Raw genomic sequence first — 576,716 nt, 5'->3', positions numbered from 1 at the left:
GGCTTTTGGATAGAGCCAAGGACCTGGGCATAATTCGGGAACAGGAATTCAGATTTTTGTGGGTGGAGTGTCCTATTGTGTCTACCTTTTACATGCTTCCCAAGGTACACAAAAACTTGGTTCAACCCCCTGGTCGGCCCATTGTGGCCAGTATTGGGAGCTTGTGCGAAAAGGCATCAATTTATGTAGATTATTTTCTACAGCCATTGGTTAAAAAGTTGCCCTCTTTTATACAGGACTCTTCGCATTTCATCCGCACATGTTTGGATATGGACATACCATCAGAGGCCTTGCTTGTGACATGTGACGTAGAGTCCCTGTATTCAAATATCGGCCACGGAGATGGGACTGCGGCAATTTTGTATTTTCTTGATCTGGTTTTCGACTCTGACAGAATGCACGACTCTTTTGTAGTTGACATTTTGGATTTTATCTGAAATCACAATTATTTTGTGTTTGATAGGACGTTCTTTTTGCAGATATCGGGGGTGGCCATGGGGGCGCGCTGTGCCCCGGCCCTCGCGAATCTGTTTTTGGGATGGTGGGAGGCCACTATGGTTTATCCTATGGCAGCCTTTAACACCCATGTACGCTATTGGCGGCGCTACATTGATGATCTATTCTTTGTTTGGACAGGTACAGCGTCAGAATGCCGGGATTTTGTTGAAGCATTGAATCGGAACACACACAATATCATTCTGACGTATGCAACGTCCCCTTCATAAGTGACGTTTTTGGACCTTCGGATTACCAAGGATAATGGATCGCTTGTTACCAGCTTGTTTCAAAAGCCTACAGCCACGAATTCCCTCTTAGAATATCGAAGTTTCCATCCAGCACACACTTAGAGGGGGGTGCCTACCGGGCAATTCTTACGTGTGAGACGGAACTGCACGGAAGACAACGATTTCCACACGGAGGCACGGGAACTTACATCACGGCTAAAGGATAGGAACTATCCACGGCAGTGTATTTCGACGGCCTATGAGCGTGCTAGGTCCCACACCCAGGTATCTTTACTTACTGCTAGGATGAAAACTGCCAACTCTAGGCCTCGTTTTATTACCACCTTGAATTCCCAGTGGTCACATATAAGAGGTATCCTTCGTAGACACTGGGATATTCTGACGACGGATCTCCAGACATCCAAAATTGTCAGTGAGACGCCACTGCTCACGGCAAGAAGGGTTCCCAATTTCAGGGACCTTCTCACCTGGAGCCATTACACCAGACAGACTAAGAAATTACAGCGGGGCGTGGTTTTAAAGGGTTCCTTTGCATGTGGTTGTTGCAATGTTTGCCCCTACATGCATGCTAACAGAGATTTCTTTGTCAATCCCAGGGATGGAACCAGATATGCTTTGAAGAACTATATTAATTGCAAAAGCAGTTGTGTCATCTATGCCTTAATATGCCCATGCCATCTGGTAAGACGGATACAAAAGCATTTCTCAACTATTAATCTGGCCTCTCTGGATCAAGCAAAGGGTAAACCTCTCACTTCGGTGGCATCCCACTATCTCACCCATCACTCCGGTAAAACTTACAACACACGGGTGGTTGGTTTGGAGAAAATACAACTGTCTAACAAGGGGGGTTGCCCAAAGAAATTGCTTTTACGGTCAGAATCCCGCTGGATCTTCAACCTCAACTCCACTTCTCCCGCGGGTCTCAATGAGGAGCTTTTATTTACCTATTTTTGGGGAATAGCTCCTTATTCCTCTGTGGATCTGTTCTTTAGGTCATGGGCTAGTCAATTAATTAATTACTCTATTTTTACCCTCCTTCTCCCTAGGTGCCGCATGTCCCTCTCCTATTTTTTGGCGTATATTGTCCATATGGCTACCAAATCCCTACACCACTGGGTTGGATATTGGACGTACTTCAGGCATCCTTTGGACATACCTTGGAATTGATTATGAATATTATGGATGTGTTATGTACTACTGCCTTTTGGATCTTCTATCCTGCGCTCTCTGGACCCTTATACATGCCTGTACCTATTTATGTGGACTATTGTCGTATTTTCATATGGACTGTATGTGGGGCGGTCTTCTCTGACAACGTACTAATTCTTCTGCCTTGGGCACATTTCCAACCCTATCCTTTGTCCCTTTGGGTTTTTCCTTTGGGGATTTTTATCTCCATGCCTCCTTTGGGTATTTAGGGTTATGGATCTTCCATAGTTTTTAGGGGGTTTTTTTGCCAAGACTTTTGGACCCTTTTGGCCCTGCTGCTATATATATATATATATATATATATATATATATATATATATATACAGTTAGGGCCAGAAATATTTGGACAGTGACACAATTTTCGCGAGTTGGGCTCTGCATGCCACCACATTGGATTTGAAATGAAACCTCTACAACAGAATTCAAGTGCAGATTGTAACGTTTAATTTGAAGGGTTGAACAAAAATATCTGATAGAAAATGTAGGAATTGTACACATTTCTTTACAAACACTCCACATTTTAGGAGGTCAAAAGTAATTGGACAAATAAACATAACCCAAACAAAATATTTTTATTTTCAATATTTTGTTGCAAATCCTTTGGAGGCAATCACTGCCTTAAGTCTGGAACCCATGGACATCACCAAACGCTGGGTTTCCTCCTTCTTAATGCTTTGCCAGGCCTTTACAGCCGCAGCCTTCAGGTCTTGCTTGTTTGTGGGTCTTTCCGTCTTAAGTCTGGATTTGAGCAACTGAAATGCATGCTCAATTGGGTTTAGATCTGGAGATTGACTTGGCCATTGCAGAATGTTCCACTTTTTGGCACTCATGAACTTCTGGGTAGCTTTGTCTGTATGCTTGGGGTCATTGTCCATCTGTACTATGAAGCGCCGTCCAATCAACTTTGCAGCATTTGGCTGAATCTGGGCTGAAAGTATATCCCGGTACACTTCAGAATTCATCCGGCTACTCTTGTCTGCTCTTATGTCATCAATAAACACAAGTGACCCAGTGCCATTGAAAGCCATGCATGCCCATGCCATCACGTTGCCTCCACCATGTTTTACAGAGGATGTGGTGTGCCTTGGATCATGTGCCGTTCCCTTTCTTCTCCAAACTTTTTTCTTCCCATCATTCTGGTACAGGTTGATCTTTGTCTCATCTGTCCATAGAATACTTTTCCAGAACTGAGCTGGCTTCTTGAGGTGTTTTTCTGCAAATTTAACTCTGGCCTGTCTATTTTTGGTATTGATGGATGGTTTGCATCTAGATGTGAACCCTTTGTATTTACTGTCATGGAGTCTTCTCTTTACTGTTGACTTAGAGACAGATACACCTACTTCACTGAGAGTGTTCTGGACTTCAGTTGATGTTGTGAACGGGTTCTTCTTCACCAAATTAAGTATGCGGCGATCATCCACCACTGTTGTCATCCGTGGACGCCCAGGCCTTTTTGAGTTCCCAAGCTCACCAGTCAATTCCTTTTTTCTCAGAATGTACCCAACTGTTGATTTTGCTACTCCAAGCATGTCTGCTATCTCTCTGATGGATGTTTTCTTTTTTTTCAGCCTCAGGATGTTCTGCTTCACCTCAATTGAGAGTTCCTTTGACCGCATGTTGTCTGCTCACACCAACAGCTTCCAAATGCAAAACCACACACCTGGAATCCACCCCTGATCTTTTAACTACTTCATTGATTACAGGTTAACGAGGGAGACGCCTTCAGAGTTAATTGCAGCCCTTAGAGTCCATTGTCCAATTAATTTTGGTCCCTTGAAAAAGAGGACGCTATGCATTACAGAGCTATGATTCCTAAACCCTTTCTCCGATTTGGATGTGGAAACTATCATATTGCAGCTGGGAGTGTGCACTTTCAGCCCATATTATATATATAATTGTATTTCTGAACATGTTTTTGTAAACAGCTAAAATAACAAAACTTGTGTCACTGTCCAAATATTTCTGGCCCTAACTGTATACGCACTTGTGTGTTTCAGACCTTCTTTTTTCTTTTTGTTTTTTTTTTCTTTTTATCTCAGCCAGATTGTGTGATCCTTATGTATATTCAGCCTGGTATATGTATATACCTTTTATTATATACCATACATTAATAAACGGTATAATGCGCTTACCTTACAGTATCTGGTGTCAGTGTTTCTCGTTGTATGTGTCTATATGTTTTATGTGGGTCACATTGTTTTGTTTACTGTCTTGGTATTCATATGTGTCTAGTTATATATGTGTCTATTTATGTATATTTTTATGTATATATTTTGTTGTTTATAGTGGCGCCTTGTCTTGTCTACATGTCAATTGTTCATTTGTCAGTATATTTTCCGGTTATTAAGTTGATTATCACATTATGTGTGGTCTTGACACCACAATTTACTTCTTGTCTTTTTTCTTTCTTCATTCGTTTTCGTACATCCATAGGCGGCGATTATACATATTTTTTATTCCGAGCTTTAATATTCGCTGTTGCTCTGTGATCCTACTCTGATCTAGCTAGATGGGTTTGCTCTATGGGTTTGTACTACACTCGCTGCTGTTTCCATCTGGCCCGTTATATATATCCCCATGTACTCATGCAGGCACTTGGGATCCTCTTACATAGCCTGCGCTGATGGGCTCAGGGTTATTCTCTACACCCACTGCCCTGTAGCTATATGGGTCATGCGTAGTTTCTTACTGGGCGCTCCGGTCATCTATGCCTCTGTTTCCCACGCAGGCGCTGTTGCTTTCTGTATCTGTGCCCAGGCGCAGTTCGGCGCTGCTGCATTCAGTTTACTTCCGGCCCTGCATCAGTCCGGTCCTGCATTTCTAGGTACTCTGGTCATTTATGCCTCTGTTTCACATGCAGGCGCTGTTGCTCTCTGTATCTGTGCCCATGCGCAGTTCGGCACTGCTTCACTCAGTTCATTTCCGGTCCTGCATCAGCGTTCCTCCCTGAAACCTGTGTTCCACACCGGCGCTCGTTGTGCTTATCAGCTGGCAGGTATTTATCTGCCCTGTGTCTATCTACACACACCTTCCCCTGACGAAGCCGTACGGGTTACGGCGATACGCGTTGGGTCGCACCCCGCTCCTACTTCTATCTGGGGCCCCCTTCGTTTGGTATCCTCCTTTCCACCCTGGTCGAGTCTTGGTTGCTATTATGGCTCGGATATTGGGCTTTGGGCTGTTTTCTCTGCACATATGATGGGGCCGTGATTCACATCGATCCATCTGTGCCAGCCTTGTTATTTGCTCTTCTATGGGCCATGGCGCTATATGTATCTACTATTTAAGCCTGGGCTATTCTAGATGTGGGATGGTCTTCTATTCCTTTCTGTCCCATCTGGATTTATACTGGCCATTTGACTGACCGTATACTTTATGACTGCTATAGGGGATCCTTCCTATTTGTTATTATAGGTGTATTTGCATCTTCTGATATATGTATAGTGGGATATATTATTATTATTATTATCTATTTATGCTTGTACTATTGTATATTGACTGTTATTTTCCCACTTACTATGCATTATATGGATGTATTAACTATAGGGGGTCCATGAGTGGGGTGCTGTCTTGTTTTTACTTATGTTTTATGTGCTTTTTTGCTGTGTTGATGTACCCAATAAAATTTGATATATTGTTAAAATTGGTGTAGTGTGCGGGCTTTACGGTAGTGCTTTGTTTTTTGTTCTTTGTTCACCTCACATTTGAAGTCAGTTTGAGGGGGTCTATATGGCTGAAAATACCCAAAACTGACACCATTCTAAAAACTGCACCCCTCAAGGTGCTCAAAAGCACATTCAAGAAGTTTAAAAAACCCTTCAGGTGTTTCACAGCAGCAGAAGCAACATGGAAGGAAAAAATGAACATTTAACTTTTTGTCAAAAAAATGAACTTTTAGCAACAATTTTTTAATTTTGCCAAGAGTAAAAGGAGAAACTGGACCCTGAAAGTTGTTGTACAATGTAGGGGGAATCACTATTTGGGCGCACGACAGGGCTTGGAAGGGAAGGAGCGCCATTTGACTTTTTCAATGAAAAATTGGCTCCAATTGTTAGCAGACACCATGTCGCATTTGGAGAGCCCCTGTGTGCCTAAAGATTGGAGCTCCCCCACAAGTGACCCCATTTTCGAAACTAGACCCCCCAAGGAACTTATCTAGATGCATTGTGAGCACTTTCAGCCCCCAGGTGCTTCACAAATTGATCCGTAAAAATGAAAAAGTACTTTTTTTTCACAAAAACATTTTTTCAGCCTCAATTTTTTCATTTTCACATGGGTAACAGGATAAAATGTATATTAAAATTTGTTGGGCAATTTCTCCTGAGTACATGAATACCTCATATGTGGGGGTAAACCACTGTTTGGGCACACGGCAAGGCTCAGAAAGGAAGGAGCGCCATTTGACTTTTAGAATGAAAAATTAGCTACAATCGCTAGCGGACACCATGTCGTGTTTGGAGACCCCATGTGTGCCTAAACATTGGAGCTCCCCCACAAGTGACCCCATTTTGGAAACTAGACCCCCCAAGGAACTTATCTAGATGCATTGTGAGCACTTTCAGCCCCCAGGTGCTTCACAAATTGATCCGTAAAAATGAAAAAGTACTTTTTTTTCACAAAAACATTTTTTTCAGCCTCAATTTTTTCATTTTCACATGGGTTACAGGATAAAATGGATCTTAAAATTTGTTGGGCAATTTCTCCTGAGTACAGCGATACCTCACATGTGGGGGTAAACCACTGTTTGGGCACACGGCAAGTCTCGGAAGGGAAGGAGCGCCATTTGACTTTTTGAATGAAAAATTTTCTCCAATCGTTAGCGGAAACCATGTCGCATTTGGAGAGCCCCTGTGTGCCTAAACATTGGAGCTCCCCCGCAAGTGACACCATTTTGGAAACTAGACCCCTCAAGGAACTTATCTAGAGGTGTGGTGAGCACTTTGAACCCCCAAGTGCTTCACAGAAGTTTATAACGCAGAGCCATGAAAATACAAAATAATTTTTCTTTCCTCAAAAATTATTTTTTAGCCCGCAATTTTTTATTTTCACAAGGGTAACAGGAGAAATTGGACCCCAAAAGTTGTTGTGCAGATTGTTCTGAGTAGGCTGATACCCCATTTGTTGGGGGAACCACTGTTTGGGTGCATGGCAGAGCTCGGAAGGGAAGTTGTGACGTTTTGAAATGCAGACTTTGATGGAATGGTTACGTCATGCGGATGTCATGTTACGTTCGCAGAGCCACTGATGTGCCTAAACAGTAGAAACCTCCCCACAAGTGACCCATATTGGAAACTAGACCCCCAAGGAACTTATCTAGATGTGTGGTGAGCACTTTGAACCCCCAAGTGCTTCACAGAATTTTATAACGCAGAGCCATGAAAATAAAAAATCATTTTTTTCCCACAAAAATAAGTTTTTAGCCCCCATTTTTTATTTTTCCAAGTGTAACAGGAGAAATTAGACCCCCAAAGTTGTTGTACAATTTTTCCTGAGTATGCTTATGCCCCATATGCTTGGGTAAACCACTGTTTGGACGCACATCGGGGCTCGGAAGGGAGGGAGCACCATTTGACTTTTTGAATGTAAGATTGGCTGGAATCAATGGTGGCCTCAAGTCGCGATTGAAGACCCCCTGATATGCCTAAACAGTGGAAACCCCTCAATTCTAACTCCAACACTTTCTAACCCCAAAACACCCCTAACCCTAATCCCAACACACCCTTAACCCTAATCCCAACCCTAACCACAAACCTAACCCAAACACACCCCCAACCCTAATCCCAACCCTAACCATAACCCTAACCACAAGCCTAATTCTAACCCCAACACACCCCTAACCACAATCTTAACCCTAATTCCAACCCTAACTCTAGTTCCAACTGTAAGGCTATGTGCCCACTTTGTGGATTCGTGTGTGGATTTTTCCACACCGTTTTTGAAAAATCCGCAGGTAAAACGCACGGTGTTTTACTTGCAGATTTACCATGGATTTCCAGTGTTTTTTGTGCGGATTTCACCTGCTGATTCCTATTGAGGAACAGGTGTAAAACACTGCGGAATCCGCACAAAGAATTGACATGCTGTGAAAAATACAATGTAGCTTTTCCGCATGGTATTTTCCGCACCATGGACACAGCGGATTTGGTTTTCCATAGGTTTACATGGTACTGTAAACGTGATGGAAAACTCCCACGAATCCGCAGCGGTCAATCCGCACCGTGTGCACTTAGCCTAATTCTAACCCTAACCCGAATTATAACCCTAAACCTAATTCTAATCCTAATTGCAACCCTAACCCTAAATGCAACCCTAACCCTAATTCTAACACTAACCCTAATTGCAACCCTAACCCTAATTCTAACCCTAATTACAACCCTAACCCTAACCCTAATCCTAGTGGAAAAATAAAATTAAATATATTTTCTTTATTTCATTATTTTCCCTACCTATGTGGGTGATATGGGGGGGCTTTATTTACTATTTTTTTTAATTTTGATCACTGTGATAGGTTCTATCACAATGATCAAAATGTGCCTGGAATGAATCTGCGCATGCGCCCGCCATTTTGGAAGATGACAGCGCCCATCGCTGAAAACGAATGGACACTGGGACTCGGTAAGTATGGGAGGTGGGATCGGACAGCGGGGGGCAGGCGGAGGAGAGAGGAGGGCAGCGGAGGACAGCACGGAGGGGAGGAAAGACTAACAGCCGTGGCAGGTCGCCGCAGTCAGTCGTGGCAGGGGCAGATCACAGTCTCCAGCCATGGCCGATGATATTGAAGCATCGACCATGGCTGGATTGTAATATTTCACCAAATTTCATAGGTGAAATATTACAAATTGCTCTGATTGGCTGTTGAAAGTGAAACAGCCAATCAGAGCGATCGTTGCCATGTGGGGACAAAACCACCCCTCCCTGGGCTGAAGTACCACTCCCCCTGTCCCTGCAAGTCAGGGGAAATTTTAGTTAACCCTTTCACCCGATCTGCAGGAACGCGATCCTGCCATGACACCACACAGGCGTCACAGGTCGGATTGGCACTGACTTTCATGACGCCTACGTGGCGTCACAGGTCGGGAAGGGGTTAAACATAGACAATGATCCGCTTTGCTTCTTTGAAAATGTTCATTTATGATTACTTCTGTGAGTTTATCACTCCATGCTTTAGCGGCTTGTTTTAAGCCATATATACTTTTCCATAGCTTTCAAACCATGTTTCATTTCCTTTTATCCTTGAATCCTGGGGGTTGTTCCATGCAAATGTCTTCTGTTAAGTCTCCATTCAGAAATGCTGCCTTTATATCCAGATGTTTCAACTGCATTTGTTTTGCTGCTACAACTGCAAACAAAGTTCTGATTGTGGTGTGTTTGACAACTGGAGCAAATGTCTCATCATAGTCTTCTTCATATTTCTGAGAATAGCCTTTAGCTTGGTATTTCACTTTAAAAACCCATTTACATCCTATAGCCTTTTTTCCTTTTTTTTCCTTTTGGTAGTTCTGTCAGTGTCCATGTCTTTGAATCATGCATGGATTGTATTTCTGTTTCTGTAGCCTTTATCCATTTGTTGGCCTCTTCTTCTGAAAGTTGAGATAAGGCCTCCCAAGATGTAGGTTCATAAATTTTATTTGTACTTGCCTTGCATGAAAGATGTTGGGGTGGTCTTCCCTTGTTTTCTCTTATTGAGCGTCTTGGTTATGTGTCTGTATGGAGATGTATCTCTTGACTTTCAGTTTTTTGATTTTCATCGATTTCCACTTCTTTCTCATCAGATGTTCCTGCAATTACATCACTGCCGTTTCTCTCATTTGTCGTCTCCAGTGATGTGATTATGTCATCATTTAGATCTTTAATGAATGTTACTCACTTTGATTCTGTCTGTCTTGGGATCTAGGATTCTGTATCCTTTGCAACTGTCACTATATCTGACAAATATTCCTTCAATGGCTCTGGTTTGGAGCATTTTTCTTTTGGAATAAACACAAAAACTTTGCAACCAAAAACTCTTAAATTCACACTTGGTTTCTTACCTTGCCACAGTTTGTATGTTTTTTTTTCAGTTTTCTTGAAAAAAGTCTGTTTTGCAGAAAAGTAGCTGTCAAACTTGTGAGTAGACTATATGAGGTAATTCAACTTTTATCTAAACAGAACATGAGGTACATGCATCAGCTTCTTAATACAGCGTAACAGGAAGTCTGAAGGACCTTTTACCAGAAAGAAAGTGAAACCACAGTTCAACAAGTATATGCATTACATTCAGCAAAGCATATAACAGTAACAACATCGCAATTTACTGACAGAAAAGTGTAAACTCCTTCTGCACACAATAATAATAATAATAATTTTTATTTATATAGCGCCACCATATTCCGCACCACTTTACAATTAAATAAGTCTCAAATACACACTACCACTTCAATCAAGTGTAGAAAAGATGATACATGCGATATTAAAACAGAATAGATTTTATTAAATATAATTTAAAATAGATGTCATAAAATACCAAAGCAAGCTACTAGAGCCACACAAAAAGGAACACAATGAAGAGAAAACCTATGGACAATGCCAAAAAATATATTGAATTACAGGTATGATTTGAAAAAATTATTATTACCAAAAAATCATGAAACACACGTACGCACCTCTAATTAAATGAATAATTAGCCTAACATAACGAATCTATGAAGGGTAAATGATCAAAAAATAATGTGCCCTCTATACAGTTAGATGCTAAATGATATGGCAGCTAGCAAAGTGTTAAAAAAAGTGCCTAGTGCATTGTGCAAAAAGAAAGCAGCATGTATGTACACAGAAGGTGCTAAGGATAATACCAATCACATGTTAAAATATAATTCATAAAGAGGTTCCAAAAATTCATGAAAACACATGTGCGCCCATCTGAAAAAATAATTAGCCTGACACAGCAGATCTCTAAAAATCAGTAATCATGGGGTAATACGCCCTTAATATTATGGGTCACAAGCAATAAGCAAACTAATGATAAATAAACTGGCAAGTGCTTATACAGAGTGCTTAGTGCATTGTGCAAAAAATAAACAGCACATGTATGCCGAAAAAAATGATAAAAGTGATACTACAATCTGCAGGTACTAGTCAATGAATCTTAAGCATACATGCTAAATGTTGCTATGACCGCAGATATGACCACTAAATAGAGGACTATAAGAAAAATATCATCATACCAGAATGTGAGTAAATGTGAAAGGTCCCGATCAACAAGTGTGTTCTCGTTGTTGATTGGTATTATCTTTAGCACCTTCTGTGTACATACATGCTGCTTTCTTTTTGCACAATGCACTAGGCACTTTTTTTAGCACTTTGCTAGCTGCCGTATCATTTAGCATCTAACTGTATAGAGGGCGCATTATTTTATGATCATTTACCCTTCATAGATTCGTTATGTTAGGCTAATTATTCATTTAATTAGAGGGTGCGTACATGTGTTTCATGATTTTTTGGTAATAATAATTTTTTCAAATCATACCTGTAATTCAATATATTTTTTGGCATTGTCCATAGGTTTTCTCTTCAGTGTGTTCCTTTTTGTGTGGCTCTAGTAGCTTGATTTGGTATTTAATCACATCTATTTTAAATTATATTTAATCAAATCTATTATGTTTTAATATCTGCATGTATCGTCTATCCTACACTTGATTGAAGTGGTAGTGTGTATTTGAGCATTGTTTGTCAAAAATTTTTTGGTCAAGACTGTGTTTAATAATTAAATAAGTCTGTATCTGTTGCATATGTGCCAATAGGCACTGCATCATAAGTACTCTTCAGCTGGCACTGTGTTTTGGAGGCTCTCCAGAAGGCACTGTATAATGACTCAATGGCTCCAGCACAATTCACTCTGGTGGTCTCTATTTAGCCAGGGAACAGTAACATCACATTCTTTGACCACTTAACTACTGAGGTCTGCTACTGGGCATCAGCACAAGCACATCTCATGATGTTTTGCTCCCGTCACCTGAAGTCTTAGTGGTCAAGTGACCAAAGAATGGTACGTCATTCCTTTCTATCCTGCTAGAGAATACTAAAGCAGCTTGTGCTAGACCAGGGGTGGGGAACCTACCTGTTTTGTGCCAAGGACCATTTGGATATTTATAACATAATTTGAGGGCCTTACTAAATTATCAAATTGAAAATGATCCTGCTATATTTGGTCAAATAATTAATGAACTCATCCCTAATATGACGACTGGACATGCTCCTCTTTTGTGCGGCTATGATGTTATGTGGTTGGGAGGATGTTGCTACTTGCTACTTTTCCAGATTTGCATTGGTCTGGAGAGCAGTTGACACTTTGTGATAAGTTTTGTAAGTAACTCACAGCAGTAAGATGTTACAAACATAGATGGAAATTACACTGCATGACTCCTCACAGTGGGAAAACACTGTTCATATGGGACTGCTGCATATACATCACGTAGGAGACACTGGGGCTGGAGCATATACAGTTGAAGCCAGAAGTTTACATACACTATATAAAAGACACATATGCATGTTTTTCTCAATATCTGACATGAAATCAGAATAAACCTTTCCCGTTTTAAGTCAATAAGGATTACCATAATTATTAATATTTGCCAAATGCCAGAATAAGGAGAGAGATAATGTTTTAAGGCATTTTTATTACTTGATGCAAAGTCAAAAGTTTACATACATTTCATTAGTATTTAGTACCCTTAACCTCTTAACAACCGCCGATATGCCTGTTAACAGCGGCAGCTACAGGTACTTAACCCCTTCCCGACCTGTGACACAGCGTATGCGTCATGAAAGTCGGTGCCAATCCGACCTGTGACGCATATGCTGTGTTACAGAATGATCCCTGCAGATCGGGTGAAAGGGCTAACTCCAATTTCACCCGATCTGCAGGGACAGGGGGAGTGGTAGTACAGCCCAGGGGGGGTGGCTTCACCCCCCCGTGGCTACGATCGCTCTGATTGGCTGTTTAAACTGGTGAAATATTACAATCCAGCCATGGCCGATGCTGCAATATCATCGGCCATGGCTGGAAACACTGGCCTGCCCCCCCCACCGCCACCGATCCCCCCCCAGTCCTCCGATCAGTCCCGTACACAGCTCCGATCCCCTCCGTCCTCCTGTCCGCTCCCCCCGTGCTCTTGTCCGCTCACCCCCGTGCTCCAATCCCACCCCAGAGCTCCAATCCACCCCCCCTGCACTCTGATCCACCCCCCGGTGCTCCAATCCACCCCCGTGCTCCAATCCACCACCCCCATGCTCCGATCCACCCCCCGTGCTCCGATCCACCCCCCCGCGCTCCGATCCACCTCCCAATGCTCCCCCCACCCCATCATACTTACCGAGCCTCCCGGGGTCCGTCCGTCTTCTCCATGGGCGCCGCCATCTTCCAAAATGGCGGGCGCATGCGCAGTGCGCCCGCCGAATCTGTCGGCCGGCAGATTTGTTTCAAGTGCATTTTGATCACTGTGATAAAACGTATCACAGTGATCAAAATAAAAAAATACTAAATGACCCCCCCCCCCTTGTCACCCCCATAGGTAGGGACAATAATAAAATAAAGACATTTTTTTTTCTTCTTCCACTAAGGTTGGGGTAAGAACTAGGGTTAGGGTTAGGGTTTCGGTATGTGCACACGTATTCTGGTCCTCTGCGGATTTTTCCGCAGCGGATTTGATAAATCCGCAGTGCTAAACCACTGCGGATTTATCGCGGATTTACCACGGTTTTTCTGTGCATTTCGCTGCGGTTTTACAACTGCATTTTACTATTGGAGCAGTTGTAAAACCACTGCGGAATCCGCAGAAAGAAGTGACATGCTGCGGAATGTAAACCCCTGCGTTTCCGTGCAGTTTTTCCGCAGCATGTGTACAGCAATTTTTGTTTCCCATAGGTTTACATTGAACTGTAAACTCATGGGAAACTGCTGCGGATCCGCAGCGTTTTGTGCAGCGTGTGCACATACCTTTAGAATTAGTCTATGTGCACACTGTGCGGATTTGGCTGTGGATCCGCAGCGGATTGGCCGCTGCGGATTCGCAGCAGTGTTCCATCAGGTTTACAGTACCAAGTAAACATATGGAAAACCAAATCCGCTGTGCCCATGGTGCGGAAAATACCGCGCGGAAACGCTGCGTTGTATTTTCCGCAGCATGTCAATTCTTTGTGCAGATTCCGCAGCGTTTTACACCTGTTCCTCAATGGGAATCCGCAGGTGAAATCCGCACAAAAAAACACTGGAAATCCGTGGTAAATCCACAGGTAAAACGCAGTGCCTTTTACCCACGGATTTTCAAAAATGGTGCTGAAAAATCTCACACGAATCCGCAACGTGGGCACATAGCCTTAGGGTTGGGGTTGGAATTAGGGTTGAGGTTAGGGTTGTGATTAGGGTTATGGCTACAGTTGGGATTAGGGTTAGGGGTGTGTTTTGGGTTAGTGTTGGAGGTAGAATTGAGGGGTTTCCACTGTTTAGGCACATCAGTGGTCTCCAAACGCAACATGGCGCCACCATTGATTCCAGCTAATCTTGTATTCAAAAAGTCAAATGGTGCTCCCTCACTTCCGAGCTCCGACGTGTGCCCAAACAGTGGTTTACCCCCACATATGGGGTACCAGCATACTCAGGACAAACTGCACAACAATTATTGGGGTCCAATTTCTCCTGTTATCCTTGTGAAAATAAAAAATTGCTTGCTAAAACATAATTTTTGAGGAAAGAAAAATTATTTTTTATTTTCACGGTTCTGCGTTGTAAACGTCTGTGAAGCACTTGGGGGTTCAAAGTGCTCACCACATATCTAGATAAGTTCCTTGGGGGATCTAGTTTCCAAAATGGGGTCACTTGTGGGGGGTTTCTACTGTTTAGGCACACCAGGGGCTCTGCAAACGCAACGTGACGCCCGCAGACCATTCCATCAAAGTCTGCATTTCAAAAGTCACTACTTCCCTAATAGTGGAGGAGAACTTCAGCAGATGAGAGCACTGTTGCTGAAAATAATCTCTATACAAAGACCAACATTGATATTACTGCCATATGGTCAGTGGTAGATACCAACCCTGCAGAATATATAACAGATCAAAATACAGTTACAGATGGTGACTTACCGCGGACGTTCCTTCTGATGGAGTTGTTTACTTTTCTGGTCTTTTCCATCTGGCCCAGACTGACACAACTTCTTCCACCCAGGACTCGTCTGCAGAGATTACAACAAAGACATATTTCGCTTCTCATATTTTCAGCACGTCACCATCTATTCCCAACCCGCACAAACTCCTCATCCTACTGGTACCACAATACTGCTGCTATATACTGCACCTGCTGTGTGGTTCTCTGTGCCCTCTAAATTCTAAAGCACCCCTTTAGAATATAGCAATGCAGGACACAAGTACCCTAGAAAACAGAGCCCACATTTTGATAGTCACAGTAACCTGAGTTCCCCTATAACAATAAGTGCCCACTTTACATTGAATAATGTCCTGAGTCTCTCCCCTGTACAGCTCCCCTATACAGAGTATGATGCACTCTTATACATAACATGATGCCTCCTCACTGTAATGTACCCCACACGCAATATACAGAACCCCTAGTAGCCCCCAAACTGCTTGATGGCCCCAACACTGTGTGATGGCCCCTTCACTGTTATCCCCACACTGTCTGATGCCACCCTACATAGTATAATGTGCCAGATAGTCCTCAATATAATGTAATACATTCCCTATAGGCCTCCATACTGTATAGTATAATGTACTCTCCATAGGCCTGTATAATATAATGCACTCCCCATAGGCCTGTATAGTATAATGCACACCTATAGGCCTATATAGTATAATGCACTTCCCATAGGCACCCAGTATAGTATAATGTACCCCCATAGGCAGCCAGTATAATATAATGCACCCCCATAGGCAGCCAGTATAGTATAATGCACCCCCATAGGCAGCCTGTATAGTATAATGCACCCTCATAGGCAGCCTTTATAGTATAATGCACCCCCATAGGCAGCCAGTATAGTATAATGCACCCCCATAGGCAGTCTGTATAGTATAATGCACCCCCATAGGTAGCAAGTACAGTATAATGCACCCCCATAGGCAGCCTTTATAGTATAATGCACCTGCATAGGCAGTCTGTATAGTATAATGCACCCCCATAGGTAGCAAGTACAGTATAATGCACCCCCATAGGCAGCCAGTATAGTATAATGCACCCCCATAGGCAGTCTGTATAGTTTAATGCACCCCTATAGGTAGCAAATACAGTATAATGCACCCCCATAGGCAGCCAGTACAGTATAATGCACCCACATAGGCAGGCAGTATAGTATAATGCACCCCCATAGGCAGCCAGTACAGTATAATACCCCCCAGAGGCATCCAGTACAGTATAATGCACCCCCATTAGGCAGCCAGTACAGTATAATGCACCCACATTAGGCAGCCAGTACAGTATAATGCACCCCCATTAGGCAGCCAGTATAATATAATGCACCCCCATAGGCAGCCAGTATAGTATAATGCACCCCCATAGGCAGCCTGTATAGTATAATGCACCCTCATAGGCAGCCTTTATAGTATAATGCACCCCCATAGGCAGCCAGTATAGTATAATGCACCCCCATAGGCAGTCTGTATAGTATAATGCACCCCCATAGGTAGCAAGTACAGTATAATGCACCCCCATAGGCAGCCTTTATAGTATAATGCACCTGCATAGGCAGTCTGTATAGTATAATGCACCCCCATAGGTAGCAAGTACAGTATAATGCACCCCCATAGGCAGCCAGTTTAGTATAATGCACCCCCATAGGCAGTCTGTATAGTTTAATGCACCCCTATAGGTAGCAAATACAGTATAATGCACCCCCATAGGCAGCCAGTACAGTATAATGCACCCACATAGGCAGGCAGTATAGTATAATGCACCCCCATAGGCAGCCAGTACAGTATAATAACCCCCAGAGGCATCCAGTACAGTATAATGCACCCCCATTAGGCAGCCAGTACAGTATAATGCACCCACATTAGGCAGCCAGTACAGTATAATGCACCCCCATAGGCAGCCAGTACAGTATAATGCACCCCCATAGGCAGCCAGTACAGTATAATGCACCCCCATTAGGCAGCCAGTACAGTATAATGCACACCATAGGCAGCCTCTATAGTATAATGCACCCCCATAGGCAACCTGTATTGTAGAATGCACCCCCATAGGCAGTCTGTATAGTATAATGCACCCCCATAGGTAGCAAGTACAGTATAATGCACCCCCATAGGCAGCCTTTATAGTATAATGCACCCCTATAGGCAGCCAGTATAGTATAATGTAGTGGATAAAACCGTGTGCACTACTGTAAAGATGGTGCTAAGGTAGGTTCCCACACCTTAGTGTAATATACAAAAAGAACCTAGCACTCAACTTGATGCTCAAAGTGAAAGATTTATTGTAGTACCAAATAAACGTTTCGGTCCACCACACGGACCTTCATCAGTAACTACATGTGAAAAATAATAATGCAAATAAACAACAAAACCAAAAAATAAATAAAGTATATACATAACATGAAGAGACTTAAAAAAACGGCATCGATATCATAAATGCAGGTCTATAGATAGAACGACAAATTTGCCAGAGAGAGCCATATTGAGTATCGAGGCACTATCGTGTTCCATACCCCGGAGTAAAAAACAAGAAAAGAGAAAATATAAGAAAACGTGTGACACGTACCGTACTGAACTTAAGTAGGGTCAAAGAGACCAAGGTGTCTGGGCACACGTGTAAAGCAGCGTCTAGAGGGTCACAGTAGATAGTATGAAAATAGTGCCCCTATGGTGGAGTGTAAAGGGAATATGACTTACGGCGTACCTTATACCAGAGCTCTGTAGGGGAATCTATGTAGGACCAACTACTAGGGACAAAAGGAGGGATTAGGAAGGTGAACCTCCCATAGGACTATGTGAAAGACACCATGCTCCGCTGGAGAAAAAAGTTACCTGTTCCGGGTGAATAGAGCTGTGCCATAAGCTAGACGCGGTGTCCACCGCTGGTCTAGTCGGATGAAGGAAAGACCGCTGTTTAAAGGCAGAAGGAGGGGCTCATAAACCAATAGAAAAGCGTGCGGCGAAACCGGAAGTACGTCACGCTGCCATGACAACGCGGCAGCGCTGGCAAGCAGCGGCGTGTGCCGCGTTACAGGTCCGGCGGAAATGACGAACATGGTGTTACAGCTCAGCAGAACAATGTCACAGTGAAGGAGGTTCCACCTAATGCAAGTGGATGAGTAAATCTCAGAGACGGGGGGAGGCGGTGCCTAAAGGAGAACCAGTGACGGGTGGAGGATCTCCTTAGTGTCTGCGCTGGGTTCAGCCAAAAAATGAGGGGCAGAGTGAAGAACGTAGACATAGTCCAGTGCGCTAGATGAGTGGCGTGAGCGGACCTCAATACAGACGATTCTGATAATAAAGGAAAAAGAGAAACAGTTAATAACCTGACATATAAGTACATACAGATAAATATGCATATATATGTACGCGCATTATAGCCATGATTGGCGCGAGTATAGATCCAGGGAGTAAAACACCTAGGATGGTGGTATGGCAGAAATTGTACACCCCAGGTGGTATAGAGGGGGGAGACACCTAAAAGTGGTATCTACCCAACTATACATATATGAAATATAGGTGTACCAAAAGAAAAAACACTGTCCTACAAAAATGATGCCAAATCGTACTCTCTATTAAGGCCCAATGGATGAAGGGTCTCCAGTGTATGGATCCAAAAGGCCTCCCTACGTTTTAGACGGGCCACACGGTCGCCACCCCGTCTGTTAGGGGGGATGTGCTCAATGACTTGGAACTGTAGTTGTGAAACACTGTGGCCTTGATTACTGAAATGTGACGGGATGAGTAATAAAAGATTCTTGCACCGGACCGTGGATTTGTGCTTTGAGATGCGATCACGTATAGATTGCGTGGTTTCTGCCACATAGAGAAGTCCGCAGGGGCATTTGATTAGATATATGACCCATGATGAGGCACACGTGAAGTACCCTGGGATACGGAATGTATTGCCAGAGCGAGGATGGTGAAAGGAGGAGCCCTTAAGGACATTGTGGCACTGCGCACAGTTGAGGCATGGGAAAGTCCCTGTACGGGGATTTTGTAAAAATTGTTGGCGAGGTGATGTTTTACAGGACCCCACGTCCGCCCTCACCAGAGAGTCTTTGAGGTTCAACGGGCGTTTGAAGCTAGGGAGAAATGGATTTTGAAACTCGGGAACCTGAGGATAAGCTTTTGATAGTAGATGCCAGTTTTGACGGATAGACCTGTGCAGGATATACGCGAATGGATGATAAGTGTGTATAAACGGAATTCTATTGGTGGCTCTGTTTAGTCGTGGGGGAGAAGGTGAGGCAGCCTGTTGTAGTACTGATGATGGGTAGCCCCATTGGGAAAATTTAGTGGTCATTTCTTGAAGACGAAGAGGCCGTAGCTCTCCGTCTGATACAATTTTGGACACCCGCTGAAATTGAGACTTGGGTACCGATTTCTTTGTAGCGGGAGGGTGGAAGCTTGTAAAATGTAACAGGCTGTTCCGATCGGTGCTTTTAGTGTACAAATCAGTGGAAATGGAGCCGTCTGACTGAAGAATGACCATTGTGTCCAGGAAATTTATCCGTGTGTCATCGTGGGACATTGTAAACGAAATGCCCGGCCAGGCTGTATTGAGCCAACCGAAAAAAGAAGCGAGGGCCTCCAACGTGCCCCCCCATATGCAGAAAACATCGTCGATATAGCGTTTCCATACGATCACGTTATTGCTGAATAGAGGGTGAGAATATATATGGCTCTCCTCGAAGTCGGCCATATAGCAATTAGCATATGGGGGCGCTACGTTGGAGCCCATCGCGGTACCACGGATCTGCAAGTAGAAATCGTCCTGGAACATAAACACTTTAGGCCCCCACACGGTTCGCATGCCATGGAGTCCTTTATAGGCTTTGTACAAGATTCATTTAAGTCATTACGTGAGGACATTAGAAGAGGTAGACTGCATTTTACCTCCAATCTCTCTAATACAGAGCGTCAGGCCTTACATGGCCTACAAAACGACAAAAACCTGATCATCAAACCAGCAGATAAAGGGGGCGCCCTGGTCATCATGAATAAGTCGGATTACCTCCTTGAGATTAGACGACAATTGGATAATCCCACCATCTATACTAAGCTGCCACGAGACCCCACGCCCGTCACTCGGCAACTTATCTCAGATACCCTTCTTAAATATACCGGGTTAGGGGTGCTTGACGCCAAAACATGTGACTTTCTTACTAATCCACATCCAATTACCCCTGTATTCTACACCATCCCAAAAATTCACAAGAACCTGGAAAAAACACCGGGAAGACCGATAGTCGCCTCTACCGACTCCATTCTCTCCCCACTGGCAGTATACCTTGAAAAAATCCTAACTCCTCTTATACGGTTATCTAAATCTTACATCTTAGACACAGGATCTTTCCTTAATATCCTCAAAGACCTGGGATCCATTCCTCCAGGGTCAATTTTAGTCACCATGGATGTTAAAGACCTGTATACGTCCATCCCTCACATAGAGGGTATCAACTCTGTCCATAAGCTTCTCACTAAGTCCAATTTTTTGCCCGATCAAATCAATCTATGCGTTGAATTACTAACTATTATCCTAACCCGAAATTTTTTTATGTTCCAGGATGACTTCTACTTGCAGATCCGTGGTACCGCGATGGGCTCCAACGTAGCGCCCCCATATGCTAATTGCTATATGGCCGACTTCGAGGAGAGCCATATATATTCTCACCCTCTATTCAGCAATAACGTGATCGTATGGAAACGCTATATCGATGATGTTTTCTGCATATGGGGGGGCACGTTGGAGGCCCTCGCTTCTTTTTTCGGTTGGCTCAATACAGCCTGGCCGGGCATTTCGTTTACAATGTCCCACGATGACACACGGATAAATTTCCTGGACACAATGGTCATTCTTCAGTCAGACGGCTCCATTTCCACTGATTTGTACACTAAAAGAACCGATCGGAACTGCCTGTTACATTTTACAAGCTTCCACCCTCCCGCTACAAAGAAATCGGTACCCAAGTCTCAATTTCAGCCGGTGTCCAAAATTGTATCAGACGGAGAGCTACGGCCTCTTCGTCTTCAAGAAATGACCACAAAATTTTCCCAACGGGGCTACCCATCATCAGTACTACAACAGGCTGCCTCACCTTCTCCCCCACGACTAAACAGAGCCACCAATAGAATTCCGTTTATACACACTTATCATCCATTCGCGTATATCCTGCACAGGTCTATCCATCAAAACTGGCATCTACTATCAAAAGCTTATCCTCAGGTTCCCGAGTTTCAAAATCCATTTCTCCCTAGCTTCAAACGCCCGTTGAACCTCAAAGACTCTCTGGTGAGGGCGGACGTGGGGTCCTGTAAAACATCACCTCGCCAACAATTTTTACAAAATCCCCGTACAGGGACTTTCCCATGCCTCAACTGTGCGCAGTGCCACAATGTCCTTAAGGGCTCCTCCTTTCACCATCCTCGCTCTGGCAAAACATTCCGTATCCCAGGGTACTTCACGTGTGCCTCATCATGGCTCATATATCTAATCAAATGCCCCTGCGGACTTCTCTACGTGGGAGAAACCACGCAATCTATACGTGATCGCATCTCAAAGCACAAATCCACGGTCCGGTGCAAGAATCTTTTATTACCCATCCCGTCACATTTCAGTAATCAAGGCCACAGTGTTTCACAACTACAGTTCCAAGTCCTTGAGCACATCCCCCCTAACAGACGGGGTGGCGACCGTGTGGCCCGTCTAAAACGTAGGGAGGCCTTTTGGATCCATACACTGGAGACCCTTCATCCATTGGGCCTTAATAGAGAGTACGATTTGGCATCATTTTTGTAGGACAGTGTTTTTTCTTTTGGTACACCTATATTTCATATATGTATAGTTGGGTAGATACCCCTTTTAGGTGTCTCCCCCCTCTATACCACCTGGGGTGTACAATTTCTGCCATACCACCATCCTAGGTGTTTTACTCCCTGGATCTATACTCGCGCCAATCATGGCTATAATGCGCGTACATATATATGCATATTTATCTGTATGTACTTATATGTCAGGTTATTAACTGTTTCTCTTTTTCCTTTATTATCAGAATCGTCTGTATTGAGGTCCGCTCACGCCACTCATCTAGCGCACTGGACTATGTCTACGTTCTTCACTCTGCCCCTCATTTTTCGGCTGAACCCAGCGCAAACACTAAGGAGATCCTCCACCCGTCACTGGTTCTCCTTTAGGCACCGCCTCCCCCCATCTCTGAGATTTACTCATCCACTTGCATTAGGTGGAACCTCCTTCACTGTGACATTGTTCTGCTGAGCTGTAACACCATATTCATCATTTCCGCCGGACCTGTAACGCGGCACACACACGCCGCTGCTTGCCAGCGCTGCCGCGTTGTCATGGCAGCGTGACATACTTCCGGTTTCGCCGCACGCTTTTCTATTGGTTTATGAGCCCCTCCTTCTGCCTTTAAACAGCGGTCTTTCGTTCATCCGACTAGACCAGCGGTGGACACCGCGTCTAGCTTATGGCACAGCTCTATTCACCCGGAACAGGTAACTTTTTTCTCCAGCGGAGCATGGCATCTTTCACATAGTCCTATGGGAGGTTCATCTTCCTAATCCCTCCTTTTGTCCCTAGTAGTTGGTCCTACATAGATTCCCCTACGGAGCTCTGGTATAAGGTACGCCGTAAGTCATATTCCCTTTACACTCCACCATAGGGGCACTATTTTCATACTATCTACTGTGACCCTCTAGATGCTGCTTTACACGTGTGCCCAGACACCTTGGTCTCTTTGACCCTACTTAAGTTCAGTACGGTACGTGTCACACGTTTTCTTATATTTTCTCTTTTCTTGTTTTTTACTGCGGGGTATGGAACACGATAGTGCCTCGATGCTCAATATGGCTCTCTCTGGCAAATTTGTCGTTCTATCTATAGACCTGCATTTATGATATCGATGCCATTTTTTTAAGTCTCTTCATGTTATGTATATACTTTATTTATTTTTTGGTTTTGTTGTTTATTTGCATTATTATTTTTCACATGTAGTTACTGATGAAGGTCCGTGTGGTGGACCGAAATGTTTATTTGATACTACAATAAATCTTTCACTTTGAGCATCAAGTTGAGTGCTAGGTTCTTTTTGTATAGTATAATGCACCCCCATAGGTAGCAAGTACAGTATAATGCACCCCCATAGGCAGCCAGTATAGTATAATGCACCCCCATAGGCAGTATGTATAGTTTAATGCACCCCTATAGGTAGCAAATACAGTATAATGCACCCCCATAGGCTGCCAGTACAGTATAATGCACCCACATAGGCAGGCAGTATAGTATAATGCACCCCAATAGGCAGCCAGTACAGTATAATGTACCCCCAGAGTCATCCAGTACAGTATAATGCACCCCTATAGGCAGCCAGTACAGTATAATGCACCCCCATTAGGCAGCCAGTACAGTATAATGCACATCATAGGCAGCCTCTATAGTATAATGCACCCCCATAGGCAGCCTGTATTGTAGAATGCACCCCCATAGGCAGCCTCTACAGTATAATGCACCCGCATAGGCAGCCAGTACAGTATAATGCACCCCCATTAGGCAGCCAGTACAGTATAATGCACCCCCATTAGGCAGCCAGTACAGTATAATGCACCCCATAGGCAGCCTCTATAGTATAATGCACCCCCATAGGCAGCCTGTATTGTAGAATGCACCCCCATAGGCAGCCTCTACAGTATAATGCACCTGCATAGGCAGCCAGTACAGTATAATGCACCCCATTAGGCAGCCAGTACAGTATAATGCACATCATAGGCAGCCTCTATAGTATAATGCACCTCCATAGGCAGCCTGTATTGTAGAATGCACCCCCATAGGCAGCCTCTACAGTATAATGCACCCGCATAGGCAGCCAGTACAGTATAATGCACCCCCATTAGGCAGCCATTACGGTATAATGCACCCCCATTAGGCAGCCAGTACAGTATAATGCACCTCATAGGCAGCCTCTATAGTATAATGCACCCCCATAGGCAGCCTGTATTGTAGAATGCACCCCCATAGGCAGCCTCTACAGTATAATGCACCTGCATAGGCAGTCAGTATAGTATAATGCACCCCCATAGGCAGCCAGTATAGTATAATGCACCCCCATAGGCAGTCTGTATAGTATAATGCACCCCCATAGGCAGTCTATATAGTATAGTGCACCCCATAGGTAGCAAGTACAGTATAATGCACCCCCATAGGCAGCCAGTACAGTATAATGCACCCCCTTAGACAGCCAGTACAGTATAATGCACCCCCATAGGCAGCCAGTACAGTATAATGTACCCCCATAGGCAGCTAGTACAGTATAATGCACCCCCATTAGGCAACCAGTACAGTATAATGCACCCACATTAGGAAGCCAGTACAGTATAATGCACCCACATTAGGAAGCCAGTACAGTATAATGCATCCACATTAGGAAGCCAGTAGAGTATAATGCACCCTCGTAGGCAGCCAGTACAGTATAATGCACACCCATTAAGCAGCCAGTACAGTATAATGCACCCCCATAGGCAGCCTCTATAGTATAATGCACCCGCATAAGCAGCCAGTACAGTACAGTATAATGCACCCCATATGCAGCCAGTACAGTATAATGCACCCCCATTAGGCAGCCAGTACAGTATAATGCACCCCCATAGGCTGCCTGTACAGTATAATGCACCCCAACAAAAAAAATAAATCCAATACTTACCTCTCCTCCTTGTTCCCGTGGTGCTCTGAGAACCCACTCATCTCCGAACCACAAGTACTGACGTCATCATGACCCACTGTCAGTGTCAGCATTGGTGATGTCAGATGCTGACAGGGTAATGATCGGAGAGGGAGCGTAACTCTCCTTCTCTCATCAATGCGGTTAGCTGTATTGGCATCCAGCCGATGAGTTGACCCTGCGATGATGAGCAGGGGGCCCACTGCTGGCACCGGGCCCCCCTGCCTGCTCAGGTGCCCCATAGCGGCTGGGTGGCAGATCAGGGAAATCGATTCTCCCTGCTCTGCCGCAGAATGTAACTGTATTGGCGCAATGTGCTCGCCGATACAGTTACAGTTACATAGTGTAGCTCCGGGTGGGCCTCCTCAGAGTGCGGGGCTATGCTACTGCTCCTGTCCATGATGCAGGCATGGATGCCTCGTACTCTGCACCAGTTGTTGCACATTCACAAGCTCCATCAGCAAACATGTCCAATTCTTTGTCCCAGAGCTCCGTTCAGTTGTCCCTACCCAAGGCCTTGGAATGTAAACAGTAGTACCTGTCACCTACCCACAGGCCCAAACACTAAACAACCACATTTCCATACTTGCTTGCCCTGGAAATATTGCCTTTTAGGCTTGTGGACACTGAGGCAAACAAGCACAGCCACCTCTCTACTTTAAACGTCACATTCCTAAAATATATGTTGGTCCCACCAGCAACTTTTTTCACTTTCAAAGATGATCCCTATGATAACTTTTCCTTTCAGTTGTCTGTATTCTGATGATAATGCCTTTCAACATTCCGAACTAAATGTAAGTAAAAAAATGTCTTTTTAGGGAAACTTTAATTATTCCATTTCTGATAATGTGCCAAATTGATCTACTTGAAAATATTTGAAAAGAACATTTCTGATAGCATGTCTTCACATTCATTCCATGTTTAGCCATTATTAAGTGATCTGCCAGACTGCTTGAAATATCAGTGTCTTGGAAACAAGGCTTTAATTATAGGAAGTATGGCCAGTGTACATGAGCTCTTAGTTTTTGAAGGACTCTATTGTCAAGCTTGCATGAGAAGTGAGAACAGCCAACTATGGATTCTGTGGGAATGTCCTCTAGTGTATAAAAATATTCTCCTTAAATAGTGAAGCGACCATGATCTCACTTCTTCCATAATCAGCAGGTATCATCTTAATCTACTGTACAAAAAATAAAGAGTAAGTGTTATGCACATATTTGAGGTAAATGATTCCTTGTTTCTTATACGAACATTTGGCAGTTGCAGTCTTTTCTAGGGTCTTAAATTTTCAGGGGCTCAAGTAGTAGTGTAGCTACCAGGGGGGCAGAAGGGGCCATCGCCCCGGCCCCCACGCTCTGAGGGGGCCCACCTGCAGCTACGCTACTGTAACTGTATTGGCATGCACATCGTGCCGATACGGGGCTGCTTTGTGCTATAGAGTCTGTCTATGGGGGCTGCCCTCTGCTATATAGTCTGCCTATGGGGGCTGCCTTATACTACAGAGTCTGCCTGCCTATTGGGGACTGCCTTATACTACAGAGTCTGCCTATGGGGGCTGCCTTATACTACAGAGTCTACCTTTGGGGGCTGCCTTGTGCTATAGAGTCTGTCTATGGGGGCTGCCCTCTGCTATAGAGTCTGCCTATGGGGGCTGCCTTATACCACAGAGTCTGCCTGCCTATGGGGGGCTGCCTTGTACTACATTATACGCATGGGGGGCTGCCTTATACTACAGAGTCTCCCTATGGGGGGCTGCCTTATACTACAGAGTCTGCCTATGTGGGCTGCCTTATACTACAGAGTCTACCTTTGGGGGCTGCCTTGTGCTATAGAGTCTGTCTATGGGGGCTGCCCTCTGCTATAGAGTCTGTCTATGGGGGCTGTCTTATACTACAGAGTCTGCCTGCCTATGGGGGGCTGCCTTATACTGCAGAGTCTGCCTATGGGGGCTGCCTTATACTACAGAGTCTACCTATGGGGGCTGCCTTGTACTATAGAGTCTGCCTATGGGGGCTGCCTTGTACTATAGAGTCTGCCTATGGGGGGCTGCATTATGCTATAGAGTCTGCCTATGAGGGGCTGCCTTGTGCTTTAGAGTCTGCCTATGGGGGCTGCATTATGCTATAGAGTCTGCCTATGAGGGGCTGCCTTGTGCTTTAGAGTCTGCCTATGGGGGCTGCATTATGCTATAGAGTCTGCCTATGAGGGGCTGCCTTGTGCTTTAGAGTCTGCATATGGGGGCTGCCTTATATTACAGAGTCTGCCGATGAGGCCTGCCTTATGCTACAGAGCCCGCCTATGGGGCTTCCTTATGCTATAGAGTCTGCCTATGGGTGCTGCCTTATGCTATAGAGTCTGCCTTTGGGGGCTGCCTTATGCTATAGAGTCTGCCTATGGAGGTGCATTACACAATATAGAGTATGCCTATAGGGAGTGCATTCTACTATATGGAGGCCTATGGGGAGTGCTTTATATTATATTGAAGACTATCTGGAGCTTTATACTACATGGAGGCTATCTAGGGGGCCATCATACAGTGTGGAGATTATAGTGAAGGGGCCATCATACAGTGTTGGAGCCATCAAACAGTTTGGGGCTACTAAGGGGTCAGTATACTGTTTGGGTGGTACTATACAGTGAGGGGTCATTATACTGTGTATAGGAGAGCATCATACTGTGTATAGGGGAGCTGTACAGGGGGAGACATTATTAAATGTAAAGTGGGCATTTATAATGTTATAGGGGAACTCAGGTTACTGTGACTGTCAAAGGGGCATACAGAGGGCAATATTACTTTCTAGGGGGCAAAATATGGGCACGGTTTTCTAGGGCACTTGCACCCGGTATTACTATATTCTAGAGGGTTGCTTTAGAATTTAGAAGGCACAGCGAACCACACAGTAGGTGCAGTAAAAGGGACGCATACGGCAGCAGCGGCTCAGTATTGCGATATCAGCAGGATCAGGAGTTTGTGCAGGTTGGGAATAGATGATGATGGGGCTGGAATATGAGAAGTGAAATGTGTCTTTGTTGTATTCTATGCAGCCGAGTCGTGGCTGGAAGAAGTTGTCATGTTAACCTAGGCCAGATGCAAAAGACGGGAAAAGTGAACGATTCCATCAGAAAGAGCGTCAGAGGTAAGACATTATCTGTAACTGTGCTGTGATCTCTTATATGTTCTGCAGGATTGGTATCTACCACTGACTAAATGGCGGTAATATCCATGTTGGTCTTTATATAGAAAATATTTTCGGTAACAGCGCCATCATCTGCTGAGGTCCTCCTCCATTATTATGGTGCGTCACCGCGTTGTAATCAAGGTTAACTGGTTAGGGGCCCACTGAGAAGTTTCGCACCTCTCCTCCTGAACCGAAACCCTAGCTACGCCTCTGAGCCGCCCAAGCCTTAACCCCTTTCTGACCTCGAACGGAATAGTACGTCCGAGGTCAGAACCCCCGCTTTGATGCGGCTCCGGCGGTGAGCCCGCATCAAAGCAGGGACATGTCAGCTGTTTTGAACAGCTGACATGTGCCCGCAATTGCGGTGGGTGAAATCGCGATTCACTCTCCGCTATTAACTAGTTAAATGCTGCTGTCAAATGCTGACAGCGGCATTTAACTGGCGCTTCCGGCCATCCAGACGGAAATGAGCGCATCGCTGACCCCCGTCACATGATCGGGGGTCAGCGATGCTTCTGCATAGTAACCATAGAGGTCCTTGAGACCTCTATGGTTACTGATCCCGGTTAGCTGTGAGCGCCACCCTGTGGTCGGCGCTCATAGCACACCTGCATTTCTGCTGCATAGCAGCGATCTGATGATCGCTCCTACGTAGCAGAGGCGATCGAGTTGTGCCAGCTTCTAGCCTCCCATGGATTGCACTTTTTTTGCAATTTCACCGCACTTGGAATTTTTTTCCCGTTTTCTAGTTCACGACATGCTAAAACCAATGATGTCGTTCAAAAGTGCAACTTGTTTCACAAAAACTAAGCCCTCACATGGCTATATTGATGGAAAAATAAAAAGTTATGGCTCTGGGAAGGAGGGGAGCGAAAAACGAACACGGAAAAACGGAAAATCCCAAGGTCATGAAGGGGTTAAAGTAAATTTCTCCCCATACGACCCAATTTGCCCCTCACTACGAAAAAGAGAATCTGTACATATATAAATTACACTGCACCACTGTTGCCAACTCTGAAATGTATACAGTTGTGCTCAAAAGTTTACATACCCCAGCAGAATTTTTGCTTTCTTGGCTTTATTTCAGAGAATATGAATGATAACACCAAATCTTTTTCTCCACTCATGGTTAGTGGTTGGGTGCAGCCATTTATTGTCAAAATACTGTGGCTTATCTTTTTAAATCATAATGACAACCCAAAACATCCAAATAAGCCTAATCAAAAGTTCACATACCTAATTTCTTAGTACCGTGTATTGCCCCCTCTAACATCAATGACAGCTTGAAGCCTTTTGTGGCAGTTGGGGATGAGGTGAATGACATTTTTTATTCCGATTTTTGCTAGGCAGAACGAACAAAAACCAGCTATTCATGAATTTCTTTTGGGGGGGCGTTTATACCGTTCCGTGTTCAGTAAAATTGATAAAGCAGTTTTATTCTTTGGGTCAGTACGATTACAACGATACTTCATTTATATTTTTTTTTTATGTTTTGGCGCTTTTATATAATAAAAACTATTTTATAGAAAAAATAATTATTTTTGCATTGCTTTATTCTCAGGGCTATAACTTTTTAATTTTTTCACTGATGACGCTGTATGGTGGCTCGTTTTTTGCGGGACAAGATGACGTTTTCGGCGGTACAATGTTTATTTATATCTGTCTTTTTGATCGCGTGTTATTCCACTTTGTGTTCCGCGGTATGATAAAGCATTTTTTTTTTTTAACGGTGTTCACTGAAGGGGTTAACTAGTGGGACAGTTTTATAGGTCGGGTCGTTACGGACGCGGCGATACTAAATATGTGTACTTTTATTATGGTTTTTTTTACATTTATTTACATAAAGAAATGTGATGTTTGTCCTTCGTAGTCGAAGATGACCGTGACATCAGGGTTAGAAGAGAATTAGTAGTTATGGGTCCGGAGGTGGCTGATGAGTCCAATCTGGGCCCTGAAGGTTTGCCCACATATTTTACATAAGGATCAGATGTAGTCAGTACACCAGATTCTACTTGTGCCTTGCGGACAGCACGCTTTCTTTTTTCATCAAAGATTTTCCTATCTTCAGCTGCACGTGCTCCTGAGATGATCATGCCAACCTGGACGATCGAGGCAAGCTCTTCCCATTCATTGGTGTTGTTGTAGCTGTTTGCGTTCTGACCCAATGTCAGACATGCCAGATCACCAGTGAGGCCAAATCAGGAGGTTACGCCCATCATTTACAAGCGCTTGGAGACAAAAGAATTGCACACGTTGTTCTGTGAGCAAATTCACTTTTATCTGATATATCAAAAAGCAAGGCAATGTTTTATACCATTTACAACAAATACATTTCAATGTAACTCATGTAGCCTCGACCATCACCCAGGGTCATACTTTATTTACCACGCATCCAGAACATGCTGTGGCTGACTATTGAAAGCATACATGATAAGAAGTAAAGTCTCCTTGAAGAGGAGACCAACAGACTACTGCATTAACAGATTCTAGAAATTATAGCAATTAAAGGCAAATGGCACTTAAAGGCAAACTATTAACCCTTCTATATCAATTTCCCCCTTTTGTAAATGGTATAACCTTTGCCACGGGGTCAGCTGATGTCCACAAAGGAGCTACTGTCTCATGGGTCTAGTACCCACAAGGGGACTTCCTACCTGCTTCACCCATCCACCCTCAGTGTGGACACTCACCTCCCCCGTCAGCAGTGGCTATACGGGGCCTATGATACACTACAGAAGGTTCAGCCTTAGATTTTTTCCTACACATACATTATTCAATAGCTTAGGTAATACATATATTAGCGCTTTTACGGCTACATAAAACAATAAGCAAAGCAACAAAATTTGCATACAAGTCTGTATAATGCCAGAAATCCATCCTGCTAGGCCATTAAACCAATTTGCTGGATTTAAAAAGGAGAATGTGTTCCCCCACCAGGAGTCTCTGTTTGCACTGTGTTGGTTTAACCATTGGTCTCTAAGTTCACCTATTTTATCTATACTGGCCCTTACCTGGAGATTGCCAGCAGGGTCAATATCAGGGGCGGACATACCGCCGGTTCAGCCTGTGCAGCTGCACAGGGGCCCCGAAGGAGAGGGGGCCCGATCAGCTGCTGAAATGTTTTGTTATGTCATAGAGGCAGCGGCAGCATCTCCAGTAAGTGGAGAGGAAGGGGGCCGGTACCTGAGTCATTTGCCGTTAGAAAGGGCCCTGCAATCTGCAGCAGACGCTGTAGGGGGTGCTTCCTCTCCTCTTGATGCTGCTGCTGGCTCTATGATGCAGGTCAGGAGAATCGCAGCATTGCTTTCAGTTCCACTTGCAGGGGCGTGGCTAGGCAGTAAGTGCATTATTTACTGCCTAGCCACGCCCCTGCAAGTGGCCCCTGCAAGGGACGCTATGGAAGTTTACTAATTTAGTATAGTTTGATTGCAAACTTCCATAGCGTCCCTTGTGCACACACGCTGAGCTGGTCCGTGAAGCTCCTCCTCTGGGCCCTCTCTGCTTGTTGTCACATGCCTGCTGCTCCAGCATCCATCCTGTGCAGAGCTGTCTCCTGCAGCTGCTACAGACCTCAAGGCCTCATCTCTTGGAGCACAAGGTGAGGGATGGCCGGGACTGGTTAGTATCTGCAGAGCAGCAGTGTCAGGAGGCAGCGTGTCCATGATGACAGCAGTGACTTAGTGACTGTGTGCTCGGTGCTTCCTGGTCGGTGCAGTGAATGGCTGAGAAACCTGATCCTGCACCGATCAGATAGCAGGGAGCTGCATCACAGGCACTAATTCACTGCTTGTAATCACTGACCCCAGATGCCTCCTGCCATTACTGATGCAATATCTCCAAGCAAAGTGGCCCCTGACCCCAGCCTTCCTCCTGTTCTGTATTTTGTATTGCTGCACTTAATATATACAGTATAATTCTGTATAATGTGCGCACACAAACAGTATAGTACACAGATGTGTATTTTATGAGTATATTCCACTTGTGTATTAAATATAGAGGTATATACTGGCTGATTGATAAAGGCAACCACTGCATGTCCCTTTTGCCTAATGCTAGTCTCAAAAAGTCTCCCCACAATGTCTAAAGCCCCCTAATTTATGTATGGAAATACTGTAGACAGTTTGTGTAAAGGTAAATATTGAGGTTATCCCAGAGGCGGACAAATTGCCGCTGCAGCCGCATCGGGCCCAAAGATGAAGGGAGGCCCTCCGGCACTAACAAATTTTTCAGCTGGATGTGCATCCGCGACCGCACATTCAGCTGAAAGATATTGCACCGCAGGGGATCTGTCGGCTCCCTGCGCTGCATCAATCAGAGGTCAGCAGCTGACCTCGGTGTGCCCATGACTGGGGTCACATGGCAGTGATGTCATGCGCCATAGTGGGGATGCCGAAGTCAGCTGGCAGCTCCTGCGTCAGCTACAGAAGAGTACGTTGCGTGGTGTGGGAGCGGAGGAAGGTGAGAAGAATAGTTTTTTTCATGTGTTGCAGAAGAACAGGACAAATTATCCAAGGAACTGGATCAGGATATGGCACATTATGCCAAGAAAGGGACCAGGATGGGGCACATTATATGTGTGGAAGGAAACTAGGATGCAGCTCATTTCTATCCCAGGAAGGTAACCAGGATGAGACACATTATCTCAGGAAGAAAACCAGGATGCGCCACATTCTATGCCAGGAAGGAAACACTCATGGGGCACATTCTGTGCAAGGAAGGAATCCAGGATGCGGCACATGCCATACCAGGAAGGAAACCAAGATGCGGCACATGGTTCCCAGGAAGGAAACCAGAATGCGACACATGCTATCCCAGGAAGGAAGCCAGGATGCGGCACATGCTATCCCAGGAAGGAAGCCAGGATGCGGCACATGCTATCCCAGGAAGGAAACCAGAATGCAGCACATGCTATCATAATAAGCAGCGTGTGCATGAGACTTGAGGGATCTCATTCACTTTTCCTGTACTGTTATTTTCCACAACAAATCTGTGTGAGGAAAAAGCAACAAAAACGCAATATATGCACATAGTCTTCAATTTATATTTATTGGGTGGCGGAGATTATAGTAAATGTGGGGCAGAGTGCTGGCTAATAAGTTTATATGTTGAATAGTTTGTGGCTAATATACACTGCTCAAAAAATATAAAGGGAACACTAAAATCCCACATCCTAGATATCACTGAATGAAATATTCCAGTTGTAAATCTTTATTCATTACATAGTGGAATGTGTTGAGAAGAAGTTAAAACCTAAAAATTATCAACGTAAATCACAACTAATATCCCACGGAGGTCTGGAGTTGGAATGATGCTTAAAATCAAAGTGGAAAATGAAGTTACAGGCTGATCCAACTTCAGTGGAAAAGCCTCAAGACAAGGAAATGATGCTCAGTAGTGTGTGTGGCCTCCACATGCCTGTATGACCTCCCTATAATGCCTGGGTATGCTCCAGATGAGGCGGCGGATGTTCTCCTGAGCCTGAGGGATCTCCTCCCACCTGACCTGAACTAAAGCATCCGCCAACTCCTGGACAGTCTGTGGTGCAACGTGACGTTGGTGGATGGTGCAAGACATGATGTCCCAGATGTGTTCAATCGGATTCAGGTCTGGGGAATTGGCGGGCCAGTCCATAGCTTCAATGCCTTCATCTTGCAGGAACTACTGACACTCCAGCCACATGAGGTCTGGCATTGTCCTGCATTAGGAGGAACCCAGGGCCAACCGCACCAGCATATGGTCTCACAAGGGGTCTGAGGATCTCATCTCGGTACCTAATGGCAGTCAGGCTACCTCTGGTGAGCCCATGGAGGGCTGTGCGGTCCTCCAAAGAAATGCCCCCACACCATTACTCACCCATTGCCAAACCAGTCATGCTGAAGGATGTTGCAGGCAGCAGATCGCTCTCCATGGCGTCTCCAGACTCTGTCACGTCTGTCACATGTGCTCAGTGTGAACCTACTTTCATCTGTGAAGAGCACAGGGCGCCAGTGGTGAATTTGCCAATCCTGGTGTTCTGTGGCAAATGCCAAGCGTCCTGCACAGTGTTGGGCTGTGAGCACAACCTGCATCTGTGGACGTCGGGCTTTCAGATCATTCTCATGGAGTCGATTTCTAACAGTTTGTGCAGACACATGCACATTTGTGGCCTGCTGGAGGTCATTTTGCAGGGCTCTGGCAGTGCTCCTCCTGTTCCTCCTTGCAGAAAGGCTGAGGTAGCGGTCCTGCTGCTGGGTTGTTGCCCTCCTACGGCCCCCTCCACATCTCCTGGTGTACTGGCCTGTCTCCTGGTAGCGCCTCCAGCCTCTGGACACTACGCTGACAGACACAGCAAACCTTTACACAACTCGCATTGATGTGCCATCCTGGATGAGCTGCACTACCTGAGCCACTTGTGTGGGTTATAGAGTCCATCTCATGCTACCGCAAGTGTGAAAGCACAACCAACATTCAAAAGTGACCAAAACATCAGCCAGAAAGCATTGGTACTGAGATGTGGTCTGTGGTTCCCACCTGCAGAACCACTCCTTTATTGAGGGTGTCTTGATAATTGCCAATAATTTCCATCTGTTGTCTATTCCATTTGCACAACAGCATGTGAAATTGATTGTCAATCAGTGTTGCTCCCTAAGTGGACAGTTTGATTTCACAGAAGTTTGATTTACTTGGAGTTGTATTCTCTTGTTTATGTGTTCCCTTAATTTTTTTGAGCAGTGTATGTTAATGGTGTGGTACAAATTTGTAGTCCAGGGTGCAGTATGCGGGAGACAAATGTATGTATACAATGTATGTGACCTTGTTATTTTCAGGGTTGCAGTGATCAGTGTGACAAGATGGGTTGTGGATGGGAGATGTCGACAAGAAGGTCTGACCAGATGGAGAAGAAACATCAGAAATCTACTCTGATCAGAAGAGACGTCAGCTGTCACTGGATGGAATTATTTATTCTTTATACTGTGTAACTTCGATAATTCTGTTATTTGTAAAACATCCTCCCTTAGGTCACATTCTTACATTCGTGTGCAAAGTCCGTGTGCTGCTAAATTCTTTTTGGGCAGTATATGTTTCAGAGTTTCATCGATGCATTCGCATATCCATGAAAGTCACGTATCCGAGAATGAGATCTGTGAGGCTCAGAGCATGTCTATTTCTGGTCCGATTTTGAGGAGCAGAATAAGACATACTCTGTGGGTCTGTGTGCTGTCCAAGAAAAAAAAATTGGGCGGCACACTAACACTTCACATGGATACAGGAATGCAGCCTTATCATGTGTAGCACAGTCCCTTATTATATAGTGTACAATCTTGTTATATCTTCTCTTATTATATAGGGTACATTCTTTTTATGCATTCCTTAGTCCTTAATTGCATAATTTCCTCTTTACTAATGTATAACACCGTCCCTTATTACGTAGCATCCTTTTTAGCTATGTATGTTGCTGTCCTTTATTATGTAGTGTCCCCTGTTGTTAGCCTTCTCCAACAGAAAAAAAAACTATCATGCTCCATCAGCAATCATTTCAGTTTATATCTAACAAAAGAGGATGATATGAAATAAAGACCAGGGCACTGTAAATAACAGTACTGTATATAACGAGAAGGCACTGTGTAATAAGAGTTGGTGTTACACATAACAAGAGAGGGCACTGTGTAATAAGGGACTGGTGTTCTTTATAGCAAGAGAAGGCACTGTAATAAGGGACTGTGCGTTATATAACAAGAGAGGGCACTGTGTAAAAAGGGGCGGCAATATACATGAGAGGATACTATGTAATACATGTATACTGTATATCTGTACATTGGTAGCCATAAAAGGAGAGGGGCCCAAACACATTTCTTGCACAGGGGCCCCAAATCGTCTGTGTCCGCCCCTGGTCAATATAATTGCAGCAGGTGGGACCAATTATTTGACACATTCCTCCTTCTTTTGCTGTCAGATAATCTAGTACTATAGTATGTTGGTTAGTAACTATGATTAATTGTCTCTGCATTGTATTAGTTTCATTAAGAACCTCAAGAATCTGGAAAATCTGATTGTCCAGGTAGTCAATAGCCGCCACTAATTTATCCCACATTTGTGTTATGAAGGGGTATATTAGCATACTACTGAATATTTTATTTCTACTAGATGCGGTCTACCGTTTGAGCGGGGCTTATTGTCTGCAGCCCTTCTGTACAAGGTGTGATTTGGGACCGCTGCTGTGTATATTTTACTATGTGGAACTATTAAGGTGGCTGGTGTTAGTTTGGCAAGAGTGCAAACCCCTCTTATGTCTGGGCTCACCCACCTGTATGTACGATGTCCGCACACTAAGAATACTCCTGGGACAACACAAATGTGACCAGGGGTCTGTATAAATTGGTATAAACTCAAAAGTCCCAACATAGGTTATGGGCACGCCAAGTATTATTCATTTGTTTTCTGCTTATACCATATGTACATTTACCCCTTTCTTTCCTTAGTGTTTTACTCATAGCTGCTTTACAGCCTTCAAAACCATCTTGGTACACCATCTGTTAACTTGTGTTTGATCATGAGTATATATATATGGAAACAATAATTGTCCCCACCACAGGTATTTGCTCCAGTGTGTTGAAGACTGAACCATAGTCCATCATTGGGAATGGGGTCCGAATAAGGGATTTCAGTCCTCCTCCTGGCGACCACATTTCCGACGTCTAAATCATACTCCCGCCAGCACATTTGTACCTTAGGCCGCGTTATATTAAACTGAAACCAGGGATTAGCGGTACATCCGATTATAGCCAACGGCTAAAAGGCAGATATATCACGGGGCACATCTTTTCCCCAAAACCTAGATTGAGTCCAAGTCTCATTGTGTATGCAGTATGGGGTTAGTACCTGCCATGGTTCCAGAGGTAAGGCTAAGTATGGCATAGTCCTTGCAGATACTGGGCTGTGTGTGCAGATCCAACAGTCTTTTGGTTTCTGTCCTTCCATGTCCTTTATAAGAAGAGCATGATGTCAACTAAACTTGTTGTCCCAGTCGGCATTTAAAAGTTTATCCTGTGTCTTTGTAGAGTGCAGTAATCCTGTCACTGCCAGCAAGGTGATTAGGAGAACAGTCATTCTGCTGGTAACAGGACCTTCTTGCAGTGACTGGCGTGGATCCAGGTGGGCTTTCCCTCAAGTTTTACTGAGGTGGAAGTGGTCAGCTGGACTTGGAAGGGGCCGTCAAATCGTGGGTCCAGGCTCCTTCTCACGTGTCTGCGTATAACCACCCAACCACCCTGATTCAGCTGATGCACATCTGCACTTTCATTAGGATCTGGAATGGATGAGAACACATGTTTATGCACCACATTAAGTCTTTTCTTCAAGGCCTGGACCTGGGCTGTCATAGCACCGTGTTGCATTAATAGCACCTGTGGGAAGTACAGACCAGTCTTTGGCGCACTACCAAACAGGACTTCAAAAGGAGACAAGCCTGTCTTTCTATTTAGAGTATGTCTGACTGACAAGAGTGCAAGAGGCAAGCACTCTACCCAGCTCTTTCCTGTGTCTACCATGGCCTTTGATTTTTCAGTTTAAGTGTCCCGTTTAGTCTCTCCACTTTCCCACTACTTTGTGGTCTATATGGTGTATGAAATGCTTGCTGTACTCCCAGGGCCTGCATGACTATTTCTCCTGTGAAGTATTTACCCCTATCGTTTTCTATAGTTTCTGGGCAGGGCCGACTCCAGGTTTTTGAGGGCCCCGGGCGAAAGAGTCTCAGTGGGCCCCCCCGCTAACACATACCATGATTCATGATCACATATAAACACAGCCATGTAGTATATAACACAGCCCACGTAGTATATAGCACAGCCACGTAGCATATAACACAGCCATGCAGTATATAACAGCCCACATAGCATATAACGCAGCCACGTAGTATATAGCACAGCCCACGTAGCATATAACAGCCCATATAGTATATAGCACAGCCACATAGTATATAACACGGCCCACGTAGTTTATAGAACAGCCATGTAGTATATAGCACAGCACACGTAGAATATAACAGCCCACGTAGTATATAACACGGCCCACGTAGTATATAGAACAGCCATGTAGTAAATAACACAGCCCACATAGCATATAACAGCCCACATAGTATATAACACGGCCCACGTAGTATATAACACGACCCACGTAGTATATAACACGGCCCACGTAGTATATAACACTGCCCACGCAGTATATAACACTGCCCACATAGTATATAACACGGCCCACATAGTATATGTGGAGATCAGACTGAACTAAAGGAATCCATCTTGTCTTCTTCCTGAGAAATCTCGCTTACAACAAGATACATTTCTGCTGACTTGACATTTCCTTTTATGGAAGTAATCATGTGTGCATTCCTTCTTTCAATAGCAGCCTTTCATTCACCTTCCAGATGATGTAACTTTCTACTGATAAAGACTGGTATAGATTGTTTATGTAAGAGATAGTGAAATATGAGCGCTTGTGCGCATGTCTGTAAAAGAATAATTCTTTTCTATATAAAGGAAGGGCAAAGCCCAGAGAGAGAGATGTGCTCCTGGGCTTCCCCTGTATATGATCACACAATACCTTGTTTGCGTGTCATTTACTCAGGATCCCTACCTCTAGTAAGCCAGGGACTGAGAAGGACTTAACATTTCTTTGGCGCACCGAACAGGGACCCGAGAGGAGAGTATTTGCTCGAGATTCACCTGCAGATACGGACAATGGAGATCTGGGATAATGGACGGCAAATGAACTGAAAAACCTGGCCAGGTAAGAGACATTATTAGTTCTCTTTTATTTGCCTTGTATTATCCGAAAGATCTCTATGAGCCGTGTCACGCTGGGTTAGTCTAGTAGTGAGTAGATACCTATAAAACTCGGGTTACTATATTGTATAGATTTATGAGTCCTGTCCCTGGCAGTGTGTGAACAGTGTGAAGGTTGTGGTATGTTGTGAAAGAAGAGCAAAAGTGCGTAGAAAAATAAGCCGAAATAGTTGGGGTATAAGCCTTATACACGGAAGTCAGCCTAACTGGGTCATGTGGTTGCGTCCTTTCGGGGAGACCTCCGCCCATGCTTGACTCTCATTTAAGTGCTTAACCTCCTTCATTTCTGGATAAGGTTTGATAGAATGAGCCCAGGACGCGGGTCCATGAGCCTGGGACAAGTATGCTAACTGACACAGAAAGTTTTGTGATCTGTATGGTGTTGCTGGGTCTGTTTGCGTGCATAATAGCACTTAAGTACATTCTGCACATTAGAAAGAATGGAGCAGATCAGCCCTTCAATATTTTAGCTCCCTAGGAGAGAAGGCAACGAGACATCACCTAGGATAAGTGATTGTCCAAACGTCACCTGGGGTAGAAATAGCTAATATTGAAAGAAAAAGAAAAAAAAGAAAAATGGGAAATAAACAGACAAAAACCGTCTTAGGACAAGTGGAAGCAGCAGATATCATACAGGAAAGATGTGGGAAGACAGTCAGAAGTCAGATTAGAAGGGTAAGAGAAAATTGGGAATTTCAGAAGCACTTATGTTCAGTACAGAATGGGAAAAACTGAGTAAAGAACGAGGTGGAATTATCAAAGACAATGGGTGGGAAGAAATCATACACTGTATGATAGAGGTCTCAAAAACAGCTAAAGAGGAGAATTGGAAGTATGATCCAGACACTTCCAAATGGATTATGGGGAAGGGAAAAAGTTGTGACATAATCCCACCACCTTACCTAGATCCAAAAGCCCAATCATTTGTACCATCTGGAGGAGCAGAAGGAGGAAAACAATTTCCAGCCTTGTATCCCAATCTTGGTGGGGTAGGAGGATGGGTATGTTCACACTGTGGACAACAAAATCCAGATTGGAGAAATGATTGCCTAGTCTGTGGTACACCTAGACATGGCGCTGTACTTGCCCCTGTTAGGGTAGTACCAAGACCCTTTAGGGAACCTGGTGCTGACGGGGTAATGGGAACTAGATATCACCAGACCCGACAGTATTTTCCTTGGTCCCCTGCTGAAGGTATGTCCCTCCTGCATAATGCGCCTGATCCCACTCAATATCCCATCCGATTTGCACAATACATACAACAAATCATGCAGACTCATGCTGGGGTCTGGGCGGACGGGGAAGAATTATGTAGAATGAAAATGTCCCCCGGACTTTTTCAGGAATTATTGACACACCTACAGCCCAATAGACCAGTGGCAGAAGGGGGTGCCTTACAGACAGAAGCATCAGGTACCCAGTTCACAGAGGCATTAATAATTTTCATGAGAGAAAAACAGAGGGAAAGGGGATCTACGGGTGTGATTATGCAGAAATTTGGGCAAAGTATTGAAGAATATAGTCAAGAATTAGAAAATAGCTTTAGGGATGAAGGATTGGATTTGACTGATGCTTCAGTAAGGAGACTTTTTACAAAACAATTAATAGAGGGGCTAGATCCGAAAATCAGAGAAAAATTTAAATCCTCTACTCCAGATTGGAGAACAATTGAACAACCAAATATTGTGAAACAACGATGTTTAGGAATAGTCATGGATATGAGAGAGAATCGTAAGCCTGTTAGAATAGCACAAGCTAATACAGGAGGAAGAGTGAGACACAACTTTCCTTGCCACTACTGTAAAAAGCCAGGTCATTTCCAAAGAGAGTGCAGGAAGAAGTTGGCAGATATAAAGTCAGGCAAATTTGTTCCCAGAAATAACCCTCCCCAAACGGACAACCAGCAGAAATCTACCATCATAGATGGTCCCATACCAGATTCAGATTGACTCGATGTGTTACAAACTTCCCTACCAGCTAGAAGACCTATGATACAGGTGAATGTGGGGGGGAGAGAGATTCCATTTTTGATAGATACAGGTGCAACTTCCTCAATTTTGAATCAAGATTTTCTTCCGAATCCGGAAGATATTTCAGAACAAACAACTTTTGCTGAGGGTTATGATGGGGTAATTCGAACACTGCCATATACTGTGCCCCTAGAGGTCTCATTAGGACCTAAATGTTTTGCATCCAGATTTTTGTATGCCAGAGGTGCCCCAACATGTTTGTTAGGAACTGATGTCCTAAAGAAATTAGAAGCTAACATCAATTTTAGGGAAGATGGCACAGTTATACTGACTATCCCTGATGATGCAGAAACATTAGAACAATATGTTAGAATTCAGGCTTTTGAGGATTATGCTGAAGAAAAAGAGTACACCACAGATCTAGACCTCTCAATGGTCCCAGAAACACTGTGGGCACAGGGTGACACCGATGTGGGACTATTGCATATCTCTCCTGTAAAACTATCTGTGCAACCAGGAACTGTTCTCCCACAGCTCAGACAATACCCTGTGAGTGCCCAGCAGGAACTAGCGATTACAAAACAGATAGAGGGATATAGAGAGAAAGGGGTTTTGGTAGAGATACAATCACCTGCTAACACTCCTCTGTATCCAGTCAAAAAGAGAACTCTTGATAAGAGTTCTATGCCCAAATATCGTATGGTACATGATTTAAGAGAAATAAACAAAGTTCTAGATCCAATCACCCCAGTTGTACCCAATCCTCATACGTTACTATCACAGATACCAGCCAGTTCTCAAGTATTTACTGTAATAGATCTTTCAAATGCATTTTTCTCGGTTCCTTTACACCAAGATAGGTGGCATTTGTTTGCATTTACATTTAAGGGCAAACAGTTGGCGTGGACACGCCTTCCACAGGGAATGATACACTCCCCTACTCTTTATTCAAATGCCCTACAAACAGTCCTTCAGAGGTTTGAACCCGAACCACAGGTAGTAATTTTGCAGTATGTGGATGACCTACTACTTTGCTGCCCAGATCTAGAAACTGCAGAAAGGTCCACTGTGAGTTTACTATGTTTTTTAGAAAAAGAAGGGTGTAAAGTGAATAGACAAAAGCTACAAGTTTGTCAGACCAAAGTGGTCTTTCTAGGTCATTGCATTTCTCAAGGTAAAAAGCATCTTACACCACAAAGAACTGAAGCAATAAGACAGATGAATGAGCCTAGAAATCATAAACAGCTACGAGCATTTTTAGGAATAGTGTCTCATTGTAGACAATGGATTATACATGCCAGTCAACTAATGCAACCACTGTATGACTGTGTAAAAAGTGAACCTTATTTGTTGACAAAAGAAGGTCAGATTTCGTTCCAACAATTAAAAGATGCCCTTGTTTCAGCTCCAGCGTTAGGGCTACCAGACTACACCAAACCGTTTCAGCTTATGGCTGCAGAAGTTGATTCCCATGCTACAGGAGTTCTTACCCAGAAGCATGCAGGGAAACAAAGACCAATTGCATATCTTTCAGCAAGGTTAGATCCCGTAGCTAGAGCAGCGCCAACCTGTGTACGTGTAGTTGTTGCTGTCTCACTATTGTTGGACAAAGCATCAGAAATTGTCCTAGAGTATCCACTCACAGTTCAAACTACACATGATGTTTATGGGATATTAAACCAGGTCCAACCAAAACACATTTCCATGGCCAGACATTTGCGGCTACAGTGTTCTTTGTTGCTCCCCTCTACTATCACATTTGCTAGGCTTCAGACTCTCAATATAGCTACACTGCTACCTCTCGAGTCTGAAGGGGGGAATAAGGACACTGATCCACACGCAAATTTTTTCCCTACAGACACACATGATTGTACAGAGCTCATTTTACAAGAAACGGTAGGCTTACCCAATGTATCCGAAACACCACTTCAAAATCCAGATTTAGAGCTGTTTATAGATGGTAGTAGGTTTGCAGATGACACAGGTAACTTCCATACAGGGTATGCAGTTGTGTCAGAATCTGAAACTCTCAAAGCAGAACCACTTCCACCGAAACAGTCTGCACAAGAAGCAGAACTAACAGCATTGATTGAAGCTCTTAAAATAGCTGAGAACCAGACAGCTAATATATACACTGATTCTAGGTATGCACATGGTATTGTGTTTGATTTTGGAGTAATCTGGAGAGCTAGAGGTTACATGACAGCGTCAGGACAACCTGTAAAACATGCTTCTCTGATCAAACAGATCTTAGAGGCTGCACAAGAAACAAAAGAAGTAGCAGTAATCAAGGTAGCTGCACATGTGAGACTCGACACTAGGGAATCTAGGGGAAATGATAGGGCTGATAAAGCAGCCAAAGCAGCAGCTGTCAAACCCTTACAACAGGTTCATACTGTAAACCCCACAGAAAATACTGAAGATAGACTGAGACAAGCACAGGAAGATGCAGGAGAAGAGGAGAGGGACAGGTGGAAAAAGGAAGGGGCAGAAGAACAAGCGGGAATTTGGAAGAAAGATGGACTAATATGTCTACCTAGAGCCTGGTATCCGATTGTAGTTGGTGGACTGCACCACCCTACTCATGTGTCTGCAAATGCAATGACACTACTGGCAAAGCAAGTCTGGTTGGCTCCAGGTTTTGGCAACTATGCAAGAGACTATTGTGCTGCATGCGCTATATGCCTGGCACATAATCCCGGACAGACAACAAAGACCCCTATGAAGCACCACGTCCGACCTCTCTACCCGTTTCAGCGATTACAAATAGACTTTATCCAGCTGCCAAAAAGTAATGGGTATGAGTATGTGTTGGTATGTGTGGACATGTTCTCGGGGTGGCCAGAGGCCTATCCAGTTCGGAAGGCTTCAGCTAAAAACACTGCTGTAAAGCTAGTTGCCGAACTGATACCCCGTTACGGTCTCCCTGAAGTGATCGAGTCAGATAGGGGTACTCATTTCACTGGAGAAATATTTCAAAATGTACTGAAAATGTTGGGTGTTGAAAGTCAGTTACACACTCCGTACCATCCTCAAAGTTCTGGTAAGGTGGAACGCATGAATGGAACTTTAAAATTAAAAATACAGAAAGCCATGGCTGAAACAGGAAAGCCTTGGACAGAATGCCTTCCACTGGCCCTTTACTCAATACGCAATACCCCAAGGGGTAAGACTAAACTGTCTCCATATGAAATTTTGTTTGGCAGGACTGCCAATTTAGGATGTTATTTTCCACAGCAACTTGTGTTAAATATTGAGTCATTGACTTCTTATGTGCAAAATCTTCAGAAACAATTAACTAAGGTGCATGCACAAGTTTTTGCTTCCCTTCCAGATCCTGACAACACAGAAGGAAGTCACAAGTTGGAACCAGGTGATCAAGTCTATGTAAAAAGACACACCAGAAAGGCTCTAGAACCAAGGTTTGACGGACCCTTCCAAGTCCTGTTGACAACACCTACATCAGTCAAGCTTGAAGGAAAGGCATCATGGATACATGCAAGCCATTGCAAGAAAAGCAGTATAAACTCATGATATTGATGTTAATAATGATAACCTCAACGGAGGCGTGGGATAGACTGAATTCTCTAGCCCCTTTGAACAATAGATTCGTACAACATCATAGAAAATTAGTGCATGACTTGTTAAACAATACACAAACCCTGACAGATTGTTGGATCTGTACCCATTCGCCGGTATCAGCCACAAGTATACCTTTTCTAGCAGTTCCCGTATTAGCAGAAGAAATATTCGCTTGGCCTAATTGTTCAGACAACCTGGCCAACAACCAAATTGGTAATGCTAGGCTGTGGAATACTACAATCGCCATACCAATTGTGGGATGGGTAGAATTTCCTTGGTGGCAGGGTAATCTCTCAGGGAGTAACACACATCTACAATATTTAGCATTTAGGGGAGGAAAATGGGTACCTAGAAATAAGACTGGATTAACTAATTTAGGACAGGTCCCCACAGAAAATCTACAGCTTAGTTTCAGTACAACCGTCCCCCCCTCTGATGCTTTCAAACCTGTAGTATTGGAAAGATACATACATAATAGAAAATGGAAACATTCTAAATTGTTCCCCCAAGGTGATGCAAACAGTTGTACAAGTAAGCTGGGGAACCTGGTTTGTAATAAATCCGATGAGTATATCAAAGGAATGCCTGTATGTGGGAATCCCGCAGCCGGGTACTGTAGCCCCTTGGGACAAAAACCCTCTTGGTGTATGCTTCAGAATGTATCTAGATTTGTGGACTTGGCTCACAGATTGGTATTGCAGCACACAGCTCTATGGGATCTGCCTGAAGGTACATTTTGGATATGCGGAGAAGGAGCATATAAATGGCTTCCCGTAGGTATAAAGGGTACTTGTACATTAGGACGCCTAACCCCGGCTACATTCATAATTTCAAATAAACAAGTGAATATGCAAGCCGTGCCCAAGCACACACTGTATAAAAGAGCTGCAGATAACTCACCACGTCCCTCGGGGAGGCCACATATAGTACAAATGGGAATTCCTAACAAAATTGCTAGTACCATTTTTATTTATCCTATGTTAACACAGATGTGGGATAAATTAGTTAGAGCCACGGATTATCTAGATGATCAGATCTGGGATATATTGGATATACTAAACACTAGTATAGCTGTACAGAATCAGCTTATAATAGTCACTAACCAACATACCCTGGTATTGGATTACCTAACTGCCTCACAAGGGGGTATGTGTCAAATCATCGGACCCACCTGCTGTCATTATATAGACCCGAATAGTACTATGAGTATGACATTTAAATTAAAGGACGTACAACGACTCAGAGATCAGTATGACAAAGACAATGACCAGAATAAGGATAGCTGGTGGTCAGATACCTTTTCTTTTCTTAACCCAGCCAACTGGTTCAGAGGAATCGGTGGGTGGGTTGCTGGGATTATGCAGAGCATAATACATATAGTTATGATTATTGTAGTCATATACGTACTATTCCAGATTGTGCTCAAGAGTATCTCAGTATGCACAGATAAACTTTGTGTAATAGATGCAAGAGTATAAAGTTTTTTTTTCCTTCTTCTCTTATGTTATCCTTTGCTAATACTGATTATTGCGCTTATTTTGCTATCCCTTTGTAATATCTGTACTTATTGCAAAACAAAGAAAAGGTTGCGAGAGTTAAACGGAAGAATTAATACTAGATTTGATTCTCTTATTGAATACAAGCATGTACATGTGTAATACCAAATAAAGGCTTTGTCTTTGGCCCTGTGGTAATAAAATAAATAAAAGAAAATGTCAAAGGGGGGAATTGTGGAGATCAGACTGAACTAAAGGAATCCATCTTGTCTTCTTCCTGAGAAATCTCGCTTACAACAAGATACATTTCTGCTGACTTGACATTTCCTTTTATGGAAGTAATCATGTGTGCATTCCTTCTTTCAATAGCAGCCTTTCATTCACCTTCCAGATGATGTAACTTTCTACTGATAAAGACTGGTATAGATTGTTTATGTAAGAGATAGTGAAATATGAGCGCTTGTGCGCATGTCTGTAAAAGAATAATTCTTTTCTATATAAAGGAAGGGCAAAGCCCAGAGAGAGAGATGTGCTCCTGGGCTTCCCCTGTATATGATCACACAATACCTTGTTTGCGTGTCATTTACTCAGGATCCCTACCTCTAGTAAGCCAGGGACTGAGAAGGACTTAACATATATAACACTGTCCACGCAGTATATAACACTGCCCACGCAGTATATAACACTGCCCATGCAGTATATAACACTGCCCACGCAGTATACAGTTAAGTCCATATATATTTGGACAGAGACAACATTTTTCAATTTTGGTTATATACATTACCACAATAAACTTTAACTTCAGCTTTCATTTGGGGGTATCCACATTAAAATTTGATGAAAGGTTTAGGAGTTTCAGCTCCTTAACATGTGCCACCCTGTTTTTAAAGGGACCAAAAGTGATTGGACAGATTCAATAATTTTAAATAAAATGTTCATTTCTAGTACTTGGTTGAAAACCCTTTGTTGGCAATGATTGCCTGAAGTCTTGAACTCATGGACATCACCAGACGCTGTGTTTCCTCCTTTTTGATGCTCTGCCAGGCCTTCACTGCGGTGGTTTTCAGTTGCTGTTTGTTTGTGGGCCTTTCTGTCTGAAATTTAGTCTTTAACAAGTGAAATGCATGCTCAATTGCATTGAGATCAGGTGACTGACTTGGCCATTCAAGAATATTCCACTTCTTTGCTTTAATAAACTCCAGGGTAGCTTTGGCTTTATGTTTTGGGTCATTGTCCATCTGTAGTATGAAACGACGACCAATCAGTTTGGCTGCATTTGGCTGGATCTGAGCACACAGTGTGGCTCTGAATACCTCAGAATTCATTTGGCTGCTTCTGTCCTGTGTCACATCATCAATAAACACTAGTGACCCAGTACCACTGGTATGCATGCCCAAGCCATCACACTGCGTCCGCCGTGTTTTACAGATGATGTGGTATGCTTTGGATCATGAGCTGTACCACGCCTTCGCCATACTTTTCTCTTTTCATCATTCTGGTAGAGGTTGATCTTGATTTCATCTGTCCAAAGAATGTTCATCCAGAACTGTGCTGGCTTTTTTAGATGTTTTTTAGCATAGTCCAGTCTAGCCTTTTTATTCTTGATGCTTATGAGTGGCTTGCACCATGCAGTGAACCCTCTGTATTTACTTTCATGCAGTCTTCTCTTTATGGTAGATTTGGATATTGATACGCCGACCTCCTGGAGAGTGTTGTTCACTTGGTTGGCTGTTGTGAAGGGGTCTCTCTTCACCATGGAGATTATTCTGCGATCATCCACCACTGTTGTCTTCCGTGGGCACCCAGGTCTTTTTGCATTGATGAGTTCACCAGTGCTTTCTTTCTTTCTCAGGATGTACCAAACTGTAGATTTTGCCACTCCTAATATTGTAGCAATTTCTCGGTTGGGTTTTTTCTGTTTTTGCAGAAAAGGATGGCTTGTTTCACCTGCATGGAGAAGGATGGCTTGTTTCACTTGCATGGAGAGCTCCTTTGACCTCATTCATTTTACTTCACAGCAAAACCTTCCAAATGCAAGCACCACACCTCAAATCAACTCCAGGCCTTTTATCTGCTTAATTGAGGATGACATAACGAAGGGATTGCCCACACCTGTCCATGAAATAGCCTTGGAGTCAATTGTCCAATTACTTTTGGTCCCTTTAAAAACAGGATGGCACATGTTAAGGAGCTGAAACTCCTAAACCCTTCATCCAATTTTAATGTGATAACCCTCAAATAAAAGCTGAAAGTCTGGACTTCAACTGCATCTGAATTCTTTTGTTTAAAATTCATTGTGGTAATATCTATAACCAAAATTAGAAAAATGTTGTCTATGTCCAAATATATATGGACTTAACCGTATAACACAGCCCACGTAGTATATAACAGCCCACATAGTTTATAGAACAGCCATGTAGTATATAGAACAGCGGTGTAGTATATAGCACAGACATGTAGTATGCAGCACAGTTCCCCTCCCCCCAAGAATGGCCCCATAGTCCAGTACTCACTGTTAGTTACAAAAAAAAAAAACACTCCTCACCTCTCAACGTTCCCGCGCCGCACCGCTCCCTCCCTGCTCCAGTCTCGGCAGCTGCCGCTGCACTGCCTGACACACAGCAGGTGCATGATGACGTCATCGAGCACCCGCAGCAGCAGTGTCAGAGGCAGAGCGGGGAATGATGGGAGAGGGAGCGTCAGGTGACGCTCTCTCCTCCATCATTTGCTTTGAACTTTACCGGCGTCTGCGGGGGAGTTGGTGCTTGCGACAGGCGTGCCCCCCTGCCTCACAGGGGCCCCATAGCAGCTGCGTGATGTGCCGCTAGCTGAGGGCCCCTGGGGGAGCAGGGGCCCTAGGCACTGGCAGCTGCCTTCCCCTAACGCCGGCCCTGAAAGGGCCCCCCTGTCTCGCCAGGCCCCCGGCACTTGCCTGGGTACGCCGGGTGCTGACGCCCGCCCTGATTAAGGCAGGACCAGGTCCGGAGGGGACAAGAACAGGGCACACATTTGTCACTGGGTTGTCAGTTTCCTAGTCTGAAGGTGAAGGAGGTGGAAGATTGGTCTGCTTAATCTTAGGGTTTTTTTACAGTGTTTGATGTAGTGCCCATTTTCTCCACAGTTCCAATACTTCACTCTTTCTAAGTCCTTAGGTCCCTTACTATGTCTCCACTGATTTCCTTGTGCTCCAGCATATATGACACGTCGTCTTATTGTCCTAGTTTGTTCAACTCCTTTAGCAACCTTCAGGAGGTCTTTTGGCTCTACATTTCTCCATTCTGGTCTGGCTGTCTGTACTGCGTCTCATAAGCCTTTGGTCATACCGTCAATGAATGCATTTACCAATATTTTAACATCAAGTGGGTTTACTGGACTGTACCCCATGTCTGCCCATTTTAGCTGTAACCGTCCAAAGTACATCTCTACACTCTCACCTTTTGTCACATCTGTAAAAGTCTTAATTTGCGTCCTAGTACGTCACCTGTTTTGTGCTCACCAACTCTAGGTCTGCCCAGGTGCACTTATACGTCCGTCATATTGTCTTTATTTGTCTGTAAAATGGGAAAGGTTGGTTCTCAGGGTCAGACAATTGTTTTAGCGTAGCTAGCTAGTCAGAGGGCCTCCAGGGATAATACTCCTGTATCTGTCTTACCCTACCTGATGTGGTTGGTTCTCTGGTAGTGAGTCTGGTGGTGGGGGTGACTGGATGACCGGTTGGGGGTGACATGACATGCTGTTCTACAGCTCCTTCCCAAAAGGATTACTGTCAGCTTACTCCCAAAAAGTCAATGTCCCCACTACCCACTAACCACAATCCTGTGTCAGCTTCTTATGTCACTACATGTGATCTTGTCTGGGCAGGATTTAGTGTAATTCACTTAGGTCGGGTTGCAGCATAGATCATACAAGTATTTCTCCAGTCTGGGTTTGTCTGACCACAGTGTTTACAAGTCCATCTGTCTTGTCTGGGTTTCTGGTTATACAAAGGTATGACGGTAGCAGTAATGTGTCGGTCATAGTCGGACTTTTGAGCATCAAAACATTCATAATACACCTTACTTCCATACTGCTGCACTCTCTCAGACACCATTTATTCACTTGCTATTTCCCTCCCTTGTCTGTGCCTTTTTTGTACATCCAAACATCCATACTCTGGCATTTTTGCCTTTTTCAATATTGGTCCCACATCTTTCACTGCTTCCTTTTACAATCTGCATAGCGGTTCTGGATCCCATTGGGGCCCTGACTGCACACAGAACAAGTTGCCCATGGCTTCAACTTATTCTTCAGACAACTCACCTTTATTCTGCAAATGCCCTTTTTAGTGTGCCTTACCTTCTACGGGCGGCCACAGGTGACAAGTCAGAGCAAGTGTCGAGATTTAGTGGGAAGGCTAAACCACCCCTCAGCCGGTAGACCTAAAGGATGTAACGGGAAGGCTAAACCACCTCTCACCCGTTAGATCAGCTGGCTAGAAAAGGAAGGCCCAGATGTGTTAGGCCTCTAACCCTCCAGCTCAGCTCCATGGAATGGGAAGGCTAAACCACCTCTGACCCATAACAAAAAAACAGCTGACTGTAGCAAGAAGGCCCAGATGTGTTAGGCCTCTCACCTACTACATCAGCAGTGCAGTTGATCCTCCTCCTCCGTTGATCCTCAATTTGCTATATATCAATCACTCAACTTGAAGCAGGTGAATCTTTTTACCAATCTTTCAATCACACTGATAGCCAAAAATTTTTTCACAAATTTCCTCTAAAATAGGCACCATATTTTACTTTCAACTTAAGTGCACAGTCATCAGCAAATAATAATTCACAGATAACAGTCTCATGCACTTTCGTAACCATCTTCAGGTGTTTGGGGGTTGAATAGCTTGCCATCAGTCCTGTACCTAACCTGGATTCCATCTTTACAGTTGTTAAAGGCATCACTTAACATTGCAGAGAATAGCATACTGAACAGGGTTGGAAGCAAGCACACAGCCTTGTTTTATGCCGTTTGTTACTGGGAAAGCCTCAGATTCGTCTCCATCGTTCAGAACCTTCACCATCATGTCATCATGGAACTGCCGGACGATTGAGATGAACATGCACGGGCAGACGAATTTTGCTATGATCTTCCACAGGCCGTCTCTACTGACGAAAGCCTGTGTCAAATCGACAAAAGTTACATAAAGGTCACTGTGTTGCTCCTGGCACTTTTCCTGAAGTTGATGTGCTGCAAAGACCATATCTACTGTTCCACGTTTAGCACGGAAACCACACTGGCTTTCGGGTAATAGGCCTTGCTCAAGGTGATGTAGAAGAAAGAAATCTAAATGTATTTATTGGAACAATATTTTTTTTATTATTATTTATTTAGGTTTTTTTTTTTTTTTACACATGTAATTATTTTTTTTTTTTACTTTATCCCAGTGTGGGACATCATATTATAGTGTCAGATTGCTGATCTGATACTTTGCAATGCACTGTGTCAGATCAGCGATCTGACAGGCACTGCAGGAGGCTTGCTGGCGACTGCTCTGAGCAGGCGCTTGCAAGCCACCTCCCTGCAGGACCCGGAAGGAGCCCCGCAGCCATCTTGGATCCGGGGCCTGCAGGGAGGAGGATGAAGGAGATGCTCGGAGCAATGCGATCACATCAAGTTGCTTCAAAGGTCTCAGGGAAGCACGCCGGAACGCTGCGATCATGTTTGATTGCTGTGTTCCGGAGGTTAATGTGCCGGGAGCGGTCCGTTACAACTCCTGGCACATAGCTGACACCCGGCCGCGATCGGTCGCTGATCGCGTTAGACGTACTATTCCGTCCATGGGAATTAGGGCCCGGGTCACATGGATGGAATAGTACGTCTAATGGCAGAAAGGGGTTAATCATAGTTCAGAGTGTACACTCTGAACTATAATTAAGAACCAGTCGGTTTGAAACCAAATATTCGCCAAACATTACCGAATGCCATTACAGTCAATGGGAGGCAAAAATAAACACATGCACACCTTTTAATGGCCCCAATTGCGGCCAAACCACATCAAATGAGGGACAGACAATAGGAAAGTGGCCTCAATTCACTCATAGTACAAATTGCTGTATGGCACTGCAGCAATCAGCCAGGCAGGGGCGCACCAATAATGAGGCCAGATGAGCACTTTGCCTCAGGCGGCAGTTAAGTCCGTGAAGGCAGCACCGCGGCACCACCCCCTGCAGTCAGATAACTTGGTGCTCTGCTCCTGCTTGCATTCCTGTGTGCTGTCAGTGAGTCAGAAGAGCAAGCTGTGGTGGCGACTTGGGAGGGAGGAGGCTGCCTGGTTGCACTTTCACTTTCAGCAGCAATTGACTCTGCCTCATCTGCATCCGCCCCCTCCATCCAGGGAGTATGATTGATTGGTCCATCCGTGAGTCATTCTACCTCTCTGCATTAAGTGACTGTGTCTGTGTTCATCAGACTCCAGGTGCTGTATATGGGGTGTGCTGTGGTGTATATGGGGGTGCTATGCTGTTTGTGGGGGATGCTGTGCTGTATATGAGGGGAGCTGTGCTGTATATGGGGGGTCCTGTGCTATATATGGGGGTCCTGTGCTGTATTGTATATAGGGGTGCTGTATATGGGGGGGTGCTGTGCTGTATTGTACAGTGGGGCAAAAAAGTATTTAGTCAGTCAGCAATAGTGCAAGTTCCACCACTTAAAAAGATGAGAGACGTCTGTAATTTACATCATAGGTAGACCTCAACTATGGGAGACAAACTGAGAAAAAAAAATCCAGAAAATCACATTGTCTGTTTTTTTAACAATTTATTTGCATATTATGGTGGAAAATAAGTATTTGGTCAGAAACAAAATTTCATCTCAATACTTTGTAATATATCCTTTGTTGGCAATGACAGAGGTCAAACGTTTTCTGTAAGTCTTCACAAGGTTGCCACACACTGTTGTTGGTATGTTGGCCCATTCCTCCATGCAGATCTCCTCTAGAGCAGTGATGTTTTTGGCTTTTCGCTTGGCAACACGGACTTTCAACTCCCTCCAAAGGTTTTCTATAGGGTTGAGATCTGGAGACTGACTAGGCCACTCCAGGACCTTGAAATGCTTCTTATGAAGCCACTCCTTCGTTGCCCTGGCAGTATGCTTTGGATCATTGTCATGTTGAAAGACCCAGCCACGTTTCATCTTCAATGCCCTTGCTGATGGAAGGAGGTTTGCACTCAAAATCTCACGATACATGGCCCCATTCATTCTTTCATGTACCCGGATCAGTCGCCCTGGCCCCTTTGCAGAGAAACAGCCCCAAAGCATGATGTTTCCACCACCATGCTTTACAGTAGGTATGGTGTTTGATGGATGCAACTCAGTATTCTTTTTCCTCCAAACACGACAAGTTGTGTTTCTACCAAACAGTTCCAGTTTGGTTTCATCAGACCATAGGACATTCTCCCAAAACTCCTCTGGATCATCCAAATGCTCTCTAGCAAACTTCAGACGGGCCCGGACATGTACTGGCTTAAGCAGTGGGACACGTCTGGCACTGCAGGATCTGAGTCCATGGTGGCGTAGTGTGTTACTTATGGTAGGCCTTGTTACATTGGTCCCAGCTCTCTGCAGTTCATTCACTAGGTCCCCCCGCGTGGTTCTGGGATTTTTGCTCACCGTTCTTGTGATCATTCTGACCCCATGGGGTGGGATTTTGCGTGGAGCCCCAGATCGAGGGAGATTATCAGTGGTCTTGTATGTCTTCCATTTTCTAATTATTGCTCCCACTGTTGATTTCTTCACTCCAAGCTGGTTGGCTATTGCAGATTCAGTCTTCCCAGCCTGGTGCAGGGCTACAATTTTGTTTCTGGTGTCCTTTGACAGCTCTTTGGTCTTCACCATAGTTGAGTTTGGAGTCAGACTGTTTGAGGGTGTGCACAGGTGTCTTTTTATACTGATAACAAGTTTAAACAGGTGCCATTACTACAGGTAATGAGTGGAGGAAAGAGGAGACTCTTAAAGAAGAAGTTGCAGGTCTGTGAGAGCCAGAAATCTTGATTGTTTGTTTCTGACCAAATACTTATTTTCCACCATAATATACAAAAAAATGATAAAAAAACAGACAATGTGATTTTCTGGATTTTTTTTTCTCAGTTTGTCTCCCATAGTTGAGGTCTACCTATGATGTAAATTACAGACGCCTCTCATCTTTTTAAGTGGTGGAACTTGCACTATTGCTGACTGACTAAATACTTTTTTGCCCCACTGTATATATGGGTACTGTATATGGGGGTGCTGTGCTGTATTATATATAGGGATGCTGTGCTGTATGTGGGGGTGCTGTGCTGTATATGGGGTGCTGTGCTGTATATGGGGTGCTGTGCTGTATATGGGGGTGCTATGCTGTGTATGTGGGGTGCTGTACTGTATATTGTATTGCTGTGCTGTATATGGGGGTGCTGTATATGGCGGTGCTGTGATGTATATAGCAGTGCTGTGCTGTATATGGGGGTACTGTATATGGGGGTGCTATGCTGTATATGGGGATGCTGTGCTGTATATGGCAGTGCTGTGCTGTATATGGGGGTACTGTATATGGGGGTGCTGTGCTGTATATAGGGGTTGCTTTTTGAATTTTGTCTGTGGTTTAATAATGAGGGCTATGAGGAAACCTTTATACTTTACGGAGGGCAATTTGATGGCTGTGTTGGGGGCCATTATACTGTATGTGGGTCCATTATACTACATGGAGGGCTGTGTGGGGGTCACAGTTGGGAATTATTTTGTGCCGAAGTAGTTGGTGGGGAACACATTAGGGTCATCATGCTGTGTGTGTGGCGGGTCCCGTGGAACAATTGACTGTGGGGGGATCACAGTGTTTTTGGGATACTTGTGTTGGCATCACACTTTATGGGGGCAATGAAAGAATGAAAGAGGAATCTAGGGGCTTCAATAGGAGGAAAATTACTTTGTAATGGCAGGGATTCAAGAAGTATAATTTCTCCTTGCGGAGAGTAACATGTTAAGCATGTCAAGATGAGGAAACTTAAAGCCGCAATGCTCCTCTGGGAAATATGCAAATTGTCTCTTCAGAGAGGAAGAGGACTAGAACGCTAGTGCCACCTATTAGAAGTAGCAACCTAACAGCCAGTGTCGACCCTTTAACGAGCCTTGTCACATGACTTAGGATAAAAGCCAAACCAGAATCTCAATTTGCAGACACTGTGTTTCGGGGTACTGCCCCTCATCAGTGCAAAATGGAGATCTGGTTTGGCTGAGTGAGAGGCGTCTGACCAGGATTCAAGAAGTATCATTTCTCTTTGCGGAGAGTGACATGTTAAGCATGTCGAGACGAGGAGACTTAAAGCCGCAATGCTCCTCTGGGAAATAAGCAAATTGTCTCTTCAGAGAGGAAGAGGACTAGAACTCTAGTGCCACCTATTGGAAGTAGCAATCCTAACAGTCAATGTCGACCCTTTAACGAGCCTTGTCACATGACTTAGGCTATGTGAACACGTTGCGGATTAGGCTTAGGAATTTCTGGTGCAGATTCTGCCTCTCCTGGCAGAAAACGCAGCTGCGGATTTGTCACGTTTTTTGTGCAGTTCCGCAGCGTTTTGTGTGCGTTTTTGCTGCGGTTTTCTTGCGGATTTGCTGCGTTTTTCACCCCTGCGGTTTTCTATAATGGAATGGGTACAAAAAAGCTGCAGATTCACAAAAAAGAAGTGACATGCTACTTCTTTTAAACCGCAGCGGATTTTCTGCAAAGTGTGCACAGCATTTTTTTTTTCTCATTGATTTACATTGTACTGTAAATCAATTGCGGATCTGCAGCGTTTCTGCACCTCAAAAAACGCTACAGATCCGCAGAGAATCCGCAACGTGTGCACATACCCTTAGGATAAAAGCCAAACCAGAATCTCAATTTGTACTGTGTTTCGGGTAGGATTGTTACTTCCAATAGGTGGCACTAGAGTTCTAGTCCTCTTCCTCTCTGAAGAGAAAATGTGCATATTTCCCAGAGGAGCATGTGAGATATTATGTGACCCAGCCAAATATTATTTTTTTTGAAGGAGGGAGCCAAATTAGAATTTCTGCTATGGGGCCCTATGATTTCTATGTACGTTCCTGGTGCAGGATGCATTGTCTCTTTCACATATGCCTCTCCTGCACGACTGATTGGCCATAACTTACACATCAGTTCCATTGCAGCTCCTCGGTACATACAGTCATTCCAGCCGTGCTCCTCCTGAGCAACAGTTGTTTGGTGGAGCTTGTCCCTCTTCCCACTCCCACATCCCTTGGTAAACCCCATTGGGAGACCCCTGCTATTGGCTCCAGACAGCCCCGTGTGCGGCGCTTGTGATTGACTAAGCGTTTTGGGAGAAGAAGGCGTGGTCTGTTGGGGAAGGCACGCCATTTTACCAGGCTAGTGCAGTGGCAGCTTGTTGATGCTCAGACTGCAGGTTGTTGCATGTGGTGTGTGGACGGTGGCGCATGGTGGACATGTTTGACTGGTCAGTGCCAGGCATCAGCCACATTGGAGCTGCCCAGAGTTTTGTAGGTGTGTGCCAGAGGTAATAGGTTAGCAGTCAGTGCTGCCTCCTGTGCTCTAAGGATGCAGGACTGTCTGCCTACAGAACCACAGCTCTGCCATCCATCACTGTGTATCTGTATGTTTGTGCCAGGTCTTCCATTGCCATTAATGATCCTTGCTCTGGATTCTTCTGTGTGGTTCTTGGATGTGTGTGTGATGGTGCTGACATACTTGTGTTTGGGGAGGCGCCATTTTGAAGTTCGCCTCAGGCAGCAGAGAGGCTAGGTTCACCCCCGCAGCCAGGCATGAGGTATCGGGGTCTGGAACAGCATTTACAGCTTTCTATTGAACGTCACAGTAATACAAGGTGGGTGAGGGATCAGTGGAGGCCTTCTTTGCTGGGAACCCTGATACTACATGCAACACCTCTACATGCTTTCATGCTGAGCCACACTCAGGTGGCACAAATATCAGTTTTGTAGACTACCATTGTCAGAGAAATTTAAGAATAGTAACAAGGGTAGTTGAGTCCAAGCAAGTGGAGGCCTGATGGTCTCGGAGGCCTTCTGCTACAGGCAACACGCATGAAGGAGAACCAACCAGGAGTGTTCACATTTCCAAAAATTATTGGCAAACACCATCAAAGTGGTATCAATTTCACCACAGTAGAAATAGTATAATTGTCCACTACACCCAATCCAGCACATGGACACAAAACTATGAGTGTTCACATTTCCCAAAATTACTGGCAGCCATGACAAAAGTGGCACCAATTTTACCACAGCAGAAGTAGTATAATAGGGACCGGCAGGTCTCTCGCTACACCCAATCCAGCAGATGGACACCCAACCAGGAGTGTTCACATTTAAACAAATGAGGGTGTCAGGGATCCTACTTCACGATCCCACCTTCAGTTCCTGTTTTGGAACTTGCAGCTCTGGTGCCCCCTTACCCTCAGGTCAGTCAGGGAACTACACCTAGGATAAGTAGTCGCAAGAAGGGCTGCCTTGCTGTGTACTGGCTATTGGGCACTGTGCAGGAAGGGCGGTATGTATGTCCCCAGTCTCAGGCAGGTAATACACACATAATAACCTTCGTCCATCACTGTCAGAGTCTCCACAAATACCCCAGGACACATTTTGATGCCACAAGCTCCTAGTTCTGATATTATTAATATCGGGTCAGGAGCCAACCCAACAGTAGAGTAGGACATGGAAATAAGTTTATAGAGCAAGGAAAACAGAACTAGTAATTTTTTATAGTTTTACTCCAGAAAGATAGGCAGTGTTTTCAAAAATATAAAAAGATATTACAAACGAGACAATTACAGTATATACAGGCAAATACAAAATAAAAATGGATTAAAAGATGAACTTGCATATTTCAGTCAGTGGCACGCCATGTGGAGTAGGGGGAGGGGAAACATCCCAAATCATCAGGTCAAAATGCACAGCCACTCCTGGCTGATTCCCCAGGCAGAAAGACAACTTCCTAATTGGGCTTCATTGTCTTATACCCTCTGTCCCATAACCTCACTGAGTGGGCAGAGCAATGGCATGCACTCCCCTTTTGAAAGTTATGAAAAAGCTTGAGGGCCATAACTCAGGCTGTGAGGTTTGCAGGGTAACGGCAGAACTATTATTTTTCTTATTACGCAATTAGCTTTAATTTTAAGTCTAAACATGGTATCTCTAGGTATTACGGTGAGGCATATACCCTTTACTCAGTTCCTAGTAAGACAGGATGTCGCAAAGAAATGTGGTGAATATCTTAAGGGATGTAGATTCCAAATGTATAAGTTTCCTGCCTCTATGCTAAACCGGCATTACTATATTAGATCTGAAATACACAAAGGAGCCATGTGCTTTTAAATAATGGCTGGTTTTAGCTTGCCAGCAGCTCACATTACACCAGGGTGTGTAGCTGGAGGGAGGGGGAAGGAGTGGTATAGAATTACACAGGCAGACTGAGGGTGCATGCAGCTGTTAAAGAGGGGAAGCTGCAAGGGGTATTGCTGCTGGAGCATGTATTTTGCCACCAAGGAGATGCTGCAGAGCTCTGTGTGTGATTGGAACAATAAGAAATTCTTCATATTTCCTGATAGAGGACCTTACACCTTGGAAGTGGCATCAATTTCATGAGAGTAGAAATAGTATAATAAGGACCGACAGGTCTTTCACTACACCCAATCCAGCAGATGGACACCCAACCAGGAGTGTTCACATTTAAACAAATGAGGACCTTACACCACAGAAGTGGCATCCATTTCACTACAGTAGAAATAGTATACTGTAATAGGGAATGACAGGTCTTCCACTACACCCAATCCAATAGATGGACACCCAACTAGGATTGTTCACATTTAAACAAATGAGGGCCTTACACCACAGAAATGGTATCAATTTCACCACAGTAGAAACTGAATAATAGGGGCCAACAGGTTTTCCACTACACCCAATCTAGCAGATGGACACCCAACTAGGAGTGTTCACATTTCTAAAAATTACTGGCAGCCACCACAAAAGTGGCATCAATTTCACCACAGTAGAAATAGTATAATAGGGACCGACAGGTCTTCCACTACACCCAATCAAACAGATGGACACCAAACCAGGAGTATTCATATTTAAACAAATGAGGGCCTTACACCACAGAAGTGGCATCAATTTCACCACAGTAGAAATAGTCTAATAGAGACCGACAGGTCTTCCACTACACCCAATCCAGCAGATAGACACCCAACCAGCAGTGTTCACATTTCCAAAAATTACTGTCATACATCAGAAAAGTGATAATTTCACCACAGTAGAAATAGTATAATAGGGACCGATAGGTCTTCCACTACACCCAATCCAACAGATGGACACCCAGCCAGGTGTGTTCACATTTAAAAAAAATGAGGCCCTGACACCACTGAAGTTGAATAACTGTCACCAGAATAGAAATAGTATAATTGGTACCGAGATGTCTTCCACTACAGCTATGCCAGCAGATGTAGACAAACCATGACTGTTCACATTTCCTCAAATTTGTCTTAACACCAGCAGCAGCAGCCACAGCAGGCACAGAAGCCACACTAAAGATATCACAGTTACATGACATTAATGCATCACAGTAAAAAATGCAATATCACCTAGTCTGTACAGTGTTCGATTAAGGTGCAAAAGTCCTTGGAGATCCATGACTTGTTCATCTTGATGAAAGTTAGGCAGGTTACACTTAAAGTCAGGATGGCCGAGCGGTCTAAGGCGCTGCGTTCAGGTTGCAGTCTCTCTTGGAGGCGTGGGTTCAAATCCCACTTCTGACATCACCTTTTCGTTTCATGAAACTATACAGATTCTCTACAGTTATTGATTAGATGGGGCTCAAACCAAACTTAGCAATGGGCCTTAAAAAATCTGATTATGATGGCGAACTCAGTCGAGGGGTTCAAGAGAGGCCTGGATGTCTTCCTGGAGCAGAACAATATTGTATCATACAATTAGGTTCTGTAGAAGGACGTAGATCTGGGGATTTATTATTATGGAATATAGGCTGAACTGGATGGACAAATGTCTTTTTTCGGCCTTACTAACTATGTTACTATATTACTTGCATTGGACAGCCGGCTGCGCTTATCCATCAGGACACCACCGGCAGCACTGAAGACACGTTCTGAGAGAACGCTGGCTGACAGGCACGATAAAACCTCCAAGGTATGTGAGGCGAGCTCAGGACACTCATCTATTTTGGAAGACCAAATTATGAAAGGGTCCAAACCCTCCCTGATGGTATTTTTATTCAGTTTTACATACTTGGACTCTGTTGTGCTGGTGCACGAGTTGGTCTAAAAAAAAAGTGTCAAAGGACTCACAGAAATTGCTTCTTCCACTTCCACCACTGCTGCTGCTGTTTTGGCGTTGACAAATTGATGTGCCGGAGGTTGGAAGTCTAAAGCTGTGATGCAGACTCTCTTAAGGTTGTGTAAAGGCGTGTTTCGATACTCCAGCATTTGCGGATCCCTTTCCAGGGCAGGAAGCATCTGGCAAAATTTGGTTTTATAATGTGGATCTAAGGGTATGTGCATTAGGAGAAACGAATGGCTGGCTGACTGTGAGCGCCGGCTGGCCGTAAAGCAGAGCACAGCGGCGGCGCTCACAGTCAGTGCGGGAAGCTGAAGGCGGGGGACGTGACAGACATCGGAATGTAAGTATATACTGTTTTTTTTTTTTTACATTTACAATGGTAACCAGGGTAAATATCGGGTTACTAAGCGCGGCCCTGCACTTAGTAACCCGATATTTACCCTAGTTACCAGTGAACACATCGCTGGATCGGCGTCACACACGCCGATCCAGCGATGACAGCGGGTGATCCAGCGACGAAATAAAGTTCTGGCCTTCTTCCTCCAACCAGCAATGTCACAGCAGGATCCAGATCGCTGCTGCGTGTCAAACACAATGAGATCGCTATCCAGGACGCTGCAACGTCACAGATCGCTATCGTTATCGATCAAAAGTTGCTGAGTGTGACGGTACCTTAAGGCTACAAAGAACAGTCTGCCCAGATCCCAATTCAAAAGGGTTACTAAAATCGTATCGGACCCCACAATGAGGGAAACCAGATTCCATGAGATGGCTAATAAATTAATTACTCGTGATTATCCAGCACAACTACTTGAGACAGAATCGAATAGGGCTTTAGTGGAAGCCGACACTAGCACAGTCAGGACCAACAAGATCCAGAGACTGCCATTTGTCCATAATCATCCCCCATATATGCTCAGGGTTCATAACCTCATTCGGAGATATTGGCCCCTTCTCAATAAAGCTTACCCCAACATTGAATTATTCAGGAATCCACCACTCATGTGTATCAAACGCCCCAAAAATTTACGGGACACATTAGTTAAAGCCGATTTGGGGCGCCCTGTCCTTACTGTTAACGATATCTATAACCCTGTATGTAACCCCTTTTCATATGTACAGCACCATGGAATTGATGGTGCTATATTATTATTATTTATTTATATCACTCCCTGGACTCCTTCCCTTAAAGTACCTCGGTGCTGCTTCTCTACGCCATCAGGGCCTTCCCAGTATGGGTCACTTACCTCTGCAGAGGATTCCAAGAATAAAGAGTCACAGTTCGGTCTCACCAACATCTTTACTCAGCAACTTGCCATCCAGGGCACACATTGTTACAGCAACGGCATCAGTGTCTCTGTCCCTTGCCTGTCGCTTAGCCTGCACTCGGGGCTGTCTGTACAATGCGGTTCCACAGTGTCCTTAATGTCCAGTATTTCTGCCTTTCGTGGGTGCATTCCCTGCCGTTTCACCCCGGTTCTGAGAATGGCGGCCCATGCAAAAATCTGCCACATCCTGGTGCACTTTCTCCCAAATGGCTCAGCCTTCTTCTGTTCAGTAGCTGCAGTCCCACTAATACTGCACTGCTGATTCTGCTAGTGATGTGTTCTTCCTCTCGCTAGTTCTGGCCCCCGGATATCTTTGCCAGGCCTAATCCTTCCTAAAGAACGTTACGGGGCACGAAGTGCCCTGGGCTAGCCAGCCCTGGTATGAGCTGCACGGGTGCCCAGGCCCCAACTGACTAAAACAGTAAGCTACACTATACTTATCCCCATCTCACAGCAGCATTTTTAGAAGCTTGAAGAAATAACTATATTTTCTGTTTCAATAAGATTTCACTGTATTCGCCTCAAGAAAGTACAGGGAAAATCGGGAGTTTGCTAAAAGTAATGCTCGTCTCATTATCAGCAAACTCCCTAAATCCCCTTATTTTGTCACATTACGACAGCTGTGACAATTCTTTCCCATTCAGGCCATGGATATTTAACAGCTGAAGTTAAACACAGATGGATCCGCCAGAAGCCTGCAAGTCAGTGCTTCAAATGAAATAACGTAGGATAGCAGTTAGTACCTGTTAAGTATCTTCCTGTGACAGCAGTTGCAAACCAGCAATTTGGAAGCAGCCCAGCATTACTTTGAGGACAGTCTCATATTTGATTTAACTTTGCTACTAAAAGTAAATGTGCCCAGTTTATGCGCCTTGTCTGAACTTCTGCACGCTGCCTGGCCTGTCACTCTTAGCGGAAAGGCAGGAAATGACTCATGACTATATGTAATGCTCCGTGTTCTGTGACACTGCTGTAACACACTGTACTGGATTTCATAAGGTATTTTAGAAGACGAATATTCATGTATACAAAACTGTCAGCTTATGAATGAACAGGAAAGGGCACTGACAGCATTAAAACGTGTATGTAACTTCCAGATACATCTCCTATTGTATGTAATCCCAAGTGCAGTTTTTCCCAATGTTTTTAAACCAATTAGCTCCTAATTAAACAAAGTATCCCCAAGTCTATGATCATAAACTGTATGTTAAATGCACAGCCTGGTGTGTAAACAGATAAAATATATTTTTTTTCTTACATATTTACATATCTGAAAAAAACACTGATGACACTGCTGGTAAAGACGGTGACCTGGACCAAACACTGATAATACTGCTGGTAAAGGCGGACACCCGGACCAAAGACTGATGATGCTGCTGGTAAAGATGGACACCCGGACCAAACACTGATGACACTGCTGGTCAAGACGGACACCCGGACCAAAGACTGATGACGCTGCTGGTAAAGACGGACACCCGGACCAAACACTGATGACACTGCTGGTAAAGATGGACACCCGGACCAAACACTGATGACACTGCTTGTAAAGACGGACACCCGGAACAAACACTGATGACACTGCTGGTGGTAAAGACGGACACCCGGACCAAACACTGATGACACTGCTGGTAAAGATGGACACCCGGACCAAACACTGATGACACTGCTTGTAAAGACGGACACCCGGAACAAACACTGATGACACTGCTGGTCAAGACTGACACCCGGACCAAACACTGATGACACTGTTGGTAAAGATGGTCACCTAGCCCAAACACTGATGACACTGCTGGTCAAGACGGTCACCCGGCCCAAACACTGATGACACTGCTGGTAAAGACGGACACCCGGACCAAACACTGACGACACTGCTGGTAAAGACGGACAACCAGACCAAACACTGATGACACTGCTGGTAAAGACGGACACCCGGACCAAACACCGATGACACTGCTTGTACAGACGGACACCCGGAACAAACACTGACGACACTGCTGGTAAAGACTGTCACCTGGCCCAAACACTGATGACACTGCTGGTCAAGACGGTCACCTGACCCAAACACTGATGACACTGCTGGTAAAGACTGACACCCGGAACCAAACACTGATCACCCTGCTTGTAAAGATGGACACCCAGACCAAACACTGATGACACTGCTGGTAAAGACGGACACCCGGACAAAACAATGACTAATCCAAAATACAGATGAAACAATACCATTTTTTCACAGTTGTGTGAATAAAGCCTAAAGCTAGCCACACATTAGATTGCAGTCGGCTTAACAGTACTTTGCTGACTCTCCCATACACAGAACTTGCTCGGCTGAGCCACCCTGTGTACTCTACGAGAAAGGACATCTCTGCTGGCGGCTTATCTCCAGGAGTCTAAAGAAATCAGTCAGCTAAACCTGTCTATATTGGCAGCCAAGTTAGCCAACATTAGTCTAATGTGTAAGGGGGCATTAAGCTTCATAGGAGCACAAAGATGACAGCCCTCGGTAGGCTACCAAAGTAGACCATTGTCACTCTGCAAATGCATTATTGGAGGTGGGGGTGAGGATGACGATGAGCCCCCAGCCTGTTAGGGTATGTTCACACGTTCAGGATTTCCATCCTTTTTTTTTCCTGACTGAAACCGCAGGTCTCTGCAGAAAACGCAGGTGCGTTTTTTGGTGCGTTTTTGGTGCGTTTTTGGTGCGTTTTTTGGTGCGTTTTTTAGTGCGTTTTTTGATGCAGTTTTGTCTGCAGATTGTCTGTGTTTGACAGAAATAAAGTTTACTGCAGTGGGGGGAAGAAAAAAAAAAAAAATGATGTCATTTCCTTGTCCAACCCTTTTCTTCTTCCATCCTCCATTTTGGAACTTACACATCAAAATGAGTGGACGTGCAGAGCGTCGTCCAGATGACAGCCCACGGATCCAGCTCCGCACGCCACACCGGATTGCGATCCTGGGGTTGATGCTTCTAATTTTGAATCGACATGCATGTCAGGTAAGCAGATGTCTGTTTGTTTTATATATTGGGTTATGGGTACTTGTCCACATTCTGGAAACGTTGTATGTTTGGCGCTGCGTGTGGCCGCAGCGCCAAACATGCAGCGTCCACATGTCAGCATACTGGAGGTGATGTCATGAAATCACGTGTCCACTGTGTGTCATCCGTCAGCCCTGCGACTCCGGACATGCTGCGCGTCTTTTATGATCACAGCATGTCTGTGTTCCTTGTTGTGAAACTGCGGCTCCGCAATGAATAAAAGAGGACCCTATACGTCGGGTGTGATGATGCTGGATTTGTACAATGAACACATCTGGCATCATTGCGTACTAGAATGGGGTGGGCCTTCCTGAATGTGGACACGTATCCTTACATAATCGACATTGTTTTCCTTGCATGTTTGATATATTTTTCTAATTGTTGTGTTTACGAAATATTTTTTTATTTTTCTATTTAGCGGCGGCAGAGAAGACGTGTGCAGAAACGATTGTGGGTGCACCCGCTTGTAGAAGACCGAACTGAGAAGGGGCACTTTCATGTGCTGTACAATGATTTGAGGAGGTAAGTAGAAATATATAGAATGACTAATTTACCTTTTTTGGCTAGCAATACTTGTGAAGTAACCCTTTTTTGTTGTTCTTTTGCAATTTTCAGATATCCTGAAAAATTTATATCGTTTTGTCGGTTACCAATTATTGCCTTTGACAGACTGCTTACCATCCTGGCACCCCATTTAACACTGCAAGACACGGTAATGAGGAAGTCCATCTCTGCTGAAGAAAGGCTGCTCATCACCTTGCGGTAAGTAACAATTTTTTGGGGGAATGTTGTTAGGTCTGTATTTTACTTGTGTGTGTGTCCAGTATGTGTGATTAAACCCACCCAGTCCTCTTTTTGGACAGGGGGCACACATACACACACACACGTGAGATACGGGCGAGTGTTGCATGGTAAACCCCGGCTCTGCCGCCTGCACTCTGGAGCGGAGTCTGCACCCACATACCAATACATGGAGCCGCACGCTCCACAACGGAGTGCATGCAGCAGGTCCGGGGATTACCATGCAACATTTGGTCATATCTCGCATGCGTGTGTGCACAAGTCCCATCAGGCCTTTTATTAATGTTTTTTACACCCTTTGTGTTGTGCTGGGTGTTAATGCCAGCATTATTGAATGGTGCTGGACGCATATAATAGCGGCCTTAACTTGTGACATGTTGTAATTACCTTTTTGTGTGACATTTCTAATTTTCTTTTTTGTTTCTTTTCAGATTTTTGGCCACAGGAGAGAGCTATACATCCCTGCACCTCCAATTTAGAGTTGGTAAATCTACCATCTCTAACATTGTGAGGTGTACATGTACCGTCATCTGGCAGAAGTTGCAGCCCATGGTGATGCCTTCCCCAACCGAGGAGACTTGGCTGCAGGTTGCAGCAGGCTTTCAGTCTGTGGCCAATTTCCCAAACTGCATAGGTGCAGTCGATGGTAAACATGTTCGGGTTCAGCAGCCACCACGATCAGGATCACGCTTCTTTAATTATAAGAAGTATTTTTCAGTGGTCCTGATGGCGGTGGCTGATGCCCATTACAAATTTGTTGCCATTGACGTTGGTGCCTATGGTAGTACTGGGGATTCTCGGGTGTTGCGAACGTCACAGATTGGGATGCAAATTCTTCGAGATGGCGGCACGCTCCCAGCCCCACGACCTTTGCCGGGTTCCACACATCCAGTGCCGTTCGTGATGGTATCGGATGAGGCGTTTCCCTTAACGACAACCCTGCTGCGCCCATACCCACGAAGGGGACTGGATGCCCGACGGAGGATTTTTAATTATCGGCTGAGTCGTGCACGCAGATATGTGGAATGCACCTTTAGGATCATGACTAGTCAGTGGAGGATCTTTCACACTGCCATTCAGTTGGACACAGACACCGTTGATGCTGTGATAAAGGCTTGCTGTGTACTCCACAACTATGCTCGTGAATACAACACTGACGTTGATGTGGAGTACCAGCAGCCAGTATTTAATCCAGTTGACAACGGGGGTCTGGGTAGGCCGTCCAACTCTGGTGTGCGTGTGAGAGAATCCTTCACTGACTACTTTATGAGTCCTGAAGGTGCCGTGCACTGGCGATACTCCTGTGCTGGTGTTGAGCAGCCTGACCAGCAGAGAAGGATGCATCTACACTGACCCCCCCAGAAATGTTGCCGACATCGCTGATAACAGTTTTGACAACATCCCGAAGAATGAGAAACGCCAGCAACCAACACAAAAGTTTTAAAAAAAAATTTTTTGTTTCATGTTACCAAAAAAACTGTGTTAAATAATTGATTGTAATATCAATAAAAAATCTATTTGGGTGTAATTATTTTTTTTTTGTTTTTTTTGGCTACAAAAATTTTGGTGTTTTATGAAAATAATAGCAGTATGACGTATACAATTGTTAACACATCAACACATAAACCACTAATTGATAGCCCATAAACCCAGGATAGCGGCCTTGACCGCATTGTAATAAAGAAGAGAATAGTATGTTTGAAATATAATATATTTAAAAGAACACAAATTCTTTGCAATATTTACAAAAGATTTTTCAATTAGAAAAAACAAAAAAAAAAGCCCCTTTCAAAGCCAACCGGCAACTGGAGCTAAAAAACAAACCAAAAAAAACTCGGTGCCACTGAAAATTTTTGCCCATGTTCAATTCAGAAAAGTATATTCTGGAGAATAGAGGAAATTTGATCCCTCTGATTGATATGGTGCTCCCCCCATATGCTGCGAACTTCCTCTATCTCCAGAAGTAACTTGGCTGTGGGCCAAATACTGGGGTCTGGTAGCTTGTGTTTCCGGTGTTCGGTGTCGGGGCCTGAAAAGTCCCAACACCCCCATCAGAACTTCATTGTATGGAGATATCGGAGCAGGGTCCTCCAGAGCAGTGAGGGACATCTGGACCATGGACATGAAAAGAGATTGTCTATCCGGTGGCAGGGAGCGTGTTTTTCTTGCCACAGTTAGTGCAAAGGAGTCGCAGTGGTCATCAGAACTAGATTTTTTTAATAGATCTAACGTGTCGCAAGCGATTTGGACAGTTTGGTCATCTTGGTTTTTCTTTGTTTTTTTTTTTTTTTTCTCTGCTGCCACCGGATAGACAGCTCTCTTCTCCACTCTCACAGCTTCTGCGGAATCAGATGCTTCAGCAGCTGCTGAACTAGATGTTGATGCAGCAGCTGCTGAAGTGGATGCTGATTCAGCAGAAGCTGTGGGAGTGGAGGTAGAGATGGTCCCTCCCACTCCAGAGGAACTGCCTGCTCCATCCTCTTTGTCGCTGTCCTCCAAATCAGCTACCGACATGTTTCCTTCCGTCCTGTTGGAGAAAAAAAAAACATCAATTTTTCGCACAACATATTATATTTAAATAATCATGTGGAGTGGATTTTAACTTACTTTCTCAATGTCCTACTGGACACAAGAAACTGCAGCTCTTCGCTAAATGGAAATTTACTTTTGCTCGGCGAAGAGCCACTCTTAGAACATTCGTTCAGGAACTTCGTGAAACGGTCTCTGATTGAGCGCCACCGTTTCCTCACATCGTTATCTACCAAAAAAAGGTTACAAAATACAACAACATTTTTTGTGAGATCTAAACAAATTATATTTTTAATATACTCAAGGTTTACTAAATAAATTTAATTAAAATTACCAATTTGCTGCTGTGTACTCCCTGGATACTTGTCCCAATCTGGGATAAGGTCTCGTACAATTTTGGTCCAGGCTAGTTCCCGGAAATATTTATCCTTGTAGGATTCATCGGCTGGGTCCCACAAGGCCGGATAATCCCGAACCTACAATAAATACAATAGTGTCATCTCATAATCTATAGCGCGACCAAGTAATGTTACACAATTGCTGGAAATATTTCAAAGTAACCCCTAATAACTGAACACAAGCACAAACTGAAAACACAAACACCAATAAAAACGCTTGTGTGCAGTTGTTTTACCACTAGTTCTGTCGCCGTCAATCCTGAGTGGTTCGTGCGACAATCAACAACATTCATTAAAAAACACACTATAAAGTGAAATAGTTAGGGTAGGGTTAGGGCTCATAACCCTAAGCACTCTACCCCAAAAGGGATCCTAAACATAACACAACCACAAAAGGGATCCTAACCCTACAGGGATCCTAACCCTAACCCTACAGGGATCCTAACCCTAACCCTAAAGGGATCCTAACCCTAACCCTAACCCTACAGGGATCCTAACCCTAACCCTAACCCTAAAGGGATCCTAACCCTAACCCTAACCCTAACCCTAACCCTACAGGGATACTAACCCTAACCCTACAGGGATCCTAACCCTAACCCTAACGGGATCCTAACCCTAACCCTACAGGGATCCTAACCCTAACCCTACAGGGATCCTAACCCTAACCCTAAAGGGATCCTAACCCTAACCCTAACCCTACAGGGATCCTAACCCTAACCCTAACCCTAAAGGGATCCTAACCCTAACCCTAACCCTAAAGGGATCCTAACCCTAACCCTAACCCTACAGGGATCCTAACCCTAACCCTAACCCTAAAGGGATCCTAACCCTAACCCTAACCCTACAGGGATACTAACCCTAACCCTACAGGGATCCTAACCCTAACCCTACAGGGATCCTAACCCTAACCCTACAGGGATCCTAACCCTAACCCTACAGGGATCCTAACCCTAACCCTAAAGGGATCCTAACCCTAACCCTAACCCTACAGGGATCCTAACCCTAACCCTAAAGGGATCCTAACCCTAACCCTAAAGGGATCCTAACCCTAACCCTACAGGGATCCTAACCCTAACCCTAACCCTAAAGGGATCCTAACCCTAACCCTAACCCTACAGGGATCCTAACCCTAACCCTAACCCTAAAGGGATCCTAACCCTAACCCTAACCCTAAAGGGATCCTAACCCTAACCCTAACCCTACAGGGATCCTAACCCTACCCCTAAAGCTATTGTAAGGTGGCATTAAGCACGGTTAGTAATGGCGAGGCGTCAATAAGACGCCGATCAATTATTAATCCTAATAAGGTTTACTATAATATATGTGGACCCCCCTAAAAAAAAAAATGTGTTGGGGTCCCCCTATATTTTTAGGCCAGAAAGGCTAAGCAGACAGCTGTGGGCCAATATTTGACGCCCGGGAAGGGGTTAAAATACCCATGGCTGTTCCCAGGCTATGAATATTAACCCACAGCTGTCTGCGTAGCCTTTCTGGCACTAAAATATAGGGTGACCCGGAAAAAAAAACGTGTTGGGGTCCCCCTATATTTTTAGGCCAGAAAGGCTAAGCAGACAGCTGTGGGCCAATATTTGACGCCCGGGAAGGGGTTAAAATACCCATGGCTGTTCCCAGGCTATGAATATAAGCCCACGGCTGTCTGCGTAGCCTTTCTGGCACTAAAATATAGGGGGCCCCGAAAAAAAACGTGTTGGGGTCCCCCTATATTTTTAGGCCAGAAAGGCTACGCAGACAGCCGTGGGCTTATATTCATAGCCTAGGAAAGGGGCCATGGATATTTGCCCCCCCCTGGCTACAAATATAAGCCCGCAGCCGCCCCGGAAAAGGCGCATCAAAAAGATGCGCTAATTCCGGCACTTAGCCCCTCTCTTCCCACTCCCGTGTAGCGGTGGGATATGGGGTAATGAGGGGTTAATGCCACCTTGGTATTGTAAGGTGGCATTAAGCCCGGTTAATAATGGAGAGGCGTCAATGAGACGCCTATCCATTATTAAGCCAATGAAAGGGTTAAAAAAAAAAACACAAACACTAGAAAAAATATTTTAATGAAATAAAGACACCCACTTTTTGACAATTCTTTTATTGCACGCTCAATCCATCCTGAAGACCCTCGACCTGAAAAAAAGGCAAAACAAAAAAACAAATTCATACTCCCTGGCCCTGTCCGCAGAAATCCATCGAGGGTCCCACGAAGATCTTCCATGGAGAACAGACACATCCAGAGATGTGTCTGCTCTCCACGGCTGCAGCAACACACTGACAGGAGCCATAGTTCCTGTCGGTGTGTCACTGCGCATGCGCGAGCGAGTTTACCGGCGGTCATTGACCCCGGTACTCTCGCTTAACGGCAGTGCTGCGTGGGAAAGTTCAACGCAGCTGTACTGCCGTTAACCGAGACGCCGGCGCCATTGAGCTCCGGGACAGTACGCGATACACTGCTAGGAGCTTCGCTCCTGGCAGTGTATCACCGGAGAGCAGGAGATCGGCGTGGGACACTCGGTTATGGATTCTGCGGACAGGGAGTATGGATTTGCTTTATTATTTTGGGATTTTTTCATTGAGGATCGAGGGCTTCGCCTACAAGTGTGGTGTATGGTGAGTATATACTCTATGTTATGTGTTGTATGTACTGTACTGTGTGTCATGTTTGTGTATTGTGTGTTTGTGTTTGGTGTGAACTTTAGTATTGTGCTAAGTCGCCGGACACAGGGACAACTCTCCCATCCTAAATACCGGATGGGAGTAGTAGTCCGATACGGCGACTTAGCACAATAGAGGCATATCGTCGCATGGGGACGGACACACAGACTTACCAAATCAATCAGACGCCCGACATCGATCCCCATGCGACGGTATGCCTCCATAGTGACAGTCTCTTCGTGATACAGTCGGGACCACACACGCCGCCCACGGACTTCCGCCCACGCACTTCCGCCCGCTTCCCCGAACTTCCTGCAGCAGCGGTTCTGCACATCAAACCGCAGTAAAACACGCAGATATATTTTTGATCTGCGTGTTTTACTGCGATTTTGACCTCACAATGGAGGTCTATGGGTGCAGAACCGCTGCGGTTCAGGAAGAAGAATTGACATGCTCCTTCTTTTTTCCGGGAGCTATTCAGCGCGGCTTTTTTTTTACAATTTCCGGACCATGTGCACAGTGTGTCCTGTTTTCCATAGGGTACAGTGTACTGTACCCTGCATGGAAAACAGCTGCGGAACCGCAGCGGCAAAACCGCCGCGGTTCCGCGGTAAAAAACGCACTGTGTGAACATGGCCTTAGAATTACTTTCATGCCACTCTCCAGAACCAGTTAAAACCTGCTAGCCCCAATTGTTGCTCTTAGAGATAGCCCTTTAACCCACTCTAAACACCTGCATGTAAAGAGTTCTAAACATACATTACATGTTGGAATGTTGCTAATGGGGTTGCCCAATGCTCTTACAACCCTTCTCAATTGCTATATTCCCACTACTACAATAAAACCAACCTGTAATCCCCTCTGGTGTCGTGCGAGCAACATCGTGGTCTTCTGCGGCCCGTGCGTTGTTATGTCTTGTGGTCCTGTAGCCAATCAATGGCTGCTAATGGGCAGTTTCACTTTCACTCCTTTGGACCTAACTGACATTTGGGGGCAGTCAGAGAGCCACAGCCACTCTCACTTCTATCGGATGTCAGTTTCAGCCAAACAACATACGAGTGAAGCTTCCATTAGTGACCATTGATTGGCCTCGCCTGTCGTTTTAGTTAGAGCAATGGGTTCAAAGTCAGTTTTGGGTAGTGTGTGAAGACATACTGACTCTGGCTTCAAAATAAAAAAAAACAAATATTATATGAGGTTACCATTTTACTACAATAAACTTATTATTAATTATAATACACGTTTCAGCCATTTATAAAAGGAGTTGAAGCTGAAGAGATAAAAGTTTAGCTTATCCACTCCATAGCCCAGATTAGAATAGTGATAAAATCATTAACATAGATGGTCAGATATTAAGAAAAAATTACCATATTATGGACAACCTAATAGGATTCACATAGGGCCTTTTACGACCGTACTGGTTTTTAAGAGCAGGAAATGAAAGGGAAGAATTACTAATCTTGTGTAAAAGAAAGACTCCCTGTAAGACTTTCTAGTTTAAACCGTTCGTTCCAAACTGCATTTTAAAAAAAACTATATATCCTTATAGGGGACTAAAAAAAAATCATTCCTATGTTTGCAACGTGTTCTGTTATCTGGAACAAAATAAATGAAAAAATAAAATAAAGCTGCATTTGCAAAATAGTGTGTTCGGTGCACCCTTGACATAGCAGAGCTCCTTCGGTGCATCATTGCACCCCTCCGTGCCCCATTATTTTTTACATTCTTTTCTTCTGATTGACTGCGCTGGCACTTCTGAATGAAAGACCATTAATAAGAGTGCGCTCTCACGCACAGAACTCTCTCCGGTCACCGAACCCATACTTCTGGGTGTAGCCTACATCATCAGGAAGCAAAAGAGTGGGCACTCACTGGCATGAATGTACTTAGTCAGCACTGGCATTCCAAGCGAATCAGAAGAAAGTAAATGTAAGATATGCTTAAAAAATGGGTGACGTGGAATAGTGCAGTGAGGCACATTGGCCATACATATGTGAAAAAATCTATATTTTATTGGACAATGGAGCAAGCTGTAAATAAACTAAAAGAAAGTTGTTGTTTTTTTTTGTAGGGGCCAAGTCCCCTATAAGGAAATGTAGTTTGTTTAGAATGTAATTTGGGGCTGTCGGATTCTTTTTAAAATACACCATATTTACCTCAGTGACTCATGCTGGATAAAGAGTCTTGTCCATTTTAAGACTTTCCTTACAGTTATGTTTTAACTCAAAATTTGGCATATTTTTACACTCTTTTCTAGACACTTTCTTAAAGTGTCTACTGAGGTGCAAAGTGTGTCCAAACCCTTAAGGTACCGTCACACTAAGCGACGCTGCGATACCGACAACGATGTCGATCGCTGCAGCGTCGCTGTTTGGTCGCTGGAGAGCTGTCACACAGACAGCTCTCCAGCGACCAACGATCCCGAGGTCCCCGGTAACCAGGGTAAACATAGGGTTACTAAGCGCAGGGCCGCGCTTAGTAACCCGATGTTTACCCTGGTTACCAGCGTAAATGTTAAAAAAAACAAACACTACATACTTACCTTCAGCTGTCTGTCCTCCGGCGCTCTGCTTTCCTCTGCACTGTCAGCGCCGGTCAGCCGGAAAGCAGAGCGGTGACGTCACCGCTCTGCTTTCCGGCTGGCCGGCGCTGACACAGGATGCAGGAGGAGTGCAGAGAAGCACAGTGCCGGGGACAGACAGCTGAAGGTAAGTATGTAGTGTTTGTTTTTTTAACGTTTACGCTGGTAACCAGGGTAAACATCGGGTTACTAAGCGCGGCCCTGCGCTTAGTAACCCGATGTTTACCCTGGTTACCAGTGAAGACATCGCTGGATCGGCGTCACACACGCCGATCCAGCGATGTCAGCGGGAAGTCCAGCAATGAAATAAAGTTCTGGACTTTCTTCAGCGACCAACGATCTCCCAGCAGGGGCCTGATCGTTGGTCGCTGTCACACATAACGATTTCCTTAACGATATCGTTGCTACGTCACAAAAAGCAAAGATATCGTTAACGTCCTTTTTGAATATCTATCTACCCTACCTCCTTTTGTAATTATCTTTATTATAAAACACCCTATGCTTTTTCCTACCTAATCTCTAAATGTTTTAATATCACACTTTCTGTAACATTTCGCTTCACTTCTCTGTATCATGTTAATAGCTTATTGTGCTTTTTAACTTCACTTCCTGTTGTTTCATTTGAGAGGAGTCTCAAACAGGACGTCACAGGAGGCTGGGGCTGCAATTTTACGGAGATAGACAAGTGAGAAGACACACAGTTCACGCCTAACAGAGTGGCTGTAAGCAAACACCGCCATCTGCTGGTCAAAGATGAGAGAAAATGAAAGCAGAAAGAATTGCATTAGTAGGAACTGAAGAGTGAAGTGTGTGTTCCCTCATGGAAGAGATTGGAGAAGACACCAAGTCAGGAGATAGCTGTGGTGCAGTTAATAATTATAAAAGGCCAAGGATGGCAGTGAAAGGGGGAGTTGGCGCCTGAACCTGTAGCATGATGGATGTGCACTACAGCAAGCTAGCTTATATCTGCCATTATGAGACTAGATCCAAGTAAAGGAGTGGAGAGAGATCAGAACCTGGTAAAGGAGTCAAGAGACCTGCCCTGAGTGAAGACCCACGAAAACCAGATCCCAATGAAGACCCCAGAACTGAGTGAAGACACGAGAGACCAGACCTAAGAGACACTAGAGCAGCAGAGGGAAGTTTGTGTGAGCCATCGCTTCCAGTGTTGACGTATGGTACCAAGTGAGGGTCGGGGCCGTGCTTAAGGGGATGAAGGCCAGTGTGAGTAGTGGGCCGAGTAACTCACCAACCTGGAACTTGCGGCATAGCGGGTAGAATCGCTGACTCTCGTTAGGGCCTGTATGACATTGTGCATTGCCTAGCAAGTGATGACAGTGACGAGCCCAGTAATGACAGTGACGCCCTTTAAGTTGGGGTATTAGGACAAAAACATCCTGACAATGGCAGTTATTTAGTGGTAATAATAGAATAATAGTGTCTAAATAGCATTGCGTAAATATCCTGCACATTGGAATTATTGCGTTCTTCTTGTAACATAACTGGTTTCATTTTCACTGCAAAAAGGAAAAAAAAAAAAAGGAAAAAAAAAAAGCATGAACCGCACATCCCAAAATCATACGTTGATCTAAAGCCGCTAGGCAGAAATTTATATACTGAACATGAGGTTTTCAGTTTAACATTCTGATCAGACTGTATGAAGCCCACTGCCACTTCACGGCAAAACTCGTAGTGGGTCCTATCGTCCTAACGGAGCGGAGCCATGCGGCGCCCACCGCCACAGCGGCCACACAAATATCTCACAGTCAAAAAGTATATACTTGGGGTAAATTAAACTAGACTCACAGAAAAAATCCCCCAAAAAGAAAAATATCCTAAAAATTATCCTTTATTAATATATATTAAAACCATAAATGTGCACTTGACAACACCATCACCAATAAATGCAAGCGTACTACAGGAGAGGCCGGGTTGGTGCCAAGCCCTACGCTTTCTCAGTGCTCCCTACCTGCCTGCGGAGGTTGGCACCCTATTTTCCTGCGCCGTGGCGCCCCCGCTCCTCGTCGACTAGCCCTGCTATCCCTATAGTAACATAGTAACATAGTAACATAGTTAGTAAGGCCGAAAAAAGACATTTGTCCATCCAGTTCAGCCTATATTCCATCATAATAAGTACCCAGATCTACGTCCTTCTACAGAACCTAATAATTGTATGATACAATATTGTTCTGCTCCAGGAAGACATCCAGGCCTCTCTTGAACCCCTCGACTGAGTTCGCCATCACCACCTCCTCAGGCAAGCAATTCCAGATTCTCACTGCCCTAACAGTAAAGAATCCTCTTCTATGTTGGTGGAAAAACCTTCTCTCCTCCAGACGCAAAGAATGCCCCCTTGTGCCCGTCACCTTCCTTGGTATAAACAGATCCTCAGCGAGATATTTGTATTGTCCCCTTATATACTTATACATGGTTATTAGATCGCCCCTCAGTCGTCTTTTTTCTAGACTAAATAATCCTAATTTCGCTAATCTATCTGGGTATTGTAGTTCTCCCATCCCCTTTATTAATTTTGTTGCCCTCCTTTGTACTCTCTCTAGTTCCATTATATCCTTCCTGAGCACCGGTGCCCAAAACTGGACACAGTACTCCATGTGCGGTCTAACTAGGGATTTGTACAGAGGCAGTATAATGCTCTCATCATGTGTATCCAGACCTCTTTTAATGCACCCCATGATCCTGTTTGCCTTGGCAGCTGCTGCCTGGCACTGGCTGCTCCAGGTAAGTTTATCATTAACTAGGATCCCCAAGTCCTTCTCCCTGTCAGATTTACCCAGTGGTTTCCCGTTCAGTGTGTAATGGTGATATTGATTCCCTCTTCCCATGTGTATAACCTTACATTTATCATTGTTAAACCTCATCTGCCACCTTTCAGCCCAAGTTTCCAACTTATCCAGATCCATCTGTAGCAGAATACTATCTTCTCTTGTATTAACTGCTTTACATAGTTTTGTATCATCTGCAAATATCGATATTTTACTGTGTAAACCTTCTACCAGATCATTAATGAATATGTTGAAGAGAACAGGTCCCAATACTGACCCCTGCGGTACCCCACTGGTCACAGCGACCCAGTTAGAGACTATACCATTTATAACCACCCTCTGCTTTCTATCACTAAGCCAGTTACTAACCCATTTACACACATTTTCCCCCAGACCAAGCATTCTCATTTTGTGTACCAACCTCTTGTGCGGCACGGTATCAAACGCTTTGGAAAAATCGAGATATACCACGTCCAATGACTCACCGTGGTCCAGTCTATAGCTTACCTCTTCATAAAAACTGATTAGATTGGTTTGACAGGAGCGATTTCTCATAAACCCATGCTGATATGGAGTTAAACAGTTATTCTCATTGAGATAATCCAGAATAACATCCCTCAGAAACCCTTCAAATATTTTACCAACAATAGAGGTTAGACTTACTGGCCTATAATTTCCAGGTTCACTTTTAGAGCCCTTTTTGAATATTGGCACCACATTTGCTATGCGCCAGTCCTGCGGAACAGACCCTGTCGCTATAGAGTCACTAAAAATAAGAAATAATGGTTTATCTATTACATTACTTAGTTCTCTTAGTACTCGTGGGTGTATGCCATCCGGACCCAGAGATTTATCTATTTTAATCTTATTTAGCCGGTTTCGCACCTCTTCTTGGGTTAGATTGGTGACCCTTAATATAGGGTTTTCATTGTTTCTTGGGATTTCACCTAGCATTTCATTTTCCACCGTGAATACCGTGGAGAAGAAGGTGTTTAATATGTTAGCTTTTTCCTCGTCATCTACAACCATTCTTTCCTCACTATTTTTTAAGGGGCCTACATTTTCAGTTTTTATTCTTTTACTATTGATATAGTTGAAGAACAGTTTGGGATTAGTTTTACTCTCCTTAGCAATGTGCTTCTCTGTTTCCTTTTTGGCAGCTTTAATTAGTTTTTTAGATAAAGTATTTTTCTCCCTATAGTTTTTTAGAGCTTCAATGGTGCCATCCTGCTTTAGTAGTGCAAATGCTTTCTTTTTACTGTTAATTGCCTGTCTTACTTCTTTGTTTAGCCACATTGGGTTTTTCCTATTTCTAGTCCTTTTATTCCCACAAGGTATAAACCGCTTACACTGCCTATTTAGGATGTTCTTAAACATTTCCCATTTATTATCTGTATTCTCATTTCTGAGGATATTGTCCCAGTCTACCAGATTAAGGGCATCTCTAAGCTGTTCAAACTTTGCCTTCCTAAAGTTCAATGTTTTTGTGACTCCCTGACAAGTCCCCCTAGTGAAAGACAGGTGAAACTGCACAATATTGTGGTCGCTATTTCCTAAATGCCCAACCACCTGCAGATTTGTTATTCTGTCAGGTCTATTAGATAGTATTAGGTCTAAAAGTGCTGCTCCTCTGGTTGGATTCTGCACCAATTGTGGTTGGATTCTGCACCAATTGTGCCCTAATAGTACCCTATAGTGCCCTAATAGGGTCAGGAGAGAAAATCTCACTTATACAATAATTAGATATGGATAGCTTGAGAGGACATGAATATGTCAGTAAAATATCTAACTGGATCTAAGGGTCTCAACTGACTTGGTAGTCTGTGTCCCTTGCTTCTTCTATATATACATAAAAAATTATTATTAAGCCAGAATATAACAACAGGTAGGGATGTTACAAAGAGACTAAAGATACATATATGGTCTTGGTCTAGCTATATATGTATTATGGTCACCAAGTGCTGTTGTGACAATAGGGAAAATGTATTTGCTGTAGTGTCAAGCATATCCCATACAGCCATCAAGGAATCAAGCTGCAGCTTTAATTAAACAATCAATGCAAGATAGCCACATACCGTCCCCACATAATTGTTTGTTGTGACCCACGTGCTGACCAGATCAATAAACCACTTTCTATCTCATACAGAAGTTAATATGCATATCCCTTTTCTACTCAACGCGTTTCTCCCCTTCTAATGAAAAGGGGTTCATCAGGAGTACATCCAGATAACAAAGGGTTACTTAGCTTGCATAAGATAACAGCATATCAGCATGGTAGACAGCTGCACCACCGGGCCGGTCCCCTTATCTTAGTAGCGCCTGCACGCAAGTGCTAGATCTCGTGTATTATATAGGCTTCCAATTACCGCCGCACACATAACACCTGAGGACCTGGAACGCTTATCCCATTTCCGGCGCTTCTATATTAATGGCCAATTGGCCTGTATGTTCAAGACGCACTAGCGTCATCAAGAGGCGCGCCGTCGCCACACCAGGACAACAATGCGCAGGCGCCGATTAATCCAAAATCGCGCATGCGCCCATTAGTATGCGCCTTACCGCCACCGAAGATTTGAAACGCTGTATGTTCAAGACGCACTGGCGTCATTAAGAGGCGCATCACCGCCACACAAGGACGATAATGCGCAGGCGCCGATCCGTCCAAGATCGCGCATGGGCACCTTGGTATGCGCCGTACCGCCACAGATCAGGGCGATAGTGCGCAGGTGCCGACCAGTCCCGAGTCGCGCCTGCGCCCCTCAGTATAAAGGATGCCAGCCGGTTCCATTAGCGCACGCGCTATAGCGCAGGAGAAATCTCATACTCCTGCATGATTTCAAAATGCGATATTGCGCAGGTCAGTTACGGTAGCGCCTGCGCACCTAAATATGGGGGCTCCAGTTCTCCAGGTTCTATAATATAGTATAATGTGCACACGTGTCATATAAAAGGACGATAACGTGTGCGCAAGCGCTGTCACATATTTACTTATAAATGGTACATCCCGATGTATGTACCTATATGAAAAAAGGGCAGCGGTAACAGATAAGGCATGTAATAGATATACATCTGATAAAAAAGGGCACTATAGCCTCATTTCAATGCCTACATCGATTCCATATCAGCAACCACCTTAAATTTAAGTGATAAAAATCAATGGAGAAAATATTACAAAAATTAAAGAAAAATATAAATAACATTTGACAGTCCGCGATCTCATGCAAACGAATAGATCCGCTAATTATCTATTTACAGCCTTTTGAAGCATAAATCAGTCCTTAATACACTTTTCAAGACAGAAATAACATCTGTCACAGATTTGACAGGTAATAACAAGTTAATTGTCCAAGATTTGGACCGATAATGAATAAATGACCTATTCGGGTCGATATGACAGGTTTTTCAGTTACCACATATCTTTCAATATCTCTCAACCTCTACATGTACAGAGTCATAGGTAGCAGCCAAAATTAATTTGCTCGTTTAGCCCCCTCGGGGAAACCGTGTCCAGTCTATGGATCCATTTCAGTTCCTTTTGCAAGATTCTGCGGTCCCAATCACCTCCTCGTATAGAGGGGGTCACTACCTCCACAGCACAGAAGGAAAAAGATTTCAAATCACCCTCATGTACAGATCGTACATGTCGAGAAATTGGTGTGTCCCTCGCATGTTTTATATCACCCACGTGATCACCAATTCTCCTACGGAGCTCTCTCCTCGTTTTCCCAACGTAGTTTACTGGACGCGTGCACCTGAACAAGTAGATCACCCCGCTGGTTTTGCAATTGGCAAAGTGTCTACTTTCAAAATTCTGTCCTGTACTAGCACTTGAAAAATACTTCTCAGTGGCCAAATAGCCACAAAACGAGCATCCACCACAGCGAAATGTACCCACTTGTCTTCTTTCTAGCCATGTACCTTTTTTTATGGCGGGAATAAAGGTGCTATGCACGAGTTGATCCTTTATAGATCTCCCTTTCCTGTATGTAATCATAGGTGTTTCTGATAGATACTCCCTGATATCCGTATCGGCAAGTAATATACCCCAGTATTTGTTGATAATATTTCTCACTTCCTGAGAGCAGTCATCAAAACCCCCGATAAGTCTAACCAGGGCCTCCGAATCACTTCTATCCCTTGGTTGAAATAAACTAGACCTAAGGGTTGCCTCCACCTGTTTGAACGTGTTCTGAAGAATATTTTTAGGGTATCCTTTATCCAAAAATCTGTCTCTTAGTTCACGTGATTCAGCATAGAAGGACGCATCAGAGGAGCAATTCCTCCTCACTCTCATGTACTGCCCCTTTGGTATCCCTTTTTTAAGGCCATAGGGGTCATGACTGCCCCAGTTGAGTAAGTTGTTAGTTGAGGTAGGTTTCCTGTATACCGTAGTTGCAAGATGGCCATCACTGTCCTTACTGATTGTGACATCCAAAAAATTAATTTTATCTTTATTAATTTCAGATGTAAAGGCAAGGCCTACATTATTCACATTGAGGTCAAGAACAAAAGCATTAAAAGAGGCAACATCACCCGTCCATAAGATCAGGACATCATCTATAAAGCGTCCCCAGAATAATATCTGGGAACCCCATAGTGCCAACTTTTCCTCACTAAACACAATAGTATCCTCCCACCAGCCCAGGAGCAAATTTGCATATGTAGGGGCACATGGACTCCCCATAGCGGTGCCCCTGAGCTGGTGGAAGAACCTCCCCTCAAACAAAAAATAATTGTGAGTCAAGATGAAAGATAGGAGGCGGTTGATGAATTGGTTGTGTTCAGTGAATTGAATACCCCTTGACCTCAGAAAAAAATCTACAGCTTTTAAACCGGCCTCATGTGGGATACTGCTGTACAATGCTTCCACGTCTATTGACGCCAGCAATGTATCACCACTAACAGATATCCCCTCGATTTTCAACAGTAGGTCAGATGTGTCTCGTATGTAGGACGGTAGAGCTGTCACGAATTCTCTCAAGACCTTATCAATATAAATACCAAAATTTTGTGTGATGGAATCATTTCCAGAAACTATTGGCCGGCCCTTTAGCGGTGTCAGGCCCTTATGCACCTTTGGAAGGGCATAAAAAACCGGTATGGTAGGTGTTTTTTGCATCATAAACCTCCTCTCACCATCGGAGATCAACCCGGCTCCATATGCCTCATCCAAAATGTGTCCCAGTTCCAAATTAAACGCCGCAGTAGGGTCTTTCCGCAATAGACCATACGTGGTATCATCTCTCAGAATCCTAAGACACATCTCCCTATATTTGTCACAATCAAGAAAAACCAGGTTTCCACCTTTATCAGATGGTTTAAACACCAGTTCCGTCCTCTCTGATAATGAATCCAGGGCCTTCCTCTCGTCAGGAGACAAATTAGACATAGTCTTTCTTTTCTTCATGCTCAATTGTTTAAAGTCAGTTAATACTAACTGCATGAATATATCAATGCTAGTATTTATAGACATAGGGGGCATTCTCGTGCGGTTTGGTTTCAATTTCGTAAATGGTCCAGCTCCCATTGGTCTAGAACTCTCTTCCAACATATTTGTGAGAATCCTCACATCCGAGAGCTCAGATAGATCGATACCCAGGGTGAGACATTCAGCCTGATCGTGATTTTTAAAAAAATTTCTCCACTTTAATTCACGGGCAAAAAGATTCATGTCTTTCACCCATTCAAACTCATTAAATCTATTAGTTGGTACAAAACCAAGACCCCTTTCAAGAACTGCTGACAACATTTGAGAGACAATAAGAAGAAAGATTTATTATTCGATTCTCCCTATATTTCTCTACCGAGGAGCCCCCAGTCGCTCTCTTAGATAGTATGGCATAGTTCCTCTCTCTAAAAAAGAAGACGAGGAGGATGAGGAAGAAGAGGATGATGGACCAGCTGGATTTCCCGGACCGGCATTGTGACCTGAAAAAGTGTAATAGTTGTTTCCACCCCTTGTGTACCTCTTTTTTCCAGATCTCCCCCATTTCTCCCTATGGGGTTTAAAGGCCGGACTGGTGAAATTACCCCCCGTGTTCTTACTATGCTCCCCTCTTTCACTATCCGATGTTTCAGCTTCAGATGATGAGAGACTTGGGGCTTCACCTATCTGGGCTAGATGTTCCTCGGACAGAAACCCAAATGCTCTATTTTCTTTGAAATCCCAACTATCACGGTTAAATTGTTTGTGTTTCCTATCCTTAATATCAGCCTGAAATTTCTCAATATTAGTCTGAAGTGTTGATTCTCTTCTACTGAAATCTGGATCACCCTTGTGTTTAACAATGTTGTCTATTAGTTCAGTAAGTTTTTTACTGGATCTATCAAATGTGTTTCTCTCTTCTTGTAGAAGAATCTGCATAAACCTTATTGAACTCTCAACCAATTCGTTTTTCCACTTCTGCAGCAATTCGGGTGTTCTGGCTCTACGTGCTGGTATGATACTAAGTCTCAGCCCTTTGGGTACAATCTTGGTTCTAATGTAATTCTCCAGTGATTGATTGGACCTCCCACCAGGACTTTATATTGTCCCTATAACAACCAGTCAACTCGTGAAATAGATCTTTCAAATCCTGCGCAGTATCGCATTTTGAAATCATGCAGGAGTATGAGATTTCTCCTGCACTATAGCGCGTGCGCTAATGGAACCGGCTGGCATCCTTTATACTGAGGGGCGCAGGCGCGACTCGGGACTGGTCGGCACGTGCGCACTATCACCCTGATCTGTGGCGGTACAGCGCATACCAAGGTGCCCATGCGCGATCTTGGACGGATCGGCGCCTGCGCATTATCGTCCTTGTGTGGCGGTGATGCGCCTCTTGAGGACGCCAGTGCGTCTTGAACATACAGCGTTTCAAATCTTCGGTGGCGGTAAGGCGCATGCTAATGGGCGCATGCGCGATTTTGGATTAATCGGCGCCTGCGCATTGTTGTCCTGGTGTGGCGACGGCGCGCCTCTTGATGACGCTAGTGTGTCTTGAACATACAGGCCAATGGGCCATTAATATAGAAGCGCCGGAAATGGGATAAGCGTTCCAGGTCCTCAGGTGTTATGTGTGTGGCGGTAATTGGAAGCCTATATAATACACGAGATCTAGCACTTGCGTGCAGGCGCTACTAAGATAAGGGGACCGGCCCGGTGGTGCAGCTGTCTACCATGCTGATATGCTGTTATCTTATGCAAGCTAAGTAACCCTTTGCTATCTGGTTGTACTCCTGATGAACCCCTTTTCATTAGAAGGGGAGAAACGCGTTGAGTAGAAAAGGGATATGCAAATTAACTTCTGTATGAGATAGAAAGTGGTTTATTGATCTGGTCAGCACGTGGGTCACAACAAACAATTATGTGGGGACGGTATGTGGCTATCTTGCATTGATTGTTTAATTAAAGCTGCAGCTTGATTCCTTGATGGCTGTATGGGATATGCTTGACACTACAGCAAATACATTTTCCCTATTGTCACAACAGCACTTGGTGACCGTAATACATATATAGCTAGACCAAGATCATATATGTATCTTTAGTCTCTTTGTAACATCCCTACCTGTTGTTATATTCTGGCTTAATAATAATTTTTTATGTATATATAGAAGAAGCAAGGGACACAGACTACCAAGTCAGTTGAGACCCTTAGATCCAGTTAGATATTTTACTGACATATTCATGTCCTCTCAAGCTATCCATATCTAATTATTGTATAAGTGAGATTTTCTCTCCTGACCCTATTAGGGCACTATAGGGATAGCAGGGCTAGTCGACGAGGAGCGGGGGCGCCACGGCGCAGGAAAATAGGGTGCCAACCTCCGCAGGCAGGTAGGGAGCACTGAGAAAGCGTAGGGCTTGGCACCAACCCGGCCTCTCCTGTAGTACGCTTGCATTTATTGGTGATGGTGTTGTCAAGTGCACATTTATGGTTTTAATATACATTAATAAAGGATAATTTTTAGGATATTTTTCTTTTTGGGGGATTTTTTCTGTGAGTACAGCGGCCACACACCAGCAGGGCGGACGGCCTGTTGCCCCACAGCACCTATGCTGCAAGACTGAGCCCCCATGACTCCAGACCGCGCCGCCCCACCAGCAAAAAGCCACAGCAACAATGGCCGCCACAAAGCACCAGCACCAAAATGATAGGAGCATTGAAACTCACCTTCCTCCAGCTCTTCAGTGATAGCCAAAATGGGCTAGACCCCTTACTTTGCAGTCTCCTGCTAATTAAAATCACCTGTGCCAAATGGGAGGAGTGCTGGTCCAAGAAGAAGACTAGAACATGCTTTGCAAAAAGGAAAAAAAAAAAAAAAGCATGAACCGCACATCCCAAAATCATACGTTGATCTAAAGCCGCTAGGCAGAAATTTATATACTGAACATGAGGTTTTCAGTTTAAGACTGCAAAGTAAGGGGTCTAGCCCATTTTGGCTCTCACTGAAGAGCTGAAGGAAGGTGAGTTTAAGTGCTCCTTTCTTTTTGGTGTTGGTGCTGTGTGGCGGCCATTGCTGCTGTGGCTTTGTGCTGGTGGGGCGGCGCGGTCTGGAGTCTTGGGGACTCAGTCTTGCAGCATGGGTGCTGTGGAGCAACAGGCCGTCCGCCCTGCTGGTGCATGGCCGCTGTGGCGGTAGGCGCTGCACGGCTCCACTCCGTTAGGGCGATAGGACCCACTACGAGGTTTGCCGTGAAGGGGCAGTGGGCTTCATACAGTCTGATCAGAATGTTAACCCCTTCCCGACCTGTGACACAGCGTATGCGTCATGAAAGTCGGTGCCAATCCGACCTGTGACGCATATGCTGTGTCACAGAAAGATCGCGTCCCTGCAGATCGGGTGAAAGGGTTAACTCCCATTTCACCCGATCTGCAGGGACAGGGGGAGTGGTAGTTTAGCCCAGGGGGGGTGGCTTCACCCCCTCGTGGCTACGATCGCTCTGATTGGCTGTTGAAAGTGAAACTGCCAATCAGAGCGATTTGTAATATTTCACCTAAAAAAATGGTGAAATATTACAATCCAGCCATGGCCGATGCTGAAATATCATCGGCCATGGCTGGAAATACTAATGTGCCCCCACCCCACTCCTCCGATCGCCCCCCCAGCCCCCCGATCTGTGGCCCGCTCCCCTCCGTCCTGTGCTCCGCTCCCCCGTCCTCCTGTCCGCTCCCCCCGTGCTCCAATCACACCCCCCCGTGCTCCAATCAAACCCCCCCCGCACTCCGATCCCCCCCGTGCTCCGATCCACCCCCCCTGCACACCGATCCACCCCCCCTGCACACCGATCCACCCGCCCGCACACCGATCACTCTCCCCCATGCTCCGATCCCTCCCCCCCGTGCTCCGACGCCCCCCCGTGCCCTGATCTCCCCCCCCTGTGCCCTGATCTCCCCCCCTTATACTTACCGATTCTGGCGGGGTCCGTCCGTCTTCTTTCCCGGGCGCCGCCATGTTCCAAAATGGCGGGCGCATGCGCAGTGCGCCCGCCGAATCTGCCGGCCGGCAGATTCGTTCCAATGTGAATTTTGATCACTGTGATATAATCTATCACAGTGGTCAAAATAAAAAAACAGTAAATGACCCCACCCCCCCATTTGTCCCCCATAGATAGGGACAATAATAAAATAAAGAATTTTTTTTTTTTTTCACTAAGGTTGGAGTTAGAACTAGGGTTAGGGTTAGGGGTAGGGTTAGGGGTAGGGGTAGGGTTAGGGGTAGGGTTAGGGGTAGGGGTAGGGTTAGGGGTAGGGGTAGGGTTAGGGTTAGGGGTAGGGTTAGGGGTAGGGTTAGGGGTAGGGTTAGGGTTTCGGTATGTGCACACGTATTCTGGTCCTCTGCGGATTTTTCCGCAGCGGATTTGATAAATCCGCAGTGCTAAACCGCTGCGGATTTATGGCAGATTTACCGCGGTTTTTCTGCGCATTTCACTGCGGTTTTACAACTGCGATTTTCTATTGGAGCAGTTGTAAAACCGCTGTGGAATCCGCAGAAAGAAGTGACATGCTGCGGAATGTAAACCGCTGCGTTTCCGTGCAGTTTTTCCGCAGCATGTGTACAGCGATTTTTGTTTCCCATAGGTTTACATTGAAATGTAAACTCATGGGAAACTGCTGCGGATCCGCAGCGTTTTCCGAAGCGTGTGCACATACCTTTAGAATTAGGCTATGTGCACACGGTGCGGATATGGCTGCGGGTCCCCAGCGGATTGGCCGCTGCGGATCCGCAGCAGTGTTCCATCAGGTTTACAGTACCATGTAAACCTATGGAAAACCAAATCCGCTGTGCCCATGGTGCGGAAAATACCGCACGGAAACGCTGCGTTGTATTTTCCGCAGCATGTCAATTCTTTGTGCGGATTCCGCAGCGTTTTACACCTATTCCTCAATAGGAATCCGCAGGTGAAATCCGCAGTAAATCCGCAGGTAAAACGCAGTGCCTTTTACCCGCGCATTTTTCAAAAATGGTGCGGAAAAATCTCACACGAATCCGCAACGTGGGTACATAGCCTTAGGGTTAGGGTTGGGTTGGAATTAGGGTTGTGGTTAGGGTTAGGGGTGTGTTGGGGTTAGGGTTGTGGTTAGGGTTACGGCTACAGTTGGGATAAGGGTTAGGGGTGTGTTGGCGTTAGAATTGAGGGGTTTCCACTGTTTAGGCACATCAGGGGGTCTTCAAACGCAACATGGCGCCACCATTGATTCCAGCCAATCTTTTATTCAAAAAGTCAAATGGTGCTCCTTCCCTTCCGAGCCCCGACGTGTGCCCAAACAGTGGTTTACCCCCACATATGGGGTATCAGTGTACTCAGGACAAACTGGGCAACAATTACTGGGGTCCAATTTCTCCTGTTACCCTTGAGAAAATAAAAAATTGCTTGCTAAAACATCATTTTTGAGGAAAGAAAAATGATTTTTTATTTTCACGGCTCTGCGTTGTAAACGTCTGTGAAGCACTTGGGGGTTCAAAGTGCTCACCACATATCTAGATAAGTTCCTTGGGGGGTCTAGTTTCCAAAATGGGGTCACTTGTGGGGGGTTTCTACTGTTTAGGCACACCAGGGGCTCTGCAAACGCAACGTGACGCCCGCAGACCATTCCATCAAAGTCTGCATTTCAAAACGTCACTACTTGACTTCCGAGCCCCGACATGTGCCCAAACAGTGGTTTACCCCCACATATGGGGTATCAGCGTACTCAGGACAAACTGGGCAACAATTACTGGGGTCCAATTTCTCCTGTTACCCTTGAGAAAATAAAAAATTGCTTGCTAAAACATCATTTTTGAGGAAAGAAAAATGATTTTTTATTTTCACGGCTCTGCGTTGTAAACGTCTGTGAAGCACTTGGGGGTTCAAAGTGCTCACCACATATCTAGATAAGTTCCTTGGGGGGTCTAGTTTCCAAAATGGGGTCACTTGTGGGGGGTTTCTACTGTTTAGGCACACCAGGGGCTCTGCAAACGCAACGTGACGCCCGCAGACCATTCCATCAAAGTCTGCATTTCAAAACGTCACTACTTGACTTCCGAGCCCCGACATGTGCCCAAACAGTGGTTTACCCCCACATATGGGGTATCAGCGTACTCAGAACAAACTGGGCAACAATTACTGGGGTCCAATTTCTCCTGTTACCCTTGAGAAAATAAAAAATTGCTTGCTAAAACATCATTTTTGAGGAAAGAAAAATGATTTTTTATTTTCACGGCTCTGCGTTGTAAACGTCTGTGAAGCACTTGGGGGTTCAAAGTGCTCACCACATATCTAGATAAGTTCCTTGGGGGGTCTAGTTTCCAAAATGGGGTCACTTGTGGGGGGTTGCTACTGTTTAGGCACACCAGGGGCTCTGCAAACGCAACGTGACGCCCGCAGACCATTCCATCAAAGTCTGCATTTCAAAAGTCACTACTTCCCTTCTGAGCCCCGACGTGTGCCCAAACAGTGGTTTACCCCCACATATGGGGTATCAGCGTACTCAGGAGAAACTGGACAACAACTTTTGGGGTTCAATTTCTCCTGTAACCCTTGGGAAAATAAAAAATTCTGGGCTAAAAAATTATTTTTGAGGAAAGAAAACGTATTTATTATTTTCACTGCTCTGTGTTATAAACTTCTGTGAAGCACTTGGGGGTTCAAAGTGCTCACCTCACATCTAGATAAGTTCCTTTCGGGGTCTAGTTTCTAAAATGGGGTCACTTGTGGGGGGTTTCTACTGTTTAGCCACATCAGGGGCTCTGCAAACGCAACGTAACGCCCGCAGAGCATTCCATCAAAGTCTGCATTTCAAAATGTCACTACTTGACTTCCGAGCCCCGACATGTGCCCAAACTGTGGTTTACCCCCACATATGGGGTATCAGCGTACTCAGGAGAAACTGTACAACAACTTTTGGGGTCAAATTTCTCCTGTTACCCTTGGGAAAATAATAAATTGCAGGCTAAAAAATCATTTTAGAGAAAATAAAATTTTTATTTTATTTTCATGGCTCTGGGTTATAAACTTCTGTGAAGCACTTGGAAGTTCAAAGTCCTCACCACACATCTAGATTAGTTCCTTTGGGGGTCTAGTTTCCAAAATGGGGTCATATGTGGGGGATCTCCAATGTTTAGGCACACAGGGGCTCTCCAAACGTGACATGGTGTCCGCTAATGATTGGAGCTAATTTTCCATTTAAAAAGCCAATTGGCGTGCCTTCCCTTCCGAGCCCTGCCGTGCGCCCAAACAGTGGTTTACCCCCACATATGGGGTATCAGCGTACTCAGGACAAACTGGACAACAACATTTGCGGTCCAATTTCTCCTATTACCCTTGGCAAAATAGGAAATTCCAGGCTAAAAATCATTTTTGAGGAAAGAAAAATTATTTTTTATTTTCATGGCTCTGCATTATAAACTTCTGTGAAGCACCTGGGGGTTTAAAGTGCTCAATATGCATCTAGATAAGTTCCTTGGGGGGTCTAGTTTCCAAAATGGGGTCACTTGTGGGGGAGCTCCAATGCATAGGCACACAGGGGCTCTCTAAACGCGACATGGTGTCCGCTAACAATTGGAGCTAATTTTCCATTCAAAAAGTCAAATGGCGCGCCTTCCCTTCCGAGCCCTGCCGTGTGCCCAAACAGTGGTTTACCCCCACATATGAGGTATCGGCGTACTCGGGAGAAATTGCCCAACAAATTTTAGGATTCATTTTATCCTATTGCCCATGTGAAAATGAAAAACTGAGGCGAAAAGAATTTTTTTGTGAAAAAAAAGTACTTTTTCATTTTTACAGATCAATTTGTGAAGCACCTGAGGGTTTAAAGTGCTCAATATGCATCTAGATAAGTTCCTTGGGGGGTCTAGTTTCCAAAATGGGGTCATTTGTGGGGGAGCTCCAATGTTTAGGCACACGGGGGCTCTCCAAACACGACATGGTGTCCGCTAACGATGGAGATAATTTTTCATTCAAAAAGTCAAATGGCGCTCCTTCCCTTCCGAACCTTACCATGTGCCCAAACAGTGGTTTACCCCCACATGTGAGGTATCGGTGTACTCATGAGAAATTGCCCAACAAATTTTAGGATCCATTTTATCCTGTTGCCCATGTGAAAATGAAAAAAATTGAGGCTAAAAGAATTTTTTTGTGAAAAAAAAGTACTTTTTCATTTTTACGGATCAATTTGTGAAGCCCCCGGGGGTTCAAAGTTCTCACTATGCATCTAGATAAGTTCCTTCGGGCGTCTAGTTTCCAAAATGGGGTCACGTGTGGGGGAGCTCCAATTTTTAGGCACACGGGGGCTCTCCAAACGTGACATGGTGTCCGCTAAAGAGTGGAGCCAATTTTTCATTCAAAAAGTCAAATGGCGCTCCTTCCCTTCCAAGCCCTGCCGTGCGCCCAAACAGTGGTTTACCCCCACATATGAGGTATCAGCGTACTCAGGACAAATTGGACAACAACTTTCGTGGTTCAGTTTCTCCTTGTACCATTGGGAAAATAAAAAAAATGTTGCTAAAAGATAATTTTTGTGACTAAAAAGTTAAATGTTCATTTTTTCCTTCCATGTTGCTTCTGCTGCTGTGAAGCACCTGAAGGGTTAAAAAACTTCTTGAATGTGGTTTTGAGCACCTTGAGGGGTGCATTTTTTAGAATGGTGTCACTTTTGGGTATTTTCAGCCATATAGACCCCTCAAACTGACTTCAAATGTGAGGTGGTCCCTAAAAAAAATGGTTTTGTAAATTTCGTTGTAAAAATGAGAAATCGCTGGTCAAATTTTAACTCTTATAACTTCCTAGCAAAAAAAAATTTTGTTTCCAAAATTGTGCTGGTGTAAAGTAGACATGTGGGAAATGTTATTTATTAACTATTTTGTGTCACATAACTCTCTGGTTTAACAGAATAAAAATTCAAAATGTGAAAATTGCGAAATTTTCAAAATTTTCGCCAAATTTCCGTTTTTATCACAAATAAACGCAGAATTTATTGACCTAAATTTACCACTAACATGAAGCCCAATATGTCACGAAAAAACAATCTCAGAACCGCTAGGATCCGTTGAAGCGTTCCTGAGTTATTACCTCATAAAGGGACACTGGTCAGAATTGCAAAAAACGGCCAGGTCATTAAGGTCAAAATAGGCTGGGTCATGAAGGGGTTAATCAGTATGCAAATCAAATCACAAGTGCTTTGGGCGTGGCTGAGGGCTTCCTGAGTCACTGCCTTAGGTCTCCCACTGCTGCAAGGTTGCCTTTACTAGCACTTCACGTTACAGCCAGTGAGCTGTCAGTCAAACAGCACTGGGTGCATGGCCTTGTCTTGGCCCAAAGTTTTTTTTTTTTTTTTTACAAAGAAAGGTAGAAATTACCTTATGTTTACAAGAGCTACCTGACTATGTAAGCAATTTGGAGGGATGCTCACTGATTCTCTTTAAATAAGACCTGTGGTTTAAAGTGTAAATTTCAGTGATGAGCGAACGTGCTTGGATAAGTTATCTGAGCATGCTCGGGTGCTATACGAGTGTCTTTGGAGTGCTCGAAAAATATGTTGAAGTCCCTGCGGCTGCATCTCTTGCGGCTGTTTGATAGCCACAACACATGCATATATTCCAGTACAGAAGGGAAGAAGAAATTGCAGCACTCACCCAATCCTTGAAGAACAAGTCCTTTATTTCTTATAAGACGAGAAGATCATAAGGTGTGGTTGTGCAGGTGACAGGGGAGTTTGACAGCAAAAGACAATCATCTGCCATATCCCAACCTTTGATGTGGGCTCTGGAGCTGAGCCTGCATCTTTCCCTGCAGATGACAGCTGAACTGATCAGCTGCCATGTACCCAACAGCCACAGCTGTTAACAAGTGAAATGCCGCTTTCGAGCTGTGACAGCGGCATTTAACACACGCTAGCCAGAAGCATGTCACAAGACATGCCCATTGGCACTCTCCGATCAAGTCACAGGGTTGCCATGACAGCTGGGGGTTTGCAGAAGACCCCCATACCGGTCATTGTAAATCTCCAATGAAACACTGCTAAGTGTAGCATGGGTAAATGGATGACCACAGCTTCAAGTCTCCCAAGAAGGCTATTAAAGGAGAAAAAAAGTTTTTAAAAATATATAAAAAAAACAAAAGTTCAGGTCAAACCCCTTTTGCCCCCACTTGGCATCGCTGCGTTCAGAAACGTCCAATCAAAATAAAAATAAATTAATCTAATCGGTAAACAACGTAATGAGAAAAAAAATCGAAACGCCAGAAAGTTTTTTTTTGGCCACTTCATAACTGCAATAAAATGCAATAGCAGGTGATTAAAACATTATATAAAATATATAAAAATGGTGGCGCAAAGTGTCCCACGCTATACAACAACTCCTGCTGCAATACCAACAGATCTCCACCAAAGATTTGTCAAAAAATAAACACAATTAAAATTAAATAGATATATGCACAAAGTGCATATATCGGTATGCGCTGAAGAAATAGCGGTAACAGTAGGGACAAATAATCTATTAGAAACAAAGTCCCCCGATTGCAAAAGGGGGGTAAGGAGCTGGTAATATTCTGACAACCAAATCCACGCTGATATATTAGCACTATGTGTGATTCACAGAGGAAAAAATGAATGAATGAATAGCAGCGCTTAGAAGTACTCCCTACCTCCGTCGCTGATGGTAAAATATAAACGTTCCTCCTGCGAAACAGATGTCCGTGTGGTGAAGATGCTGTAAGCGGGTGGCTGCCCCGGCCGGCGGCGAGCCCCCTCCAACTGAACTCCGGGTGGAGACGGGATCCTGCAGAACCGACGCCGCGCGTGGTAGCGGCGGTAAGACAGGCGTCTCCGAAACGCGTCGGTAGTTTGGTCCTAGCTGCACCCTGTATTCACTTACTCACCGGGGGATTCGGGCACGTGACATACTACGTCACCCAGGTCCTGCGCACCGTTTGTTCTTACCGCCGCTACCACGCGCGGCGTCGGTTCTGCAGGATCCCGTCTCCACCCGGAGTTCAGTTGGAGGGGGCTCGCCGCCGGCCGGGGCAGCCACCCGCTTACAGCATCTTCACCACACGGACATCTGTTTCGCAGGAGGAACGTTTATATTTTACCATCAGCGACGGAGGTAGGGAGTACTTCTAAGCGCTGCTATTCATTCATTCATTTTTTCCTCTGTGAATCACACATAGTGCTAATATATCAGCGTGGATTTGGTTGTCAGAATATTACCAGCTCCTTACCCCCCTTTTGCAATCGGGGGACTTTGTTTCTAATAGATTATTTGTCCCTACTGTTACCGCTATTTCTTCAGCGCATACCGATATATGCACTTTGTGCATATATCTATTTAATTTTAATTGTGATTAAAACATATCTACCCCAAAATGGTATCAGTAAAGAAAATCAGCTCAAGGCGCAAAAAAAAAACAAAAAAAAAAAGCAACATCACCCGGTGCCAGATCATTAAAACTGGAGGTACTACAGATCTCGGAAAATGACGACATAATCAAAACTTTTTTCTTACAAATTACGGGATTTTTTTCTCACCACATAAATGAAAAAGAACCTATACATGTTTGGTGTCTGTGTACTCGCAGTGACTTACAAAATCATATTTGCAGGTCAGTTTTAGCATTTCGTGAATATGGTAAATAAAAAAATCCAAAAAACAATTGTGGAACTGCACTTTCACCGCACTTGGATTTTTTCCCATTTTTCAGTGCACTAAATGGTAAAAATCAATGGTGTCGTTCAAAAGTACAATTCGCCATGCAAAAACAAGCCCTCACATGTCCATATTGGTGGAAAAATAAAGTCACAGCTCTTGGAAAAGGGGAACAAAAAACGAGAATGAAGAATTGCAAGGTGGAGAATACGGGCCACAATACTATGAGTTACAGTATGTTGCAGTTACAGTATTCTCCCACTCACACGGTCAGGAATATTTATCAAGTAAAGTGTGCCAGACTTCTGTTATCGTTTGTGCCAAAACATGATGTGCATCATACTTGTAATCAGCAACCCACTCTGGGGGTAAACTGATCAGCTACATGAAATATTACATTATTAATTACATTATTAATTTTCCTCAATGGAAAATTTACAAAATAATAAACTGGGTCGTTTTATAAGTGAATGATGAGATGTTGCCTTTGTACATAGAAAATCAAGTGTATTGAGCCAACTACACCACGTTCAAAATTATTATGCAAATGCTATTTTTCTGATTTTCCTAAATGGTCGATGCAAATGAGTCAGGACTGCCGGACCTTTCATTTTGACAGAAATATGGGTAAGCATCCATTGCGAATATATATATATATATATATATATATATATATATATATATATATATATATATATATATATACAGACCAAAAGTTTTGACTCACCTTCTCATTTAAAAATTTTTCTGTATTTTCATGACTATGAAAATTATAAATTCACACTGAAGGCATCAAAGCTATGAATTAACACATGTGGAATTATATTCTTAACAAAAAAGTGTGAAACAACTGAAAATATGTCTTATATTCTAGGTTCTTCAAAGTAGCCACCTTTTGCTTTGATGACTGCTTTGCACACTCTTGGCATTCTCTTGATGAGCTTCAAGAGGTAGTCACCGGAAATGGTTTTCACTTCACAGGTGTGCCCTGTCAGGTTTAATAAGTGGGATTTCTTGCTTTATAAATGGGGTTAGGACCATCAGTTGTGTTGAGCAGAAGTCTGGTGGATACACAGCTGGTAGTCCTACTGAATACGGTTAGAATTTGTATTATGGCAAGCAAAAAGCAGCTAAGTAAAGAAAAACGAGTGGCCATCATTACTTTAACAAATGAAGGTCAGTCAGTCCAAAAAATTGGGAAAACTTTGAAAGTGTCCCCAAGTGCAGTTGCAAAAACCATCAAGCGCTACAAAGAAACTGGCTCACATGAGGACCGCCCCAGGAAAGGAAGACCAAGAGTCACCTCTGCTTCTGAGGATAAGTTTATCCGAGTCACCAGCCTCAGAAATTGCAGGTTAACAGCAGCTCAGATTAGAGACCAGGTCAATGCCACACAGAGTTCTAGCAGCAGACACATCTCTACAACAACTGTTAATAGGAGACTTTGTGCAGCAGGCCTTCATGGTAAAATAGCTGCTGGGAAACCACTGCTAAGGACAGGCAACAAGCAGAAGAGACTTGTTTGGGCTAAAGAACACAAGGAATGGACATTAGACCAGTGGAAATCTGTGCTTTAGTATGATGAGTCCAAATTTGAGATCTTTGGTTCCAACCACCATGTCTTTGTGTGACGCAGAAAAGGTGAACAGATGGACTCTACATGCCTAGTTCCCACCGTGAAGCATGGAGGAGGAGGTGTGATGGTGTGGGGGTGCTTTGCTGGTGACACTGTTGGGGATTTATTCAAAATTGAAGGCATACTGAACCAGCATTGCTACCACAGCATCTTTCAGCAGCATGCTATTCCATCTGGTTTGCATTTAGTTGGACCATCATTTATTTTTCAACAGTACAATGACCCCAAACACACCTCCAGGCTGTGTAATGGCTATTTGACCAAGAAGGAGAGTGATGGGGTGCTACGCCAGATGACCTGGCCTCCACAGTCACCATACCTGAACCCAATCGAGATGGTTTGGGGTGAGCTGGACCGCAGAGTGAAGGCAAAAGGGCCAACAAGTGCTAAGCATCTCTGGGAACTCCTTCAAGATTGTTGGAAGACCATTCCCGATGACTATCTCTTGAAGCTCATCAAGAGAATGCCAAGAGTGTGCAAAGCAGTCATCAAAGCAAAAGGTGGCTACTTTGAAGAAGCTAAAATATGAGACATAATTTCAGTTGTTTCACACTTTTTTGTTAAGTATATAATTCCATATGTGTTAATTCATAGTTTTGATGCTTTCAGTGTGAATGTACAATTTTCATAGTCATGAAAATACAGAAAAATCTTTAAATGAGGTGTGTCCAAACTTTTGGTCTGTGTGTATATATAGATTCAAGATTCAAAGAAGCTTTATTGGCAGGACCAAATACACATCAGTTTTGCCAAAGCAAGTGTATAAAGGCAATAGGGATAGGGATTGTGGGGATGTTGGGTAGGAGCTGTAGGGAAGGTGGATGGGGGCAGATCCAGGGTAGGGGCTATAGTCCATGGCATAGGGGAGGTGGATGGGGCAGATCCAGGGTGGGGGCTATAGTCCATGGCATAGGGAAGGTGGATGGGGGCAGATCCATTGTGGGGGCTATAGTCCATTGCATCATAGTTCTCTTTCTCGCAGTCTATGACATTCGCTCACATACCGCGCTATCTCCACTGCTCTCTCTTCTTCTCCCAGCAGGATATATGTTTTCTCTTCCTCCTTCATGGTGATGAATAGGGTTGAGCGAAACGGGTCGAACATTTTCAAAAGTCGCCGACTTTTGGCTAAGTCGGGGTTTCATGAAACCCGATCCGACCCCTGTGCGGGGTCGGCCATGCGGTACGCGACTTTCGCGCCAAAGTCGCGTTTCAATGACGCGAAAAGCGCCATTTCTCAGCCAATGAAGGTAAACGCAGAGTGTGGGCAGCGTGATGACATAGGTCCTGGTCCCCACCATCTTTGAGAAGGGCATTGCAGTGATTGGCTTGCTGTCTGCGACGTCACAGGGGCTATAAAGAGGCGTTCCCGCCGACCGCCATCTTACTGCTGCTGATCTGAGCTTAGGGAGAGGTTGCTGCCGCTTTGTCAGAAGCAGGGATAGCGTTAGGCAGGGTCCATTAACCACAAAACCGCTTGTGCTGCAGCGATTTGCACTGTCCAACACCACCCTCGGTGTGCAGGGACAGTGGAAGTTTTTTTTTTTTTTTCCCCCTCAGCGCTGTAGCTCATTGGGCTGCCCTAGAAGGCTCCCTGATAGCTGCATTGCTGTGTGTACGCCGCTGTGCAAACCAACTGCTTTTTTCAAAGCACAAATCCTCTTGTTCCTTCCTTTCTGCACAGCTATCTTTTTTGTTTGTCCACACTTTTTATTTGATTTGTGCATCAGTCCACTCCTTATTGCTGCCTGCCATACCTGGCTGAGATTACTGCAGGCAGGGAGATAGTAATTGTAGGACATTCCCTGTTTTTTTTTTTTTTTGGTGGGAGATTAAGATTGGCAATTTGGCATTTCTGCTAGAGTGCCATCCCTGTGTGTGCCATCTCTCTCACATAGTGGGCCATAGAAAGCCTTTTCATTTTTCTGTATTTTTTTTTGTGGGGTGTATAAATTCTCCCTGATAAAAATACAGTGGGAGATTAATATTAGCCTTTGGGCTTGTGTGCCAGTCCTGAGTGTGCCATCTCTCTCACAAATAGTGGGCCATAGAAAGCCTATTTTATTTTTTTTTGGGTTTTATAAATTCTCCCTGAAAAAAAGGGAGATTAATATTGGCCTCTGGGCTTGTGTGCCAGTCCTGAGCGTGCCATCTGTGCCAGCCCTGAGCGTGCCATCTCTCTCACAAATAGTGGGCCATAGAAAGCCTATTTAATTTTTTTTTTGGTTTTATAAATTCTCCCTAAAAAAAAGGGAGATTAATATTGGCCTCTGGGCTTGTGTGCCAGTTGTGAGCGTGCCATCTGTGCCAGTCCTGAGCGTGCCATCTCTCTCACAAATAGTGGGCCATAGAAAGCCTATTTAATTTTTTTTTTGGTTTTATAAATTTTCCCTGAAAAAAGGGAGATTAATATTGGCCTCTGGGCTTGTGTGCCAGTTGTGAGCGTGCCATCTGTGCCAGCCCTGAGCGTGCCATCTCTCTCACAAATAGTGGGCCATAGAAAGCCTATTTAATTTTTTTTTTTGGTTTTATAAATTCTCCCTGAAAAAAAGGGAGATTAATATTGGCCTCTGGGGTTGTGTGCCAGTTGTGAGCGTGCCATCTGTGCCAGTCCTGAGCGTGCCATCTCTCTCACAAATAGTGGGCCATAGAAAGCCTATTTAATTTTTTTTTTGGTTTTATAAATTTTCCCTGAAAAAAGGGAGATTAATATTGGCCTCTGGGCTTGTGTGCCAGTTGTGAGCGTGCCATCTGTGCCAGTCCTGAGCGTGCCATCTCTCTCACAAATAGTGGGCCATAGAAAGCCTATTTAATTTTTTTTTTGGTTTTATAAATTTTCCCTGAAAAAAGGGAGATTAATATTGGCCTCTGGGCTTGTGTGCCAGTTGTGAGCGTGCCATCTCTCTCACAAATAGTGGGCCATAGAAAGCCTATTTAAATATTTTTTTGGTTTTATAAATTCTCCCAGAAAAAAAGGGAGATTAATATTGGCCTCTGGGCTTCTGTGCCAGTCCTGAGCGTGCCATCTGTGCCAGTCCTGAGCGTCCCATCTCTCTCACAAATAGTGGGCCATAGAAAGCCTATTTTTTTTTTTGGGGGGGTTTTAGAAATTCTCCCTGAAAAAAAAAGGGAGATTAATATTGCCCTTTGGGCTTGTGTGCCAGTACTAAGCGTGCCATCTCTCTCTCTCTCTCTCTCAGTCAGTGGGCCATAGAACGCCTATTTTTGGTTTTATTTGTTTTCTAAATTCTCCCTGAAAAAATCATTTTATTTTATTTGGTTTCTAAATTCTTCCTGATAAAATCATATTTTTTTTATTATTTTTTTTTCTAAAGTCTCCCTGAAAAAAACAAAACAAAAAAAAAAACAAACAAAAAAAACAGTGGGGGATTAATATTGGCCTTTCTGCTTGTGTGCCAGTCTTGACTCCTGTGTGCGTCATCTCTCACTCAGTGGGCCATAGAACGCCTATTTTTTGTTTTATTAGTTTTATAAATTCTCCCTGAAAAAATCATTTTATTTTATTTGGTTTCTAAATTCTTCCTGATAAAATCATATTTTTTTTATTATTTTTTTTCTAAAGTCTCCCTGAAAAAAAAACAAAAAAAAAAAAAAACAGTGGGAGATTAATATTGGCCTTTCTGCTTGTGTGCCAGTCTTGACTCCTGTGTGCGTCATCTCTCAGTCAGTGGGCCATAGAACGCCTATTTTTGGTTTTATTTGTTTTATAAATTCTTCCTGAAAAAATCATTTTATTTTATTTGGTTTCTAAATTCTTCCTGATAAAATCATATTTTTTTTATTATTTTTTTTTCTAAAGTCTCCCTGAAAAAAAAAAAAAAAAAACAACCAAAAAAAACAGTGGGAGATTAATATTGGCCTTTCTGCTTGTGTGCCAGTCTTGACTCCTGGGTGTGCCATCTCTCTCTCTCTCTCTCTCTCTCTCTCCAATTGTGGTCCATAGAAAGCCTATATTTTTTTTCCTTGATTTGGGTTCCAAAATCTACCAGAGAAAATAACTACATCAATCATTGGTAGAAAAATATTGGCCTCTGGGCTTGTGTGCCACTCCTGACTCCTGTGTGCGTCATCTCTCAGTCAGTGGGCCATAGAACGCCTATTTTTGTTTTTATTTGTTTTATAAATTCTCCCTGAAAAAATCATTTTATTTTATTTGGTTTCTAAATTCTTCCTGATAAAATCATATTTTTTTTATTATTTTTTTTTCTAAAGTCTCCCTGAAAAAAAAAAAAAAAAAAAAAAAAACAAACCCCCCCAAAAAATGGGAGATTAATATTGGCCTTTCTGCTTGTGTGCCAGTCTTGACTCCTGGGTGTGCCATCTCTCTCTCTCTCTCTCTCTCTCTCTCTCCAATTGTGGTCCATAGAAAGCCTATATTTTTTTTCCTTGATTTGGGTTCCAAAATCTACCAGAGAAAACTCCATCAATCATTGGTAGAAAAATATTGGCCTCTGGGCTTGTGTGCCACTCCTGATTCCTGTGTGCGTCATCTCTCACTCAGTGGCCCATAGAAAGCATATAGTTTGTTACATTTGTTTTCTAAATTCTCCCTGCAAAAATCTATTTTTTTTTTTTTTTGGGGGGTTTCTAAAGTGTTCCTGAAAAAAATAAAAATAAAAAAAAAATAATAGTGTGACATTAATATTAACATTTGTGCTTCAGTGACAGTCCTGCGTGTGGGGCATCTCTCTAATTTGCAGCCACCAAAAACAGAGTGTGTAACATTGGGCCTGATTTTCGCTGTGGTCTCACCAACCTGTAAAGGGGTAGCTAAATCATACTGAAGTTATAGCTCACCGTGTAAGTTGTGTGACTGCAACAAATAACGTTAGTTTGGTTACGTTTTTAAAACAATGAGGAAGTCTAGTGGAAGAGGTCGTGGCCGGGGGCGTTCATTGTCAGCTGGTAATGAGGGTAGTGGTAGTGGTGGAGCATCAGGTGGTCGTGGGGAAAAAAATATTGCACCTAAGTCTGGAGCTGTGGAGCCAGGTTCGTCGTCCGGCTACACAAGGCCTCGAACGCTCCCTTTTCTGGGATTAGGAAAACCGCTTTTAAAGCCGGAGCAGCAAGAGCAAGTTTTGGCTTATCTTGCTGACTCAGCCTCTAGCTCTTTTGCCTCCTCTCGTGAAACTGGTAAAAGTAAAAGCAGCGCGTCGTTAGTGGATGTTCACGGTCAGGGACAAGTCACTTCCTTGTCCTCTTCAGCAAAAACAACAACAGAGAAGAATGCAGCAGGCGACACAACGGGTTACTCCATGGAGCTCTTTACACATACCGTCCCTGGCTTAGAAAGTGAAGCAGTTAACAGTCCATGCCCATTACAAGTTGAATCTGACATGGAGTGCACTGACGCACAGCCACAGCCAGACTACTATGCTGGTCCTTTGACTCAGACCACAACATTGCCCTCGCAGGGTGCTGATCAAGAATCAGACCCTGATGAGACTATGTTGCCCCATCACGAACGCTATACCACCAAACGACACGGTGACACAGACGAAGTTGCGCAGGAGGTACAAGAAGAGTTATTAGATGACCCAGTTCTTGACCCCGATTGGCAGCCATTGGGGGAACAGGGTGCAGGCGGCAGCAGTTCTGAAGCAGAGGAGGAGGAGGGGCCGCAGCAGGCATCAACATCGCCACAGGTTCCATCTGCCGGGCCCGTATCTTGCCCAAAACGCGTGGCAAAGCCAAAACCTGGTGGAGGACAGCGTGGCCATCCGGTTAAAGCTCAGTCTGCAATGCCTGAAAAGGTATCCGATGCTAGAAAGAGTGCAGTCTGGCATTTTTTTAAACAACATCCAATTGATCAGCGCAAAGTCATCTGTCAAAAATGTTCTACTTCCTTAAGCAGAGGTCAGAATCTGAAAAGTCTCAATACTAGTTGCATGCATAGACATTTAACCACCATGCATTTGAAAGCTTGGACTAACTACCAAACGTCCCTTAAGGTTGTTGCACCCTCGGCCAATGAAGCTAGTCATCAACGCAACATCCCTTCCGGCAGTGTAGGACCACCATTTAGCGCACCACCTGCTGTATCTGTGCAGGTATCTTTGCCAGGCCAAAGCAGTCAGGGTCAGGGAATCACCAGTTTCGTAGTAGGAAACACTGCATCTAGGGCACCGGCGGCAACAATACCATCTCCCACCGTCTCTCAGTCTGCCATGTCCACCGGCACCCCCGCTAGTTCCACGATCTCCAGCTCTCCAGTCCAGCTCACCCTACATGAGACTATGGTTAGAAAAAGGAAATACTTAGCCTCGCATCCGCGTACACAGGGTTTGAACGCCCACATAGCTAGACTAATCTCGTTAGAGATGATGCCCTACCGGTTAGTTGAAAGCGAAGCTTTCAAAGACCTGATGGACTACGCTGTACCACGCTACGAGCTACCCAGTCGACACTTTTTTTCCAGAAATGCCATCCCAGCCCTCCACCAGCATGTTAAAGAGCGCATCGTCCATGCACTCAGGCAATCTGTGAGCACAAAGGTGCACCTGACAACAGATGCATGGACCAGTAGGCATGGCCAGGGACGTTACGTGTCCATCACGGCACACTGGGTAAATGTGGTGGATTCAGGGTCCACAGGGGACAGCAAGTTTGGGACAGTTCTGCCTAGCCCACGGTCTAGTAAACAGTTGTCTGTAGCCGTTCGCACCCCCTCCTCCTCCTCCTCGTCCTCCTGCAGAAGCAAGAGCTCGTCCACAGACCGCAGTCGCACAAACACTCCATCCGCACCTGCCACTGTTGCACACCAGGTCTCCCATTATGGGGCAGCTACTGGCAAACGTCAGCAGGCTGTATTGGCTATGAAGTGTTTGGGCGACAATAGACACACCGCGGAAGTTCTGTCCGAGTTCTTGCAGCAAGAAACGCAGTCGTGGCTGGGCACTGTAGATCTTGAGGCAGGCAAGGTAGTGAGTGATAACGGAAGGAATTTCATGGCTGCCATCTCCCTTTCCCAACTGAAACACATTCCTTGCCTGGCTCACACCTTAAACCTGGTGGTGCAGTGCTTCCTGAAAAGTTATCCGGGGTTATCCGACCTGCTCCTCAAAGTGCGTGGACTTTGCGCACATATCCGCCGTTCGCCTGTACACTCCAGCCGTATGCAGACCTATCAGCGTTCTTTGAACCTTCCCCAGCATCGCCTAATCATAGACGTTGCAACAAGGTGGAACTCAACACTGCACATGCTTCAGAGACTGTGCGAACAGAGGCGGGCTGTTATGTTTTTGTGGGAGGATACACATACACGGGCAGGCAGTAGGATGGCAGACATGGAGTTGTCAGGTGTGCAGTGGTCGAAGATTCAAGACATGTGTCAAGTCCTTCAGTGTTTTGAGGAATGCACACGGCTGGTTAGTGCAGACAACGCCATAATAAGCATGAGCATCCCCCTAATGCGTCTGCTGATGCAAAGTTTGACGCACATAAAGGATCAGGCGTCTGCACCAGAGGAAGAGGAAAGCCTTGATGACAGTCAGCGATTGTCTGGTCAGGGCAGTGTACATGACGAGGTACCGGGCGAAGAGGAGGTGGAGGATGAGGAGGATGATGGGGATGAGTATATTTTTAATGAGGAAGCTTTCCCGGGGGCACGGGAAATTGGTGGCGTGGCAAGGCCGGGTTCTGGTTTTTTGAGGGACACAAGTGACGTAGATTTGCCTGCAACTGCCCCTCAACCAAGCACAACCGCAGATTTGACAACGGGAACTTTGGCCCACATGGCGGATTATGCCTTGCGTATCCTCAAAAGGGACACACGCATTACAAAAATGATGAACGATGACGATTACTGGTTGGCCTGCCTCCTTGATCCTCGCTATAAAGGCAAATTGCAAAATATTATGCCACATGAGAACTTGGAACTAATATTAGCAACAAAACAATCAACTCTTGTTGACCGTTTGCTTCTGGCATTCCCTGCACACAGCGCCCGTGATCGTTCTCACACGAGCTCCAGGGGCCAGCAGACCAGAGGTGTTAGAGGGGCAGAAATCAGAAGTGGCGTTGGCCAGAGGGGTTTTCTGACCAGGTTGTGGAGTGATTTTTCTATGACCGCAGACAGGACAGGTACTGCAGCATCAATTCAAAGTGACAGGAGACAACATTTGTCCAGTATGGTTACAAACTATTTTTCATCCCTTATCGACGTTCTCCCTCAACCGTCATTCCCATTTGATTACTGGGCATCCAAATTAGACACCTGGCCAGAATTGGCAGAATATGCATTGCAGGAGCTTGCTTGCCCGGCAGCTAGTGTCCTATCAGAAAGAGTATTCAGTGCTGCAGGTTCAATACTAACAGAAAAAAGGACTCATCTGGCTACCCAAAATGTAGATGATCTAACCTTCATTAAAATGAACCACAACTGGATTTCAAAATCTTTTGCCCCACCCTGCCCGGCTGACACCTAGCTTTCCTATGAAAAGGTCTTGCCTGTGGACTATTCTGAATGACTTTTCCAATCTCGTAATTTTCTTCACCTGATTGTCCAGCATACGACATGTTTCCACCTCACGAAATGGCCAAACTCCCCACACGGGGCCGTGCTATCGCCACTTTGCGCTTGGACCCTTGAGAGTGCTGTTTGTCTGAAGAGGTGGGTGTGGCCGCTTTTGGTCGACGGCACTGCCACTGGGTCCCTCATAGTACAATAAAGTGTCTCTGGCGGTGGTGGTGCGCACCCAACGTCAGACACACCGTTGTAATATGAGGGGCCCTGTGCCTGTACCGCCGGCCACAAGACAGTTCCCCCCCCCAGCTCAAACAGTGCTCTACCACTAGCAAAATTATCTCTCACAGCTTCACCAATGTGTAGTCTAGGCGCTGACATCCTTCAATGCCTGGCACTGACAATACCATTGTTTTGACATTTTTGTTATGTTAGGCCTTCGAAGCCTGTCTGCGGTCCCTTCTTTCTACAACTACTACACTGACCAGGCCACTGCTGGCCGTGTTACCCTGGAACCAATTTAAAAGTGCCTACAGTCAGCCCAATTTTGTTATGTTAGGCCTTCGAAGACTGTCTGCCGTCACTCCTTCCACTAGACTTCCACTGACCATACACTGCTGCCCATGTACCCCTGGAACCAATTTAAAAGTGCCTACAGCCAGCCCAATTTTGTTATGTTAGGCCTTCGAAGCCTGTCTGCGGTCACTCCTTCCACTAGACTTCCACTGACCAGACCACTGCTGCCCGTGTACCCCTGCAACCAATTTAAAAGTGCCTACAGCCAGCCCAAGTTTGTTATGTTAGGCCTTCGAAACCTGTCTGCGGTCACTCCTTCCACTAGACTTCCACTGACCAGACCACTGCTGCCCGTGTACCCCTGGAACCAATTTAAAAGTGCCTACAGCCAGCCCAAGTTTGTTATGTTAGGCCTTGGAAGCCTGTCTGCGGTCACTCCTTCCACTAGACTTCCACTGACCAGACCACTGCTGCCCGTGTACCCCTGGAACCAATTTAAAAGTGCCTACAGCCAGCCCAAGTTTGTTATGTTAGGCCTTCGAAGCCTGTCTGCGGTCACTCCTTCCACTAGACTTCCACAGACCAGACCACTGCTGCCCGTGTACCCCTGGAACCAATTTAAAAGTGCCTACAGCCAACCCAAGTTTGTTATGTTAGGCCTTGGAAGCCTGTCTGCGGTCACTCCTTCCACTAGACTTCCACTGACCAGACCACTGCTGCCCGTGTACCCCTGGAACCAATTTAAAAGTGCCTACAGCCAGCCCAAGTTTGTTATGTTAGGCCTTGGAAGCCTGTCTGCGGTCACTCCTTCCACTAGACTTCCACTGACCATACACTGCTGCCCATGTACCCCTGGAACAAATTTAAAAGTGCCTACAGCCAGCCCAAGTTTGTTATGTTAGGCCTTCGAAGCCTGTCTGCGTCCCGTTCTTTCAACTACAACTACACTGACCAGGCCACTGATGGCCGTGTTCCCCTGGAACCAATTTTAACTTGCCTACAGCCAGCCCTATGTTATTATGTTAGGCCTTCGAAGCCTGTCTGCGTCCCGTTCTTTCAACTACAACTACACTGACCAGGCCACTGATGGCCGTGTTCCCCTGGAACCAATTTTAACTTGCCTACAGCCAGCCCAATGTTAGGCCTTTGATGCCTGTCTGCCGTCACTCCTTCCACTAGGCCTCCACTGACCTGTCTATTGCTGCCCGTGTACCCCTTGAACCAACATCATTAAATATAAAAAAAATTAATTTGATTATAAAAAATAAGATCGTGTTGAGATCTCAAATGCAGACATTTTAACAATCAAAACAAACACACAACAAATATCTGGAACTGTACTACAAAGGTCCAACAGCTACAATTTCTTTCTCCTGCAAGAAGTTAACTGAAAGTTTTTTGGAGTTGTTAACACAGATATGGCATCCACCGAGTGTTGTCCTGTCGCGTCTCCTTTAAATTATTTCCAATAAGATGTTAAACTATTAATTTAATAAAATCAATAATTAAAAAAATAATTGAGTAAGTCAAAAGCACATTGCAAATAAACATTAATTACAAATCAAGAAGCATGGCGCGTCCGAGGGTGAGTAGATACCGAATAAGAATATAATCACCCTCGGACGCGCAATGCTTATTTACAACAGCCTTCCTTCCTAAGAATCAGCCCTTCCGTGGTGTAGAGAGAGGTTGTGTTACACTCCAAGGTGTTCCCCAGGTTGCCTTTCCTGAGCTTCGATCTTCCGGCTCTCGTTTAGTAGCTGTTGGAAACTACGCTGCATTAGGCCTACTAATTGTGTATGGGTGAAACAGTGGCGCATCTGCGGTCCCTCCTTCCACTAGGCCTCCACTGACCTGTCTACTGCGGCCCGTGTACCCCTTGAACCAACCTAATAAAATATTTAAAAAATTAATTTGATTATAAAAAATAAGATCGTGTTGAGATCTCAAATGCAGACATTTTAACAATCAAAACAAACACACAACAAATATCTGGAACTGTACTACAAAGGTCCAACAGCTACAATTTCTTTCTCCTGCAAGAAGTTAACTGAAAGTTTTTTGGAGTTGTTAACACAGATATGGCATCCACCGAGTGTTGTCCTGTCGCGTCTCGTTTAAATTATTTCCAATAAGATGTTAAACTATTAATTTAATAAAATCAATAATTAAAAAAATAATTGAGTAAGTCAAAAGCACATTGCAAATAAACATTAATTACAAATCAAGAAGCATGGCGCGTCCGAGGGTGAGTAGATACCGAATAAGAATATAATCACCCTCGGACGCGCAATGCTTATTTACAACAGCCTTCCTTCCTAAGAATCAGCCCTTTCGTGGTGTAGAGAGAGGTTGTGTTACACTCCAAGGTGTTCCCCGGGTTGCCTTTCATGAGCTTCGATCTTCCGGCTCTCGTTTAGTAGTTGGTGGAAACTACGCTGCATTAGGCCTACAAATTTGGTATGGGGTGTAGAGACAGGTTGTGTTACACTCCAAGGTTTTCACCAGGTTGCCTTTCCTGAGCTTCGATCTTCATGCTCTCGTTTAGTAGTTGTAGAAAAGTACGCTGAATTAGGCCTACAAAATGGGTATGGGGTGGAGAGAGATGGTGTGTTACACTCCAAGGTGTTCCCCAGGTTGCCTTTCCTGAGCTTCGATCTTCCGGCTCTCGTTTAGTAGCTGTTGGAAACTACGCTGCATTAGGCCTACTAATTGTGTATGGGTGAAACAGTGGCGCATCTGCGGTCCCTCCTTCCACTAGGCCTCCACTGACCTGTCTACTGCGGCCCGTGTACCCCTTGAACCAACCTAATAAAATATTTAAAAAATTAATTTGATTATAAAAAATAAGATCGTGTTGAGATCTCAAATGCAGACATTTTAACAATCAAAACAAACACACAACAAATATCTGGAACTGTACTACAAAGGTCCAACAGCTACAATTTCTTTCTCCTGCAAGAAGTTAACTGAAAGTTTTTTGGAGTTGTTAACACAGATATGGCATCCACCGAGTGTTGTCCTGTCGCGTCTCCTTTAAATTATTTCCAATAAGATGTTAAACTATTAATTTAATAAAATCAATAATTAAAAAAATAATTGAGTAAGTCAAAAGCACATTGCAAATAAACATTAATTACAAATCAAGAAGCATGGCGCGTCCGAGGGTGAGTAGATACCGAATAAGAATATACAGGTCCTTCTCAAAAAATTAGCATATAGTGTTAAATTTCATTATTTACCATAACGTAATGATTACAATTAAACTTTCATATATTATAGATTCATTATCCATCAACTGAAATTTGTCAGGTCTTTTATTGTTTTAATACTGATGATTTTGGCATACAACTCCTGATAACCCAAAAAACCTGTCTCAATAAATTAGCATATTTCACCCATCCAATCAAATAAAAGTGTTTTTTAATAACAAACAAAAAAACCAACAAATAATAATGTTCAGTTATGCACTCAATACTTGGTCGGGAATCCTTTGGCAGAAATGACTGCTTCAATGCGGCGTGGCATGGAGGCAATCAGCCTGTGACACTGCTGAGATGTTATGGAGGCCCAGGATGCTTCAATAGCGGCCTTAAGCTCATCCAGAGTGTTGGGTCTTGCGTCTCTCAACTTTCTCTTCACAATATCCCACAGATTCTCTATGGGGTTCAGGTCAGGAGAGTTGGCAGGCCAATTGAGCACAGTAATACCATGGTCAGTAAACCATTTACCAGTGGTTTTGGCACTGTGAGCAGGTGCCAGGTCGTGCTGAAAAATGAAATCTTCATCTCCATAAAGCATTTCAGCCGATGGAAGCATGAAGTGCTCCAAAATCTCCTGATAGCTAGCTGCATTGACCCTGCCCTTGATGAAACACTGTGGACCAACACCAGCAGCTGACATGGCACCCCACACCATCACTGACTGTGGGTACTTGACACTGGACTTCAGGCATTTTGGCATTTCCTTCTCCCCAGTCTTCCTCCAGACTCTGGCACCTTGATTTCCGAATGACATGCAAAATTTGCTTTCATCAGAAAAAAGTACTTGGGACCACTTAGCAACAGTCCAGTGCTGCTTCTCTGTAGCCCAGGTCAGGCGCCTCTGCCGCTGTTTATGGTTCAAAAGTGGCTTTACCTGGGGAATGCGGCACCTGTAGCCCATTTCCTGCACACGCCTGTGCACGGTGGCTCTGGATGTTTCCACACCAGACTCAGTCCACTGCTTCCTCAGGTTCCCCAAGGTCTGGAATCGGTCCTTCTCCACAATCTTCCTCAGGGTCCGGTCTCCTCTTCTCGTTGTACAGCGTTTTCTGCCACATTGTTTCCTTCCAACAGACTTACCATTGAGGTGCCTTGATACAGCACTCTGGGAACAGCCTATTTGTTGAGAAATTTCTTTCTGGGTCTTACCCTCTTGCTTGAGGGTGTCAATGATGGCCTTCTTGACATCTGTCAGGTCGCTAGTCTTACCCATGATGGGGGTTTTGAGTAATGAACCAGGCAGGGAGTTTATAAAAGCCTCAGGTATCTTTTGCATGTGTTTAGAGTTAATTAGTTGATTCAGAAGATTAGGGTAATAGGTCGTTTAGAGAACCTTTTCTTGATATGCTAATTTATTGAGACAGGTTTTTTGGGTTATCAGGAGTTGTATGCCAAAATCATCAGTATTAAAACAATAAAAGACCTGACAAATTTCAGTTGGTGGATAATGAATCTATAATATATGAAAGTTTAATTGTAATCATTACATTATGGTAAATAATGAAATTTAACACTATATGCTAATTTTTTGAGAAGGACCTGTAATCACCCTCGGACGCGCAATGCTTATTTACAACAGCCTTCCTTCCTAAGAATCAGCCCTTTCGTGGTGTAGAGAGAGGTTGTGTTACACTCCAAGGTGTTCCCCGGGTTGCCTTTCATGAGCTTCGATCTTCCGGCTCTCGTTTAGTAGTTGGTGGAAACTACGCTGCATTAGGCCTACAAATTTGGTATGGGGTGTAGAGACAGGTTGTGTTACACTCCAAGGTTTTCACCAGGTTGCCTTTCCTGAGCTTCTATCTTCAGGCTCTCATTAAATTGTGGTTAAATGGAACAACTGCATTTGGCGTACTAGTTGGTTTGGGGCCTACTATCGGTGTCTGCCGCTCCTTGCTGTTCTCCTGGTTTCCTGTCCTGAAATTCCATTTTCAGCCTCTCGTTAAGTAGTTGTTAATGTTAAACTGCATTTGGCCTACTAGTTGGGTTGGGGCCTACTATCGGTGTCTGCCACTCCTTGCTGTTCTCCTCCACTGAACAAAGCTGTGCCGCCTGTTTACTACGGTTGCCAATTTTGAACTGCATTTCGACTACTTACTGATTTGGCCCTACTCTCTGTGTCAGCCTCTCATTCCAGTTGTCCTCCACTGCAATGCCCCCTGGTTATTCCTGTGTTACCAATTTTGAACTGCATTTAGCCCACTTTCTTCTTTGGGCCTATATCTGTGTTTCCACTTCATCGTGCCCATTGCCCAGCCAGTGATAGATGAGTCTGCTGGTACATTGACCCATAACGCAACATTCCCCGTGCACGCTACACAACAACATTGTGACCCTGCTGAAAGTCAGGTTGCTCTTCCCGCATACCATACCACCTTACACGGGGACAAAGAGGAAGGTGCAGATGAAAGTGCAGGTTCCTTCATCAGGTGGGGGGAGGAATACTAGTTGGCGACGTCACTGGCACAGGGCCTCTCATAGTACGCAAAAGTGTTGCTGCCGGTGGGAGGCGCCCCCGCCGTGCAAACACACCGCTGTACTTTGAGGGGCCCTGTGCCAGTGCCAATGCCAACGAGTGGGCCCCCCCTGCTTGCTCAGGTTCACAGCACTTGCAAAGTTGAAATACTTACCTCTCCCTGCTCCACTGCCGTGACGTGGTCCAGATTTCCTGGGCCCACTAATTACTTGAACCAGCCCTACCCCCCACAACTTTAGCCAAATGACCCCCAATTTCAAATGCCTTCCAATTATTATAAGGTAAATTACGCTTGACAAGCTTCATTAAGAAGAATGGATGGTTTTGACATTAAAATGGGCACTCTAGGTGTTTTCCTGGCCCCCACTCACTGCCGACTATGCTGCCCCATTGACTTGCATTGGGTTTCGTGTTTCGGTCGATCCCGACTTTACGTCATAATCGGCCGATTTCACTCGACCCGACTTTGGACATAGTCGGGTTTCGCAAAACCCGGCTCGACTCTAAAAAGGTCAAGGTCGCTCAACTCTAGTGATGAAGTCCGGGAAGAGATGTGAGAGTCTCCTGAAGTGAGTGTCCCTCACTGCTGAGTATTTGTAGTGTAGCAGGAAGTGGGTTTCGTCCTCTATGGCCTCCTGATCACAGTGTTGGCACAGTCTTTCCTCCCTGGGCTTGTAGTTCTGCCTGTGTCGGCCACATTCGATGGCCAGACTGTGGGTACTGAGTCTAATTGGCTCAGGATCTTGCGATCTCTGGGGTCCGGGAGTTTCTCCAGATATGGGGCCAGTCTGTAGTCTCTCTGTATAGGAGAGATGCCGTAAAGTGGCTACCAGGTACACATAAAATTGGCCATTTTTATGCGCTAAACGCTCTCATTTTTCATATTTCTAGTGCAGTAATGCAGTTCAAATTTCGTATTTCAAGTTTGTATGTTCTAGCGCTGCAGTGTGCTGCCTTATTTACTTAACTATATACGAGTTGGCGACTCTAGGTTCAGCACCTGTTCACACTTAGTCTATGTTTGGATGTGCCGGTCAGGTTTTTGAAATGTAGTCTCTCTGTAGACTCCGGTACATGATCAGTTTCTGTGAGCTGATGATATTCTTCCAGTCACCGACATACCTCTCCTGGCCTTCGTCTGCCATCTTCCTGATTCCGGCTTTTGTCAGGTTGTTGTGATTGGTGTTCTGGTCCGGTTGGGTTTGGCTGGGCTGTTCCAAGGGTTCTGGTTTTTCTGTTTCACCTACATGTATCAGGGCTTTATGGTGATGGGAGCTTGGATTGCTCCTATGCAGGTGAGCCCAGAATGACAGCGCCCTCTTTAGAACTGTTAGGTGTAGAGGGAATCTGCCCAGCTCGGCCTGACAAGCACTGTTGGAGGTGCTCCGATGGACCTGGAGGTGCTTGCAGAATTCCAGGTGGAATATTTCTGTTGGACTGGAATCCCACCTTGACCAGTCTGGGTAGGTGTGAGGACCCCAGACTTCGCTGCCATACAGGAGGATTGGGGCGATGATGGAGTCGAAGATTTTTAGCAAGACCCTCACTGGTGGCTTCAGATGGTAGTTTCCTTTGGATGGCATAGAAGGTTGATATAGAAGGGTTAATAGTTTGCCTTTAAGTGCCTTTTGCCTTTAATTGTTAGAATTTCTAGAATCTGTTGTTGTCATAGTCTGCCAGTCTCCTTTCCACTCCTTATCATGTATGTTCCCAATAGTCAGTCACAACATGCTCTGGGTACGTTAGAGAATAAAGGTCAGTATGACCCTGGGTGATGGTGGGGGCTACATGAATTGCATTAAGGTTGTAAATGGTATAAAATATTGCCTCTTGCTCTATTACTTCAGATAAAAGTGACTTGCTCACAGGATATGTGTGAGGTGTCTTTTTGTCTCCAAGCGCGCTTGTAAAATGACGGGCGTAACTCCACAATTTGGTCTCACTGGTGATCTGTCAGCTGACATTTGGGTCAGAATGAAAACAGCTACAACAGTTTTGGCGCCCGACCGGGGCCGTGTATCCAGCCTATTCGGAATCCGCATGGGGGAGCTTTCTGAGAAATTGGACATGCAAAACACCAGCTGCAGCAAGGTGAGAAATATTATTCTTACAATCTGTTTTGCACTTGCAATCTCTCATCTGGATCTCTCCATACCTCTGGGTAAAAGGCTGCGAACATGGTTCAAAGAATCCACATCACCAGTGAGTTTTGTGTCTTGTCTGTTTATGTCCGTATGAGATTTGAATAATAGAGTGATAATGGTGATAATTGTTATCTGTATTATTTGTCAGTATCCTAATTGGTTGTGTATTTGTTTAGTGTGTGTAATACAGAGCTGGGATAGACTCTGTGCAGTGTGTTATTTTGGTCATTTTGGATTGGCAGTACATTATATGAAGCTGTATTTTGTATTAGGGCCGTGGTTTTTGTTGTTTGGCCTTAAAGTGCTTTCAGAGTGTCAGTGGACACTGCTGCAGTTTTTGTTATATAGAGTTGTGTTAATTCCAAAGTGCAAAATAGGCAGGCTGTGTGAACCTTGTATGTATGTATGTCTATGAGAACTCTGAATGAGATGAGAGGTGAGTAAATGAGTATAAGGAATAAACATAAATCCCTGATTGATGAGGGGTTCCGTTAGGTGTGGTCCTCTGTATGTGACAGAAGACCTTATTCAACACAGTTTGAGCTGAATTAGGTGGAGTGATTGAGAGAAGGGATTTTCTTCTTGTAAAAATCAACTGAAAAGTGAAAGTAAAAGAAACAACAATCCCTGAATGAGCATGTATGTATGAGTGATCACATAAGTATCATTACTTATCTAACTGTTGTTAATTATCCAGGATGAATGAGTTGTGGATATTTTTAATGTACATTTAATTTACATCTGGGATTCAGTGAAACCCGTGTTATACAGTGGGGCAAAAAAGTATTTAGTCAGTCAGCAATAGTGCAAGTTCCACCACTTAAAAAGATGAGAGGCGTCTGTAATTTACATCATAGGTAGACCTCAACTATGGGAGACAAACTGAGAAAAAAAAATCCAGAAAATCACATTGTCTGTTTTTTTAAAATTTTATTTGCATATTATGGTGGAAAATAAGTATTTGGTCAGAAACAAAATTTCATCTCAATACTTTGTAATATATCCTTTGTTGGCAATGACAGAGGTCAAACGTTTTCTGTAAGTCTTCACAAGGTTGCCACACACTGTTGTTGGTATGTTGGCCGATTCCTCCATGCAGATCTCCTCTAGAGCAGTGATGTTTTTGGCTTTTCGCTTGGGAACATGGACTTTCAACTCCCTCCAAAGGTTTTCTATAGGGTTGAGATCTGGAGACTGGCTAGGCCACTCCAGGACCTTGAAATGCTTCTTACGAAGCCACTCCTTCGTTGCCCTGGCGGTGTGCTTTGGATCATTGTCATGTTGAAAGACCCAGCCACGTTTCATCTTCAATGCCCTTGCTGATGGAAGGAGGTTTGCACTCAAAATCTCACGATACATGGCCCCATTCATTCTTTCATGTACCCGGATCAGTCGTCCTGGCCCCTTTGCAGAGAAACAGCCCCAAAGCATGATGTTTCCACCACCATGCTTTACAGTAGGTATGGTGTTTGATGGATGCAACTCAGTATTCTTTTTCCTCCAAACACGACAAGTTGTGTTTCTACCAAACAGTTCCAGTTTGGTTTCATCAGACCATAGGACATTCTCCCAGAACTCCTCTGGATCATCCAAATGCTCTCTAGCAAACTTCAGACGGGCCCGGACATGTACTGGCCTAAGCAGTGGGACACGTCTGGCACTGCAGGATCTGAGTCCATCGTGGCGTAGTGTGTTACTTATGGTAGGCCTTGTTACATTGGTCCCAGCTCTCTGCAGTTCATTCACTAGGTCCCCCCGCGTGGTTCTGGGATTTTTGCTCACCGTTCTTGTGATTATTCTGACCCCACGGGGTGGGATTTTGCGTGGAGCCCCAGATCAAGGGAGATTATCAGTGGTCTTGTATGTCTTCCATTTTCTAATTATTGCTCCCACTGTTGATTTCTTCACTCCAAGCTGGTTGGCTATTGCAGATTCAGTCTTCCCAGCCTGGTACAGGGCTACAATTTTGTTTCTGGTGTCCTTTGACAGCTCTTTGGTCTTCACCATAGTGGAGTTTGGAGTCAGACTGTTTGAGGGTGTGCGCAGGTGTCTTTTTATACTGATAACAAGTTTAAACAGGTGCCATTACTACAGGTAATGAGTGGAGGAAAGAGGAGACTCTTAAAGAAGAAGTTACAGGTCTGTGAGAGCCAGAAATCTTGATTGTTTGTTTCTGACCAAATACTTATTTTCCACCATAATATGCAAATAAAATGTTAAAAAAACAGACAATGTGATTTTCTGTTTTTTTTTCTCAGTTTGTCTCCCATAGTTGAGGTCTACCTATGATGTAAATTACAGACGCCTCTCATCTTTTTAAGTGGTGGAACTTGCACTATTGCTGACTGACTAAATACTTTTTTGCCCCACTGTATATGGTTTGACATTGGATAGGTTTCTATATGTGTTTTGGCCGGACGCGGTCAGAATCAGCTTATTCAAGTTATGCAGTGATCTGCCTGTATAGAGAAACTGTTTTTAATTCCGAGAGAATGAACGTTTTGTAGAGATTAAGTCTGAAAACTGCTGCATTCTGTTTCTGTGTGTGTGTAAGACAACAAGCTCTTATCTGTGTTCATAGCTGATGGGAGGGGCGAACCCCTGCGCGAATTGTTTGTGATTTCTCCTCCTTGTGCTGCGGGCCAGAGAAAGGGGGGGACATGGAGCTGCGCTGAAGAATATGGAGCTGTGCATATTCTGTCCTTGGTTCAGTACGCGCTGAGAGATTTGTGTTTAAAGCAACAGTACTGTATGTATTGAAGTAGAAAGAAATATTGTAAGTTCAAGTTGGAATTTGAAAGTGAAAGAATTGTGCCTATTTTAGAGGAAACTTGTAAGTGATTGAAAAGATTGGTAAAAGATTCACCTGCTTCAAGTTGAGTGATTGATATAGCAAATTGAGGATCAACGGAGGAGGTAGCCAACTGCATTGCTGATGTAGTAGGTGAGAGGCCTAACACATCTGGGCCTTCTTGCTACAGTCAGCTGGTTTTGTTGGGGGTGAGAGGCAGAAAAAAAGCCTTCCCGCTCCATGGAGCTGAGCTGGAGGGTTAGAGGCCTAACACACCTGGGCCTTCCTTTTCTAGCCAGCTGATCTAACGGGTGAGAGGCAGTTTTAGCCTTCCCGTTACATCCTTTAGGTCTACCGGGTGAGAGGCAGTAAAAGCCTTCCCGCTAAATCTTGACACTCGCTCTGACTTGCTACGTGTGGCCACCCGTAGATGGTAAGGCACACTAAAAAGGGCATTTGCAGAATAAAGGTGAGCTGTCTGAGGAATAAGTTGAAGCCATGGGCAACTTGTTCTGTGTGCAGTCAGGGACCCCAATGGGATTCAGAACCGCTATACAGATGGAAAAAGGAAGCAGTGAAAGATGTGAGACCAATATTGAAACAAGCAAAAATGCAAGTGAGTGGATGGATGTTTGGATGTTCAAAAAGGCACAGACAAAGGAGGAAAATAGCATGTAAATAAATGGCGTCTGAGAGAGTGCAGCAGGACGGAAGTAAGGTGTATTATGAATGTTTTGATGCTCAAAAGTCCGACTATGACCGACACATTACTGCTACGGTCATACCTTTGTATAACCAGAGACGAAGACAAGACAGATGGACTTGTAAACATTGCAGTCAGACAAACCCAGACTGGAGAAATACTTGTATGATCTGTGCTGCAACCCAACCTAAGTGAATTACACTAAATCCTGTCCAGACAAGATCACATGTAGTGACATAAGAAGCTGGCACAGGATTGTGGTTAGTGGGTAGTGGGGACATTAACTTTTGGGAGTAAGCTGACAGTAATCCTTTTGGGAAGGAGCTGTAGACCAGCAGGTCATGTCACCCCCAACCGGTCATCTAGTCACCCCCACCACCAGAGAACCAACCACATCAGGTAGGGTAAGACTGTGACGGGGTGTACGGCAGAGCAAGAAGGGACAACAGGCCGAGGGATGATTCAACAGATTTATTATCAAGAACGCTGGAACAACACATGCAGGTAGATCTACAGAGTCCACAATTAGTCCAACGTAACAGGTTCGGGGCACCTCCCGATAATCCTTGTGCCAGGTAACAAAGCAATAGTCCACAATTAGTCCAAGGGATCCCAAAACAATCTCACGAACGACGAGATATGTCCTCAGCTCAAGTCTCGCCCCGTTCACTTCCGCAGTCCCAGATGGACATGGGGTCTTGCCTCAGCTAAGAATCCCCACTCCTTCTCCTTCAAGGATCAACTCACATCTGATCTCAAAATAAGAATGGATTGTCTGAGCTCCTGGGATCCGCCCATAAAGGGGGGTCACACCTTCTATTCAATGGTTGGGTCCACCAGAAGATTCTAGACTGGTGGCTCCACTTAGTCTATTCATTGTGTGCATTTGACTAGCCACCTGCTGTGAGGAAGATTGGCTATTCCTTCCCTAGTGGTGTGGACAAAGCTTAATTACATTAGAGCTCAGGGCTGCAAGTATTGGGGGAAGGAGACAGGTTAGTTACATACACCCCATGACATTGCAAAATGTACAGTAAATACAACGAAAGAGAAGTCGCATCACATCATGACATATTATACAAAATACAGGACAGGGAAAAAAGTACAGATCATGACAATCCCTTCCCCTCCCAATTTGTGTACGTACCAGGGACCTCTACAGGTCGCTGGTTAAGTACACACAGGCAGAGCGTAACTTACATGTGGTTTCATGCAGCCACGAATTGGCATCGTAGCTCTCCCACATCATTGCCCAGGAGAACATCTGCAGGCAGACCACCCATCACCCCAACCACACATCGCCTGACCCCAAAACCAAAGTTCAGATCCACAGTGGCTGTGGGAATAGTCCTCCATTGTCCACCAGCCAGTTCAATGACAATCCCAGGTCCTCGATGGATTGCCTCAGGCCGAACCACTCGGGGATCAGCCAGTGTGAGGAAAGCCCCTGAGTCACAAAATCCAATAAGTCTCTGTCCATCCAGCACGACCTCCTGCAAGTGCTTACCTCGATGAGCAGAAGTCGTCATAGCTGCGGGTCGCACACCATAAACTCCTAGTGGTGCAACATAGGTGGGTGAGGCACTAGGCCAGTCCTCACGTAGTGGTGACACGTCGTCCTCCATGGCACTTGGCTGTACATAATTAATAATACGACTGGGTACAGGATCAATCCTCATTTGAACAGCTGGGCAGGAGGCTTGCAGATGCCCCGGCTGTCCACATCGATAGCATCTGTGCTGGGTCTCACTCCATCCAAGGCGTCCTCTTGGGCGAGGGGTAAGGGAACCTGGAGGCCGGCTCCCACCTGAAGGTGCTGTAGGGGTTTGAGGACGACTTCTCCATGAGCTGGCTGGGCATGAGGCCTGCAGATGCCCCAGATGCCCACAACCATAACACCTGCGCTCTGCTACTTCCTCTCCTCGTCGTATTCCAGAAAACGCAGAAGCAACTGGAGGCACATTTACACGGGTATCAGCATGAGGTGGTGGCTTAGAGGAACGGGGAACAATGGGGACAGAAGAACAGGGGGCCACCGGTGTTGCGGAGCTGGTAGGCCTCTCTCCATCCTCCAACAGAATCCTCCACTGAGGCTTGATGGTGAGAGCCTCATCAGCTAGAGCTGCAGCTTCCTCCACAGTGGCTGGTCTCCTCTCACACACCCATTCCCGGATCTCAGCAGGGCACTTGAAGTAAAACTGCTCTTTTAGGATAACCTGGAGGAAGGTCTCCCAGGTTAAGGCCTCCTCTGCCTCCAGCCAGCGATGACATTTGTTTGAGTCTGTGGGCATACATCTTGAAAGACACTTCCTCATCACAGGCTAAAGTATGGAACTGAGTCCTGTAAGTGTCTGGGGTAACAGCATAATGTTCTAGAATAGTCCGTTTAATCTCCGCATACTCACAGTTCCCCTGAGGGTCCATAGCTCTATAGGCTGCGGCAGCTCCACCCTCTAAGAGCCCCAACAGATGTCGGACTCGCTCCCTTTCCGGGACTTCCATTAATCGACACTGATGCTCAAAGTCCTGGAAGAAGCCCTCAATGTCACCTGCAGCCTCATTAAAGGGCTTGAAGTCTTTGCGGGACACTCTGGGGAGTTCCCTCATGGTGGGTGCTGGGGTTACAGTCTGTCTGGAGCTTCTAGCTGCTTCCAAAGCGATCTGCCTCTCCAGCAATGCCATCTCCTGAGCTCTGTCCTCGGCTCTGTGAATGACCTCCCTCTCCCTCTCCTCGGCTCTGTGAATGGCCTCCCTCTCCCTCTCCTCGGCTCTGTGAATGGCCTCCCTCTCCTAGGCTCTGTGAATGGCCTCCCTCTCCTGAGCTCTGTGAATGGCCTCCCTCTTATCGTCCATGGTGGCCTCTTCTCCCAGCAATGCCAACTCCTCCTCGTACCACACAACCCACTGACTTTTTTGGGTATTTACCTCCGGCTGCAGTCTTTCCTCCATTTGCTGTGAGGGTCCTTCCTCAGCGTCATCTTGCAGGCGAACTCCTTCCAAAGCCTCAATAAGCTGCTCCTTGGAGAGTCCCTTAAAACGGACTCCTACTTCACGGGCCTTTGATTGTAGGCTCCCCAAAGTCCAGTTCTTGTACTCTGCGGTGTTGGTTCCCGATGTTGGGCCATTGTCCTCCATTCCTTCTGCTCTGATCCCACCGCTCCCACCAGTTGGTGACGGGGTGTACGGCAGAGCAAGAAGGGACAACAGGCCGAGGGATAATTCAACAGATTTATTATCAAGAACGCTGGAACAACACATGCAGGTAGATCTACAGAGTCCACAATTAGTCCAACGTAACAGGTTCGGGGCACCTCCCGATAATCCTTGTGCCAGGTAACAAAGCAATAGTCCACAATTAGTCCAAGGGATCCCAAAACAATCTCACGAACGACGAGATATGTCCTCAGCTCAAGTCTCGCCCCGTTCGCTTCCGCAGTCCCAGATGGACATGGGGTCTTGCCTCAGCTAAGAATCCCCACTCCTTCTCCTTCAAGGATCAACTCACATCTGATCTCAAAATAAGAATGGATTGTCTGAGCTCCTGGGATCCGCCCATAAAGGGGGGTCACACCTTCTATTCAATGGTTGGGTCCACCAGAAGATTCTAGACTGGTGGCTCCACTTAGTCTATTCATTGTGTGCATTTGACTAGCCACCTGCTGTGAGGAAGAATGGCTATTCCTTCCCTAGTGGTGTGGACAAAGCTTAATTACATTAGAGCTCAGGGCTGCAAGTATTGGGGGAAGGAGACAGGTTAGTTACATACACCCCATGACATTGCAAAATGTACAGTAAATACAACGAAAGAGAAGTCGCATCACATCATGACATATTATACAAAATACAGGACAGGGAAAAAAGTACAGATCATGACAATCCCTTCCCCTCCCAATTTGTGTACGTACCAGGGACCTCTACAGGTCGCTGGTTAAGTACACACAGGCAGAGCGTAACTTACATGTGGTTTCATGCAGCCACGAATTGGCATCGTAGCTCTCCCACATCATTGCCCAGGAGAACATCTGCAGGCAGACCACCCATCACCCCAACCACACATCGCCTGACCCCAAAACCAAAGTTCAGATCCACAGTGGCTGTGGGAATAGTCCTCCATTGTCCACCAGCCAGTTCAATGACAATCCCAGGTCCTCGATGGATTGCCTCAGGCCGAACCACTCGGGGATCAGCCAGTGTGAGGAAAGCCCCTGAGTCACAAAATCCAATAAGTCTCTGTCCATCCAGCACGACCTCCTGCAAGTTCTTACCTCGATGAGCAGAAGTCGTCATAGCTGCGGGTCGCACACCATAAACTCCTAGTGGTGCAACATAGGTGGGTGAGGCACTAGGCCAGTCCTCACGTAGTGGTGACACGTCGTCCTCCATGGCACTTGGCTGTACATAATTAATAATACGACTGGGTACAGGATCAATCCTCATTTGAACAGCTGGGCAGGAGGCTTGCAGATGCCCCGGCTGTCCACATCGATAGCATCTGTGCTGGGTCTCACTCCATCCAAGGCGTCCTCTTGGGCGAGGGGTAAGGGAACCTGGAGGCCGGCTCCCACCTGAAGGTGCTGTAGGGGTTTGAGGACGACTTCTCCATGAGCTGGCTGGGCATGAGGCCTGCAGATGCCCCAGATGCCCACAACCATAACACCTGCGCTCTGCTACTTCCTCTCCTCGTCGTATTCCAGAAAACGCAGAAGCAACTGGAGGCACATTTACACGGGTATCAGCATGAGGTGGTGGCTTAGAGGAACGGGGAACAATGGGGACAGAAGAACAGGGGGCCACCGGTGTTGCGGAGCTGGTAGGCCTCTCTCCATCCTCCAACAGAATCCTCCACTGAGGCTTGATGGTGAGAGCCTCATCAGCTAGAGCTGCAGCTTCCTCCACAGTGGCTGGTCTCCTCTCACACACCCATTCCCGGATCTCAGCAGGGCACTTGAAGTAAAACTGCTCTTTTAGGATAACCTGGAGGAAGGTCTCCCAGGTTAAGGCCTCCTCTGCCTCCAGCCAGCGATGACATTTGTTTGAGTCTGTGGGCATACATCTTGAAAGACACTTCCTCATCACAGGCTAAAGTACGGAACTGAGTCCTGTAAGTGTCTGGGGTAACAGCATAATGTTCTAGAATAGTCCGTTTAATCTCCGCATACTCACAGTTCCCCTGAGGGTCCATAGCTCTATAGGCTGCGGCAGCTCCACCCTCTAAGAGCCCCACCAGATGTCGGACTCGCTCCCTTTCCGGGACTTCCATTAATCGACACTGATGCTCAAAGTCCTGGAAGAAGCCCTCAATGTCACCTGCAGCCTCATTAAAGGGCTTGAAGTCTTTGCGGGACACTCTGGGGAGTTCCCTCATGGTGGGTGCTGGGGTTACAGTCTGTCTGGAGCTTCTAGCTGCTTCCAAAGCGATCTGCCTCTCCAGCAATGCCATCTCCTGAGCTCTGTCCTCGGCTCTGTGAATGACCTCCCTCTCCCTCTCCTCGGCTCTGTGAATGGCCTCCCTCTCCCTCTCCTCGGCTCTGTGAATGGCCTCCCTCTCCTAGGCTCTGTGAATGGCCTCCCTCTCCTGAGCTCTGTGAATGGCCTCCCTCTTATCGTCCATGGTGGCCTCTTCTCCCAGCAATGCCAACTCCTCCTCGTACCACACAACCCACTGACTTTTTTGGGTATTTACCTCCGGCTGCAGTCTTTCCTCCATTTGCTGTGAGGGTCCTTCCTCAGCGTCATCTTGCAGGCGAACTCCTTCCAAAGCCTCAATAAGCTGCTCCTTGGAGAGTCCCTTAAAACGGACTCCTACTTCACGGGCCTTTGATTGTAGGCTCCCCAAAGTCCAGTTCTTGTACTCTGCGGTGTTGGTTCCCGATGTTGGGCCATTGTCCTCCATTCCTTCTGCTCTGATCCCACCGCTCCCACCAGTTGGTGACGGGGTGTACGGCAGAGCAAGAAGGGACAACAGGCCGAGGGATAATTCAACAGATTTATTATCAAGAACGCTGGAACAACACATGCAGGTAGATCTACAGAGTCCACAATTAGTCCAACGTAACAGGTTCGGGGCACCTCCCGATAATCCTTGTGCCAGGTAACAAAGCAATAGTCCACAATTAGTCCAAGGGATCCCAAAACAATCTCACGAACGACGAGATATGTCCTCAGCTCAAGTCTCGCCCCGTTCGCTTCCGCAGTCCCAGATGGACATGGGGTCTTGCCTCAGCTAAGAATCCCCACTCCTTCTCCTTCAAGGATCAACTCACATCTGATCTCAAAATAAGAATGGATTGTCTGAGCTCCTGGGATCCGCCCATAAAGGGGGGTCACACCTTCTATTCAATGGTTGGGTCCACCAGAAGATTCTAGACTGGTGGCTCCACTTAGTCTATTCATTGTGTGCATTTGACTAGCCACCTGCTGTGAGGAAGAATGGCTATTCCTTCCCTAGTGGTGTGGACAAAGCTTAATTACATTAGAGCTCAGGGCTGCAAGTATTGGGGGAAGGAGACAGGTTAGTTACATACACCCCATGACATTGCAAAATGTACAGTAAATACAACGAAAGAGAAGTCGCATCACATCATGACATATTATACAAAATACAGGACAGGGAAAAAAGTACAGATCATGACAATCCCTTCCCCTCCCAATTTGTGTACGTACCAGGGACCTCTACAGGTCGCTGGTTAAGTACACACAGGCAGAGCGTAACTTACATGTGGTTTCATGCAGCCACGAATTGGCATCGTAGCTCTCCCACATCATTGCCCAGGAGAACATCTGCAGGCAGACCACCCATCACCCCAACCACACATCGCCTGACCCCAAAACCAAAGTTCAGATCCACAGTGGCTGTGGGAATAGTCCTCCATTGTCCACCAGCCAGTTCAATGACAATCCCAGGTCCTCGATGGATTGCCTCAGGCCGAACCACTCGGGGATCAGCCAGTGTGAGGAAAGCCCCTGAGTCACAAAATCCAATAAGTCTCTGTCCATCCAGCACGACCTCCTGCAAGTTCTTACCTCGATGAGCAGAAGTCGTCATAGCTGCGGGTCGCACACCATAAACTCCTAGTGGTGCAACATAGGTGGGTGAGGCACTAGGCCAGTCCTCACGTAGTGGTGACACGTCGTCCTCCATGGCACTTGGCTGTACATAATTAATAATATGACTGGGTACAGGATCAATCCTCATTTGAACAGCTGGGCAGGAGGCTTGCAGATGCCCCGGCTGTCCACATCGATAGCATCTGTGCTGGGTCTCACTCCATCCAAGGCGTCCTCTTGGGCGAGGGGTAAGGGAACCTGGAGGCCGGCTCCCACCTGAAGGTGCTGTAGGGGTTTGAGGACGACTTCTCCATGAGCTGGCTGGGCATGAGGCCTGCAGATGCCCCAGATGCCCACAACCATAACACCTGCGCTCTGCTACTTCCTCTCCTCGTCGTATTCCAGAAAACGCAGAAGCAACTGGAGGCACATTTACACGGGTATCAGCATGAGGTGGTGGCTTAGAGGAACGGGGAACAATGGGGACAGAAGAACAGGGGGCCACCGGTGTTGCGGAGCTGGTAGGCCTCTCTCCATCCTCCAACAGAATCCTCCACTGAGGCTTGATGGTGAGAGCCTCATCAGCTAGAGCTGCAGCTTCCTCCACAGTGGCTGGTCTCCTCTCACACACCCATTCCCGGATCTCAGCAGGGCACTTGAAGTAAAACTGCTCTTTTAGGATAACCTGGAGGAAGGTCTCCCAGGTTAAGGCCTCCTCTGCCTCCAGCCAGCGATGACATTTGTTTGAGTCTGTGGGCATACATCTTGAAAGACACTTCCTCATCACAGGCTAAAGTACGGAACTGAGTCCTGTAAGTGTCTGGGGTAACAGCATAATGTTCTAGAATAGTCCGTTTAATCTCCGCATACTCACAGTTCCCCTGAGGGTCCATAGCTCTATAGGCTGCGGCAGCTCCACCCTCTAAGAGCCCCACCAGATGTCGGACTCGCTCCCTTTCCGGGACTTCCATTAATCGACACTGATGCTCAAAGTCCTGGAAGAAGCCCTCAATGTCACCTGCAGCCTCATTAAAGGGCTTGAAGTCTTTGCGGGACACTCTGGGGAGTTCCCTCATGGTGGGTGCTGGGGTTACAGTCTGTCTGGAGCTTCTAGCTGCTTCCAAAGCGATCTGCCTCTCCAGCAATGCCATCTCCTGAGCTCTGTCCTCGGCTCTGTGAATGACCTCCCTCTCCCTCTCCTCGGCTCTGTGAATGGCCTCCCTCTCCCTCTCCTCGGCTCTGTGAATGGCCTCCCTCTCCTAGGCTCTGTGAATGGCCTCCCTCTCCTGAGCTCTGTGAATGGCCTCCCTCTTATCGTCCATGGTGGCCTCTTCTCCCAGCAATGCCAACTCCTCCTCGTACCACACAACCCACTGACTTTTTTGGGTATTTACCTCCGGCTGCAGTCTTTCCTCCATTTGCTGTGAGGGTCCTTCCTCAGCGTCATCTTGCAGGCGAACTCCTTCCAAAGCCTCAATAAGCTGCTCCTTGGAGAGTCCCTTAAAACGGACTCCTACTTCACGGGCCTTTGATTGTAGGCTCCCCAAAGTCCAGTTCTTGTACTCTGCGGTGTTGGTTCCCGATGTTGGGCCATTGTCCTCCATTCCTTCTGCTCTGATCCCACCGCTCCCACCAGTTGGTGACGGGGTGTACGGCAGAGCAAGAAGGGACAACAGGCCGAGGGATAATTCAACAGATTTATTATCAAGAACGCTGGAACAACACATGCAGGTAGATCTACAGAGTCCACAATTAGTCCAACGTAACAGGTTCGGGGCACCTCCCGATAATCCTTGTGCCAGGTAACAAAGCAATAGTCCACAATTAGTCCAAGGGATCCCAAAACAATCTCACGAACGACGAGATATGTCCTCAGCTCAAGTCTCGCCCCGTTCGCTTCCGCAGTCCCAGATGGACATGGGGTCTTGCCTCAGCTAAGAATCCCCACTCCTTCTCCTTCAAGGATCAACTCACATCTGATCTCAAAATAAGAATGGATTGTCTGAGCTCCTGGGATCCGCCCATAAAGGGGGGTCACACCTTCTATTCAATGGTTGGGTCCACCAGAAGATTCTAGACTGGTGGCTCCACTTAGTCTATTCATTGTGTGCATTTGACTAGCCACCTGCTGTGAGGAAGAATGGCTATTCCTTCCCTAGTGGTGTGGACAAAGCTTAATTACATTAGAGCTCAGGGCTGCAAGTATTGGGGGAAGGAGACAGGTTAGTTACATACACCCCATGACATTGCAAAATGTACAGTAAATACAACGAAAGAGAAGTCGCATCACATCATGACATATTATACAAAATACAGGACAGGGAAAAAAGTACAGATCATGACAAAGACAGATACAGGAGTATTATCCCTGGAAGCCCTCTGACTAGCTAGCTACGCTAAAATATTTGGCTGACCCTGAGAACAAACCTTTCCCATTTTACAGACAAAGACAATATGATGGACGTATAAGTGCACCTGAGCAGACCTAGAGAGTTGGTGAGCACAAAAGCAGGTGACGTAACATAGTAACATAGTAACATAGTTAGTAAGGCCAAAAAAAGACATTTGTCCATCCAGTTCAGCCTATATTCCATCATAATAAATCCCCAGATCTACGTCCTTCTACAGAACCTAATTGTATGATACAATATTGTTCTGCTCCAGGAAGACATCCATGCCTCTCTTGAACCCCTCGACTGAGTTCGCCATCACCACCTCCTCAGGCAAGGAATTCCAGATTCTCACTGCCCTAACAGTAAAGAATCCTCTTCTATGTTGGTGGAAAAACTTTCTCTCCTCCAGACGCAAAGAATGCCCCCTTGTGCCCGTCACCTTCCTTGGTATAAACAGATCCTCAGCGAGATATTTGTATTGTCCCCTTATATACTTATACATGGTTATTAGATCACCCCTCAGTCGTCTTTTTTCTAGACTAAATAATCCTAATTTCGCTAATCTATCTGGGTATTGTAGTTCTCCCATCCCCTTTATTAATTTTGTTGCCCTCCTTTGTACTCTCTCTAGTTCCATTATATCCTTCCTGAGCACCGGTGCCCAAAACTGGACACAGTACTCCATGTGCGGTCTAACTAGGGATTTGTACAGAGGCAGTATAATGCTCTCATCATGTGTATCCAGACCTCTTTTAATGCACCCCATGATCCTGTTTGCCTTGGCAGCTGCTGCCTGGCACTGGCTGCTCCAGGTAAGTTTATCATTAACTAGGATCCCCAAGTCCTTCTCCCTGTCAGATTTACCCAGTGGTTTCCCGTTCAGTGTGTAATGGTGATATTGATTCCCTCTTCCCATGTGTATAACCTTACATTTATCATTGTTAAACCTCATCTGCCACCTTTCAGCCCAAGTTTCCAACTTATCCAGATCCATCTGTAGCAGAATACTATCTTCTCTTGTATTAACTGCTTTACATAGTTTTGTATCATCTGCAAATATCGATATTTTACTGTGTAAACCTTCTACCAGATCATTAAAGAATATGTTGAAGAGAACAGGTCCCAATACTGACCCCTGCGGTACCCCACTGGTCACAGCGACCCAGTTAGAGACTATACCATTTATAACCACCCTCTGCTTTCTATCACTAAGCCAGTTACTAACCCATTTACACACATTTTCCCCCAGACCAAGCATTCTCATTTTGTGTACCAACCTCTTGTGCGGCACGGTATCAAACGCTTTGGAAAAATCGAGATATACCACGTCCAATGACTCACCGTGGTCCAGCCTATAGCTTACCTCTTCATAAAAACTGATTAGATTGGTTTGACAGGAGCGATTTCTCATAAACCCATGCTGATATGGAGTTAAACAGTTATTCTCATTGAGATAATCCAGAATAACATCCCTCAGAAACCCTTCAAATATTTTACCAACAATAGAGGTTAGACTTACTGGCCTATAATTTCCAGGTTCACTTTTAGAGCCCTTTTTGAATATTGGCACCACATTTGCTATGCGCCAGTCCTGCGGAACAGACCCTGTCGCCGTAGTAGTAGCCGGCACTCAGCACAATATTGAAGAGTTTAACCATTGCAGCCTGTATTTCTGGTGGGCTGTACTTCAGCATTTCTGATAGGATTCCATCCAGGCCACCGGCTTTTCTACATCTTATGGAGGATAGTCTCTCGGCTACTTCCTGTAGTGTTATAGGTGTATCCACCGGGTTTTGGAAGTTTTTGATTTTTTCCTCCATTGCTTTTAGTTTCACCATTATGTTTTCCTGTTCTTGGCTTAGTTCTTCCTTTGGGATGTCTTTATAGAGGTCTCTGAAGTATTGGAGCCAGAGGTTGCTATTTTGGATATGGGTGTTGTTTTTCTTGTCTTTGGTGCCCATGTGGTTCCATAGTTCCCAGAAGGAGTTGTCTTGGAGGGCGTCTTGGAGTTGGTTAAGCTTGGTAGAGATGTAACTCTGCTTCTTCCTCCTGAGGATGGTTTTGTACTGCCTTTGTATGGAGTCATAGGCTTCCCTAAGACCCAGGTGGTTGGGGTCTCTGTGTTTCTTGTTGGAGGCTGTTCTCAGGGTCTTCTGTACAGCTTTACATTCTCTGTCAAACCAGCCATTGACCTGTTTCTTTTGGTCTCTTGTAGTCTACTTTTTTAAGGTTGGACAGTCTGGCCATTGCGTAGAATATATTGTTGAGGTTCTTTGCGGCTTGGTTCACTCCCTCTGGGTTTGGCTTGTACTCGAGGTTGTAGAAGTGGTGGAGCATCCGCTGTATTTCAGGTCTGCTGGAAGCTTCTTTATACTTTAGTGCCGACATTTTGGACTATTTATAGGATGGAGGGCGGGTGAAGAGGCAGCTCTGCTGTGGCTTCTGAGTGGATGGTTTATCTGTAGATTTCATGTATAGAAAAAGTTGGCTGTGGTCTGACAGGTGCGTTTGTGGGGTGACTATGAAGGCGCTGACGTCTGCCAGGTTCAGATCTGTAATGGCGTAATCTACTACACTCCTCCCTACAAGGGAGTTTAGTGTATACCTTCCTAAGGAGTCACCCTTGCTTCGTCCATTAAGGATACGAAGTACTAAACTTCTACATACGTTCAGGAGCTTTCTGCCACTTTTGTTGACTGTACTGTCATAGCTGTTTCTCTCAGTGTGTACAGGGTCTTGGCCGTCATTCTCTGCTCCAAGTATGTAGATGTTTCCATCTGTGGTCAGGAAGTCTCTCTCTCTCCCTGTTCTTGCATTGAGGTCTCCAAACATGAGAACTTTGCCCAGGGTCTGATAATGGGCGGCTTCTCTTTGTAAGATCTCGAAGCAGTCTGGATTGAAGTAGGGGGACTCTGGCAGTGGTATATAGGTGGCACAGAGGTAGACATCAGACTGACAGGTGAGGATGGAGTTGCTGATTCTGATCCATATGTGGCTGCGCCCTTTCTTCACTGGTTTGATGTACTGGTGGAGCTCCTCTTTATACCAGATCAATACTCCTCCTGAGCCCCGGCCCTGTTTGATGTTTTTATTTTTCTGGGCATAGACCGAGAATTCTTTGTATCCAATAGGCACCAGGGATTCATTTTCGGCTCTGGTCCATGTTTCCAGGAGGATCTGAATGTCTATATTTTTCAGTCTTTGTATAAAATCAGGGTCCTTTGTTTTAGATCCAAAGGTGGAGGCATTGAGACCCTGAATATTCCAGCTGCTGATTGTAAGTGAAGACATTCTTCTGTGTATTTTGTGTGTATATACCTTGTAAGGAGTATGGCTGTGTTTGATAAACTGGATTTGTGACGGTTTTATAGAAGTGCTTGGTTCCATCCAGTCACATTAGTCTGCTGCACAGTGCATTGAGCAGGTTCTTTATCTCATCCATATCTATATATCTCTCTCTCTATATATATATATATATATCTATGTCTCTCTCTCTCTCTATATATATATATATATATAATTACACACTAGATGGTGGCCCGATTCTAACGCATCGAATATTCAAGAATATGCATGTCCACGTAGTATATTGCCCAGTCACGTAGTATATTGACCAGCGATGTAGTATTCAGCACAGAGTCACGTATATTGCCCAGCCACATAGTATATTGCCCAGCCACATAGCATATTGCCCAGCCACATAGCATATTGCCCAGCCACATAGCATATTGCCCAGCCACATAGCATATTGCCCAGCCACAAAGTATATTGCCCAGCCACATAGTATTCAGCACAGAGCTACGTAGTATATTGCCCAGTCACGTAGGTATATAACACTGCCCACGCAGTATTTAGCAGTGTGGGCACCATATCCCTGTTAAAAAAAAAAGTAATTAAAATAAAAAGTAAGTTATATACTCACCCATGGGATCCAGCGAAGCTGTGTGATGCGGCCGCCATCTTCCGTTCCCAAGATGCATTGCGAAATTACCCAGATGACTTAGCGGTCTCGCGAGACCGCTAAGTCTTCTGGGTATGTTCGCAATGCATCTCTGGGAACGGAAGATGGCGGCAGCCGCGAGCAGCTCAGCGGACAACGGAGGGTGAGCATAGCAGGTTTTTTGTTTTATTATTTTTAACATTACATCTTTTTACTATTGATGCTGCCTATGCAGCATCAATAGTAAAAACTTGGTCACACAGGGTTAATAGCAGCGGATACGGAGTGCGTTACCGGCGGCATAACGCGGTCCTTTACCGCTGGCATTAACCCTGTGTGAGCGGTTACTGGAGGGGAGTATGGAGCGGGCACTGACTGCGGGGAGTATGGAGCGGAGCGCCGGGGACACGGACTGCGGGGAGTATGGAGCAGAGCGCCGGGGACACGGACTGCGGTCCGGGGTGTATAGAGCGGGCGGCGGGCACTGTGACTGTAATGGAGGGACTAATCGGACTGTGCCCATCGCTGATTGGTCGCGGCAGCCATGACAGGCAGCTGCCGAGACCAATTAGCGACGCGGGATTTGCGTTACGGAAGTTGAGGACAGAAAGACGGAAGTACCCCTTAGACAATTATATATATATATATATATATATATATATATATATTTATTAAGCAAAAAGAGAAACCGCACAAAGATGTAAAAAAAGAGGACTTTATTGCCGTGGCGTGGCAACGTTTCGGATAAAACAAATCCTTTCTTAAGCCAGAGAAATCTACTGGATGTGCCAATTCCGGGGCAGCTGTGGGCTGGTATTTTTAGGTTGGAAAGGGGCCAATATCCATGCATCTTCCCAGGATGATATCAGTTCCCAGCTGTCTGCTGTACCTGGGCTGGATATCAAAAATAGGGGGGACCCCACGTAGTTATTTATTAGGTTAATACAAGTACATTAAACGACACACACAAGACACTAATTATATATCTCACAGATATCCATCTCCCGCATATCTATCCATCTTTCTATATCTTTGCACAGAGACAAAAAACAAAAGAGGCAATAACGCAAGTGAGTTGATGTGCGGGAATCATGATGAAATTCCGTTGCACGAAAGCCTGAACAAATACTGATTGTGGGGACGTACCTTCAAAATGTGAACTAAGTAAAAAGCAAAAATCAGTGTGACACGTTTCATTCCAGCCTCAAAAATGGGAACTAAGGAAAAACCAGTGCAACACTCACTCTTCCTTTCACCTCTAACGCGCAGCATCTTCGCAAGGTCTGGTGGATTTAAAGTAATAGGAAGGATTCATGTTCTTTACAGAACGTGAATATGGTACTAATGCATCTTGATGTGATTTCTGCATTGATTTAATGGAAATTAGGAAATTGAGAATACATTGAATATAACTCAGAAGTGTTTGTGTGTTTTTTTTTATTTCATTGGCTACATAGATGAAGAGAAATATGAGGTTCTGAATAACACACTACTGCACCAGGCGTGGAGGTTACTCACTTTGTTTCTTTTGAACTAAAAATTACCCTCATCTCTGGACTGTATGGTGGATTCAAAAACAAAAAAAATTCCAGAATACTCAGAAGAGCAATAAGAATAAGAGCACAAAATCACCACTTGTGACAGGTCTTCTTTCATTACTGTATAATCAGTTTTGCAACATTGTTTTTAACCCCTTAACCTCCAAGGGTGGTTTGCATGTTAATGACCGGGCCAATTTTTACAATTCTGACCACTGTCCCTTTATGAGGTTATAACTCTGGAATTCTGACATTGCGTTCTCGTGACATATTGTTCTTCATGATAGTGGTAAAATTTATTTGATACTACTTGCGTTTATTTGTGAAAAAAACGGTAATTTTGAGAAAATTTTGAAAATTTCGCAATTTTCAAACTGAATTTTAATGCCCTTAAATCACAGAGATATGTTGCACAAAATGCTTAAGTAACATTTCCTACATGTCTACTTTTCTACTTTACATCAGCACAATTTTGGAAACAAATTTTTTTTTTGCTAGGGAGTTAAGGGTTAAAATTTGACCAGCGATTTCTCATTTTTACACCATATTTACATTACATTTGAAGTCACTTTGAGGGGTCTATATGATAGAAAATACCAAAAAGTGACACCACTTTAAAAACTGCACCCCTCAAGGTGCTCAAAACCACATTTAAGAAGTTTATTAACTCTTCAGGTGCTTCACAGGAATTTTTGGAATGTTTAAAAAAAAATAAAAAAAATGAACATTTAACTTTTTTTCACAAAAAAATTACTTCAGATCCAATTTGTTTTATTTTTACCAAGGGTAATAGGAGAAATTGAACCCCAAAAGTTACCCCATATGTGGGGGTAAACCACTGTTTGGGCGCATGGCAGAGCTCGGAAGGGAAGGAGCACCGTTTGACTTTTTCAATGTAGAATTGGCTGGAATTGAGAACAGACACCATGTCGCGTTTGGAGAGCCCCTGATGTGCCTTAACAGTGGAAACTCCCAAGTGACCCCATATTGGAAACTAGACCCCACCCAAGGAACTTATCTAGAAGTGTTGTGAGAACTTTGAACCCCCAAGTGTTTCACTAAAGTCTATAACACAGAGCATTGAAAATAAAAAATCTTTTTTTTCCACAAAAATGATTTTTTTAGCCCCCAGTTTTGCATTTTCCCAAGGGTAAAAATTGGCCACCAAAAGTTGTTGTCCAATTAGTCCTGAGTACGGCGATACCCCATATGTGGGAGAAAACTACTGTTTGATGTACCTAAACAGTAGAAACCCCCCACAAGTGACCCCATATTGGAAACTAGACCCCCAAGGAACCTATCTAGATGTGTGGTGAGAACTTTGAACCCCCAAGTGTTTCACTAAAGTTTATTATAACACACCCCTAACCCTAATCCCAACCTTAACCACACCCATAACCCTAATCCCAACACATGCCTAACCCCAACACACCCCTAACCATAACCCTAACCACACCCCTAACCCTGACACACCCCTAATGTAACCGTAAACGTAATCCAAACTCTAACCCCAACCCTAACGGTAAAATGGAAATACATTCTTTTATTTTATTATTTTTCCCTAAGTAAGGCAGTGATAAAGGGGTTTTTAATTTACTATTATAGCGGGTTTTCATGTGTGGCGGCTGTCAGACACTAAAAGATGCTTTTTATTGCAAAAAATAGTTTTGAAGTCACATTTTGAGAGCTATAATTTTTCCATATTTTGCATATTTTGGTCCACAGAGTCATGTGAGGTCTTGTTTTTTTTGCGGGACGAGTTGACGTTTTTATTGGTACCATTTTCGGGCACATGACATTTTTTGATCGCTTTTTATTCCGATTTTTGTTAGGCAGAATGAACCAAAAAACAGCAATTCATGAATTTCTTTTGGGGGTGGCGTTTATACCTTTCCGCGTTTGGTAAAATTGGTAAAGCGGTTTTATTCTTCGGGTTAGTACGATTACAGCGATACCTAATTTATATCTTTTTTTATGTTTTGGCGCTTTTATGCAATAAAAACTTTTATATAAAAAAAGAATTATTTTTGCATCGCTTTATTCTGAGGGCTATAACTTTTTTTCTGCTGAGGACGCTGTATAGCGGCTCGTTTCTTACGGGACAAGATGACATTTTCAGCGGTATCATGTTTATTTTTATCTGTCTTTTTGATCGCGTGTTATTCCACTTTTTGTTCGGCAGTATGATGATAAAGCATTGTTTTTTGCCTCGTTTTTTATTCTTTTTTTACGGTGTTCACTGAAGGGGTTAACTAGTGGGCAGCGTTATAGGTCGGGTTGTTACGGACGCGACGATACTAAATGTGTACTTTTATTTTATTTTTTTCTTTACATAAATTTATTGGAACAATATTTTTTTTCTTTATTTAGGAATTAAAAAAAAATATTTTTACACAGTGTATTTTTTTTTTTTTATACTTTTTAAACATTGTCCCAGGGTGGGACATCACTATGTAGTGTCAGATCGCTGATGTGACACTTTGCACAGTGCGTCCAATGGCAGAAAGGGGTTAAATTCCTCAATATCTCAAATTATGCAAGATTTGTTTGTTCTTGGTCAACTCACAACCCCAGAGCAGCAAAGCTAACCAATGAGGTGCAGTGCTGAACTAAAAATTCTTTTCTGGTCTTCCATACTTGAGTGACAAGATAACAGTGATATTACATCTATAATCACAGCACATGACATGACCGCAACATCCAACATGTGTAGACAGTAGAGTTGAGCGACCTTGACCTTTTTAGAGTCGAGCCGGGTTTTGCGAAACCCGACTATGTCCAAAGTCGGGTCGAGTGAAATCGGCCGATTATGACGTAAAGTCGGGATCGACCGAAACACGAAACCCAATGCAAGTCAATGGGGCAGCATAGTCGGCAGTGAGTGGGGGCCAGGAAAACACCTAGAGTGCCCATTTTAATGTCAAAACCATCCATTCTTCTTAATGAAGCTTGTCAAGCGTAATTTACCTTCTAATAATTGGAAGGCATTTGAAATTGGGGGTCATTTGGCTAAAGTTGTGGGGGGTAGGGCTGGTTCAAGTAATTAGTGGGCCCAGGAAATCTGGACCACGTCACGGCAGTGGAGCAGGGAGAGGTAAGTATTTCAACTTTGCAAGTGCTGTGAACCTGAGCAAGCAGGGGGGGCCCACTCGTTGGCATTGGCACTGGCACAGGGCCCCTCAAAGTACAGCGGTGTGTTTGCACGGCGGGGGCGCCTCCCACCGGCAGCAACACTTTTGCGTACTATGAGAGGCCCTGTGCCAGTGACGTCGCCAACTAGTATTCCTCCCCCCACCTGATGAAGGAACCTGCACTTTCATCTGCACCTTCCTCTTTGTCCCCGTGTAAGGTGGTATGGTATGCGGGAAGAGCAACCTGACTTTCAGCAGGGTCACAATGTTGTTGTGTAGCGTGCACGGGGAATGTTGCGTTATGGGTCAATGTACCAGCAGACTCATCTATCACTGGCTGGGCAATGGGCACGATGAAGTGGAAACACAGATATAGGCCCAAAGAAGAAAGTGGGCTAAATGCAGTTCAAAATTGGTAACACAGGAATAACCAGGGGGCATTGCAGTGGAGGACAACTGGAATGAGAGGCTGACACAGAGAGTAGGGCCAAATCAGTAAGTAGTCGAAATGCAGTTCAAAATTGGCAACCGTAGTAAACAGGCGGCACAGCTTTGTTCAGTGGAGGAGAACAGCAAGGAGTGGCAGACACCGATAGTAGGCCCCAACCCAACTAGTAGGCCAAATGCAGTCTAACATTAACAACTACTTAACGAGAGGCTGAAAATGGTATTTCAGGACAGGAAACCAGGAGAACAGCAAGGAGTGGCAGACACCGATAGTAGGCCCCAAACCAACTAGTACGCCAAATGCAGTTGTTCCATTTAACCACAATTTAATGAGAGCCTGAAGATAGAAGCTCAGGAAAGGCAACCTGGGGAACACCTTGGAGTGTAACACACCATCTCTCTCCACCCCATACCCATTTTGTAGGCCTAATGCTGTGTACTTTTCTACAACTACTAAACGAGAGTCGGAAGACCGAAGCAATGGCAAGGAAACCTGGGGAACACCTTGGAGTGTAACACACCATCTCTCTCCACCCCATACCCAATTTGTAGGCCTAATGCAGCCTACTTTCCGACACCTACTAAACGAGAGCATGAAGATCGAAGCTCAGGAAAGGCAACCTGGGGAACACCTTGGAGTGTAACACACCATCTCTCTCCACCCCATACCCATTTTTTAGGCCTAATGCTGTGTACTTTTCTACAACTACTAAACGAGAGTCGGAAGACCGAAGCAATGGCAAGGAAACCTGGGGAACACCTTGGAGTGTAACACACCATCTCTCTCCACCCCATACCCAATTTGTAGGCCTAATGCAGCCTACTTTCCGACACCTACTAAACGAGAGCATGAAGATCGAAGCTCAGGAAAGGCAACCTGGGGAACACCTTGGAGTGTAACACACCATCTCTCTCCACCCCATACCCATTTTGTAGGCCTAATGCTGTGTACTTTTCCACCAACTACTAAACGAGAGCCGGAAGATCGAAGCTCATGAAAGGCAACCCGGGGAACACCTTGGAGTGTAACACAACCTCTCTCTACACCACGAAAGGGCTGATTCTTAGGAAGGAAGGCTGTTGTAAATAAGCATTGCGCGTCCGAGGGTGATTATATTCTTATTCGGTATCTACTCACCCTCGGACGCGCCATGCTTCTTGATTTGTAATTAATGTTTATTTGCAATGTGCTTTTGACTTACTCAATTATTTTTTTAATTATTGATTTTATTAAATTAATAGTTTAACATCTTATTGGAAATAATTTAAAGGAGACGCGACAGGACAACACTCGGTGGATGCCATATCTGTGTTAACAACTCCAAAAAACTTTCAGTTAACTTCTTGCAGGAGAAAGAAATTGTAGCTGTTGGACCTTTGTAGTACAGTTCCAGATATTTGTTGTGTGTTTGTTTTGATTGTTAAAATGTCTGCATTTGAGATCTCAACACGATCTTATTTTTTTATAATCAAATTAATTTTTTAAATATTTAATGATGTTGGTTCAAGGGGTACACGGGCAGCAATAGACAGGTCAGTGGAGGCCTAGTGGAAGGAGTGACGGCAGACAGGCATCAAAGGCCTAACATTGGGCTGGCTGTAGGCAAGTTAAAATTGGTTCCAGGGGAACACGGCCATCAGTGGCCTGGTCAGTGTAGTTGTAGTTGAAAGAACGGGACGCAGACAGGCTTCGAAGGCCTAACATAACAAACTTGGGCTGGCTGTAGGCACTTTTAAATTTGTTCCAGGGGTACATGGGCAGCAGTGTATGGTCAGTGGAAGTCTAGTGGAAGGAGTGACCGCAGACAGGCTTCGAAGGCCTAACATAACAAACTTGGGCTGGCTGTAGGCACTTTTAAATTGGTTCCAGGGGTACACGGGCAGCAGTGGTCTGGTCAGTGGAAGTCTAGTGGAAGGAGTGACCGCAGACAGGCTTCCAAGGCCTAACATAACAAACTTGGGCTGGCTGTAGGCACTTTTAAATTGGTTCCAGGGGTACACGGGCAGCAGTGGTCTGGTCTGTGGAAGTCTAGTGGAAGGAGTGACCGCAGACAGGCTTCGAAGGCCTAACATAACAAACTTGGGCTGGCTGTAGGCACTTTTAAATTGGTTCCAGGGGTACACGGGCAGCAGTGGTCTGGTCAGTGGAAGTCTAGTGGAAGGAGTGACCGCAGACAGGCTTCCAAGGCCTAACATAACAAACTTGGGCTGGCTGTAGGCACTTTTAAATTGGTTGCAGGGGTACACGGGCAGCAGTGGTCTGGTCAGTGGAAGTCTAGTGGAAGGAGTGACCGCAGACAGGCTTCGAAGGCCTAACATAACAAAATTGGGCTGGCTGTAGGCACTTTAAATTGGTTCCAGGGGTACATGGGCAGCAGTGGCCTGGTCAGTGTAGTAGTTGTAGAAAGAAGGGACCGCAGACAGGCTTCGAAGGCCTAACATAACAAAAATGTCAAAACAATGGTATTGTCAGTGCCAGGCATTGAAGGATGTCAGCGCCTAGACTACACATTGGTGAAGCTGTGAGAGATAATTTTGCTAGTGGTAGAGCACTGTTTGAGCTGGGGGGGGGGAACTGTCTTGAGGCCGGCGGTACAGGCACAGGGCCCCTCATATTACAACGGTGTGTCTGACGTTGGGTGCGCACCACCACCGCCAGAGACACTTTATTGTACTATGAGGGACCCAGTGGCAGTGCCGTCGACCAAAAGCGGCCACACCCACCTCTTCAGACAAACAGCACTCTCAAGGGTCCAAGCGCAAAGTGGCGATAGCACGGCCCCGTGTGGGGAGTTTGGCCATTTCGTGAGGTGGAAACATGTCGTATGCTGGACAATCAGGTGAAGAAAATTACGAGATTGGAAAAGTCATTCAGAATAGTCCACAGGCAAGACCTTTTCATAGGAAAGCTAGGTGTCAGCCGGGCAGGGTGGGGCAAAAGATTTTGAAATCCAGTTGTGGTTCATTTTAATGAAGGTTAGATCATCTACATTTTGGGTAGCCAGACGAGTCCTTTTTTCTGTTAGTATTGAACCTGCAGCACTGAATACTCTTTCTGATAGGACACTAGCTGCCGGGCAAGCAAGCTCCTGCAATGCATATTCTGCCAATTCTGGCCAGGTGTCTAATTTGGATGCCCAGTAATCAAATGGGAATGACGGTTGAGGGAGAACGTCGATAAGGGATGAAAAATAGTTTGTAACCATACTGGACAAATGTTGTCTCCTGTCACTTTGAATTGATGCTGCAGTACCTGTCCTGTCTGCGGTCATAGAAAAATCACTCCACAACCTGGTCAGAAAACCCCTCTGGCCAACGCCACTTCTGATTTCTGCCCCTCTAACACCTCTGGTCTGCTGGCCCCTGGAGCTCGTGTGAGAACGATCACGGGCGCTGTGTGCAGGGAATGCCAGAAGCAAACGGTCAACAAGAGTTGATTGTTTTGTTGCTAATATTAGTTCCAAGTTCTCATGTGGCATAATATTTTGCAATTTGCCTTTATAGCGAGGATCAAGGAGGCAGGCCAACCAGTAATCGTCATCGTTCATCATTTTTGTAATGCGTGTGTCCCTTTTGAGGATACGCAAGGCATAATCCGCCATGTGGGCCAAAGTTCCCGTTGTCAAATCTGCGGTTGTGCTTGGTTGAGGGGCAGTTGCAGGCAAATCTACGTCACTTGTGTCCCTCAAAAAACCAGAACCCGGCCTTGCCACGCCACCAATTTCCCGTGCCCCCGGGAAAGCTTCCTCATTAAAAATATACTCATCCCCATCATCCTCCTCATCCTCCACCTCCTCTTCGCCCGGTACCTCGTCATGTACACTGCCCTGACCAGACAATCGCTGACTGTCATCAAGGCTTTCCTCTTCCTCTGGTGCAGACGCCTGATCCTTTATGTGCGTCAAACTTTGCATCAGCAGACGCATTAGGGGGATGCTCATGCTTATTATGGCGTTGTCTGCACTAACCAGCCGTGTGCATTCCTCAAAACACTGAAGGACTTGACACATGTCTTGAATCTTCGACCACTGCACACCTGACAACTCCATGTCTGCCATCCTACTGCCTGCCCGTGTATGTGTATCCTCCCACAAAAACATAACAGCCCGCCTCTGTTCGCACAGTCTCTGAAGCATGTGCAGTGTTGAGTTCCACCTTGTTGCAACGTCTATGATTAGGCGATGCTGGGGAAGGTTCAAAGAACGCTGATAGGTCTGCATACGGCTGGAGTGTACAGGCGAACGGCGGATATGTGCGCAAAGTCCACGCACTTTGAGGAGCAGGTCGGATAACCCCGGATAACTTTTCAGGAAGCACTGCACCACCAGGTTTAAGGTGTGAGCCAGGCAAGGAATGTGTTTCAGTTGGGAAAGGGAGATGGCAGCCATGAAATTCCTTCCGTTATCACTCACTACCTTGCCTGCCTCAAGATCTACAGTGCCCAGCCACGACTGCGTTTCTTGCTGCAAGAACTCGGACAGAACTTCCGCGGTGTGTCTATTGTCGCCCAAACACTTCATAGCCAATACAGCCTGCTGACGTATGCCAGTAGCTGCCCCATAATGGGAGACCTGGTGTGCAACAGTGGCAGGTGCGGATGGAGTGTTTGTGCGACTGCGGTCTGTGGACGAGCTCTTGCTTCTGCAGGAGGACGAGGAGGAGGAGGAGGAGGAGGGGGTGCGAACGGCTACAGACAACTGTTTACTAGACCGTGGGCTAGGCAGAACTGTCCCAAACTTGCTGTCCCCTGTGGACCCTGAATCCACCACATTTACCCAGTGTGCCGTGATGGACACGTAACGTCCCTGGCCATGCCTACTGGTCCATGCATCTGTTGTCAGGTGCACCTTTGTGCTCACAGATTGCCTGAGTGCATGGACGATGCGCTCTTTAACATGCTGGTGGAGGGCTGGGATGGCTTTTCTGGAAAAAAAGTGTCGACTGGGTAGCTCGTAGCGTGGTACAGCGTAGTCCATCAGGTCTTTGAAAGCTTCGCTTTCAACTAACCGGTAGGGCATCATCTCTAACGAGATTAGTCTAGCTATGTGGGCGTTCAAACCCTGTGTACGCGGATGCGAGGCTAAGTATTTCCTTTTTCTAACCATAGTCTCATGTAGGGTGAGCTGGACTGGAGAGCTGGAGATCGTGGAACTAGCGGGGGTGCCGGTGGACATGGCAGACTGAGAGACGGTGGGAGATGGTATTGTTGCCGCCGGTGCCCTAGATGCAGTGTTTCCTACTACGAAACTGGTGATTCCCTGACCCTGACTGCTTTGGCCTGGCAAAGATACCTGCACAGATACAGCAGGTGGTGCGCTAAATGGTGGTCCTACACTGCCGGAAGGGATGTTGCGTTGATGACTAGCTTCATTGGCCGAGGGTGCAACAACCTTAAGGGACGTTTGGTAGTTAGTCCAAGCTTTCAAATGCATGGTGGTTAAATGTCTATGCATGCAACTAGTATTGAGACTTTTCAGATTCTGACCTCTGCTTAAGGAAGTAGAACATTTTTGACAGATGACTTTGCGCTGATCAATTGGATGTTGTTTAAAAAAATGCCAGACTGCACTCTTTCTAGCATCGGATACCTTTTCAGGCATTGCAGACTGAGCTTTAACCGGATGGCCACGCTGTCCTCCACCAGGTTTTGGCTTTGCCACGCGTTTTGGGCAAGATACGGGCCCGGCAGATGGAACCTGTGGCGATGTTGATGCCTGCTGCGGCCCCTCCTCCTCCTCTGCTTCAGAACTGCTGCCGCCTGCACCCTGTTCCCCCAATGGCTGCCAATCGGGGTCAAGAACTGGGTCATCTAATAACTCTTCTTGTACCTCCTGCGCAACTTCGTCTGTGTCACCGTGTCGTTCGGTGGTATAGCGTTCGTGATGGGGCAACATAGTCTCATCAGGGTCTGATTCTTGATCAGCACCCTGCGAGGGCAATGTTGTGGTCTGAGTCAAAGGACCAGCATAGTAGTCTGGCTGTGGCTGTGCGTCAGTGCACTCCATGTCAGATTCAATTTGTAATGGGCATGGACTGTTAACTGCTTCACTTTCTAAGCCAGGGACGGTATGTGTAAAGAGCTCCATGGAGTAACCCGTTGTGTCGCCTGCTGCATACTTCTCTGTTGTTGTTTTTGCTGAAGAGGACAAGGAAGTGACTTGTCCCTGACCGTGAACATCCACTAACGACGCGCTGCTTTTACTTTTACCAGTTTCACGAGATGAGGCAAAAGAGCTAGAGGCTGAGTCAGCAAGATAAGCCAAAACTTGCTCTTGCTGCTCCGGCTTTAAAAGCGGTTTTCCTAATCCCAGAAAAGGGAGCGTTCGAGGCCTTGTGTAGCCGGACGACGAACCTGGCTCCACAGCTCCAGACTTAGGTGCAATATTTTTTTCCCCACGACCACCTGATGCTCCACCACTACCACTACCCTCATTACCAGCTGACAATGAACGCCCCCGGCCACGACCTCTTCCACTAGACTTCCTCATTGTTTTAAAAACGTAACCAAACTAACGTTATTTGTTGCAGTCACACAACTTACACGGTGAGCTATAACTTCAGTATGATTTAGCTACCCCTTTACAGGTTGGTGAGACCACAGCGAAAATCAGGCCCAATGTTACACACTCTTTTTTTGGTGGCTGCAAATTAGAGAGATGCCCCACACGCAGGACTGTCACTGAAGCACAAATGTTAATATTAATGTCACACTATTATTTTTTATTTTTTTTTATTTTTTTCAGGAACACTTTAGAAACCCCCCAAAAAAAAATAAATAGATTTTTGCAGGGAGAATTTAGAAAACAAATGTAACAAACTATATGCTTTCTATGGGCCACTGAGTGAGAGATGACGCACACAGGAATCAGGAGTGGCACACAAGCCCAGAGGCCAATATTTTTCTACCAATGATTGATGGAGTTATTTTCTCTGGTAGATTTTGGAACCCAAATCAAGGAAAAAAAATGTAGGCTTTCTATGGACCACAATTGGAGAGAGAGAGAGAGAGAGAGAGAGATGGCACACCCAGGAGTCAAGACTGGCACACAAGCAGAAAGGCCAATATTAATCTCCCATTTTTTGGGGGGTTTTGTTTTTTTTTTTTGTTTTTTTTTTTTTTCAGGGAGACTTTAGAAAAAAAAATAATAAAAAAAATATGATTTTATCAGGAAGAATTTAGAAACCAAATAAAATAAAATGATTTTTCCAGGGAGAATTTATAAAACAAATAAAAACAAAAATAGGCGTTCTATGGCCCACTGACTGAGAGATGACGCACACAGGAGTCAGGAGTGGCACACAAGCCCAGAGGCCAATATTTTTCTACCAATGATTGATGTAGTTATTTTCTCTGGTAGATTTTGGAACCCAAATCAAGGAAAAAAAATATAGGCTTTCTATGGACCACAATTGGAGAGAGAGAGAGAGAGAGAGAGAGATGGCACACCCAGGAGTCAAGACTGGCACACAAGCAGAAAGGCCAATATTAATCTCCCACTGTTTTTTTTGTTTGTTTTTTTTTTTTTTTTTTCAGGGAGACTTTAGAAAAAAAAATAATAAAAAAAATATGATTTTATCAGGAAGAATTTAGAAACCAAATAAAATAAAATGATTTTTCCAGGGAGAATTTATAAAACAAATAAAAACAAAAATAGGCGTTCTATGGCCCACTGACTGAGAGATGACGCACACAGGAGTCAGGAGTGGCACACAAGCCCAGAGGCCAATATTTTTCTACCAATGATTGATGTAGTTATTTTCTCTGGTAGATTTTGGAACCCAAATCAAGGAAAAAAAATATAGGCTTTCTATGGACCACAATTGGAGAGAGAGAGAGAGATGGCACACCCAGGAGTCAAGACTGGCACACAAGCAGAAAGGCCAATATTAATCTCCCACTGTTTTTTTTGTTTGTTTTTTTTTTTTTTTTTTTCAGGGAGACTTTAGAAAAAAAAATAATAAAAAAAATATGATTTTATCAGGAAGAATTTAGAAACCAAATAAAATAAAATGATTTTTTCAGGGAGAATTTATAAAACAAATAAAAACAAAAATAGGCGTTCTATGGCCCACTGACTGAGAGATGACGCACACAGGAGTCAGGAGTGGCACACAAACCCAGAGGCCAATATTTTTCTACCAATGATTGATGTAGTTATTTTCTCTGGTAGATTTTAGAACCCAAATCAAGGAAAAAAAATATAGGCTTTCTATGGACCACAATTGGAGAGAGAGAGAGAGAGAGAGAGAGAGAGAGAGAGAGAGAGAGAGAGAGAGATAGATGGCACACCCAGGAGTCAAGACTGGCACACAAGCAGAAAGGCCAATATTAATCTCCCACTGTTTTTTTTGGTTGTTTTTTTTTTTTTTTTTTCAGGGAGACTTTAGAAAAAAAAATAATAAAAAAAATATGATTTTATCAGGAAGAATTTAGAAACCAAATAAAATAAAATGATTTTTTCAGGGAGAATTTAGAAAACAAATAAAACCAAAAATAGGCGTTCTATGGCCCACTGACTGAGAGATGACGCACCCAGGAGTCAAGACTGGCACACAAGCAGAAAGGCCAATATTAATCTCCCACTGTTTTTTTTTTTTTTTTTCAGGGAGACTTTAGAAAAAAAAATAATAAAAAAAATATGATTTTATCAGGAAGAATTTAGAAACCAAATAAAATAAAATGATTTTTTCAGGGAGAATTTAGAAAACAAATAAAACCAAAAATAGGCGTTCTATGGCCCACTGACTGAGAGAGAGAGAGAGATGGAACGCTTAGTACTGGCACACAAGCCCAAAGGGCAATATTAATCTCCCTTTTTTTTTCCAGGGAGAATTTCTAAAACCCCAAAAAAAAAAAAAATAGGCTTTCTATGGCCCACTATTTGTGAGAGAGATGGGACGCTCAGGACTGGCACAGATGGCACGCTCAGGACTGGCACAGAAGCCCAGAGGCCAATATTAATCTCCCTTTTTTTCTGGGAGAATTTATAAAACCAAAAAAATATTTAAATAGGCTTTCTATGGCCCACTATTTGTGAGAGAGATGGCACGCTCAGGACTGGCACAGATGGCACGCTCACAACTGGCACACAAGCCCAGAGGCCAATATTAATCTCCCTTTTTTCAGGGAAAATTTATAAAACCAAAAAAAAAATTAAATAGGCTTTCTATGGCCCACTATTTGTGAGAGAGATGGCACGCTCAGGACTGGCACAGATGGCACGCTCACAACTGGCACACAAGCCCAGAGGCCAATATTAATCTCCCTTTTTTCAGGGAAAATTTATAAAACAAAAAAAAAATTAAATAGGCTTTCTATGGCCCACTATTTGTGAGAGAGATGGCACGCTCAGGGCTGGCACAGATGGCACGCTCAGGACTGGCACACAAGCCCAGAGGCCAATATTAATCTCCCTTTTTTTCAGGGAGAATTTATAAAACCAAAAAAAAAAATAAATAGGCTTTCTATGGCCCACTATTTGTGAGAGAGATGGCACGCTCAGGGCTGGCACAGATGGCACGCTCAGGACTGGCACACAAGCCCAGAGGCCAATATTAATCTCCCTTTTTTTCAGGGAGAATTTATAAAACCCAAAAAAAAATAAAATAGGCTTTCTATGGCCCACTATTTGTGAGAGAGATGGCACACTCAGGACTGGCACACAAGCCCAAAGGCCAATATTAATCTCCCACTGTATTTTTATCAGGGAGAATTTATACACCCCACAAAAAAAAATACAGAAAAATGAAAAGGCTTTCTATGGCCCACTATGTGAGAGAGATGGCACACACAGGGATGGCACTCTAGCAGAAATGCCAAATTGCCAATCTTAATCTCCCACCAAAAAAAAAAAAAAAAAAAAAAAACAGGGAATGTCCTACAATTACTATCTCCCTGCCTGCAGTAATCTCAGCCAGGTATGGCAGGCAGCTACTATCTCCCTGCCTGCAGTAATCTCAGCCAGGTATGGCAGGCAGCAATAAGGAGTGGACTGATGCACAAATGAAATAAAAAGTGTGGACAAACAAAAAAGATAGCTGTGCAGAAAGGAAGGAACAAGAGGATTTGTGCTTTGAAAAAAGCAGTTGGTTTGCACAGCGGCGTACACACAGCAATGCAGCTATCAGGGAGCCTTCTAGGGCAGCCCAATGAGCTACAGCGCTGAGGGGAAAAAAAAAAAAAAAAAAACTTCCACTGTCCCTGCACACCGAGGGTGGTGTTGGACAGTGCAAATCGCTGCAGCACAAGCGGTTTTGTGGTTAATGGACCCTGCCTAACGCTATCCCTGCTTCTGACAAAGCGGCAGCAACCTCTCCCTAAGCTCAGATCAGCAGCAGTAAGATGGCGGTCGGCGGGAACGCCTCTTTATAGCCCCTGTGACGTCGCAGACAGCAAGCCAATCACTGCAATGCCCTTCTCTAAGATGGTGGGGACCAGGACCTATGTCATCACGCTGCCCACACTCTGCGTTTACCTTCATTGGCTGAGAAATGGCGCTTTTCGCGTCATTGAAACGCGACTTTGGCGCGAAAGTCGCGTACCGCATGGCCGACCCCGCACAGGGGTCGGATCGGGTTTCATGAAACCCCGACTTAGCCAAAAGTCGGCGACTTTTGAAAATGTTCGACCCGTTTCGCTCAACCCTAGTAGACAGCAGTGACATTTCATCCACAAAAACAGCATGACTACGTTCTCTGTGCTGGTCACATCTTTGCATTTTTTTAGTTTACTTTAATGGTATGGCTCTGTTCTGCTTTCAAACAGAGTTTAAGAAATACCTTGTTATGTTCTAAGATGTAATTATCTTTTTCGATTGAAAATACTAAGGCTATGCGCGCACGTTGTGGATTTGCTTGCAGAAATTTCTGCATCGCTTGGCAGAAAAACAGTGGAAAATCCACGTGTGTGTTTTTTTATGTGGTTTTGCATGCATTTTTGTAAATCCATAGAGCTAAATATATTAGTACAAAAAAACGAATTGTGATGTAATTTCCTTGTTCAACCTCTTCAGCCAGATACCCTCATTAACCCCTTCATGACCCAGCTTATTTTGACCTTAGACCTGGCCATTTTTTGCTATTCTGACCAGTGTCTCTTTATGAGGTAATAACTTAGGAATGCTTCAACGGATCCTAGCGGTTCTGAGAATGTTTTATCGTGACATATTGGGCTTCATGTTAGTGGTAAATTTATGTCGATAATTTTTGCGTTTATTTGTAAAAAAATGGAAATTTGGCTAAAATTTTGAAAATTTCGCAATTTTCAAATTTTGAATTTTTATTCTGTTAAACGAGAGAGTTATGTGGCACAAAGTTAATAAAACAGGATTTTTGGTTGCTTACCGTAAAATCTGTTTCTTGGAGCCTTCATTGGGGGGACACAGGAACCATGGGATGCATGCTGCTGCCACTAGGAGGCAGACACTATGCAAATAAAAAAGTTAGCTGCTCCTCCGCAGTATACACCGTACCGACAGGAAGTAGGATATTCAGTTAGTGAGAAAGCAGTAGGAGAAGCAACATATTAAAGATAGAAAGTCAAACTGTGACAATATAACACAATAAAACAGAACTGTTCAACTTGGGAGGGTGCGGTGTCCCCAATGAAGGCTCCGAGAAATAGGGATTTTTGTGTGTACTCACCGTAAAATCCTTTTCTCCGAGCCACTCATTGGGGGACACAGGACCATGGGTGTTATGCCGCTGTCACTAGGAGGCTGACACTAAGCTGAGACAAAAAAAGGTTAGCTCCTCCCCTGCAGTATACACCCTCATGCTGGCTTCCAGAGACCCAGTTCAATGCAAAAGCAGGAGAATAATAATAAATCATGTAACAGAGTATAACATGTTAAAGAAAGTCAAAAAAACGAAAAAGGTAAAGAGCCGAACAGGGTAATAGGGTGGGTGCTGTGTCCCCCAATGAGTGGCTCGGAGAAAAGGATTTTACGGTGAGTACACACAAAAATCCCCATTTCTCCTTCGCCACATTGGGGGACACAGGACCATGGAACGTCCCAAAGCAGTCCCTGGGAGGGGAACAATACAACCAAATAACTCCGTGAACCATCTGACTACAAATGCGCGATGGCCGCTTGCAGAATACGTCTGCCAAGGGCTGCGTCCGCAGAGGAATGAATGTGGACATTGTAGGCTACGTTCACATTAGCGTTGCGCGCCGGTGCGTCGGCGACGCAACGCACAAAAAACGCGCGCAAAAACGCTGCGTTTTGCGACGCGTGCGTCGTTTTTTGACAAAAATCGGACGCACGAAAAATGCAACTTGTTGCATCTTCTTGCGTTCGACGCTAGCGTCGGAAACGACGCACGTGTCGAAAAACGCCACCCAAAAAACGCACGCGTCCCCTATGTTAAACATAGGGGCGCGTCGCCGCTGCGTCGCCGACGCAACAGCGACGCACATTAGCGGAACGCTAATGTGAACGTAGCCGTAGTGCTTTGTGAAAGTATGCAGGCTGGACCACGTTGCGGCCTTGCAAACCTGCTCCGCCGTTGCCTGGTGCCGGATGGCCCAGGAAGCACCCATCGACCAAGTGGAGTGTGCTCTAATCCCCGCCGGGATAGGACTGCCCCTGACCCGATAGGATTCCTGGATAGCAGATCGAATCCATCTGGCTAACGTGGCTTTAGACGCAGCCAAACCCTTTCTGTGACCCTCCGGGAGAACGAAAAGGGAATCCAATTTTCTGAAATGAGCCGTTCTGGAAATGTACCTCCTAAGGGCCCGTACCACGTCCAGGGTATGAAGGGCTTTTTCGACCCCGTGTTTTGGCTGCGGGCAGAAAGAGGGAAGAATGATGTCCTCGCTAAGGTGAAAAGTTCAGACCACCCTAGGGAGAAAGGCTGGAGACGGGCGTAGGACTACTTTGTCCTGGTGGAAGGCAAGAAAAGGAGCCCGGCAGGATAGAGCGGCCAATTCTGATACCTGTCTGATAGAGGACACAGCTACAAGGAAGGCAACCTTCCAGGAGAGGACAGTTAGCGGAATGTCCTGAAGAGGCTCAAAAGGAGGTTCCTGAAAAACCCCCAGAACCAAGTTGAGATCCCAGGTTTCTAATGTCATTCTGTAGGGGGGTACCACATGGGAAACCCCCTGAATGAAGGTCTTGACTTGTAGGTTGGCAGCGATCCTACGTTGGAATAACACGGATAATGCTGAGATCTGACCCTTGAGGGAACTCAGCGCCAAGCCGGAATCCAAGCCGGACTGAAGGAAATCCAAAATGCAAGGGATTGAGAAAACAAGCGGAGGGCGACCTCGGAGCCTGCACCACGAGAAGGTGGTTTTCCAGGTGCGGTGATAGATGGAAGCAGAAGACGCCTTGCGAGCGCTTATCATGGTGGGAATGACCTGCTGAGAGGAACCAGCTCGAGTTACAATCCAGGTTTCAACAGCCACGCCGTTAAACGTAGGGCCCCTGAGCTCTGGTGGCAGATCGACCCTTGGCGAAGCAGATCTGGGCGGTCTGGTAGCCGCCAGGGGACGTCGGCTACGAGCTGAACGAGCTCCGCCTACCAAGCGCGACGTGGCCAATCTGGGGCGACCAGAATGACCGGAACCCCCTCCGTCTTGATTTTCCGGATCACCTTCGGCAGTAAGGGAAGCGGAGGAAACACGTACGGGAGTTGGAAATGATGCCACGGGGATATCAGCACGTCCACTCCGATAGCCTGGGGATCCCGAGAACGTGCAATGAAATTGTGAACCTTGGCGTTCAATCTGGACGCCATCAGATCCACGTCCGGGGTCCCCCAGCGAAGGCAGATTTGCCGAAAAACCTCTGGATGGAGTTCCCACTCCCCCGAGGCAAGGCCCTGATGGCTGAGAAAGTCCGCCGCCCAGTTTTCGACGCCCGGAATGTGCACCGCGGAAATGGTGGAGTGGTTGGCTTCGGCCCAACGAAGAATGTGGTAGACTTCCTGCATCGTCGCCCTGCTGCGGATACCCCCTTGATGGTTTATATATGCCACCACTGTGACATTGTCCGATTGGACTCGAATTGGGTGACCCGCGAGCAGGGAGTGAAAGCGTCTCAGGGTGAGTCTGATCGCACGAATCTCCAGGATGTTTATAGGGAGCCTCGACTCCCGAATTGTCCAACGCCCCTGGGCAGAGTGGTGTAGAAACACCGCTCCCCAGCCGAGGAGACTGGCATCGGTAGTTACCACTAGCCAGTGAATCGGGAGAAAAGACTTCCCCTGGAGGAGAGCTGGACCCAGGGTCCACCATATGAGGGATTGTCTGATCCGCGGGGACAAAGGGCATGGACGATCGAGGGACAAGGGACTCCTGTCCCAGTTGTCCAGCAGAGCCTGTTGTAATGGGCGAAGATGGAGTTGAGCGAAGGGGACCGCTTCTATTGAGGCTACCATTTTGCCTAGGATCTTCATGGCGAACTGAATGGGTCGCGGGCGAGGATGGCAGAGCATCCGAGCTCCACGCTGAAGCTCTTGGGCCTTGGGCCGAGGAAGCAAGACCAAACCCCTTGAGGTGTCCAGGATCATTCCCAGGAAGGAAATCCGTCGGGAAGGAACGGGAGAGGACTTGTCCGAGTTGATCAACCAGCCCAGGCGCGAAAGAGAATCCAAGGTAATGCGGACGCTTGCCTCGCAGGCCTGATAAGACGGAACTTTTATGAGGAGGTCGTCTAAGTAAGGCAACACGACCACTCCTCGACAGTGAAGAATGGCCATGACGGCCGCCATGACTTTTGTGAATACCCTGGGCGCCGTGGCAAGACCGAAGGGTAAGGCCGTGAATTGCAAATGGTCCTCTAGGATCGCAAAACGGAGGAACCTTTGATGTGGCGGGAATATCGGAATATGAAGATAGGCATCTTTGATGTCTATTGATGCCAGGTATTCCCCTCTCTCCATTGAGATGACCGACCGAAGCGATTCCATCCTGAAGTGTCGTACTTTTACGCACTTGTTCAGGAGCTTCAGATTCAAAATGGGGCGCACCTTCCCGTCCTTTTTTGGCACGACGAAGAGGTTTGAGTAGAAGCCTCTGAACCTCTCGTGTTCCGGAACCGGAACAATGACCCCGCTTTGGCGGAGGGAATGAATGGCGCAATGAAGGGCGCGTGACTGAGCACCCGAACTCGGGAGACGAGAGGGAAAAAACCGTGCTGGACAGGAGGCAGAGAATTTATTTTGTAGCCAGACAACACCAGATCCCTGACCCATTCGTCGTGGACGACGGAGAGCCAGGCTTGCTGAAAAAGAAGCAGACGTCCGCCTACTTTGGAGGTGTCGACTGGAAGAGTTTCCAAGTCATTGCAAAGGGAATCTGGCAGGCCTGGTCCCTCTGGTTCTGGGCTGCCTGGGCTTTCCTCACCAGGACTGGTTCGGCCTGAAAGAGGGACGAACGTCTCTGTCTGAGCGAGCGGATCGGTCCAATCTGGAAGAGGCGGCAGAATTGGACCAGGATGGACTGCCACGAAAGGGCTGAAAGCGAAAATATTGCTGGCGCTGAAAGGCAGCTTTGGGTCTATGTTGGGGAAGGAACATGCTCTTTTCGCCTGTAGCGTCGGAAATAAGCTGGTCTAGCTTTTCTCCAAAAAGAAGCCCGCTATGAAAAGGGAGGGAGATCAGAGACTTTTTAGAAGAGGAATCTGCGCGCCACTCTCTGAGACAGATAGTTCTTCTGATGGTGATGGCGTTAGAAAACGCCATTGCTGCACAGTCCGCTGCATCGAGGGATGCGTACATCACGTAATCACCAGCCATGGCAATCTGTTTGGCAAGGTCCGCCACCTCGGACGGGAGATCCTGTCCCTGAACAGATTTTGCTAGGGCATCTGCCCAGGAAACCATTGCCTTGGCAACCCAAGCCGCGGCGAAGGAGGGAGATAGGGAAGAACCTGAGGCTTCGTACACTGAGCGAGCTAGGGAGTCTAGCTGGCGTTCTGTGGGATTCTTAATTGAAGCGCCATCCAGAATGGATAAGAGAGTTTTGGAAGCTAGGCGCGAAACCGGAGGATCTACTATTGGGGATTCCGTCCAGTCTTTAACGAGATCTGCGGAAAAGGGATACTTCGACTCCAGGGTCTTTTTGCCCGTGAAACGCTTATCCGGACGCTCCCTGTGTCGTCTGACTATATCCAGGAAGTCTGGGTGAGAGGCGAACGTCTTATGGGAACGTTTGGTTCTGGTAAAGGAGACTGAATGGTCCGGAGCAGAATTAGGGTCATCGTCCACTTTAAGTGCGTGATTGACTGCCTTAATGAGGGAGTCAACTGTGGATCTAAACTCCGGAGCATCCGGGTCTAAGGATGCGTCAGACACATATTCAGAGTCGTGAACGCTACGAGCCCCTAAAGATGGTGAGCGAGAGGTGGAGCTGCCCGAGGCTGACTGGCGTGGTGAGTGCTCATGAGAGGTAGTGCGGATCTGTTTTCTGGATGACCGTGCCTCTTTAGGAGAGAGCGGCCCCTGCTGGCCGACGATTCCCCTGTTACGGAGGGATCTCTTAACCCATGAAAAGGATTGCCCCGCTCCCCAGGGGGGTTCTGAATGGATTTGATAGCATTGGCTAAAAAATCCATGGACTGTGACAGTGAAGCGACCCACGCAGGGGGACTAGATAAATTGGGGTCGGTGGCGGGCTCCTGGGCACTTGGGGCATAGCAGGCTGAGCAGAGGAGAGAACTTTGAGGCCAAGGAAGTGGAGCCTGGCAGGTGGTACACGCAGAAAAAAAACGTAGAATGCACCTTTGAGGACTTTTTAGTCTTTGACTGGGACATGATGTACCCTAATGTAAGATAGACCTCAGGGTCTATAAACTATAGAAGCGAGGGCGGCGCTGCAGGGGAGAACCTGACGTGGTCTCCTTACCCGTGGTCCTGTGGCCCGCAGAGAGAGGGAGAGAGCCGGCGGTGGTGCTGCAGGGATGACAGTCGGCGTTCAGAGCGCTGCACGCAGAGGAAGCTGCGGATGGGAGAGCTGCAGCGTGCAAAGAAGGAACCAAGATGGCCGCCGGGAGTTGAGGAGAGGAAATCTCGCAGAGAGCGAGAAGCGCCAGGACCGGGGGGCGGCGCCACAGGATGATGCGAAAAATGGGGGTGGAGCCTATCGGGATGCGGCCTGTGCTAGGTCGAAGCCGGGGGCTAAATTTGCGGCTTTGGCCCAGCGTGCAGCCGCAGAGAGCCGGCGCCTAGGAGAGAATTAAATTCAGTGTGCCTCCTACGGACACTAAGCTTGAACTGGGTCTCTGGAAGCCAGCATGAGGGTGTATACTGCAGGGGAGGAGCTAACCTTTTTTTGTCTCAGCTTAGTGTCAGCCTCCTAGTGACAGCAGCATAACACCCATGGTCCTGTGTCCCCCAATGTGGCGAAGGAGAAACAGATTTTACGGTAAGCAACTAAAAATCCTGTTTTCTCTATCGCCTCATTGGGGGACACAGGAACCATGGGACGTCCCAAAGCAGTCCCTGGGGGAGGGAACAGCAGAAATACTCCATTCAGGTCGGAGAACTCACCACTGCCGCCTGCAAGATCCTTCCGCCTAGGCTGGCAACTGCCGAAGCGTAGGTATGGAGCTTATAACATTTGGCAAATGAGTGAATGGAACACCAGGTTACCTCGCAAAGTTGTAGGGCGGATGCCCCATGGTGTACCGCCCAGGAGGCGCCCACTGCCCGGGGCAGAGTGAGTCAATCCCAGGAGGAGTCACTCTGTTCTTGACCTGGTAAGCCTCCAGAATAGCAGGTTTGATCCAGAGAACAATCATAACCTTGGAGGCTGGAAGACAAATAGATCCTCACTGCCCTGACCAGGTCTGGCCTGTTCAGCGAACGCTCCAGAGAATAAGTCGGAGCAGAACAAAAGGTGGGAAGGACGATCTTATTGAGGTAAAAAGGAGGACACCACCCTGGGAAGAAAAGGCGACGAAGGCCGTGAAACTACCTTATCTTGGTGAAGAACCAAGAAACGGGGCGACAGGAGAGAGCCACCAACTCCGAGACGCGCCTATTGGAGGTGATGGCCACCAGAAACGCCAGCTTGCAGGATAGAAAAGACAGTGAGGCCTCATGGGAAGGTTCAAGGGGGGAACCCCACTGAGCCTCCAGAACAAGATTGAGGTCCCAGGGATCCACGAGAGTCCGGTACAAGAGAGCTGCATGCACCACTCCTTGAAGAAAAGTTCTGACCTGAGAACGGGACGGATATATATCCTTGTACCGTGATAGCCAGTAGATAGACAAATATTTGGTATTGAATAGTCTATACCTGATGAAGAGGCCTGAGAAGTCTCGAAGGTTTGCAATTTGCTACCATCTTTTCAGTTAGCAATTAAGAGGTATCAACCACCGAGGTCTCTCAGATCTAAATATCTGACCTGAGAACAGGAAGCTAAGGACTTCTGAAAAGGGACTTCAGAAAGAGAATGGAAAGCGTTGCTACCTGACCTTTTAGAGAACTAAGGGCAAGGCCAGCATCAAGTCCCGCCTTGAGAAAAGGCCAAATGGAAGGTTTCAACAGCCAAGATGTTAAATTGAGCAACCGAGAACTCTGGTGGCAGATCGGTCCTTGGGACAGAAGATCTGGCCTGTCTGGGGCCTCCAGTGGAAGTCCACGAGGAGATTGACGATCTCAGTGAACCAGAATCTTCTGGGCAAATCTGGTGCGATCAGAATGACCGGCACCCCCTCCGCAATGATCTTCAACAGCCTGGGAAGAAGGGAAGGGGAGGAAACAGATAGGGAAATACAAATTGCGACCCAGGAATGGCCAAAGCACCAGTCTCCACTACATGAGAATCGCGGACCTGGAAACAAACGGTGAAACCTTTCTAAGCAGTTGGGATGCCAAGAGATCCGCATCCGGAGATCCCCATCAAAGGCAAATTTGAAGGAAAACCTCCTGATGCAGGGACCACTCTCCTGCCGAAAGGCCCTCGTGGCAGAGAAAAACACCGCGGCCTAGTTGTCCACGCCAGGAATATGCACTGCGGATAGTGCTGGGACCGTCGCGTCTGCCCAGAAGAGGATCTTGGATACCTCCGTCATTTCCAAGAGACTGATTCCCTCCCTGGTGATTGACATATGCCACAGCCGTGGCATTAGACGTCTGGATTCTGACTGGCAGACCTCTGAGAACCCTTTTCCAGTGACTCAAGGACAGAAGAATGGCCCCTATCTCAAGGATGTTGATCGGCAGAGGAGAATCTTGCTCCGACCAACGCCCCCTTTCACTGACGGATGGCGGGAAACCGCGCCCCAGCCGGGAAGGCTGTTGACAGTCGTCACCACCTGCCATGGGTGAGAAGGAAGGACCGGACCTGGGGAATGAGAGGGGATGACAGCCACCAGCTGAGAGACCATTAGAATCGGATGGAAGGCCCTTAGCACGAGGTATGCCAAGGAAGATCTGCCAGGTCTGGGCCTGGTGGACCTACCATAGGAGTTGCGGGAATGCCAGGAAGGGGTAGGCTTGAAGGAAGCCTTTTCTCTAGCCAGGCGAGACCGCGGTCTGTGCTAGCCAGAGGAATCTTCCGACGCCATGAAACAGCAAAAGGACAAAAAGGGAGCTGAACTGCCATATCAGGGGAGGCCGGCGAGGCTTGGAGGGAACTCATGCCTCCCGTGGCGTCCTTAATAATTTGTACCAGCATGTAGTCAAAGACAGGCCCCCTGGAAAGGGAGGCTGGTAAGGGACTTCTTTGAAGACAAGTCCACCTGCCATGTCTTGAGCCAAATATTCCGCCAGATGGTCACCATATTGCTGGACGCCTGAGCTGTGCAAGACGCGCATCTAGGGAGATATTTCCCTGCATAGGAAATCTGGTCCGTCAGGTCGGCCAGCTCCTCCAGAAGAGCTCCAGCCGGGGTGCCCTTACAAGGCTGTTTGGTCCATCTAGCTGTGGTCCTTGAGACCCAGGTAGAGGCAATGGCCGAGGCACAAAGCAGAAGCAGCCACTTCAAAGGCTGATTTTTCCAGCGATTCTCCAATTGTATCCTTGGAATCCATGAGGACAGTCTGGGGACTGACGAGACCGCTGCCGAGGAATCTGTCCAGTTAGCGATGAGCTCAGGAGAGAAGGGATATAGGATGTCGAGACGCTTCCCTGTCTGAAAGCATCTGGTATGGTTCACCTTTCCCCTGGCAAGTACCACAACAAATTCAGTGTGTGGGGCAAAGACCTTGGAAGTTGGTTTTGACCGTCTAAACGAAACCGCCTATTCTGTGGGTTCCGTAGAGGTATCCATGATGCCTAAGGTCTGGTTGACTGCAACAATAAGGCTTTGTACCCTATCACTCATGCTAGAGGCCTGTAGTGAAACCAATTCAAAAACCTGACCTGCACATCCAAACATAGACTGAGTGTGAACAGGTGCTGAACCCAGAGTCGCCAACTCGTATATAGTTAAGTAAAAAGGGCAGCACACTGCAGCGCCAAAACATGCAAACTTGAAAACACGAAATTTGAACTGCATTACTGCACTAGAAATATGAAAAATGAGAGCTTTTAGCGCATAAAAATGGCCATATTTATGTGTACCTCGTAGCCACTTTACGGCATCTCTCTTATACGAGGTCCTACGCTTGACCTACCTCACTGAGAATAAACGTCTCCATCTGAATGGGTACATGTGAAACCTCTTCTTGGACTCAAATTCTCACTCTCTGTGGAGGGGTATTAGACCTACTATAATTAAAACACCTGTGGCTAGGAGGCGGGAGTGCACGATCAGAAGGCTAGAGAATACATTTCAAAAACCTGACCTGCACATCCAAACATAGACTGAGTGTGAACAGGTGCTGAACCCAGAGTCGCCAACTCGTATAGTTAAGTAAAAAGGGCAGCACACTTTGAGTCCAAGAAGAGGTTTCACATGTACCCATTCAGATGGAGACGTTTATTCTCAGTGAGGTAGGTCAAGCGTAGGACCTCGTATAAGAGAGATGCCGTAAAGTGGCTACGAGGTACACATAAATATGGCCATTTTTATGCGCTAAAAGCTCTCATTTTTCATATTTCTAGTGCAGTAATGCAGTTCAAATTTCGTGTTTTCAAGCTTGCATGTTTTGGCGCTGCAGTGTGCTGCCCTTTTTACTTAACTATATACGAGTTGGCGACTCTGGGTTCAGCACCTGTTCACACTCAGTCTATGTTTGGATGTGCAGGTCAGGTTTTTGAAATGTATTCTCTAGCCTTCTGATCGTGCACTCCCGCCTCCTAGCCACAGGTGTTTTAATTATAGTAGGTCTAATACCCCTCCACAGAGAGTGAGAATTTGAGTCCAAGAAGAGGTTTCACATGTACCCATTCAGATGGAGACGTTTATTCTCAGTGAGGTAGGTCAAGCGTAGGACCTCGTATAAGATAGATGCCGTAAAGTGGCTACGAGGTACACAAATATGGCCATTTTTATGCGCTAAAAGCTCTCATTTTTCATATTTCTAGTGCAGTAATGCAGTTCAAATTTCGTGTTTTCAAGTTTGCATGTTTTGGCGCTGCAGTGTGCTGCCCTTTTACTTAACTGTAGTGAAACCAAGTCTGAATCTTCCTCTGAAAACATGACCGAGGACGCCCGTCTGATCTCACCGTGCCAGACCGGAGGGCGAGATAGAGCGGGAAAAGGACTTACAATTTCACTGTCTGGATCTCTTGTGGCCTGTGTTGAAAAGGCCGGACGGAGAATCCTGTGACCCACTGGCAACTGCGGGGGGCTGGGAGGGACAATCTGTCAAGCACGGACACCAGGGTTGTGACATCCTGGTGAGGTCCGCCACAGACAGAAGGAAAGCCCACCCAGGGATAGGGGCCTCGATCTCACCCGGGGTAGGAACTCCTGGACGGTGGGTTCATGATGAGCAGACCCATTAACTGATGCCAGAACATTAGGGGACAGAAGAGCCGAGTAGAGTGTTGGGCTGCAGAGCAGCTACTCACAGTACGTGCAGTTGTCCTGTATTCAGCTCCAGACTGTAGGGCTGCTGTGCCAGGAAGATGAGGCTCCACAGGTAAAAGGTACAATCTGGATACACCAATAGGAAAAATGGCAGTCACAAGAGGGTGTCCAGGTCCAGGAGTGAAAAAGCACACACTGCAGGGACACATGCTGAAAAGCTTGCTGAGACAGGAAAAAGGGGGTGGAGCTAAGTCACCGGACCAGGGGCGGAGCCAAGTGACGGGGCGGAGCTAAGTCCCAGCAGGAAGGAGCCAAGATAGATGGGAAAAAAAGCCCACCTGAAAAGCAGGAAGAGGGGCGGAGCCAGCCCTGCAGCTAGGCCCGAGTGAAGCCGGGACCTAAATTAGAGCTGGTGACCGCTGGAGGATGGGGGAGCGGCGCAGAGGATTGAAAAACGCTGCAAAACAATGCCTGCAGCCCCAAATACCCCCAAAATTAAAGGCAAAAAGACCCCTGATGCCCCACTCTGCAGCTAGGCCTGGAAGAGGCCGGGACCTAGATTACATCAGATGACCCCCGGAGCACGGGGGAAGTGTTGAGGAGAGCCCTAAAACTGCTGCAAAGGTAACCTGAATTATGGGGCCCACTATTAAAATAAAGGATTTTTTTTTCTTTCTGTGATCTTATCTCTGTACCTGGGGGGGAGATAGAGAGAGTACCTCCCCATCCAAGATCGGATGTCCGATAATCCAGCATAGTGGGACCTCCGCGTCTCCTCGAACCGACAGGCACTGGTGAGCGAGTGGGTGGGAGACGGAGGCAGACCCGGGTCCGAATCACCTGAACACGCTTCTGTGTTAGGGGCTGGGGTCCTGCCGACTAGACGTATGAGGATACGGGGTGGCAGTACACGCTGTACTCAGTCTCTTTGTGGGAGTACAGGTGTGACTGTTCACACTGTATCCCTCCGTGGTACCTGAAAAGGAACGACGCACACTGAGGTAGATATGGGGTCTAATGAAAGACCCATGTCCACCTCCTACTGACACTAAGCTAAACTGAATATCCTACTTCCTGTCGGTAGGGTGTATACTGCAGAAGAGGAGCTAACTTTTTTATTCGCATAGTGTCAGCCTCCTAGTGGCAGCAGCATACACCCCATGGTTCCTGTGTCCCCCAATGAGGCGATAGAGAAATAACATTACTCACATGTCTACTTTACATCAGCACAATTTTGGAAACATTTTTTTTTTTTGCTAGGAAGTTATAAGGGTTAAAATTTGACCAGCAATTTCTCATTTTTACAACGAAATTTACAAAACCATTTTTTAGGGACCACCTCACATTTGAAGTCAGTTTGAGGGGTCTATATGGCTGAAAATACCCAAAAGTGACACCATTCTAAAAACTGCACCCCTCAAGGTACTCAAAACCACATTCAAGAAGTTTATTAACCCTTCAGGTGCTTCTCAGCAGCAGAAGCAACATGGAAGGAAAAAAAAAAAAATCAACATTTAACTTTTTAGTCACAAAAACGATATTTAGCAACTTTTTTTTATTTTCCCAAGGGTAAAAAGAGAAACTGGACACCAAAAGTTATTGTGCAATTTGTCCTGAGTACGCCGATACCCCATATGTGGGGGGAACCACTGTTTGGGCGCACGACAGGGCTCGGAAGGGAAGGAGCGCCATTTGACTTTTTCAATGAAAAATTGTCTCGTCTCTTTAGCGGACACCATGTCGCGTTTGGAGAGCCCCTGTGTGCCTAAACATTGGAGCTCCCCCACAAGTGACCCCATTTTGGAAACTAGACCCCCCAAGGAGCTTATCTAGATACATAGTGAGCACGTTGAACCCCCAGGTGCTTCACAAATTGATCCGTAAAAATGAAAAAGTACTTTTTTTTTAGCCTTTTTTTTCATTTTCACATGGGCAACAGGATAAAATGGATCCTAAAATGTGTTGGGCAATTTTTCCTGAGTACACTGATACCTCACATGTGGGGGTAAACCACTGTTTGGACACAGGGCAGGGCTCGGAAGGGAACGAGCGCCATTTGACTTTTTGAATGAAAAATTAGCTCCAATCGTTAGTGGACACCATGTCGCGTTTGGAGAGCCTAAACATTGGAGCTCCCCCACATGTGACCCCATTTTGGAAACTAGAGCTCGCATGGAACTAATCTAGATGTGTGGTGACCACTTTAAACCCCCAAGTGCTTCACAGAAGTTTATAACGCAGAGCCGTGAAAATAAAAAATTTGTTGTCCAGTTTGTCCTGAGTACACTGATACCCCAAATGTGTGGGGGGGGGGGGAACCACTGTTTGGGCAGACGTCGGGACTTGGAAGGGAAGTAGTGACGTTTGGAATGCACACTGATTGAATGGTCTGTGGGCATCATGTTACGTTTGCAGAGCCCCTGATGTGCCTAAACAGTAGAAACCCCCCACAAGTGACCCCATTTTAGAAACTAGACCCCCAAGGAACTTATCTAGATGTGTGGTGAGCACTTTGAACCCCCAAGTGCTTCACAGAAGTTTACAACGCAGAGCTGTGAAAATAAAAAAATCATTTTTCTTTCCTCAAAAATGATGTTTTAGCAAGCATTTTTTTAATTTTCACAAGGGTAACAGGAGAAATTGGACCCCAATATTTGTTGCCCAGTTTGTCTCGAGTACGCTGATACCCCATATGTGGGGGTAAACCACTGTTTGGGTGCTCGTCGGGGCTCGGAAGGGAGGGAGCACCATTTGAATTTTTGAATGCAAGATTGGCTGGAATCAATGGAGGCGCCATGTTGCGTTTGGAGACCCCTGATGTGCCTAAACAGTGGAAACCCCTCAATTCTAACTCGAACACTAACCCCAACACACCCCTAACCCTAATCCCAACTCTAGCCATAACCCTAATCCCAACACTAACCCAAACGCACCCCTAACCCTAATCCCAACACACCCCTAACCATAACCCTGTTGTGAATTCTGCTCTTGGGCTCCCTCCGGTGGTTATGAGTGGTAGTGCTGCGGTAGTTGGATCACAGCATTTATCAGGTGTATCTATTTTTTGCAATTTGGGCTGGGCTATATAGCCTTGCTTGATCCTTTAGTCAGTGCCAGTTGTCCATTGTTTATGGAGGATTCACATCCCTTCTGGTCTCTCCTGTTCGCTGTGCTTTTCTTCAAAGATAAGTCCTGGCTTTGTTTTTGCTGTCCACCTGCTGTGGACCTTATAGTTCTGTGCATTTTTCATGTTTTGTCTTGTCCAGCTTTGTTGTAAAGGATTTTTTGCAGCCTAGCTGTGTCTCTGGAGATGCAGATATACCCTCCATGTCTTTAGTCAGATGTGGTGTTTTGTATTTTCTGTGGTGGATATTTTCTAGTGTTTTTATACTGACCGCATAGTACTCTGTTCTATCCATTCTTTTTAGCTAGTATGGCCTCCTATGCTAAATCCTGATTTTATGTTTGCGTACGTTATTTCTCTCTCCTCTCACAGTCAATATTTGTGGGGGGCTCTCTATCCTTTGGGGATTTTCTCTGAGGCAAGATAGGTTTCCTGTTTCTGTCTTTAGGGGTAGTTAATTCTTAGGCTGTGTCGAGGGGTCTAGGGAGCGTTAGGTACCCCCCACGGCTGCTTCTAGTTGCGCTGCTAGTTCAGGGTTTGCGGTCAGTACAGGTGCCACCTTCTCCAGAGTGCGTCTCATGCTGCTCCAAGGCCACCAGATCATAACACCTAACCACAAGCCTAATCTTAACCCTATTTCCAACCCTAGCCCTAATTCCAACCCTAACCCTAAGGCTATGTGCCCACATTGCGGATTCGTGTGAGATTTTTCCGCAGCATTTTTGAAAAATCCGCAGGTAAAAAGGCACTGCGTTTTACCTGCGGATTTACCGCAGATTTCCAGTGTTTTTTGTGCAGATTTCAGCTGCAGATTCCTATTGAGGAACAGGTGTAAAACGCTGCGGAATCCACACAAAGAATTGACATGCTGCGGAAAATACAACACAGCTTTTACGCGCGGTATTTTCCGCACCATGGGCACAGCGGATTTAGTTTTCCATAGGTTTACATGGTACTGTAAACCTGATGGAAAACTGCTACGAATCCGCAGCGGCCAATCCGCTGCGGATCCGCACCGTGTGCACATAGCCTAATTCTAACCCTAATTCTAGTCCTAGCCCTAGTGAAAAAAAATATATATTTTCTTTATTTTATTATTGTCCCCACCTATGAGGGTGATAAAAGGGGGGGGGGATGGGGTTCATTTACTATTTTTTTTATTTTGATCACTGTGATCAAAATGTACCTGGAACGAATCTGCCGGCCGGACGATTTGGCGGGCGCACTGCGCATGCGCCCGCCATTTTGGAAGATGGCGGCGCCCATGGAGAAGACAGACGGACACCGGGAGGCTCGGTAAGTATGAGGGGGTGGGATCGGAGCACAGCGGGAGCGGACAGGAGGATGGGGGAGCGGACAGGAGGATGGAGGGGAGATCGGTGGCGTGGGAAGATTGCGGTCTCCAGCCATGGCTGATGCTATTGCAGCATCGGCCATGGCTGGAATGTAATATTTCACCAATTATCATTGGCGAAATATTACTATCGCTCTGATTGAAAGTGAAACGTCACTTTCAACAGCCAATCAGAGCGATCATAGCCCGGGGGGTGATGTTGAAATTACAGTTAACCCTTTCACCCGACCTGCAGGAGCGTGATCCGACCATGACGCATATGCTGCGTCACAGTTTGGATTGGCAGAGGTTTTCATGACGCATATGCTGCGTCAAAGGTTGGGAAGGGGTTAATATTAAGGCCTCTTTCACACGTCTTTTTCCTCCCGTCGAAATCCGTCGAGTTTTGAAAAAAACAAGATCCTGCAAATTTTTCTGCAATATCCTGTTTTTCCCATAGACTTGTATTTGCGACAGATTGTGATGGATGGCCATTCCTTTCATCCGTCGTGCACTGGATCCATTGGAAAATAGCGGTCCGTTGTGCAGAGAAAACGTTCAGAACGTTTTTCTGCACGTTGGAAAATCGCTCAGCGACGGGTCCTGCGCTGTCTGTCGTTGGCTATAATGGAAGCCTATAGGCGCAGTATCCGTCGCTGACCATCAAACACAGGAATCCAGCGATGTACTCCGGAAGGATTTTTTTATACCTGAAAATGCAGGCAGGAACTCATTCGACGCATCCGTCATAACACTGGATGCGGTGCACACGTTTTCCACTATTTTCACAACATCCGTCGATACGTCACTTCACTGCATTAGGACGCACCCTGAGCGACGGAAGTGTGAAAGAAGCCTAAAGAAACACACACACACACTCAGTCACCAGCCTATGTAGCAGTATTAACCTACATATGCTGTAAAAAAAAACAGCAACTGTGAGGCTATGTCCCCACGGTCAGTAATTAATTGGCAGTGCTTTGAACGCAGCACATGTCCGCTGCGTCCAAAGCGCTGCCGGTTTTTGAACGCAGGTGATTCCGCATATATTCATTGAACTGTGCGAAATCACCGTGACCCAATACATTGGACGTGTGATATTTATCTTGCCGAGAAGGAGCGTCTCCACAAGATAGACAAGCTGCGGTCTGGAAAGACACACCACATGTCCTTCTCCGCTGGTAATCCGCGGGTGTCGGTGCACGCATAGTGGAGATGGGATTTCTTGAATTCCCATCCACTAAGATGTAACATCTGGACGCTGTGGGTTGGATGAGCAGCATTTGCTGACTGTTGGGAACATACCCTCAGAAATCTGCGTGAAATGAAAGTTTTTTTTTTTCAAATTGCGTGGGCTCCCACATAATTTTCATAACCAGGAGAGGGAAAGAAGACGGCTGATGTTAATATTCTGCGAAGGAGCCAAGGGTTCCCATGCAATTAATATCAGCTCACAGCTGTTTGCTTATCCTTTACTGGCTAGTTTACAGGGGAACACCATAAAAAAAAACTTGACAAACAAACAAAGGTTAAGAAGACAGCTGCGGGCGGATAATAGACTGGGAACGGGACATGCATATTGGCACCCCCCAGGCTAAAATCATCAGCTCTCAGCCACTCCCAGAAATGGCACATCTTACAGATGCGCCAATACTGGCACTTAGCCTCGCTCTTCCCACTTGTCCTCTAGCGGTGGCAAGTGGGGTTCATATTTGTGGGGTTGATGTCACCTTTGAATTGTCAGGTGACATTAAGCCCACAGGTTAGTAATGGAGAGGCGTCTATAAGACACCTATCCATTACTAATCATATAGTTATATGGTAAATAAAGACACAGCCAGAATAACGTCTTTTTTTAAAAAATAATCACACACACACTCCTTTATTAAATTTATTAAATCTAAATTTACCATATTTACTGAACGTCTAATCCCCGACGCCTTCATCTCCTGCAAACAATCAAAAAAAAAAAAAATAAACCAATATTTACTATCCTGTCCAATGTAGTCCATTTAATACAGAGTGTCCCACAGCAATCTCACGCGTAGAACAGTTACATCGGGAGATGTGACCGCTCTAACCGGTCATACACGGACAGAAGGTGATCGCTCCGGCTGTGTATCACTATGCTGCCGTGAAAGTTCACCGGAGTCCATCAGCTCCGGTGCTCTCACTTACAGCACTACCGCTGGGTGAGAACTTTCCCACCCAGTGGTGCCATAAGTGAACTCTCACGGCGACAGCGATTACCTCCTGTCAGTGTATCGCGGGGGGCAGAGTGAGATGGTGTTGCTCATGCAGAGGAATAATGACTGGATTAATGATGTTATTCAAGTAGTAGGAGCTTGTCAATTCACAAAGTGTAGGGCAGTTCTGTATTGACTAGACACACCTGCCCAGTCCACACTCTACCACCACCAAAGGTTTTTCAGGATCATCCTGAAATTTTGCCTGAAAGCCAAATATTCCCGACTTTTTTTGAGTAGTGTATTTCTCAATTTTGAGCATACGGTAGATGTTTGATCAAAACTGAGTAATTGGGTAAATTGAGAACCTCTAAATATATGCTTATTAAGCACTATTATATAAGTAAACTGTGTACTTACAAAGAAGCAACAGCCATTTTAAAGCACCACTTCAGAGTCCTATTTTTTTTATCCCCTTCTTAGGTATCAAGTATGTTAGTATAATACGTGTAGTTTCATACTCACCAGTAACAGTATTCTGCTCCCCTCCAACACTACTTTACTGCAGTTGTGATTTGCCAAATCACACAGTGTTTTCTGTGTGAAGCTGAGGTCACTTTTTAAAATTTTCTCAATGCAAGTCTATTGGGGTTCAGAACGAGACTCTTGTAGACGTGTATTGACAAAAGTGACTTCCAGAACACAGCAATCCAGCATCTGACAAAAGTTGTTACATGGTGCAGGAGTGGGGCTGAAAACGTATGAAGATGCCAGATGATGATGAACATTATGAATATGTAACTACATGCATTACACTTGCATGCGTGATCCATAGCAAAGTGATCCAGAAAAAAAACCAGGATGGGTGTCATTTCAAAGCTCAGTGGAGTAGATCAATTAAAGTGCATGTAAACAAGTGTGTCATCATGCCTGTGATCACCTGCTCGTTCTTTGGGTGATTAGATCACTTATGCTGGTAGCAGGGCTGTGGAGTAAGCCAAACCTCCAACTCCTCAATTTCCCTGACTCCGACTCCACAGCACTGCCTCACTACTGAGCATTTACATAAAGTGCAGCACAGATTCATCTCCACTAAAAGCCAAGATCATTAACAGACATTTATAGGACATTTCAATTACAGCACATCCTGCATTGTACTACTGTACCCATCGTATTATATATTTTAGGAGTCGGACTGTTTTATACAGAGTCTGACAATATGGACACTGACTGACTCCACAGCCCTGGCTGGTATGGGAGGAAAAAAAAAATCACTATTAATAGGCAGTTGGTAACCACGGGATATTCTACTGACAAGATGTTGCATGGGGATCATATTAATGGGCATTTTGTTCCCATCAGTATTCATCGTCCTAGTAAATAAGCCAGTTAACATGTCTCTCTAAATGGATCATTAGGTCACAAAATGGAATAAAAACACTTTGAATAACAGTTTTCTGTAAGAAAATGAAACGTGGATTGGACGGGCCATTGCAGATAACCTTCCACATTATACGTAACTTTGAGATACAATATCTACTTTAGATGGACCTCCAGGGTAGGATGACCTATAATGTGCTAAATTCACAACAAAATATCAAACGGTTGCATTCACTATATTTTATTAGTGATATAGTTTTTTTTTTACAATATATTCCCAGTATATTGAGATCATATGTATAACTTTTTACATGAGAAATTTATAATATAGTATATTTCTTTACAACCAAATAAAAATCTCTCAAACCCTTAAAAAAGAAAAAAAAAACATAATAAAATTGGTTTGTAAAACAAGAGAATTTCAGAAACAAATCTCAAATACAGTGTGTATTTGTGTCTACATATTAAACTGTATATCTTAGGCACATTTTGTTAGCATACCATTAAGCGAGCAATGTCTTCGTAAATGGTGCTAGCCACATCAGAACAATTGATGTTTTCTTAAGCATTGTTGAACAGTCCTCTTATTTTGCAATATGTTCTGTGAGCCACAGTGTGAATGACTCAAAATAATGAAATATAAGGGGAGGACAGAAGATACATTACTACTACCTGGGAAGTGCAAATCATGCTCCTCTGCTACAGACAGGACGCCATGCACTGGCCACTTCTGGTACAATCCAGCAATACCAACTACAGAGCCCATTTGTAGTCTCCAAGATGCAAAACAGATTTATCTTAGTAAAATATTTCTAAGCAAATTAAATGTACAGTTTATAGACAAATCAGGAAGAAAACAGTAGAAATGTGGTTCAATAAAAGCGTGTTGCAGTACAGGCAAAAAAAATAATATGGTGTTATGCACCGATAAACACAATTATAGGTTAAAAAAACAGCAAATAATCACCTACCTATTGATTATGTATGGATTTAAGTGCCTACATCATGTAAACTGAGTATACGTTAAGACTAGGCAATAGAACACAATATAAAGCTAAGCCTGAGAACAAGCCATAGTGCCATTGTGGGTATAACTAACAATGTTTCCAGGGGCATTGGTGGTGGTGGGAAACGTCAAAATCTGGTATACTCACCTACAATCACCCGCTAGGACCAGATCAGGACTCTCCGGTGGTCTGTGCTAACACCGGAAGTGATCATGACACCGTTCTTCTGACACAGGATTCTTTGGCTGCAGTGCCAGATAACTAAGACTGCGTGCTATCGGATAGTTCTCAGATAATGCACCATTTTGGTCACCCGCCTCGAGTAGCCAGAAGAATGGTGACATCGCCTTCCGATGCAGACAACTAGAATGGCCTGTGCTAGTTCCATCGGGAAGAAAGCATAGGAATTCATGCAAGGCTGATATATCTTTGCCCCATTCGTCTTATTTTTACTTTTAAATTTAAGCCATATATCCCAGACATCTCTGATATTTTAGGTTTCCATTGTTTAAATTTATAGGAAAAGCACCTGTTTTGTGGACAATGTGAAAGTAAGTCTGCACTGCTAGAAAATGGTCATGCATTGAATATTCCTTACTACATAAACTGTATGTTAAGCTGATAAAATTACGTATGGGATAGGAGAATGAAGAACGCTTGAAAAACCTACTAGCTAACAAGCATATATAAAACGCCCTTTTTCACAGGGGGATGGACGATCCTCTTTGCCTTCTGTTATCAAGTTATATTATTGACATGGCACAAGGAAGCTTAAACTATCTAAAATTCTATGGAATCCTTTCCATACTTCCGTTATCTTGAACTGCTCTGGGTCACCTGAAACCCAGTGGTTAAAACTTTAGATCACCAGAAATATATAAAGAAAAATAAATAAGATGCCGTGTAATGAGAAATTCAAGTATTTATTTTCGAGTGACACTAAGTGCCGCTTTTCTGAACATGAGAACGTGAGATAGTGGCGAATGACACCATAACGATCATTAGTGGAGCCTGCATTCAGCAGCGATGCATGCTCACTAACAGACCAAAGTACTGAAGACTACAAACAGATCTTCCCCAAAGTATCGCAATTCTCTGTGTGAATTATGCCATTGCTTTTAATAAGCGATCTGCTGCCGGCAATGTAGTGAGTACCATATTCCCCTTGTTACATTAAAGTAGAATTAACAGTATTCTAGGTATTGGCATGCAGCAGTTCCTATAGACATAACGTTCTGTAGAAAACACAGAAAATGTTCATTATCCCTTTTTTAAAACAGCAAAACAAGGCAGACCTGTATTATCTGAAATCATTCATTGAAAATCTTAATCACTTGCCATTAAATTAACATGAACCAGGTACAAAAGAAGTCCGATGAACAGAATATAAGAGTGGACACAGAGATAGGGATAATTAGGAAAACTAGTGCAAAATATAATGTGGCCCAAAGAAACCCATCAGATATCTGCTTTCCTATGAGAAGTTATTATAGACAATCCGGCCGATTCTCTCTGCTTTTAACTTGATTTCCAATGGTTTCATACCAATGGCCATTATCTTTCTATATAATCATCATGTTTTCCCATATTGCGCAGAAAAAAAAAATAAAATCCTATAGCATTTAAGACCTAGTGCTGCACATAGTGGTGCTGAAAGAATCATTGTGTATTAAGTGCAAATGTTAATAGTTAGGTGCATGTATTGATGTACTGTGTCCAGTACGCATTTCCTATGTGGTGATCTTCATAAGTATCGAGTGGTGATTTCACAGGGTACCCTGCCGTATTCTCATTCCGTCCATACACTGGTTGATTTGTTTGGGTAGTTGATCGCAAAGCTTATAGCAGCAATGTTTTTCAGTGCCTGCAAATACAAATAATTAAAAGACCATTACAGGGATTCGTTTTCTTAATATTGAGGAAAGTATGGTGGCACAGTTTAGTTCAATTTCATTTTTCTCCTATGATGCAGTATACCGTTTTTAGTTTTAAATCTTTCTTATATAATTTAATTAAAGGAGTTTTTAGTACTGATTTAAACACTACTAGTCCCTTGTCAGTCCCAAAATAGTACGTTATCCCTTACTGATCGCTGGGGGTCAGAGCACTGGAATCCTCAGCGATCCCAGTTTTGAACAGAGCAGAGGAAAGAATCCACGCAGATAATACAAGGCGAGTTTTAGATTTACATACAGATAGCCGCTCTACCTTTTTCTTTGGCTAAAGGGTGAAAACAGATTGGGAGCCAAATGTCCAGCTATACAGAAACGTGCAGTTTTTATTTTCTGCTTTGCATGACACTGTGTTACATAGCAAGTGTTTAGCTTTTGCTGGGGGTCTCACACATGCCTTGCCCTGACCTGACACAGAAGGAGCAGCACGATTATGAAGACAAGACCATGGAGCAAAGAGAATAGATTACTGTTGACTAACACTAATACGGTGGGGACACCTGAAAAAGGGGCATTTAAGTTCATGCCACGTGTGGTCACCTAGCGCTGGCTCCACAAAAGTAGACGCCATATTAAAACAATGTCAACTAATCTGGATTAATTTTTAAGCCTATTACAGAGAAATATTAAGTAGTGAAGGGAGTTTCAGAATGTTCTGCCATTCAAACAAAACGTGTGTAGCCTCCAAGCGATCAATACATAGAAAAACGCCAACAGACATACCTGTTCGGTGTAATAGGTGATTTGATCATCTGTGGTTAAACTAATTAGATAATCCTGTAAGCAACCGAAGTCCTGCAGTGACAAAACAAATTGTTATTATATAGCTACCAAAAACTTTATGTACATTAAAGATATGTGGAAACATAAAATAATTCCTGCCTTGTAATCGGAAACCTCTACTCATCCTACATTGTATGGAGATCCAAGGCAGTTATACCCGTCAGCATGTTCTACCAAGTTACCCGCAATCTACAATCAATAGCTGAAAAACTAATTCACTAGTGACAACCATTGTGCCTGGTATCATCATTAAAGCGGAATCCTGCAATGAATGGCATTGTTTAAACAAATGGGAAAAGTGTTCTCAGTACCAGAGTTTTGGATGGTTGGGTCCGAACTCCGAGTATTTAGCGAAAATGACATTTGGAAGGATCATCTAGAACAGAGGTGTCAAACTGAATTCCTCGAGGGCCGCAAACAGGTCGTGTTTTCAGGATTTCCTTGTATTGCACAGGTGATAATTTAATCACCTGCACAGAATGATTCCAGCACCTTGTGCAATACAAGGAAATCCTGAAAACATGACCTGTTTGCGGCCCTCGAGGAATGCAGTTTGACACCTCTGATCTAGAAGAGCTCCCAGGGAAACAGCATTGTTGACAACACTAGCGATGCTTTTTGGATGAAAGTGGCCAACAACACTTCTCCCAAATGCCAATTAGCGTCAGGAGACAAGTACAGTTTACCCTCAATATTGGTATGCTATAGATTGTTTTGTTTGAAGTAACTCCGTCTTATTATGTAAACTTGTTTTAAGAGTAACCAAAATTTAAATATTTCACAAATCAATAGTACACATTAAAAAAAAGGAAACACTGTAATGGGAGGAGATACAGGCAAAAAACAGGCACGCTGGTGAAAATTCTCCTGAAATGACAGTTACAGTTCTCCATAGAATTTTATGAGCACTAACTGTCATCTCCTATGTCAGTAATGGGAAACTATATATTCCCGGATGACAGATTTTACCTGTGGATTGAGACATTTAACAATAAACCATCAGTCCAGGAGTAGAAAGAAGCAGATTTGTCTTATCAGATATATTACAAAGCTTCTCATTTTCACGTGTACTACTGATTTTTGGGAAAACAAATAAATAGAAAGACGGTTACGCTAAGCTGCATTTAGTCACCATGTACAGAAACTACGACTTCTTTAGAATATACTTACATTTGCACAATTCTCTGCAAGGAAGAAAAGTTCAGTGAGTGCTCTGTGCAGGGGAAGAAGAACTCCAGAGCTAGTGCCATATTGACCAGCTACATTTTCCATAGATGTGAAAACTGTCCATAATGGCTTCAACAGTCTCAGGTCACAATCTCTACAAAAGCGCAGCACAGAGGAAGTTAATCATTTGCATAAAGTACAGAAGCCCCATCAGGGCAGATCCTAGTTGGCTTTAGTCCTCAATTCCCCCAGGTTATAAGCTACTGACACACAGAAGTAAAAGTGGTGGTAAATAAGAAAGATAATCCTAGAACATAATGTGTAAATAATATAAAAGTGGAATTGATGCTTTTAAAGAAACTGAAATTATGTATTAGTCTTCTCACCTGACATTACTAAGCTGCAACATCTTTAGTAATAAATGGATTGCCTTTAATCTCTGGTGGCCAGTCTGCCGGCATGCCACATCTACCTGCCATTGCCATACACTGGACAGAGGGATATGAGGGATAACTCTTTGGTCAGACAACATTTGTTTTAAAATTTCAAATCCTAAAAGACAAAATGCAAACCTGTATTAGCCCAGGACATACACGACACATGGTGTCTGGCTGTATAAAGGACTCCGGCACGTGCAATGCAGTTTAAATGGTAAGAAAATATGCTCTGACAGTCACTTTTTATGTAGTCACTGTACACGTATGCCTTATACTTACCTGGTCTTCATTCCCCTAAGGGTTCAAGACCCTTGTTACGATATACTTACCTGGTCTTCATCCACTTAAGAGTTAAAGATCCTTGGTACTATTTCAAGAGTGCGACATTTATTACATGTATATTAAATCATATATTTAATATACCAATTGAGGTCATTAATATATGTGAACACTATTGATGTTTGCTTGTCTGTACTTGGTTTCTCATGTATGCTAACAATATATTGTACACTTTAAAGGGAACCTGTCACCCCGTTTTTTGAGATTGATCTATAAATACTGTTAAATAGGGCCTGCCGTTTTCGCCTGTCAATCAGGCTGGTCTGGTCAGGTGGGCGTGTTCACAGCGCTCTTTTCTTCCCCAGCTTTCCGTTGGTGGCGTAGTGGTGTGCGCATGTCCAGAGTTCCGACAAACTCGGCTTTGGGAAAATGGCCGCCGCGATCTCTAATGCGCACGCGCGGCATCCCGCGGCCATTTTCCTGAAGCCCCGTGCAGCAGAGCACTCCATCTGCGCACGCGCGGCCCCAGGAAGATGGCCGCCCCCACCGATGCAAGGGATTACAGCGCAGATCGCGCGCTGTGTCTTCACGTGGGTGCAGGGAAGTCGGAACTCTGGACATGCGCACACCACTACGCCACCAACGGAAAGCTGGGGAAGAAAAGAGCGCTGTGAACACGCCCACCTGACCAGACCAGCCTGATTGACAGGCGAAAACGGCGACTTTGGTAATGTATTTCTCAGCATACATGGGGAATCAGGGTACACTACATACACTATAGTAACGCACAGCGCAGGCCCTATTTAACAGTATTTATAGCTCAATCTCAAAAAACGGGGTGACAGGTTCCCTTTAATACTTGGGAGTGCTACTGACCATCTTAACAAGTTGCGTCCCTCCACTTCTCAGTTTTCTCTGTGTGTCATATACTATATTTTTGGATTACAAGATGCACTTTTTTAGCAAGAACAAATGTTTGCTAAGTAAGTGTGTGTCTCACAGCCTGGATGCAGCTTCTCATGATTGAAGAGAACACTGGCACTGCATCCTTCCTGATCACCGAGAGAACTATCCAGCAGCGCAGCTCTCGCTCCAACCCAATACTGATCTGTCTGATCAGTGCAGCAGAGGAAGCTACCACAACCTGCAAATCACTAAGGCTATGTGAACACAGTGCATTTCTGATGCGTTTTCACTGCATTTTTTCTATGCGGAAATAGGCCAAAAACGATATGGAAACCTTATGCAAGCTTATTCAACGACAATCCTGTGTACATGATCAGTAATTTTCCTCAAGTAATTGCAGTGCGTTTTTTTCTGCAGCATGTCAATTCTTTTTGCGTTTCTGCACCCACTGACTTCAACTGAGAGTCATATCCGCAGCAAAAAAGCAGGTGTAAAAATGTTTGCGGATTTGCTGAGTTTTAGTTTTGCGCTTTTCTACAGTCTTGGAGCTATGGAGCTTCCCATGCTGTCATCTGTCTGACAGCGTGGGAAACACCGGCGCGGTGGTTCTCATCAGTGGTAACGCTACCGCCAGTAAGGCCGCCAGTCAGAGTGCTGCGGGGTCATGCTGTCATCGTGAACAGCAGCTGTGACTGTTACCCGTGGTAACGCTACCGCCGGTATTGTTGGTCACGGCACTGTGGGGTAACACTGTCAGATGTCAGTGTGCCCCCGCAGCTGTGACAGTGACCTGCAGGCATGGACCGATGAGACTATCGCTCCCATCGGGGATGGCTGCTGGCACTGATAACAATGACAGCAGGTGCCGCTAATGAGAGAGTCATCTGCCGGCGCCTGTGCTTACAGTTTAAAAAAAAAAAAAAAAGTAAAATTACATACATATTCAAAGAAAAATAAAAAAACATCATACTCACCTAACACCAAATCCCTGATGCCCTCTTCTCCTAGAAAAAATGTAAAATAATAAACCACCATATACACATCTGTCCCCCATAGTCCATGTAATGCCGAGCGTCTCACGGCGATCTCGTGTGTAGAACAGTCACATCCGGCCGCCAGCGATACACTGACAGGAGGTAATCGCTCCCACACTGTATCAATGAGCTGCAGTGAGAGTTCACCAGAGTTCATCAGCTCTGATGCGCTCACTGAGGCTATGTGCACATGTTGCGGATTTGGCTGCGGATCCGCAGCGGATTGGCCGCTGTGGATTCGCAGCCGTTTTCCATGCGGTTTACAGTACCATGTAAACCTATGGAAAACCAAATCCGCAGTGCACATGCTGCGGAAACTACTGAGCGGAAACGCTGCGTTGTATTTTCCACAGCATGTCAATTCTTTGTGCGGATTCCACAGCGGTTTACACCTACTCCTCCGCAGGTGTAAAACCGCAGGTGCAATCCACACAAAAACCGCAGGAAATCCGTGGGTAAAACGCAGTGTGTTTTACCTGCGGATTTTGCAAAAACGGTCGGAAAAATCCACACGAATCCGCAACGTGTGCACACAACTTTTACACGCAGCAGTGGTGCCGTAAGGGAGATCACTGGAGGTGATCAGCTGATGAACTCCGGTGAACTCGCACGGCAGCTCAGTGATGCACTGCAGGAGCGATTACTTCCCGTCAGTGTATCGCCGGCTGTCTTTGAGTGCAGTTACTGATATGACTGCTTTCAAAGTGATCAGGATTGTTGTGGGACATTATGAATTATCTTTTCGATGGACAGGTGAGGAATATTGTGGTTTACCATTTTATTTTTGTTGCAGGAGACGTTGGCTTTGGCGTTCAGTGAGTATGGTTTAATTGAGATTATTAAAGGAGTCTGTGTCAATAATTCAAATAAAGGACTTTATTCTGGGTGTGTTTTTTATACAATACTAGATCGTGGCCCGATTCGAACGCATCGGGTATTCTAGAATATGCATGTCCACATAGTATATTGCCCAGCCACGTAGAATATTGCCCAGCCACGTAGTATATTGCCCAGCCACGTAGTATATTGCCCAGTGACGTAGCATACAGCCCAGAGCCACGTAGTATATTGCACAGCGACGTAGTATACAGCACAGAGCCACGTAGTATATTGCCCAGCCACGTAGTATATTGGCCAGTCACGTAGTATATTGCCAAGCCACATAGTATATTGCCCAGCCACGCATGTCACAGGATAAAAAATAAACATATACCCACCTTCGGAGGGCCCCTTGTAGTTCGGTCACATGACCGTGACGTCATGGCAGGTCATTCTCGCGCAGGACCTGTGATGACGTCGCGGTCACATGACCGTGACGTCATGGCAGGTTCTTCTCGTGCGGGCCTGTGACGACGTCGCGGTCACATGACCGTGACGTCACGGCAGGTCCTTCTCCCATACCATTCTTGGTACCGGAACCTGCTGGAGGTCACCGGAGCGTCGCGAAATGTGAGTATATAATGATTTGTTATTTTTTAAAATTATTTTTAACATTAGATGTTTTTACTATTGACGCTGCATAGGCAGCTTCAATAGCAAAAACTTGGTCACACAGGGTGAATAGCGGCAGTAACGGAGTGAGTTACCCGCGGCATAACGCGGTCCGTTACCGCTGGCATTAATCCTGTGTGAGCGGTGACTGCGGGGAGTATGGAGCGGGCGTCGACTGCAGGGGAGTAGGGAGGGACTAATCGGACTCTGGCCGTCACTGATGGGTCGCGGCAGCCATGACAGGTAGCTGGCGAGACCAATCTGCGACTTGGATTCCATGACAGAGGCCGCGACCAATGAATATCCGTGACAGACAGAAAGACAGAAGGACAGAAAGACGGAAGTGACCCTTAGACAATTATATAGATCACTATGGGGTTACTAATGGATAGGCGTCTTATAGACACCCCTCCAAAAACTAACCTGTGGACTTGATGTTACCTGACAATACAAGAGTGACATCAACCCCACAAATATGAACCCCGCTTGCCATCCCTACAGGGCAAGTGGGAAGAACGAGGCTAAGTGCCAGATTTGGCGCATCTTATAGATGCACCTTTTCTGGGGCAGCTGAGCGCTGAAGTTTTTAGTTTGGGAGGGGCTAATATGCATGGCCCCTTCCTAGGCTATTAATATCAGCCAGCAGCTGTCTGCCTAGCCTTTGCTGGTTAGATTTTTATAGGCGGACCCTATGTCATTTTTTTACTTGCCAGTAAAGTCTAAGCAAATAGCTGTGAGCTATTAGTAGCCTGGGAACTTTTATGGCTATTGGCTCCTTCCTAGAATATTTTCAGCCCTCAGCTTTCCATCTGCTGGTTATTAAAATTACGCGGGAGCCCACGCAATTTTTTTCCCATTTTTTCCTTTAAAATTATCAATTTCTGTCAGGTTACAGCCTATGTACATTTGTTCTGTTAACGCTCCTACATAGGCTTGTGACAGTGTGTGTGTATATGTGTGTGTGTGTGTGTGTATATAGTGTGTGTGTGTGTGTGTGTGTATGTGTGTGTATATGTGTATATGTTTGTGTATGTGTATATATGTGTGCGTGTGTATATATGTGTGCGTGTATATGTGTGCGCACGTATGCGTGTATGTGCGTGCGTATGTGCGTTTACTTGGCTTAGTAATGAGGGTGTCTGGCTGACACCTTTTCACTACTAAGCCTAGAGATAGGTGTCGATGACAGCTGCTATTCTCCGGTTTCCTCCCACATTCCAAAGACATACTGATAGAGAACTTAGATTGTGAGCCCCATCGAGGACAGTGATGATAATGTGTGCAAAACTGTAAAGCGCTGCGGAATATGTTAGCGCTATATAAAAATAAAGATTATTATTATTATAGCCTAAAGCTGCAAGGATGTTGCAGGACTGACTAGCTGATCAGTCACATGTCTGGAAGGAACTTCATGGTAGTGTACACACAATGTGCAGGTTGCTTAGAGGTGAGCGGCGGCAGCCGCAGAGCCGCGTTCGTAGCTATAGCAGAGCTGATTGTGCATGTTCTGGGCATGCAGCAGTGTGGTATGTGTGTGATCGATAGAGAGCATGCATAATGTGCATGCTGTAAAGGTATATGTATAGATTTCATACAGTGCAGAAAAACACTAACAAACATATGTTGAATTAAAATTAGCGATGTTAACCTCCTATATTTTTACACCCCTAGGAATATTTGAATTCATAGGAAATATGGTATTTTATTTTCTGCTGTCTAAACGTGGAATGTAAAAAAAATAGAAACCTGCAATGTGTCTTATTGGAGGGACGTCCTATGGTATGCTATATATTTTTGTGATTAATCTATGCTTCATGTGATCCTTACTTAGGATGTCGACAGATGTATTATGTGTTACAGGCCATATTTAGCAAAACAGTACAATTCTTAAACAGTGTAAATTTAGACTAGATAGCCTTAACATGCGCCAGTTTTTCAAAGCACCTCATGCCATTTGATAAATCTGTCCAACTGTAAGACTGTAATTTAAGGCAAAAAATTGCACTAAAATTGTGGTGAATATTTTTTGGGGTGCAAATTGTAAAACATTAGGCAACGTCCATTTTCATAACCCACAGACCACAAGTGATTAGACTTCTTATGAGAGGAGCATTGATAAAGGTGGGTTGAAGAGTAAAGTGGATTCAATCATCTGATTATAGGTTTTGTCTAAAAAGACAGACATAAAAAGCCGAAACAAGAAAAAATGATTTACGCTGACCTGTGTGAAATCGTCCTCTATGTCCTGCAGCCACTGTGAACTTGTATCCCCATTCCGTGCAGCTCATGTCAGATGTAAATCGGTAAAACAACGTGTCGCCTACAAATAAGAAATGTAAGGAAAAGGTCAGGATATTCAACCTCAAAGAAAAATGATTACTGTTCTATAAATTATGTTCTGCAAATATAAACGTTCATACAATATAGTCAGCAGTATAAAAGATCACGTCACAACTGTTCTTTCCCATTTACGTCTGAGGATTATAAACTTAAAGAGAAGCCATCATTACAATTTTTATTTCATAAATCAATAAGTCACATAAAAATAACCTTTGTAGTATACCCTTATCAGAAAAATCTGCTTCTTTCTCTGCCAGGACTGATCCATCATTATCAAAACTCAATTTCCGGGTAAAATCTGTATTCAGTGAAGACAGATTTTACATTACTGACATAGGAGATGAGAGGTGCTACTGATCAGATGCTATACAGGAGGAGGAAAGAGCTAGAGGCAGTCCCCCTCTCTACACAGGAGGTGACAGATGCTACTGATACGATGCAAAGATATGTAATAATCTTTCTTCACTGAATACAGATGACATTTGGGAATTGAGAATTTTGAGAATGACTAATCAGTCCAGGTGGAGAAAGAAGCAGATTTCTCTGATAAAATATAGTACAATGTTGCTTATTTTGACCAGTATTACTGATTTCTGAAATAAAAATTATAAGGACGGTTGCTCTTCAATTAAAATCAATTAAAAGAGAAAAAAACAGCAACGTTTACATTGCAAAGTGTCACACTTCTTCATGTGACCAAAGCATAAAATGTATACTCACCAGGAAGTTCGAAGTCGGCCCACTTTTTGGGTGGTCCACTGAATCTGTGCAGGTCTTGTTTGAAGTCAAAGCAGCTTGAAATGAGCAATTCGTCACAACCTTCTTCTGTATTACACAATGGGTCAAATTTGATTGATAGATAAATTGCACCAGGGATGTGAACTTTGTCCTTCAGACCAATAAGAGAAATTTGCTTGCATTAGGAGAAAAACAGGTTGACAGGGTACACATCGAAAAGACTCTCCTATATAGAGGTCAGACGATCACAAGGTGGAAGCAGTATACCACACACTCACACTTTTTATACTGTATATTATTCTTGATTGAGAAAAGCAGATATTGCATCATCATACCTCAAAAATTGTATTATTGTTGTAGGGGTGTTTGGATTCTTGGACTTGCACTGCAGTTCCAGGCTCCTCCATGAACTGACACGCTGTTAGCGCTACCGTGCCAAGCATACTTTCACTGCAGCCCCCTAGCACCTTCCGCAAGATCTACAGGAAAATAAAAATAAAAAGTAAAAAAAAAAAAAATTCCATGCTTAGCAACCTGGGCTTTCTTATTAGACTGCTCTACTGACACATTTCACCATTATATGGAGGTGCTATAAAAGTGCCAATAAAGAAAATGAAAGGGGTTTCTGGTTTGATCTAAATTCTGCAACTTTGAGAGTCTCCTATTTCTCCATCTTGATGTGCCGTCTGTAAATGGTAACATTCTTGTTTTCAGCCAAAAGACTTAACACGACTCACAATTGAGGATTTACTATAATTGAACTTTGTCTCGCTAATCCCTTAAATACATGAGCAGCACAAACATCTATCTTGTCCTCACAGTGTCACAATGTATCAGCCTAAAGTCCATACAGTTCCCAGGGGAGTGTGTTAACGCTGTACATCCAGATTAAGCGCTCAGTATTAGAAAAGTGTCAGAAAGTAGCAAAAACAAAAAAACCACACAAGGTATTCGAAAGCTCAACATTTTATAGTATGTAGGATAATGCATCCACAACTAGAAATTATAAGAATGCAGCTGCAGCCACGCATGCAGGTTAGACTCGGCTGACATTTACCCAACACTCTAAGACTTCTTTCACACTTGCGTCGGTACGCAGCTATCGCAAAGCGTCGGTGTGACGTACCGACGGACGTTGTGCAAATTTGGCACAACGTGGGCAGCAGATGCAGTTTTTCAACGCATCCGCTGCCCAGTCTATGTCCTGGGGAAGAGGGGGCGGAGTTCCGGCCGCGCATGCGCGGTAGGAAATGGCGGATCCAACGTACGAAAGAAACCTTTACATTGAACGTTTTTCGTGACGGTTCGCCAAAACACGACGCATCCAGTGCACGAAGGATGTGACGTATGGCCATACGTCGAGATCCGTCGGCAATACAAGTCTATGGGAAAAAAACGCATCTTGCGGGCACATTTGCAAAATGCGTTTTTTCCCCAAAAACGATGCATTGCGACGGATCTAAAATGACGCAAGTGTGAAAGTAGCCTTAGCTGAGCACAGTATTAAGGCTTTTGTCTAAATACTCAAAAATCAGGATTCCCCGACGGAGCCATTTATTATGATGAGGCAGACGGAGTCACTTATGCCTCCATCTGGAATCCGTTACGGCAGCGGCCATTATTTTTAGGCATGTGGGGTATGTGATTTGTCATTTAGCTAATAAATAGACAGTCAACTCTGGAAACCTGATCCAAGGACTGACTTGTAGGGAAATATAACAGCTTTAGTTCTAATATGCTGTCAACAATCCCCAGCCTTTAAGACTAACCCTTCAAATGCCAGAGAGCTGTGTGCACATGCAGGATACTAAGTGAGCCAGACCTCAGTAGGTTGGTGGCAGTGAGTTGTGTATCTAGTGTGGACTGTGTGAGCTATGATCAACTTGCAATCCAGGTCTCTAAAGGTACCGTCACATTTAGCGACGCTGCAGCGATATAGACAACGATGCCGATCGCTGCAGCGTCGCTGTTTAGGTCGTTAGGAGACGTCAAACACCGGCAACGCAGAACGATGCAGGAGCGATCCAGTGACGTATTTATCGTTCTCGCTGGTTGTTCGCTCCATGAAGAAACATTGCAGGCACCGTTGCTTTTGCTGTCAAACATGACGAATCACGCCAACCTGACGACCAAATAAAGTTCCGGACTTTCAGCAACGACCAGCGATGTCACAGCAGGATCCTGATCGCTGCTGCGTGTCAAACACAACGAGATCGCTATCCAGGACGCTGCAACGTCACGGATCGTTGTCGTTCTCGTTGTAAAGTTGCTCAGTGTGAAGGTACCTTAGGCCTCACGTGACATGTAATTGAAGGGGCCTTGAAAATAGTTAACCCCCCCCCCCCAAAAAAAAAAAAAACTAAAAAAAAAAACAGGATACCAGGATTGGAGCTCCAGTGAAGGAATTTTGCTGGACCCCAATCTGGATGACAGAGTACCGACATGTACTGTGGACCAGGGTCCTGCAAACTTTATTGCTCATCTCGAATGTGCTGTGAAAATAAGGATGTAACAAGTCCGTAATTCCTCATAGTAGTCATCTCAACTGCTAACAAATAGCTTTCTAGCTGCATGATAGATTGATATGAAGCAGCAATAAAAGAGGGCCTGCAGCAGCTAAGGTGTGTTATATTCTGCACAGTAGATAGCATACGGTGATTGCTGAAGAACTCCTCCTAAAAAGATGGGCGGGCACGACACATTAATCAGTGGTAGAGACAGGACAAGGAACTTTCTGCTAAAATCATCTGTGACAGACCTCTTCTACAGGAGATGAGCAGCGCCTACGTCAGCTCTGTACCATCATACATCAGGATGTGATGGTTATCGGCTACATGGAGGTCAAAGAAAAATGTTCACTGAATCATTATACAACGATTATCTGGTCAATTTGGTGCACATGTTATTATTATTCACATTTCCTTCAGCTTTGACAGGCGCCCTCATTGAGCAGGCTCTGTAACAGGAACTTTGCCTTTGCGGTATCAGGTATTAACTAATGCTACATGAGTGACAAGGAAGAAGGGACATCTGTATCAGAAGAAACAAGTGAGTGGAGGCACAATCAGAATAAACAGATTTTAGTGTAATCTTAAGATGAACATTTTTCCATGTGGAGTGTGCCAAGAGGAGGAGTGTTCAGAAAGGAAAGGGAACTCAAAAGCCACCTATTGGTTGTAACAATCTTAGAAGGCCATATTGAGCATTGCATAGCCTAGAAGTCTCTTTACACCATTTTGCCACTCTCTACAAGGAGAAACATTCCCTCTTAGACACCTTTTGTCTGAGGCCCCTCCCTCAGGCAAATTCAATCTTCTGCTTTGCGCTGGTGAGGGGCAAATACTCTGAAACACGCATATGCAATTCAAATGGCAAAGCCCTGTAAAGGGTTGATGTTGACTTTTAGGATTGCTACATGCAATAGGTGGCACTAGAGTTCCAGTTCTAGAGGCGATTTGCATAATGTTACTTTGTCATGGACATAACATACATAACTGTGGGCCCCTATTCCTGGCAAGGCTTAAAAAATAAAACAAGAAGACGGCGCAAACACTAGCTATTAGATGTGGTTAGCCATCATTGGGTGGGCACTGTTTAGCTGTCCTTTTCTTCATTTTTCCATGTTAATTATATAAGACTGTCTTCTTTTACAAATCAGTTACATAACTTATTAGAAAAGTCAGGCGTTATGCAGGTGGTGAAAAAACTCCTTCAGAAAAATGTGAGAACCATTTAAGTTCTGCACGCTGTTCTGCTGTAAAGCTTTTAACACCTACCCGCTGCTTGAACAGTATTGTTAAAGCCTAAACATGAGTTTCAATGGTAACATAGAACACAATTCTCTGAAGGATAAAAAGGGTGTTCGAGTAGAATCTTCTTGGAAAAAAGTTAATATAATAATTCTACGAAAAGCTCTGAAGGAAAGCAAGGACATAATATTGTGTTTGAAAGTATCACAAAAAGACTGTTCAAACAAAGGCCTGGTGCACCCTTATCATGGTTGTCAGTTTCAATACAACTTCTCACCTACTTATCCATCCATCTCTGCTCTGCTCTTCCCTGATTGAGCTTTGGAATTACACGAGTCAAAGAGACGAAAAACAGGAAAGATACACTGAACTGCTCAGACTCCCCGAACAGCGACCGAGTCACTGTACTTGGGTGCTCAGTTTGATTAGTCATTTTGTGCAGATTTAATCCCTTCCAGTCTATAGATTCTGAATTATATCTGTGGTAATTAGTGATGAGCGAACGTGCTCGCCACTACTCGCTCGAGTATCACTATGCTAGGTGTACTCGGTGAGCACTGAGTATTTCCGGGATTATTTGTCGGGAGTTCGGGTCTCCGCCCTGCAATTGTTTTATAGCGCCAATGACAGTGCAGGGATTGTCAGCCATGCACTGTAACGCCGCAGCCATCTTTGTTGTGGTATTACAGTGACTGGATGGCCGCACAGCGTCATCAGGTCTGTAAGAGACCAGGCGCCGCCCTGCTCGCCGCATTCCGCTCTGGACTCCGCTAGTGTAAGGAGAGCTGCTGCTGAGATAGGGTCAGAATCATACTTTTAAGAGGTAGTATAGGTCTGCAACTGTTCGGTTCACAACTCCTGAGAAACCAACAGACCTTTTTAGGGCTAATTCGGGGGTCCAAAGATTGCAGCGCTAGGTAGGCAGGGGAGTCTATATACGCGTATCCACATCAGTGCAAGGCCTGCAGGCACTGTATGTGGGTACATAGATCTCACTGCATACATATAAAGGCTCCATTACTGTCTGCTGCTGCTTAAGTAATATATACATAGCTGCAGTTTTTGTTGGTTTTTTCTTTTCTCTTGACCTTATACCTGCTCCTTTTATTCAAAAGCAATCCATAGCCCCCTTATTTCAACATTTATTTGCTTGGTCACGCTGCCTACTACAGCCAGGTTGTTGTAATCGAAGAATGTGCAAATCTACCATTTTTTTTTGTCCCAGGCACCAGATGTGAGTGCTCCAAAAAATATTTTTTGTGTGTGTCATAGCAAACTTGTTGACACAATTTAGTTGTGCCCCAAAAAATCAAGGCCACATTTAGATCAGTCTGTTATCTGAGGCTGACGACTGGTGTATCTGTGGTGGAAAAATAGTAGCTTCGCAGGCATAAGTTTCATACAGTGCTGTGTAATTGGGACAAATCATTTTTTAATCAAAATCTTAAGTTCTTCACCAGTCAGCGATTAAAACCAGTTTTAATATATAATAAATAAAGCTTGGTCAGCTAGCCAGTGGAAAAAAGTAATTTTCAGAATTAGTATGTAACAGTGCATTATAACATTTTATTTTTTTGCTTTGTCCCAATTAATTTGCACAGCACTGTAGTTCTGTCTGCTATCCTTGTTGTACTCATTTTTAATTTTTTGCCAAATTTCACATACAAGAGAAAAAAAAATTATACAGTCTGTTATCTGTTGCCTAGTGTATCTGTGGTGGAAAAATCTTATTTTCCAGGCATACGTATCACAGTTCTGTGTGCTAGCCTTGTTTTTTTTTCTCAAAAATTCACCAAAACACAAAAAATATTTTATACAGTCTTATCTGTGGCTGCAGCCTGGTGTATCTGTGGTGGGAAAATCGTAGCTTCACAGGCATAAGTTGCATAGTTCTTCTGCTAGCCTTGTTACACTTTTTTTTTCAAAAAAAATCACCAAAAAGCAAAAAATATTTTACACAGTCTTATCTGTGGCTGCGGCCTGGTGTATTTGTGGTGGAAAAATCGTAGTTTTGCAGGCATACGTACCATAGTTTTGTGTGCCAACGTTTTTCTACTCTTTTTAATTTTTTTCAAAAATTCACAAAACCCCCCAAAATGTATACAGTCTGTAATGTCATATACATACCAAAATCCAATATGTGAGGCACCACCTCTCACCAAATGTAACCAATCATCATCCCCCAATAAGGATGGGAGATTCAGAGGCACTAGCCCAAAAATTAACCAGACAATATAAAATTTAATAATTTATTGTATAAAAAACCTCCAAATGGAAACTGCTCAATGTCAGGATCGAGGCAGTATACACGAGGCATTAGCACACATGTAAGTAGCACGCTATCATATGATTTACCTGATTTAGGCAGTTATTTATAGTTGTTTTTGCACTTGCATTGTCACTTTACCTATAGGATCCTGACATTGAGCAGTTTCCATTTGGAGGTTTTTTGGCTTCTATATATAGATTAGTCTGCCTGCATCTCATGCATATTTAGTACTTGATTAGATAGGTGCTTCTTGCATACGAGTACATGTGTGTATTCATGCCTATGTGTGTGTTTTTTCTACTGTCCTCGGATGTTTCATGTGATTTTCCCTTTGTTTATTTTTTATTTTGTCTATACAATAAATTATTAAATTTTATATTGTCTGGTTAATTTTTGGGCTAGTGCCTCTGAATCTCCCATCCTTATTGGGGGATGATGATTGGTTAAGTCTGTAATGTCAGGCTGAAGCCTGTTGTATCTGTGGTGGAAAAATCGTATTTTCACAGGCATACGTATCATAGTTCTGTGTGCTAGCCTTGTTCTACTCTTCTTTTTTTTCAAAATTTCACATACAACAGAAAAAATAATTATACAGTCTGATATCTGTGGCTGCAGCCTGTTGTATCTGTGGTGGAAAAATTGTAGCTTTGAAGGCATATCGATTAGATATAATTTTGCTCCAAATAAATACATTTGTGTTGAGCTTTTGAAATAGTTCAGTAGTCCATTTAAAATGGGCAAGGCAAGGGGCAAGGGAAGTGGACGTGATGCTGATGGTGCATGCAAAGGACGAGGCCGTGTCCAAGCTGAAAGTGGGCCACAACAAAGACCCACTTCTTCTCATTCGACCTTCCTATCCCAGTTTCTAGGGGATCGCAGCACACCACTATTGAAGCCAGTGCAGTGTGAAACGGTTGTTGGTTGGATAGGGGATAATGCTTCCAGTCACTTAGCTGCCGCCACCACCACCAAGTCTTCCACACGGCCAAGTCTGAGTAGCCGTGAGTGTGGACCGGATATTCCTCACCCTGATCCTCCTTCCTCCCACCATGCAGAATGCTCTGAAACAACTGATCACACACTTGGACACTCTGAAGAGCTGTTCAGTTTTCCATTTCAAGATTCCGGACTCTCGGCCAGTCAACTTGAAGTGGGGCCAGATGAGATCGCATGTGGCGATGCCCAAAGCTTTGACCAGCCACGGTCACATGAAGGCGATGGTGGGAAAGTGTTACAAGAGCCAAACCCCAGGCTCCAGGAACACTGTCTGCAGGTGACACCACTGCTTCTTCCACTGTTTTGCGTAGAAGCCAATCCCCAGTCCACCGTGCATGTGAAGATGCCTCGGGCCCTGAACCTGTTGTTGCCCACAGTCAAGCAACACCATCATCAAGCCCGACCACATCCTTGTCCCAGCACAGCCTTCAGTAGTCTATACCCCAGTCATTGGAACGCAAGCGAAAATACCCATCCAATGTCCCACAGGCCACAGTCCTAAATTGTAACATTTCTCTTCTGCTTGTGCTCGAAATGTTGCCTCATTGAGAGGGAAGCTTTCCACAACCTGATGGCGGCGGCCGTCCCAAGGTACTCGGTCCCCAGTCGCCACTATTTCTCCTGGTGTACATCAGCATATGTCCCACAACATTACCCATGCCCTCAACAATGCTGTTACTGGTAAAGTCCACCTAACCACGGACACGTGTACAAGTGCTTGTGGGCAGGGACAGTACATCTCACTGACGGCACACTGGGTTAAAGTGGAAGCTGGGACCCAGTCGGACCTTGGGATGGAACACATCCTCCCCACGCCGAGGATTGCGGGCCCTACGTCAATCAGAGTTGCTTCCACAGTCTACAGCTCCTGCACCACCTCCTCTTCAGTCTCCATCTCTAAGTTCAACACATAAGTCAGAAGCACTGCCTCAGCCAAGCGGCAACAGGCTGTGCTGAAGCTAATCTGCATAGGTGACAAACTGCACAATGCAGAAGAGTTGTGGACAGCACTGAAAGAGCAGTCATATTTGGATGACACCGCTGAACCTACAAGCCAGGCATGGTCGTGTGTGACAATGGCTCTAAGGCAAGGTGATCTCACACATGTACCTTGCCTGGCCCATGTGCTTAACCTCGTGGTTCAACGTTTTCTGAAAAGCTACCTGGAGCTGCCGGATCTGCTAGTGAAAGTACGCCATCTGTCTGCCCATTTTAGGAAGTCAGCTACAGTTTCAGCTGCCCCTGCCATGCTTCAGCAGCGTTTGCAGCTCCCGGCTCACCAACTAGTGTGTGATGTCCCCACGCATTGGAACTCTACATTGCATAGGTCTGTTCAGCGGGGATGGCCTAAGGACAGGGTGGAGGAGGAGGACAGCATGATCAGTCGTCCTGTTGTTGAGGACACGGAAGTTTTGCCTGTTAGCAGTCTGGCACGCATGGCTGACTTTATGTTGCGCTGCGTTTCAGGGGACCCTCGCATTATAACATTTTTTTGGTGACAATCATTACTGGTTGGTGATACTTCTAGACCCACGCTACAAGGAGAACTTTCAATCTCTTCTGCCAGAGGCAGAGAGGTGTACTGAAATGTTGCAGTACCAGAGGGCCCTTGTAGTGGAATTACTTAGAAAATTCCCATGTGAGAACGCTGGCAGCAGACGTCAAGAGTTTGTTGTACAACTAAGGAGTCCAAGCGAGAGAGACAGAAGTACAATTCACCTCAGGCAGGGGAACAATATTAAAGTTCTGGGACAGTTTACTCAGACGCTCCCATTTTCCCGGCAGAGAGGCAAGGGGTGCTGTCACAAAAAGCGCAATGTTTGGGAAGATGCTGAGGGAGTACCTTGCTGATCAGACAAACGTCCTCCGGGATTCCTCTGTGCCTTTTAATTATTGGGTATCCAAGCTGGACACGTGGCATGAACTCGCTCTCTACGCCTTTGAGGTCCTGGCCTGCCTTGCTGCTAGCGTTTGTCAGAGCAGGTTTTTAGTGCCGCTGGTGGAATTATAACATAAGCGCATCCACCTGTCAACTGAAAATACTGACAGGCTGACTCTTATAAAAATGAACAAGGGCTGCATTGGGAAAGACTTCTGTACACTACCAAGTGGAAAACAACGAAACATAACCTCAAATACATTGTCTCTTTTGTGGAGGAGTATTGTCATGCACCTCTCCCCAACCACATGGGTATCAGCTTCCTGATTTTGTCTGTTCGGTGTTATCCTCCTCCTCCTCCTCCACAACCAGTACAACACCAGGGTGAACGCATTCCGTGATGCAAAAGTCACTCAATTTTTGTGCAAGGGTGTTTTTCTGATGCCCGTTACCAATTAGAAACCAAAATAAACTCCCCCAGGGGGAACTGTCATCAAAATGAGATGTATGTATATTTTTTCCATTTCTTCTTATATATTCCAGTTTTAATATCTCTGCACGGAGCGGCGGCTGGAAAGTGGAAAGGTGAATATTTAAAGTGTCGGGGGCCTGAGCGACGAGAGGAGAGTATGTGATTTTTTTTTTTATCGCAGCAACAGCAAATGGGGCAAGTGTCTGTATGGAGCATCTTATGGGGCCATAATCAACGTTTGTGCAGGAGTACAGGTCCTTCTCAAAAAATTAGCATATAGTGTTAAATTTCATTATTTACCATAATGTAATGATTACAATTAAACTTTCATATATTATAGATTCATTATCCACCAACTGAAATTTGTCAGGTCTTTTATTGTTTTAATACTGATGATTTTGGCATACAACTCCTGATAACCCAAAAAACCTGTCTCAATAAATTAGCATATCAAGAAAAGGTTCTCTAAACGACCTATTACCCTAATCTTCTGAATCAACTAATTAACTCTAAACACATGCAAAAGATACCTGAGGCTTTTATAAACTCCCTGCCTGGTTCATTACTCAAAACCCCCATCATGGGTAAGACTAGCGACCTGACAGATGTCAAGAAGGCCATCATTGACACCCTCAAGCAAGAGGGTAAGACCCAGAAAGAAATTTCTCAACAAATAGGCTGTTCCCAGAGTGCTGTATCAAGGCACCTCAATGGTAAGTCTGTTGGAAGGAAACAATGTGGCGGAAAACGCTGTACAACGAGAAGAGGAGACCGGACCCTGAGGAAGATTGTGGAGAAGGACCGATTCCAGACCTTGGGGAACCTGAGGAAGCAGTGGACTGAGTCTGGTGTGGAAACATCCAGAGCCACCGTGCACAGGCGTGTGCAGGAAATGGGCTACAGGTGCCGCATTCCCCAGGTAAAGCCACTTTTGAGCTACAGAGAAGCAGCACTGGACTGTTGCTAAGTGGTCCCAAGTACTTTTTTCTGATGAAAGCAAATTTTGCATGTCATTCGGAAATCAAGGTGCCAGAGTCTGGAGGAAGACTGGGGAGAACGAAATGCCAAAATGCCTGAAGTCCAGTGTCAAGTACCCACAGTCAGTGATGGTGTGGGGTGCCATGTCAGCTGCTGGTGTTGGTCCACTGTGTTTCATCAAGGGCAGGGTCAATGCAGCTAGCTATCAGGAGATTTTGGAGCACTTCATGCTTCCATCGGCTGAAATGCTTTATGGAGATGAAGATTTCATTTTTCAGCACGACCTGGCACCTGCTCACAGTGCCAAAACCACCGGTAAATGGTTTACTGACCATGGTATTACTGTGCTCAATTGGCCTGCCAACTCTCCTGACCTGAACCCCATAGAGAATCTGTGGGATATTGTGAAGAGAAAGTTGAGAGACGCAAGACCCAACACTCTGGATGAGCTTAAGGCCGCTATTGAAGCATCCTGGGCCTCCATAACATCTCAGCAGTGTCACAGGCTGATTGCCTCCATGCCACGCCGGATTGAAGCAGTCATTTCTGCCAAAGGATTCCCGACCAAGTATTGAGTGCATAACTGAACATTATTATTTGTTGGTTTTTTTGTTTGTTATTAAAAAACACTTTTATTTGATTGGATGGGTGAAATATGCTAATTTATTGAGACAGGTTTTTTGGGTTATCAGGAGTTGTATGCCAAAATCATCAGTATTAAAACAATAAAAGACCTGACAAATTTCAGTTGGTGGATAATGAATCTATAATATATGAAAGTTTAATTGTAATCATTACATTATGGTAAATAATGAAATTTAACACTATATGCTAATTTTTTGAGAAGGACCTGTATATGGGGCAAATATCTTTATGGAGCATCTTATGGGGTCATAATCAATGTTTGTGCAGCACTATATGTGGCAACTATCTTTATGGAGCATCTTATGGGGCCATAACGTTTGTGCAGCACTATATGGGGCAAATATCTCTATGGAGCATCTTATGGGGCCATAATCAACATTTGTGCAGCATTATATTGCGCAAATATCTCTATGGAGCATCTTATGGGGCCATTATTAATCTTTATGCAGGATTATATGGGGCATATTTTAATATGGAGGATCTTATGGGGCCCATCATAAACTTTATGGAGCATTATATGGGGCGTATTTTGTATGGAGCATCTTATGGGCCCATCATGAACTGTATGGAGCATTATATGGGGCTCCGGATTAAATATGGATATTCAAAAACACTTAACATACTGATGTCTCAATTAATTTTACTTTTATTGGTATCTATTTTTACTTTTGAAATTTACCGGTAGCTGCTGCATTTCCCACCCTAGGCTTATACTCGAGTCATTAAGTTTTCGCAGTTTTTTGTGGCAAAATTAGGGGAGTCGGCTTATACTCGGGTCAGCTTATACACGAGTATATACGGTATATATATATATTTATATCCCTGTCTCTGAGCTGTTGCTAGGGACAAACATCTTGTTGGACACAATGTGGCACCATATACAGTATATGAACCTGTGTTCGCCTCTCCCTTTTGTTATTTACTTTCATCAGTGGATTCACATTCTTTTTATTTTTTTTTTTCAGTATGATTTATCTTTATGTCTCCTCATTCTCCACCACTAGATCACCAGGCTTAACGTCTTCTGTGCCGCTACAGGCAGTCCAGTTTTTGGCAAGGGTGTCTATGATGCCTATAGTATATTTTTAAAAAATCTATCCCCCTTGTGGAGATGTTTGTCAGCCCATGCACTGCCTGTATGGGCATTACAATTCTAGGAGACACTCCCCTTTACATTGTGTCTATTTTTTCATGACGCCTTCAGCAATGTCTCCTCATTCTCTACCACTAGATCACCAGGCTTAACGCTTAGTGTATGGGTATTACAAGTCTAGGAGACCCGCTCCTTTAAATTGGGCCAAGGTTTTAATGAGGCCTTCCTCCGCCTCTCATCATTTTCCACCACTAGATCACCAGGGTTCACGTATTCCATGCTGCTACAGGCAGTCAATATTTTGGCAAGGGTGTCTATGATCCCCATTATATATTTTTAAAAAATGTATCCCCCAGGAGGAAATGTTTGTCTGCCCATGCACTTAGTGTATGGGCATTACGAGTCTAGGAGACCCGCTCCTTTGTAATGTTACAGTTTTTTATGAGGCTCTCCTCCATGTTTCTTCCAAGGGGGAATTGGGGTGCTTGTAAATTTGGGTCAAGGCAGCCCTTGCATTCAATGCATAAGGAAACAGTATGGCAGGACCAACTGAAGAACGTGAAGTGGGTTTTCCTGTGTCCATCCAGTACCTGGGTTCAAAGGCTTAATGGGGTGCATATGACTTGGTAGCAGGGCAGGCCTTGCAGTTAATACATAAGAAAACAGTATGGCAGGACCATCTGAAGAATGTGAAGTGGGTTTTCCTGTGTCCATCCAGTACCTGGGTTCAAAGGCTTATTGGGGTGCATATGACTTGGTAGCAGGGCAGGCCTTGCAGTTAATACATAAGAAAACAGTATGGCAGGACCATCTGAAGAATGTGAAGTGGGTTTTCCTGTGACCATCCAGTACCTGGGTTCAAAGGCTTATTGGGGTGCATATGACTTGGTAGCAGGGTAGGTCTTGCACTTAATACATAAGAAAACAGTATGGCAGGACCAACTGAATAATGTGAAGTGGGTTTTCTTGTGGCCATCCAGTACCTGGGTTCAAAGGCTTATTGGGGTGCATATGACTCGATAGCAGGGCAGGCCTTGCATTCAATGCAACATTTTTTCAGGAAGCCCTCCTGTACCTCTTGTGAAAGGGGTATTGGGGTGTGTTGTAATTGTTGGCAACCCAGCCACTCAGTTCATAGGCAATAACAGCATAGGAGACCCACTGTTTAATAATGGTCCTTTAAGAATATTAATGCCGCCTGATGCCCCTCTAAAAATAGGCTTTGTGACTTTAAGAGTCGCTCCTTCATAAATGAAACAAGATGTGTCTCGTTATGTGTCACACACCACATGGCCAGCTAGGGGTGTTAAATGTTACAAATCACATTTCCCAGTGAATGCATTTGTATTGGTTGAAAGCAATGTTAACGTTGAAAAAAGCATAAAAAACGCTACGCGTGAACATGGCCCTAGTGGTGGAGGAACATTTTGGTCTGGGGTTAATTATTTTGCCTTATATACAAGTCATTACCCTGGAAAGTCTGTACCTTAACATATTTCCCAGCAAAATCTATTTTGGTTTAGTTTTTGTATGTTTTTTGGTGCACCAGTAAAAATGGTGTGAAACTCTGACAACACTGCTGACAGCTGTGACCTTTGAGTCAGAAATTCTTGCAGGGGCGATCCTCATGATGTTCCCATGTCATTTGAGCAGTGTTTCCATCATTTTCAGACGTTTTTAAACCTTAAAAGGACCCCCGGGGGGATCGCGCTAAAAATACTCAGGTTTCCCATACACTTACATTGGGCTCGTTGCTCGGGTTGAGTACCCGAGTATTCCAATTTGCTCGACCCGAGCAACGAGCACCTAAGCATTTTAGTGGTCGCTCATCACTAGTGGTAATGTACAGCAGGGGTGTCAAACTGCATTCCTCGAGGGCCTCAAACCATGTGTTTTCAAGATTTCCTTAGCATTGCACAAGGTGCTGCAATCATTATGTGTGTAGGTGATTAAATTATCACCTGTGCAATGCAAGGAAATCCTGAAAACATGACCTGTTTGCAGCCCTCGAGGAATGCAGTTTGACACCCCTGATGTACACAAAATACATAGGCTGCAATTAACATGGACAGGATTTGTACATCTTTGCAAAAACTAATGACTGAGGCTGCACATCAGATGTAGAAATATACTTCCCCTGATGAAGACACTTTGATAGTGTCGATACGCGTGGGGCCTTGGTCTCTTTCCCCCCCATGGTTGGCACTTGATTATCGGTCGCTGTATCTCCATCTGACCGCCTAGGTTTATTAGGTGTCCGGACTATTAGCATTGACAAGTAACTTGTGGCTTCTTTGGGATGTCTCTCTCTAATATTTTCTTGGACCCAATTCCTGCGCAGCATGTCTGGTAAATATGCCTATACTATTGTCCCCATATTTAGGACATGAGCATTGTATTGGAGGGAACTCTCGTATAACTGGCAGCAGACAGGCAGGGGTTTGAGCGTCCCATTCTATATATCTTTTGTCCGGACCAACTAGCTATTACAAAGTGCTTTGTTAACACACTTCTTTATTTACCTGGGGGGATGTGTGACCTATCAGCCATTATTTTTGGTTTTAAATGTTTTTAACATAATATGGCCTGCCTTGTTGTGTTTTTGTATTGAAAATAATAAATATTGTGTATTTTTCGAGGTTGATCCCAGTTGTGTGCATTTCTTTTCTTGTTTGGACTTTACTACTATATATATATGCATTTGGTTGATCCCCAACTATTCTGTGTGGTGCCCGCTACTCCCTGTCTTTGACATTCTACTTGCCAGGGGACAGGCCATTAGACCATGGGACACTCTCTGTAAGGTCAGAATGTGCATTGACACTGGTTATCTACTGTCAAAAGAGACAGATAATGTTCGATTATCAATTTAACCATATATTTCCAGCTAGAGGAACAGTACAATTCGGTCCTAAGAGAAATAAGTCAAATGCTGAGGTATAGGATAAAGTAAAAAAAACAAACAAACCCTAAAATAACCTTATTGATTAACTTGGCTTATGTACAGCAGAAATCATTGCAATTGTATATATGCCAAACAAGCGCCTCAAGCTCTGAAAAATTGCATTACCTTCTCCCATAGTTGCTTCTCTTCTAGGTGCATTAACATGTTTAGGATGTAGGTGATATGTGCCGCTCCACTTAGCTCCAGAATGTCTTCAATGAGTGGCACACCATCAGGCCATTCTGCCAGCAAGGATGCCAGGACATGGCGGGCATATATAACAACTGTAGCCTCATTCACCTGGTACAAGTAATCCCGCACTGCTATTTTGCTGCGCGAGTCAAGCTCCTTGCGGAGAAGGACAGAGCTCTTGGCGCGCCGTTGCTTGGCGTAATTGAGCTGAAGTTCACTTTCACTGGTTACGATAAGTTTTTGAGTGACAGGGTTGGACTCCTCTTTGGCTTTTTCACACTGCGTAGGTGTTGGCTGCAAGATAGAGAGTTTCAAGCTTGACAAGAGCGGTTTTGTTTTTCAGTTCAGAAATGTGTAGGTGCTTTAAAATTGCAGGAGTAGGAAGCAAAGCTTTTTATACATTGTTTCTCCATGGAAAAAATGTAATTGCTTAGATTCATTTACAAAAAAAAAAAAAAAAGCACGAGCCTTTCTTGAGTTAGAGAAGCCCCATTTCACATGTACTGTGTGCATTGTGTGCAATGATGAACGGAGTGTGCACAAATTTCGGTTTAAGCCCATTTTCAATGAGAGATGTAGATTTACAATACATGCTCGGTGCCGATCTATTGGGTGGGCTCAGAAGCAATTGTTAACCCCTTATTTTCTTTGCCTCCGACAGGAGAAGCGATTATAGGGTGCAGATTTGTAGCCTCCATGGTTATGTTCGTACTTCACCACAGTCCCACAGGCTGGACTTCATAGGAGTCCATCTTAAGCTATATACTGCAAAGATGAGCTATTGCAGCATATTGAACAAGTCATCAGACAACTGATGGTTTAAAGGGAACCTGTCACACCCAAAATCGAAGATGAGCTAAGCCCACCGGCATCAGGGGCTTATCTACTTATTACATTCTGTAATACTGTAGATCAGGGGTCCCCAACTCCAGTCCTCAAGGCCCACCAACAGGTCATATTTTCAGGATTTCCTTTGCATTGCACAGGTGATGCAATTATTACCTGGGCAAGACTAAGGAAATCCTGAAAACATGACATGTTGGTGGGCCTTGAGGACTGGAGTTGGGGACCCCTGCTGTAGATAACCCCCCGATGTATCCTGAAAGATGAGAAAAAGAGGTTAGATTATACTCACCTGGGCGGGCGGTCCGATGGGCGTCGCGGTCCGGGGCCTCCCATCTTCTTACTATGACGTCCTCTTCTTGTATGCACGCCGCGGCTCTGACGCAGGCGTACTTTGTCTGCCATGTTGAGGGCAGAGCAAAGTACTGCAGTGCGCAGGCGCCGTGAAAGGTCAGAGAAGCCCAGCGCCTGCACACTGCAGTACAAAGTACACCTGCTCCGAAGCCGCAGCGTGAATACAAGAAGAGGACGTCATCGTAAGAAGATGGGAGGCGCTGGACCGGACCGCGACGCCCATCGTACCAGGACCGCAGCGGGACCGCCCCTGGGGGAGTATAATCTAACATCTTTTTCTCATCTTTCAGGATACATCGGGGGTTTATCTACAGCATTCCAGAATGCTGTAGATAAGCCTCTGATGCTGGTGGGCTTAGCTCATCTTCGATTTTGGGGGGTGACAGGTTCACTTTAAGAAAAAAAGGTTTAAAAAATATTTCAAACAAAAAAATTTATTCGGCGTCTCCCCTTTCAAAATTGAAGGCATAAATAAAAATAAACATTTCAAATCGCCACATCCACCAAAGTCTGATCTAACAAAATATAATTTATTTATTTTTTAACGCAGAAATAAAATATATGCTGAGTATAATATATAAACACGAGAATGGCCATTTTTTGGTCATCTCTTAAAAAAAAAAATCCATAAAAAAAGCAATCAATCCATTATGTAAACTCCAAAATGGAATGAAGAAGTGAATTTGCTGCAAAAACACAAGCCCTCATATGGATCTATGGTGAGACAATCCAATTTCTTGTGTGACTAAAACTAAAAAAAATTAATAAATAAAATGCGTGTTTGGTATTGCAGTAGTTGTACTGATATGAAGATTGAAGTTTCCAGTTTACACTATAAAAGCAAAACAAAAAACCATTGACAGGTTTTTTTTTAAACCATTTGATTGCACTGTCATTGCATGGTCAATCAAAACTACAACTTGTCCTGCAAAAAAAAAACAAAACAAAAAAAAAAACAAGCCCTCATGTGGCCATTTCAACAGAAGAATGAAAAAGTTATGGCTCTTCAAAGAGTCAGGGGAAAAATACAATTGTGCAGCAGGAAGTGGTTAAAACAAAGATGATTTCCTCTAAAACTGGTAAAAAACAATAGATGCAGATTTCTAAGGTTAGGACATATGTCATATATACAATATAAGTCAAACCAATATACATACAATGCATGGCGGAATAATAATATCGGTGTCCATCACAAGTGAGAGCGGCTCCTCTGTTTTGTCAGACTTATAGGGCTGCCATTTTTGGGCCAACTTTTTGACTTTTTCATCAACCACAACAGATTTTCCATCGAACCTTTGAGAAATAGACAAAGTGAATTGTTTCATTAGAATAAACTCGGGCTTTTTTATAACATTATGTTTGCTGGCAGATTACACACCAAAATTACAACAACAAAAAGATCCTTTGACAAAATAAAGGGTAGTAAAATCATGAACAGCAGCAGATAGCCACATGAAAAACAAAAATATTACCTTTTGTGCATTTTTTCAAGGAAGGAGTCTATATTCTTCATTTCCATCTCATATATGGCACGAAGGATATGTAATGGTATGTTTTGAGTCTCGTGAAGTACCTGAGGGTGGTACATACGGTTAAATTGCTTCAGAAAGCCATAGAGAGCAAGAATGATAAAACATTACATTTTTGTTATATGATCCCACGCCGTCTTTTAGACAGCTGACTTATGGAGAAACTAGTACATAAAACAAAAACTGATTAACACTTGTGCAATTGTTTTCCACTGCTGGCATCTGTCATCAGGTCCAGATGGCCATGTTTTGCTTTTACTTTATTACCTTTGCTCCCTTGAGTATTCTCGTTTTCATTTTATTTTAATCCACCATACATATATACCATATCTATTTAGTGCTGATTTTGAAGGTCTTTACCAGGGGGCCTGGCTCAGATGGTAATTTTGCAGAGTAGGCTAAAGACATGCCCCAAGAAAAAAATCTTGTGAGCAATTTTTTAACTGGTCAGAAGGGTGAAAAAAAAGTCAGGTCAGTCCCACCGACATTCATTTTTCTCTCAACAGAGCCTCATATTGTTGGCTAATTTTTAAGGCATAATGTTCTAAAAATCAAAGTTTTGATTGAAAAGAAAGGAAGTGGTCCCTAATTCCTATTTAATATATTATTATAGCCAAAGTTTTTTTACTCTCATATTGCTGGGCAGCTGACTATGGCAGAGCAGAGGACATCCAAAAAAGGAAGTCTAGGTTGGCATAGCACTTTCTTAATTATGCTTTTGGGAGAGATCACACCATCATTATGACAACCCAGCCAAACTAGAAAGTGGCTATACAAGGAAAAAAAGTGGAATTATGTGGAAAGCATCCAGTAAGAGCTTCTGTTCCCACTCCATTATTAGACTGCAAAAGAACACTTCATACATTTAACTGGCTTGCATGATTTTACCTGAAAACAGATCACTGTAGCCTCATCAAGGTCTTCCAATGGATTAATTTTCTTCTGCATTGTATTAACAGAGGGTGACTCCAAATCTTTGTCTTGGGGCGGTTTGTCAGAATCTGAATGATCAAGGTTGGGCACAGGATTTGTTTCTTTCTTGGATGAATACAGCATTATAGACAGAATCTGTACAAGCACAAATAGAAAGGTTTAACAACCCATCCACTAGGCTAGCTTGAAAGTCTAAGAAGAAAAATCCTGCTGACCATGACGATCCATGTACAATGGGCAATTAAAGAGAACATATTATCACCCCTGACATATCCACTAAGGAAAATAAGTTAGCCATTCATAAAAAAAAGAAATGATGCAGCATTTATCTTACAACTCCTCATTGTGCAGTTTCTGTTGTTCCATCTACACATCGCCTGAAACGACCAATCAGTAATGAACAGGAGGAACAACAGAGGAATGGCACAAACACAAAGGTTTATAAAAAAAAAATAAAAAAAAAGAGGTGAATATTGTTAAATTAAGAACAATTATTGACAAAAACAGACACATTAGGACAGCTGACAAGAGAAGCAAACACATATGATACTGGTAATTATGCTTTATTTTCATTCTGTAAGAATAGAATGAAAAATAAAACCATACACTGACAGCAGGACAGTGAGTGTATGGTTCAGTTTTCCAAAACTGGATTATATTGATGTGCTGACTATCCTATAAATATGCTAATTGTATTTTAGAAAAGAAATCTGTTAAAGGGGTTATCCACTTTTCAGACAAGCCATTCTCAATCCCAATGTTTCCACCCAGTAAAATAATAACACCTATACTCCCCTATGGTGCGGGGACTGTTCCATCGGTGTAGGCACTAGCTCTCACACCATCCCTGTGGCCAATCAGGGCTGGCTTCACTCTCCTCTCCTATGGACGGAATAGCCATCCAAAAGAAGTGGGAGCAGTGGCTTCCTTTGGATGTCTTGATTTGTTCAAGAGGAGAGTGAAGTCAGTCCTGATAGGCCACAGGGACCACGTGACGTATCAATGTTATGTGAGCCCAGGGAGAGCCAGTGGCGACACTGCTGGAATGGCACTGGAGGTGAGCATACAATGATTTACCCCTTTGGCATTTTTCGTGTTGTGCTACCTCACAATCTTGAATTTCACTGGTTTGAGGGTTTACATCAATTCATGTAAAGAGCTTGCCTACAACTGTGAACATTTTGTTTTTATTGTGAATCAAACAAATAGAACAAAATAACCGATTCTCATTGTGCATAACTGTTCACCTCCCTAAAGTCAGTACGTTGAAGAGCCACCTTTTGTGGCAATTACAGCTGCAATTCACTATGGATAAGTCTCTCTGAGCTTTCGACATCTTGTCACTGGGATTTTTGCCCATTCCTCAAGGCAAAACTGCTCCAGCTCCTTCAAGTTAGATGGCTTCCTTTGATAAACAGCAATCTTCAAGTCTGACCACAGATTCTTAATTTAACTAAGCTAAGGTCTGGGCTTTGACTAGGCAATTCCAAAACATTTAAGGTACCGTCACACTAAGCGACGCTGCAGCGATACTGACAACAATATCGATAGCTGCAGCGTCGCTGTTTGGTCGCTGGAGAGCTGTCACACAGACAGCTCTCCAGCGACCAACGATCCTGAAGTCTCCGGGTAACCAGGGTAAACATCGGGTTACAAAGCGCAGGGCCGCGCTTAGTAACCCGATGTTTACCCTGCTTACCGTTGTAAATGTAAAAAAACAAACACTACATACTTATATTCCCGGTGTCTGGTCAGGTCCCTCGCCTTCAGCTTCCAGCACTGACTGAGCGCCGGCCGTAAAGTACAGCGGTGACGTCACAGCTGCACAGCGTGCTTTACAGCTGGCCGGCGCTCACCAGTCAGTGCGGGAAGCTAAGGCGAGGGACCTGACCAGACACCGGGAATGTAAGTATGTAGTGTTTGTTTTTTTACATTTACAACGGTAACCAAGGTAAACATCGGGTTACTAAGCGTGGCCCTGCGCTCAGTAACCCGATGTTTACCCTGGTTACCAGTGACGACATCGCTGAATCGGCGTCACACACGTCGATTCAGCGATGTCAGCGGGAGATGCAGCGACAAAATAAAGTGCTGGACTTTCCCCAGCGACCAACGATCTCCCAGCAGGGGCCTGATCGTTGGTCGCTGTCACACATAACGATTTCATTAACGATATCGTTGCCTCGTCACAAAAAGCAATGATATCGTTATGTGTGACGGTACCCTTAGGGTAAGTTCACACATGGCATTTTTGCTGCGTTTTTTTGATGCTTTTTTATGCTAATTTTCAGCTGCTTTTTACAATACCAGCAAAACCTAGGAGATTTCAGAAATCTCATGCAGACACACTGTTTTTTTGTGTGATCAGTATTTTGTGCTTTGCTGCGTTTTTTGGACATAGAGCATGTCACTTCTTCCAGCGTTTTTGCTGCATTTTTTCACCCATTGACTTGAATGGGTGTAGGAAAAAAACGCAGCAAAAATGCAACAAAAACGCAGGTATCATTATTTGCTGCTGAAAATCCAAGGACATTAGCATGGACAAAGAGAAAAAAAAAAACTATCAAATACGCAACAAAAAATGCACCAAAAACGCACCTAAACGTTTTTGAAGCAGCTTCTTTCCTGCCAAGAAGATCAGGTTTTGCTGCAGAAAAAAGCAAAAAGCACCCTGTGTGAACTTACCCTTACACGTTTCCTCTTAAACCACTCGAATGTTGCTTTAGCAGTATGCTTTGGGTAATTGTCTTGTTGGAAGGGGAGCCTCCGTCCCAATCTCAAATCACTGACAAACAGCTTTTGCTGAAGAATATTCCTATATTTCACACCAGCTCTCTTCCCCTCATCTCAAACCATTTCCCCTGTCCCAGCTACTGAAAAAACATCCCCACAGCATGATGCTGCCACCACCATGCTTCACTGTGGGGATGGTGTTCTTGAGGTGAGGTGATGAGCTCTGGCGGTTTGGCGCCAGACATAGCGTTTACCTTTTCAGCTAAAAAGTTCAACAAAGTGAGTCAATGGCCAATGTTCATACAGTCAGACAGGATACACAGAGACCAGCTTTGCATTTTGATCAGGTTGTCAAGATATGTGACTACTGCAGTCACAGTCCTGTTCAGCTTGAAGAAGAATCATGGAGGCTGGTGTTGGACTTGTGCAGTAATAAAATTGGTGCGGTGATCACGCTTCAAACGTTTGGCAATTTCAAGACTGCTGCATCCCTCTGCAAGACATCTCACAATTTTGGACTTTTCAGAGCCATGGGTGTATGCTGATGTCACTAGGAGACACACTAGGCAAAAAAGAATCAGCTCCTCCACAGCAGTATACACCTAGCGACTAGCACAAAACTTGTCAGCTTGTGAAAAAGCAGTAGAAGCAACAAACTAACTATATACAAGCCAAATGGAGTCCTATATGCCCAATATAGGCAACAAAACCAGGGAGGGAGCTGTGTCCCCCCCAAAAAAGGCTCCAGAAGATTTTATGGAGAGTAACAAAAAACCTTTTTTTTATACCTTCTGTGGGTAACACGTTCACAGGGATGAAACAGAATATTTTGGTGAAATCAGGTCAGGCGACCTCCACCTGCAGCACCTTTATACCTAGACCGGCATCAGCTGAAGCGTAGGTATGTATTCTGTGGAACCTTGTGAAAGTGTGAAGAGATGACCAGGGAGCAGCTTTGCAAATCTGGCTTTCAGAGGCCTGGGGCGAACAGCCCAGGAGGCCGCAGGCCTCCTCATTGAGAGATAGCATTGTAGAGCTCTGACAAGATCCACCTCCTGAAGAGATCTTTCCAGGGGATGAACAGGAGATGGGCAGAAAGAAGGCAGGAAAATGTCTTCATTGATCTGGACACAACCTTGGGAAAGAAGCAAAGTACCGGCCTAAGGACCACCTTGTCTTGGTAGAGGACAAGAAATGGAGAGCAGCAGAAGAGAGCTGCCAACTCGGAGACGCTTCTGCTGGAAATGTTGGCTTCCAAAAGGGTAAACTTCCAGGCAAGGAGGGAAGACGTGATGCTTGAAAATTTTCGGAGGGGGAATCATGAACGACGGTTAAAACTACCGTATTTACTCGAGTATAAGCCGGGTATGTAATGTCCCTTCATCCCTATCCCGCTATGCGTAATTCCCCCAGTCATGCTCTGCATGGCTTCCCCTGTTGTATGCATGGCTCCCATCTTTGTATGCATGGCTCGGCTCCCCAGGTCCCATCCTTGTATGCATGGAACGGCTCTCCCGGTCCCATCCTGTATGCATGGCTCGGCTCCCCCGATCCCATCCTTGAATGCAAAGCTCGGCTCCCCTGGTCCCACCCTTGTATGCTCGGCTCCCTCGGTCCCATTCTTGCATGCTTGGCTCCCCGTCCCATTCTTGTATGCTTAGCTCCCCTGTCCTCCCCGTCATACTCACCCTTCTCGCGCCGTCGCTGAATGTCCCTGCATCTCCATTATCCCGGCGCGGTAGTTCTTCCTGTGCTGAGCAGTCACGTGGTACCGCTCATTAAGGTCATGACTATGCGCTCCACGCCTATGGCAGTGGAGTCGCGTCCATATTCATGATCTTGAGTGGTACCACCTGACCGCTGAGCACAGGAACAGGAAAGAGCTGCCGGTGCCGGGTCAGAGATGCAGTGACGAAGATGTAGTGAAAGAAGGAGAGTATTAATGTCTTCTGGAAGTCGGCCGCTGCAGCTGTCACTGTGCTATAGCTCCCCCTCTCCCGCTGGCTTTCTGGACCATGACTCATGTATAAGTCGAGGGGAACATTTTCAGCACAAAAAAAGAAGAAAAAAAATGTGCTGAAGTATATACAGTAAGCTAAGGTCTCACAGCTTTACAGAAGGATGATACTGTGTCGCCAAGCAAGCCACTCCCTGGAGACAGGAAGCCAAATTCCACTGAAAAAAAGAATAGAGAGCGTGGATATCTGACCCTTGAGTGTACTGAGAAACAAACTGGAATCAAGACCAGACTGAACGGAAGGGAAAAGAACATGGGGGCTAGGTGGTTGTCATCACACCAAAAAAAAAAAAAAGGCCTTCCAGGTCCGATGATAAATGCGTGAGGGTAAGTCATTTCTTGTGTTGTTCATTAGAAACCAGGGATGACCAGGGATGAAAAACCTGCCTCCCAAGGAACTGCGGCCTCAACAGCCATTCCATTAACTTCAGAGACCGAGAATTCTGGTGGAAGATGGGACCCTGTGAAAGATTAGGTCTGGACGGTCTGGAAGTTTCCAGAGTACGTCTGCGAGCAGATTGACTAACTCTTACTGGGACTCCCTCCGCCTTGATCTTCCCGACGAGCCACAGGATCAGTGGGAGAGGAGAAAAGCTGTAAGGGAGCTAAAAATGAGACCATGGAATGGCCAGGGCATCGTAACAGACGACAAGGTTGTCGAGAGACCTGGCTACGAAGCGGGGCACCATGTGATTCGCCCGAGATGCCATTAGAAAGACGTCGGGAGTGCCCCTCCTCTAGCACAACTGGTCGAACACAGCGGGGTTGAGTGACTACTAGTCCGAGGAGAGACTCTAAAGATTTAGGCGTCGCTCGGCCCAAATTAGAATCTGTGAGACCTTCGATATAACAGACCTGCTGTGTTTCCCGCCCTGGTGGTTTATGTATGCCACGGCCGTGGCCTTGTTAAATTGAAAGCGAACTGGATGGCCTGCTAGAAGATCCTGCCAGTGGAGAAGGGAGAGGTAGCTGGCTCTGATCTCCAGTAAATTGATGGGAAGGGAAGCTTCCTGAAAGTTCCAGTGACAATTAAGTGTGTGATGGAGAAAAACAGCTCCCCATCTGTAACGGGGTCTACTGTGTTGTAGTACCTCTTTAGCACCCCCCGTGTTTCAGGAGGTCCATTCTGCTTTTGCTGGATTCTGAATGAAGGACGCTGGCTAGGATTTCTTGATTACATGGCAGCATATAAAAGCTGACTGCTACTCCAGGTATTTCCAGTCTAAAAGAACACACTTTATTTACAGCACACAGAATGTATAACACAGAGACACAGGGCAGGCCAATAGAAAAAACAGGCCAGGCATACATTACAATAGCTGCAGGGGGCCAGAGCCTGCTGGTATTTACTGGGGAAATTACAAAGGTGGGGGAGGACAGAAGGGGGATATCTTGTCCTCTCTGCCCAGGGATGCAGCCTGTGGACTGATGCATTTCACATGGAACCTATTACACATAATATATATATAGAATAACATATTCTTGGTGCTGGGGGTTCTGTAACACCATCCAAAAGAGACTGGCATCAGTCGTGATGACTTGCCAATGGAGGGGAAGGAATGATCTCCCCAAGTCGAATGGAGAGGGAGAGAATCCACCATGCCAAGGACTGCCTCACTTGGGATGGTAGTAGAATAGGATGGTCCAAGAACAATATCCACTTGTTCGAAGCTAAAAGAATGGCCAGCTGGAGAGGACGGGTATGGAATTGAACAAAGGGTACGATTTCCATGTTGGCTTTCATCTTTCTCAGCCCTTTCATGCAGAACTGAAGAGAATGTGGTGAGGGTTATTTTAGGGAATGAATCCCCAGATGGAAAGCGGAGATTGTTGTGAATTCTGCTCTTGGGCTCCCTCCGGTGGTTATGAGTGGTAGTGCTGCTGTCTTTGGATCGCAGCATTTATCAGGTGTGTCCACTTAATTGCAATTTGGACTGGGCTATATAGTCTTGCTTGATCCTTTAGTCAGTGCCAGTTGTCTATTGTTTTTGGAGGATTCACATCCATACCTGGTCTCTCCTGTTTTGCTGTTCATTTCAACAAAGATAAGTTCTGGCTTTGTTTTTGCTGTCCACATGCTGTGGACCTTATAGTTCAGTGCATTTTCATGTTTTGTCTTGTCCAGCTTTGTCTGTGAAGGATTTTTTGCAGCCAAGCTGTGTCTCTGGAGATGCAGATATACCCTCCATGTCTTTAGTCAGATGTGGAGATTTGTATTTTCTGTGGTGGATATTTTCTAGTGTTTTAATACTGACCGCATAGTACTCTGTCCTATTCTTTCTTTTTAGCTATAATGGCCTCCTTTGCTAAATCCTGATTTCAGTCTGCGTATGTCATTTTCCTCTCCTCTCACAGTCAATATTTGTGGGGGGCTGTCTATCCTTTGGGGATTTTCTCTGAGGCAAGATAGTTTTCCCGTTTCTATCTTTAGGGGAAGTTAGTTCTTAGGCTGTGTCGAGGGGTCTAGGGAGTGTTAGGTACTTCCCACGGCTACTTCTAGTTGCAGTGCTAGTTCAGGGTCTGCGGTCAGTACAGGTACCACCTTCTCCAGAGTACATCTCACGCTGCTCCTAGGCCACCAGTTCATAACAGGAGATCTTCTCCTCTGAAAGGAGAACCCTGGAGCGAGTGGCATTGAACGTCATCCTAAAAATACCAAGCGCTGGATAGGAATTGGTGATGATTTCACCGTGTTGACTATCCAGACAAAACTGGTGAGGGTGTCCAGAGTGATATGAAGGCTCTGACAACAATCTCGGAATGATGGATCCTCGATCAGGAGCGCTGGAATTCCTGGACTGGTCCCGGGAGCCTGTGGTCACGCCCCCAGATATAGTCACCGGCGCGCCTCCTGGTGACGCGCCGCGGTGAAAAGTCCAGGAGGAAGGCACCAGCTGGTATTCACTTCCCCGGCCCGGGAAACCAAGGCTCATCCCCCCGGATCTCGTCACCGGCGCGCCTCCGGCTGACGCGTCATGCCAGAGGCCCAGGCCCGAGACGCCAGCAGCCTGGGAAGCCGAAACAGCAGCCACTGCCCAGGGTCCCCCCTGGGGAGGGATGCAGCAGATGCTGGAAGCGCACAGCTCGACCAGACGCTGATGGACCTCCTCCGGTATCAGCGATGCTGTGGAGTATGCCCGCCGGACCGAGCCTCCACCAAAAGCCCCCTAAGGAGGGATGAGGCTGTTCCCGGGAGCCTCCTACTCCAGCGGACTCTGATACAGTAGTCACGCAGGTATCTTAATCTTGGCACCTCTGGGCTTCCTTCTGCGTCTGTTGTTGTGAATTCAGCTTTTGGGCTCCCTCCGGTGGTTGTAGAGGGTAATGCAGTTGTGTCTGGACTGCAGGATTGGACAGGTGTATCTACTAATTGCAGGACGGACTGGGGTATATAGCTTTGCAGGACTCTTTAGTCCCTGCCAGTTGTCCATTGTTTTTGGAGGAGTCACATCCCTTCTGGTCTCTCCAGTTTGCTGTGCTTTTCTACAAAGATAAGTCCTGGCTTTGTTTTTGCTGTCCACCTGCTGTGGACCTTATAGTTCTGTGCATTTTCATGTTTTTGTCTTGTCCAGCTTTGTCTGTGAAGTATTTTTTGCAGCCTAGCTGTGTCTCTGGAGATGCAGATATACCCTCCATGTCTTTAGTCAGATGTGGTGATTTGTATTTTCTGTGGTGGATATTTTCTAGTGTTTTAATACTGACCGCATAGTACTCTGTTCTATTCTTTCTTTTTAGCTAGTATGGCCTCCTATGCTAAAATCTGATTTCATATCTGCGTATGTTATTTCTCTCTCCTCTCACAGTCAATATTTGTGGGGGGCTATCTATTCTTTGGGGATTTTCTCTGAGGCAAGATAGGTTTCCTGTTTCTGTCTTTAGGGGAAGTTAGATCTTAGGCTGTGTCGAGGGGTCTAGGGAGTGTTAGGTACCCCCCACAGCTACTTCTAGTTGCGCTGCTAGGTTCAGGGTTTGCAGTCAGTACAGGGACCACCTTCTCCAGAGTACGTCTCATGCTGCTCCTAGGCCACCAGATCATAACAGTCTGTCCCTGATAAGGACAGGAAAAACACTGAAGGGTGGTGGGAAGGGGCTATTTAACCTCTTCTGTGTTCCTGTCCCTATAAAGCAGTGGTTCTCAACCTTTCTAATGCCGTGACCCCGCAATACGGTTGCTCATGTTGCGGTGACCCCCAACCCAAAAAATAATTTTGGTGGCTACTTTAAAACTGTAATTTTATTAGTTATGATTCGGAATGTAAATATCTGATATGCATTATGTATTGTATTCTCATTGCTACAAATCAAACATAATAAATAATCACAAAAACAATTACCGTATATACTCGATACAGCTGTCCGGGGGAAGGAGCGGGACGGCGGGAGCAGGTAAGTATGTCATATTTACCTTCCCTCGTTCCACACGCCGGGCGCCGCTCCATCTTCCCGGCGTCTCTCCGCACTGACTGTGCAGGTCAGAGGGCGCGATGACGCATATAGTGTGCGCGCCGCCCTCTGCCTGATCAGTCAGTGCAGAGAGACGCCGGGAAGATGGCGCCGAGGAGCTGCAAGCAAGAGAGGTAAGTATGTTTTTTTATTTTTTTATTGCAGCAGCACAGATTTATGTGGAGCATCTATGGGGCAATGGTGCAGAGCGCTATATGGCAGAGCTATGGGGCAACGGTGCAGAGCACTATATGGCACAGCTGTGGGGCAATGGTGCAGAGCACTATATGGCAGAGCTATGGGGCAACAGTGCAGAGCACTGTATGGCACAGCTATGGGGCAACAGTGCAGAGCACTATATGGCACAGCTATGGGGCAACGGTGCAGAGCACTGTATATATGGCACAGCTTTATGTGGAGTATCTATCTGGGGCAACGGTGCAGAGCATTGTATATGGCACAGCTTATACTCGGGTCGGCTTATACTCGAGTATATACGGTATATGTTGAGAAATATTTATTACGAATTCCAATAAATAACATTTCACCATGGCATACCATGGGTTTAAATAGAACAGTCTGATGCACACACATGTCGGCGCCACATGTTTAATGCGGCTGTCAGAGATTGACAGTGGCATGGCATTTAACATGCGCCATACATGTAAGGCGGATGTTGTGAAGGGGTCAAATATCTGAGGGCGCCTTCCCCACTGTGTCACCTAATTTTCTGTGTGCCCCTTTCTCCACAGCGTCACCTAATTTCCTGAGGGCCCCCGGGCCCTTCCCCACTGTTTCATCTAATTTCATGAGGGCCCCCTTCCCCAGAGGTGAAATGGTGGGAGAGGTGATCCACAGTAAATTAGGAGACAGTGGGGAAGGGGGGGGGGGGACCACAGGAAATTAGAAATTTTCTATGGGGGACCCCCACCTTGTTGTGTCACCTTCAGATTGCAGGGGGGCCTCCCATAACTGTCTCAGTGTCTCAAACTATGCTGCAGGCTGCCTGCAGGCATATTTTACTTACACCTTACTGACTGGCTGCGATCATCCAAAAAAATGTGACGTCCCTCAGCTCCAGGCAGCCTCCAATCATAGTATTGCAGACAATGCGCGCGCCTGTGTGCCTGACCTGTGGTGTGCTGCTTGGGCAGGAGGACAGATGACCAATCACAGCACAGCTCATTGAGGTGTGCTGTGACCTGTGAGGTCACACAAAGAAAACTAATGCTGATTGGCTGCTCCTGCCTGCATCTGTCAGCCAATCAGCATTAGAATACACCCTTAGTCCAGACTCCAGTCAGACCACAGAGTTTTATTGATGAAGAGGCGGAGTCGAGGGCGGGCAAAGTAACAATAAACAGGTCGGTGATGATGAACAGTGCAGACTCAGTGCAGACAGTGCGTCGTGCGGGTGCGTGTGTCCCTCCCTGTCTTCTCCTCTCTGACTCTGAGTCACACAGTCAGCTGTTTCCTCGGACTGTGCTGTGTGCTGGCTGAAGTCAGTGAGGTCGGCACTCGCACCACGCTGCGCACGGGCCGCTCTTATCAAGAGCCTCTGAGCACAGACTCGGCGTCGCCGTCGCAGGCCAGTGCGAGATGAGTGTGTGTGATCATTTCAGATGTGAAGGAGCGAGCAGCTGCCGCGCGGCTGCTTGCACAGCACTTCACATTCTTCAGTACAGCATGTGCGCCGACCGCCGGCTATAATAATAAACTGTGCACCGCCGCATGCAGGGCAGGGACAAATGAAGGAGGCAGGGGCTGGGGGATTCTCCGGTGTCCCGGTGCCCCAGTCCGAGCCTGCATACGGGGGAAGGTGGATGGGGAGGTGAGAGAGGTGGCGACCCCTGTGTTTTGGTCGTTCGACCCCCCTCGGGGTCGCGACCCCCAGGTTGAGAACCGCTGCTATAAAGGATAAGAAGGACAACCTCTTGGTGGTGCTGTCAGGAGGAACGTCCTGGAAAACTGTAATTTTAGCCAGGGGTGCCCAATCTGTTACATGTCACTGCATAGCACTCTGTACTTACATTTACTCACTTTGCCTTCCTACCCAGCTAATTCTTCACTTTTCCATTCTATGACGTCACATGATTAAAAATAGACTACCTAAACTATGTAGAGACAGGAAATCATTATCCCTGCATGAGACATAAGTCACTGCAAAAGTCCCTGGCAGGAGAAGGAGGGGAAAGCTGGGCCAGGAGCTGAATAGGGGAATGATAAATGCAGGGAAAAGATACTTACTGTTTCTACATAGAGTAGAGGAAAGAGAAGAATTCTCTCTGTAGAAAGGCAAATGAGCAATTGTAAGTACACAGTGCTATATACACTATGATGCCTGCAATATATTTAGAGGATGAAAAATTTCATGGGAGTTCTTTTATATATTCTGGTTGTTTTGTTTTAAATCTGGAGTGACTAAACCCTTTGGCTACACTGGGCAATGATGTGCTATGTGCATAGTAAGCAAGTGCTCGAAAGAGGAGTGATATACTCAATGTAAACATCCTTCTCCTGCCAACAGTTACAGTTTTCTAGCTGTAGCCAATCTTAGTTGAGCAGTGACATGAGGACATCTTCAAAGAATAAATCTAACTTCTTATCCCGATGTCAGATCACTGAATGAATGTTTGGGGTTTTTTTTAGCTTCTTTTAGCGAACACAAAGAAATTGTAATTCTATAGTTAGGCCATAATGTCCATCGGAAGTCGAAACTTGTTACCCATGTCAAACTTAAGCACAATTGTTTATCAGGACAATCATTATCAAAATTGCATAGTAGGACTTGTAGATCTATAAATTAGGGTTTCCCAAGTTTGTAATCTGGTTTTTCTGAAAGAAATTAAGAAGTAGTTCATACAGTTTTACAGTTGTTACAGTAAAGAAGTTATATGGAGCAAATGCATATCAAAATCAACAATGTAGAAGTATTTCATGTATATATGAAACAAGTCATACCTCCAGATCACGGAGAAGCCAAGTTTTACTGAAACCAGTTCCTTTGCTACATTTCCTCACCAATAACCTTAACAGTCCCGACTGGATAAATGCAGACTGAATTTCTTCAAAATCATGATTCTGCAACATGAAATTACTATGAGTCAACAAGTCAGAGACTAGAATAATACACATATGAAACAAGTCAGACTTGCATAGGAAAACAACAATGAAAATAGCATTACGATATCCATGGGACTAATACAATAAGTCTTCAAAACAATTACAAAATCATACTAACAGATCTTACATTTTCAAAGAATAAAATCACAGATTAGGCCTACATTTGGGTGTCCTAACATCAAATCCATTTTTCTTACATGAAGAAAACCACAGTATGTAAACCATATATAACAAGGACGACTAGAGTCTAAACATGCTAAAAAATATCAAAGTTTATTTATTACAACATGAAGTTACAGTCAAAAAGTGATATAATCTATCTATATAATTGTCTAAGGTCCACTTCCGTCTGTTTGTCTGTAACGGAAATCCCGCATTGCTGATTGGTCGCGACTGGCTGGCCGCGACCAATCAGTGACAGGCACAGTCCCTAATCCCCTCCAGTCAGTGCCCCCTCCATACTCCCCTCCAGTCAGCGCCCACATAGCGCAGCATCAATAGTAAATACATATAATGTTAAAAATAATAATAAAAAAATCATATTCTCATCTTCCGTCGTCCGAGCCAGCCTTTCCCGCTCCTCGCGACGCTCCGGTCCCAAGAATGCATTGCGACAACGAGCTTTGATGACGTAGCAGTCTCGCGAGACCACTACATCATCACGGGTTATTGCCACAAGGCATTACTGGGAACGGAGCGTCGCGACGAGCATCGCTAAAGGCCTGGGCTGGATCCGGGGGCCGCCAGAAGGTGAGTATATAACTATGGTGCCCACATTGCTATATACTACGTGCGCTGTGCTATATACTACCTCGCTGTGCTATATACTACGTGGGCTGTGCTATATACTGTGTGGCCTGTGTTATATACTGCGTGGCCTGTGGTATATACTACGTGGGCTGTGGTATATACTACGTGGCCTGTGCTATATAGTATGTGGGCTGTGCAATATACTGCGTGGGCTGAGCTCTATACTGCGTGGGCTGAGCTCTATGCTGCGTGGGCTGTGCTATATACTACGTGGGCTGTGCTATATACTACGTGGCTGTGCTATATACTACGTGCCCGGCTGCGAACAATCAGCGACAGGCGCAGTCTGGCCGCAAATTGGCGCGGGATTTGAACCACGCTTCGCTAATTGGTCACGCCCGGTCGGCCGAATCCTGTGTATTCATTGCATTATTCTGAAATCTTCATAAATAAACTACATACCGTATATACTCGAGTATAAGCCGAGATTTTCAGCCCACTTTTTTGGGCTGAAAGTCCCCCCCCTCGGCTTATACTCGAGTCATACGCAGGGGTCGGCAGGGGAGGGGGGAGCGGGGGCTGTGAAATTATACTCACCTACTCCTGGCGCGGTCCCTGCAGGTCCCTGGCTTCCCCGGCGCCGGCAGCAGCAGATTTTTCCTGTACTGAGCGGTCACATGGTACCGCTCATTACTCATTACTGTAATGAGCCGTAACGGTGACCGCTCAGTACAGGATGAAGCTGCGGCGTCGGGGAAGCCAGGGACTGCACCGCGCCAGAAGCAGGTAAGTATAACGGGGTGGGGGAGCGCTGCGCGATAGTCACCTTTCCTCGTTCCGGGCATCGCTCTGTCTTCAGCAGTGACGCTCAGGTCAGAGGGCGCGGTAACGTGGTTACTGCACGCCCTCTGCTGAACGTCAGTGCAGAAGACGGAGCCGCACCGGAACAAGGAGCAGGTACCTATTGAAAGTGCCGGGGGCCTGAGCGACGGAGAGGTGAGTATGTGATTTATTTATTTTTATCGCAGCAAATGGGGAAAGTGTCTGTATGGAGCATCTATGGAGCCATAACATTTGTGCAGCACTATATGGGGCCATAACATTTGTGCAGCACTATATGGGGCCATAACATTTGTGCAGCACTGTATGGGGCCATAACATTTGTGCAGCACTATATGGGGCCATAACGTTTGTGCAGCACTATATGGGGCCATAACGTTTGTGCAGCACTATAAGGGGCCATAACATTTGTGCAGCACTATATGGGGCCATAACATTTGTGCAGCACTATATGGGGCCATAACGTTTGTGCAGCACTATATGGGGCCATAACGTTTGTGAGGACTATAAGGGGCCATAACGTTTGTGCAGCACTATATGGGGCGATAAGGTTTGCGCAGCACTATATGGGGCAAGTGTCTGTGTGGGGCCATAATTAACGTTTGTGGAGCATTACGGTATATGGGGCAAGTGTCTGTATGGAGCATCTTATATGGCCATAATCAAGGTTTGTGCAGCACTATATGGGGCAAGTGTCTGTATGGAGCATCTTATGGGGCCATAACATTTGTGCAGCACTATATGGGGCAAATATCTTAATGGAGCATCTTATTGGGCTATAATCAGAATTTGTGCAGCATTATATTGGGCAAAAGTGTCTATGGAGCATCTTATGGGGCCATTATTAACCTTTATGCAGTATTATATGGGGCATATTTTAATATGGAGCATCTTATGGGGCCCATCATAAACTGTATGGAGCATTATATGGGGCTCCTGATTCAATATGCATATTCAAAAACACTTAGCCTACTGATGTCTCAATTAATTTTACTTTTATTGGTATCTATTTTTACTTTTGACATTTACCGGTAGCTGCTGCATTACAGATATGAATGGGTTTAAAACTGATTTGATCCCTAGATAAAAAATAGGCCGGGGAATAGGTCAGGACATAATCTAAATACAGCCTGTCAGACTCATTTCCCCAGTATAGGGCTATATTGAATAAGGGCACCAGTTTTCCATATGTTTCCTATGATACCACATGAAGTGGAAACATCATTCTTCGTTGTAGCTATTTAGATTATTATGTCCTGACCTATCCCCCGACCTACTTTTCACCTAGGGATCAAATCACATTTGTACCCATTCGTATCTGTAATTATGTATTATATAACTTTTTGACTGTAGCTTCATGTAATAAATAAACTTTGATTTTTTTTTAGCATGTTTAGACTCTAGTCCTTGTTGCATATATTAAGATGAGTTGCTAAAATATGTGGGTACATTAACAATGTGGAATGGGAGATGAAAAAAAGAACGCATCTGCACCAAAATGGTATTAAAAACGTCAGCTCGGCACGCAAAAAAAAAATAAGCCCTCACCCAAAACCAGATCACAAAACTGGAGACGCTATGGGTATCGGAAAATTGTGCAATTTTTTTGTTGTTTTTTTTTAGCAAAGTTTGGAGTTTTTTTTCACCACTGAGATAAAAAAGGACCTAGGCATGTTTGGTGTCTATGAACTCGCAATGACCCATAGAATCATAATGGCAGGTCAGTTTAAGCATGTAGTGAACCTAGCAAAAAAGCCAAACAAAAAACAAGTGTGGGATTGCACTTTGAATTTTGTTTCCCGTTTTCTAGTACACGACATGGTAAAACCAATGGTGTTGTTCAAATGTACAACTTATCCCGCAAAAAATAAGCCCTCACATGGTCATACTGATGGAAAAATAAAAAAGTTATGCCTCTGGGAAGGAGGGGAAAGAAAAACGAAAACGAAAATCCGAAAAAAGCTCTGGGGGTTAAAGGGTTAAGATCATTAAAAGACAAAAAGAAATAAAGAAACAAAAGTGTCCAGTAGGAGGGCCCTCAAAGTCACATACCAAGAGTAGTAAATTAACAGCACCAATATAATGAATCCCCATATAAGATCAATATTGATTACGGTAATCCTAAAGTAGAAGGTATAATACACAATTTCAAAATAGATTCTTTGAGGCAAAAATAATGACCCCAGCACCAGTTGCTGTCAATATAAGAAACTCCGTATAGGTCATACTGCATTGACACCATATAAGGGATGAAGTGAAAGTTCCATATATCCACAGTGTAAATTTCTCAGTAGATTATCAAAAGGAGTTCCAGACTAATAATGTCATAAATAAATGATATTACCTGATGTGCAGCAAGAAAGAGACCAAGAGACCAGTATTGGAGCCAAAGCCGACCGAGAGACCCGGCCCTGCCGCCCCAACGCGCGTTTCACCCTAGCTTCTTCCGGGGGCATTCCCTACTGGACACTTGTTTCTTTATCTCTTTTTGTCTTAAACATTTTAATGTTCTTAAACAAAGTCTAGTGTTTTTATTGTTCATGGTTCGCTTCTTTGGGCTACGGGTTGTTTAAGGCCACTTGTGATAGTATGTAGTAGGTGTAGTAATAATAATATCAACAAATACCTCCAATTAGAAATGCAGCATAGTTTTTCTGATTCCCTTTGTCACTTAACCCACGTACAGGGCATTGTAGGAGCTTAGCTAACCATGTTGAAGACCACTAACTGCTAACGGTCACTATATAAGTGGTGATAACCATGGATACTTAAACTACTGCGATGCCTGCACATGGTGTAAGCGACCTAGCAAATCAGAAGACCAATACTACATTTCCAATTGGAGGTATTTGCTATTACTGCACTTACTACATATTGGGATACGATCTTGGAGATGGGAATACACTTTCAACTATTAACTCTATGGTAAATATAAAGAAGTTGTCCGGCCTTAGGGTACAAGTCTGCAGTCACTTTATAAGGGCAGACTTTTGAATCCTCACATCCCGAACACTGCACTGCACGCTGTGAGGATTCTCCAATACTGGCCACTGGAGCCGGCAATCATGTGACCACAAGTACGCGATCCATACACTTCTAGCCACATTCCGACTAGAAGTGTCCGGCCTTTCTCAATACCCTTGCATTGAGCAAGGCCGCGCACGTCTAGTCAGCACATGACCAAATGTATTGTAATCACATACTTGTGGTTACAGACTTGCCACCAGCAGCAGACAATGACGCAATGTGAGGATTCACAAGTCTGCAGACACAGAGAATGACTGCAGACTTGTATTCCAAGGCCAGACAACCCCTTTAAGTACAAGTGGATTACAAAAATATACAGTTAGATTGTCAATACACCTTTGTAGCTATTGACACTTAGGGGTGATTTATTAAAATGAGAAAACAACTTGCTCATAGCGCCAAACTAGCTCTCATTTCTCAGTGCCTCTTTCTTTATACACATACCGCTTCATGCTACTTTGCGTCTGATATATTGGAAATTACAATCATTATAAATAACTTGAATAGGATAGATCAGCGTTACCTTAAGTGTTTTATATAATCCCTTTAGAGTCAGTGACAGGACCCAAGTCGCTTCCACAGCTTCTGCACAGCTGTTGTCCAAGATGGACTGCAGGAGATTGCGGGAAATGGAAGCAAAGTGTTGCAGATATTTCTTCAGATTATTATAAGAAAGCCGTCCATCGATGTCACTGTTATGTATCAGCTGATAATCCTTCACTGGATTGAGGGATATTCAGAAATTATAAAGACGTGTAGACAAATCTGCTATACCACATTTGTGGGGAGCCAAGAAGGCAACTCTACATATTGAGAAACTACATATAAAGCAATAAGCAAATATACCATGATCAGATCTGGATATGAGACAATACAAGATGATCTAATCTAATATTCCCTCATTAGAAAAATATTAACATGTCGTGCATTTATGGCCTATCCAAGTGTCAAATGTAAAATAGATGTGGGTCCCACGAATAACAGCAACAGCTGTCTAGAAAACGGGCCACTGATGAGTGACAGTGAAGAAGTGGTTGGAAATAGGGATTTTTGTGTACTCCCCATAAAATCCTTTTCTCCGAGCCACTCATTGGGAGACACAGGACCGTGGGAGTATGCTGCTGCCACTAGGAGGCTGACACTAAGTGAATACAAAAAAGGGTTAGCTCCTCCTCTGCAGTATACACCACCCACAGGCTCCAGATAGAACCAGTTCAGTGACCAAGCAGTAGGAGATTATCAAAAATTTACAGTAGGAAAAACATGTCAAAACTACAACACTCATCATAGGCAAGAGGCCAAAAGGGTGGGTGCCGTGTTCCCCAATGAGTGGCTCGGAGAAAAGGATTTTACGGTGAGTATACATAAATCCTTATTTCTCCTTCGCCACATTGGGGGACACAGGACCGTGGGATGTCCCAAAGCAGTCCCTGGGTGGGAAATAACAGAGCAAACTCAAGGCACCTGCTGTCTAAAAATGCGCTACCGCTGCCTGCAAGATGTCTGCTTATGCCTGAGTATGGACATTATAATGCTTTGAGAAAGTGTGCACGCTAGACCAGGTCGCCGCTTTGCAGACCTGCTCTGCAGACGCTTAATGCCGAATGGCCCACGAAGCACCTACCGACCAAGTGGAGTGTGCCTTGATCTCTGCTGGAATCTTCTTGCCTCCGGCCCGGTAAGCTTCTTGAATAGCCGACCTAATCCATCTGGCTATTGCCAACTTAGAAGCGGCCAATCCCTTCCGGTGTCCCACCGGGAGCACGAACAGGGCATCTGTCTGGCGAAAAGATGCTGTCCTAGATACTAACTTTTTAAGAGCCCTCACAAGATCCAAGGAGTGAAAAGCCTTCTCCATGCGGTGAACCGGAGCAGGACAAAAATAAGGGAAGCACAATATCCTCGTTAAGGTGAAAAGAAGACACCACCTCAGGAAGGAAGGACGGGGATGGTTTGAGGACCACCTTGTCATGGTGAAAAACCAGAAAGGGAGTTCGACAGGAAAGCGCAGCCAACTCCGAGACTCTTCAGATTGAAGCAATCGCGACAAGGAAGGCAACCTTCCATGAAAGGAGAGATAGGGAGATGTCCTGCAACGGTTCGAAGGGAGACTCTTGCAGGACACCTAGGACCAAATTAAGGTTCCACACGTCTAGAGGTGCTCTAGGGAGGTACCACGTGGGAGACTCCCTGAAATAACGTTCTCACCTGGGGTTTGGAAGCGATCTTACGCTGGAACAGGACGGACAAGGCCGAGACCCGCCGTTTGAGGGCGCTCGGCGCTAGGCCCAAGTCCAGACCGGACTGAAGAAATTCCAAAAGGGTGTGAATGTTGAAAATGAGCGGAGAACGACCAGATCCGATGATAAATACGCACCAACACCGGCTTTCGAGCACTGATCATGGTGGAAACTACTTTGTGGGAAAAACCCACTTGGGTCAGAACCCAGGATTCAACGGCAAAGCCGTCAAACACAGGGCCCCTGAGTTCTGGTGGTAAATCGGATCCTGAGAAAGCAGATCCGAGCGATCTGGCAATTGCCAAGGGACGTCTGCAACCAGTTGAGCGAGTTCCACGTACCACGCTCGACGTGGCCAGTCCGGAGCAATCCGAATCACCGGTAACCTCTTCGCCTTGATCTTACTGATGACCTTCGGAAGCAAGGGAAACAGGAGGGGACAGATATGGAAGACGGAAGCGACTCCAGGGAAGGACCATAGCGTCCAACCTGATGGCTCTCGGATCCCGGGATCGGGCCACAAACTCGGGTACCTTGGCATTGAACCAAGAAGCCATCAGGTCTACGTCCGGAGTCCCCCATGGAAGGCAGATCTGCTGGAACATTTCCTGAAGGAGAGACCACTCTCCCGAGGCCAGGTCTTGACGGCTGAGGAAATCCGCGGCCCAATTTTCCACTCCTGGAATGTGAATGGCCGATATGACCGAGTGGTTCCTTACGGACCAGCGAAGGATGTGCTCCACTTCACGCATTGCAGCTTTGCTGCAAGTGCCCCCTGATGATTGATATAGGCCACAGCTGTGGCATTGTCTGACTGGATACGGATGGGGCGGCCTGCTAGGAGATGATGAAACTGACGCAGGGACTGCCAATTCTCTCGGCTCTCCAGGACTTTGATGGGAAGACGCGACTCCTGAGGAGACCAACTCCCCTGGCCAGTGATGACGAAAAACTGCTCCCCAGCTGAGGAGGCTGATATCGGTAGGGACACTGACGAATTTGTTTAGAACCTTTAAGTCCAGGATCGGTCTGACTGTGCCAACCTTCTTTAGTACCGTGAACAGATTTGAATAGAACCCTTGGAACCTTTTGTTGTCTGGGACCGGTGCAATGACCCCGTCTCAGCGGAGTGAATCGATGGCTTGGTAAAAGGCCCGAGCCTGCATTCCCGCTTCGGGGGGACGGGAAGCAAAGAATCGGGTTGATGGGGGGAGAAAATTCTATTTTGTACCCGAAGGACACGATCTCTGACCCACTCGTCGTGAACGACTGCGAGCCAGACATGGCGAAACAGGAGTAGGTGGCCGCCTACTCTGCTGGTGTCATCCGTGCAATGTTGCGAGTCATTTAGTCGAGGATTTGAGGGGTTTGGATCACCTAGATCTGGACTGCTTGGGGTGACCCTTCCACGAGTAGTTGAGTTTGCATGAGGACTGAGGACTCTTGTCCCTGTGAGCAGGGCGCCCCGACCGGGGGAACTAGCCATCGAGGACCACCCGTAATTATTGCAAAAGGACTGAAAATGTGTCTGGAGCAGACGGCGGATAGGGTGCCTAATTCTCTGCTGGGGGAGGAATTTACTCTTCCCACCTGTAGCGTCTGAAATCAGTTGGTCCAGGCTGTTCCCAACTAACTGACCGCTGAGATAGGGAAGGGATGTTAAGGACTTTTTAGCTGTAGAGTCCGATCGCCAGTTCCTCAGGCATAGTGCCCTTCTAATAGCTACTGTGTTTGAAGCTGTAAGTGCAGAGCAATTAGCTGCGTCTAGGGAAGCATTTACTAAAAAGTCCCCGGCCAAAGAAATTTGATAGGCCAACTCCGCTATCTCAGGGGGAAGATCACTCTTCTGTATGGCCTTATGCAGGGAATCTACCCAGTAAGCCACGGCTTTGGCTAACCAGGTCGCTGCTAAGGAGGGAAAAAGTGCCGAGCCAGACGCTTCGAAAACTGAATGAGCGAGGCTGTCAATCAGGCGATCTGTGGCATCTTTAATGGAAGATCCAGCCGGTAGGGACAGAAGAGTCTTGGAGAATAAATGTGATAAGGAAAGCTCCACTGGAGGTGATTCCGTCCATTGTTTGCGGAGGTCGGGTGAGAAGGGATATCTGGTCTCCAAAGATCTCTGACCTGCAAAGCATTAGTCTGGGCGTTCCCTATGTTGCCAGACTATGTCCTGGAACTCAGGGTGAATGGCAAACATACTATGAGGACGTTTAGTCATTTTAGAAGACACTGCGTTATCCGCGTGAGAAGAAGTAGACTCTTTGTCGACCTGCAGTGACTGGTTGAAGGCCTCAATGAGACTAGCCACGGTAGCCTCATAACCTGGGGACTCTAAGTCAAGGGGCCAATCCGACTCAGATTCAGACTCATGTTCACTGTACGACCCTGGAGAGGGAGAGCGAGAAGCAGAGCAAACAGACGCCGAATCGCCAGAGGGCCTGGGGATGAGCTATGTACCCGTTTCTTAGATGCCTGTCTGTCTTAAGTGAGGACGGCCCCTGCAGGCCGATGATTTCCCTGATGTAGGGGAATTCTCTGAGACAGATGGATTAGTGGTCCTGCTCCTGGAAGGATACTGAAGGGACTCTATAACCTTAGTTAAAGAAGCCATAGATAGCGATAGTGACAAAGCCCCCTCAGGGGGACTAGTCATCGTGGGGTCAGTCACGGTGGAGGGCTCCTGAGCCCATTTAGGATCGCAAGCCTGACAGAGTGGAGTAGTATGTCTCCCTGACAGGATGTGCATGAAGTAAAAAACACTGTTTTAGTGGGCTTGAGGTTTAAGGTAGAGACATGCTGTCACTCTGCATGCAGGTTAGGACTGCGACAGGAACCCTCAAATCCACTGACCCTTTGAGGTGGAGAGGGACCTTCCAGCTCCCTGCAGCACCGCTGTTGCATCAGTGGTGGTGCAGTGGGAGCAGCATGGACACCATGGGGGGGCCTCTGTATCTTAAGGGTTCGCTCCCCTAGGATTTCACAGGGCTGTGTCCGGCTGTGGCCTAGCTCAGAAAGGGGTACATGGAGGTGACACTCCATGTTCCCGTCTGTTGCTGGTGCGGGAAGATCGGCGCCCTGAAGGGATCAGTCGCCTCTAAAATAGCTCAAGCCTGGCATCCCACGTCGCAGGAGAGGATACGGGGAGGCGATACTCGCCTGTTGTTGATTGGGGGAGATTGGCCCCTTGAAAGGGTCCGTCTCCCCAGTCTTCCTCATGGAAAAAAGGTTTAAAAAAATGTAAAAAATAAAAAAAGTATGGTCTGAATAGCAGACCCCACTTAGACAGACACCAAGCATGAACTGGTTCTATCCGGAGCCAGTGGGTGGTGTATACTGCAGAAGAGGAGCTAACCCTTTTTTGTATTCACTTAGAGTCAGCCTCCTAGTGGCAGCAGCATACACCCACGGTCCTGTATCACCCAATGTGGTGAAGGAGAACTCCCATGTATTTTATTTGTGGAAATTTCGACCCCCACTCCACTGACTGGAGTGTGACTTGGTTCTGTTCTCTAGATGCAGTTCCCATTAGTGGCTCCCACATCCACTAAAAATATGCACAAGGGAGGAACACCCCTTTAATTATTGAGATGTCTTTACTATAGAACCATTGTGTTTATGATACTTACCAGTTTTGCGCTTTCTTGTTTTGATGTCGACAATCACAGCTCTATTTTTCTCTGTAAAGTGCTTTAACATAATCACATCATGAGGCTCTTTGGCATTGTCTATATATACAGCTCGTGTTCCCATACATAGTACCTGTAGTGAAAAGGGTATACAGATGTAGGAAACCAAGCGTATGCATAAAAGCAAACCGCTTCAGAGACATGCGATGCTGTGTGTATAGGAAAAGCAGATGTCAACACCCCTTCAGTACAAAGGCTCATTTGGTTTAGGAAAAGTACAATTATGTGATGAAACTTTTTCTCACTAGTTAAAGGGAATCTGTCACTAGGATTAACCCTCCTAAGTCGTTTATTTGGGTAGGACACTGATCTGCATGAGAATCTGCCCCCAAGAGCTTATTTTAAATTAAAAAGTCTTTACCAGTGTGTTATGTAATGGCTGCTAACATAATTTGCACAGGCATCAAATCTAGCGCATGCGCGCCTCTCATTCCAGCAGTGTCACTGCTCCTGCACATTAAGTTATCACACCTACAGGGGTGTGATAACCTGAAAAAAGGGCTGACTAGTCTGGAGACACCAATGCCCCATCAATTAGTCAAATCCCTCATTAGCATAGCAAATGGGGACATTATAAATGGATATATTATACCCTGCTTTCACTCACTAACATTATACAGGGCAGGTTTGGGAGGGAATGCAGTTCTACATAGGTGAATACTGCTGGGTTGGAAGGCATGGAGGACCTGACGGGTTCCCTTCAATAATAATAACTCCCACATGGGTATAGTTACTGATTAGTATAACAATGTAAGATCCTACAGAACAATAAAAGCAACACTTCCGAGTGATGTCTTACCTCTGGAAATCCAACCAAGACTAATAATGTAAAGATATTTGTATTTTTTAGCTTATGGGGCAGCTCTTGCATACAGTGATCTGTGAAAGCCGTCATCACTTTGTGCCATTTTGAAGAGTTGTTTAACTCTCTCAGGATATCAGACATTGTGCATGCCCAATCAATTCCAACTTTGCTGAAAAAAAGCAAAACAAAAAAATACTTAGAAAGTATAAAACACACTGGAATTAATACTTGTGCAAACTAATTTTGTCAACACAAGCAATTAAAGAAGGATTTGTGCTGCAATATGATTGTTTCTAACTTCTATGGATCAACTAATATCATGGCTGAAAGCTGCATGCATCCACACCTTTAAGGGTATTGTTATACATGGCACCTATTTAAAGGAAACCAGTCACCTGATTCACGCTGTCCAAACTGCTTTCAGAGAAAATATATACCAATGTTTCTATTGGGAACGATAGCCAAAGAAGAGACTAGTCTGGCGTTGCCGCGTCCAGATTCTCCAATATCAAGAGGCCTGTCAATCAACTGGAGATCGCTTGAAAAAAAAGCAGCCAGGGGGCAAAGCCATACTAGCTTTGTTACAGCCTATGGTCCCCAGTCGGATCTTTAAAGTATACCCGGCTCCGACCCATGCAGCTCACGGTTTGGACAGCATTCAGTTGACAAGCTTCCCTTTCAATGACAGTGTGGACATGCAATACATAATCTCACAGAACATCAGCGCTATTGCAGTGACTTCAGAAAGTGCCTCATAGGCCTATAGTTCATAGACAGAATTTTTCTATGTAAAAAAAGAAAGCGCTTTACAGTAACATCCAAATGACTGGAGATTTTACAAATCTCATTCACAAGATGAGCTTCTTTTCCTGGCATTTTATGACTTGTGGTGAATGAATTTTTTTTAAAAAAAATTATGTATGTCAATTCAGCCATTTTATAGCAGTTTTTCTCCATTGAGATAAAAATGCAGTAGCGCCCAAAAAAAAAGAAAAAAAAAAAAAGATATGTAATTTCCATGGCAGTTTTTATGCAGAAAACCGCATCAACAAATGTGTGTGAACATACCCATATAACTCCTAGCCAACAGCAGGAGCTGCAATGTGCAGTTAATAGGGCTGCTCAATTCATCAGAGAAAAATTGGGAAAAATGTCTGCTATTGTATATTAAGAAATGTTTTAAACAAACCTGTCCAGGCACATAGCTCCTAGGCTGAAAAGCAGCCGAGTTGTTATCCAGCCATCTGGAACAGAACCTCCATCATCAGAAGAAAGTAGACTGTGCATCAAAGACAGAACCTTCTTCACTGCATTATCCACCTCACAAGGGTTTAGCCTCAGGATTAGCTGTCCCAGGAGGCCCAAGGTTAGATGGTAGGACTCGTTTAAATGGCCAGCATTGGATATAACAACCTGGAACATCAGTGGCAACACTTGTTGGAGGTTCACTATGGAGCCCACTGCATCCTAGAGGAGAAAATGGAAATCCCTAAGTAAGAATAGTTCATAAAGAGATCAGAAAGACTGGAATACAATCAGATGCTCTACCAATTCCATTGTAAGGAATGTTATCATACATTAATCTAATCTTCTACACTCTTATTATTGAAAAAATAATAATTTGCCAACATTTTTTATGTATTTTTTTTTTTTACAAAAAAAGGCTTACAAAAGTCTTACCGATTTCAAAGGAGGCAACATAGCAGCTATCAGCCCCAAAATACGTTCTTGAGAGCACTCTGCAAAGACCTGGTCTGGGCTGAGGATTACAGCCTTATCAATGATGGTCTTCTTGGACAAGTCTCCAGGAACTACACCGAAGGGGAAGAATATTGAAGTGAAAGAATAAATTGTACCTATGCAGAAAGGCAGGAAATGGCTATGATAAAGTCACTTACAAAGATATTGCTCCTTCGTGTGCCCGGCATCCTCATCATTGCTGGATTGTTTTGAGGTCAGGTCCTTTTCTTGAAGTCCCCCTATACTGCGCGCCTTGTTGAGGATAGGTATATTTGTGTCTATATCCCCTTTGCCCTACATAAAGGAAGCAAAAAAAAAAAAACAATTACCATTCTTATTTTTATTAGTGAAGAAATAATTTTGCCATATAACCAGAAATACCTTTTTTGGCTGTCTTACTGTGGTATCTTGAGCCTCGGTAGCCTTATTCTCCGGACTACCACTGCTGCCCTCCGTAACCTCATCACTGGCAGACTTAATACAAGGCAGCTCCTGTTCAGTGCTAGTCCACATGGAGAGTAATGAAGATACTTTGACTCCTACAGAAACGCAAAAATAAACATTCACAATAATAAATGTATTACTTTAAAAAAAATAAAATAAAAAAGTGCTGAAGCAGATAGGCAACAATGCACACATAACAAAACATTGAGAGCATCGATAATCACAGAACCGGCAACAGTCTAGGAGATAACATGGTTGTTTTCATTTTATGTGGGGTTAAGAAGGGGTTGTGCAGAGGTGGAACTCCCCTTTAATGCATAGTTCACTAATCCACTAAGGGATGGAAAACTTAATGATATGCATTAAAACATAATCCTCAGCACTTAAGGCCTTCATATACTTTTCTACCCCATCTGAGAGAAGCATGATGTAGGGACAGAAACCCTGATTCCAGTAATGTGTCACTTACTGGGCTGCTTGCTGAAGTTTTGATAAACCACCAGGTTTATCTCCTGCAGATCTATTAGTTCTCTGAATTTGAGCCATGCATAACCCCGCTCACACCACTTTTGTGTACACTGTGCCTAGGCAGAAAACTGAATCAGAGGGGGCAAAGGTTATACATAGCTCATTAATTTGGAGGGCTAAATGGTAGCAGGTTTATTAGTTTTTCTTGCTATGTTTTATGTTATCCTGTATGTGTATCCTTCCAGCTTTGTGACAACTGTTTGGAGGGAGGCCCTTTTCTGTTTCAGTGAGACTGTACCGCTTTTGTACATAAATTCGTCTTCAGATCAGGGTGTTGGAGTGACCTGCATAAAGTTCTGATCTCACAACCATTTAAAGATGCTGTCTAGTTAATATCAACAGAAAGGGGCACCTTTATACCCATTCTTTCATTCATTCCCTATGGGGCTGCTGAGCTCTGACAGCCCCATAGAAAATGAATGGAGTGGAGGTGGGGATCCAGACCTGCTGAGCCATGTTGTAACCAGGATAAACGTTCTCTGCCAAGAATAAAAATACATTCCCCAATATTCGGCTCAGCAGTGGGACATACACCAATCAGCAAGTTATCACATATCATGCAGATAGGTGATACCTTATTTTAACTGGAAAACACCTTTAAAGGGAACCTGTCACAAGGAATATCGCTGTTAACCTGTAGATATGTGGTTAATCAGCGTTATGATCCTGCACACAACCAAATGCTGCAGAGAGAAAATGATCTTTATTCTCCCCGCCAGCATTCGGTATTCAGTCAAGGAGATGGGGCAGCAGCGGTCAGTCACTGACTGACAGCAGGTCTGGCTCTACACTGCGGCCATATTATGTGTTTAAGATATAAGTGATAACAGGACAAAAAAAATTAAGAACTTTTCACTTAAAGCCTGAAAAATCTCACCCTTTCCTTTCTGTGCTTTCATAAGACAACTTGCAACTAAATCCGTGCAATTAGCTTGCAAAATCCGGGCGCTGGAAATGACAGAGGACTCAAGCTTGTCGCCCTCCTTTTCTTCGTCACTAGCCAGGTCTGACGAGTAGAGAGCCAGCGCAGTGAAGAGTAGCCACGAGTAGTTGTGTATGTAAGGCTGGATTAGCCGCTGGCGGTCACTGATTTTATTAGTGACAGTTGGATAGATCGTGACAGTGTGCCTACGCAAATGGCTAATGACAGAAAAAGTGAAGAAACACCGTTATGGTTACAATATTTGCTAAATCATATACAAATACAGAAGAGTCTTTATGGTCACAGGTAATAGGGTCTTCAATTATCCCACTGGCACCTCCACTTTTCCACATTTTCAGTTTCTCAATTTTAATCGCCAAAATTTCTTACTTTACATCTATCCTATAAGACTGCGTTCTTCCTCCTTGAGGGAAGCAATTTGTATTTCTTATAGCCTAGGAAAAACTGGTAGTCGCCACAAGTACTCCAGTACCTTCTTAAGCCACGGCTAAGGCCTCTCACTGGGCAAACAAATACACTTTTCTGCATTGGTAAGGAGCAAGAATACCAAAACAGCTGTCCCTCTACGGGACCTGACCAGCAATAATCACTTTCGGATCAGGAGGTGAACACCGCCAATGACACTGCGCCCACAGACCTGCGGCGCCTACAGACCTGATGGATGCATCTGGCACATATTATACATATGTCCTATTTTGCCAATTGTGAGCGACAGCAGAAAAACTGTTTATTGAGCCAAGACTAGTTCTCCATGGCTTTCAGCCATAGAAATAAAAAATAAATGGCCCTGAAAGCTATTCTAGTAATTAAATCTTCTCACTTTTCCTTATATGATGAATAACTCTCAAAGTCCCATAACACATGTTAACCGTAATATAAAAACCACATTCCCCTGCGGAGTACCTTATGGCAGCATAACATCCGTAGCAGAGATCAAAGTCATCGCAGACATCACAGTTGATTCTAGGACCGATAATAAGTCCTTGGCAATGATCACATGCATATTCCATATTAACCATTTCATGATGATCCTCGTGGCCCTCAGGCTTTACACCACCTGGAATAAGTTCATATTTCAATATTAAATCTTCAGTAACACACCAAAGATGGTGATCACAGCAACTTAATCATACTAAGTGTTCTTCAAAGTTACTATGTGGTTTTTGGAAGTCAAAGCCTTACCAAGGTAGCAGGTTTTGCATAGATCCATATCATTACACTGCAAACATCGGTACCGGTGCCATGGTGCAATTTTATCACATCCATCACAGGATATCTCAACATTCAACAGGTCACAGTATCTCGCGATAAACAAGTGCATCTATAACAATAAAAGTAAGTCGAGGTCATATATACCACATGCATCACTGAAACAGTAGATTAAAAGAGTGGTGTTCAGCTGGAAATCATATTTCAAATGTATTTACATTAAAAGAAGAGGTGCCCTAATCTGCAATTACCAGCCCCCTTCACATGCAGGACTGATCTTGTGCTGGGACAAGAAACCTCTCCCCTATACTATGAGGAGCTGCCAGTGCCCAGGATAGGTGTAGGTATGAGGTTGGGGCACATTTCTGATACCCCAGTGAGATAAAATTCTGTCTTCACTGCAGTCAGAATTTACTAGTGAATTAAAGGGAACCCGTCATGTCCGATAATGCCATTAACCTGCCATTATCGGACCTGACAGATCTTCAAAGTGAATCTGTCAGCATGCTTTTGCTACCTCATCTGAGAGCAGCACAATGTAGGAAAAAAGACCCCCTATTCCAAACATGTATCATTTTACTGGGTGCAGCAATTCTGACACTGAGATTTTAGATCTAACAATGCAGCAGTGCTGGGAAAGCTGCCCCGATTCAACCCCAGGCTCTATATATACAATGGCTACAAACAGTGAGCTGCTTATCACAGGGGAGGGGGCGGAGCCGGACCAGTGTAGTCCAGGCAATGCCAATCACAAGGTGATAAAACCTTCTCTATAAGTAAACACCACCAGACAGGGTAATAAAAGACATCATTCAACTCTGTACAATACAATACAATACAAATATCTCGCTGAGGATCTGTTTATACCAAGGAAGGTGACGGGCACAAGGGGGCATTCTTTGCGTCTGGAGGAGAGAAGGTTTTTCCACCAACATAGAAGAGGATTCTTTACTGTTAGGGCAGTGAGAATCTGGAATTGCTTGCCTGAGGAGGTGGTGATGGCGAACTCAGTCGAGGGGTTCAAGAGAGGCCTGGATGTCTTCCTGGAGCAGAACAATATTGTATCATACAATTATTAGGTTCTGTAGAAGGACGTAGATCTGGGGATTTATTATGATGGAATATAGGCTGAACTGGATGGACAAATGTCTTTTTTTTCGGCCTTACTAACTATGTTACTATGTATCTGTCTCAGCGTCTATCTCCTGCTGTCGTCAGATAACAACAAAAACCCTTTCCCATCTACACTGTATATACTGTACCTGTGCATGCAGGTCTTTAAAATGTAAATCCAGAAACCTCTACATCTTCCATCTACTGCTGCATACTCAAGAAATTAACCTTCGTTTGGCTGAGTAGGTACAATTGTAACTATTCCGTTTTAAAATTGCAATAACTTTTTTTTCGAAAAGCCGTAGAGGGCTGAAATTTCGTGACATCTCTGCAGTTTTGGTTCAGAATATATTGGCCAAATTTCAATAAAATATATATGAAGGTACAATTGTACCCCTGCAGCCTGTTAAAAATTGTAAAATTATGCAGCCTGACGAAGGTTAATTACTTAACACTTAAGGAGCCTCTACAGCTTGTTTCCCTGCCCAGCAGCCCCTTTAGCTTATCTGATTGCTCACAGTCTGTCTGCCCTTAGGCACCAGGCAAAGAAATAACACCGTGAACCATCAATCAAGCGTAAGAGTATGCTTCCAATTGGGGAAACAAGCTCTCAAGGCAGTGGCTCCTTAAGTGCGCTGTCACACCCAGAGCACTTAAAACTTCATTTGCATATTTATTAATACTATAATTTATTGTGAATGTTGCCACAGTTAGAAGATATAAAGGTGTCAATTGGTTTACATTCCAAACACCTGCATGCCCATGGAGAATGTGTGCCTGCTGAATGTGTTAGTTTAGGTACTTTACGGAGCTAGGGGGCCAATTTCCTGAAAGTGGACAAAATATAAAATTACATAGCCCCATTGCTCATCAAGGTAGCCCCCAAAGTTTGCCATCAAAGCTCTCGGGCCAAGCTAATTGAATGTGTCTCCTACTGGAAAAATATTTGAGACTAAATTTGAATTGGCATCTGTCTACTGGCTTTCAGCAAAGTAGTTTGTGTGCGACAAATGCTTCATCATCAGGATAGGGAAAGCATTCTGCATCACTATGTGACAGCCTCTATGCTATTCTGCTCACTTCGGTGAAACCAGCCATACACATGCTGTCAATTCGTACAACCTACGGTGATCTGTTCCAACATCTCCATACTTGAACACTTGGTTTGTTCATGTGTTTTACAGGGGCAGAGGGAAGAAAGTCACTGCCAAACACCTGTCAGCAGTTTATCTTCCCTAAAAAAAAAAAAAGTAAAATCTAAAGCATAGGGCATTTACATTTAAATTGCGTGATCCTCATTTCCTCTATCAACATCTGTTGTGGAAAGTTGGAAGTCCCCAATATACAGCAAATTGCTGACCGATACTCCCAAAATCATCTGGTCAAGCTGACTTATTTTCCGAGAAATTGAACATAAATTATAAACATTTTAAAAATGATCACGATGAACTTCAAAAGCAGCGAGTTCGATTTATGGAAGTCAAAAAGCAGCTCAGGGATAAAAACATCATTTACTCCATGCTTTATCCAGCTCGACTCCGTATTGTTCATGAAGGCTCCTCCCTGTTCTTTACTGACCCGGCGGAGGCGGTCGAATGGTTACGGTCATATAAGGGGCCTAGTACCCCGGACTCTTGAGTAGCTCTTTCTATCTGATGGCAACACAATCTAGAGCTCTCTATGTGGGTGCTGAGTTTGTCAACTATACCGGACGCTGATTCCAGTGAGGGTATCCCCTATTCTACTCAACTATAGGAGTGTAGGATTACACCCCTCCACTGTTCAAATGTTGTTTGGTTTGGTATTTTACACCAGTTTTAATTGTTTGTTATGTTTATTAGTCGCCAGTGATAACCTTATGCTCTGTATGATGTTCCTGATTCCCGCCCAGGCAGTGGTGTATATTATGCCTTTTCCCGAACGTAGATATGGGATCTGAGATTGTATGTATGACGTGGAACATCCGGGGTATTAAGACTCCTCGAAAGAAAATTAAGGTATTTTCACAAATTAAAAGGTATCATCCACATATTGTAGCACTTGTGGAGACGCATTTGACCAGAGACACAGCTAAGTGTACGCAAAAGCCGTGGGTGCAGTGGTCCCTTCACGCATTTCACACCAGTTACTCCAGAGGGGTCTCCCTGTTGGTACATAGGAATGTCAGGTGGGAGGCTAGAGAGTCACGACGCGATCCCGAAGGTTGCTTTGTTTTTGTTCATGCCTTTATTAATATGCGGGAATATGTGATATTATGTGTTTATAACTCACCCCCGGCTGGCATATCGGTTCTCCGCATGGCACTGGGTTTCTCCCTAAATTATCCTAATGCTAGTGTTATCTGTATGGGAGACTTTAATTTAGTCATGGATAATCTTAAAGACAGACTGAGACTAGACGGCGAGATGTCAAGGGGGCCCCTTTCTCAATCTCCCTCTCAATTGGCATCATTTATGAACGGTAGCGGATGGTTAGACCTATGGAGAACATGTCACCCTGAGATAAAGGAATATACTTGTCATTCTTCAACTAGACAGTCTCTATCCCGTATAGATTACATATTTGGATCTAGTGACCTAGCGCTATGGGTGAATAGTGTCGAACATGGTAACAGGGGGATATCAGATCACAGCCCAGTTGTTCTCAAACTTAAATACGGTCAGTCAAATAATAATATACCTTGGAAATTGAATCCCTTCTGGCTGAAACTAATAGATGCTAGTGATAGAACGGTTGATCAGTTAAACTGCTTTGTCTCTACTCACCCAGACCCCTCGAATCTCAATCTGTTCTGGGACACTCTAAAGGCATATTTGAGGGGATGTCTGTCCTCTACAATCTCCTATATAAAGAGGGTGACGGCGGGGGAGGATGACGAGATTGAGCGACGGCTGAAGGACTCGGAAGCCGCCTATGTGGCCAATCAAACTAACGGCAACAGGGTGGAGTGGCTCACTTCCCAAAGATTATACACCCAAAATATAGACACTAAATCAAAACGTAAATTATTTTTTACCCGTCAGTCTTATTTTGAAATGGGGAATCAGGCCAGTAAACTCCTAGCTTTTTTGGTACGTCAGCATAACACCTCCAACACGGTACTACAGATTCGGACACTCGATGGTTCGTTGGTATCCTCCACCGAGGAAATTCTTCAAAGTTTTTGTAATTACTATAAGTCACTGTACAAATCGGGTAGTGGTCTTGGGGTCCCTGAATGTACAGACTATCTATCAGACATGGCATTCCCCTTACTGAGCCCAACCCAGCAAGCTTTTATGGAAGCCGAGTTTACTCTGGAGGAGGTGGAACAGGCTATAATGGATATGGCCACCGGGAAGGCCCCTGGACCTGACGGGTTTCCCGTTGAGTTCTATAAAAAATATCGGGACCACCTGGCACCACTCTTATTGAAGGTGCTTCAGAATATATGGGAGGGAGAAATTATGCCTGAAACATTTTATGATGCAAATATCATTGTACTTAAGAAGGAGGGAAAAGACCCCTTGGAATGTGGATCATATCGCCCCATATCATTGGTGAACGTAGATTATAAAATCTTCACTAAAATATTGGCCACTAGACTCTTGGGCTATCTGCACAAAAGCTGTTCTACCCTGTATGCACACATGGATTTTTCCTCTCTGAACCCTGTTCACACAGGTTATATACAGATGATCAGGTTTTTAAATACATCAGATAGGGATTGCATACATTAGTTAGGACTGCTCTGATAAGGGTATACCGTGAAGATTAGTAGAGCAGCTTAGTATACATTTTTTGCAAAAAACGTATCAACCAAATACCCTGTTTTTTACATCTTTTACTAGCACTTGCGGATTACTGCAACATTTTTTCAAACTGAGTGTTTTTGGTTTTACTATTCTCTTTTGTGTCTTTAAATACAATCATATTAGATCTTATACACCCAGATCAAACAGGCTTTATGCCCGGGAAAAGTACCTCTATTAATATTCGGCGGGTCCAATCAGTGATTCAATATAGCTCCCTAGAATTGGATAATAACTGGGCTCTGGCATCCCTAGACACAGCTAAAGCGTTTGACTCCCTTGAATGGCCTTTTCTTTCCGCATGTCTGCAGAAATACGGTTTTGGAGATAAATTTATTAGAGGGATAGATACACTATATAGGAATCCTAGGGCACGGGTAATTGTGAATAATTCTATCTCTGATTCCTTTACTTTACATAGGGGAACCCGTCAGGGATGTCCTCTGTCCCCGGCCCTCTTTGCCCTCGCGATAGAAGCCTTGGCAATACGCATAAGGTCTTCCACGGATATCAAAGAAATAAGTATTGCGGATCGTGTGGATGCCATCGGTCTATATGCTGATGATATGATCATATTTATGGATAAAACAGAAGAAACACTACCACGAGTAATAACGACTATAGATAATTTTAGCAAATTCTCTGGTCTCTATATAAATTGGGATAAGTCTGCTCTGATGCCTCTGTCTCATGCGCCGATGCCCCGTCTCGAAAATCTCTCGTCACTACCTGTAGTCTCCAATTTCAAATATCTAGGAATACATATGTCTCAATATAGTCAGCTGGACCTACGACTTAATATTTATCCACTATTGGACCTGGCCAAATCTAAATTCATAACTTGGAGCAAACTCCCTCTCTCCGTTGCAGGTCGCATTAATTTAGTTAAGATGATATTGCTCCCCAAATTTAATTATTGTCTCCAACATAGTGCTGTGCCAATACCCAAATCTTTCTTTGCAAACTTAAACTCCCTGACCACGTCCTTTATATGGGGGAAGACCAGACCCAAACTCAAGCTATCTACTCTACAGAGACCGACAAGGGGGGGAGGGGCAGCCTTACCAGACTTTTATCTATATTATCTTGCCGGGCAGGCTAGGGCGATAAGCAAATGGATGCCTAGCAACTCCCTACCTAATTCAGAAAGCCATATAATCCATTCTGCCCGGATTGACTGTCCACTGGGTTTTTTGGAAATGGAGAAAGTCAGTGCTCCCCGTTTGCTGCCATTGCTTCGACAAGCGAGATTAATATGGAGACAAATTAAAAAAGTTATTAAATATACAGATATAATAGCCGAAATGCCACTGTGGTATAATAGTTATTTTCCAGAATTACTAAACCACCCATCTACCGAGTTCTGGATCTCATGTAGTGTTCTCTCGGTAGGTAATTTGTATAACCAGGATGTTTTTGTGTCCTTTGAGCAATTGCGGGATACCTGCAATATCCCAAGATCTCAATTCTTCCGTTATTTACAGCTGAGGTCAGCTTTCCAGTCACATATGCGAAATGCAGGTGCAAGTCGAGCAATTTCATCTTTACCCCTTATAGGCATTCTCAAATCACAGGGTCCTCAGGGGCTCATTTCCTCTTTACACACATATCTATTATCCGTGGGAGATGGGCTCACTATTAACTCCTTAAAAAAGAAATGGGAGGGACTCCTTCCCGATACACTGGGAGAGGAGTGGGAAGATATTTTGGAATCTCCAACTAAAGTTTCTCCCTCAGTTAACAATAGGATGACCCAGCTATATATTATATATCAGACTTATCTGACTCCGACACGACTTTTTAAAATGGGCCGCCTTCAGACGTCAAACTGCTTACGGTGTCACGCACATGATGCGGATTTTACCCACATGATATGGAGGTGCCCGGTAATCCTTCACTATTGGAAAGAAGTCACGACATTGTTAACGTCTTTATTGTTAATCCCTGTCCCACTTGAACCATTGACTTGCCTATTTGGGGTGTGGGATACAGAGACCTGGGATCACCATACTGGGATCTTCCTTTGAGAAGTGCTCTTCTTAGCACGAAAGGTACTGGCATTAAGGTGGATGGGTAGCTCCTCCCCGTCTCTCAGAGCTTGGATTGACCTGGTGAACTCGGTTATCCCATATGAAAGAACACTGTACCATAATAGAGGATGCCCAGGTAAATTCGAAAAAATTTGGGGTAGATGGAACTCATCTCATCATACTCTGTAGTCTGCGCGGATTAGATATATGCACGGGGGGGGAGGGCATGGGGTTTGGGGACATCGTTGGAGAGCAAACTTGAATCTGTTTTCTTTTGGCGACTTATTACTAAAGGTTAAAGTTGTTTAAGTTGTATAGTAGGTATTTTGTAGGTACTAGTGATTCAACATGCACAGTCTATTGCCTCTGAACTTTGGATGCGATGAGGTTTGTAATCATTTGTATCTGATGGTATGTTTAATAATGATAAATGTAATATGTGCAATGTTTGTCTATTCTGAAATTAATAAACGAATTTAAAAAAAAAAAATGATCACGATAACTAAAACATAAAAATAAATTTGCTAATAGTGAAGAGACTGTCAATGAAAAATCTGATAATATACTGCTTAAATATGTAATAAAAATAATATCAAATGTAACTTTATTGAAGTATGAAGCAGCAAAAAAAAACGATTACCTTTCTTCTCACTTCGGGTTCGGCTTGACTTATCTTTTCATACCAAAATTCAAACATTCCATCTTTGCATTCTTCCAACCACAAGAGATTCTGTCTGTAATCTGCCCTCTCATCTTCCTCCTCCCAGTGGCTAAAACATGAAATGGACATTTAAATAAAAAGTTTCAAAAACAAAAATCACAGGCACTTGTATAATTCAAGGCAATGTCAGGGGAATACACCGATTCTGAACTGCTCTGCTCATAAAGTCTACTATGAAAATACAAGTCACACTTCTAAAACAGGGATTTTTGTGTACTCACCGTAAAATCCTTTTCTCCGAGCCAATCATTGGGGAAGACAAGACCATGGGTGTATGCTGCTGCCACTAGGAGGACACTAAGTAATACAGAAAGAATAGCTCCTCCCCTGCAGTATACACCCTCCTGCTGGCTCTAAGTGAACCAGTTCGGTAACAACGCAGTAGGAGCTTAACATTTAAGCAGGATGAACTATGTTGAAACCAAACCAACACAGAGAACCAAAGCAGTTAGGCTAACAGGGTAGGTGCTGTGTCCCCCAATGATTGGCTCGGAGAAAAGGATTTTACAGTGAGTACACAAAAATCTGTTTCTCCTACGCCTCATTGGGGGACACAGGACCATGGGACATCCTAAAGCAGTCAATGGGTGGGGAAACAATCAACTGTAATTGCTCCTTGTACCCACAGGTTACAGATGCAGCACAGCCGCCTGCAAAATTCGTCTGCCAACGGTCGCATCTGCCGAGGCCTGAGAATGAATATGGTAATGTTTTGTAAACGTATGCAGACTGGACCAGGTTGCAGCTCTGCAAACTTGTGCTGCCGAAGCTTGGTGCCAAAAGGCCCAAGACGCACCCACTGACCAAGTGGAATGGGCCTTAATCCCTGCTGGGACAGGATGACCTCTGACTCGGTAGGACTCCTGAATAGCTGAACGAATCCATTTGGCCATTGTGGCGTTGGAAGCGGGAAACTCCTTCCTTGGCCCTTCCGGGAGCACAAACAGGGCAACCGACCTGCGGAAGGACGCTGTCCGCGAGACGTATCTCTTGAGAGCTCTCACTAAATCAAGTGTGTGGAGAGCATTCTTGATGCGATGTACTGGTGCCGGACAGAGACGGTAAGACAATCTCCTGATTGAGATGAAAGGATGAGACAACTTTTGGCAAAAAGGACAGGGATGTGCTCAAAACCACCTTATCCTGATGAAAATTCAGGAACGGGACTTGACAAGACAAAGCCGCCAGCTCTGAGACTCGTCTAATGAAAGTGACCGCAACCAGGAAGGCAACCTTCCATGAAAGAAAGGACAAGGAAACCTCCAGTAGAGGTTCGAAAGGAGCTTCTTGCAAGGCTCTGAGGACCAGATTAAGGTCCCATGGGTCCAACGGCACCCTATGGGAGACTCCCTGAATGAAGGTCTTCACTTGTAATCTGTTGGCAATCCTGCGTTGGAACAGAACGGACAGGGCTGAAATCTGCCCCTTGAGAGAACTAAGGGTGAGACCTAAGTCCAAACCCGTTTGTAAAAATTTGAGGATGGAAGGAATGGAAAATTCAAGAGGAGAACGTCCCCGGTCGTTGCACCAGGAAAAGAGGGTTTTCCAAGTGCGATGATAAATGCGCATAGACGTAGGCTTTCTAGCGCTGATCATGGTAGAGATGACTTTCGGAGAGAAACCTGCCTGGGTTAGAACCCGGACTCAATGGCCATGCCATCAAACACAGGGCCTCGGAGTTCTGGTGGTAAACGGGGCCCTGTGATAGCAGGTCTGCACGATTCGGTAATCGCCAGGGAACATCAGCGACTAGTTGAACTTGTTCCGCGTACCACGTCCGGCGTGGCCAATCTGGCGCAATCAGGATTACCGGTACTCCCTCCGCTCTGATCTTCTTCATGACTCTCTGTAGTAAGGGGAGCGGGAGAAATATGTATGGAAGCCGAAAATGATGCCACGGGAGTACGAGTGAATCTGCCCCGATGGCTGCTGGATCGTGGAACCGAGCTATGAAGTCGGGAACCTTGGAATTTAGCCGTGAGTCCATCAGATCCACATCCGGAGTTCCCCAACGACAGCAGATCTGGTGGAAGATCTCCGGATGGAGAGACCACTCCCCGGAGTCGAGGCCTTGACGACTGAGGAAATCTGCCTCCCAATTGTCCACTCCCGGGACGTGAACCGCAGAAATCATTGAGCGGTTTTCCTCAGCCCAACGGAGAATATAGCCTACCTCATTCATGGCTGCCATGCTGCAGGTTCCCCCTTGTTGGTTGATGTATGCTACTGCAGTGGCATTGTCGGACTGAATCCTGATGGGACGACTCGCCAGGAAGGGATGGAATTGGAGAAGAGCTAACCTGATTGCCCGAATTTCTAAGATATTGATCGGAAGGCGTGATTCCTGAAGTGACCAGCGGCCCTGAGCAGTGTGATGTAAGAACACCGCTCCCCAGCCTAGCAGACTGGCATCTGTTGTCACAACTAGCCAATGTACTGGAAGAAAAGACTTCCCTTGATTCAGCGAGTACTGTAATGTCCACCACCTAAGAAACTGTCTGACTCGCTGGGGAAGGAAGAACCGACGGTCGAGGGAGAACAGGCTCCTGTCCCAAACAGCCAGGAGGGCATGCTGTAAGGGACGGAGGTGTAATTGGGCAAATGGAACCGCCTCCAAGGCTGCTACCATCCTGCCGAGGACTCTCATACTGAAGCGCAGAGAGTGAGTGCGAGGTTGAGAGAGCTTCTCGCTGTAAGGCTGAGATCTTTTCCGGGGGGAAGAAGCGCCAACCCCTGGGACGAGTCCAGTATAATTCCTAGAAAGGAAATTCGCTGAGCTGGTACTGGGAAAGTTTTTTTGAAGTTTATCTTCCAACCCAGGCAAGAAAGAGAAGCTATTATGATGTTCACAGCCTCCTTGCAGGCGCGGAAAGAGGGGCCTTTGATGAGGATATCGTCTAGATACGGTAGCACCACCACGCCTCGGGTGTGAAGGATACCCACGGCAGCCGCCATGACGTTGGTAAATACCCTGGGAGCGGTGGCGAGGCCGAAAGGCAAAGCAACGAATTGGAAGTGTTGTTCCTGAACTGCGAAGCGAAGGAACCTCTGGTGAGAAGGGAAAATTGGGATGTGGAGGTACGCATCCTGGATGTCTATAGATGCCAGGAACTCGCCTTTTTCCATGGAGGCGATGACAGAACGAAGCGATTCCATTCGGAACAGTCGTACCCTGACGAACTTGTTCAGCAGTTTTAGGTCCAGTATGGGCCGTACTGTACCGCCCTTCTTTGGAACAATGAACAGGTTTGAATAAAAACCTTGAAACCTTTCACTTTGAGGGACCGGGATAATAACCCCGTCTTCTTTTAGAGGGCTTATGGCTTGAAAAAACTGATGCCTTTGCCCTGGGAGGCGAAGACAGGAAAAAACGATTTGGTGGAAGAGAAGAACAACTCTATCTTGTATCCGGAGGACACTAGGTCACAGACCCATTCGTCTTGAACGACTGAGAGCCACGCGTCGGAGAAGGAAAGCAGGCGGCTGCCTATTTTGAGGGTGTCCTCGTGTGGGAGATCTGCCCGGTCTGGATCCCCTGGATCCTGACTGCCTATGTCTGCCGCTCCATGAAGGGGAAGGTTTGTAAGAGGTTTGGGGACCTCTACCCCTACGTTGTGCCCGGCCGGGTCCGGAAGATGTGGAAGTAGAGGACCAATTTGAGTTGGAAAAAAAAAAAAGAAAAATCAGGACCGAGCCTGCTGTTGCTGGTATCGAAAGAGTTTCTGTTGTGGGAGAAAGTTACTCTTTCCTCCAGTGGCGTAGGAAATTAATTGATCGAGTTTTTTGCCAAAAAGGCGACCGCTCTGATATGGTAAAGAAGTCAATGACTTTAGAAGCAGAATCCGCACGCCAGTCCCTGAGCAATAAGGACCTCCGAATGGTGATGGCGCTTGCTGCTGCTTGAGAAGCGCAGTGAGTGGCATCCAGAGACACGGTCACTAGAAAATCCCCAGCTCTGGCTATCTGAGTAGCAAGGTCTGCTACCTCGGGGGGAAGATTGGTATCCAGAACAGCTGAAGACAAGACCTCAGCCCAATGGGTCATAGCCTTAGCCACCCACGTAGCAGCAAAAGATGGAAAAAGAGTGCGGCTGCTGAGGCTTCAAAAGCTGAACGAGCCATATTGTCGATCTGACGATCGGTGTGGGTCTTTCATCGAGGCGCCCTCCGAAGAGGATAAAATAGATTTAGTAGCTAGGCGCGATACTGGAGGATCTACCAGAGGAGACTGTGACCAATATTTTCTTAGAGCAAAGGGATATTTTGACTTTATGGGCTTTTGCCCTGTGAAGCGTTTATCTGGATGGAGTCTATGAGATTCAACGATTTCCTTAAATTCGGGATGATTGGCGAACACTCTGTGAGCCCGCTTGGTCCTCTTAAAAGACACAGCATGATCCATTTTAGATAAAGGTTCCTCATCTAGCTTCAGGGCCTTGTTTACTGACTCAATGAGAGAGTCGAGAGTCTCCTGATCGTGTTGAAATTCCTGATCTAGGTACGTGTCAGAATCGTCCTCTGAGCCAGATTCTCTAATAGCCCCAAAGGAGGGGGAGCGAGAAATGGAACGCTCAGAACCCGATTCCCGGTGATGGACTGGGGACAAGGCATGAGTCCTTTTCCAGGAAGAGCGAGAGCTCCTTGGTAAGGTACGACCCCTAGTGTACAAGGGGTTCTGATCATCGGAAGCGTTATCCGTAAAGGTGCCCTGGTTAGAGGAAGGGTCTTGGAACGAGTCTAATGCTTTGGCCAGGGATGCCTTAGACCGGGTAAGGGAGGTAGCCCACTCAGGGGGACTAGGCTCACTGGGTTCGGTATCAGTAACAGGTGGTTCCTGAGCAGACACCGGTTCACAAGCTGAGCATAACGCAGTATTGTGACCCCGGGGAAGAGATACCTTACAAGTGGTACAAGCAGCAAAAAACACAGTGTGGGTTTTCCCAGACTTTTTGTTAGGCTTTGATTGAGACATAGTGCAGCCTTGAGGAGAGCACTTACTAGCAGGCGAAGGGTTAAGCTATGTTTCTGCAGCTTACCCATTCCTGTGTCTTGAGTCCCCGAGGGAGGTCCGCAATTTGTCCACAGAAATCATTAATCCCTGAAGCTGTGATTCAAAACGCTGGAGCAGCGCTGCAGCATCAGCCCTGTGGGTGTCCAAAGATGGCCGCCGAGATCAGGAACAGAAGGCGCTTCTCGAAGAACGAGAAGTGCCAAAGAGAGTGGGCGGCGGTAACCGCCGGTGGGCGGAGCCAATGTTCCGGCCTGGACGAGAGAGAAGTCGGGGGCTAATTTTTAAGCTTGTGGTTGCAGCCTGCAGTGCCGCTATTTGTGCGGACAGACATGACCCACTCACCCGGGCTTTAAGGTATATGCGGACCTCCTTAATCCCAGGGACCAGGACCCCCCCAAGTGCCTCGGCCCCGAAGGTGTACTCACGGTAGATGCGGTGGGCCGGTGCTCAATCCACCGTCGCCATAGTCAGGGAGGGGGTGGAGAGCATCTGTCGCCTTCCATCATCCGCTATAACAGTGGTGATGCAGTGGGGGGGGCTGCACGGACGCCATAAACATCATGTCCGGCTATGCACCTGGCTCCAGGAGAGGTAAATGGAGGGTTACTCCATGTGGTCGCCTGCTATAGAGGGGGGAGATCGGAACGCAAAGGAACCATCGCCCGTAAGGTGAGCTCAGGGCTGGCATCCAACAGTGCAGGAAAGGGTACGGGGAGGGATGCTATGCGTTCTCGCCTGTTGATGGTTCAGGGGAGATCGGAACCTAGAAAGGATCCGTCGCCCTCATTCGCTCCGTTAAGGGAAAAATAGAATAAAAATAAAAACGGTGGGGTCTGAAAGCAGACCCAAGTGCCTCCTACAGACACTAAGCAAGAACTGGATCACTTGGAGCCAGCAGGAGGGTGTATACTGCAGGGGAGGAGCTATTCTTTATGTATTAACTTAAGTGTCCTCCTAGTGGCAGCAGCATAACACCCATGGTCGTGTGTCCCCCAATGAGGCGTAGGAGAAACACTCTTCTTGGGCAAAGAGCACAGATACATTACACATAAAAATGTGAATTTCTTAGAATAAGCATGCATGTACATAAAATAACACTACTTCTTGACATTATGCCATTATATAAAACTTAGATTCTCCATTTTCTAGCAGGTTTTTTTTTTTTGTTAATATGAACCCAGAATAGATTTTTCACATCTTCTTTTGTCATCAATGATTATAGCAGAAAATGTAATGTGATCCTCACTGAAAACAGATCTGTTGAACGATTTGAGCAGTTTTTGAAAGTGATTGTGTAGTGCAAGAGATAAGTCACTAATATGTGGGGGGGAAAAACATATTCCTCTAATAAGAAAATATTACGAAGTTCCTTATATTCGTTTGTACTATTGAATTATGGACAAAAAAATTTAAATAAAACTGTGGCTAGTATTTAGAGGAAAGTTCACAAAATGCATTAATTCTACTGCTTGGATTTAGATGTTAAAGGGAAGGTACCGCGTTTGTAGGTCATTAATAAATCACTGTAATGTAGCATAACATGCTGCTATAAGCAAGTTTGAAATGCATGTGAAACAGATTTCATGTGTTAGATGAGTTTAAAGAATGCACTGGAGGCTGACATCTTGGTTTTGCAGCAGTAGCAGGGCACTATCAGTGTCAGATTACGGCACCCCATGGACATAGGAGATAATAGACCGGCGCTGACCCTATCTGTAACATTGCAGCAGCATTAGCAGTGAGCTGGGCATGCCTCTGTGGGCTGCACAACTCACTGCTGTAGGTGTGACTAGCTGCCATTTTATTATAGCCCTGTGCTATCTGCGGAGCTCCACTTAAGGTACCGTCACATTAAGCGACGCTGCAGCGATATAGGCAACGATGCCGATCGCTGCAGCGTCGCTGTTTCGTCGCTGTGTGGTCGCTGGAGAGCTGTCACACAGACAGCTCTCCAGCGACCAACGATGCCGAAGTCCCCTGGTAAGCAGGGTAAACATCGGGTTACTAAGCGCAGGGCCGCGCTTAGTAACCCGTTGTTTACCCTGGTTACCATTGTAAATGTAAAAAAAAAAAACAAACAGTACATACTTACATTCCTGTGTCTGTCCCCCGGCCTCAGCTTCCCGCACTGACTGTGAGCGCCGGCCATAAAGCAGAGCGGTGACGTCACCGCTGTGCTTTACAGCCGGCCGGCGCTCACAGTCAGTGCGGGAAGCTGAGGCCGGGGGACAGACACCGGAATGTAAGTATGTACTTTTTTTTTTTTTACATTTACAATGGTAACCAGGGTAAACATCGGGTTACTAAGCGCGGCCCTGCGCTTAGTAACCCGATGTTTACCCTGGTTACCAGTGAAGACATCGCTGAATCGGTGTCACACACGCCGATTCAGCGATGTCTGCGGGAGATCCAGCGACGAAATAAAGTTCTGGACTTTCTGCTCCGACCAACGATGTCACAGCAGGATCCAGATCGCTGCTGCGTGTCAAACACAACAATATTGCTATCCAGGACGCTGCAACGTCACATATCGCTAGCGATATCGTTGTTAAGTTGCTCAGTGTGAAGGTACCTTTACTCTCTATCGCAGGACAGAAGAAGCCCTCACTGATCCTCTGTACTCCAAGCAGGCACACATCCTCTGCTCCTCAAACGCTGCCCTGTGTGCTTCTCCTGCTGTATCTCTGCCTCCCCCTCACACACAGTCCCTGTGATCTCCAGTAAGCTGCACTCACAGCCTGCAGAGAGGGAGGTGACACCTGGAGAGAGAGCAGGGCAGCTGACAGGACAGGGATTAAGGTGGGGGAAGGGGGATAGCAAGAATGTTATTCACAAAAAATGCTGCTGAGTCCACTGTGTTCTGCTCCTCTGTAAACAAGCTGTGCCTCTGATGCAGTAACTGCTGGTGATAGCAGGTCACAGGGCAGTCACACACAAAATGGCGCTGCCCTGTGATGCTGCTCTTCATTCTGCCCCAGGGATATTAGACCACCCAAAAGGGGAGGGAAATGGTGATGTCAGCAGTTACTGCTCCAATTTTGCTGCTGGTAAATCTTACTATAGCTGCTTGAGGTCTAAAACGGAAAATGCTCCCCCTAGTGGTAAATATGTATATTTGTAGAAAAATATATATTTTTAATATAGAAATATTTGCAAACAGTGCAAACATTGCATTAATACATTTTAATTACTATTTTAAGCTTAATTTCACAAAAAAAACAAAATACAAGAAAACTGGTGACACCTTCCCTTTAACAACAAGAGCACAATTGTTTCAATAAGGGTTGAAAATAGATTTCTCACCTCACTACACTGTCATGGGTGCTTATGTTCTCCTGAGACATCGACAGAAGTAGTTCTGGAAGATCAATACTTTGAAAGAACGACAGATCTTGGGGTTCCCAGCTCATGTCTAACATGTGTAGGAGTGTAGTCTGCACACACGATAAAGCTGGAAGAAGTGATCTAAGCAAAAAAAATGAAAAATAAAATCACAGTTTAACAGAACATTGGCATGTATATCAGTTTTAACCAATAAAAGAAGCTACTGTCACTTAACAGATACAAATGGATAACCTGTGGAATGCCAGATATCCAGATATAAAATTCATGAGACTGATGTGCGAATGATATAAAATTCACAAAAACTATTCCTCACAGCTAAAAAAAACCTATCTATATATACACATACATATATATATATATATATATATATATATATATATATATATATATATATATATATATGTATGTATATATATATATATATATATATATATATATATAATATAACTGTATATGGGTCACTTCCGTCTTTCTGTCTGTCCTTCTTTCTGTCACGGATATTCATTGGTCACGGCCTCTGTCTGTCATAGAATCCAAGTCGCTGATTGGTCTCGCCAGCTGCCAGTCATGGCTGCCGCGACCCATCAGCGACGGCCACAGTCCGATTAGTCCCTCCCTACTCCCCTGCAGTCAGTGCCCGGCGCCCGCTCCATGCTCCCTGCAGTCAGTGCCCGCTGCATACTCCCCGCAGTCAGTGCCCGCTCCATACTCCCCGCAGTCAGTGCCCGGCGCCCGCTCCATACTCCCCGCAGTCAGTGCCCGGCGCCCGCTCCATACCCCCCGCAGTCAGTGCCCGCTCCATACTCCCCGCAGTCCGATTAATCCCTCCCTACTCCCCTGCAGTCAGTGCCCGGCGCCCGCTCCATACTCCCCACAGTCAGCGCCCGTTCCATACTCCCCTCCAGTCCCCGCTCACACAGGGTTAATGCCAGCGGTAAAGGACCGCGTTATGCCACGGGTAACTCACTCTGTTACCGCCGCTATTAACCCTGTGTGACCAAGTTTTTACTATTGATGCTGCCTATGCAACATCAATAGTAAAAAGATCTCATGTTAAAAATAATAAAAAAAAACCAAACAAGCTATTCTCACCTTCCGTAGTCCAACGATGCGCTCCCGCCAGCTTCCGGTCCCAGTGATGCATTGCGAAATTACCCAGAAGACTTAGCGGTCTCGCGAGACCGCTAAGTGATCTGGGTAATTTCGCAATGCATCCTGGGATTGCAAGAGGGCGGCAACCGCGCGCATCGCCAGAGGTTTGCTGGATCTACGCTGGATCCCGCTGGGTGAGTATATAACTATTTTTTATTTTAATTATTTTTTTTTAACAGGGATATGGTGCCCACACTGCTAAATACTACGTGGGCTGTGTTAGATACCGCGTGGCTGCTATATACTACCTGGCCAGTTTTAGATACTATGTGGGCTGTGTTCTATACTGCGTGTGCTGTGCTATATTTTTCGTGGCCAGTGTTATATACTGCGTGGGCTGCGTTATATACTGCGTGGGCTGCGTTATATACTACGTGGCTGTGTTCTATACTGCGTGCTATATACTACGTGGCCAGAGTTAGATACTATGTGGGCTGTGCTATATACTACGTGGGCTGTGTTACATACTGCGTGGCCTATATTAACGCATCGGGTATTCTACAATATGTATGTGTAATAGATATATATTTACAGATGCAAAATGAAAAGGTCTCAGAAAGACAACATAAAAAGCAATGCTACCTAAAAATCATTTCACACAAAACTCCAAAAAAGAGCAAGACAAAAAGTATTGGCACCCTCAGCCTAATACTTGGTTGCACAACCTTTAGCCAAAATAACTGCGACCAACCGCTTACGGTAACCATCAATGAGTTTCTTACAATGCTCTGCTAGAATTTTAGACCATTCTTCTTTGGCAAACTGCTCCAGATCCCTGATATTTGAAGGGTGCCTTCTCCAAACTGCCATTTTTAGATCTCTCCACAGGTGTTCTATGGGATTCAGGTCTGGACTCATTGCTGGCCACCTTAGAAGTCTCCTGTGCTTTCTCTCAAACCATTTTCTAGTGCTTTTTGAAGTGTGTTTTGGGTCATTGTCCTGCTGGAAGAGCCATGACCTCTGAGGGAGACCCAGCTTTCTCACACTGGGCCCTACATTATGCTGCAAAATATGTTGGTAGTCTTCAGACTTCATAATGCCATGCACACGGTCAAGCAGTCCAGTGCCAGAGCCAGCAAAGCAACCCCAAAATATCAGGGAACCTCTGCCATGTTTGACTGTAGGGACCGTGTTCTTTTCTTTGAATGCCTCTTTTTTTCTCCTGTAAACTCTATGTTGATGCCTTTGCCCAAAAAGCTAAACTTTTGTCTTCCAAAAAGTTTTAGGCTTTTTCGGGTAAGTTTTGGCAAACTCCAGCCTGGCTTTTTTTATGTCTCAGGGTAAGAAGTGGGGTCTTCCTGGGTCTCCTACCATACAGTCCCTTTTCATTCAGACACTGATGGATAGTACGGGTTGACACTGTTGTACCCTCGGACTGCAGGGCAGCTTGAACTTGTTTGGATGTTAGTCGAGGTTCTTTATCCAACATCCGCACAATCTTGCGTTGAAATCTCTTGTCAATTTTTCTTTTCCGTCCACATCTAGGGAGGTTAGCCACAGTGCCATGGGCTTTAAACTTCTTGATGACACTGCGCACGGTAGACACAGGAACATTGAGGTCTTTGGAGATGGACTTGTAGCCTTGAGATTGCTCATGCTTCCTCACAATGTGGTTTCTCAAGTCCTCAGGCAGTTCTTTGGTCTTCTTTCTTTTCTCCATGCTCAATGTGGTACACACAAGGACACAGGACAGAGGTTGAGTCAACTTTAATCCATGTCAACTGGCTGCAAGTGTGATTTAGTTATTGCCAACACCTGTTAGGTGCCACAGGTAAGTTACAAGTGCTGTTAATTACACAAATTAGAGAAGCATCACATGATTTTTCGAACAGTGCCAATACTTTTGTCCACCCCCTTTTTTATGTTTGGTGTGGAATTATATCCAATTTGGCTTTAGGACAATTCTTTTTGTGTTTTATCATTTAAGACAAATTAAATGAAGATAATAATACCAAATAATTTGTGTTTGCAATCATTTTCAGGAAGAAACTGAGTATTATCTGACAGAATTGCAGGGGTGTCAATACTTTTGGCCACAACTGTACATAACTTCACACCTTTAGCGCTGGTTTATTTCCCTTGGGAAAAATGGATCAGGCATGTTAAATTTCAACATGCCCAACTTTTCATTGTCATTTAGAGGAGGTGCCGACAGATACATTATCTGCAAGGCTAGTTCTACCTAAGTTTGTGATTGTGCCTGACATCCATCTAACATATACTGTTACCTAAACGATTCACAAAAGATAAAATCTCGTTTATTGATGCAGGACCTGGTCTGTCACAATCTGTGGCTTGAAAATTTAATTACAAATAACATTTTTTCTTCTTGCTTCTGTTAGAAATGGCTAACATGGACACCAGATCAGAACAATGAAAGATCATCATTTTACTTATAATAGAAACCATCTGTAAGTTTTTACTGGTAAATAACACACGAATCACAAAATCAAGGATGAAATGTACCTGTCATTAAGGCTGTTAAACCCCTTTACAGCATTCACTAAAAGAATGACAAGTCTGTAGTACGACTCCCGGACTTCTCTATGAAGTTCAGCTCCGCAGCCTTCCAGGTGACCAAAATAGCTTCAAAGTCAAGAGGAAACAAGGTCAGTTTTGCAGCCCTTTGTAGCATTTTTTTTCAATCTGCAGCAAAATGTATGCTCATTGCCTTCTTTTTAACAGTAGGCTATCTTTACCAGAACTATGTCCCACTACAATCATATAGTTGGCACAGATTTCACAGAAACCTGGTTAGGCATCACGTAACACAGTGCTCTACTTACTTGGTGAAGTCATTCTGGCAAGCAAGCAGCTCCAACAAAAAGAGCACACAGGGGGGCTGAAAGAAATGAGGTTGTCCCAGAGTTTCTAGACACTCCTGGATTATTTTCAGCACCTTGAGAATGCTTTCAGCCTGAGCTCTTCTGAGGGAGAGGACCTGCAGGACACTGGTGAAAGGAAGCAAAATGAATGAATTAGATCTTTCAGGATGCATTCACACAACCTCTGTAGGGTCTGTTTAACCCCTTTACCCCCAAGGGTGGTTTGCACGTTAATGACCAGGCCAATTTTTACAATTCTGACCACTGTCCCTTTATGAGGTTATAACTCCGAAACGCTTCAACGGATCTTAGCGATTCTGAGATTGTTTTCTTGTAACATATTGTACTTCATGATAGTGCTAAAATTTCTTCGATATAACTTGCGTTTATTTGTGAAAAAAACGGAAATTTGGCGAAAATTTTGAAAATTTCACAATTTTCCAACTTTGAATTTTTATTCTGTTAAACCAGAGAGTTATGTGACACAATATAGTTAATAAATAACATTTCCCACATGTCTACTTTACATCAGCACAATTTTTGAAACAAACTTTTTTTTTTCAAGGAAGTTATAAGGGTTAAAATTTGACCAGCAATTTCTCATTTTTACAACCAAATTTACAAAACCATTTTTTTTAGGGACCACCTCACATTTGAAGTCATTTTGAAGGGTCTATATGGCAGAAAATACCCAAAAGCGACACCATTCTAAAAACTGCACCCCTCAAGGTGCTCAAAACCACATTCAAGAAGTTTATTAACCCTTCAGGTGATTCACAGCAGCAGAAGCAACATGGAAGGAAAAAATTAACATTTTACTTTTTAGTCACAAAAATGATCTTTCAGCAATAATCTTTTTAATTTCCCAAGGGTAAAAAGAGAAAATGGACCTCAAAAGTTGTTGTCCAATTTATCCTGAGTACGCTGATACCCCACATGTGAGGGGGAACCACTTTTTGGGCGCATGGCAGGGCTCAGAAGGAAAGGAGCGCCGTTTGACTTTTTCAAGCTAAATTTGGCTGGAATTGAGATCGGACGCCATGTCGCGTTTGGCGACCCCCTGATGTGCCTAAACAGTGGAAACCCCCCACAAGTGACCCTATTTTGGAAACTAGACCCCCTAAGGAACTTATCTAGATGTGTCATGAGCACTTTTATCCCCCAAGTTATTCACAAAAGTTTATAACGCCCGGGCGTGAAAAAAAAAATTCCTATTTTTTCCACAAACATGATCGTTTAGTCCCCAATTTTTTATTTTCTCAAGGGTAAAAGGAGAAATTGGACCCCAAAAGTTGTTGTCCAATTTGTCCTGAGTACGCTGATACCCCATATGTGGGGGGGGACCACTGTGTGGGCGCATGGCAGGGCTCAGAAGGAAAGGAGCGCCGTTTGACTTTTTCAAGCTAACTTTGGCTGGAATTGAGATCGGACGCCATGTCGCGTTTGGCGACCCCCTGATGTGCCTAAACAGTGGAAACCCCCCACAAATGACCCCATTTTGGAAACTAGACCCCCTAAGGAACTTATCTAGATGTGTCATGAGCACTTTTATCCCCCAAGTGCTTCACGAAAGTTTATAACGCCCGGGCGTGAAAAAAAAAAATCCTATTTTTTCCACAAACATGATCGTTTAGTCCCCAATTTTTTATTTTCTCAAGGGTAAAAGGAGAAATTGGACCCCAAAAGTTGTTGTCCAATTTGTCCTGAGTACGCTGATACCCCATATGTGGGGGGGGACCACTGTTTGGGCGCATGGCAGGGCTCAGAAGGAAAGGAGCGCCGTTTGACTTTTTCAAGCTAAATTTGGCTGGAATTGAGATCGGACGCCATGTCGCGTTTGGCGACCCCCTGATGTGCCTAAACAGTGGAAACCCCCCACAAATGACCCCATTTTGGAAACTAGACCCCCTAAGGAACTTATCTAGATGTGTCATGAGCACTTTTATCCCCCAAGTGCTTCACGAAAGTTTATAACGCCCGGGCGTGAAAAAAAAAATTCCTATTTTTTCCACAAACATGATCGTTTAGTCCCCAATTTTTTATTTTCTCAAGGGTAAAAGGAGAAATTGGACCCCAAAAGTTGTTGTCCAATTTGTCCTGAGTACGCTGATACCCCATATGTGGGGGGGGACCACTGTGTGGGCGCATGGCAGGGCTCAGAAGGAAAGGAGCGCCGTTTGACTTTTTCAAGCTAAATTTGGCTGGAATTGAGATCGGACGCCATGTCGCGTTTGGCGACCCCCTGATGTGCCTAAACAGTGGAAACCCCCCACAAATGACCCCATTTTGGAAACTAGACCCCCTAAGGAACTTATCTAGATGTGTCATGAGCACTTTTATCCCCCAAGTGCTTCACGAAAGTTTATAACGCCCGGGCGTGAAAAAAAAAAATCCTATTTTTTCCACAAACATGATCGTTTAGTCCCCAATTTTTTATTTTCTCAAGGGTAAAAGGAGAAATTGGACCCCAAAAGTTGTTGTCCAATTTGTCCTGAGTACGCTGATACCCCATATGTGGGGGGGGACCACTGTTTGGGCGCATGGCAGGGCTCAGAAGGAAAGGAGCGCCGTTTGACTTTTTCAAGCTAAATTTGGCTGGAATTGAGATCGGACGCCATGTCGCGTTTGGCGACCCCCTGATGTGCCTAAACAGTGGAAACCCCCCACAAATGACCCCATTTTGGAAACTAGACCCCCTAAGGAACTTATCTAGATGTGTCATGAGCACTTTTATCCCCCAAGTGCTTCACGAAAGTTTATAACGCCCGGGCGTGAAAAAAAAAATTCCTATTTTTTCCACAAACATGATCGTTTAGTCCCCAATTTTTTATTTTCTCAAGGGTAAAAGGAGAAATTGGACCCCAAAAGTTGTTGTCCAATTTGTCCTGAGTACGCTGATACCCCATATGTGGGGGGGACCACTGTTTGGGCGCATGGCAGGGCTCAGAAGGAAAGGAGCGCCGTTTGACTTTTTCAAGCTAACTTTGGCTGGAATTGAGATCGGACGCCATGTCGCGTTTGGCGACCCCCTGATGTGCCTAAACAGTGGAAACCCCCCACAAGTGACCCCATTTTGGAAACTAGACCCCCTAAGGAACTTATCTAGATGTGTCATGAGCACTTTTATCCCCCAAGTGCTTCACGAAAGTTTATAACGCCCTGGCGTGAAAAAAAAAATTCCTATTTTTTTCCACAAACATGATCGTTTAGTCCCCAATTTTTTATTTTCTCAAGGGTAAAAGGAGAAATTGGACCCCAAAAGTTGTTGTCCAATTTGTCCTGAGTACGCTGATACCCCATATGTGGGGGGGGACCACTGTTTGGGCGCATGGCAGGGCTCAGAAGGAAAGGAGCGCCGTTTGACTTTTTCAAGCTAACTTTGGCTGGAATTGAGATCGGACGCCATGTCGCGTTTGGCGACCCCCTGATGTGCCTAAACAGTGGAAACCCCCCACAAGTGACCCCATTTTGGAAACTAGACCCCCTAAGGAACTTATCTAGATGTGTCATGAGCACTTTTATCCCCCAAGTGCTTCACGAAAGTTTATAACGCCCTGGCGTGAAAAAAAAAATTCCTATTTTTTTCCACAAACATGATCGTTTAGTCCCCAATTTTTTATTTTCTCAAGGGTAAAAGGAGAAATTGGACCCCAAAAGTTGTTGTCCAATTTGTCCTGAGTACGCTGATACCCCATATTTGGGGGGAACCACTGTTTGGGCGCATGGCAGGGCTCAGAAGGAAAGGAGCGCCGTTTGACTTTTTCAAGCTAACTTTGGCTGGAATTGAGATCGGACGCCATGTCGCGTTTGGAGAGCCCATGATGTGCCTAAACAGTGGAAACCCCCCACAAGTGACCCCATTTTGGAAACTAGACCCTCTAAGGAACTTATCTAGTTGTGTGGTGAGAATTTTGAACCCCCACGTGCTTCACTAAAGTATATAATGCCCAGGCGTGAAAATAAAAAATCCTATTTTTTCCTACAAAAATGATATTTTAGTCCCCAATTTTTAATTTTCCCAAGGGTACCAGGAGAAATTGGACCCCAAAAGTTGTTGTCCAATTTGTCCTGAGTACGCTGATACCCCATATGTGGGGAGGAACTACTGTTTGGGCACACGTTGGGGCTCGAAAGGGAAGTAGTGACGTTTTGGAATGCAGACTTTGATGGAATGTTCTGCTGGCATCATGTTCCATTTGCAGAGCCCCTGATGTGACTAAACAGTAGAAACCCCCCACAAGTGACCCCATTTTGGAAACTGTACCCCCTAAGGAACTTATCTAGTTGTGTGGTGAGAATTTTGAACCCCCACGTGCTTCACTAAACTTTATAATGCCCAGGTGTGAAAATAAAAAATCCTATTTTTTCCCACAAAAATGATATTTTAGTCCCCAATTTTTAATTTTCCCAAGGGTACCAGGAGAAATTGGACCCCCAAAGTTGTTGTCCAATTTGTCCTGAGTACGCTGATACCCCATATGTGGGGAGGAACTACTGTTTGGGCACACGTTGGGGCTCGAAAGGGAAGTAGTGACGTTTTGGAATGCAGACTTTGATGGAATGTTCTGCTGGCATCATGTTCCATTTGCAGAGCCCCTGATGTGACTAAACAGTAGAAACCCCCCACAAGTGACCCCATTTTGGAAACTGTACCCCCTAAGGAACTTATCTAGTTGTGTGGTGAGAAATTTGAACCCCCACGTGCTTCACTAAAGTTTATAATGCCCAGGCGTGAAAATAAAAAATCCTATTTTTTCCCACAAAAATGATATTTTAGTCCCCAATTTTTAATTTTCCCAAAGGTAACAGGAGAAATTGGACATCAAAAGTTGTTGTCCAAATTGTCCTGATTACGCTGGTACGCCATATGTGGGAAAAAACTGTTTAGGCACACGTTGGGGCTCGAAAGGGAAGTTGTGACGTTTTGGAATGCAGAAATTGTCTGCGGTCGTCATGTTCCGTTTGCAGAGCCCCTGATGTGCCTAAACAGTAAAAAAAACCCACAAGTGACATCATTTTGGAACCTAGACCCCCCCCAAGGAACTTATCTAGATGTGCCCCCTTTTTGGAACTAATGTACGCTTTCTTGTAAAGTAAATTAGTAGTGCATGGAGGAGTGGTACAATCTGAAGCAATCCTTCATACACAGGCCAGGTTTTTCGGGGCAGGTGTCGCATTGATAAATGGTGTCCTTGCGTATTCCCCTTTTGTAACACACTCGGCACCTTTTTTGCGGCTTACCTTTTCTGCCGGTTGGCGGGACCACCCCCGGAAAATGCTGGCCTGGTACGATACGAGCACCTTCAGTTCCGGAAGTACTGGGGCCCTCTCCTTCCGGAGTACCAAATATCAGGGCCTTAACCACTACCTCCTGGAACTGAAGGTACGACGTATCGGTGTGGCGTGCACATCGTAACAGCAGGAAAGCGTTGAGCATTGCCATTTGTACGATGTGGACGGCCAACTTTTTGTACCACACCTTGGCCTTTCTCAAAGCACTGTATGGTTGGAGGAGTTGATCAGAGAGATCAACCCCCCCCATGCTTTTGTTGTAGCCCAGTACACAGTCCGGTTTGCAGACCTGTGTAGAGGTACCCCGTACAGTGCTGAGGGCTCTGCCATCACCATGTATGGTGGTCAAGAGAAGGACATCCCTCTTGTCCTTGTACTTGACCACCAGCAGGTGGTCGCTACATTGGGCCTTGCTCTCACCTTTTCTGAGCATCTGCCGAAGTAGCATCTTTGGGAGGCCTCTCTGATTTTTGCGCACAGTACCGCAGGCTGCGGTACCTCGCGCAGAGAGGGATTTGTAGAGTGGGATGCTGGTATAAAAGTTATCAGTATAGAGGTGATAACCTTTATCCAGCAGTGGGTGCACCAAATCCCACACGATCTTCCCACTCACTCCCAGGACAGGAGGACACTCAGGGGGTTCAATCCTGCTGTCCTTCCCTTCATACACTCTAAACCTGTGGATGTACCCTGAGGCACTCTCACACAGCTTGTAGAGTTTGATTCCGTACCTGGCCCTTTTGTTGGGCAGGTATTGACGGAATCCGAGCCGCCCCTTAAAATGGACCAAGGACTCATCCACGCAGATGTCCCTTTTGGGCACGTACACTTCAGAAAACTTTTTGTTGAAGTGTTCGATGACCGGCCGAACTTTGAACAGACGGTCAAAGTTGGGGTCATCTCGTGCGGGACACTGTGCATTATCGGAATAATGCAGGAATTTATGGATGGCCTCAAAACGTCTCCGAACCATGGCCATTCGGAATACTGGAGTGTTATATAAAACATCTACACTCCAATATTGCCGCATTTCTGGCTTCTTCACGATCCCCATGTGGAGGACCAGGCCCCAAAACTGCATCATTTCAACTGCGTCTACAGGAGACCAGTTGGAAAATGATGTACCGGGGTTTTGCTCCAAAAATTGACGAGCATACAAATTAGTTTGCTCCACCATGAGGTTAATAAAATCCTCAGAGAAAAAGACTTTGAAAAAGTCTGTTTCTGTGAGGCCCGTGGTGTCAAACTTGATTCCTGATTCTGCCACAAAATCAGGAATCAGTGGCTCGTAATTTTCGGGGGGCGAGGTCCATGTGGGTTCCGCAGTGGGGAGCGCTGGTTCAGGAGTGGTGGGGGCTGCCTCATCTTCTGTCCTGGGGCGTCTGCGTGGTGGTTCCGCAGGACCCGAGGAGGAAGAGGAGGAGGAGGAGGAAGAGGAGGAGGAGGAGGAAGAGGATGAAGAATCAGAAAAGTGAAGAAAAGTGGGATCCTCTCCCTCGCTATCAGTGTCGGAGGCAAGGAAAGCATATGCCTCCTCCAATGAATAGCGCTGTTGGGACGAACGGGACGAGCGGGACATTTTTGTGTGAATATGGTGATTGGGTGCACTTTATTGATAACTGTATGTGTATGTGTGGGGGGATAGTGATTTGTGCAAACTTATCTGAAAAGAAAATGCTAAAAGGAGAAGAAAAACCTGTAAAAAAAAAAAAAAAGGCAGGCACAAACTCTGATAAGAGAACTGCGTCACTTATCAAAGTTTGGCGGCTGCGGGATGTGTGTACGGAGGTTGCGCAAAAAGGCTGAAGGGAAAAAAGCGAGCGCGAGAGTTGATCGGTGAACTGCGTCACCAATCAACGCTCGGCGGCTGTTAAATGGGCGCACGGAAGGAGGTGCAAAGGGGGGTAAAAAGAGGGGGAAGGGAGATGGGGGTGGAAGTGGGGATTGGGCAGGGATCAGTGATCAAAACGTACGGTTGTAGTCAGGTGGCGCAAAAGGGGGGTGAAAAAAAAAAAAGGAAAACGGCAGGCACAAACTCTGATAAGTGAACTGCGTCACTTATCAAACTTTGGCGGCTGCGGAATGTGTGTACGGAGTTGGCGCAACGGGGGTGAGGGAAAAAAAGCGAGCGCGAGCGTTGATCGGTGAACTGCGTCACCAATCAACGTTCGGCGGCTGTTAAATGGGCGCACGGAAGGAGGTGCAAAGGGGGGTAAAAAGAGGGGGAAGGGAGATGGGGGTGGAAGTGGGGATTGGGCAGGGATCAGTGATCAAAACGTACGGTTGTAGTCAGGTGGCGCAAAAGGGGGGTGAAAAAAAAAAAAAGGGAAAACGGCAGGCACAAACTCTGATAAGTGAACTGCGTCACTTATCAAACTTCGGCGGCTGCGGAATGTGTGTACGGAGTTGGCGCAACGGGGGTGAGGGAAAAAAGCGAGCGCGAGCGTTGATCGGTGAACTACGTCACCAATCAACGTTCGGCGGCTGTTAAATGGGCGCACGGAAGGAGGTGCAAAGGGGGGTAAAAAGAGGGGGAAGGGAGATGGGGGTGGAAGTGGGGATTGGGCAGGGATCAGTGATCAAAACGTACGGTTGTAGTCAGGTGGCGCAAAAGGGGGGTGAAAAAAAAAAAAGGAAAACGGCAGGCACAAACTCTGATAAGTGAACTGCGTCACTTATCAAACTTTGGCGGCTGCGGAATGTGTGTACGGAGTTGGCGCAACGGGGGTGAGGGAAAAAAAGCGAGCGCGAGCGTTGATCGGTGAACTGCGTCACCAATCAACGTTCGGCGGCTGTTAAATGGGCGCACGGAAGGAGGTGCAAAGGGGGGTAAAAAGAGGGGGAAGGGAGATGGGGGTGGAAGTGGGGATTGGGCAGGGATCAGTGATCAAAACGTACGGTTGTAGTCAGGTGGCGCAAAAGGGGGGTGAAAAAAAAAAAAGGGAAAACGGCAGGCACAAACTCTGATAAGTGAACTGCGTCACTTATCAAACTTCGGCGGCTGCGGAATGTGTGTACGGAGTTGGCGCAACGGGGGTGAGGGAAAAAAGCGAGCGCGAGCGTTGATCGGTGAACTACGTCACCAATCAACGTTCGGCGGCTGTTAAATGGGCGCACGGAAGGAGGTGCAAAGGGGGGTAAAAAGAGGGGGAAGGGAGATGGGGGTGGAAGTGGGGATTGGGCAGGGATCAGTGATCAAAACGTACGGTTGTAGTCAGGTGGCGCAAAAGGGGGGTGAAAAAAAAAAAAAGGGAAAACGGCAGGCACAAACTCTGATAAGTGAACTGCGTCACTTATCAAACTTCGGCGGCTGCGGAATGTGTGTACGGAGTTGGCGCAACGGGGGTGAGGGAAAAAAGCGAGCGCGAGCGTTGATCGGTGAACTACGTCACCAATCAACGTTCGGCGGCTGTTAAATGGGCGCACGGAAGGAGGTGCAAAGGGGGGTAAAAAGAGGGGGAAGGGAGATGGGGGTGGAAGTGGGGATTGGGCAAGGATCAGTGATCAAAACGTACGGTTGTAGTCAGGTGGCGCAAAAGGGGGGTGAAAAAAAAAAAAGGAAAACGGCAGGCACAAACTCTGATAAGTGAACTGCGTCACTTATCAAACTTTGGCGGCTGCGGAATGTGTGTACGGAGTTGGCGCAACGGGGGTGAGGGAAAAAAAGCGAGCGCGAGCGTTGATCGGTGAACTGCGTCACCAATCAACGTTCGGCGGCTGTTAAATGGGCGCACGGAAGGAGGTGCAAAGGGGGGTAAAAAGAGGGGGAAGGGAGATGGGGGTGGAAGTGGGGATTGGGCAGGGATCAGTGATCAAAACGTACGGTTGTAGTCAGGTGGCGCAAAAGGGGGGTAAAAAAAAAAAAGGGAAAACGGCAGGCACAAACTCTGATAAGTGAACTGCGTCACTTATCAAACTTCGGCGGCTGCGGAATGTGTGTACGGAGTTGGCGCAACGGGGGTGAGGGAAAAAAGCGAGCGCGAGCGTTGATCGGTGAACTACGTCACCAATCAACGTTCGGCGGCTGTTAAATGGGCGCACGGAAGGAGGTGCAAAGGGGGGTAAAAAGAGGGGGAAGGGAGATGGGGGTGGAAGTGGGGATTGGGCAGGGATCAGTGATCAAAACGTACGGTTGTAGTCAGGTGGCGCAAAAGGGGGGTGAAAAAAAAAAAAGGAAAACGGCAGGCACAAACTCTGATAAGTGAACTGCGTCACTTATCAAACTTTGGCGGCTGCGGAATGTGTGTACGGAGTTGGCGCAACGGGGGCGAGGGAAAAAAAGCGAGCGCGAGCGTTGATCGGTGAACTGCGTCACCAATCAACGCTCGGCGGCTACTAAATGTGCGCACGGAGGCGGCACAAATGGGGGTGGAGGGGGTAAAAAGAGGGGGAAGGGGGGATTGGGGTGGATGAACGGGGATTGGGGTGGATGAACGGGGATTGGGGTGGATGAACGGGGATTGGGCAGGGATCAGGGATAAAACTTACGTTTAGTTGTCTTCTTTCTTTAGCAGGGATTGTGGTGCTACAGGCTGCTGTGGCACCACAATACCCAGCACGGCAGGGAGATCCAGGCACAAAATCCAGCAGGGAGATCCAGCAGTATGACCGCTCTGTAGGAATCCTCAGCTAGAATGAGGACCCTGCAGAGCGGTCATACACAGGTCAGGCAGGTGACACAGACAGGTCACAGAGCGGTCATGCTGCTGCTGTGACCTGTCATTGGTGGGATCGACCATAACATCGATCCCACCAATCAGAGCTTTCCTGGTGACCTGGCTGTGACCTGCCTAGGATCGGATCTGTTCGCGCCATCCTAGGCAGGTCACAGCCAGGTCACCTGCAGGGCACAGAGCGGTCACAGAGTGATCGCCGCTGCGCCCTGTGATTGGCGCGATCGACGATGACATCGATCGCGCCAATCGGCTCCTGCAGGCCCTGCTGGGCCTGCACTGTGTCCTATCCTAGGATCGGTGCTATTAGAGCACCGATCCACGCAGGTTCCGGCAGGGCACAGCGCGGTAATACCGCGCGGTGCCCTGCGATTGGCGCGATCGATGCGATCGGCGATCGCGCCAATCCGGGCTGTTCTTGCCGGTGCCTGGCGTTGCCAGGCACCGGACCTAGGATCGAGTACATCGGTACTCGATCCTAGCCTGTGACCTCATTGTTTCAGCCGCTCCGATTGGCTGAAACAATGAGAATGGCTGTGATTGGCTGTTCAGAATTGAACAGCCAATCACAGCGATCGAGAGGGCGGGTGGGCGGCGACAATGCCCTGGATGCCGAGGCCATCTCCCCCCAGGTGAGATGGCGTCGGAATTTTAATGCGATCACCGCGACTTAAGTCGCGGTATCGCATTAAAGGGCAGGACGTACTATCCCGTCAAGGGTCAGATAGGCCCAGGGCACCTCGACGGGATAGTACGTCCAAGGTCACAGAGGGGTTAATGGGAAAGCTGCCGACACAGGTCAAAAATGGACAATTTTTGCTACCATTTTACTCCTGGGGCTTCTGAATAATCGGTTTGTCATCATTTTAAATCTGCCATATGGTTTCAGAGATGTGGGAGATTTTCATATGGTGCAAATTTTTATGAACTTTACCAAGTGCATGGGGCTTACAAGATTATAGGGACATATTTATAGGCTACTCTGCAAAATTACACTGTCAGAGACACACCCTCGGAAAATGCCATGAAAATTAGTGCTAAAAAAAGAAACAAAAAAAAAACAAAAAGCAAACACCACATCTCCGAAACCGTATGGCAGATTAAGGGGAAAAAAAATTATATACATGAAAGCAGATAGAACATAAGAGCAAAAACATTCGACTTTGTGCAGGTCCTCTTTACGGGCAGCCAGAGGCCCAACATTCACCCAATGAAAGCCAATTTAGTAATCGTTCAGGCAGTTTACACTGAGGTTTCCAGATTTTTACTGAAGGCTTCAATTAAACATGTTATAGCCCTTCCCTGGATATACATTTACTGGAAGCAAATAAGGCAGTGTGAAAAGAGCCTTACAAACTTAAAGGTACTGTCACACTAGACGATATCGCTAGCGATCCGTGACGTTGCAGCGTCCTCGCTAGCGATATCGTCCAGTGTGACAGGCAGCAGCGATCAGGCCCCTGCTGGGAGATCGCTGGTCGGGGAAGAAAGTCCAGAACTTTATTTCGTCGCTGGACTCCCCGTAGACATCGCTGAATCGGCGTGTGTGACACCGATTCAGCGATGTCTTCGCTGGTAACCAGGGTAAACATCGGGTAACTAAGCGCAGGGCCGCGCTTAGTAACCCGATGTTTACCCTGGTTACCATCCTAAAAGTAAAAAAACAAACACTACATACTTACCTACAGCCGTCTGTCCTCCAGCGCTGTGCTCTGCACTCCTCCTGCTCTGGCAGTGAGCGTCGGTCAGCCGGAAAGCAGAGCGGTGACGTCACCGCTCTGCTTTCTGGCTGCCCGGCGCTCACAGCCAGACCAGAGAAGCAGAGCGCCGAGGACAGACGGCTGTAGGTAAGTATGTAGCGTTTGTTTTTTTACTTTTTAGGATGGTAACCAGGGTAAACATCGGGTTACTAAGCGCGGCCCTGCGCTTAGTTACCCGATGTTTACCCTGGTTACCGGGGACCTCGGGATCGTTGGTCGCTGGAGAGCTGTCTGTGTGACAGCTCTCCAGCGACCAAACAGCGACGCTGCAGCGATCCGGATCGTTGTCGGTATCGCTGCAGCGTCGCTATGTGTGACGGTACCTTAAGACATTTTAAGGGCAATGGCTTCTAACAAAGCTTTTGTTTTGAGAACGACTTTCAACTTCCTAATTATTCTTATCTCTCCTCCCTGTGGTCTCAAACACCTACATTAGCTTCACTTTTCAGTATTGTAGGTGCTTCCATATTAAAAATTCTTTCCTCATAAAAGGATAATTAGAAGTCGTTTCTACGGATGAGTGATCTGCTTTGATCATTTTATGCTGGCATTCTTCATAATACCTTCTGCTAAAAGCCTCAAGGTCTAAAAATAACAAATGTGAAGGAACATTTTCAGACTTTACCTTTCATGGGAAATTGTTGGATCCTTCACAAAATCTAAGATGTTCTTCACAATGGGATACTTTTCTTTTACAGATGGCAAGACCTTTGTTTCTTCTATGGAGCGAAATGAGAGGAGCCGTAGCCTTGCCCGATTAAATGGAGCCTTACGAGTTGGGGTAGGGGGAGGAGAAGCAGAGTCCTCAGGCTTTTCAGTTGTTTTGATCTGAGTACCAACTGGAGTCTCATTTTTATGGTCTTCAGATTTTATTTCGGATTCTTGTTTTTTCTGAGAGTCTTGCTCAGGCACTTGAAACTTCGAAATCAGACCAGGATGAACGGATTCGGGAGAGGCATTAATGGGTGAGGCACTTGAAGCTTGAAAGTCTGCCTCTACAATTGACCCTTTTCGCTGACTATTTAATAGCAAATCTTCATCTGCCGAAATCAAGCTGTCTAATGGTGGCCTTGATGTAGGCAGAAATCTCAAGAGTAGTAGACACTTCTCAATGCACTGTTTTGCTGTAAGAAAGCATATATTACATACAGACATATTCAATAAGTTGAAATCAGATTAATGACAATCTCTCAAGGTTAAGTGGGTTTAATACAGTATAAAAATAATGGAAAAATAACTAATGATTGTTAAGAAAGTAATGTTGCCAAAGCTGTGCAAGCACACTGACTAAGGGCCTACTACACACAATGTAGCCACTATTTGCCCAGGTAGACTGAGTGCACGGAGTGTAGATTTTATTTATAGCAAGGACATCTCGGGTGATGCAACAAAGTGAGAAATTATTATTCGGAGACAAAATATTCTCAGTAAATCCAGTACTGGGGACCTTAAAGGGGTTCACAAAAGACATTGTTTTGGCCAACATTAGATTGGGGGGGATATCAGCAACTCCATTGATTAGATTATTAATGTGACCGCAGCGCTTGTACGTTGTTACTCCATTCATCATTCAGGATATGCACAAAGGTAGCTAAACCTCGAGCTTTGCTATCTTCAAAAGTCATATAAACAATGAAAAGGTGGAGGAGGGGAATACATGGAACTTTTGCTCGCAAACAAGGTCCAGCTGTGGGACCCCTATTGGCCACACATTTATCACCTATCTTTTAGATAGTTGGTAGGTTCTATGGGACAACTTCTGCTAAGGTCCTTTTACACTAAGATTATTAGGAACACTTTTCATGATAATCAAAGGCTAAACAGGCTGCTGTTCACAAGACGAATGAGCAAAATATTGGTTCGAGGGATGAAATTATCTTTAGTGCTGCACAAAAGGTCATCCTACTTGGCAGCACATCGTCCTGCGTAAACAATGGCAGCCTGTGCGCACATAATAATCTATTACAGATCGTTCAGTAAGAGTCTTACCTAAGGTGTCTGGGTTAATCTCTGCTCCATCAACAACAAGTTTGTCACTTCCACCGATATGCAGAGATTTCTGCTTCATTTCTAGCTGTACATGTTATGAAAAGAAATACAATTAAAATGCCAAATAATAACAGTGATGGAGTCATAAAGTAAGTACAGATTACATGAAGAAGAACAGATTCCTACCATCCATATTCTAATCCCATCTGCCAGAGCATACACCTGGGCAAATTCTTCACTTAGACCAAGACTGCCACTACTGAGAACTATAAGAAATGGAAAAAATATGAAATTATTTTACAGAGGACACAAACATACTTTTATCAGGCATCAACCGTTTTAAATAGAAGTAGACCCAGTGATGAATTCCTCACAAGACTTGTCTGGCTTTAGAAATTTAAGCGAGTAACATTTAGTCTGGGTCCATGGTGACTTTGGCTTCGACAAGGGTCGAAAAGCCAAAGTTCGCTGTGTGTAGCTGCTACATTCCAGAATATTGGCAGTGAATGGAGCCACACTGTGACCAGGATGGTACTACTGCCAGCAAACAAGAAAGTTGGACCTTTGGTGACTTGTCACAAATCCCAACGTGGCCCCATCCACTTTCATTATATGGTGGTGCGGAACTTTTGATGTATGTACGCTGTCGCGGCAAGAGTCTCAATGTAGCTACAGACTCATAGTCTTGGAAGGTTGGAGCCAACCGCACATTTACAATGAAAAGGAGTTGAGTCTCTCTCCACGTTCACTATTACTATACTGAGACATTTTATTAGCACATTAACCCCTTCATAACCTTGGGATTTTCTGTTCATCCGTGTTCGTTTTTCACTCCACTTCTTCCCAGAGCCATAACTTTTTTATTTTTCTGTCAATATGGCCATGTGAGGGCTTATTTTTTGCAGGACGAGTTGTACTTTTGAACGACATCATTGGTTTCACCATGTCGTGTACTAGAAAATGGGAAAAAAAATTCCAAGTGCGGTGAAATTGCAAAAAAAAAGTGCAATCCCATGCTTGTTTTTTGTTTGTCTTTTTTGCTAGGTTCACTAAATGCTAAAACTGACCTCCCATTATGATTCTCCAGGTCATTACAAGTTCATAGACACCTAACATGGCTAGGTTATTTTTTTTTTTATCTAAGTGGTGAAAAAAAATTCCAAACTTTGGTTAAAAAAACAAAAAAAACAATTGCGCCATTTTCCGATACCTGTAGCGTCTCCATTTTTCGTGATCTCAGGTTGGGTGAGGGCTTATTTTTTGCGTGCTGAGCTGATGTTTTTAGTGATACCATCTGTTGATCGCCCGTTATCGCATTTTAATGCAATGTTGCAGTGACCAAAAAACGTAATTTTGTCGTTTCAAATTTCTTTCTCGCTACGCCGTTTAACGATCAGGTTAATCCTTTTTATTTTATTGATAGATCGGACGATTCGAAACGTGGCGATACCAAATATGTGTATATTTTTTTTTAAATTCGTTTATTAATTCCAGAGTAAACAAACAATGCACACATTACATTTATCATTATTAAGTATACCATCAGATACAAATGATTACAGAACATCATATCCAAAGTTCACAGAAGTAATAAACTGTGCATGTTGAATCACTAGTACCTACAAAATACCTACTATACAACTTAAACAACTTTAACCATTAGTAGTAAGTCACCAAAAGAAAAACAGATTTAAATTTGCTCCGCAACGATGTCCCAAAATCACATGCCCTCCCTCCCGTGTATATATCTAATCAGCGCAGACTACAGAGTATGATGAGATGAGTTCCATCTACCCCAAATTTTTTCGAATTTACCTGGGCATCCTCTATTATGGTACAGTGTTCTTTCATATGGGATAACAGAGTTCACTAGGTCAATCCAAGCTCCGAGAGACGGGGAGGAGCTCCCCATCCACCTTAATGCCAGTACCTTTCGTGCTAAGAAGAGCGTTTCTCGAAGGAAGATCCCAGTATGGTGATCCCATGACTCTGTATCCCACACCCCGAATAAGCAAGTCAATGGTTCAAGTGGGACAGGGATTGACAATAAAGATGTTAACAATGTCGTGACCTCTTTCCAATAGTGAAAAATTACTGGGCACCTCCATATCATATGGATAAAATCCGCATCACGTGTGTAGCATCGTAGGCAGTCTGACGTATGGAGGCGACCCATTTTAAAAAGTCGTGTTGGGGTCAAATAAGTCTGATATATAATATATAGCTGGGTCATCCTGTTATTAACTGAGGGAGAAACTTTAGTTGGAGATTCTAGAATATCTTCCCACTCCTCTCCCAGTGTATCGGGAAGGAGTCCCTCCCATTTCTTTTTTAAGGAGTTAATAGTGAGCCCATCTCCCACGGATAATAGATATGTGTATAAAGAGGAAATGAGTCCCTGAGGACCCTGTGATTTGAGAATGCCTATAAGGGGTAGAGATGAAATTGCTCGACTTGCACCCATATTTCGCATATGTGACTGGAAAGCTGACCTTAGCTGTAAATAACGGAAGAATTGAGATCTTGGGATATTGTAGGTATCCCGTAATTGTTCAAAGGATACAAAAACCTCCTGGTCATATATATTGCCCACCGAGAGAACACCATATGAGATCCAGAACTCAGTAGATGGGTGATTAAGTAATTCTGGGAAATAACTATTATGCCACAGTGGCATTTCGGCTATTATATCTGCAAATTTTATAACTTTTTTAATTTGTCTCCATATTAATCTCGCTTGTCGAAGCAATGGCAGCAAACGGGGAGCACTGACTTTCTCCATTTCCAAAAAACCCAATGGACAGTCAATCCGGGCAGAATGGATTAAATGACTTTCTGAATTAGGTAGGGAGTTGCTAGGCATCCACTTGCTTATCGCCCTAGCCTGCCCGGCAAGATAGTATAGATAAAAGTCTGGTAAGGCTGCCCCACCCCCCTTTTTCGGTCTCTGTAGAGTAGATCGTTTGAGTTTGGGTCTGGTCTTCCCCCATATAAAGGACGTGGTTAGGGAGTTTAAGTTTGCAAAGAAAGACTTGGGTATTGGCACAGCACTATGTTGGAGACAATAATTAAATTTGGGGAGCAATATCATTTTAATTAAATTAATGCGACCTGCAACGGAGAGAGGGAGTTTGCTCCAGGTTATAAATTTAGATTTGACCAGGTCTAATAGTGGATAAATATTAAGTCGTAGGTCCAGCTGACTATATTGAGACATATGAATTCCTAGATATTTGAAACTGGAGACTACAGGTAGTGACGAGAGATTTTTGAGACAGGGCATCGGCGCATGAGACAGAGGCATCAGAGTAGACTTATCCCAATTTATATAGAGACCAGAGAGTTTACTAAAATTATCAATAGTCGTTATTACTCGTGGTAGTGTTTCTTCTATTTTATTCATAAATATGATCATATCATCAGCATAAAGACAGATGGTATCCACACGATCCGCAATATTTATTCCTTTAATATCCATGGAGGACCTTATGCGTATTGCCAAGACTTCTATCGCGAGGGCAAAGGGAGCCGGGGACAAAGGACATCCCTGACGGGTTCCCCTATGCAAGGTAAAGGAATCAGAGATACCCGCCTAATATTAATGGAGGTACTTTTCCCGGGCATAAAGCCAGTTTGATCTGGGTGTATAAGGTCTAATATGATCGCATTTAGTCTAGTAGCCAATATTTTAGTTAAGATTTTATAATCTACGTTTACCAATGATATGGGGCGATATGATCCACACTCCAAGGGGTCCTTTCCCTCATTTTTAAGTACAATGATATTTGCATCATAAAATATTTCAGGCATAATTTCTCCCTCCCATATATTCTGAAGCACCTTCAATAAAAGTGGTGCCAGGTGGTCCCGATATTTTTTATAGAACTCAACGGGAAACCCGTCAGGTCCAGGGGCCTTCCCGGTGGCCATGTCCATTATAGCATGTTCCACTTCCTCCAGAGTAAACTCTGCCTCCATAAAAGCTTGCTGGGTTGGGCTCAGTGAGGGGAATGTTATATCTGATAAATAGTCTGCACATTCAGGGACCCCAAGACCACTACCCGATTTGTACAATGACTTATAGTAACTAATTACAAAAACATCGAAGAATTTCCTCAGTAGAGGATACCAATGAACCATCGAGTGTCCGAAAATATGTGTATATTTGATTTTATTTTTATTGTTTTATTTTGAATGGAGCGAAAGGGGGTTGATTTAAACTTTTATATATTTTTTTTTATTTATTTCATTATTTTTTTTTTTTTTTTTACTTTTTTCATGCTTCAATAGCCTTCATGGGAGGCTAGAAGCTGGCATAGCCTGATCGGCTCTGCTAGATAGTAGCGATCTGATGATCGCTCCTATGTAGCTTAATTACAGGCTTGCTATGAGCGCCGACCACAGGGTGGCGCTCACAGCAAACAGGCATCAGTAAATATAGAGGTCTCAAGGACCTCTATGGTTAATATCCTGACGCTTTGCTGACCCCCGATCATGTGACGGGGTCGGCGATGCGCGCATTTCCAGCCACGCGGCTGGAAGCGGTAGTTAAATGGCGCTGTCAGCGATTGACAGCGGCATTTAACTAGTTAACAGCGGCGTGTGGACCGCGATTCCACTCGCCGCTATTGCGGGCACATGTCAGCTGTTCAAAACAGCTGACACGTCGCGGCTTTTACGTGGGCTCAAAGCCGGAGCCCACATCAAAGCAGGGGATCTGACCTCGGACGTACTATCCCGTCTGAGGTCAGAAAGGGGTTAAGTAAAGTTCTCATTCTACTTTATATCATAGGTGAATACACGATGGGTTCTCAAATTCAAAAACAGAATACAAGTCAAAGGTGGATGAATATCCTGCATTTACCATCGCACTTTGCATCGGGACAGAAGGAATGCCAAGGACAGCGACTAAAGATTCTCATTCTACTAAATGTTTTACTCTGTATAAAACGTTTGGCAAGTGGCTTCCATGGACAGCGACTGAGCTCTGGAGTTTCATATTTAATAATTTGTTTTAAGGATTATTAGGGTCTGCTGCCAATTGTGTGACTGTCAAAACAAACATTGTGGCAAACTGCTTATTTCACTTGCAAAACAATTGCTCGGATTTTTTTTTTACCGCAGTCTATTTTCAATAAAATATAGGGATTTTTGTATACTCACCACAAAATCCTTTTCTCCGAGCCATTCATTGGGGGACACAGACTGTGGGGTGTGTGCTGCTGCCACTAGAAGACTGACACTAAGTGATACAAAGAATTTAGCTCCTCCCCTGCATTATACACCCTCCTGCTGGCTCTTCGCTAACCAGTTCGGTGCAAAGCAGTAGGAGATCAATAACATATGAGCATATAGCATGTCACATTATATTATACATGAGAGTATAGCATGTCAAATTATAAAACAAGCACAAGCTAATAACAGGGTGGGAGCTGTGTCCCCCCAATGAATGGCTCAGAGAAAAGGATTTTACGGTGAGTACACAAAAATCTTTATTTCTCCATCGCCTCATTGGGGGACATAGACCGTGGGATGTCCCAAAGCAGTCCCTGGGTGGGGACAACATCAGATCAGGCCCTGTGTAACCGCTACTTACAGTCATGGCCAAAAGTATTGACACCCCTGCAATTCTGTCAGATAATACTCATTTTCTTCCTGAAAATGATTGCAAACAAATTATTTGGTATTATCTTCATTTAATTTGTCTTAAATGAAAAAACACAAAAGAGAATGAAGCAAAACATTGATCATTTCACACAAAACTCCAAAAATGGGCCAGACAAAAGTATTGGCACCCTCAGCCTAATACTTGGTTGCACAACCTTTAACCAAAATAACTGCGACCAACCGCTTAAGGTAACCATCAATGAGTTTCTTACAATGCTCTGCTGGAATTTTAGACCATTCTTCTTTGGCAAACTGCTCCAGGTCCCTGATATTTGAAGGGTGCCTTCTCCAAACTGCCATTTTTAGATCTCTCCACAGGTGTTCTATGGGATTCAGGTCTGGACTCATTGCTGGCCACCTTAGACGTCTCTAGTGCTTTCTTTCAAACCATTTTCTAGTGCTTTTTGAAGTGTGTTTTGGGTCATTGTCCTGCTGGAAGACCCATGACCTCTGAGGGAGATCCAGCTTTCTCACACTGGGCCCTACATTATGCTGCAAAATTTGTTGGTAGTCTTCAGACTTCATAATGCCATGCACACGGTCAAGCAGTTCAGTGCCAGAGGCAGCAAAGCAACCTCAAAACATCAGGGAACCTCCGCCATGTTTGACTATAGGGACCGTGTTCTTTTCTTTGAATGCCTCTTTTTTCTCCTGTAAACTCTATGTTGATGCCTTTGCCCAAAAAGCTCTACTTTTGTCTCATCTGACCAGAGAACATTCTTCCAAAACGTTTTAGGCTTTTTCAGGTAAGTTTTGGCAAACTCCAGCCTGGCTTTTTTATGTCTCGGGGTAAGAAGTGGGGTCTTCCTGGGTCTCCTACCATACAGTCCCTTTTCATTCAGACGCCGACGGATAGTACGGGTTGACACTGTTATACCCTCGGACTGCAGGGCAGCTTGAACTTGTTTGGATGTTAGTCGAGGTTCTTTATCCAACATCCGCACAATCTTGCGTTGAAATCTCTTGTCAATTTTTCTTTTCCGTTCACATCTAGGGGCCACAGTGCCATGGGCTTTAAACTTCTTGATGACACTGCGCACGGTAGACACAGGAACATTCAGGTCTTTGAAGATGGACTTGTAGCCTTGAGATTGCTCATGCTTCCTCACAATTTGGTTTCTCAAGTCCTCAGACAGTTCTTTGGTCTTTCTTTTCTCCATGCTCAATGTGGTACACACAAGGACACAGGACAGAGGTTGAGTCAACTTTAATCCATGTCAACTAGCTGCAAGTGTGATTTAGTTATTGCCAACACCTGTTAGGTGCCACAGGTAAGTTACAGGTGCTGTTAATTATACAAATTAGAGAAGCATCACATGATTTTTCGAACAGTGCCAATACTTTTGTCCACCCCCTTTTTTTATATTTGCTGTGGAATTATATCCACTTTGGCTTTAGGACAATTCTTTTTGTGTTTTTTATTCATTTAGGACAAATTAAATGAAGACAATAATACCAAATAATTTGTGTTTACAATCATTTTCAGGAACAAAATGAGTATTATCTGACAGAATCGCAGGGGTGTCAATACTTTTGGCCATGACTGTACAAGTGCGCCACCGCGGCCTGCAGAGTCCGCCTGCCCAGACTCACACCTGTGGAAATCTGGGAATGATAGTGCTTCAAGAATGCATGCGGACTGGACCAACCCGAAAGCTTGCAGGCGTGCTTTGCCGACACCTGGTGCCTAGAACCCAAGAAACCTCGATAGACAGGGAGGTAGGCTGACATCTAACACGGAAGGACTTCTGGATGGTGTAACAAATCCACCAGGCTAACATGGCCGATGAAACGGCTAGACCCTTCCTTTAACCGTCGGGAAGCCTTCTTACCGTCAGGAATCCCAAATAAAGCGTCCAACCTTCAGAAGGACGCAGTCCTCGAGACATACCTACTCAGAGCACTAACTTCGCCCAGAATATGGGGATCCTATTCCTTTTTGTGGACTGGTGCCGAAGGAGATGAGGGATGAACGATGTTCTCGTAACAGTGGGAATACAATACCACCTTGGTAACAAGGGACGGGGATGGCCTGAGGACAACCTTGCCTTGAAGGTAATAAGGGAAAAAAAGTCTGAAAGAACAGAGCAGCTAGCTCCAAAGAGTCGTCAGGATGACGAGATTGCAGAGAAAAAAGGGTGACCTTCCCTGATAGTAAAGTCTGTCTGGATCAAAAGGAGTCTACTGTAAGACTCCCAGGACCATTAAGGTCCCAAAGATCTAACGGTATGCGATAGGGAAGAACCACATGTGAAGACTCCCTGCGAGGAAGTCCATATTTGCAGTTTTGTTGCAATAAGATGGAAAAATACTAGTTCCGCAAACTAAAAAATTCTGACGTGGTCAGTGCGGATCTCCCAGGATCACTGGGGCCCTTCCTGCTTCCGAAAGGCTCTCGGAAGTAGTAGAAGAGGCGTTATGGAAACTGGTACCATGGAAGAACCAGAGCATGCACTGCAATGCCTTTTGGATCTCGAGGCCGAACCATGAACTAGAGTACATTGGCGTTCAGTCTGGACACCATCTGACCTACATCTGAAGTGCTCCAGAAAAGGCAGATCTGATGGAAGACTTCCGGGTGAAGTTCCCACTCACTTGAGGCGGGACCCTGACGGCATCTGCCGTCCAGAGTTCTACTCCTGGGATGTGTAGTGCCGAGATCACCTGAATGATAGATCTCGGCCCATCAGAGAATGTGAGGTACCTCAAACATGAAGCCTGACCATTGGGACCTGCTAGATGATTGACGTATGGCACAGCCCTTGCATTGTCCGATTGAATTGGGATGGGGTGACCCACCAGAAGGCAGTGGACCTGCTGTAGAATTAGCTGTACCGTTCGGATCCCCAGTATAATGATCAGGAGAAGAGGACTGGCATCGGAAGTCACTAATAACCATTAAACCGGGAGAAAGTATCGCCCCTGGATGAGGAAGGAGCTCAGAGACTACCCTCTGAAAGCCTGTTTGACCTGCAGAAAACGAGAGGAGCGAAGGAAACCGCTTTCATTGTTGTCACCATTTTCCCTCTAAACCCTCCTAGCAAATCGAAGGGATGAGTGAGCAAGTGCGCAAGCTCCCTGTTGAAGGGCCATGGCCTTGTCTCAAGGGAGAATTACCAACCTTCTGGAAGTGTCCAGGATCATCCTCAAAAAGGAATCTGCTGGGCTGAAATGAGGAAAAGCTTGTCTAAGTTTACTGTAGCTGCCAGCCCCGGTGAGAAAGGGTATTGCAAGAGGTATAGACGACTCAGTGCAGTCCTGGAAGAGCGGCTAAAAAGTCGACCAGATAGGGCAGGACGACCATGCGTCTAGGGTGCAAGAGAAACATGACAGCCGCCATAACCCCTGCAAATACTCTGGGTGCGGTAGCAAGGCTGAAGGACAAGGTCGTGATTTGAAAATGCTGTTAGCGAATGGAAAAGCGAAAGAATTTTTGAAGAAGGGGAAAAAAAAAAAAATCGAAATGTGAAGGTAAGCATCCCGAATGTCGGTGGATGCCAGAAACAACACCTTTCTCCGTTGAAGTAGTGGCTGAGCAGAGGAACTCCATCCGAAGAAGGGGGACCTTGTCAAGCTTGGTAGAAGTTTGACGTCCAGGATCGGTCTTACTTTTCGGTCCCCTTTTTGGAACCAAGATCCCTTAGATCTAGACCGTCCTGGTCAACTCATCCACTGCTGGTTGGGTCTATAGGTAACATGCGATCCTTTGTTCCTGTGTGGGGAACGCTCCCAACTTCTCACCGAATAACTGATCACCCTAGTAAGGGAGTGATGTCAGAGGCTTTTTGAACGCAGAGTACGCTTACATTCTCTGAGCTATAAAGTCCTTCTGAGTGTAATGGTATTTGCTGCTGACAGCGCCGCGCAAGTAGCCGCCTCCGAGAGGCGTGAAGCAGCTAGTCTCCCACTCAAGAAATTTGATTGACCAGCGGTACTGTCTTCGGGAAAAGGTTACTGTTGTGAATCAAGGAAGTTAAGGTCTCCGACCAGGAGACCATTGCTGTAGCAACCCATGCGGCGGCTAAAGAAGGGTAGAGCGCTGAACCCGAGGCCGCAAGACGGAACGAACCAGATTTGCTATCTGACAGTCCGTTGTATTATTTAATTGATGACCCATCGGGCAGGGATACTGGAAGGTATACCACAGGAGATTCTACCCTGTTAATCTGGCAAGTGGTAGAATGCGCGGCTGCATCTGGAAGGCCAAGAAAAGCCGTCTCTTGCAAATCGCCGCTTTCTTTTGACGGTGCTGAGTTAAAATGATGAACCCTCAATCTACCATCCTCTTAACAGGTAAGTGGAGACGGATCGTCTGCCTTCTTGCATCATCTGCTTAATAGTGGTGATGCAAAGGGGGATGTTCGGACGCCAAAAAGGGTGCCTCTGTACATCCACAGAGTTCAGGTCACCGGGTGGACAGGGCTAATTGTCTGGTGTTAGGCCTGGCTGCAGAAGAGGATACATGGAGGCGACACTCCGTGGGCTCGTCTATTGATGTGTTGGGAGATCGGTGCCCTTTAAAAGGATCTGTTGCCCCTAAGAATCAGACCTGGCATGGCATCCCACATCCTAGAGGGGTATACGTGGAGGGGACACCCCACGTGTTTGCATATTGGCCGAAAAAGGATACCGCGCTTGCAGAGGCTTCTGTCCAGTGAATCACTTAACCGGACGCTCCCTGTCCGGGTGAATGGCAAATGCTCTCCTCATGAGGGACACTGTGTGAGCTAAAGCCGAACCGAGGTCCTCGCCAATCTACAGAGATTGGTTGATGATATAAATAGGCAAATCCATTCTTTTCTGAAGTTCTGGTGAGTCCAGAACCAAGGCAATATCCGATCCATATTCAGAGACTTGTTCTCAGCAAATCATTGGTGAGGGATCAGGAAATTAAACTTTCGTTTTCTAGGCGCGTGTACGTTTCTAGACGCCTGTACGTTTCTAGAAAACTTGCGGCCCCTGCTAGCCGACGGCTCGCATGAAGGAGAGGGACCATCTATATCGGTCCTGCGAGCACTCCGAGCCACAGAGGGTTCACGGAGGGATTCAATCTCTTGGTCAGAGAAGCCGTGGGTTGCGGCAGTGACAAAGCCCACTCAGGGAACTAGGTACTCTGGGATAAGCTGGGGTGGGCGGCGGAGGGAACCTGAGCTCATTTAGGGAGACCGGTTTCGGACTGGTCATGTGCCTTTAAGACAGGGAATATTTGTCATGAGCCTTTAAGACTAGGGGATACTGGTTCTGTGCCATTAAAAAAAGGGAATGCTGGTCAAGTGCCTTTAAGACAAGGGAATGCTGGTCATGTGCCTTTAAGACCAGGGAATACTGGTCTTGTGGCTTTAAGACCAGGGAATGCTGGTCATGTGCCTTTAAGACTACAGATTACTGGTCGTGTGCCTTTAAGACCAGGAAATACTGGTCATGTGCCTTTAAGCACAGGGGGAAGAGCAGTACTTTCTTACCCTGCTGCATGTGCCCCTTCAATGCAGAACCATAGCCCCTGTGACTTCCATGAATAGGCCCAAGCCGAGGCCTAAATTTCTGCAGCCGGAGGGAGCAATACCAGGGGTAGAATAGAGAGGCGTTGGCGGTTGGTCGAGAGAAGCGAGCGTTCCCGTGCCAGGTGAGAAGCGCCAGAAAAAGTGGGCGGAGCCGCCTTAGCGTGCCATCGTGCGGGCGCGTCTTCCGGGATGCGGCCTACACATCGGCCAAAGCCGGGGGCTAAATTTTTGCAGCCGACCGGAGAGTTACCTCAGGGAGGTGGGCCGCAGGGAAGCCATGGCTGAGGCTGCCTGTCAACATGTGAATATCCCATCGCTGACTGGATCCACTCACTATCGGTGCGCGTCTCAGCATGGAGCCGCCGCGATGACTGGGTTTCAGCGCCGAGGAAAGCGCACGCACGCTATTGTTCTGCTGCAGGTCCACCCTGCGTGGATGGTGCAGGGATGAAGGGGTAAACCTCAATCCACCGTCCCTTTGTTAGGGAGGTGGCGAGAGACCGTCCGCCTCCTTGTACCATATGCTTTAACAGTGGTGTGACAGTGGGGGCTGCTCGGACGCTGAAGAGAGGGTGCCTCTGTGCAGCCACGGAGTTCAGCCCCCGGGTGGACAGGGCCAGTTGTCCGGCAATAGCCATGGCTGGGGAAGAGGATATGTGGAGGCGACACTCCATGTGCTCGTCTGTTGATGGTGTGGAGAGATCGGTGCCCTTGAAGGGACCTGTCACCCCTAAGAATCAGCTCAGGCGTGGCACGTCGCAGGAGAGGATACGGAGAGGCGACACTCTCTGTGCTCCCCTGTTGATGGTTCGGGGAGATCGGAACCTTGAAAGGATCAGTCGCCCCTTCGTTGTAAAAAGTTTAATCAAAAATGTAAAGATAAAATAATAAAGAGTTGTGGGTCTCAATAGCAGACCTGTCCGCACTAAGCAAGAACTGATTAGCTGAGAGCCAGCAGGAGGGTGTATACTGCAGGGGAGGAGATCACTTTCTTTGTATCACTTAGTGTCAGCCTCGTAGTGGCAGCAGCATACACCCACTGTCTGTGTCCCCCAATGAGGCGAAGGAGAAATAGGGATTTTTGTGTTACTCACCGTAAAATCCTTTTCTCCGAGACGCTCATTGGGGGACACAGGACTGTGGGGTGTATGCTTCTGCCGCCAGGAGGCTGACACTAAGTAAACTTGAAAAAAAGTTAGCTCCTCCTCCATCGTATACACCCTGACACTGGCTACCAGAGACTCCAGTTTGATGCAAAAAGCAGTAGGAGAACAAAACACAAAAAAATAATATAACAGCATATGTACAGAAAACTTATGTCTAGAAAAGATCCTACTGACTAATGTAATCAGATAAAACCAAAGCCGCCAAAAGGCTACCAGGGAGGGAGCTGTGTCCCCCAATGAGCGTCTCGGAGAAAAGGATTTTACGGTGAGTAACACAAAAATCCCTATTTCTCCTTCGCCTCATTGGGGGACACAGGACTGTGGGATGTCCTAAAGCAGTCCCTGGGTGGGAAAGATAACTCACCAGTAAAAGACATCCAGACAATGGTAGTCCTATAAATGTGCCACTGCTGCTTGAAGAATCCTTCTACCCAGACTTGCATCTGCAGAGGTCTGGGAGTGGACATTATAATGTTTAACAAACGTATGCAGACTAGACCAGGTCGCAGCTTTGCAAACCTGTTCTGCTGAGGCCTGGTGCCGAACGGCCCAGGAAGCCCCCACCGCTCTTGTTGAATGAGCCTTGATTCCGGCCGGAACCGTCATGCCCATGGTGCGATAAGCCTCCAGAATGGTCGCCCTTATCCACCTGGCCAGGGTAGATTTTGAAGCAGCGCATCCCCTCCTGCGACCCTGCGGAAGGACAAATAGAGCATCTGTCTGGCGAAAAGGAGCCGTACGGGAAATATACCTCCTCAGAGCCCTCACCAGATCCAACGTATGGAGAGCTTTTTCTATACGGTGTGTAGTTGCCGGACAAAAAGAGGGCAGAACAATATCTTCATTGATGTGAAAAGATGAAACAACCTTTGGCAAAAAGGACGGTGCCGGTCTGAGAACTACCTTGTCCTGATGAAATTGCAGAAAAGGGGGACGACAAGAAAGAGCTGCCAGCTCCGATACCCGTCTAATGGATGTTAAAGCCACTAAAAATACAACTTTCCAGGAAAGAAACATCAAAGAAACATCTTGCAGAGGCTCAAAAGGAGCGTTCTGTAAAGCCCTTAAGACCAGATTAAGGTCCCAAGCTTCCAAAGGCGTCTTATAAGGAGGGACCTTATGAGCGACTCCCTGGAAAAAAATCCTGACCTGACGATTAGTAGCAATCTTGCGCTGAAAAAGGACTGATAAAGCCGAAATCTGCCTTTTAAGGGTACTTGGAGCAAGCCCAGAATCAAGGCCTGCTTGAAGGAAGGCTAGAATGCTAGGAATGGAAAAACGCAGAGGAGGCAGCCCGCGCACTCTACACCAGGAAAGGAAAACCTTCCAAGTGTGATAGTAAATCCTGGCCGAGACGGGCTTACGTGCACTGATCATGGTATCAGCTACTTTTTGAGAAAACCCTGCCTGAGTTAAAACCCAAGATTCAACGGCCAGGCCGTCAAACGTAGGACCCCTGAGTTCTGGTGGTAGATCGGCCCTTGAGATAAAAGATCCGGCCGATCGGGGAGCCGCCATGGAACCCCGGCGAGAAGTTGTACCAGGTCTGCATACCAGGTTCGTCGAGGCCAATCCGGGGCGATCAGGATAGCCGGCACTCTCTCCGATTTGATCTTCTTGATTACCCTCGGGAGCAGTGCCAGAGGAGGGAACAGATAAGAGAGATGAAATTGGTTCCAAGACCGTACCAGCGCATCCACGGCGATAGCCTGGGGATCTCGGTACCGAGACACAAAACTGGGCACCTTGGCATTCACCTTGGACGCCATTAGATCCACGTCTGGAGTTCCCCAAAGATGGGATATCTGCAAAAAAAACCTCGGGATGGAGAGACCATTCCCCGGAGGCTAGACCCTGACGGCTTAGGAAATCTGCCGCCCAGTTTTCTTCGCCCGGAATGTGGACCGCTGAGATCACAGAGTGATTTCTCTCCGCCCAGAGTAGAATCTGTTTTACCTCCTGCATGGCTGCCTTGCTGCGGGTGCCCCCCTGGTGAATTATGTAAGCTACCGCTGTGGCGTTGTCCGATTGAATTCGGACAGGGGGACCCGCCTGAAGATGGTGAAAACGTAACAAGGCTAGCCGAACTGCTCGAATCTCTAAGATATTGATGGGGAGATCTGATTCCCGAGAAGATCAGCGTCCCTGAGCTGTGTGATGGAAGAACACTGCTCCCCAACCCAGGAGACTGGCATCTGTTGTGACCACTAGCCAATTGGTTGGGGGAAAGGGCTCCCCCTGAGTAGAGATGAGCTGTTTAGCCACCAAGAGAGCCTGCCTGATCTGAAAAGACAACCGAAATCTGCGGTTGAGAGAGAGAGGATTTCTGTTCCACACTGATAGGATTGCTCGTTGGAGGGGTCGAAGATGAAGCTGTACAAACGGAACCGCCTCTATGGTTGCAACCATCTTTCCTAACACCCTCATCCCGGACCGAATCGTATGAGGGTATGGTTGTAGAAGATTCCTCACTTCCCGCCGAAGGGCTAGGACCTTGTCCTGGGGAAGGATAGATAGGGCTTGAGAGGTGTCGAAAATCATGCCTAAAAAAGAGATTTTCCGAGACGGCTGTAGGGATGACTTCCTTAAATTTACCAACCAACCTAGACGGGAAAGGGTGTCCAGAGTGATGCCGACATTTTCCCTGCAAGATTGAAATGTCGGTCCCTTGATTAGCAGATCGTCTAGGTATGGCAAGACGACTATACCTCGGGAGTGCAGAATGGACACCACAGTCGACATGACTTTTGTGAACACCCTGGGAGCGGAGGCCAGTACGAAAGGTAATGCCGTGAACTGGAAGTGTAGATTGTTTACGGCAAACCGGAGAAATCTTTGATGAGGCGGAAAGATGGGAATATGAAGATAAGCATCCTGAATGTCTACTGAGGCCAAAAATTCTCCCTTTTCCAGAGAGGCGATGACCGACCACAGAGACTCCATCCGAAAGTGTCGAACGCGGACAAACCTGTTTAAGAGTTTGAGATCTAGGATAGGCCTCACTGCTCCGTCCTTTTTGGGCACTACAAAAAGATTGGAATAAAAGCCCTGAAACCTTTCTTCCTTTGGAACAGGAGAAATGACACCGCTGATACGGAGAGACTCTATGGAATTGAACAAGCTTTGACGGAGAGATTTGCACCTGGGAAGAGGGGATGGGAAGAACCGGGGAGGAGGAAGACGGACCAGCTCTATCTTGTAACCTGAAGATACGAGCTCTGCCACCCACTGGTCGTGAATTCCCTGAAGCCAGACCTGGCGAAAAAAAAATAGACGTCCGCCTACTTTTTTGGAGACACCCGGAGGAGGCCTCCAGTCACTTGGCCGAAAATCTTTGAGTCCTAGATCCTCTGGATCTAGAAGACTGGGGACGCATTCTTCCCCCTTGGCTGGCCGTATAAGAGATCCGACCGTCTCGGTCCTGATTGGGCCGACCCTGCGCAGGAGAGCCTGATGCTGGGGCCCATCTGACATAGCGAAAGGTTCTAAAACGGGCCTGAAATTGGCGCCGAAAAGGCTGTCTAGCCTTCTGCTGAGGAAGAATCTTGCATTTCCCTCCTGTGGAGTCAGAAATGAGCTGATCCAGCTTTTCTCCGAACAAACGACCACCCTGATACGGCAGGGATGTAAGAGATTTTTTAGAAGTAGAATCAGCCCGCCAGGACCTTAACCAAAGGGCCCTTCTGATGGCAATAGCATTAGACGCAGCCGAAGAAGCACCATCTGCCGCATCCAGAGATGCGTTAATCAGATAGCAACCAGCCATAGCTACCTGAGACGACATTTCAGCCAAATCCGCTGACACATTACCTTCTTGGAGAGCCTTAGATAACGAGTCTGACCAAGATATCATAGCCCTGGCAACCCAAGTTGCTGCAAAGGAAGGAAAAAGTGCTGAGCTTGAGGCCTCAAAGACGGAACGAGCCAAGCTCTCTATAAGACGATCCGTAGGATCCTTAATCGATGAGCCATTAGGGAGAGATAGCAATGTGTTAGAGGCTAAACGGGACACTGGAGGATCTACAGAAGGATTTTCTGCCCAATCACTACAAAGTTCCGAAGCAAAGGGATACCTAGCCTTCAGAGCTCTTTGCCCTGAAAAGCGTTTGTCCGGGTGGTCCCGATTGCGTCGAATCAGGTCCTCGAACTCAGGATGAGAGGAAAAGACCCTATGGGCCCGTTTAGTCCGCTTAAATGAGACCTTATGATCAGAGGAAGAGGCGAGCTCGTCTTCTATCCCCAAAGACTGATTGACAGCTTCAATTAGGCTGTCTACTGACTCCTGAAACCCAGGTTTATCAAAATTAAGAGACCCTTCCGACTCGTAGTCAGTCTCAACTTCCCCGCTTTCTGCAGGGGAAGGAGAGCGAGATACGGAACTCCAGGATGCGGAAGCACCTGAGTGCCTGGGCGACGCTTTGCGAATCCGCTTTCCATGCGTCTGTCGAGTGAGAGCGCGGCCCCTGCAGGCCGAAGACTCCAGAGACCCCGAGGCCCTCTCTGAGACAGGTGGATTACCGGTCCCGACCGCCGGGGTCTGCAGAGATTTGATCGCTTCATTAAGGGACGCCATGGATTGTGGCAAGGACGTGACCCATTCCGGTGGAGCTACCCCAGCATCTGCTTGAGGGACCGGAGCCGGAGAGACTACTGGAGAACTGGCAGGAAGGGGGGCTCCTGGACGCGTTCAGAGTCACAGGCCTCACAGAGGCGATTACTTTGGGCGTGCGGAAAAAGGGCACTACAAGATACACAACTGGTAAAAAGAACCGTGTGAGTCTTAACCCTTCTAGACATAACGATCCGTAATGCTATACCCAGGGCCAGAGACTGGGAAAAAAAGAATGCTTCAGCCAGATGGGGGAGAAGCACTTACCCCCAGTCCTGTGTCCCCACGAATACAGAGATGGATCCTGACAGCACGATACGGAGCCCAAATGTGCTGCCTTATATGTCCAGCAGGCTATAGGGGGGAGGGACCGCCAAACTAAGCTGCAGCCTAGAGTAGGCCCGAAGCCGGGGCCTCAATTTTCCCCCTCAGTGAAAGGAGAAGCCGGAACCGGACGTGACGCGCCGGAAGGGGTGGAGTCCCGCAGCGCGGCCCCCAGGAAGCAGCCCCACGCCTGCAGGAAGCCAGGCAGGGCCGAAGCCTCTGGAGGAACAGCGGCGCCGATCTCCGCCTCCAACGCCGCGGCGTCGCTCCGGAAGACGCTGCGGCGCCGGAACAAACCGCAGCGCCGCCGCCCAGCACACAAACAGGACGCCTGCCTCACCCGGAGATGCCGCAACAGGTAACCTAACCCGGTGCCAGGAGCCCCCCTTAGTCACACCACACTCAGCGAGGGGTGGAAATAAAAGACGGTGCAGGAACCCAAACTCCATTATCCCCAGGATAAGGAGAGGGACCGTCCTCCACCCCGGCTAACACCCCACGCAGGGGTGTAGAAATCAGGGGGGAACACACGGACGTCTAGGTGCACCTGTACAGCCTGGGGTCTAGATACCTCAGGGTGGTCAGGGCCAAGTCCAGTGAAAAATCCCACGTAGCGGGGAAGGATACGTGGAGAATATCGCACGTGCTTGCCCGTTGATGGTTTGGGGAGATCGGACCCTCAAAAAGGTCCGTCGCCCCCTCAATCCAAAACGTTGAAAGTCGGGTCCAAAAATCCAGGACCCAGAGATGTGCCTCCTTGAGACACTAAGCATAAACTGGAGTCTCTGGTAGCCAGTGTCAGGGTGTATACGATGGAGGAGGAGCTAACTTTTTTTCAAGTTTACTTAGTGTCAGCCTCCTGGCGGCAGAAGCATACACCCCACAGTCCTGTGTCCCCCACAGTCCTGTGTCCCCCAATGAGGCGAAGGAGAAATAAGAAATTACCATATACTGTAGTACACAAAGCAGCAATAAATTCTGATTTCTAGAAGAGATTGCCATAGAGCCCAATGGTGATCTACTAGCGTCTCTGGAACATCAGTTGTGCTGTGTATTAGTAAAACTGACAAGTTTAATAAATTATTTATTGAAAATAAGTACATTAACATGAAATACCTTCAAAAACATTACCTTGAGAATAGCATTAAGCAGTATTCGGACAATCAAAGCAGTGAATGGCACCTTAAAAGTACCAACATACGTCTTTACATGGCACCTGTCACTTGCGCATAATAATTAAGGATCCCGGGGCTCTTCTGATACGGTCTCGTTTCAGTTTTGCATTGTGTCGCTCCATAGCGGAGATATTTACATTTGTTGCTTTTGGAGAGCAGTATGAGAAATCGCATGCAGACTGGGCGTTTCTTCAGTGTCATCTATAGAGGCACGCGTTTTCACTTCTTTCCAGACTCTGTCAATCACAGCTTGGCAGCTGATTTAGCATTCTAGGAGTCAAAGACGCCATTAAGCTGTGATTAGAAAAGTTTTTGAAGAAAGGGATGAAAGAGCATCCCCAAAAGGAGACTCTGAAGAAAAGCCCAGTTGGACTGCAAGCAAAGATTTCACATATTTTGTTAAAACAATATGAATAATCATCCAAATCTTGCATCAGGGCCCATCGGACCCTTGTTACACCACGGTTAGTTACAGACTCCCTTTAAGGTTAACAAGACACGAAACATACGTATAAAGTACAAATAATAATTAGCAAATGCTATGGATATATAAAACACATACAATGAAAAAGAACAATTGCATATATACTGATTTATATTAAAGATAGGCTGTCACTATATTATAGGGCTCTAGACACCAGAAAATCCCTCTATTGTGAAGATCTTGGCGTTCTTAAAGCGAATCTATCCTCCCCGGGATAAATCTAAGCTATTTCTATGGGCATACAGGTAACAGATTGGGATAACCAGTTTTACCTTTAAGCCTCATAGTTGTGATGTAGATGTTCAGAAAGTAAGTTTTAATGTTATAGGTAAAAGATTTGTTCCAGGCTCTGGGGTGTGCGGTGCCTGTAAGAAATCCATGCCTCCTCTCTTCGTTATAATGACACCCCTCTCCCATGTACGTCACATTGACCTGTGACGTGCAGTTGCGGTGCTGTAATCCTGCGCATGCACGGTCCACTCAAACCTTATCCGTCCTATGAGCAGAGTCTTCATCGATCTTCTACGCAGGCACTGGTGAAAGTTACTCACCTGTGTAAAAGTTCGATGAAGACTCTGCCCATAGAAGGACGGATAAAGTTCATATAACTGTGGGGGGCGTGCCCTGGACGGCCATGTGAGAGGACGCTGAGGAAAGAGCTCCCGCGGCCACAAGCATAATTATCCTGAACAGACATTGCTGGCTGCCATAAATCTAGCCTTATCTGGAAGCTGAATCACCAGAGCGTGAAGGAGAGCTGTGGAGACACCGGGAGAGGCTCACAATGACGCGGAGGAGGCAGAGAGATGCGGGGGCAGGAGAGACTGGAGGGCCCCAAGATGGCGCTGAGGCTAGAGCAGAAGCCGAGAAGGAGAATGCTGCCTGTCAGAAGCGCATGGAAGCTGCAACAAAACTTCAAAGGTTTGCCCAGGTGGTTGGTGGGGAAGAGGCACAAGAGGCTATGGAGGAGAGATCTGAAGGAGAGGAGGAGAAAACTGATGATGGAGCGAGGGGAGCACAGAAGGGGGAAGAAGAAAGTAGCATGGCTGCAGCAGGAGGGGCTGAGAAGGAAGTGGAATTGAGAGGGGAGCCGACTATAAAGGATGTCTTTATTCTTTTATCCTCTTGTAACCAGTCCCTGAATGATTTAGGGGAAATTATACAGATAAAGGCTGCCATACAGAAAATGGGTAAACGCAAGGGGGAGGTGGAGGAGGGGAGGAGTACTGCGGAGGATCATGTGGTTCAACTACAAAAAGCAGAGAGAAAGTTTGCCCAACAGATATCGGAATTGGCGGCAAAAAATGAGGATCTAGAAAACAGATCCAGAAGAAATAACATCAGGATAGTGGGTCTGCCAGAAAAAACAGAGGGGAGAAATCCTACAGAGTTTATTGAAAGCTGGTTGAAGGAGAAGGTTGGAACTGAGATTCTGACAAGAGTCTTTGCTGTGGAAAGAGCGCACAGAGTTCCGCCGCAGCCCCCTCGCACTGGAGCCAACCCTCGTACCATGCTGGCTAAGATATTAAACTACAGAGACAGAGATATTATTCTCAGGAAGGCCAGAGAAATGGAGGATCTCACTGTTGACGGACAGAGGATTGCCATCTACCCGGATTACTCTGCTGTGGTCCAGAAACAGAGAATGCAATTTACTGGCATCAAAAGGCGACTGAGAGAACTGGGGGTGCAATACGCCATGTTTTTTCCTGTGAGGTTGAGAGTGGTTGCCTTTAATAAGGCTCATTTCTTCACGACACCAGAGGACGCTACACAATGGATCGACATCAATGCCAAGAAACTACAAGCGGCGGGAGACTGACTTTCAGTGGAGGCGTGAGCCTTTATTGTTACCAAGATGTTTGGGATAAGAGAACTGGGTTGCTATTTGTACCCATTTAATATCTGTGTCTCTCACTTTTGGAGGAGTGGAATATGACTGGGCTTAACTATTATGCCAGTTAGAGTTGTGCTGGAAAATGAGGGGTGGGGTGGGGATTGTTAATAGGGTGTACTACAAACAATGTTTGTTTTGTTTTTTCTACTCTCTTTACTTCACGGTTTGTTCTGTACTGTTAATAATTAATGTAAAGAGCTGTGGTTCTAAGGGTCGTGGGAGCCAGTTAGAGGAGGTTACTTAGGTGAGAGTGCTTCAAATGGGCCAAGGAGCCCCACTCTCGATGAGAGGAAAATGCTTTATCTTGGGGGAGGTTGGGGTGGGGGAGAGGGGTTATACAGCTCAGGTTAAGGAGTAGGATTTTCTTGATGAATGTTCTGTATCATGATAGGGGACCGTATTAAAATACTGAGTTGGAACGTTAGAGGCCTAGCTGACAAAACTAGATGAGCGGCGGTGCTACAATACGCACGAGACCAGAGGGCCTCACTGATATGTCTGCTGGAGACACAGTTGGTTCATCAGAGGGTGGACGTCTTACGCAGGCTGTGGTTGCAAAAAACGTATCACTCCACCTTCTCTACATACTCGAGGGGGGTGTCGGTGTTGGTCCCAACAGGGGTGCGCTATGAAGAGATGAAGGTGTATGCTGATGTGAATGGACAGTATGTGGTAGTGAAATGCAGAATGCTTGGTATTTTGATGTGTGTGGTGGCTATGTACATTCCTCCTCCTTATTCAAGTAAAAAACTTAGAGAAGTGTTAGAATTGATTGGACAGGGAGATCCGATGCCGCTTTTAATTATTGGAGACCTTAACAATATATGTGATGATTTCTGGGATAAAAACAAAAATACTCAAAACAGGTCGGAAAGCCATATTACGCCGTTCGGAACATATATTCGAGAGATCGGTATGACTGATTTGTGGAGAGTGCGGCACGTGGGGGAGAGGGGATACTCTTGCTATTCACCGGCTCATGATACTTTATCCAGAATAGATATGGCGCTCGGAAACAATATGTTTGATTCTATGGTGGGAGAAGTGAGATACTTGCCACGGGCGATCTCTGATCATAATCCGATAGAGGTGGAGTTATGGCCAATGGGGACACAAGCATGGCATAGGGGAGAGTGGAAATTTCACCCTAACTGGCTGAATAAGAGTTTGGAGGGCATACAGTGGGAGGTGGAGGAGTTTTTTGAGATTAACGAGGGCAGCTCGGACATACCCACTATATTGGAGACGATGAACGCATATTTGAGAGGTTTGCTGTTCAGGGACATCAGTAGATGTAAGCGGCGATCAAAACAGGCGGAGAATGCCTCAAGGGAAAGGCTGAGAATTGCTGAAGATGAGATGGCCACACTGGGTACCCCTCAGGCTGGGAAACTGTTAAGAGAAGCCCAAAATAACATGGATAAACTTCTTCTGGAGAGGGCAGGGAGGAAGAGAGAGTTCCAACGACTAGCCTTTTACCAGGAAGGGGAGGTAGTGGGACATATGCTCTCGCTGGTGTCGTCGGCCCAGAGGGGTACACCATTCGTACATTCACTAGAGCCTGTTAACGGTATAAAAGTGTCGGAGACCTCTGAGACCTTAAGGGTCTTTACGGACTTCTACGCGGATCTATACTCCTCTGGTGTGGACCCATCGGGGACTGACAACGTGGCATTTCTAGAAGGTATTGTCCTACCTAGACTGAGTGAGGAGGATAGGGAAAGTTTGGAGGGACCTATCACGGACGAAGAACTAAGTCGAGTTTTAAGAGCCATGGCAAGAGGTAAAACCCCAGGAGCAGATGGATTGCCAGCTGAAATTTATAAGGAAGTGGAGGAGGTGTTGCTATACCCAGATTACGAGTAGTTTTGGAGGAGGCTAGGAATGGGGGGATTCTCCCAGCCTCTATGAGGGAGGCCATAATAGTTGTAATCCCGAAGGAAGATAAAGATTTACGACTGCCTGAATAATATCGCCAGATTTCTTTGCTCACAACGGATGTTAAACTTCTGGCTGGGGTGTTGGCGGCCCGATTATCAGTTGTTATTTCTGGATTGATTCATCCAGATCAATCGGGCTTTATGCCAGGCAGGTCCACGGCAGTCAATCTTAGAAGGCTTTTTTTAATTTACAATTGGGGGCTGATAATGGTGGGCATAGAGTTATTGCTTCTTTAGATGCCCATAAGGCATGTGACAGTGTGGAATGGGGATACTTGTGGCAGGTATTGCAATTCTTTGGCTTCAATCAACAATTAGTGTCCTCGGTTCAGCTATTGTATGCGCAACCATCAGCTAGGGTGAGAGTGAATGGGGAGCTTTCTCACATGATAAGGCTACATAGAGGGACGAGTGCACGCTCTCCCCTCTTGTTTGCTTTAGCCGTGGAGCCACTGGCCGCCAAGATTCGACAGTCCGCTAAGGTCGCTGGGTTTAAGTATGGATTGATAGAGGAAAAGATAGCGCTTTATGCGGATGATATACTGCTGTTCTTGAGTGATCCACATGATTCATTGAGTAATGCAATTCGGCTCATCGAGGGATTTGGTGCTTTGTCGGGGCTTAAAATAAATTGGAATACCGTATATACTCGAGTATAAGCCGATATTTTCAGCCCAGCGATGACAGCGGGTGATCCAGCGACGAAATAAAGTTCTGGCCTTCTAGCTCCGACCAGCGATGTCACAGCAGGATCCTGATCGCTGCTGCGTGTCAAACACAACGAGATCGCTATCCAGGACGCTGCAACGTCACGGATCGCTATCGTTATCGTTCAAAAGTTGCTCAGTGTGAAGGTACCTTAAGTTGCATTTATCTGTTGTAGGCCGAATTAATCTCATTAAGATGATTCTGATGTCTAAGATACTGTATGTTCTCGATAACTCACCTATCTGGATACCACGTGTAAAATTCAAATTGATTAACCCTTTATTTAGAGGCCTGGTGTGGGGAAGGCAACACCCGCAAATTAGATAGGAGACGCTTCAACGCCCTAAGGACACGGGAGGCTTGGCTTTACCTAACCCTGAAATATATTTCTTGGCGGCCCAATGTCAGCATTTAAAGGGCTGGGAACATGAGTCGTCCACCAATATAGCACAACTTTTGATAGAAAGGGTGGTGAAGAGAAGTCCGGCGGTACAGTGTCTGGAAGATGGATCCCTAGGGATACTGGGGAAGAAATACCCAACATTATTTCTGATATATAAAGTATGGGGGAGAGTTAAACAAATTTGCGGGGTTGCTTGTCTGACCACGTTTTCTCCGCTGTGGTTTAATAATAATCTACCGGAGTTTTTGGCGATGGGACAAATACCAGAATGGCTAGCCAGGGGGATCCGGTATGCCTGCCAGATTTTAGAGCGACGGGAGTTGAAATCTTTTTCCCAGCTACAGTCGGAATATGGTCTTAAGGCATCTAGGGGGTTCCAATATGTATAAGTACGGCATGCGTTTGTGGCCCAGAATGAGGGGGATTGTTTCCAAATTCAAAACGACTTAGTATTAGACTACATCTGTGGAGTGGATACAACGAGGGGTGCTATTTCATCTTTATATAAGGATCTGCTTCACACTCACCTATTAGAATATCTGATTGGTGCGAGGGCTAAATGGGAAAGAGAGCTGGGTCGTTTAGAGCAGGGGTCCCCAACTCCAGTCCTCAAGGCCCACCAACATGTCATGTTTTCAGGATTTCCTTAGTCTTGCCCAGGTAATAATTGCATCACCTGTGCAATGCAAAGGAAATCCTGAAAACATGACCTGTTGGTGGGCCTTGAGGACTGGAGTTGGGGACCCCTGGTTTAGAGGATGAAACGTGGGAGTCTGTATTAGAATGGATACCGAAGCGATCACTGAATGAGCCGTATAGGCTCTCCCAGCTTTATATTGTACAGAGTGTATAGATCCCCGGATGTCCTGTATAGAGCTGGGCTGAGATCTGACTCGGAATGCCCTAGATGTAGGAATGATAGTGCTGGAATGTTTCATATGTTATGGTCGTGTTCGAGATTGACTGCTTTTTGGTTGGTGGTTGTATGCTGGATAGAAGGGGCATACAGATGTGTAATTCCAAGAGAAACTTTGGTGTGAGTGCTGGGGTACGTGGAAGAGATAACTGTGGATAACAAGCTGAAAATAGCAATCGCTAGACTACTATACATGGCTCGAAAGGTCATAGCCAAAAATTGGATCAAAGAGGAACCTCCCTCGAGGGGAGAATATCTTAAATATGTGAAGCAGGTCATTACCCTGGAAAAGGGTGTATATCAGAAAAGAGGGAAGATGGGCCTGTTTGATAAATTGTGGATGCCCTGGCTGGATCTAGGCTAGGGGAGGCTAAGAGAAGTTAGGCCTGAGGAGGGTTCGCCTATATATTTATGGAGTACTCGTGTACAAATAAAAGTGATTGTATATGGATAACGTATATAATACTACAGGATATGTTAAGAGGAAGGCGTAAGCTGTCTAAAAGGGAAGGAGGGGGGCGGGATGGGTAAGGGAGGGTTAAGAGTGGGAAAAATTGAAATGTATACCTTAATGTGAAATGTTTTATTGTACTCTTAGGCTATGTGCACACGTTCAGGTTTTTTCGCGGTAAAAACGCTATAAAAACTCATTAAAAACGCATACATTATGCATTCTATAATTTAGAATGCATTCTGCATGTTATGTGCACATGGATTTTTCGCGGAAAAAAACGCATCGCGGTAAAAAAATGAGCATGTTCATTATTTTTGCGGATTTTCTGCGTTTTTCCCGCAATTCTATGCATTTGGGAAAAAACGCACAAAAAACGCGTCAAAAAAGCGTCAAAATCGCGGTAAAAACGCATGCGGATTTCTGGCAGAAATGTCCGGTTTTTGTCAGGAAAATTTCTGAAAGAAATCCTGACGTGTGCACATACCCTTATATTTAATAAAAAACATTTGAGTAAAAAGGGGTCACATAACTGCGCAAGTGAATGGCGCAGTGTGGGATTACAGCGACGCAACTGCACGTCATAGGTCAGTGTGACATATATGGGAGAGGGGGGCCATTATAATGAAGACAGGAAGGGATTTCTTCCAGGCACCGCACCCTAGGAGCCTTTAAGAAATCATTTACATATAACCCTAAAACTGCTTTTCTCAACATCTACACCGCAGCTATGAGGCATACAGGTAAGACTGGTTATCCCATTCTGGTACCTGTATGCCCATAGTAATCGCTTAAATTCATCCAGAGGGGTGACAGATTCTCTTTAAAATGACCCTTTCAAAATGGTCCATTTTAGCAGATACTTCTATGTAAATGCTCGTAGGAGACTCCTGAGTTCCAATCCATGCTTAGCACACAGATGAAGCCGGGGTCATACACCTTGCTTCACTGCTCATGTAAAGATGGACTCATCTCAGAACATTTCCATACAGTAATGCTGTATTTTAAATTCTTCATAAAGAAAATGCTAAAAAAAGCTACACACAGCCCCAGAACCCCATCCCTTCCTCCCGTACATGGGTACAATTGAATCAGCATGCATTCCCAGTAAGGGAAGTAAATCGTTGCTAGACTCCTCTGGTAGCCCAACATCTATCCCCTGAGAAGAATCGGGTGGTACCGCCATACCCATTATGTGGCCGCTGGAAACGGCTATTATACATCTAAATGTGTATGGCCAAGGTTATCCATCTTTGTATGTTAATACAACCAACGTACTTACCATATCTTTGCAGTTTTCCATACAACTGTGGCGTAAGATATACTAGTGCAGCAAAGGTGCAGTTCACAGCTTGATCAACCGCAGAACCAGCTACTAAATCATTCTTTGCCAGTTGTTTCTTAATGGCTTGTACCAGGCCTTTGAAAAGTTCAGAATTAGGGCCACAGAAATCCTGGGTAGGATCTGAGTTTGCAAAGTCAAGGAGAAAGTTACGACAGTCATCTGCATGAGAGTTCTTAGTCTGGAAATAAAATAATAATGTAAAAGAGCATTTACATAATATTGGATTCCAACTCAACACTATGGTTGCATTTTTGCTCTATTTGACAACTATTTTTGTACATAGTAAATATTGTTTTGCTATTTGTGCTTACAGAGATTGTTGTATTTCTATTCAGTATCTGCCACAAGTGGACATGAATGTAAAAATTGCAGCGGTGGGTCAGCCTGTGACATGGCTCTTCCCACCAGATCTTTTATTTCTAGCAGGTATATCTAAGTCGGGCATGTAAGGGATGAGCTGCAATGACCTTGCTAACATGTGGCCCCACCACAGTATACTGTGTGCAGAATTATTAGGCAAGTTGTATTTTGATCACATGATACTTTTTATACATGTTGTCCTACTCCAAGCTGTTCAGGCTTGAGAGCCAACTACCAATTAAGTAAATCAGGTGATGTGCATCTCTGTAATGAGGAGGGGTCTTGTCTAATGACATCAAAACCCTACATAAGGTGTGCTTAATTATTAGGCAACTTCCTTTCCTTTGGCAAAATGGGTCAGACGAGAGATTTGATAAGCTCTGAAAAGTCCAAAATTGTGAGATGTCTTGCAGAGGGATGCAGCAGTCTTGAAATTGCCAAACTTTTGAAGCGTGATCACCGAACAATCAAGCATTTTATGGCAAATAGCCAACAGGGTCGCAAGAAGCGTGTTGGGCAAAAAAGGCGCAAAATAACCCATGAATTGAGGAAAATCAAGCGTGAAGCTGCCAAGATGCCATTTGCCATCAGTTTTGCCATATTTCAGAGCTGCAACGTTACTGGAGTAACAAAAAGCACAAGGTGTGCGATACTCAGGGACATGGCCAAGGTAAGGAAGGCTGAAAAACGGCCACCTTTGAACAAGAAACATAAGATAAAACGTCAAGACTGGGCCAAGAAATATCTTAAGGTTATGTGCACATGTTGCGGATTAGGCTTAGGAATTTCTGGTGCGGATTCTGCCTCTCTTGGCAGAAAACGCACTTGCGGATTTGTCGTGTTTTTTGTGCGTTTTTCTTGCGGATTTGCTGCGTTTTTTACCCCTGCGGTTTTCTATAATGGAATGGGTACAAAAACGCTGCAGATTCACAAAAAAGTAGTGACATGCTACTTCTTTTAAACCGCAGCGTTTCCGAAGCGGATTTTCCGCAAAGTGTGGACAGCATTTTTTTTTCTCATTGATTTACATTGTACTGTAAATCAATTGCGGATCTGCAGCGTTTCTGCACTGCAAAAAACGCTGCGGATCCGCAGAGAATCCGCAACGTGTGCACATAGCCTGAGACTGACTTTTCAAAGGTTTTATGGACTGATTAAATGAGAGTGACTCTTGATGAACCAGATGGATGGGCCAGAGGCTGGATCAGTAAAGAGCAGAGAGCGCCACTCCGACTCAGACGCCAGCAAGGTGGAGATGGGGTACTGGTATGGGCTGGTATCATCAAAGATGAACTTGTGGGACCTTTTCGGGTTGAGGATGGAGTGAAGCTCAACTCCCAGACCTACTGCCAGTTTCTGGAAAACATCTTCTTCAAGCAGTGGTACAGGAAGAAGTCGGTATAATTCAAGAAAAACATGATTTCATGCAGGACAATGCTCCATCACAGGCCTCCAACTACTCCACAGCGTGGCTGGCCAGTAAAGGTCTCAAAGAAGAAAAAATAATGACATGGACCCCTTGTTCACCTGATCTGAACCCCATAGAGAACCTGTGGTCCCTCATAAAATGTTAGATCTACAGGGAGGGAAAACAGTCCACCTCTCGGAACAGTGTCTGGAGGCTGTGGTGGCTGCTTCACGCAATGTTGGTCGTAAACAGATCAGCAACTGACAGAATCTTTGGATGGAAGGCTGCTGAGTGTCATAAAGAAAGGTGGCTATATTGGTCACTAATTTTGGGGGGTTTGTTTTTGCATGTGAGAAATGCTTATTTCTAAATTTTGTGCAGTTATATTAGTTTACCTGGTGAAAATAAATAAGTGAGATGGGAATATATTTGGTTTTTATTACGGTAAGTTGCCTAATAATTCTGCACAGTAATAGTTACCTGCACAAACAGATATCCTCCTAAGATAGCCAAAACTAAAAAAAAAACACTCTATAAAGCTTTGATATGTATGAGTCTTTTGGGTTGATTGAGAACATAGTTGTTGATCAATAATAAAAATAATCCTCTAAAATACAACTTGCCTAATAATTCTGCACACAGTGTATAAGGAGCTGAATTTCTCATACAAATAGTGAGAAACTTGATTTCTCTTATTAGTAACAGCCACTCAAGCAAAGGCTAAAAACAAGTAGACTCTGGACACTCTAATGAATAGCAGAAATAGCAGAAAATATACACTCTCAAAACAACCTATACAGTCACGGGAAAAACAAAGTACACCCTCTTTAAATTCTATGAATTTATACTGTATATCAATTACGGTATATATCTGTATATGGAAAATAGAAAACATCGGAGTCCGGCTCAACAGGACAGGATTTTCCTTTTCTTTTTCAAAAGAAAATATAGTGCATACAAAAGAAAAATTTACATGACCCAGTCGACGCATTTCGTCTGCACTAGGCAGTCTTACTCATGACCATGGTCTCCTTTGAGTGACTGCTCGCTCTGCACACACTGCAGGCAGGCTGTCACTGAAAGTGCGAAGGTGCGATAATAGTGATGCTACCAGTATATTGATTGCTGCCGTAATCACTCTCCAGCACCACCAAGGGCGGCTGAAAGAGCCGTTACAGTGATTACACCATGATTAAAACTTCATGTGTCTGTGTAACTTAACTTCAAGTCAGCTAGCTGCACAGGATTTCAAGACTATCCAAACAATTATAGAACCAGTCATTAGATTTTTTCCATTTAAAGGGAACCTGTTGTGTCCTTGTTTAGCATGTAAACTGTCCCCAGTGCGTTGTTAGACCGGGTTCACACTGGCGTTTGGTTGGTCTGCGTATGGCTGCGTACTTCCTCCCTTAAGTTCCACTTACGTACTTATCTTTAACATTGGGCACACAGGGACATGCATTGTATGCGGAGGAATGCGGCGTTTTGATGTGCCCACCGACCACACAGGAACGCAAAAAGTTGCGTTTCGGTGCAGTCGGCGGGCACGTGAAAATGCTGCATGCGGAAACATCCGCATACAAAGCATGTCAGTGTGTTCATGACCTTGGGATTTTTTGTGTTCGTATTTCGCTCTTCTCCTTCCCAGAACCATAACTTTTTTATTTTTCCATCAATATGGTCATGTGAGGGCTTATTTTTTGCGGGTCGAGTTGTACTTTTGAACGACATCATTGGTTTTACCATGTCGTGTACTAGAAAATGGGAAAAAAATTCCAAGTGTGGTGAAATTGCAAAAAAAAGTGCAATCCCACACTTGTTTTTTGTTTGGCTTTTTTGCTAGGTTCACTAAATGCTAAATCTGACCTGATATTATGATTCTCCAGGTCATTACAAGTTCATAGACACCTAACAGGTCTAGGTTCTCTTTTGTCTAAGTGGTGAAAAAAAATTCCAAACTTTGCTAAAAAAAAAAAAAATTGCGCCATTTTCCGATACCCGTAGCGTCTCCATTTTTCGTTATCTGGGGTCAGGCGACGACTTATTTTTTGCGTTCCAAGCTGATATTTTTATTGATAGCACTTTTATGTAGATATGATCTTTTGATCGCCCGTTATTGCATTTTAATGCAATGTTGCAGCAACAAAAAAAAACAATTCTGGAGTTTCACATTTTTTTCTCCCTACGCTGTTTAGCAATCAGGTTAATGCTTTTTTTATTGATAGATCGGGCGATTCTGAACGCGGCGATACCAAATATGTGTAAGTTTGATTTTTTTTTTATTGTATTATTTTGAATGGGGCAAAAGGGGGGGTGATTTAAACTTTCATAATTTTTTATTTTGTTCACATTTTTTTAAACTTGTTATTTTATTTATTTATTTTTTTTAACTTTTGCCATGCTTCAATAGCTTCCATGGGAGGCTAGAAGCTGGCACAACTCGATCGGCTCAGCTACATAGCAGCGATCATCAGATCGCTGCTATGTCGCTGAAATTCAGGCTTGCTATGAGCGCCGACCACAGGGTGGCGCTCACAGTAAACCGGCATCAGTAACCATAGAGGTCTCAAGGACCTCTATGGTTATACTATGCAGAAGCATCGCTGACCCCCGATCATGTGACGGGGGTCAGCGATGCGCTTATTTCCGGCCTGATGGCCGGAAGTGCCGGTTAAATGCCGCTGTCTGCGTTTGACAGCAGCATTTAACTAGTTAATAGCGGCGGGTGAATCGCTATTTCAAATTGCGTTCAAAACAGCTGATATGTCCCAGCTTGGATGCAGGCTCACTGCCGGAGCCCGCATCAAAGCGGGGGTTCTGACCTCAGACATACTATCCCGTCCGAGGTCAGAAAGGGGTTAAAGATAGGTACGCAGGAGGATGCATGCGGAAGTAGGAGGAGCTTAAGGGAGGAAGTACGCAGCCATACGCAGACCAGGCAAACGCCAGTGTGAACTTAGCCTTAGTGACCCACACATTTTGAATGATGTTCCCAGGGGTTTACGACGACGTCACTCAAATCCGCTTTGAAAAATACTTTGCTTACACAGTGCATCGTAGAGCCGCATGCGCTGCTCCCCGATTAACACTGCGCAAACGTGGCACAACTGTGCAATCACGGGATTTTTCAAACCAGATTTGAATGACGTTGGCGCAACCTCGGAAACATCACTCAAATTGTGTGGGCAGCAACAACCATGACTGAATAAAATGAAGTATACCCCTATGACTAAAAGAGCAGGAATGACATAACTATATGAAGTTCTTTTTGCACATGATTAGTAGATTTTAATTTAAAAAAAAAAGTGTTCGTGATGAACACTGCATCACTAAACGCACTGGGGACAGTTTACTTGCTAAAAAAGGCATGACATGTTCCCTTTAAATTGAGTACCTTGTCTAATTGCTTTTTTTTCTGTGCCCCTCTGTTACAAAGTTATGAGCCCAGTAATTATGATGGAAATTGTCTGTTCAACCAACGGGGCATAAACCACAGAACTTCTGAGAGGCATTTACTTTTTCCCTTCTGTGAAGCTAACTAATTAAAACATAGCCACACCATTTCAAGACATCCCATGCCCACTTTGGGTTCAGAGATGCCCACTTTAGGTTCAGAGATGCCCACTGCTCACCTGCGGAGATGGACAATGAGGCATGTCTTTCCAGAAATTGTACCCATACAATGTATTGGACGCGGTGAATCCGCACAGTTCAGTGGACACATCCGGATTCATCTGGGTTCAATAACCGGCAGCACTTCGGACACAGTGAACATGCGCTGCATCCTAAGCGCTACCAGTTCCTGATCGTCTGCACATACCCTAAAGCTTCTTCAATCTAGTAGAAACAGGTTAGGTTTCTGGCTGTCAGCCACATACAGTGGGGCAAAAAAGTATTTAGTCAGTCAGCAATAGTGCAAGTTCCACCACTTAAAAAGATGAGAGGCGTCTGTAATTTACATCATAGGTAGACCTCAACTATGGGAGACAAACTGAGAAAAAAAAATCCAGAAAATCACTTTGTTTTTTTATCATTTTATTTGCATATTATGGTGGAAAATAAGTATTTGGTCAGAAACAAAATTTCATCTCAATACTTTGTAATATATCCTTTGTTGGCAATGACAGAGGTCAAACGTTTTCTGTAAGTCTTCACAAGGTTGCCACACACTGTTGTTGGTATGTTGGCCCATTCCTCCATGCAGATCTCCTCTAGAGCAGTGATGTTTTTGGCTTTTCGCTTGGCAACACGGACTTTCAACTCCCTCCAAAGGTTTTCTATAGGGTTGAGATCTGGAGACTGGCTAGGCCACTCCAGGACCTTGAAATGCTTCTTACGAAGCCACTCCTTCGTTGCCCTGGTGGTGTGCTTTGGATCATTGTCATGTTGAAAGACCCAGCCACGTTTCATCTTCAATGCCCTTGCTGATGGAAGGAGGTTTGCACTCAAAATCTCACGATACATGGCCCCATTCATTCTTTCATGTACCCGGATCAGTCGTCCTGGCCCCTTTGCAGAGAAACAGCCCCAAAGCATGATGTTTCCACCACCATGCTTTACAGTAGGTATGGTGTTTGATGGATGCAACTCGGTATTCTTTTTCCTCCAAACACGACAAGTTGTGTTTCTACCAAACAGTTCCAGTTTGGTTTCATCAGACCATAGGACATTCTCCCAAAACTCCTCTGGATCATCCAAATGCTCTCTAGCAAACTTCAGACGGGCCCGGACATGTACTGGCTTAAGCAGTGGGACACGTCTGGCACTGCAGGATCTGAGTCCATGGTGCGTAGTGAGTTACTTATGGTAGGCCTTGTTACATTGGTCCCAGCTCTCTGCAGTTCATTCACTAGGTCCCCCCGCGTGGTTCTGGGATTTTTGCTCACCGTTCTTGTGATCATTCTGACCCCACGGGGTGGGATTTTGCGTGGAGCCCCAGATCGAGGGAGATTATCAGTGGTCTTGTATGTCTTCCATTTTCTAATTATTGCTCCCACTGTTGATTTCTTCACTCCAAGCTGGTTGGCTATTGCAGATTCAGTCTTCCCAGCCTGGTGCAGGGCTACAATTTTGTTTCTGGAGTCCTTTGACAGCTCTTTGGTCTTCACCATAGTGGAGTTTGGAGTCAGACTGTTTGAGGGTGTGCACAGGTGTCTTTTTATACTGATAACAAGTTTAAACAGGTGTCATTACTACAGGTAATGAGTGGAGGAAAGTGGAGACTCCTAAAGAAGAAGTTACAGGTCTGTGAGAGCCAGAAATCTTGATTGTTTGTTTCTGACCAAATACTTATTTTCCACCATAATATGCAAATAAAATGATAAAAAAAACAGACAATGTGATTTTCTGGATTTTTTTTTCTCAGTTTGTCTCCCATAGTTGAGGTCTACCTATGATGTAAATTACAGACGCCTCTCATCTTTTTAAGTGGTGGAACTTGCACTATTGCTGACTGACAAAATACTTTTTTGCCCCACTGTATTTTAGAGCAGCAGTAATAACACATTTCTGTCATTGCAGCATAATATGGAGCAGAAAACATTGTCACTAAATGGAGGCATCACTTAGTCATAATACACAAGGAATTATTAGACAAAAATAATAATATTAAGTACGATACCTCAAAACATCCTTGCTCTTGGAGGTTTGCTTTTGTTTCCATGTACACCTGATTACTAAATACAGATTTCCACAATGGAGAGCTAACAACTGAAGTTATCTTTGCAGATGGCAAATCTGCAACAGGTCCCAATTCTATAAAGGAAATATATGCAATTAAAAATATATATTTACTCACTTATACTGAGCAATACATTATATATATATATTACACACACATATATATATATATATATATATATATATATATATATATATATATATATATATATATATATATATATATATATATATATATATATATATATATATACACACATATATATAAGTACATACATACACACACACATGCACGCATATACATACAGCGGCTTGTGCGTTTGGGCACCCCTGATCATAAATTATTGTTACTGTGAACATTTAAGCAAGTTGAAGATGAAATTACCTCTAAAAGGCCTAAAGTTAAAGATGACACGTTTTCTTTGTATTTTAGGCAAAATAAAGTATATTTTTTAAATTTTAACCCCTTAGTGACGCAGCCAGTTTGGTACTTAATGACCGGGCCAATTTTTACAATTCTGACCACTGTCACATTATGAGGTTATAACGGATCCCAGTGATTCGAAGATTGTTTTTGTAACATATCATACTTCATGTTAGTGGCAAAATTTCTTCGATATGACTTGCGCTTATTTATGAAATAAACTGAAATTTGGCAAAAATTTTGAAAATTTTGCAATTTTCAAACTTTACATTTTTGTGCCCTTAAGGCTGGGTTCACACTTTGCGGTTTTTACCGCGGAACCGCCGCGATTTTGATGCTGCAGGTCCGCAGCAGATTCCATAGCGTTTCCATTTACATGTAAACCCTATGGAAACTGCAAACCACTGTGCACATGCTGCGGGAAAAACCGCGCAGAAACGCAGCGGTTTAAAACCCGCAGCATGTCACTTCTTTGTGCAGAATCGCTGCGATTCTGCACCCATAGGAATGCATTGAACCACTTACTTCCCGCATGGGGCTGTGCCCACGTTGCGGGAAGTAAGCGGCTAATGTGCGGTTCCTACCCGGGGTGGAGGAGAGGAGACTCTCCTCCAGGCCCTGGGAACCATATTTGGGGTAAAAAAAAGAATAAAAAATCATGTTATACTCACCTCTCAGCGCTGCACGCGGCCGTCCGGTCAGAGTTGCTGTGCGACCAGGACCTGCGGTGACGTCACGGTCACATGACCGTGACGTCACGAAGGTCCTTCTCGCATAGCATCTTTGGAACCGGACCGCCGGGTGCAGCGTCGAGGAGATCCGGACATCAGAGGGTGAGTATAACCAATTTTTATTATTTTTAATGCTGCATATTGCTGCATATGCAGCATCAATAGTATAGGTGGAAACCCGCAGCGGAAACCGCGGAACAAACCGCGATAAATCTGCAGGGAAAACCGCAGCGGTTTTGCCCTGCAGATTTATCAAATCCACTGCGGGAGAACCCGCAGAGGGACGCCGCAAAGTGTGAACATGGCCTTAATCAGTCGTGCCACACAAAATAGTTAATAAATAACATTTCCCACATGTTATCTTTACATCAGCACAATTTTGGAAACAAATTTTTTTTTGTTAGGATGTTATAAGGGTTAAAATTTGACCAGCGATTTCTCATTTTTCCAGCAAAATTTCAAAAACAATTTTTTTAGGGACCACCTCACATTTGAAGTTTATTAACCCTTCAGGAGCTTCACGAGAACTAAAGCAATGTGAAAGGAAAAAAATTAACATTTTACTGTTTAACAAAAATTGTATTTTGAGACCAACATTTTTTTATTTTCACAAGGGTATCAGGAGAAAATGGACCACAAAATTTGCTGTGCAATTTCTCCTGAGTACGCCGATTCCTCTTATGTGGGGTAGAGCCACTGTTTGGGCGCATGACAGGGCTCAGAAGGGAGGGAGCACGGTTTTACTTTTTGAACGCAAAATTGGCTGGAATCAATGGTGAGTGCCATGTCACATCTGGAGACCTCCTGATGTATCTAAACAGTGGAAACCCCCTCATTCTAATTCCAGCCCTAACCAAATCCCTAACATACCCTTAACCTTAACCCCACAACCCTAACCCAAATACCACAATCCTAGCCCCAACCCCTACCCTAGCCCCAATGGAAATAAACACTTTTTTTAAATTTATGACTTTTACCTAAGTAAGGGGGTGATAAAGGGAGGTTTGATTTACCATCCCATTAGAAGACACTGATGGTGCCTGAGGTACCGGGGGGGGGGAGGGGGGGGTGGAACTCAGTGGACCCCAATCTCTCTCTCATCTAATGTGCTAGATCATATCAGAGGAGAGGGAAATAAATGGGAAATTTGACTTTTTTTTTTGCAGTTGCTGTTATACTGTGAATAACAGCGATCGCAACAGTGGGGACGGTAGCCGAAACCCCGGAGATTCTCCGACACTGGGGGGCGCAAAACCTTATTGCTCAGCGCCGTAAAAGGTGGCGCTGAGCAATAAGTACCCTTATCTGCCGCCGCTAAAAGGCGTATCAGCGGTCGTTAAGGGGATAAAAATTACAAAAAGGTAAATGGTCAGATGCCAAAGTTTGGACAACCTTGGAGATGTGTGTGGTAAGAATATTTTGACCAAGGTTTCAGGCATTAACCCCTACGGGTGGTTTGCACGTTAATGACCAGGCCAATTTTTACAATTCTGACCACTGTCACTTTATGAGGTTATAACTCTGGAACGCTTGCACGGATCCTGATGATTCTGACACACTGTATTTCATGATAGTGGTAAAAAATTTTTGATATTACCTGCGTTTACTTGTGGGGAAAAAAACGGAAATTTGGTGAAAATGTGGAAAATTGTGCAATTTTCCAGCTTTGAATTTTTATGCCCTTAAATCACAGAGATATGTCACACAAAATACTTAATAAGTAACATTTCACACATGTCTACTTTACATCAGCACAATTTTGGAACTAATTTTTTTTTTTGTTAGGGATTTATAAGGGTTAAAAGTTGACCAGCAATTTCTCATTTTTACAACACCATTTTTTTTAGGGACCACATCACATTTGAAGTCATTTGAGGGGTCTATATGATAGAACATAACCAAGTGTGACACCATTCTATAAACTGCACCCCTCAAGGTGCTCAAAACCACATTCAAGAAGTTTATTAACCCTTCAGGTGTTTCACAGGAATTTTTGGAATGTTTAAATAAAAATGAACATTTAACTTTTTTTCACACAAAATTTACTTCAGCTCCAATTTGTTTTATTTTACCACGGGTAACAGGAGAAAATGGACCCCAAAAGTTGTACAATTTGTCCTGAGTACGCCGATACCCCAAATGTGGGGGTAAACCACTGTTTGGGCGCATGGCAGAGCTCAGAAGGGAAGGAGCGCCATTTGACTTTTCAATGCAAAATTGACTTGAATTGAGATGGGACGCCATGCAGCGTTTGGAGAGCCCTGATGTGCCTAAACATTGAACCCCCCCAAAAGTGACACCATTTTGGAAAGTAGACCCCCTAAGAAACTTATCTAGATGTGTGGTGAGAGCTTTGAACCCCCAAGTGTTTCAATACAGTTTATAACAGAGCCGTGAAAATAAAAATTATTTTATTTCCCACAAAAATTATTTTTTAGCCCCCAGTTTTGTATTTTCCCAAGGGTAACAGGAGAAATTGGACACCAATAGTTGTTGTCCAATTTGTCTGGAGTACGCTGATATCCCATATGTGGGGGGGAACCACCGTTTGGGTGCATGACAGAGCTCAGAAGGGTAGGAGCGCAATTTGGAATGCAGACTTCGATGGATTGGTCTGCAGGCGTCCCTTTGCATTTGCAGAGCCCCTGATGTAACTAAACAGTAGAAACCCCCCACAAGTGACCCCATATCGGAAACTAGATCCCCAAGGAACTTATCTAGATGTTTTGTGAGAACTTTGAACCCCCAAGTGTTTCACTACAGTTTATAACGCAGAGCCGTGAAAATAAAAAATAATTTTTTTCCCACAAAAATGTTTTTTTTAGCCCTCCAAATTTTTATTTTCCCAAGGTTAACAAGAGAAATTGGACCCCAAAAGTTGTTGTCCAATTTGTCCTGAGTACGCCGATACCCCATATGTTTGGGTAAACCCCTGTTTGGGCGCATGGGAGAGCAGGAAGGGAAGGAGCACTGTTTTACTTTTTCAACGCAGAATTGTCTGGAATTGAGATCGGACGCCATGTCGCGTTTGGAGAGCTCCTGATGTGCCTAAACAGTGGAAACTCCCAATTCTAACTGAAACCCTAACCCTAGCCCCAACCCTAGCCCTAACCCTTGCACTAACCCTAAATCTAGCCCTAACCCTAATCCTAACCCTACCCCTAATCCTAACAGGAAAATTGAAATACATTTTTAGAATTTTATTATTTTTCCCTAACTAAGGGGGTGATGAAGGGGGGTTTAATTTACTATTTATAGCGTTTTTTTAGCGGATTTTTATGATTGACTGCCGTCACAGACTAAAAGACGCTTTTTATTGCAAAAAATAGTTTTTGCATCTCCACATTTTGAGAGCTATAATTTTTCCATATTTTGGTACACAGAGTCATACGAGTTCTTTTTTGCGGGACGAGTTGACGCTTTTATTGGTAACATTTTTGGGCACGTGACATTTTTTGATCGCTTTTTATTCCGATATTTGTGAGGCAGAATGACCAAAAACCAGCTATTCATGAATTTCTTTTTTTTTTTTTTTGAGCGATCTGACATGCAGGGCTGCAGGCTTACCAGCGCTTGCTCTGAGCAGGCGCTGGTAAGCCACCTCCCTGCAGGACCCGGATGTAGCCCCGCGGCCATTTTGGATCCACGGCCTGCAGGAAGGAGACGCTCGGTACAAGGTGAGCACATCGCCTTGTACCGAGGGTCTCAGGGAAGCACACAGGGAGCCCCCTCCCCGCGCGATGCTCCCATGTACCGCCGAATAGCTGCGATCATGTTTGATCGTAGTGTTCCGGGGGTTAATGTGCCAGGGGCGGACCGTGACCGCTCCTGGCATATAGTGCGGGATGTCAGCTGAGATAGTCAGCTGACACCCGGCCGCGCTCCCCGCGTGAGCGCAGCCGATCGCATATGACGTACTATCCAGTCACTGGGAATTAAGTCCCAGGTCACCTCGACGGGATAGTACGTCATATGGGATTAAGGGGTTAATTAGCCTGTTAGGGTTATGGCTTGTTCACTATCATTGTTTGCAAATTTCCCAGCTTTATAAAAACCCAGCCTCCCATAAAACAGCAGCGATTATTATTATTATTATTTATTGTTATAGCGCCATTTATTCCATGGCGCTTTACATGTGAGGAGGGGTATACATAATAAAAACAAGTACAATAATGTTAAACAATACAAGTCATAACTGGTACAGGAGGAGTGAGGACCCTGCCCGCGAAGGCTCACAATCTACAAGGGATGGGTGAGAATACAGTAGGTGAGGATAGAGCTGGTCATGCAGCGGTTTGGTCGATCGGTGGTTAGTGCAGGTTGTAGGCTTGACGGAAGAGATGGGTCTTCAGGTTCTTTTTGAAGGTTTCGATGGTAGGTGAGAGTCTGATGTGTTGTGGTAGAGGGTTCCAGAGTAGGGGTGATACGCGAGAGAAATCTTGTATACGATTGTGGGAAGAGGAGATAAGAGGGGAGTAGAGAAGGAGATCTTGTGAGGATCGGAGGTTGCGTGTAAGTAAGTACCGGGAGACGAGGTCACAGATGTATGGAGGAGACAGGTTGTGGATGGCTTTGTACGTCATGGTTAGGGTTTTGTAGTTGATTCTGGGCAATGGGGAGCCAGTGAAGGGATTGACAGAGGGGAGAGACCGGGTAATAGCGGGGGGACAGGTGGATTAGACGGACAGCAGAGTTTAGAATAGATTGGAGGGGTGCGAGAGTGTTAGAGGGGAGGCCACAGAGCAGGAGGTTGCAGTAGTCAAGGCGAGAGATGAGGAGGGCATGGACTAAGGTTTTTGCAGATTCATGGTTGAGGAATGAACGGATTTGTGAAATATTTTTGAGTTGAAGTCGACAGGAAGTGGAAAGGGCTTGGATATGTGGTTTGAAGCGATGGATTCTTCTCAGCAACTGCCTAGCACTCTGAAAATGAAAATGGAGGCCCACAAAGGAGAAGGCTATAAGAAGATACCAAAGTATTTTCAAGTTGCCCTTTCCTTAATTCGAAATGTAATTAAGAAATGGCAGTTAACAGGAAGAGGGGTAGGTCAAGATAAGGTCTGGAAGACCAACCAAAATTTCAGTGAGCTGCTCGTAGGATTGCTAGAGGCAAATTATGACCTCTGCTTGACTGCAAAAGACCATCAGACAGATTTGGCAGACTCTGGAGTTGCGGTACATGGTTCTATTTTTCAGAGACACCTGCACAAATATGGCCTTCATGGGAGAGTTATCAGACGAAAACCTCTCCTGCATCCTCAGCATAAAATTCAATGTCAGAAGTATGCAAAGGAACATCTAAACAAGCCTGATGCATTATGACAATAATTCCTGTGGACCAATGAGGTTAAAATAAAAGTATTTGGCCACAATGATCAAAGATGTGTGGGAAAAAAGGGCACAGAATTTCAGGAATAGAACACCTTGCCAACCATTAAACATGGGGGTGGATCAATTATACTTTGGAATTGTGTTGCAGCCAATGGCACAGGAATATTTCACGAGTAGAGAGAAGAAAGGATTCAATTAAATTTCATCAAATTGATGCAAACATAATACCATCTGTCAAAAAAGCTGAAGTTGAAAAGATGATGGCTTCTACAAATGGATAATGATCCTAAACACACTTCACAATAGACTACATCAAAAGGTACAAGCTGAAGCTTTTGCAATGGCCCTCACTGTCCCCTGATCTGAACATCACTGAAAATTAGTGGCTAGACCACAAAATATCAGCGCATGCAAGATGACCCAGGAATCTCACAGAACTGGAAGAATGGATGAAAATCCCTCAAAACAAGAATTGAAAGACTCTTGGCTGGCTACAAAAAGCACTTGCAAGCTGTGATACTTGCAAAAGGGGGTGTTTCTGGGTAATAACCATTAAACTTTTTTATAGGCCCATTTTCCCTTTTGTAATTTTTAAAATGTAAAAGATTAAAAAATACATTTGTTCTCTAAAATACGAAGGAAATGTGTCATCTTTAACTTTAGGCCTTTTAAAGATCATTTAATCTTCAATGTGCTTAACTGCTCACAATAACATCAATTTTGACCATTGGTGCTTAAACTTTTACATGCCACTGTGTATATAATGTTCAGCATAAATGAGTATGCCCCTTGTGAAATGTATGATTTTAATCAATCTCTCAATGAATACAAAAACAATTTCCAAAATTTTTACAAGACTGATGTTTCATAGAAACTCCCCGATGCCAGCAGCACTCCTGCAGCCCCACATAAGGGCACTGCATGGTTCACTTCACTGTTGGCACTATTCACTTAAAAAAATGACTTTAGAAAAATGCATGGAGCCTACAATGAAACATGGTGGTGGCAGCATGAGTGCAGCTGGTATTGGGAAGGTACATTTCATTTATGTACTGCATTATATTGAAAGAGAAGATGCTACCATCACTCCGTGCACTTGGCACACGTGAACTTATCCAACAAAACAATGATCCAAAACACACATCTGATGTATTTCTCAAGAACAGGGTGAAAGTGAGTCAGTGGCCAAGTATGTCTCCTGAACTGGACCCAACTGAACACCTATGGAGAGTTCTGACGAGACAAGATGATCTTCACTCTCCATCCAGCATCCAGGCTCTAAAAGAGGTTGTTCTTGAAGAATGGATTAAGATAGATGTTGCAATATCCGACCAACTAGTTCATTCCATGCTTATAAGACTTGGTGGTGTTCTTACACATCATGGAAGTCATACGAAATACTAGATGTAGTTGTTTTGGATGTGGGGTGTATTCATTATTCCACTAACGAATTTGAATAAAACTAAAGCTTTTGTAATGAGTTATATTAAATATTAATTAGTGGAACTCAGTCTTCTGAAATTTTTGGAAGTTATTCTTGTGTTCAGTGAGATATTGATAAAAACCTCACTTTTCAAAAGTGGGTGTACTATGTACATATACACACATAATATAGAAACACAAATTTTTGCCATGAAGGAAAGCTGAAGAATAATTAATTTACTTTGTGTCAGGGCAACTGTTACTTGAGAAAATAATGATATTTTACAGCAAAAAAAAAAAAAAATGATGACCAACTCTTTCTATATTCGAACAAATGCATTTTTCTAGTTAGCATAATTAAAATGTATATGTATAACACACAAAAGTTGTAGACAGACATAAGAAGGCTGCTTTTACACAAACTATTTCAGTTAATGACTTAGCACAAGCTACAGCCAGAAACATGGCCAAAATTTGGAAAAGGCATAGATCTTTCCACCATGCTTTTTCTCTGTTGGTTTCATAATTGGTTTTGGCTTATAGATATTAACACAAACTATGACTGTTAAAGTGACCTTAGGAACAGGAATTTCTTACCACATGAGGACTTCATCGCCATAGACCGGGAGGCAAGACGGCCCATTAAGCGTGCAACAAGTATCTGTAAATCTGAACTCCAAGACAGGGCAATATCTGGCAGGCCGAATGCAGTCACTGTAAACTTAAAACCCCATTCATTGTTGCTACTGTCCGAAAAGAACAAAAATTGAAGTTGTGGACCAGCCTTGAAAGTTACTTTCTGAAAGAAAAAAAAATTACAATACATTGCTATAGTATACAATACTCTGTATAAATATTTAGACTATGCCTGAAAATTCTTATAATCCAGCCTTCTAGAAAACCTGTCATTATAACAGAAGGATGGAAATAATAGCTTCAATGCGATGTTCTCATTGTACTAACAAGTATTATAGTATGCACTAAACATCCGCAAAACAGTGAGTGGGGAAAGAGGGAGTCCTGTGCAGTCACCTGGTGCAGGACATAAATAGGGGTGCTGAAGAGGAAGGGCGTTCTGATGGTGCCTATCGCCACACACTGCCAGCTCCTCATTGTTATATTTCAACAGTACGGCCTTAAAGGCAAGATCAAAAATGTGGCCCCTTAGATTTACTCCTTCATGACCTTGCTCTTTTGTTTTTTATTCCACTTCTTCCCAGAGCATTAACTTTTATTCTTTTTTATTTTTCAAGTGCTTAAAACTGCAAAAAAGTGTCATTCCACAATTTGTTTTATTTACCATGTTCACTAAATGCTAGGCCAGTACAAGTACACAATTACCAAACATGGATAGGCTTTATTATTATTATTATTATTATTATTATTATTATTATTATTAAAGAGGTGGAAAAAAATCCAAAATTTGTCATTATTTACCTATTTTTCGCTTATGTCGCCATTTTTTAAGACCAGTAGCATCTCCATTTTCCAGGATCTGGGTCTGGGTGGTGGTTTATTTTTTGCAACTTGAGCTGATGTTTTTATGCATACCATTTCAGGGTCGATACAAAGCATTTTATTGCAATGTTGAGGTTGCCAAAAAAATGTTTTTTTTCTCAATACGCCATTTACCGATTTACACCATTGATACCACTCGTAAAAGAGATATTGGTGACAGGTGAGCTTTCCTTCTACACAAATGGGTAAAATTGTTTGAGCAACTTTTCTACATTTTATCAAAACTTACTTTGACTAGTATGGCTGGGTAGTGCTAAGAGCTCACAGAATATCACCAATAAATTATCTACATGAAGGGGATCTGTGAATAAGATTATTAACCATTTCCCCTTGCATTTGCACTTTATCACATACTGCTTTCGCTTGCGTTAGTCTTATTACATTGGAACTATTGAGCACGTTGTGAAATAAACGCGTAAGAACTCTTAAGGTGGGAGTCACACTACCGTACAATGTGGCCAAGAGCTATGCGAGAAAACATCGCATAGCACTCGGCCCAGTGTTACCCTATGGGGCAATCCAGGTCAGTGTATTGTTCTCAGGCGTATTCAGCGTGCGTGTAAAATCATCTGAGACTCGGCAATTCAAGCCTATGGGTAGGAGGAAAAACTCCATCGCCACACAGACCATCCGTATAGCGTGTGACAAATACGCATACATTTTCCTGAAGCCAGGAAACTGCATCACCCAAGAACAGGAAGCTTGGAATGCAGATAGTCCTGGCAACCTATAAAAAAGCCAGGAACACGCCTCAACAATCACTGGGTAAGGCTCCCCAAAACGTTGAGACAAGACCCAATGTAAAAGAACCTGCTCAGTTGCGTTTAAGGTTACCCCGTCACACGTTTTTCACAAACCAGGAAAAACACGACACCAGCAGAGCTTCTATTTGAAAGATTTGAGGAGTTAACTTCTTGTAGAGCCAATGTATGGCTTTCTTGATTAGGTTTTTATTCATTTCAAACCATTGAGCCAGTTAATTTAATGTGATGGTACATACGGAAAATCAGTGAGAATTGGAAAGCCATACAGATGTCATACAGATAAATGGCTGAGAGATAATCGCATTACACACGGATGACCATACAAAGAACACTCGTGCAACTCTCGGCAAGGAGACTCGGACCGATCTTTTATACATTTAGTGTGACTCCGGGCTTGTATAGGCTATCCCCTATGAATTGTTCAATGCCAAAAGGAACTAGGGAATAAGGGAGATTAAAAAATTGTCTTTTTTTACACTAGCACTTTATCTATGGCACTTACTGGCCACAGTACTACTAGATGATTGAATTATTGTTGTTACTATTCATTATATACTGTATTCCCGCTCTGTGTATGCGTAATTGTCACAGACTTACCATAAGGGAATGCTTCCAGCCCAAGTTATTGTGCTTCTTGTGATTTGTCCTTTTCTTGATAAATTCATTTTGTTCTGTGCTATACATAGCCGTGCTAAAGTATGTGTAAAGCAAAAATAATTTTCTTCTATAATTCACAATGACAGGCACGAGGGTCTTCTGCAGACCCGGCCGTTATGACTATCCATCAGCGCCTCGCAATCACATAGCAGGGAAACCGATGGACGGGATTCGCGATGCGCTTCCAGCCAGCGAGTGTTAATGGGGTTTTCCCCAAGAACAAAAGCACAGGAACATTTTATTTTATTTTTTTTAAACACATCCAATTGTGGAAGTTATTATTCCAAGATCTATGGGTTACAATCAACCTTTTTTTCTGTGGGAAAACTCCTTTAAATGATGCCTTCAATGATTGGCAGTGGCATTTCACTGGTTAACAGCCAGGGGTGAATCTCGGATCCACCCATGGCTGTTAGAGGCACTTGGTGGCTGATTAAATCAGCCATCAAGTACAGGGAAAGATGCAGGCTCAGAAACGGAGCCTGCATCAAACGCAGGGACACAACCTTTGACGTACCTATGCGTCAAAGATTGTGATGGGGGTTAAAAGGACTTTGCAGTAAAAAAAAATGCATGTATTATTTTAAAATGTTGTTGAAATAACAAAAAACATATTGCTTAGCATTTATTACTTACCTTTGGCCACTTGTCAGTACCAACTTTGTGATCATAACGAACTTTGCCGCCTCTGGCATCTGTAAACTCCAAGTAGTCATATCTGCACATACATATAAAACTCATTTGTTACGGCTAGTATCCACAATGAAGCAATCAATTCCGTGTGTAAAAAGCACAAATCAATTATTGATAATTAAAATTGATTGCTCATAAATAAATTATTATAGCTTGAAGAGTTGATGAATGTACATTTTCATTTTCCTATCCAAACTAGTGGAGGCGTATGGTAAGTTTAATTAAATGTCCATACATTTTTTCAAACCACTCATTTGCACACGGATTTAGAAATTGGGAAAAGCAGTTATCTGTTATATAAGATAATACTATACGAGAATTACCTCTTTTCAGTTTCACACTTGTCATCGAATTCCACCTCAAAGTAAGTTGCCCCAGGGCATAGGAAGACTGTTGTATCACGACAATTGTTTTCATAGTTGTGAGGCGATTCCATGTTCCAGGTCTGGATGACCACCGGTTGTTGCACTTGATTCCAACTTTCCATTTCAATCTATTCATGATAAAAAGAACACTATACTCCTGAAGTGCTCCAGGATTAAAATAAAAACATTATTAAATACATAAGAATGTACAATGTTTACATATCCAATGAAAATTAAAGGGGTTTTTACTATGATAAAAAATATAGGGTACCAATGGGGCACAAAGATAGCACATTCAGATTCGCAACCAATTCCAAACATATTCGCTTAACTCTAGTGAAGGGTGCCGCTCTTACAGCCGGCTATGAGAACGCCGCTGTCTACCTAGGATATATGGCTTCTCTGCATTCAAGTACAGATATCATCTGCAAATACTCGGCCAAAGGAGCAGAAGTCTGCAAGTGGACGTACTATCTGGATAGAAGCAGGCTACAAAACAATGATCAGGCTACACGGGCATGCCTGATCTAGAAAAGGGAAGCATTTCAGGAATTAAATTCTATTTGAAAATGGATTTTGATCTTTTCAATAAAATGTATTTCTTTTTATGCTCTGGAAAATTCCCGAAAAAAAATGTAGAACAAAATTTGCATGCGTTACATGCAAATCTGAGAGTTAAGCTCTGTTAAAATCTGTGCAGAATTGTAGAAAATGGAATCCTCTGCGAAAACCTGCTGCCTTATGCCCACAGCACCTACCTTATTGGCACTTTCACCAGGATCACCACAAAGCTTCTTCATTAACTTGGTTAAATTGCTGAAACTCTGAAGTAGTAAACAGTGTGGAATATCAAGAGCGCAAAACTCCAACATGTATGTCATCTGTCAAAATCAAAAATGGTGTTAGGGAGTAAAACATTAAAAAGGTGAAATACTTCGCCCTATGTGCCTTTTACTCACGAGCTGGCGTGTTGACATGGCAAACACAGAATTGTTCAGCTTTTCAATGATCATCTTCCCACTGCACTCGTTCAGTAAGGGTTCCAGTATAGTTTTGGTGTTTGTTAAGAAAAGATCAACATCTAAAAAACACATAAAACTATCAGAATAAACTGAGAGCAAAAAAAATCAATTTAGAAAGACTCCAATACTGCTTTATGAAGACAGCACTCCTTCTTAGAAAAAAATTTAGTGGTGTATTAGCCTATATGGGTTATCGTGATCAGTCCTGTCCGACAGGCGTGGCTAATCTAGGTCCAATGACTCCTCCCTTCTTGCGATGGAGTCCTCCTCTGCTTTGTCTGGATGACACGTCCTACGTCATCCATTGTTCCCCTTCACTCTCCAGTGTGGGGGGGCACTTCTCTCTGCATTACCGAGAGCAGAGAAAAGTACTGTTCGGCAAATGTACTTTGCTCTGGCAAAGAGAAGTGCACCTGCGCAGAAGCACAAAGGGGAACACTGTGTATATGACGTAGGACGTGTCATCTACACGAAGCAGAGAAGGAGGACAGCATCACAAGAAGAGAGGAGGCACAGGATGAAGACCAGCAACGCCCATCGGTCCACACCGCCTCATAGGGGAGTATAATAAAATATAGGGCTTTTTTTTTTTGCCTTGCAAAGAGAATTCGAGTCATATATACAGTATTTTGGAATGTTGTCACATGTGGCTGATGAATACATTGAATTTTATTATTCAGACTGCAGGAAACTGGGGGGGGGGATTTTTCTTTTTTTGTTGTATACATTTTTAATTTTTAATACATGCACCATTTCTCCATATTTTGGTATAGGGTAAAAGTATACCAAAAAAGAATCTTCTTGGAATCCATTTGACAAATTTAGGTCAAGGTAGACTGATATGTTATTCAACGTCACACGAACTGTAGCATAACCATGACGTAAAGCTGTTCACTATAAGCAAAAAATGACCCATTGCTTTTGTGTGTGCTTTTTTACATTTTGGATATGCATTTTAATAGGACTATCTACATTTTTTTTTTAAATTCGTAATCTTGCCATTTTCACACTGGCCATCAGCTCTTTTTCAGATTCTTATTTCCCGTCCTTCCAGGAACAGTTTTCAGCATAAATACTTAGAGAAGTTAGAGTCCCAGTGACCAGTGTGAAAATTGCAAGAGTTCTAATTTTTAATACAGTGTGATATGGGAAAAATAAAAAGAAATTGCCAAATAATTACTTTTAAAAGGAGGGGAGTATGCTACCGGACAATGCTCAATCATAAGCAGGCAGCAACACATGGGGGAAAGAAGAATAAGCTAAAACAATAGCTTATAAAAGGTGTCTCAGTGTGACACTTAGTGGCAGTCTGTAGTCACACACAGCTACTTAGTGAGGAGATCAATGTGCCGGGATCAGAGCAGAAATAAGTCACTATATACACCTGTCATTTTACGGCAATTAGTGTGGGTGAGGGCAGCACAGCAGAGCTGAGCTTTGTCTCACTACGAAGACGTCTGCTGCTCTCCTCTCACAGTCCTGTCAAGCTTTGCTGTATTCAACTCCCATCACAACGACTGCTGTGAGATGAAAGGTATTATGACACTCTACTTCTGCAGTTTGTGATGACATACAGGTCTGCAGTGAGATCCGTGAGGAGAGCAGACTGTCATTACATGCCTCACACAGAGGTAACCTGCTCCAAGCTATTGTATGCTGATGACCGCGTCATGAAGGGGAAGAGTACAGGCTCAGGGAAAAATCTGGAAATGCCCAGTTGGGCTTAACATACATTATAACATGCACTTTACAAGCTAATACCTCCACAACCAAGAGGAAAAATAAAAAGTGCAGTTTTATTTCAGCTTTGCAGCCACTATTTAATGATTAGGTAAGTTTGACATGCGCATAGTAAAAAAAAAAAATTTTAACACAAAAACCTGATCTGAATAGGTAATTTTCTGATTATATCTTAATATGTATGTAGCAGTCCCTCATTGGTCAAATATGTATATCTATATGATTTGTCCCCACAGATTTAAAACAATATTCCCATAGCACTGTTCTTCATACCATGATTGAGGGCAGTTATTGCACCAGAAACATGCCAGTTTTAAAACTTTTTGTATTGATCCACTTGATTTAATGTACTTTGAATTTGGATTCAAGAAGTATCGTTTGTCCTTACAGAAAGTGACATGTTAAGCATGTCGAGATGAGGAGACTTAAAGCCGCAATGCTCCTCTGGAACTGCAAATTGAGATTCTGGATTGGTTTTCATCCTAAGTCAGGTGACAAGACTCGTTAAAGGATTGACATTGACTGTTAGGATTTCTGCTTCCAATAGGTGGCTCAATAGTTCTAGTCCTCTTCCTCTCTGAAGAGACAATTTGCGATGTGAATTAAGGATTTTATTTTACCGGATGGGAAGTGCCGAACTTTTCCTCTCCAGTTTCCCACTTGCACCCCCACCCTCTTTGATTCACAGCTCTGGCTTCATAGAGCTAGAAAAGGGTGGAGATAGACGGAAACCAAGCAGAAGGTTAGGTGTATTTAAATGATTGGCTCCACCATGACGCACTGAGTGCCTGTAATTGGTTTGAATAGTGATTCTGGGCTAACAAAGTCCCTTTTTAAAAAAAAAAATTTATTATATATAAGGGTGCTGTCATGGGTTCCAAAAAATCCCGTTACCGGTAAGTAACTAAGAATTTATCGATCACCCATGACCGCACCACGAGAGAATTACAAGTAAGATTTTAGGAGGGACCACAGCCTGGAGCACCCTTTTTCCAAAGGTGAGGTCAGAAGAGGAACCCATATCCAGATTATGATGCTAATATAAAGTGGAAGGAAAAGACCAGGTTTCTGCCTTACAGATCTGCTCGATTGAGATGTCCGATCTCTCCGCCTAGGAGGTTGCCGCGGCCCTTGTAGAGTGAGCTTTCAGACCTTGCCACTAGCAGAATAAGCTAAAGAAATGGCCTCCTTAAACCGCTTAGCTATTGTGCATTTTGAAGCTTTAAGCCCCTGGAGGAACACAAAGAACTAACCTCCTTCCAGGAGTGAGTAACAGACAGGTACTTCAGCAGACCTTCTAACATCTAGCGTTTGAAGCTTTTCTACCTTCTGATTCTTAGTGCTAGAACATAAAGGAGGAAGAACTATTTCCTGTAATCTATGAAACGGAGATGCTACTTTAGGTAGGTAGAAAGGATGGATCAGGCTTCAAAACTACCCTGTCTTTCAGAAACTGAATGAATGGTGGAAGTCTGGAAAGTGCCTGAATGCCACTGACCCTTCGGGCAGATGTTAAGGCTACCAAAAGGGCTGGAACTTTTACAGGTGCTAAATTAACGGGCTCGAATGGTAACTCTGTCATAAATGCTAAGATTAGGTTTAAATACCAGGTCACTACTCTTTCTTTTAATATGGGCCTGGATCTAGATGAAGCCATAATCAATCTACCGTATATACTCGAGTATAAGCCGAGATTTTCAGCCCAAAAAAATGGGCTGAAAGTGCCTTTCTCGGCTTATACTCGAGTCATGGAAGGCGGGTGAGGGGGAGCGACACCTGTGAAATACCTGCTCCCGGCGCTCCTGACGCGGTCCCCGCATGTCCCACGGTCTTCGGGCACGGCAGCTTCTTCCCCTGTTCAGCTGTCACTGGTACTGCACATTAAAGTTATGAATATGGACTCCACTCCCATAGGGGTGGAGCTGCATATTCATTACTGTAATGAGCGGTGCTACGTGACCGCTCACTACAGGAAGAAGCTGCCGCTCCCGAAGACGTGGGACATGCAGGGACCGCAACAGGAGCAGGTGAGTATGTCATATTCACCTTTCCGCGTTCCACCGCCGCCTCGTCTTCTGCGTCCTCTGCAGTGACTGTTCAGGTCAGAGGGCGCGATGACGTGTTAGTGTGCGCACCGCCCTCTGCCTGAACAGTCAGTGCGGAGAGACGGGACGCTGAGGAGTAGCGACGAGAGGTGAGTGTCTTTTTTTTTTTTTTTTAGTGCAGCAGCATTATTACATGTGGCACAATGCTATATGGATCATCTATGGGGCCATAAAGAACTGCATGGAGCATTATATGGGGCATCTATGGGGCTATAAAGAACTGCATGGAGTATTATATGGGGCATCTATGGGGCCATAACTGCATGGAGCATTATATGGGGCAATAACTGCATGGAGCATTATATGGAGCAATAACTGTATGGAGCATTATATGGGGCATCTATGGGGCCATAACTGCATGGAGCATTATATGGGGCATCTATGGGGCCATAACTGCATGGAGCATTATATGGGGCATTATATGGGGCAATAAAGAACTGCTTGGAGCATTATATGGAGCCATAACTGCATGGAGCATTATATGGAGCATCTATGGGGACATAACTGCATGGAGAATTATGTGGGGCATTACATGGGGCCATAAAGAACTGCATGGAGCATCTATGGGCCATAAAGAACTGCATGGAGCATTATATGGGGCATTTATGGGGCCATAAAGAACTGCATGGATCATTACATGGGGCATCTATAAGGCCATAAAGAACTGAATGGAGCATTATGTGGGGCATCTTATGGGGCCATAAAGAACTGCATGGAGCATTATATGGGGCATATTTGTATATGGAGAATCTTATGGGGCCATAGTGAACTGTATGGAGCATTATATGGGGCCTATTTTGTATGGAGCATCTTATGGGGCCATAATGAACAGTATGGAGCATTATATGGGGCCTATTTTGTATGGAGCATCTTATGAGGCCATAATAAACAGTATGGAGCATTATATGGGGCTCCTGATTCAATATGGATATTCAAAAACACTTAACCTACTGATGTCTCAATTAATTTTACTTTTATTGGTATCTTTTTATTTTTGACATTTACCGGTAGCTGCTGCATTTTCCACCCTAGGCTTATACTCGAGTCAATAAGTTTTCCCAGTTTTTTGTTGCAAAATTAGGGGGGGGGGGTCGGCTTATACTCGGGTCGGCTTATTCTCGAGTATATACGGGTAGATACCCTATAATTCCGTGCTAGATCACAGTTATGCAGGGCCCCCAAAGATGACACCTAGACTTTGAGGGTGTTGGTGGATAGGCCTAGTTCAAGGCATTTCCACAGAAAATTCCAGAACACAACCCACTGGAGCACCATCCTCAATCCTTGATCCCAAGGCTGTTAGAAATGTTGTCCATGTTCTGGCATAAATTCTGGTTGTGGACACCTTCCTACTTTGAACTTCGAAGAAGGGTGGATATAAGATTAACACTGAAATGCTTCGCCGTCAAATGAAGGTTGGTTACTAGTGGATGATGAATTGGTCCCTGAGAGAGGAGATTCGAAACCTCGTAAGAGGACCCACGGGTCGGTGAACAACATTTACCTCAACCATAAGAACCACGGTCTTCTGGGCCAAAAGTGTGCGAATAATATAATCCTTGTCTTGTCTTCTCTGATCTTCCTTACCACCTGTGGGATCAGGGCTATTGGAGCAAAAGCGTACACGAGGTTGAACTTCTATGGAACTAAAAAGCCATCTACCCCGAGAACCTGGTCTGGGATTCAGAGAAGAGACATTTTTAACCTTCCTATTCAACCTGGTGGCAAAGGTCTTTGTCCAGACAGCCCAACATCTACACTACCTGGCTTTAGATAGACTGATCAAACACCGACTCTCCTGGTCTTAGTTCACTGCAGCTTAAAAAGTCCACTCTAATGGTCGCTTTTCCTTTAATGAGGAGAGCCGTCAAAGGCAGGAGTTGACTTTCTGCTAGTTGGAATAAGCGATCTGTCACCTCCATTAAAAGGGTCTGGATCGGGTTCCTCCTGGTGTATTATGTAGGCCACTGCAAACCGATTGTCAGAGAGGATCCTGATATGATGACCCTGAAGGAACACAGTGAGTCTTCTTACTGCCAATTAAACTGCAAGCAATTCCTTCAAGTTTGATAGGATGAAAAACAAACAAAAAAAACTCTCGTCCCCTGACCAAATCCCTTTGATTACTATGCTTTCTAGATGAGCCCCCTGGACAGAGTGATATCCAACCACCAAGGGAGGGACTGCATTGATTACTGGAATAGCGTCATCCATCCTTCCAGGTGTCCTCTAAGGGAAATGGTGTTTAACACATCCCGTTGTAAGGCTCTAGTATAGAATTGGGCCCACAGGACTAGCTGGATGCAAGGCGTCAGAGAAACTAGAAGGGACATAGCACTTCTAAGAGACATGGTGGGGAACTTCAGGGCCCTTAACACCGGCGTTGGAAGTTTTCTATTTCACCGCCTGGGAGATTACAATCATGCACCTTAGTCCAGCAGAAGACATACAAATTACTGCACTTTTAGGGGGCTCTAACCTCAATTTTTTTAAGGTTCAATAGCTAGCTTAAGCATTCTAAAGTGGACATTACTCCTTCTAGCCGAGAAGTGCAATGCCAGACCGAATTGCCTACTGCTAGAAAATCATCCAAATACGGGACAGTCAATACATTCTTTTCACGGAGGTGGACCAGGACCTCTTCCACCACTTTGGAGAAGACATGAGGAGTAATTGCGAGGCCAAATGGGAGGGCTCTAAACTGGAAGTGACTGACTACTCACCCAATGCCTACCGCAAGTCTGAGGTACTTTGGGTGTTCTACATGAATGGGCACATGGTAGCAAGATTCCTCTAGATCTAAAACTGTCATGAAGCAATCCGGGAAGAGTAATTTTATTGCAGATTTTACAGATTCTGTCTTGAAAGTAATTGAATAATTTATTATTGTCCTAAAGGAGCAGTCTGGTTTCTTAATTAGAAAGAGAGGGGAGTAAAACTCTTTCTATTTTTCCAACAAGGAAAACATCAAATAGGACAGCTTCCTGCACCAGGTCTGAGACTTCTTCCTCTAAGGCCTGTTGTTCTGCTATTGAAGACAGAGATGGAGTTACCCGGATTCTATCAGGCAAAAAATCCAATTACTCCTTAATATTTCTTCCCAGGCTGGAAGTACAAAGGCCAACCTCCAACCAAGGCTGGAAGTCATTGGCTTGGTTTTTTGAATCCTGGTAGGAGGTTACGAACATGAAACCACTACCTTCCGTGTCCGCTGTCTTCCTTGTACCTTTAAGGAAGGTATTCGCTTTCTTGTTGAGGGGTCTTTTAAATTCCCCATGTCTTCAAAGGGGGTGAGATGTTCTTCTAGAAGACTTTGCAATGGCCGCATCCAGTTTTGGGGCTTTGTCCCAGTTTGACCACTAAGGCTCATCAAAGGGATATCTCCTGTTAAACGACATGGGCAAGGAGACTGTTTTTTTCCCATTCCCTCTGTTTCAAGGCACGGATCTTTTAGTTTAAAGGAAACGACCTATTCCTCTTTTGGTCTTGGCCTTCAAACAATGTCCTGAATCCATCTTTCAGGCTCAGACTCTTCTATCTCCATCATGGTACGAACTGCCTTTATAAGTTTGTCCATCTGTTCTATAGGGAAACAGAGATGACCTGTGTTATTGTCTGAAGAGGAGGCGGTTGATGAGGAGGATTCGGAGGAGTCGTCATCCTAATCTGAAACATCAGACATCCAAACCATTAGACCTAGCCATTTTATTCTTCTTCCCTTTATGGACATCTTCCTGGAAAAGGTACTTAAGGGACTTCTAACTTTCACCCTAATGATTGATCTTGAGTTGGTGGCAAAGCTAGGGGTTTCCTCCACTACGGTCTGCTCTATACAAGTCTTTTTGGGTAGGAGTCAAGCAATAGATTTCTACAAAGTGCACACTCCTTGTACTTAGATTTTGCTGTACACATTTCTTTCCCTGGTAACAAAATCACAAAAAAAAAAAAAAAACGGGAAAGGTTACATCACTGAATAAACTTTCCCAAAGATCACTTACCATTGTGAGGTAATTTAATAGTACCAGATTATAGGGGACACATCGCAGCCAAAAGACCATCGTGAGATGCTGAAGACTCATCCACTCTGCTGGAGACCCCCTGACTGAATTTGCCATTGCCTGCAGAATTCCATCTCTCACCAACATGGCCGCCACCATTACAGCTATGGAGTCTATGCCGTTCTGCTGAGGCCTCCCAATGAGCTGTTGCTGCTGCTTAGGCTGCTGCTACTCGGGTGCATCGATTCTCCTGAACCGGACAACAGGCAAGGAAGTGCTGATCCATGCTCTGATCGCCGCTAAAATGCTGGAGCAGCGCCTTTGCTTGCACCACCAAGCTCCGGTACTCCTCGGAAGTTCCGGGTTAGCAGTTCAATCACGTAGCGCATCATGGGGGTGCAACCCAGCTGTGGCATCCAAGCATGCCCTGGCTGTGCTACCTGGGCATGCCCTGCCTTTCTTCCCATGTCAATTCCAAACACGCCGGGCGGCGTCACTGGAACACTGCACGTGCCACTGTCGTCTTCTCCGGTGAGTGCCAGTGCCCAAAGAGCCACGCCAGAGCCAGGTATTCCCACCCAGGATACTGCTCACTTGTACCAGCACACAAGTGTTAGTCTCCCTGACCAACTATAGTGCTTCCAGAGACCCCGCTGCTTGAACAGACAAGCTGGGCCTGGAAAAACAAGTCATCCGTTCTTCTGATCTTCAGGTATGCCTGCAAGAGGTTCACTCGTGAAGGACAGGAAACCAACTAATGCATGGAAGAGGAGCTGACGTTTTATGCCTGTAGGTTTCCTGTCCTTGGAAGGCAGCTGCACCCTCTCTCTTGGTGCTGTCATGGGTGATCGATAAAAGTAATGTTTCTGCTTCCTATAACGTGCACACAGTGCTGTGTGTGTAGCGATTTAGGCTATGTGCACACGTTCAGGATTTTTTGCGTTTTTTTCATCCGTTTTCCGCAGAAAAAACTCTTTAAAAATGCATACATAAGCATCCCATCATTTTTAATGCATTCTGCAATTTTTGTGCACATGATGCGTTTTTTCCGCGAAAAAATGCATTGCTGTAGAAAAAACGCAGCATGTTTATCAATTTTGCGGATTTTTCGCGCTTTTGCAGCTATTTAATGCATTGGGAAGCTCCGGAAAAAAAACACGTCAAAAACACAAAATAAAAACGCGAAAAAAAAAAGCATGCGGATTTCTTGCAGAAAATGTCCGGTTTTGTTAAGGAAATTTCTGCAAGAAATCCTGACATGTGCACATAGCCTAAAAATGCTGCGTTTTTTTTTTTTTTTTTTTTTTTTTATATAAAACACCTAGAGGGTCCCAGCTGGGAGATGGCCAGCTTCACACTCCTGCAACTGCAGGATCTCCTTACAGCTACTTAATCTGCAATGATGTTTTAAAATGTGATTGAACCGGAATGGCTCAGTGGCTTGTTACTAAACATTACAATATGGTTTTTACATAGTGTTATTTTTAAACAAAAAGAAAATAGATAATGGTCATCCGAAATTGCAAATAGTATTGAAACTTTCTAAATAGATCCAACTTACATTTGACAAACAATTCTCTGGCCTTTAGCTTGGACATAGGATCTTCTCCTTTTAGCTGGCAAAAACACCATGACAAAAGACTACCCTGGATCGTCCAGAACAAGGAATGCAAATTTGAGCCACATTCTCCCTGGGTATCATGCAAAACTAATGTCTTACTCTGCAAATAGAAAAAAAAATTGTAAACAATTCAGTCATCTCTAAAAATCCTGACAATTGAGAAACGTTAGCCAGAAACACTGCAAATATTGTCCCTTTCTCTCAACTACAACCAAAAATATACTGTACCATCTGCTTTCATATTCATAAGACCCAAAGTATAAAACTAGAAACTAAGAAGTTACCTCTCTCACTGCCATCACCAAAAATGTCTCCATGACAGACAGCACTTGACTGATGTCAAAATCAGGAGAAACCTCAGCTTCTGGAAGTAATAATAATCCACTTGGGTCTTGCTCACTGAAATAAAAAATAAATAGAATAAGGAAAAAAATATATACATATACACATCATTAATTAAAATTCCAAATTCGAACCCTTGATTATTTTATTTTTACCTAGCTATAAAATATAATAGTGAATAGAACATTGGACCCTCCTCCCTTGCACGTCACTACATAGAATTTTTTCTTGATATACCTCGTGTCTGTCATTTTTTGAGATGTGCTATCCTCGGACGCTTAGACCGAATCATATCTGATGACGTGATGATCACCTGAGCGGCCGTGGAACGCATCTTGCATCCCGCCACAATGAATATTACAACTTCTGCGGCATCACTTTGGCATCGCCTACAATTACATCACTTCTGGTGATGATACGTAAGGGTCCGCAGACCGCGTGGAGCGCATTTACGTTCCATTTTTACAAGGACGATAACTTCTGCTACACCTTTGCGGAAGTATACAAAAAGAGAGCCTTTCATATTATGCAGTCATTATGGGACGTTGCTCATTACAGTACATTACACTCACACGCACTTTATTGTCCCCTGATGAACCCTGGTCTATCCTCCTTGGGAAAAAGCGTCGGTATGCTTGTATCACTTTATTGGATGAGTACATTCTCTATTATTTACTGCAGTATTTTTCATCACTATCATTGGTTCGTATGGATCAAATTTTGCCATTATCTACTGAATTCAAAAGGAGTTTCTTTCACTGTTCAAATAACACTGGTCTACAAAAAAAAATAATAATTCTAGCATGGACTTTATGAACAGTTTTAGACTAATTTGAGGGTGCTGAATTCAAATCTGATCTTATAATTTCTTTATCACATCACGTTTTTGCGCTACAGGCATATAGCCCATTTTCAAGAATTCCATGATAAATATAAGTAGTGTATGTAAAGTGCCGGTTTATACGGTTCACTAAGGTAAATTTAGTTTTCATTCAGTCTCCCAATAAACGTGAGAATATCTTTGTTTTCTTTGAACATGCATAATTCCCATTTGTTATAACAACACCCTTATTTTCTGTGCTACTGGGACAGTAGAGCTACAGCAGAGCATTGGGTGAAAACTGAATGGCCTCAGCGACAGAGTTTGGCATCTGGCGATAAGAATGTCATCCATGATCCTCTAGTGGATAGGAAGGACATTGTCTTTCCTCCCTTACACATAAAACTTGGATTGATGAAGTAGTTCATCAAAGCTCTCAATCAGGCCGGCCTCACACTAGCGAGTTTTACGGACGTAAGAGAGGTGCTGAAAATACGGATTGCATACGGTACAATGCTTCTCTATGCCCCTGCCCCTATCAGCCGTATTTTACTGATCCGTATTATACGGTCTTCTACGGCCGTAGAAAATCGCAGCATGCTGCGTTTGTCACCGTATTGCGCAAAAAATCCGCCAATGAAAGTCTATGGGGGCCAGAAAAATATGGATTACACATGGACCAGCAGTGTGACTTGCGAGAAATACGCAGCGGTGTGAAGAGAGAAAAGCCGGCAATTCAGTGTGGTGTACAGTAAAATCACACTGACAGCTTACAATAGAATATGTAGAATAAATGTGTACACATAGAATAGGTATAGGTATATCTATAATATAACGCTGGGAGCGTCACTCTGTCCGAAGCATTTATAGACTGCGCAAGCGCCGGCGCAGTCTGGGCCTCACAGAGTGACGCTCCCAGGAGATCGCGGTATGCGTAAACACTGAACGCACACCGCGATCTCCACCGGAGAGTCAGGGACCGCCAGGAGGGTAAGTATATTCACCTGTCCCCCGTTCCAGCGCTGCGTGCGGCTCCGTCTCCCGGGTCCTCTGCTGTGACGTTCCCAGTTCAGAGGGCGCGAAGACGCGCTTAATGCGCGCCGGCGCCGCCCTCTGACTGAACAGTGACAACCAGAGGAGCCGGAAGATGGCGGCGCGCAGCACTGGAACGGGACAGACAGGTGAGTATAGCAAGTGCTGGGGGCCTGAGCTAGCGGTGACTCCGGCACCTGACCCCACAGCACTCGGCGCCCAGCGACGTATATATATATATATATATATAGCAGTAGCATACGGGGCATATATAATGGAGCATCTTATGGGGGGCATATAATACAATGGTGGCGCAGGATGGGAGCAGCACATGACAGAACGGGGGCGCAGGATTGCAGCAGCACATGACAGAACGGGGGCGCAGGATTGCAGCAGCACATGACAGAACGGGGGCGCAGGATGGGAGCAGCACATGACAGAACGGGGGCGCAGGATGGCAGCAGCACATAACAGAACGGGCGCAGGATGGGAGCAGCACATGACAGAACAGGGGCGCAGGATGGGAGCAGCACATGTCAGAACAGGGGCGCAGGATGGGAGCAGCACATGACAGAATGGGGGCGCAAGATGGGAGCATCACATGACAGAACAGGGGCGCAGGATGGCAGCAGCACATGACAGAACAGGGGCGCAGGATGGGAGCAGTACATGACAGAACAGGGGCGCAGGATGGGAGCAGCACATGAAAGAACGGGGGCACTGGATGGGAGCAGCACATGACAGAACGGGGGCGCAGGATGGGAACAGCACATGACAGAACGGGCGAACGATGGCAGCAGCACATGACAAAACGGGTGCAGGATGGGAGCAGCACATGACAGAACGGGGGCGCAGGATGGCAGCAGCACATGACAGAAGGGGCGCAGGATGGGAGCAGCACATGACAGAACGGGGGCGCAGGATGGGAGCAGCACATGACAGAATGGGCGCAGGATGGGAGCAGCACATGACAGAATGGGGGCGCACGATGGCAGCAGCACATGACAGAACGGGGGCGCAGGATGGCAGCAGCACATGACAGAACGGGCGCAGGATGGTAGCAGCACATGACAGAATTGGGGTGCAAGATGGGAGCAGCACATGAAAGAGCGGGGGCACAGGATGGGAGCAGCACATGACAGAACGGGGGCACAGGATGGGAGCAGCACATGACCGGATGGGGGCACAGGATGGGAGCAGCACATGAAAGAGCGGGGGCACAGGATGGGAGCAGCACATGACAGAATGGGGGCGCAAGATGGGTGCAGAACATGTCAGAATGGAGGCGCAGGATGGGAGCAGCACATGTCACAATGTGGGCGCAGGATGGAAGATGCACATTACAGAATGGGGGCGCAGGATGGGTGCAACACATGACAGAATGGGGGCGCAAGATGGGTGCAACATATCGCAGGATGGGGGCGCAGGATGGGTGCAGCACATGACAGGATGGGGACGCAGGATGGAGCAGCACATGTCAGAATGGGGGTGCAGGATGGGAGCAGCACATGTCAGAATGGGGGTACAGGATGGGTGCAGCACATGTCAGGATGGGGACGCAGGATGGAGCAGCTCATGACAGGATGGGGACGCAGGATGGAGCAGCACATACCAGGATGGAGACCATATACCAATATAGATGCTAGCCACCCGGGCGTAGAACGGGTTCAATAGCTAGTATAGGTTTATTATATTATATATTTCCAGGAAAGTTCCCACGCTCGAGTTCATATGAGGACAACCAGCAGAGGGCGCATCACCGCGAATGAAGGTAACTATAGGTCATTGACCTACATTACCTTCATTCCCCGGGGTTTTACAGGCACGAGCACAGCTGCATTATAGCAGAGCTCCTGCCTGTAAAATATTTTAACCCCTTCAGATGAATTTACATCGTGGGACGTTACAGATCATCGGAAGGTAAGTATATTGTTGGTTTATTATTTTTCCTTTGTTACAGAGCGAGGGTCTTCAGGTGGATTGAGAGAGCAATAAAATATTAAAACAAACTGTTTATTTCATTAAAATAATTTTTAATAATGTGTGTTTTTTTAACCATTTCATGCTATTGGATTAATAATGGATAGGTGTCATAATTGACGCCTCTCCATTATTAATCTGGCTTAATGTCACCTTACAATAGCAAGGTGACATTAACCCTTCATTACCCCATATCCAACCGCTACACGGGAAGAGAGTGGCCAAATGCCAGAATAGGCGCATCTTCCAGGGGCAAAAACCGTGGACCCTTTCCAGGCTATTAATATCTGCCCTCAGTCACTGGCTTTACTACTCTGGCGGAGAAAATTGCGCGGGAGCCCACGCCAATTTTTTCCGCCATTTAACCCTTACATTTAATAGCTAGAGCGCCCAAATGTTGCACCCACACACTACTAACATTGAAGTAAATATATATATATATGTGTGTGTGTCTCAATGACTATATATATATATATATATATATATATATATATATATATATATATATATATATATATATATATATATATATATATATATATATACATACACACAGTGCCTACAAGTAGTATTCAACCCCCTGCAGATTTAGCAGGTTTAATAAGATGCAAATAAGTTAGAGCCTTCAAACTTCAAACAAGAGCAGGATTTATTAACAGATGCATAAATCTTACAAACCAAAATGTTTTGTTGCTCAGTTAAATTTTTATAAATTTTAAACATAAAAGTGTGGGTCAATTATTATTCAACCCCTAGGTTTAATATTTTGTGGAATAACCTTTGTTTGCAATTACAGCTAATAATCGTCTTTTATAAGACCTGATCAGGCCGGCACAGGTCTCTGGAGTTATCTTGGCCCACTCCTCCATGCAGATCTTCTCCAAGTTATCTAGGTTCTTTGGGTGTCTCATGTGGACTTTAATCTTGAGCTCCTTCCACAAGTTTTCAATTGGGTTAAGGTCAGGAGACTGACTAGGCCACTGCAACACCTTGATTTTTTGCCTCTTGAACCAGGCCTTGATTTTCTTGGCTGTGTGCTTTGGGTCGTTGTCTTGTTGGAAGATGAAATGACGACCCATCTTAAGATCCTTGATGGAGGAACGGAGGTTCTTGGCCAAAATCTCCAGGTAGGCCGTGCTATCCATCTTCCCATGGATGCGGACCAGATGGCCAGGCCCCTTGGCTGAGAAATAGCCCCACAGCATGATGCTGCCACCACCATGCTTGACTGTAGGGATGGTATTCTTGGGGTCGTATGCAGTGCCATCCAGTCTCCAAACGTCACGTGTGTGGTTGGCACCAAAGATCTCGATCTTGGTCTCATCAGACCAGAGAACCTTGAACCAGTCAGTCTCAGAGTCCTCCAAGTGATCATGAGCAAACTGTAGACGAGCCTTGACATGACGCTTTGAAAGTAAAGGTACCTTACGGGCTCGTCTGGAACGGAGACCATTGCGGTGGAGTACGTTACTTATGGTATTGACTGAAACCAATGTCCCCAATGCCATGAGATCTTCCCGGAGCCCCTTCCTTGTTGTCCTTGGGTTAGCCTTGACTCTTCGGACAAGCCTGGCCTCGGCACGGGAGGAAACTTTCAAAGGCTGTCCAGGCCGTGGAAGGCTAACAGTAGTTCCATAAGCCTTCCACTTCCGGATGATGCTCCCAACAGTGGAGACAGGTAGGCCCAACTCCTTGGAAAGCGTTTTGTACCCCTTGCCAGCCTTGTGACCCTCCACGATCTTGTCTCTGATGGCCTTGGAATGCTCCTTTGTCTTTCCCATGTTGACCATGTATGAGTGCTGTTCACAAGTTTGGGGAGGGTCTTAAATAGTCAGAAAAGGCTGGAAAAAGAGATAATTAATCCAAACATGTGAAGCTCATTGTTCTTTGTGCCTGAACTACTTCTTAATACTTTAGGGGAACCAAACAGAATTCTAGTGGGTTGAGGGGTTGAATAATAAATGACCCTCTGAAAAGACTTTTCACAATTTAAAAAAAAAAATAAACAAAGAAATAACATTATTTTTTGCTGCAGGGCATTTCACACTTCCAGGCTGATCTACAGTCCAAATGTCACAATGCCAAGTTAATTCCAAATGTGTAAACCTGCTAAATCTGCAGGGGGTTGAATTGAATACTACTTGTAGGCACTGTATATATGTATGTATGTATGTATATATATATATATATATATATATATATATATATATATATATATATATATATATATATATATATATATATATATATATACAGTATATATGTTTTTATGATTTTTTTGAGCACATGGATCCATTGTATGTCGGTTTCGCAAGCCTGCGAGAAAATCTCGCGGTACGGATGCCATACGGATTACACACGGAGGATGCCATGCACAAAATACGCTGACACACCCTGCCTACTGAGGAGATACGGACCACTATTTTGGGGACTTTTCTGCGTATTACGGCCGTAAATTACAGACCGTATTTTTATACGCCGAGTGTGACGCCGGCCTCACAGTGGAGAATGCTTTAACTACCGTATTTTCCGGCGTATAAGACGACCCCCAACTTTTCCAGTTAAAATATAAAATCTTCTCAAAAGTCTTATATGCCGGGTGTCGTCTTATAGAGTGGGTGCGAAGCAATCTGCGGTCGATGTATATAGTGGGGGGGAATGGTCCCGATGACGAGGTGAGGGAGCGCCTCACCAGGAAGGTGTAAGTGAAGCAAACTGTCAGCGTCTGGGATGCCAGGGGTATGCAAAAAAAGAGAGAGCGATGCTGTGCCTAGAAAAACACTCCTCTTTCACTCATCTGGCTTGCCCTTGTATCCTATTATCTCCTTCTCTGCTTCACTTACACCTTCCCGGTGAGGCGCCCCCTCACCTCGTCATTGGGACCGCTCCCCTCCACAATATGCGGCGACCGCAGATTACTCCGCATCTGCCCTATAAGATGACACCTGGCGTATAAGACGACACCCGACTTTTGAGAAGATTTTCAGGGGTTAAAAAGTAGTCTTATACGCCAGAAAATACAGTATATATGTTCAACTTTTCCTGGTCTTAGTGAAGAGAAGAAATAGGCTGGAATATTTCATGGGCCTCAAATAAGAACACTTATGAGAGACCCAAATTTTATCACATCAATGAATGAGACAGAAGAAAGAGCTTGGAATGCATTTTGTAATGTGGTGCATGTTTTCTAGGGAATAAGACAGCAGACAACTATGAAGAGATTGTGGAAGAGCTACTAATGAGTCTGCGAAATCTTGGATGTAGAATGAGTATCAAGATTCACTATTTACACAGCCATTTGGACTTTTTTCCAGAGAACCTTGGGGATGTGAGCGAGGAACAAGGGGAGCGTTTTCATCAGGACATTAAAACAATGGAAGAATGGTATCAAGGCCGGTGGGACTCACATATGATGGCTGACTATTGCTGGAGCTTGACGAGAGACAACCCAGAAGCTGTACATCACAGATCAGCCAAGAAAAGAAAGTTCAAATAACTGCCATTTGCCATTCATCTGTGTGCCATATATATGTGTTTTTATATTTTGTAGTTTAACCCCTTACTGACAGAGCCAATTTGGTACTTAATGACGAGCCAATTTTTACAATTCTGACCACTGTCACTTTATGAGGTTATAACTCTGGAACGCTTTAACGGATCCCGCTGATTCAGAGAACGTTTTTTCGTGACATATTGTACTTCATGTTAGTGGTAACATTTCTTCGATATTACTTGCGATTATTTATGAAATTTTTTTTTGCAATTTTCAAACTGTATTTTTATGCCCTTAAATCAGAGAGATATGTCACAAAAAATAGTTAAAAAATAACATTTCCCACATGTCTACTTTACATCAGCACAATTTTGGAAACAAATTTTTTTTCGTTAGGGAGTTATAAGGGTTAAAATTTGACCAGCAATTTCTCATTTTTACAACACATTTTTTTTTTTAGGGACCACATCACATTTGAAGTCATTTTGAGGGGTCTATATGATAGAAAATAACCAAGTGTGACACCATTCTAAAAACTGCACCCATCAAGGTGCTCAAAACCACATTCAAGAAGTTTATTAACCCTTTACGTGCTTCACAGGAACTGAAACAATGTGGATGGAAAAAATGATCATTTACCGTATATACTCGAGTATAAGCCGACCCAAGTATAAGCCGACCCCCCTAATTTTGCCACAAAAAACTGGGAAAACCTATTGACTCGAGTATAAGCCTAGGGTGGAAATGCAGCATTTACCGGTGAATTTCAAAAATAAAAATAGATCATTATTTCCCCATAGCTGTGCCATATAGTGCTCTGCACCGTTCATTATTGCCCCATAGCTGTGCCATATAGTGCTCTGCACCGTTAATATTTCCCCATAGCTCTGCCATATAGTGCTCTGCACCGTTCATATTTCCCCATATCTGTGCCATATAGTGCACTGCACCGTTCATATTGCCCCATATCTGTGCCCTGTATGCTCTGCACCGTTCATATTGCCCCCATATCTGTGCCCCATATAGTGCTCTGCACCGTTCATACTGCCCCCATATCTGTGCCCCATATAGTGCTCTGCACCGTTCATACTGCCCCCATATCTGTGCCCCATATAGTGCTCTGCACCGTTCATACTGCCCCCATATCTGTGCCACATAGTGCTCTGCACCGTTCATATTGCCCCCATATCTGTGCCCCATATAGTGCTCTGCACCGTTCATACTGCCCCCATATCTGTGCCCCATATAGTGCTCTGCACCGTTCATACTGCCCCCATATCTGTGCCCCATATATGCTCTGCACCGTTCATATTGCCCCCATACCTGTGCCCCATATATGCTCTGCACCGTTCATACTGCCCCCATATCTGTGCCCCATATAGTGCTCTGCACCGTTCATATTGCCCCCATATCTGTGCCCCATATATGCTCTGCACCGTTCATATTGCCCCCATATCTGTGCCCCATATAGTGCTCTGCACCGTTCATACTGCCCCATAGATGCTCCACATAAATCTGTGCCGCTGCTGCAATAAAAAAAAAAAAAAAAGCCATACTCACCTCTCTTGATTGCAGCTCCCGGCGTCTCGTTCCGGCGTCCGTTCCCGGCGTCTCTCTGCGCTGACTGATCAGGCAGAGGGCGCCGCGCACACTATATGCGTCATCGCGCCCTCTGACCTGAACAGTCAGAGCGCAGAGACGCCGGGAAGACGGAGCGGCGCCGGGAAGATGGAGCGACGCCCGGCGGCTGGAACGGGGACAGGTAAATATGACATACTTACCTGGTCCCGACGTCCGGCTCCCTCTGCCTGTCCCACGGTCTTCAGTGCCGCAGCTTCTTTCTCTATCAGCGGTCACCGTTACCGCTGATTAGAGAAATGAATAGGCGGCTCCACCCCTATGGGAGGTGGAGCCGCCTATTCATTTCTCTAATGAGCGGTCCCACGTGACTGCTGAAAAGGGGAAGAAGCTGCAGCACAGAAGACCGTGGGACGGCAGGGACAGCGCCAGGATCGCTGGGACTAGGTAAGTATACCTCAGCGCCCTCACCCCCTCACCCGCCGACCCTGCCACCCACCTTGACTCGAGTATAAGCCGAGAGGGGCACTTTCAGCCCAAAAATTTGGGCTGAAAATCTCGGCTTATACTCGAGTATATACGGTAACTTTTTTTTGCAAACATTTTACTTAAAAAACATTTTTTTTCTATTTTCACAAGGTAAAAACAGAAATTTAACCATAAATTTTGTTGTGCAATTTCTCCTGAATACGCCGATACCCCATATGTGGGGGTAAACCACTGTTTGGGCGCACCGCAAAGCTTGGAAGAGAAGGAGCGCAGTTTGACTTTTTCAATGCAGAATTGGCTGGAATTGAGATCGGACGCCATGTCGCGTTTGGAGAGCCCCTGATGTGCCTAAACAGTGGAAACCCCCCACAAGTGACCCCATTTTGGAAACTAGACCCCTTAAGGAACTTATCTAGATGTGTGGTGAGCACTTTAAACCCCCAAATGCTTAACAGAAATTTATAAAGTAGAGCCGTGACAATAAAAAAATCCTTTTTTTCCTCAAAAATGATTTTTTAGCCTGAAATTTTTTGTTTTCTCAAGGGTAACAGGAGACATTGGACCCCAAAATCTGTTGACCAGTTTGTCCTAAGTATGCTGATACCCCATATGTGGGGGGGGCACTGTTTGGGCACCCTTCGGGGCTCGGAAGGGAAGGAGCGCCGTTTGGAAAGCAGACTTTGATGGGATGGTCTGCGGGCGTCATGTTGCATTTGCAGAGCTCCTGATGTACCTAAACAGTAGAAACCCCTCCCCCCCCACAAGTGACCCCATTTTGGAAACTAGACCCCTTAAGGAACTTATCTAGATGTGTGGTGAGCACTTTAAACCCCCAAATGCTTAACAGAAATTTATAAAGTAGAGCCGTGACAATAAAAAAAACCTTTTTTTCCTCAAAAATGATTTTTTAGCCTGAAATTTTTTGTTTTCTCAAGGGTAACAGGAGACATTGGACCCCAAAATCTGTTGACCAGTTTGTCCTAAGTATGCTGATACCCCATATGTGGGGGGGGCACTGTTTGGGCACCCTTCGGGGCTCGGAAGGGAAGGAGCACCGTTTGGAAAGCAGACTTTGATGGGATGGTCTGCGGGCGTCATGTGGCATTTGCAGAGCTCCTGATGTACCTAAACAGTAGAAACCCCTCCCCCCCCACAAGTGACCCCATTTTGGAAACTAGACCCCCCAAAGAGCATATCTAGATGTGTGGTGAGCACTATGAACCCCCAACTGCTTCACACATGTTTATAGTGTAGAGCCATGAAAATAAAAAAAAAATCATATTTTTTCCACAAAAATGATCTTTTCACCCTCAAATTTTTACTTTCACAAGGGTAACAGGATAAATTGGACCCCAAAATTTATTGTGCAATTTATGCTGAGTAGGTGGATACCCCATATGTGGGGGGGACCACTGTTTGGGCGCACGGCAGAACTCGGAAGGGAAGGAGCGCAGTTTTGGAATGCAGACTTTGATAGAATGGTCTGCGGGCGTTATGTTGCGTTTGCAGAGCCCCTGATGTACCAAAACAGAAGTAACCCCCCACAAGTGACCCCATTTTGGAAACTAGACCCCCAAGGAACTTATCTAGATGTGTGGTGAGAACTTTGAATGCCCAAGTGCTTCACAGAAGTTTATAATGCAGAGTCGTGAAAATAAAAAATATTTTTTTTTTCCACAAAAGATTTTGTAGCCCCCAAGTTTTTATTTTCACAAGGGTAACAGGAGAAATGGGATAAATTGCACAACAACTTTTGGGGTCCAGAGTACGCTGATGCCCTATATGTGGGGGTAAACCACTGTTTGGGCGCACGGCAGAGCTCAGAAGGGAGGGAGCACCATTTGACTTTTTGAGCGCAAAATTGGCTGTCGTGTTTGGAGACCCCCTGATGTACCTAAACAGTGGAAACCCCCCAATTCTAACTCCAACCCTAACCACAACACACCCCTAACTCTAATCCCAACCCGATCCATAATCCTAATCACAACCCTAACCCCAAAACAACCCTAATCTCAACCCTAATCTCAACCCTAATCAAAACCCTAAATCCAACACACCCCTAATCCTAATCTCAACCCTAACCTCAAACCTAACCCTAATCCCAATACACCCCTAACCCTAATCCCAACCCTAACCTTAACCCTAATCCCAAACCTAACCCTAATCCCAAGCGTAACCCTAATGCCAACCCTAACCCTAATAACAACCCTAATTCCAACTCTAACCCTAACTTTAACCGCAACCCTAGCCCTAACTTTAGCCCCAACCCTAATCCTAAATTTAGCCCCAACCCTAGTCCTAACTTAAGCCCCAACCCTAAGGCTACTTTCACACTTGCTTGGCCTCTGGGAGACCAAAACATCCAAACACGTGTTTCTCAACGCAGTGATTCCAGAACACTGCCCCCATCCCTTATGGGAAATATGCAGATGCATGAAAAGAAGCTGCGGAGACACCATCACGTGTTTCTCGACGCAAGCAGTGAATAGCCAGGCCTTTCCCCGGGAAGGAACAACCACGGGAAGGGCAGCATCCTATGAAGGAAAGCCACCTATGCCAAGCATGGTATCCATCCACAGACAGCTGTTTCGGGGTTTTTGCCCCTCATCAGTGTGGAGTAGGAATCTGGCTATTAGGAGCAGTGCCCAGTAAAAAGGCTATAAAGGCACAGATGATTGGCCTCGGGGAGACCAAAACATCCAACACCTCGGAGACACCATCACATGTTTCTCAACGCAGTGATTCCAGAACACTGCCCCCATCCCTTATGGGAAATATGCAGATGCATGAAAAGAAGCTGCGGAGACAGCAGCATCTGCATATTTCCCATAAGGGATGGGGGCAGTGTTCTGGAATCACTGCGTTGAGAAACACGTGATGGTGTTTCCACGGTGTTGGATGTTTTGGTCTCCCCGAGGCCAATCATCTGTGCCTTTATAGCCTTTTTACTAGGCACTGCTCCTAATAGCCAGATTGCTACTCCACACTGATGAGGGGCAAAAACACCGAAACAGCTGTCTGTGGATGGATACCATGCTTGGCATAGGTGGCTTTCCTTCATAGGATGCTGCCCTTCCCGTGGTTGTTCCTTCCCAGGGAAAGGCCTGGCTATTCACTGCTTGCGTCGAGAAACACGTGATGGTGTCTCCGCAGCTTCTTTTCATGCATCTGCATATTTCCCATAAGGGATGGGGGCAGTGTTCTGGAATCACTGCGTTGAGAAACACGTGATGGTGTCTCCGCGGTGTTGGATGTTTTGGTATCCCCGAGGCCAATCATCTGTGCCTTTTTACTAGGCACTGCTCCTAATAGCCAAATTCCTACTCCACACTGATGAGGGGCAAAAACCCCGAAACAGCTGTCTGTGGATGGATACCATGCTTGGCATAGGTGGCTTTCCTTCATAGGATGCTGCCCTTCCCGTGGTTGTTCCTTCCCGGGGAAAGGCCTGGCTATTCACTGCTTGCGTCGAGAAACACGTGATGGTGTCTCCGCAGCTTCTTTTCATGCATCTGCATATTTCCCATAAGGGATGGGGCAGTGTTCTGGAATCACTGCGTTGAGAAACACGTGATGGTGTCTCCACGGTGTTGGATGTTTTGGTCTCCCCGAGGCCAATCATCTGTGCCTTTATAGCCTTTTTACTAGGCACTGCTCCTAATAGCCAGATTCCTACTCCACACTGATGAGGGGCAAAAACCCCGAAACAGCTGTCTCTGGATGGATACCATGCTTGGCATAGGTGGCTTTCCTTCATAGGATGCTGCCCTTCCCGTGGTTGTTCCTTCCCGGGGAAAGGCCTGGCTATTCACTGCTTGCGTCGAGAAACACGTGATGGTGTCTCCGCAGCTTCTTTTCATACTTTCACACTTGCGTCGTGTGGCATCCGTCGCAATCCGTCGTTTTGGACAAATAACAGATCCTGCAAATGTGCCCGCAGAATGCGTTTTTTGCCCATAGACTTGTATTGCCAACGGATGGCAACACGTCGCGTCCGTCGTGCACTGGATCCGTTGTGTTTTGGCGGACCGTTATCACAAAAAAAGTTCAATGTAACTTTTTTTTTGTACGTCGCGTCCGCCATTTCCGACCGTGCATGTGTGGCCGTAACTCCGCCACCTCCTCCCCAGAACATAGACTGGGCAGCGGATGCGTTGAAAAACTGCATCCGCTGCCCACGTTGTGCACAATTTTCACAACGTGCGTCGGGCCGACGCATTGCGACGGCCCCGTACCGACACAAGTGTGAAAGAAGCCTATCCCTAGCCCTAGTTTTAGCCCCAACCCTAACCCTAACTTTAGCCCCAATCCTAACACTAATTTTAGCCCCAACTCCTCCAGCTGCCGGCCGGCAGATCAAGGCGGGCGCACTGCGCATGCGCCCACCATTTTCTTACTGGATGAAAAAGCCGGCGGGCAGGAGGGGACCCAGGGACACCAGTAAGTATAGCAGGGTCCCCGAATCCCCCTATTTCTCTGATGTGTGATCACATCAGAGGACAGAGAATGACAGATCGTTTTTTTTTTTTGCGGCCGCCAGTAAACTGTTAATTACTGGCGATCGCAAAACAGGGGTCGGTAAAAACCGACCCCGATCATGTTCTTTGGGGTCTCAGCTACCCCTGGCAGCTGAGACCTCAAAGATTATCCGAGTGCCGGACATTTTTTGGTTGGAACAAGATGGCGGCGCCCATCGGGAGCCACGAGGAGCACAGGGGGAGACAGGCGAGTATCGGGGGGCTATCGGGGACCCCATTTATCTGTCCTCTGATGTGCGATCACATCAAAGGACAGAGAAATTAAATGGGAAATCGCGCTTTTTTTTTGCGACCGCCGGTAAACTTAATTACTGGCGATCGCAACCCGGGAGTCGGTAAAAAAAAAACCTGAATCATGTTCTCTGTTGTCTCGGTTACCCCCGCAACAGAGACCCCAAAGAAAATCCGACTCTGGGGGGCGCTATTCACTTTTTCCACAGCCGGCGCTATGGTTTAACTACCCTTAACTGCCGCTGTTAAAAGGCGTATCGGCGGTCGTTAAGGGGTTAATTCTGTAAGTATACAGGTCCTTCTCAAAAAATTAGCATATAGTGTTAAATTTCATTATTTACCATAATGTAATGATTACAATTAAACTTTCATATATTATAGATTCATTATCCACCAACTGAAATTTGTCAGGTCTTTTATTGTTTTAATACTGATGATTTTGGCATACAACTCCTGATAACCCCAAAAACCTGTCTCAATAAATTAGCATATCAAGAAAAGGTTCTCTAAACGACCTATTATCCTAATCTTCTGAATCAACTAATTAACTCTAAACACATGCAAAAGATACCTGAGGCTTTTATAAACTCCCTGCCTGGTTCATTACTCAAAACCCCCATCATGGGTAAGACTAGCGACCTGACAGATGTCAAGAAGGCCATCATTGACACCCTCAAGCAAGAGGGTAAGACCCAGAAAGAAATTTCTCAACAAATAGGCTGTTCCCAGAGTGCTGTATCAAGGCACCTCAATGGTAAGTCTGTTGGAAGGAAACAATGTGGCAGAAAACGCTGTACAACGAGAAGAGGAGACCGGACCCTGAGGAAGATTGTGGAGAAGGACCGATTCCAGACCTTGGGGAACCTGAGGAAGCAGTGGACTGAGTCTGGTGTGGAAACATCCAGAGCCACCGTGCACAGGCGTGTGCAGGAAATGGGCTACAGGTGCCGCATTCCCCAGGTAAAGCCACTTTTGAACCATAAACAGCGGCAGAGGCGCCTGACCTGGGCTACAGAGAAGCAGCACTGGACTGTTGCTAAGTGGTCCCAAGTACTTTTTTCTGATGAAAGCAAATTTTGCATGTCATTCGGAAATCAAGGTGCCAGAGTCTGGAGGAAGACTGGGGAGAAGGAAATGCCAAAATTCCTGAAGTCCAGTGTCAAGTACCCACAGTCAGTGATGGTGTGGGGTGCCATGTCAGCTGCTGGTGTTGGTCCACTGTGTTTCATCAAGGGCAGGGTCAATGCAGCTAGCTATCAGGAGATTTTGGAGCACTTCATGCTTCCATCGGCTGAAATGCTTTATGGAGATGAAGATTTCATTTTTCAGCACGACCTGGCACCTGCTCACAGTGCCAAAACCACTGGTAAATGGTTTACTGACCATGGTATTACTGTGCTCAATTGGCCTGCCAACTCTCCTGACCTGAACCCCATAGAGAATCTGTGGGATATTGTGAAGAGAAAGTTGAGAGACGCAAGACCCAACACTCTGGATGAGCTTAAGGCCGCTATTGAAGCATCCTGGGCCTCCATAACATCTCAGCAGTGTCACAGGCTGATTGCCTCCATGCCACGCCGCATTGAAGCAGTCATTTCTGCCAAAGGATTCCCGACCAAGTATTGAGTGCATAACTGAACATTATTATTTGATGTTTTTTTTGTTTGTTATTAAAAAACACTTATTTGATTGGATGGGTGAAATATGCTAATTTATTGAGACAGGTTTTTTGGGTTATCAGGAGTTGTATGCCAAAATCATCAGTATTAAAACAATAAAAGACCTGACAAATTTCAGTTGGTGGATAATGAATCTATAATATATGAAAGTTTAATTGTAATCATTACATTATGGTAAATAATGAAATTTAACACTATATGCTAATTTTTTGAGAAGGACCTGTATTTGATTTGCTGTACATAGACTTTGTAATCTTTGTTATTCCTTGATTAAAAATATACAATGTAGTATTGAAAATCATGTGTTTTTATCATAAAACATTAGATAGGAGTTAATTTTCATCAAAAATTGAAAATATCTCGAAATCCTGATGTGATAGCCAAAAACGGAGTTGAAATTCGTAATCAGCAGCCAAAATTGACTTAAAATATGTTTTAAAACCTTTTGCCAGAAAAATTGCGTTGACCAGTGCAGTATGTGATGTCTTACCATTCGTGCTAATTCTTACCATGGCTACTATAAAGACAATGCGTTGAATACCTCACAAAAAGCAATATCACATGGAGACAGGGGGGCGGGGGGTGGGTAGAATCCTTGGAACCTTTCTTCCTTTGGAACAGGGACAATGACCCCGTTGGACTGAAGAGACTCGACTGCTCTGAATAAAGCTCTTAGATGGGTTTTTGAACTGGGAAAACTGGATGGAAAAAAACGGCCTGGAGGGAGAGAGGAAAACTATTTTGTACCCTGAAACCACCAGTTCTCTTACCCATCTGTCGTGAACGACTGACAGCCAGGACTGATGGAGCAGTAGTAGGCGACCGCCTACTCTGTTGGAAACGACATCAGGCTGCCTCCAGTCATTTAGCCGAAGACCGAGGATATCTAGATCCCCTAGATCTTGACGGTTGATACCGCATTCTTGCCAATGGATTGGCCCTATATGAGACCTGGTGCTCCCTGTCTTGGTTAGACCGACTTGGAGGACCTGCGCTTGGGGCTGCAGACCACCGGGAGTTACGAAAGGACTTAAACCTTGCTTGAAATTGGCGACGAAAAGGTTGCTTAACCTTTTGTTGAGGAAGGAAATTACTCTTTCCTCCAGTGGTATCAGATATAAGCTGATCCAATTTTGCGCCAAAAAGTCGGCCACCTTGATAAGGGAGGGATGTAAGGGACTTTTTTGAAGTAGAGTCCGCCTGCCAATTTCTTAGCCATAGAGCCCTTCTGATAGCAATAGCATTTGCAGCAGCCAATGATGAACAATTTGCCGCATCCAAGGATGCATTAATCAGATAATTTCCCGCTAAAGATATCTGATTTGACATCTCTATCACTTCTACAGAAAAATCCCTATCCTGAAGAGTCTTAGTTACGGACTCTGACCAAGCTATCATAGCTTTGGCAACCCATGTCGCCGCAAAAGACGGCGCGAGGGCTGAACCTGAAGCCTCAAACACAGACCGAGCTAGACTCTCTGAGCCGATCAGTCGGATCCTTAATAGCCGACCCATTAGGAAGAGACAGCAGCGTGTTTGAGGCCAAACGGGACACGGGAGGATCCACTGAAGGGGCTTCTGCCCATTTTTTACAAAGCTCTGGTGCGAAAGGATACCTTGCACCTAGGGCCTTCTGGCCTAAGAAACGTTTATCCGGTTGCTCCATGTGACGTTGAACTAAATCCTCAAACTCAGGATGAGTAGAAAACACCTTATGAGGTTGCTTGAACTTTTTGAAAGACACCTTATGACCTGAAGGTAAGGTGGCTACATCCTCTACTCCCAAAGACTGGTTAACGGCCTCAATGAGACTGTCAACTGATTCCTGATAATCAGGAGCTTCTAAATCAAAAGACCCATCTGAGTCATAGTCCGAACTATGTTCACTCACTCCCACAGGTGAGGGAGATCGAGAGACGGAATTCAAAGATGCTGATGCACCCGACGGACCGGGAGACCCTGTGTGGGTTTTTTTCCCCCGCGTCTGCCTAGAGGGAGCACGGCCCCTGCAGGCCGGAGGATCCTGAGAATCGGAGGATCTTTCCGAAACAGGCGGATGAATGTCCCTGACAGGGGCTTGAAGGGACTCAACCGCCTTTGTTAGGGACGCCATATATTGCGTTAAGGATATGACCCACTCAGGGGGAGATACCGCAGTCTCAGGTACAGGTACACCTGGCAGGGTAGCAGGCGGGGTGGGAGGCGGGGGCTCCTGAGCGCGTTCGGAATCGCAAGCTTCACAGAGATGGTTAATTTGCGCATGCGGAAAAGAAGCCCGACAGGTAATGCATGAGGTATACAGGACTGTGTGAGTCTTAGACTTTCTAGACATGATGACTATTGCTGCTGCTATGAACTGTACCTTTATGAGATACTAGGTCTAGAGCAAAAAAAAAAAAAGCTGTCAGGCTGAGGGAAGTAGCACTTACCCCAGTTCTGTGCCCCCGAAGTCCTGAACGCAACACCGAACCATGCTCTGTGCGAAAAACCTCCCTTAAAAAGAAGATTACAGGGCGGATGTGCCGGAGGCAGAAAAAGGGGGAGGAGTTACCGGCACACGGTCCGTGGATAGGCCGAAGCAGGGGACTTGATTTTTCCCCATTCCTGCGCTCTCCCAGGAAAGCTGGGTGTGCGCCACCGGAAGTAGACGCCGAAGGGGGCGGGAGATCCGCCCATGTCCCTGCAGAAAACTACAGAGACCATAATGCAACGGGCCGCCGGAAAAAGCCGATAGGGGCGGGACTTCCGCCCATGTCTTTGCTATGGAGGAATATCCGGAAAGCAGCAACGTGCTGGGTGCAGTATGGTGTTTTATAGTAACGGACCGCGCAATGAAGCAGGAGCCCCCCCCCCCACCCCCCGCAGCCTCTTGACAACAGCATAAGGTTAGAAAAGAGGCATATAAGAATTCATAAGTAAATCTATTTATATATAAATATATATGGAAAGACGGTGCAGGCACCCTAACTCCTTACACCCTTCAGAAGGTGAGGAGAGGGACCGTCTGCCTCCTTTAAGCACCATAGTCGAAATGCATTGGTGATGAAGTGGAGGCTGCACGGACAAAGAATACAAGCCTGTACAACCTAGGGTTTCGTTACCTCAGGGTGGTCAGGTTATAAGTCCGGCAAACAAGGTCCCTCGTCGCGGGAGATGATACATGGAGGCGACACTCCACGTGCTCGCCCGTTGTTGGTTTGGGGAGATCGGACCCCTTCAAAAAGGTCCGTCGCCCCTGTCTTATCTTCAGAGAGAAAAAAGCATCTGGGAAGATGCAATAGCATACACCCCACAGTCCTGTGTCCCCCAATGAGACGATGGAGAAAAGGTAGCTCCTCCGCTGCAGTATACACCCTCATGCTAGCTTCCAGAGACCCAGTTCCGTGTAAAAGAAGTAGGAAATCATTAACAAACATATAACATAATATTAGAGTATAACATGTCAGAGTAGGCCAAAAACCATAAAAAGGAAAAAAAAAAGCCATAAGGCTAACAGGGTGGGTGCTGTGTCCCCCCAATGAGTGGCTCGGAGAAAAGGATTTTACGGTGAGTACACAAAAATCCCAATTTCTCCTTCGCTACATTGGGGGACACAGAACCACGGAACGTCCCAAAGCAGTCCAGGGGTGGGGAACAATATAACCAAATAATTCTGTGTACCAACTAACTAAGTGCGCAACAGCCGCTTGCAGAATACGTCTGCCAAGGGCTGCATCCGCAGAAGATTGTGTGTGGACATTGTAGTGCTTTGAGAAAGTATGCAGGCTGGACCACGTTGCGGCCTTGCAAACCTGCTCTGCTGATGCCTGGTACCGAATGGCCCAGGAAGCACCCACCGACCGAGTTGAGTGTGCCCTAATCCCCACCGGGATAGGTCTGCCCCTGACCCGATAAGATTCTTGAATAGCAGATCAGATCCATCTGGCTATCTAGGCTTTAGAAGCGGCTAAACCCTTTCTGTGACCCTCAGGGAGCACAAAGAAGGAGTCCGATTTGCGGAATAGGGCAGTCCTAGAAATGTACCTCCTGAGAGCCCTTACCAAGTCCAAGGTGTAAAGGGCCTTTTCAACCCTATGTCTTGGCTGTGGGCAGAAGGAGGGAAGAACGATATCTTCATTAAGGTGGAAGGATGAAACCACCTTGGGAAGAAAAAACGGAGATGGGCATAGGATCACTTTGTCCTGGTGGAAGGAAAGGAAGGGCGCCCGGCAGGACAGGGCGGCCAACTCTGAGACTCGCCTGATAGAGGTTACTGCCACAAGGAAGGCGACCTTCCAGGAGAGAACAGTTAGCGAGACATCTTGCAGAGGTTCAAAAGAGGACACCTGAAGAACACTCACGACCAAATTGAGATCCCAGGTCTCTAACGGCATTTTATAGGGGGGTACTACGTGGGAGACCCCCTGAACAAAAGTCCTGACTTGCAATCTTACATTGGAACAACACAGATAATGCCGAGATCTGACCCTTTGTCATACCGGCTCTCTCTGGCGCTGCGGCCGCTGCTCCTGCCGGCTCCTCTCGTTGCGTCTCCGCCTGCCGTTCTCAGCGTTGCGCCGGTTTCCCGGTTCCTCCTCCTGCTGCTCAGGGGTTCCAGCGTGGTGTCCGCGCTTCCTCCGTCCTGTGCCTGCTCCACACATGCGCCTTAGGACGCGGGCGCACGCTCCTTCTTCCTCTTAACCCCTTCCGCGCTTCTGGTCCTCCTATCAGGTACTTTCTCTGGCTATATCAGGCGTCTCCTTCTTAATGGAGGCGCCTGATTATTGTGTGCAGTTTGTACACTCTTCTGGTCCCATTTGGTTCGGATTCTTTCCGTTCCTGTCTGGTCTGCTCTCGCAGGCTTTATCTTTTATTAACCTCCTGTCTCTCCCCATCGTTTTGGTCTGCCTCCTGTTATCTGTTCTTTGTTTTTCCCGCTTCCGTTTTCCCACTGTTCAGTTTGTCTTCTCCCATGCTCCCTCTCCTGTCTCACTTTAGAGCCGTCCCTCTTGGCACCGGCTGTTGCGGTACTTGTCCCCTTCGGGCTTGCTCCCAACTATCCCTGTATAGGGGTTTTCATCTCAGGGTTCGCTCGCCCCTGGGTGCGTCAGTACCGTGACCCAGAGGGTCCACTCTTCTCATCTTGCTCAGTCGTCACACCCTTGAGGGAACTGAGTGCCAGACCGGAATCCAAGCCGGACTGGAGAAATTCAAGAATGGAGGGAATTGAAAAACAGAGGACGACGTCCACGGAGCCTGCACCATGAGAAAAAGGCTTTCCAAGTGCGTTGATAGATGCGAGCGGAAGATGTCTTGTGAGCGCTTATCATGGTGGCAATGACTTGCTGGGAGAAACCAGATTGAGTTAGGATCCAGGTTTCAACAGCCAAGCCGTTAAACGTAGGGCCCCTGAGCTCTGGTGGTAGATCGGCCCTTGGCAATGCAGATCTGGGCGATCTGGTAGCCGCCAGGGAACGTCAGAAACGAGTTGAACGAGTTCCGCGTACCACACGCGACGTGGCCAATCTGGGGCGACTAGGATCAAAGGAACCGCCTCCATCTTGATTTTCCAGATAACCTTCGGTAGTAAGGGAAGCGGAGGAAGCACGTACGAGAAGTGGAACCGATGCCATGGGGATATCAGTGCGTCCCCTCAATGGCCTGTGGATCCCGAGAACGTGCTATGAAATTCTGAACTTTTGCGTTCAGTCTGGATGCCATCAGATCCATGTCTGGAGTCCCCCAGCGAAGGCAAATCTGCTGGAAGACCTCCAGATGGCGTTTCCACTCCCTCGAGGCGAGACCCTGACGGCTGCGAAAATCCGCCACCCAGTTCTTGACGCCTGGAATGTGCACTGCAGAAATGGCGGAGCGGTTGTTCTCAGCGCAACGGAGAATGAGGGAGACCTCCCGCATCACTGCCCTGCTGCGGGTTCCCCCCTGATGGTTTATGTATGCCACCGCTGTGACGTTTACTGATTGAATGCGAATAGGGTGACCCGCAAGGAGGAAATGGAAACGTCTCAGGGCAAACCTGATCGTTCGAATCTCTAAGATGTTTATCAGAAGTCTCGACTCCCGAATCGTCCAACGCCCCTGGGCAGTGTGGTGGCGAAATACTGCTCCCAAACCGAGGAGACTAGCGTCGGTAGTCACCACCAGCCAGTGAATTGGAAGAAAAGACCTCCCCTGGCTGAGAGATGATTCCAAAGTCCACCATTTGAGCGCTTGCCTTATCCGCGGGGACAGAGGACATGGCCGATCGAGGGATAAGGGACTCCTGTCACAATTGTCTAGCAGAGCCTGTTGTAAGGGGTGGAGATGCAGTTGGGCGAAGGGAACCGCTTCCATTGCGGCCACCATTTTCCCCAGGACCCTCATGGCAAACTGAATGGAATGAGGAAAGACAACAAAGCGTGCGGGTTCCCTGCTGGAGAGCTTGGGCCTTGGACAGAGGAAGCAGGACCAGCCTCTTGGACGTGTCCAGGATCATGCTTAGGAAGGAGATCCGTTGGGCTGGAACGGGGGAGGACTTGTCCAAGTTTATCAGCCAGCCCAGGCGGAAAAGAGTATCCAAGGTAATGCGGACACATGCGTCGCAGGCATGATAGGACAGACCTTTGATCAGGAGGCCGTCTAAGTATGGCAACACGACCACTCCTCGGGAGTGAAGAATGGCCATGACCGCCACCATGACCTTTGTGAATACCCTGGGCGCGGTGGCAAGGCCGAAGGGTAACGCCGTGAATTGAAAATGGACCTCCTGGATGGCAAAAGGCAGGAACCTTTGATGTGGCGGGAAGACTGGAATATGGAGATAAGTATCTATTTATGCTAGAACCTCTCCTCTCTCCATTGAGGAGATGACCAACCGGAGGGATTCCATCCTGAAGTGCCAGACTTTTACACACTTGTTTAGGAGCTTTAGATCCAAAATAGGGCGCACCGCCCCATCCTTTTTTGGAACGACGAAGAGGTTTGATTAAAAACATCTGAATTTCTCGTGTTCTGGAACCAGAACAATGACCCTGTTTCGGCGGAGAGATTCGATGGCGCAGTGAAGTGCGCGAGACTGAGCTCCTGAACTTGGGAGACGAGAGGGTTAAAACCGTGCCTGAGAGGAGGCGGAGAAATCTATTTTGTAACCAGAAGACACCGGGTTTCTGACCCATTCGTCATGGATGACGGAAAGCCAGACATTTTGAAAGAGAAGCAGGCCTCCGCCTACTTTGGTGGTGTCGACTGGATAACTCCCCGAGTCATTGTAAAGGAAATCTGGAGGGCCTGGATCTCCTGGTTCTGAGTTGCCTAGGCTTACCTCGCCAGGACAGATTCGGCCTGTATGAGGGCCGAGGGTATCTCTCTGTATGTGGAGATCGTTCTGATCTGGACGAGGCTGTGAAGGTGGACCAGAATGGGTTACTGTGAAAGGGCCGAAAGCGAAAATGTTGCCGACGCTGAAAAGCAGTCTTAGGCCTGTGCTGCAGTTTGCTGCATCTAAAGACGCATACATCACATAGTCTCCAGCCATAGCAATTTGTTTGGCGAGATCCGCCGCCTCAGACGGAAGAGCCTGGTCCTGAATGGATTTTGCAAGGGCAACTGCCCAGAAAACCATTGCTTTTGCGACCCATGCTGCAGCGAAGGAAGGGGATAGAGGAACCTGAGGCTTCATATACTGAGCGAGCCAGGGAATCTATTTGACATTCTGTGGGATTTTTAATCAAAGCCCTATCAGGTACGGATAAAAGCTTTTTGGTAGCCAAAAGCGACACCGGTGGATCCACTAGTGGAGGTTCCGTCCAATCTTTGACAAGATCTGCGGAAAAGGGATACTTAGTTTCCAGGGCCTTTTTTCCCGTAAAGCGCTTATCCAGTCGCTCCCTGTGTTGCCGGACTATATCTAAAAAATCCGGGTGAGAGGCGAACACCCTATGGGATCGCTTGGTTCTTTTAAAAAGATACCGCATGATCCGGTGCCGAATTAGGGTCATCGTCAACCTTTAGCGCGTGATTGACGGCTTCAATGAGGGAGTCCACAGTCGACAAACTCCAGAGAATCCGGGTCCAAGGATGCCTCAGACACATTCGGAGTCATGTTTTCTGTGAGCCCCTGGAGAGGGTGAGCTGGAAGTGGAGCTACCAGAGGCTGAATGGCATGAACGCTCAGGAGAGGTAGTGCGGATCTGTTTTTTGGATGTCCATACCTCCTTCAGGTAAGAGCGGCCCCTGCTGGCCAATGATGTAAGGGAGGGGTCTCTTAACACAGGTAGACAAGTGCCCCGCTCCCCAGAGGGATCATGAGGGGATTCAATCGCATTGGCCAATGAAGCAGTGGATTGTGACAGTGACGGGGCCCACTCGGGGTGGGGGGCTAGATACACTGGGGTTGGTAGCGGCGGAAGGCTCCTGAGCACATTGGGCATCACAGGCTGAGCAGAGAGGCGAGCTTTGAGGCCGAGGAGCCTAGCAGGTTGTACACGCAGTGAAAAAGGTGGTATGTACCTTTGTAGTCTTTTTAGCCCTTGACTGCGACATGATGTACCCCAATATAAGTAAAAACACTGCTAGTGGAAGCGATGTGGGGTAGTGCTGCAGGGAAGCATTTAGAGCAGTCTCCTTATCCAGGTCCTGTGTCCTGCAATCTGATAAGGTGGGTAGGGGAAGACCGCATCCAGGAGTGCTGACACGCGCAGAAGGCGGCCGGAGCTGCTGTGCAGTGGGGGAAGATGGCTGCCGAGAGCTGGGAGGTAGTCTCGCAAGGAGCGAGAAGCGCCAGGTCTGAGGGCGGAGCCGCAAGAGTGATGCGAGCGGTGGGCGGGTCCTATCGGGATGCGTCCCACACTAGGCCGAAGCTGGGGACTAAATTTATGGCTTCGGCCGGCGCGTACCAGCGGACCGCCGGGAAAGATGCCGCAGAGCCCTGTGGAGTCCCTGCCGCTATGGAGCCCTCCTATGACCGCTGGAAAATGACCCCTCCTGGGTGGCACTTACCCCAATATGAAGGGGATTGCAGATGCAGCAAGTCAGAGCTGTGCCTGGGGTAGTTAGGACGCTGCAGGGTTGGGGGAGACTCCACCCACTATCCCCTTAAAAGGGGGGTTGAGAGGAACCGTCCGCCTACTTCCATCCGCTTTTTTCAGCGGCGATGCAGTGGGGGGGCTGCACGGATGCCACGATGGAGGGTGGTTCTGAGCATCCGAGGGTATAACCTGGTGAGCAGGGCAAAATGTCCGGCAATAGGCCTGGCTGCAGAAGAGGATACGTGGAGGTGACACTCCATGTGCTCGTCTGTTAAGGGAGGAGGGGAGATCGGTGCCCTTGAAGGGGCTCGTCGCCCTTAAAAACAGCCCAGACAGTGGCATCCCATGTCGCAGGAGAGGATATGGAGTGGCGACACTCTCCGTGCTCGCCTGTTGTTGGTTCGGGGAGATCGGAGCCTTGAAAGGTTCAGTCGCCCCTTCATCCGGGTAAAAAATTAAATAGTGAAAAAGAAAAAAAATCAAAAAAATCAGAGAAATTCTGGCCTGAATAGCAGACCCTGTGTGCCTCCTACAGGCACTAAGCTTGATTTGGGTCTGTGGAAGCCAGCATGAGGGAGTATACTGCAGGGGAGGAGCTAACTTTTTGTCTCAACTTAGGCTTCTTTCACATTTGCGTCTCAAAGCGTCGGCGCGACGTACCGACGAACGTTGTGCAAATTCGGCACAAAGTGGGCAGCGGATGCGTTGAACGCATCCGCTGCCTCCCGGGGAGGAGGGGGCGGAGTTCCGTCCGCGCATGCGCGGTAGGAAACGGCAGATGCAACTTACGGAAAAAACGTTCCCTTGAGCGTTTTTTTGTGACGACGGTCCACCAAAACATGACGCATCCAGTGCACGACGGATGCAACATATGGCCATACGTCGCGATCCATCGGCAATACAAGTCTATGTTGAAAAAACACATCCTACGGGCACATTTGCAGGCTGCATTTTTTCCCCCAAAACAACGCATTGCGACTGAGGCCAAACGACGCAAGTGTGAAAGTAGCCTTAGTGTCAGCCTCCTAGCGACAGCAGCATAACACCCATGGTTCTGTGTTCCCCAATGTGGCGAAGGAGAAAAGCCAAGGTAAAAGCGAATAGTTGTACGCCTGGTCAATTGTCTCCTCTCCGATCAGTGGAGACCCTTGTCTCCTCTGCTACTTGCAATAGGGGTTGAACCTTTGGCAGTAGTAATTCGTAGAAGGACATAAATGGAATTCAACACTGAATTAAGGAAAAGAAGGTGATATTGTATGCAGATGTGACCTGCTGTTTCTGGGGATGCGAGTGACTTTCTTTGGTGAGCATGATGGCGACCATTTCCAGCTTTGGAGAAATTTGGAGCTTGGCAATAAACTGGTTTAAGTCGGTCCTGCTCTCCTTGGTCTCCAGACATGCTTCATTACAATGCACTAATGTTCTGATGCCAGAGATGTCTAGGTTTAAATACTTGAGTATTCCAGTATCCTCTAAAATTGCTAAGAATTAGCAACTTAACTGCTCCCTCTATTAATGAAATTTAAACAAAAGATACTGGCCTGAACTAAATTATACAGTATATTCCAGTTGTGATAAGGTTAAACTTAATTAAAATGATACTTATGCCCCAACTCGCATACTTTTTGGATAATGCCCTGATTTGACTCTTCCAAAATAGATTTGACAAAACAAGTCTTATTTAGGGACCTCATATGCTGACACGGTCAACAGCGTATTAAATTAGAAAAACTACAAAAACCCAAAGATGAAGGCAGTTTAGCACCAAATAATCCATAACTTTACTATTTAGCATCCCAAAATCAACATTTATAAGGTTGGGGGGAAGAACACCATAAGTAACTCTGTTGGGAGTGTTTTTCAACATATGGTGGGGTAGAGTTCATTACTTTCCAATTTTGTAAGTGCTCTTTTATATACCCAACAATAGCACTCATTGAAAAGATTGGAATAAAATTAAGCAGTTACAAAACATCACTGCTTTAAAAAAAAAAAATGGACACCAATTTGGGACAATAGCAATATTCCAGAGTGTGTGTCCCTGCAAGGCTTTGATTACTGGCAACAGTTTGGGGTCCAGAAACGAATTCATTTATTAGAAGAAAATAGTTTTCAAAATGTTCAAGAGACTGCAGGAAGAAGCATTTCCCTTACAACATAACATTTTCTACAGCATTATAAAACTACGCCAGCATTTCAAACTCAGTTTAAACCAACCACCAAATTTGTGAAGGTGGATATAGTGGATAATAGGATCACAGAGAAATACCAAAGGGCTTATATCTCTGATTTACAGTAACCTTGCACACATGTACCTTATTCGGTACCCCCAAAGTACTAAAACTAAATGGGTTAATGACGTGGGAACTGTTTCAGATGAGATGAGAGTCTCCTCTCCTTCACACCCGGGACCGCTCCTTGCACCATATGAGGCGACCTCAGAGCTCCGCACACACCGTATAAGACAACATCGGGTGTATAAAAAGACCCCTGAATTATACGGCGAGTATATCCTAAACTCTATATTTTAAATGGAAAAGTTGGGGGTTGTCTTACACGCCCAGTCGTCTTATACGCCGGAAAATACAATAATATATAAATATCTAACAAATACTTAAATGGAACATTTACAATGAGATGTGTTTTGGTTGCTCATGGAGAAGCTTCATGTGGCCCCTAGCTCTTGAATTATACAACTACAATACAATGGCCTGGTTAAATATTGGTAATGTTACGCAACTTACGGTCTCCAGAAATGTTATTATATGCTGTAGTGTGAAATATACAGAATGCATTCAGACCGTGACAGACCAACATCGCTGGTCATACAATTACAGATAGACAATGATCATAGTTACACAATCTTGAGAGCGGTTTGCTTATTGTCTACATGCTTTTAACTCACAAATATTTGTATATTTCTCTATGTTTGTTCATGTAAAACATGGAGGTTTGTTTAACCTCTGTCTGATGTGGATTTATGTAATCCTTGGGAGGGCGATGCAGAAACCAGAGTTAAACAGTGTAAATCACTATATAAGGCCATAGAAACATAACTAAGCCAGAAGCAGAAAGTTGGATACCTATACTTATACGTGTACAGTGTTGTGACACCTGCAAGTGTGGATATCCATGCAGTGTTGTGAATTTCGCAGGGTTCTCTGTCTTGGTGTTGCTTCTCTGATATTCCAGACGGATTATGTTTAAAAGCTCCTTGGTGATTATTTGAGTATATGTACTTAATCTTTATATGTTAAAATATACAAGACGTATGCAATCATACAATTCCTTTAATTTAGTTCTTTAAAATAAAATTTCGTTATATCGCAAGTAGTACCCTTCTTTAACCCCTTAGTGACAGAGCCAATTTGGTACTTAGTGACCGCGCCAATTTTTACAATTCTGACCACTGTCACTTTATGAGGTTATAACTCTGGAACGCTTTAACGGATCCCGCTGATTCTGAGATTGTTTTTTTGTGACATATTGTACTTCATGTTAGTGGTAACATTTCTTCGATATTACTTGCGATTATTTATGAAAAAAACGGAAATATGGCGGAAAATTTTTAAAATTTTGCAATTTTCAAACTTTGTATTTTTTTGTCCTTAAATCAGAGATATGTCACTTAAAATAGTTAATAAATAACATTCCCCACATGTCTACTTTACATCAGCACAATTTTGGAAACAAAATTTTTTTTTGTTAGGGAGTTATAAGGGTTAAAAGTTGACCAGCAATTTCTCATTTTCACAACACCATTTTTTTTAGGGACCACATCACATTTGAAGTCATTTTGAGGGGTCTATATGATAGAAAATAACCAAGTGTGACACCATTCTAAAAACTACACCCTTCAAGGTTCTCAAAACCACATTCAAGAAGTTTATTAACCCTTTACGTGCTTCACAGGAACTGAAACAATGTGGAAGGAAAAAATGAACATTTAACTTTTTTTTGCAAACATCTTAATTCAGAACCATTTTTTTTTATTTTCACATGTGTAAAAACAGAAAAGTAACCATAAATTTTGTTATGCAATTTCTCCTGAACATGCGAATACCCTATATGTGGGGGTAAACCACTTTTTGGGTGCACCGCAGAACTTGGAATTGAAGGAGCGCCGTTTGACTTTTTAAAGGCAGAATTGGCTGGAATTGAGATCGGACGCCATGTCACGTTTAGAGAGCCCCTGATGTGCCTAAACAGTGGAAACCACCCACAAGTGACACCATTTTGGAAACTAGACCCCTTAAGGAACTTATCTAGATGTGTGGGGAGCACTTTGAACCCCCAAGTGCTTCACAGAAGTTTATAACGTAGAGCCGTGAAAATAAAAAATCGCCATTGTTTACACAAAAATGATCTTTTCGCCCATAAATTCTTATTTTCACAAGGGTAACAGGAGAAATTAGACCACAAAAGTTGTTGTGCAATTTCTCCTGAGTACGTCAATACCCCATATGTGGGGGTAAACCACTGTTTGGGCGCACGGCAGAGCTCGGAAGGGAAGGAGCGCAGTTTTGGAATGCAGACTTAGATAGAATGGTCTGTGGGCGTCATGTTGCGTTTGCAGAGCCCCTGATGTATCTAAACAGAAGTAACCCCCCACAAGTGACCCCATTTTGGAAACTAGGCCACCCAAAGAACTTATCTAGATGTGTGGTGAGAACTTTGAATGCCCAAGTGCTACACAGAAGTTTAGAATGCAGTCGTGAAAATAAAAAATATTTTTTTTTCCACAAAAAAGATTTTGTAGCCCCCAAGTTTTTATTTTTACAAGGGTAACAGGAGAAATTGGACCCCAAAAGTTGTTGTCCAATTTATCCAGAGTACGCTGATGCCCCATATGTGGGGGTAACCCACTGTTTGGGCGCACGGCAGAGCTCAGAAGGGAGGGAGCACCATTTGACTTTATGAGCGCAAAATTGGCTGTCGTGTTTGGAGACCCACTGATGTACCTAAACACTGGAAACCCCCCAATTCTAACTCCAACCCTAACCCAAACACACCCCTAACCCTAATCCTAATCACAACCCTAACGATAATCACAACCCTTACCCCAAAAAACCCTAATGTCAACCCTCACCATAACCCTAATCAAAACCCTAAATCCAAACACACCCCTAATCCTAATCTCATCCCTAACCTCAAACCTAACCCTAATCCCAATACACCCCTAATCCCAACCCTAACCTTAACCCTAATCCCAAACCTATCCCTAATCCCAAGCGTAACCCTAATCCAAACCCTAACCCTAATCTCAACTCTAACCCTAACTTTAGCCGCAACCCTAGCCCTAACTTTAGCCCCAACCCTAGCCCTAACCCTAAATTTAGCCCCAACCCTAACCCTACCTTTAGCTCCAACCCTAACCCTAACTTTGGCCCCAACCTTAACCCTAAGGCTACTTCCACTCTTGCGTCGTTTGGCATCCGTCGCAATCCGTCGTTTTGGACAAAAACGGATCCTGCAAATGTGCCCACGGGATGCGTTTTTTGCCCATAGACTTGTATTGCCGACGGCTCGCGACGTGCACTGGATCAGTTGTGTTTTGGCGGACCGTCGGCACAAAAAATCGTTCAATGTAACGTTTTTTTGTATGTCGCGTCTGCCATTTCCGACCGCGCATGCGTGGCCGTAACTCCGCCCCCTCCTCCCCAGGACATAGATTGGGCAGCGGATGCGTTGAAAAACTGCATCCGCTGCCCACGTTGTGCACAATTTTCACAATGTGCGTCGGGCCGACGCATTGCGATGGCCCCGTACCGACGCAAGTGTGAAAGAAGCCTAACTCTATATTTAGCCCCAACCCTAACCCTAAATTTAGCCCTAACCCTAACCCTAGCCCTAATTTTAGCCCCAACTGCTTTCTCCTGCCGGCCGGCAGATGGCGGGCGCACAGCGCATGCGCCCGCCATTTTGTTTGCCAAAGAAGACGCCGGTGGCCAGGAAAAGAAGCAGGAGGACCCAGGGACACCGGTAAGTATAATAGGGTCCCCGAATCCCCCTATTTCTCTGTCCTCTGATGTGCGATCACATCAGAGGACAGAGAATTACACACCACTTTTTTTTTTGTGATCGCCGGTAAACAGTTAATTACCGGCGATCACAAAACAGGGGTCGGTATAACCGACCCCGATCATGTTCTTTGGAGTCTCGGCTACCCCCGGGCAGCCGAGACCCCAAAGAACCCCCCGATGCCGGCCGGCGGGCGCACTGCGCATGCGCCCGCCATGTTTTTGCCAGAAAAAGATATCGGCGCCCATCGGGAGCCACGAGGAGCACCAGGGGAGACAGGTGAGTATTGGGGGGCTATCTGGGACCCCATTTCTCTGTCCTCTGATGTGCGATCACATCGGAGGACAGAGAAATTAAAAGGGAAATCACGTTTTGGGTTTTTTTGGCGATCGCCGGTAAACGGTTAAATACCGGCGATCGCAAAAGCGGGGTCGGTAAAAAAAAACCCCGAATCATGTTCTCTGGGGTCTCGGCTACCCCCGGCAGCCGAGACCCCAGAGAAAATCGGACTCTGGGGGGCGCTATTTACTTTTTCCACGGCGCCGTTACGGCGCTGTGGTTTAAGTACCCTTAACTGCCGCCGTTAAAAGGCGTATCGGCGGTCGTTAAGGGGTTAAAGCCGCATCCGAACCTTATAGTGTTAAAATCTTGGCAATACAGATGCTTGAACCACGGTTTCCTTCTTTGGAAAAATGTCACGGCTTTAATGAATGATCATATTATGATTTTTTTTTACTAGAAAGATGTGCAACGCAGAAGCTGTTCTAGCAAGATAGGGGGATCAACAGGGGATCTTTGTTACCTCTTGTTTTCTGTTGTACTATAAAACTTAATAAAGACTATCTGATTAAAAAAAAACTGCAAAAACCTGCTGACAGTTTCCCTTTAAGTGGTATAGCTGCCTTGAGCCTCTAATCTCTATATTCATATACTAATACATATGGTAAGAAAGATTAATGCTTTGGTTTGGTGGGGTCTCAGATATATGCTACAGCACTTAGCTCACACTTTTCCTGTTGTAACTATAAATTGTCTAGCACAAGTCATTAAAGATATTGTACCAAAAACCTTCAGTAACTGACATGAACAATTGTTTTCTAATTTTATCTTAATGCCTGGTGAGCAAGGAGCTACAAAGTTTTTCCACTGTTCTTAGAGACTTACAGTACAATACAAAGGTTTTAGGCAGTTGTGGTAAAACTGCGATCAAGTAAAAATTCTTAAAAAAAATTAGAAAGATTAATTGTAATTGTCACCTGAAATAAGTACACAGGGACTGGAAAGTGATCTGAGTGGATTCGGGTTGCTTCTCTTCAGTGATTCTTTTCTACACAAAAAAAATAAAAATAAGTGCAATTCCCAGTTTATGTGATCATTTTATATTCAGTTATACCCATCAAAGACAAAAAAAGAAAATATTTAAATAAATTAAGTTACATTCATTATATTGACATAATGTACACTTCCTACTTGCATATTCTTACCATTAATGAAAACAACTGATCTCGTCTTGCCAGACGGTCAGGGAAAAAAACTGCAGCTCCATTTAGTAAAGTGTTAGTAATTTCTTGTATGAGTGCTTGGGAAGACAAAGAGGAAATGTCCATGTTGTTCATAGCTGGAATGAGAGAGAATCGTGTGATTAACCAAACTGTGACACTAAGGCTATGTGCACACGTTGCGGATTTTGATGCGGATCTGCAGCGTTTCCACAGCTGCAGATCCGCAGCAGTTTCTCATGAGTTTACAGTACAATGTAAACTTATAGGAAACCAAAAACGCTGTGCCCATGCTGCGGAAAAAGCCGCGTGGAAACGCAGCGGATTATTTTCAGCAGCATGTCAATTCTTTATGCGGAATCTGCAGCGGTTTTCCATCTGCTCCAATAGAAAAATGCAGATGGAAAATGAAAACCGCAGCAGAATCCGCATTAAAAACCGCGATAAATCAGCAGTAAAAACCGCAGCGGTTTTGCACTGCGGATTTATGTGCACATAGCCTAATAGACAGGAAAAGCAATCAATTCCTAATTGGTGCTTATTCTTGTGCTGAACATGCATACAGGGGACATAAGTCTACAGCCCTGTTAAAGTGACGCTTTGTCATGAAAAAAAAAAAAACTATCAAGAAGAATAATTTCATAACTATTTCAGGCACTTCATCGGGGACATAGGAAACCATGGGTGTATGATTGACCATACACAATAGGCAGGTAAGCAGCAATTACTGTTTTACCTTGTTAAAATAAAAACCCCATATACTCGCCTCCCATTCCGCCACTCACATGAGGTTATGTCACATGAGCCTAGTGCCCAATAAGCACTGTCTTCACTATCCCCGCCTTCAGACATATTGATCAACAACAGGAAGTCAGGGCTGAGACTGCTCTTAGACTTACTCTTGAGGTTTGAATTGTCTGAAGGCAGGGAAATCGATGCCAGCGCTGTTTCGGCACTGGGCTCACATAACCTCACGTGAGCCGTGGGAATGTGAATGCAGACACCGCTGACAAGGCTCTGGGGGAGTATATAGGTGTTTTTATTTTAAAGCGGCTATACATGAGGAATAAAAAGGGGTTGTCCAAGTAGCTGATGACCCCTTTACAAAAAACAAAATCGGATACTCCTCCTCAATAGGCTAGTGGAACCAAGCTATTCAGTTTAGCTTGGTGTCTTGTAGGATGCATACACAGGTGCTTATATTTTTCATCCTTTATTAAACTTCTACTCATTTCTCCCTTAGGCAAGGGAAACATAATGGAATGGCCCCTCTATAATCCAGACAAAAAACCAAGAACAATTTGTAAAGGGCTGCAGAACATGTTGGCTCTATAGAAATAAACATTATTATTATTATTGCCACAACACTTCTGCCTGAATGCAAGAATGTTTCCTGACGCAGTCAACATTCGTGCACTGGTTCGGAGAGTCCTTGCCTTTGTCTGCTACCTGCCTGCACCCCCCATAACGTGGAGTGAAGAGGATCTTGGGTCCAGTTTCAAGCCTCTTCAGGACAGTATAGCCCCTACGCTAACTCCTTCTGCATTGCGAAAGCCCATTGACCCATGTTCCCCTGTGTCGTGGCTCCCGTGACACGACGCCTCAACCATCTGAAAGTGGGGCCTGTTTTTCCTCAAGTCGTCCCTGCTTTCCACAGATTCTACCACTTCTTTGCGGTCCTATCAGCACTATCCATGGCTTCCATGTTATCTTCCCAGGACCTGGCACTCCAGTTTAGTACTCAGCTTCTGTTTCAACCTAGTCAACTAGGTCTTAATTAATGTCTTAATTGGGAAAACCCATGAACAGAATAGTAAGAAATATGAGAAAAAGGAACCCACCTTTACACAAGTGAGCGTATAATTCCTGAGCATACTGCACTTGGTTAGAGTTAGGGGTGGAAGCTTCCACAGTGAGGGTACCAGAACAGCTCTGAAGTAGCTGCAACAGAATAGTCTGCACAGAAATATACTCTTCTCTAGGGCTGTGGGGAGAAACAACCCGAAAATTAATATATCTTTATCCATCATCAGAAAAGCTTAATTGGCAACAAAATAATCACTCCTTACAGATTCTATTAATTTTTCATTACAAGTCATGGAAAAGAAACATTCCTATTCGGTGAAGAGCTATTCTCCTATGTAAGAATAGTGCAACATATCATTAGAATGACATACTGATCATAGTGCATAGTGGTGATCCCACATATCTACTGTGCAGGGAACTGCAAAACCGCTCACTTCACAGGGGAAAGCAACAAAAAAACCTGCTGCTTAAAGGGAACCTGCCAGCAGAAAAAAAATTGCTATTAACAAGCAGATATGGGGTTAATCTGCAGCTTAAAGACATTATTAACCAACCCGCCGCCAGCACGTAGCCAATCACTGCAGGGAGAAAATCAACTTTATTCCCCCCAACAATATTCTGGTTTTAGTAACGGGGGCGACGCCAGTTCAGTCACTGCTCTGAGCATACAGAGCGGTGGCTGTAACTGCGCCCCCGGCCCTGACTGACAGCCGGCCCTAATGCTGAGCCAGTGTCAGTCACTGCTCTGAGCATACAGAGCGGCAGCTGTACCTGCACCCCTGGCCCTGACTGACAGCCGGCCATAATGCTGAGCCAGTGTCAGTCACTGCTCTTAGTATACAGAGCAGTGGCTGAAGCTGCATCCCCGGCCCTGACTGACAGCCGGCCCTAATACTCAGCCAGTGCCAGTCACTGCTCTTAGTATACAGAGCGGCGGCTGTAATCACGCCCCCGGCCCTGACTGACACTGGCTCTGCATTTGGGCCGGCTGTCAGTCAGGGCCTGTGGTGCAGGACAGCCACCGCTCTATATACTCAGAGAAGCGACTGAACCAGCGCTGCCACCGCTCAGGAACTGAAACGCTCAGAATTAGCTTAAGGATCCACGGGTGAACAATACAGTAGTGCTAGAATAGCAACTCCATGAAGGAAGGTCCTGACCTGGCGGTGAGAGGCCAAACTTTGTTGAAACAGGATTGAGAGTGCAGAGACCTGGCCCTTGAGGGAACCAAGAGACAAACCAGACTCTAGTCATGAGTGCAAAAAACGCAAGTATACATGGAAGAGGAAAAAGTCATGGAAGCGGTGTGTCTATCTTCACACCAGTGAAAAAAAAGCTTTTCAGGAGCGATGATAAATTCCTGAAGAGAGTTTTCTCACCCTGATCATAGTCTGAATGACCTGGGGAGAGAAGCATCCCTTCCTCGGGACTGCAGCTTCAATGATCATGCCATTAAATTGATAGGTGCCAGAGCTGCAGGCACTTAGGTGCTGACTTTTGGCATCTTAGTGGTGATTGTGTGGTCATACAACGATACTGGGGGCAAGTGATTAACATGCTGTCACAAATCATTAGAGCCCAGTAGATTGTACACCAAAACTGTGTATCGGGAGTTGTAGAAGGGGAAGTGTGGCCCCATTATGATAAAAAAAAAATTTCTTTGTGAGACTATGTTCCTTGCCAGGAAGGCAATAGCACTGAGATGGATGAAGGTGGATGGGCCTCCCACAATAACACAGTGGAAGAGACTAGTTAATGATATAATACAATATGAGAACACCGAATATAAGAATAGAGAGAGTCCTCAAAATAGGGGTTTGTGTACTCACCGTAAAATCCTTTTTTCCGAGCCATTCATTGGGGGACACAGACCGTTGGGTGTATGCTGCTGCTACTAGGAGGCTGACACTAAGTGATACAAAGAAAGTTAGCTCCTCCCCTGCAGTATACACCCTCCTGCTGGCTCTCAGCTAACCAGTTCGGTGCAAAAGCAGTAGGAGATCAATAACAATACATGAGAATATAGAATGACAAATTATAAATAACAAGCACAAGCTAATAATAGGGTGGGAGCTGTGTCCCCCAATGAATGGCTCGGAGTAAAGGATTTTACGGTGAGTACACAAAAATCCCTATTTCTCCTTCACCTCATTGGGGGGACAGACCCTGGGACGTCCCAAAGCAGTCCCTGGGTGGGAACAACATCAGATCAGGCCTTGTGAAATTGCTACTTACAAGTGCGCCACCGCGGCCTGCAGAGTCCGCCTGCCCAGACTCACACATTTGTGGAGGATTGGAAATCATAGTGCTTCAAGAATGCGTGCGGACTGGACGAACCGGCAAGGTTGCAGGCGTGCACTGCTGACACCTGGTGCCTAGAAACCTCGATAGACAGGGAGATAGGCTGATATCTAGCACGGAAGGACTCCCGGATGGTGTAACGAATCCACCAGGCTAACATGGCCGATAAAACGGCGAAACCCTTCCTGACGTCATCAGGGAACCGTCCTATAACTGTGAGGTAGCCCAAATAAAGCGTCTAACCTTCGGAAGGACGCCATCTTCGAGACATACCTACATAGAGCAGGCACCATGTCCAGATATGGGGAACCCATTCCGTTTTGTGGACTGGTGTGGAAAGAGATGAGGAAAAAACGATACCCTCATAACTGTGGGAATACCATACCACCTTGGTAACAAGGGACGGGGATGGCCTGAGGCCAACCTTGCTTTCATGGTAATAAGGGAAAAAAAGGCTGAAAGAACAGAGAGGCTAGCTCCGAATACTCGTCAGGATGAAGAGATCAGAGAAAAAAGGGGGCGACCTTCCTGATAATAAAGTCTGTTCGGATCAAAAAGGAGTCTACTGTAAGACTCCTAGGAACATTAAGGGAAGAACCACAGGTGAAGAGTCCCTGCGAGGAAGTCCATATTTGCAGTTTGTTGCAATAAGACGGAAAAATACTAGTTCCGCAATCGAGAAAACCTGACATGGTCAGTGAGGATCTCCCAGTATCACTGGGGCCCTTCCTGTTTCCGAGAAGATCTCGGAAGTAGTGGAAGAGGGGTTATGTAAAATGGAACCATGGAAGAACCAGAGCATGTACTGCGATGGCTTTTAGATCTGGAGGCCAAACCATGAACGTAGAGTACATTGGCGTTCAGTCTGGACGCCATCCGACCTACATCTGGAGTTCTCTCGAGAAGACAGATCTGATGGAAGACTTCCGAGTGAAGTTCCCACTCACATAAGGCGGGACCCTGACGGCGTCTACCACCCAGAGTTCTACTCTTGAGATGTGTAGTGCCGAGATCACCAAATGATAGATCGTGGCCCAACAGAGAATGTGAGGTACCTCGGCCATGACGCCTGACAGTGGGCATGTGCTAGATGATTGCCGTATGGCAGAGACGTGGGATTGTCGGGTTGAATCGGGTGGGATGACCCGCCAAAAGGCAGTGGACCTGCTGTAGAATTAGCCGTATCGTTCGGATCCCTAGAACAATGAGTAGTCACTAATAACCGCTGAACCGGGAGAAAGGATCTCCCCTGGATTAGGAAGGAGCTCAGAGGCTACCCCCTGAAAGCCTGATTGACCTGCAGGAAATGAGAAGATCGAAGCAAACAGCTTACATTGTCGTCACCAATTTCCCTCAGAATCCACCTAGCAAGGCGAATGGAATGAGGGAGAGAGGACAAATGCGCGAGCTCCCTGTTGAAGGGCAACGGCCTTGTCTCAAGGGAGAATGACCGACCTTCTGGAAGATTCCAGGATCATCCACGAAAACGGTAATTAGACCTACCGGTAATTGTATTTCCAGGAATCCATCCTGACAGCACCATTGGAGGACATCCTTCTTACCCTCAGTGGGACAGGAACAACAAACGGTTAAAAGGAATCCATCCCTCTCCACCCACCAGTGATTTTCCAAGTACCACATCTGGATGAATGCAAAAAAAAAAAAAAAAGTTTATTCAACAAATTTACACCAATGTTACATCACATTAGTTTATTAATACAAATTTGCAGTGGGAGGGAACTAGTAGTGCTGTCAGGATGGATTCCTGGAAATACAATTACCGGTAGGTCTAATTACCATTTTCCAGTTCACCACCTGACAGCACTATTGGAGGAATACCAAAGAATGGAAACCAAGTGTGGGACTACTGCATGTAATACTTTTCTACCAAAAGCTAATTGCTCTGATAAGACATCTAGTTTATAGTGTCTGGCAAAAGTAGAAAGACTGGTCCAAGTCGCAGCCCTACAGATCTGTTCTGCTGAAGCTCCCACCTCTCTGCCCATGATGTAGCAATAGCTCGGGTTGAGTGGGCTCTAAGGATATCTGGGGGATCCTTCCCCTGGGCTGTATACGCTAGGTTTACAGTAGTCTTAATCCACCTAGCAATGGTTGACTTCGCTGCCTTACAACCTTTATTTGGTCCCCCATACTGTATGAACAGGTTCGTGTCTCGTCTCCAAGCTTCAGTCGCCCCTAAGTATTTCAGAACCGTCTCTCTAACGTCAAGGTTATGATAGACCCCTTCCTTCGTGTTTCTAGGGTGTTGGCAGAATGAGGGAAGAATTACTTCTTTGTTTATGTTTGTAGATGAGACTACCTTGGGGAGAAAGGCTGGATTAAGTCTTAAGACTATTCTGTCGTCAAAGATCCGGAGGTACGGATCCTGTATGGATAGAGCCTGCATTTCCCCCAATCTCTTAACTGAAGTGATGGCTACTAGAAAAGCTGTTTTAAAAGAGAGATTGGCTATGTCCATGTCCTCTGATAGTAAATATGGGGATCTGCACAGTGCATTAAGGACCAAATTCAGGTCCCAAGGAGGAGACGATTTCCTCACAAGAGGTCTCATTCTTTGTATGGCCCTAACAAATCTTGCTATCCAAGGATGGCAGGCTAATGATGAGTCAAAAACACACTAAAGGCCGCAATCTGTACTTTTAAAGTACTAGGCCAGAGGCCTTCTTTAAATCCAAGTTGTAAAAAGTCAAGGATTTTAGGAGTGTCTGGTTTTGAGGTATCTATAGGAATCTCTCCTAAGAAAGAGCAATACCGCTTCCAGATCTTGTTATAGATCACTGAAGTCACCGGATTCCTGCTTGCCTTGAGTGTGGTGATAACCTCTTCTGACAGGCCTCTGGATCTTAAGGTACCTGTTGTGAATTCTGTGGCAGAGCTCCCTCCTGTGGTCACAAGTGGTACTTCGGCTGATTCTCTCTGTGAGCTTCTGTTGGTGGAGGGAAGTGGTACTGCGGCTTCTGAGTTTCCTCCCTCAAGTGATCTGGTGAGGTCGTTAGGTGCTTCTCTACTTAACTCCACCTAATGCTTTGATCCTGGCTTCCTGTCAATGTTCCAGTGTTGGACTTGCTTTTCCCTGGATCATTCCTGTGGCCTGCTGCTCTGCATAGCTAAGTTCTTCTTTGCTATTTGTTAGCTATTTTTTCTGTCCAGCTTGTCTAATTTGTTGCTGGAAGCTCTGGGACGCAAAGGGTGTACCTCCGTGCCGTTAGTTCGGTACGGAGGGTCTTTTTGCCCCCTTTGCGTGGTTTTCTTTAGGGTTTTGTGTAGACCGCAAAGTTACCTTTTCTATCCTCGATCTGTTAAGAAAGTCGGGCCTCACTTTGCTGAATCTATTTCATCTCTACGTTTGTCTTTTCATCTTAACTCACAGTCATTATATGTGGGGGGCTGCCTTTTCCTTTGGGGTATTTCTCTGAGGCAAGGTAGGCTTATTTTCTATCTTCAGGCTAGTTAGTTTCTCAGGCTGTGCCGAGTTGCATAGGCAGAGTTAGGCGCAATCCACGGCTGCCTCTAGTGTTGTTTGGAGAGGATTAGGGATTGCGGTCTGCAGAGTTCCCACGTCTCAGAGCTCGTTCTATGATTTTGGGTTATTGTCAGATCACTGTATGTGCTCTGACCGCTATGTCCATTGTAGTACTGAATTGCCTTTCATAACAGGTACCGTCACACTTAGCGACGCTGCAGCGATACCGACAACGATCCGGATCGCTGCAGCGTCGCTGTTAAGTCGCTGGAGAGCTGTCACACAGACAGCTCTCCAGCGACCAACGATCAGGGGAAAGACTTCGGCATCGTTGAAACGGTCTTCAACGATGCCGAAGTCCCCGGGTAACCAGGGTAAACATCGGGTTACTAAGCGCAGGGCCGCGCTTAGTAACCCGATGTTTACCCTGGTTACCATAGTTAAAGTAAAAAAAACAAACGCTACATACTTACCTACCGCTGTCTGTCCCCGGCGCTGGGCTTCTCTGCTCTGGCTGTGAGCACAGCGGCCGGAAAGCAGAGCGGTGACGTCACCGCTGTGCTCTGCTTTCCGGCTGCCCGGCGCTCACAGCCAGAGCAGAGAAGCCCAGCGCCGGGGACAGACAGCGGTAGGTAAGTATGTAGCGTTTGTTTTTTTTACTTTAACTATGGTAACCAGGGTAAACATCGGGTTACTAAGCGCGGCCCTGCGCTTAGTAACCCGATGTTTACCCTGGTTACCAGCGAAGACATCGCTGAATCGGCGTCACACACGCCGATTCAGCGATGTCAGCGGGACCTCAACGATCAAAAAATGGCCCAGGCCATTCCGACACGACCAGCGATCTCACAGCAGGGGCCTGATCGCTGCTACGTGTCACACATAGCGAGATCGCTACTGAGATCGCTGTTGCGTCACAAAACTTGTGACTCAGCAGCGATCTCGCTAGCGATCTCGCTATGTGTGACGGGGCCTTTAGAGTCAGGCGTTCAGGATCCAGGCAGAGAGCTGTAGTGAATCCGGATTGCTGTGTAACACTGGATCTTGGCACAGAAGGACCTGCCTCTTCGGCAGGAGGATAGGTGTTTCTGTCGTCATTCTGGATAGAAGAGAAAACCAGCTCCTCTTGGGCCAAAATGGAACCACCAGGATTACAGTTGCTCTTTCGTCCCGTATCTTCCTGAGTGTTCTCGGGATCAGTGGCAGGGGTGGAAAAGCGTACAGAAGACCTTCTCCCCAATGTTGAGATGCGTCGACTCCCGCTGCTCCCTCTAGAGGATTGAGAGAGAAAAATGCTCTGGCCTTTGCATTTGATCTGGTGGCAAAGAGATCCACTAGAGGCGTCCCCCCACCGCTGGCAAAGATTGCTGAACACTTCTGGATTCAATTCCCATTCTCTGGGATCTACTGTCGTTCTGCTTAGAAAATCTGCTACCTGGTTTTTGGCACCCACCAGGTGAACTGCCGAGATGGACCGGACGGATTTTTCTGCCCATCTGAAAATCTGGTCTGCCAAGTGCTGTAGAGATGGATGTCTTGGGCCTCCCTGGTGCCTTAGAAATGCCACTGCTGTCACGTTGTCAGACAGAATCCTCACGTGTCTGTCTCTGACCTGAGACTGGGCCTGGTAGAGCACTTTCCAAATTGCATACAGTTCTCTGAAGTTTTATGACTTGGCCAACACTTCTGGACTCCACTTCCCTTGGTAGTATGTCCTTCTTATGTGCCCGCCCCATCCGTACTGACTGGCGTCTGCGGTAACAGTGACACAGGGATAGAGGATCCATGGAACTCCCACCTTCAGGTTTTCCGGGACGGTCCACCAGGTTAGGGGACTTCTTTACCGAATGAGAAAGAACCATCTTCTTCTCCAGATAATTTTGCCTTCTGTCTCAAGATTTCAGGATTTGCTTCTGTAACCCCTGTGAGTGAAATTGGCTCCATTTCACACAGGGAATACAGGCTGTCATTAAGCCTAGAACTCTCATTGCTTCCCTTACAGAGGAAGTGCTTTTTATGAACCGATATATGTTCTCGATTAACGACTTCTGTCTTCCCTCTGGTAGAAAAGATGTTCTGGTGTTGGAATCTAATATGACCCCAAAAAAATTTATTCTGGAATTTGGAATTAGGCATGACTTTTCCCAATTCACAAACCACCCCAGATCTTGTAAAATATAGAGTGTGAAGTCGCGGTCGATCTTGAGAAGCTTCTCTGACCTCGCCATTATCAAAAAGTCGTCTAGGTATTGTACTATGGCAGCACCTTGATTCCTTAGATAGGCGACTACTTCTGACATTAGTTTGGTAAATATCCTTGGGGCCGAGGCTAGGCCGAAGGGAGGACACTTGAATTGAAAGTGATAAACTACCCCTCTGTTCGTCAGGGCGAATCTCAGGAATTTCTGGTAACAAGCGTGTATTGGGACATGGTAGTATGCATGCACTCTTTAGATCCAAGGTGCACATCACCATGTCCTTGTCTATGAGAGGTATTGTGGACTTTATAGACTCCATCCTGAATCTCCTGTACCTTATCCATTTGTTCAGGGGTTTCAGATTTATAATCGTCTGGGAGTCTCCCGATGTTTTTTTTTATTGAAAATAGGTGTGAATAATGGCCCTTGCCTCTCTCTGAGATGGGTACTGGGACGATTGCTTCTATTTCTAATAACTCCTGGATGTCTGGCCACATAGGAGAGTTTAAGAGGGGAGAAAATCTGGTTACTACGAACCTTTCTGGAAGAGGACTGGTGAATTCTACTTTGTAACCGTGAGCAATCACCTGCAGAATCCAAGGGTTTTTGGATATTTTCTGCCAACCCTCCAGAAACCTTTGTAATCGACCTCCCACTCTGATGTCATTTATTCGGTTTCCCTGAACCTGAACCCTGGAAGATGGAGTCTCTACCTTTTCCACCCATGGGATAGGACCATCTCCCAGTCTTCCCTTTCCCCCTGTAGTCTGTCTTCTGACTAGGTCGGAATCTACGAAAGGGCTGGAATTTTTTTAGTATTTTCCTCAGGGAACCCTTTCTTTTTGTGAGGCTTTTTCTAATATGTCGTCTGGAATAGGCCCAAACACTTTACCCCCTGAAAACGGAATCCCACAAAGTTTATTCTTTGACTGAATATCGCCTGACCAAGTCTCTAACCAGATTGCTCTTCTGGCTGCATTGGATAAAGATTCGCTTCTGGCGGCGAATCGTACAGATTCCACCAAAGCGTCTGCCATGAAACCTGTTGCCAGCTTTAGTAATGGTAGGGATTTGAGGATAACATCTCTAGAGGATTTAGCCCTGAGATGTTCTTCCAGATTGTCCATCCATAAATGCATGGACTGGGCTACCGAGGTTGCTGCTATATTAGCACGTATTATTGCAGCCGAGGATTCCCAAGTTCTCCTCAACAGTTCATCTGCTCTGCGATCCATTGGATCCTTCAATGCGGAGGAGTCTTCAAACGGAATTGCCGTCTTCTTTGCCACTTTTGCTAATGGCACATCTATCTTAGGAACTTCATCCCAAACCTTTTTATCGTCTTGATTATAAGGTAAACGGAGTCTAAAGTCTCTAGGTACCACTAGCCTTTTCTCCGCCTCCTGCCATTTTCCTAATATCATGGAACGGATATGATTATTAACCGGGAAAACTTTAGTGAGTTGAGTATGCAGACCGCCAAACATTTCATCTTGGATTGAGGTTTCCTCTTGACTGTCCTGTAACTGCATGGTGTTACGTACTGCATGTAGGAGTTCATCCATATCTGCTGCCGAGAAGAGATATTTCCTCTTCCTAATGGTTCTTCCCTTTCTTCTTGATCCGACCCCTCCGTATCTTCTTGGTCAGAAGAAGGGCTGGACTCCCTCGGTCTTTTCCGCGATGTTTGCGGTTCTGTCTGGCTGGTCTGGGGAAATTCAGGCTCGAGATGGATGCCTAAACCTCCTGATGTATCATTACTCTCATATTAGTTATGAATGACGTCTGTTCTTCGCCGACGATCTTAGATGTGCATGATTTGCAGAGCGGTTTCTGCCAGTTTTCAGGAAATCTAGATGCGCAAATGGGACATTTATTCTTCCCAGCCTTTTTCTTTTCAGGTGCGGGGTTGGGAGGCTCTCCTTGCCCCTGTGACAGCTCTGGCCCCTCAGGTCTGGTGGATTCCTCCATTATAAAAAGGTACAATAGCCGGGTGCTCCTTATCAGGATTGCCTGCGGCACATAAATCCACATACCCCATTTTTAGATTGTTCTTTACCTGGTTGATCCTGCCCTCCTTACCACGTCCTACGCGGTCTGACCGTGCTGAAAGACCTCCTGAGGCCGGCGCTGGCATCCCGCTGTCTGGCGCTTGTCGCAACCGGAAGGGACGCGGCCGTCGGCCGGAAGTGACACGACCGCTGGTCCTGGAGTTAGCAGTGGCTGCCGCGCTGAGAGCGCTCACCGCGGCCGCATGCTGGGATTGGCTGCCGTGTTGGAGATGGCCCCCGCATACACCCCCCAGTAAACAGGCGCCCGGACTGAGAGCCCCCAGTATGGAGGAACTGATCCGATCCAAGGAGCAGCGCTACACTGGGGAGGCTGAGGGACCCCCCATCGCAGGTATCAGCCGCAGATATCTTGCGGCAGAGAAGGGAAAGGCTAAGCTTGCCATTCCTATCCATAGTGGGACAGGAAAAACACTGGTGGGTGGAGTGGGGAGGGTCCTTTTAACCGCTTGTTCCTGTCCCACTGAGGGCAAGAAGGATATCCTCCAATGGTGCTGTCAGGTGGTGAACTGGAAAAAGATATTTGCTGGGCTCGAAATTAGGGAAAAACTTGTCTATGTTTAGCTGCCAGCCCAGGAGAGAGAGGGTATTGCAATAGATATAGACGACTCAGCGCAGGGCTGGAAGAGCGGCTAGAAAGTCGACCAGATAGCGCAGGACGACCACGCCTCTAGGGTGCAAGAGGAACATAACGGCCGCCATAACCCTTGCGAACACTCTGGGTGCGGTAACAAGGCTTAAGGACAAGGATGTGATTTGAAAATGCTGTTCGTGAAAGGGAAAGCGAAGGAATTTTTTGAAGAGGGGAAGATATAGGAATGTGAAGGTAAGCATCCCAAATGTCGGTGGATGTGAGAAAACTCCACATTTATCCGTTAAAGTAATGGCTGAGAGGAGGAGCTCCATCCGAAGAAAGAGGACCTTGTCAAGCTTGGTAGAAGTTTGAGGTTCAGGGTCGGTTTTACTTAGCGGTCCCCTTTTTGGAACCAAGATCCCTTAGATCTAGACCGTCCTGGACAACTGATCCACTGCTGATTGGTCTATAGGAAATATGCAAACTTTTGTTATTGCTTGTGGAACACTCCCAACTTCTCACCGAATAACCGATCACTCTGGTAAGGGAGTGATGTCAGAGGCCTTTTGAACGCAGAGTACATTTCCATTCTCTGAGCTTTAATGTCCTTCTGAGTGTAATGGCATTTGCTACTGACAGCGCCACTCAGGTAGATGCATCCAAGAGGCGTGAAGCAGTTAGTCTGCTTGCCCAATTGACCAGCTGTACAGTCTTCAGGAAAAGGTTACTGTTAGAAAAGAAAATATTGAAGGCCTCTGATCAGGAGACCATTGCTCTGGCAACACACGCGGCGGCTAAGGAAGGGTAGAGCGCTGAACCGGAGGCCGCAAGGCGGAAACGAACCAGATTGCGATCTGTCAGTCCGTTGTCTTATTAATGGATGACCCATCGAGCAGGGATACCGGTAGGTATACTACAGGAGATTCTACCCAGGTTAATCTGCCAAGTTGCAGAATGCACGGCTGCATCCAGCAGGTCAGGAAAAAAGTAGTCTCTTGCTAGTGCCGCTTTCTTTGACGGTCACTTATCCGGACACCCCTGTGCGGGTGACTGACAAGTCATGCAGAGTTGAAATGATGAACCCGTGATCCACCATCCTCTTAACAGGGGAGTGGAAAGGGATCTTCCGCCTTCTGCTATAAATAGTGGTGATGCGGAGAGAGGGGGGGGGTTTCTGGGTGGACAGGGCTCATTGTCCGGCGTTAGGCTTGGCTGCAGAAGAGGATACATGGAGGTGACACTCCATGTGCTCGTCTGTTGACAGTGTGAGGAGATCGGTGCCCTTTAAGGGACCCGTCGCCTTTAAAAAAAAATAAAAAATAGTCCAGGAATTGCATCCTACAAAACAGGAGAGGATACGGGGGCGCCACTCCATGATCTTAAATATTGGTGGTGAGGGGAGATCGGTGCCCTTTAAGGGACCAGTCACCTCTAAAAATCAGCCCAGGCATTCCTATGTAGAGAATCCGTTGAAAAACAGCGTGAGCAGAAACGGAGTCCTCAGCAACCTATGGAGTGCGGGAGACGGGTTCAATAAGTAAATCCTGTTCGCTAGAGTGAGGAGCGGTGATCGCGGATGCCAAGACACATGATAGCTTAGTAGACAAACTACATGTCCGTTTTCCAGATGCCTGCAGGTATCTGGATTGCATGCGGCCCCTGCCAGCCGACGGCCCCCTGGTATGAGAGGATCCATCCACCTCAGTGATAGGATCAGCGATCCATGGATGGATCCAATGGCTTTGGAGAGTCCAACAGTGATGATACCCGCTTAGGCTACGTTCACATTTGCGTTGTGTCGGGTGCAACCGTGGCGACGCATGTGTCATGCGCCCCTATATTTAACATGGGGGGGGGCATGGACATGCGTTGTGCTGCGTTTTGCGACGCAAGCGTTTTTTTTGCCACAAGCGTGGGGCGCAGAGGACGCAGCAAGTTGTATTTTTTTTGCATCCAAAAATCGGCAAAAAAGGACGCTTGCGTCGCAAAACGCTGCGTTTTAGCGTGCGTTTTGGTGCGTTTTGTTTTGCGTTGCGTCTCGGACGCAACATCGCACAACGCAAATGTGAACGTAGAGGGACTAACTACCCTGGACTCTGACAGTGGGGGGCCTCCTGAGCGTATTAGAGATCACTGGCTTGCAGAGTGTCGAGTTCTGCGCTTTGGGATAAAAGCAGGCTGGCAGGATTTACATGCGGTGAAATAGAAGAGACTGAAAAAGTCTTATTAGAGTTGTTGTAAGGCTTTGCTGAGATTTGAACTTAAAGTGTGCAGGCTTGTAAACGGAGAGCTTTAAGTCCTAAAGTACATTTTCTTGAGCCCTTTTACAGGGCTACTTACAGAAAATGGTAGAAGGGGATAAGGCTGAGGGAAGGGGGGGTTGCGTCCCTTACCCTGAGCAGATATGTCCCAGATCCTGCTCAGGTGGCCAAAGCTAAATTGATTCCTGTTGCAGAATAGCACTAATCTCGGTGCCCAAATACAGGATCCATTTCCGGAGGAAAGGGGGGTAAGAATATGGCCCCCGAGAACACAACAGGCGCCTCTCATTTTGCACCAGAAGCGCCAGAATCGTGGGAGGGGCCACCGGAACGCGCCATAGCGTGGGCAGCGCCTCCGGGTTGCGGCCTGATCGGCTGCAAGCCGGGGACTAAATTTTTCGGTGCCTGCTAGAAGTTACCGTCTTGGGGCCTAGCTGAGGCCAAAAGCCGGGGACTAAAGTTTTTTGCCGCCGGAATACAGGCAGAGATATCGGCTTGTGGCCTGGCGCCTGCCGAGAGCTCAATTTGCCAGTGTGCGACTGCGGTTCCCCTGCAGGAACAGTAACCGGCTTGCGGCCTAGCGCAGGCCGGGGACTAAATTTTTGGGGTTATCGGCTTGCGGCCTAGCATGGGCCGAAGCCGGGGACTAAATTAGAACCACGGCAGCGGGGAAGGGATGCTGGCCGGAAAGTCCAGAGGATCACGCTGCAGGAGCCCCCCGGGATTCTAAACTTACCGCAGTAGCTGGAGAGAAGGCAGAGCCGGCACTCTGCTTGCAGGTGAGGGTTGTAGACATGAAGGAACCCTCCATCCACCATCCCCTTTTAGAAGGGAGGAGGAGAGGGGCCGTCCAGCTCCTTGCAGCACCGCTGTTTAATTAGTGGTGGTGCAGCGGGAGCAGCACGGACGCCATAGGGGCCTCTGTGTATCCTAAGGGTTAACTCCCGTAGGATTTCACAGGGCTGTGTCCGGCTGTAGCCTGGCTCAGTAGGGGGTACATGGAGGCGACACTCCGTGTTTAAGTCTGTTACTTGTGCGGGGAGATCGGCGCTCTGAAGGGAACAGTCGCCCCTAAGATAGCTCTGGCATGGCATCCCACATCGCAGGAGAGGATACGGGGAGGTATACTCGCCTGTTGATGATTCGGGGTGAACCAGACCCATGTGCCTCCTACAGACACTAAGCAAGAACTGGTTAGCTGAGAGTCAGCAGGAGGGTGTATACTGCAGGGGAGGAGATCACTTTCTTTGTATCACCAAGTGTCAGCCTCCTAGAGGCAGCAGCATGCACCCATGGTCTATGGCCCCCAATGAGGCGAAGGAGAAAATGCCTTCAAATTTGGGGAAAGTGTTGCGATTCACCTCCAATGCAATTAGACGTCATCACATTATCCTCACTTTTACCTTATATAGTGTTATTTTCCACGTTTTGCTACCTCACATCCCGGAATTTCACTTTTTTTGAGGGTTTGCAACATTTCATGTAAATAACATGCTTACAAATGAGAACAATTTTGTTTGTTTTTTTATTGTGAAGCAAACAAATAGAGGACAAAACTGAAATCATCATTATGAATAACTATTCACCCACCCCAAGTCAGTACTTTGTAGAGCCTCCTTTTGAGGCAATCACAGCTGCAAATCTCTTTGGATAAATCTCTATGAGCTTTCCACATCTTGCCACTGGGATTTTTGCCCATACTTAAGGGCAAAACTGCTGCAGCTCGTTCAAGTTAGATGGTTTCCTCTGGTGAACAGCAATCTTCAAGTATGACCACAGATTCTCAATTGGATTAAGGTTTGAGCTTTGTCTAGACCGCTTCAAAACATGTAAACGTTTCCCCTTAAACTACTCGAGTGTTGCTTTAGCAGTATGCTTTGGATAATATGTCTTGTTGGAAGGTGACCCTCCGTCCCAGCCTCAAATTATTGACATACTGAAACAGGTTTTGCTCAAGAATATTTCTGCATTTCGCACCATCCAGCTTTCCCTCGACTAAGACCATTTTCCCTGTCTCTGCTGCTGAAAAGCAATCCAACAGCATGATGCTGCTACGAACATGTTTCACTGTGGGGATGGTGTACTTGGGGTGATCAGCCATGTTGGTTTGGCGAAAGACTGTGTTTACCTTGGTGGCCAAAAAGCTCAATTTTGGTCTCCTCTGACCACAGTACCTTCCTTAATATATTTGGGAAGTCTCCCACATGTCTTTTGGCAAATTCAAAACGAGCCTTACAATTTAGTGTGTGTAAGCAAAGGCTTTTTTATGCCCAATCTTCCATAAAGGCCATCTCTATGGCTTATTGGGTCGTATGGACAGATACTCTAGTCTCAGCTTGGAGAGCCTTCAGGGTTACCCTTGGTCTCTGTGCTGCCTCTCTGATTAATTCCCTCCTTGCCCGGGCTGAGAGTCTTGGCAGGCTTCTTGTTGTACCATGCTCTTTCCATTTGATGATAATTGATTTGATAGTGCTTAAGGGTATCATCAGATATTTTTTTTTAATAACTTAACTGACTTAAATTAATTTAGGAGTGTAAATTTGCTTTGAGTTAATATATGTCTTGATCACTGCTCTACTAGCATAATTCTACAGCTTCAGATGTGTGTAATCTACTATATAATTGTCCAAGGGTCACTTCCGTCTGTCGGTCACGGAAATCCCAAGTCGCTGATTGGTCGCGGTCAAACGGCCACGACCAATCAGCGACGGGCACAGTGTGGCCACGAAATGGCTGCTCCCTACTCCCCTGCCATCAGTGCCCACTCCATACTCCCCTCCAGTCAGCGCTCACACAGGGTTAATGGCAGCGTTAACGGACCGCGTTATGCCGCGGTGTAACGCACTCCGTTAAAGCTGCTATTAACCCTGTGTGACCAACTTTTTACTATTGATGCTGCCTATGCAGCATCAATAGTAAAAAGATCTAATGTTAAAAAAAATAATTTAAAAAAATCATTATATACTCACCTTCTGTCGGCCCCCGGATCCAGCCCAGGCCTTTCCAGCTCCTCGCGACGCTCCGGTCCATGCATTGCGGTCTCGCAAGATGATGACGTAGCGGTCTCACGAGACCGCTACGTCATGATCTTGCGAGACCACAACGCACTCTTGGGACCGGAGCGTCGCGAGGAGCATCGGTAAACGCCTGGGCCGGTTCCGGGGGCCGATGGAAGGTGAGTGAGTATATAACTATTTTTCATTTTAATTTTTTTTTTTTTTTTTTTAACAAGGATAATGTGACCCACATTTCTATATACTACGTGGGCTGTGTGAGATACTGTGTGGGCTGTGTTATATACTACATCTCTGTTCTATATACTATGTGGGAGCGCTATATACTACGTGGCTGGGCAATATACTACATCACTGTGCTCTATACTACGTGGCCTGTTTTATACACTGCATGGGCTGTGCAATATATTACGTGGCTGGGCAATATACTACGTGACTGGCCAATATACTACGTGACTGGCCAATATACTACGTGACTGGCCAATATACTACGTGGCTGGGTAACATACTACGTGGCTGGGTAACATACTACGTGGCTGGGCAATATACTACGTGGCTGGGCAATATACTACGTGGCTGTGCTATATACTACATGGGCTGTGTTATACACTACCTGGCTGTGCTATATTTCTCTGCTGTATCTGTACAACATGAATCGTGGTATGTGTTAAAGAGGGGGGCCCACAGACTCTTTCGCCCGGGGCCCTCAAAAACCTGGAGCCGGCTCTGGCTTCACTGATTGGTCACACGCGGAATTTGAACCACTATATACTACGTCGGGAGGGGCATCACTTAAGGCCTAGGCTGGATCTGGGAGCCGCTGGAAGATGAGTACATAACTTTTTTATTTTAATTCTTTTTTTAACAGGGATATGGTGCCCACATTGCTATTTATGACGTGGGCTGTGCTATATACTACGTGGGCTGTGCTATATACCACGTGGCTGTGCTATATACTACGAGGCTGTGCTATATACTAGGTGGGCTGTGCTATATACTAGGTGGGCTGTGCTATATACTGCATGGGTTGTGCTATATACTACGTGGCTGTGCTATATACTACGTGGGCTGTGCTATATACTACGTGGGCTGTGCTATATACTACGTGGGCTGTGCTATATACTACGTGGGCTGTGCTATATACTACGTGGGCTGTGCTATATACTACGTGGGCTGTGCTATATACTACGTGGGCTGTGCTATATACTACGTGGGCTGTGTTATATGCTACGTGGGCGGCCTCGAACTGGCGTGGGAGTTGAACCACGCTTCGCTAACTGGTCGCACCCAGCTGGACGAATCTGCATTATATTTATGTGTGCCTTAAAGGGAACCTGTCAGCAAATTTTGCCACTATAAGATGCGGCCATTGCCTTTCAGGCCTTATCTACTGCATTTTATAATGCTGTAGATAAGCCCCGTTCCAACCTGCAAGTGAAGAAAAATATTTTATATTATACCCACCCGGGGGGTGGGGGCGGTTCTGATCCGATGGGTGTCACCGGTCTGGGTCCGGCGCCTCCCATCTTCATGCGATGCCACCCTCCTGCTTCTTCATCGCTCCCCGGCATCGGTGCTCCTGCGCAGGTGTACTTATTGGCCCTGTTGAGGGCAGAGCAAAGTACTGCAGTGCACAGGCACTGGGAAAGGTCAGAGAAGCCCAGCGCCTGCGCACTGCAGTACTTTTCTCTGCCCTCAACATGGCAAATAAGTACACTTGCGCAGGAGCACCGATGCCGGGGAGCGATAAAGCAGGAGAGTGGCATCGCAGGAAGATGGGAGGAGCTGGACCCAGACCTGTGACACCCATCGGACAGGACTACCCCGCAGGAGAGTATAATAAAACGTATTTTTCGTCACTTGCAGGTCAGATCGGGGGCAATGGCCGCATCTTATAGCGGCAAAATCTGCTGACAGGTTCACTTTAATGTACTGTAATTACTGTTTGTAATTGTAGACTACATAATTAATATTCCTGTTTACGATGTGATACAATTATGATTTTTTTTTCTTTTACTTTATGTTTGTAACGTTTACCTTGAAGACTACTTCAATAAAACCAATTAAAAAAAAAAAATGCTGCTTCATTCTAAAGAATAGTGGGTCCTGGCAACTGAACTCCCATGATTAGGGTCTTTGGATCATGGCTTAGCTAGAAAACCCATACATGAAGGTGACTTTTACTACAGACCAAACGTATAGAGCCATTCACCATGGTCGTGAATCCTTCAATAACCAATAGGAGTGTGGATGTCATTCTTGTTAAGGTTTGGGTCGTATTCTAGTTGCAATACTTGGACACAAGAGTAAATGAGACATTATTTCAGGCTTTGATGGAAAACAAATAAATGAAGAGTTTACCTGTCCTGTAATTTCTTATAAAACTTCCAGAGGAGCTCCAGGTCTAGTCCTGATAAATCCAGAAGGGATTTGTGCCGTGATCGATTGCCCTTTTCCTGGAAAAAAAAAAATGTAACCACCAATGAGTATACAAAAACATTTGCTCTGCATTCAAAGCCAGAATATAAAAAGCAGGTGGTTGTTCAAAAACAATTAAATTAATACATTTGTTCAACTACCGGTAATCGTTTTAATTCTATTGTGTCCATGCTCCAACTCAGGTCATGGATTAAATAGATAATTGTGGCCGAGGAAGCCGTTTGTTACACGACTATCAAGACAATTTCAGACACTTCCAAGAAATGAAGAATAAACTGAAGCCCTGTGCTAACAAACCCATGGCAGGACGACAGACATCAAGGCAAGGGACCACTGCAAAACAAGGCAGCTGTATCACTGTTGATAATGATGCTTGATTTTCTTAAGTGAAAATCTCAGTATTAACCCCTTTACCCCCAAGGGTGGTTTGCAGGTTAATGACCGGGCCAATTTTTACAATTCTGACCACTGTCCCTTTATGAGGTTATAACTCTGGAACGCTTCAATGGATCCTGGTGATTCTGACATTGTTTTCTCGTGACATATTGTACTTCATGACAATGGTAAAAATTCTTTGATAGTACCTGCGTTTATTTGTGAAAAAAACGGAAATTTGGCGAAAATTATGAAAATTTTGCAATTTTCCAACTTTGAATTTTTATGCAATTAAATGACAGAGATATGTCACACAAAATACTTAATAAGTAACATTTCCCACATGTCTACTTTACATCAGCACAATTTTGGAACCAAAATTTTTTTTTGTTAGGGAGTTATAAGGGTTAAAAGTTGACCAGCAATTTCTCATTTCTACAACACCATTTTATTTTAGGGACCACATCTCATTTGAAGTCATTTTGAGGGGTCTATATGATAGAAAATACCCAAGTGTGACACCATTCTAAAAACTACACCCCTCAAGGTGCTCAAAACCATATTTATTAACCCTTCTGGTGCTTCACAGGAATTTTTTGAATGTTTAAATAAAAATGAACATTTAACTTTTTTTCACAAAAAATTTAATTCAGCTCCAATTTGTTTTATTTTACCAAGGGTAACAGGAGAAAATGGACCCCAAACATTGTTGTACAATTTGTCCTGAGTATGCCAATACCCCACATGTGGGGGTAAACCACTGTTTGGGCGCATGGCAGAGCTTGGAAGCGAAGGAGTGCCATTTGACTTTTCAATGCAAAATTGACTGGAATTGAGATGGGACGCCATGTTTCGTTTGGAGAGCCCCTGATGTGGCTAAACATTGAAACCCCCCACAAGTGACACCACTTTGGAAAGTAGACCCCCTAAGGAACTTATCTAGAGGTGTGGTGAGCACTTTGACCCACCAAGTGCTTCACAGAAGTTTATAATGTAGAACCGTAAAAATAAAAAATCATTTTTTCACAAAAATTATGTTTTCACCCCCAATTTTTTATTTTCCCAAGGGTAAGAGAAGAAATTGGACCCCAAAAGTAGTTGTACAAATTGTCCTGAGTACGCTGATAGCCCATATGTGGGGGTAAACCACTGTTTGGGCGGATGGGAGAGCTCGGAAGGGAAGGAGCGCCGTTTGACTTTTCAATGCAAAATTGACAGGAATTGAGATGGGACGCCATGTTGCGTTTGAAGAGCCACTGATGTGCCTAAACATTGAAACCCCCCACAAGTGACACCATTTTGGAAAGTAGACCCCCTAAGGAACTTATCTAGAGGTGTGGTGAGCACTTTGACCCACCAAGTGCTTCACAGAAGTTTATAATGCAGAGCCGTAAAAATAAAACAAAATTTTTTTCCCACAAAAATTATTTTTTTAGCCTCCAGTTTTGTATTTTCCTGAGGGTAACAGGAGAAATTGGACCCCAAAATTTGTTGCCCAATTTGTCCTGAGTGCGATGATACACCATATGTGGGGGGAACCACTGTTTGGGCGCATGGGCGGGCTCAGAAGGGAAGGAGTGCCATTTGAATGCAGACTTAGATGGAATGGTCTGCAGGTGTCACATTGCGTTTGCAGAGCCCCTAATGTACCTAAACAGTAGAAACCCCCCACAAGTGACACCATTTTGGAAAGTAGACCCCCTTAGGAACTTATCTAGATGTGTGCTGCGCGCTTTGACCCACCAAGGGCTTCACAGAAGTTTATAAAGGAGAGCCGTAAAAATAAAACAAAAATTTTTTCCCACAAAAATTATTTTTTAGCCCCCAGTTTTGTATTTTCCCGAGGGTAACAGGAGAAATTCGACCCCACAATTTGTTGTCCAATTTGTCCTGAGTGCGCTGATACCCCATATGTGGGGGGAACCACTGTTTGGGCGCATGGGAGGGCTCGGAAGGGAAGGAGCTCCATTTGGAATGAGGACTTAGATGGAATGGTCTGCAGGTGTCACATTGCGTTTGCAGAACCCCTAATGTACCTAAACAGTAGAAACCCCCCACAAGTGACCCCATATTGGAAACTAGACCCCCCAGGGAACTAATCTAGATGTGTTGTGAGAACTTTGAACCCCAAAGTGTTTCACTACAGTTTATAACGCAGAGCCGTGAAAATAAAAAATCTTTTTTTTTCCCACAAAAAATATGTTTTAGCCCCGAGTTTTGTATTTTCCCAAGGGTAACAGGAGAAATTGGACCCCAAAAGTTGTTGTCCTATTTGTTCTGAGTACGCTGATACCCCATATGTTGGGGTAAACCCCTGTTTGGGCACACGGGAGAGCTCGGAAGGGAAGAAGCACTGTTTTACTTTTTCAACGCAGAATTGGCTGAAATTGAGATCGGACGCCATGTCGCATTTGGAGAGCCCCTGATGTGCCTAAACAGTGGAAACCCCCCAATTATAACTGAAACCCTAATCCAAACACGCCCCTAACCCTAATCCCAACAGTAACCCTAACCACACCTCTAACCCAGACACACCCCTAACCCTAATCCCAACCCTATTCCCAACCGTAAATGTAATCTAAACCCTAACTGTAACTTTAGCCCCAACCCAAACTGGAGCCCTAACCCTAGCCCTAACCCTAATCCTAACCCTAGTCCTAACCCTAGCCCTAACCCTAACCCTAGCCCTAACCCTAACCCTAGCCCTAACCCTAGCCCTAACCCTAGCCCTAACCCTAGCCCTAACCCTAGCCCTAACCCTAGCCCTAACCCTAGCCCTAACCCTAACCCTAGCCCTAATGGGAAAATGGAAATAAATACATTTTTTTAATTTTTCCCTAACTAAGGGGGTGATGAAGGGGGGTTTGATTTACTTTTATAGCGGGTTTTTTAGCGGATTTTTATGATTGGCAGCCGTCACACACTGAAAGACGCTTTTTATTGCAAAAAATATTTTTTGCGTTACCACATTTTGAGAGCTATAATTTTTCTATATTTTGGTCCACAGAGTCATGTGAGGTCTTGTTTTTTGCGGGACGAGTTGACGTTTTTATTGGTAACATTTTCGGGCACGTGACATTTTTTGATCGCTTTTTATTCCGATTTTTGTGAGGCAGAATGACCAAAAAACAGCTATTCATGAATTTCTTTTGAGGGAGGCGTTTATACCGTTCCGCGTTTGGTAAAATTGATAAAGCCGTTTTATTCTTCGGGTCAGTACGATTACAGCGACACCTCATTTATATCATTTTTTTATGTTTTGGCGCTTTTATACGATAAAAACTATTTTATAGAAAAAATAATTATTTTGGCATCGCTTTATTCTCAGGACTATAACTTTTTTATTTTTTTGCTGATGATGCTGTATGGCGGCTCGTTTTTTGCGGGACAAGATGACGTTTTCAGCGGTACCATGGTTATTTATATCTGTCTTTTTGATCGCGTGTAATTCCACTTTTTGTTCGGCGGTATGATAATAAAGCGTTGTTTTTTGCCTCGTTTTTTTTTTTTTTTTTTACGGTGTTTACTGAAGGGGTTAACTAGTGGGACAGTTTTATAGGTCGGGTCGTTACGGACGCGGCGATACTAAATATGTGCACTTTGTTTTTTTTTTTATTTAGATAAAGAAATGTATTTATGGGAATAATATATATATTTTTTTTTCATTATTTTGGAATATTTTTTTTTTTTTACACATTTGAAAATTTTTTTTTTACTTTTTTACTTTGTCCCAGGGGGGGACATCACAGATCAGTGATCTGACAGTGTGCACAGCACTCTGTCAGATCACTGATCTGACATGCAGCGCTGCAGCCTTCACAGTACCTGCTCTGAGCAGGCTCTGTGAAGCCACCTCCCTCCCTGCAGGACCCGGATCCGCGGCCATCTTGGATCCGGGGCTCGAGCAGGGAGGGAGGGGAGGAGACCCTCGCAGCATCGCGATCACATCGCGTTGCTGCGGGGGGCTCAGGGAAGCCCGCAGGGAGCCCCCTCCCTGCGCGGTGCTTCCCTGCACCGCCGGCACATCGCGATCATCTTTGATCGCGGTGTGGCAGGGGTTAATGTGCCGGGGGCGGTCCGTGACCGCTCCTGGCACATAGTGCCGGATGTCAGCTGCGATAGGCAGCTGACACCCGGCCGCGATCGGCGGCGCTCCCCCCGTGAGCGCCGCCGATCGCGCTGGACGTACTATCCCGTCCATGGTCATAGGGGCCCACCCCACATGGACGGGATAGTACGTCCGATGTCAGAAAGGGGGTAAGACACTGAACAAGGTACCGGTATATACTTTGTTCATTTATTGTATTTTTTGTGCTATAAGGCACACTTTGTACCAAGAAAAAAAACAAGTTACAAAAAAAAAAAAAAAAGTATGTGCACCCCAGAGCTGTCAAGTATTGCTCTATTAAAGGAAACCAGTCACCATGGAAAAACAGTACAATCCGCAGGTAGAATGTTATAAAGCGGGAGAGCGGATTGACATATTAGGCTAGGTTCACACTGCGTTGGTGCAGTCCATTCAACATATCCGTTAAACGGACTGCACTAACGCAAGTGCCGGCGCTTGCACAGCGCTAGCGCAGATGGAGCTTCTGCTAGCTCCATCTGCGCTAGCAGTGACGGACCCGGAAACGCTGCAGCCCGCGTCTCGGGTCCGTCACTCAAATGACGGCACATCACTAGCGCACGCCCATTGTGGGCGTGCGCTAGCGATGCGTTCGCCATTGCAAGTAATGGCGGCGTTAACGGACTACGTAGTCCGTTAAACGGGTTCACACAACGCAGTGTGAACCCAGCCTAACTTTCTGGAAGAAAAAAAACAACATTCAGTATAACCTGTAGTTTTAATCACTTAAATCTCTGCTGTTTCTGGGATTTTTGGCCTAGTGGCGATCTTATCGGTGACTGACAGGTGCCTCAATATGTATAGCAAAACTAGATTTTTGAGCGCACAGCCATATACAATATATAGACAATATATAGACATTCATGAGGGTGCGATAACAGTAATAAAAACTATACTGAAAATCCAAAGAAGAAAAGCATTACTTGCAAAAAGTCGCACACCTACAATAATAAACAGCAATAAACGTAAAATACAAGCTGATTTTATTGACAGTTCAAAAGAAAACACACCACAAACAATAAAAACATAATTAAAAACATATAAGCACCATCAAAGACACTCAGGAAAAACGGACCATAGCTCAGTGTAATAAAGTGACCCAAAATTAACCTAATGGCTCATGGGGTATAGCGACAAAGTATGTATATATGAATACAAATATGAATATAAATAGCGGGACAGTGCCAAGATTGTATTTTACGTTTATTGCGGTTTATTATTGTAGGTGTGCGACTTTTTGCAGTAATGCTTTTCTTCTTTGGATTTTCAGGTGCCTCAATATGCACACATACAAAGATAGCTGCCAGTCACTAATAATCGGACCGCCTAGTGGACTGAAAAGCACACAAAGTAGAAGGATTAAAAATGGGTTATACTTGAACATGTTCTCACATAACTATATGCTCTGCTCCCCCTGCTCTATAAACATTCTGTCTACAGATTGGACTGCATTTTCATGGTGACCGGTTCCCTTTAATAAAAAAAAAAACCATGGACCCTATAATCTCCCATGAATTCTGTATTTTCATTTTAAAATCTATTGAAATAACTGATAATACATGGCATGCTACAAGGCAGTCAATTAGTTCTTTAATTTCAACTCGGCCATGAAACAAAGCACAATAACTTGTTAGGAGGGTGACAAAGACAGTTTTTGCTAGTTAGTTCAATAATTAAAGGGAACCTGTCACCCACACAATCGACGATGAGCTAAGCCCACCGGCATCAGGGGCTGGAATGCTGTAGATAAGCCCCCGATGTATCCTAAAAGATAAGAAAAACAGGTTACTGTATATTATGCTCACCAGGGGCGGTCCCGCTGCGGTCCGGTCCGGTCCGGGGCCTCCCATCTTCTTACGATTATGTCCTCTTTTCTTCCTGCCGCAGCTCCGGCGCAGGCGTACTTTATCTGACCTGATGAGGGCCGAGCAAAGTACGGCAGTGCGCAGGTGTCGGGAAAGGTGAGAGGCCCGGCGCCTGCGCACTGCAGTACTTTGCTTTGCACTCAACAGGTCAGATAAAGTATGCCTGCGCCGGAGCAGCTGCAGGAAGAAAAGAAGAGAACATCATCGTAAGAAGATGGTAGGCCCCGGACCGGACCGCGACACTCATCGGACCGGACCGCCCCTGGGTGAGTATAATCTAACCTCTTTTTCTCATCTTTCAGGATACATCGGGGACTTATCTACAGCATTACAGAATGCTGTAGATAAGCCCCTGATGCCGGTGGGCTTAGATCACCATCAATTTTGGGGGTGACAGGTTCCCTTTAAAGCTAATATACCTGATCAGGAATGAAAATTAAAACATTAAATTAAAAGGAAATGTGTCACCACATTTGACCTATCTAAACCAGGGGTGGGCAATTAATTTTCCCAAGGGGCCACACGAGACTGTTGTGGAGGGCCAAACCAACAGGCTGAAATTAATTCTACTCAACATTAATATCAATTTATTATAAACATTATTGACAATTAGATTACTGGTAATAATAATTTTAACACTTAATATGGAGTAGAATTAAGTATGCTGACATCCTCCTATATATTGTTGGAACCCTCATACAGCCCCTTATATACTGTAAGAGCCCTCATACAGCCTCCTTATAAACAGCATCATGAGTCCTACATAGCCTCCCCATATACAGCATGAGCCACAGAGCCTCCCTATATACAGAATGAGCCCACACAGTCTCCCCCTAAACAGCATGAGCCCCACACTGCCTCCCCTATACAGCATGAGCATCACACAGCCTCCCTATATGATGCATGAGGCCCCCATAGCCTCCCTATTTAGTGCATGCATGAGGCCCCCATAACCTCCCCATGTGCAGCATGAGGCCCCCATGGCCTCTCCATGTGCAGCATGAGGCCCCCATAGCCTCTCCATGTGCAGCATGAGGCCCCCATAGCCTCTCCATGTGCAGCATGACACCCCCATAGCCTCCCCATGTGCAGTATGACATCCCCATAGCCTCACCATGTGCAGCATGACCCCCATAGCCTCCCCATGTGCGGCATGACATTCCCATGCCTTCCCATGTGCAGCATGACACCCCTATAGCCTTCCGTAGTGCAGCATGACACCCCCATAGTCACCCCATGTGCAGCATGACACCCCCATAGCCTCCCCATGTGCAGAATGTCACCTCCATAGCCTCCCCATGTGCAGCATGTCACCCCCATAGCCTCCCCATATGCAGCATGACCCCACCATAGCCTCCCCATGTGCAGCATGTCGCCACCATAGCCTCCCCAAAAATCCCATACACATGAAAAAATAAATAACACCACATACTCACCTCGGCCCCATTCCGCAGCGCTCTGCTTCTGCTCCCTTCTCCGATGCGCTAACTCTCCACGGTACACAGCTGACGTGATGAAATTACGTATTTGCGTCAGCCATTTCACACGCTGATTGGTGGAAGAAGTGGCCGGAGGCCCCTCCTCCACCAATGAAGTCAGTGCAGATGAAGACGAGGCAGCAGAGAAAGCGAGGGGACACAGTATGGCCCGTAGGCCTCTGTTTTCCAGCCCCTTGACTGTCTCGGTCCATATGTGGCCCGCACTTTGCCCAGGACTGATCTAAACTGTTAATATGGGCATACAGGTTATAGAATGCTGAAAACAGTCCTACCTGAGTGTCTCATCAGATGTGTTGTTGTTGAGAAATCATCTTTTATTAATTTCTATAAATAACCTCTTGGAGGCTATGGGGAGAATGGTGCCTGGAAGATTACTCTGCCTCTGGAGCTTATTAAACATGAAGGGGAGTTACCAGTGTGATATGTAATGGCCAATCTTTGCTCTCCTGATACCTGACACACCTGCAGGTTCCTCTCAGCTTCAGTTCCATCTCAGAGGCACACAAGGTTACAATATTGTTGCAATACAAAGAAAAACAAAGAAAACTAATATATCCAATAAACTTTATTAAACAAAATAAGGATAAAAAACTAACACAACACCCAAACCCCTCTGTATGGGGGTGGGTCAATTAAAAAAAACCTGGCCCAAAAAGATTGTAAGGGGCAAAGGGTGGGAGGGACAACGGGGCCGATAGCAAAAACCCTACACGTCCCTACAAATATTCCCTACCTGTCTGCGGAGGTTGGCACCCTCTTGGACGCAATATGGCGCCCCCGCTCACCGTCGACTCACCCTTTAAGGCCCTATAAGTCCCTCTACATGTATAAAGATACTATACCACAAACAACACCTAATACATGGCCTAACCAAACTCGGGACCAAATAAAGAAAAAACACACCAGGTAGTGATTCACCAGTAAAGACAAATGATCTGACCGTACCAATCCCTAATGCTAAAGTATACCCCCTGAAACTAAGGCTAATACACCCTAAGGAGTCCCTAACCGAGTCTCCCTACCTGTCAGCGGAGGTTGGCACCCTCTTGAACGCAAATGGCGCCCCCGCTCCTCGGCGGCTACCCCTATTAACCCTGGCTGAATCCCTAAGAGAAGATATATCGGGAAACTCAATATGGGTGGTGCCTTAGGGGCTACACTAGTGACCCATATAAATAGGTCCCTATAGCTCGGTCAGACCCTAAAAATAAAGCAAATAGCAAAAGTACTTAAACCAATGTTTGCACGGTAATAGCAAAGATGTATATAATAGCTTAACGGATACAACTATATTATGATCACAGTTGGTAAAATACTCGTATGCAAATACATTGGTTACGAAAAAAAACACACAACTGGTGAAAAACATATAAATTTAAAAGGCCTGAGACACTTATCTGTGTTCAGGTCTCGCCTCTACGCGTTTCCCCCCCATGATGTGGTTCCTCAGGAGGCATATGGGAAAAAGAGATTCTGTGTGGATAGATCACATCAGAGATGCATGTTGTGCCTGGTTGCAGGTCAAGGAAACACTGACTAAAACGCCATTAAATAGTCCCCTCCCCCCCCTCCCCCATAGGGACAAAGGGTTAAGGGGCTAATTACCACCTGTGTTCGCCGCTCAAAGAAATCGCATCCCTAAACATGGGGTCCATTACTAGGCTCCGAACTTACTAACACAGCGTTCCGGCCGCCATACTTGCTGTTTCTCGGCGTCCCGTCCTCTCTGCGCATGCGCAGGTATCTAACCCTAGAGGTCCAACTATCAGGCACCTCACTGCGCATATGCTTGGGCGCCATGTTCCTGTAGACAGCATTTCATCATGGGACAAGCAGCGCAAGCGCAATAGCGCCGACTAAAAGCCCCGCCCATGTGAATAGCGCTACCAATAACAGCGCCTACATCAGGGTACCATATTCATGTCCACCCCGCTCCGACAGCGCATGTGCCTGGGCGCAATGTTTCTGTCCGGCATCTCATCCCTGGACAGTCAGCAAAAGCGCATTAGCGCCGACTTCAGGCTAATGTAAATAATGCCATAAACACCTTCGCAAACAGCTGGGTGCGATATTCATGCCCACCCAGCTGTACCAGTGACACCCCTACTGGAGCCATAGTATCGGAGGACAACTATACCAGGGTTACACAGGGACATTAAACCACATATGTTAAACATTATAACTGGCACATTTTGCGCCCTAAAAGCGTAGCGATTGTGCCATTGGTTATATTTAAAGGACCCCTCAGATGTAATCACAGTTGCACCGTCACATACACATGGCCCAAGTATAATACTATGGACAGCTATGTGCGATCCCTTAAAACTGGCGGCACTTACATGTACTTAATAAGAAGAAAAGATATGGCGTTTGCAAAAAACATTGGCATGTGATGCTGTACTACCCGCCGCACAACACATGGTTTCCATGTATAACTTATATAAGCACCACATACAAATAGTTTGTTAAACATGTACACTAGTTGTATAAGAATAACAGTACATATAGATATATTTTTATGCATATATCACCTTCGTATGATATTTAAATTCTAAAAAATACACTCAATATATAGTGTACATGTATAAGTATGCGGTGAACTATAGTCAGTAAAGACCAAAAACCCGCAACCACACTATCCTAAATCCATTATACGTAGATGATAAAGAGTATGCACATTGTGCACCACATTCCTATACTCTTATGAAAATTCCTGCAGGCCATCTACTAGGTCTGCAGCCCTATCCCAATCACCTCTCCTACCATTCTGTTTTATTACTTCCAGAACACAGAATGAGAGAGTTACTGCTAGAGGAAGAAAAAAAGATTCTAAAAAATACATCTAAACAACTGAACGAACTAATAGAGAAGACACTACTGTTTAAATCTGACCCTGAGTTTAATAAAAAGGAGAGTAATCTACAGATCTCAGTAGAACGTTATCAAAACCAACTTAAGAATCGTAAACATACACAATTCATACGAGACTCAGAGGAGTTTAAAACTAATAGTGCGTATAATTTCTCAGGAGGTGTAGATACCGTCTCTGAAATTTCTTCCTCTGAGGCAGAGGGCTCGGACACAGAGAGGCCGGGAGGATATTGGAGACAAAGAGGGAGAGGTGGGCCTTCAGCATATAGGGGAAAAGGAAAATGGCAGAAACAAAGAGGATATACGGGCAGATATCAAGGAGGCAGAGGTCGGGAGCAGGGCTTCATGGGCCAAGGGAATGTAACCACGGGCTTTGGGGCACCTACGAGACCTTTAGTCCCAATGCCATCATCTTCCTCATTATCCACCTCTACACACTCCTCGTCTTTTTTAGAGCAGAGGGCCCCAACGGGGTACGAGTTGAGGAAACGAATGTAATGAATATATATGATGAGAATCAAATCATAAATCTCAGTAGCCATATGTTATCACCTGGTGAAATTAGTGTGCTAAGAAAGGGACTTACATTTGTTCCTACAACATGGTACAATACATTCACTTGGGTGAAGGATCTAAATCTCTACTGTCGTAAATTAAAATGGAAGAAGTTTTTTTCTTTGCATAACAAACAACAATGTTTAGAATTGGGTATATCAGAAGAGGACCTGGAGGGGCTTAACGTTCTGACAGGCCTTCTAGAGGACAGTGAGAGGGAGAGAGGACTAGGTCCACAGACTGACCTAAAATTAAAAAGCAATCGTATGCCTCCCCCAGGTGATTACACGAATATTGACATTTTCTTGAGAGTGGTCGAGGATGACCTTAAGAAAATAGGCCGACTGAATGGGGATACACCACCAAATTTGAATAGTGAGGAATGGGAGGCCTTGGAGAAATTAGAGAAGAATGACCAGATCATTGTCAAATCATCTGATAAAGGTGGCAATTTGGTCATCCTCGACCACCAGAGATATGTGGGAATGTGTAAATCTATACTTGATGATAGGGAGACATATGGTGTACTTGAGAATGACCCTACGGATAGGTTTATTGGGTCATTAATGACTATCTTAGACATTGGTCTACGTGACAAATTGATTTCCTACAATGAGTATAAGTTTTTGGTTCTTCGTACCCCGACAATCCCTACTTTTTATGCCCTCCCAAAGGTCCATAAAGGTCTCTCCCCTTTAAAAGGCCGCCCCATAGTTTCAGGTGTTGGTTCATTGAGCCAGAATGTTGGCATTTATATCGATAACATCTTATGTCCATTTGTAACATCATTACCCTCATACGTGCGTGATACATCGGACCTACTCCAAAAAATAGACGGCGTGGTGGTCGAACAGGGGACCATTTTGGGTTCAATAGATGTCGAGGCTTTATATAGTAGCATTCCTCACAGTATGGGCCTGAAGGCATTGGAGTACTATCTAAGGACAAGAGCCGTCTTTTTTGAGAAACATAGTAAATTTGTAGTAGAGTTGATGGAGTTTGTTCTAACCCATAACTACTTCCTGTTTAACGGTAAGTACTTCCACCAGCTCAGGGGGACCGCGATGGGTTGCTCTTGTGCACCCTTGTATGCAAATCTCCTCCTGGGCTGGTGGGAGGAAACCGTAGTGTTCTCTGGGGTAGAGGAATGGTGGACTGACAAGATATCGGCTTGGTATCGATATATAGACGATGTCTTGGTCATGTGGAATGGTACAGCAAATGAGTTTAACAGCTTTGTACAAGGGTTGAATGATAATTGCTTTGGGCTAAAGTTTACATCTGAGAATGATGAACATGAATTAGCGTTCTTGGATGTTAAAATCACCATTAATGCAAGTGGTACATTGGATACAAGGCTATTTCGTAAACCGACATCTAGTAACGCCCTGCTTCGGTGGGAGAGTCACCACCCGGTTCCCCTGAAGAGGGGGATCCCTCGGGGACAATATTTAAGAGTAAGAAGGAACTGCTCTGATCCTGCTATCTTCAGGACACAAGCATACGACCTGAGAGAGAGATTCCGTGAGCGTGGGTATCCGGACGAGGTCTTAGACCCGGCCTTTAGGAATGCTATGAGTAGAGAGAGACATACGCTCCTACAGACACAAAGAACTAGGGGCAGAGAATACCCCTAGGATTATTGGAACCTATGACAATCAAACGAATCGGGTATTTAGTGTCCTTAAAAAGCATTGGGGGATCCTACAGCTGGATGAAACCCTGGCGGATATTATCCCAAATAGACCCCTGATTACCTTCCGCAGAGGACGGTCTTTGAAAGATCGGCTCGTACACAGCCACTATAAAAGACCGAAACAAGAGGGAACATGGCTTGATAGACGTATCAATGGTACGTTCAGATGTGGTAACTGTTCGTTCTGTGATTATGTAGCACCATGTAAGAGCTTTAAGAGTGCACAGAATGGGAGAAACTTCTTCTGCAGAGACTTTGCTAATTGCAAAACCATTGGTGTGGTCTATATGGCTACGTGTACATGCCCGAAGAATTATATAGGGAAGACCAAAAGGGAGTTGAGAAGGAGGATCGGTGAACACTTGGGAGATATCAAAAATAATAGAGATACCCCCGTAGCACGGCATGTTTGGGAGGTACACCAGGGTGACAGCAAGACTCTCTCATTCTGTGTTCTGGAAGTAATAAAACAGAATGGTAGGAGAGGTGATTGGGATAGGGTCATCCTGCAAAAGGAAACACAATGGATATTTAGGATGGATTCAGTAGCCCCAGGAGGACTCAACGAGCGGCTTACTTTTGGTTGTTTTGTGTGAATGGTTTTCGTCAGGTCTGTCTTCACTCCCCTTTCCCCCTGATTTAAAATAATACAGCGCTGCAGACCTAGTAGATGGCCTGCAGGAATTTTCATAAGAGTATAGGAATGTGGTGCACAATGTGCATACTCTATCATTTACGTATAATGGATTTAGGATAGTGTGGTTGCGGGTTTTTGGTCTTTACTGACTATAGTTCACCGCATACTTATACATGTACACTATATATTGAGTGTATTTTTTAGAATTTAAATATCATACGAAGGTGATATATGCATAAAAATATATCTATATGTACTGTTATTCTTATACAACTAGTGTACATGTTTAACAAACTATTTGTATGTGGTGCTTATATAAGTTATACATGGAAACCATGTGTTGTGCGGCGGGTAGTACAGCATCACATGCCAATGTTTTTTGCAAACGCCATATCTTTTCTTCTTATTAAGTACATGTAAGTGCCGCCAGTTTTAAGGGATCGCACATAGCTGTCCATAGTATTATACTTGGGCCATGTGTATGTGACGGTGCAACTGTGATTACATCTGAGGGGTCCTTTAAATATAACCAATGGCACAATCGCTACGCTTTTAGGGCGCAAAATGTGCCAGTTATAATGTTTAACATATGTGGTTTAATGTCCCTGTGTAACCCTGGTATAGTTGTCCTCCGATACTATGGCTCCAGTAGGGGTGTCACTGGTACAGCTGGGTGGGCATGAATATCGCACCCAGCTGTTTGCGAAGGTGTTTATGGCATTATTTACATTAGCCTGAAGTCGGCGCTAATGCGCTTTTGCTGACTGTCCAGGGATGAGATGCCGGACAGAAACATTGCGCCCAGGCACATGCGCTGTCGGAGCGGGGTGGACATGAATATGGTACCCTGATGTAGGCGCTGTTATTGGTAGCGCTATTCACATGGGCGGGGCTTTTAGTCGGCGCTATTGCGCTTGCGCTGCTTGTCACATGATGAAATGCTGTCTACAGGAACATGGCGCCCAAGCATATGCGCAGTGAGGTGCCTGATAGTTGGACCTCTAGGGTTAGATACCTGCGCATGCGCAGAGAGGACGGGACGCCGAGAAACAGCAAGTATGGCGGCCGGAACGCTGTGTTAGTAAGTTCGGAGCCTAGTAATGGACCCCATGTTTAGGGATGCGATTTCTTTGAGCGGCGAACACAGGTGGTAATTAGCCCCTTAACCCTTTGTCCCTATGGGGTAGGGGGGGGGGGGGGGACTATTTAATGGCGTTTTAGTCAGTGTTTCCTTGACCTGCAACCAGGCACAACATGCATCTCTGATGTGATCTATCCACACAGAATCTCTTTTTCCCATATGCCTCCTGAGGAACCACATCATGGGGGGGAAACGCGTAGAGGCGAGACCTGAACACAGATAAGTGTCTCAGGCCTTTTAAATTTATATGTTTTTCACCAGTTGTGTGTTTTTTTCGTAACCAATGTATTTGCATACGAGTATTTTACCAACTGTGATCATAATATAGTTGTATCCGTTAAGCTATTATATACATCTTTGCTATTACCGTGCAAACATTGGTTTAAGTACTTTTGCTATTTGCTTTATTTTTAGGGTCTGACCGAGCTATAGGGACCTATTTATATGGGTCACTAGTGTAGCCCCTAAGGCACCACCCATATTGAGTTTCCCGACATATCTTCTCTTAGGGATTCAGCCAGGGTTAATAGGGGTAGCCGCCGAGGAGCGGAGACGCCATTTGCGTTCAAGAGGGTGCCAACCTCCGCTGACAGGTAGGGAGACTCGGTTAGGGACTCCTTAGGGTGTATTAGCCTTAGTTTCAGGGGGTATACTTTAGCATTAGGGATTGGTACGGTCAGATCATTTGTCTTTACTGGTGAATCACTACCTGGTGTGTTTTTTCTTTATTTGGTCCAGAGTTTGGTTAGGCCATGTATTAGGTGTTGTTTGTGGTATAGTATCTTTATACATGTAGAGGGACTTATAGGGCCTTAAAGGGTGAGTCGACGGTGAGCGGGGGCGCCATATTGCGTCCAAGAGGGTGCCAACCTCCGTAGACAGGTAGGGAATATTTGTAGGGACGTGTAGGGTTTTTGCTATCGGCCCCGTTGTCCCTCCCACCCTTTGCCCCTTACAATCTTTTTGGGCCAGGTTTTTTAATTGACCCACCCCCATACAGAGGGGTTTGGGTGTTGTGTTAGTCTTTTATCCTTATTTTGTTTAATAAAGTTTATTGGATATATTAGTTTTCTTTGTTTTTCTTGGTTTAATACTAATTTGGATTATCAGACATTATACTTTCTATTGTTGCAATACATCAGAGCAGAGAGAGAAGCAAAAAATGTTTTTGCAAGAAGACAAATTGTATTACTCCTGTTCTGTGTGTTGCATGTCTCACTGGTAACGCCCCTTCATGTAAAACAAGCTCTGGAGGCAGAGTTATCAACCATGTGGCATCCTCTCCAGAGCCTGGAAGAGGTCATTTATATAAAGTGATAGATTATTTCTCAGCAACAGGGCATCAGATATGAAGCATACAGGCATCACTCTCCTCAGCAGTCTATAACCTGTATGCCCATATTAACAGTGTAGATAGGTTCCCTTTAAAGGGAATCTGTCATCACATTTGACCTGTCACCCCCCTGGCGTTTTTAACTAAAAGAGCCACCTTGTGCAGAACTAATACCACATTCTGTCAAGGTGGGGTCCCTTCCAACGCTGAAATATTAGCTTTTGTAACTTGCCCCTCACACCTGAAGCCTGTCCGGGGGCATGTCTTTCCACCCCCCCAGACACAATCGCCTCCCAGCCATTCCTCAGCACCTCCGTGCACCACCTCTCCTGCAGTCATTAACGTCCCTGGCGCCTGCACTGTAAATTCCCAAGTAAGTTCCTCATGTGATGGGAGTCGAAGGGCAGCGCAAACTGCGCATGCCCGGAAAAAAAAAAAAAAAAAACTTACAGCGTAAGCGCCGGGGACGTTAATGATTGCAGAGGAGGCGGCGCCCGGAGGGGTTGAGGGATGGCTGGGAGGCGTTTGTGTCCGGGGGGGAAAAGACGTGCGCACCCCCCCCCACCCCCCGGACTGACTACAGGTATGAGGGGCAAATTATAAAAACATATTTCAGCGTTGGAAGGGACCCCAACTAAAAGGGCAAGGGGGGGACCGGTTCCCTTTAAGTGAAATACTAGTCTAATATTAACAGGTTCATCCATTACTGAATAACCCATGCTTTATCACTTTAGAACTCCTCAAGGGTTAAAAACAAATCTATATTCCTCTCCAACAGTGGTGCCATTCCTCTGAGGTCTTGTCTTTACTGAATCTGTTCAATTGAGATTCAGCGTAGGGTTTTAACAATATAACTAACAGATTGCCAGAAGGCAAATGGACCGTTAACTAAAGATTCTTAGATTAATACTTAACTTTTATTTTTACATTAATGTAAATAATAGTGCTGATTTAAAGTTACACTGTATCACAGTTCAGTTTATGTCTTAATATATAATTAGTCACCAAGGGTAGATAGTTTTTCCCTACATCGGTTAAACTAATCTTGCACAGCTTGGCTGTCTGTTGGGATTCCTTGGGGGCAAGTATTATTCAATGCTTCCCCTTTCAAGAATAGGGTTCCACTAAGTGATTCCCACTGTCTTGCTTAATCACCGTGGTGAGTATTCAATTCTTTGGCAGATTTACAGTGAATGATTCACTGTTTGGTGACTAATAATAGTGGATAGTATTAGTCATGGTTAATACATTAATCTTGTATATACGTTAATTTAACATTTAGCTGGAAGTGGCCGCGGACCACTGCTAAGCTTATGCTACCTGTGTAGAACTACAAGAGAATACAAACTTAATAAATAAATCAGATAAAGGAGAAAATGTGGATGTAAGATGTTGAGGCTCACAAAAAGATGGTCATGACACTTCTTGAAGACTATAAAATATATTAAAGTACTTAAAAGTAATCCTACTGATGGCTACTTGGGGGTGGAGTTGCAAGCCTCACTCGAGGGGGGCCCTCAGGGATAATCTAATTACGGATGATTAATTAAAAAAAGAATTTCAACCCTCATCCCACAATAGCTGCAATCTACGCACTATCGAAAGTGCACAAGGTCCAGCCTGTTCCAGAGAGACCGATTGTCTCGAGTAATAATTCCTTGACCGAGGGAATAAGGAAATATGTCGATAAACTTTGACCACCTTTGTCCAGGCATTACCCTCTTTTTTTGCGACACCAAAGACATGGTGCTTAAATTACATGATATCACTGTCTCTGAAACAACGATTCTCACTAGCCTCGATATAGTGGCCCTATACTCTAATATTGATCATGAGTTAGGCGCCACAGCATCAGCACAATATTTACCCACGAAAACCAAACACATTTAGTCTACACAGTATGTTTGCTATTACACTTTTGAAGTTTGTTTTAGAGCACAATTATTTTACTTTCGATGGCACTTTCTATCACCAAGTTAGAGGCACAGCCATAGGCACATCATGCGCACCCACTTATGCTAATTTATTTTTGTGGTGGTGGGAAGATGGAAGTCTTCATCAAAAAATTATTTTTTTTTTTTACACTAGACATTTCATTTTGATGTACCGTACTTATCCTTTGGGACTGTTGCGCAACTTTATCCACTAATTTCGTAACACTCCTTAATAGGAATGAAATTGGGATGTATTTCGCACATGAGATCGGGAACAAAAGTATAAATTCTTCTGACTTGATGGCCAAATCTCCACCGATACTTTCAGGAAGAAGTCCGACAAATGGCTTCTTTCGCTGGAACAGCTAAGGCTGGGTTCACATTGCGTTAGTGGGTGTCCGCTGATGGAATCCGTTACACGGCGCAATTAACGCTATGTAACGGATCCGTTAGCGCACCCATTGACCGCAATGTATCTAACACATCGCTAACGTATGCCATTTTTGGCATGCGTTAGCGATGTCCCGCTATTTTCTGACGGACCTCGAACGCTGCTTGCAGCGTTCGAGGTCCGTTTCTCGCTAGCGCAGATCGGGCATCAGCGCTAGCGGGATCGGCGAACGCAATCCCTTTTTGTACATTGCGTTAGCGCATTCCATTAGCGTATGCGCTAAACGGATTGCACTAACGCAATGTGAACCTAGCCTAACACTCCCCTGCACTAAGACCGGGCATACCTGTGGGTCAATACATGAGGGCCCAAAGAAACTGTTCAGACAGCAAAAGTTTTGGAAAAAAATGCAATAACCTCTTTAAGAGATTCATAGCAAGGGGTTATGCCAAAAAAGTTTTACACAAAGCCTTCATCAGAGTTAAATCAATGGAGAGAGAGAGCTTTTTAAGACCAGCAGTGAAGGAAATAGAAAACTTAAAGATCACATTCATAGAGACCTACTATAGACAATCCTCAGGAGTTGTGAGCATACTGCGCAAGTACTGGCCCACCCTACAGGCAGATCCAATATTACGAACAGTGATAGGCTCTCAACCTTCGGTGACATACCGAAGAGGTCCGAATTTATGTGAGCAATTAGTGCATAGTCACTTCGCACCATCAAATACATCACAAAGATGGTCAAACTGGTTAAATAAGAGACAGAGGGGCTCCTGTAATTACTGTAGTTTCTGCCAGTACCTGCCCAGTCCCAAAGTGTTCAAGAATCCCCCTGATGATAGCAAATTCACAATCAGAGATATCAATTGGAAAACTAAAGGCCCCTTCACATTAAGCGACGCTGCAGCGATACCGACAACGATCCGGATCGCTGCAGCGTCGCTGTTTGGTCGCTGGAGAGCTGTCACACAGACCGCTCTCCAGCGACCAACGATGCCGGTAACCAGGGTAAACATCGGGTAACTAAGCACAGGGCCGCGCTTAGTAACCCGATGTTTACCCTGGTTACCTTCCTAAAAGTAAAAAAAACAAACAGTACATACTTACCTAACGCTGTCTGTCCTCCAGCGCTGTGCTCTGCACTCCTCCTGTACTGTCTGTGTGAGCACAGCGGCCGGAAAGCAGAGCGGTGACGTCACCGCTCTGCTTTCCGGCTGACCGACGCTCACAGCCAGTACAGGAGGAGTGCAGAGCACAGCGCTGGAGGACAGACAGCGGTAGGTAAGTATGTACTGTTTGTTTTTTTTACTTTTAGGAAGGTAACCAGGGTAAACATCGGGTAACTAAGCGCGGCCCTGCGCTTAGTTACCCGATGTTTACCCTGGTTACCAGTGAAGACATCGCTGGATCGGTGTCACACACGCCGATCCAGCGATGTCCACGGGAGATCCAGCGACGAAATAAAGTTCTGGACTTTCTTCAGCGACCAACGATCTCCCAGCAGGGGCCTGATCGTTGGTCGCTGTCACACATAACGATTTTATTAACGATATCGTTGCTACGTCACAAAAAGCAACGATATCGTTAACAATATCGTTATGTGTGAAGGTACCTTAAAGCAGTTGTGTACATAGCCAAATGCCCATATCCTAAACTATATGCAGTTAAGATGGTTCAACAACTCCGAAGAAGATCTAAACATATTAGTACCATCAACACAGGAGTTGATACTCCATTATCACTCCATAAGTGGACAGTACATCCATCGAATCCGCTTGACATCAAATTCTGCGGAATTTGACATCCAACCTTGGGGATCCGAGGGGGAAACCGGTTGTTACTTACCGGTAATAGGATTTTACAGAGTCCACGACCGCACCCTACGAGAGAGGGGATCCGCCCACCATCAGGACAGGAACCTACAGGTTAAAAAGGGGCAATTCCCCTCGCCTCCTCAGTTTGTGTATGCGAGTATAAGGGGAACCGCCGTTGAATTAGTCTTGTTTGAATGAAGATTTTCACGTACTAAGTACCATCTCCACTACAGAGTGAAATCTATAAAGGCACACCTTCCACTAGAGTGCAAGAATCCAGTGATTAACTACGGGGGGAATGTGCTGGTGCTGTCGTGGACTCTGTAAAATCCTATTACAAGTAAGTAACAACCAGTTTTCCTATCGCCACGACAGCACCCTACGAGAGACTTTCAGAGACTATTCACCTGGGAGGGACCACAGCACTAAGTACTGATCTCCCAAAGTCTAGGCTGGAGTTAAATGATTGATCAAGACAGCAGTGCTTAGAAAAGGAGGACGGTGATGGCCAAGTTGCCGCCTTACAAATTATGTGAATGCAGACATCTGCTTTCTCCGCCCAGGATGATGCCATAGCTCGAGTGGAGTGGGCCTTGATCCCTTCTGGTTGAGTTTCCCCCTTGGCTGAATAGGCAAGACATATCGCATCTCTAATCCATCTGGCGATAAGAGTTCTTTGTAACACTCGAACCCATCCTTTGAGTCTGGAAGGAAACAAACAGAGCCCTACTCTTCCACCAGCTTTAATTTATCTAAATACACCATGTTCCAAATTATTATGCAAATGACATTTTTCTCGGATTTTCCTAAATGGTTGGTGCAAATGACAGTCAGTCTAATAAAAGTCATCACCCGTTCGAGTATACATCGAATTTTATTGAAGAAATATCCTAATGATAACAGTATAGTCTCCAAAATGAATAAAAACTCAAAATGCACTGTTCCAAATTATTAGGCACAGTAGAATTTCTAAACATTTGATATGTTTTAAAGATCTGAAAATGCTCATTTGTGGAATTTGCAGCATTAGGAGGTCACATTCACTGAACAAAAAAAGCTATTTAACTCCAAAACATCATAACAGGCCAAGTTACATGTAACATAGGAACCCTTCTTTGATATCACCTTCACAATTCTTGCATCCATTGAACTTGTGAATTTTTGGAGAGTTTCTGCTTGTATCTCTCTGCATGAAGTCAGATTAGCCTCCCCGAGTTCCTGCTTTGATGTGAACTGCCTCCCACCCACATAGATCTTTTGCTTGATGATACTCCAAAGGTTCTCTATTGGGTTGAGATCAGGGGAAGATGGTGGCCACACCATGAGTTTATCTCCTTTTATGCTCATAGCAGCCAATGACTCAGAGGTATTCTTTGCAGGATGAGATGGTGCAGTGTCATGCATGAAGATGATTTTGCTCCTGAAGGCATGTTTCTGCTTTTTATACCATGGAAGAAAGTGGTAATTTTCACACCTTCAGGAACCTTAAAGGGCCCTACCCGCTGTTCCCCCATGATTCTGGCCCAACACATGACTCCTCCAGCTCCTTGCTGATATCGAAGCCTTGTTGGGACATGGTGGACATACACCAACCATCCATCTGGACCATCCAGGGTTGCTCGACACTCATCAGTAAACATGACTGTTTGGAAATTAGTCTTCATGTATGTCAGGGCCCACTGCAACCTTTTCTGCTTGTGAACACTGTTTAGGGGTGGCCGAATAGTAGGTTTATGCACCACAGCAAGCCTTTGAAGGATCCTACACCTTGAGGTTCGAGGGACTCCAGAGGCACCAGCAGCTTCAAACAACTGTTTGCGGCTTTGTAATGGTATTTTGGCAACTGCTCTCTTAAGCCAATGAATTTGTCTGGCAGAAACCTTCCTCATTATGCCTTTATCTGCATGAACTCTGTCTGTGCTCTGTTTCAGTCACAAATCTCTTCACATTATGATGATCACTTAAATTTTTTGTGAAATATCTAATGTTTTCATATCTTGTCCAAGGCATTGCACTATTTAACGCTTTTCAGCAGCAGAGATCCTTTTTATTTCTCATTTTGCTTGAAACCTTTGGCCTGCTTAATAATTTTTTTCTTGTGGCAAAAAGATCTATAACCAGCAGACCCCATAACCGGACTATCTGTTTGAATATCTGTCGGTTCACAGACCATTCCCCCTAACGTAGGGAATGACGGCTGAGATAATCTGCCTCCGCATGGTGTTCCCCTCTTATATGGAGTGAAGATAGAGAAAGGAAGTGAGTCTCGGCTAAGGCAAGTATGTCTGCTGTGGTGGACATCAGTGATTGTTATCTTGCCCCTCCCTAATGGTTGAGGTAGGCTACCACTGTCATGTTGTCGGTCTGTACCCACACATGTGAACCCCGCAGAGACGGTAGAAACTGAAGGAGTGCATATTTGAATGCTGTGAGTTCCTTGAAGTTTGAAGAATTTTGGGTTTCCAAGACTGACCACCGGCCCTGGGCTAGAATGTCTCCCATGTGGGCTGGCATCAGTTGTGACTGTGTTGTCTGGTCTTATTCCCCACTGCACTCCCTTTGACAAGTGGTGAAGGTCCAGTCATTAATCTAGATCGCTGAGAGTGACGGTTGGCAATCTGAGTCTTCCACTTAAAGGACCCAGAAGTGTTCTGTCTGCTTCGAGAATCTCATATTGTAACATGCGGGTGTGGGACTGAGCCCACCGAACGGCTGGTATGCACGATGTCAATGAACCTAGTAAGGACATTGCTTCCCTTAATGTTAAGTTTGAATCTCTTTCTACTGCCATGACTTTGTGAATGATCCTTAGTTTCTTGCCTTCTGGCAGGAAACACAGTTGATTTTTTGAGTCCAGAAGAATGCCGAGGAAAATCTGACAAGTTGAGGGTTCTAGCTTTGAATTCTTTAGATTGATCAACCAACTAAGGCCCTGCAGGGATGATATTATACAGTTTGGACGGGCTCTACATTGGATGACTGAATTTCCCGCAATAAGGAAATCGTTCAAGTAGGGTATAACCAGGGTATCTCGTTCTCTGAGATGGGCCATTACCTCTGCAATTACTTTAGTAAATACCCTAGGGGCCATAGACAGCCCAAACGGTATCATCGTAAACTGAAAATGTCTGATCTGATCGTTTAGCCGAACAGCCACTCTGAGGTATTGCTGGTGATCCTTGTAAATCGGTAGATAGTAGTAAGCAACTTTTAGATCCAGCACTGTCATGTAAGACCTGGGAAATAGAAGTTTAGTTGCAGATTTAATGGATTCCATTTTAAAGGTATGATATTGTAGAAATGTATTCAATATTCGCAAGTTTATGATAGTCCTAAAGGAACCATCAGGCTTGGAAATTAGAAAAAAGAGAGATTAAATCTCCTTCCCAGCTTGATCTTTAGGCACTTCTACAATAACTTTTTTTCCCCTCAACTGCTGAATCTATTTCTAGGGCCTGCTGTTGATCTGGAGAATTTAAAGTTGTTGATAATAAGAAATTTGGAAGTACACTCCGAAATTCCAATTTTAGCCCGGAAGCAATTCTCCCCAAGATCCAAGTATTGGATGTTATGTTGGCCCATTGGTCAAAAGAAATAATTCAATCTACCCCCCACAGGGGATGCGCCACTGTAGTATGCACCTTTCTTCTTTGGCTCTGCCGGTTCCCAATCCTGGTCTTTCCAGAAAGGCATCCGTCTTCTGAAGGCATTTCTGAAAGTAGGATTAAATAATTTAAAAAATCCTTTCTATCTTCTGCCTTTGCAAGGATATCGTCCAGCACTGGGCCAAATAAGTACTCACCCCTGCATGGAATTGCACATAACTTTGCTATAGCTTGAGCATCACCCTTCCAGCTTTTAAGCCAGAGTGCACGTCGGGCAGCGTTTAAGAGGCCGGCTGATCTGACTGCCAGTTTTAAAGAGTCTACTGACGCGTCCACCAGATATGCTACTCCTTCACGGATTTGAGATAGAGAATCAAAGTACTTTGTCTCTTGGAATTTTGGCCTTTAGCTGCTCCTCCAGCTGACCCACCCAAACCCCAACAGATCTGGCAGTGCAGGTGCTAGCAATTGCCGGTTTTAAGGCTCTGGACGTCGACTCCCAAATCTTCTTCAAGAACATACCCGCTTTCCTGTCGGATGGATCTTTAAGAAGGTCTATATCCTCCAGGGGATGAGTGGCTGATTTTGATGTGGAAGCAACAGCCGAGTCCACCTTAGGGATTTTTACCCACTCAGCTAATACCTCATCATCAAAAGGGTATCTCCTCTTTGCAGATGATGGCAAGAAACCCTTATCCTGTTGGTCCAATTCACGTTTAACAATATCTTTAACTGTATCAATAACTGGAAAGGACTTGCGATTTTTCTGACACAGACCCGCAAACATGATGTCTTGGGCTGATTTGGGTTCTTTATTATCTGCAACCCCCATGGTGGTGCGAACCTCTAACTAGAATCTCCATATTTTCTACAGGGAAACATGGTCTACCTTCCTCGTCCGAGGAAGATAGCGCTGAGGATTCTGAAGTTCATCCTGCTGCTCTGCTATAGATGGGCTAGATACTGAACTTAACCCGATACTAGCTTTTCCATGACGTCTGCTTTTAAGGGAACGCTTAAATCTCTTCCCTGATAACAGCTCTTAGATCAGATGTACGGAGGGGAGCCTCTTCTTCTAGGGTCTGGCATATACAGGCCTGACAAAGCTTTTTTATATAGCTGTCCTGCAAAAGTGCTTATTTTTGTTTTGTTTTTTTAACCTAAAACAAAGCACAAAAAGAGGGGAAATTCAGCTAGTAGGTGCACATCAAACACTCACCACAGAAAGCTGTCTAGAGGAGTACCGGTTCCAGAGGAGGAGAAATGCTGCGTAACACTGGGGCACTCAAGTGCTGCCGCCCCATACCACTCCGCTGCCGTTTCTAGAGCGGCTGCTACCACTGCCTTTTCTGTGCTGCTCGAGCACCTCTGACACCTGTAGGTGCTCTGTATCCCCCATAGAGGACATTTTGCTGCACGCCTTCCACAGCACTGGCGTCGTCCTAAGAAGGCTAGACCACGCCTCCTCCCCCTCTCCCCCGGAAGTACCTGAATCAACTTCCAGGTCACGGGCGCTTTGCCTTCCGCTACTCCTGGATGAAACACCGGGACCTCCACCAGCGCTGCGCTCGGGCGACCCAGGGCGGCCTTCCCCGGACCCTGGGACGCGACATCCATGCCTCCAGCCGTGGAGGGGTCTGCATGCAGAACACCCCCGACGCTGCTTCCAGCGCCCCAGACTCTGCTGGACCTGGGTAAGTTCAACCTGTCTGTTGCCATCTAGGACAGGAACCCAAAACTGAGGAGGCGAGGGGGACCGCCCCTTTTTAATCTGTAGGTTCATGTCCTGATGGTGGGCGGATCCCCTCTCTCGTAGGGTGCTGTCGTGGCGATTGGAGTAACAGCTTGTCTATATTTTCCTAAGAGGAGTCTAGATCAGGGGTCTCAAACTGCATTCCTCGAGGGCCACAAACCATGCATGTTTTCAAGATTTCCTTTGCATTGCACAAGGTGCTGGAATCATTATCTGTGCAGGTGATGAAATTATCACCTGTGCAACACAAGGAAATCCGGAAAACATGACCTGTTTGTGGCCCTTGAGGAATGCAGTTTGAGACCTCTGGTCTAGATGGATATATTGTTTTCAGTCAAGAAGTGCTATAGGCCTCAATGACGGCTTTACCTATACGGTGTTTGTTTAAAATCATGCCAAGTAACCAATAGGCCTCAATGAGTAATTTACCTATACTTTTTTTGTTTCAAATAAGTGTCTTACCATTAGTGGAGAACCCCAATTTAATAATTTTAAGATTCCTGCCTCTTGTCAATAATGAATATTGAGTTTATATTATATCAAGAGCATTATTGGTACCTCAGGTAATTGAAAGAAGTGGAATAAATAATAAATGAAAGCAAAATAAAAACGATACCGAATAAAATCTGGATATAACAAAGAAAGTCTGTGGTGAGCCAGCATTCTAAAAGGAAAACAGCTCAAAAATACCTTTATTGTTAAACCTGAATAAGGTGATGGAACCGTATTATTCAGGAGTAAGTAACCCATATGCATTCTATAGAGATAATTTAAATATTTATGCAGTAATGTTGTTTAGATATTATAGACATAGCTGTGATATTAATACTAAGTATGAGCATGAGATGGTGCTGGAGTGCCGAGATGCACAGCTATTGAGAAAGGTCATGTGACATAAAATTTACTGAGACTCATGATGATGTTACATCACATGACCGCAAGGTCCTTTATACTCCAATACATTATAGAACAGTGGGTAAACGCATAATGACGTCAAGGTCCATAAACTTAGTAGTGACGTGACGGTCACATGACCGGAAGGTCCTCGTCAGTCTTGCAAGGTAATCGGCGCAAGCGTGAGGCGACAGACACATGGCCGAAAGGTCCTTTTATCTCCCGTTTCTCAGAACCTGATCCGGAAGGAGATTCTTACTGGTCCGTTGATGGCGCCAAACAGATTGACTGGACGTTTACCGATGTATCCCATCAGTCACGTATCCCGATTGGACGGGTAAGCATATGGTTATATCGGTAGAATTCATAGGTTTACCTTTCTGACTGACACATATTGTGTGTGGTTTTATTATGTGCACTTGGGAGAACGGACTGGCCACAGCATCAATTCATCTGATATTGATGTCATTGGGGTCATACTGACAATTTATTTAAGCCACTGGGTCACAGTTTATGACCAGCAAATCAACCACCAGGAGGACAAATCAAGCCTGCAGACAGAATAACGCCAGGGGGCATACTTCAGAAGATGAAAGGTTGTTGTCTTTTGAACAGAGCATAATAATAATAATCTTTATTTTTATATAGCGCTAACATATTCCGCAGCGCTTTACATTTTGCACACATCATCACTGTCCCCGATGGGGCTCACAATCTAAATTCCCTATCAGTATGTCTTTAGAATGTGGGAGGAAACCGGAGAACCCGGAGGAAACCCACGCAAACACGAGCATAATATTTAATAACTGTAAATTACAAAACCATTTATTTCCATGTTTTCTGCTTAGTTAAATGTATTGTTTATGGTGGCACAAACCCTTTAAATCACTTCAGAACCACATGGAAAATAAAACCAGTCCGTACTTCTCTCCTGCAGAGTGGCTATTCCCAGTGGATCATGTGATATTATAATGTCACATGACCGCTGCAGTCAATGAGCAGCCATTGATTGGCTGCAATAAATCAATATTCCAACAGACCCTCGCTCCGATGAAATAGTAAAGTCTGCAGCCGATCAGCTGTAGCTGGTTTGCGGCAGCAGTCATGTAACAACCATCTCAAATGACCCTCTGCGAATAGCACCATTGACATAGGAGGAATGGTAGAGATTGGTTTTATTATTTTTAATGTTGCCTTTAAGTGATTAAGCAGGAGTTATCCAGGGGTGGACAACACCCTTAACAGGAAAATGTCATCACAACTAAGAACAAAACAGTCATAATATTTCAAAATTAAAACGATAGCACAGAAAAGTATCGGCTGCTATAACTCACCATATCATGTGCCAGCTGCTGCACAAACATCAACGTCTTAAGAATCAGAGTCATTCCACATACAACGTCAGCTGCTAAATCTTTACATTGGAGACATTTCACATTTATATCAATTTTAGCTTCCAGTGGCCTGCGGTAACCAAAAGCGCCAATGCCCTGAACACCTAGACGCTCTGCTGTATCTTCTCGAGTGCACAGGAATTTTACCATCCAGTACTAGAAAGGAGGTGGAAATGAAACATATTAGAAGAAATGTAATACACCATAAAACTCTAACTTATTAAGCTTTATTGATATATTTATCAGAACTTTAAATAAAACTCATGAAAACAGTGGGTGTTAAGAAGGCATCCTGCTCAGACCCGAGCGCTTTACAACCACAACAATGATCTTTATATCACACTCAACTTATGTTAAAAGAATATAAATCTATATAGTCATATGTAGCAATGTAAAGAGATTAAATAAATATATGATTATCGGAATTCCAAACCATGGTCAGACATATTCCCATTCACCTTTGCAATTTTACATTGCTGCATTCTGATGTCCACTTCATCCCATTCTTCTTCAAGTTCAAACCAGGCAATAGGATCACTGTCCTCAAAGTCCGTGACCGGCTTACTATTCCTGTGAATAAAAAAAATTCTGCACAATTACACCAATACATAGTAGAGAGGCATAAAGTCACATGTGTAATTCATCAGCATGATTTAAACTCCGGAGATAGACGATATATATATATATATATATATATATATATATATATATATATATATATATATATATATATATATATATATATATATATATATATATATATATATATATATATATATATATATATAGAGATAGATAGATAGATATCATGTAGATCTTTCCAGCAATACCTTACATGGTCCGTCCATTGCTCAGATACTGAAAAATCAGTTTCAATGGACATGCCAATGGCTATAGTAGATCGGAAGACTCTGTCACTCCAAGCTCTATTCCCCAAGCAGTGCTGCTTCCTACAGCTTAACTGATAGCCTCTATGCTATTTCACTTAATACAAAAAAAAAAAAGCTGTCAGACAATAGCTGAAGGTGGTACTGGGCGAGGTATAGAGCTGGAGTGACAGAGGCTTCAGAGCTACAAAGCTATTCTGCCTCATTTGAATATCAATTCAAACTCATTTCTCAGTAATAGTGGAAGAACCACTGAACTAAATGTAAATTCTGATTTAACTATAAAAACAGCATAACAAGTGGAAGGAAAAAAAAAAGTTATTCAATAATATGTAAATGTAATAAACTAAAATAAATATGCTCTATGTTTTGCAGAGACTTGTTTGCTGGAGCAAGAGGGTTTGTGGAAGAATCAAGTGTAGTCAGGGAACACACTCAACAAAGTATTTCAGGTATCAAAATTTAACAGGAACCTGTCTGATCCTATGTCTTTCCCCAGCCGCTAATATAGCTGAATGCATTGATTTTTCTGGACTTCATTAATGTGTTTTGTGTACATTCTAATGCGTCAGTGTTTAAGGAGTTACGTTTAATCCCGCAGCATCACTTAAAGGGAAGGTGCCATCAAAAAAATTTTTTTTTCAGAAATTGTAAAAATGTAAAGAATTAATGATTACATTTTCTTAAAAAATATTATCATTTGTTTATAATTTAGTAAAATATGAAAAATAATTTGAAAAGTTTTGGAATTTCCACTTTTAAACACTAGGGGGAGCAGCTGCTGAAATTTCAGAAAAACCTAGTGTACAACTAGCTCACATTACTGCACTGCAGTAATTCTGGGCGGAGTCTGCTGGCGTGTGTGATGTTTCCTCTCCTCCCCTTCTGGGTGTTTGCTAAGGGATTAGAGAGGATGATATTCAGGAACCCAGTGAGCAGCCATTTTGTTGGTGACTGCAGAGTATGGCTGCCGTCACACTAGCAGTATTTGGTCAGTATTTTACCTCAGTATTTGTAAGCCAAAACCAGGAGTGGAACAATTAGAGGAAAAGTATAATAGAAACATCTGTTCCACTTCTGTCTTTATCACCCACTCCTGGTTTTGGCTTACAAATACTGAGGTAAAATACTGACCAAATACTGATAGTGGACGGCAGCCTTAGGCTACTTTCACACTAGCGTTGTTGGCTGTACGTTGCAATGCGTCGTTCAGGAGAAAAAACACATCCTGCAAAGTTGTCTGCAGGATGCGTTTTTTCCCCATAGACTAACATTATCGACGTATTGCCACACGTCGCAACTGTCGTGCGACGGTTGCATCATGTTTTGGTGGACCGCCGCCACAAAAAAAGTTACATGTAACGTTTGTTTGTGCGTCGAGTCCACCATTTTTGACCGCGCATGCACGGCAGAAACTCCGCCCCACCCTCCCCAGACCTTACAATGGGGCAGCGGAAGCGTCGTAAGACTGCTTCTGCTGCCCATGTCGGACATTTCTTTCAAAGCATGCGTCGGTACATCGGCCCGTACCGACGCTAGTGTGAAAGCAGCCTTATACTGACAAGTAGACAGTCACCGAGGATGGCAGGCAGCAAGGATTCTGGGAGATATGTGGTGGAGGAAGCAGGGTGACAGCAGCACAGAGTATTTCAGGAGAGCAGTGTGCTGGTCTATAGGGGCCCCCTGTTTGGTGCACGGAGCAGCCAGGGATTGTACATAGAGCGCTGTCTTTTATACACATGGATGGACCGTCTGCTCCACAGAAATTCAGGAAACATTTCTGCGGATTGATGGCCTGGTCTGATCCAGACTTTGCATGCAGAACCCATTCCCCTCCTCAGATCCTGTCTTCTCCATCCTGTCCTGGCGATGTGTGAAAGCGAGGCGACAGGCGCAGTCTGGGGTGACGCTGGGAAGGAAATGTAGCCATATAGTAACAATAAAAATGAGACCCATCTCTTCAGCTACCTCACCAGCCCTCCCCTGACTGCACCTAACTGGAGGTCATGCTGCCCCCTCTATTACCCCAGATTCGCGTGCAGGTGCTCAGCCAGAACCACCATAGAATGGGTCCGCTTTCTGAAGATAATACTGCCATAGTGTTCTCACATAATACCGCCATATAGATCACACAATACCACCAGTGTTCTCACATACCGCCATATAGATCACACATAATACTGCCAGTGTTCTCACATAATACCGCCATATAGATCACACATAATACTGCCAGTGTTCTCACATAATACCGCCATATAGATCACACAATACCACCAGTGTTCTCACATACCGCCATATAGATCACACATAATACTGCCAGTGTTCTCACATAATACCGCCATATAGATCACACATAATACTGCCAGTGTTCTCACATAATACCGCCATATAGATCACACATACCACCAGTGTTCACATACTGCCATATAGATCACACATAATACTGCCAGTGTTTTCACAATACCGCCATATAATTCTCACAATACTGATCAAGCATAATACCACCATACAGATCACATAATACCGTCATATAGATCTCACGTAATGCCATAATACAGCATGACGCCCGCATTAAGTTGTGTGTGCAATGGGGAAAGATATGCAAGGGGGAGAGGAGTGCATAGGAGAGGATTAGATACACGGTTCACCAGACAGTATCACACAGGAGAGGATTAGATACACGGCTCAGCATATCACACAGTATAGGATTAGATACACAGCTCAGCAGACAGTATCACATAGGATAGGATTAGATACACGGCTCAGCAGACAGTATCACACAGGAGAGGATTAGATACACGGCTCAGCAGACAGTATTACACAGGAGAGGATTAGATACACGGCTCAGCATAATATCACACAGGAGAGGATTAGATACACGGCTCAGCAGACAGTATTACACAGGAGAGGATTAGATACATGGCTCAGCATAATATCACACAGGAGAGGATTAGATACACGGCTCAGCAGACAGTATCACACAGGAGAGGATTAGATACACGGCTCAGCAGACAGTATCACACAGAAGATTAGATACACGGCTCAGCAGACAGTATCACACAGGAGAGGATTAGATACACGGCTCAGCAGACAGTATCACACAGAAGATTAGATACACGGCTCAGCATAATATCACACAGTATAGGATTAGATGCATGGCTCAGCATAGTATCACACAGGAGAGGATTAGATGCATGGCTCAGCATAGTATCACACAGGAGAGGATTAGATGCATGGCTCAGCATAATATCACACAGGATAGGATTAGATACACGGCTCAGCATAATATCACAGGAGAGGATTAGATACACGGCTCAGCAGACAGTATCACACAGGAGAGGATTAGATACACGGCTCAGCATAATATCACACAGTATAGGATTAGATACACGGCTCAGTATAATATCACACAGGAGAGGATTAGATGCATGGCTCAGCAGACAGTATCACACAGGAGAGGATTAGATACATGGCTCAGCAGACAGTATCGCACAGGATAGGATTAGATACACTTCTCAGCAGACAGTATCACACAGGAGAGGATTAGATACACTTCTCAGCAGACAGTATCAAACAGGAGAGGATTAGATACACTTCTCAGCAGACAGTATCACACAGGAGAGGATTAGATACACTTCTCAGCAGACAGTATCACACAGGAGAGGATTAGATACACTTCTCAGCAGACAGTATCACACAGGAGAGGATTAGATACACTTCTCAGCAGACAGTATCACACAGGAGAGGATTAGATACAGGGGCCAGCAGACAGTATCACACAGGAGAGGATTAGATACCTGGCTCAGCACAGTGTAGTGATAGATGCAGGGTCTGATGTCCTGTGAGGAGCTACAGTGAGGTCCAGCAGCACAGAGCCTCCCATCCCCCTCTGTTACCTCTCTGCAGCTCCTGATGGAGGACATCAGACGGCAGCACTCCCTCACCCTCTCAAGGGATTACAGCCACACACCAGAGGACAGGGAACGCCGCTGAGTGTGAGGGGAGACAGATGGAGCTGCCCCTCTAACAGCACAGCTCTCAGTCACAGTGGAGCTCACAGGTACACTCCACTGTAGACTGAAGCAAGATGGCGCTGATCTCCTGCCTCTGCCGTGATGTGGAGACCGCCCAGGGGGCGTGGCCACATCAGAGCAGAGAGAAGCTGAGCTTATAATTGTAGCTATGGGGTCGCCTCCCGACCGCAGCCTCCTACGTCCAGGGCAGCCGTAATTTGCACAGTGTAAGTGTCGTGCTGGGACTCTTACACTGCTGCAAAGCAAAATGGCGGCGCCCAGTGGCTGCAAAAATAATTAATAATAAAAAAGATATTAAAGTTTAAAAAAATAATTTTGTATTAAAAATAATTGTTTATGTAAACAATTATTTTTAATACAAAAACAAAATTGCGGCACCTTCCCTTTAAGTAGATACTTCAGGACTAGTCTGCTATGGTGTCACTTTCCGCAGACTAATCCTAACTTGGAACTTCTAATCCTTGGGTTTGACAGCCTGCTTAAGGGTCCTACCAAAAGACTGGACGGCAATCACACCCAGAGAGGTGTGCGCGGAAAATCCCAAGCAGTGTTATTGTGGAGGAATAGTCACACTGACAGACCCGTCCTGATTGGCATAGGAAATGCTGCAGGATTAAATTTAACTTTAGTAAGAAATAAAAATAGAGAAATCCACATGCATACCAAAATACTAATGGTTGGAGACAGTTAAGGGAATCGGACAGGAAGAAGTGGTGTCACACTTTTAAACTAGAGATGGTATCTAAAAGCCTTAATATATTTCCAAATTATTCCGCACAAAATGAAAAGGGCATGCTACAAAGAAATTACCTCTGTTTCACAAAACTTCTGAAGTCTGAAAATTTCCAAGTATCAAATTTTTCAAATCTTTTGAAATGTTCTTCTGCGTGGAATTTTTCTGGAGCGTTGTAAGCAAATATGAAGCCACATTTGGCACCAATGGCACCTCTCCGAACCTGGCAGTAAACATAGAAGGTGACACCAACATAAAATATGCTTAAGGTGACAATATTCTTCCCTTATGTATCCTGCAGCTGAGGGTGCACAGGTAGGCGCCATGTATGAACACAGGAGCAGCTCCTCGGTAGGTCGGTGATGATACCTTCACATACAGTAATGATAGGAACACTCTAAACTACATCTAAGCCTCCAATGAGAAAAATACTGTATCAGATATAATGATTAATTAATGGAGAGCCAAGATTTCTGCACCAATTGGTTCTTGAAAAACAAGAGGATTTGTTTCGATTTAAAAGAGGGTATCACACACCTTGGTGAATAACCTGCATCCAATACTTCAGTTACTAACAGGAGGGTATGAGCGGGCACCTCCAGGCTCGGGTACTCATATATATATGACATATGCTAGGACATTCAGATGTCATATTCAACTAGGTATTTTCTCGAGTTGTGGAAGCACAATATTTAGATAGGTTTCATTAAGCCTTCCAAAGAAAAACAACCTTTCTTGCCAAGCTAAATAAACCATGGGCACACAGAAAACAGCGTTAAAGTGAACCTGTCCACAGAAAAAAAATGCTATCAACCTGCAGATATGGGACTAATCTGCAGGTTAATAGCATTACAAACCTGCCCAGCGCATGCACGGAGCTGAAAACAGTGGGGATAAAATGAACCTTATTTCCCCTGGCAGCGTAAGGGTGCCAGAGTGCGGTTACAGTTGCCATTCTGTATCATCAGAACGGTGACTGAACCCGTGCCGGTGCCACCCCTGTGACTGAATCATTGAATGTTATAATTGAAAGGGACTTCCAGGGTCATCGTCCCCAACCCTGCTGGTCAATGCAGGATTCACTAAACCATCTTAGACAGATGTCTATCCAGTCTCTGGAACCGGAACACTGCCGGGGAAAATAAGTTCGTTTTCTACCCGCAGCGCTCTGCTAAGTGCGGGCGCCAGACAGGTTAATAATGGAATAAACCTGCAGATTATCCCCATATCTGCAGGTTAATAGCTTGACAGATTCTCTCTAAAATGTGTCAAAACTTATGTAACAAATCTGAGCATAAAGAAATGTGTAGGGTCAGTCATTTAACCCCACTAACGTCTCTCCTGACCTGAATATCAGGACGAGTATTAGGATTTTGTAGAGGGAATCATAAGGTGAACACAGATGATTATTTAATATCACACATGGTCTAGACATATCGCTTGTCAAAAAAACAAAACAAACTGTTTGCTTAGGAAGAAGGCTTGCATGACCTCAGTAACTAAAACAAATGTGTAATTTACGTTCAGGGATACTTATCTGTCCGATCTGATATTAGATCTACAAAGACATAGCTGCACGCCGTGAGCAAATGTTGGCACAGCCACCACACAATGGCTGGCGAGTATAATGCAGACTTTAATAAAGAGCGCATGAAAACAGACATACTACAAATGCCGCAGTAACTGTATACTTCTCCAACCCCCGATGAATTTCGAGGGCTCAGATTTGAATGGCTAATTTTGATCTGTGACTCAAAAAGGCACATGTTTTGATTTTTTTTTCAAACCCAAGTCCAAAGAAAAACACAGATCTGTAAACAGCTCCGTAGATTACAATGAATGTGTTATACCAGAAAAAAAACACACAGGTAAAACACTTACGAGATTCACAGATGAATGAACAGTTACAGATGTATTAAAAGTTAGAATGCATCACTAGACGACTAGTAAACCTGTTTCTACGTAACATAGTTATTAAGGTTGAAGGAAGACGAAGTCCATCTAGTTCAACCCATAGCCTAACTTAAAATGCCCTAACATGTTGATCCAGAGGAAGGCAAAAAACAAACATGTGGCAAAGAGTAAGCTCCACATTGGGGGAAAAAAAATTCCTTCCCGACTCCACATACAGCAATCAGACTAGTTCCCTGGATCAACGCCCTATCAAGGAATCTAGTGTATATACCCTGTAACATTATACTTTTCAAGAAAGGTATCCAGTCCCCTCTTAAATTTAAGTAACGAATCACTCATTACAACATCATACGGCAGAGAGTTCCATAGTCTCACTGCTCGTACAGTAAAGAATCCGCGTCTGTTATTATTCTTAAACCTTCTTTCCTCCAGACGTAGAGGATGCCCCCTTGTCCCTGTCTCAGGTCTATGATTAAAAAGATCAGAAAGGTCTTTGTACTGTCCCCTCATATATTTATATACATTAAAATAAGATCACCCCTTAATCTTCATTTTTCCAAACTAAATAGCCCCAAGTGTAATAACCTATCTTGGTATTGCAGACCCCCCAGTCCTCTAATAACCTTGGTCGCTCTTCTCTGCACCCGCTCCAGTTCAGCTATATCTTTCTAATACAGCAGAGACCAGAACTGTACACAGTATTCTAAGTGTGGTCGAACCAGTGACTTGTATAGAGGTAAAATTATGTTCTCCTCATGAGCATCTATGCCTCTTTTAATGCATCCCATTATTTTATTTGCCTTTGTAGGAGCTGCCTGACACTGGCCACTAAATGGGAGTTTGTCATCCACCCATACACCCAGGTCTTTTTCATTGACGGTTTTGCCCAGAGTTTTAGAATTAAGCACATAATTATACATCTTATTACTTCTACCCAAGTGCATGACCTTACATTTATCCCCATTAAAGCTCATTTGCCATTTATCAGCCCAAGCTTCTAGTTTACATAAATCATCCTGTAATAAAAAATTGTCCTCCTCTGTATTGATTACCCTGCAGAGGTATGTGTCATCTGCAAATATTGAAATTCTGCTCTGAATGCCCCCTACAAGGTCATTAATAAATATGATAAAAAGAAGAGGGCCCAATACTGACCCCTGTGGTACCCCCACTGCTAACCGCAACCCAGTCAGAGTGTGCTCCATTAATAACCACCCTTTGTTTCCTAACCCTGAGCCAGCTCTTAACCCACTTACACATTTTCCCCTATCCCCAATATTCTCATTTTATGTATCAACCTTTTGTGTGGCACCGTATAAAAAGCTTTTGAAAAGTCCATATACACTACGTCCACTGGGTTCCCTTGGTCCAGTCCGTAACTTACCTCTTCATAGAAATTGATGAGATTAGTCTGACATGAACGGTCCCTAGTAAGCCCGTGCGGACACTGGGTCATGAGGTTATTCCTCTTCAGATACTCCAGTATAGCATCCCTTAGAATGCCCTCCAGGATTTTACCCACAGTAGAGGTTAAGCTTACTGGCCTAAAATTTCCGTCTTCAGAGTTCAGTTTTTGTCCCCTTTTTGAATATTGGCACCACATTTGCTATATGCCAGTCCTGTGGTACAGACCCTGTTATTATGGAGTCTTTAAAGATTCAGGGTATGTGCACACGTTCAGGATTTCTTGCAGAAATTTCCTGACGAAAACCGGACATTTGTGCCAGAAATCCGCAGCGTTTTTTGTGCGTTTTTTATGCCTTTTTTTCCCCCGTAGCTTTCCCAATGCATAAAATAGCGGGAAAAACACGGAAAATCCGCAAAATTAATGAACATGCTGCTTTTTTTTACCGCGATGCGTTATTTCGCGGAGAAAAACGCATCATGTGCACAAAAATTGGGGAATGCATTCTAAATGATAGGATGCTTATGTATGCGTTTTTTATGCTTTTTTATTGTGTTTTTATAGCGAAAAAAAAAAAGCGAAAAATCCTGAACATGTGCATATACCCTAAAAATAATGGTCTATCAATGACTGTGCTTAATTCCTGCAGTACTCGGGGGTGTATCCCATCCGGGCCCGGAGATTTGTCAATTTTAGTGATGTTTAGACACCGCCATACTTCCTGCTGGGTTAAGCAGGTGAAATTTAATGGGGAATTTTTGTTATCACTGATCATATCGTCTGCCATGGAAATATTGATGAAAAAAAGTCATTTAGCATATTAGCTTTTTCCTCATCCTTATCCACCATTTCACCCAGACTATTTTTAAGCGGGCCAACACTATTATTTTTTAGTTTCTTACTATTTACGTAGTTAAAGAATATTTTGGGATTATTTTTACTCTCTCTGGCAATGAGTCTCTCTGTCTCAATTTTTGCTGCCTTGATTTGCTTTTTACAGAATTTATTTAATTTTCTGTATTTATTTAATGCCTCATCGCTACCTACTTCCTTTAATTCTCTAAATGCTTTCTTTTTGTCACTTATTGCGCCTCTTAAAGCTCTATTTAGCCATATTGGTTTCCTCCTATTTCTAGTATGTTTATTCCCATACGGTATACTGTGCACAGGTCCTATCCAGGATGCTAATAAATGTCTCCCATTTTCTTTGTGTATTTTTATGTCTCAGGATATCGTCCCAGTTAATTGCACCAAGATCCTCTCTTATCCGTTGGAAATTTGCCCTCCTGAAGTTTAGTGTCCTTGTAACCCCTCTACTACACATCTTATTAAAGGATACATGAAAACTTATTATTTTGTGATCACTATTCCCCAAGTGACCCCCAACCCTTATATTTGATATGCGGTCTGGCCTGTTGGTTAATATTAGGTCTAGCAGTGCCCCCCTTCTTGTTGGGTCCTGAACCAGTTGTGAAAGGTAATTGTCTCTCATAGTTGTCAAAAACCGATTACCTTTGCTGGAACTGCAGGTTTCTATTGCCCATATTCAGAAACTTGGCCCAGATCCACCCCCACCACTGATAGAGTACACGGGCATAAAGTTGCCGAAGTAATGGTGTGGACAGGGCTATAAAGAGCTCAACATTCAGAGATCTGGTAGATCTGCAGCAGATAGGATAGGGATTTTATAAAGCAGCCAAGTAACTGACATCACAGGAATCAGAGTCTCTGCCCTTACATCATGCTGCTCTCAGATGGGGTAGCCAAAACCTGGCGACCGATTCCTTTTAAGAATCCCGGGGAAAAAAGTACACTTATTTCCGTTGAAAACTTAATTTCAAAATGTCCTAAAAATGTAAACGATTAGATTTTTTCAATAACAAAAACTTACCCTAATTCTCATCTGTGTAACCTGAAAGGCTGATTCGGGTGCAGAAGATAGAATAATACTAGCTCTTGTTTTTCCCGTCTCTGTAAGGAATCCTTAAGAAACAAAAAACACATTAGAAGTGTGTGGACATTAAATGGGTTTCAGTGCATACCATAAGTGCATACCATAATGGTGACCTAGCTTTAGTAGCACTAACCACTATCAGATCAGTGGGAATCCCACACCATATCTCCATAGATCAGCTGCTGGCATCTCCAGGGGTAACCGGATGTAGACATTGAACAGAGCTGCACCACACAGATCTCTCCAATGTGTAACAGGCTACTGGAGAGCACTCTAGTATTTAAGAGAGGGGTGCCAAGTGTAGGAACCCAACCCCTGCAGTATACACCCTCATGCTGGCTTCCAGAGACCCAGTTTAGTGCAAAAGCAGTAGGAGAATAATAACAATATATCATGTAACATTAGAGAATAACATGTCAAAGAAAGTCAAAAAACGAAAAAGGTAAAGAGCCGAACAGGCTAACAGGGTGGGTGCTGTGTCCCCCAATGAGTGGCTCGGAGAAATGGATTTTACGGTGAGTACACAAAAATCCCTATTTCTCCTTTACCACATTGGGGGACACAGGACCATGGGACGTCCCAAAGCAGTCCCTGGGAGGGGAACAATACAACCAAATAACTCCGTGTACCATCTGACTACAAATGCACGACGGCCGCTTGCAGAATACGTCTGCCAAGGGCCGCGTCCGCAGAGGAATGAGTGTGGACATTGTAGTGCTTTGGACTACGTTGCGGCCTTGCAAACCTGCTCCGCCATTGCCTGGTGCCGGATGGCCCAGGAAGCACCCATCGACCGAGTGGAGTGTGCTCTAATCCCCGCCGGGATAGGTCTGCCCCTGACCCCGATAGGATTCCTGGATAGCATATCGAATCCATCTGGCTATCGTGGCTTTAGACGCAACCAAACCCTTTCTGTGACCCTCTGGGAGAACGAAAAGGGATTCCGATTTTCTGAAATGAGCCGTTCTGGAAATGTACCTCCTAAGGGCCCGTACCACGTCCAGGGTATGAAGGGCTTTTTCGACCCTGTGTTTTGGCTGCGGGCAAAAAGAGGGAAGAATGATGTCCTCGTTAAGGTGAAAAGATGAGACCACCTTAGGGAGAAAGGCCGGAGATGGGCGTAGGACTACCTTGTCCTGGTGGAAGGCAAGAAAAGGAGCCCGGCAGGATAAAGCGGACAATTCTGAGACCCGTCTGATAGACGTCACAGCTACAAGGAAGGCAACCTTCCAGGAGAGGACAGTAAGCGGAATGTCCTGAAGAGGCTCAAATGGAGATTCCTGAAGAACCCCCAGAACCAAGTTGAGATCCCAGGTCTCTAACGGCATTCTGTAGGGGGGTACCACATGGGAGACCCCTGAATGAAAGTCTAGACTTGAAGGTTGGCAGCGATCCTACGTTGGAATAACATGGATAACACTGAGATCTGACCCTTGAGGGAACTCAGTGCCAAGCCGGAATCCAAGCCGGACTGAAGGAAATCCAAAATGCAAGGGATTTAGAAAACGAGCGGAGGGCGACCTCGGAGCCTGCACCACGAGAAGAAGGTTTTCCAGGTGCGGTGATAAATGGAAGCGGAAGACGCCTTGCAAGCACTTCTCATGGTGGGAATAACCTGCTGAGAGAAACCAGCTCGAGTTAGAATCCAGGTTTCAACAGCCACGCCATTAAACGTAGGGCCCCTGAGCTCTGGTGGCAGATCGGCCCTTGGCGAAGCAGATCTGGGCGGTCTGGTAACCGCCAGGGGACGTCGGCTACGAGCTGAACGAGCTCCGCCTACCAAGCGCGACGTGGCCAATCCGGAGCGACCAGAATGACCGGAACCCCCTCCGTCTTGATTTTCCGGATCACCTTCGGCAGTAAGGGAAGCGGAGGAAACACGTACGGGAGTTGGAACTGATGCCATGGGGATATCAGCGCGTCCACTCCGATAGCCTGGGGATCCCGAAAACGTGCAATGAAATTGTGAACCTTGGCGTTCAATCTGGACGCCATCAGATCCACGTCCGGGGTCCCCCAGCGAAGGCAGATTTGCCGAAACACCTCTGGATGGAGTTCCCACTCCCCCGAGGCAAGGCCCTGACAGCTCAGAAAGTCCGCCGCCCAGTTTTCGATGCCCGGAATGTGCACCGCGGAAATGGTGGAGTGGTTGGCTTCGGCCCAACGAAGAATGTGGGAGACTTCCTGCATCGCCGCCCTGCTGAGGGTACCCCCTTGATGGTTTATATATGCCACCGCTGTGACATTGTCCAATTGGACTCGGACTGGGTGACCAATGGAGTGAAAGCATGGAGTGAAAACGTCTCAGGGCGAGTCTGATCGCACGAATCTCCAGGATGTTTATAGGGAGCCTCGAATCCCGAATTGTCCAACGCCCCTGAGCAGAGTGGTGTAGAAACACCGCTCCCCAGCCGAGGAGTCTGGCGTCAGTAGTTACCTCTAGCCAGCGGATCGGGAGAAAAGACTTCCCCTGGAGGAGAGATGGACCCAGGGTCCACCATATAAGGGATTGTCTGATCCGCGGGGACAAAGGGCATGGACGATCGAGGGATAAGGGACTCCTGTCCCAGTTGTCCAGCAGAGCCTGTTGTAAGGGGCGGAGATGGAGTGGAGCGAAGGGGACCGCTTCTATTGCGGCTACCATTTTGCCCAGGATCTTCATGGCGAACCGAAAGGGTCGTGGGCGAGGATGGCAGAGCGTCTGAGCTTCATGCTGAAGCTCTTGGGCCGAGGAAGCAAGACCAGTCCCCTTGAGGTGTTCAGGATCATTCCCAGAAAGGAGATCCGTCGGGCAGGAACGGGAGAGGACTTGTCCAAGTTGATCAACCAGCCCAGGCGCGAAAGGGAATCCAAGGTAATGTGGACGCTTGCCTCGCAGGCCTGATAAGACGGACCTTTTATGAGGTTGTCTATGTAAGGCAACACGACCACTCCTCGAGAGTGAAGAATGGCCATGACGGCCGCCATGACTTTCGTGAATACCCTGGGCGCCGTGGCAAGACCGAAGGGTAAGGACGTGAATTGGAAATGGTCCTCTAGGATGGCAAGGTGGAGGAACCTTTGATGTGGCGGGAATATTGGGATATGAAGATAGGCATCTTTGATGTCTATTGATGCCAGGTATTCCCCTCTCTCCATCGAGATGATGACCGACCGAAGCGATTCCATCCTGAAGTGACGTACTTTTACACACTTGTTCAGTAGCTTCAGGTCCAAAATGGGGCGCACCTTCCCGTCCTTTTTTGGCACGACGAAGAGGTTTGAGTAAAAAAACCTCTGAACCTCTCGTGTTCCAGAACTGGAACAATGACCCCGCTCTGGCGGAGGGAATGAATGGCGCGAGACTGAGCTCCCGAACTCAGGAGACGAGAGGGAAAAAACCGTGCTGGAGAGGAGGCAGAGAATTTATTTTGTAGCCAGACGACACCAGATCCCTGACCCATTCGTCGTGGATGACGGAGAGCCAGGCTTGCTGAAAAAGAAGTAGACGTCCGCCTACTTTGGAGGTGTCGACTGGAACAGTTCCCGAGTCAATGCGAAGGGAATCTGGCAGGCCTAGACTTTCCTCGCCAGGACTAATTCGGCCTGAAAGAAGGACGAACCTCTATGTCTGAGCGTGAGGATCGGTCCAATCTGGAAGAGGCGGCAGGATTGGACCAGGCTGGACTGCTACGAAAGGGCCGAAAGCGAAAATATTGTTGGCGCTGGAAGGCAGCCTTGGGCCTCTGTTGGGGGAGGAACTTGCTCTTTCCCCCTGTAGCGTCGGAAATAAGCTGGTCTAGCTTTTCTCCAAAAAGACGCCCGCTCTGAAAAGGGAGGGAAATCAGAGACTTTTTAGAGGAGGAATCTGCGCGCCACTCTCTGAGCCAAATAGCTCTTCTGATGGTGATGGCGTTTGAAGCCGCCGTTGCTGCACAGTCCGCTGCATCGACAGATGCGTACATCACGTAATCACCAGCCATGGCAATCTGTTTGGCAAGGTCCGCCACCTCGGACGGGAGATCCTGATCCTGAACGGATTTTGCTAGGGCATCTGCCCAGGAAACCATTGCCTTGGCCACCCAAGCCGCGGCGAAGGAGGGAGATAGGGAAGAACCTGAGGCTTCGTACACTGAGCGAGCTAGGGAGTCTAGCTGGCGTTCTGTGGGATTCTTAATTGAAGCGCCATCCGGAACGGATAAGAGTTCTGGAAGCTAGGAGCGAAACCGGAGGATCTACTAGTGGGGATTCCGTCCAGTCTTTAACGAGATCTGCGGAAAAAGGATACTTCGATTCCAGGGCCTTTTTGCCCGTGAAACGCTTATCCGGTCGCTCCATGTGTCGCCTGTCTATATCCAGGAAATCTGGGTGAGAGGCGAACGTCTTATGAGAACGCTTGGCTCTAGTAAAGGAGACTGAGTGGTCCGGAGCAGAATTAGGGTCATCGTCCACTTTGAGAGCGTGATTGACTGCCTCAATGAGGGAGTCAACTGTAGATCTAAACTCCGGAGCATCCGGGTCTAAGGATGCATCAGACTCATATTCAGAGTCGTGAACGCTACGAACCCCTAAAGAGGGTGAGCAAGAGGTGGAGCTGCCAGAAGCTGACTGGCGTGGTGAGTGCTCAGGAGAGGTAGTGTGGATCCGTTTTCTGGATGACCGTGACTCTTTCCGGAGAGAGCGGCCCCTGCTGGCCGACGATTCCCCTGTTACGGAGGGATCTCTTAACCCATGAAAAGGATTGCACCGCTCCCCAGGCGGGTTCTGAATGGATTTGATAGCATTGGCTAAAAAATCCACGGACTGAGATAGTGAAGCGACCCACGCAGGGGGACTAGATACACCGGGGTCAGTGTCAGCAGTGGGGTCAGTGTCAGCAAAATGACGCGAAAGGTGGGTGGAGCCTGTCGGGATGCGGCCTGTGCTAGGCCGAAGCCGGGGACTAAATTTGCGGCTTCGGCCCGGCGCGCCGGAGGCTAGGGGGACCCTGAAAAAACGTGCCGCTGCTGAGAAGGAGCCCTCCGGGACCGCAGAGCAGCCGAAAGCCAACCCCCCCCCACCCCCCGAGGCACTTACCCCCGAATAGAGGGTGGAATGCAGAGACTTGCTGCACACAGGACCATGAGACAGGTGAGCTGTGCCCGGGGATTCCCCTCTGTTGATTAGGACGGTGCAGGGGTTGGGGAGCCTCCATCCACCATCCCCTGAAAAGGGGGTGGAGAGGAACCGTCCGCCTCCTTCCATCATCCGCTTTCTCAGTGGTGATGCAGTGGGGGCTGCACAGACGCCACAAAGTAAAGTGCCTCTGAGCAGCCGAGGGAAAACCTGGTGGGCAGGGCAGATGTCTGGCAAAAAAGACCTGGCTGCAGAAGAGGATACGTGGAGGACACTCCATGTGCTCGTCTGTAAGGAGGGGGGGGAGATCGTTCCCTAGAAAAGGCCCGTCGCCCCCCAAAAAAATCAGCTCAGGCAGTGGCATCCCACGTCGCAGGAGAGGGTACGGAGAGGTGAACTCCCGTGCTCGCCTGTTGTTGGTTCGGGGAGATCGGAGCCTTGAAAGGTTCCGTCGCCCCTTCGTCCGATAAAAAAAGGGAAAGAATTAAATCCAGTGTGCCTCCTACGGACACTAAGCTTGAACTGGGTCTCTGGAAGCCAGCATGAGGGTGTGTACTGCAGGGGAGGAGCTAACCTTTTTTTTGTCTCAGCTTAGTGTCAGCCTCCTAGTGACAGCAGCATAACACCCATGGTCCTGTGTCCCCCAATGTGGCGAAGGAGAAAAGAGAGTTTACCAAAATAACAAAGCAGCACAGCAAGTGACATCACTAGAATTGGGGCCTCTGCCTCTACATTATGCTGCACTCATATGGGCTAGCAAAACCTGCTGACAAATTCCCTTTAACATACCGTAATTGTTATAAGTAATATATAAAATACCAACTAATGAATTAAGTAAAAATTGCAAATATGATAAAGTAAAAATTCTTTGAAAACATATGATGGGATATCAAAAGAGTGTAATTACTGACAGTACAGATATTTGTGTATCATAGGAACTAGGTTTCATCTTAAAAACTTTAAAATAGTTCATGCTTTTAAACAAATGTAGTAATAAAAAATAATAACTACAGCAACAACACACCATCTCCTGTCCATGGTTCCACCAATAGGTTTTCAGGTCCCGATTTGTCCTCTTTCCCTTTAACGTCACAGGCAAGTAAGGTAAATTGCAATGGTCTTCCTGAAATAAATGGTAAGATAAGCAAATAGGGAGCAGGAGCACATTTCGGTAAAATACAATGTTTAGACCAGTGATCTCCATTCCTAAGCCATGTACTCCTTACTGCAGCAAATTAAATGACTACCCTCAAAGGTGAGAAACTATGGCACGAATCAGCAAGCTCAAAACTCCAGCTGTTAGTGAAACTACAGCTCCCAGCATTCATCCATTGTCAGGGCATGTTGGGAGTTGTAATCTCACAGGAGCTGGAGTCCAGGCTTGCCATTAGCCAAACAAAGTTATGAAATTGTTATTGAGTTACAGATTTTTATTGAAGAAAAAGTCAACTTTAGAGATAAACGTGTAGCGCAGGAAAGATAACTGCCAGTGTCATGATCAAGTGGTAGATCTTTCTGCCTGCACAGATACTCAATGGTCATGGAGCAGACTGGAAAAAAAAAATCAGTTCTGATTCAGGGAGATGTCATTTCTTGAAGTTGATAAATAGGCAACATTCCTGCAATTAGGCACAGCATTTATCTCTGATGTGACTTCGGTACACGGACTTCGATTTACCCATATGCCTCCTGAGGAACCATATCATGGGGGGGAAACGCGTAGAGGCGAGACCTGAACACAGATAAGTGTTTCAGGCTTTTTTTATTTGTTTCTTTGGTATTTCACCGGCTGTATATTTATAATCGGGGCTTCTTTTTGAATATATGAATATATGTATACCAGTTGCATCTTACTATCGGTAATATGAGACCCTTATATTTAAGCTAAGGTTGTGGCTATAAGTGTTTTGAATAATTCCTTCTGGGGGGGGGGGGGGGGTGGAAGTGGTTATACCTACCCTGGTTGTGTTAATATCTGTTAATAATTTAGTGGGCCACAAATAAGTTTGTCTATCTAGACTATTGTGTGCTTGTGTGCTTGTGTTACCTTGGCTTTCGCTTTTTGATCTGACCTAGCAATAGGGGTAGTCTGGTAGGGCGCACTGGTCTAGCCCCATAGACACTATTATTGTTAGGATTCCCGTTCCTTTTTTATAGGGATCTTGTTAGGGTCAGTAGGGACAGCCGCCGAGGAGCGGGGGCGCCATTTTGCGTTCAAGAGGGTGCCAACCTCCGCTGTCAGGCAGGCACTACCGGTTAGGGTCTCTGGAGGGTGCAATAGCCATTATACAGGCTAGTTAGACATCTATACACCTATAGGGCCTGGTATGGTCAGATCGGGCTTCTTAAAGTTGTCTATTGGTGAATTACCACCTGGTATGTTTTTGTAGTGTGTTTAGTCTCTTGTGTGGGTCTTGGCTGTGAGGTATTGAGAGGTATTATCGGCTATAGTATACCCGCATTATTTGAGGGACTTGAAGGGTTTATAGGGCTAGCCGTCGAGGAGCGGGGGCGCCATATTGCGTCCAAGAGGGTGCCAACCTCCGCTGACAGGCAGGGAGCATCTAGGGATATATAGGGTTTTCTTTATCCTACTCCCATCCATTGCCCTATAATCTATAGGCCAGGTTTTATTTACCCACTCCCAAACAACAGGGATCTGGGGTGTTGTGCTAGTTTTTAATCCTGTTTTTGGTTTTGAAATAAAGTTATTATAGATATTAGTTTTGGTATATTTATTGGATTGACACTAATTTGAGTATATAGTACTGTACTTCTTTTTTTATTTTTAACACTTAGAATTATATCAAACTGATCCCCACACCTTACTGATCCAGTCACCCCAGTCCGCTGCTGTCTGTATCCTAGACTCCAGCAATGACATTTTGACAGTGATTGCATCAAGAAGTTAAAGGGAACCTGACAGCAGATACATGGTAAGTAAACAATGAAGGACAGCAAATAAAGGAATCCATTTTTGAACACTTTCACCTGGATTGGATGCTGTCCTTCATTGTTTACTTGGTATGTACACTTTCCATGGGGGTCCAGTGGAACTAGGACGTGCATCCACTTATCCCATGTGCTGTCGGCCATTTTGCTATTCAGCAGATACATGGTGTCCAAACAATGGGGAGCATGCCTCAGACACAAGCTGTATACTGTCATCCGTACCTGGCTGAGATCATGCAGCCAGTACCCGATACATGCTGCCAATGAATTTGCAGCATGCATCTAATGTCATGTTCCCTTTAAAATGCCATTAAGGATATGTGCACACGTCCAGAATTGCTGTGGAAATCTCTGCTGCAATTCCGCAACTCCTGCCGCGGGTATAACGCATGCGGAATCGGCACTAGCGTTTTCCAAGCAATCTGTAGCATCGCTTGGAAAACGGATTGACAGGTTGGTCACACTTGCCAAACATAGTGTTTGACAAGTGTGACCAACTTTTTACTATTGATGCTGCCTATGCAGCATCAATAGTAAAAAGATCTAATGTTAGAAATAAAAAAATCGTGATATTCTCACCTTCCGGTGTCCCCTGCAGCCTTTCCCGCTCCTCGCGATACTCCCGTTCCCAATAATACTTAGCGGCAATGACCCCAGATGACGTAGCGATCTTGCGAGACCCACGTCAGCACAGGTCATTGCCGCAAAGCATCACTGGAAACGGGAGCATCGCGAGGAGCGGGAACGCTGCCAGGGATGCCGGAAGGTGAGAATATATCACAATTTATTATTTACATTTTTTTTTTTTAACAATGATATGGTTCCAGGGCCTGGAGGAGAGTCTCCTCTCCTCCACCATGGGTACCAACCGCACATAATCCGCTTACTTCCTGCATGGTGGGCATAGCCACATGCGGAAAGTAAGCGGATCAATGCATTCCTATGTGTGCGGAATCCCTGTGATTCCGCACAAAGAATGAACATGCTGCAGTTTTTTTTACGGAATGCGATTCCACCGCAGAAAAAAACGCAACATGTGCACAAAAATTGCTGATTGCATTCTAATAGGATGCTTAATGTATGCGTTTTTTATAGCGAAAACAACGTGGAACAACTCTGAACATGTGCACACAGCCTAAAATTTAAAATCGAAAGGTAACCAAGAAGGGATCAATAGAGTAGAGTTTGTTATTTTATACCAAGGATTTTGATGAAAAATTTTAAAATGCTAGACAAACGCCTGAAAACTGTTTGCAAAGAAGTGTTCAGAGAAAAAAAAGACAGGAAAAAGACAGACAATATACCGTATTTATAGAGTAGACGAATTCTAACAGACTCCATGGAAGCAATAAGTGAAGAGGCATTGTACTGCTCATCGACATGATCCAGGATGGTACAAAGAGACGATATCACTTTTGCTACATTCCCTCTTGCCAAAGCAAACGCAAGTAGATTTAAATTCACTTCCGGTGTAGAGCAGCAGCTTAAGAGAAACAACAACAAGGGTTAATGTTAGCAAAAAATAAAGCCAATAGTAAAGAGACAGATGTTTTCTATAAGAAGTAGTAAGTTATCATTACCTGGCTATCCTCATAAGGAAACTGTTTACCTCTTCAAGAACATTTGGTGATAAGAAATTTGGTAACTCTGCAGTACCCGGCGTCAAGGAAAGTGGAGTCATGTGTTCCAAAGCCTTCCTGTAAAAAATAAACAAACAACCACAATTCTATTAAATCATCATTTAATTCAGCCTTCCATTTTATAGGTTATGTACACTTTTACAAATTTCTCTTTTTCAATTTTGCCAGTGTGTCTAATGATCTTGTGCACACAGTTCTAGACAAATTATGTATTCACAGATATATCACTACTTAGGACTAATACATCTCTGGATCCACTGGCACGCAGATTCCAAAAATGACAAGGAACAAAAATGGAGGCTACATCCTCAAGTAAAACAGAAGGTTCAGATTTAAACGTTGCATACCTCAGACATGCGTACAACAAATGACAATATATCTACCGTATCTAGCTCACCCATATGTTCTGTTGGTTAGCAAGAAGACATATAAGGGTATGTGCACACGCTGCAGATTTTGCTGCGGATCCGCAGCGGTTTTGACGCTGCGGATCTGCAGCTATTTTCCATGAGTTTACAGTACCATGTATACCTATGGAAAACAAAATCCACAGTGGACATGCTGCGGAAAAAAACGCGCGGAAACACAGCGATTTACATTCTGCAGCATGTCAATTCTTTGTGCGGATTCTGCAGCGGTTTACACCTGCTCCATAATAGGAATCCGCAGGTGTAAAACCACAGGTGGAATCCGCACAAACACCAATTCCGCAGGTAATCCGCAGTGCGGTTTACCTGCGGATTTACAAAAACAGGTGCGGAAAAATCTGCAGAGATCCCACCTACGTGTGCACATACCCTTAAGTCTGTGTGTACACATTGCGGATTAGCCTTAGGAATTTCTGGTGCAGATTCTGCCTCTTGGCAGAAAACGCAGCTGCGGATTTTGTGCGGATCCGCAGCGTTTTTTGTGCATTTTTGCTGGGTTTTTTTTTTTTTTTTTTTGCAGATTTGCTGCGTTTTTTACCCCTGCGGTTTTCTATAATATAAAAAAGTAGTGACATGCTACTTCTTTTAAACAGCAGCGTTTCCGCAGCGGATTTTCCGCAAAGTGCACAGCTTTTTTTTTTCTCATTGATTTACATTGTACTGTAAATCAATTGCGGATCTGCAGCCTTTCTGCACCGCAAAAAACGCTGAGGATCCACAGAGAATCCGCAACATGTGCACATAGCCTAAGGAGTATGACTGCAGGATCACCACATTGTTGCAGTTTTGCTAAAAACAAAGTTGTATCAGCAGATCATCATTACAGGAACAGTAAACAGCTGCCAAGTAGTCCTCTGCATACAATTCATGAGCTTCTGATCATGTGCAGGCACATTATGCTGCAGGTCAGTGCCGGATAAGTGGATGCTAGGTTACATACTCATTGCCTGCACTATCTCTGCTGTGGAGCTTCACCTTAGATCATTTGCCTGCCCAATTATGTAAAAGGTCATGTCTACTTTGCATAAAATGAAAATAAACACTAAAAACACAATGAAAGCAAATACAGGTGTATGCAAAGCTCAGTAGACAGACTTAGATTAAAAGTCTGCCAGACAAACCAGTTCTATGGCGCAGCAATTGCTGGGCTCTGTGTACAATTGCACTAGTTCCTTTGTTTCAGGTGGAGGGTATGGTCGGTATAGCGGAGAGTGCTGCACTACTATATACAGTACATAGAAAACATCATAGTAGATGAAAGCAGATCAGAACTATCAGATGTCAGACGCACGGTGCCATTGCAAGAAGAGCGCAAAGTCAATTGGAATCATTTAAACAAAGTTATATGAGTAGACATTACTGTTACACACTTCGGTCGCACTGCTTGGTGTTCTTTTAACCCCTTAGACTAAGTTCACAATAGGCTTTTTTATGCTAATATTCAGCTTCGTTTTACAGTACCAGCTATGTTTATGAGATCTGAAAAATGTCATGCACAAACATTGTTTTTTCTTTCATCATTTTGTGCTTTGCATGTATTCTTGGACAGAGTATATCACTTTCAGCGTTTTTCACCCATTGAAAGCAATGGGTGATGAAAAAAATGCTGACAAAACACTGCAAATAAAAACCCAGATATCAGTGTTTCCAGTTTTTAATGAATAAAAGCAAGTACAGCAGTGTATGAAAAACATTTATTTTTATGTTTTTTCCAGGTTTACCATCTTGTCTTGGTCATCTAAGGATGGCAGATTGATTAGTACAGTTTAAGTTAGTGAAGCATAAAAAGTTAACAATGGCCAACCAAGGTGTGAGATTGAGCAATGCCTGAGCAACTCAATGGCTGACCGAAGTGTAAAACTTAAACAGTGTACTACACACTCAATGCACTGCCAGTGTCTTAGGTACATTATTCCAGACCAATTCACCTCCCCCAGCTGTTACATTTGCATGTTTATGTTTCCATGAACATATGTCTTGTATTGGTGAACTGTGTTCATACTTCTGTGTTGGAAGCAAAGGTGAACTTTGGGATCCTGAAAAATGCAGCAAAAACAGCACCAAAACATGCATTTCTTTATCGCTTCTTTGGGGGACACAGGTAACCATGGGTGTATGCTGCTGTCGCTAGGAGGCCGACACTATGCGAAAAAAAAGGAAAATAGCTCCTCCCTGGCAGTTTACACCCACCGACAGGCAGGAAGTACCTCAGTTTGTGCTTAGTGTCTGTAGGAGGCGGACCTAGATCTTCAGATCCGCTGCTAACCCTGCTTTCTTTACAGGTTTTTATTGTTTTTATTAACGATTTTGTTTTCTCTTTCAGATACAGCATTCAGGGAATCAGGGTGTAATCTCTCACCCTGCCTCCCCAGGAGGGCGGCTGAGCGAGCAGTGTGGTGTCGCTCTCCCAGCTGTAGCCTTAGCCTATTACTTATGCCCCAATCTCAGGGAGGCCCATTCCTGTCCCTATAATTGCGATGCTGGTGCCATCTGTACAAGAGCAGTGGCATTCAGATAAACCCTCTAACACCTGGAATGAGAGCACTCCCCTCCTTCCGGAGTGGGCTGTTGCCAGGTCACAGTTGTTCTCAGATCTGACCAAACTCTCACAATCCCTGGTCCAGGTCCTGGAGCGTCCTTCACGTTTGTCTTCTGCCACCAGTGATCCGAACACCTCTCACGGTGATTCGCACGCACATGACCTTCACAGGTCACAGATCGCGTACAAAGCAAAAGAACCGGCTGGTCCCTCTACTTTATCCTGGATGCATTCCTCATCCCATGCCCCTCCTTGGAGGCAGTTTTTGGGTCGGATATGGATTCCCAGTCTGAGTCCGATACGGACCAGACCTGAAAGATGCAAGATATGCTCAATAACCTCATCTTGGCAAAATACCAAGTCTCTGAAACTACGGGAGGATGAGGCTCCTGCTCATGAGCACTCCGTTACTTTCAAATGGGTAAAAAAATGTTTTTCCCGTAATTTTCCCTGATCAGCGAACTTGTCATGACTATGTCTAAACACTGGGAACACTCTGAAAAGCGCCTCCCAGGTAGGAGGAAGCCACACATCCTCTACCCCTTTAGACCAGGCCTTCTTGATAAATGGGCAGAATCCCTAAGGTGGATCCACCTGCTTCTCGCCTGTCTTCCTAGACAGCCTTGTCTCTACTGATTGGCGCATTCCTTAAGGATTCTACAGATAGACAGAATGAAGCCTTGGTTAAGTCAGCCTTGGAGGCAGCTGGCGCCCCTCTCTCTCTCTCTCTGCCCCACATTTGCCTACACCTGGGTGTCAAATTCCATGTCTGTCGTGGCAAGAATACTTCATCAAGGTATTCCGGATGGGAGGCCAGATCTGGCTGATCAGATTGCCCAAGCCAGCAAATATCTCGTGTCCGCTCCCCTTTTGATGCGGCTGGTTGTTCAGTCACGACTACCGGCAGCATCGTTGCCATACGTTACATTCTCTGGCCTCACTGGTTTTGCCTTCCTAGATCTTTTGGATCCAAGCTGGATCAATAGTTTCGGATGCCACTGGTGGGGGAAAAACACCTAATGTCCTTTTAATAGGAAAAGGTTGCTTCAACCTCGAGAGAGATAGTGACTTCCGGCTACAATATCGAACGTTCTTGTCCCCCAGCAAGAAGTTTCCATTTGTTTTTTCGCCCGTCAAGACATACGTCGCAGGCCCCAGCAGTTCTTCAGGCAGTCTTTACCTGCCATTCACAGAAGTGATCGTACCCGTCCCCACGAACGTACTGTTCTCGGGGTTCTATTCTATTCTTTCTTAGTCATGAAGAAAGGCGGAACGCTAGTTTTAAGTCCTCAAGCGGTTTACCGTTCACGTTCGGTCCTTTCTCTTCAGGACGATGTAACTAAGTTCGGTAATCACTTTCATGGACTCAGGAGAATTTTTCTAACATTCTTGTTTGTGTTTAGCTTCAGAGGCTCCTATGATGTGCGATCTAGGAGGGTCCTTATCAATTCACGCCCCTTCCCTTCATCCTAGCCTCTGCTCCCAGACTATTTATGTCATGGCAGCGGTCAGGGTCATTCTTCTATCCAAGGGATTTTTCATATTTCCCTACTTAAACAATCTTCTGATCAATGAGCCATCCCGCTGAGACTGCAACCAGATTCTTCAGTTTACTCTACATATCTGGGTCCATCTCAGCTAGATTATAAACAGAGAAAAGTCCTCCCTCACCTTTGTTCAGTACTTGGTGTTACTAGGTATGGGTTCGACATGACCCAAGCCCGTCTCTTCCTTCAAATGGAGAAGGTTTTTCATCCCTCTGCCAGGGGTTTCTGTACTCTAAAGCGATCAGCTTCTCTTCCCCTATGGTCCTGCATAGGAGTTCTAGGGGAAATGGCCTTGGAAACCGTTCCTTTTGCCCAGTTCCATGCCCGCCCCCTTCAGCAGGCTCTCTGGTCGTCTCCACGGACAATCCTGTGCTTCTTCCTCTCAGAGTGAAGCAGTGTTTCATCTGGTGACGCCGTCGACATCAGTTCTATAAAGGAAGTTCCTCTTTCCTCTCTAGTGGCAGGTTTTCACCAACAACGCCAGTCTCATCTTTTGCGGAGCTGTTTTTAATTAGTTGCGCAGAGCCACTGGAACGCCCAAGAGACAATGCCACGGCTGAGGTTTACATAAACCATTAAGGCTAGGTTCCCATTGCGTTAATGGGACAGCGCTAACTGATAGCGTTGCACGGCGAAATTAACGCCGTGCAATGCGTCCGTTAGCGCGCCCATTAACAGCAATGGGAACGCGCATCACTAGCGCATGCCATTTTTAGCACGCGCTAGCGATGTGCCGGTGTTTTGTGGTGCGCCGCGGACGATGCTTGCAGCGTCTGAGGCGCGCCCGAGGTCCGTTCCCCGCTCTCGCCGATCGGAGATCGTAAATCTGCGCTAGCCGGGACGTTTAACGCGACCCCTTAAAACACATTGCGTTAGCGCAATCCGCTAGCGCTAGGCGCTAAACGGATTGCTCTAACGCAATCTGAACCTAGCCTATGGCGGTACTCGCATCAAACAAGTGAAGTCAGAGTTAACAAGGATTCTGCGAGAGGCAGAGCGTAATGTTTCCGCCACATCATCCATGCACATTCCGAGGGTAGGAATCCAGGCAATGGATTTTCGGAGCCATCTGGGCCTCGCTCGGGCAACCAATGGCTCAGCCCCTCTGTCTTCATCCATATATGCTGAAATGGGGCTCTCCAGACGTTGTCCTCGTGGCGTCCTGGATAAACCACAAGGTTCCTTGGTTCGTACCCAGATCCCGGGACCTGCTAGCCACCTGTTGCGATGCTCTAGTAATATCATAGTCACAATTTCATCTGCTCTCTCCTTTTCCGTCTCTCCCCTCGGCCCGAGAGTTGTGAAAAGGAAGAAGGGATCCCTATATTCATGTTATCTTCGGATTGGCCAAGAAAGGCCCGGTGAATATGTTCAAAGACGCCCCTTGGAAGCTTCCAGGCCATCCAGATCCTCTCTCTCAAGGTTCTCTCTTCCACCAGAGCTCATAGTCTCTGAGTTTTTCCCCAGCTGGTCATTCAGACCATGATTGGGACCGGGAAACCAGCATCCTTGCGTATCTACTACAAATACTGAAAGGCCTTCTTTTGGTGGAGTATGGACAAGGGTCTGGTCCCTATGTCCGTTTTCCTTTCATTCCTGGTTTTCTTCAAGGACTCGTCCACCGATAAATCCATGGAATTTTAATCTAGTCTTTTGCGCGCCGCAGCGCGCAACCTGTTTTAGCCCATTCAACACATGACATTTCTCTTTGTTCAATTATGTCCATCAGGAGAGTTTCCAAGTTAGCGGCATTGTCCTGCCGTTCCCCGCTCCTGACCCTATATCAGGACAAGATGGTTCTCGGGCCTGGCCCTTCCTTTCTTCCTGAGGTGGTCTTTTTTTCCTTTCTCATTAACGCGGTCATTGTCCTTCCTTCTATGTCTCTCCAGTCCATCCCCTGGATAAGTCCCTCTACAAGCTGGATTCCATCACAGCTCTCCGAGTCTACCTTTCAAGGACTGCTCCCTTTCGTCAATCTGATTCCCTGCTCATCATTCTCTGAAGGTTGCCTTAAAGGGCTCCTAGCTTCTAGTTTCTCTATTGCCGTGAGGCAGTCCGCTTCCAAGGCAAACAGTCTCTTCCGATGGTGCAGGCTCCTCTGGGGATGAAGGCTCACTCCGCCCTGCGGTAGGGGACTCCTAGGCTGTTTGTCACCAGGATTTGGCTTTCCAGACTGTAAGGCCGCAACCTGGTCATATTTGCCCTCTTTTGTTAGTCTTAACAGGGTTCATACCATGCCTCCTCTGATGCAGGCCTGGGAAGGAAGGTGCTGCAGGTGGCGGTTTTGCACCGACAGACCTGAGCACATTTATTCCTTGAATCTTCCTGTTTCCCACATTAGGGACTGCTTTGGGATGTCCCATGGTTACCTGTGTCCCCCAATGAAGCGATAAAGAAGGATTTTTGGTACTCACCGTAAAATCTTTCTTGGAGCCTTCATTGCGGGACACAGCACCCTCTCTAACTGTTTGTACCATTGGTGTGCCTTTGTTGTTGCATTGGCACATATGTGGTACCATTATTTGGTATGTTGTATCATTATTTGATCTATGTGTCTTCATGTTGGATTGGTACATATGTTGAGTTTTTGTTGCTTCTCCTACTGCTTTAACACTAACTGAGGTACTTCCTGCCTGTCGGTGGGTGTATACTGTGGAGGAGGAGCTATTTTCCTTTTTTTGCATAGTGTCAGCCTCCTAGCGACAGCAGCATACACCCATGGTTACCTGTGTCCCCAAATGAAGGCTCCAAGAAAGATTTTACGGTGAGTACCAAAAATCCCTCTTTTTGACACTGCTTCTTTTCTATTTAGAGTGCAGGTTTTGCTGCAGAAAAAAAAACAAAACAAAAACGCCTAGTGTGAACTTAGCCTTAAAAGGGAAGCAGACAGTGAATACATGCTGCCCGATTGCTCGATTCACGGACACCATGTATCAGACATTGACTGCATAATTTCAGCTATGTATGTTTGATTCTGATAAGGAGTTTAAGAGAAAAACATACTTTACAAAGCCGCGAATGAACGTGCCGCTCGAGAGATTAGTTGGACAGGTGGAGCTTCTCCCTGCCTATTGCCAGTGATTGACTGGTCTCTCCCTGTACAAGCACTGACGGGGAGAAGGAGAAGCCACTGCGGTCCCACTTGTACAAGTAGACTCCTGTGCCGCTAGGAGGCTGATAGTCTGGTCACATGCACCTCCATCAGCAGCCATTGTATGGACAGAAGTTCTTGGTCAGTGTGTGAGGAAAGCTGCGCTAACAGGAGAAAACGTCAGACCCCTTTACTTGGGAATCTGTCAGTGAGCTGGAAATTATAACAGGAAAATTTCTAACTCTTATCTGCTTTTTCCAGAGCTCCTCTCAGCTAATTTATAGCCACAAACCCCAGTAACGTAAAAAAAAAAAACAGCCTGTAAAAGCCAAATGGTGCAAAATATGTAATGAAACCCAAATGTAAATTATGTTTAGCCCAAAATACATGGGTTTAAACAGAAAAAAAAAAAGAGGCCTCAAAAGAAAGCCATCCCCCTTAAGTGGGCAGCACATCAGTAAGGACTGCGGTTCTGCCCATATAGCTGATAAAACCCCTCATGGTCTCGGGGCTCACAGATTGGCTGTCATGCTGTATGAACTGACGTCAGCACCACAACCAATAATGGACACGGAACAGCAGCAGAGACTCCGCTCTGGGCGTGAGGACGGCGAGTAAAGAAGATTTTCAGAAAATGGACAGCTTACTTTAATTACATGAAATCTCAGAAAATTGACATATGCAAAGTATTCTAAAGATAGAGGCAACGTTACATACTGTGTGTGCTGCTGGACAGCCTGAGCCAGAGCTGGGTGGGTCTCCATTGAGGTGGTTATAAGTGACGTCATTAGAGAAAGATTCCAGATCGCGGAGGCATCAGATACAGACACTACCGACTTTTTTATCTTTTGGTAGCCGACCACTCGGAGACCGTGGATCCTCGTGTCACAGCCATCACTCAGACATCGCTTAATATTGATCTGTACGTCTGCACAACAGGGAAGATAACATTTAGAACAGGCAGGCATGAAAGGTTTTACTCTGCGGCCACCTTGATCCCCAGGACGCACTGCTCCATCTTTTGATTTTTAGGGCCATCACTTATTTAGCTTAGATGAATGAAGTCTTGAGGGAACATTGTATGTTCAGTAGTAGCATTTTAGGGTACGTATAACTCACCAATTAGCATTTACACATTCTTGTGTGTAGTGGAGAAAAAAAAAAGAAAAAAAAAAACTTATTTTACTTTGATGATATTCACTGTATACCTAGAGTATATTCGGGTCATTACATTTATGGCAACATGTTTATGCTTCAGTTTTTGGATAGGAGTTTTCTATTGTACCACTTTTGCATAATGAAGACATTTTCATGCCACATACCTAAAGCTATATTTATTTTTCTGTCACAATAGTATCACAAGAGGTTTTTTACTTTTTTTTTTTTTTAAAGGGAATCTGTCACCTGATTTTTGATACCGTATATGATCTGAGAGCAGCGTAATAGAGAGACAGAAACCCCGATTTCAGTGATGTATCACTTACTGGGCTGCTTGCCATAGTTTTTATAAAATAAGTTTTCTCAGAAAGGGATGGACTAGTAAACCTGCTGCCATGTAGTCCTCCATACTCATTAGCTTTATAGAAAACAGCCTCTGCCACCAATTGGCAGCTTTCTGCCTATGCACCGTGTACACAGAGAGCTGTAAACCAATGGTGCAGGCAGCGATAAACAGGGCTCTGCCTTCAGAGAACTAATAGATCTGCAGCAGATAAAACAGTGATTTTATCAAAGCTGCAGCACCCAGTAAAGTTAGTGATAAATTACTGGAATCAGGGTCTCTATCTCTACATCATGCTGCGTTCAGATGGGGTGGTAAAAACGTTTAGATGTACCATTTTGAGACACATCTAGTTCACTGATTAACGTTCATACATATGTTTTTTGAAGGGGCAGAATGGGAAAAAAAAGTCAATTTCACCTTTATAGCTTTATTATATACATTTTACTATGTTTGCGTTATAAGTGAAATTTAACAAAAAAAAATGTATTTTAACTTTATTGCTTCTATTAAACTTGATTTAAGATTCATTTATTTTTCTGTTTTTGTATCCCACTATGGGACTTTACTGTGCGATCCTCTAATCGCTAACCTCCAGTATTGTAAAGTATCATTGTCTCTCAGTATTCTACGGACAGGCAACCTATTATAAGGACTTGCCACAGAGAAGCCGAACAAGAAAACACATAGGCCAGCAGCCCGACATAACAGCCCTCCAGTACCATATTCTTTTGGAAAATCAACAGGGTGTCAGGAGGAAAAATCATTAGAAGCCACAAGCATTATTGGCAACTTCTATCCGGTTGGCTGTTAGTAATAGCAAGGATCTACACCTGTGCTAACTCCATCGCTATGATATAGTAAGATGGATTCATAGGTACAACCGGCTGATTGTGATGTACTATTACCACAGGGCATAAAAGGGTTAACTTTAATCATAATGGAAGCAGCTTACATAAGTGAATTGCCTTTTTCTCCAGTAGTTAAAGACAACCAATGTACACTGATGAGATCATCCAAGTGGACCATTATTGAGTCATCATTAATTCTGCTTACTCACACTGCCAGGTAGAGCAGAGAGGCCATTGTGAGAGCATGCTTCACATATAAGGTACAGTACTAATGGCACCTAAGCCATCCAACAAGCAGAACTGTACTCTGTGCTCTAATTACATTCAGGTAAACCGAACACCACAATATCATCTAACCAGGCAGTAATTATAGGTGCTACTAACACCATGCTTTGGGAACCCATTAAGGATATGCCAATGACAACCCCAGAGCATCCTCTGAACATATCCATACGACCCCATGTGCACAGCATATGCCAAGTGTGTTCTTTTCACCTAAGCGGTGATTTATTTTACAGCCCGATTATAACTCATCTGGAAAAAGCAAAGCAAGACATGGAAAACCAAGCGGCGAATTACTCGACAGACTCACACATCTGATTTATGTTGGCATTTTCCAGCAATGTCACATATCCTGTAGTATTGCTGGTAATGTGGACCTCTCGAACCTCCTGCAGATTGCTGGGGTTCCTTCCCACTGCGACACCCACTTGCTGGGGCATGTAACTCTGGTCTGCGGAGCAGATAGCAATTGATAGGTGCCGTAATACAACATCAGGCTTCATTCGCAACCTGTGGGACATCAGGACATTAATTAATAATGGATGAGGATTTCAGTATTTTCAAAATGTACAAAGACCAATACGACCAAGATATTAGACCATAAAAATACATGCAAGATTTGCTCTCACTTATAGCTTACCAACAAAATATATTGTTGGATATGGACAGTTGACCTCAAGCTCATGGCTTCCATTTAACTCCATCCCACCATATGATATACTATTATGTCGCAGGTTGGGTCACTGTCTTTGAAGCAGGCCCAGAAACCCAAGTCAGAAAGTGGAGCTGCTCTCAGCAGTTTTAAAGTTTATATCCTCTTTATATATTGCAGTCATCGTATTATATAGCACTGGGTACTAACAATTGCTCCTTTTGCCTTTCTACACAGTTAAAGTCTTCTCTTTTCTCTGCTCTGTGTAGAAACAGGACACCTCTTGTCCCTGCATTTGTCATACCTATGTGGCAAGTCAGCACATCCCTGGACACCAAATGACTTCTTTAAAAAACTGCAGCATTTCAGAGTAAATACATGACTGCAATAACCCAGTCTCTGTAATTCTTGCGGCTTATGGCTCTAGCAGCATGAATGTGCCGACATACCCTCTAAAAGTTGTATTTTTAAAACTTTCTTCACAGCTCGCACTTGGTGCAGGTATCAAAGATATCATTAATCATCTCGATTCTCTAACATGTCTTCAAAGTGACTCAAGTGGACACTAATTTTTAAATGGCTGCCATACCTGAAGAGCAACATTCATGAACTTTACAAAAAAACAAACACTTTATTCAAGAGAAACTGGCTTTGTTTTACTCTCTCTTTCACCTTCCTTTATATAATAGGTTGGGTAAGATTTTCTTACACTGGTCAGACACTGATCAAGTTATATCCAAAATCTTAAAAGGGAATCTGTCAGTAGGATCAATCCCCCTAATCTGTCTATATCGGCACACAGGTCATCGGACGTTGAATAAAAGAATACCTTGATATCTACGATCTGATGTCTTATTCCACAGAAAATAGAAATCAGACAATTTGGTTTCTAATAACCCACCACGACAGCACCACAGGAGGATGTCACCTCACCCTAATAGGGATAGCAAACATGAAAGAGGTCAAATAAACCCACACACACACACATCCTCCCTCCAGCGTTATTATAAAGGACCACAAGAGTATGAATGCTTCAAATTATATTTATTATTACTGGATCTAATAATTGAGCAAGGGGAGAGAATTACCCGTGCTGTCGTGGTGGGTTTTAAGAAACCGAATTACTAGTAAGTCTACTTCTATTTTCTCCAATAACCCCCCCATAACAGCACACAGGAGGAATACCAAAGACTAATGTCTAGGGAGGGACAACCGCCTGGAGAATTTTTCTCCTGAATAATAAATCCTTAACGGAGGTCAAGTCAAGGCTGTAAGGTTTGAAAATGGTGTGGACTGACGACCAGGTAGCGGTTCTGCATATCTATTCGATGAAGGCGCTAGTACTGATCTGGTGGAATGAGCTGTGAACTTATGTGGAGGCGTAAGATTCTGAACCTGTAAGCTTCAGCAATTGCTCTTTTTACCCAGTTGGCCACTCTAGCTTTGGATGCTTTCTTTCCCTTGTTCATTCAACCTTATGGTCAGAATAAGTTGTTATCCTTCCTCCACTCTTGCCAAGTGACAATGATGCAGGGCCACTCTACTTACATCAAGAGAATGGAAATTTTCTTCCTTTCTATTCCTTGGGTTTTGGCAGTAGGAAGGTAGTATGTCTTTATTTCTATGGAAGTCCAAAACTACCTTAGGTAGAAACAAAGAGTCAAGGTGGAGCACCAGCTGGTATTCTATTATCCTCAGGATTAATTTATTGAAAGAGCCTGTAACTCCTCCACCCATATGGCTGTCGTGATTGCCACTACAACCAGCCAGGACAGTTCTTCCAGCATTATTGATGATAAAGGTTAAAATAGTGGAAGAGTCAACTCCTTAAAGACTAGATTAAGGTCACAGGCGGGGACCAGACTGACTGGTCCAGGACGAGGGCGGGTGGGCTGCTGTCATGAATCGTTTCACCCAGCGATATTCGGGCAGGGTCTGGTCGAAGTATGAACCCAATGCCGTCAATTGAACCTTTAGTGTACTGGGTCTGAGTCCTTCTTCCAGGCCTTTTTGTAGGAAGTCCAGGATTTGGGCGATGTTGGGCTGTCAGGGATCCGGTCGATCTGGTGCACACCATGATACAAATATCTTCCAGGTCTTGTGATATATGGCGTTTGTTACCGGTTTCTTACTTTTTTTGTAGGGTGTTAATGACTCTGAGACCCCTTTGGTCTTTAGGATCGAGAACTCAGAAGCAAGGCTGCTAGATGTCAGTTCTCGATTTCCGGATGGCAGATTGGCCCTTGGTGTTGCAAATCCCAGATTTGTGGAAGGACTAAGGGACCGTCCACACACATGCTGGTTATGGTGCCAAACCAGATCCTTTTCTGCCAGAGGGGTGCTATCAGAATAAGATTGGCCTGCTCGATTCTTATTTTCTGCAGTTTTTGGTAAAAGTGGAATCGGAGGGAAGGCGGATGCTAGATTGAACCTCCATTGGTGAGCGAAGGCATTGTCTGGGTTCAGTGAAAAATAGGTAGATATCCTTTCTGCTTTGGAAGTCAGCTTGTATGTTAGCTGATTCCCATATATGGAGGGCTGACACAGATAGAAGAATTTCCTCGGCCCAAGAAAATATTCTTGCAGAAATGCCTTTCAGTTCTTTGTGCCTCAAGATTCCTTGGTGACGGCGGCACGCGACTGTAGTCACATTGTCCAAATAGATTCTCCCGTGGGTACCTCTAATCAATGATGTTGCTGTCCTGAGTATCTCTTCCACCGTCTTCAATTACATGAAATATGAGGACTGTCTGCTGATTTTGGCAGACCAGTGACGTTGGAAGGATTTCTGGGCAACCATGGCGTCCTACCCTCTTTTGCTGGCATCCATTTCTATGGTGACTGGCGGGATCTGAATCCAAGGAACTCCCCTGTTCAGCCCTTCCTTGGGTTGTTCCATTAAGATAACAAATGTCCTTATCTGGGTAGGTACCGATATCCTCCTGTTCAGAGACTTGGGGAATCCATCGCAAATTTGCAATATAGGTATGAAGGTCTCTGGTGTGCGCTTGGGCCCAGGCTACTGTCAGGATGCATGATCTTATAGAGCCCAGGACCAACATGTCAAATCTCAGACACCGATTTTCTGCTCCGCAGGATGTTTACCTTTGTCCTCAGTTGGATTTGCTTCTCTATGGGCAAAAAGAATCCAGAAGAACTAAGAACTTCTTTGTGGAAGGGACCATAATTAGACTTCTGTTGTTTTGCTAGCCACCCCAGAGATGTCAGAATCTGTCGTTGTCTGTATATGCTCCATCAGTGTTCGCACCGAGGAACCTACTAGCAGGAAGTCATCAAGATATGGAATAATGCAGATCTGTCGACTTCTGATGTGAGCAATGACCTCCGCCATAATTTCTGGGAATAATAGGGGTGATGAATGGGAATTGAATTGATGTGTCACTTGTTTCTATGAATCTTAGAAATTTCTGGTACTTGGGATGAATCGGTAGATGATACTACACTTCCTGCAGGTCAATTGTAGCTATGGTAATGTCTTTCCCTATAAAGGGAACTGTTGATTTGATGAACTCCATTTTGAACCTCCTGTACCTGATGTATTGGTTCAGTGGTTTCAAATTTATTATGATCCTGTAGGATTCGCTTATTTTGTTTTTATTAAGAACAGGCAGGAGTTGTGACCCTGTTCTTCTCCATCTCCTGGACTAGTGAAACCGCTCCTGAGGCAAGCAGGTTCTTTAGGCCGAAATTCAGGGTGCTTTGGAGCATCTGTGAAGAGAGTTGCATTATATTCACACTGTGAAGGGTAGGAGGTAAACCATCTTCACTTCTTCCTGGATGGATCTTAGGACCCACGGGTTGGTGCACACCTCCCGCCATTGTGGAAGGTAATGTGAGATGCGACCTCCTACTCTCCTTTGGGCGTTATGGTTTTATTCTGACACTGGCCCTGGGAGAGAAATAAATTACTGCCTCGGCCACCTTTGGTGTGGCTCCACCTCCCTGTTTTTACTTTACCCCTGAACTGGGAAGGTTGCTCCCGAGGGGGCCAAAAGGACTTCTTCTCTGAACTATTTGGTTCGGGAAGGGGTGTTTTCTTGTCAAAAGCATTCTCCAACAAGTCATCTTGGGTTGGTCCAAACATGTATTTTCCCTTGAAGGGAATAGAGCATTGTTTCATTTTTGAGGCTACATTAAACCCCTATGACTTGAGCCAAAGAGCCTGTCTTACCAAGTTGGATAGGGAAGATGACCTTGCCACTACTCTGAGTGACTCTGCAGAGGCATCTGCTAATAATGCTGTAGCATTCTGGAGAAGGGGCGTGGAGGCAACAATCTCTTCTCTGGGAGTACAAGTGCTTCTCACTAAACTAAAATAAAACGTTTATTTACTTCAGTTCTTCAGTACAAAAAGTGAAACTCATTATATAGATTCAGTACAAACAGAGTGATCTATTTCAAGTAATTATTTCTGTTAATGTTGACGATTATGGCTTTCAGCCAATGAAAACCCAAAAGTCATTATCTCAGTAAATTAGAATACTTTATAACACCAGCTTGAAAAATGATTTTAAAATCCGAAATGTTGGCCTGCTGAAATGTATCATTTTTTGCATCATTTACTGCAGTAATGCGGTGTGGCATGGAGGCTATTAGCCTGTGGCACTGCTGAGGTGTTATAGAAGCCCAGATTGCTTTGATAGCAATCTTCAGCTTGTCTCCATTGTTAGGTCTGGTGTCTCATCTTCCTCTTAACAGTACCCCATAGATTCTCTATGTGGTTAAGGTCAGGAAAGTTTGCTGGCCAATCAAGCACAGTGATACTGTTGTTTTTAAACCAAGTATTGGTACTTTTGATAGTGTGGACAGATGCCAATTCCTGCTGGAGAATGAAATTTCCATCTCTAAAAAGGTTGTCGGCAGAGGGAAGCATTAAGTGCTCTACAATTTCCAGATAGATGGCTGCGCTGACTTTGGTCTTGATAAAACACAGTGGACCTACACCAGATGACATGGCTTCCCAAACCATCACCGATTGTGGAAACTTCACACTAGACCTCAAGCAGCTTGGATTGTGTATTGTGTGCCTCTCCACTTTTTCTCCAGACTCTGGGACCTTGATTTCCAAATGAAATGCAAAATTTACTTTCATCTGAAAACAATACCTTTTTCTCCTTGGGCCAGGTAAGACGCTTTTGGCATTATTTATTGGTCATGAGTGGCTTGACACAAGGAATGCGACACTTGTAGCCTATGTCCTGGATACGTCTGTGTGTGATGGCTCTTGAAGCAATAACTCCATCAGCAATCCACTCCTTGTGAATCTCCCACAAATATTTGAATACATTTTTCTTAAAGGGAATCTGTCACCACATTTTAGGCTTATCAGCTAAAAATATCATTGGATTGAGTGTCAGCTTTGCATTTCCCAACTCCTTTTGAAACCCCCTGACTCCATATGTATAACCCATAAAAAACGTTTTTATTTCACCCGTGCTGTATGTTAATGAGTTGGGTCCGGTCCGATGGGCGTTGTCTTTGGTCCTTCACTCCACCACTCCTTGGCTGCTGTACGCAATATTTCTCGTAAAATTCATAGTTCCGGCCATATTTCGAGTGTGCGCATTGCAATGTTCTGCCGCGCGTGCACAGTATGCTTTGCTCAACTGCGGGCATAGCCGGAAGTAAGTAAGGCGCATGCGCATTCCTCTTCCACCTCCATGGTCCTCCTTATAGTCATAAGGAGTTCCTCTATGTTCTCCGAGGAAAAATAGTAATTCCTATTATGTATATCAGGACTGGGCTCAGCTCACCCTCCTTCAGAAATTCTTCTGGTATGGACTCCTGGGAATCTTCCTCATGATAGATCTTCCTTTTCTTGACTGCTGGAGAGGCGCTGGGAGCAGGTATCGCTTGGGACATGGAAGCCAGGGAGAACTGTATTTCCTGGTGGACTATCCCTTTACTCTCCTCCCTTAAGGAGGGTTGTTTCTCTTTAAGTATCTTATCTGTACAGTCTTGACATGGAGTTTCCCACATATTGTGCACATTCGCTTTGTGGTCTTGGATATTCACTCCTTAGTGCAGGTCCCTGAAATAGAGGGGAGACGGAATAAGCCCCTTATGTTCTGTATCTGCACAACGGAGGGGATACAATGTGTGTATACTTACAGGAACCAGAATAGTGCTGGCCTCCAAAGATGCAGAGCGGGAAGGACTGGAACTCTCCATTCTACCACATAGATTTTGTCCTGCCTTACTTGATCCTCTGTCCAGGGCTCTTTTATATAGGTAACCGGACCAGCACTCCTCTGCCACCATTACTGGCACCAAGGGTTCGTCAGGACGTGTCCGACTGCCTCCTGCATTCTTTTCTCCAATGCGCTCCACTGTGGAACGCAAAACCTGGAAGTGACGCGCTCAAAGGACACCCAGCGTCTGACGTTACTTACGGCCGCCGGGACCGCATCTTCTTTGACCTGGCAGGTGCAGGGGGAAGGAGATGGGGCTGGAGAACTCAGAGAGGCCTCCAACTCGGAGACTTCCCCCAGACTTTACCCGACTGGCAGACTGACCGATGAAATGACATCCTGAGTCCTTAGGGGACAGGAACAGTGCAAGGAGAGGGAAGGTAAGAACCGACCTATCTCCCGTTGTCCAGCTATCCGTGTCCTGTAGTGTGTGCTGCCGGCACAGAGCACTCCTAGGATGACCACTTCATCCTTATACGGACAGGAAAAACACTGGAGAAAGAGAAGGTGGGATGGGCTATTTGACCTCTTTCATATTTCCTGTCCCTATTAGAATGAGATGACATCCTCCTGTGTGCTGTCGTGAGGGATTATTAGAGAAATATGATTTTTTTATATGTAATTGAGCTGTCCCAGGCTATCTGGACACTGATCTGCATGAGAATCTGCCTCCAGCGCTTATTGTAAATGAAAGGGGGCATTACCAGTGAGACACGTAATAACTGACAGTCGGCTTTCATAATCAAAAACTGCAGGTGAGACCAGAACTAACAGTACAGCACAAGTGACCTTTGCCTCATTATAAAAACATTTGCAGTTGTCTTCTTACTATGCTTCAGCTTTCATCGCACAGGCAGCCACTATGGTGAAGAGTAGCACATCAGAGCTGACAGTTCTTTGAGAACTGCAAATGTGCTTGTTGCATCTGTAATGAGACAATGTTCATCTCTGCTGTACTGTGCTGGTTGTAACAAGGCACAGATCTGCAGAAGAGCTGACAACTCTTGAAAAGATGCTGCTGCAAACTTGTGCAGTTAGACAAAGTTCACATCTGCTGTACTGCCTTAGCTCTCATCTCACTGCAGAGCTGTGTGCGATTACTTATTTTACTCACTTCTAAAGCGTCATTAATTCCACAGCACTTTACAGACATTACTGAAGTGTGGGATAAAGCAGGAGTGCTCAAAGGAAACCCACAGAGACCATACAAACTCCTTGCAGATGTTGTTCTTGCTGCGATTTGAACCCAGGACCCCAGCACTGCTAGGTTTCAGTGCTAACCACGGAGATAGCCCATTTCCAGATTATGCAAGTCAGCCATTATTTGCTTCACACTGGTAATGCCCCCTTCCATTTACAATAAGCTCTGAAGGCAGATTCTCATGCAGATCAGTATCCATCCATAGATCTTAACAGTTCATTTAAATTTAATGGGGTTTCCCATCAAAAAAAGTTTTAAATTTTAAACCAGGGGTGTCAAACTGCATTCCTCGAGGGCTGCAAACAGGTCATGTTTTCAGGATTTCCTTGTACTGCACAGGTGATAATTTAATCACCTACACAAATAATGAGTTGGTGATTAAATTATCACCTGTGCAGTACAAGGAAATCCTGAAAACATGACCTGTTTGCAGCCCTCGAGGAATGCAGTTTGACACCCCTGCTTTAAACCAACATTTTATTAATGGATCTTTGAATAATAATAAGTTCCACAATTGGATGTGTTAAAAAGGTGTTTCTGTGCTGAGATAATCTATGTGCCCCTGCTGTGTACTGTGTAATGGCCTTGTCTGAATGTACAGGAACATGGTCTGATCATATCACAGGTCCTGGGCAGGGGAGGAAGCTAAAGAGTATACAGACAGGACATCATGGGATCACAGCTGATTCTTTTTGTGAGGTAAAACATTTCATTGCCTGTTTTTAAGCAATATTATACCTCACAGAAAGAATCAGATGTGATCCCATGATGTCCTGTCTGTATACTCTCGTGTCCTCTTCTGCCCAGGAGCTGTGGAGACCATGGTCCTTCATGGTCAGACACAGCCATTTCACAGTACACAGCAGGGGCACATTTATAAGATTATCTCAGCACAGGAACATTTTATTTACACACATCCAATTGTGGAACATATTTTTATTCAAAGATGTATTAGTTAAAATGTACTTTGTTCTTGGGAAAACCTCTAAGAAAAACATGGATGTCTCTGAAATAAGACATCGAATCGCAGATATCAAGGTATAATTTTATTCTACTTTCTAAGTCCTGTAAGCCCATAAAGACACTTTAGATGTCTAGACCCCACTGACAGGTTCAATACAAGACAAAAAAAAAAACATACCGTATCCAGTGAGATCGGGCACTACCGTCTGATTGCCAGTAAGAGGCCGTTTCCCCATTTGTCATCTTGTCAATATCTGAAGAGTTAGATGAGGTTTCAATGCTGCTGTAACACTTAGTTATGGTTTTACATTTCAGAGTTTCATCACTGCCACTCAGAACAGAAGATGATTCTGGAAAAGAAGTAAATATTACATGAATTGTACATTTTCAGGAACAGGAAAAAACACTCTTAAGTTTCTTGAGTCCTCAAAGATCGTTCACCAAAACAACAAGTCCCATTATCCAACTGTGGGTGTAGACGTTCATTCACATGGATGAAACATCCTACAGCCACTGGGGAAGTGACATAGTTAGAAAGGCCATGCCACTACGTCCAAGGCAGTGCACAGAAGTGTGAAGAAACTGGTGCTCTACTGCCATATTCTTCACACCTGCAGTTCTCTGGCTGAGGGGCTCATCTAAGTGGTCAAGTCTCCACTAAAATATTTAGAGAGTCAAATGGCCAGACGCGGAATAACTTCTAATACTCTGGGTAAGGGAAAATTTGATTTAGCCATATAATGGACTACCATACAAAAAATCTAAGAAGCACAACTGTACACAATGAAAATTATAGATCTTAGCCCACAGTCAATATGGCTCTCCTGGGTTACAAGGGTCATGTATATTTTGAAATGTTTAACTGAACATTTAGGGAAAATTAAGCTTACTTTGCTTCAATAATACAAATAATGTATTATTACACGTATAAAAAAATATTTTTTTTCATTATGCTGATGGTAAAAGGTCAATAATAAAGTAAAAATACACGCTTTACATGGGAACTATATGCACACAAAAAAAAAAAAATTATACAGCCAAAATCAACTGGGACCAATCTTAATGGTGAAACAATAGAAAACTCACCTTTCTCTTTTTTGAGAAGTCTTTCAAGGTAATCCTTCAGTACAGAAGACCTCATGGTACATATGTTATTGCAGCATTCTAGTATGGGATAAGGGATCACAGTACTGGAAATACGGTTTCGATGCAAAAAGCGCAGAATCTTTGAAGAATGTAAACTGAGACGCTCTTTTGATTTGGTGAATATGTCGATAAAGCCTAGAAAAATGAAAATAGAGACCAAGAAAAAAAAATGCTACTTCATCTCAAAACTTAAAGTCATATTCCTCATTAGTTAAGTAATAGCATTCCAATGCTGCTAGGTCTCCTTACTGAAAGTGCGGCTATTGGGAGAATTATCACCTCCCAGAAGCTGACAGCTTTCAGACATGGGCGCAAGCACGGAACCGCTAGTTATCACTCACTTTACCGTAAGCTCAGCCCAGAACTTTGTGCTGAGCTATGAAACACTGCTCTGGGACGTGTCAGCAGTCCCCACTCACAGTGCTGTGAATGACTGACTGCAACCGCTCTGTGCATGCCTCCTTGACAATCTCAGAGGCTCGCTGGAGGAAATAAATTACATTTTCTCCCAGTAGCTGCACTTTTACTAAGGGGGCCTGGCAGCACTGTAATGCTAATTACCTGCAGGTAGATACTTTGAGGCGACAGGTTTTCTTTAACAAAGTTAAAGGCATTATCACCTTTCAGGAAAATTCTGGTTCCTGGGCATAGTTTGTTATTAAGAAACAAACTACATTTCACTCACCCTCCTTGGGTCCAACACTCTCCACTGCTGCTTTCAGTGTGTTATTGGCTGCAGCGCTGAACTCACGTCAACACTTCAGCCAATCAATGAGATTAGCGGCTCCGAGTGCAGCGTTCCATCAGAGTCGCTAAGCTCAGTGATTGATTACACTGCTGTCAATGTGACGTCAGTGAAGTAGTCAAATAGCAGACAACAGGAGCAGCGGAAAAGACTCGGAGCTTGGCACAATGAGTAAAGCCCATTTTTTTATGTTTATTTGTTTGTTTAGGAACAAATTGCGGCCGAAATCAACAATCCCTTTAAATATCCCGTCTGTATAACGTGCTGCACAGAATTACTACCAATGATCAAAAACATCTGTTGACCACACTTGCTATACATGTAACACCCAGTGGCTATGATCACCAGTAGTAATTATTTGCAGCACATAATATAGATATACATAGATATACATAAGAAAGAAAAACAAATTATATATATATATATATATATATATAAATAATTTTTTTTTTTTTTTAAATTTATGTTTTTCTTTCTTTCCCATCAACTATGGAGGTATCATGGGGAGTTTGTAAGTAATCTGCCTTTTTATGGGCTCTTTTCACATGATTTATGATTATGACCACAGATTACCTTAAAAGTTTAATGTTGAGGATATTAAGTAGCCTGCAGAAGCAAAACATTTTTTATGAAAGCAAAGTGTAAAAATATTTTTTTGCCTCAAATACACTAATATATGCATATATACAACACCAAAAAGAAAGAAGTTGGTTACATATATTTTCATCTTTTACTGTGAAAAATAAGAAAATGGGCTGATGTAAAAGTTTGGACACCCTGTTTGGTTAGTACCTAGTAGCACCCCCTTTTGCAAGTATCACAGCATGTAATGCTTTTTGTAGTCAGCCAAGTGTCTTTTAATTCTTGTTTGAGTGATTTTCATCAATTCTTCCAGTTCTGTGAGATTCCTGGGTCATCTTGAATGCACTGCTATTTTGAGGTCTAACCACAGATTTTCAATGATGTTCAGATCAGGGGACTGTGAGGGCCACTGTAAAAGATTCAGCTTGTGCCTTTTGGAGGTAGTCTATTGTGGATTGTGACGTGTGTTTAGCATCATCACCCATTTGTAGAAGCCATCCTCTTTTCAAACTTCAGGTTTTTTTTTTTGTTTTTACAGATGGCGTTATGTTTGCATCATTAATTTGATGAATGTCATTGAATTCTTTCTTCCCTCTACCCGTGAAATGTTCCTCTTTCCATTGGCTGCAAAACAACCCCAAACCATGATTGATCCACCCCCATGCTTAATGGTTGGCAAGATGTTCTATTCCTGAAATTCTGTGCCCTTTTTTCTCCACACATCTTTGATCATTGTGGCCAAAAAGTTTTATTTTAACCTCATCGGTCCATAAGATTTGTTACCGAAATGCATCAGGCTTGATTAGATGTTCTTTTGTATACTTCTGACACTGAATTTTATGGTGAGGATGCAGGATAAATTTTCTTCTGATGACTCTTCCGTGAAGGCCATATTTGTGCAGGTATCTCTGAACAGTAGAACAATGTACCACAACTCCAGAGCCTGCTAAATATTTCTGAAGGTCTTTTGCAGTCAAGCAGAGGTTCTGATTTGCGCCTCTACTAAAGGTACCGTCACACTAGACGATATCGCTAGCGATCCGTGACGTTGCAGCGTCCTCGCTAGCGATATCGTCCAGTGTGACCGGCAGCAGCGATCAGGCCCTTGCTGTGCTGTCGCTGGTCGGGGAAGAAAGTCCAGAATTTTATTTCGTCGCTGGACTCCCCGCAGACATTGCTGAATCGGCGTGTGTGACACCGATGTCTTCGCTGGTAACCAGGGTAAACATCGGGTTAATAAGCGCAGGGCCGCGCTTAGTAACCCGATGTTTACCCTGGCTACCATCCTAAAAGTAAAAAAACAACCGCTACATACTTACCTACCGCTGTCTGTCCCCGGCGCTCAGCTTCTCTGGTCTGGCTGTGAGCACAGCGGCCGGAAAGCAGAGCGGTGACGTCACCACTCTGCTTTCCGGCTGCCCGTCGCTCACAGCCAGTACAGAGAAGCAGAGCGCCGAGGACAGACAGCGGTAGGTAAGTATGTAGCGGTTGTTTTTTTACTTTTAGGATGGTAGCCAGGGTAAACATCGGGTTACTAAGCGCGGCCCTGCGCTTATTAACCCGATGTTTACCCTGGTTACCGGGGACCTCGGGATCGCTGGTCGCTGGAGAGCTGTCTGTGTGACAGCTCTCCAGCGACCAAACAGCGACGCTGCAGCGATCCGGATCGTTGTCGGTATCGCTGCAGCGTCGCTTAGTGTGACGGTACCTTAATGCTACAAGCAGTTCTCACTAAAATGTTGCTTGGTCTTCCAGATCTTATCTTGACCTCTGTTGTTCCTGTTAACTGCCATTTCTTAATTACATTTTAAACTGAGGAAGGGGCAACTTGACAATGCTTTGCCATCTTCTTTGTAGCCTTCTCCTGCTTTGTGGGCCTCCACTATTTTCAGAGTGATAGGCAGCTGCATAGAAGAACCCATGGCTGCTGTTTTTTTCGCAAAAGGTTAGAGGAGGGTGGGTTTTTATAAAGCTAGGAAATTGGCATCACCTGGCCTTTCCTAACGATAATCGTAAACAAGCTATAACAAGCTAATATTAGGCTAATTAAGGTCTGAAACCTTGGTCTAAGTTATAGGAGCACACAAATCCCCAAGGGTGCCCAAACCTTTGCATCAGCCCATTCTCATTTTCGTAATTTTTAAATTGTAAAAAAATAATATATTTGTCTTTAACGTTAGACATTTTAGAGATTATATCATCTTCAACTTGCTTAACTGTTCACATTAATATTTTTTACCTGGGGTGCCCAAACTTTTACATGCCACTGTACATATATTTTATATCATACAAGCAAAATAAATTAATATCATAAATTATACTTAAAAATAAACATATGTATAGTGGTGAAAATAAGTATTTGATACACTGACGATACGAGACAGAATCTAAAAATAAAAAGACAGAAAATCACTTTGTATGATTTTTTAATAATTAAATTGCATTTTATTGCATGAAATAAGTATTTGATCACCTACCAACCAGCAAGAATTCTGGCACTCACAGACCTGTTAGGGCTTCTTAAAGAAAAACTCCTACTCTGCACTCATTACCTGTATTAATTGCACCTGTTTGCACTCGTTACCTGTATAAAAGACACCTGTCCACACACTCAATCACACTTCAACCTCTCCACCCTGGGAAGACCAAGACCACCAGGAACAAAATTGTAGACCTGCACAAGGCTGGGGTGGTCAACAGGACAGGACGATGGCTCAGTGGTTAGCACTGCAGCCTTGCAGTGCAGGGGTTCTGGGTTCAAATCCCACTATGGACATCTGCAAGGTGTTTGCATGTTCTCCCCTGTCGTGGGTTTCCTCCCACACTCCAAAGACATACTAATAGGGAATTTAGATTGTGAGCCTCATTGGGGACAGCGATGATAATGTATGTAAAGCGCTGTGGAAATAAGATGGTGCTATATAAGAAAAGTAAAATACCAACTGCACCATTTTGAATGGAGGATAGATGGGGTCATGTATTGCGAGATTTTGGCCAACAACCTCCTTCCCTCAGTGAGGCCATTGAAGATGGGTTGTGGCTGGGCCACATGACAATGCCCTGAAACCAGGGCAACTTAAAAAGTGGTTCTGTAAGAAGCATTTCAAGCTCCTGGAGTGGCCTAACAAGTCTCCAGACCTGAAATTGGTCGAGAACTACAGGAAACGTCAGACCTCTGTAATTGCAAACAAAGATTGCTGTGACAAATATTAAGTTCTGTTTTTCAATTGTATCAAATACTTATTTCATGCAAATAAAATGCAAATTATGTAAAAATAATACAATGTGATTAAATTGATTTTTTTTTAAAGATTCTGTCTCTCACAGTTAAAATGTACAAACGATAAAAATTACAGACCTCTCCATTCTTTCAAGGTGGGAAATCTTGCAAAATCGTCAGAGTATATTTATTTTTTTATTTTTTTTATGTTTCTGCACTTGTCGTAGAGTGTAAACATAAAGAATCAATATTACCGGGCGTGAGAGAACAGGCTTGCAGCTGTCGGATAACATGACTCAATTCCCCTTGTAGATTGGCACCACTGGAGGACTTGATGGCTTCTAGCATGCTCTCCAAGTCAACCACCTCATCGCCTTCAGCATCAAACTGTGCAAATGCCTGAAAGAGATGCCCATGGTTAATCCCACAGGGAAACTGTCTGCAAAAAGTTAATAAACCAGAAGTGAATGATGGAGAGAAAAGTGGACTAAAGTACATTTCCTTATTTTTTGTATGTTCAAGTGTTACTTCTGACTACACTTCAGCCTTTCCTGGGGATATAGAAAAAGCAATCACTGGACAAATCCAATATAGGGATTCTAATACAAATGTATAATACTAACTGCACACATTAATAGATAAGAGTGCAACTGTATTAGGTGTATAGAAGACGCTAACATCTTACTTCTGTTAACAGTGTATTAAATGGGTTTCCAGGACTGAGATTATTGATGACCATCAATATCAGACGTGCAATTATTAGGTCCAGTGGCCAGTGGAAGTCCATATACTATGTATGTAGTACCCTGTAACTCAGGTTCCACTGAAAATAAGTGGAGCCGAGGAGCAGGGCCTGACAATGGCTGCTGCAGTGTGCAGAATTGTATTCCTGCAGCTCAATGAATTGAGTACATCCGCCAGCCATGAGACCCGATGACAGCTGTTGGTGGAGGTGCCAGGTGTCAGACACTCACCGATCAAATATTGATGAACCATCCAAAAGAGCTCCTGTCAATGTCTTACCCCTGAACAACCCTTTTAAGACAGAATTTTTGGCGTATGTTTTCACAATACGTTTTGGCACCTGTTCATTGGTCCCGTCGGGGCTTACGTCCGAGCCCCCTGCAAAACCGGATTCGGGGGAAGTGTAACGATGCAGCCATACACTGTAATGGTGCCAACAGAAAGAACGTGCGTTCGGTTGTGCATCATTTTTGCGAGTATACGACTATTTGAGGTGGACACTCAGCTGTAGTAGACTGCACCTCGTGTTCATCACCAATAAACATACACACCTGAAAATTATGCATGACTGAGCAGATATCCACTGTCAGCACCATTATAGCTTATGGCCCCTTAGGCACATGCACACAAATCCCGTTTTGCGGGGCGTTCAGACATAACCTCCTCGGGACCAACAAACATGTGTCAAAATGCAGTGTGAATCCAACCCAACAAAAAATTTGCCATAAAACACACAAAAAAACATAGAACACCGATCAGAAGGTGAACGTTAGTTTGTTTTTCAAATTAAATGGAAAAATGTCTAATTTAGAAATTGATGGCAGCAAGAGATCTCAAAAAAGTTGGGACGGGACCATGTCTACCATTGTATATCTTCCCCTCTTCTATTTGCAAGTCTGTAAACGAGTGAGGAGACCAAATGATGGTATTTTTGGAGAGGAATGTTGTCCCATTCGACCTACTCAACAGTCCTGGGTCGTCTTGGATGGATTTTTCTTTCTTGATGGAATATGGAAAAGCCTTCCCTGAAGCAGACACTGTCTGAATGAAAAAAAATATTGGTCTAAACCCTCTATATAATGCTCAGCATTTAGAGTGTCTGTAACGATGTGCAAGCTGCCCATGCCACAGACACTAATGCAACCCCATACATCAGAGATACAGGCTTTTCAATTGTACTCCGATAAGCTGGAAGTTTCCTCTGGTCTCGAGTCCACAAGACAACTTTCGTGGTTTCACATTTTGACTCATTTGACCAAAGAACAGTTTTCCATTTTCGCCTTTTCCATTTTCGCCTCAGTCAATTTTCAATTAGCTTTGGCCCAGAGAAGATGTTGGCGTTTTTGGGTGGTATTGATATATGGCTTCTTCTATGCATGACAGAGCTATAACTTGCATTTGTGGATTGCACGGTGAACTGTGTCCCTTGTACAATGGATTTCTCCAGAATCTCTGAACATTCTGATTTTATGTATAGTAGATGATGGGATATTCTAAGATTCTGATTAATCAAGACCGGTTTTGTTCACGGCAGCCTGAAAGGTAAGGCCCCTTTTACACATCAGTTTTTTGCCGTCAGTCACAATCCGTTGGCTCGACGGATCGATGGATCAGTCACAGATTGTGAAAAACTGATGCGACGGATCCGTTCTTTGGACGTATCCGACTAGTAGAACTGGCTGATTGGATTGGAGCATGCTCAATTAAAAAAAAAAAAAAAATCCGGCGCCATATGCTTCCATTCTAGCAAACGACGGACTGCGCCGGATCCGTCGCTGTCCGCTTTTTCGACGGACACAAAAAAACGTTACTTTGTCTCGAGCCGCAGGATGAAACGTGAGGCCATCTGTCGCAATCTGTTGCTAACACAAGTCTATGAGACAAAAATGGATCCGACGGCATCAGTCACCGGATCCGGTTTTTTTTTCTTCAAAATTCGACGGATTGCGGCTGATGGCAAAAAAACTGATGTGTGAAAGGGGCCTAACCTGCCAGATCCCCATGCCCGCCAATCCCGCAGCATTTAGCTATGTATGATTAAACTCCATGCCTAACCAGCCCTGTATAACATCATTCAGTTAAATAAATGGTTTAAAAAAAAAAAAGCATTTAAAACCTCAGCTTTCCCTATACTAATGAGGGCTTTGTCTAGTTAAGGCTTTGGTGTCCCCAGACTAGTCAGTCCTCTTTCCATGTTATCACGCCCCTGTGGACATGATAACATAATTTTCAAGGGTAGCGTCATCCCCGCTCATGCAAATCTAGCGCGTGTGCGCTGCTCCTTCCAGCAGTGTCACTTCGTCTCTGAAGTCGGGTGTACGCTTCCTGGCCTTAGAGAAGCACTGTGTAAGTCCAAAAGATGGCATCTAGTCATGGGCAGTACGCCTCTGACGCCAGGAAGCATACACATGGCTTCAGAAACGCAGTGACGCTGCCGGAATGAGAGTCACTTGTGCGTAGATTAGCATGACAAGAGATGAGGCAGACTCATGCAAGTTATGTTATCACGCCCACATGGCGTGATAACATGGAAATAGGGCCGACTAGTCTGTGGCAACTAACACTATCGACTAGCCCTCATTATCATAAAAAAGTGGAGGCTATAAATGCTTTTTTAAAGCAGGTTAATCACAAATAGCTGGATGCTGCTGGATTGGAGGGCATGGGGGATCAGGCAGGTTCCCTTTAACGAGGGGGCTTCTGGAGTCAGATGCTCCCGATTCATGAAGAGGTGTACGCTTCTTTCATGAATCAGGAGCATTTGATTAGCGGCATGCACCTGCATATATATGCCAGAAATCGCACTCCACTTAGGTACTGAAGTGAAATTTCTGGAGTATGCAGTGCCATAGTTAGTCATGATTTAGACAAGCTGTGGTGTCTATTGTGTCGGAGCTGGGAGAAACTGGCATGGAAATGATAAAACTCGCAAATTTGAACTCTTGAGTCGCATCTAAAAAAATTTACGAATTTTCAATATTTTTACGCCAGAATTCGGTCATGAAAGCTTTGAAGAATCAGGCCCAAAGTTTTTGTAATTTTACATCGAAGAACATTTTTTCTGAAATTGTTCCATAATTTTTAGGTGCAGTTCCACAGATTGGTGAAGTTCTGACCATCTTGCTTCTGAAAGACTCTGCCTCTTCAACATGCTCTTTTTATGGTCATATGACTTTGCTGAAAACTGACCCTCCAGCAGTTTTTCATCAGTACCACTTTTACAGCCTTTTGTTAACCATGAACCAACTTTTTTTTTTTTTTTTTTTTTTTTTTAAGATGTGTTACTGCCATCAATTTTTAAATGAGTTATTTATTTTTTTTTTAATTAAAAGTAAACAATTTCTAACTTTCAACTTCTGATCAGAGTTCTACTGTGAATAAAATATGGCTCTAAGATTTCCAAATCGTTGCGTTCTTTACATTTTATACAGCATCACAACTTTATAAATTAAGGTTGTATATGCTTCTTATTGGACATTTAGCCCACAGATCCTTCTTTCTCTGACATTATTTACCACATACTAGATCCTACTTTATTGGACATTATTTAGCAGATTACAGATCCTTCTTTATTGGAATAATTTAAAGGGATTGACCACTTCTAGGACAACCCCTTCTCGATCTGATTGTGTGGTGATGATAAAAAAAAAAAATACCCATACTCACCTCCCGTGCCCGCGATGTTCCAGCAGACTCGGCACTTGCCTTCCCGGGTGCGGTTGTTATGAAAGGTGAGCCTGGAGCCCAATCAGTGCTGGCTTCACATAAATCAAACATCAAGAGGACGTGAGAGAGCAGTGGCCGCCCTAGCTTTCTTTTGAAGTTCAATACACCCGAAGGCGGGGCCAGTGACGCCAGTGCGGATTGGGCATAGAGCTCGCATGTCATAAGAACCGCACTAGAAAATGGGGAACACAAGTGCGAACACCACTGGAACGGCACCAACACGGGTGGCGAGTGTAAGTTATTTTAATTAGCAAACATTCAGACCGAGAAGGGGTTGTCCTAGTTGCGGAAAACCTTTTTAACAAACACTAGATCTTTCTTTAAAAGACATTTAGCATATACTAGATCTTTCATTACTGGACATGATTTACCATATACTAGATTAGTCTATTCCTTTCCTTTACCATTGAAATTGATGTCAGCTGGGGTGCAGCCACAACAATAGCGCTAAACATGTGATTACGATCCACCTAGATACAAGTGGCATCCCGCCAGGTGCAATCAAGGTTCAACCAAAGGTAAATTCTAAAGAATACGTTCCCTGTGCCAAAAATGGTCAAAGTTTAAAGTACAGGGCAGGGTCATTTCCATCTTATCACATCTAATGCCTTGTAAATATATTTTATCCACATACACCGAGTGAATAAGTAACGAAATATGGAGGGACATTGGATGACTACAAAATATAATATCATATTAAGGGCCTCCACAAGGGAATGTTCACAGAGTTTATATGTATTGCAGAACTTTTTACAGCTGTTCTATTTCTTTGAATGGGTTTGTAAAAACTTATGCAGATCCTTGCAAAAATAAATAAATAAAAAAGTGTAATGGATTTTTAGTTACAAAATTTGTTGAAGTTGCTATACAGCTGCTGAGAAGTTCGCAAAGCCTGACAAATAAATATAAACGTAACCCACGTTCCTCTTTTACTGTAAGAATACTGTGGCTCAGAGACTATTACCAAGAAAAATAAATAGAATTTTTGCAGTGTTGACCGAAAAGGTGAACCTAGTCTTGTGTATTATGGAGTTGCATTACCAACATTTCCCTAATAAATCTCTAGAAAACAAATGACTGCTGTTATAAGCAGGAGCAATTCAGGTAATAAGGGGAAGCAGCCATGGGGAACCCAAGATCACTGCTGCAGTGCCAAAACCATCAGCAGAATGCAGACACCGTTTACAACATGGGAATTACAGCTGAATTATGGTGGAAAGTTTCACACGGAGACAAAATAATCTGACCATTTGGAGCATGCTCGCTTTTCCAGGCAGAAGTCAGTGATTGCCATTGCCCAATGCATGGACAATGCAGCAGCTTAAGGGTGCACAGAGGATGTCAGATTTTAGCGCTGTTTCAGAACAGCAAGAAGCCAAGGGGAAAGTGCTGAGGAGATACTGAGCAGAGATGGGCTTGCCCTGCCATTGAGGTACATGCCAACCTATTTGAATAAGAAATGTTCATTTTATACACAATGTTAAAAGGGGTTATCCAGCCTCTAAAATTGATGGATTATTAGATCGGTGGGGGTCCGAATATTGTTTGAAGAGGCTGCTGCATATATGTGTATGGCGCAGGCTCCCCAATATTTATATCCACTTGCAGGCTGGTTCGTTCTTACTCGCCAACATTATGAAACTGCAATATCTTGCAAAACAAAAAATAAATGATACAGGCAAGTATGAATCAGCCTGCAAGCCAATATAAGCATTAGAGAAGAATGAACACAAGTGCCACAGCTGAGCTGAGGGGGTGCCAATTGCCAGGACCCCAAAAATGTCTTATTTTAAAGGAAACGTGTCAGCAGGTTTAGCGGATACGAGTTACGGCCACCGCCATCAGGGGCTTATCTACAGCATTCTATAATCCTGTAGATAAGCCCCCAATCTGACCTGTAAGAGAAGAAAACTAACTTATTATACTCACCTGTGGGGCGGCCCGGTCTGGGGGGTGTCGCTCTTCTTGTTCCGGCGGCTCCCATCTTATGATGCCATCCTCCTTCTTAGTTCGCGTGGATGACGCGTCCCTGCATCCACACAGTCTCCTCGGCATCGAGATCCTGCACGGGCGAACTTCTTTGCCCTGTTGAGAGCAGAGCAAAGTACTGCAGTGCGTAGGGCCTCTGACCTTCCACAGCGCCTGCGCACTGCAGTACTTTGCTCTGCCCTCAACAGGCCAGATAAGTACGCCTGCACGATGCCGAGGAGAATGTGTGGATACTGCGGGACAAGTCATCCACATGAACCAAGAAGGTGGACGGCGTACCAAGAAGAGCGATACTCCTCAGACCAAACCACCAAGCAGGTGAACAAGGGCTAGACGGAGTCAAGAGTAACTCTGCTGCCTCATTATAGTGAATGGATCCATCGGGGGGTTTCATCTGTCATCTCACTTGGAGATTTAGATGGAAACCCCAAAGTAATTGGTCAGTGTAGAGCGCCAGATAACTGATCCAAAATGTTATGTAAAATGCTCCCAATAAAAGCTTCAACACAATCCATAGAAAAAAAGCAAACCCCCACAGGTCTGTCATCTGTTAATGGAAAGGGGCCTCCATGTTACTGGTAGCGCAAAGGCTCTGGAAAAGCTAAATGGCTCCTACCCGCCAAAAGAAATTCTGCAAATTCTGCGCTCTCAAATCCAAATGCCCTTCTCCCTTCTAGGCCCCAAACTGCACCTAAACCACATATTGCGTCCACATTTGGCATTTCAGAAGTGATGAGAGCCCACCTAACTTACGGGTGCATGCCTCAAGAAGAACGGCCTGAGAATAATGTACTGGCGACTGCAATGTACTGGTCACTACAAAGGCAGTTTGCAATTTTCACTTGGCAACAATCATTGCTGCCTGTTTCTGGAAAACACCCATGGAGCCAAAATCGCCACTACACCTGTAGATAAATTCCCCAAGGGCTATAGTTTCCAAAATGGGGTCACTTGAGGGATTCTGCTCTTCTAGCAATTAGGAACTCTGTATATGGAGTCCGCTAAGGCTACGTTCACATTAGCGTTATGCTAGTTTGCGTCGGGTGACGCAGCGGCGACGCATGCGTCATGCGCCCCTATATTTAACATGGGGGACGCATGCGTTTTTGTTTGTTGTGTTGTGCGACACATGCGTCTTTTTTGCCGCAAGCGTCGGACCAAGAAAACGCAACAAGTTGCATTTTTCTTGCGTCCAAATTTTGGCAAAAAACGACGCATGCGTCGCAAAACGCAGCGTTTTTGCGTGCGTTTTTATTTGCGTTGTGCATTGCGTCACCGACGCAGCGGCGCACAATGCAAATGTGAACGTAGCCTAACTGTCCTAGGAAAATCTGCGCTCCAGGAGGCAAATAGCGCTCTGTTCCTCTCAAATCTCTCCATATGGCTAAAGTACTGTACAGCCACATATCGGGTATTGCCACGTTCAGTAGCAAATGTGGGACAAATTTTGGTGGCAATTGTATCCACTTGTGTGAAAATGTAAAATCTGGGGCTAAAAAAAAATTGTGGTAAAAATGTAGTTATTTTTTCTTCACTGCCCAATGGTATAAAATTCTGTGACACATCTGTGGTGTCAATATGATCACTGCACCCCTAGATGAATTCATTGAGAGGTGTAGTTTGTAAAATGGGGTCTCTTACAGAGAGCTCTCCTGTTCTGGCACCTCATGGGCTCTCCCAGTGGGTAATGGCACCTGCAAACATAACAGTGAAATCTGGCGCTCCTTCCCTTCTGAGCTTTGCACTGTGCCTGAAAAATATTTCCCAATTACATGTAGGTTATTGGCACTCAGGAAAAAATGGACCTCAGTTTGTTGTAAATGAAATAATTCCTTTTAGCCTTTAGAAAAATTAAAAACTTGGGGCTAAAACAATATTTTAGTGGTAAAAACGTAATTTATTCTTTCTTCACCGCTCAGTGGTATAAAATTCTGAGGCACAAGTGGTGTCAATATGATCACTGCACCATAGATGAAGTAATTGGGGAGTGTAGTTTGTAAAATGAGTTCACAACAAATTTTAGGGTCCATTTTATCCTGTTACCCTTGTGGAAAAAAAAAAATTGGATCTGAAATCAATTTTTGTGAAAAAAGTGAAATGTTAATTTTTTTTTTTTTTTTTAATTTCTGTGAAGAAACTGCTTCTTGAATGTGGTATTGAGCAAATTGAGGGGTGCAGTTTTTAGAATGCTGTCACTTTGGGGTATCTTCTAACATATAGACCCCTTTAAAGTAACTTCAAATGTTAAGTGGTCCCAAAAAAAAAAATTAATTTAGAAATGTTGCTGGGAAAATGAAATGTTGCTGGTCAACTATTAACCCTTCAGGTGATTCACGGCAGCAGAAGCAACATGGAAGGAAAAAATGAACATTTAACTTTTTAGTCACAAAAATGATCTTTTAGCAATAACTTTTTTTATTTTCCCAAGGGTAAAAGGACAAAGTGGACCCTGAAAGTTGTTGTCAAATTTGTCCCGAGTACGCCGATACCCCATATGTGGGGGGGAACCACTGTTTGGGCGCACAACAGGGCTCGGAAGGGAAGGAGCGCCATTTGACTTTTTGAATGAAAAATTGGCTCCAATCTTTAGCGGATACCATATCGCGTTTGGAGAGCCCCTGTGTGCCTAAAGATTGGAGCTCCCCCACAAGTGACCCCATTTTGGAAACCAGACCCCCTAAGGAACTTATCTAGCTGCATAGTGAGCACTTAGAACCCCCAGGTGCTTCACAAATTGATCCGTAAAAATGAAAAAGTACTTTTTCACAAAAAAAATTTTAGCCTCAATTTTTTTCATTTTCACATGGGCTACAGGATAAAATGGATTGTAAAATTTGCTGGCCAATTTCTCCTGAGTACACCGATACCACATATGTGGGGGTAAACCACTGTTTGGGCGCACGGCAGGGCTCGGAAGGGAAGGCGCGCCATCTGACTTTTTGAATGAATAATTAGCTCCAATTGTTAGCAGACACCATGTCGTGTTTGGAGAGCCCCTGTGTGCCTAAACATTGGAGCTCCCCCACAAGTGACCCCATTTTGGAAACTAGATCTCCCAATGAACTAAATAGATGTGCGGTGAGCACTTTGAACCCCCAAGTGCTTCACAGAAGTTTATAACGCAGAGCCGTAAAAATAAAAAAAATCAGTTTTCTTTCCTCAAAAATTATTTGTTTAGCCCGCAATTTTTTTATTTTCACAAGGGTAACAGGAGAAATTGGACCCCAAAAGTTGTTGTCCAGTTTGTCCTGAGTACGCCGATACCCCATATGTGGGGGTAAACCAGTTTGTGTGCTCGTCGGGGCTCGGAAAGGAAGTAGTGACGTTTTAAAATGCAGACTTTGATGGAATGGTCTGCAGGCGTCACGTTACGTTTGCAGAGCTCCTGATGTGCCTAAACAGAAGAAACCCCCCACAAGTGACCCCATTTTGGAAACTAGACCCCCCAAGGAACTTATCTTGATATGTGGTGAGCACTTTGAACCCCCACGTGCTTCACAGAAGTTTACAACGCAGAGCCGTGAAAATAAAAAAATAATTTTTCTTTTCTGAAAATGATGTTTTAGCAAGCAATTTTTTTATTTTCACAAGGGTAACAGGAGAAATTGGACCCCAATAGTTGTCCAATTTGACCCGAGTACGCTGATGCCCCATATGTGGGGGTAAACCACTGTTTGGGCGCACGGCAGAGCTCAGAAGGGAGGGAGCACCATTTGAGTTTTTGAACGCGAAATTGGCTGGAATCAATGGTGGCGCCATGTCGCGTTTGGGACTCCCTGATGTGCCTAAACAGTGGAAACCCCTCAATTCTAACTCAAACACTAAAGGTACCTTCACACTGAGCAACTTTAGAACGATAACGATAGCGATCCGTGACGTTGCAGCGTCCTGGATAGCGATATCGTTGTGTTTGACACACAGCAGCGATCAGGATCCTGCTGTGACATCGCTGGTCGGAGCTAGAAGGCCAGAACTTTATTTCTTCGCTGGATCACCCGTTGACATCGCTGAATCGGCGCAGGGCCGCGCTTAGTAACCCGATATTTACCCTGGTTACCATTGTAAATGTAAAAAAAAAAAAAAAAAAAAAAAAAAACACTACATACTTACATTCCGGTGTCTGTCGTGTCCCCCGGCGTCAGCTTCTCTGCACTGTGTCAGCGCCGGCCGGCCGTAAAGCAGAGCACAGCGGTGACGTCACCGCTCTGCTTTACGGGCGGCGCTTACACAGTGCAGGGAAGGTGACGCCGGGGGACGCGACAGACACCGGAATGTAAGTATGTAGTGTTTTTTTTTTTTTTACATTTACAATGGTAACCAGGGTAAACATAGGGTTACTAAGCGCGGCCCGGGGACTTTGGCATCGTTGGTCGCTGGAGAGCTGTCTGTGTGACAGCTCTCCAGTGACCACACCGACTAAACAGCGACGCTGCAGCGATCGGCATCGTTGTCTATATCGCTGCAGCGTCGCTTAATGTGACGGTACCTTAACCCCAACACACCCCTAGCCTAAACCTAACCCCAACACACCGCTAACCCTAATCTTATCACTAATTCCAACCCCAACCCTAATCCAAACCATAACTCTAATTCCAACCCTAAGGCTATGTGCCCATGTTGCGGATTCGTGTGCGGATTTTTCAGCACCGTTTTTGAAAAATCCGCAGGTAAAAAGCACTACGTTTTACCTGCGGATTTACCGTGGATTTCCTGCGTTTTTTGTACGGATTTCACATGTGGTTTTACACCTGCAGATTCCTATTGAGGCGCAGGTGAAAAACACTGCGGAATCCGCAAAAAGAATTGACATGCTGCGGAAAATACAACTCAGCGTTTCTGCACGGTATTTTCCGCACCATGAGCACAGCAGATTTGCTTTTCCATAGGTTTACATGGTACTGTACACCGCACGGAAAACTGCTGCGAATCCGCAGCCAAATCCGCACTGTGTGCACATACCCTAGTTCTAAACATAGTTCTCGCCCCAGCCATAGTTCTCGCCCCAGCCATAGTTCTCGCCCCAGCCATAGTTCTCGCCCCAGCCATAGTTCTCGCCCCAGCCATAGTTCTCGCCCCAGCCATAGTTCTCGCCCCAGCCATAGTTCTCGCCCCAGCCATAGTTCTCGCCCCAGCCATAGTTCTCGCCCCAGCCATAGTTCTCGCCCCAGCCATAGTTCTCGCCCCAGCCATAGTTCTCGCCCCAGCCATAGTTCTCGCCCCAACCATAGTTCTAGCCCCAACCATAGTTCTAGCCCCAACCATAGTTCTAGCCCCAACCCTAGTTCTAGCCCCAACCATAGTTCTAGCCCCAACCATAGTTCTAGCCCCAACCATAGTTCTAGCCCCAACCATAGTTCTAGCCCCAACCATAGTTCTAACCCCAACCCTAGTTCTAAACCCAACCCTAGTTCTAACCCCAACCCTAGTTCTAACCCCAACCCTAGTTCTAACCCCAACCCTAGTTCTAACCCTAACCCCAACTGCAACCTTAACCCTAATTCTAACCCTAAATGCAACCCTAACCCTAGTACTATCCCTAACCCTAGCCCTAACCCTAACCCTAGTGGAAAAATAAAAATAAATATAATTATTTTATGATGTTCCCTACCTACAGGGGTGATAACGGGGGGGCTATTTACTATTTTTTTTTATTTCGATCGCTGTGATAGGATGTATCACAGTGATCAAAATGAATGAATGAATCTGCCGGCCGATTCGGCGGGCGCACTGCGCATGCACCCGCCATTTTGCAAGATGGCGGGCCCATCCTGGAAGCCGGACGGACATAGGGAGGAACCCCAGGGCTGGGTAAGTATAGGGGGGGTGGGATCGGACAGCGGGGACAGAACGGAGGGGTCAAGGCTGACAGAGGCATCAGAACGCCGCTGTCAGTGTGTGGGGGGGCAGATCGGGGTCTCCAGCTATGGCCGATGCTATTGCAGCATCGGCCATGGCTGGATTGTAATATTTCATCAATTTTCATTGCTGGAATATTACGATTGTTCTGATTGGCTGTTTAAATTGAAACAGCCAATCAGAGCGATCGTAGCCATGGGGGGGGGGGCGAAGCCACCCCCCGGGTTGAAGTACCACTCCCCCTGTTCCTGTAGGTCGGGTGAAATTGGAGTTAACCCTTTCACCTGGCCTGCAGGGACACGATCATTCTGTGACACAGCATATGCGTCACAGGTCGGATAGGCACCGACTTTCATGACGCATACGCTGTGTCACAGGTCGGGAAGGGGTTAACATGTAAACCACCCCCAGAGGTTACATCATGATTACACGAAAAAAAAAATGTGCACAAAAGTAAGGAATGTATATATATATATATATATATATATATATATTATTATTTATTATTATAGCGCCATTTATTCCATGGCGCTTTACATGTGAGCCATGGCGCTTTACATGTGAGATATATATATATTTTTTTTTTTTTTTTGCTGTCTATAGATGAAAAAAACACTGCAAAGAAAATTAAACAAATGCTGAAAGAAGTGACATGCTGCAGTTTGCAAAAACACAGCAGTTTTCCAAATCAGTCAAGAAAAAAAACACAACATTTGCATGAAAAAATGCAGCAAAAAAAAAAAAAATGCAATATGTGAACCTATCCTTACACTGCTCATAAAAAGTTAGGAATATTTGGCTTTTGGAAGAAATTTAAGGAAGATCCTAAAATGCACTCTAACCTTTTCAGATGAGCTTAACCCCTTCCTGACCTTTGACGTACTATCCCGTCGAGGTGACCTGGGCCTATCTGACCCTCGACGGGATAGTACGTCATAGCGATCGGCCGCGCTCATGGGGGGAGCGCGGCCGATTGTGCCGGGTGTCAGTTGCCTATCACAGCTGACATCCGGCACTATGTGCCAGGAACGGTCACGGGCCGCTCCCGGCACATTAACCCCCGGCACACCGCTATCAAAGATGATCGCGGTGTGCCGGCGGTATAGGGAAGCATCGTGCAGGGAGGGGGCTCCCTGCGGGCTTCCCTGAGACCCCCGCAGCAACGCGATGTGATCGCGCTGCTGCGAGTGTCTCTTACCTCCTCCTCCTTGCAGGCCCGGATCCAAGATGGCTGCGGCATCCGGGTCCCGCAGGGAGGGAGGTGACTTACCAAGTGCCTGCTCAGAGCAGGCGCTTGGTAAGCCTGCAGCGCTGTAAGTCAGATCGTTGATCTGACAGAGTGCTGTGCAAACGGTCAGATCAGCGATCTGTGATGTCCCCCCCGGGACAAAGTAAAAAAGATTTTAAAAAAATTTCCACGTGTAAAAAAAAAAAAAATTCCTAAAGAAAAAAAAAATATTCCCATAAATACATTTCTTTATCTAAATAAAAAAAACAATAAAAGTACACATTTAGTATCGCCGCGTACGTAACGACCCAACCTATAAAACTGTCCCACTAGTTAACCGTTCAGTAAACACTGTAAGAAAAAAAAAAAAAAAAAGAGGCAAAAAACAACGCTTTATTATCATACCGCCGAACAAAAAGTGGAATAACACGCGATCAAAAAGACAGATATAAATAACCATGGTACCGCTGAAAACGACATCTTGTCCCACAAAAAAACGAGCCGCCATACAGCATCATCAGCGAAAAAATAAAAAAGTTATAGTCCTCAGAATAAAGCGATGCAAAAATAATTATTTTTCTATAAAACAGTTTTTATCGTATAAAAGCGCCAAAACATAAAAAAAATATATAAATGAGGTATCACTGTAATCGTACTGAACCGAAGAATAAAACTGCTTTATCAATTTTACCAAACGCGGAACGGTATAAACGCCCCCCCAAAAGAAATTCATGAATAGCTGGTTTTTGGTTATTCTGCCTCACAAAAATCAGAATAAAAAGCGTTCAAAAAATGTCACGTGCCCGAAAATATTACCAATAAAAGCGTCAACTCGTCCCACAAAAAACAAGACCTCGCATGACTGTGGACTCAAATATGGAAAAATTATAGCTCTCAAAATGTGGTAACGCAAAAAAATATTTTTTGCAATAAAAAGCGTCTTTCAGTGTGTGACGGCTGCCAATCATAAAAATCCGCTAAAAAACCCGCTATAAAAGTAAATCAAACCCCCCTTCATCACCCCCTTAGTTAGGGGAAAATAAAAAAAATGTATTTATTTCCATTTTCCCATTAGGGTTAGGGCTACAGTTTGGGTTGGGGCTAAAGTTAGGGTTAAGGTACCTTCACACATAACGATATTGTTAACGATATCGTTGCTATTTGTGACGTAGCAATGATATCGTTAATGAAATCGTTATGTGTGACAGCGACCAACGATCAGGCCCCTGCTGGGAGATCGTTGGTCGCTGAGGAAAGTCCAGAACTTTATTTCGTCGCTGGACTCCCTGGAGACATCGCTGGATCAGCGTGTGTGACACCGATCCAGCGATGTCTTCACTGGTAACCAGGGTAAACATCGGGTAACTAAGCGCAGGGCCGCGCTTAGTAACCCGATGTTTACCCTGGTTACCATGCTAAAAGTAAAAAAAAACAAACACTAGATACTTACCTACCGCTGTCTGTCCTCCAGCGCTGCGCTCTGCACTCCTCCTGTACTGGCTGTGAGCCGGAAAGCAGAGCGGTGACGTCACCGCTCTGCTTTCCGGCTCCCAGACAGTACAAGAGGAGAGCAGAGAAGCAGAGCGCAGCGCTGGAGGACAGACGGCTGTAGGTAAGTATCTAGTGTTTGTTTGTTTTTTACTTTTAGCATGGTAACCAGGGTAAACATCGGGTTACTAAGCGCGGCCCTGCGCTTAGTTACCCGATGTTTACCCTGGTTACCGGCATAGTTGGTCGCTGGAGAGCGGTCTGTGTGACAGCTCTCCAGCGACCAAACAGCGACGCTGCAGCGATTCGGATCGTTGTCGGTATCGCTGCAGCGTCGCTAAATGTGAAGGGGCCTTTAGGGTTTAGATTACATTTACAGTTGGGAATAGGGTTGGGATTAGGGTTAGGGGTGTGTCTGGGTTAGAGGTGTGGTTAGGGTTACCGTTGGGATTAGGGTTAGGGATGTATTTGGATTAGGGTTTGTTATAATTGGGGGGTTTCCACTGTTTAGGCACATCAGGGGCTCTCCAAACGCGACATGGCGTCCGATCTCAATTCCAGCCAATTCTGCGTTGAAAAAGTAAAACAGTGCTCCTTCCCTTCCGAGCTCTCCCGTGTGCCCAAACATTGGTTTACCCCAACATATGGGGTATCCGCGTACTCAGGACAAATTGGACAACAACTTTTGGGGTCCAATTTCTCCTGTTACCCTTGGGAAAATACAAAACTGGGGGCTAAAAAATTATTTTGTGGGAAAAAAAGATTTTCTATTTTCACGGCTCTGCGTTATAAACTGTAGTAAAACATTTGGGGGTTCAAAGTTCTCACAACACATCTAGATAAGTTCCTTGGGGGGGTCTAGTTTCCAATATGGGGTCACTTGTGGGGGGTTTCTACTGTTTAGTTACATCAGGGGCTCTGCAAACGCAATGTGACGCCTGCAGACCAATCCATCTAAGTCTGCATTCCAAATAATGCTCCTTCCCTTCCGAGCTCTGCCATGCCCGCCGTGGTTTACCCCCACATCTGGGGTATTGGCGTACTCAGGAAAATTGTACAACAACTTTTGGGGTCCATTTTCTCCTGTTACCCTTGGTAAAATAAAACAAATTGGAGCTGAAGTAAATTTTGTGTGAAAAAAAGTTAAATGTTCATTTTTAAACATTCCAAAAATTCCTGTGAAACACCTGAAGGGTTAATAAAATTCTTGAATGTGGTTTTGAGCACCTTGAGGGGTGCAGTTTTTAGAATGGTGTCACTCTTGGGTATTTTCTATCATATAGACCCCTCAAAATGACTTCAAATGAGATGTGGTCCCTAAAAAAAATGGTGTTGTAAAAATGAGAAATTGCTGGTCAACTTTTAACCCTTATAACTCCTTTATAACTCCCTAACAAAAAAAAAATTTGGTTCCAAAATTGTGCTGATGTAAAGTAGACATGTGGGAAATGTTACTTATTAAGTATTTTGTGTGACATATCTCTGTGATTTAATTGCATAAAAATTAAAAGTTGGAAAATTGCGAAATTTTCAAAATTTTCGCCAAATTTCCGTTTTTTTCACAAATAAACGCAGGTAATATCAAAGAAATTTTACCACTAACATGAAGTACAATATGTCACGAGAAAACACTGTCAGAATCACTGGGATCCGTTGAAGCGTTCCAGAGTTATAACCTCATAAAGGGACAGTGGTCAGAATTGTAAAACTTGGCCTGGTCATTGACGTGCAAACCACCCTTTTGGATGCACCCTACACTTTTGGATGCACATGTCCAACTGTTCAATGTTTCAGAGTTTTTTTACACAGCTTGCTGTTCTATAACAAAGAGCTTAGTGGAAAAATTCACAACAGGTGTTTTGTTCCATGAATCGCCCAATACATTTCGCGGTTAAATTAGAATTGGTATTAAACAATCCTCCTCATTATGCTGATCACATTTTGACATCATGAGACCAAGACGACACCTAACACTTGATTAACTGTACCTCGCCATTACGAGGCTTCAAGCAGGATGTTCTCAGATGGAAGTGGCCATAGATCTTCGAGTTTTACCGAGTCATCAGCAGGTGACAACAGAGATACAGAGAGAGACCCAAGAAGACAGAAGTGGATGTCATATGGCCACCTCCCACACTGATGGCAGCTTCTTTATGAACAATGCCCTTTGAAACCAGATGAATACCACAACTCCAGGCACATTGAAAGCGAACCTGTCAGCAGTTTTGGCCGCTATAAGATACAGCCACCGCCTTTCATGGCTTAGCTACAGCATTCTATAATGCTCCCGATCTGACCTGTAAGGCTAGGTTCACATTGCGTAATGGGCGTCCGTTAGACGAACTACGTTACACCGCGGCATAAACGCGGTGTAACGTAGTCTGTTACGGGGCCGCCATTGACTGCAATGTCGGACGCATCGATAGCGCACGCCCACAATGGGCGTGCGCTAGGGATGTGCCGTCATTGAGTGACGGACCCAGAGACGCAGGCTGCAGCGTTTCCGGGTCAGTCACTGCTAGCGCAGATAGAGCAGCTGCTAGCTCTATCTGCGCTAGCGCCATTGAACATCAGCACTTGCGCTAGCAGCAGCCCGTTAGCGTATGTGCTGAACGGGCTGCTGCTAGCGCAGTGTGAACTTAGCCTAAGAGAAGAAAAATGTTTTATTATACTCACCCGGGGCGGTCCTGTGCGGTCCAGTTCGATGGGTGTCGCAGGTCCGGTGCCTCCCATCTTGTGATGACGCCCTCCTGCTTGCGTCATGGCTCCCCGGCGTCGCGCTCCTGCGCAGGCGTACTTATCTGCTCTGTTGAGGGAAGAGTAAAGTACTGCAGTGCGCAGATGCTGGGCCTCAACAGGCCAGAGAATTACGCAGGGGTGCCGATGCCGGGGAGCCATGACGCAAGCAGGGGCGGCGATCATAAGAAGATGAGAGGCGCCGGACCCGGACCTGCAACACCCATCGGACAGGACAGCCCCCCGGGTGAGTATAATAAAACTTATTTTTCTTCACCTGCTGGTTAGATCGGGGGGCTTATCTACAGCATTATAAGATGCTCCCCCCGTGAGCGCGGCCGATCGCTATGACATACTATCCCGTCCCTGGGAATTAAGTCCCAGATTACCTTGACGGGATAGTACGTCAAATGGGATTAAGGGGTTAATCCAGCCATTGTGCCTCTGCATGAACAACTCAAGCCTAATGTAATCTTCATGGATGACCACGCTCCAGCTCATCGAGGTCGTATCATAAGGGAATGGCTGCTGGAGACTGAGGTATCTCGAATGGAGAGGGCTGCCCTTTCTCCAGACCTGAATCCCATACAAAACACATTGTATCATGTATCAGCTGTGTCACCAAGTGGAGGCTCGTAACTTTCTACCTCAACACCCTACTAACCTGAGGAACGCTCTTCAAGAAGAGAGGGATGCCATGCCTCAGCAGACAATAACTTGATGTGTGATCAGCATGAGACGTTGTTGTCAAGCTGTAATTGATGCTCAAGACCATATGACGTTACTGAGCATTGACATTTTTGTTGGGGTATACCCACCGCTGCGGTTGGCTTTTATATCAATAAATTATTTGAGATGAGGGAATCACCATTTCATGCTTCTACATAAATGCCCTACTTTCATGATAAAATATTCATGTAGCGTCAACTTTTTACATTTTACACAAATTTCACCCGAAAGCCAAATATCCCTAACTTTTTGTGAGTAGTGTATGCCACTCTCAGATGAGATAGCAAAAACCTGGTGACAGATTCCGTTAACATGACCGAACAGCAGTAAACCTTTGCAAACAGTGGTCATTTCATGCCACCGGCCACTCCTTATAAACAATTACAAACATAAGGATGAATGACCTCGGGGAGATCAAAACATCCAACACCGCGGAGACACCATCACGTGTTTCTCAACGCAGTGATCCAGAACACTGCCCCCATCTACACGCACTCCTTATAAACAGACTGTTACAGGGCTTACAAGCGGAGTTGTGATAAAGTCACTAAAGGAGCAGCACACCTGCTGTTATGTAGTCTTTCACATTCATGATCTTTATATAACGCACCCACAAAAACTGATAAGCGGCTTTCTGCCTATGCACAGTATACACAGAAAGATGAAAGACTGTTGTGGGCGAGCTTATACAGAGCGCAGAATTTATAGAACTGATTGATTTTCTTCTGTAGATCTATGTTTTACATCAAAACTACAGCAAGAAGCCCAGTAAGTGATGGCTAGAATCAAGGTCTCAGCCCCTACGTTACACTGCTCTCAGGTGGGACAGCAAAAACCTGATGACATATTCCCTTTAACCCCTTCACGACATGCGCCGTACTAGTACTGCGCATGCCGTGTCACCCCCTTTGATGTGGGCTCCGGCGGTGAGCCCACATCAAAGTCGCGACATGTCAGCTGTTTTGTACAGCTGACATGTGCGCGCAATAGCAGCGGGTGAAATCGCTATTCACCCGCCGCTATTAACCTGTTAAATGCCGCTGTCAAACACAGACAGCGGCATTTAACTACCGCATCTGGCCGGGCGGCCGGAAATGACGTCATCACCGACCCCTGTCACATGATCGGGGGTCGGCGATGCATCAGGAAGGTAACCATAGAGGTCCTTGAGACCTCTATGGTTACTGATGCAGGCCTGCTGTGAGCGCCCCCCTGTGGTCGGCGCTCACAGCACACCTGCATTTCAGCTACATAGCAGCGATCTGATGATCGCTGCTATGTAGCAGAGCCGATCAAGTGGTGCCAGCTTCTAGCCTCCCATGGAGGCTATTGAAGCATGGCACAAGTAAAAAAAATGTTTTTAAAAATATGAAAAAAAATATTAAAAATATAAAAGTTTAAATCACCCCCCTTTCGCCCCATCCTAAATAAAACAATTTAAAAAAAAAAAATCAAACACACACATATTTGGTATCGCCGTGTTCAGAATCGCCCGATCTATCAATTAAAAAAAAACATTAACCTGATCGCTAAACGGCGTAGCGAGAAAAAAATCCGAAATGCCAGAATTACGTTTTTTTGGTCGCCGCAACATTGCATTAAAATGCAATAACGGGCGATCAAAAGAACGTATCTGCGCAAAAATGGTATCATTAAAAACATCAGCTCGGCACGCAAAAAATAAGCCCTCACCCGACCTCAGATAATGAAAAATGGAGACGCTACGGGTATCGGAAAATGGCACTTTTTTTTTTTTTTTTTTTTAAGCAAAGTTTGGAATTTTTTTTCATCACTTGGATAAAAAATAACCTAGTCATGTTAGGTGTCTTTGAACTCGTAATGACCTAGAGAATCATAATGGCAGGTCAGTTTTAGCATTTAGTGAACCTAGCAAAAAAGCCAAACAAAAAACAAGTGTGGGATTGCACTTTTTTTGCAATTTCACCGCACTTGGAATTTTTTTCCCGTTTTCTAGTAAAAGACATGGTAAAACCAATGGTGTCGTTCAAAAGTACAACTTGTCCCGCAAAAAATAAGCCCTCACATGACCATATTGACGGAAAAATAAAAAAGTTATGGCTCAGGGAAGGAGGGAAGTGAAAAACGAAAACGCAAAAATGAAAAAAGGGCCGCGACTTGAAGGGGTTAAAGATACGTGTATGACACAGGGATTCTTGTTTGCCCTTGGCCTTTGAACTCTTGCTTTCCGCTGCCTGCTATGATGGCAGGACACTAATGAAGTTTGTAGGAGTTGTATAATGATATGGCGGTAATAAAAATGGAATTATTCTTACCATTAATTCGGTTTCTAGGAGCCTTCCACGACAGCCACCAGGAGGTTGTCTCCATTCCCTAATGGGGGACAGGAAGCACAAGAGGTTAAAAACCCCTCCCACCTCCCATTAACCAGTGACTTACAACAGAACCCATAGCACCGGTTACCTTTAGGTTCTCAGAAAAATATCCAAGAACATCGGGAGGGAATTAATGCTGTCGTGGAAGGCTCCTAGAAACCGAATTAACGGTAAGAATAATTCTATTTTCTCTAGTAGCCTTCCACGACAGCCACCAGGAGGAATGCCAACCAATTCTGTATTTAGGGAGGGACCACAGCTTGAAGAACCTTTCGGCCAAAAGCAAGATCCCGATTGGACCAGAAGTCCAATCTATAATGCTTAGTAAAAGTGTGTAGGGAAGACCATGTTGCTGCCCTGCAAATCTGCTCCGATGAAGCGCCAGCCCTTTCAGCCCAAGAGACAGAAGTAGATCTGGTGGAATGGGCTTTTAGGCCCGCAGGAACAGCAATATTCTGAGTTGAGTATGCTTCAGAAATGGCCTTTTTTATCCAGTTGGCAATGGTACTCTTCGCTACCTTCTTGCCTTTGTTTCTGCCAGAAAGATGAACGAAGAGATTTTTGTCAATTCTAAATGATTTAGTATGTTCTAAGTAATATAACACTATACGTCGTACATCCAAAGTATGGAATCTGTGTTCTTCCGGATTTGAAGGATTGTGACAGAACGATGGGAGGACTATATCCTGTGATCGATGAAATTCTGACACTACTTTCGGTAGGAAACAAGGATCTGGACGGAACACAATGGAATCATCTCTTATGGTAAGATAAGGTTCTCTTATTGAAAGGGCTTGTATTTCCCCTACTCTTCTTGCGGTAGAAATTGCAACCAAGAAGGCCGTCTTGTAGGACAGAAGTTGCGAGGAACAAGATGATAATGGCTCAAATGGAGGAGCCGTAAGACCTTTTAGGACTATGTTTAAGTCCCACAATGGCACGAAAATTTGTCTTCTTGGACAATGTCTTGATGCTGCGACCATAAACCTCTTTATCCAACGATGACCCGCAAGGTCCCGATCAAAGACGGAACTTAAGGCTGACACTTGAACTTTCAAGGTACTTGGCTTCAGCCCCAACTCTAATCCTTTTTGTAAAAAATCTAATATTTGTGAAATATTAGGATGAAAAGGGTCAGGTTTATGAGGATGACACCACGAGGAGAATCTATTCCAGATTTTGCCATATATGGCATTGGTAATAGGTTTTCTAGATTTCTGTAGAGTAGATATTACCGACTCTGAAAGGCCCCTAGCTCTTAGTACCTGGGCTTCAATAGCCAGGCTGCCAGTTTGAACTTCTGTGGTTCTGGATGATAAAAGGGGCCCTGGCAGAGGAGATCTTCTGATACTTGAAGAAAGACTGGACCGTCCACCTTCAGTTCTTCGATGAGGTGGTACCAGCTCCTCTTCGGCCATGCTGGAGCTACTAAGATAGTCTGGACCTGATCGTCCCGGATCTTCCGGAGGGTCTTCGCAAGTAACGGTATTGGAGGGAACCCGTATGCTAGATGGAACCTCCAAGTATGAGCAAAGGCGTCTACTCCTTGAGACCTGTCCTTGGGGTTTAGGGAGTAGTTCTCGACTTGTGCATTCTGGCTGGACGCTAGAAGGTCTATATCGGGAAGACCCCACCTGTCTGTCAACATTTTGAAAACGTCCGCCTTCAGGCTCCACTCTCCTGGATGTAAGACGTGACGACTTAGGCGATCTGCCTGAACGTTCACCGACCCCTTGAGGTGTATCGCTGAAAGTGAGAGATGTTTCTCTGCCCAGCAAAATATTCTGTTTGAAATTGCTTTCAGTTGGTTGAACTTTTGACTCCCCTGGTGTTTTAGATGCGCAACAGTCGTCATATTGTCCGAGTACACTCTGACATGTTGACCTATAACGAGACTGCTGGCTGCCAGAAGGGCCCTCTCCACTGCCAACAGTTCTCTGGAGTTGGAGGAACCGGAGCTTTCCTTCTGATTCCAGAGACCCTGGAATGGAATTTGCGAGACCACTGCTCCCCAACCTTTTTGACTGGCGTCCGTTGTTACTGTAATTAGCGGATCTTGCACCCAGTCGACCCCCTTCAGTAGGTTTGATTGGATCGTCCACCAGGTTAACGAGGCTTTTACCTTCCCTGGAGTGTAAACTCTTCTGTTTAGGGAATTTGGATTCCCGTTCCAGTTCCCTAAGATGTGCGCCTGCAAAACTCTGGAGTGGCTCTGAGCCCACTGGACTGATTGTATACAGGCCGTCATCGAACCCAGAAGAGACATCGCAACCCGTAAGGTCGGAGAACGTTGTTTCCTGAAGTGTGAGACCTTGGAAATTAGATTCATCCGATGTTCCTCTGGTAGGAAGGATTTTTGACCTTCTGAATCCAAGAGGACTCCGAGGAATTTCCTCACCTTTGATGGTGATAGCTGAGACTTTTTTAGATTTGGAATCCAACCCAAAAGCTGTAAGATGTTCAGAGTTTTGGAAATTCTCTGATTGAGAACTTCGGCGGAAGGACCAATTATTAACAGGTCGTCCAAGTATGGTACTATAGCGATGTCTTGGCTCCTGATATGGGCAACTGCTTCCGCCATGACTCTGGAAAACACCCTTGGGGCTGAGGAGATCCCGAAGGGGAGAACATTGTACTGGAAATGTAAGATTTTTTGGTTGAATTGGACCGCAAATCTCAGGTATTTCCTGTGCCGAGGATGTATTGGAATATGGAAATAGGCATCCTTGAGGTCTATTGTTGCCATATATGAATGAGGAGCTATTAGAGGGATGGCTGTTTTTACTGATTCCATCTTGAACTTGCAGTAGGTTATGTATTTGTTGAGAGCTTTCATATTTATTATAATACGAGATTGCCCGGAAGGCTTTTTTATCATGAAGATACGGGAATAGTGTCCTTCCCCTTGCTCGTTCACCAGGACTATGGATATAGCTCTTGAGTCTAGCAAGTCCTGTATTCCAGCCATCATCAACTTTTGAGTCTCCCGAGATGACGGGGAGGTGACTCTTAAGATCCTGGGAGGAGGCGCATCGAACTCTATCAGTAGACCCTGTTGGATTACACTCACCACCCAGGGGCTGTTGGAGATATTCTGCCAACTGTGAACGAAGTTCGAAAGCCTCCCCCCCACCGGATCGGAGTCATTGCTTTTCTTGTTGTGTTTGTTGGGGAATAAGGATGTTTTTAGGCTTCCCCTTAGCATAACTCCACCTCCCGGTTTTTCCTTTCCCTTTACCCTGGGAGGGCTGGGGCTGGGAGGGTCGAAAAAAACGCTTCCTGGGAGGTCTCTGCTCAGGAAGGGTTTTCTTTCTGTCTGTGGCTTTCTCTAAGATGTCATCTAAGGAGGGCCCAAACACGTAGTCACCCTTAAAGGGAATAGAACACAGTTTTATTTTTGACGTAACGTCTCCGCTCCACATCTTTAACCAGAGAGCTCTTCTGGCTGAATTTGTCTGGACCAAGGATCTGGCGGCCACCCGGATAGATTCCAGTGAGGCATCTGCAAGGAAACCTGTTGCCCTGTGTAAGATAGGCAAAGAGTCCAGTACCTCCTCTCTTGGGGTACCCTGAGAGATGTGGCTTTCTAACTCTTGTATCCAACGAAAGAGAGAGCGGGCCACGCAGGTGGATGCTATATTGTATCTGAGGGCTGAGGTAGACGTTTCCCAGGATTTTTTGAGAAGGCTCTCAATCTTCCTATCCAAGGGGTCTTTTAATTGGGAGGAATCCTCGAACGGCAGAGCCGTCTTTTTAGCCACTCTAGCCACCTGGACATCAATTTTTGGAATGTCCCATTTTATTAGGTCCTCCTCAAGAGGGAACCGATGCTTAAAGTCTGGAGGCGTTGTTAGCCGTTTCTCAGGCAATTCCCATTCATTATTAATCATATCAATTATGCTTTTATGGACGGGGAACCCGGGTTGTTTTTCAGTATGTATGCCAAACAGTTCGTCTTGTATAGACTGAGGAACTGATTCCTCTTTTAGCCCCATAGTGTTCCTCACTGCAGATACCAATTCCTCAATATATTCAGAGGAAAAAAGGTATTTCCTAATTTCCGCAGATTTACGTGGTACCGCATCTTCCCATTTGACAGAGGAAGACGTATAAGACCCCTCAGACTCTGACTCAGAGTACTCCTGGATTTTCCTCTTTTTAGGGAGTGATGGACCAGGTGAGGATGGTGGTGGCGGTGGAGGTGGGGCGAGTGTGGCCAAAGAGGTTTGAACCTCCTGGCAAACCAAGGAGCGAATTTCATCAATCAAAGAAGGGTGTTCCGCTCTGACGATTTTATCCGTGCAAGGTTGGCATAACTTTTTCTCCCAATCTGGTGGCATTTTTACATTACAGGTGGCACATTTGCGCTTGGTAATGTTTTTAGGGCCAGGCTTGACTCCCTGCAATGAGAGAGGAAGCCGTGTAAGAAAAGGTATATTGAAAAATGTGCCTTTAAATGGGACCCCCTCTGCCGTACTTACTAGGGCTTGGGGAGCGCTGGGCTCTGCAGCTGCAGGGCAAGACGCATCCATGCTTACAGCAGCTTACCTGAGACGTCTTCGCAGCTTATGTAGAAAATAAGCCTGCACCAGCGCGTGGCAATTAGCCGCCCCTCCCCCTCCGGAGTCCCAGGCAGGCGTGCGAGGATGCAGCGTGCCTCGCACGCCGTTCGGTAATCCATTTCTCTGGCCTGTATCGCTCCTGCACAGGAGCGCCGACCCGGAAGTGGAGCGTCACCTGACTTCCGGGTCGCCGAACAGCGCGCGCTAGGAGGGGGAAACGCCGGAGAGCTCAGGGAGGCCTCCGGCGGGCACCCCGACCAGCATTATCCCCGCAAGAGGACGCAGGAGGCCGGGGGAATGCGGTCCCAGAATCCCGAGGAGACGGGAGGCACAGCGCAGGAGGAAGCCGCGGGGGGCCCGACCTTAAGTGCCCGGCAAGAAATTTAACACAGGTACTCTGCTTAGAGCCGCCGCAGCAGCGCACCAGGAACCTCTCCATGCCCCATGGGGGACAGGAAAGACACTGGTTAATGGGAGGTGGGAGGGGTTTTTAACCTCTTGTGCTTCCTGTCCCCCATTAGGGAATGGAGACAACCTCCTGGTGGCTGTCGTGGAAGGCTACTAGAGAAAAGAGGCATGAGGTTTGCTTATGTGTATTTACGTAGAACGTTAAACTTCAGCAAATTATAAAGTTGTACAATTTTCTAACTGACATACATTTTAACAGGGTTTTCACGCAGTATGTCAATTACCTATCACCATAACTGTATCCACCCATAGAATAAAGCTGTGTTATTATAGGGAACCTGTCACCAGAAAAAACGCTATTAACCTGCAGATATGGGGTTAATCAGCAGGCTAATAGCGTTACTAACCTTCCTGGCGCTTGTATATAGCCGAACGATGTGGGGAGAGAATGAACTTTACTACCCCCGGCGCAGTATCTGATTTCAGTCATGGGCGTGGGTTCAGTCACCACTCTAATAGAAAGCGGCAGCTGTAACTGCATCCCGGCCCCGTCTGACAGCCAGCCTCAATGCCGGCGGCGTGGTTACAGCTGCAGCTCAGTATTCTCAGAGTGGTGACTGAACCTGCATCGCCCCCGTGACTGTACCCGCACCCCAGCCCCGTCTGACAGCCAGCCTCAATGCCAGCGGCGTGGTTACAGCTGCAGCTCAGTATTCTCAGAGTGGTGACTGAATCTGCATCGCCCCCGTGACTGTACCCGCACCCCAGCCCCGTCTGACAGCCAGCCTCAATGCCGGCGACGTGGTTACAGCTGCAGCTCAGTATTCTCAGAGTGGTGACTGAACCTGCATCGCCCCCGTGACTGTACCCGCACCCCAGCCCCGTCTGACAGCCAGCCTCAATGCCGGCGACGTGGTTACAGCTGCAGCTCAGTATTCTCAGAGTGGTGACTGAACCTGCATCGCCCCCGTGACTGTACCCGCACCCCAGCCCCGTCTGACAGCCAGCCTCAATGCCGGCGGCGTGGTTACAGCTGCAGCTCAGTATTCTCAGAGTGGTGACTGAACCTGCATCGCCCCCGTGACTGTACCCGCACCCCAGCCCCGTCTGACAGCCAGCCTCAATGCCGGCGGCGTGGTTACAGCTGCAGCTCAGTATTCTCAGAGTGGTGACTGAACCTGTATCGCCCCCGTGACTGTACCTGCACCCCTGCCCCGACTGAGCCAGCCTCAATGACGGAGGCACAGTTACAGCTGTTGCTCAGTATTCAGTATTCTCAGAGTGGTGACTGAACCCGAGACGCCCCCGGGACTGTAACCGCACCCCGGCCCCGACTTGACAGCCAGCCTCAATGCCGGCGGCGCGGTTACAGCTGCAGCTGAGTATTCTCAGAGTGGTGACTGAACCCACGCAGCCCCTGTGACTGTAACTGCACCCCGACCCCGACTGACAGCCAGCCTCAATGCCGGCGGCGTGGTTACAGCTACTACTCTAATCTCAGAGTGGTGACTGAACCCGCACTGGTGCCATGACTGTAACCACACACCCCCGGTCCTGACACACTGGCTCAGCATTGGGGCTGGCTGTCAGTCAAGGTCCGATGCCCGGTTACAGATACCACTCCATATTCTTGGAGCAGTGACTGGACACACACACCAAAGCACTGCCTCATAACTGAAACCAGAACACTGCCGGGGGGAATAAAGGTAATTTTCTCCCCGCAGCGTTTGGCTAAGTGCTGGTGCCAGGCAGGTTAAAAACTATTAACCTGCAGATTAACAGCGTATTTTCTGGTGACAGGTTCCCTATTATACTACAATGAACAACATAAAAAAATCCTAAAGAACGACTGCATAATCAGTGGTCATGTGAATGACAAGTGTAGGAATGGCTCGAGAGTCATGCCCATGTCGCCACGTGTGCCCGGTGAACCATACAGACATCTTGTTTTCCACTACACTTTTGATCTTTCTGTGTAATTCCTCCATGTCCCGGCTCCTCACAATCTCCGTAGTTAAGGCGTCTATGTCTATAACACTGTAACCAGGTAGCGGTATCATTTATGGTTTGTTGGTATTCACTTGCTGAAACCTGAAATCCAGCACTAGCATTAGTAGTCAAAGACAAGAGCGAGGCCTACTGGTTCATTCAGAAGAGAGCCAGCAGCCTCCGGGCACAGACTGAGGGAGAAGAGGTCAGGAAAATCAGTCAGTTTGCATGGGAAAATCTCTGTACGAAATCAGAGGCAAAGGGACGTACAAGCCCGTCTATGGAGGCCGAACGAGAACACTGTACAAATCAGGGCTGGAATAAGCCCAAACGTATGAGCCCTGAAGGGACGCCCGTAGAAACGTCACATGTGGCACGCCATTTATAACACAGTCAGCCAGAAAACTCATCTGAAAAAAGTGCCACACATCCACACTGATAGGATATGGCAGCACTGAGGAAGGCCGGCTGCTGACCGCCTGCCTGAAAGGGCAAACGATCAGGGGCGGTCACAAGAATTGCTCCGAAAGGTTGTGCAACCCACAAATCATAGCAACACCAGTCTAAATGCCAACACACAACATGCCTATACAAAGGTACGTGGCAAGCAAAGCACTGGTTTATTGTGTCACCCCTGCACACCGGGGCCCTGTCCATTCCTCCCGTCACCACTCCACACAGAGGTCCCATCCACTCCTCCCGTCACCACTCCACACAGGGCCCCGTCCGCTCCTCCCGTCACCACTCCACACAGGGGGCCCCGTCCGCTCCTCCCGTCACCACTCCACACAGGGGGCCCCGTCCGCTGCTCCTGTCACCACTCCACACAGGGCCCCGTCCGCTCCTCCTGTCACCACTCCACACAGAGGCCCGTCCGCTGCTCCTGTCACCACTCCACACAGGGCCCCGTCCCCTCCTCCTGTCACCACTCCACACAGGGCCCCGTCCGCTCCTCCTGTCACCACTCCACACAGGGCCCCGTCCCCTCCTCCTGTCACCACTCCACACAGGGCCCCGTCCCCTCCTCCTGTCACCACTCCACACAGGGCCCCGTCCCCTCCTCCTGTCACCACTCCACACAGGGCCCCGTCCCCTCCTCCTGTCACCACTCCACACAGGGCCCCGTCCCCTCCTCCTGTCACCACTCCACACAGGGCCCCGTCCCCTCCTCCTGTCACCACTCCACACAGGGCCCCGTCCCCTCCTCCTGTCACCACTCCACACAGGGCCCCGTCCTCTCCTCCTGTCACCACTCCACACAGGGCCCCGTCCTCTCCTCCTGTCACCACTCCACACAGGGCCCCGTCCCCTCCTCCTGTCACCACTCCACACAGGGCCTGTCCGCTCCTCCTGTCACCACTCCACACAGGGCCCCGTCCCCTCCTCCTGTCACCACTCCACACAGGGCCTGTCCGCTCCTCCTGTCACCACTCCACACAGGGCCCCGTCCGCTCCTCCTGTCACCACTCCACACAGGGCCTGTCCGCTCCGCCTGTCACCACTCCACACAGGGCCCCGTCCGCTCCTCCTGTCACCACTCCACACAGGGCCCCGTCCCCTCCTCCTGTCACCACTCCACACAGGGCCTGTCCGCTCCTCCCGTCACCACTCCACACAGGGCCTGTCCGCTCCTCCTGTCACCACTCCACACAGGGCCCCGTCCGCTCCTCCTGTCACCACTCCACACAGGGCCCCGTCCCCTCCTCCTGTCACCACTCCACACAGGGCCCCGTCCGCTCCTCCTGTCACCACTCCACACAGGGCCTGTCCGCTCCTCCTGTCACCACTCCACACAGGGCCCCGTCCGCTGCTCCTGTGACCGCGGCACCCTCGGGCCTAGTGACACAGCGGTAGTTCGCGGCACAGCTGCACGTTACCTCCTCGCACTCCTCCCGGCCGCTCGCTCTGCTCTCCAGCATTTCTATGAACTGATCCCGGGTCAGCGCCTCTTCCCCTCGGTTCAGTCTCTCCTCCAGCCAGCGGAGCAGGGCGCTCTGATGCCGGGATACCACAGACTCCGGAGCCCCGACTTCCCGCAACCGGGCCGCCGCCTCCCTCAGCCGAGCCTGCTCCAGCAGTACACCGGGAGAGGGCGGCAGCAGCGGCGGCGATGCCGGCCCGGGAATTCCCAGCTGAGCCGGACTCTGTTGGCTGCCCGATCCTCCCGCTGCTGGGTCCCCGGCTGCTGTTCCGGTGTCCACCTGTTCCATCCCGGGTTCATCTTCATCACCGCTCCCGCCGCTTACCACATTACCCATAATGATGGCGGCACAGAGCAGAGTGTCCGCAGGGCCTGTGAGGCCCGAACCACCCGTCTACCCCGGCCTGGTCCCGCCCTGCAGCCCGCCCCGCTGTACTGACAGCTCAGTCCTGACACCTGTCAGCAGAAAGGCCCGGAATCCCGGAGACCCGCCTGTGTGCGACCTGGCTGTGAGGGAGAGCACTTCCTCATCCGGCGGGAGGGAAACACGGCTGCACCTTGTGCTGTCACATGGTGACACTACTACTGTGTGTATACTGTACCTATATGTGTGTATGTATATATTATATACTGCACACAGCTGCACCTTGTACTGTCACATGGTGACACTACTATGTATATACTGTACCTATATGTGTGTATGTATACATATATACTGCACACAGCTGCACCTTGTGCTGTCACATGGTGACACTACTACGTGTACTACTACTGTGTATATAATGTACCTATATGTGTGTATGTGTACATATATACTGCACACAGCTGCACCTTGTGCTGTAACATGGTGACACTACTACTGTGTGTATATACTGTACCTATATGTGTGTGTATGTATACATATATACTGCACACAGCTGCACCTTGTGCTGTAACATGGTGACACTACTACTGTGTGTATATACTGTACCTATATGTGTGTATGTATATATTATATACTGCACACAGCTACACCTTGTGCTGTCACATGGCGGCACTACTACTGTGTGTATACTGTACCTATATGTCTGTATGTATATATTATATACTGCACACAGCTACACCTTGTGCTGTCACATGGAGACTCGACTACGTGTACTACTACTGTGTATATAATGTACCTATATGTGTGTATGTATACATATATACTGCGCACAGCTGCACCTTGTACTGTCACATGGTGACACTACTATGTATATACTGTACCTATATGTGTGTATGTATACATATATACTGCACACAGCTGCACCTTGTGCTGTCACATGGAGACACTACTACGTGTACTACTACTGTGTATATACTGTACCTATATGTGTGTATGTATACATATATACTACACACAGCTGCACCTTGTGCTGTCACATGGTGACACTACTACTGTGTGTATACTGTACCTATATGTGTGTATGTATATATTATATACTGCACACAGCTACACCTTGTACTGTCACATGGTGACACTACTATGTATATACTGTACCTATATGTGTGTATGTATATATTATATACTGCACACAGCTACACCTTGTACTGTCACATGGAGACTCGACTACGTGTACTACTACTGTGTGTATATACTGTACCTATATGTGTGTATGTATACATATATACTGCACACAGCTGCACCTTGTGCTGTCACATGGAGACACTACTACGTGTACTACTACTGTGTGTATATACTGTACCTATATGTGTGTGTATGTATACATATATTATATACTGCACACAGCTGCACCTTGTGCTGTCACATGGTGACACTACTACTGTGTATATACTGTACCTATATGTCTGTATGTATATATTATATACTGCACACAGCTACACCTTGTGCTGTCACATGGAGACTCGACTACGTGTACTACTACTGTGTGTATATACTGTACCTATATGTGTGTGTATGTATACATATATTATATACTGCACACAGCTGCACCTTGTGCTGTAACATGGTGACACTACTACTGTGTGTATACTGTACCTATATGTCTGTATGTATATATTATATACTGCACACAGCTACACCTTGTGCTGTCACATGGAGACTCGACTACGTGTACTACTACTGTGTATATAATGTACCTATATGTGTGTATATGTGTATGTATACATAAATACTGCACACAGCTGCACCTTGTGCTGTCACATGGCGGCACTACTACTGTGTGTATACTGTACCTATATGTATATATTATATACTGCACACAGCTACACCTTGTGCTGTCACATGGAGACTCGACTACGTGTACTACTACTGTGTATATAATGTACCTATATGTGTGTATGTATACATATATACTGCACACAGCTGCACCTTGTGCTGTCACATGGAGACACTACTACGTGTACTACTACTGTGTATATACTGTACCTATATGTGTGTATGTATACATATATACTACACACAGCTGCACCTTGTGCTGTCACATGGCGGCACTACTACTGTGTATATACTGTACCTATGTGTGTATATGTGTGTATGTATACATATATTATATACTGCACACAGCTACACCTTGTGCTGTTACATGGAGACACTACTACGTGTACTACTACTGTGTGTATATACTGTACCTATATGTGTGTGTATGTATACATATATTATATACTGCACACAGCTGCACCTTGTGCTGTAACATGGTGACACTACTACTGTGTGTATACTGTACCTATATGTCTGTATGTATATATTATATACTGCACACAGCTACACCTTGTGCTGTCACATGGAGACTCGACTACGTGTACTACTACTGTGTATATAATGTACCTATATGTCTGTATGTATATATTATATACTGCACACAGCTACACCTTGTGCTGTCACATGGAGACTCGACTACGTGTACTACTACTGTGTGTATATACTGTACCTATATGTGTGTGTATGTATACATATATTATATACTGCACACAGCTACACCTTGTGCTGTCACATGGTGACACTACTACTGTGTGTATACTGTACCTATATGTCTGTATGTATATATTATATACTGCACACAGCTACACCTTGTGCTGTCACATGGAGACTCGACTACGTGTACTACTACTGTGTGTATATACTGTACCTATATGTGTGTGTATGTATACATATATTATATACTGCACACAGCTGCACCTTGTGCTGTAACATGGTGACACTACTACTGTGTGTATACTGTACCTATATGTCTGTATGTATATATTATATACTGCACACAGCTACACCTTGTGCTGTCACATGGAGACTCGACTACGTGTACTACTACTGTGTATATAATGTACCTATATGTGTGTATATGTGTATGTATACATAAATACTGCACACAGCTGCACCTTGTGCTGTCACATGGCGGCACTACTACTGTGTGTATACTGTACCTATATGTATATATTATATACTGCACACAGCTACACCTTGTGCTGTCACATGGAGACTCGACTACGTGTACTACTACTGTGTATATAATGTACCTATATGTGTGTATGTATACATATATACTGCACACAGCTGCACCTTGTGCTGTCACATGGAGACACTACTACGTGTACTACTACTGTGTATATACTGTACCTATATGTGTGTATATGTATACATATATACTACACACAGCTGCACCTTGTGCTGTCACATGGCGGCACTACTACTGTGTATATACTGTACCTATGTGTGTATGTATACATATATTATATACTGCACACAGCTACACCTTGTGCTGTTACATGGAGACACTACTACGTGTACTACTACTGTGTGTATATACTGTACCTATATGTGTGTGTATGTATACATATATTATATACTGCACACAGCTGCACCTTGTGCTGTAACATGGTGACACTACTACTGTGTGTATACTGTACCTATATGTCTGTATGTATATATTATATACTGCACACAGCTACACCTTGTGCTGTCACATGGAGACTCGACTACGTGTACTACTACTGTGTATATAATGTACCTATATGTCTGTATGTATATATTATATACTGCACACAGCTACACCTTGTGCTGTCACATGGAGACTCGACTACGTGTACTACTACTGTGTGTATATACTGTACCTATATGTGTGTGTATGTATACATATATTATATACTGCACACAGCTACACCTTGTGCTGTCACATGGTGACACTACTACTGTGTGTATACTGTACCTATATGTCTGTATGTATATATTATATACTGCACACAGCTACACCTTGTGCTGTCACATGGAGACTCGACTACGTGTACTACTACTGTGTGTATATACTGTACCTATATGTGTGTGTATGTATACATATATTATATACTGCACACAGCTGCACCTTGTGCTGTAACATGGTGACACTACTACTGTGTGTATACTGTACCTATATGTCTATGTATATATTATATACTGCACACAGCTACACCTTGTGCTGTCACATGGAGACTCGACTACGTGTACTACTACTGTGTATATAATGTACCTATATGTGTGTATATGTGTATGTATACATAAATACTGCACACAGCTGCACCTTGTGCTGTCACATGGCGGCACTACTACTGTGTGTATACTGTACCTATATGTATATATTATATACTGCACACAGCTACACCTTGTGCTGTCACATGGAGACTCGACTACGTGTACTACTACTGTGTATATAATGTACCTATATGTGTGTATGTATACATATATACTGCACACAGCTGCACCTTGTGCTGTCACATGGAGACACTACTACGTGTACTACTACTGTGTATATACTGTACCTATATGTGTGTATATGTATACATATATACTACACACAGCTGCACCTTGTGCTGTCACATGGCGGCACTACTACTGTGTATATACTGTACCTATGTGTGTATATGTGTGTATGTATACATATATTATATACTGCACACAGCTACACCTTGTGCTGTTACATGGAGACACTACTACGTGTACTACTACTGTGTGTATATACTGTACCTATATGTGTGTGTATGTATACATATATTATATACTGCACACAGCTGCACCTTGTGCTGTAACATGGTGACACTACTACTGTGTGTATACTGTACCTATATGTCTGTATGTATATATTATATACTGCACACAGCTACACCTTGTGCTGTCACATGGAGACTCGACTACGTGTACTACTACTGTGTATATAATGTACCTATATGTGTGTATATGTGTATGTATACATAAATACTGCACACAGCTGCACCTTGTGCTGTAACATGGTGACACTACTACTGTGTGTATATAATGTACCTATATGTGTGTATGTATATATTATATACTGCACACAGCTACACCTTGTGCTGTCACATGGCGGCACTACTACTGTGTGTATACTGTACCTATATGTATATATTATATACTGCACACAGCTACACCTTGTGCTGTCACATGGAGACTCGACTACGTGTACTACTACTGTGTATATAATGTACCTATATGTGTGTATGTATACATATATACTGCGCACAGCTGCACCTTGTACTGTCACATGGTGACACTACTACGTGTACTACTACTGTGTATATACTGTACCTATATGTGTGTATGTATACATATATACTGCACACAGCTGCACCTTGTGCTGTCACATGGAGACACTACTACGTGTACTACTACTGTGTATATACTGTACCTATATGTGTGTATATGTATACATATATACTACACACAGCTGCACCTTGTGCTGTCACATGGCGGCACTACTACTGTATGTATACTGTACCTATGTGTGTATATGTGTGTATGTATACATATATTATATACTGCACACAGCTGCACCTTGTGCTGTCACATGGTGACACTACTACTGTGTATATACTGTACCTATGTGTGTATATGTGTGTATGTATACATATATTATATACTGCACACAGCTACACCTTGTGCTGTCACATGGAGACACTACTACGTGTACTACTACTGTGTGTATATACTGTACCTATATGTGTGTGTATGTATACATATATTATATACTGCACACAGCTGCACCTTGTGCTGTCACATGGAGACACTACTACGTGTACTACTACTGTGTGTATATACTGTACCTATATGTGTGTGTATGTATACATATATTATATACTGCACACAGCTACACCTTGTGCTGTCACATGGTGACACTACTACGTGTGCTACTACTGTGTATATATACTGTACCTATATGTGTGTATGTGTGTATGTATACATATATTATATACTGCACACAGCTGCACCTTGTGCTGTAACATGGTGACACTACTACTGTGTGTATATACTGTACCTATATGTGTGTATGTATATATTATATACTGCACACAGCTACACCTTGTGCTGTCACATGGCGGCACTACTACTGTGTGTATACTGTACCTATATGTCTGTATGTATATATTATATACTGCACACAGCTACACCTTGTGCTGTCACATGGAGACTCGACTACGTGTACTACTACTGTGTATATAATGTACCTATATGTGTGTATGTATACATATATACTGCGCACAGCTGCACCTTGTACTGTCACATGGTGACACTACTATGTATATACTGTACCTATATGTGTGTATGTATACATAAACATAGATGGACTACGTTAGAGAGAATCCAGAGACTCTTTATGCAGATTTCACAAAAAAAAGAAGAAAAACCAATGTATTATTCTATACAGACCAACCCTCAGCCTGGCACACTGCGCTGTGCAAACGATATAAACATGTAACTAAATCCAACGATAAAGGTGTCCAGCAGATTAAAATTATCAGCCAAGCAGATGATGACACCAATGCGCTCACCATACTCCTATACAAAAATGGCACAGTCATGGCGCAGGGGACGGAGGAGATTCTGCAGCAATTTGAAAATTGTTTCTCAGATATCAAAGAGCAGGCACAAACCTATAAAGGACTACAAGCCCCAGCAGCTACCTCTAATGCTCACATAGGGATTCCCAGACAGAGCCGCCTAACCCCCGACACTTCACACCTCTCGCCCGATAACATCAGAGACTTCTTATCTCAACTAGAAAGAGACTTGGCCCAACTGAAATTAGAATGTGAAAGAAACTCACAAAGCAACGCAAATTACCAAGCAGCAAATGACACGGCCACTCAGAAAATAAGGGAGGAAATATGTGAAATGAAATGTAAATACAAGGCAGCACTACAGGAAATGGGGGAGCTGAAAAAGGACAATGATCAACTCCGAAAGGAGATTAGAGAATTAAAAGCCCATAGCCCTGGTCATCTGAACCAGCAGGGGGCAACGAAAACAAGCCAGAGGGCAGACAATATGGCCAGCACTGAACCCCATCAGCAGCACCGTAGCCCACCCAAGACATCACAAAGTCCTGATACTGTCCTAATAATGGACTCAAATCCTGAAACCAGAGAGATGGAAGAGAGAACAGAACCAGCCACCAGCAAAGCCAGCACCACAGACCCCCATCAGCAGCACCTTAGCCCACCCAAGACATCGCAAAGTCCTGATACTGTCCTAATAATGGACTCAAATCCTGAAACCACAGAGATGGATGAGAGAAGAGAACCAGCCACCAGCAAAGCCAGCATCACAGACCCCCATCAGCAGCACCGTAGCCCACCCAAGACATCGCAAAGTCCCGATATTGTCCTAATAATGGACTCAAATGGGAAGTACCTAAATACACAGCGGCTATTCCCAGGAAAACAGGTCCGTACAATCCGCTGTGCAAGTATTGAACAGGTGACAGAGGTCATCAGTAGACCACGGTTTACCAACCCAAAGCACATTATTATACACACGGGTACAAACAATCGGCCAGACCAGCAGATCGCAGAACAACTGATCAACCTGGCAAAGATGGCAAACCTAAAATTCCCGGACAGTAAAATCATTCTGTCATCGCTGCTTCCAAGAAAGGACATACCCAGGCAAACCACCCAAGCCATCAATGCAGAACTGACTGAAAAGATCAAGACTGTGCCAAACGTGACCCTGGCACAACACCTCTCCATAAACAACAGTCACCTGCACGATGATAAACACCTCAACAAACAAGGGGTCAGCCTCCTGGCCAAAGAGCTGAAGGACATCGTGCTAAACAGAGACCCCGGGCCTGGATTCAACAGTGGCCATAATCACACTGAAAGACCCCCGAGAACGATAAAGCAGAAAACCCCAAGGCTACCTCCTGAAGCTGGAAACAAAGCTCTTCACCCAGTGTCAGACCATCGGAGGTGGAGACCTCCACCGAGGAGACCACCAAGCCCACACAGATACATGCAGAGCAGAGATAGGGATGAGATAATAAACCTACTCAATGAACTGCGCAGAATAATAATGTGACTGGATGGAACCAAGCACCGCTATAAAACGGTCAGAAATCCAGTTTGTCCCACACAGCCATACTCATTACAAGGTATATACACACAAACCACACAGAAGAATGTCTTCACTTACAATCAGCAGCTGGAATATCCAGGGTCTCAACACCTCAACCTTTGGATCTAAAACAAAGGACCCTGATTTTATACAAAGTATGAAAAATATAGACATTCAGATCCTCCTGGAAACATGGACCAGAGCCGAAAACGAATCCCTGGTGCCTATTGGATACAAGGAATTCTTGGTCCATGCCCAGAAAAATAAAAACATCAAACAGGGCCGGGGCTCAGGAGGAGTAGTGATCTGGTATAAAGAGGAGCTCCACCAGTACATCAAACCGGTGAAGAAAGGAGACAGCCACATATGGATCAGAATCAGCAGCTCCATCCTCACCTGTCAGTCTGATGTCCACCTCTGTGCCACCTATATACCACCGCCAGAGTCCCCCTACTTCAATCCAGACTGCTTCGAGATCTTACAAAGAGAAGCCGCCCATTATCAGGCCCTGGGCAAAGTTCTCATCTTTGGAGACCTCAATGCAAGAACAGGGAGAGAGAGAGACTTCCTGACCACGGATGGAAACATCTACATACTTGGAGCAGAGAATGACGGCCAAGACCCTGTACACACTGAGAGAAACAGCTATGACAGTACAGTCAACAAAAGTGGCAGAAAGCTCCTGAACGTATGTAAAAGTTTAGGACTTCATATCCTTAATGGACGAAGCAAGGGTGACTCCTTAGGAAGGTATACACTAAACTCCCATGTAGGGAGGAGTGTAGTTGATTATGCCATTACAGACCTGAACCTGGCAGATGTCAGCGCCTTCATAGTCACCCCACAAACGCACCTGTCAGACCACAGCCAACTTCTTCTGTACATGAAATCTACAGAGAAACCATCCACTCAGAAGCCACAGCAGAGCGGCCTCTTCACCCGGCCTCCATACTATAAATGGTCCAAAATGTCGGCACTAAGATATAAAGAAGCTTCCAGCAGACCTGAAATACAGCGGATGCTCCACCACTTCTACAACCTTGAGTACATGCCAAACCCAGAGGGAGTGAGCCAAGCAGCAAAGGACCTCAACAATATATTCTACGCAATGGCCAGACTGTCCGACCTTAAAAAAGTCGACTACAAGAGACCAAAAGAAACACAGGTCAATGGCTGGTTTGACAGAGAATGTAAAGCTGTCGGAAGACCCTGAGAACAGCCTCCAACAAGAAACACAGAGACCCCAACCACCTGGGTCTGAGGGAAGCCTATGACTCCATACAAAAGCAGTACAAAACCATCCTCAGGAGGAAGAAGCAGAGTTACATCTCTACCAAGCTCAATCAACTCCAAGACGCCCTCCAAGACAACTCCTTCTGGGATCTATGGAACCACATGGGCACCAAAGACAAGAAAAACAACAACCATATCCAAAATGGCAACCTCTGGCTCCAATACTTCAGAGACCTCTATAAAGACATTCCAAAGGAAGGACTAAGCCAAGAACAGGAAAACATAATGGCGAAACTAAAAGCAATGGAGGAAAAAATCAAAAACTTCCAAAACCCGGTGGATACACCTATAACACTACAGGAAGTAACCGAGAGACTCTCCTCCATAAGATGTAGAAAAGCCGGTGGCCTGGATGGAATCCTACCAGAAATGCTGAAGTACAGCCCACCAGAAATACAGGCTGCAATGGTTAAACTCTTCAATATTGTACTGAGTGCCGGCTACTTCCCTCGTACCTGGAACCAAGGCCTGATCACACCCATCCACAAGAGTGGGGACAGGTATGACCCAGCCAACTACAGAGGCATATGCGTCAGCAGCAACCTGGGAAAACTGTTCAACAGTATCCTGAACAAGAGGATCCTCACCTTCCTCACCGAGCACAACGTCCTCAGCAAGAGCCAAGCAGGATTCATGCCGAACCACCGCACCACTGACCACATCTATACTCTGCACAGCCTCATTCAGAGACACGTCTACAATACAAAGAATGGGAAGATATACGCCTGCTTTGTGGACTTTAAAAAGGCCTTTGATTCAGTGTGGCACCCGGGCTTATTCCTGAAACTGCTGGAGAGTGGAATAGGAGGAAAGACCTACGATGTCATCAAAAGCTCCTACACCGAGAACAGCTGCAGCGTGAGTGTGAGCGGCAAAAGAACGGCTTTTTTCCAGCAGAGCCGCGGAGTAAGACAAGGCTGCAGCCTAAGCCCAACGCTCTTCAACATCTACATCAACGAGCTGGCTACCGCCCTGGAATCCTCCTCAGCACCAGGTCTCACCCTCCACGACGCCCAGGTGAAATTCCTGCTGTATGCAGATGACCTGCTGCTGCTGTCACCAACCGAGAAAGGCCTCCAGGACAACCTGAAAATCCTAGAGAAATTCAGCTCCACCTGGGCCCTACCGGTCAACCTAAAGAAAACCAACACCATGGTGTTCCAGAGGAGAAAGAGAAGATCAGACCAACACCCATCATTTATCCTCAACAACTGCGACCTCACAGGAACGGACAAATATACCTACCTGGGCCTAGAGATTCACCGGTCAGGGAGCTTCAAACAAGCCATAGAGACCCTGAAAGACAAGGCCTGCAAAACCTTCTATGCCATCCGAAGGACACTCTACCATCTGAAGCCACCAGTGAGGGTCTGGCTAAAAATCTTCGACTCCATCATCGCCCCAATCCTCCTGTATGGCAACGAAGTCTGGGGTCCTCACACCTACCCAGACTGGTCAAAGTGGGATTCCAGTCCAACAGAAATATTCCACCTGGAATTCTGCAAGCACCTTCTCCAGGTCCATCGGAGCACCTCCAACAGTGCTTGTCGGGCCGAGCTGGGCAGATTCCCTCTACACCTAACAGTTCTAAAGAGGGCGCTGTCATTCCGGGCTCACCTGCATAGGAGCAATCCAAGCTCCCATCACCATAAAGCCCTGATACATGAAGGTGAAACAGAAAAACCAGAACCCCCGGAACAGCCCAGCCAAACCCAACCGGAGCAGAACACCAATCACAACAACCTGACAAAAGCCGGAATTAGGAAGATGGCAGACGAAGGCCAGGAGAGGTATGTCAGTGACTGGAAGAATGATATCAACAGCTCACAGAAACTGACCATGTACCGGAGCCTACAGAGAGACTACAGACTGGCCCCCTATCTGGAGAAACTCCCGGACCCCAGAGACCGCCAGATCCTGAGCCGATATAGACTCAGTGCCCACAGTCTGGCCATCGAATGTGGCCGACACAGGCAGAGCTACAAGCCCAGGGAGGAAAGACTGTGCCAACACTGCGACCAGGAGGCCATAGAGGACGAAACCCACTTCCTGCTACACTGCTCCAAATACTCAGCAGTGAGGGACACTCACTTCAGGAGACTCTCACATCTCTTCCCAGACTTCATCACCATGAAGGAGGAAGAGAAAACATATATCTTGCTGGGAGAAGAAGAGAGAGCAGTGGAGATAGCAGCGCGGTATGTGAGCGAATGTCATAGACTGCGAGAAAGAGAACTATGATGCCATGGACTATAGCCCCCAACCTGGACCTGCCCCATCCACCTCCCCTATGCCATGGACTATAGCCCCCACAATGGACCTGCCCCATCCACCTCCCCTATGCCATGGACTATAGCCCCCACCCTGGATCTGCCCCATCCACCTCCCCTATGCCATGGACTATAGCCCCCACAATGGACCTGCCCCATCCACCTCCCCTATGCCATGGATTATAGCCCCCACCCTAGATCTGCCCCATCCACCTCCCCTACAGCTCCTACCCAACATCCCCACAGTCCCTATCCCTATTGCCTCTATACACTTGCTTTGGCAAAACTGATGTGTATTTGGTCCTGCCAATAAAGCTTCTTTGAATCTTGAATCTTGAATCATATATACTGCACACAGCTGCACCTTGTGCTGTCACATGGTGACACTACTACGTGTACTACTACTGTGTATATACTGTACCTATATGTGTGTATGTATACATATATACTGCACACAGCTGCACCTTGTGCTGTCACATGGAGACACTACTACGTGTACTACTACTGTGTATATACTGTACCTATATGTGTGTGTATGTATACATATATACTACACACAGCTGCACCTTGTGCTGTCACATGGCGGCACTACTACTGTATGTATACTGTACCTATGTGTGTATATGTGTGTATGTATACATATATTATATACTGCACACAGCTGCACCTTGTGCTGTCACATGGTGACACTACTACTGTGTATATACTGTACCTGTGTGTATGTATACATATATTATATACTGCACACAGCTACACCTTGTGCTGTTACATGGAGACACTACTACGTGTACTACTACTGTGTGTATATACTGTACCTATATGTGTGTGTATGTATACATATATTATATACTGCACACAGCTACACCTTGTGCTGTTACATGGAGACACCACTACGTGTACTACTACTGTGTGTATATACTGTACCTATATGTGTGTGTATGTATACATATATTATATACTGCACACAGCTACACCTTGTGCTGTCACATGGAGACACTACTACGTGTACTACTACTGTGTGTATATACTGTACCTATATGTGTGTGTATGTATACATATATTATATACTGCACACAGCTGCACCTTGTGCTGTCACATGGAGACACTACTACGTGTACTACTACTGTGTGTATACTGTACCTATATGTGTGTGTATGTATACATATATTATATACTGCACACAGCTACACCTTGTGCTGTCACATGGTGACACTACTACGTGTGCTACTACTGTGTATATATACTGTACCTATATGTGTGTATGTGTGTATGTATACATATATTATATACTGCACACAGCTGCACCTTGTGCTGTAACATGGTGACACTACTACTGTGTGTATATACTGTACCTATATGTGTGTATGTATATATTATATACTGCACACAGCTACACCTTGTGCTGTCACATGGCGGCACTACTACTGTGTGTATACTGTACCTATATGTCTGTATGTATATATTATATACTGCACACAGCTACACCTTGTGCTGTCACATGGAGACTCGACTACGTGTACTACTACTGTGTATATAATGTACCTATATGTGTGTATGTATACATATATACTGCGCACAGCTGCACCTTGTACTGTCACATGGTGACACTACTATGTATATACTGTACCTATATGTGTGTATGTATACATATATACTGCACACAGCTGCACCTTGTGCTGTCACATGGTGACACTACTACGTGTACTACTACTGTGTATATACTGTACCTATATGTGTGTATGTATACATATATACTGCACACAGCTGCACCTTGTGCTGTCACATGGAGACACTACTACGTGTACTACTACTGTGTATATACTGTACCTATATGTGTGTGTATGTATACATATATACTACACACAGCTGCACCTTGTGCTGTCACATGGCGGCACTACTACTGTATGTATACTGTACCTATGTGTGTATATGTGTGTATGTATACATATATTATATACTGCACACAGCTGCACCTTGTGCTGTCACATGGTGACACTACTACTGTGTATATACTGTACCTGTGTGTATGTATACATATATTATATACTGCACACAGCTACACCTTGTGCTGTTACATGGAGACACTACTACGTGTACTACTACTGTGTGTATATACTGTACCTATATGTGTGTGTATGTATACATATATTATATACTGCACACAGCTACACCTTGTGCTGTCACATGGAGACACTACTACGTGTACTACTACTGTGTGTATATACTGTACCTATATGTGTGTGTATGTATACATATATTATATACTGCACACAGCTGCACCTTGTGCTGTCACATGGAGACACTACTACGTGTACTACTACTGTGTGTATACTGTACCTATATGTGTGTGTATGTATACATATATTATATACTGCACACAGCTACACCTTGTGCTGTCACATGGTGACACTACTACGTGTGCTACTACTGTGTATATATACTGTACCTATATGTGTGTGTATGTATACATATATTATATACTGCACACAGCTACACCTTGTGCTGTCACATGGTGACACTACTACGTGTACTACTACTGTGTATGTACTGTACCTATATGTGTGTATGTATACATATATACTGCACACAGCTGCACCTTGTGCTGTCACATGGTGACACTACTACGTGTACTATACTACTGTGTGTATGTGCAGCGTCCCAGAGTCCTGGTCGTTGCAGTAATGTTATTCTTCCACCAGGGGGAGTGATGTTACGTCTGAAGGCAATGAAGGAGATCTTCTGTCCAGGTATCACAACCACAAAACACACTTCACACTCCAGTCCGCCAGGGGGAGCCATGCTTCTATCTATTAGGGCTCTCCTCACACTTAGGTAAAACTGGTGGGTTGGTTAGGAAGTTAGGCAGCTTCTGACTGGGCTTCACCCAGACAGAAGCTGACTGGAGGGAGTAGGAGATAGTCAGTGAGTCCCGACCAAGTTTGGCAGAGGCTGGTTGGAATGGGTTCCAGCCAGCTCCAGACTGCGGCCTGTGGAAGACGAAGGCACACGGAGCTGCGCCTGCATCCCATGTGGCAGCATCCTAAGAAAGGACACGAAAGGAATTGTGTTGCAGTGAGTGAGCAACGAAGTCATAGCAACAGGAGAGGAACATCAGTGGGAGACCAGCTAGAAGCAAGCTGCCTCCTTCTGAAGCGCATTACCGGTAGCCAAAACACAGAGGGAGTAAGGATCTCTATGCCGTTACTTCAGAGACTGGCAGGACAGTTGATTCCACATCGGCTGCCCGACCATATACCCATGAGGCAGAGTGACAACTTGTGGGGGCCGGGGCGTCTCTAGGGTCCCTATAAAAAGCCTCAGGCCACCAGTCATACGGGTTTGTCCTATCCATCAGGGGGACAGAGAGAAGAGACTTAACATCTGAAGTAGTTGTGAGGACCTTACCGAGTTGCTCAGCAGGGAGGTACTACAACTCCCAAGCGCTAGAGGAAGGCTATTGAATTCCACCTGGATAAGGGGACTCTGGATTTGCCTTCAGACCGGCCGGACTCTGCCTACCCTGTGGTCCCTACTCTGGACTGTGGATGCTGAAGCCTTCAGTAAAGGTAAAGAGACTGCAAGCTTGTGTCCTCGTTATTCACTGCGCCTCACACCATTCATCATCTACACTCTGGGAAGACCTGAGGACACACTTCACCTGAGGGAAGGTATACCATATAACATCACCCCAGCGGACCCCTTAGCAGCGTCGGTCACCCTGACCGAATACCACAGGTGGCGTCACGAACACTATCATATAATAATAATAATAATTTTTATTTATATAGCGCCAACATATTCCGCAGCGCTTTACAAATTATAGAGGGGACTTGCACAGACAATAGACATTACAGCATAACAGGAATACAGTTCAAAATAGATACCAGGAGGAATGAGGGCCCTGCTCGCAAGCTTACAAACTATGAGGAAAAGGGGAGACACGAGAGGTGGATGGTAACAAATGCTATAGTTATTCGGACCGGCCATAGTGTAAGGCTCGGGTGTTCATGTAAAGCTGCATGAACCAGTTAACTGCCTAAGTATGTAACAGTACAGACACAGAGGGCTATTAACTGCATAAAGTGAATGAGAATTTTTTTTTTTTTTTTAAATAGGGATCCTTACATTAATGCATTGAGGCGGTAGGCCAGTCTGAACAAATGAGTTTTTAGGGCACGCTTTAAACTGTGGAGATTGGGGATTAATCGCATTAACCTAGGTAGTGCATTCCAAAGAATCGGCGCAGCACGTGTAAAGTCTTGGAGACGGGAGTGGGAGGTTCTGATTATTGAGGATGCTAACCTGAGGTCATTAGCGGAGCGGAGGGCACGGGTAGGGTGGTAGACCGAGACCAGAGAGGAGATATAGGGTGGTGCTGAGCTATCCCTTTAAAGCTATCCCTTTAAAGTCCTTTCCCCCACAACTCTCAGCGGACGTCCCCCTAGGGCCACGGACCGGGTCAGCCACCGTGACATCCCCACTGAGTACAGAAGAAGAGGGCCCAGATCCGAGTAACCCCTTGCCCTGGCGGGGCGCTGCATATACTGTACCTATGTGTATACTAGCTCAGGGGTGTCAAACTGCATTCCTCGAGGGCTGCAACCAGGTCATGTTTTCAGGATTTCCTTGTACTGCACAGGTGATAATTTAATCACCTACACACATAATGATTGCAGCACCTTGTGCAACGCTAAGGAAATCTTGAAAACACGCATGGTTTGCTGCCCTCGAGGAATGCAGTTTGACACCCCTGTACTAGCTGTTTCCAGCCAGCTAACGCTCGGCACGCTCATTGCTATCTAATATAAACCTTGTGATATCTCTCTCTGTCCTTATCAATCTGCTCAGGTGGGGGGGCAGGATTATGGGTGGTGATGAGGTGGGGGGATGGGATTATGGGTGGGGGAGCGATATGGGTGGTGATGGGGTGGGGGGTCGGATTATGGGTGCTGATGGGGTGGGGGGCGGCATTATGGGTGATGATGGGGTGGGGGTGGCGGGATTATGGGTGGGGTGGGGGGCGGGATTATGGGTGGGATGGGGGGCTGTTGTGATCTGGTGGCCTTGGAGCAGCATGAGACGTACTCTGGAGAAGGTGGCACCTTGTTGTGAATTCTGTGGCTGAATTCACTCCTGTGGTGTCAAGTGGTACTGCAGCTTCTGAGCTTCCTCCCTCAGGTGTTCTGGTGAGCTTGTTGGCTGCTTTGTTATTTAACTCCGCCTGATTCTGTCTTCCTTGCTCCTTGTCAATGTTCCAGTGTTGGATCTGAACTTCTGGATCTTTCCTGTGGCCTGCTGCTCCGCTTAGATAAGTGCTTTTTTGCTTTTGTTGCTACTTTTTCTGTCCAGCTTGTCAATTCGTTTTGCTGGAAGCTCTGAGACGCAAAGGGTGTACCGCCGTGCCGTTAGTTCGGCACGGTGGGTCTTTTTGCCCCCTTTGCGTGGTTTTTTGCTTTAGGGTTTTTTGTAGACTGCAAAGTTCTCTTTGCTATCCTCGCTCTATCTAGAATATCGGGCCTCACTTTGCTGAATCTATTTCATCCCTACGTTTGTCTTTTCTTCTTGCTAACAGTCATTATATGTGGGGGGCTGCCTTTTCCTTTGGGGTATTTCTCTGAGGCAAGTCAGGCTTGTTTTTCTGTCTTCAGGCTAGTCAGCTCCTCAGGCTGTGCCGAGTTGCATAGGTAGTGTCAGGCGCAATCCACAGCTGCCTTTAGTTGTGCTTAGGATAGGTTCAGGTATTGCGGTCTACAGAGATTCCACGTCTCAGAGCTCGTTCTATTGTTTTTGGTTATTGTCAGATCACTGTATGTGCTCTGATTGCTGGCACACTGTGTCACTGGATTGCCTACATAACAGTACAAGGAGCCAACCTAATGATTCTCAATAGAGGGAAAAAAGAAGTTCTGACATCATTTTTTTTTTCTCAGCTCTGTGTTCAGTCTTTTTTTCCCCCCTAGACATTTGGGTTTTTCAGGACACAGGTGTGGACATGGATATTCAGTGTCTGTGCTCTTCAATGGATAATCTCGTTACAAATGTACAAAGGATTCAAGATACTATTGATCAGAAATCTATGTTAGAACCAAGAATTCCTATTCCTGATTTGTTTTTTGGTGATAGAACTAAGTTTCTTAATTTCAAAAATAATTGTAAGCTATTTCTGGCCTTGAAACCTCATTCTTCTGGTAATCCTATTCAACAGGTTTTGATTATTATTTCTTTTTTGCGCGGCGACCCTCAGGACTGGGCATTTTCTCTTGCGCCAGGAGACCCTGCATTGAGTAATGTCAATGCGTTTTTCCTGGCGCTCGGATTGCTTTACGATGAGCCTAATTCAGTGGATCAGGCTGAGAAAAATTTGCTGGCTTTGTGCCAGGGTCAGGATGATATAGAAGTATATTGTCAGAAATTTAGGAAGTGGTCAGTACTCACTCTGAGGAATGAATCTGCGCTGGCAGCTTTGTTCAGAAAGGGTCTCTCTGAGGCTCTTAAGGATGTCATGGTGGATTTTCCTATGCATGCTGGTTTGAATGAGTCTATGTCTTTGGCCATTCAGATCGGTCGACGCTTGCGCGAGCGTAAATCTGTGCACCATTTGGCGGTATTGTCTAAGATTAAACCTGAGCCTATGCAGTGCGATAGGACTATGACCAGAGTTGAACGGCAAGAACACAGACGTCTGAATGGTCTGTGTTTCTACTGTGGTGATTCCACTCATGCTATTTCTGATTGTCCTAAGCGCACTAAGCGGTTCGATAGGTCTGCCGTCATTGGTACTGTACAATCCAAATTCCTTCTGTCCATTACCTTGATATGCTCTTTGTCATCGTATTCTGTCATGGCGTTTGTGGATTCAGGCGCTGCCCTGAATCTGATGGATTTGGATTATGCTAAACGTTGTGGGTTTTTCTTGGAGCCTTTGCGGTGTCCTATTCCGTTGAGAGGAATTGATGCTACACCTTTGGCCAAGAATAAACCCCAGTACTGGACCCAGCTGACCATGTGCATGGCTCCTGCACATCAGGAAGTTATTCGCTTTCTGGTGCTACATAATCTGCATGATGTGGTCGTGTTGGGGTTGCCATGGCTGCAAACCCATAATCCAGTATTGGATTGGAACTCTATGTCGGTATCCAGCTGGGGTTGTCAGGGGGTACATGGTGATGTTCCATTTTTGTCTGTTTCGTCATCCACTCCTTCTGAGGTCCCAGAGTTCTTGTCTGATTATCAGGATGTATTTGAAGAGCCCAAGTCCGATGCCCTACCTCCGCATAGGGATTGTGATTGTGCTATCAATTTGATTCCTGGTAGTAAATTCCCTAAAGGTCCAAGCCATCCAGGATTGGACTCAGCCGACATCTCTGAAAAGTCTGCAAAAATTCCTGGGCTTTGCTAATTTTTATCGTCGCTTCATCTGTAATTTTTCTAGCATTGCCAAACCATTGACTGATTTGACCAAGAAGGGTGCTGATTTGGTTAATTGGTCTTCTGCTGCTGTGGAAGCTTTTCAGGAGTTGAAGCATCGTTTTTGTTCTGCCCCTGTGTTGTGTCAACCAGATGTTTCTCTTCCGTTCCAGGTCGAGGTTGATGCTTCTGAGATTGGAGCAGGGGCGGTTTTGTCACAGAGAGGTTCTGGTTGCTCAGTGTTGAAACCATGTGCTTTCTTTTCCAGGAAGTTTTCGGCTGCTGAGCGTAATTATGATGTGGGCAACCGAGAGTTGCTGGCCATGAAGTGGGCATTCGAGGAATGGCGTCATTGGCTTGAAGGAGCTAAGCATCGCGTGGTGGTATTGACTGATCATAAGAACCTTACTTATCTCGAGTCTGCCAAGCGCTTGAATAATAGACAGGCCCGTTGGTCGTTATTTTTTGCCCGCTTCGATTTTGTGATTTCGTACCTTCCGGGCTCTAAAAATATGAAGGCGGATGCTCTGTCTAGGAGTTTTGTGCCCGACTCTCCGGGTTCATCTGAGCCGGCGAGTATCCTCAAGGAAGGAGTCATTGTGTCTGCCATCTCCCCTGATTTGCGGCGAGTGTTGCAAAAATTTCAGGCGAATAAACCTGATCGTTGTCCGGCGGAGAAACTGTTCGTCCCTGATAGGTGGACTAGTAAAGTTATCTCTGAACTTCATTGTTCGGTGTTGGCTGGTCATCCTGGAATCTTTGGTACCAGAGAGTTAGTGGCTAGATCCTTCTGGTGGCCATCTCTGTCACGGGATGTACGTACTTTTGTGCAGTCCTGTGGGATTTGTGCTAGGGCTAAGCCCTGCTGTTCACGTGCCAGTGGGTTACTTTTGCCCTTGCCGGTCCCAAAGAGGCCTTGGACACATATTTCGATGGATTTCATTTCTGACCTTCCCGTTTCTCAAAAGATGTCAGTCATTTGGGTGGTCTGTGATCGCTTTTCTAAAATGGTCCATCTGGTGCCCTTGGTTAAATTGCCTTCCTCCTCTGATTTGGTGCCTTTGTTCTTCCAGCATGTGGTTCGTTTGCATGGCATTCCTGAGAATATTGTTTCTGACAGAGGTTCCCAGTTTGTTTCAAGGTTTTGGCGAGCCTTTTGTGGTAGGATGGGCATTGACCTATCTTTTTCCTCGGCTTTCCATCCTCAGACTAATGGCCAGACCGAACGAACCAATCAGACCTTGGAAACATATCTGAGATGTTTTGTTTCTGCAGACCAGGGTGATTGGGTGTCCTTTTTGCCGTTGGCTGAGTTCTCCCTTAATAATCGGGCCAGCTCGGCTACCTTGGTCTCTCCATTTTTCTGCAATTCTGGGTTCCATCCTCGTTTCTCTTCAGGACAGGTTGAGTCTTCGGACTGTCCTGGTGTGGATTCTGTGGTGGACAGGTTGCAGCAGATCTGGACTCAGGTAGTGGACAATTTGACCTTGTCCCAGGAGAAGGCTCAACTTTTCGCTAATCGCAGACGCTGTGTGGGTCCCCGACTTCGTGTTGGGGATCTGGTTTGGTTATCTTCTCGTCATATTCCTATGAAGGTTTCCTCTCCTAAATTTAAACCTCGTTTTATTGGTCCGTATAGGATTTCTGAGATTCTCAATCCTGTGTCTTTTCGTCTGACCCTCCCAGACTCCTTTTCCATACATAATGTATTCCATAGGGCGTTGTTGCGGAGATACGTGGCACCTATGGTTCCATCTGTTGAGCCTCCTGCCCCGGTTTTGGTGGAGGGGGAATTGGAGTATATTGTGGAGAAAATTTTGGATTCTCGTGTTTCTAGACGGAAACTCCAGTATCTGGTTAAATGGAAGGGTTATGCTCAGGAAGATAATTCCTGGGTTTTTGCCTCTGATGTCCATGCTCCAGATCTTGTTCGTGCCTTTCATGTGGCTCATCCTGGTCGGCCTGGGGGCTCTGGTGAGGGTTCGGTGACCCCTCCTCAAGGGGGGGGTACTGTTGTGAATTCTGTGGCTGAATTCACTCCTGTGGTGTCAAGTGGTACTGCAGCTTCTGAGCTTCCTCCCTCAGGTGTTCTGGTGAGCTCGTTGGCTGCTTTGTTATTTAACTCCGCCTGATTCTGTCTTCCTTGCTCCTTGTCAATGTTCCAGTGTTGGATCTGAGCTTCTGGATCTTTCCTGTGGCCTGCTGCTCTGCTTAGATAAGTGCTTTTTTGCTTTTGTTGCTACTTTTTCTGTCCAGCTTGTCAATTCGTTTTGCTGGAAGCTCTGAGACGCAAAGGGTGTACCGCCGTGCCGTTAGTTCGGCACGGTGGGTCTTTTTGCCCCCTTTGCGTGGTTTTTTGCTTTAGGGTTTTTTGTAGACTGCAAAGTTCTCTTTGCTATCCTCGCTCTATCTAGAATATCGGGCCTCACTTTGCTGAATCTATTTCATCCCTACGTTTGTCTTTTCTTCTTGCTAACAGTCATTATATGTGGGGGGCTGCCTTTTCCTTTGGGGTATTTCTCTGAGGCAAGTCAGGCTTGTTTTTCTGTCTTCAGGCTAGTCAGCTCCTCAGGCTGTGCCGAGTTGCATAGGTAGTGTCAGGCGCAATCCACAGCTGCCTTTAGTTGTGCTTAGGATAGGTTCAGGTATTGCGGTCTACAGAGATTCCACGTCTCAGAGCTCGTTCTATTGTTTTTGGTTATTGTCAGATCACTGTATGTGCTCTGATTGCTGGCACACTGTGTCACTGGATTGCCTACATAACAGCACCTGTACTGACCGCAAATCCTGAACCTAGCAGCGCAACTAGAAGTAGCCGTAGGGGGTAACTAACTCTCCCTAGACCCCTCGACACAGCCTAAGAAACTAACTACCCCTAAAGACAGAAACAGGAAACCTATCTTGCCTCAGAGAAAATCCCCAAAGGACAGACAGCCCCCACAAATATTGACTGTGAGAGGAGAGGGAAAAAACACGCAGACATGAAATCAGGATTTAGCATAGGAGGCCATACTAGCTAAATAGAAAGAATAGAACAGAGTACTATGCGGTCAGTATTAACACACTAGAAAATATCCACCACAGAAAATACAAAACACCACATCTGACTAAAGACATGGAGGGTATATCTGCATCTCCAGAGACACAGCAAGGCTGCAAAAAAAACTTCACAGACAAAGCTGGACAAGACAAAACATGGAAATGCACAGAACTATAAGATCCACAGCAGGTGGACAGCAAAAACAAAGCCAGGACTTATCTTTGAAGAAAAGCACAGCGAACAGGAGAGACCAGAAGGGATGTGAATCCTCCAAAAACAATGGACAACTGGCAGGGACTAAAGAGTCCTGCAAAGCTATATACCCCAGTCAGTTTTGCAATTAGTAGATACACCTGTCCAATCCTGCAGTCCAGGCACAACTGCATTACCCTCTACAACCACCGGAGGGAGCCCAAAAGCTGAATTCACAACAGTACCCCCCCTTCAGGAGGGGTCACCGAACCCTCACCAGAGCCCCCAGGCCGATCAGGATAAGCCCGATGAAAGGTACGAACCAAATCAGCGGCATGGAAATCAGAGGCAGAAACCCAAGAATTATCCTCCTGGCCATAACCCTTCCATTTGACAAGGTACTGAAGCTTCCGCCTCAAAAAACGAGAATCCAAAATCTTCTCAACAACATATTCCAACTCCCCATCGACCAACACAGGGGCCGAAGAATCAACAGAGGGAACAACGGGCTCCACATATTTGCGCAACAAAGATCTATGGAAGACATTATGAATAGCAAAAATGGCCGGAAGCGCCAGGCGAAAGGATACCGGATTAATAATGTCAGAAATCCTATAAGGACCAATAAATCGAGGCTTAAACTTAGGGGAAGAAACCTTCATAGGAACATGACGGGAAGATAACCAAACCAGATCCCCAACCCGAAGCCGGGAACCAACACGCCTCCTCCTGAGACAGCACCAAATTGTCCACCACATGAGCCCAAATCTGCTGCAACCTGTCGACCACAGAATCCACACCAGGAAGGTCAGAAGGCTCAACCTGCCCAGAAGAAAAACGAGGATGAAAAAAAAATTACAAAAAAAAGGCGAAACCAATGTAGCCGAACTAGCCCGATTATTAAGGGCAAACTCGGCCAATGGCAAAAAAGCCACCCAATCATCCTGATCAGCAGACACAAAGCATCTCAAATAGGTCTCCAAGGTCTGATTAGTTCGCTCAGTCTGGCCATTTGTCTGAGGATGAAATGCAGAAGAAAAAGACAAATCAATGCCCAGCTTGGCACAAAAGGCCCGCCAAAACCTAGAAACAAACTGGGAACCTCTGTCGGACACAATATTCTCCGGAATACCATGCAAACGTACCACATGCTGAAAAAACAATGGAACCAAATCAGAAGAAGAAGGCAATATAGGCAAAGGCACCAAATGAACCATCTTTTGGTCACAGACAACCCAGATAACCGACATCCTTTGGGAAACAGGAAGATCGGAAATAAAATCCATAGAAATATGTGTCCAGGGCCTCTCGGGGACCGGTAATGGCAAAAGCAACCCGCTAGCAGGCTTAGCCCGCGCACAAATCCCACAGGACTGCACAAAAGAACGCACATCCCGCGACAAAGAAGGCCACCAAAAGGACCTACCAACCAAATCTCTGGTACCAAAAATCTCAGGATGGCCAGCCAACACAGAACAATGAACCTCAGAAATCACTTTACTAGTCCATCTATCAGGAACAAACAGTTTCCCCACTGGACAGCGGTCAGGTTTATTAGCCTGAAATACCTGAAGAATCCGTCGTAAATCAGGGGAAATGGCAGAAAGGACCACCCCTTCCTTCAGAATGCCGACCGGCTCAAGAACCCCAGGGGAATCAGGAAAAAAACTCCTAGAGAGGGCATCCGCCTTAACATTCTTAGTACCAGGAATGTACGAGACCACAAAATCAAAACGGGAGAAAAACAGCGACCATCGAGCCTGTCTAGGATTCAGCCGTTTGGCAGACTCGAGGTAAATCAGATTCTTATGATCGGTCAGGACCACAATACGATGCTTGGCCCCCTCAAGCCAATGTCGCCACTCCTCAAATGCCCACTTCATAGCCAACAACTCCCGATTGCCGACATCATAATTGCGTTCCGCAGGCGAAAACTTCCAAGAAAAGAAGGCACACGGTTTCATCAAGGACCCATCAGAATTCCTCTGAGACAAAACGGCCCCTGCCCCAATCTCAGACGCGTCAACCTCAACCTGAAATGGAAGAGAAACATCTGGCTGATGCAACACAGGGGCAGAAGTAAATCGGCGTTTAAGCTCCTGAAAGGCAGAAACAGCCGCGGAGGACCAATTCGTCACATCAGCGCCTTTCTTTGTCAAATCGGTCAGAGGTTTAACCACACTGGAGAAGTTGACAATGAAACGACGATAAAAATTAGCAAAGCCCAAGAATTTCTGAAGGCTCTTCACAGATGTGGGCTGAATCCAATAATGAATGGCCTGAACCTTAACCGGATCCATTTCTATAGATGAGGGAGAAAAAATGAAGCCCAAAAAAGAAACCTTCTGCACTCCAAAGAGGCACTTCGACCCCTTCACAAATAAAGCATTACCACGGAGGATCTGAAATACCATCCTGACCTGTTTCACATGAGACTCCCAATCATCGGAAAAAATCAAAATATCATCCAAATATACAACCATGAATTTATCAAGATAACTCCGAAAGATATCATGCATGAAGGACTGAAACACAGATGGGGCATTAGAGAGTCCGAATGGCATCACGAGGTATTCAAAATGGCTTTCAGGTGTATTAAATGCAGTTTTCCATTCGTCACCCTGCTTAATACGAATAAGATTATATGCCCCTCGAAGGTCTATCTTGGTAAACCAGCTAGCCCCCTTAATCCTAGCAAACAAATCAGTAAGCAAAGGCAAAGGGTATTGAAATTTGACCGTGATCTTATTCAAGAGGCGATAATCAATACAGGGTCTCAAGGAGCCATCCTTCTTGGCAACAAAAAAAAAACCTGCTCCCAAAGGTGAAGAAGATGGCCGAATATGCCCCTTCTCCAAAGACTCCTTAATATAGCTCCGCATGGCGGCATGTTCTGGCACAGACAGGTTGAAAAGTCGGCCCTTAGGGAACTTACAACCTGGAATTGTCACGCTCACGCCCTGACTGGTGGGCGTGAGCTCGGGGGTTTGTGGCCCCACTGAGCCACAAACCAGACTACCCTGGAAGGGGCGTGACTATGACAGCTGCCTGGGTTTTCACTGGAGCCTCTGATAGTGAGGACAGGCTTGTGCAGCAGGCAGCTGCCAGGTGCTACTCCAGGGTGGTGTCTGGCTGTGGCTGCTGATCCCACTTGGGAGACAGGAACACCAGGATTGGTGCGGGCAATAGGCAGGACTGGCAGAAGAGCACGGCTGGAACACAGACGAGTAGGCTGGCACGGCTGAGACAGGGCTGGCAGAGACACGGCAGAGAACTCAGGGCTGGCAGAGACACAGCAGGAAACAGGACTGGCTAGGACAGCATGAACACAGGACTGGAAGGCAGGGCAGGACTGGCAGGAACACAGGATTGGGAGGCACTGCAGAGAACACAGGACTGGAAGGCAGGGCAGGACTGGCAGGAACACAGGATACACAGGACTGGTTGATGTGTATGAATCAGGCTGCACTCAGATGACACCCGAGTGCAGTCCTATTGTGAGTGTGATGAAGGAACAGGTAGGGACCTGTACACACAGAAGATGCAGGTACGGAAACAAGCCAGAAGGAAAGGAGAATGAAGGAACAGGTAGGGACCTGTTCACACAGGTGGTGCAGGAAAGGAAACAAGCAGAAAGGAATGAGGTATGAAGAAACAGGTAGGGACCTGTTCACACAGGAGGACCAAATAACCAGTAGAAGGTGGAACTAAGAGAAGGAGAAGGCCAAGAGCGGAGACGCTGGAGGCGGAGCCAAGAGCGGAGACGCTGGAGGCGGAGCCAAGAGCGGAGACGCTGGAGGCGGAGCCAAGAGCAGAGACGGAGCCAAGTGCAGAAACACAGGAGGCGGAGCCAGATAGTACCGCAAAGAGCGGAGCCAGATAGAACCGCAAAGAGCGGAGCCACAGAGCAAAGCCAGAGAGTGCGAAGCAAGGTCTGAGTGCAGAGCCGCAAGAGTGCGGAGTGTAAGCAGACAGAAAACACAAGGAAAGAAAGCAGGGAAGGAAGCCACAGACAAGGAGACCGAGAAAAGACAAAGTACAGACAAGGCAATAGAACAAGACACAGGGACAAAGACACAGGGACCAGGATATTCTGCCTCCTGGAGGGCGGACTACAAGATCAAGGCAATAGCACAGAGAAAAGCCTCCAGAGAGGGAGTAACTCAGAGCAAGGCCAGGCAAACTCAGCAGCTAAACACTAACTGAGCTAACACATTGCACAGGCCCAGACCACAGGGTGGAGCTGCACTATATACAGGAGGCCTCTTGGTAATTGGTCAGAAACTGATTAGACAGATGCACCTGATTCCTATAAGAACCAGAGAGTTCAGGCGCCGGCCCCCTATACACATAGCCATGAGGCATGCAGAGAGCAGAGACACAGAACATGGAGCTGGCATTAAAGAGAAACCACATCATGGCCTGGAGCAGTGGGTAAGATTGTGTGAGAGATGTGAGGCCATGCTGTGATGCCAGCAGAGTTGTTACAGGAATCAAGTCAATAGCACAATCACAGTCCCTATGCGGTGGAAGGGAACTGGATTTGGGCTCATCGAATACATCCTGGAAATCTGACAAAAACTCAGGAATTTCAGAAGAGGGGGAAGAGGAAATTGACATCAAAGGAACTTGACCATGAACCCCCTGACAACCCCAACTAGTCACAGACATAGATCTCCAATCTAACACCGGATTATGTTCCTGTAACCATGGGAAACCCAGCACAATATCATCATGCAAATTATGCAACACCAGAAAACGACAATCTTCCTGATGGGCTGGCGCCATGCGCATGGTCAGCTGTGTCCAAAACTGAGGTTTATTTTTAGCTAACGGTGTAGCATCAATGCCCCTTAAAGGAATAGGATTCTGCAAAGGCTGCAAGGGGAAACCACAACGTCTGGCAAATTTTAAGTCCATTAAGTTCAGAGCGGCGCCTGAATCCACAAATGCCATGACAGAAAATGACGACAATGAGCAGATCAAGGTCACAGATAACAGAAATTTAGGTTGCGCAGTACTGATAGTAACAGAACTAGCGATTCTCTTTGTACGCTTAGGGCAATCAGAAATAATATGAGCAGAATCGCCGCAGTAAAAACACAACCTATTCTGGCGCCTGAATCTTAGACGTTCAGCTCTAGACAAAATCCTATCGCACTGCATAGGCTCCGGGCTCCGCTCGGAGGATAACGCCACAGTGTGCACAACTCTGCACTCGCGCAAGCGCCGATCAATCTGAAAGGACAGAGACATAGAATCACTCAGACCAGCAGGCGTGGGGAACCCCACCATAACATCTTTAACGGATTCAGAAAGACCCTTTCTGAAAATTGCCGCCAAGGCATCCTCATTCCATTTAGTCAGTACAGACCATTTTCTAAATTTCTGGCAATACGATTCTGCCGCTTCATGACCCTGACACAGGGCCTGTTATGAACTGGTGGTTTAGGAGCAACATGGGACGAGCTCTGAAGGAGGTGGTACCTGTACTGACCGCAGTCCCTAAGCTCAACACAACACTAGAAGTAGCCGTGGGATGCTCCTGTCACTCCCTAGGCACCTCGTCACAGCCTGAGAACTAACTACCCCTAAAGATAGAAACAGGAAAACTCTTGCCTCAGAGAAAATCCCCAAAGGATAGATAGCCCCCCACAAGTAATGACTGTGAGTGGAGAGGGAAAAGACATACACAGAATGAAACCAGGATGTAGCACAGGAGGCCAGTCTAGCTAGATAGATAGGACAGGATAGAATACTGTGCGGTCAGTATTAAAAACTACAAAAATCCACACAGAGTTTACAAAAATCTCCACACCTGACTATAGGTGTGGAGTGTAAATCTGCTTCCCAGAGCTTCCAGCTTAACTGAATTAATCCGTACGGACAAGCTGGACAAAACATAGAATGCACAGAACGAATAAGTCCACAACATGTGGACAGAAATGAGCAAAGCAAGGACTTATCTTTGCAGAACTGGTCAGGATATCAGGGAAATCCAAGAGAGATGTGAATCCAACCAGAAACCATTGACAAGTGGCACTGGCTGAAGGTAAGAGCTAGGCATAAATAGCCGAGCAGAAAGACAATCAGTGGAAGCAGCTGCAGACTGCTAAATCCAAGGAGCAGCCATTCCACTTAAAACCACCGGAGGGAGCCCAAGAGCAGAATTCACAACAGTACCACCCCCCTTGAGGAGGGGTCACCGAACCCTCACCAGAGCCCCCAGGCCGATCAGGATGAGCCAAGTGAAAAGCACGAACCAAATCGGCGGCATGGACATCGGAGGCAACAACCCAAGAATTATCCTCCTGGCCATAACCCTTCCACTTGACAAGATACTGAAGCCTCCGCCTCGAAAAACGAGAATCCAAAATTTTCTCAACCTCATATTCCAACTCTCCCTCAACCAACACTGGGGCAGGAGGGTCCACCGAGGGAACAACGGGCACCACATATCTCCGCAACAAAGATCTATGGAAAACATTATGAATGGCAAAAAAGGCTGGAAGAGCCAAACGAAAAGACACCCTATTGATAATTTCAGAAATCTTATAAGGACCAATAAACCGAGGCTTAAACTTAGGGGAAGAAACCTTCATCGGAACGTGATGAGAAGACAACCAAACCAAATCCCCCACACGATGCCGGGGACCAACACACCAACGGCGGTTAGCAAAACGCTGAGCCTTTTCCTGAGACAACGTTAAATTGTCCACCACATGAGTCCAAATCTGCTGCAGCCTGTCCACCACAGAATCCACACCAGGACAATCAGAAGGCTCAACCTGCCCCGAAGAAAAACGAGGATGAAAACCAAAATTACAAAAGGAAGGTGAAACCAAAGTAGCCGAACTAGCCCGATTATTAAGGGCAAACTCGGCCAACGGCAAGAAAGCCACCCAATCATCCTGATCAGCAGACACAAAGCATCTCAAATAGGTTTCCAAGGTCTGATTAGTTCGCTCAGTTTGGCCATTAGTCTGAGGATGAAATGCCGAAGAAAAAGACAAATCAATGCCCATCCTAGCACAAAAGGCCCGCCAAAACCTAGAGACAAACTGAGAACCTCTGTCAGACACAATATTCTCCGGAATGCCATGCAAAGGAACCACATGCTGAAAAAACAATGGAACCAAATCTGAGGAGGAAGGCAACTTAGGCAAAGGTACCAGATGGACCATTTTAGAGAACCGGTCACAAACAACCCAGATAACAGACATCTTCTGGGAAACCGGAAGATCCGAAATAAAATCCATGGAAACATGCGTCCAGGGCCTCTCAGGGACCGGCAAAGGCAAAAGCAACCCACTAGCGCGGGAACAGCAAGGCTTGGCCCGGGCGCAAGTCCCACAGGACTGCACAAAAGCACGCACATCGCGCCACAAGGAAGGCCACCAAAAGGACCTAGCAACCAAATCTCTGGTACCAAAAATCCCAGGATGACCAGCCAACACTGAACAATGAACCTCAGAAATTACCTTACTTGTCCATCTATCAGGAACAAACAGCTTCCCCACTGGACAGCGGTCAGGCTTATCAGCCTGAAATTCCCGAAGCACCCGCCGCAAATCAGGGGAGATGGCAGAAAGAATCACCCCTTCCTTAAGAATGCCAACCGGCTTAAGGACTCCAGGAGAATCAGGCAAAAAACTCCTAGAGAGGGCATCAGCCTTAACATTCTTAGATCCCGGAAGATACGAGACCACAAAATCAAAACGGGAGAAAAACAGGGACCATCGAGCCTGTCTAGGATTCAGCCGCTTGGCCGACTCGAGGTAAATCAGATTCTTATGATCAGTCAAGACCACAATGCGGTGCTTAGCTCCCTCGTGCCAATGTCGCCACTCCTCAAACGCCCACTTCATAGCCAACAGCTCCCGATTGCCGACATCATAATTGCGTTCCGCAGGCGAAAACTTTCTGGAAAAAAAAGCACACGGTTTCATCAAAGAACCATCAGAATCCCTCTGAGACAAAACGGCCCCTGCCCCAATCTCAGAAGCGTCAACCTCAACCTGAAAAGGAAGAGAAACATCCGGCTGACGCAACACAGGGGCAGAAGTAAATCGGCGTTTAAGCTCCCGAAAGGCCTCAACAGCCGCAGAGGACCAATTCGTCACATCAGCGCCTTTCCTCGTCAAATCAGTAAGGGGCTTAACCACACTGGAAAAGTTGGCAATGAAACGGCGATAGAAATTAGCAAAGCCCAAAAATTTTTGAAGGCTCTTCACAGATGTGGGTTGAATCCAGTCATGAATAGCCTGGACCTTCACATGAGACTCCCAATCATCGGAAAAAATCAAAATATCATCCAAATATACAACCATGAATTTATCAAGATAATTGCGAAAAATATCATGCATGAAAGATTGGAACACAGATGGAGCATTAGAGAGCCCTAAGGGCATCACGAGGTATTCAAAATGGCCTTCGGGCGTATTAAATGCAGTTTTCCATTCGTCACCCTGTTTAATACGAACAAGATTATATGCCCCTCGAAGGTCAATCTTAGTAAACCAACTAGCCCCCTTAATCTGAGCAAACAAATCAGAAAGCAAAGGCAAGGGGTATTGGAATTTGACCGTGATCTTATTAAAAAGACGATAATCTATACAGGGTCTCAAGGAGCCATCCTTCTTAGCAACAAAAAAGAAACCCGCTCCCAATGGTGACGAAGACGGCCGAATATGCCCCTTCTCCAAAGATTCCTTAAGGCTACGTTCAGACTAGCGTTGTGCGCCGCTGCGTCGGCGACGCAACGCACAACGCACGCAAAAACGCGGCAAAACGCACGCAAAAACGCTGCGTTTTGCAACGCGTGCGTCGTTTTTTGCCGAAAATCGGACGCAAGAAAAATGCAACTTGTTGCGTTTTCTTGGTCCGACGCTTGCGGCAAAAAAGACGCATTTGTCGCAAAACGCAACAAACAAAAACGCATGCATCCCCCATGTTAAACATAGGGGCGCATGACGCGTGCGTCGCCGCTGCGTCGCCCAACGCTAACCCGACGCACACTAGCACAACGCTAGTCTGAACGTAGCCTAACATAACTCCGCATGGCGGCATGCTCTGGCACAGACAGATTGAAACGTCGGCCCTTAGGGAACTTACAACCTGGAATCAAGTTAATAGCACAATCACAGTCCCTATGTGGAGGAAGGGAACTGGACTTGGGCTCATCAAATACATCCTGGAAATCCGACAAAAACTCAGGGACCTCAGAAGAGGGGGAAGAGGAAATTGACATCAAAGGAACGTCACTATGTACCTTTTGACAATCCCAACTAGTCACAGACATAGTTTTCCAATCCAGCACCGGATTATGTTCCTGTAACCATGGAAAACCCAGTACAACAACATCATGCAGGTTATGCAACGCCAGAAAACGGCAATCTTCCTGATGTGCTGGAGCCATGTACATGGTCATCTGCGTCCAGTACTGAGGTTTATCCTTGGCCAATGGTGTAGCATCAATGCCCCTCAAAGGAATAGGGCTCTGCAAAGGCTGCAAGGAAAAACCACAGCGCCTGGCGAATTCTAAGTCCATTAAGTTCAGGGCAGCGCCTGAATCCACAAATGCCATGACAGAAAAGGACGACAATGAGCAAATCAGGGTCACAGATAAAAGAAATTTAGGCTGTACAGTACTGATGGTAATAGACCTAGCGACCCTCCTAGTAGGCTTAGGGCAATCAGAAATAACATGAGCAGAATCACCACAGTAAAAACACAACCTATTCTGACGTCTGAATTCCTGCCGTTCTGTTCTAGTCAAAATCCTATCACATTGCATAGGCTCAGGACTCTGCTCAGAGGACACTGCCATATGGTGCACAGCTTTGCGCTCGCGCAGACGCCGATCAATCTGAATGGCTAGAGACATAGATTCGCTGAGGCGTAGTGAAGCCCACCATAACATCTTTAAGGGCTTCAGAAAGACCTTTTCTGAAAATAGCAGCCAGAGCATCCTCATTCCATTTAGTGAGCACAGACCATTTCCTAAAATTCCGGCAGTATAATTCTGCCGCTTCCTGACCTTGACACAGGGCCAACAGGGTTTTTTCTGCATGATCCACAGAATTAGGTTCGTCATACAATAATCCGAACGCTTGAAAAAATGCGTCTACATTCAGCAATGACGGATCCCCTGATTCCAGGGAGAATGCCCAGTCCTGAGGGTCACCACGCAGCAAGGATATGATGATTTTAACTTGCTGAATGGGATCACCAGAAGAACGGGGTTTCAAAGCAAAAAACAATTTGCAGTTATTTTTAAAGTTCAAAAACTTGGATCTGTCCCCAAAAAACAAATCAGGAGTAGGAATTTTAGGCTCCAAAGCCGGAGTCTGGACAACATAATCTTGGATACTCTGTACTCTTGCAGCAAGTTGATCCACACGAGAAAACAAACCCTGAACATCCATGCCAGAGCATAAATCCTGAACCACCCAGAGATCAAGAGGAAAAAAAAGACAAAACAGAGCACAGAAAAAAAAATGGCTCAGAATTTTTTTTTCCTTCTTTTTAGATGCATTTAATTCATCTTTGGCCACTTGTACTGTTATGAACTGGTGGTTTAGGAGCAACATGGGACGAGCTCTGAAGGAGGTGGTACCTGTACTGACCGCAGTCCCTAAGCTCAACACAACACTAGAAGTAGCCGTGGGATGCTCCTGTCACTCCCTAGGCATCTCATCACAGCCTGAGAACTAACTACCCCTAAAGATAGAAACAGGAAAACTATCTTGCCTCAGAGAAAATCCCCAAAGGATAGATAGCCCCCCACAAGTAATGACTGTGAGTGGAGAGGGAAAACACATACACAGAATGAAACCAGGATGTAGCACAGGAGGCCAGTCTAGCTAGATAGATAGGACAGGATAGAATACTGTGCGGTCAGTATTAAAAACTACAAAAATCCATTCAGAGTTTACAAAAATCTCCACACCTGACTAAAGGTGTGGAGGGTAAATCTGCTTCCCAGAGCTTCCAGCTTAACTGAATTAATCCATACTGACAAGCTGGACAAAACATAGAATGCACAGAACGAATAAGTCCACAACATGTGGACAGAAATGAGCAAAGCAAGGACTTATCTTTGCAGAACTGGTCAGGATATCAGGGAAATCCAAGAGAGATGTGAATCCAACCAGGAACCATTGACAAGTGGCACTGGCTGAAGGGAAGAGCCTGTTGTGAATTCCGCTCTTGGGCTCCCTCCGGTGGTTGTAAGTGGCACTTTTGTGAGTTCTGCTCTTGGCCTCCCTCTTGTGGTTTCAAGTGGTATGGCTGCTCCCCTTTTTCCTTCAGCCAGTGCCACTTGTAAATGGTTCCTGGTTGGATTCACATCTCTTTGGAGTTCCTTGTTATCCTGACCAGTTCAGCAAAGCTAAGTTTTTGCTTGCTCTTTTCTGTCCATAGATTGTGGATTTATCCATTCTGTGCTTTCTATGTTTGTCCAGCTTATCATTGTGAATTTATTCTGTCTTGCTGGAAGCTCTGGGAGGCAGATTTGCCCTCCACACCTTTAGTCAGGTGTGGAGATTTTTTTGTAAACTCTGCGTGGATTTTTGTAGTGTTTTATACTGACCGCACAGTATTCAATCCTGTCCTATTTAGCTAGACTGGCCTCCGGTGCTCATCCTGGTTTCATTCTGTGTATGTCTTTTCCCTCTCCACTCACAGTCATTATTTGTGGGGGCTAATCTATCCTTTGGGGATTTTCTCTGAGGCAAGATAGCTTTCCTGCTTCTTTCTTTAGGGGTAGTTAGCTCTTAGGCTTTGGCGAGATGCCTAGGGAGAGTTAGGAGCATTCCACGGCTACTTCTAGTGTTGTGTTGAGCTTAGGGACTGCAGTCAGTACAGTTACCACTTCCTTCAGAGCTTGTTCCATGTTGCTCCTAGACCACCGTATCATAACAGTACAAGTGGGCAAAAATGAATTAAATGCATCTCAAAAGAATGAAAAGAAAGTTCTGAACCATTTTTTTTCTGTGCTCTGGTTTGTCTTTTTTTTTCCTATTGATATCTGGGTGGTTCAGGATATATGCTTTGGCATGGATGTTCAGGGTTTGTTTTCTCGTGTGGATCAACTTGCTGCAAGAGTATCCAGGACTATGTTGTCCAGACTCCGGCTTTAGAGCCTAGAATTCCTACTCCTGATTTGTTTTTTGGGGACAGATCCACGTTTTTGAACTTTAAAAATAACTGCAAATTGTTTTTTGCTTTGAAACCCCGTCCTTCTGGTGATCCCATTCAGCAAGTAAAAATCATCATATCCTTGCTGCGTGGTGACCCTCAAGACTGGGCTTTTTCTCTTGAAACAGGGGATCCGGCATTATTGAATGTAGATGCATTTTTTCAAGAGCTCAGATTATTGTATGACGAACCTAATTCTGTGGATCATGCAGAAAAAACCCTGTTGGCCTTGTGTCAAGGTCAGGAAGCGGCAGAGTTATACTGCCAGAAATTTAGAAAATGGTCTGTGCTCACTAAATGGAATGAAGAGGCTCTGGCTGCTATTTTCAGAAAAGGTCTTTCTGAAACCCTTAAAGATGTTATGGTGGGCTTTCCTACGCCTGCCGGTTTGAGCGAATCTATGTCTCTAGCCATTCAGATTGATCGGCGTCTGCGCGAGCGCAAAGCTGTGCACCATATGGCAGTATCCTCTGAGCAAAGTCCTTAACCTATGCAATGTGATAGGATTTTGACTAGAATAGAACGGCAGGAATTCAGACGTCAGAATAGGCTGTGTTTTTACTGTGGTGATTCGGCTCATGTTATCTCTGATTGCCCTAAGCGTACTAAGAGAGTCGCTAGGTCTGTTACCATTAGTACTATACAGCCTAAATTTCTCTTATCTGTGACCCTGATTTGCTCATTGTCGTCCTTTTCTGTCATGGCATTTGTGGATTCAGGCGCTGCCCTGAACTTAATGGACTTAGAATTCGCCAGGCGCTGTGGTTTTTCCTTGCAGCCTTTGCAGAGCCCTATTCCTTTGAGGGGTATTGATGCTACACCCTTGGCCAAGGATAAACCTCAGTACTGGACACAGATGACTATGTACATAGCTCCTGTACATCAGGAAGATTGCCGTTTTCTGGTGTTGCATAACCTGCATGATGTTGTTGTACTGGGATTTCCATGGTTACAGGAACATAATCCGGTGCTGGATTGGAAAACTATGTCGGTGACTAGTTGGGGTTGTCGAGGAGTACATAGTGACGTTCCTTTGATGTCAATTTCCTCTTCCCTCTCTTCTGAGGTCCCTGAGTTTTTGTCGGATTTCCAGGATGTATTTGATGAGCCCAAGTCCAGTTCCCTTCCTCCGCACAGGGACTGTGATTGTGCTATTAACTTGATTCCTGGTTGCAAGTTCCCTAAGGGCCGACTTTTCAATCTGTCTGTGCCAGAGCATGCCGCCATGCGGAGTTATGTTAAGGAGTCTTTGGAGAAGGGGCATATTCGGCCGTCTTCGTCACCATTGGGAGCGGGTTTCTTTTTTGTTGCTAAGAAGGATGGCTCCTTGAGACCCTGTATTGATTATCGTCTTCTTAATAAGATCACGGTCAAATTCCAATACCCCTTGCCTTTGCTTACTGATTTGTTTGCTCAGATTAAGGGGGCTAGTTGGTTTACTAAGATTGACCTCCGAGGGGCATATAATCTTGTTCGTATTAAACAGGGAGGCGAATGGAAAACTGCATTTAATACGCCCGAAGGCCATTTTGAATACCTTGTGATGCCATTTGGGCTCTCTAATGCTCCATCTGTGTTCCAGTCTTTCATGCATGATATTTTCCGCAATTATCTTGATAAATTCATGGTCGTATATTTGGATGATATTTTGATTTTTTCCGATGATTGGGAGTCTCATGTGAAGCAGGTCAGGATGGTGTTCCAGATCCTTCGTGATAATGCTTTATTTGTGAAGGGGTCTAAGTGCCTATTCGGAGTTCAGAAGGTCTCTTTTTTGGGTTTTATTTTTTCTCCCTCGTCTATAGAAATGGATCCTGTTAAGGTCCAAGCTATTCATGACTGGATCCAACCCACATCTGTGAAGGGTCTTCAAAAATTTTTGGGCTTTGCTAATTTCTATCGCCGTTTCATTGCCAACTTTTCCAGTGTGGTTAAGCCCCTTACTGATTTGACGAAGAAAGGCGCTGATGTGACGAATTGGTCCTCTGAGGCTGTTGAGGCCTTTCAGGAGCTTAAACGCCGATTTACTTCTGCCCCTGTGTTGCGTCAGCCGGATGTTTCTCTTCCTTTTCAGGTTGAGGTCGACGCTTCTGAGATTGGGGCAGGGGCCGTTTTGTCTCAGAGGGAGTCTGATGGTTCTTTGATGAAACCGTGTGCTTTTTTTTCCAGAAAGTTTTCGCCTGCGGAACGCAATTATGATGTCGGCAATCGGGAGTTGTTGGCTATGAAGTGGGTGTTTGAGGAGTGGCGACATTGGCTTGAGGGAGCTAAACACCGTGTTGTGGTCCTGACCGATCATAAGAATCTGATTTACCTCGAGTCGGCCAAGCGGCTGAATCCTAGACAGGCTCGATGGTCCCTGTTTTTCTTCCGTTTTGATTTTGTGGTCTCGTATCTTCCGGGATCTAAGAATGTTAAGGCTGATGCCCTCTCTAGGAGTTTTTCGCCTGATTCTCCTGGAGTCCTTGAGCCGGTTGGCATTCTTAAGGAGGGGGTGATTATTTCTGCTATCTCCCCTGATTACGGCGGGTGCTTCAGGAATTTCAGGCTGATAGGCCTGACCGCTGTCCAGTGGGGAAGCTGTTTGTTCCTGATAGATGGACAAGTAAGGTAATTTCTGAGGTTCATTGTTCAGTGTTGGCTGGTCATCCTGGGATTTTTGGTACCAGAGATTTGGTTGCTAGGTCCTTTTGGTGGCCTTCCTTGTCGCGCGATGTGCGTGCTTTTGTGCAGTCCTGTGGGACTTGCGCCCGGGCCAAGCCTTGCTGTTCCCGCGCTAGTGGGTTGCTTTTGCCTTTGCCGGTCCCTGAGAGGCCCTGGACGCATATTTCCATGGATTTTATTTCGGATCTTCCGGTTTCCCAGAAGATGTCTGTTATCTGGGTTGTTTGTGACCGGTTCTCTAAAATGGTCCATCTGGTACCTTTGCCTAAGTTGCCTTCCTCCTCAGATCTGGTTCCATTATTTTTTCAGCATGTGGTTCGTTTGCATGGCATTCTGGAGAATATTGTGTCTGACAGAGGTTATCAGTTTGTCTCTAGATTTTGGCGGGCCTTTTGTGCTAGGATGGACATTGATTTGTCTTTTTCTTCGGCGTTTCATTCTCAGGCTAATGGCCAAACTGAGCGAACTAATCAGACCTTGGAGACCTATTTGAGATGCTTTGTGTCTGCTGATCAGAATGATTGGGTGTCTTTCTTGCTGTTGGCCGAGTTTGCCCTTAATAATCGGGCTAGTTCGGCTACTTTGGTTTCACCTTTCTTTTGTAATTTTTGTTTTCATCCTCGTTTTTCTTCTGGGCAGGTTGAGCCTTCTGATTGTCCTGGTGTTGATTCTGTGGTGGACAGGCTGCAGCAGATTTGGACTCATGTGGTGGACAATTTGACGTTGTCTCAGGAAAGGGCTCAACGTTTTGCTAACCGCCGTCGGTGTGTTGGTCCCCGGCTTCGTGTGGGGGATTTGGTTTGGTTGTCTTCTCGTCATGTTCTTATGAAGGTTTCTTCTCCTAATTTTAAGCCTTGGTTTATTGGTCCTTATAAAATTTCTGAAATTATTAATCCGGTGTCTTTTCGTTTGGCTCTTCCAGCCTCTTTTGCCATTCATAATGTTTTCCATAGATCTTTGTTGCGGAGATATGTGGTGCCCGTTGTTCCCTTGGTGGACCCCCCTGCCCCGGTGTTGGTTGAGGGAGAGTTGGAATATGAGGTTGAGAAGATTTTGGATTCTTGTTTTTCGAGGCGGAGGCTTCAGTATCTTGTCAAGTGGAAGGGTTATGGCCAGGAGGATAATTCTTGGGTTGTTGCCTCCGATGTCCATGCCACCGATTTGGTTCGTGCTTTTCATTTGGCTCGTCCTGATCGGCCTGGGGGCTCTGGTGAGGGTTCGGTGACCCCTCCTCAAGGGGGGGTACTGTTGTGAATTCCGCTCTTGGGCTCCCTCCGGTGGTTGTAAGTGGCACTTTTGTGAGTTCTGCTCTTGGGCTCTCTCTTGTGGTTTTAAGTGGTATGGCTGCTCCTTGGAGTTAGCTGTCTTCAGCTGCCTCCACTTATCGTCTCTTCTGCTCGGCTATTTAGGCCTGGTTTTTCCTTCAGCTAGTGCCACTTGTAAATGGTTCCTGGTTGGATTCACATCTCTTTGAAGTTCCCTGTTATCCTGACCAGTTCAGCAAAGCTAAGTTTTTGCTTGCTCTTTTCTGTCCATAGATTGTGGATTTATCCATTCTGTGCTTTCTATGTTTGTCCAGCTTATCAGTGTGAATTTATTCTGTCTTGCTGGAAGCTCTGGGAGGCAGATTTGCCCTCCACACCTTTAGTCAGGTGTGGAGATTTTTTAGTAAACTCTGCGTGGATTTTTGTAGTGTTTTATACTGACCGCACAGTATTCCATCCTGTCCTATCTATTTAGCTAGACTGGCCTCCTGTGCTCATCCTGGTTTCATTCTGTGTATGTCTTTTCCCTCTCCACTCACAGTCATTATTTGTGGGGGGCTAATCTATCCTTTGGAGATTTTCTCTGAGGCAAGATAGCTTTCCTGCTTCTTTCTTTAGGGGTAGTTAGCTCTTAGGCTGTGACGAGATGCCTAGGGAGAGTTAGGAGCATTCCACGGCTACTTCTAGTGTTGTGTTGAGCTTAGGGACTGCGGTCAGTACAGTTACCACTTCCTTCAGCGCTCGTTCCATGTTGCTCCTAGACCACCGTATCATAAAAGAGCCAGGCATAAATAGCTGAGCAGAAAGACAATCAGTGGAAGCAGCTGCAGACTGCTAAATCCAAGGAGCAGCCATTCCACTTAAAACCACCGGAGGGAGCCCAAGAGCAGAACTCACAAAAGTGCCACTTACAACCACTGGAGGGAGCCCAAGAGCGGAATTCACAACAGGGCCAACAAGATCTTCTCAGCTTGATCCACAGAATTAGGCTCATCATACAATAACCCCAATGCTTGAAAGAAATAATCAACATTAAGCAAAGCAGGGTTGCCAGTTTCCAGGGAAAATGCCCAATCCTGTGGGTCACCACGCAGCAGGGATATGATAATTTTAACCTGCTGAATGGGATCACCAGAAGACCGGGGTCTCAATGCAAAAAACAGTTTACAGTTATTTTTGAAAATCAAAAATTTGGATCTGTCACCAAAGAATAAATCAGGAGTGGGAATCCTAGGTTCTAAGGCAGGAGTCTGAACAATATAATTTGAAATACCCTGTACCCTAGCAGCAAGCTGATCCACACGAGAAACTAACTCCTGAACACTCATGTTATTACTAGGTTCCGCAGCCACCCAGAGATTAAGAGGGAGGAACAGGCTAAGGAAAAAAAATGGCTCAAAACGTTCCCTCCCTTCTTCTGAGATGCAATTAACTCATTGTTGGCCAGTTGTACTGTTATGATCTGGTGGCCTTGGAGCAGCATGAGACGTACTCTGGAGAAGGTGGCAACTGTACTGACCGCAAATCCTGAACCTAGCAGCGCAACTAGAAGTAGCCGTGGGGGGTACCTAACTCTCCCTAGACCCCTCGACACAGCCTAAGAAACTAACTACCCCTAAAGACAGAAACAGGAAACCTATCTTGCCTCAGAGAAAATGCCCAAAGGACAGACAGCCCCCACAAAAATTGACTGTGAGAGGAGAGGGAAAAAACACGCAGACATGAAATCAAGATTTAGCATAGGAGGCCATACTAGCTAAATAGAAAGAACAGAACAGAGTACTATGCAGTCAGTATTAAAACACTAGAAAATATCCACCACAGAAAATACAAAACACCACATCTGACTAAAGACATGGAGGGTATATCTGCATCTCCAGAGACACAGCAAGGCTGCAAAAAATACTTCACAGACAAAGCTGGACAAGACAAAACATGTGTTGGGGGGCGGGATTGTATGTGGTGATGTCCGGGGGCGGGATTGTGTGTGGTAATGAGGTGGGGGGCGGGATTGTGTGTGGTGATGTGGTGGGAGGCGGAGCTACTGTGCAGGGGGCGGGATTAGCAAGTAATCATCTTCTTATGATTATTCTTAATCAATGCTTCTTATATATATATATATATATAGATGCATACATACAGTTAGGGCCAGAAATATTTGGACAGTGACACAAGTTTTGTTATTTTAGCTGTTTACAAAAACATGTTCAGAAATACAATAAGCTGCAATATGATAGTTTCCACATCCAAATCGGAGAAAGGGTTTAGGAATCATAGCTCTGTAATGCATAGCGTCCTCTTTTTCAAGGGACCAAAAGTAATTGGACAATGGACTCTAAGGGCTGCAATTAACTCTGAAGGCGTCTCCCTCGTTAACCTGTAGTCAATGAAGTAGTTAAAAGGTCAGGGGTGGATTCCAGATGTGTGGTTTTGCATTTGGAAGCTGTTGCTGTGAGCAGACAACATGCGGTCAAAGGAACTCTCAATTGAAGTGAAGCAGAACATCCTGAGGCTGAAAAAAAAGAAAAAATCCATCAGAGAGATAGCAGACATGCTTGGAGTAGCAAAATCAACAGTTGGGTACATTCTGAGAAAAAAGGAATTGACTGGTGAGCTTGGGAACTCAAAAAGGCCTGGGCGTCCACGGATGACAACAGTGGTGGATGATCGCCGCATACTTAATTTGGTGAAGAAGAACCCGTTCACAACATCAACTGAAGTCCAGAACACTCTCAGTGAAGTAGGTGTATCTGTCTCTAAGTCAACAGTAAAGAGAAGACTCCATGACAGTAAATACAAAGGGTTCACATCTAGATGCAAACCATTCATCAATACCAAAAATAGACAGGCCAGAGTTAAATTTGCAGAAAAACACCTCAAGAAGCCAGCTCAGTTCTGGAAAAGTATTCTATGGACAGATGAGACAAAGATCAACTTGTACCAGAATGATGGGAAGAAAAAAGTTTGGAGAAGAAAGGGAACGGCACATGATCCAAGGCACACCACATCCTCTGTAAAACATGGTGGAGGCAACGTGATGGCATGGGCATGCATGGCTTTCAATGGCACTGGGTCACTTGTGTTTATTGATGACATAAGAGCAGACAAGAGTAGCCGGATGAATTCTGAAGTGTACCGGGATATACTTTCAGCCCAGATTCAGCCAAATGCTGCAAAGTTGATTGGACGGCGCTTCATAGTACAGATGGACAATGACCCCAAGCATACATCCAAAGCTACCCAGGAGTTCATGAGTGCCAAAAAGTGGAACATTCTGCAATGGCCAAGTCAATCTCCAGATCTAAACCCAATTGAGCATGCATTTCACTTGCTCAAATCCAGACTTAAGACGGAAAGACCCACAAACAAGCAAGACCTGAAGGCTGCGGCTGTAAAGGCCTGGCAAAGCATTAAGGAGGAGGAAACACAGCGTTTGGTGATGTCCATGGGTTCCAGACTTAAGGCAGTGATTGCCTCCAAAGGATTTGCAACAAAATATTGAAAATAAAAATATTTTGTTTGGGTTATGTTTATTTGTCCAATTACTTTTGACCTCCTAAAATGTGGAGTGTTTGTAAAGAAATGTGTACAATTCCTACATTTTCTATCAGATATTTTTGTTCAACCCTTCAAATTAAACGTTACAATCTGCACTTGAATTCTGTTGTAGAGGTTTCATTTCAAATCCAATGTGGTGGCATGCAGAGCCCAACTCGCGAAAATTGTGTCACTGTCCAAATATTTCTGGCCCTAACTGTATATACTGCACACAGCTACACCTTGTGCTGTCAGATGGCGACACTACTACTTGTACTACTACTGTGTATATACTGTACCTATATGTGTGTATATATACATATATTATATACTGCACACAGCTGCACCTTGTTCTGTCACATGGTGACACTACTACGTGTACTACTACTGTGTATATACTGTACCTATATGTGTGTATGTATAGATATATTATATACTGCACACAGCTGCACCTTGTGCTGTCACATGGTGACACTACTACCTGTACTACTACTAGTAGTACACGTAGTAGTGTCACCATGTGACAACAAGGTGCAGCTGTGTGCAGTATATAATATATGTATACATACACACACATATAGGTATAGTATATATACATAGTAGTACACAATCCCGCCCCCCAACCCATCACCACACACATTCCCGCCCCCAACACATCACCACACACAATCTCGCCCCAAACCCATCACCACACACAATCTCGCCCCCCAACCCATCACTACACACAATCACGCCCCCCACCCCCATACTGTATAATGGCCACACAGTGCTCTATACTGTATAATGGCCACACATGATGCTCCATACTGTATAATGACCCCACATGTTGCTCAATACTGTATAATGGCCACATATGATGCTCCATACTGTATGATGACCCCACATGATGCTCAATACTGTATAATGACCTCACATGATGCTCCATACTGTATAATGCCCCCTCCCATCTTGTATGCATGGCTCATCTCCCCCCTCCCATCTTATATTAATGGCTCATCCCCCCTCCTGTATGCATGGCTCATCTCCCCCCTCCCATCCTGTGTGCATGGCTCATCTCACCCCCCATCCTGTATGCATAGCGCATCTCCCCCCCCCTCCCATCCTGTGTGCATGGCTCATCTCACCCCCCATCTTGTGTGCATGGCTCATCTCACCCCCCTCCTATCTTGTATGCATGGCTCATCCCCCCTACCTTTTTCCCTACGTTCGAGCCTGGTCGTCTCAGCAACCCTAGTTTCGGATCCAGTTCGGCTCCTTGCAGTCTTCTGCCTTCATCTAAGTTCCTCGTTCTGCCCTGTTTTTGCCTCTTCATTTCTTCCCTGCCTCCTAGGTCGGTTTTACACAGGTAACTGTCTCATCGGACCCTCTATTGGTGATCAGGGGGAAATCCCTGTATAGGGGTCACTCCAAGCCTTGGACTCCTTAGAGGTTCTCTGGTGTTTTGGTCCTGTGGTCTTCCTTTGGGGTGTCTTCCCTAATATAGTTGTATTTCTGTACAATAAAGCTTTTGAACCTGCTTTCCTAGTCTGGTTCTCCCTTCCTGGTATCAGCATCCGTTGTACTTGCGGTCCAGTGGGTCCACCCGATAGATCCATATATAGGGCGTCACAGATTTTGCCCAGGCCATGGACCCCGCTGATGCCAGGTTCGATGCTCAGAGGGAGCTCGCTAGTCTCCGCCAGAGTAAGGAACAGGTAGTTGCGTTCATGCGTATCCTTGAGGCCCGTCTAGCTTCCCCTCAGGGGGTGGATGCATCTTTCTTCTCTCATCTTGCAGATCTCCATCAGGAGCTGGATCAACAAGGACGGATGCAGACCCAGATGCTGAGTTACATGACGTCTGTGGACGAGCGGCTTTCGAATCTGCAGCGATCTCCTTCTGCTCCGGTTGCCGCACCCGTGTTGGATCCCAGTGCCGTAGGAGGCGTCTTCTCTTCCCCTCGCCTCTGCAAACCCACCAAGTACTCTGGGGATCCAAAGATGTGCAGGGGTTTCATCAACCAATGCCAGCTGTATTTCAGGCTTCTCCCTCATCAATACCCTTCGGATGTGGCGAAAGTGGCCTTTCTGGCATCACACCTGGAGGGCGAGGCCTTGGCCTGGTTCAACCCTCTACTAGAGAGAGAGGACCTCATTGTATCTGATCTGCGGGTCTTCTTGGACACCTTCCAGAAGATCTTTGATGAGCCAGGTCGGGTGGCTTCGGTCACGGAGGAGTTGTTCAACTTACAGCAAGGTACTCTCTCGGTTGGCCAATACGCCATACAGTTTCGCACTTTGGCTTCGGAGCTTCGCTGGTCTGACGAGACCCTGATCGGTGTCTTCCGGAGAGGGTTATCCAGTCGCCTGAAGGACGAGCTTGCTGTACGAGACCTTCCCGGTACCCTGGACGAATACATCTCCCTTGCCGTCCGGATGGACCGCCGCCCACAAGAACGCACCAAGGAGAGAACCCAGGAGAGAAGACCACCTCGATTGGCACCCTCTTTTCAGAGGCCACTGTTACCAGGTAACGCTTCATCTGCCGTAGCACCCGAACCCATGGAGGTGGATCGTCTCCGGCTGAGTCCCTGGGAGCGTGAGGAGAGAGTCGCCCGGAGGTTGTGTCTCTATTGTGGTGGCTCCAACCACTTCCGCCGGCAATGTCCCAGAAGACCGGAAAACTCCTCCACCTAGGACAGGTAAGAGAGGCCATCGTAGGTGAGAGTGATACCTCTCAACCGTTAACTGTTTCCATACAGGTGAGAGTCGGTGACAGGCGGTTCTCTGAGTTGGCGTATTTGGACTCGGGATCTGCAGGTAACTTTATTCAGCGAGACATGGTTCTCCGTCTCGGCGTCCCTATACACCCCCTGCAGCATCCCCGCATCATCAACACCATTGACGGGAGACCCCTACAAGATTCCGTTGAGGGCATTACCAGTGAGGTGGAGCTTCAGATCGAAGCTCTCCATACTGAGAAAATTGCCTTTTCCGTGCTACCCTCTCTCTCTCCACCTTTCATGCTCGGTCTGCCATGGCTGCGTACGCATGAGCCAGTCATAGACTGGCGAAGTGGGGAGGTCCAACGTTGGGGCTCGGCCTGCCATAGCCATTGCCTGCTGCCCGTCCGGCCTATCCATTTGCCTCCCTCACCTACGTCCTTGCCCGGACTTCCGGAGGCCTACTGGGCATATGTGGATGTCTTCGATAAACTAGAAGCAGAGGTCTTGCCTCCGCACAGGCCTTATGATTGTTCCATCGATTTGGTTCCAGAAGCTTCTTTTCCTACAGGACGAATCTACCCTCTGTCCCCTGCGGAGACTCAGGCGATGTCAGAATACGGTCATGGACAGCTTGGCCTGGGGATTCATCCAGAGATCCACATCCCCTGTTGGAGCCGGGTTCTTCTTCGTGAAGAAGAAGGACGGGTCTTTGCGTCCTTGCATTGACTACCGCGGATTAAACACTATCACGGTAAAGAATAAGTACCCACTGCCTCTTATTCCAGAGCTCTTCGGTCGGCTCCGGGGAGCCCGGATATTCACCAAGCTGGATCTACGAGGGGCTTACAACCTTGTCCGCATCCGGGCCGGTGACGATTGGAAAACCGCCTTCAACACCCGTGATGGTCACTTCGAGTACCGGGTGATGCCCTTCGGACTGTGCAATGCACCAGCCGTTTTCCATGAGTTCGTGAACGACGTCTTCCGTGACCTACTGTACGTATGTGTAGTGGTATACCTAGATGACATCTTGGTTTTCTCCTCAGACCTACCCACACACAGAAGTGACGTCCGACGAGTTCTCCTTCGGTTACGGGAGAACCACTTGTACGCCAAGTATGAGAAATGCCTCTTCGAGCGGACTTCCCTGCCGTTCCTTGGATACATCGTCTCTGACTCAGGTCTGGAGATGGATCCTGATAAGGTGTCGGCCATCATGAACTGGCCTCGGCCCGTCGGGATCAAACCCATCCAGCGGTTCTTGGGATTCACCAACTATTATCGGTAGTTTATTCCGCACTTCTCGGATCTGGTCAAGCCCCTCACAGCGCTCACACACAAGGGAACACCTGCTAATGGATGGACTCCAGTGGCCGAGTGCTCCTTCCTGGCACTTAAACGGGCCTTCTCCTCCGCACCAGCCCTGCACAGGCCCGTCACGGAGAAGCAGTTCTTTCTGGAGGTGGACGCATCCTCCACAGGAGCCGGGGCCGTCCTCACGCAGAAAGCCGCCTCCGGACGTGTGGTCTCTTGCGGTTTCTTTTCGAAGGCCTTTTCTCCCTGTGAGCGGAATTACTCCATTGGTGACCGTGAGTTGCTGGCCATCAAAATGGCCTTGGAGGAGTGGCGTTACCTCCTAGAGGGAGCGGTGCACCAGGTGGTGATCTACACCGACCACAAGAACTTGGCCTATCTCCAGTCTGCCCTTAGGCTCAACCCTTGCCAGGCCCGTTGGTCCTTATTCTTTGCTCGGTTTGACTACCGTCTTCATTTTCGTCCCGCAGTTAAAAATATCAAGGCTGACGCTCTCTCCCGGTCTTTTCTTTCCGACGATCAGGAGGAGGAACCTCGTCCCATCATCGATCCATCCAAGGTGATCATGGTTGCACCGCTCCAACTGTCGCAGGTACCCCCAGGTAAGACGCTGGTGCCCGAACTGAATCAAGAACGCGTCCTTCGCTGGAGACATTCCTCCTTACTAGCCGGTCACGCGGGTCTGACTAAGACTCTACAGTTGATCGGTCGGCACTACTGGTGGCCAGGGATGCGTCAAGAGGTGTCAGACTACGTCTCTGCCTGTTCTTCCTGTGCCCGCAACAAGACCCCCAAACAACTTATCGCCGGTCAACTCTTACCCTTGCCTATACCATCAAAACCATGGCAACACATTGCGATGGACTTCATCACGGATCTTCCCGCATCCTCCGGCAATACTGTCATCTGGGTCGTGGTGGACAGATTTTCCAAGATGGGTCACTTCGTTTCTCTGCCTGGTCTTCCTTCGGCACCCAAGCTAGCCGAGTTGTTTGTTCAACATATCCTCCGGTTGCATGGATTACCCTCCAACATTGTTTCCGATAGGGGAGTTCAATTCGTGTCCCGATTTTGGCGGTCTCTCTGCAGGAGACTCGATATTGCCTTGGACTTCTCTTCGGCTTATCATCCCCAGTCTAACGGACAAGTGGAACGGGTAAATCAGGTGTTGGCAGGTTTTCTACGACACTTTGTCAACGCACACCACGACAACTGGACGTCCCTACTGCCTTGGGCGGAGTTCTCGTACAATAATCATGTTGGTGAGTCCTCTCGTAACACTCCATTTTTTATTGTATATGCACAGCACCCGAGGATCCCAAATCCCTTGGATATCACGACTTCCAATCCTGCAGCAGAGGCCGTGGCTCGCGACTTCGCCAACATCTGGAGCACGACTCGTGTAGCTCTTGAGAAAGCATCCCAGCATATAAAGGACCATGCCGACAAGAGAAGTCTTGATGCCCAGATGTTTCAATCGGGTGACAAGGTATGGTTATCAGCCAAGTACGTCCGCCTTAAGGTGCCCTCCTTCAAGCTCGGACCTCGGTACATTGGACCGTTCGAGGTATCCCGGAGACTCAACGATGTGTGCTATCAGCTACATCTGCCTCCTTCTCTGCGAATACATAATTCTTTCCACCGTTCCCTCCTCAAGCCTGTGATCCTCAACCGCTTCTCCCAGGATCCGGGAGAGCTTCCTCCTCTGATCTCGGCCTATAACGAGTATGAGGTCAGTGCCATTCTAGACATGAAGAAGAGAGGGCGTGCCACATGGTACCTGGTTGACTGGAAGGGGTTTGGTCCTGAGGATAGGTCCTGGGAACCGGAGGGCAACGTCCATGCTCCTCGTCTCCTACGTCGGTTCCTTGCCAGTCGCCGCCCGGGGGGGCCTGTAGGGGGGGTACTGTCACCACCTCGTGGTCCGGGGCGCCTACTTTCTCTTCCCCGCCTGTTCTTACCTCCTCTGGTCCTGTCCTGAGCCAGCAGGGTCACGCTTCGGTCGTCCGCCGGCGCTCCGGGGTCCGTGCCTGCAGACATGCTGTCCGGGTCCTTGCTCCCTTGTCTGCTGCACTTCCTCCTTCCTCTCCTTCTCCTAAGGAGTGCATAGGGGGCGGGCAGGCTAGCTCTCTGGCTTCTTAAAGGGCCAGCCCGACCCTACTCACCGCCCCTCCTCCCGGCCTATCACTTTGAGGCTGGAGGGATAAAAGGATCTCAGTCACTTCTGGTCGCTGCCTGGGCAACTTCTATTATCCTGAAGTTGCTTCTCCAGGTCTGCTCTAAGCTAGTCTTTCCAGTCTCATTTCCCTGACTTACTCTGTGTACCTTTTTCCCTAGGTTCGAGCCTGGTCGTCTCAGCAACCCTAGTTTCAGATCCAGTTCGGCTCCCTGCAGTCTTCTGCCTTCATCTAAGTTCCTCGATCTGCCCTGTTTTTGCCTCTTCATTTCTTCCCTGCCTCCTAGGTCGGTTTTACACAGGTAACTGTCTCATCGGACCCTCTATTGGTGGTCAGGGGGAAATCCCTGTATAGGGGTCACTCCTAGCCTTGGACTCCTTAGAGGTTCTCTGGTGTTTTGGTCCTGTGGCCTTCCTTTGGGGTGTCTTCCCTAGTATATTTGTATTTCTGTACAATAAAGCTTTTGAACCTGCTTTCCTAGTCTGGCTCTCCCTTCCTGGTATCAGCAACCGTTGTACTTGCGGTCCAGTGGGTCCACCCGATAGATCCATATATAGGGCGTCACACCTTGTCATATATAGTATAATGCTCCCCCAGAGTAGTATAATGCATCCCCTTGTCATATATAGTATAATTCACCCCATAGTAGTATAATGCAGCCCTATAGTGATATAATGCTGCCCCATAGTAGTATAATGCACCCCTTTGTCATATATGGTATAATGCACCCCCTTGTCATATATAGTATAATGCAACCTTATAGTAGTGTAATGCGCCCCCATACTATAATACATCCCTTGTCATATATAGTATAATGCACCCCCATTGTATATTGCACCTCCTTGTCATATATAGTATAATGCACCCCCATAGTAGTATAATGCACCCCTATAATATAATGCAACCCATTGTCCTATATAGTATAATGCACCCCATAGTATAATGCACTGCCTTGTCATATAGCGTAATGCACCCCTATATTATAATGCACCCCCTTGTCATATATAGTATAATGCACCCCCATAGTAGTATAATGCACCCTCTTAGTATTATGCACCCTTTAAGATATATAGTATAATGCATCCCAATAGTATAATGCACCCCCTTGTCATATATAGTATAATGCACCCCATAGTAGTATAATGCACCCCATAGTAGTATAATGCACCCCCGCTTGTCACATATAGTATAATGCACCCCCATAGTAGTATAATGCACCCCCAGTCATATATAGTATAATGCAGCCTCATACCAGTATAATGCACCCCATAGTATAATGCACCCCCTTGTAATATATAGTATAAGGCACCTCCTTGTCATATATAGTATAATGCACCCTCATAGTATAATGCACCGCCTTATCATATATAGTATAATGCACCCCCTTGTCATATATAGTATAATGCACCTCTTTGTCATATATAGTATAATGCACCCTCATAGTATAATGCACCCCCTTGTCATATATAGCATAATGCACCCCCATAGTAGTATAATGCACCCCCTTGTCATGTATGGTATATTGCACCCCCTTACCATATCTACTATATAATTGTCTAAGGGTCACTTCCGTCTTTCTGTCCTTCTGTCTTTCTGTCACGGTTATTCATTCGCTGATTGGTCTCGCCAGCTGCCTGTCATGGCTGCCGTGACCAATCAGCGACAGGCACAGTCCGGAAGAAAATGGCCGCTCCTTACTCCCCGCAGTCAGTGCCTGTCGCCCGCATACTCCCCTCCGGTCACCGCTAACACAGGGTTAATGCCGGCGGTAACGGACCGCGTTATGCCGCGGGTAACGCACTCCGTTACCGCCGCTATTAACCCTGTGTGTCCCCTACCATTTACTATTGACGCTGCCTATGCGGCATCAATAGTAAAAAATGTAATGTTAAAAATAATAATAATAAATAAAAACCTGCTATACTCACCCTCCGTTGCAGCTCGCGCCGGCCGCCATCTACCGTTGCAGGTTCCGGTGGCAGAAGGACTTGCCATGACGTCATGGTCATGTGACCGCGACGTCATCACAGGCCCTGCGCGACAAGGACCTGCCATGATGTCACGGTCATGTGACCGCAACGTCATCACAGGCCCTGCATGCCTGCGCTACAAAGACCTGCCATGACATCACGGTCATGTGACCGCGACGTCATCACAGGTCCTGCGCTAATACCAACCCTAGGACCGGAACCTGCCGTAGACTACAAGGGCTCCCTCAGAAAGGTGAGTATATGTTTATTTTGTATTTTTTCACCTGTGACAAACCTGGCTGGGCAATATACTACGTAGCTGGGCAATATACTACATGACTGGCCAATATACTACGTGGCTCTGTGCTGTATACTACTTCGCTGTGCAATATACTACATGGCTCTGTGCTGTATACTACGTAGCTGGGCAATATACTACGTGGCTGGGCAATATACTACGTCACTGGGCAAAATACTACGTGGCTGGGCAATATACTACGTGGTTGGGCAATATACTACGTGGCTGGGCAATATACTACGTGGCTGGGCAATATACTACGTGGCTGGCCAATATATTACGTCATTGGGCAATATACTACGTGGCTGGCCAATATATTACGTCATTGGGTAATATACTACGTGGCTGTGCAATATACTACGTGGTTGTGCAATATACTACGTGGCTGTGCAATATACTCCGTGGCTGTGCAATGTACTACGTGGCTGTGCAATATACTACGTGGCTGGGCAATATACTACGTCGCTGGGCAATATACTACGTCACTGGGCATTATACTATGTGGCTGGCCAATATATTACGTCATTGGGCAATATACTACGTGGCTGGCCAATATATTACGTCATTGGGCAATATACTACGTGGCTGTGCAATATATTACGTCATTGGGTAATATACTACGTGGCTGTGCAATATACTACGTGGCTGTGCAATATACTACGTGGCTGTGCAATATACTACGTGGCTGTGCAATATACTACGTGGCTGTGCAATATACTACGTGGCTGTGCAATATACTACGTCGCTGGGCAATATACTACGTGGTTGTGCAATATACTACGTCGCTGGGCAATATACTACGTCGCTGGGCAATATACTATGTGGCTGGCCAATATATTACGTCATTGGGCAATATACTATGTGGCTGGCCAATATATTACGTCATTGGGCAATATACTACGTGGCTGGCCAATATATTACGTCATTGGGTAATATACTACGTGGCTGTGCAATATACTACGTGGCTGTGCAATATACTACGTGGCTGTGCAATATACTACGTGGCTGTGCAATATACTACGTGGTTGTGCAATATACTACGTGGCTGGGCAATATACTATGTCGCTGGGTAATATACTACGTTGCTGGGCATTATACTATGTGGCTGGGCAATATACTACGTGGCTGTGCAATATACTACGTCGCTGGGCAATATACTACATCGCTGGGCAATATACTATGTGGGCTGTGCAATATACTATGTGGGCTGTGCAATATACTACGTGGCTGTGCAATATACTACGTGGCTGTGCAATATACTACAGCGCTGTGCAATATACTACGTGGTTGGGCAATATACTACGTGGCTGTGCAATATACTACGTCGCTGGGCAATATACTACGTCGCTGGGCAATATACTATGTGGCTGGCCAATATATTACGTCATTGGGCAATATACTACGTGGCTGGCCAATATATTACGTCATTGGGCAATATACTACGTGGCTGGCCAATATATTACGTCATTGGGTAATATACTACGTGGCTGTGCAATATACTACGTAGCTGTGCAATATACTACGTGGCTGTGCAATATACTACGTGGTTGTGCAATATACTACGTGGCTGGGCAATATACTATGTCGCTGGGTAATATACTACGTTGCTGGGCATTATACTATGTGGCTGGGCAATATACTACGTGGCTGTGCAATATACTACGTCGCTGGGCAATATACTACATCGCTGGGCAATATACTATGTGGGCTGTGCAATATACTATGTGGGCTGTGCAATATACTACGTGGCTGTGCAATATACTACGTGGCTGTGCAATATACTACAGCGCTGTGCAATATACTACGTGGTTGGGCAATATACTACGTGGCTGTGCAATATACTACGTCGCTGGGCAATATACTACGTCGCTGGGCAATATACTATGTGGCTGGCCAATATATTACGTCATTGGGCAATATACTACGTGGCTGGCCAATATATTACGTCATTGGGCAATATACTACGTGGCTGGCCAATATATTACGTCATTGGGTAATATACTACGTGGCTGTGCAATATACTACGTGGCTGTGCAATATACTACGTGGCTGTGCAATATACTACGTGGTTGTGCAATATACTACGTGGCTGGGCAATATACTATGTCGCTGGGTATTATACTACGTTGCTGGGCATTATACTATGTGGCTGGGCAATATACTACGTGGCTGTGCAATATACTACGTCGCTGGGCAATATACTACATCGCTGGGCAATATACTATGTGGGCTGTGCAATATACTATGTGGGCTGTGCAATATACTACGTGGCTGTGCAATATACTACAGCGCTGTGCAATATACTACGTGGTTGGGCAATATACTACGTGGCTGTGCAATATACTACAGCGCTGTGCAATATACTACGTGGTTGGACAATATACTATGTGGCTGTGCAATATACTACGTGGACATGCATATTCTAGAATACCTGATGTGTTAGAATCGGGCCACCATCTAGTATAGTATAATGCACCCCCTTGTCATGTATAGTATAATGCACTCCATAGTATAATGCACACTTATAGTATAATGCACTCCATAGTATAATGCACACTTATAGTATAATCCACCCCCTTGTCATGTATAATGCACCCTTATAGCATGTATAATGCACCCCCATAGTGTTATGCAGCATAGATACCATAAAGCCGTGTGCCAGTGGAGAGGGAGAATACGCAGAGTCCACAGCAATGAGCAGTGACTGAGTTGTGGACTCGTTCGTCAAAATCATTGCTGACTGTGTGGTTCATGCAGGCTGTAATCCGTATTGCTGCCACTAGATGGCAGAGTGATGACTGTTTTGGTTCACCACAAAGCCTTAGCTCCGCCCCCTTGAGCACCCGGAACAAGCAGTGTGCTGGGCAGGTGAAGCGTCCATGCAGTGCCAGGCATGCTCGGGTACCTGGCAGCCGCAGCTCTGGGCCTTGCGGCACTGCTGGGCATGCGGACGGATCCATGGACCTTGGTACAGATGCCTGGACTGAGCTATATCTTTCCCAAGCAGTGCAGTGTGACCCCGGGACGGCTGCTGAGTAAGGGCGAGCTGTCCAGCTATCACGGGGGGCATGGCAGCCCTGGCTTGTACCTGGCAGTGCTAGGGCAGGTGTTTGACGTGCACAAGGGGATAAAGCATTATGGGCCTGGGGGCTCCTACAGCTTCTTTGCAGGTACAAATCCTAATTTCTGCTTATATGGGGCAATGTGCCATGTAAATGCCACTCACTATAGAGGGCAATGAATTGCCACTCATTGGATTCCCTTCGTGACATTGTTTTTAAGTTTTCTTTATAAAGTAATTCTGGAGTAAGTACTAACTTCTGCACTGTGTTACTCTGTTATTCCTCCTGGAAGTGTATGCAGCAATGGGAAACTGTTACCAATGCTTCCAACTGTGGTGCATGGCCTGGAAGACCCCCAGAAAAAGTAGGGACATCCCTGACTCCAGGAGGAGAGCGCTAGTTTGCTGGGCGTCCTAAACCCCGCTGCGATCCCTGTTTGGATGCAGAGTCATGACCCTACAATGAAATAAAAAAAGATCCTATGTAAATGATGGCACTTCAAACAACATATAAGATAAATATGAGGGTTCAAGAAGAGATCCAGCAAAACTATAGAGACAAAAGCAGAAATGCCGTGTAGTGGACGCCGAGCACAGCGAGGGAAGAGCGGTAAAAATAAGGGATAAGGACAAAAAAATATATATAATACAGTGACCCCCTTAAAATAGCAGACCACAATGTATTAATCCACTGAAAAGACCTATATTAAAGTGGCAAGCGTACAATCAATTCTAATCATCATGAGGCAAAAAGATGAATACCGTTATATGCCTTCTACTAGCATAAACAGGATGAGGCTGGATCAGAGACTAACTGCTCACATCAGTAATGCTATATGATCAGGGGCGGATTATCAGAGGGTCAATCTGGGCGGTAGCCCAGGGCCCAGTGGTGTGGGGGGGCCCTGGGCTTCCGCACAGATTGCCCGCCGGCCGCCGCCATCATCATATACTACACAGTGTGGTATACTGGAGTCTGGCACCCACCAGCCGCCCGCACCGGTCAGACTGGTGGTGCCGGCGCCGCGGCGTTATTATCTCCTGTCCTGATTTATGTGCGGCCGTGCCCCTGCCGTGCTGTGCCATCACTGCCGTGCTGTGCCATCACTGCCGTGCCGGGAGCCCCCCCCCCCGGACCCGGTGGGCAGAGAGAGGGGGCCCGCATCGGGCCCCGTCTCATCTGCTCACCGAGCCCCTACCGGCGCTGCCTGCGGCGGTTTCCTATTGCCGTGCGGGCGCGCCCCCGCACGGCAATAGTTAACAGCCTCCAGCCAATTGGAGGCTGGCGGCCGAAGTCGGCCGCAGGCGCCGCGCAGCGCACACGTCGCCGGCGTCTGACGTCATCAGTCGCTGGCGAGTGCGCGCTGCATGGAGAGAGCTCATCGCCTGGATCGCTGGTAAGGTGAGGAGAATTTTTTTTTTTTTTTATAACCTAACGGTACCGTGGAGGTGGAGCGGAGGAGTCGGACACTGGGGCAGGCTGGGGGGCAGATTGCTGTACACACTGGGGGCAATGCTGGGCCTAGGAGCAGGACACAGTCTCTGGGGGCCTGGGCAGTCTGATTTCTGGACAGTGGACACACTGGGGCAGGGGCAATGATGCTGGAAGAGGACACAGTCTGGGGACTGGGGCAAATGATTGCATTTGCTGGACACACTGGGGCAATGCAGGAGACACTGGGGGGGGGCAATGCTGGGGGACACAGTCTGTGTACACACTGGGGGCAATTCTGGGCCCGGGAGCAGGACACAGTCTCTGGGGCAGTCTGATTTCTGGACACACTGGGGCAATGATGCTGGAGGAGGACACAGTCTGGGGACTGTCTGGGGCAAATGATTGCATTTGCTGGACACACTGGGGAAATGCAGGAGACACTGGGGGGGGCAATGCTGGAGGACACAGTCTGGGGACTGGGGCAGATGATTGCTGGACACACTGGGGCAATGCTGGAGGACACAGTCTGGGGACTGGGGCAGATGATTGCTGGACACACTGGGGCAATGCTGGAGGACACAGTCTGGGGCAGATGATTGCTGGACACACTGGGGCAGATTGCTGGACAAACTGTGGGCAATGCTGGACAATTGGACATACTGGGGCATATTGCTGGACAGGACACACTGGGGGCAATGCCTGGACATACTGGGGCAGATTGCTGGATACACTGTGTGGAGGCAATATGCTGGACACACTGGGGGTAATATGCTGGCCACACTGGGGCAGATTGTTGAACACCCTGTCATGGGACAGGATGGAGACAGATGGGGCAGGATGGGGAAATCATATGGGGTAGAATGGATACTCATGAGGGCAGGATGCGAGAACATATTGCAGGAGCTAGGAATGAGATAAACGGGGGCCAGGATGGGGAATATTATTTCCGTAGGGGCTAATTAAGGGATATTATTACTGCAGTGATGTATTTATTTTATTTTTTGAGTATACTGTTTTAATTGGGGGGGTGGTCCTGTTACTGTGCAGAGTGACACTTTATCGTCTTTTTTTCTTCATGTGGTGTAATGTTGAAATTGGGAAAAATTAAGTAATGTGTTCTGCAAGCGGAGCTCGAGATAACTGTGTTATTTCCTGCAGAAACAACAAACAAGCCCTGGCTGGAATAAATGATGGCGGTCTGTGCTTCATGACAGATGAAGGACTTCACCTAGAGACGTCACTGGTGAGTCAGTGTTATCTATACTGACACTATACACTGTAAACCAGGGGTGTCAAACTGCATTCCTTGAGGGCCTCCGCTCAGACCATGAGTGTTTTCAAGATATCCTTTGTATTACACAAGGTGCTGGAATTATTCTGTGCAGGTGATTAAATTATCACCTGTGCAATACAAGGAAATCCTGAAAACATGACCTGTTTGCAGCCCTCGAGGAATGCAGTTTGACACCCCTGCTGTAAACCATATACAGCGGTCCTGTGTATAATGTCGCCAGTGATCGCTGTATTACCTCTACACAGACACTGCATACTAAGTACAGATCTCCTGTGAATACTGGCACTTATGGTGACAGTATTTTGTTGTTTTATTTTTTTATTACTGATCAGTATTGTGGTACTCAGTCACTATGTGGTGGTGGTAAAATGTGGTCTGGAAATGGTGTTGTGGTATTTGTCCCTTGTATGTGCTATTTGGTCACCAAGTGGTTGTAATTTGTGGTCTGGTCATGGTGCGGTGTTCCTTGTATGTGATATTATTTGATCACTGTGGTTGTAATTTGTGGTCTGGTCATGGTAGGGTGGTATTTGTTCCTTGTATGTGATATTATTGGTCAAAATACACCTAAATTGTATTGCAGATTTTAACAAATATTTAATAGGTTACAGTAGAGTAGGGCCCGGCCATTTTTCTGGAGTAATCTGGTTCGGGTATATCATGACCCCCGTCACATGACCCCCGTCACATGACCCCCGTCACATGACCCCCGTCACATGACCCCCGTCACATGACCCCCGTCACATGACCGGGGGGGCCCACAGTGTCTGAACAGCCCGGGGCCCTGGCTACCCTTAATCCACCCCTGTATATGATCAGCCAAGTACGGAGCTATTCAAAGGTAACTAAATAGTTATTATCTGTATAATGGGAGCTTGTCACAGGAGGGTCCCCTCACCCCGACAGGCGTGCCCTCACCCCGACGCGCGTTTCGCCACCAGCTTCTTCCGGCGAGATTTGTTCTATAATGACCCTACACCAGAGTCCTACTGCTGGCACACCCCTATAACAGAGTAAGGCCACGTCCACACTATCAGTATGTCACCTCAGTATGTGTAAGCCAAAACCAGGAGTGGGTGATAAATACAGAAGTGGTGACGTGTTTCTATACTTTTCCTCTGACTGTTCCACTTCTGAGTTTGGTGTATATATACTGATCGTGTGAACATGGCCTTATTTTTCCCCTCCGACTCCCCCCTTGGCAGAACTCCTCAGCCCCCTATCTTTCCTGACTGCAGCATTTTTTATGTTCTGCAGCTCCTTCCCAGGCCTGATGGTCAGAACCTAGTGGTGAAGGTGGTCTAGCTTTATCCTGCACCATTTTGGTTTTGCACCTTTTTTTGTACAGTACATGTGGATGATGTGAGCATAACACAGAAAGGGCATGGTATATGGTGAGAACAGTGTTATACTCATTTTTAGGTTACTCATACATTTCCAATGGGCATAAAGGAGGAACATCTAACAGTTCTAAGCTTGGAATTATTGTATGGGAATTTTACCAAAACAAATAAGTTAGTAGGTGTCCTGGTCCTATTTAACTCTTTATATAATTGTATATTTCTATAAGGCCATGTTCACATTGCAGTTGTGGTTCTATTTCATTAAAATCCTTTTGCAATAATGAGCTTTTCTAACAGGATCCATTATCCTGTGCCAGGTCCATGTTCCAATAGATCCCATTTGGCAGGTTTGTTGTTTTTCTTGGAAGAATGTCCCTATTCCCTACATCTATTCTAATGGAATGCAACAATGGGACTGATCCATTATCAGCCAGTGAATTCTGTCAGGATCCGTTGTCATTTCTGTCCTGGACGCTGTATATTGGAATCCACGAGAAAGCATTAACTGTAGATATGTTTCCTGCCATACACGTGAGCGAACTCACTGTGTTTTCCAAGAGGAACACATTACAATACATGGCAGTGTTTTTTGTCCTGAATGTCTTTTTCTTTTTGGGGCTGTCTTTTTGTTTCCTCACCGTTTGTTCATCAGTATTCTTTTAAGCATTTTTCCATTATTTTTTATGGCGTCTTTTGTACTGGCCGTTTTTTTTTTCTCTCCATTGACAATGAAGAATCTGCTAATGGTTTCTGAAGGTAAAAATCTTTCCTGTTGACTTCTATTTTAAAGTATAGAGCATCTTCAGAGTGGAAAATGTCTGAAGATTGGTCAGGTCAGCCGCTTGGAATTTTTTTTTAAACCTGTAGCTGTTAAAAGTTAATCAAAAGAATGAACGTATGAAAAGCAAATAGAACATATACATTTCTATGTAAAAACTTTCTTTCGAGCGTTTTCTCAGCACTTTTTCAGGCATGTTTTGGAGAGGACCCACCTGTGCACATACCTTTATTCTGTGGCAGAACTGATCAGACTGTTAAAGGGAATTTGTCACCCCCGGGGACGTATATGACCTGTTAATATATAAAAAAAATAAAGATTATTATTAATATGGGCATACAGGTAATAGAAATGTTACTCTAGTCCTACATGTATGCCTCATATTAATGGTCTTGTTTTTGAGAAATCTTTTATTCTTTCTGTATGTTAATGATTTCTTCCAGGCTTCGGGGCGTGCGGTGCTTGTAAGAAATCCCTGCCCCCAGTCCTCATTACAATACTACCCCCCATCCCATGCCCATCAGTTATGTCCCCAAAATCCCACGTCTGCGCCCTGCACTCCCTCAGAAATACATGCCTCATCCTTCCTTATGTGGGCGCTACATTCAGGGATCTTCTGTGCAGGCGCCGGTGACCTGATTCAGTGACCTCTGGCCTGCGCGCCAATAAGGTGCTCTCCCCACTTCCTCCCTGCATTGTCATCGCTATGTACACATGGTTCCTAGCGATGACTGTGCAGGGAGGAAGTGGGGAGAGCATATTATCGGCATGCACACAGGAGGTCACAGTGACTCCCTGGCGCCTGCGGTGATCCCTTAATGCAGCGCCCATAGAAGGGAGGATGAGGTATGTACAGTTATATGAAAAAGTTTGGGCACCCCTATTAATCTTAAGCTTAATGTTTTATAAAAATTGTTTTTTTGCAACAGCTATTTCAGTTTCATATATCTAATAACTGTTGGACACAGTAATGTTTCTGCCTTGAAATGAGGTTTATTGTACTAACAGAAAATGTGCAATCTGCATTCAAACAAAATTTGACAGGTGCATAAGTATGGGCACCCCACCAGAAAAGTGACATTAATATTTACTAGATCCTCTTTTTGCAAAAATAACCGCCTCTAGTCGCTTCCTGTAGCTTTTAATGAGTTCCTGGATCCTGGATGAAGGTATTTTTGACCATTCCTCTTTACAAAACAATTCCAGTTCAGTTAAGTTTGATGGTCGCCGAGCATGGACAGCCCTCTTCAAATGATCCCACAGATGTTCAATGATATTCAGGACTGGGATGGCCATTCCAGAACAGTGTAATTGTTCCTCTGCATGAATGCCTGAGTAGATTTGGAGCGTTGTTTTGGATCATTGTCTTGCTGAAAGATCCATCCCCTGCGTAACTTCAACTTTGTCACTGATTCATGAACATTATTGTCAAGAATCTGCTGATCTGAGAGGAATCCATGCGTCCCTCAACTTTAACAAGATTCCCGGTGCCGGCATTGGCCACACAGCCCCAAAGCATGATGGAACCTCCACCAAATATTACTGTGGGTAGCAAGTTGTTTTCTTGGAATGCTGTGTTTTTTGGCCGCCATGCATAACACCTTTTTGTATGACCAAACAACTCAATCTTGGTTTCATCAGTGCACAGGACCTTCTTCCAAAAAGAAATTGGCTTCTCCAAATTTGCTTTTGCATACCTCAGCCGACTCTGTTTGTGGCGTGCTTGCAGAAACGGCTTTTTTCGCATCACTCTCCCATACAGCTTCTCCTTGTGCAAAGTGCGTTGTATAGTTGACCGATGCACAGTGACACCATCTGCAGCAAGTTGATGCTGCAGCTCTCTGGAGGTGGTCTGAGGATTGTCCTTGACTGATCTCACCATTCTTCTTCTCTGCTTTTCTGATGTTTTTCTTGGCCTGCCACTTCTGGCCTTAACAAGAACTGTACCTGTGTTCTTCCATTTCCTTACTATGTTCCTCACAGTGGAAATTGACAGGTTAAATCTCTGAGACAGCTTTTTTGTATCCTTCCCCTGAACAACTATGTTGAATAATCTTTGTTTTCTGATCATTAGACAGTTGTTTTGAGGAGCCCATGATGCCACTCTTCAGAGGAGATTCAAAGAGGAGAACAACTTGCAAGTGGCCACTTTAAGTAGCTTTTCTCATGATTGCATACACCTGGCTATGAAGTTCAAAGCTCAATGAGGTTAGAAAACCCTAAAAAAGTGCTTTAGTAAGTCAGTAAAAAGTAGGTTGGAGTATTTAAAACAAGAAAATAAGGGTGCCCATACTTATGCACCTGTCAAATTTTGTTTGAATGCAGATTGCACATTTTCTGTTAGTACAGTAAACCTCATTTCAAGGCAGAAACATTACTGTGTCCAACAGTTATTAGATATATGAAACTGAAATAGCTGTTGCAAAAAAAACAATTTTTATAAAACATTAAGCTTAAGATTAATAGGGGTGCTCAAACTTTTTCATATAACTGTATTTGTGAGGGAGTGCAAGGCGCAGGCTTCCGGGACCATAACTGATGTGCATGGGAGGGGGGTAGTATTAGGGTGTGTTCACACGTTCCTGATTTCCATCCTTTTTTTTTCAGGACTGAAACCGCAGCTCTTGGCAGAAAATGCAGGTCCTTTTTTTGGTCCTTTTTTTTGTGCTTTTTTGGTGCGTTTTTTGATGCGTTTTTTGATCCTTTTTTTTATGCTGTTTTCTATGCAGAGTCTGTGTGTTTTCTAGGAAGTTTTTTTAGTGTTAAAATGGCTGAAAATACCCTACCCCTAACCCTACCCCTAACCCTACCCCTAACCCTAACCCTATTCTAACCTTAGTGGAAAAAAAAAAAAATTCTTAATTTTTTTTATTGTCCCTACCTATGGGGGTGACAAAGGGGGGGGGGGTGTCATTTACTATTTTTTTATTTTGATCACTGAGATAGGTTATATCTCAGTGATCAAAATGCACTTTGGAACGAATCTGCCGGCCGGCAGATTCGGCGGGCGCACTGCGCATGCGCCCGCCATTTTGCAAGATGGCGGCGCCCAGGGAGAAGACGGCCGGACGGACACCGGGAGGCCGGGTAAGTATAAGGGGGGAAGATTACGGCACGGGGGGGGGCATCGGAGCACGGGGGGAGGGCATCGGAGTACGGCGGGGGGGCATCGGAGCATGGGGGAGTGGGATCGGGGCAGCCACACTCCGCCCATGCACTTCCGCCCGCTTCCCCGCACTTCCTGCTGCAGCGGTTCGGCACCACAAACCGCAATAAAACCCGCAGATATATTTTTGATCTGCGGGTTTTACTGCGGGTTTGACCTCACAATGGAGGTCTATGGGTGCAGAACCGCTGCGGCTCCGAAAAAAGAAGTGACATGGTACTTCTTTTTTACCGCGGCTATTCAGCGCGGCTTTTTTTTCCCGATTCCCGCATCATGTGCACAGTGGTTCCTGTTTTCCATAGGGTACAGTGTACTGTACCCTGCATGGAAAACAGCTGCGGAACCACAGCGGCAAAAACGCTGCGGTTCCGCAGAAAAAAACGCACTGTGTGAACATGGCCTTACAATGAAGACAGGAGGCAGGGATTTCTTCCAGGCACTGCACGTCCCGGAGCCTGGAAGAAATCATTAACATACAGAAAGAATCTAAGATTTCTGAGCATCAAGACCATTAATATGAGGCATACAGGTAGGACTAGTGTATCATTTCTATTACCTGTATGCCCATATTAATAGGTCATATGTCCCCGGGGGTGACAGATTCCATTTAAAAACAGCGTGCACTCTTTGCTTCTCCCTATTTCTTGCTACAGACTCCCTACAGGTTTCACCCCTGTACATTGATGTGAAGAAATTCTTAGTAAAATCCACAGCATACGGTATTTGTTCCTCCGAGCAGAAAATTTATTCTAAATGTAGATGGTACATAGGGATTTACACAGTCCTATTGAATGGCCCATAGGGCAGTTGGAGTGATTTGCATTGTATTTATTTGAGAAAAGTTCCATAAGTATGCACTTTTGTGGTGCACCAGCTTAAAGAGTTTACTAAAAACAACTAAATTTTATATTTCTTTTTCACAGCGAGAGATGCCTCTAGAGCCTACGTGACTGGTGACTTTACAGAAGGTGGATTAGTAGAGGATGTGACGGAACTGTCGCCTACGCAGATGTTACACCTCCACAACTGGCTTAGTTTTTATCACAAGAACTATGCAGTGGTTGGTATGTGTTTCTTTTTTTGACCCCATTATTAGAGACTGTTGTGCTGATAATAATGTACTGCTGGTAACCAGCTCATGGGTAGAAACATATATTAAGAAGTCAGTACTTACAGTTTTATTTTTCTTTCTATAAGGTAAACTCATAGGACACTTTTATGATGATGAAGGAAATCCTACAAAAGCTTTAGAAAAAGCATTAGCAGTTATTGATATTGGGGTAAAGTTAAAAGAGCAGAGATTTGAAGAGAATAAGCAGTTTCCACCATGTAACTCCGAATTTAACTCCGGTACCAGCAGAGTGTGGTGTTCCAAAAATAGGTGAGTAACAGCCATAGGCCACAAGCACACATTTAGTATTTTACCTCAGTATTTGTAAGCCAAAACCAGGAGTGGAGCAATCAGGGGAAAAGTATAATAGAGACATATGCACCACTTCTGTATTTATCACCCACTCCTGGTTTTCTGAGGTTCAGTATTTGGTCAGTAGTTTACATGTGAAGGTAGCCTAAAGCTGGGTTCTGACTAAGTCTGAGCCCCAATTTGCAACTTTAAATGACAGACGGCATCGAAAAATAAGCTAAACATAGTCAAAAGTTGTATACTTCCCGTGTAGAGCTACTTAGGGAAGCAAGTAACTGCATTAGGCACTCAAGATCTGCTCTTCTATGTTGTGCTCAAGCAGATTGTCATGGACTCCTGTAAATATCTCTAGTGTATGTAGCTGACAGTAAAAAATGGCACTCATATTTTACTCTGCCGTGAAAAGGGACATCATTTATTTGCTTTCTCTATAAAACATGTTAAAGGGGGTTTCCACTTGATTTCTTTTTCAGTAACAGTTAAAAAAATAATTGCCTTAGGCTTCTTTCACACTTCCGTCGTTTGGATCAACATGTTAGGGCATGTTAGGTTAGGCTATGGGTTGAACTAGATGGACTTAAAGTCTTCCTTCAACCTTAATAAATATGTTGCTATGTTTGGCCAACGTTGCAATGCGTCGTTTTGGACTTGTGCTGCTGTTGGCATTTGTTGATCCTACTGTATCTATATCCATACAGATCCAGGCGTTGCACGTATAACTGTCATGGTTGTGGACAGGGTCCTTCCCTGTCCTTTCGGGGTTAATTTGTATAGCCTCCTTTTGGTTTGGGGAGGGCTATATTTACCTGCCTTCTTCTGGGGATCCTTGTCAGTGATACATCTTTCCTGGCTGTGTGTCTAACCCCCTGGTGTGCTTGCATACTGTTTTGTCCGATTGCCTCTCGTGTATGAGCTGGTCTGTTTGCTCGTTCTGTGCTTTGCTCCGTGATTCTGTTATTACTGTCTCTCCTGGCTCTGACCCTCTGGCTTGTTTACTCTTGCTCCGCCTTCCTCGCTTGTACTGTACCGCTATCTCCGGCTTTCTGACCTTTTTGCTATGCCTTGACCACGCTTTCGTTTCATACTTTTGGCACTTCATCTACCTCCCGGCTTGACCTCGGCACGTTCAGTCTATTCTCTGGCTTCTCTGGTCACCGCCGCTACTCGGCGTCTGGCCCTGCCTCCGTCCACTCCCCCGGAGGTCACGTGCTTAAGGTCCTGCGCTCCGGAAGGTAAGCTCACCGCAGCGCTCCTTACTCTCTCTCTGTCCTTCAGTAACACGAGTAAGTCTGCAGCAGGGCTGTTACCAATAACCATTAGTTAATACATAATGAGTGGATTATAATTTTTGGGGCACAAATATAAGTACAGTGCTGTGCAAATTAATTGGGACTGAGCAAAAAATAAAATGTTATAATGCACTGTTGCATACTATTTCTGAAAATTACCCTTTTCCACTGGCTCGTTGACCAAGGTTTATTTATTATATATTAAACTGGTATGAATCACTGACTGGTAACCAACTTACGATTTAACTTAAAAAATGCTTTGTCCCAATTAATTTGCACAGCACTGTAAAAAGAGCTTCTGGTTGCAATGCAGCTGTTACAACAAACTTTTTGAGCTTACTAAGATTTATCTAGTCCCACTGTAGATTTACAGTATTGACAGATACCCTAGTAGCTAAATTGCCAGAAACTAAAGAGGCAGACTGTGTATATGTACAATAATTCTATAAAGCCAGCTACAACTGATTATTGTTTTGTCTTTGTAGTGGTGGAATACAAAGAGATTGGGTCGGAGTCCCCAGAAAATTGTACCTAGCTGGATATGATGGATATCGCTGTGTATGTGTCAGGACTACTGGTCCCCCATCAGAAAATCCTGAGACCATAGAACATGATGACCATGGAGATCTAGATAATCCTTCCCTGAAGGAATATAAAGACTGCAATCCTCTTTTTGACTGGTGCCTGCTTAAAGAATAAATTATGGATATCTGTAACTTATACATAATGGACAGATACTTAGCATGTTATAAGTAGAGATGAGCAAAAAGGTTTGCAGGACGCTAGTCCAATGGATCAGAGCCCTGCGAACCTCCGCCTATCTGCCGACATCCTTGGTGACTTTGTTTAGTAGGCCGGGCATGACATTATCGTTTCGATGTAACACAAGCATCACCTCATGCCGAGAATACGTAACAAACTGTAATTCTAAGTGCGGTTCTTGATAAGATGGACTCTGGAAGACTTCTATTACTAATATATGGTTTTAGTAAAATTGTGATACCTAGAAATTATGATGTCACATTGGAAAAACACTGTGCCACATGTCTTTTTTTTTTAACCAATAAGTTTTTATTGAGAAATTGCATATTAACCATACAACAGTGAACTTCGGGAAGAAGAGGGGGAGGGAGGGAGGGGAGGGCAATCAATGAGGGAAGGGGGATAAAGGACAAATCCAGTACAAAAAGCATGAGGACCACAACATAATCAGTACAGAATATACAGTTACAGTGTCAAGTACAGCCAAAAAAAAAAAAAAAGGAGATTGATGAGATATACAATTTAAATGAGGGTAAGAGCAGACTGGGAGATGTGTACAGAGGACACCCAGGGGTCCCACCATGAGAGGACCCTAGTTCTCCTTGACAAACCCTGAGCCATAATAACCTCATAGCAAAAGTGTAAGTCGATTTTGGCGATCAGTTCGGCTCTAGAGGGGAGATCCGAGGACTTCCAATGTTTCGCAATGCATTGTCTAGCAGCAACCAGGACATTAGAGACAATGGGCCGGAGAGGGGAGGGAAGATCGGTGAGGGAGATGCCCAGGACAGCAAGTTGACCACTCAGCACCAGGGGGAGACGAGTCAGGTCGATAATCAGTGCTTCCACCTCGCTCCAAAAAACCTGAATCCGCGGACATGACCACCAGACATGGGACGAGAACCCCAAGGCGCCACACCCCTTCCAGCAGAGAGGGGAGGAGGACGGGGAAAACCTCGCCAAACGGACGGGGGTAATGTACCAGTGTAGTTGTATCTTTTTCACCTGCTCCAAGTGCCCAATACATGAGAATTTAGAGGGATGTGTCATTGCAAACTGCTAATCTTCCAGGGAGGCCTCAAAACCCAGCGAGGACTCCCAGGAAGTCATAAATTGAAATTTGTCAGTGGAACCATAGGATATGAGGGCTTTGTAGATAATGGATATGCCATGGGGCAATATAGTGGCTGGTCTGAAGAACCTATGAGCCGGGTCCTCTGTTAAAGGCGGGGGCACTCCGAACGACCGACGTGATCTGAGAAAGCTACAGAGCTGAAGATATTGGAAAAAGTCAGTGCTGTTCAGGGAGAATCTCCCTGAGAGGTCCTCAAATGACAGAAGACCATCTGAGCCAAATAGGTCCGCCACCCGGAGCACCCCACGACTTCTCCAGGAGGAAAGGGAGATATGTCCGATAGCATACTCCAAAGCCTGCAAAGAGATATAATCATACATGAACCCCAAGTGTGAGGAGCTAAGCAGCGCCCAAAGTTTAGCAGCGCTCCTGATAGAGCGGAGACACGGGCCCACAAGAGGGACCCGAAGCAGCTGAAGTTCTAGGAGTAGTTTAAGCGAGTTCTGGGGGGCAAAGTGGGACTCGATAAGGAACCAGGGTAAGCATGAGTTCCCCTCCCACCATATTTTAAGGGGCTCGAGGATCGCCGCCCTATAGTAAGACTGTACCGCAGGAGCGCCCAGCCCACCCATAGAGTACGGTAGGAACATAATCCGACGCCTGATCCTGTGTGGCTTCTTGTTCCAAATAAACCGATCTATAAGCGATTGAAAAGCTGAAATAAACTTCGCGGGGATAGAAAGGGGGAGGCAACAGAAGAGATACATAATTTTAGGTAGGAATAGCATTTTAGCAGTTTGTATACGGGCCATCCATGAGAGCGACGCATTCGATAAACGATCTATGCCCTTCCTGACCTCCGCAAGGGTTTCCTCACAATTAGCGCGAACTATATTGTCTAATCTCGTTATCTTAATACCTAGGTACGTGAAGCCCAGGGGGGCCCAAATAAACGCATATTGTGATTGAATTTGGATCTGAAGGGGAACCGGGAGGAAAAGGGGAAAGATTGTGGATTTGGTCAAATTAAGTTTGTAGTATGAGACCGCCGAGAATTCCGTTAAAATAGAGGTAATCGCGCTCAACGAAGTTAAAGGTGAGGTGCAGGTTAATACCACATCATCGGCATAAAGACCAATTTTATGTTCAGTTCCCCCCACCTGTGCCACATGTCTTATTGGTGCGTAATACAAGTGGTGCAGTTTGTGCTATAGATTTATCTACAGGATGCACAACCGCTTGAAAATTTTGACTTTGGACAAAAACAAAGGCAGCCTTCCTGTAGTTTTCCAAAGTTTTTTCCTATAGCCCCTAATCTGATTTCTTATTTTTTGTATTCACATGGATTGTTCCTTGGTGTATGTCATTCATTGATGCTTTTCCCGTAAGCACAACATTAATAATAACCTCACCAAACATCATTATTTATTAAGTGTGAACCCTACAGAAAGTGATTAAAAAGCTTGATGACTATACAGATCTACACCGTAACATTGTAGCTATCCTGACATTGCTAATTCTGGGACATCTTTTTTTTAGTACTCTGTGTTGTGTATTTTTCCTTTGTTATTGTTTCTAGAAATTCATAAGTTGACATCAGTACATTACAAGTTGGGGGAGTGTCCCTCCCACTATCACTATCCAGTCAGTGTTGACAGTGGCCGCCGTTCGACACGCCCTCTTGTGAAGGGAAATGGTGCCACCCTGTTGTCAATTTATTCATACATTTTCAGGAGGTAGAACAGGATCACCACTAGGTTAAATCTTGTCCAATAAGATCTGTGAGGTCTTTGCTGAAACAGCCAATTATCTATACTACTTTTGATGAATTAGGAGCAAGAGAAGCAATCACAGTGAAGACGGGAACATAATTGTATGTTTGTCCAGCTTGTCCATAAGCAGCTAATGGCTGTATCTGAAGTACAAGGCTTCACAGAAGTAGATATGTAGCAAATGGGGTTAAAAAGTAACTTTTAATGTATAATTTCTAAAAACAACTTACAATTTGTGAAACAAACTTAAAATACAAGGTGCAACAAAAATAAGCATACAAAACCTGTTCAGATTGGTATGTTGTTTGTCTTCAAATTAGTCAAACCCTATTTTGCTCCTTTATTGAATTCAAATTAGTGGAGGCAGGTAGGGGTAAATCGACGTATAATGTTTCCAACAGGTGTGCCTAGGTCTTATTGTCCTTTGTAGGTATTTTGTATATCATTGACAGACATAATTTGGACAAAGTGCATATATATATATATATATATATATATATATACATCACAGTTAACCAGTATAAAAACTATGTGGCATACCAAAAGGATTTCATAATAACCAGGTACAGACTGGGGCTGAAATTCAGTCCTGGCATTTGAAATCACACAGGTCCATGTTGTCCCCGTCCCCAAGAACCAGATGGGATATTGTAACGGGGTCTACTGTGCTGTAGTACCTCTTTCAGCACCCCCCGTGTTTCAGGAGGTCCACTCTGCTTTTGCTGGATTCTGAATGAAGGATGCTGGCTGGAATTCCTTGATTACGTGAGAGTATATAAAAGCTGACTGCTGCTCCACGTATTTCCAGTCTAAAAGAACAACTTTATTCACAGCACACAGAATATATATCACAGATACACAGGGCAGGCCAATAGAAAAAGCAGGCCAGACATACATTACAATAGCCGCAGGGGGCCGGAGACTGCTGATATTTACTGTGGGAATTACAAAGGTGGGGGAGGTCAGAAGGAGAATATCTTGTCCCCTCTGACCAGGGACGCAGCCTGTGGACTGATGCATTTCACATAGAACCTATTATACATAATATATACTGCATAACATATTCTTGGTGCTGGGGGTTCTGTAACATATATATTACTAATATTACCCTGGATGCAAGATTTACTTCAAGACCTATATTTCTAATGATACTCATGGCCTGCTAGGGTAAGTGAATGAGACAGTGACTCTGAGCTCTGTCACAACTCTTTAGGCCGGTTTCACACGTCAGTGGCTCCGGTACGTGAGGTGACAGTTTTCTCACGTACCGGAGCCACTGACACACGTAGACACGTTAAAATCAATACATCTGTGCAGATGTCATTGATTTTTTGCGGACCGTGTCTCCGTGTGCCAAACACGGAGACATGTCAGTGTTCATGGGAGCGCACAGATTACACGAACCCATTAAAGTCAATGGGTCCGTGTAAAACACGTACCGCACACGGACGTTGTCCGTGTGCAGTCCGTGTGCCGTGCAGGAGACAGTGCTACAGTAAGCGCTGTCCCCCCCCCACTGGTGCTGAAGCCCCATTCATATCTTCCCTGCAGCAGCGTTTGCTGTAGAGAAGATATGAATATTCCTTTTTTTTTTTTTAGTTTCTCGAGTTTAAAATAAAGCTCCATGTCCCCACCCCCTGTGTGCCCCCCTCGCTGTTCTTAAAATACTCCCTCGCTGGCTGGCGCTGCTTCCTGTGCTGGCCGCACCTTCTACTGTATGAGCGGTCACGTGGGGCCACCGATTACAGTCATGAATATGCGGCTCCACCTCCCATAGGGGAAACTAAAAAAAAAGGAATATTCATATCTTCTCTACAGCAAACGCTGCTGCAGGGAAGATATGAATGGTGGCTTCAGCAACAGATGCTGGTGCGTGTGGTACCCAGCATGGTTCGTGTGGTACCCAGTGGGCACACGTGTGCCACACTGATGTGCCACAGAAATGCACGGGCACACGGACACGGATGATTCCGGTACCGATTTTTCAGGTACCGGAATTATCTGGACGTGTGAGACTGCCCTTAACAATATGGGTGTCTTAAGAACATGGATTCTGTTGACATTAGACAAACTATCCCATCCATGTGACCTGGACCCTTATGAACATGGACGGGATAGTACGTGTAAGCGATTGGCCATGATCATAGGGGTGATCGCGGCCGGGTGTCAGCTGATACTCACAGCTGACAACCGGCACTAAGTGCCAGGAGAGGTCACGGACCGCTCCCGTCACTTTAACCCCTGAAACACTGCAATCAAACATGATCGCAGCGTTTCGGAGCCAGCACGGGCTGACAGCCGATTGCTGCCATGGAGACCCAATGTTGTAATGACGACATCCGGGTCTCTAGATCTGAGAGACTTCCTGTCATGCGCAGTGATGACCAGGAAGTCTCTGTGTCAGTGCACAGAAGCTGCAGCGCTGACAGCTTCTGTAGCATACCGATCTGCATGCTATAGAAGCGATCAGCCTGCAAAAAATGAGTGTCCCATAGTGGGACACTGTAAAAGTAAGAATAAATAAAAAAAATGAAAAAAATTGTAAAAATATTTTAAAAAATAATAATAATAAAAAAATATATATTCTATTAATAAATATTGAGTGAAAAAAAAAAAACATCTAAACAATAAGGGCCCCTTTCCACTTGTGAGAAAAAAAAACGGTCCGTAATCTGGACCGAAAAAATGGATGTAACGTATGCGATTGTCATGCGAGTGCAATGCGATTTTTAATCGCATCATCCGTTTTTACATCCGTATGACATCCGTATGCAATCCGTTTTTTTTCTCTGCAACTATTTTTATACAGTCATTTACAGGACTATTTACAGTGTTCTGTGCCACAGAATGGTAAGGTATCCGTAAAAAACGGATGGAATACGGATGGTCCGTATTCCATGCGTTTTTTTTCTGGCACCCATTGACTTGCATTGGCGAGTCTCGTCCGAGACTCGCAGCAAATCGCAGCATGCTGTGATTTTTTTTCTCAGCCCGATTTCAGCTGAGAAAAAAATCGCAAATGGAATGTCACCTATTGAAAAACATTGGTCCGAGTGCAATCCGATTTTTTTTTTGGATTGCACTCGTCCGTTTTCCTCGCAAGTGGAAAGGGGCCCTAAAAGTACATATTTGGTATTCCTGCGTCCGTAACGACCCTCCCTATAAAACTGTCCCACTAGTTAACCCATTTAGTGAACACAATAAAAAAAAAAAAAAAGGCAAAAAACAATGCTTTATCATCATACCGCCAAACAAAGTGGAATGACACGCAATCAAAAAGACTGATAGAAATAAACATGGTGCAGCTGAATACGTACAGCTCCAGCAGCGGAAAAATAAAAAAGTTATAGCTGTCGGAATAAAGCGATGCAAAAATATTTTTTATATGAAATAGTTTTTATTGTATAAAAGTGCCAAAACATGAAAAAATTATATGAGGTATTGCTATAATCGTACTAACCCGAAGAATAAAACTGCCTTATCAATTTTACCACACATGGAATGGTATAAATACCCTCCCCCAAAAGAAATTAATGAATTGCTGGTTTTTGTTTATTCTGCCTCACAAAAATCGGAATAAAAAGCGATAAAAAAAAGTCATGTGCCTGAAAATGGTACCAATAAAAACGTCATGGAAAAATTATAGCTCTCAAAATATGGTGATGCAAATACTATTTTCCAGGACCTCCCTCCTGACAGCACCACCAGGAGGTTGTCCTTCGTATCCTTGATAGGGACAGGAACACAGAAGAGGTTAAATAGCCCTTCCCCACCACCACTCTTCAGTGTTTTACCCGTCCCTATCAGGGACAGATGCAGAGGAGTGCGGAATTGCCGAAGATCTCTTAGTAGCCGGTCGAGCAGGGCTCCTGGGAATAGCTTCATCCCTCTCTAGAGGGCTCTGGGCGGCGGAGGCTCGGCCCTCGGGCAGACTCTGCAAGCAGCGCTGATACCGAGGGAGGTCCCTCAGCGCAGGTCGAGCTGTGTGCTCCCATCCCCTGCCGCATCCCTCTTGAGGGGGCTCTGGGCAGATAGGTGCTGTTTCAGCTGCATGCCGGGCGGTGATCCTGGAACTTCCGGCTCGTTGCATCACTAGGGGCGTGCTGGTGACGACTTCCAGGGGCAGAGCTTCTGGATGACGTCCCGCCTGTCGGATCCAATGCGGTGATGCTGATGGCCTGGAGGCGCGTGGCCCGGGTTCGCAAACTTCCACCATGCAGCGGTGCCGGGTGGGCCTGGGGAGCGTAGCTTCAGAGCCTGGAGCAGTATTTGGCGTGGTTTCCACCGGGAGCGTGCGCAGGACTGCCGGAAGTAACACAGGATCAGCAGCAGCTGAGCTCGGAAGGAGGACGTATCAGATGTTTTGAAGCCAAGTGAAACAGACTATTTAAAGACAGACAGTTGAGGGCACACCGCCCAGATGTCCAGTCCTCAGAGCTTCCCCGGACCATGATAAAGAAGCGCCCAAGCGTTCAACGGCAGAAACTAAACGCAAGGCTAATACATGCCCCCTATGCTCGAACAGACTGCCAGAAGGACACCTTAAGAAACTATGCGATGGGTGTATGTCGTGGCTACTTAAAGAGGAACAAACCTCTTTTTTTGGACAGCATAAGATCCATGATCAGAGAAGAGGTGCATACTATGGTATCAACTCTAGTACCGATACAGTCTCCCCATCCAAAAAGACCCAGATGTGAGCAAGATCTGAGCTCGGAAGAAGGAGAACATAGTAACATAGTTATTAAGGTTGAAGGAAGACTTTAAGTCCATCTAGTTCAACCGATAGCCTAACATAACATGCCCTAACATGTTGATCCAGAGGAAGGCAAAAAACAAACATGTGGCAAAGAGTAAGCTCCACATTGGGGAAAAAAAATTCCTTCCCGACTCCACATACAGCAATCAGGCTAGTTCTTGGATCAACGTCCTATCAAGGAATCTAATATATATAACCTGTAACATTATACTTTTCAAGAAAGGCATCCAGTCCCCTCTTAAATTTAAGTAATGAATCACTCATTACAACATCATACGGCAGAGAGTTCCATAGTCTCACTGCTCTTACAGTAAAGAATCCGCATCTGTTATTATGCTTAAACCTTCTTTCCTCCAGACGTTGAGGATGCCCCCTTGTCCCTATTTCAGGTCTATGAGTAAAAAGATCATCAGAAAGGTCTTTGTACTGTCCCCTCATATATTTATACATTAGAATAAGATCACCCCTTAGTCTTCATTTTTCCAAACTAAATAGCCCCAAGTGTAATAACCTATCTTGGTATTGCAGACCCCCCCAGTCCTCTAATAACCTTGGTCGCTCTTTGCACCCGCTCTAGTTCAGCTATGTCTTTCTTATACACCAGACACCAGAACTGTACACAGTATTCTAAGTGTGGTCGAACTAGTGACTTGTATAGAGGTAAAATTATGCTCCTCATGAGCATCTATGCCTCTTTTAATGCATCCCATTATTTTATTTGCCTTTGTAGCAGCTGCCTGACACTGGCCACTAAATGTGAGTTTGTCATACACCCAGGTCTTTTTCATTGACGGTTTTGCCCAGAATTTTAGAATTAAGCACATAGTTATACATCTTATTACTTCTACCCAAGTGCATGACCTTACATTTATCCCCATTAAAGCTCATTTGCCATTTGTCAGCTCAAGCTTCTAGTTTACACAAATCATCCTGTAATATTAAATTGTTCTCCTCTGTATTGATTACCCTGCAGAGTTTAGTGTCATCTGCAAAAATTGAAATTCTGCTCTGTATGCCCCCTACAAGGTCATTAATAAATATGTTAAAAAGAAGAAGGCCCAATACTGACCTCTGTGGTACCCCCACTGCTAACTGCGACCCAGTCCGAGAGTGCTCCATTAATAACCACCCTTTGTTTCCTGTGCCTGAGCCAGCTCTTAACCCACTTACACATATTTTCCCCTATCCCCATTATTCTCATTTTACGTATCAACTTTTTGTGTGGTACCGTATCAAAAGCTTTTGAAAAGTCCATATACACTACGTCCACTGCGTTCCCTTGGTCCAGTTCGAAACTTGCCTCTTCATAGAAATTGATCAGATTTGTCTGACATGAATGGTCCCTAGTAAACCCGTGCTGATACTGGGTCATGAGGTTATTCCTCTTCAGATACTCCAGTATAGCATCCCTTAGAATGCCCTCCAGTATTTTACCCACAACAGAGGTTAAGCTTACTGGCCTATAATTACTGAGTTCAGTTTTTGTCCCCTTTTTGAATATTGGCACCACATTTGCTATACGCCAGTCCTGTGGCACAAACCCTGTTATTATGGAGTCTGTAAAGATTAAAAATAATGGTCTATCAATGACTGTACTTGGTTCCTGCAGTACCCGGGGGTGTATCCCATCGGGGCCCGGAGATTTGTCAATTTTAGTGATTTTTAGATGCCGCTGTACTTCCTGCTGGGTTAAGCAGGGGACGTTTAATGGAGAATTTTTGTTATCACTAATCATATTGTCTGCCATGGAATTTTCTTGTGTAAATACTGATGAAAAAAGTCATTTAGCGTATTGGCTTTTTCCTCATCCTCATCCACCATTTCACCTAGACTATTTTTATTGGGGCCAACACTATTATTTTTTAGTTTCTTACTATTTACATAGTTAAAGAATATTTTGGGATTATTTTTACTCTCTCTGGCAATGAGTCTCTCTGTCTCAATTTTTGCTGCCTTGATTTGCTTTTTACAGAATTTATTTAATTTTCTGTATTTATTTAGTGCCTCATCACTACCTACTTCCTTTAATTCTCTAAATGCTTTCTTTTTGTCACTTATTGCGCCCCTTACAGCTCTATTTAGCCATATTGGTTTCCTCCTATTTCTAGTATGTTTATTCCCATACGGTATATACTGTGCACAGGTCCTATCCAGGATGATAATAAACGTCTCCCATTTTCTTTTGTGTATTTTCATGTCTCAGGATATCGTCCCAGTTAATTGCACCAAGATCATCTCTTATCCGTTGGAAATTTGCCCTCCTGAAGTTTAGTGTCCTTGTAACCCCTCTACTGCACATCTTATTGAAGGATACATGAAAACTTATTATTTTGTGATCACTATTCCCCAAGTGACCCCCAATCCTTATATTTGCTATGTGGTCTGGCCTGTTGGTTAATATTAGGTCTAGCAGTGCCCCCCTTCTTGTTGGGTCCTGAACCAGTTGTGAAAGGTAATTGTCTCTCATAGTTGTCAAAAACCGATTACCTTTGCTGGAACTGCAGGTTTCTGTTTCCCAATCTATTTCAGGGTAGTTGAAGTCCCCCATAATAATGACTTCTCCTTGAGTCGCAGCTTCATCTATTTGATTTGAGGATATTCTCCACTGCTTCCATTATTTTTGGAGACTTATAACAAACCCCTATCAGTAATTTATTATTTCCCCCCCCTCCCCTTATCTCCACCCACAGGGACTCCACATTTTCATTAAATTCACCTATATTATCACACAGTATGGGTTTTAAGGATGATTTTACATATAGAAACACCCCTCCCCCTCGCTTATCCATTCAGTCATTTCTGAACAGACTATAGCCCTGCAAGCTAACAGCCCAATCATGGCTTTCATCCAGCCATGTCTCAGATATCCCCACTATGTCATAATTATGCTCCAACAACATTAATTCTAACTCGTCCATTTTGTTGGCGAGGCTTTTGGCATTAGTATACATGTACTTTATGTATCTCCCTGTAACTCTATTCTTTCTTAAATTATTAATTGTTCTAAACCCCCCCCCCCCCATGCCACCGCCACCCCCAACTTCCTTATTTGTGCCCAGATCTCTATCTGCACTGTCTTCCCCTCCTATAAAATTAATACTCTCCCCCCAATCCCCAGTTTAAACACTATTTTCTCCCCCAGCACAGCTGCACCGTCCCCATTAAGGTGCAGCCCGTCCCTAGCGTAGAACCTGTAGCCAACTGAGAAGCTGGCCCAGTTCTGCGGGAACCCAAACCCCTCGTTCCTACACCAATTCTTGAGCCACTTATTAACCTCCCTAATCTCCCATTGCCTCTCTGGCGTGGCACGTGGTACAGGCAGTATTTCGGAAAATGCCACGCTGGAGATCCTTGCTTTCAGCTTGCAGCCTAATTCCCTGAAATCGTTTTTAAGGACCTTCCCCCTACCTCTAACTTTGTCATTTGTACCAATGTGCACCATGACCGCTGGGTCCTCACCAGCCCCTCCCAGTAATCTGTCAACCCGATCAGCGATGTGTCGGACTCGAGCGCCAGGTAGGCAGCACACTGTTCGACGATCCCTGTCTTTGTGACAGATTGCCCTATCTGTTCCTCGAGAAGTCTCGGCATACTCTATATTGGATTACGGGGAAGGCGAATGTTCCTCAGCCATACTTCCAGAAGAAAGGAAGAGGTATCTGTTTTCTTCTGAAAACACAGACACGCTCCTGCAGGCCGTCAGAAGCACCATGAAGGTGGAAGACGCCCCAGAACCTCTAACAGTCCAAGTTGAGATGTTTGGCGGACTTAAGGCTCGCAGAAACACAGTGTTTCCAGTAAATCATCATATAACAGAGATGATCCTGGAAGAATAGGAAGATGTCAGGAAGAAGCTCATAGTCCCAAGATACTTTAAATACTGCCTTTCATTCGATCCAGAGGAAACTAAAGTATGGAAATCTGTGCCAAAGGTTGATATACCAGTGGCTAAAGTCTCAAAGAAAAACGCCATACCTTTTCGAGGATTAGTCCGGTCTCAAGGACCCTATGGACAAAAGATCAGAGGATCTCCTCAAGAAGGCCTGGGAGGCATCATCGGCCATCATGAAGGCTAACATTGCGGCTACCTCGGTGGCCAGATCAATGAGTCTATGGGTCAAAAACATGGAAGACCAGATTAAGAATAAAATTCCTAGAGAGGAAATTCTAAAGTCGTTACCCTTATTGAAGATGGCGACCGATTTTATGGCAGACGCCTCAGCGGAATCAGTCTGTTTTGCGGCAAGAAACAATGCCTTATCCAATGCAGCAAGACGAGCTCTGTGACTTAGGTCATGGTCAGGAGATACCCAATAAAAGAACAAACTTTGTTCAATACCCTACTCCGGCCTAAGGGTACCGTCACACAGTGGCACTTTTGTCGCTACGACGGTACGATTCGTGACGTTCCAGCGATATCCATACGATATCGCTGTGTCTGACACGCAGCAGCGATCAGGGATCCTGCTGAGAATCGTACGTTGTAGCAGATCGTTTGGAACATTCTTTCGTCGCTGGATCTCCCGCTGTCATCGCTAGATCGGTGTGTGTGACACCGATCTAGCGATGCGTTCGCTTGTAACCAGGGTAACATCGGGTTAATAAGTGCAGGGCCGCGCTTAGTAATCCGATGTTTACCCTGGTTACCAGCTTAAATGTGAAAAAGACAAACAGTACATACTTACATTCCGGTGTCCGTCAGGTCCCTTGCCGTCTGCTTCCCGCACTCACTGACTGCCGGCCGTAAAGTGAAAGCAGAGCACAGCGGTGACGTCACCGCTGTGCTGTGCTTTCACTTTACGGCCGGCAGTCAGTGAGTGCGGGAAGCAGACGGCAAGGGACAGACACCGGAATGTAAGTATGTACTGTTTGTTTTTTTTTACGCTGGTAACCAGGGTAAACATCGGGTTACTAAGCGCGGTCCTGCGCTTAGTAACCCGATGTTTACCCTGGTTACCCGGGGACCTCGGCATCGTTGGTCGCTGGAGAGCTGTCTGTGTGACAGCTCTCCAGCGACCACACTACGACTTACCAACGATCACGGCCAGGTCGTATCGCTGGTCGTGATCGTTGGTAAATCGTATAGTGTGACGGTACCCTATATGTATTTGGCCCAGTACTGGATGAACTACTTGAAAAAGCGGATAAAAAGAAAGGCTTCCCTGAAGAGAAGCTGAAGAACATGCCATCCTTTCATAGGACTCGCTTCCATCCCTGACAGGACTATAGAGGGAAAGGGAAAACTGGAAGGTGGAGTAACCCTAAAGGCGGTAGGGGTAGAGGTTCCTTCCAGGATCAGAAGCCAGGATACAACAGGCAATGAAGCCAGAACAGTTGGGAGACTACAGAACTTCCTGGAAGACTGGTGAGAAATCACCCAGAATCCATGGATCCTAAGCACAGTAGAGCAGGAGTACAGAATAGAATTCAGCCAGTTACCCCCCAAGAGATTTTGCCTGACTCAGACCCAGTCCCTGGCAGTTTATCAAAGACTCCATTGTCCCGGTTCCCCACTCTAAAAGGTTCAGGGGACATTATTGAAGCCTGTTTTCTATAAAGAATCCAGGTGGGGAATATCGAACAATAATAAATCTCAAACCACTAAACCAGTGGGTGGCCTACAAGTAATTCAAAATGGAGTCTCTCAAATCTGTTATACCACTAATCCGGAAGGGCTCAGTAATGAGCACATTAGATTTAAAAAGTGCCTACTACCAAGTCCCTATCCAGCAATACCTCCGATTTGCAATCAAAGACCAAGATGGCATACACTTCCAGTTCAGATGCCTACCATTCGGTCCCTCTTCTGCTACCCGAATCTTCACCAAACTCTTGGCAGAGGGAAATCCTGATAGTTCCTTACTTGGATGACATCCTGCTCATAGCGGATTCCCCACAACAGATGGAAGAACATTTGACGACAACCGTGTCAGTCTTAGAGAAACTAGGGTGGCTAATAAATCTTAAAAAAACTGTAATTTCAGACCAGAAACAAAGAAACTGTTTCTCGGAGTTCTCCTGGACTTGACACAGCAATACTCATATCTTCCGCAACACAAACAGCAATCAGGAAGGAGATTCAGATGGTACAGAGGCGAAAGTACATCTCCATAAAGAAAGCCATGAGGGTCCTGGGTTTGATGACCTCAAGTATTCCCAGTGGTCAATGGAGCCAGTATCACTCAAGACACTTACAACAAGAGGTCATTACAGAATGGAAAGGGAGAGAGACATCACTGGACAACAGGATGCAATTATCCAAAGAAGCAAAAAGGTCACTGTCATGGTGGACCACTATAACAAATCTCAAGAAAGGAAGACCCTGGAGAACATCTCCATGTGTGAACATCACTACAGATGCACGCCTCAGAGGCTGGGGGGCTCACATGGAGGAAAGATACCTCCAAGGAGCATGGCCCGTGTCAATATGCAACAGGTCGTCAAACTACAGAGTGCTCAAAGCAGTCTGGGAAGCTCTAAAGAGATATCGGGAAGAGTTAAAGGATCAACACGTTCGAATCTTCTCAGACAACTCGAAAACCGTTGCCTTCCTACTACATCAGGGAGGTCCTAGACACCATCACCTACAGGACTTGTCAGACGCAATATTCTCTTGGGCAGAACTCAGTTTAAGCAATCATGGCAGTACACCTGAAAGGCTCGGAAAATCAAGTGGCAGACTTTCTAAGCAGGGAAAAGGTGCAACCCACAGAGTGGTCCCTAAACCAGGAGGTCTTTGTTCAGTTAACTCATCGATTGGGCACACTGGAAATAGATTTCTTCACCTCCAGGAAAAATACAAAAACAGAAAAGTTCTCTTTAAATCCAGGAGACAGACCGACAAGGATAGATGCCTTGGCACAGAGTTGGAACATGAGTCTCGCTTATACATTTCCACCACTGGCTCTAATACCGAGAGTCTTAAGGAAGATCCAGGAGAGCCAGACATCCATAATCCTAATACTACCATACTGGCCCGAAAGGAGCTGGTTCTCTCTACTGAAGTGGATGTCCTTGGAAGAACCAGTCCATCTACCAGTAAGATCGGACCTCTTTATTCAGGGCCCTCTAGTCCATCAAAACCCGGGAATATTACAATTGGCGGTTTGGATCCTGAGAAAGAGATCCTGAGGTCAAAAGGCTTTTCAGAACTAGTCATTGCTACCATCCAAAAGAGCAGGAAGCCGGTGACTTCAGCAATATATCGGAAAGTCTGGAAAAAGTTCTGCTCTCAAAGAGCACTTCCAGTATCCATTTCTCAGGGCTTAGATATTTGTTGTGAATTCTGTTGTCGGCTCCCTCCTGTGGTCATGAATGGTACTTCGGCTGGTTCTGTCCATGGACTTCCTCTGGTGGGTGTTTCTGAGTTTCACAGGTGACTAGGTTAATTCGTTAGCTGCTGCTCTATTTAACTCCACTTAGATCTTTGCTCTATGCCACCTGTCAATGTTCCAGTATTGGTCTAGTTCACTCCCGGATCGTTCTTGTGACCTGTCTTCCCATCAGAAGCTAAGTTCCAGCTTGTATTTCTTTGGTTTTCTATTTTTCTGTCCAGCTTGCTATTTAATTTGTTGTCTTGCTTGCTGGAAGCTCTGGGACGCAGAGGGAGCGCCTCCGCACTGTGAGTCGGTGCGGAGGGTCTTTCTGCGCCCTCTGCGTGGTCTTTTTGTAGGTTTTTGTGCTGACTGCAAAGTAACCTTTCCTATCCTCGGTCTGTTCAGTAAGTCGGGCCTCACTTTGCTAAATCTATTTCATCTCTGTGTTTGTATTTTCTTCTTTACTCACAGTCATTATATGTGGGGGGCTGCCTTTTCCTTTGGGGAATTTCTCTGAGGCAAGGTAGGCTTTATTTTTCTATCTTTAGGGCTAGCTAGTTCCTTAGGCTGTGCCGAGTTGCATAGGGAGCGTTAGGCGCAATCCACGGCTATTTCTAGTATGTTTGATAGGTTTAGGAAATGCGGTCAGCAGAGTTCCCACGTCCCAGAGCTCGTCCTTATTATCAGTAACTATCAGGTCATTCCGTGTGCTCTTAACCACCAGGTCCATTATTGTCCTGACCACCAGGTCATAACAGTACAGGTGGCCCAAAGTACTAATGCATCTCAATAGAGGGATAAGAGAAGTTCTGAGACCATTTTTTTTTTCTTTGCAGTGTGTTTTGTCTCTATTTTCCCCTTTACCTCTGGGTGGTTCAGGACACTGGTGTAAACATGGACATTCAAGGTCTGTCCTCTTGGATGGATAATCTCACTACAAGGATACAAAACATTCCAGATTTTGTGGTTCAGAATCCGATGTCAGAGCCTAGGATTCCAATTCCTGATTTGTTTTTTTGGTGATAGATCTAAGTTCTTGAATTTCAAAAATAATTGTAAATTGTTTCTTGCCTTGAAACCTCGCTCCTCAGGTGACCCTGTTCAACAAGTAAAGATCATTATTTCTTTGTTACGTGGTGACCCTCAAGACTGGGCATTTTCCCTTGCGCCAGGAGATCCGGCATTGCGTGATGTTGATGCGTTTTTCCTGGCGCTTGGATTGCTTTATGACGAACCTAATTCAGTGGATCAGGCAGAGAAAATCTTGCTGGCTCTGTGTCAGGGTCAGGATGAAGCGGAGATATATTGTCAGAAGTTTAGAAAGTGGTCTGTGCTCACTCAGTGGAATAAATGTGCCCTGGCAGCAATCTTCAGAAAGGGTCTCTCTGAAGCCCTTAAGGATGTCATGGTGGGGTTTCCCATGCCTGCTGGTCTGAATGAGTCTATGTCCTTGGCCATTCAGATCGATCGACGCTTGTGTGAGCGTAAAGCTGTGCATCATTTGGCGGTACTATCTGAGCATGGGCCTGAGCCTATGCAATGTGATAGGACTTTGACCAGAGCTGAACGGCAAGAACACAGACGTCGGAATGGGCTATGTTTTTACTGTGGTGATTCCACTCATGCTATCTCCGATTGTCCTAAGCGCACTAAGCGGTTCGCTAGGTTTGCCACCATTGGTACGGTACAGTCTAAATTTCTATTGTCTGTTACTCTGATTTGCTCTTTGTCATCCTATTCTTTTATGGCATTTGTGGATTCAGGCGCTGCCCTGAATTTGATGGACTTGGAGTATGCTAGGCGCTGTGGTTTTTTCTTGGAGCCCTTGCAGTATCCTATTCCATTGAGAGGAATTGATGCTACGCCTTTGGCCAAGAATAAGCCTCAGTATTGGACCCAATTGACCATGTGCATGGCTCCTGCACATCAGGAGGATATCCGCTTTCTGGTGTTGCATAATCTGCATGATGTGGTCGTTTTGGGGTTGCCATGGCTACAGGTTCATAATCCAGTATTGGACTGGAAATCTATGTCTGTGTCCAGCTGGGGTTGCCAGGGGGTACATGGTGATGTTCCATTTTTGTCTATTTCGTCTTCCACTCCTTCTGAAGTTCCAGAGTTTTTGTCGGATTATCGGGATGCATTTGATGAGCCCAAAGCCAGTGCCCTACCTCCTCATAGGGATTGCGATTGTGCAATTAATTTGATTCCTGGTAGTAAGTTTCCTAAGGGCCGATTGTTCAATTTATCTGTGCCAGAACACGCCGCTATGTGGAGTTATATAAAGGAATCCTTGGAGAAAGGCCATATTCGCCCGTCGTCATCACCGTTAGGAGCAGGGTTCTTTTTTGTGGCCAAGAAGGATGGTTCTTTGAGACCTTGTATCGATTACCGCCTTCTTAATAAAATTACAGTCAAATTTCAGTATCCTTTGCCGCTGCTGTCTGATTTGTTTGCTCGGATTAAGGGGGCTAGTTGGTTCACCAAGATAGATCTTCGAGGGGCGTATAATCTTGTGCATATTAAACAAGGCGATGAATGGAAAACTGCATTTAATACGCCCGAGGGCCATTTTGAGTACCTGGTTATGCCATTCGGGCTTTCCAATGCTCCATCAGTATTTCAGTCCTTTATGCATGACATCTTCCGAGAGTACCTGGATAAATTCCTGATTGTGTATTTGGATGATATTTTGGTCTTTTCGGATGATTGGGAGTCTCATGTGAAGCAGGTCAGAATGGTGTTCCAGGTCCTTCGTGCGAATTCCTTGTTTGTGAAGGGGTCAAAGTGTCTCTTTGGAGTTCAGAAGGTTTCATTTTTGGGGTTCATTTTTTCCCCTTCTACTATCGAGATGGACCCTGTTAAAGTCCAGGCCATTTACGATTGGACTCAGCTGACATCTGTGAAGAGCCTGCAAAAGTTCCTGGGCTTTGCTAATATTTATCGGCGCTTCATCGCTAATTTTTCTACTGTTGCTAAACCGTTGACTGATTTGACCAAGAAGGGTGCTGATGTGGTCAATTGGTCTTCTGCGGCTGTAGAGGCTTTTCAGGAGTTGAAGCGTCGTTTTTCTTCTGCCCCTGTGTTGTGCCAGCCAGATGTTTCGCTTCCGTTTCAGGTTGAGGTTGATGCTTCTGAGATTGGAGCAGGGGTTGTTTTGTCGCAAAGAAGTTCTGAGGGCTCGGTGATGAAGCCATGTGCTTTCTTTTCTAGAAAGTTTTCGCCTCCTGAGCGTAACTATGATGTTGGTAATCGTGAATTGTTGGCCATGAAGTGGGCATTCGAGGAGTGGCGTCATTGGCTGGAAGGAGCCAAGCATCGCGTGGTGGTCTTGACAGATCACAAGAATTTGACTTATCTTGAGTCTGCCAAACGGTTGAATCCGAGACAGGCTCGATGGTCGTTATTTTTCTTCCGTTTTGATTTTGTGGTTTCGTACCTTCCGGGCTCTAAGAATGTGAAGGCTGATGCCCTGTCAAGGAGTTTTGTGCCTGACTCTCCGGGTGTTCCTGAGCCGGCGGGTATTCTCAAAGAGGGGGTAATTTTGTCTGCCATCTCCCCTGATTTGCGGCGGGTGCTGCAAAAATTTCAGGCTGATAGACCTGACCGTTGCCCAGCTGAGAAACTGTCCCTGATAGATGGACTAGTAGAGTTATCTCTGAGATTCATTGTTCAGTGTTGGCTGGGCATCCTGGAATCTTTGGTACCAGAGATTTGGTGGCTAGATCCTTCTGGTGGCCGTCTTTGTCGCGGGATGTGCGTTCTTTTGTGCAGTCCTGTGGGACTTGTGCTCGGGCTAAGCCCTGCTGTTCTCGTGCCAGTGGGTTGCCTTTGCCCTTGCCGGGCCCAAAGAGGCCCTGGACGCATATTTCTATGGATTTTATTTCGGATCTTCCCGTCTCTCAAAAGATGTCGGTCATTTGGGTGGTTTGTGATCGCTTTTCTAAGATGGTCCATTTGGTACCTTTGTCTAAATTGCCTTCCTCCTCTGATTTGGTGCCATTATTTTTCCAGCATGTGGTTCGTTTACATGGTATCCCGGAGAACATCGTTTCTGACAGAGGTTCCCAGTTTGTTTCAAGGTTTTGGCGATCCTTTTGTGCTAGGATGGGCATTGATTTGTCTTTTTCCTCGGCTTTCCATCCTCAGACAAATGGCCAAACCGAACGAACTAATCAAACTTTGGAAACATATCTGAGATGCTTTGTTTCTGCTGATCAGGATGATTGGGTGTCCTTTTTGCCGTTGGCTGAGTTCGCCCTTAATAATCGGGCCAGCTCGGCTACTTTGGTTTCGCCGTTTTTCTGCAATTCTGGTTTCCATCCTCGTTTCTCTTCAGGGCAGGTTGAGTCTTCAGAGTGTCCTGGTGTAGATACTGTGGTGGATAGGTTGCAGCAGATTTGGACTCATGTGGTGGACAATTTGACATTGTACCAGGAGAAGGCTCAACGTTTCGCTAACCGCCGGCGCTGTGTGGGTCCCCGACTTCGTGTTGGGGATTTGGTTTGGTTGTCGTCTCGTTATGTTCCTATGAAGGTTTCCTCTCCTAAGTTTAAGCCTCGTTTCATTGGTCCGTATAAGATTTCTGAGGTTATCAATCCTGTGTCATTTCGTTTGGCCCTTCCTGCTTCTTTTGCCATCCATAATGTGTTCCATAGGTCGTTATTGCGGAGATACGTGGCGCCTGTGGTTCCATCCGTTGATCCTCCTGCCCCGGTGTTAGTTGAGGGGGAGTTGGAGTATGTGGTGGAGAAGATTTTGGATTCTCGTGTTTCGAGACGGAAACTCCAGTACCTGGTCAAGTGGAAGGGTTATGGTCAGGAAGATAATTCCTGGGTTTTTGCCTCATGTCCATGCTGCCGATCTGGTTCGTGCCTTTCATTTGGCTCATCCTGGTCGGCCTGGGGGCTCTGGTGAGGGTTCGGTGACCCCTCCTCAAGGGGGGGGTACTGTTGTGAATTCTGTTGTCGGGCTCCCTCCTGTGGTCATGAATGGTACTTCGGCTGGTTCTGTCCATGGACTTCCTCTGGTTGGTGTTTCTGAGTTTCACAGGTGACTAGGTTAATTCGTTAGCTGCTGCTCTATTTAACTCCACTTAGATCTTTGCTCTATGCCACCTGTCAATGTTCCAGTATTGGTCTAGTTCACTCCTGGATCGTTCTTGTGACCTGTCTTCCCATCAGAAGCTAAGTTCCAGCTTGTATTTCTTTGGTTTTCTATTTTTCTGTCCAGCTTGCTATTTAATTTGTTGTCTTGCTTGCTGGAAGCTCTGGGACGCAGAGGGAGCGCCTCCGCACCGTGAGTCGGTGCAGAGGGTCTTTTTGCGCCCTCTGCGTGGTCTTTTTGTAGGTTTTTGTGCTGACCGCAAAGTAACCTTTCCTATCCTCGGTCTGTTCAGTAAGTCGGGCCTCACTTTGCTAAATCTATTTCATCTCTGTGTTTGTATTTTCATCTTTACTCACAGTCATTATATGTGGGGGGCTGCCTTTTCCTTTGGGAAATTTCTCTGAGGCAAGGTAGGCTTTATTTTTCTATCTTTAGGGCTAGCTAGTTCCTTAGGCTGTGCCGAGTTGCATAGGGAGCGTTAGGCGCAATCCACGGCTATTTCTAGTGTGTTTGATAGGTTTAGGAATTGCGGTCAGCAGAGTTCCCACGTCCCAGAGCTCGTCCTTATTATCAGTAACTAACAGGTCATTCCGTGTGCTCTTAACCACCAGGTCCATTATTGTCCTGACCACCAGGTCATAACAGATATTCCTAGGATCCTGGACTTCCTTCAGTCTGGCTTTGATAAGGGGTTAAGGCCTAGTACGTTAAATGTGCAAATTTCAGCCTTGAGTTCCTTCTTTGACTTTCCGTTAGCCAATCATCCCTTGGTAGCGAGATTTATTAAGGCCACTCAATGTCTCAGGCCCACAATACATAGCCCAGTACCCCCCTGGGATCTCAACCTTGTTTTGAATGATCTATGTAAAGAGCCATATGAGCCCCTAGATCAGGCACACCTATGATCAGTAACCCTCAAAGCCCTTTTCTTAATAGCAATAACATCGGCAAGATGTATTGGCAAAATTCAGGCCCTCTCCATAAGGGACCCATATTTGAAGATTCAAGAGGACTGTATTGTCTTAAGACTGGATCCCGCCTTCCTTCCCAAAGTTGTTTCAGATTTCCATAGAAGTCAGGAAATTGTTCTGCCAACTTTTTGCCAAAACTATAGCAACGAGAAGGAGCGCTGTCTTCACTCTTTGGACGTAAAGAGGACAGTTCTTCATTACTTAAAAATCACAGACAACTGGAGAGTGGACTATAATCTCTTCATCCAAATGGCTGGAAGAAACAGAGGGAAAAAGGCATCCAAAGCTACACTAGCTAGATGGATAAAATCAGCTATTACCACAGCATATGTCGCAGCGGGGAAAACCCCACTGGAAAGCCTCAAAGCTCACTCGCTGAGAGCAATCTCGGCTTCGTGGGCAGAAAGCGCTGGGGCTTCTATGGACCAGATCTGCAGGGCGGTAACTTGATCTAAGTCAAATACCTTTTGAAGGTATTATAAGTTGAACGTTCTGTCAAACCAACAGATGGCCTTTGGGAGGAAGGTCCTCCAAGCTGTAATCCCACCCTAAATAGGAGTTATTTGGTATTTCTCCTGGTGGTGCTGTCAGGAGGGACGTCCTGGAAAGTAGGAATTAGTCCTACCGGTAATGGTATTTTCAGGAGTCCATCATGACAGCGCCCCTCATATACCTTCCCTTGGATTTCCTGTCTGATATGTGATATGAACATGTGTAGAGAGGAAGTTCAATAAAATAGCATTGCATCCATCCTGATGTGGTACTTGGGAAAATCACTTAAGGGTGGTGGTGGGGAGGGGCTATTTAACCTTTTCTGTGTTCCTGTCCCTATCAAGGATATGAAGGACAACCTCCTGGTGGTGCTGTCATGATGGACTCCTGGAAACACCATTACCGGTAGGACTAATTCCTACTTTTTGCAATAAAAAGCGTCTTTTAGTGGGTGACAGCTGCCAAACAAAAACCCACTATAAATAGTAAATCAAACCCCCTTTTAACACCCCCATAGTTAGGGAAAAATAATAAAATAAAAAAAGTATTTATTTCCATTTTGCCATTAGGGTTGGCGCTAAAGTTAGGATTACGGTTACTTTTGGGATTAGGATTAGGGGTGTGTTGGAGTTAGGGTTGGAGTTAGAATTGGGGAGGGGGGGGTTTACACTGTCTAGGCACATTAGGGGCTCTCCAAATGTGACATGGCGTCTGATCTCAATTCCAGACAATTCTGCGTTGAAAAAGTCAAACGGTGCTCCTTCCCTTCCGAGGTCTGCCATGCGTCCAAACAGTGGTTTACCCCCACATATGGGGTATCACCAAACATCTAGATAAGTTCCTTGGGGGGTCTAGTTTGTAAAATTATGTCACTAGTGGGAGGTTTCCACTGTTTAGGCACATCCGGGGCTCTCCAAACGTGACATGGCGTCCAATCTCAATTCCAGCCAATTTTGCGTTGAAAAAGTCAAACGGCACTCCTTCCCTTCCGAGCTCTGCCAATGCGCCCAAACAGTGGACTACCCCCCACATATGGGTTTCAGCGTACTCAGGCCAAATTGAACAATAACTTTTGCTGTCCAATTTCTCCGGTTACCCTTGGGAAAATAAAAATTTTTGGATGTGAATGAATTTTTTTGTGAAAAAAGGTAAATGTTCATTTTTTTTTTTAAACATTCCAAAAATTCCTGTGAAGCACCAGGAGGATTAATAAACTTCTTGAATGTGGTTTTGCGCGCCTTAAGGGGTGCAGTTTTTAGATTGGTGTCAATTTGGGTATTTTCTATCATATAGACCCCTCAAAGTGACTTCAAATGTGATGTGGTCCCTAAAAAAAAATGGTGAGAAAAAATGAGAAAGTGCTGGTCAACTTTTAACCCCCATAACTCCCTAACAAAAAAAATGTTGGTTCCAAATTTGTGCTGATGTAAAGTAGACATGTAGGTAATGTTACTTATTTTGTGTAACATATCTGTGTAATTTAAGGGCATGAACATTCAAAGTTGGAAAATTGAGAATTTTTCGCCAAATTTCAGTTTTTTTCACAAATAAACACAAGTCATATCAAAGAAATTTTACCACTATCATGAAGTACAATATGTCACAAGAAAAAAATGTCAGAATCACCAGGATCCGTTGAAGCATTCCAGAATTATAACCTCATAAAGGGATAGTGGTCAGAATTGTAAAAATTGGCCTGAATATTAACATGCAAACCACCCTTGGGGGTGAAGGGGTTAACAACGTAGCAGACAAAGCGGCCCACCCTGACTGGCCAAAAGTAAAATGCTATACCAGTGTCAATCAAACACATATCCTGGTAAGTGGTATAAACTCCTTTATACATTGCACATGCATGCAAAGAAAATAACAGCAGCACTAAGACAATAATGTGTGTCTTGTCTAACATTATATAGATCGTCTCCATGTTGCACAAATGACTGCATTTGCATGAACAGTATTAGGTAAAATAGATTGGAACAATCTCGCAAGAATCCTTAGAGATGTGCCAGATTAGAAGCCCTTGTTAATCTATTGGTGGATGTGGAGGGCCGCTTGTGCCGTGGGGTACTCGGGCCGGGTCCGGCGGTGCTTAAAGGGGTGGTCACAGTGGCAGTGACCCGGTCTGTGGCCCTGGGCATCCAGTAAAGAGATGAGTGGAAGTGGAGAATAAGTCTATAAAGGATAATTCGTGACGCCACCTGTGGTATTTGGCCAGGGATGGCTGACGCTGCTTAAAGGGGTCCACTGGGGCTGCTGGAGTTGCAGCAGAGTTGGTATAGCTCCCCACAGGTAGAGCTTAGTCCCCAAGGCTCCTGGTACAGTTGGTAATAGGGATGATTGATGGTGGGGTGCAGGAAATAATTGAAGGACACAGGGATAGCAGTGTCCTTTTCTTTTGTCTGATGAAATGCAGGTACAGTCCAGGGTACAGGTAGCAGTTGGTTATAGGGTCTGGAAACAGCTTGGGATCCCCCTAACCAGGTGGGTTCGGAGGCCTTCCTTCTGCGCTTTGTACTCTGACCCTTGCTGCCTGAAGCTCTGCACAAATCTTCTCAGTGTCTGTACTCCCAACCCGTATGGCTGACAGCCTGAGCCTGTCTTGGGCACTGCCTTCTCACTGGCAGCCCCAGGCTTCTGACCTGCTGTGTTTCCTCTGGATGTCAGTTGGGGACAGGAGACTTGGAATCTCCTGCCCACTAGATTTGGTGGCTGAGTATGCAATCCTCTCACCACCACGGACTCCAGTGTCCGGTCTCTGCGCTTTATCTTGGGGTGAGCCCATTCGCAGCTCCAGACCCCTGGCTACTGTCTCATGCTTCCTTCCCCTTCAGTGTCTTACACTAAACTCCCTAACCCCGCCTCCAGACCAGAACTTATAGGGAAGCAGCCCTGAAACCGGGGTCAGAGCTCCCCCTTCTGTTCTGGAGTTAGGAAGGTGTTGTATGTTTGTATTATACTAATGAACTCAAATTTCAAAATTGAGACAATTTTATTTTAGGACCCATGTGAAAAACAGATAAATGCAGAAATCCAACATTTCTGCCGTATCAGGCCTTTTTCAAGGTATATCTGTCAATATAGGGTTCAGGGTTCCTATTTTACAACTCCAAAATAGACAGTGTTAAACAAATTTTTTGCTTGTGTCACCATTTTTCAAGACCCATAGCAGTTTACATTTTTGGATTGATGGGGCTGCGTGATGGCTTATTTCTTGTGCCCCGAGCTGACTTTTTTTAATTATGCATATTTCTATATTGACTGACATACCTTGAAAAAGGCCTGATATGGCCGAAATGTTGGATTTCTGCATTTATCTGTTGTTCACATGGGTCCTTTAATAAAATTCTCTCTTAATTTTGAAGTTTGAGTGCCGAAGTATCTTTTTGAACATACGAAGACTACGTCTTACTTCTGATCACCTCTTAAAAATTTTGTAATAGAGCGAATTTTTTTTCCCACGGCATGCGTTATCCAGCCATCATCTGCCTCTAAGCCAAAACCAGGAGTGGGTGATAAATACAGAAGTGGTGCATATGTTTCTATTATACTTTTCCTCTATTTGTTCCACTCCTGGTTTTCGCTTACATATACTGATGTAAAATAATGACCAAATACTGCTAGTGTGACGGCAGCCTAACAGTCGCCGGTGGAGGGTAGCTCCGCCCATCGCTGTTAGCCGATTAAATGCCGCTGTCCGTCTCTGACAACGGCATTTATTATGTGCCGGTATGGAGTTGCGTCATTACATACGCGGATTGGCACCCCTGTAACGGGATCGTGGGTTGCCATGGCATCCAGAGGTCTGCTGATGACCACCGTGCCTGTCATTACAATACTCCTGTGAAATTCAGCATTTAGTTGGCGTTCATTGATCAAAATTTTTGCTATGCACAGTTGTACTATTGCTGTATATACTAGAAGAAATTAGACAATCACAGGTTAAAAGTTCCTTAAGGACTAACAAGTACAGTAGAAAGTGAAGAAAAACTTTAAAAAAATTCAAATCACATCCCCTTTCTTTTCTGCCATTAAAAATAAAAAAATATAAATATTTGGTATCGCTGTGTCCATAAATGTGTGATCCATCAAAATATAATTAATCCGACAGCAACATTTCAAAAGCGCAAAAAAAAAGCAATCCCATAGCCCCATCAACCAAAATTTAAAACATTACAGGTCTCAGAAAATGGTGATACAAGATAATTTTTTTCACCACTTAAACAAAACTATACATGTTTGGTATCTGTGTAATCGTACTGATCTGGAGAACCATATAGCCAGATCAGTTTTACTGTATACTGAACACGGTAAATAAAAAAAAAAAAAAACAATTGTGGAATTGCACCTTTTTTGCAATTTCTACACACTTGGAATCTGAATTTTCTTCCCGCTTTCCAGTGCATCATGTGATAAAATTAATGATGTAATTCATAAGTACAACAGGCCCTCATATATTTATGTGGATGGAAAAATAAAAAAAAGTTATGGCTCTTCGATGGAGAGGAAAACATACAAAAACGGAAAATAGCCCGGTCATGAAGGGGTAAATGATATGCACATGGCATTGTTTCATAGCATTAAAAAATATCAAGGTTTTATGTAAATTCAAAAAATAAAAAAATATGGCTCTGGGAAACTTAAAACAAAATACTGCATCCTGCATGCCTAAAAATTAACAGGTATAGCTAGGACCACGTAGGAGTTCAGGGTTTTTTTTTGTATCGTTATAGGAACAGAAAAATTAAACTCCCCCCAAAAATTCATCTGTCACATGACAAAGAAATGGTGATGGACAGAACCAATTGAATATAATCAGATCTTTTTAGGTTCCTTTAAGAGTGTCTATCTTTTTAACAAAGCATGTTGCACCTGTTCTTCCAGTAAATATGATGAAACTTAAAACCACATGATTGTGAACCAATCCTGAGCATTGACCTTTAGAGTGGGTCCCTCGAGTCAGTTCTACTGGTGGGCCCAGGCACCCCAGTCCGACACGGACAGCAGTAGTAGGTGAGTATAGTAATACACTGACACTATATAAGAATGTGGACTGTCCTGCCACTGAAGACAACAAATGCGTCATGTGAATACTGTAGTGCAGTTTTATATGGAAAAGTAATGTATGTGTGATGTACAGTAAGTAAAGCGTTAATGCATAATGTAAGTATAGCATAGGATAGGCTTAGGATAGCATAAGTCAGGTTTATATAGTGAGTTGATAACAGTATATAAGATAAGTATATAGTTAATTATAGAACTAGCCCAGTGGGTGGGCACTAGTGTTAATAAGAAGGGGGGCACATCCTGGTTAAAGTGAGTTCAGTGTCAGTGAAGGCCAAGTTCAGGTGCGGTGGGCTGCTAGGGGCAGCATGTGTCACTTGTTCCAGGCAGTGGGAGGCATTACTAGAATCCCGAGCAGCCGCTCCTGTCATGTCCGGAGGTCTAGCATAGGGGCTGCCGGACACATTGTGTCCTCTGAAACACAGTGGATAATGGACAGGGACCCACATAGACAGAAGGTGATGGCCGGTCCTGGGTGCACTACCAAGGTGGACGAGAAATCCCTGAGATTGACAGAATCAGTGGGTTTGGGGGTAGTCCAGGACAAGCTAGCGGCAGGGCAGAACAGGAGTTGTGCTAAGGAGGAAGAAAATGTGAATTGCCGTGCCCCATTCCATCTGTCACCACCTGATGAACTTAGACTGTTTAGTAAAAGATTGACTGTTACAAAGATTTTGATGTCCCATGCATTGTGTGCGGCTGCTCCGGAGGACGGAAGACTGGAGGCAGCAGAGACCTGTGGCCTACAAGAGAGTGTGATGCACCCCACACCACACTGGGACTTAGACACCCCTTTTTAGTAAAGTCTCAGAGCGAAACTGGACCACACATCGGTCAGGACTACCGCTCTGCTGCACTTTACCATTACATTACATGTACATATACACACATTTAATCAATGAGTGCTTCTTTATTACAGCATTGCCTAAATCTGGCTACGAGCTTCTTATGAGATGGTACATGACATCAGAGAATGGAGAGGATTATACCAGGGTCCTCCTGTTGATTTATAGGTTGTGGAAGTGAAGAAACATTATTTCATATATGCTATCCTGTCCCAAGGTACAAAGATTTTGGATATGCTACTATCACTTTATACAATTACTCAGATTTCTTTAATCGGGTCTCATTGGGAGGCTTTGTTAAAGGGAATCTGTCAGGTCATTTTTCCACACAATACGAATAGTATCCTGAAACAGGGCTTGGGCTGCCCTTTCAGAATATGTAACATATTGCTGTACGCTGCCTCCTTGTCATGTGGTTATCCCCGGAAAATTTATAGCCACGCGGGACAGCTAGTAAAGTGTATGTAAAAGCGAAAAAGGAATATTCACCACTTCCACCTCCCACTCTCTTTAAATAGACCAGCATCTGATACCCCAAAGAATATTCAGAAACCCATAATATTTGTGTTTCTTGCAGCTAGGATAAGGATAGCCCATGCCTGGAAGACTTGATCGAGCAAAATTGAAACTCGTGGATTATTGTTAATGAGAAACTTTTCTTCTCCATACAGTATAGTGGGCACTACATAGTCTTCCATACAGTATAACGGGGCACTGCACTGCCGTCCATACAGTATAATGGCTTCACTTAGTGCTCCATACAATATAATAGCCCAACATGGTACTCCACACAATATACCGTAATAGCCCCACATAGTGCTCCATACATTATTATGGCCCCATATAGTGCTCCACACAATATAATAGCCCCACATAGGGCTCCATACAGTATAATGCACCCCAAATAATGCTCCATACTTTATAATAGACCCCATTTAAAAAAAACAAAACTAACAACCTGTGCCTGGTGTCTTCAAATCCTCTGCACATCTTGGTACAGTTGTAATGACAGCATTGCACTCCCTGCCCTGAGATGTCAGACACAGAGGGGGAATGATTGGAGCATATACCTGGATAATGTTCTCAGGCCCTTTGTGACTGCACTACAATCATTTACAAGGGACACAGCCAATCTCTTGAGATTAGAAAGTCTAACCTTTAATTTTGATATTTTACTAGGTAGTATTGATGCGGAGGTCTTATATTAATCCATTCCCAAAGTTAAGGGGGTGGTGGCCATAAGATATTTTTTTTTTAGATTCAAGATGTCAATTCCGCACTCAAAATTAATTTGTTCTGATGAGTGACATTTTGCCTTACCAGAAATCATTTCATGTTTAAATGCAGGTTCCACCACCAGCTCTAGGTCACTGCTAATAGGAGCCTATGTGTCCCCACGTATGCCAATCTGAGCCTTCGATGGTAGGAGGAGACTGTGATTTTTGGCACCGACAAAGATGTGGGTGCTGAGAGAATTACACTATGGACACGCTACATAGACATTTTTTTGATCTGGAAGTGGTCAGTCACACAATTCTGAGTCCATGGCAAAGTTGAACTCTAACATACTGAGTCTTTATTGTACATAGGACGGTAATGAAAAATTTCCAACCGTTTCTAGATGTACTGATTAATAAAAACAAATGGCGGAAACATTGAGACCCAGGTATTCAGAAAATCCACTTCTGCTTAGGTGTGACCGTAGCCATCCTACACCACTTATGAAGGGAATACCTGAGGGGCAGTATTCAAGGATACGGAGAAAGGCTATGTGCACACGGTGCGTTTTTGCTGTGTTTTTTCCACTCGGAAATGGGCCAAAAACGCTATGGAAACCTTATGCAAGCTTATTCAATGACAATCCTGAAGTCCTGGGTGCATGATCAGTAAATTTCCTTCAAATATTTGCAGTGTATGTTTTTTCTGCAGCATGTCAATTCTTTGTGCGGATCTGTAGCATTTTCCACACATTGACTTCAACTAAATCAGTCAAATCCGCAGCAAAAACGCAGGTATAAAAACGTTTGCAGATTTGCCGAGTTTTTGTTTGCGTGTTTCCCACGCTGTCATCTGTGTGACAGCGTGGGAAACACCGGCACAATGGTGGTAATGCTACCGCTGGTAAGACCGTTGGTCAGAGCGCTGCGGGGTCATGCTGTCAGCGTAACCCCGCAGTGGTGACCCGCTGTAAAACGCTTGCCACAGGTCAGCAGGCGTGGACTGATGAGACTATTCCTCCCATCAACCTACGTCTGCTGTCACTGAGAACAATGATGGCAGGAGCCGCTGATGGGAGATGTAGTATCTCATCAGCCGGCGCATGTGCTCACACCAAAAAAAAAAAACAAAGAACAAAACATGTAAAATTATTACATACATATTCAAATAAAACAATTATAGTCGCTTAACACTAAAGCCACCAATGCCCTCGTCTCCTAGAAAAAATTATAAATCACCATACAGTGCCTACAAGTAGTATTCAACCCCCTGCAGATTTAGCAGGTTTACACATTTGGAATTAACTTGGCATTGTGACATTTGGACTGTAGATCAGCCTGGAAGTGTGAAATGCACTGCAGCAAAAAAGAATGTTATTTCTTTGTTTATTTTTTTTTTAAATTGTGAAAAGTCTTTTCAGAGGGTCATTTATTATTCAACCCCTCAACCCACCAGAATTCTGTTTGGTTCCCCTAAAGTATTAAGAAGTAGTTCAGGCACAAAGAACAATGAGCTTCACATGTTTGGATTAATTATCTCTTTTTTTCCAGCCTTTTCTGACTATTTAAGACCCTCCCCAAACTTGTGAACCGCACTCATACATGGTCAACATGGGAAAGACAAAGGAGCATTCCAAGGCCATCAGAGACAAGATCGTGGAGGGTCACAAGGCTGGCAAGGGGTACAAAACCCTTTCCAAGGAGTTGGGCCTACCTGTCTCCACTGTTGGGAGCATCATCAGGAAGTGGAAGGCTTATGGAACTACTGTTAGCCTTCCACGGCCTGGACAGCCTTTGAAAGTTTCCTCCCGTGCCGAGGCCAGGCTTGTCTGAAGAGTCAAGGCTAACCCAAGGACAACAAGGAAGGAGCTCCGGGAAGATCTCATGGCAGTGGGGACATTGGTTTCAGTCAATACCATAAGTAACGTACTCCACCGCAATGGTCTCCGTTCCAGACGAGCCCATAAGGTACCTTTACTTTCAAAGCGTCATGTCAAGGCTCGTCTACAGTTTGCTCATGATCACTTGGAGGACTCTGAGACTGACTGGTTCAAGGTTCTCTGGTCTGATGAGACCAAGATCGAGATCTTTGGTGCCAACCACACACGTGACGTCTAGAGACTGGATGGCACTGCGTACGACCCCAAGAATACCATCCCTACAGTCAAGCATGGTGGTGGCAGCATCATGCTGTGGGGCTGTTTCTCAGCCAAGGGGCCTGGCCATCTGGTCCGCATCCATGGGAAGATGGATAGCGCGGCCTACCTGGAGATTTTGGCCAAGAACCTCCGCTCCTCCATCAAGGATCTTAAGATGGGTCGTCATTTCATCTTCCAACAAGACAACGACCCAAAGCACACAGCCAAGAAAACCAAGGCCTGGTTCAAGAGGCAAAAAATCAAGGTGTTGCAGTGGCCTAGTCAGTCTCCTGACCTTAACCCAATTGAAAACTTGTGGAAGGAGCTCAAGATTAAAGTCCACATGAGACACCCAAAGAACCTAGATAACTTGGAGAAGATCTGCATGGAGGAGTGGGCCAAGATAACTCCAGAGACCTGTGCCGGCCTGATCAGGTCTTATAATAGACGATTATTAGCTGTAATTGCAAACAAAGGTTATTCCACAAAATATTAAACCTAGGGGTTGAATAATAATTGACCCACACTTTTATGTTTAAAATTTATAAAAATTTAACTGAGCAACAAAACTTTTTGGTTTGTAAGATTTATGCATCTGTTAATAAATCCTGCTCTTATTTGAAGTTTGAAGGCTCTAACTTATTTGCATCTTATTAAACCTGCTAAATCTGCAGGGGGTTGAATACTACTTGTAGACATTGTATACTTGCCTGTTCGCCATAGTCCACGTAATCCCGAGTGTCCTACGGCAATCTCACGTATAAAACTGTTACATCGGGAGATATGACCGCTCTACCCGGCGATACACTGACAAGAGGTAATTGCGCCCACAGTGTATTACTGAGCTGCCGTGAGAGTTCATCGGAGTTCATCAGCTAATTAGCTCTGGTGCTCTAAAGGCAACACCACTGCTTGAGAACTTTCTCTAAAGGTACCTTCACACACAATGATTTCGTTAACGATATCGTTGCAACGTCACACTTTTTTGTGACGTAGCAACGATCCCGCTAACTATCTTGTTATGTGTGACAGCGACCAATGATCAGGCCCCTGCTGGGAGATCGTTGGTCGTGGGGAATGATCAGGACCTTTTTTTGGTCGCTGATCACCCGCTGTCATCGCTAGATCGGCGTGTGTGACGCCGATCTAGCGATGTGTTCACCGGTAACCAGGGTGAACATCGGGTTACTAAGTGCAGGGCCGCGCTTAGTAACCAGATATTTACCCTGGTTACCATTGTAAAAGTAAAAAAAACAAAAAAAAAACAAAACAGTACATACTTACATTCCGATGTCTGTCACGTCCCCCGCCGTCAGCTTTCCTGCACTGTGTCAGCGCCGGCTGGCCGTAAAGCAGAGCACAGCGGATTAGCATCTATAAGTGTACAATACAGAATATATTGACAGAAAGATGCTGATCAGTGGTGAGGGAGTGGTTGGACTAAGAGGCATCTTGTCCTGTAGTGATAATCTCCTGCTGATAAAACCATGGTTGTATTGAAATGTGTTACACAGCCCAGCAATTAACACATTTCTGGAATCAGGGTCTCTTTTATATCATGGCGCTCGCATACAGTCATGGCCAAAAGTATTCACACCCCTGCAATTCTGTCAGATAACACTCAGTTTCTTCCTGAAAATGATTGCAAACACAAATTATTTGGTATTATTATCTTCATTTAATTTGTCTTAACCCCTTCCCGACCCATGACGCCACGTAGGCGTCATGAAAGTCGGTGCCAATCCGACCCATGACGCCTATGTGGCGTCATGGAAAGATCGCGTCCCTGCAGATCGGGTGAAAGGGTCAACTCCCATTTCACCCGATCTGCAGGGACAGGAGGAGTGGTAGTATAGCCCAGGGGGGGTGGCTTCACCCCCTCGTGGCTACGATCGCTCTGATTGGCTGTTGAAAGTGAAACTGCCAATCAGAGCGATTTGTAATATTTCACCTATTATAACGGGTGAAATATTACAATCCAGCCATGGCCGATGCTGAAATATCATCGGCCATGGCTGGAAATACTAATGTGCCCCCACCCCACCGATCGCCCCCCGATCTGGCCGGTACACTGCTCCGGCTCCCCTCCGTCCAGTGCTCCGCTCCCCCCGTGCTCCAATCACCCCCCCGTGCTCCAATCACCCCCCCTGCACTCCGATCCACCCCCCCGTGCTCCGTTCCACCCCTGTGCTCCGTTACAGCCCCCCGTGCTCCGTTCCACGCCTGCCGCACTCCGATTCCCACCCCCCGTGCTCCGATCCCCCCCCCCCCGTGGTCCTCCCACCCTATCATACTTACCGATCCTGCCGGGGTCCCGTCCGTCTTCTCCCTGGGCACCGCCATCTTCCAAAATGGCGGGTGCATGCGCAGTGCGCCCGCCGAATCGTTCCAAAGTGCATTTTGATCACTGAGATATATTATATCTCAGTGATCAAAATAAAAAAAATAATAAATGACCCCCCCCCCCCCTTTGTCACCCCCATAGGTAGGGACAATAAAAAAATAAAGAAATTTTTTTTTTTCCACTAATGTTAGAATAGGGTTAGGGGTAGGGTTAGGGGTAGGGTTAGGGCTAGGGTTAGGGCTAGGGGTAGGGCTAGGGTTAGGGTTAGGGCTAGGGTTAGGGTTTCGGTATGTGCACACGTATTCTGGTCCTCTGCGGATTTTTCCGCTGCGGATTTGATAAATCCGCAGTGCTAAACCGCTGCGGATTTATGGCGGATTTACCGCGTTTTTTTCTGCGCATTTCACTGCGGTTTTACAATTGTGATTTTCTATTGGAGCAGTTGTAAAACTGCTGCGGAATCCGCACAAAGAAGTGACATGCTGCGGAATGTAAACCGCTGCGTTTCCGTGCAGTTTTTCCGCAGCATGTGTACAGCGATTTTTGTTTCCCATAGGTTTACATTGAACTGTAAACTCATGGGAAACTGCTGCGGATCCGCAGCGTTTTCCGCAGCGTGTGCACATACCTTTAGAATTAGGCCATGTGCACACGGTGCGGATTTGGCTGCGGATTGGCCGCTGCGGATTCGCAGCAGTGTTCCATCAGGTTTACAGTACCATGTAAACATATGAAAAACCAAATCCACTGTGCCCATGGTGCGGAAAATACCGCGCGGAAACGCTGCGTTGTATTTTCCGCAGCATGTCAATTCTTTGTGCGGATTCCGCAGCGTTTTACACCTGTTCCTCAATAGGAATCCGCAGGTGAAATCCGCACAAAAAACACTGGAAATCAGCGGAAAATCCGCAGGTAAAACACAGTGCCTTTTACTCGCGGATTTTTTAAAAATGGTGCGGAAATATCTCACACGAATCCGCAACGTGGGCACATAGCCTTAGGGCTAGGGTTGGAATTAGGGTTGTGGTTAGGGTTGTGATTAGGGTTAGGGGTGTGTTGTGATTAGGGTTATGGCTACAGTTGGGATTAGGGTTAGGGGTGTGTTGGGGTTAGTGTTGGAGGTAGAATTGAGGGGTTACCACTGTTTAGGCACATCAGGGGTCTCCAAACGCAACATGGCACCACCATTGATTCCAGCCAATCTCGTATTCAAAAAGTCAAATGGTGCTCCCTCACTTCCGAGCCCCGACGTGTGCCCAAACAGTGGTTTACCCCCACATATGGGGTATCAGCATACTCAGGACAAACTGCGCAACAATTACTGGGGTCCAATTTCTCCTGTTACCCTTGTGAATCTAAAAAAATGCTTGCTAAAACATCATTTTTGAGGAAAGAAAAATGATTTTTTATTTTCACGGCTCTGCGTTGTAAACGTCTATGAAGCACTTGGGGGTTCAAAGTGCTCAGCACATATCTAGATAAGTTCCTTGGGGGGTCTAGTTTCTAAAATGGGGTCACTTGTGGGGGGTTTCTACTGTTTAGGCACATGGGGTATCAGCGTACTCAGGAGAAACTGGACAACAACTTTTGGGGTCCAATTTCTCCTGTAACCCTTGGGAAAATAAAAAATTCTGGGCTAAATAATTATTTTTGAGGAAAGAAAACGTATTTATTATTTTCACGGCTCTGCATTATAAACTTCTATGAAGCACTTGGGGGTTCAAAGTGCTCACCACACATCTAGATAAGTTCCTTTCGGGGTCTAGTTTCCAAAATGGGGTCACTTGTGGGGGGTTTCTACTGTTAAGCCACATCAGGGGCTCTGCAAACGCAACGTGACGCCCACAGAGCATTCCATCAAAGTCTGCATTTCAAAACGTCATTACTTCACTTCCGAGCCCCGGCATGTGCCCAAACAGTGATTTACCCCCACATATGGGGTATCAGCGTACTCAGGAGAAACTGGACAACAACTTTTGGGGTCAAATGTCTCCTGTTACCCTTGGGAAAATAAAAAATTGCAGGCTAAAAGATCATTTTTGAGAAAATTTTTTATTTTTATTTTCATGGCTCTGCGTTATAAACTTCTGTGAAGCACTTGGGGGTTCAAAGTCCTCACCACACATCTAGATTAGTTCCTTTGGGGGTCTAGTTTCCAAAATGGGGTCATTTCTGGGGGATCTCCAATGTTTAGGCACACAGGGGCTCTCCAAACGTGACATGGTGTCCGCTAATGATTGGAGCTAATTTTCCATTTAAAAAGCCAAATGGCGTGCCATCCCTTCCGAGCCCTGCCGTGCGCCCAAACAGTGGTTTACCCCCACACATGGGGTATCAGCGTACTCAGGAGAAATTGGACCCCAAATATTGTTGTCCAGTTTGTCCAATTATCCTTGGCAAAATAGGAAATTCCAGGCTAAAAAATCATTTTTGAGGAAAGAAAAATTATTTTTTATTTTCATGGCTCTGCGTTATAAACTTCTGTGAAGCACCTGGGGGTTTAAAGTGCTCAATATGCATCTAGATAAGTTCCTTGGGGGGTCTAGTTTCCAAAAATGGGGTCACTTGTGGGGGAGCGCCAATGTTTAGGCACACAGGAGCTATCCAAACGCGACATGGTGTCCGCTAACGATGGAAATAATTTTTCATTCAAAAAGTCAAATGGCGCTCCTTCCCTTCCGAGCCTTACCATGTGCCCAAACAGTGGTTTACCCCCACATGTGAGGTATTGGTGTACTCAGGAGAAATTGCCCAACACATTTTAGGATCCATTTTATCCTGTTGCCCATGTGAAAATGAAAAAATTGAGGCTAAAAAATTTTTTTGTGAAAAAAAAAGTACTTTTTCATTTTTACGGATCAATTTGTGGAGCACCTGGGGGTTCAAAGTGCTCACTATGCATCTAGATAAGTTCCTTGGGGCGTCTAGTTTCCAAAATGGGGTCACTTGTGGGGGAGCTCCAATTTTTAGGCACACGGAGGCTCTCCAAACGTGACATGGTGTCCGCTAAAGAGTGGAGCCAATTTTTTATTCAAAAAGTCAAATGGCGCTCCTTCCCTTCAAAGCCCTGCCGTGCGCCCAAACAGTGGTTTACCCCCACATATGAGGTATCAGCGTACTCAGGACAAATTGGACAACAACTATCGTGGTTCAGTTTCTCCTTTTACCATTGGGAAAATAAAAAAATTGTTGCTAAAAGATAATTTTTGTGACTAAAAAGTTAAATGTTCATTTTTTTCCTTCCATGTTGCTTCTGCTGCTGTGAAGCACCTGAAGGGTTAATAAACTTCTTGAATGTGGTTTTGAGTACCTTGAGGGGTGCAGTTTTTAGAATGGTGTCACTTTTGGGTATTTTCAGCCATATAGACCCCTCAAACTGACTTCAAATGTGAGGTGGTCCCTAAAAAAAATGGTTTTGTAAATTTCGTTGTAAAAATGACAAATCGCTGGTCAAATTTTAACCCTTATAACTTCCTAACAAAAAAAAATTTTGTTTCCAAAATTGTGCTGATGTAAAGTAAACATGTGGGAAATGTTATTTATTAACTATTTTGTGTCACATATCTCTCTGGTTTAACAGAATAAAAATTCAAAATGTGAAAATTGCGAAATTTTCAAAATTTTCGCCAAATTTCCGTTTTTATCACAAATAAACGCAGAATTTATTGACCTAAATTTACCACTAACATGAAGCCCAATATGTCACGAAAAAACAATCTCAGAACCGCTAGGATCCGTTGAAGCGTTCCTGAGTTATTACCTCATAAAGGGACACTGGTCAGAATTGCAAAAAACGGCAAGGTCTTTAAGGTCAAAATAGGCTGGGTCATGAAGGAGTTAAATGAAAAAACACAAAAAGAATTGTCATAAAGCCAAATTGGATATAATTCCACACCAAACATAAAAAAGGGAGTGGACAAAAGTATTGACACTGTTCGAAAAATCATGTGATGCTTCTCTAATTTGTGTAATTAACTGCACCTGTAACTTACCTGTGGCACCTAACAGGTGTTGACAATATCTAAATCACACTTGCAGCCAGTTGACATGGATTAAAGTTGACTCAACCTCTGTCCTGTGTCCTTGGGCGTACCACATTGAGCATGGAGAAAAGAAAGAAGACCAAAGAACTGTCTGAGGACTTGAAAAACCACATTGTGAGGAAGCATGAGCAATCTCAAGGCTACAAGTCCATCTCCAAAGACCTGAATGTTCCTATGTCTATCGTGCTCAGTGTCATCAAGAAGTTTAAAGCCCATGGCACTGTGGATAACCTCCCTAGATGTGGATGGAAAAGAAAAATTGACAAGAGATTTCAACGCCAGATTGTGCGGATGTTGGATAAAGAACCCCGACTAACATCCAAACAAGTTCAAGCTGCCCTTCAGTCCGAGGGTACAACAGTGTCAACCCGTACTATCCGTCGGCATCTGAATGAAAAGGGACTGTATGGTAGGAGACCCAGGAAGACCCCACTTCTTACCCCGAGACATAAAAAAGCCAGGCTGGAGTTTGCCAAAACTTACCTGAAAAGGCCTAAAACGTTTTGGAAGAATGTTCTCTGGTCAGATGAGCCAAAAGTAGAGCTTTTTGGGCAAAGGCATCAACATAGAGTTTACAGGAGAAAAAAAGAGGCATTCAAAGAAAAGAACACGGTCCCTACAATCAAACATGGCGGAGGTTCCCTGATGTTTTGGGGTTGCTTTGCTGCCTCTGGTACTGGACTGGTTGACTGTGTGCAAGGCATTATGAAGTCTGAAGACTACCAACAAATTTGGCAGCTTATTGTAGGGCCCAGTGTGAGAAAGCTGGGTCTCCCTCAGAGGTCATGGATCTTCCAGCAGGACACTAGAAAATGGTTTGAGAGAAAGCACTAGAGACTTCTAAGGTGGCCAGCAATGAGTCCAGACCTGAATCCCATAGAACACCTGTGGAGAGATCTAAAAATGGCAGTTTGGAGAAGGCACCCTTCAAATATCAGGGACCTGGAGCAGTTTGGCAAAGAAGAATGGTCTAAAATTCCAGCAGAGCATTGTAAGAAACTCATTGATGGTTACTGGAAGTGGTTGGTCGCAGTTATTTTGGCTAAAGGATGTGCACCCAAGTATTAGGCTGAGGGTGCCAATACTTTTGTCTGGCCCGTTTTTGGAGTTTTGTGTGAAATGATCAATGTTTTGCTTTTTGCTTCATTCTCTTTTTTGTTTTTTCATTTAAGACAAATTAAATGAAGATAATAATACCAAAGAATTTGTGTTTCCAATCATTTTCAGGAAGAAAATGAGTATTATCTGACTGAATTGCAGGGGTGTCAATACTTTTGGCCATGACTGTATTACATAGCAAAAACCTGCTAACAGATTCCCTTTTAAGTTATGGATATTTTATTTAGGTATTTTTGGCATTATATGCCACTAGGGTTGGTGTAGACCAGTGGTGGCGTACCCATGGCTAGCATGCACTGCCTTCCCTATGGGCATGCGTGCCATTGCCATTTCTCTGCATCAGTGGACCGGGGCCGGCGGGTGAGGAACTCGGCGACGCCGGCCCCTACTTCAGCTGGATCTGCATCCTTGGACCCACATCCAGCTGAAGTGTATTGCAGTGCACGAACTTGACGGGTCCGTGCGCAGCAATACACGCTGCTGGGCAATCAGAGGCCAGCAGCTGACATCAGCAAACAAGCGACTGGGCGCATTGCAGTAACGTCACGTGCCCCTCGTTGCTTTGATGCTGAAATCAGTTGCCAGCTTCAGAAGATGACGCAGCGGGTGAGAGGAAAGAAGGTGAATAGCAGAGTTTATTGGTGTGTTTTTTACCTTCTATGCATTGAACAGCAGCACCGGCAGGATGGTGGTGCATAGACAATGATAATACAATGATAGGGGACATTTACAAGTGTGAGGTGACATATAAAAGGATGGGGATGGATATACTAAGATGAGGCGCATATATCAGGATGTGGGTGCATATACAATGATAATACAATGATAGGGGACATTTACAAGTGTGAGGTGACATATAAAAGGATGGGGATGGATATACTAAGATGAGGCGCATATATCAGGATGTGGGTGCATATACCAGGACAGGAAGCATATTCCTTTATATTTGCAGTCTGGAACCCCTGCGCCTGTCTGTGGCGGCTCTGTGCTGTCCCCGCCTGCTCTCTGCATGAGTTGTTTTTCTAAACTAAAACCTCAGTATTCAAGTTTAAATTGCTGTGTTGGCACTTTGCAATAAGTAAGGTGTTGGGCTGCAGTTTGGGCATTTGGTCTTTAAAAGTTTAACGGGTATAGACCTTCTTTTCTTGTACAACTAGATGTGACTCCTATCTCCTAAACCCCCCCTTTTTTTTACAATTACCTATGTTGTAGACCAATAATTACTACATTCCCAGGTTTACAGCATCATGTTCGGATCAGATACAGGATCTGTCCACCTCTGCCATTAATCTATTTTACCTGTCATACAGAGCAGGATCACTAATTGTATTTACAAGGTTGCATTGACAACCGATCAGGTCAGCTTTACATGTATCCAGTGTCGTAGCCAAATCAGCTACCCCCAGATACTGCAATCATTGCTGGGTTAAAAGGAACTACTGTTAACCTCCTATACAATTCAGCCAATGGTTATGCTCTATACACCATGTTCCAAATTGTTATGCAAATTATATTTTTCTCGGATGGTCGGTGCAAATGACAGTCAGTGTAATAAAAGTCATCACCCGTTAAAGTATACATCAAATTTTATTGAAAAAAACCTCCCAATGATAACAGTATAATCTCCAAAATGAATAAAAACTCAAAATGCACTCTTCCAAATTATTAGGCACAGTAGAATTTCTATACATTTGATATGTTTTAAAGAACTGAAAATGCTCATTTGTGGAATTTGCAGCATTAGGAGGTCACATTCACTGAACAAAAAAGTTATTTAACTCCAAAATCTCCTAACAGGCCAAGTTACATGTTAACATAGGACCCCTTCTTTGATATCACCTTCACAATTCTTGCATCCATCGAACTTGTGGGTTTTTGGAGAGTTTCTGCTTGTATCTCTTTGATCTCTTTGCATGGAGTCAGAATCGCCTCCCAGAGCTGCTGTTTTGATGTGAACTGCCTCCCACCCTCATAGATCTATTGCTTGATGATACTCCACAGGTTTTCTATAGGGCTGAGGTCAGAGGAAGATGGTGGCCACACCGTGAGTTTATCTCCTTTTATGCCCATAGCAGCCAATGACTCAGAGGTATTCTTTGCAGCATGAGATGGTCCATGGTCATACATGAAGATGATTTTGCTCCTGACGGCACGTTTCTGCTTTTTATACCATGGAAGAAAGTTGTCAGTCAGAAACTCTATATACTTTGCAGAGGTCATTTTCACACCTTCAGGAACCTTAAAGCGTCCTACCAGCTGTTTCCCCGTGATTCCGACCCAAAACATAACTCCTCCAACTCCTTGCTGATGTTGCAGCCTTGTTGGGACATGGTGGCCATCCACCAACCATCCATCTGGACCATCCAGGGTTGCTCGACACTCATCAGTAAACACAACTGTTTGGAAATTAGTCTTCATGTATGTATGGGCCCACTGCAACCGTTTCTGCTTGTGATCACTGTTTAGGGGTGGCCGAATAGTAGGTTTATGCACCACAGCAAGCCTTTGAAGGATCCTATACCTTGAGGTTCGAGGGACTCCAGAGGCACCAGCAGCTTCAAATAACTGTTTGCGGCTTTGTAATGGTATTTTGGCAACTGCTCTCTTAAGCCAATGAATTTGTCTGGTAGAAACCTTCCTCATTATGCCTTTATCTGCATGAACTTGGTCTGTGCTGTTTCAGTCACAAATCTCTTCACAGTATGATGATCACTTAAGTTTTTGTGAAATTGCACTATTTGATGCTTTTCGGCAGCAGAGAGATCCTTTTTCTTTCCCATGTTACTTGAAAACTGTGGCCTGCTTAATAATGTGAAACATCATTTTTAAGTAGTTTTCCTTTAATTAGAATCACCTGGAAAACTAATTATCACATGTGTTTAAGATTGATTTCAGTGATCCATTAAGCCCTGAGACACAATACCATCCATATGTTTATTTAATTTGAAAAACAAAACAATTAAATCTTTATGACACTTAAATCCAATTTGCATAATAATTTGGAACACAGTGTAGATGTCAAGTTTTTCTTGTGTGTCCATCATTGGTCAGTAGAGATACTATGACCGAGTTGAGAAAAGTTTTTGGTGGGTTTCCACTATCAGTTGTGGCTCTTATAACTTTTATTGAAACAATAACATTAAATTTTAGGCCTTTTTGATTCTCACAAATTTCCTTGGTACTATTACACATCAGTGTTATCATACACACTGCCGAAAAGAGGTTGCAATCTTCTCTGGGGGTGTCTTCCTTTCCCTGTATGACGCTGCCTTCTAAACATTGGGTAATGTCATATAGCAGAAAATGTAAAGGGAAGAATCTCTGCTAATTGGTTTTAGGGGAAGAAGTTAGCATATCGAGCATCCTAAAACTCTAAAATCCAATATGTCCGTAACGGACAAGAGAAATAGAAAAATAATAACTGTTTTATTCAGCTCTTCAGCCCCTTTATCATAAGGCAGTCAGTTTAAAATATAAAAAGTGGTGAAAAGTTTTCTTTTGAAACAATAGTTCACTTTCTGACGGTACAATCACTTAGACACTGTTGACTGGTTTAGCCTTGCATCAAACCTGTTGCAATCTGAGGGTCCACATTATGTCTTGTAGGTCTAGTGTCGGGTACTATGGGA

The 576,716-nt window shown here is 45.2% G+C and overlaps 3 protein-coding genes and 1 non-coding gene across 4 annotated transcripts; 3 read left to right on the top strand and 1 right to left on the bottom strand.

Moving 5' to 3' along the window:
- Window positions 1-59,637: 59,637 nt before the first annotated feature.
- Window positions 59,638-59,720, top strand: TRNAL-CAG (transfer RNA leucine (anticodon CAG)). The gene has a single exon. It is a non-coding gene; the product is annotated as a tRNA-Leu (tRNA).
- A 4,581-nt stretch (window positions 59,721-64,301) lies between these two features.
- Window positions 64,302-66,944, top strand: LOC138670278 (uncharacterized). The gene is made up of 4 exons (XM_069757473.1): window positions 64,302-64,578; window positions 65,039-65,142; window positions 65,236-65,382; window positions 65,853-66,944. Exons 1-4 carry the CDS (start codon window positions 64,396-64,398, stop codon window positions 66,772-66,774), a joined length of 1,356 nt encoding a protein of 451 aa, XP_069613574.1. The 5' UTR covers window positions 64,302-64,395; the 3' UTR covers window positions 66,775-66,944.
- A 97,163-nt stretch (window positions 66,945-164,107) lies between these two features.
- Window positions 164,108-470,163, bottom strand: LOC138670277 (zinc finger ZZ-type and EF-hand domain-containing protein 1-like). The gene is made up of 55 exons (XM_069757472.1): window positions 469,544-470,163; window positions 440,112-440,256; window positions 435,251-435,445; window positions 434,343-434,514; window positions 425,447-425,646; window positions 423,220-423,430; window positions 414,838-414,954; window positions 414,562-414,740; window positions 411,330-411,428; window positions 405,149-405,240; window positions 400,016-400,161; window positions 394,743-394,854; window positions 394,225-394,440; window positions 366,321-366,415; window positions 348,094-348,236; window positions 346,238-346,371; window positions 346,010-346,080; window positions 313,833-313,947; window positions 313,489-313,648; window positions 304,022-304,143; window positions 303,821-303,943; window positions 303,021-303,190; window positions 302,641-302,722; window positions 299,663-299,864; window positions 291,099-291,232; window positions 283,648-283,888; window positions 257,311-257,390; window positions 257,125-257,209; window positions 255,761-256,259; window positions 243,372-243,536; window positions 243,052-243,171; window positions 239,392-239,553; window positions 230,998-231,127; window positions 223,397-223,535; window positions 223,118-223,271; window positions 222,149-222,411; window positions 220,681-220,838; window positions 220,458-220,593; window positions 220,240-220,370; window positions 219,749-220,026; window positions 218,554-218,728; window positions 217,695-217,827; window positions 212,349-212,545; window positions 207,047-207,166; window positions 194,848-195,027; window positions 193,903-194,003; window positions 193,588-193,723; window positions 191,168-191,527; window positions 176,352-176,495; window positions 175,999-176,167; window positions 175,160-175,258; window positions 169,178-169,343; window positions 168,795-168,945; window positions 167,565-167,636; window positions 164,108-166,753 (listed from the first exon to the last, which is right to left on the bottom strand). Exons 1-55 carry the CDS (start codon window positions 469,922-469,924, stop codon window positions 166,679-166,681), a joined length of 8,835 nt encoding a protein of 2,944 aa, XP_069613573.1. The 5' UTR covers window positions 469,925-470,163; the 3' UTR covers window positions 164,108-166,678.
- A 52,947-nt stretch (window positions 470,164-523,110) lies between these two features.
- LOC138670276 (neuferricin-like) lies at window positions 523,111-535,096 on the top strand. Its single transcript, XM_069757471.1, has 4 exons — window positions 523,111-523,445; window positions 532,276-532,416; window positions 532,550-532,733; window positions 534,550-535,096. The coding sequence occupies exons 1-4, from the start codon at window positions 523,169-523,171 to the stop codon at window positions 534,761-534,763; spliced, it is 816 nt and encodes a 271-aa protein (XP_069613572.1). The 5' UTR covers window positions 523,111-523,168; the 3' UTR covers window positions 534,764-535,096.
- The last annotated feature ends 41,620 nt before the right edge of the window (window positions 535,097-576,716 follow it).

Source organism: Ranitomeya imitator, chromosome 3, assembly GCF_032444005.1.
Source record: "Ranitomeya imitator isolate aRanImi1 chromosome 3, aRanImi1.pri, whole genome shotgun sequence".
NCBI classification, from domain to species: domain Eukaryota; kingdom Metazoa; phylum Chordata; class Amphibia; order Anura; family Dendrobatidae; genus Ranitomeya; species Ranitomeya imitator.
Note: the sequence above shows the minus strand (reverse complement) of the source record. Positions and strands in the feature narration are given on the sequence as shown.

What these genes read in the sequence shown, in the direction of transcription:
- LOC138670278 (XM_069757473.1), top strand. Translation starts at nt 64,396, where the DNA reads ATGATGTCATTTCCTTGTCCAACCCTTTTCTTCTTCCATCCTCCATTT. An exon ending in CTGTACAATGATTTGAGGAG is followed by an intron (nt 65,143 to 65,235) that starts GTAAGTAGAAAT and finishes TGCAATTTTCAG; the next exon opens with ATATCCTGAAAAATTTATAT. An exon ending in AGGCTGCTCATCACCTTGCG is followed by an intron (nt 65,383 to 65,852) that starts GTAAGTAACAAT and finishes GTTTCTTTTCAG; the next exon opens with ATTTTTGGCCACAGGAGAGA.
- LOC138670277 (XM_069757472.1), bottom strand. Translation starts at nt 469,924, where the DNA reads ATGGGTAATGTGGTAAGCGGCGGGAGCGGTGATGAAGATGAACCCGGG. An exon ending in ATCAGTTGTTTTCATTAATG is followed by an intron (nt 346,081 to 346,237) that starts GTAAGAATATGC and finishes TTTTTTGTGTAG; the next exon opens with AAAAGAATCACTGAAGAGAA. An exon ending in GGATGTTATGCTGCCATAAG is followed by an intron (nt 222,412 to 223,117) that starts GTACTCCGCAGG and finishes TTCTGTCATTAG; the next exon opens with CCATTTGCGTAGGCACACTG.
- LOC138670276 (XM_069757471.1), top strand. Translation starts at nt 523,169, where the DNA reads ATGCTCGGGTACCTGGCAGCCGCAGCTCTGGGCCTTGCGGCACTGCTG. An exon ending in CTCCTACAGCTTCTTTGCAG is followed by an intron (nt 523,446 to 532,275) that starts GTACAAATCCTA and finishes TCTTTTTCACAG; the next exon opens with CGAGAGATGCCTCTAGAGCC. An exon ending in GTGTGGTGTTCCAAAAATAG is followed by an intron (nt 532,734 to 534,549) that starts GTGAGTAACAGC and finishes TTGTCTTTGTAG; the next exon opens with TGGTGGAATACAAAGAGATT.